This window comes from Thermobia domestica, chromosome 5 (genome assembly GCF_964235325.1).
Source record: "Thermobia domestica chromosome 5, izTheDome1.hap1.1, whole genome shotgun sequence".
Classification (NCBI taxonomy): domain Eukaryota; kingdom Metazoa; phylum Arthropoda; class Insecta; order Zygentoma; family Lepismatidae; genus Thermobia; species Thermobia domestica.
Genome location: NC_137458.1, coordinates 121,476,862 through 122,023,398, shown reverse-complemented (window position 1 = coordinate 122,023,398; position 546,537 = coordinate 121,476,862). Strand labels below are relative to the sequence as shown.

General features: G+C 35.5%; 3 protein-coding genes across 12 annotated transcripts; 2 read left to right on the top strand and 1 right to left on the bottom strand.

Moving 5' to 3' along the window:
- Positions 1–55,206: 55,206 nt before the first annotated feature.
- Positions 55,207–65,841, top strand: LOC145686084 (uncharacterized). Its single transcript, XM_081759018.1, has 3 exons — positions 55,207–55,364; positions 63,704–64,205; positions 65,564–65,841. Exons 1-3 carry the CDS (start codon positions 55,349–55,351, stop codon positions 65,673–65,675), a joined length of 630 nt encoding a protein of 209 aa, XP_081615144.1. The 5' UTR covers positions 55,207–55,348; the 3' UTR covers positions 65,676–65,841.
- A 45,610-nt stretch (positions 65,842–111,451) lies between these two features.
- On the bottom strand, positions 111,452–190,245 carry LOC145686083 (serine/arginine-rich splicing factor 5-like). 9 transcript variants are annotated; one of them, XM_081759016.1, is made up of 10 exons: positions 190,058–190,245; positions 183,602–183,728; positions 173,800–173,870; positions 167,724–167,810; positions 160,501–160,579; positions 153,458–153,531; positions 147,715–147,915; positions 132,671–132,814; positions 132,263–132,379; positions 111,452–112,958 (listed from the first exon to the last, which is right to left on the bottom strand). In XM_081759016.1, exons 2-10 carry the CDS (start codon positions 183,725–183,727, stop codon positions 112,835–112,837), a joined length of 1,023 nt encoding a protein of 340 aa, XP_081615142.1. In that variant the 5' UTR covers position 183,728; positions 190,058–190,245; the 3' UTR covers positions 111,452–112,834. The 9 variants fall into 9 exon arrangements, with proteins under 9 accessions (XP_081615142.1, XP_081615138.1, XP_081615139.1 ...); XM_081759012.1 differs by lacking the exon at positions 167,724–167,810 and adding an exon at positions 167,580–167,690 and having other exon boundaries at positions 190,058–190,244; XM_081759013.1 differs by lacking the exons at positions 167,724–167,810; positions 183,602–183,728 and adding exons at positions 167,580–167,690; positions 183,767–183,890 and having other exon boundaries at positions 190,058–190,242.
- Positions 190,246–190,665: 420 nt separating this feature from the next.
- Positions 190,666–387,019, top strand: Ino80 (chromatin-remodeling ATPase INO80). Of its 2 annotated transcripts, none has more exons than XM_081759007.1 (32): positions 190,666–190,805; positions 211,595–211,742; positions 224,159–224,256; positions 224,896–225,095; positions 235,990–236,175; positions 237,738–237,965; positions 240,534–240,632; positions 245,451–245,609; positions 247,856–248,025; positions 250,412–250,643; positions 255,907–255,994; positions 269,169–269,284; positions 270,584–270,759; positions 272,142–272,344; positions 272,775–272,915; positions 281,195–281,307; positions 281,939–282,146; positions 285,502–285,601; positions 288,812–289,247; positions 291,868–292,047; positions 295,418–295,643; positions 297,841–297,968; positions 299,163–299,257; positions 305,108–305,180; positions 312,856–313,014; positions 313,371–313,473; positions 315,567–315,667; positions 319,543–319,635; positions 324,046–324,151; positions 377,934–378,086; positions 382,906–383,096; positions 385,874–387,019. In XM_081759007.1, the coding sequence occupies exons 2-31, from the start codon at positions 211,603–211,605 to the stop codon at positions 383,091–383,093; spliced, it is 4,698 nt and encodes a 1,565-aa protein (XP_081615133.1). In that variant the 5' UTR covers positions 190,666–190,805; positions 211,595–211,602; the 3' UTR covers positions 383,094–383,096; positions 385,874–387,019. The 2 variants fall into 2 exon arrangements, with proteins under 2 accessions (XP_081615133.1, XP_081615132.1); XM_081759006.1 differs by lacking the exon at positions 190,666–190,805 and adding an exon at positions 191,005–191,181.
- The last annotated feature ends 159,518 nt before the right edge of the window (positions 387,020–546,537 follow it).

The window sequence follows — 546,537 nt, the reverse complement described above, 5'->3', positions numbered from 1 at the left end:
TATTGATTTTCTTCATTTTGCACATTTTTTTTTTAATTTTACACTTATGGTAATTTCTTTCATTACTACACAAAAACTTTACAACTTCCAGCATTGGTCATATTCTGGAAAATATTTAGATCGAACATACTTACATTCGCTTCAAGTCTCAAGTCTTTATCATTTTTAGATCAAAAGATATAAGCAATCAAATTTTGGGTTGCGCGACTTTACGGACATACTGTTAGAGATGCAAAAAAAAAAAAAAAAAAAAAGCCGGCTTTTTTGAATATATGGTTTTTTGCACATAAAAAGCCGGTTTTTTGGGGGAAAAAACGAGAATTTTGGAAATTTTGGCTTTTTTTTTTTATTTTCATGATTTTTCTGTTCAAATAGCTTTCTTATAGTATACTCTAAAGTTAAATAAGATTTCATGACCTAAATGCCATATTTCGCTCTGGAATTCACCATCATGACGAATGGAGCACATGGTTTATGAATTAAAATAAACATAAAGTACGTAGTATTTGAGGGCAATTTTAATAGCTATTTAAAATTTAACTTGATTTTAACTTCTGAATTATCGACATTTTTTTTCTCACGAAACACGGATGACTAAAAAAGATATGATCTACATATCTTTTTTAGTCATCCGTGTTTCATTTCTTAGAGCTTAGTACTCTAGCTTCTAGCACATAATTAAACTTATGTTTTTCAATATATCCATCAGAGCGTGTGTTTTCCAATATATCTGTCAGAGCGTACTTCCACATTTCCGTTATACTGTAGCTTGCAATGATTTAATAATAATCTTCCGGACACAACCTTGAATACCGTTTGATAGAAATAATCAGTATCGGATTTAGAAAAATATTTGGGAGTTTTTTTCTTCTGAATAATGTTTGCTTCTTCTAAAAATTCCTAACTTTTATTTAAGAGAAGCTTAAGTTTATGAGTACCAGTACAGACATAACATATATTTCGTTTCGTTTGTATATTCAGCTATAATCTTCCAGATACAACCTTGAAGATCATTTTATACTGTCAGTGGCGGATATGGAAAATTATTTTATGAGGGGATTTTCTATTAATGCTTAGCTTTTCTAAAAATTCCTTTTTTTTATTTGAGGACAGCTTGAAGTTTATGAGTAAAGGCAAAACTAATATTTAGTTTGTTTTAGAAATTCCGTAATTGCGGGGTAGAGGCTTCAATCCGAAAGACATCCCCACCCCTAACCCTCTTTGCAAATCCATCACTGCTGGTAATTAGTAATAACAAAGATTTAAAAACTATTAGAAAGGAAGTCGGCCAGGACACACATTACACGCACTATCTCTACATTCACAGATGGGATTAAGAAAACTTTTGTCAAGATGGTCGAATGCGGGGTTGATTCCCGGACCTCACGATAGAAGCGCGAAAGCTAACCACTCACTCATGTTTGTTGTGCTTAACTTAAATGTATTCTCTCTCTCTCTCTCTCTCTCTCTTTCTCTATGGCCACAAAAGCTCTCCACTAACTTCTGTCCTTATCCAATTCAATCCAGTTTCTACTCTGTATTCCTATTTCTGCTATATCCATCTTAATATTGTCCTCTCATCTGGGTCTAGGTTTTCCTAATGGACGTTTGCCGATTGGATTTCCAGTCAAAACTTTGAAAGCGTTCCTACTTTCTTCCATTCTGGCTACATGACCTGCCCACCTGAGCCTCCTAGACTTGATGACACTAATGATGTTTAGTAAACCGTATAAATTATATAGTTTCTCCTTATGAAGTTTCCGCCATTCCCCATTCCACCTTCCTCTTGGGTCCAAATATTTGTCTCAGAATTTTATTCTCAAATAATTTCAGTCTGCGTTCTTCTCTCAGCGTAAGCGACCATGTTTCACAACCACAAAGCATAACAGGCATGTTTATCATTTTATATATTTTAAGCTTTAAATTCCTTGGCAGAATTCGCGACAAAATATTTTGAACTGAATAATAACAACAAGAATTTCCTGATTTCAGTCGACATTTAATTTCTTTGTGGGTATGATTTTGGTCTGGTAATACTGATTCAAGATATTTGAAAGTATCCACTGTGTCGAAAGTATTAATTGATATTTTAACGCATTCATAATTTCCCGTATTACGATCCTTGTGAACTTCCTTGTATTTAGATTTCTCTGCATTTACTCATGTCCCTGCAAGCGTTTAATAAGGCCTCAGCATTTTTTTTTTTCGATTGTTCTCCTATTAGATTTACACCATCAGCATACACCATCACCTGGTGGAACAAAGCTGAATAATAGCGGCGATAACGCATATTCTTGTTTCAGGCCAATATAGACGTGGAAGCTCGCATTTTTCTACTTGGACATTACTCTGGGATTCATTTAAACACTTAATAAATCTAGCTTTTTCGGTATTCCAAATTATGTAAGAATGTTGTACAATGTTTCCCTCCTAACCGAGTTGTAAGCCTTTCTAAAATCAATAAACTGTTGATGTACTGGGTAATATATTCCCATTTCTTTTCGAATTTGTCGAGTGGTAAATATCTGGTCGATTTCGACTAAATCCACACTGATAATCTCCAATCAATTTTGTCGTCTTTCTTGTGAATTGGAACAGTGATAGATTCTTCCACTCTTTTTAAATGTGTTCCATAGTATTCTTTTTTTTTGTAAAAAATAAAAGTTTCGTAACGATATGTTGAATTTTGTTGTTGAAAATTCAGAAACCTTCAAGACTGGGTAAACCGTGATGGTGGTTATATATTCTACAGCCTAGGGAACCATACGCTCAGATGAACCGTTTATTACGTATATGATCCATGAACAGAAAATTCGATACTTTCCCGATTCTGAACAAGCTTAAGGAATAGTCAGTGCATTACAGAATTTGGAGCTTTACCGATTTTGCAGATCCGAAGCACCTGATAGGTGGTAACAGATTATTACATATGTGATCAATCAGTGAAAAATTTGTTCGACATATTCATACAATGTATATGAAAGTTAAAACTTAACTGAAAAATTTCAAGGATGTACGGAGCCACCCGAAACGAAGTTCTTGATATGCAGATTTCTCTCATGTTTTTTCTTTATTTTGCTGCAAAAAGAGAGTGTGTGATATTTTGAAGTAAAAATACTACATACAAGTTTGCTAATTATTTGTGTATCATTTCTAAGTACTTATTTTATATAAGAGGTTAAAATATTATTACATGTATTGGTTAATCCTTTGGAATTCATAATGTAAATATGTTAAGAACTTTAAGAAAATCTTTTTGAAATTCATGGTTTATTTTCGAGGTTTCATATTATTATCTACATCAACCACTAATTAAATGAGTTTTTGTTGTTGTTGTTGTTGTTGTAGAGAAGCGAAACAAAGTCAGCATTATCAGTTTAAAGCAAAATTTTCAAAAAAGCACAAAATTTCCCAAGCAAAAAAGCGAAGCCCATTGATTAAAAAAATAATTAAGGGCACTTTTCTTTTCTCAATTTGAATGCGAATTAAGATCTTCTAGTTTCAGAAGTCTCATTATTGAAAGAAATTGGCCAGAAACATAAACGTAGCCACTACAGAATTTCTACACTTCATTTATAAATGGGTTTTCCAGTAACAGAAATTATTACTTTGTATGATGACATTATTTTTTTTTTTGGGGGGGGGGGCATTCCCCTCTTCAAATCTTTTCAAAAGTCTTACGCTATAACCAATTAACCAAAGAATGAATTAACTTTGACTTCTATTGCTGATATATTTTGGCAATGCTGTAAAATAATGACGAAAACCATCAACGTCTTCTGCGCTCCCAACATCCTTCTCATCTCGTAATTTTACGTAAACACAATGGTGGTGATTTTATAAAATAAGTGCAGCAACTCGTCGGATATTTTCTACCTAGTAAATACGTACAATTATAAATATTTTCATTTTTTATGAGTTTTACACTAGTATTGTAGTACATGAGTAGTACTTGTAAAATAGTGTTACGAAATGAAAATTCTCCATCAAGCTAGAGAAGAGAACTAAATTTAAAATTTTATCTTTTAAACAATGCTATTGAATACACAATTCCATTGCTTGCTCTCTCTATTATTATTATTATTATTATTATTATTATTATTATTATTATTATTATTATTATTATTATTATTATTATTATTATTATTATTATTATTATTATTCTTGGTGAAGAATCCTGTGGCATGGAAGTTGATTCCCAACTACTTGCTAATGTGATTGAAAACATATTAAAATAGACTCTCTGCTGTAACAGGTCATGGCTAGTTATAGTCATGACCTATTACTCAGACGGTTTTCATTTGAGTACTGTGTGGTTATCACATCTGTTACTTTCGGCCTGGCTTTCTAGACGGGAATTTATTACTTCTTAACTCAAGGAATGAACAATGCTGAATCCACACCAAGATTTTCTGTACTTTTGTACCGAGCATCAAACCCTAGGATGTTTATAAAATAAGCAATCAATAAATCCTTTGTAGCTTATTTCTTTGCAAGCTATAAACTATGCCGGAGCTATGTTCCAATTACTATGATGGGGAGTACAGAACTCAGTTTAAAATTGTTGTATATAAAGCCGATTATGTCTCCGAAAAAAGACAATAGGGTTTATTATTATTATTATTATTATTATTATTATTATTATTATTATTATTATTATTATTATTATTATTATTATTATTATTATTATTATTATTATTATTATTATTATTATTTGTTTGGATTGGAGCTTAGCGTCCCTTTCAGCACCGAAGCTACTCACTCGTATAAGACATGAATCTACAGTTTAACGTGGGTTCTGAACCACATGAGTTCCCACCAGGAATCGATCTCGAGTCTACCAAGCCGAAGGAGAATACGCTAACAATATAGCCACGAGGGAGCTCTGTAGTAGTTGTTTATTTATTTATTTGACTGCTCTATTATCTTGAGTTATTATTGACTTGACAATTCCTTGCACCGTTGAAGGAGAAATGGATTCAGTTATTTATTGTTTTTAGAAATTCAAGTACTTTGTCCGAAGTGGCATTTCATTTACTGTTCCTCTATTTTCTTTCGTTTTCATGAAAGTTCCAGCAGGGGCGGATCCAGGACGGACTTCTGGGGGGGCGGTCGGCGGTAATACTGCTACTTTTAACAGCTCCAAACTTGTTATGGATGGGTTTATTTATATATAAAATAAGAAAGTTTTCTCTTGTGGGGGGGGCGATCGCCCCGATCGCCCCCCTTTGGATCCGCCCCTGAGTTCCAGACGGTTTTGCCTTCTGTAGACATGCTTTATATTCACTTGATAAAGTTATGGATTTATTTTGTAACCAAATTTCAATTCAGAAGTTGTTAAAATCAAATAACGCTATTTGATCAATACATTTAAAATGTTTTGATTCTACGTAGCTCATTAAGGAAAATAATATTTCATTATAATAGCATTTATGCACAAAAAGAAAAAAATCAAAACAAATTTATTTTTCATGGGACAGAGAGCGTTTAATGCTAATAAGTCCATTCATTTCCTTTGGGAATAATTAACTTTCAGTTGAAGAAAACACACACACACAAAAAAAAAAAAAAAAAAATCGGCTTCAAAAAATTCATTTTTGGAAACATCTGTAATTTCTAACCTATATATTCATGAGTAGATGAAGAAGTTCTTAATATCTTCGCAAGGTGGCAGCATGAACACTTCCAGATGTCAACTCAAGTGGTATTTTGCAAAACATCTAGCGCATCTCGCCATCAAGTGGCGATTTGTAAAACTTGGAGGAGTTTTCTTTGATTCTCTCTTTTCTCTCTCTCTTTTCCAATCCCTCTCAAGACACAAATATTAAAACTATAACAGTTTTGAACACAAAACCAAGTGCCCATCTAATGATCTGACGTTAAATATCGCAGATCATAATTAATTTTAGGCAGTTTCAATTTTTGTCTCTCTTTCCACGATAATTGGGTGCATATACCGATAGAGTTGAGGAAAATGCATTTAAATTACTGATTTATTACCGTATAGAAGTTATTAAAAAGGGCAGGAGAGATTTTTCAAGTTTATGATTTAAGAAACGTCCTACAATTAGTGATTTTGTAGAAGCCAGAGATCCTCTCTCTTCCCTTTTACTAATTTCAATCCTCAACTATACAAGTAAATATCTGATCCCAAACAAAACACCAACTATATCTTATTTTAAAAATCAGAGTACTTTTGAGAAATTTTCGAGGAACATATTTAAAATCGAATATGCATGAGAGTCACTCTCTCATTATTGGTTTATTTTAATTTCAAGCAGTTAAGACGACTAGGAATCCTCAGGGGGAAAAATACACTATATTCAACCTAAGTCGAACATATATTGCGAAATTTATCATGTAAAAATCATATGGAAAAGATTAAATAAATAAATCCTCATTTTTGACTCACTTCAAGTATTGTTGATTGTGTGAAAGATTCAATAAACATGCACATCATATATATATATATATATATATATATATATATATATATATATATATCAAAATCGAATACATATAACTTTCATGTATATAAAAGAAAAGACTACATTAGTAGAGTAAGATTATCTCTATAATAGCACCCATAGAAAGTTCAGTAGCTGTAATAGAAACAAAATTATAGCGACGGAAGCATTATTTTTGATCCACCCTCAGGGTAATGACGTTGCTGGTACAGGGTGAACCATTCATCTTGAAACGCTATTGTAGCTTATGAAATGTTGTAGCATGAAAATACCAACAGACAAAACCACCAAATTAACAATGTTGCCAACCGAACATAAAATAGAGCTCCTTCGTTGCTAAGCGGTTAGTGTACGCATCTTTGGCATGAGAGACCTGGGTTCGATTTCCGGTGGGAGCTCATGTGGTTCGGATCCCACGTTAAGCTGTAGATCCACGCCTCATACAGCCTCACTGATGAAAAGGACGCTAAACTGAAAATCAAATCAAATCAATCAACATAAAATTGTATATTTTTAAAATGGCAGAACGTCAAGTTATTACATATTTCAAATCTAATTGTAAAACGAAACTTTACCATACAATATTAATTATTCATATACAATATTTACAAACCAGAGATGGCGTGGATCAATGAAAAGATGACCCATGACTCAATGACCCACCACCATCATGACCCACGACTCACTGACCCACAACACACCATGACCCACCGTGACTCACTCTGACCCATTGTGACTAACTCTAACCCATCAAAACCCCTCAGCAACTCTGACCCATAATCCACGCCCTCCTCTCCACTGATTAAAGAGTTTACACTTGTAATAAAACAAGGCTGTAAAATTATCACTAATCGGAGTTTGAATTTCTACGGTCAATCGCTCAAGCACCGCTCTGTTACAATAACGGTTACTCTGATCTTTACGATATAAAATGGTAAAGTGTTTGTCATGGACCAAATTAAGATGAATTTTAATTAAATTATCATGGTATAATTATTTCCTTGTTGAATTATGGCTACCTTTTAGTGGAAAAAAGGATGAAATTTGAAAGTCTCAAATCAAGGTAAAGTAGACCAACGTAAAGGAAAGAAAAAAAAAACAACTAAAATTTTCCATATAATTAAGCGTCTCGTACAAATTTAAAATTCCCAAGAAATTAAGCTCCATTTTTTTTCATAACTTTATGGCTTGACTCCCTTATGTTCTGAACGCTCCATATTCTGAACACACTGAATACAAGCTTCAGCAATTATTATAATAAAAAGCAGTAAATATAAAATGCGAATCACTATAGTTTTTGTTTCTCAATTAATATTGATCGTTTTCAATTATTTTTACAAATCAACCCCCTACCAATTTCCAATATATAGAGAATGCTCCCTCCCAATAAGAGAGAATTTTAAAAAATGCTAGGACATCTTCTGTTTCTTTTTAATAAAGAGTTAATATACTGAATTTCAGCTCTCTAAGTTGAATGGCTTCTGAGATTTCCACCCTCTTTAATATATGTATTATATTGAAAGCGATACGCGTATGATAATTCCCAGTTGGGATTGGGGCCTAACTATATACCAAAAGTCATTTCATTTGGCTTCGCAATTTGGCCATGATGATCACGCATGCATAGTTACATTCAATTTTTCTATATAATAATCCATATAATATTAGAGATAATTCAAAAATGTATCTTTTTCAGTAGTTAGCTCCTCTAAAAAGTCACAGACTGTGTCTCAAAATTCTAGAGGTAAGTCCTGTTGGTATTAATACAATTACAAATATCAAGATTCAAAAGTGCCTGAAGTTCTTTTTTCAAATGAAAAAAGAAGGAAAAAACGGAGGCCTGAACAGAATGGGTCGGTGGATCGTAATGAGTTGGTGAGTCAAAGTGGATCTGTGGGTCAGCGTGGGTCAGAATGAGGCGGTGAGTCAGAGTGGGTCAGTGGGTCACAGGGAGTGGTAGGTCGAAGTGGGTCACGTCTGTTGACCCACTGACCCACTACATCTCTGTTACAAACTAGGGATCCGTGACACGAACATCCATAAGCATCCAAATACCGGAGGCCTCTAGAACAGTTATTTCGCATGTGAAACGAACATGTCAATGTCCATCACAAGTACTTTAGTGTCGAAAACTATGGTCCATTTCTAGCAAGTAAGAACAAAGTTCAGGGAATCGAAATTTTTATTATCATCAAAAGGTTTTACTACGAAAAAGTAGATAAATATCACATCTAATCACATAGAATGTTCACAATAAAAGTAAAGATCATAATGCCGTTTACAGCAAATTTGATATCTCAACCTGTAGAGATATGAACAGCATGGGTAGAAAGTGGTGTGCTGCTTAAAATGGTGTAATTGTGGGAAAATGTGTTGAAAAATTCTGTTTTTGTCTGCTTCTATAGCATTACAATATTTTTGATAGTTGCAGTTACAAGTTCCTGCAATCCTGCATTTGAAATTAATTTTAGAACTCAGTTAGTACTTGAGCTAACATGATATTTTATCATTTCACTTTGATTGAAATGCATATTCTACGGGGAAAGGATTTAATTCGCAAACAATAATGCCATAAACGTATTCTTTTCGTGCGAAGAACGGAAGCAGAGTCGCCAGTTAGCCGAATGCTAGATACAAATAAATCATGGTGTCCCAATGTTTCCAAAGGTTCCCTCCTGTTTTGCAGAATCCGGTTTCGCAGAATGTCTTATCAGCGTGCAATGTTGCCAAGTTTAGCCATTCCTGTTTCGCAGAATCAAACGAAAAGTTTCGGTAGCGCCTCAACACCAACATAAACCTAAAGAGTTGCGGCTCGCAATAGAGCCTTGTCGAACAAGTGCAATAGTGGTTTACTGCAACAAGAACAAATTACAAACACACACATATATAAATAAAAAAAATCATTTGCATTGAACAATAATGGCATGAACTTTAATAAATTTAGTATATCACCTTATCTTCATTGGATTGTAATTTCAACTGTCCAAATGAATGCAATGAGTATAAGGCCAACCTCGCCAGACCTAAACCTACTCTTAAGAACCCGAGTACGACTGTCTGAATGTCTCCACAATCGTGCCCGCAAAAATAAATTGCCTGCTTCCAACAGTCACATTCTCGGACTGTTCTTGCTCGAAAAGTAGAATGAAATGAAATCTTTCAGTTTTACGTCCCACGATTATGCCGATTAGGCTAAATGAGACGGTGATGATGAGAAATGAATGAAATGGTGGAATGAATAAAGTGGGAGGAAACGGGAGAACCCCGAGAAAACTCATAAAACACGGTGTTTGTCCACCACGATGTTCACTTGGCGCGAGCGGGAATCGAACCAGAAATCCCACACATCAGAGTTGAACTCTCTACCACTGAGCCACCATCCTCCCTGAAAAGTAGAATGAAACTGTATATATACGGATGATTTATGTCTACTTCCTATTAAATGCTAAACCTCGGCATTGTTCGTACGTTTTTCGTTGATGTTATCAAATTTGTTTCTTATTAACCTTATTAAAAATATAATTAGTACAACGTAAAGAGTCAAATAGCAATCCAATAAAAAGTAAATTTTCAAATATTGCTGTATTTACGGGTGAAGGTTGTATTCAGTTTGTCAACATAGGTGTCCGCTATGGAAATGCATCAGAGATGCCTTGAAGATAAACGAGTGGAAGTGCATCTGCTCGCCTAACTTATTTTCTCATATCATTATCAGCCTTGTAAAGTGGAGTCAACCCAATATATTGTACCTCTCTCCATATAGATTTGGTAAAATGAAACAAACAAATGTGTAATGTCACTTGCTGGAATGTTTCTCTTGTAGCGTTTACTGCCGCTTGTTCCAAGTCAGTCATAAATTCTTGCACACGAAACTGGAAGCAAAAATCTTCAGCTTTTTTTTCTTGATTTGCTGAAGCATGGGTGTTTATAACGATTGACTGTTGCTTTGCAATAAGCAGAATAGGAGTAAAGTTGTTGAATTGATTTCGAGTTTAACGTTCTTTTCAGCAGTGAGAATGTATGAGGCGTGACCTACTGTGAAATCCGAACCACATCAGCTTCCGCAGGGAATCGAACCCGGGTCTCCTACGCCAAAGGCGCGTACGCACGCTAACTGCTTAGCCACGAAGGAGCTCTGAAAAGGAGCACAAAAATGTCCGAAATACTTTCTATGCAATGTATATAACTCTGAAAATAGATGTGGACAAATTTTAAATGTTCCATCCATCACTATCTTTTCGTTCCTTTCCTTTTACTTTACGGTATGCTGCTTTACCAGTCATCTTGAGCTTCTCAATAATTTATGAAATAATTTATTTACAATTTATATAGATGATTACAATATTACGATGGAATCAATTTCTCAACATGTAATACAAATATCAGCGTACTTCTGGTGCATTAAAGGCTATCCACAAACTTATGTAAAATAATAATAATAATAATAATAATAATAATAATAATAATAATAATAATAATAATAATAATAATAATAATAATAATAATAATAATTAGTAAATAGCTCTCATTCTGCGAAATAGGAACACACGGTTTCCAAAAATCCCGCTTCTAATGGAGGTTAGAGGGGATTTTTTTTTAATATTTTAATTTTCGATTTTGTATTCATACAAATGAGTAAAATGAAGAAACGTTTGAACCGTTTAAAATAATTTTTTGAACATAATTAGCACTTTGTTCAACCTGGGATTTTAGCAATTCACCTTGATTGAAATGTGTATCGTACGGGGGATAGGATTTTTTTTTTCAAATATGACGACTGAAATGCGTGTTTGAACATCATTTGCACTTGGGTCAAGTTCTCTTCTTTTTTCCTTCCTTTCTTTCTTTCCGTTTCACTTTAATTCAAATACATATCTTAAGAGAAGAGTAGTATTCAAATATACGTATTCTTCCCGTGCAAAGAATAGGCATTTCATCTAGAATTAACAAAATTCCAGGGAGAGTAAAACATTATACCCAGTGTTTTATTCAGTCTTCTCGAATTCAGGAGGATTTAAAGCTCTAGGGGGAGACCTTTTCATAATCTACATGCTTTCTCCAGATTTTGGAGGGAAGGAATTCTGGAACTGGAGGGAAATGTTCTCCCCTTTTCTCCCCTAACATATCTCAATAAAACAAATTATACTCGGGTTCACTATGGCTCAGTGGTAGAGCGCTTACTTCTGGTACGTGGGGTCCCTAGTTGATCTCCCGCCAACTAAGTTTGTGGTGGACAACATCGTGTCCATGTGTTTTCTCGGGGAACTCCCGTTTCCTCCCAGTTTTTCATTCCATTAATTCTTCCATCATCATTCATTTGCCTTAGTCATCGTCTCCTTTAGCCTAAAGGACATAATCGTGCAGCTTTAAGCTGGAAGATTTCATTTCACTGATTAGACTTATTTCTACATTTACCGCTTGGTATGGAACAGCTGAACTTAATTTTAGAGTAGCTTATTTTGCTTTAAAACTCGGGTAAAGAATAGAAAATAAAAGTTGCTGGTAACTGTAAGGTCAGCAGAAAGAGAAACGAATTTAGATATTGTAAATGAATCTTCAAATTCCATCTACAATTGCGAACATACTTTAGGAAGTTTTGGTGCAGAACCAGTTTGATGTTTATCTTTTGAAGGTTGAATGTCCTCTCACCATCTCCACTTGCCCTCTCACCTTTTCAAAATCTCAACGGGACATGAGGTACATTCACGTGGAGTGCATTGCTCTATAGCGATGGTCATTGTCAAAAAAAAAATATGCATCAACAGAGAAAAATAGCTGGGACAAGCAGGAGGGAAAGAATGTCCCTGACCTCTCAAGGTCGTTTTTCGCACCTCGGAATGCAATGAAAGAAAACGAATGAAAACAGCACAGAGTTGATTCTCTAGTATTTTAAACTAATATTTAAACAATTATTAGTTTTTGGAATTGCAACTTGCTACCTTACTATCTTGATTAGGGTCGTTATGGGTTTTCTCAGTCAACAAAGCGATTAGTCCTTTTACTGTCATTATAAGTAAGTTTTCTGTTGCAACTTGAGCAGCTACATAAGTGACAATCCTTAATTAAATTCCTGATTATTTTTTAAATATATAAAACCTCGCCGACCTCCTGGAGGCCTGTTCAGTTGCTGTTTTACTATTTAAACAAGTAACATCGTCATGTACGCAAAGTAGGACTGTTCAGATAATCGCGTAATCGGAATTCGATAAAATTTCAAGACCGTTACATCGAAAAAGAATTTTAATATTACCGTATTATCGAACTTTTGAGACTCTCGAAATGTTCGAGACACTCGTAGTGTTCGAGGCATTCGAAGCAATTATTCGAGACATTCGAAATGTTAGAAACATTCGATGAGTTTGAGACACTCGAACTGTTCGTAAATCTGGAATTGTTTGAAACAGTGGCGGAGCCAAGAGAGGGCCTGGGGGACCAGTCCTCCTTGCTCAAATTCTTGGTCTGTTCTGTTTGGTCTCGGTTCGTTATGAAAGTACTCGACTTTCATTCATAGAAAATAAATAAATGTATATTCAAATACTACAATCTTACATTAATATCCTTCAAAGTATTTCCTTGAACAGTTCTCCTACTGTTGGAAGCAGCGCTGGAACGCCTCTTTTGAGATTGCGTGCAGCTGGTCTGTTGCGTTCTCATGTTGTCTTCTTTGGACTGAAATCTGGTTCCTTTCAGGGACATTTTCATCTTCGGAAAAAGCCAGGAATCACATAGAGCCATATCGGGAGAGTAGGGAGTCTGATAAACCACGGAAATGCTGTGTTTGACCAAGAAAGTTTGAATCTGTGGCCCATACTTGATCCGTGAGATGCTTGCATCGTTATCACCGAAAGCCTGTTTGATTTTGTGGATCGATCCCTCTTGGAATTTTAAGAGAAAAAAATGAAGAGTTTCAGGATTTAGGAATTAAGTTTCTGGTCTTTCGGCAACTATGGTAATGTTAGCCTATTATAGAAAGTGATGTCCCTCAGCGATCACACTGCCTGGGGAATCGGTAAGGAACAGGGTTGGAAAAAATAGTTTAAAAAAAAACGTGTTTAAAACATGAAAAAGTTGTTCAAAATGTTTTAAACATGTTTTAAAACACACACGTAAAGAAACATGTTTTAAACATTTTGAACAGATTAAAACATGATTTTAAACATATTTCAAAATCCTGTAATAACGTATTTATTAAGTTTGAAATAACACAATGAATATATGTTCACTCCAAAGTGGAACGTGCATTTCAAATTAAAAAAAGGATCTTATTCATAAACAAACATAATTTTACCAAAAAAAAAAAAAACTTAAAACTGGGATTCACTAAATGGAAATTTTGGAATGATAATCTTTTAAGACAAGGAATATTTATGAAATGTTGTACTTGCGTATATATATTATCATTAAGCCTGTACGTTTCATATTTTTATTATTCTTAAAAAACACGAAAGAATTTCCAAAACGAGAAACTAATGTCGGACGATCAGTATAATCTACGCTAGTCTCTATAACCCAGAAGAGAAATGAAATGAGACATTTATGCTGCAAGCTTGTACTTTGTACTAAACATGTTCAACGTGTACAATAACATACATATACCATTGTGAATGAGTAATAATAGTGAGAATGCGGTGACTTAATAGCGCTTACCTCTACTGCGACCATGTTTGGGTTCGATCTCAGGCCATGTCAGTTTAATATAGTTTTTTAAACGTTGTTTGTAATTTGAAAATAGACTGAAATGAGCAAAACTTTGTATGAAAATCCAGGGGGATTATCGATATTATAGGGTGACTGATACAATGATGAAATCTTACACGCATTTACTGACTACTTTCAATCCGTATATAACAAAATTAACAAGAGTAATATAGAAAATTCAATTAAGCTTGAAAACAACGTAGATGTATTGAACATATCGATAGAGGTGCATGAATTTAGGAATATAAGTAGAAAACGAATATCAAGAACTTACAGACTCAGCGACAGAGTTCCAAACATCGTGTAAGGCAACGTAAACCATTTCTTAATACTTGACAGTGGCAGATCTAGCCCGGGGCCGGGAGCCTAGGCCCCCAGTTATTTGAGTGACAAATAGCTATTATTTATGTATTTTTGAAAGCTTGTAAACTCACGGTACAACTATCATAGTCTGGGTGCTGGCTGCCCCCACCTTTTACCTTCTAGATCCACCACTGATACTTGATATCATTAAATACGTTATTTAACCTATCTATTAACACTACTGCGTTCCCAAATATGTGGTACTATCAAGAGTATCTCCTATTCTAAAATATAGTGACAATAAAGAGGATGCTATAATAACAAATATATTTCGATCTTGATTACATTTGTAAAGATACAGTAATTAAAAATATTTTATATTAATGTGTAATGATCACATCAGACCGCCATTAAGAGATTTTCAAGACAGTTTCGTTAATGCAAAATCCACGTTAACAAATGTTAGTGTAATACCTCATTTTATAGTTACAACAGCACAAGAGGGGGGGGGGGAGGCAAGTTGATGTTATACTGTATATACGAGATGTAGCCTTTGCCCATCCTCGATAGTGTGAATCATCATAGGTTGCTCTGAAAACACAATCAATGCAGCTTTTGTTCTGAACTAATTAATCTATTTAAATTTTATTTGGAAAACAGGAAATAATTTATCGTACAGTTTGCAAATCAACAGAATATAGGAGTCATCAGGAGTGCCTTACGGAACCAATTAAGATCATCCACTATTGTTCCTTTGTATGATCCAGTACATACAAATTCACAGACATTATTAGTAAATGTCCTGAAAAATGCTAAATGACTGCAACTTGCTTTAATGTGACACTAATGCAACACTTGAGTGTTCTGGAGCCAGCACCTTTCATATTAATATTAACAAATGCAATAAAATGTCATCATTTAGAAATCGAAAATTTCAATTTACTTCCCATACGAAATGAACTGTATTACTATTCCATCTCCGGAAACTATCAAAGATTTAGGAATAGCATATGATAGAAATACAACATTTAGTACGCATATAGGTTGCATAATAGATCAGCTGTATAGAAATCTTGGATTCATGATTGCTATTTTCAAAGAATTTACTAATAATTAAATTATTCCAAAACTATATGAATACTCGAATGTGGCCCAGGCATCATACAAAATGTATGTTCAAACATAATTATAATAAAATTAGAAAATAAGTTCAGAGTAAATTTTGACTAGTGCTCCCCACGAGATCAGACGATCCGAGAAATAACGTTTTCTCATGTTGTCTCGTCTCGTAAATTTGGAAAATGTTTCGTCTCGTCTCAATTCTCGAAGAATCCTTTCTAGTCTCCTCTCAATTCTTGAAAAGCTTTTTTTTTCCCTACCACATTGCTTTATAAATTTATGTACAAAATTTATGCTCTGATTTTTTCTTATTTAATCTAGAAGTTATGATAATTCCACGTCAAGAGAGGTTCGCAAAGAATGTGAAGCAAAAACATTTTAACCTTGTATGTGCAAGTTGGAACATAAGGTGGGCCAATCAGAGAGAACATACTGGCGTCGAGGGCCGTATGAGACAATGTAGAACATTTTCATAACAATCGAATGACCATATTTAATGGAGAAACTCGTTCAACATACACTAACATCACAGGAACACAAAAACTATTATTACGGTAATCAAAATATTTATTTACTAAAGAAAAGCAGAAAAATCTATTTATTTATCAATTTAGCGACGAATTTGATTCTTCATCTTCTGAACTATTCTCTCAATGTTTCGTGATATACTGGGTGTTCCAACCCGGGTGATATTTTCCAAATTGAACAACAAGTGCCCAGGAAACAATTTCCAATCTGTTTAAGATTATGTAATAAATATATTTTCAATAAAGGGTCAGGCGAGCCGGATAAAAGACTTCAGTGGGCCGGGACTGGCCTGAAGCCTGACCGTTGCACATGACTGATTAAAACCATATTTATTATTGGAGTATATTATATAATGACTTACGTCTTATCTTTAATCTTTGATAATGTTCTTCATTATTTTCACATAATCACTTTATTAAATTATAAGCTTTTATACTATGAACTATTGTTGGCCAAGACTCGTGGAATCTTCTCGTCTCATCCTGATTCCCGTCTCGAAATCGAGATGAGAATTGTCATTTCTCGTCCTCGTCTCTTGAATTTAAAAATGTACTTTTCATCTTGACTCTCTTCTCGATTGCGAGACGAAAGTCGAGAAAAGTCAAGAAATTTCTTTTCCCGTGGGCAACATTAATACTTACATATATGGAAACAAGAATACATTATTTTCAATGATATTTAATAGTTTGTTTTTAAACTTCAACACACTAAGTCTATAGAACAGAGACGAACCATACAGAAAACTCTATTTTTATACAAGCTGTTTCATATCACATTTATTGTCAGGATTTATTTAACGAATTTATAATTTATGTTCGAACAAAATTTTACCAGGCCTAAAACTGTCACTTTCTTTTATTGTGAGGGACCTCGCTATAATTTTATTTCTATTACAGCTACCGAATTATCTATGTATACTATTATAGAGGTAAATTTATTTTACTAAGGTAGTCTTTCCTTTTTCAGATTGACTGATTAGAACCGCGGATCTGAAGGTAAAAGTTAGAGTCGTCTTTGAATGTCTGGCAAAAGAAGATTGTTCACCTAAAGAAATTCATAATCGCTTGAAATCTATTTATGGGGACGCTGTAACGGACATCAGCAACGTGCAGCGTTGGTGAAGAAGTTTAGAAATGGGAAACAGAAGAAACGGCAGATAAACCAAGAAGTGGCCGGCCGACAACGTTAGTCACAGATGCAAATAAAGAACGTGCTGACGACTTGATTCGAGGAGACATGATTACAGTCAGAATGTTGCTGGTGCATTAAACGTCTCGTATGCCTCTGCCCAAGGAGTAACTGCTGACTTGGGATATCACAAAGTCACAGATTCAGTGACTTGGATGAAGTTAAAACAGCTTCAAAATTATTGGTCAAGAAGCAAACCCTTGAGCTTTTCCAAAATGATTTTGATGCCTGAATTCGATGATGGTAGAAATGTGTTCGAAATCATGGAGACTATGTTAAACGGTTGTTTTCTGTAGAGGAGAGTTCAGGCTTTGATTTATAATATCTTTTGCTGTTATATGTTCATTAATACATTTTTTTTTTATGCCACAGGAGTCATTATTATTGGATCCACCCTCGTATAAGTAAGTCACTAATATAGAGAGTGAGTGCAGCTTAGAGGTCTGCATGGTCGGAATTTTTACCCCGGGCCCGGCCCGGCCCGTGAATTTATAATCTGAGGTCCGACCCGAATCCGAAATATGTTTTAGCATTTATGCCATAATCAAATGAGCCCGAAATAAGCCCGAATAACAGAAACTTTATAATTTACGCAAAATTGTATTTTTATTTACAGCAATTAAAAGTTTAATTTTGCAGTTGTGCTTTAAAAGTTCTCCAGAAAGAACGGTCAAAATGTCCAATAAATATCGTTGTACGGTACATTCACAAAGTTAAGCCCGAAAAGGCCCGAGAAATATGGTTGTATATTTAAAAATTTACGGCCCGAGGCTGGCCCGGGCCCGAAGTGATGTATGCTTTGTAGGACCGAGTCTGGCCCACGGGTTCGTTCCGAACCATTGCAGACCTCCAGTGCAGCTTACAACTTGTTAATGAAAGCCAGGAATGAATTGGATCTCAACGTTAACAGATTGTATATCTCTGAGTGTTGACACATAACAGTTGTTCAAACACTTAACAGTATTGAATATCTACTCCATTTTTTTAATCAAAAGATCCATTATATTTCAATCAAAAATTTTTCTTGTAAGTCTTATATCTATCTGGAGAACTACATATACTGTAGCCAAATCCAAACTATCACTTAACTTAGTATGATGTCCTTATTCCGTAAAAGATACGAAAACTCGATTTAGGCGTTGTTCAAAAATTTTGTGACCCCTGATCCAAAAACTAATTTGGCCAAGATCTCAATCTTTAGATGCATCTTCTGGATCATTCCTAAAATCCTTGGCCAAGGTCGCAATCTTTTGATTCATGTTTGTCCATTTATTTATACGGGGGATTATTTTTGTGTATATTATCATTATCTGGGTGCATTAATATTGAAGTCTGAATTATAGAAAATTTTCTATTCGCTTCAACAAATATTTCCCCATAGAAATTCTACAATATTATTAGTGCTAAACAGGAGAGGAAGAGAATGTCAAAAGTTTTGAGACATTTGTATATTAATCAATACGTCTTATTGAGTTGTTAAAAATTATGTACACTCATGTCCAAAATGATTGTCGCGTATCTATAACTGTCTTCTTGTAAGAATTAATTTGATAATGATTTTGCAGGGTACTTTTAATACTGATACTATGTGTATAATGAGGAAATGTACATTTGTGGTAAATTTCATAGGAAAAGAATTATAAATACGAAAATTAGAATGAATAAAACAAAATGTTGGATAAGAAAGTTTGATTTTTCTTTTATTGTTCTTATTTACTGCTCTTTTGACATGAAATTTGCCACATACTTGTCTTTGCCGATTATACACATACTAACATAAGAAATACCGGGCGAATTCGTTATCAAATTATATTCTTACAACAAAATACTTATAGACACGCGACAATAATTTTGGACATGACTGTACATGAGTATAAAACTCCATCCACAGTTTTCCAAAATTAATTTGTAAACTTAAAAATTGAAACTATAAAAACCATGCAATTTATTGAAGTAAATGAAATTGATACTGCAATATACGGTCTATTAAGCTCTTTATTATGACAGTCGAAAGTCGACAGGATATATAGTATATGATTAATGAAATATAGTTGAATTGATTTTGAGATTAACGTCCCTCTCAGCAGCGAGGCAATATGAGACAGGATGATTAACGCGGAATCCGAATCACATGAGCTCCCACCAGGAATCGAACCCAGATCTTCCACACCAAAGACGCGTACACTAACCGCTTAACTACGAAGAAGCTCGTAATGAAATATAGTCTCAAAATTATTAGTAACTCTGAAATGTTAATTTCTATTTAAGCAAAATATTGTCCAAATGTAATACATATAGAATATCAGTCTAAAGATTATATCGACTAGAACAAAATAATATGGTAGACAGCAAATTCTCATGTGTAAGATTCGAAAAATTGTGAAAACCAAATTTTCGTGGCACCGAAAATTGTGTCATTCGTCGCTAATAATCGTTGATTGTTTTTATTTTGATGAAAGAAACTGTTATTTACTGTATATCGTCGCATGAGAACCTGAGGAACCTAACTCCAAAAATGCGGTTTTCGTGTTCTTCATGTTTGGACATAATTTTGAAAGCTCCACTTGGTGTAAATGAAACGTAACGCCATCTGTTCTCCTCGTCGATCATCTGTTGTAATGTGGCTCATCTTTCTCAGAAAATAATATTTATGTTCTCTCGCCTGTAAACCTACGAAAATGGAGTTACGTTCCTCTGGTTCTCATGCGCCGACGATATGTAGCAAAATACACTGGTAACTAAGAAATTGTTGTTTCCCTTTTCCTAACGGTGACACATACATACTCTTTGCGCACATACTACTTTTAAGCGTACACATGCATTAGGATATAGTTCTTGTTCATTAAGTTGAAAAGAAGGATTCTTAAATAGATGCTATCGTAAGAAGTTTAGAATCAATACATATCAATTATCTCATCACATATATGATATACTGTTAATAATGGGTTAGACTGAATCTGAGTTAACAATAACAAATGAATGAATGAATCATTGAGTCAACATTGCAGGATACGACATAACCAGGCGGCCACCCAGAAATTTGTGTTGGGGTGTCTGAAATTTGGGGTAGAGGTCCACCCACTAGTAGTCACTATATCTAGGTAGTATTGAAGTGGTATTATTCTACACTCTATAAAACAACAAGTATTTCTAAAGTATTGTAACCTTATTCTCTATCAAAAATAATAAAACTAAATTTCTATTTAACTAAAATATTTTCCAAATGTAATACATAGATATATCAGAGATAGGTTATATCGAACAGAACATAATAATATCATTGAGAGCAAATTCTCATGTATAATTTTCGAGAAAATCGAGAAAACCAAACTTTCGTGGCGCTAAGAATTATGTCATTCGTCGCCGATAAGCGTTGATTGTTTTTATAAGAAAAGAAAGAGTTCAAATGTAGTTTAAGATCAAATTTTGAAGGTACATCAACCATTTTTCTCCCAGAGCACCCATAGTTTTGTTGTTGTTGTTGTTGTTGTTGTTGTTGTTGTTGTTTTTAAGAAAGTGTAGAAATGTTTGTCGAGTTACGAAGCTTGGGGGGATTTCGTACCCGGTGAACCGCCCCTGTGGGTGCACCTCTGAACTTCGCAATCTATATTTGTTCGTTTTTCTTTATTCTTACGACTCACATGCAAGGAGAAAAACTGGAAATAACTGCTGAAAAGGCTGCAGACTGACACGTATTTATTATTGAAGTTTAGCGTCCCATTTTAACACTGAGGCTATATGAGACTTGGATCTACAGTTTAAGGAGGAGTTAAAGCACCGTGATGCACTAAACGTTCTTTAAAAATAAACCCAGGACCACATGCACCATAGCCAGTCTCGGACTGAGGGGTATAGGGCCCCGGCAGGAGCCTCACTTCGGGTTAGGGTGGTCAAAAGGCAATGATTAAAAAGCCGGACACATTGACTTAGAAAGCCGAACTCTATGAATTTGTGAACCTTTTCCCCACATATGACAATTCATTAATTGCGTTTAAGCATCTTTGGTTCAAGTAAACTGAGAAAGCTACATTTACATGTTAAAATTCTTACTTCATTCATATTTTTCTGCTTCTCGAGTGGCTTTCAATAGACGCTTCTTTTACAAGAATATATTCTTTAAATATGTCACTGCACGTTCCATTCTCACTTTTTCCTTTAAAGTTAAAACAAACGAGGTTCAGACTCACTGTGGAGATATGTCGGTTACGTTCTTTTATCCAAGCAGCATTCATTAATGAAAATACTCGTTCGCAGTAAGTACTACTAATTTGTATGGAAATAATAAATGAACCGACTTCCTTCAAATTCTCAAAACCTTTTTTCTTGGTGTTTTCGTACGTTCGAAAAGTTTTAAATACCTTTCCTCAATAGTTATCCAGTTCTTGAACATATGTGAGGCTGCTACTTCTTGAACACTTTGAATTCTTCGTAAAGTCCACCTATGTCAATGGATTTAATATTACACGCCTCAGACAGAACTAACAAAATCTTCAAAAGAACAGCTGGGATTTCCAAGCGAAACAACCAGTGTCTCATATGTAAATTTGTTTCACTGAAATCATACTTTCGCTTTTCTACCAAATTTTGGAATTCCAAACTTTTCTTACATTATAACTTAAAAAATGTACCGGAATAATTTACAAATTCTGACGCGGGACAGGACCTTCAAAAGCCGGTCTGTCCGGCCAAAAGCAGGACATCTGGCCACCCTACTTGGGGGCCTATCTTCCTTTTCCATGCAGCATGTAGGAGTCTCACAAAGTGTACTAAGTTACTGAGTCTTGTAGAACCTTTGCGATGGAGGGTGGCTTTTCACAGCTTTCAGCTTCATTTAAGTGAGATAATGGGGTCCCAGGGTGGGGACCTGTTCTGGTTCTTTATGGTGTTACAAAAACTTGTCAGACGACTAACAGAGGACCCCACCAGGACTTTATAAAAATCAGTCTCATTTCAACATTCATGTGGGCCCAATACGCATTTAGACAATATGATGCTGGGGCCCCATTCTTCATATTGTTGAAATATATTCTTACTAGGCTCCAAACAGGATTGTATAATACAGGTCTCTTTTTTACAGAATACCGAACTGTTATAATCATTTCACAAACAATATGGACATTTTTTCGAGCTACCCGGGATTTGAAAGAGCAATTAAGTGAGTTCTGGCGAAACAATATTACTTTTGCACTATTTGTTGACAGTTTTTTCTTTCTTGTTTTTTTTTTCTTGTATATTAGCATTTCTTTGTGTAAAATGGTAAAGTTATGCTGTATCTGGGAATTTGTTCAATAAAGAAATAAATATTTAGAGAGGGAACCGACAGGAATCCCTGCCCTCCTGCTCTGGCCAGTCCGGGCCTGACCATAGCCACTATACTAGACCAACGGGGAGAATTTTAACACTTTGTTGAAAATGAAATGAGATCTTTCAGTTTTACCTCCCACGGTTATGCCGATTAGGCTAAAGAAGACAGTGATGATGAGATATGAATGCAATGGTGGAATGAAGAAAGTGTGAGGAAACGGGAGAACTCCGAGAAAACCTATTAACACGGTGTTTTTTAACACTTTTTTGTTACATGTACACAAAATAGATTAAAACACAAAATAGATTTTATTTTATTTATATATTTATTTATTGAATATTTTGAATCTTCACTAACTAAACAAGAGAAATCTTTAACCTAATCTTTGATATCGTTTTATTATTATTTTTTTAAAATTTCAAATTTTGTGTAAGCAAAAGAACTCTGTGAAAATAGTGCTAAATTAAAGATATGGGGGGTAAGGGATAAGAGGTAAGTATCTTCATTAGAGAAACAACAGAGTATTTATGCATTCTACTGATCGTAATCAAAGTTCAAGTTTGAGACTAATTTAGGTCAATGTCAGTGACTTCAAGAAGTGGATGAGAGGTTAATCAACTCTGAGAAAATATATAGAACATGTTAATGTACCTATAGAGTGTGTTTACGATTTCCCAAGAACGTTCCGAGTATTTAAAGATAGAATTTACACTGACCTTGTGAGTGCAAACCAAGATTAATATTACGCTTCCAACAATAAAATAAGATGAACACAGTAGAAATGAAAATGCACCTGGGTAACTTTTCATAAGACACAAAAACATAAAACTACTAATAAAAACTTTTTTATAAAACTATTAATCAACTTTAAAAAACGTAAACAGTAGGAAACAATAGAAAGCACTAAAATGTTACTATTATAAGCAGGGACCTACACAGAAATTTATTTGGGGGGTTTCAAATTCAATATGAGGATAAATTGAATGAAATTATCCCAAATATTAGACTAAATTTACAGAAAAGTCGGGACCCCCTGGACTCAACTCCTGTGTACGTCATTGCTTATAAGTAAAATGTTATTGTATCGTAAATATAAAACGAAATCTGTGTCAAGCCAAATAAATTATTACCTAGTATAAAATTAGAGTTTCAATGGTAATTTTTATGAGGTATTAATTTGTTTGACTTGACACATACTTAAAAATTTCTTTTGTTGACAGTACTAATAACTTTCCAAATTATATTATACTTTCTACCGCTTTTTTGAAGTTGGTTAATATTTTAAAAAGAAAAAAGTTTTTCTTTTTTCATTTTCAGCGCTTTTTTAAAGAAGTCTGTTAATACTTTTTTTTAATAAAAAAAAGAAGATTGTTTTATTTTTACATTTATCGTTATCCCAGTAGTTTAGATACGTATCTAAACTAAAAGTAGAACGATAAATTTCTGTAAAAATGGGTCGATCTATTATATATAATTTTCTTTTCAAATGGGTCAATGAGTTACGATATTGAAATGAAATCTTTCATTTTAACGTCTGAGTTGGTCGTGACTTGGAACTTATGTTAATAGGAGGACTCTTCCTTCATTATATATTTGTGGCAGCATATAGAAATAATGAAATAGCATGATTTTTTTTTTCAGTTTAATGTCCCATGATTATCCTCTGTAGGCTAAGGGAGAGACATTAGAAACAAGTGAATGAAGATAGAAGAATTGGTGGAATGAAAATATGGGACGAAACATGAGTTCCCAGAAAACCTACGGACACAATGTTGTCCAACACAAACTTGCTCGGCCGGGGATCGAATCAGTGACCCCATGCACTAGGGGTAAGCGCTCTATCACCGAGTCATCGTACCCACCACGTTACGATATTATACGCAAACATAGCTATACTAATTATAGTATTAACATTGTTCCACCTTAAGAAGTTTTGTGGTTTAGCTTCAAAAACTATCATTAAGGTTGGTGTAAAGGAACACGTTTTGCCAATAGATGTCACTACAGACTTCGTATCTCTCTCATGTATATTTTACCTTTCACGAAAATTTACAATTTCTCTTACAAATTTTAACGTACAGACTTTAAATTTTTGAAGAAGGAACTTCATAACCTATCGGAGGGAACAATCCGTACCGATTTCTTATTTAGAATTTTCTTCATTGTTGAAACAGTTATGTTGTTAAAGGTTTGGACATCCCTTTCAATAAACAAGCCATTTCAACAATGAAGAAAATTCTAAATAAAAAATCGGCACGGATTGTTGTCTTCGATAGGTTATGAAGTTCCTTCTCTAAAACTTTCTCTAGGTTGGAATTTGTAAGAGAAATCGTGAATTTTCGTGAAAGGTAAAAGATACATGAGAGAGATGCGAAGACTGTACTGACATCTATCGGCAAAACTTGTCCCTTTAAACTAACCTTAAATCCTAATGGAATTTATAACATTGCGGAAGTATATTCTTTCACACAAAATAAGTAAATAATGAAAATGATGCACCTATTGAAGAATCATTAAATCGAAGCAGCTATGTCGAAGTACGCGTAAACACATTTTTTTAAAATTTTATTTATTTGTATTGAAGGCCTGTGGCCCATAATACAATTCTACACGTGAATATACATAACAACAAATATAAATGAATAGGTACACTCAAAGATTAATAAACAAATGTTTGCTTTCTTATGATGGGGTAGAGGGTGCATTGTTGTCCTAAACCTCTTTCAAAGCTTCTTCCCGTAAACGATAGAATGATTGCAAAAATTTCGCCAGGGTTGATAGCTTCTGTTTATCAGTTGCATTTAGAATTTTGTTTAATTCTAAGTTTTTGTCACGGATCCTATCCCTTATCCTTCCCCTATTGCGTTCTTCCTCTAGCACCTTACATTCAAATAAAATATGTATTTCATTTTTAATTTCTCCATATAAACTACATAAATAAATTCCGTTTTCATCTTTCGGACTTTTCCACCTATACACCCCCATTCGAAATATTGCTATGGCGCGTCTTTGGTCCCTCCCTAGCTCGAGATATTTTTCTGCCCCCTCCTTTGTTTTAATCTTTACATATGTTGTCAAAGATCGCTTAGTCTCGCAATCAGCTTTCAAATTTTCAGTTGCATCTGAAGTTACTTTTTCTCTAATTACTTTACACATTTCTTTTGATTTCTTGTTTCTTTTTTCAAGCAAGTCGAACATATTTATCTCTTGCAATAGTTTCACTACTCCCATTATCCAAAAGTTATTACTTCTCTGTTTCATTTGAAAATCAAAGCATTGCTTCTGAATTTCCCTTCCGTTTTCTGATTCGCACAAGTTCAGCCAATACTTTAGTACCCTTATTTTTATGATTGAGCTGACGGGATACCTCCCTGTATCGAGTAGGACCGCGCTGTTAAGTGTCAATAGAACAACATACATACATAAACGAGTCGAACTAAAAAGCCCCTTCTGTTTTTGAAGTCAGTTAAAACATTGATGAATCAGAATGGGAAAATATATTTTAGGAATCAATACTGAACCATTATTGCATGTGGGTTTGCTCTAGTGTCTTCTACAAATAACAATAATTTTAGGAATGATCCAAAAAAAAATGGATCAAAAGATTGCGATCTTGGCCAATAATTAGTTTTCGGATCAGGGACCACAAAATTTTTGAAGGGCCCCCAAATCAAGTTTTCGTATTTTCTACGGAATAGGCGCATCATACTGAGTTAAATGATAGTTTGGCTTTGGCTACACTATCAGCTGTTCTCCAGATATAAGGGGTACAAAAAAAAAATTGATTGAAATATAGGATATTTTGATCCAAAAATAAAGTCGAGACAATGTACGTACGTACTTTGCATTGGACTGATTCGAGTTTAACGTCCCTTTTCAGTGCAAACATTACGTGAAACAATAGACTGTTTCTTTATATGAAACTCAATTGTACATGAGTTTCTAGATAGAGTTATTGAAGAAATTTGTAGTGAAAACAAATAAAAAATAGTCGTTAACTCTCTCATCTTTGGTGCGAACGGTCTAAAGTTCGATACCAAGTGGGATACTCGGTCAAAAAGGGTGGGAAAAGCTTTCTGAGGCCAGCCGTTCTGATTGAGCTTCCCTGGGTTTTCCTCATTCACACTAGGCAAATGTCGGGATGATATCTAATATACAGGTTTCAGAACGCTTCCTTCTTTCCCCAATTCTTTCTTCTTCCCTTTCCCCGGATAGTGTGCTCGCCGAGAAATGTCATCCCTCATACGTGACGGGCTAACATGGCCATAGATGCCGAAAGCCCAGAAATCTAATTCCTAGCTCTAACAAATACAAATTAGAGATGCGAAAGAATTTAGGGAGTAGGCCTACATTTAGCATAATATCTATCTGGTGTAACTGAGGAAAAAAGCTCTAGAAGATTTTCAGTTCGATGGTTGGTTTCGAGATTACAACCACGGATCTTCTAGTAGCAAAGCAAGAACACTTTGTCTTCTTCTACACTCACACACTCCCAAGTTTTAAGAAAAAATATTCTGTACATGGTTCTGTAGTTTGAGCCAGAGTTACGGGATGCCAATTCTCCCAAAGACTTTTTAAATAATAATTGCTGAACTTGAATTTGTTCATAAATCTTATTATTTTATATCCTAAAAAAGACAATTTTCAGCTAAAAGTTTGGCAAGAATATTGGTTGTGGAGAAATTAAATTTCAACAAAGCACAACAGGCGAATATAAAGCTTTAATTAGTACACATAGAATATTAATTCGAAAGTTTGGATTCAGTTGAATTTGGCCTACGCCGGTTTACTGGGCGATGAAATAAATCAAGAATTATATACGTAAAGACAGAAAGAAAAAGTAAATTTCAAATACTACTGTTTTTTTTTTTTTTTATTTATTTATTTATTTTTTTTATGAACGAACCCCTGCCCAACCCAAAGCCTTGTTTGTTGAACAATCAATCTATATTATAAAATTGAAAGTGACTATGTTTGTGACTCCTAATCTCTTGAAGCACCCGAACGATCTCGATGAAATTTTTAACATTGATGAGGTTCGGGCCTGGGAGTAATTTTTATGTGTTAACTTTGATGGTGTTAATTTAGGGGGGAGAAGGAGGAGAGATATAAAAAAAATAAATAGAACATAATAACTCTTTAACCAAACGACCGATCTCGATCAAACTTTCAACATAGATAAGTTAGAGCCTGGCATGTTTTCGCAATTTCATTTTGAGGGTGCAACGTAAGGGAGGGGGATGGGATAGAGATATATAAAAAAATGAAAATGAATTTGACTCTCTTTGTGACTTCATCACTCTTAAACCACCAGTTCGATCTCGATCAAATTTTCAGCATTATGAGGTTGGGACCTGGTATGGTTTTTATCATATCACTTTGACGGTGTCACTTAGGGGAGGGGAAGTGAGGGAAATATTTAAAAATGACCGATATTAGTGTCGGAACTATAGTTTTTGGGGTCGCTGAGATGAACAGTGACACTTCAGATGCCATGTCCTGCAACACGGGGAGGTAATATATAAAATTCAGCCACGTAACAGAACGGAGGAAGAGGGAGGGAGAAATATAAACCTGGTCCAAAATGACCAATATCAGAGAGCGCTTTAGTAATAGTAAAAAGTGACTAACTAACGGAACATATTACTTATTTTAAAATTAAACCCAGTGAAGCGGGAAATTGATGCTAGTAAGACAATAAAAAAATCTCAAAAATACATGTAAGTTATTAACTCAGAAAATGTAATCTCTGTTATAATTTATGTATTTAATAACGTGATTTGCAATCGTTAACATATAAAGAGCATGGAGCTGACTCTCCTACGGTAAGGAAACCATGTTAGATATGGAGTTGTTGAACGTGAGTAGTGGCTATAAATAATGGTCTCCTGAGTACAACAGTGTTGTTAGAAAACGGGCCCGAAGCCCCAGAAATGGGACACCGAAGCTTTGAGCTTGGGTCCTTTCTATTCACCAATGAAATATGTAGTTGTTAAACGTGGGAGGTGGCAATTGAAAGGTTGTGGTCCCCTGAGCACAGCAGTGATGTCACAAATCGAGCCCAGGGCTTGACGTCCCCAGATAACGGGCCCCGAAAGTATAATGTCGGTTCCCTTCTATTCACCAATGAAGCATGGAGTTTTTGGACGTGGGTGGTTACATTGAAAAGGGTCTGTTTCCCCTGAGCACACCGGTGATGTCGTAAATCCGGCCCGGAGCCCGAAGTCCAAGAAATTGGGTCCCAAAGGATGTTCATGCATATTCTCCACGCTTTTTGCTTACAAAAGTAAGTTTCCTTATTACCTACCTGAGTGTTACTCAACCGCAATATATTTGATATCGAATAGAAGGGACTTGAACTCAAACATGTGGGGCCCGAATTCTTGGGTTTCGGGCCACGGGACCGATTTCTAACATCACTGTTATGCTCAGGGAAACCGGTTCTTTCCAACGCCACAACTCGCGTTTCCAACTCTATGTCTAACACGGTTTCCTTACTGTAGGAGGATTTTCATGGAATATTCTCTATGTTCTTATCCAAGAGTAACAAAGACATTACAAAGCTGTGGGAATTAACAGGGCATTAGATTAGGACAATTTCTTTTTATCGTGTATATAAAGTACACGAGAAATAGTGAACTCCAATGGAATCCGTGCAAATCTTTATTTTTTAACTTATGATTTTTGTTTTATTATTATTATTATTATTATTATTATTATTATTATTATTATTATTATTATTATTATTATTATTATTATTATTATTATTATTATTATTATTATTATTAAACTTGTTTTCCAAACTCGGGTAGAAAGAGGTCTCCATTGTTGATGCTATCATAGTTTTTTTTTTTTAAGTTCGTGTCGATTAAGAGGAAGGGGGGTAGCAAGATGAGGTTTCTAATTCGGTACACCTAACAATAGTGCATTAATATTGAGGAGGAATGGCAAATATTGCAGGGAGTTGTTGACACACGATTTTAGTTACGCTACTAATAGTAACATTAAAAATAATATAATTTGAATTGTATTTATGCGTGTGTCATGTGGAATAATTCATCCTAGGGAAACGTATGAATTACACAGGTCATATGGGTCTTTAATACGAAGGGGCCCCTGAAGCAAAAAGGTCACGAAGAATTGATAACTCTTTCAATTACTCAAGTATCGTGTGTGCGAGCATTCAGTTGTCTTAAATTAATGAAAACTCGTACACGTTCGTCTTTGTCAAATCATATTCTGGAATCATTATTTCTTATGGCCATCGAAAGGGATGTTCTGCAAAAAAATCTCTAATAATGAAATTATCGATGAAATTGGGAAATCTTCTTCTGTCTTTAGAAAAATGCTGCTGTAAAAGTTGTTTTGATAAATGAACTTCATTGCTCACATATTTTATAAAGATTGCAAAACGCATCAAAAACATGAATGCCTTATTATCTCTGTATTCTCCTTGTTCACCTCAAACATAGGCTTCTCTCTCCCTTGGGAGAGCTGTTTATACTTTGATAAGGTCTCTTCTTAGTAAGTGTATCTAGAAATTCTATCCTTGAACTTCCTCTTCCGAAGTCAATAAGTATGCGAATTTTTACATCAAAAGTTCGTGCTGTTTCTTGATTTTGAGAGGATGATTCCTAACTGCCGTTAGTAGAAAAAATATTTTAGGCTGTAATGCTAATATATTGTAGTAATTTCAATTTAATTAGTGTTTAAGAAGTCAACAAGAAATTATTTCTTATCAAACTCAGCATGCTTTATCAGAAATGTTTTAAAACCCCTTTCTCTAAACTTTCTGTGTTTTCAAAATGTTACTTTCTTGTCTCTCACCTCCATAGCTGGATGGATACTCAATGTTCTTTATTATATATCATGTAAAAAATCTACAAAGATAGACGCAATAAAATTAAGTTTATTATAATTTATTAATTCACTTGTATGTATCATTCATGAAAATTAAATTCCTCATAATTTTGAAGATGGAATCGTATCATATTCAGATTTTTCAATATAAACAGTCGCTGCTTTGAAGGCACATGTACGGTTCATTGCAAAGATTTTCAGACTAGAAAATAAAGAAAGCGAAATAATACTTGGCTATAGATGCACATACACAACTTTACATTTCGTGGTTGCGGGGGTTTAGTCATCCAAGTCTCCAGCTAAGGGTTCATTCCTAAAAGGCAGTCCAGACTCCAGTCCAACTCGGTATTTATCAAGGCCGCATTATTCTCCGGGTGAGCTCTTGTACTCGCAGTCCGTCTCTGTTTCCCACCATACTATCTCGTTTTCAAGAGAAAAAGAGGGATTAGTAAAAGACAAGAACTTTTGTAACGTTGATTTCAGGAAAGATTTCACATAATTATTTTGAAAATATGCAGAAAATTTAACTTTTTGGAGTAGAATTGATCCTCTGATTCCCTAAATGACAGCTTGTTCCCTTTGATAAAGAAAAAAAAAATCCAACCCAACAGAAATCAGAAACAGAAACAGAAACAGGTGGCATACAATATCTGGCGTCGGATTGTTCGTACTTTCGAATTCTGATAGCAAATTGTTAGATGACAAGCAGCCTCCCCCCCCCCCCACACAAGAATGTCGGGAACCCCAGTAGTAGTAATAAATCAAAGCTTGGATTGATACTCAACTTTCCTGATGCATACCAAGACTTGAAAACTTTAAAGCGCATGTGAAGTGAACTTCACTAACATTATAAAGAATCAATATTTCTGTCAAACTGGTGGCATTATAATTGGGAAATTCAGATGCTTGAATTTCTAGTCCCCCGTTTGCTGATCAAGTAAGAAATCATGAATTACCAGAAAAAAATCCTCAATACACTGTCCATTTATTTTTACTGTTTTTCGTTCAGATAATTTGAGAAACAATATAACAATATCACGATTGAAACAAAATTTTAGAAGTTTACATTCAAGCATACCTTGAAATATGTTTAACTCGCTTCCTTAAACTCTCATTCAGTATTTAATAATTTACTTCAAATGAAATGAAATTACCAGTGTAACATCCCATGATTATGCCATTTATATGCTAACGGAGACAATAATTAAGGCAAATGAATGATGATTTAAGAATTGGCGAAACGAAATGTGGAAGGAAACAGAAGCAACCCGAGAAAACCCACGGACACGATGTTGCCGATCACCATAAACTTACTTGGCCGGGGATTGAACCAGGGATCTCACATACTAGAGGTAAGCACTCTATCACTGAGTCACCATGTCCCCAACTTACTTCAACTTCATGTACGGAAAATGAGCAAAGTAAAATCCTAATTATTAATCTTAATTTTTAGGCGTTTCTAACTTATACGCTTTATATTTAAGAAATAAAATTATAAACGCATTTTGTTTGAAAAAAGAAATAAAACTAAGAATGTAGTAAATGTTCAAAGATTAATTTTCTCATCTCACATTAGGAAATTATTCACTCTTTCATACACACATCGTAAATGCACATTTTACAATGTATTAATGCACTGATATTGATGCGTAGCCATTGGCATTCATGCACTTTGTCTAATGCATGCAAATCGTTAATTGTGTTGTAACATTTTCTTTTTGTTAGTACATGTAATCACTAATAAGTAGTTTTCTTCTAAAACGATTAACTCTAATATACTTTTATTTTTATACTAGTGATTGTTAATGTGTATTTAGAAAAAAATAAAGATCTGATTGATACCTTTTGCTAAAGCATGTACGAACAAACCCTATCAAAATAGTTGAAACCTATCAGATACCCGTTTATCACCCAAAAGATGCAAGAACATGACATGGATGTATTATTTAGACGTCCAATGGATGCTCGGTGCTCTTAGTATCTTTCTTTTGTTAGGTTATGTTAAAAAAAAAAACTGATGTCTCAAAAGTAGCCAAACTTATTGAAGATATTAGTTTGGCTATACAGTGAATTGAGCTTTATATGTTAATTACCAGTGCTTCAATAAGCTTTTGTATAAATTATTGTGGAACATTTTACATGTTTAAAAAGAAAAGGTCATTTTTCTAACAATAGTAATAATAATATTTATTTATCAATCACCAGATACAGCTCAGAGGCCATTTTACACTGGATATCCAACAACAACAATAATAATGGAAAGGATTTGGGAAGGTATCGGCCAGGGCCTGTTTAGTAGGTACCATCCCGGCATTTGCCTGGTAGGACTGAGGGAAACCCTGGAAAACCTCAGTCAGCGGGATTCGAACCCACGACCTCCCGAATGCGAAGCCAACGCTCTACCACTTGAGCTACGTCGCTCGGTAGAAAGTACCAACAGCTCTAAAAACATCCAGTGCATTCGACTTTTATACTCTGCTAAAATATTATTTTTTATTCATTACACACACAGAAAAAGGAAGAAAAACAGTCATCATCCTTCACTTGCTTTACAAGCTAAGTGACTCTAGTCTAAAATCAGTGATTGTTGGGTAGAATGACCAAATTTATTGTATACTAGCTAAAATGCCAGTTTTTCGCACGCCGAGGATAGGTTTGTGTAAAATATTTGAACTATTTCCTCTCTCTTAGAATCTGTAGGGGAATGAATTTGGACTTAAACGACATCGCTAGTTTCACTATTTATTTTATGGATTATTCATGGATTAGACATTAATATAAGTCGTTTTCGATTATTTTTACATGTCAGCCGAAACCATACCACTCGACACCTACAGAGGCTGAACATTGACTTTATCGGCGTCGGAAATGTTACTATTAATGTTAGCGACTCCGAGAACTATAGATTGAACACTAATATCAATTCTTTCCGATTATGTTTACATATTAGCTCTCACACCTTCACCCCTTGTCTAAAATGTGCGAAAAACCTTTTAGGTCAGACTACTCATGTACCAGAAATCATCAAAATCGGTGTAGTGGTCTAGGATGAGTTAGCGGAAAGGAACAGTTCTATTCATTTTTTTTTTACATATATAGAAGACGTACCCTTGCCCCCCCTCCCCATTTAACCGGATTTTTTAAAAACACTGAGACATAGTCCGCTTATTTTAAATGAAAAATGGATACACGAAGTTTCATTTTCCTAAATTGAGAGAATCATGAGTTATTAAAATTTTCTCATAAATTTTGAACACTGCTTCCTCCTTGGGATATGAAGTTTAATCAAAGTACCAGAAATCATAAAAATCGGTCCAACTGTCTAGGAGGAGTTGAAGGACAAATATCGTTACCCTCATTTTTATATAGATAGAAGATAGAGACACACATGAAACGAAAAAGGGGTTGCAGTGGCGCAGTGGTAGAGCGCTCATCTCTGGTGTGTGTGGCTCCTGGTTCAATCCCAGCTGAGCTTTGTGACTGACAAACACCGTGTGTATGGGTTTTCCTCGAGGTTCACCCGTTTTCTTCCGCTTTCGTCATTCCACCACACCATTATCATCCATGTTATACATGGGGGGTGCGATAGCTCAGTGGTAGAGCGTTCACCTCCGGTGCTTGGGGTCTCTGGTTCGATCCCAGCTCGCGCCGTGTGAACTTTGCGGTGGACAAACACCATGCTCGTGGGTTTTCTCGGGGTTCTCCCGTTTCCTCCCACTTTCTTCATTCCACCATTTCATTCATTTCTCATCTTCACTGTCTCTTTTAGTCTAACCGGTATAAGCGTAGGACGTAAAACTTAAAGATTTCATTTCATTTTCCATGTTATTCACAGTTTCTCTTAGCCTTCGTGCAAAATCATAGGGCGCTAAACTCATTAAATAAATAGATAGAACGAAAAAGATATTTAAAACGTGTTTTTTCAGGGAACCTACATGCTTTGAAACAAGCCTGGCACAACGGTACATACAATGCTTGTCATAAATGTTTCATAGCCGAAATAAAAGAAAAGTATTAAAGAAGACATAAAAGGAAGCGAAATGAATTATTGTCAGAGGATTGAAATAAAAAATTGACTCCTTAGCTTTAAAATGCAACGACAAATTCTAATCATGATTTCCGATCTCCCTAGTGGCTGAATGATGGAGACCCAGGTTCGATTCCCAATGGGAATCAATGCGGACAGGATCCTATGCTGAGCTGGATGCTGCAACGGGAATGCTAAACTCCAATACAAGCAGCTATCTGATGATGGTTTTTCTTATTTGGTGCAAGAATTGCAGCTTGGATATCCAGGGAGAATTCACTGCGTCTTATTTAGCCTTAGTGCTAAAAAGAAAATTCAACTCCAACGAATATAATCGTACATGAATATCTATAAGTATTAGGGTTATTAATTACATTAATTGACTTCTGAATATCATTTTTTTTTTTTAATTTTCAATTCCCACATCTGTTATCCAGATATTACACTTGAACGTAGTGGCAACAGAGATGCGGAATCCAGTCTAATTTTTTACAGTGAAAGTTAAGTGCTATATTCCGTAATGTCCATAAAACTAAGATCATGCATACTTTCTCGTTCTAAACATTCTTTAATGGAAACTTTCCTTTGAATACTTCTTCGTAAGAATTGATTGGAATGCGAACCAAAACTATCTGCTCTTGGCTTAGTATGATGTTTCGGAGGTCATTGACTTACACACTGAAGACATACTTTCTGTTTCTGTCTGCAGCCACTGCAGATTCCAGTTTCATGTAGTGAGATATTGTTCTGTCTACAGTGAAAGGCTATTGACCCTTCTGTCTCTAGAAAGACACTAGAAAAAAAAAATGCTACCAATGGATATTTTGGTGGGTGTGGAATCCTTAGTCATTTTATTTTTGTAGGTACTCTTAAGGAAAAAAAAAATAAAAACGGTGCAGACTTGGAGGTCATAACTGTCAGCACATACATTATAGTTTTGCTACAATTCATGGATTTGCGTGTCTGATGGAAAGAAAGAGAAAAAATATTGAAATGAGTAGCGTCTGTCTATAGACACCAAAACGATACTCTTGTTTTAGGCAGTCTGGTTCGCTTTCTTCGTATCCTCACATCGAACTAAAAGCTCTTGAGCTCGAATCTGCCGCCATCCGTCAGGTCTGGCGTTTTCCGTTATAGCCACCGCCCGCTGGACTCACTCCCTTCCAGCAGGCGGTGATTCAAGTAAATAACAGGTCCTCAGCAAGGGGTATGTAGTTCAAAATTTTCTCAGGCTCTAAATGAAGCCAGAATTATTAAGATATTGTGTGCACCCAAAAACTTTATATCGAATCTTCTAAAGTTTGCTGTTTGCTACAGGTCTGGCAAGCAAATGCTGGGATGATATATATCTTTAGTTGCTATATAGTCCCTAGTTGACTTTCCACTAAAAAATATCTGTCATCAAGTTGTTGCCATTCTAACATAAACTAGTTTCATGCTGTCTGCATCTGGCAATTTTTAATTATTAACTCTTCCTATCCTTGGAATGAAAATATAAGACCTTTACAGAATCAATACCTTGCAGACTGGATTACAAAACCATAAAAAATTGTTTAAAATACAATAGTGAAATACAATACAAATTGTTTATTGAAGATTATATATTTTCTTTAATAGAAACGTTACATACAATCATGTTTGATCTGTATTTTTATTTTGGTGAGTGAATAAGAGTGATAATAATTATTTTGAATATTTTGAAATAAGAATTGACTTCTATAAAAACGGTAAATGTGATCAGACAAGCTTTATTAATTCTGAGGACAAAAGGAGGGAAAATTCCTATATTGTAAAATAGTACAAAACGAATTTAATTGTACAGATCTCATATCAACATTAAATTTTCATGTCCCAACACTTAAAACTCGTGCTAATAACTCTGATCTGTTTTATTGCAAAAAAGCAAGGACCAACGTATTATTGAAATCACCAATTTGGAGAATGTGTTCTACTTATAACAAAATATGTATCAAATACAAAGAAATTGACATCTGCAATATGAACTCTATGTTTAAGAAAACTATTGTAAATGTATTATGTAATACACCAACACTATAATTAGGCTTATGCCTGTTGTGTTGATGGCAAATAAATAAATAAATAAATAAATAAATAAATAAATAAATAAATAAATAAATAAATAAACAAATTTACCTTATTATTCTCATTCAACTCAGAAAATTTCTGCTATAAATCTGAATCATTCGTACTCGTACACTATTGAAACTCTCAACATTAAAAGTGGAAATTAAGAATTATTTACTCCTTGCGTGTATAGAAATAAGTTTAATAGTATATACATACTATTTTCCCACTAATTGGCAAGCTTAAACTGTCTTTACGGGGACTTACACCTTTTCTAGAAAAGAATGGGTAACACCACTGGGAAGCACTGGGCATGTTCTTTCTCTCACAACTAATTGTGCACTTTACTTTACTTTTAAAAAAAAAAAATGATGCACATGAATTTTTATGAGCATATAGTATCTTCCAAACCACTGTCTAGTTAGTTCTCTGGAAACCATCTCTTGTGGATCACAGATAAGATTTCAAAATTATCCCTTTCAGTCAAGCCAATTCTTAACTCTAGAAAATTTGATGTGTTGAAACAGGAATGAAAAATCAACGTTTAAGCCACGGGCTAAGAGGGTTATCATGAGATCGTGAGTGATCTATGAAAGAGTAAACCTATTGACTTACTCACTGATTCATTCTCATCATTATATCACCTAAACTGTTATGTGTAGGAAATTGAAATTTGTACAAATGTTCCTCATGAATCTTAGGCGAGGAATACAACGGGATTTTGAGAAATTCAACTCTAAGAGGGGGAAAAGGGGGCCTGAACTTCTTTTCGACTTTAGCAAATTACCAGAAGACTGTTGAGTGTAAGAATTTGAGATTTTGTATGTATATTTTCATTATACTCTGTACTATGGACAAAACGGGGTTTTCCAAAATCTCACCTCTAACGGAGTGGGGGGGGGAGATACTTAAAACATTTCTTGCCGTTCACAAGATCTCTAAACTGTTGGGCGTAGCAATATCTCATATGCAAGAAGGCGAATTGGTTGAGTTTCGAGGCTGAGAAAATACAATTAGGGGCAACTTGAAAAGTCCATTCAGACAAAAAATTTGAGTAACAATTATCATGAAATGAGGGAATCTTCCCATTTCGAGCACAATAAAGCGAATTAACTTGGTTTCCAACTTAACGTTACGTTGAAAAAAAAAAAACTCATTTAGGAGCGTCTTGGATCTTTTGGGAGAGGAGTTGGACTAACTATTTATCCTATTTGCATTAGTCCAATGTTTGTACTGCGGGAAAACCATTTAATTCGCTTTTAACACCTTGAAATTTATTTAGGAGCGATTGTGTGTGGGTTTTACGTAGCTTCCATATACATCGAGGGAACTTCTGCTAGTATTTTTTGTGTGTGTATAAATTAGATAAAGTTGGAAACAATTGGAGCTTTTATATCAAACTCGGGTAAGGACAGAATCCATCGATATAAATCATCCTTGTTTACTCCTACGAATGACAGAATCAACAAAAGAGATTTTGCATTATTGAAATAATATGTTAAAATGTTAGATCGGGAAACGGTATATGAGAGAGTAAATTTTCTTGTTTCCTGAAAAATTAAGGTTTTGGAAATGAGCTGCTTTTCACATGAACATTGCAATTACTATTTTCTTGAATTAAAATTTATCATCACTTTAAAGTTCTAAAGGTGATCTATTGTCTTAGCAATTTTAAATATCAAATTATGAAATGCATCAATGAAGGGTGCTAACTAGTATTCTGTTTGAATGAATTTAGGATAAACGACGCCACCATAGAGGACCAAGGGGGCAATGCCCCCGGTGGCTTCTCCTGTCCCTCGATTTCCACCCTACTCTAGACATGTTGTATTGTAATGTAGATCAAGAAATATGCAACTATATACTTTTCGGTATACAAAATATAGTTACCCCCCCAAAAAAAAAAAACTTTACTACTTTGCTTGTTCCTCCAAGAAATTAAAGCTGGCGTCATCACTGATAGGTGGAGCTCCTTCGTGGCTAAGCGATTAGCATACGCGCCTTTGGCATGAGAGACCCGGGTTCGATTCCAGACGGGAGCTCATATGATTAGGATTCCATGTTAATAAGTAGGCTCTGTCTCATATAGCCTCGCCGCTGAAAGGGACGTTAAGCTCACAATTAACTCAACTCATCACTGATAGAAATGTGGACGAGACAGGAGCTAAGGCAATTTGTCTCGAAAATGTATCACGAATAATGTCTCGTCTCGAAAAATGTATTTGTTTCTATTAGAAGAATCCTGTCTCGTTTCTTCTCGGATGCACCCTAAAGGAATGTTTCTTTTGTTACTTACGAGCGATGATAGGAGGGGAAAATGTATAGTAATAGAAAAAATCACTCTAGATTACATTGAATTTACACATTTCATGGTCCCAACATGCCAAAAAAATGATTTTTGAATGTCTGTCCCTCTATTCGTGTGTCCGTTCGTCGAGATGTATATACCTTCACCGCACAACACCAGGAGAAATAATATAATAATAAACTAGAGGTTTTCATAAGATTCATAAGGCTGGTTTTCTATAGAATGAAAATAAAAAGTTTCGATTTTCTCGGAAATGGCTTCAACGATTTTGTTTATATTTTACATCTCAATATATCCTTGACAACCTTATAATAAAAATCGTTTTCCGAGGAAAAAATTCAGAATGGTTACTTTACTCTTGAGGATGAGTTTTTTCGGAAGATATTCTCAAGAATAACAGATGATTTTGTTCATATTTCATATAACTATTTCATGAACAATTCTACAATATGGCACAAGCCACATTTCTCTTGGAAAAATCCACAAGGGATGGTTTACTCTTGGCGGTGAGTTTTTTTTATTTTTTCTGAAAGGTTTTCTGGACGGAATAGGCGATAATTTTCACATTTCATAAATAAAAATTTAATTAACGACCCTATAATGTGCCGTAAGCTGTTTCTCTTGAAGAAAAGTATAAGGGTAGTTTGTTTCTTAGGGTGAGTTTCTTTGAGACGATTTAAAAAAAAAAAAAAAAAATGTTGAAACGAATTTGTTCATATTCCATTAACAGTTCTATAATGTGGCCCAAGCCGTTTCTTTTAAAGGTATCTATAACTGGTATTTTGCATTGGAGATGATTTTATTTGTCAGACGATTTTTCTCAAAAACTGCTCATGCTCAGCCAATTTTGATCATATTTCATAATAAAAATATTTCATTGTAAGAACGCAAAACTTTGACATTAGCTCTTTTTTTTTTTTTTTTCTCTCGAGAAAGTTCACAAGGGATAATTTACTCTTAGGGGGAATTTTTCTGAAACGTATGTTTTCCAAAACGTATGTTACAAATTTATTCGTATTTCATAAATAAATGTTTCAGTGATAACTGAAGCATGACTTGAATTAATTTAAGAAATTTGAGTAAGAAAATTTAGTGCGGTGCTCCGTACCTTTTATTTTAGGGGTGATTAACCTCTGACAGAGGAGTCTACGAAAACTTGTGTCATTAATACAGCACTAGTAACAAGAAGTTTGCTCAGTTTAAAAGAAGATAAGGCAAGTACTGAAACCGCAGAAGAGGAGACGGAACAGAATGTTCGTGACGAGATTCGAGAAATTTTCATGATGAAAAAGCTTAAATTCTTATATCGTGTACATCCAGCTGCTGAGTTACAACAACTTCAGTAGCATCCTAAAATTCAGAATTAAAGTTGTGCATAATTTGGCACTCGAAAAACTTAAATAAAAGCTTGCATTTTAACGTAGACGATTGATTAAGGCAAGTGAGTGATAATGGAAAAATGGTGGAATGAGGATATGGGAGGAAATGGAAATATACCGAGAAAGGCCATGGACACGATGTTGTCCACCACAAAAATACTTGGCCGGGGATCGAACAAGGGATCCCACGCACTAGAGATTAGCGCTCTACCACTGAGCCACCGAATCTGGCACTCGAAAGTAGACGAATTCCTTTGAAGAGGATTACAAAAACCGTATACATATATGTTGAACGAAGTTTTCACACTGGTTATACGACACTAGATAGGGCAAGGGGTGTGGTTGCACTCCAGTAGCATTATCCACTCCCTGATTGCCCCACCTAGACAAGTTATATTGTAATAGGTCAAATAATATAAAACTATTGTTTTCGGTAGACTATAAATATAAAAAAATAGCCCCACAAATACCTCTGCCTCTCCACTGCTCTTTCCAAGAATTTAAAACTGACGTCGTCATTGTTGTGAATTTGGTCTTCAAATAATGAACGCAGATAAGAAACAGCATCGAGCATGGGCGCCCGAAGGGGAGGGCAGAGGCTCTCCCCTCTGGCTCACGAAAATGTATTAAATTTCTTAACAATACCAAACGTAATATAGCAACCAGGAAGATGAACCCCCTCTTAGGAAATTTTCTTCGGGCGTCCATGGCATCGAGTTTTCGTAATAACAAACATTTTGTCTCAATTTCACAGGGATTTCTCAGATTTTCTGTGTCGAATAGTGTTAGTAAACGAAACATGGATTCATCACTATTATTTAGAAAGAAAACAAGTAGTCGATGCAATGACATCACCAGGGTTCACCAAGACACAATAAATTTCGACGACAGAAATTAATTATCAAAGTGAAGATATTATCTTCTGGAATTCAGTGTCGGTATTTTCAGTATTGATCACGTAAAGAATGTTCTACAATGAACGCCAAATATCAATTCAATCTTCTGGACAAGCCTGATGCCATCAGGACGACGAAGTAGAATTGGAAACTTCCGAAGAAACTCCCATCGCTGCAAGACAAAGTTCTGTGTCACAAGGCTCATCAAACAATACTGAAATTGGAGCAGTCAGACTAGGAAGTTCTTAATTATTCACCTTATTCTCTGCTTTTAAAACAATTAAACTATTATTTGAAAATAAACCTCAAATGTGAATACGTTCTGGACAATGACGAAATGAAATGAAATCCTTAGTTTAACGTCCCACGATTATGTCCTTTACAGAAGAGACAGATGGGTAATAAAAATGTATGTTTATTAAAGAATTGGTGCGATGAGAATATGTGGTGAAACGGTAGTATGTAGACAAAAGTCACATACAGGGTGTTGTAACCCACAAATATACATGAGCTGGGATCGAACCAGGAACATCTTGCAGTAAAAGTGAGCCTCTCTACGTGCTTAATGATATAAATTGTTGGCAATGTGAATAGCTACTTTCAGAACTTTTATATATATATATATATATATATATATATATATATATATATATATATATATATATATATATATATATATATATATATATATATATATATATATATATATATATATATATATATATATATATATAAAAGGGAAAGAAAAGAAGAGAGCTAAATTTGTGAGTATCGCTGTAAGCAGAAGTGCATTGACCTCCAGGAGAAATATTTAGAATGACTTGGTGCTACTATTGATCTATTTGGACTCCTGAAAATTTTTCTGCTCAATCGCATAGAAACTTTTAATCATTTTATCAGGAAAAACATCTTTATTGAAAGAATTTAAAGCAGTCTATAGATGCGAAATGTTTATAAATTCTTTCACTACCCTTCTCCCATGCCCCTTTGGGAAGTGTTCTTACTACGATTTATTATAGCCAAGTTATTTGAATGAAATGTATATTCACTATTTAATAAATTGCCACCTAAATTTTAAATTAGTAAATCTCTCATGGCGAGGAACGGACAAAAATCTACAATACTATAGTGTTTAATGGGAAGAAATGTCCAAAGATGAAACATGTACCAATCGATAAATCTCATCGAGCTAAACAAAACTATATGGATAATTATAAAAAAAATCTCATGCGTAGTTTTCGGGAATATTGAGAAAAGTTTTTTTGTTATCCTGAAACAGTGGTGCCCACCCCCCTCGTGTCCATGACGCACCCCCCCCTCAATTGTCTATCCGTAGGTGTTCTTCCATGAAAAAAAATCTTTTCGATTAATTTTTACACCCTCTCAAACATATTTATATAGATTTTTAACCCCCCCCAAATATTTCAATGACGCAGTTTGCGTCATAGCCCCCCCTCGTGGGCACCCCTGTCCTGAAAATTGATTTTGTGCGACTACCACGCCACCAATTAAAATGAAACTGATGGTGAAACATACTATTATCAAGCTCTTCAATATGTCATTAGCAAGGTGACACAAGCCATGGTTAATAAGATATAGCCGAAAATTCCGATGAACTTTAACACTTTTTAATTTTTTGTTTAATTATCATATAGTCTAAAGCATCCACGTGCAGCAGTTGGTCCCCGGGTCAGTCCTGAACCACTGAACACATTCATCTGGCCCGCCTGGCCCCGTATTGAAAATATACTACTTATCTAATCTTAAACTGAATTGAAAATATTTCCTGGATAACTGATTTCCACTGATGTTAGAACATCATATGTATACCACAGAACATTAAGACACTAGTTCAGAACATGAAGAATCAAATTCCACTAAAATGATAAATAAATATTTTTCAGCTTTTCTTTAGTAAATAAATATTTTGGTTACCGTTATAATAGCTTTTGTGTTCCTGTGATATTGAATGAGTTTCTCCTTTAAATATGGCCATTCGATTGTTATGAAAATGTCCTACATCGTCACATACGGCCCTCGATCCTAGCAATTATCTCATCCACTGTTTCAACTTGTACATACCTGGTCTAAAGTTTACAGATAGATAGATAATATCAAGCTGAACAAAATGACATACTTGATATGAAATTCTCATGTGTAGTTTTTGAAAAAATCGCGAAAAACGAATTTTTACTAAAAACTATAGTTCGTTGCCAATAATAATTGACAGTTTTTATTCTGCTGGAGTAAATAGCATCTTGTTACTTATCTTCTCGTATCGAGCCCACTATGTTTTCTTTTATTGTATACAATAAATATTTGTGCGAACATATACCCTTTTCTTTTAACTATTAGGGCCCCATATAGCAAAATTGTTAGCACCCATGCTTCCTGTGAGCGTAGTCTTGGGTTCAGTTCTCGAAGGGAGTATACGTGGCTCCAGTGTCACTCAAAACTGTAGCTTGACAGCTTATATAAGTTGGAAAGTTACTTCCAAATAAATAAATAAATAACTTATTTATATTTATGAAGCAGTGTGATATACATATGCATATTGAAGAAATACGACAGTAAAATCTTCAGCATACCAAAGTTTACCGGTAGATGAATTCAATCGACTTACATAAGTCTATTTGGGGTGCTAAAACTATATAACTCTATCTACCCCTGAACATCTGGAAGCACTGGTAATCATTTAATACGGACATATTTCATGTGGATGATACTACCTTCCAGTGGTGTATGGAAGGGGATTTCGGAGTTTTATCCCTCCCCAATCTTTACAAAGATATTATGGAAAAACAGATATTTATTATCATAAGGTTTCAATGGCGCGTTCACAAAAGCTCTCCACTGACTTCTATCCTTAGCCAACTGGATCCAGTTTCTGCTTTGTATTCCTATCTCTGCGAGATTCATCTTAATATTGTCCTCCCATCTGCGCCTGGGTCTTCCTAATGGTCGTTTTCCGATTGGCCTTCGAGTCAAGACTTTGAAAGTGTTTCTACTTTCTTCCATTCTAGCTACATGACCTGCGCACCTAAGCCTCTTAGACTTGATGACCCTAACAATGTTGGGTAAACCATATAAATTATATAGTTCATCGTTATGAAGTTTCCGCCATTCCATTCACGTTTCTCTTGGTTCCGAATATTCGTCTCAGGATCTTGTTCTCAAATACTTTCAGTCTATGTTCTTCCCTCAGAGTAAGCGACCATGTTTCGCAACCATACAGAACAACAGGCATGATTATCGTTTTATATATATTTTAAGTTTCAAATTCCTCGACAGAATTCGCGACGACAAGAGATTTTGGACCGAATAGTAACACGAATTTCCTGCTTTTAGTTGACATTTAATTTTTTCGTGAATATGATTTTCGTCTGTTAATATTGATCCTAAATATTTGAAAGTATCCACTTTATCAAAAGTATTATTTAATATTTTAACGCATCCATAATTTTCCGTATTACGGTTTCGACGCACTTCCATGCATTTAGTTTTCTCTGCATTTACTTCTAAACCCATGTCCCTGCAAGCGTTTAATAAGATCTATGCATTTTTTTCTATTGTTCTCCTATCATCCCCTATTAAATTTACATTATATATATATATATATATATATATATATATATATATATATATATATATATATATATATATATATATATATATATATATATATATATATATATATATATATATATATAATTTCCTGAAAATGTATTAGATTGAGTGCTTGACCCAAACTTCTTAATGAAATTTTGCGTACACCACTACTAGGTTCAATACCTACAGGGACCAAAGAGCTTTCGAAGCTCAAGCCTTAACGTGCATCGTATATGGTATTTCAATTAAGAAGTGGTAAATGTCAGAGCTAATACAGTGAGAAACGATGTATATTATGACGGTAGAAACTGAATCAAGACGAGACTGAATGAGACGATATGAATAGATGATTACAGAAAGCACCTGAGTCCATTTTGTATAGCCTTGAGATATTGAAGAAAGACTATTTAAATTCAGAACTGCAAACGCTTTTTGTCCTTAACCTATAGTTTAATGTTGGTTTACATCGTTGTAACACATTCGACACTTGTCTTTTCTATATACAAAGATGCATATATTCCTAGAGAATCGGATAAAAGCCAAATTTGAGGAAAAATTGACTCAGATCCTTTCTGCAATCATCGATTCGTATAATCTCAGTCTCGTCTCGACTAGTACCGTAAGGGAATGTTTAAATAAATGAAAATTGTTTTGGGGGAAGGAAATATAAAATGTTGTACCTTTGTTTAACAGATAGTCTCGATCTCGGTATCGGTCTCAAGGAACAAGTTTCGATCTCGTCTCGATAGTCTTAAGTTAAAATATAGTGTCCTAATTAAAAATATAATATATAAGTGATAAAATCTTATAACCTTTCGTTTCCTCTTTTCATTTTTTAAACATGTTAAAATTTGACTATAGTATATGAGTGTAGTTATGTTCAAGTGGCTAACACGTTTTCTCCGAGCGTTTCCAGGATTCGATTACTGTTAGGTTGATAAGTCTCGATTAAATAAAAAAAAAAAGGAAAAAGAAAGAAAAGAAAAAAAATGGAAGTAGTAGTTAGGATTATATTTTAAGCAATGAGAAGTAAAATTGGCTATTAAGTTCTACATCATACTTCTTCGTTTGCTGAGTTGATTGTTAATTGAAGTTTAGTATCCCTTCTCAGCACCCAGGCTACATGAGACGTGGACCTAAGTTTAAGATGAAATCCGAACCACTGTAATGTCTTCAAATCTTAAATCTCTTCCATTAAGATTCGAAGCCGGGATCACATGCACCAAAGGCGCAAGCGCTAGCCACTAGATCCGTGTGTGTAGGGAGAGGGGCTCTTACCCTCTTCTTCAGGCACGTGTAGCCAGGATTTCGGAAAGGGAGGGGGTCCGTGACATTAAATACTGTGGTCATCACATCAGAGGCTCGAACATTCTAAACTATTTTACTGGAATATATGTTGGTTCGTTTAGCCAGGATTTCGTAATGAGCGGGGGGGGGGGGGAGGGGGATGCAATACTGAAGGCCCAGGACGTCGATCAATCTAAACAACTTTACTGGCAACGTATATTGGTTTGTTAGGAGAATAAAATGAGGATATGTTAGTAAGTATTTTAATAACAAACTATGAAGAAATTTCGAGTAAAAGAATATAAAAACGCATTGAAAAATATTCTACAATATCTGTGTTCCTTTGTTTATTCAATCAAATGTTAACAGAACTTTTTTCCCACATAATCTTTTGTTTTCATTATACCGTCAATTACTATCTGTTCTTAATGACAGGTTAAAGGAGCAGTAGAAAACTGTTTCTGAAATAACATGTTCGATACTGCAGAGAAGCAGTGACTGAAAATTATTAAAAAAATATCCACACTGTTACAGAACAGCACTATGCTTTCGAAAGCTTGAAATTTCCCTGACTAGTAGCAAAAATTCTGAGAATTCCATAACTTTTCTAGAAATTTCAAATTCCCTGACTTTTCCACGATATCTCGCTTATTCGCCATCATGTATTTCAAGTAAAACAAATCTCACAAGAAAGAGTAACCAAATGCTTGCTGTAGCTTTTTATTTTTAACGCTGATTCTTCTTTTTCTCGTTTCTTTTTGTTTCATCCTTCCTTAATTTTTTCATTTTTGGTTTCGAAGGGGGTAGGGTCCGGACCCCCCTTGGCTGCGTGCCTGCTCTTCTTACTTAAAGTTCCTGCTCTTGGCTAGTTCCAATGGAAAGATTTTACACTAAATTAAAAAAAAAAAAAAATTGGTACAATTGTTTATATAAATGATTGAGCATTTTTCTTTTTTTAAACATGAATTTCTCTGGAGGAATAACTTAAGTGATTTAGAAGTAAAAATAAAGCAACTTCCTAGTTAGCACGAAAAAATATTCTATTCTGTTAGAAAGTCGATACCGTACCTTATGAAATTGTTTTACGAAATGTCTCTTGATATAATGACAAACATCATGTCTCAATGCATAATTAAAATAGTTGGAAAGATAACCTATATTGAATCCCAGTTCTCAATTATGTATTCTTTAGAAAATTTCCAACATAATGAATTATTTGGAATGGTATTTACCCCTTGTATCCTTATGCACGTCCTAGAGTGCTGCTGTCCTCGGATAACTGCACTACTATTTTTTATATCAGTTATCAATGAAAGAAATTTTTGAGTAAAAGTAACCGGAATACTTTTATTTATATTCGAGACAAGACTAAGAATCTCAAAACTACTCGATTTACAAATGTCAGTCTCGATTTTGCATAAATCTTGATGCGTGGAGTCTCGGTCCTCACTTGATTCGGTCCCTATTGGTCTCGTATGAAACCGGGACTAGTCTTGAACTCGGTACCGTCCTTAGTGACGTTTAACATCTTTTTTAAGCACAACCATATAATCAAGATAAGTTTGGGATCCGTCTTCTAATCCAGAATCTCAAACTGGGATCCGACCATCCGAATAGCAACTTGGATTTATATCCGAAACAAGCATCATCGCCAGGAGTTGAACCCGGAACCTTACATACTAAAAGCATGAGCCTTAATCATTTTGCCATGAAATTACACAATTTCCTAGACTAGAGTGCATTATTACCTAGCTTAGGTTACTTCGTACTGAACTCAAAACTAGCTTAAAACATTAATTCTATTGCAATTCGAGTGACCGCATATTCGAATGTTTGAATAATATATTGTTGGAATATTTGCTTTTCTAATATTCGAATAATTGTGTGAAATTTATTGGAAAGAAAAAACAAACAATCGTTCGAACAACTGTAATACCTGAGTTGTAATTATTTGAACTGCGAACAATTGTTCAAATAACTTGTTTCATTAAACGACTTTCCGAATAATAGAAACAAACAAACTTGAATAATTTTAATACCATTATTTCAGGCACGTAGCCAGGTTTTCGTAAAGCGGGGGAAGGGAGAGCACGTGACATGAAATACTGTGGTCATCACACCAGGGGCTCGATCATTCTAAACTATTTTACTGGAACATATATTGGTTCGTTTAGCCAGGATTTCGTAATGGGGGGAGGGGGCATGACATGAAATACTGAAGACTCAGGAGCTCGATCAATCTAAACTACTTTACTGGCAACGTATATTGTGTTAGGACAATAAACTGAGGATATGCTAGTATTTTAATAACAAACTATGAAGAAATCTCCAGTAAAAGAATTTTAAAAAAAGTATTAGAAAAGATTTTACAATATCTACGTTCCTTCCTTTGTTCATTCAAATATATCAATTTTCCTTTCATTATGATCTGAACTATTATAAAAAGTTCGTGTGCACTATTATAAAAAGTATATATTCAATAATGTCTTGTAAAATATTTTTGAATATTTGCGTTCCTTTGTTGAATCAAATGTTAACAAAACTTTCTTTCCACATACCTTTTTGTTTTCATTATTCCATCAACTACTGTCTGTTACAAATGACAGGTTAAAGGAGAAGTAGAAAACTGTTTCTGAAATAGCATGATTGATACTGCAGAGAAAGGATGACGAAAAATTATGATATAAAATGTCCACTCTGTTACAGAACGGCACTATGCTTTCGAAAGCTTGAAATTTCCCTGACTAGTAGCTAAAATTCTGAGAATTCCGTAAGTTTTCTAGAAATTTCAAATTCCCTGACTTTCTCAGGTTATGCCGCACATTCGCCACCATGTATTTCATGTAATGTAAATCACCTAATAAGAAAGAATAACCGAAAGCTTGATGTACCTTTTCTTTTTAAAACACTGATTCTTCTTTTTGTCGTTTTTTTTTATTGTTTCATCCTTCCTTAATTTTTTCATTTCTGGTTTCGAAGGGATCCGGACCCCACCCCGTGGCTACGTGCCTACATTATTTCAATAATCATTCGAATAATTTAACAGCGTCAGAAAATAATGAATAATCAACAACAGTTGAAATTTATGCTTATGCTAAGTTTTTTTTCTGTAGAATATCGTATTTGTTACGCATGCCTGTATGACTCTTGGATTCATTTCCCTGTGTTGATCTTACATATGATTAAAAAGAAAAATCTAACAACATTAATTAAGGATAATGAAGAAATTTCTAAAATTAAATCCTCGCCAAATACGATAAAATAGTCTGAATCGTTGTGAAGAGTAAAAGTGATTTTGTTTCATAGAGTGGTTGATTGAAGTTTAGTCCCATTTCAGCACCGAGGCTATGTGAGACGCGGACCTGCATCCAAACCATCGTAATGCGTTCAAATATCAATGCTCTTCAATCGGGAATTGAAGCTGGGACTCAGTACAACAAAGGTGGCTCGTTAACCATTAGATCAGCGAGGACTGAAATAACATACAACGAGGAGTAACAGAAAAGACCTAGGTCAATATATCATTAAAAATGTCAAGGAAAAAGAAATAAATGAAAATTTTTATCTTAAGTTTTGGATTAGTGTCTTGGTCAAACATTATACAAATAACATACAAGGTATCATTCCATAGTAATTACATGAAATTTTTGAAATCTTCGATGATAATTCAATTGACATTCTTTCAAACCAAATAAAATTGACATCAGTTTCAAACCAACTGAAATTTCTGTTTATGATAATTTCGTTTTTTTTTTCTTTCCTATAACTGAAATACGGGTTTTTGTTTATGGTATTTTAGCACTCCAGTCTTTTGTGTTTAACGTTCTGGATTTGATTACCGATTAAGGCAGAGAATGATTTGTGTGCACCAGTTAATTATAAGATAAATGATGATCATGTTGAACATCGATCGAGAATAGATATATGGCGAAGGTTTGTTTAATCATCATTATGTATGTACAGGTATTTAATGGAGTTTTAAGAGGAAGGTGCAGGGAACCAGTGAAATTTTTTCTCTCAGGATACTGGTAGATTACTCGAAATTAATCCAGCTACTTTTCAAGGAACTATATGTATCCCGTCTGAGTAATGGGTTACTTCATTTTACACATAGGGTGAACACAGTAGCTCAATGCTTACCTCTGGTGCGTGGAGTCCCTGGTTCGATCCCCGCTCAAGCTTGTGTTAGACAACATTATGTCCTTGTGTTTTCTCAGAGTACTTCCGTTTCCTCCTACTTTCTTATTCTCCCAATTCTTCCACCATCATTCACTTGCCTTAATCATCGTCTTCTTTAGCCTAAAGAGAATAAGCGTGGAACGCTAAACTGAAATATTTCATTTTCATTTTTTAATTTTACACATACAATTAACTTATGTAATGTTTTCGACATGCACTTCATCGAATTTACGACGAAAATTTTCTCTAGTATGACAAAATTTTTTGACTAAAACATAGTCGACTTCTCTTCACAAACTATGAAAACATTTGCGAGAAAATATCTTCGACCTGACGTTTTGGAGTTACGATGCGGAGTCACCGTCAAGAAATTTTGATAAATGTTGACATATAAGCTCATGTACCAACATTTAAGCACAGAACAACTTTTCTTCATTATAATCATTGGCGTAGGTCTTGACTGCAGAAAAGAAACTGAATCAGTGATGTAATATACACAAGATGAAGTTATTTACACTTGAGGAGGACATGTTAATTATGGTGTACCTCTTTACAACAAAGGTGGAAAAAGCATGAAAATATTTTATTATTCAATTGGCTACACTCGAGTCGCAATTTTTCGTCTGCAGCGAGTGGATTAGAACTACTTGAGTATCAGTTACACCATTATTTTCGTGTGTTGTGTGTTTTCCTATAGGCCGAAACAACTAGCTGGATTTTTGGCAATAATTTTGTTAAGAAAATCCACTTCTCCTATATATGTGAAAGAGAGTTTTAAAAATGCAGTATTCTATCTTAAATTCTAAATTATTTCATTTTCGACTAATGGCAGTGTATGGAACAATAGTGGAAAATCACAAAAAAAAAAAAAAAAAAAAAAAAAAAATCGAGTAGCACCACTGATAGCTCGAGTGATACGCATACAATTCATCCGACAAACTTGTCCTGATAGTCGAATGATCAGACCTTTCCGTCCCTCCCAGGAACGTTTCTTATATACTGATGGTAATTATGGTGAAAACTGAAATAGCTTTAAAAGGAAACAGTTAGATACCTAATTAGTGAAGTATATTTATTTATTATTATTATTATTATTTTTTACCTGGCAGAAGTGATCTCCTTCACTCGGTTAGAAATGAAAATGAAATCTTTAAGTTTTACGTCCCACGGTTATGGCGGTTAGGCTAAAGGAGATAATGATAATGAGAAATGAGTAAGATGGTGGAATGAAGAAAGTGGGAGGAAACGGGAGAACCCCGAGAAAACCCACGAGCACGGTGTTTGTCCACCACAAAGTCCACACGGCGCGAGCTGGGATCGAACCAGGGACCCCAAGCACAGGAGGTGAACGCTCTACCACTGAGCCACCGCGCCCTCATTCGCTCGGTTAGAATAAGTATTAATGAATATAAAATCGGAAATTTGAATATTATAGAAATTATTCCCCTTTTCACCTCTAGAAGAGGAAATTTCGAAAACACTGCAACACATGTGCCCTTATCTTTAATGAAAGTTTGTATTCCGAACTTCAGTTCTTTAGTTTAAGCGAATTCTCGTATTCTCTATGTTATGAATAAAGAACCGGACGTTTCAATATTATACAAATTATCCCCTTTCTTTCCTTTAAGATGAAATTTTCGAAAACTCTGTAACACGTAGTTACTTATATTTAGTTTAGATTTCATATACAGCCTTTCAGACCTTCAACTTAAACAAAACCTGAGATTACTCCTTTTGTGAATAAAGAATCGAAAATTTGGATATTATAGACATTTCCCAGTTGACTCATTCAACAGTGATAGTTTTGAAAACACTGAAACATATATTCAGTTATGTTTAATGAGAAGTTTATATCCCAAGTTCATTCTTCCTATCTTTATGGATTCATGACGCAGTGTTTCTTTCAGACATAATGTTCGGGGAGGGGCACACTTAGTATTTCGGGGGCCACTTTTGGTACTATTCTCCTTATTATTATCTATATTATAAACGTATTATTTTGGTCTCCTCCGGGGGGTCACTCTCAGAGCTCCGCCCCTCCCCCCCAAAAAAAAACATGTCTGGAAGAAACACTGTTCATGAGATGCTCAATTCTTGGTAAAATGTTTGAACTCCCTTTACCTTCCTTAGGATCTATAAGAGAAATTTCTATCTTATTTCGCCTTCTCATAACAAAAGTGTTTTCTGTCCTACGTTTCTAATGAATTGAGCGTTGATTTCTGACTAACTTTTATTAATTCATACAGACTGCTTCCCTTCACCCCCTGTAAGAATGGAGTTTTCAAAAACGCTGAAACACGTTTTCCATTATTTTTAATTATAAGTTTATATACCGTATTTGACATTTTCAACTTAAAAAAATCCTTGCAAATAGCATTTTCTGAATAAACAATGCGAAATTCGAATATTAATATTATAGATCCTCCCTTTTCCACATTTAGGAGCAGAATTCTCGAAAATTCTGAAACTTAAAATACTGAATTTAAAATCTACAATTTAAATGAATGTTAGGCACATGAAACTCGGTAAATAAACTAATTAAAATAAAGGACACGTATCTTACCGTTTTTTAAAATTTCCGTTTTAAGAACAGTAAGGGGCATTTTCTGTAACTCCTTTTATCACATTAAAGTCAACGTTGCCTCTTGTTCGTGATCGCATCACGAGAAATGATTAAACGGCTTGAATGAATTTTCAAAACGGTCTATATGGGTTTCCATTGTGTCAATTTGATTAAAATGCGTATCCTAAAGAGGGAGCAGAGAGTCATAATTTATGCAAAAATTTAGTATCTCACGAGCAGTCAGGTTAAGGAGGTGAAACTCAATATACACGGTGTTTCAAAACAACACCGACAACGTTTGGGAGGTGGTTCCTGACACCAAGATAAGACGAAAAGTATATACCAACCTCGGTGCACAAATGCTTCCTTTCGGAGTTATAAGCTGCCGAAAACATTAAAAAATTAAGTTTGAAGGTCTATAGCTCCAAAACGATGGGACCCACCGTAGGCGGGTCAAGACTTCACTTAGGAACTAATATGTGCTCTATCCAAAAATACATATTTCAGAATCCTAAAGTACTCACGCAATAGTTTTTATAGAGGTAGTTTTTGAGTACTTCAAATTATATGCGCATAGCCAGACTGCCTCTATAAAAATTGTCGCGGAAGTACCGCAGGATTCTGAAACATGGATATTTGGATAGGGCACATATTAGTTCTTAAATGAAGTCTTGATCCGACTACGATAGGTCCCATAGTATTAGAGGTATGGACCTTTAAAGTTCATTTTTTCATGTTTTCGGCAGCCTATAACTCCGCATTTGTGCACCCAAGTTGGTCTATACTTTTCGTCTTATCTTAGTGTCAGGAATCACCTCCCAAACGTTGCCGGTTGTTTTGAAACACCCTGTATAAACTCCTCATTACAAATAAGCGGACACTATGCCCCAACGTTTTTGAAAATTTCCGTTTTATGGAGTAAAGGGGACAATATTCAATATTTTTTCGCTACATTGATAGGACGTTCTCTATTTTTTGTGATTGCATTACGAAAATACGGCCGATCTGTTTGAAATGAATTTTGGAACATAATAACTACATCGAGATAGGTTTCTATCATGTTACTTAGTACTAGGGATCGGGGGTTCAAAATCTATGTCAAAAATAGAGTATTTCACAAGCTCGTCAGCTTAGGAATATGAAACTCGGTACATACACTCCTCATCAGAAATAAGCGACACATATCCTAGCATTTTTCAAAATCTGTTTTTAAGGGAGAGAAGATGAGCAATTTGTGTAAAAGATATATACTCTTTCGCCGCATCGATTTCAAATAGGTCAGTGTCGTTTTATTGTGATCCCATCACAAACAACAGAAAATCCCCACCAAGTAAGTTTGTGGTGGACAACATCGTGTCCCTGGGTTTTTTTGGGCACTCCCGTTTCCTTCCACACTCTCATTCCACCAATTCTTCCATCATCATTCACTTGCTTTAATCATCCGTCTTCCTAAAGGGTATAATTGTGGGACGTTAAACTGAAATATTTCATTTTCCAAACAGCAGACAACGTTGATTTCAATTAAGGAATACTTAATATCTACCTCAATACGAGTTTTTATAATATGCCTTTAATTAAAGAGCGTATTCTAAAGAGAACACTGAATTCATGCCAGGAATAGAGATTATTATGGGTTTTATCATCACATGTTTATGGAAATACGTATCTTAAGGGAAAGGAGATTCAAATATTTTCCATAAATCTCTCTTTTTGTGCAAAGAAAGGGCATTTCAGCTGCTTTTATATGGAAACATCACAATGGCCAATTTGCACTAATCTTACCAGTATTATAATACCATAATAATGTCAGATGAGTTTAAACGTGGATGGAATGATAATGATAATAATAATAAAGAACATGATTTCTTTCCGAAAAAGTAGACAGGAATCTTTAATCCCCTGACCCCTCCTTCCTATGGATGAGCCTTTTCAGAATGAAATGAAATTGAAATTGAAATGATGGGAGAGATGCTGGAATAAAATAATAAAAAAAATATTGAAACGAAATGGAGAACCATGGGAAAGTCACTGACATGACATGATCCAGTACAAATCCACATGAGTTTGGATCGAACCAAGAATACTTCGTAAGTCAACTTTATTTTTTATTATTTTTCTTAAATCATTTATTTAAACAAATTTGGTTTCTTATATAGAGTTTTAAAATCATTTTTTGTACTAATTGATACATTGTGATACAGCACAGAAATATTATATTTATAAACTAAATGTGGGAATTATTAATATTACTAATAATAATTTTTTTAAAAACTGAACCTCTTGCCTATAATAGAAGAGACTCTCCAGATTGTTGCAAAAACTTTCCCTTATGCTGAGAGGACATTGACATCGCCGGGGTGAAATTAGAGCATCAGGCAGAGGAGGGAATTGACCGAGAGGGTGCTGCTGGCAGCAGTGTGACGTAGCAGGGGGTGGCCTTTAAATAGAGGCCAGTTTGGCCAAATTAACATACAGCAACTTCAACCGTCCATCGAAGAACATCTTCCATAGTCAGACATCGACCACCAACTCGTCTTCAAAGTCATCATGAACGCCGATCAAGGTAGGAACAAACCTTGGAGAACATTTTTAATCTGTCATAATAATTGCTGATAGCTTTGCTCTTTTCTTTACAGCTTACACACATACACAATATTTTTTCTTGAAATATTTTACAATAATTTTGTTTAGTTGTTTGATGTCTAACATCCCTTTTCAGTACCGACGGTGTAGAGGAGTTACAGCTTAGTGTGCGATACCAGGAATTGAACCCAAATTTCTCGAATCAAAGGAGAGAACACTATTTATCCACGAGGAGACACAGTAACTCAGTGGTAGAAAATATATGGTGCGAGTTCGATAACAGACCAAGTTAGCTTGTTGTGTCTGTAGCTTTTCATCGGGGTCCTTCTGTTTCCTCCCACATTATCGTTCCGCCAATTCTTTCGTAATCATTCACTTTTATTAATCATTCGTCTATTTTAGCCAACGGGGTATAAACATGGGACGTAAAATTAGACATTCCATTTCATTCATTTAGCTATAAGGAAGTTTGCATTAATTTTTTCCCTATGTTTTACTTGTTTAACTTTGAACTCATTTGATCAATGAATGCATTAGTTTGCATTTCTTTGTTAGGAAGAAACTCCTGTATTTACTGTAAATAGTAGTTCCTTGTTTGTTGAAGTTTAGGGTTCCTCCGCCTAAGCACCGGGAATAGAGCTTGGGACTCCGTGTACCAAAGATAGGAAGGGTAATTCTGTAGTTTTTGAAGCCTTTTTGGAGAAGGAAAAATCTTTTTAGGCATAATATTCTAATTACTATATTTCACTAGAATTCAAATCAACTTCGTCTGTTTATTTTGATATAGAAACGGTAGGCCTCAAGTAATTAATAAGTAATTTAAAAAAAATATATAGCAGTGAAGAATTAGAATCTACTTGTAGTTGGGAATTTTAGTATCTAGGTTTTACTCCATAATAGATAGTAACAAGCTCATGTCGTTTATTTACTTAAAGAAATCAGAAAATGATCGTAAACACCATACTTTCCTAAGTTTTTCCACTCCAACAGCTGTATCACTCAGGTTAATATAGAAACTGAGTCCAAAATTGGGAATCAAACTCGGAATCAGACAAGCGCGTAACTGTTCAGCTACTATAATGTTCTTACTTCCATTTGTGTTACCAGCTGAAGTTGAATATTGTTCAAGTTGCATAGAGTTTTAACTGATAGCTTTATTAATTGAGTATTAATATTCATTTTAGAGCTGATCTATTTCGTACAGTATCTGAACCACTGCTCAGTTTTTTTTTTTTGGGGGGGGGTCATGTCCCTTAGTGATGATCGAATCTTAACCACTCGACATCGGTTTCTAATATTGATTTATTTCGGAATAAACAGCGATGATCCTCAATAATTTGTATCATAGTGAAGTTGAAGTGAAATATTTTCTTGAATATTAACTTTGTTAATTAGAGTCCAATCATTGCTATTCTACCATAGATTCAGGTACATCCAGTGACGGCTCCCGAGGGAAATTATATCGACAAAATCAATTTTAAAAATATCGCTACAAGCTAAGGGAAGATAATTTATCTAATGTTCCACTTCTTGTATATAATAATTAGAACATTAGGTAAGGTATTTTCTCTTAACTTCTAGCGATAATTTAAAAATAGATTATATGACTTCCCTCAAGAGCCGCCACTAGACAGCATTGATGTAATACATTAATATACTGAAAAGGAGTTATTATTACACGTTCAAATTAAACATATTTGCAAGCTTTTAATCACTCTATGCTCTGATTCTAATATGTAATTTGATAGAATGTTCAGTTTGTATTTACTTTAATAATAATAATAATTCGACATAGTGTTTAGAATTCCCGTTTTTCAGAACCAAGTTAGTAGTAGGCCTATTGCTTTTATTTGTTTTCTTTCTTTTTTTAAAAAAACTCTAAATAATCTTGTGTCAGATCTCGTTTATTAGCTATCTGCAACAAATGTTTAAGATGAAACAACTAATTAGCGCAGGATTTTTCGCTAATCACATTTCCATTTAAATGATAATAACTTAAAGACCATGAATGACAAAAAAAAAAAAAAAAAAAAAAAAAAAAAGAAAAGAAAAGAAAGTGAGCATGATAGAATATCTACAAAATATTGTTACATGAACTAATGATTGTTTTCAACACCTTCCGTATAGTGCAGTGGTTCTCAATCTTTTTTGACTAACGAGATGCTTAACTGAACGTCCAGACATCGCGACACACTATTTGTTGATATTTTTATTATAAATAATAATAATAATAATAATAATAATAATAATAATAATAATAATAATAATAATAATAATAATAATAATAATAATATAATGGTGAAACCAATTAGTTTTTATAATGACTCTCTATAGCACTGAGCATTATTGCTACTGCTGGCAGTGTTGACTGGTACAGTCTGTCTCGATTTTAACTAATTATTATTAAATTTTTCATGATTTTTAAATTCTAAAATTTCGCGTCACAACTTAGAGGACTGCGTGACACACCAGTGTATCGCGATACACCGGTTAAAAATCACTGGTATAGTGTATAAATTGGAGTGTTTAACAATTAATATGTAATAAACTGACCACCCAAATTTGTGTTCAATAAGAAAAGGTTTTTAGACAGTTATTAGTTTATTTCATAGTAATTTGTACGTTCTACATTCTAAGTTCTTGCTATTCTTCATTGTCCTTGTTATTCATTGACATTTAAAATAAAGTGTAGATGAACTTATTAGCGAAACTTAAATTGAGTTTTTGTGCTCTCACGCAGTCGTCTCTGATGCTGCTGGTGGGAGAACCAATTTTTCTGTGTTGACGAGACATCCATTGAGGCAATTGAGAAGCTTCTTGAATTAAGAGGAATCGAACCCCTATCTAGAAACCCGGAAATAATAATGATTATGATAGGATTTGTTATGATAGGATTAGGCCTGTCTGTCCAGCCATACACCTTCATTGGTTGTAACAGCAGAGAGTTTTAGTTTTCGATTTAAATTATTTTGTAGAATTGTCTCTAGCGCGAACAGAGAAACTATTAGTGGAGGTGTTGACTAATACAGTCTATCTCGATTTTAACTAATTATTATTAAATTCTTCATGATTTTTAAATTCTAAAATTTCACGACACACCTTAGGGGACTGCGTGACACACCAGTATGTCGCGACAGACCGGTTAAGAACCACTGATATAGTGTATAAATTGGAATGTTGAACAACTTTGCACTTGTTTAATGACATTGGGCTAATTTTTGATAGAAAGATCTACTTGAGGAAAACTTCAACGTGCTCGAGTTAATAATAATAATAATAATAATAATAATAATAATAATAATAATAATAATAATAATAATAATAATAATAATAATAATAATAATAATAATAATAATAATAATTCCTTTACTATTGTTGATAACGGTGGGAATAGCTGGGGCATCTTTTGTTTCTAGCCCATTAAGTAATATGGAGAATTATTTTCTCTGTTTTCTTTAAGATGAACTGGATTTTGTTGATGCGATTTTATTCATTTCTTTTGATAAGTTCAAATTACTAAAATTAAATTTGATAACTAAATATGCAGTCTCGAGAGGCAGAAATTCCCATTTTGCTCTTCAATTTCGCCCGTTAAACTTAATTACAGAATTTAGTATATATGTACATGATAAATATTATATATCACTCACTTTCTTCAATATACAAGTGAACTAGCCTCTTCCTAAAATGTGATCTCTGTCTTTATCAAATAGTTTATGTATAAAGATTTTCCATAATTGAAAGAGAAAGTTGAAAATATAGACAAAACTAAGCACATTTTTTTGTCAGCATTTAGTATTTCCACCATGTTTTTGTGAGATCATATTTCAATGATCATAACGATATTGGAAGAACTTTATTCTCCAATCAGCTTGTGTGGAACATTTTCTAAGTTGATCGTTTCTCAATTCGTTACTTACTTGTTTTTAAATTTTACTTATTAAATATCGCAGCACAATTTATGTCTTGGAGTTTTTTTTTTTTTTAATAAAATCATAAGTTACTTCTGCACTAGTGTCCATTTACTCTACTTCTTGACAGTAGACAATTTTGTTACTGACGATGAAGTATGAGAAATCCCATATATGTTACCAATCCCCGACCAAAAATTCTCTTTATCCCTTTTCGAGAATTATTTTTTGAAATTCCACAAAATAGGATTTTTTTCCATGGGTTGGCATCACTGAGATAACAGAAAAATAGTTTCCCGTATAAATCAATGGGTTAAGAAAAATGATAAAGGTATAAACAAAACACTTATTGTTGTTAATTTTAATAATTATCACATAATTTAAATAGCCTTTCAGGCTGTCATATCTAAAAGTCTAAAAATTATATAGGGAGTTTCAATAAAAACGTAGTGCTTAGATTATAATTATTGTTTAATATTCTTCCTTATCGTATACTTGAATTAGCAGAAATTAAAGAATTTTCTGAATATTGTTTGCCTCTATATAACTTCCAAGTGTTTTGTTTTCCTTTAAAAATTTATTTGATCATTGCAGTTCTTAATAATAATAATAATAATAATAATAATAATAATAATAATAATAATAATAATAATAATAATAATAATAATAATAATAATAATAATAATAATAGTTAAGCAACACAATTAACATTGAAATTATTTTCTTTGTCTATAAACAAAAATTGTGCTTTCTATTCGTTCATTGATTATGATTTCTGAATTGGGTCTTCATGTCTAGCTGAAAGATTAGTGCGTATGTCTGTACTGAGTATTGTTCGGGGTAGAATTAGTAAAGAAATATAGTTTTGTTATAGACTGAGGCATCTGAGAAGTTACTTGGAATCAGGGGTAGTGAACTCCAGTTCAGAAAGCCCGAAAGAATAATATGCTGACTATGGACGTACGTAAGAATTTATTATGGGAGGGGTCCAAAGCTTTTGGGGTGTCCAAATTCAATATGAGGAGAAATTATATTAAAATTTGTAAAATCACCGCTAAAATTAGACTAAGTTTACAGAAAAGGCGGGATTTCAGGGGGTCTGGACCCACAGGACCTACCACTGCGTACGTCCTAGGTGTTTACTATACATTATACAAGTGAATGCCGTCTGGCTGGCAATAGGCGATTTTTTTTTTTTTTTTTTTTTTTTGCATATTGCTAAAGAAGAAAATTATTTCGTGTGTAAATTTATGATTTTGCAAATTTATATATATATATAAAAAAAAAAGATTATCGCAGTCATTCAAAGTATCATTTATGTTTTGTTTTTTTTTTTTAACTGCAAAATTAAAAGCAATATTAAAATTTGGAGAGCAAAGAATAGGAAGTATTGTAAGCGAAATAGGATATGGGAAGGACTGTATATTACAGTCATGTTATAACATAATAAACTTGCGTTATTCTTTTGAAATGAAAATAATATTTTCAATACTTTTGTTGTTTTACTTGCTAGATTTAAAGTAACGTTCTTCAAAATCTGTAGGAAAATAGAAACTTCCTTCTTTAATTTTCGTTTAAGTAATATCCTATAATTCAATGTACGAAAAGTAGAAAAGGCGAATCTAACGATTAATGTAGGGCCTATAATACAATAAATATGGTGAAGAGCTAGAATCACAAGTTGGAAAGCTTATTGTTTAATTTTATTCTGCAATATTACGTATACTGTTCAGCTCAAATCGTTGTGGTAAGCAAATCAGAAAATGGTAATTAACATCGTCCCTTATTTAAAAGTTCAGATGTTTTAGTTTGGTCCTGCAATCGTCATAAAGATCAAAATTTAAGTACCAACTCGGAAATCGAACTAGGAAATATGCATACCGAAAATAATTGCGTTAGGTGCTTACATTTAACTAGATTTAAAGAAGAAATCGGTAAAAATCAAACCATTACAATCTCTGTTCAATTTAAAAAAGAAGAGAAGAAAGAATACTTCTTCATATAAATCAATGAGCTTAAAACAGAATAGCGGAGATATTCGACAGCCTTTAAACATAATTTGTACGTATCTCATCGGAGTTCAAATAAAATATCTTTTTGTACTGTATTTTTAAATGATTTCTTATTTTATTGTTGTACGGCAATTGCTTTGTATTTATATAATTTGTCAGCAACGAGACTATATAAGACGACACCTACAATTTTAAAGTGGTTCTGAACCACTATAAAGTGTTAAATTCTTTCCTACCGAAAACACTCAACTAGAAAAGATGCTTACACTGTTATTGAATCCTCAAACTGGGTAACATATATATTTCAATTATCAAGAATCTTACGATTTCTTATAATAAAAATTTAGGAGCGTGTTCAATCATATTTACTTTAGGAGAAGATGCAGCAGAAATTTACCAGAGCCCTTACGTACTTTTTAACCTTGTATGTATATAAACTTTGATTAATTTTGTTTACTCTCACTAACAATTTGTCAAAAAAATGAAACAAATAGTTGTATTGATAATTAATTTATTCTAAGTAGTTTTATGTGCTTTAACACACGAGTTTTTTTCTTTTTTACGCTTATAATTTCGAATTCAACCACCGATGGGAGTACAATTTTCGGTATTTTGAATTAATAGGTAGCAAATTGTAGAAAGCCAGAAACAATATGATTGAAGTCAGTGCCCTGGCTACATATTATCATCCAATTGGCTAACTAAAACTCTTTGGGACTATAACGCTAATAAAAATCAGTTTCAGTTTAATTTTAGTGCTAGCTTTGTTTCACAAATATGATTCTAAGCGAAGAGAGCTCATTGGTAGAGCATTCATTTCTTCTGCATAGGGTTCTTGGTTCGATCTCAGCTGGCGTCAAGTGAACTTAGTGGTGGACTAATACTGTGTGGGGGGGTGGTTCTCCCGTTTCTTCCTACTTCCTTCATTCCACCATTTTATTCATTTCTCATCATCATCGTCTCCTTTAGCCTAACCGGCATAATCGTGGAACGTAAAACTTTAAACATTTCATTTCATTTCTAAGTGAAGATATTGTTTAAAGTTCATTTCGGCATTTCTCTGTAGCATTGAACACCACTTTTGAGATAATAGTTCATTTTAAGTAACATTTCAATATAATAAATTCACCTGCGTTAACAGCCCTTGGAACTGTCCTCATTCTGGTCTAGTGGCTAGCGCGCGCGACTTTCGTGAATGGGGTCGATTCCTGGTAGAAGATTCTTAAAATTTGAACACATTACGTGGACCTTACATTGTAGGTCCACGTTTCATATAGCCTATATGCTGAAAAGGAACGCAAAAAACCATCCAACAAAAACCTCTAGAACTATAGGAAGTTTTAGTAAATTAGAACTTAGGACTTTTATAGGACTCAAGTTAAGTTAGTTTTGTCTTGCCTACTGTAAACTTAATAAATGTAAAGTAAATTTCTTATTAATTCTAATTTTTGAATAATGAGTTGTCTTTCATTCACTTTCAAGAAAGTTTTTAAGATAAGAAAGTGCGTTTATTGGAAATAATTTCTTGTCTACTTATTATAGTTTGGGAGGCCTGAGGGTGTCTTTTGATCTCGTATTATTTCTGGTGTGTGAATTCAAAATTTCGGAAGAGTATTAAATTATTAAATTGTTTTGTCGAGTTATTTCAAAGTAAAATTTAAACCTTTGTATTTGTAAGTAACCGCGAAACAAAAGATAATATTCAACACGAGAATATATCGACTAGAACATATAAAACAAAACAAAAGTACTATAAAATAAAGAAGTTTTTATTTTAACATGTCGCTATTATGCTACAAGCTAAGGGAGACCGTAGTGATGATAATGAACCAATTGTGAAATAAAGGAAGTCGGAGGAAAAAGAAAAACGAAAAAACCCACGCACACTGGGTTTGTTCCCCACAAAGCTCACTTGCCGGAAGCTGGGATCGAATCAGATTTTACATACCAGTGGTGAGCGCTCTACCACTGAGACACACGGCCTCATCAAGATTTTTGGATATGTTGTTACTAATTGTGTATGGACATGTTATGACACTGTGATATTATCGTGTCATAGTTCAGCTGAAACTAAGATATCGAAAACTCTAACTACTGTATTATATATCTACCCGACACTCAGGACTTCATTAACCATTAACCAAAATAAGTTCGTGCACAGGAAATCAAGGAAAGGAGACACCACAGAAATTTTCCATAGCTAAATTTACTATGATAATTTATAGTGTGTATATATTATTTTGGCGCAAGGTATATATACAGCTTAGGATTTATGAGAATCTTAATCCGGTTCAACCTCCACACTAAGAAATAGATTCTTGGATATCTCTAAACCAGTATAACCTGTATCTCATGTTTACATTCTGGAATTAATTTCAATCTTTTTTATTTTTCAGCAACTCTCTTGTGCCTTATCGTTGCCTTGCTGGTATCAGCCACATGGTGCCAAGAAGCTGAGGTGAAAGGAAACGTCGTGAAACCCCAGACACACCATGCACCAACAGTACCACATCATCCAGGCCAAATTGGACATGCCATCAAGGACTTCTTGCCACAGCTACCATACCCAGCACCATCATACCATCCAAGCACTCCATTGGGCGCTCTGGCTTCTATCAAAGGTGATTTAATCACTCCAATTGTCCTCGTGGGATTTGTCGTCGCTGGTATCTGGTTGGTGGCTCTCATCGTCAGGTCCTTCATCTCAACCAAGCTGGGATTCCTCGGAAATCTTTTGGGAAAGCCCCATGCTCGTAGGCGCCGTGATGCTGATGAGCTTGACCGCGTCACTGAAGTTGTCCTCTCCGCACTTCAGAGCCAGGAATGCCTCAACGAAGCTGTCTGCAAGTTGGGTCTTCACGTCAAGGATTACCATGAAAGCAAGCACATCTTGTTCCAGTGAGTATCGTTTTTAACAACAAATAATAAAGCGAAATGTTACATGAGCTTCGTAGTTAGTATAATAATTGATAACAACATAAATTATACAGTATTCTCTTGTAAAACAAATATTTGGATTAAAAGAAAGCAAGGAACGTTTGTTTTTACAAACTGTACTAATATTTACTTATTATGTAAATATAATCTTCACAATATTCATGTCAGGGAATCAGATGTGCATAGTGTAGGCCTAGTTCTTTGTCAGTCTCTTGTTTCCTTTTGGAGCATATTGTTTACTTTGAATTTACTCAATACAATATCTATATTTAAACTCTTCATATAATTTGCAGTGTAAATTAAGTTCGTATTTCAATTTTGCACTTTACTTATAAACTGATCTTATATTCAATTTAATGTTTGTGAAATACTACCATCAATTGTTAATTTCATTATGGGATTGCATTTATAGTTACTTGTATTTAATTAAGAAATATCATTCTGATCTGAAATTCATGAAAGTAAATTAAAAATTTTAAAATTCGAATTTACTAAACTAGTGAGTAGTCAGTTTAATTGTAACGTAGCAAGTTTGCCAGATACACTATCGATCATTATATTAAATTAGCACATTGTCAAATAATGCTGTTTTATGTTTCGTTAAAAATTACCATTTTACCAATTGCTGTTATTGCTCTGACTATGATGAATTAATTCATTTAGCTCGATAATTTTTTAAACGTTATGGAATTGATAGTTAAAAAGTTGCTAAAATCATGTTTAACGAATATGAGTAAAAGATATTTTGCTTTTTACTTATGACTTAATGGTGTTGAGTATCTCCATCTTTGTTTCTCAAACCATTAACTATTTTAATATTTCTTTTGTTTGAAACGAGTGTGCATTTTGTTGGTTTTTCTTTAGATTCTATTTAAATATTCATTGCTTTTTGAAAATGATGGTTTGTTAAATTAGGTTTAATTTGTAAATATTAAAAATATAGAATTTGTATTTTATAAAGAAACATCTAAATCGATTTGAAGAGGAAATCAATAATAATAAACTTAAAATCACCGTTCGTTTCAAAGAAATTAGAAAATGTCCTCATATAGTTCAATGGAGTGAAAAGCAGAGATGGGTATTCAACACTTTTAAATGACAGTATGCTAGCGTCACAGTATTTGGTTTGTCCTTTGGAACCAGTCTCCATTTCTTGCTCAATTTATTCAAGTTAATCTAATAAACTTTCGAAATTATTAAGAAACAAATAGAGCATGTTTTTCATTTGAAAATTGAGAAATATTTGAAAATAACTATACAATTGCGTATTTTTATTTTATTTTATTTTATTTATTTATTTATCTATTTACCTTTTTCAGATTGCTTGACAAGTTCTCCGCTCCATCCATGCAATCTGCAGTTAAGATCTTCAAGAGCGCCGCCGTTGGAAAAGAAACTTGTGAAAGATTCGCCTGCACCAAGAGCTCGTAAAGATTGGCCCGTCCATCTTCGCTTGTTGGCACTACACCGACTCTGGCAACGTTTCACGGACATTTCATCATTATCATCTGAATATATAATCACCACTTCATGTTATATTTTGTATATACGAATATTTTATCGTCGTACCAATAAAAGCGTTGTTTTATAAATCAAATATATCTGTTTTAATTTAAAACAATTTTTTGGTCGAACATATTCCCCATTTTGCCTTCATTAATAACAAAGATGCCATTTTGACTTAGCTCAAAAATTATAGTAACTGTTTTAATTTCAATATAATGCAGTTAATATATTTCTTCTCGTTTTCCTTTGGTAATATTCTGAAACAGTTAAAATATTTGAGAAAAGTAGTCAAAATGGTACCTTTATTTATTTGTTTATTTACAACTCAAGAATATTTATAGTTGATTGGTAACTGTTAACAGCGTTGAATATCTGCGCCACATAATTTTGTTTATTTTCCTTCTTTGATTTATAGTTTTGTTTTCTCATAAATTTTGAGCTAGAATCTTAATGATTTGATTTCACTGATTTTTCCTTAAATTCTATTTAAATGTTAGTGAAAGTTACATTTTGTTATTTAGAGTATAATTTTAGTATTTAATAATCAAATTTAAGTAATATTAAATGGTTCTACTATAACGAAAAAATCATGATATCGTTACAATTCCAGCTCATTTCAAACAAAGCAGAAAAATAATTTCAGTTCTTAATTAAAGAACTGATAAACAAAGATGGCGTGGGTACTCTACATCGTTAATGATTTACAATTCTTTTTTTTATATGTTTATATGTTTATTCATAAATTAAACAATGCTCAAATAAACTTGGAAAGTTAGGTAATCTTATTATATTATTATTATTATTATTATTATTATTATTATTATTATTATTATTATTATTATTATTATTATTATTATTATTATTATTATTATTATTATTAAGTATTCTGCCTATGGCAGGTCCTGGGACTAACGAGGGTCTATTTCTTCTTAATTTTCAGTTTGGGACTGGAAATGTTTCTTCCATGTTTCTTGATTTTCAGCTTCCTCTTTTAACTCCCAATATTTCCTTCTATTTTTCAAATCATCGAGCTCTTGTATTCTTCTTCTTCCTATTCCTCGCTTTCCTTCCATCTTTCCTTCTATGACGGTATGAAGAAGATAATTTCTTCGCAAGATGTATCCAATACAATTGGCCTTTCTAGGAAGGATGGTGGCTAGAAGCACCCTCTTCTTTCCTATCCGTTTTAATGTTTTAAAACATCTTCGTTATTACTCTTTCTGTCCATTTTATCTTCTCCATCTTCCTTCAACATCACATTTCAAAGCTATCTAAATATTTCTTCTCTAACTTCCGTAGTGTCCAAGTCTCTGAATAATGACGTCCAATACTCCATATATAGCACTTGACCAATTTCTTCCTTAATCCAATATTAAGACTGCTACTTAAGAGTGACGTTTTCTTGTTGAATGCTTCTTTGGCCATGGGAATTCTCGACCTGATCTCTTTGGTGCAGTACGCGTCTTTCTCCAAAATACTTCTGATATTTGAAGTGATCGATCTCTTCAAGTTCTCTTTGTTCTACTCTGACCCGTAAGGGCGCATTTCCACGCGATATTCTCATGATTTTGATTTTTCGATGTTGATTTCCATTCCATATAGTTTCCCAGTGGCAACTATTTTGTCAATCATTTCCTGTACCTTTTTCGGTTTTAGCTATAATAACCGTATCATCTGCATACCTGATGTTGTTAATGATTTGCCCTCCAAACTTGAAATTTCCAATTCCCATTACTGTATCCTTCATATATATGCTTTCTACGGTGTTTTGATGTACAGGCTCTGAAGAAACTTTTCACAGAAACGAAGCAATTGGATGCATTTTAAGAACGAATAAGAATATAGATCTTGTGAAAAAGAGGTGAGTATTTAGCTTTATTTCTAAATATGATGTATATAAGGGGCTGCGGGAACTTTGCGCCCTATCAAAAAAGCGGGAAAAATGCGCCTGCTGTATATTTGCATCGGGATGTTTGCGCCCTATAGTTCGTTTTTATATCGTTTAAAGTAGCTTCTCCTCACACTTGAACCAAACTTGGGTCTATCAGAAACGTGAACCAAATCTGTTGTTCCTTTTTATGGCGTGTTTACAAGCTCAAGCAGGAAACTCTTTCCCTTGTCATTTCTTTATTATTATTATTATTATTATTATTATTATTATTATTATTATTATTATTATTATTATTATTATTATTATTATTATTATTATTATTATTATTATTATTATTATTCCTTTATCATCCTTTGTTATTTTTAGCAAGACATTATTTCCCTTTTCATCCTTGTTACTGTGTGTTTATATTGCTTCCTCGTTTTCACTCCAATTCTTTGGATGTAGGCTAGACTTCTCAGACATTGAACAATATCTTTGAGCGAACTTGTTTTATATCTGTGCAGTTTTTTTTTCCAACTCTGTTGTCTAGTCGTACATATAGTTTTTCCTCTCCCCCCTTCCAAACCAAGAAAAATCCTATCATAATGCAAAGCGCTGTGTTCAGCTTCCTGTTTCAGTTATTTTAAAAGCACATAGAAATTCGGATGCAAGTTAATCCTGCTCTTGAGCTTGTTATTCCACCCTTTAACGGCATTATTTGCTCGATGCCGTTCACCTTCGCATTTCCAGACATCGATCAGCACATTCACATTTTGCATCCATTCGTTCATAAAGTAATCTATAAATACTGTAACTTAATCTTCTATTGGCACAGTACTCGGTATTGCTAGCCAATCATCTTCAACGTATTCCCAGGAAATAATAACAAAAGTGCTTCACATGCGGATATCTCTTCATTTTCATTTTCTTTGTATCATATACAGATAACAAACCTAGTTCTTGCACTTTACGCCACAAGCATTGGCTCAAATGAAAATTGCAATCCTTAATTATACAATCCGAAAAGTTGGAAACAAGCGCAAAAATACAAGCCTTTTCAAAGTTGAGCATGATATTTTGTGGTGCCGAACCCGGTAAACACTCCTTTAATTTATTGAAAAGGAAGTCGTAAGTTCTCTTTTATTGTTCAGCAGGAAGGCAAAAGCTACCGAGATGATATTTATTTCATTCTCCATATTGCTAGTATCTGCGTAAAACATATACAGTTGGGCGAACTGCTTGCTGCATAATTTGAAAGTTCCATCCCCTTTTTATTATTATTATTATTATTATTATTATTATTATTATTATTATTATTATTATTATTATTATTATTATTATTATTATTATTATTATTATTATTTAAATTTTTATACTGCAATATTTCCTGACCTTTCCTCCTCGAGAAAACAAGAACTCTCTGTTCATGCCCTTCATCCAGCAAATGAAAGTTTGAATTGTCGTCCATCTTCAGGCTTTTCTCGGTTAACACGATCTTTCGTCTTGAATCCGGGATTATGATTAGGAATTAGATTTCTGGGCTGTCGTGATCTAAGGCCACTTAGCCCGTCACGTACATGAGGGATGATGTCCCTCGGTGAGCACACTATCCGATGAAACGGAAAGAAGAAAGAATTGGAAAAAGAAGGAAGCGACCTGGGATCATTATGCTAGATACCATCCCGGCATTTGCCTGGTGTGAATGAGGAAAACCCAGGACAAACCTCACTCAAGATGGCTGGCCTGAAAAAGCTGTCACAATTTTTCGACCGAGTGTCCCCACCGGGAATCGAGCCCGGGACCGCTCGCACTAAAAGTGAGAGCGTTATGACTACGCCACGCGGGACTACAATCTTGAATTTGGGTCTCGAAGATCTCCTCGCCAGTGTTGAATTAAGACATTTTCACCCGGGGGGAATGTGAACTCCTCGGGTGGGGGGGTTGTTTTTCTGTATTTTTGCAAGAAAACAGTATATTTAACAATTCCATTCCATGCACATCTTAATTAATATTAAGACTAATTCAATGTGAGATTATTATTGTGATAAATATTCAATGTGAGATTATAATTTTAAAAAACAATCGTTTAATTTTATCTAAAACATTAAATAAAGACGCAAAAATATTTTAGACTACACTTTAACTACTATTACAGTAGCTATTTTTGTTATTATTTCCTATATTCAGTAGTTACTGTTTGTTACTAATGTAGAAGTTTCTAAAAATATTTAAATTAACTCAAATATTTTTTGTCCTAAAACAAACATACAGAGGAATATCTTAACAAAAAGTTATCATTCTTTCTCACACTTCTGATTCTAAATCAAGCATATTGGTTTCTTTGGTTTCTTTGGTTTCCTTGGTTTCTTCACTGCATACACATCAATAGTTTAGTTTACAAAATGTTCAGTAGGATTAGTGCTGTCGTGAAAAATCAGAGCTTAGGGCGAGAGTATTCGACGGCATCCCCGTACATATGAGTGAGGTCGACAGACCAGCGCGAAAGGTGAGAAAATTTTAAAATTAAACCTTGCTTTTCCTTGATTTTGAGCACTTTTTATTACTTTTTCCTTTTCATTTTATATATGTGCACATGTGCAAATAGCTTTTATCATTTATAATTTCTGCTTTTATTTATTTATTTTTATTTTGACCATTTCCTCATTTGTAATCAAATATAATTACCACTTACAAAAGCAAGATGTAGGGTCACTTCGTGCAGCTAATGTGGTCCTTTTTCTATAATAATGTAAGGTAAGTCATTTTAAGGGATACCAAATTTGCTGAACAAAACATTTTGAGTTTTCCTTCAATATGAATATTTTTCTTCTTCTGTATCTCTGACCATATTAAAACTATACACTTTTAAAAACCTTCAGTCCCATTCCGGACACCCTGTATATTCCCGTAGCCAAACATGGAAAGTCATGACTGTCAAATGTGGAATGATTAATTTTAGAGATGTGTGGAAGAATATGTAAATAGAATATTTGTATGTTGCCAATCACAATTTCAAAGTTAAACTAATACAAAAGAATATGAGTTTTGAGATCCATTAAGGATTCTTTATAAAAGGTTGCAAGGTTTATTAACCGTACTATCTCGAATAAGCAGGTTAATACTGGAGTTATTTTTTAAGTAATTGGGAATCTAGTTCTACCCTTATAGATGTCTTAATTCAAATTTATGCAGAATAAGAAATATGTATGTGTACAAGGGTGCAGTGTAAGAGGGAGGAAAGCATACATGAAATATATTTTACACTCTAGTTCCAGGAGTGCTATTCCAGTGGATTAAAACAAGAATTTTTTTCTTAGTACAATCGGGGATATAACCGAACATTTTATTCGGTAAAATATGTAGCAACCGATTAATAGTACATTTAGGCCACTCATGGTTTTAAGGAAAGCGAACAGTAAAACACCCATAGTTCACTTATTTTATTTATTATTTTTATTTATTTATTAACACATTATTTTATTTATCTTTAAGTAAAATATGATTCGCAAACTATGAATTCAACACTAACATAGTCACTTTTGGTTAAGTTTACATGTCATTCCCTTCTGACTCCAACCAGGCAAGTAAAAATGGCGACCCAGCCAGGATTTAAATGTTGTATCTATTCTACGCGTGTTAGAAAACAATCACAGTATTCGAGGAACAAATTAAAGAGCTAGATAGGAAAGAGGAACCGTGGATTTGTAAAGCCTGCGCTGTAAACAAATTACTGCAGTACCACTCTCAGAATCACCTGGTAATACAACCTCTAGTGAGGGTGCGTGAACATGCAGATTCTAGGGGAGGAGAACCTACTTCAGATCAGGGACGGATCCAGGGGGGCGATCGCCCCCCCAGAAGAGGAAACTTTCTTATTTTATATATATAAATAAAACCCATCCCAAAGTTTGGAGCCCTTAAAAGTAGCAGTATGACAACCCACCGCCCCCCCAGAAGTCGGTCCTGGATCCGCCCCTGCTTCAGATGCTAATGTAATGATAAGGATAACGTAGTTGATGATACTTAGGAAAATGTATATGTTCAAATGAGTTTTATAGTGTTTCCGGCTGATATAACCGAAATAGTAGACCGATTTAATCATTCACAAAATGTTACCCTTGACACTAAATTTCAGGCTATGAGCGAAAAGGTAGACATATTAATGAAATGTGTAGGCGAGAAGTATGACAGGTTAATGACCATTTAACTGACCTTAACGTAACATTTGAAAACAAAACTGGAGGATCAACCATGGTTGCGATTTTGAATAAAGACGCGGACGAAATTAAAAGGAAGTTCATAAGTTTCAGAGTACCGTAGATACCAAGACCAAATGAATGCTAGATTAGAAGGGTTGGAAAAGGTATTCGGTTGTCTGAAGATAATTGAATCGACACACAGTGGAATATTTGACCTAAAACCTGACCAAAAGTCGAAAAAATAAAATTTGAAAAATACATTAAATAAAGTTTATTTTTTGTTCTTCGATAACTGACGGATCTCGTAAACATAAATTCTATTATTAAAATAGAAAATGAACGTAAATAATAATTGCTAAAGTCACTTAAATTTTCTAACCAAGCGATTTCAAATTAGTGTGGGCGCGAGTGAAGTTTTTGAGGTATTAATTTTAGTAATAGTGTTAAAGCCTTTATCAGCAAAAATGGTATTGTTTTAAAGGGTACTGATAGAAGTTTTAATTTCATGAAATGTTAACATTTTAGCTCTGAGTCTTAGTGGTTAAATACGTAGTGAAATGTCAAGAATTCTTTTTGCAAAAGAAAAGTACAGGTTATGAGGTGTTTTTGTTTATGTTCTGAGTCTTATTGGTCAATGAGTCCTTTTTGCATTTAAGAATTCAATCTTTTGTTAACTCCAAGAATAAATTTTGCCTGAAATTGTCCTATTATAATAAAAAAGAAATATTTATAGATCATATCTAGTTTGGTTTTCACGTAAGTTCAGAGGGCCTTACAGCAGTTTTCTGACATAAACGTGAGTTTAATCTTTAGTTGTTTGAGTTTATACATAAAATTAGAATTAATTTATTGAATTTGTGTTTTCATGGAATTAATAAATGGTATGTACTGAAACTTTTAAGTTCATAAACTGCACCATGAATTATGATGTCATTCACTAACGAGCATAAAGCACTTAATGATTACGTACTGTGACTTATTTTTAATGCTTCTGAAGATGACTTGTTTTAAAATTTCTAGTATTGTGAGTGTCTATTGATTTGCTATCGATGGGTGTTAAGGATTCAGAGTGAGAAAGGGAAGAGAGGGTGCAGCCAAGGGTCACCCTTACAAGTAAACAAATTACACTTAGCCTACAAAATCACTATTAAACAATGGCAAGCGAAATCAGAAGAGAAAACCATACTTAAAGAGACGAAGGAAAAAATTCAAACCAGTTTCAGAGAAGAGATGGGTTTGTTAGTGGACGTCAGTAAGGAAGGCCATAGCAATACGAAAGATGGGAACACTTCAAGGGGTTTTTCTTTGCTGACCTCAAAACTGCTGCCCGAATCGGCGTGGACTTAAACATGATACAAAAAAAAAAAAAATCAAAATAATTCTAGAGGCAATTTCCAGTGGCCATGAAACAGACGTGGAGAAATTTCCAAACTTTGCTACTGCCACTGCAGAACTTTATGTGAAACTATATAATTGGTACCCGATTACTCCAATCGTACATAGTTTTAATTCGTAGCAGAGCGATCATAAAACATGTAATTTTGGGCAACTCGCAGAGAAGGTAGCGGAGACTAGAAACAAACATTTTCGATTTTATAGATTGAACTATTTAAGGACATTTTCTTGGAAACACTGCAACAGGGAAGTCTTTTGCTTATTTCAGACACCTATTTGAGCTGCTCGAGGGAACGCCTTACAAAAGAGAGAAAACCTGTAAAAATTTTAAAAAAGAATAAATAAATAGATGTAATAATGAATAATAACAGTAAGCAAATAAATATGTGTATTGCATATTGTTGACTTTCGTTAGGCCTACTATGAAAAAAATCCAAATATAGACCAAAATTAAAAAAAAAAATGTTAGTTGCCGAATAGAGAGCAATATATATATATATATATATATATATATATATATATATATATATATATATATATATATATATATATATATATATATATATATATATATATAGTCCGGTCCAAAAAAATATCCCCACTTGAATGTTTTGCTACTATAATGAGAAACTATTTGAATATGATTGGGCATGATGTGTTTCGCAATTTATTTTACAACATATTTTCAATTTTTTTTTACACATCTGACATCGATTTCAGTATTTTGTGTGATGACCTTTAGCTTGTTTGTGCCTGTACTCGTTTCGGCATTGACGCAACAAGATTGTCACAAGTGCCTGGCTCGATTTCATGATACCACACATGAACAATTTTTTCAGTTATTTCCCTTTTATTTGTAATACAATATTTGCTTAGTTTAGACGACATAATGGCCCACAAATTTTCAATAGGATTTAGGACCGGTAAATTTGCAGGCCACCACAATCTCTGGATACCAAAATCTGACACACATTTGTTAACAATCTTCGAGCGATGACACGCAGCATTATCGTGTTGGAAAATGAATGGTCCCAAGTTAACTCCACTGAAATGTCCCTGGCTGTGTATAAGAGTTCCTGTTTTAGTATCTCACAGTATTTAAAACCATCAATTGAACCAACGCACACTTTCAATCTTCCCACTCCCTTTGAACACATCGCTCCCCACAACATAACACTATGTTTCTTTGATGCATTCTTTCTGCAACTTCTCTCCAGGCTCCATCCACAATTTCACACAGCTATCGTTCCCAAAAACACTATATTTCTTCTCATCTGAGAAAATTACCTTCTTCCAATCTTCGGCTGTCCAGTTTTCAAACATTTCTACGAATCGCTTTCTGTCCGTAATGTGTTTGCGTGACAAAAATGGCTTCCTTACAGGACTTTTCTTCTTAATGTTCGTCAGAAAGCCGTCGGAGCACTGTTTGATGTGAAACTGACTTCCCTACTTCCTCACTTATCTTAACAGCAATCTGCCTGGAATTTCCTATCTTGCTTAGCAATTCTTTTGATTGTCCTACAGAGTCGGTCATTCGTCTTCTTTCTACGCCCACATCTATATCTTAAACTTGACATTCCGGTTTCTGCCCGACGTTTCAAAACGTTACCAACTGTTTTATAATCAATGAGTAGCCTTCTAGCAATTTCCGTTAGATATCCCTTCCGAATTCCATGCTAAAATTTTTCCTTGCTTCCGAGGAGACAAGTCTTTCGCCTTTCCCATGATGTAAACACTGATAATTTCGAGTGAAATTAATATTAAATTACACACACTTCTACAGCACTGTGAAATTCAGAATCGAAAAACAGTTCACAGAAAAATCATCACTCGGCAACAACAGCTGACTGAGAATGGCGGGAAAGTGTTCAAGCGGGAAGTCGTGATTAGCGGAAAGGACCAGGAAATGGTGATCAGCAAAGACACCTAGGGGATATTTTTGTAAACTAAAAAGATGCGAATGTCATCTCCAATTCGATTGTTGCACTAATTTTTTGTGCATTGCGATTGCCGCACGTAGGTCTAACATTCAAAGCAAAACAAGTTAGGACACGCCCCCTCATAGCTTATCTGAGTTAGTGTGACAGATCGAAGACAAATTAATTATTCATAATAATACATAAGTAAATCGAATTATTCGAAACAGCTATACTGACAGTCAATCATTGGAAAAGGCATCTAATTTAGTTCATTGGGGAATAATAATCAATTAGATGAAGCAGGATTAACTATAAGATGGTTCCTGTATTATATTAACTTCAGATATTAATTGTTTGAAGTGGGAACTGTCTTACTTGGGTTAACTTCATTACCCACATTACAACGCAACGTATGTTTTCTCCGACTACTTTTACCAATTTACAGTTTTATTGATGGATAACTCTCATAATATTAAACAATTTTACTACGCTGAATTACAGGGTACAGCCTTTTTTCAAAGTATCCGGTTGGTACAAAATTGTAGATCATCGCTCCGTCTCGGGTGAGAATAATATTCACATCTATAAAGCAAATTAATAAAGTAAATAAATTTCAAAGTAAATAAATTCCATTAATTTTGATACTTATATTCCTTTCTCATTAAGAGAAAAGTACCCTTCGTATTTGTTTCTAATTATACGATTCTAATTTTGTAAAATTATTCATTCTTTGATCTCACGTAGTTCATCCTGCCATCTGATTACAATACACTTTATGCTGAGGATGAGGGTGTTTTAGAAGGGTAGTTTAATCCCAAAATATCACGAAATGGATTCGGGTATTTTCCATAATTCTTCTAAAATGTAATTTAAAAAAACTAATCATGCCAGTTATTTCTTAGATTTTCTGTTTTTTCGCCGCTGAAGACTAAAATTTTGACATATTGAACATCAGTTTTAGGCCTTATATGTACTGTTTGCATCCGTCACATTCAATTACCATTTTACTATCCAACGTTCTACATTGTTCTGCTTCGGTTTTTATGCAAAAGGGCATGTTATATCCCTCTTAAATCGTAATGTTGGTAATAATTATTGGTGTTTATATCAAATAATGATAGAAATCTACACGCCTATGGCACATAACCTATCACAATCATCGCACGATTTTATAACTATGCAATGAGTAGTTAATTGAATTTTTAGCTTTATTAAGCAACACTACAGGCAAAATTAAAATATGAACTCTCACAAACGACTACGTTATAGGCATGTACCCTTGTACATACTATATTCCTTATTTTAAAGGTATTTTTAACGAATAGTGCCTTAAGGTGAACACGAACTATAATCAACAACAATACATATATTTATTAACAATTTATGAGTTTAATGATAAGATTTGCGGAAGGTGACCACAATATTTCGACACATTGTTATATTATTTATGATGTAAGTATATCGGCTTATTATTTTACATTTTCTACTTTTAAAAGTATTTCTCGTATTTGGTTTTACCCGATTGTATTAAATTTAATCTTACATGTTCAATAATATATCTTTAAAAAAACTATTGCTGTGTATATTTTGTATTTTTTTTTAATCAATTACTTTTTTCCTCTTAAAATGTTTCAAAGTATTTACTATAGACAGTTTAAAGCAATAATAATAATTAATACACAAGATAATGTAGTTTCCCTGACTGTTCAAAACTGCAGGACCAGGTTTTGGCTATAATGTATATTTAAAATTGTAGGTAAACAAATTAATTTAATCGATTTTATACTAAATAGTAAATATTTTTGACCGGGTTTCAAGGCCAAATACTCCATTGTGCAACGTTGTGATCCTCTGGCTAAGGAAATGTAACATCTCGAATTAAGCCATAACGAGGCATATTGTATGGTTGATACAAAAATTAAGATTTTAGCCAAGGAGCAAAAGCAAATAAGATCATGTGACAGGTTATGGTGATTGAGTCTGATGGATCTGACTGCGAAGAAGGATTTTTCTTCAACATTCCAGTGGAGGTACCAGTGTCTTCTGTGGGAGAGACTAGTACTATGTCCAGAGTGATGGTGTGTGTGTCAGCCGAAGAATAATCACATGCCTCCGGAATTACTTACTCAACCTAAGTATAATAGAAACTTTTCTTATATAAAATCTTCAGGTTGTCAGTCCAAATTGAGGGTATTGAATTCTTTATCCACTTCGCATCCTGTACCAATTTCGACTTCCCATTGTGTGGTCGATCATTTTCCTTTGGTAACGTCATGTAGCAACTGCCCCTTCTTATGCTGGAGTTCAGGGCGGAATATGCAGACATACGGTGTCTCGATGCCAAATGCAACCACTTTAGGTTAAAATTTTCAACTTACCCAAATTCAGAAAATATTACGTATGCGAAGGGCCCCTTTTATGACTAACTCTCTCTGAATAACAACACTCAGGAAGGACATACAGTAGTCGTGCTTTAAGGTTATCTGAATTAGGTTACTTACCATCTTGTGAATATGGCTTAGCACGTTCCTTCTTAGAAAGCCTAGAACAATGATCTGAATTGATTTCGGTATCAGAACACGAAAAGCTCATGTTGATCCCTTGTTTGACCCCAGAAGCTCGAACGTTGTATAAAACAGTTGCTAAGAATATCAAAAGTTTTTCGGATTTAGTGCAACTATTTAAAGAACACTTTTTTCCATTCGGAATTATCAAAAGGTAGACAAAACATATGGAATAGGTGGTAATACCAAAGAAAAACAAAGTAAGTTATCGGACGATCAAAATTGCAATTTAGCAAAAACCTTACTTTCTGTTAATCAGGAATCTCCAAAATTAACTGTTTGGGCTATTTTAGAGAACTCTAAGTATCAAATCGGGTACGCCTATGTTCTCAATTTGCTGAAGCGAGAACAAAGGAAAGACTGGTGTTACAGAAAGTTTTACACCGTTCGGAAAGGTTGTCAAAACAGTAGAAGGGTGTGTGTGGATAATAATCTGGTCTACATGAGAAATTCTAAAAAAAAATTCCATTTGGCTACTGGTTATTCCTTCCAGTTTAGTACAATCAACTATTTCGGCTATACATGATAAGAGGCCACTTTTTGATGTCAAACGGTGTTTGTCTTTTTCTAAGGTCCTGTTTCATTGGAGGGGTATGCGTGAGACATTTACAAAGTTTATACACGAATGCCTTCTTTGTGTGTGTAGGTGATTAGAAAGGAGGAGCCCTGACATTTTGAGGCATCTTTTCGTCATAGGAAGGAATGCCTGAATCAGGTAGGACACCTTCCTAAAAACCAAGGATATAACTATGTATCTTGGACGTTTACAACCGCTTCGTGTGTTTCTTTCTGTTAAGGCGGCACACACGATGGAAATTGTGGTAGTTCTTGAGAATAGATAATATTATCACCTGCCTTATCCTAACTACTTGGTAAGCGACCAAGGTCCGCAGTTCTTATCAGGGGTTTGGTTTTTGTCAAAAACATCGGATTAAGCATATACTAACCACACTATATCACCCCGCATTTCATGGCATTATTGAAAGACGACGACATGATCTCCCATCATATCCTCCACCTTTATTGTAATGAAAACCAATCCAAATGGTGTAACTTTCTCAAACTTGCCCGAGAATTGTGCAATCACTCTTGGTGTGAAACACTTGGATGTACTCTGGCGGAATTCTTATTATTTTCTACATGGAAACACTTTAGAGAGAATTTCTTTTGGCCGAAGGAATCTACTGGAGTACCTGAAAAGAAATTTGTATAATAATATCTATTCCGGCAGTTTTGCCGAAAAGATAGAGAAAACAAAAGAAACAGACACACACCACAGTTCAAGGTTACGATAGAACAGAATATAATCAAAACACTCATAGTTTAGTTTTAGTTATTTATTATTATTTTTTTAAAGTAAAAAGTGATTCCGCAAATTAAGAATTCAACACTAACAGTAATTTTCGGTTACTTTTACATATCACCCACTTCCGACTCCAACCTGGTGGTACTGTTTCACTCACAGCATTTTTTTTCAGATTGTAAATCATGTGTACAAAATTTTAATCAAGTAAATCCCCACGTTAAGCATATCCTTAACTATGAAAATATTTACGATCATTCCAATCCCAATCGTTTCACGAATTAAACATATTTTACGGAAGTTATAACAAAATTGAATGTAACTAGTGCGGCAAATGTTAATATTGCAATTAAGTGTAACTAGTGCGAAAAATATGTTAATATTGCAAGATTTGTAACTTCCAATTGTTCGCCGTAAACTCAACTGTACTTGACTGTAGACAAAAGCTACTTAGAAAAAGGAAACCACTTTATATAAACATTGAAAGAAGTTTTCAGATAACGTTAGAAATATTCATGGTTTGAGTGAGTAGTATATCAATGCAGTGTGTATGTGTTCGTGTGCTCCTAACTTATTTCAGAGACTGAGGACATTTATTTGAATATGTTATTAGAAATAATAGTGTACGAACTGCAAATGTAAAAGCCATAACTGAAAATAAAATATTAAGTGTGTCCAGTTTACTATCCTCTGATTCATTACATACAATCATTCAGTAAGTTTTTCGTAACAAACACGAAATTACATTTGTTTCTTGTTAGACATATTAAAATGACAAAATCGTACCTTCTGTGTAAATAAATGAGAAAAATACAATAGATATAATGTAAATATTACCATGTATGATACCAATTTCCGGAAAGATGCTTACCTCAAATTAAAACTCAAATACTGTATCAGTACTGTTTTAGTGTACTGCAGCCGCCCTTCCTCTTCATTTAGACCATCGCTGAACGCGGAGCTGAAACAGAAATAAACGGCTCCAAGATACATATTTCATTCATTTTTGCAGGGTATCCTTTTAGGTCCCCTGGGCGTATTTCTCACAAGTACAGCAGACCTCGAACACTCCTTATACTACAATATATTATCGAAAAATATCACTCAGTCAACTAGATAAAAGGGAATCAATGACATGTAAAAGGAAAATAGGTGGGATTCATAACAGTAGTTCCGTAAAATATCAAACCAGGATACGCTATTACCCTACAGCACAGACGTAATGCATGAATGCAGCCAACAGGAACTAACCGACTGATAGTGTATATATATATATTAACGTATTACTAAATAATTCCATCATCGTACCATTTCGTTTCTCTTCCGCTGTACCCATATACGCAAAAAAAAAAAAAAAAAAATGCTCGTATACTGCAACTCACGATTTTTCGCATTTATTTCATTTTCCTTACGTTTATGGGTAAAATTCAGTTATTAGTATGTGGAGATAATAGAAAGCAATCCATCTAAGGAGATATTTCCAAAAAAATATAATAAAATAATAAAAATATAAGCAAAAAACAAAATTATGCTCAGTTTTGTGTATACTAGCAACGATGATTTCTAGGGATTTTTTCGTAGCAGAGCACGATTGTGGAGGAAATTCAGTAGGGGAGTCGAGGAGTTGGATCAAGGAACTGGATAGTGGAGTAAAATGTTGTATTTATTGGTTAAAACCTAGTGTGTAGATTGCCTGCCAAATATAAATTAGCTTCTGTAACTAAGATGTCGTACGAAAATGTAGAATTAAACAGAAAAACCCTTATCTTAAGGTTCGAAGCGATACGCACCATGGTTATGAAAATTATTTCTTAAGGAAAAAGAGCAAACACAACGTATCCTCTGTGGTTAGGTGGATAGAGTGGCGGATTCATAGTTATTTTATTATTTTGACACCACATCGAATCCCATCCCATCCCATATATATATATATTACAAAACATTATAGGAAGTGTATAATTTTGATGTTAATAAGAACCGAAACAATATAATAAGGAAATAACTTATTGATAATATCCTTTAATCGACGTATTTATTCAGTATTAGAATACGTGTAATCCTACTATTGGAAACAGCGATTGCTTTCAGTTTATGGTCTTGTGTGCTACACCTTTCCTACCTGTTCTTGAACAGCAGACAACTCACTTCGGATTTGTGTCAGAAACAGGAAAAAGAACGTGACCTTGACAGTCTTTCCAGTCTTACCCCTTGTTACATCGACCTAATGTCAAATTATCGTTTATGTGTGTGTGTGCTTGTGTATTTTGCTTCTTAGAGTATTGACTCTCTCTCTCTTTTCATATCCACAAGTGCAAGAATGCTTTCGTTGAATGTAACTAAATTATACAGATCTATGAATGCGGAACACGAATATTTCCAAAAGATAGCATGATATGAACGATAATCATGTCATATTTCTACATTATATAGTAGCGTGAAAAACTGATATTAAAATAATATAACAAGCAGGCATAAGCTTTCCTTCTAGCGGAATTAAACGTAACTCATTAAATTTTGGGAATTACAAATTATCACCTTACGCGTCGTTGTATTCCTATTCGTTTTCACGTTCGAGCGACGAAAGAAGAAATTGTAGTAATTGTGATAAAAATCGAATTCGAGATTTCAATGAATTCAAGTTTCACGCCCCCACATATCGAAAAAGTGATTTTGATGTCTGTCCATCTGTTCGTCTGTCGGTTCGTCACGCTTTTACATGCATTCAAATAGAGGCCATACTGTTCGACGTATCTGGACCGAATTCTAGACATGAAGTTTTTATAGCACTATCATTTCGAATTCTATATCCTTCGACACCTAAAAATAATGGTAGGTAGTTTACTGAAGGATGAAAATTTAAAATAATTAAATTGTCTCAAAAACAGCTGTAAAGATTTTGCTTATTTTTTTACAAATATAGTATGAATCATTGCTCTGAAAAAATATGTAAGGTGTAATTTACTGTATGGGATGCGTTTTTTCGAACAATTTTCTCAATCACATTTCATAAATAAATGTATCATTAATAACCTAACAATATGACACAACTCGTTAGTCCTGTAAACATTCAGAAGGGGTAGTTTACTTTTCTCCGACGATTTTCCCATTAACGCCTGACGCAATTTTGTTCATATTTCATAAATAAATGTTACATAAATAATCTAACGATATGGTATAATTCCATCATCCTAAAAAGCTAGAAGTGGTATATTACTTTTCGGAGCAAGTTTTACCTCACGATTTTGTCGAGAACGACTCAGGCAATTTTGTTCGTATTTCATAAATAGCATAACTAGCCAAATATTGACCCTTAATTTATTTCAGTCCTAGGCAACGCGAACCGACGGGATGGCTCTAAGTGAAAACATTGATTTAAATGGTTAAGTAATCAGGAAATTCCTGCTGTTATTTCACGAAACACAACAGATCTTGAGGAAAAAAAAATTTTGCTTACCAGGGGGAGGGAGTAAATCATCTGCTTACGTTTGCTTAACTAGGTAGAAGGCAAGAGCACTGATCCTGGGGGCCGGGCCTCCCAAAACTCATGTAGGCCCCCTTTGTGTTTATGAATATTCAATATTTGGCATAATTTGAGTGCAATTTGTCTTAAAATCCTCATATATATATATATATATATATATATATATATATATATATATATATATATATATATATATTTATATATATATATATATATATTCTGCATTTGAATGCACCCCCCAATTTTACAGACAAATCGGGCTCCTTGGAAGAAGGTCTAGTGAAATGAATAAAAATGTGATAATGTAATATTTGAACAACTCTATCTAATAGAGGAAAGTAAATTAGTATTCAACACTTCTTTCAATTTTAAGCATTTCAAATATTCTCGTAATTTAGTAGCGTCCCGGATTTGCATTTTTGAAGTACGGGAACTATCTATACCTTAATGTGGGAATCGGTTTCGGATCATGCACTTAAGCCACTTTGCCACAAGAGGCACATAGGAATTTTTCTTTCGATCTCCTTAGGAATATTGCGAATGGTATAACTTTTGAAACTATATTTAAAAAAGAATACACATCGACACAATAAGATGATAATCTGATACCTAGGAAATATCTTGAAGTGTTATTAATTTGTTCTCACGCTACCAAAACAGTACTTATTCTTTTTTTAAATTCCAACCTTTTAATGTAATCATTTCACACTATTGTCTGTTCTAGGACGATACAATTCTAGTTCATGTATATGCTAGCTTTGGAAATACAGTAGAGTTTCGCTTATCCGACATAAACAGGCAGGCAGAACGCTGATTAATATGGATGTGTTAAGAAAAGACCTATTAAAAGTAAAACTTATGATATAATTTAAGATATTACGCATCTAATAATAATGTTTTATAACAAATAGCTGCACTGCACTGAATCAGGGACGTATCCAGCGTGAGGGCCTGAGGGCTGCCCCCTCCGAATCTCAAGCACTTTTTAATAAACTTGCTTTTACCCTTTTGAGGTTCTTTTATATCAGTTTACTAGTAGTCAGTGTCCAAACTTTGGGCAATGTGCTGCTGTCTTGTTATAATTCTAAGAACACTATAATGCCATTATACCAGGTGGAATTAAACAGTTTTAAATAGGATTAACATTTCGTTTTCGTTCTGTTTTTAACTTTAATATATTAGAACGATACACTCAATGTCTTCTTGCTATTTTTGTTATGTGATATACGTAGCAGACAGTTTTCTTTAGTTAAATTTCTTTCGAAAGTATGTTTCATTTTGTTTGTGCTATAATACAGTTTCCAATGTAAACCGGTTTATAAAGGAAAAGTAGGAAAAAGTTTAAGAGAAGTACAGAATTGTTGCATTATTATTAGTCTATTATTATTATTATTATTATAATTATTATTATTGATATTTTTAAAACGTTAGAGTTACATGCTTACGAGGATTCGTGTTGGGCCCCCTCCGAATAGAAAACCTGGATACGTGTCTGCACTGAATGATAGACGTATGAGTTTAGATGTAGACAGGCGCGCTAGGCGATAGACTCCAGAGCATGAAAAATAGATTAAGACCACAACTTGCAGTTCTTGCCGATTGGTGCTATCTGCAATGATACGAGGGCTATCCAGAAAGTAGATTACGTTTTCGTCTGTGTCCGCTAGGGGCGGGGCTAGCGCGGCCATCTTGGGGTCAGAGCGTTGCGCAGCTCAGTCGCCATCTAGCCGTGCTAGTGAGAGGTTCGTGCTGTGCTCCGTTAAGATACTGTGACGGTTTGAAATGTCTGCGTTAATTGAAAATCCCGCGAGCTGCGAGGTGCGTGCAGTAATAAGGTTTCTGACAGCAAAAAACTGTAAACCGATAGAAATCTATCGGCAGCTGTGTGAAGTGTATGGGGACAACATTATCACTGAAGGTCGAGTGCGACAGTGGGTCATAAGATTTAAAAATGGCCGAACCAATGTTCACGACGAAGATCGAAGTGGGAGACCCAGCAAAGTGACTGCCGAACTTGTCGAAAAAGTCGATGTTAAAGTCCGTGAAAATCGAAAGTTCACAATAACGGAACTTTCTTTGAGTTTTCCACAAATTTCGCGAAGTTTGTTGCACGAAATCATCAGCGAAAAGCTTGGTTACCACAAGTTTTGTGCAAGATGGATTCCAAAAATCTTGACAGAGGACCACAAAAATCAGCGAATGGCTGCAGCGTTGCACTTTTTGGACGCCTACAATAAGGATGGTGACTCTTTACTCGATCGCATCGTTACTGGTGACGATACATGGGTGAAACACGTGAACTGTGAAACGAAATTGCAATCAATGCAGTGGGGGCACACAGGTTCTCCCCAAAAACCCAAGAAATGCATGCAAACAATGTCGGCAAGGAAGATGATGGCGACTGTTTTTTGGGACAGAAAAGGTGTGATTTTGGTGGACTTCCTGGAAAGAGGCACTACAATAAACGCTCAAAGGTATTGCCAAACTCTGCAAAACCTCAGAAGAGCAATTCAAAACAAGCGCAGAGGAATGTTGAGCTCTAAGATCTTGTTGATTCACGACAACGCCCGGCCCCACACGGCAAATGTCACGCGTGAAGTTCTTGAATCTTTTCAGTGGGAGTTGTTTCCTCATCCGCCGTACAGTCCCGACCTGGCACCGAGCGACTTCCACCTATTCCCAGCAATGAAGAAGTGGCTGGCTATGCAGCGTTTTGATGACGACGAACAGCTGCAAGAAGAGGTAACGAAGTGGTTGAAGTCGCAGGCGGCCGAATTTTTCGACGAAGGAATTTCCAAGCTCGTACATCGCTACGATAAATGCCTTAATTTGAATGGTGACTATGTCAAAAAGTAGTATTTGTGTGTGGCTTTCATCTGTATATAATAAAATTTGTTTCCTATACTTTGTTGATTTTTTATTCCAAAACGTAATCTACTTTCTGGATAGCCCTCGTATATCGGATCATACGGTATGTGGAACAAAGGATGGTCGAATAAGCGAGACCATGGTGTATTGGTGTTTCACGCACCTAAACCTGTAAAATGTTTGTATAAACAATTATCTTTCACTCCCTAGCTAAATTTGTGGGTATGATCACATACCTTGCCTCATAAAGTATAGTCTTATAAAGAAAAAAAAAATATTTTTTAGCTAAAAGCTAAAGAGAAGCCAACTTTAATAATTTAGTTTTCTTTTCTTTTCTTTTTTTTTTTAAATAATGGCAAACTAGTCCATTTCATCACGATAAATCACGTTTGGTATTAAGATGTCTTTTATTGTCCGTATATATCCTTCACACTTTGTTGGAGACAAAATTATTCTTTTCCCAAGAAAATAGGATGAGGGAAGCTATACAACAGCATGAAGTAGTACTCTAATCCTGGATAAATACGTCATTACAGCAAAATATCAATAAGTTGTCCTTATTATATTGCTTCGGTTCTTATTAACATCAAAATTATAATGTTTTGTAAAAAAAATATATGGGATGGAATGGGATTTGATGTGGTGTCAAAATAATAAAATAACTACGAGTCCGTCACTCTATCCACCTAACCACGGAGGCTACGTTGTGCTTGCTCTTTCTTCTTAAGAAATAATCTTCATAACCATGATGCGTATCGTTTCGAACCTTAAGATAAGAGTTTTTCTGTTTAATTCTATATTTTCGTACGACATCTTAGTTACAGAAGCTAATTTATATTGGCAGGCAATCTACACACTAGGTTTTAACCAATAAATACAACATTTTACTCCACTATCCAGTTCCTTGATCCAACTCCTCGACTCCCATACTGAATTCCCTCCGCAAACGTGCTCTGCTACGAAAAAATCCCTAGAAACCATCGTTGCCAGTATACACAAAACCGAGCATAATTTTGTTTTTTGCTTATATTTTTATTATTTTATTATATTTTTTGGTGAATATCTCCTTAGATGGATTGCTTTCTATTATCTCCACATACTAATAACTGAGTTTTACCCATAAACGTAAGGAAAATGAAATAAATGCGAAAAATCGTGAGTTGCAGTATACGCACAATTTTTATTGCGCATGGGAGTACAAAATCACAACCACTGTGCAAATATATATCTATGCAGTATCCAGTCTGTTTAAAACGAAAGCAATGCGTGACAGAACTGCACATATTACCATTCTAAATCCAACATTGTTCATACTTCACATTGAAAAAAATTACGATCCATAATTTGATTTCCTGCATGAATAGCATATACCTAATTGTTTATCTATATAGAAAACAATGACTCAAAGAAAGGTAATCTACTAATATCAAATAAAAGAAGACGCTGACATCGTTCGGCGAAAGCAAATAACAGTTGGGGAACTTTTGCCCTTGTATTCGGACATTATGTGCATTTCAGTGCTCCATGACAAACATTACAGACGTGTTCAAATTATTAGACTCACGCTCGAAAAATACAAAGTTGATGTAGAAGTCCTAATTTCAGAGTTCTAGAACATTTAATTTAATGGTTAAACCACAAATATAGGATCCTTCATTTGTTTACTGTACAGTTGAAGTGGTGATATCACCGTTGAATAGTTAGCATTAGTGAGGGGGGAAATTCTGGAAGTGGTCTTTCACTTGTAGATAACTATACTAGTTCCTATCAACAAGTTACAGTCTGAATCAATCTTCTATTCTGTGAAGTCCTGTCATTGCAGCATAATGGGAAAAGCAAAAGACCTTTCTCCGCGTAAAGTGGAAGGTAACAAAATACTTCTGGTGGAAATAAGATATACACGGCGACACATTGCTAGTAGAGTTGGAATGGAACAAAAATCTGAGTAGAATCTGTTGAAATGAACAAGAGCCAAAATAGGGTTGGGAAGTGTGGGCGAAAACCAAAGCTATCGCTAAGAGGTATCAAAAAACTAAAAAGATTGGCTCTAGGAAACAGAAGTGCAACTTCTAATAGACTTAAGCATAAAAATGGCGGAGTATAGCGCAGACATTTGGCCTGGTGTTCGAAGGATTCTTTGTGCCGACGGAACAAAAGCACGCGTTCAAGAAAGAAAATAAAAATTAGAGTCTACTCCAATTATGGCAAAGAAGCGCCTCGAATGGGCAAAAGGTCTAGAATATTGAACTGCTCACGATTGGAGAATTGTTTTCAGTGGTAAATCATGTGTCTTCGTGTCTGATGAATGTTCACAATATGTGTTACGTCGACCTAGGAGAAATTCAAGTTGGAAGTCTTTAATAAACCGTGTAGCAACCTACTTCAATGATGGTCTGGGATGTCATATCTGTCTTCGGGTCTGGGAGAGTATATAATAGAGAGGACAATGAAGCACGACCAATACCTACAAGTTCAAGAACTGCTTTTCAAGACTGCACTCTGGTGTGATGACGTACAATTCATCTTTATGCATGATGGAGCCCCATGGCCCCGGGCCAAAGCTGTGACAAAATTCTTCGAAGACAACGAAATTAATGTTCTTCCGTGGCCAGGCACTAGTCCTGATATGAACCGATTGAAAACCTTTGGAGCTTCATTAAGGAAAAGTTAGAGAAGAAGCATATTACAACCAAACATCAATTGATCGAGGAAATCAAAAATTTATGGTATCGTGATGATGAATTGAAGGCAAAATGTGTTAAACTCGTACATAGCACGCCACAAAGGATAAAAGACAGTGTGGAAATTGAAGCACTTCAAGGTGGGGTGGGGTGGGGGGAGGTTAGTGGGGGCCAAAAATATACTTGTACTAAGTGTACTCTTGCAGCAGTGGCGTATACTGGTTTGATGGCTTGGGCTACCACTAACCTTTATAATACCTGTACATTATTATATTTTTTTTATTTTTCCCCACTTTATGATACAATCTTCAAAATAAAAAAAATAAAAAAAACTTTACACCATCCTTTTATCAAGTAGATAAATATCATTTTCTCTTCACTAGCAAGACTTACATTATCTTATTAGTATTACGGAAAAACGATCGTACATTTCTACCTTTATTTGTTGCATGAAGTATCACTACATTTCGTATTGGATAGATGGTAACCCTACCCACCAGAGCAAATGGAAGCTGTCCGAGTAATAATGAACGCTGAAATAGGCGATTCGGAAATAAGGAGCCTCAGTCTGTGAGAGTTTTTCTAATGTACATAGTGTATAAAGGATCTTGGGTATCCTCTGTGAGAGTATCTCCCATAAAGTGTGCTCATAATTGTAATTTGTGTAATCACTAGAATACCACGTTAAATTCAAGTTACAAATATGCATAACCCGCAATTATTATGAATATTCATTCAAAGTAGTTAACCTTCTAGTTTAAAAGAGGTGTATTATACCCAAAAAAAAAAAAAAAAAAAGATATTTGTTGAAAACGGTCTTATATCCATTGTTCACAGTAAAATAGCTTCCAACGAAACATAGAACTAAACCTGAGAGACTGAAACACACACCTCAAGCTGTTCACTGTTCAAGAGATGTTACTTTTCAGCGTTTCGGATAACACTGTACCAGTGACGTATTTAGGATTTTCTTTCGGGGAGGGCTACAAGAAAGGGCAATTGCCCACTTGAGTTTGAGAATTAATATTTTAATCAATTGTCTACTAATTCTGTACTAGGAAAAAACGTGAAACTCGTATGTCGGTTGAGGATCTTACTTCCCAAGTAAATACGAAATGACATTCCCACAAACACACGTTGAAGATTTGTAATCTCATTTCAACTTAACTGATTTCAATTTAGAAAAAAATGAAAATATTCAGTTTTATCTGTATAAGTTTTTACCTGAAAGAAAATGTTAAGGCAAGTTGAAGCTGAAATATACTGATTGCAGTTTTAACGGCAAGAATTGTAGACTGGTGAATCTTATGTGATATAATACACACAAAAATTTAACAAACAAACATTTTATTCTATTCATAGAAGAAAAAGGAAGCATCTTCTTGACGTACCTAATTTCCCCGTCTACGTATTTCCCCTCTCTTGATTTTCTTTAATTCAAATATTTACTTTTCTTTATAACTAAACGATGTAAATATTCCTTTGCTTTAATAACTAAAGCCCAGTTATGCTGATATCCGTGCAAGTTGGTGTGGAACATCAGTTTGGATTATTAGCTTCTCATAGTTTAGATGTTACTGACGGCCGACTCAAATCACAACAAACAACGGTCGAAACTACGATAGGAGAAACGAGAGAAAGTAACAACCAAGAAAAAGAAACAGAAGAGTAGAATGGACGAAAGATAAAAAAAAAAAAAACAGTTCTTACATGGAATGAAATTGGGCAAATGCAGTATTATTTGTGAACAAAGAGCATAAGAAAATGGAAAGTCAATGAAATTCTTAGAAATAGTGAGAAGGATTAATGTTGTAGTCCTACGTGGAATGCGAAAAACCATCAAATTTATTTCAGGAGAAGCTTGAGCCCGATAACCCTTCCCCTAAATACGCCACTGCACTGTACTAAAATTTCTCGGAGTAGATTCTATTTCGACACAGATTCCTTATTAGTAATTTGAAAAACTGATGAATTTTACTTGTATATAAATTTAATTTTTGTAATTAAACATGAAGGTTGGGGTCATTACCAAGTTCCCCCTCTAGAAAGCACAAAGGAAACGAAGTTCCGGGGAAATGTTCAGAGGTGCCTGGGAATTTTTCCCCTTCAATTACCACAATGATAAAAGACTTACTAAAGAATAAGGGATTTCATACGAAATATTAATCCGTGTGAGAGATAATTTTCTTGTAAGTATTCCATTTCATTTTTTGTTTCCAATTTAGATATACACACTTTATAGAAGTTATATTTGAATGTCACGTACGCATCTGTTTTATTGATATTGAAAAGTATATGCCACACGTACTAGAAATTAGGACAAAAGTAGTAATTTGGACTAAGTTCGACCGTATTTTCTCACGTAATATTAAGAACAGTAAAATATTCAGAAACCGAATGTTGAGTCTAATAATTTGAACACGTCTGTATTTTGCTAGAAACAGTTGAGATTAAAGGAGCAAATCGCACATACAAATTAAAAGCTAAATACCTCACGGAGATACAGGGTTTTCATAAAGTCTGGACGGATTTAATTCGCTTATAATTTACATAAAAATGCTCATATTGAAATCAAATAAAGTGCAAACGGTAGCGGAAGGATTAAACTTTTACTTGGCAACACTGTTAGATAAGCGGCAACTCTGAACACGTTGAGAGAGGGAGAGGGAGGGCAAGGGTCAGTTTCTTACCAAATTCCATCCATTGTTGTTTTCATTGTCGACTGTTAAAAGTAAGTTGTAAGCTGTATTGGTGTGTCTTTTAAAGAAATAAATAAATGAAAAACTCCTCTGAGAAGACTATTTTTTTTTTACCGTATCAAAGATGGCGTCGGTGAAACAGAAAGCGCAATGTGTTCTGTGGTACGCAGAGCTAAAATCACCAATTCTGGTGTGTCGAAAGTTCACCAGAGTTCAAAAAGCCGGCACCGACTGAGAGTGCAATCCGAAAGTGGCATGCTAAGTTCTTGGAGACAGGAAGCGTCCTGGACCGTCCTCGAAGTGGGAGGCCGCCAACATCGCCTGCAACAGTGAGCAGGGTAAGGGAAAGCATCATCAACAGCCCACAGAAGTCGATTCCAAGACGGTGCCCAGTTGGAGGTGTTGCGGTGAATGAACTGAGCTGGTGCAGATTACAGGTAAAAATTTAATCCTTCCGCCACCGTTTGCACTTTATTTGATTTCAATACGAGCATTTTTATGTAAATTATAAGCGAATTAAATCCGTCCAGACTTTATGAAAACCCTGTATATTTTAAATCCCGGTATTAGTTCTTCAACTGCTAATTTAAATGGTATATTCTCTCTCTCTATTATATATATATATATACCCATACGAAAAAACAGGCACCTGTACAGTTAATGTCAAACATGTGCCTGAAAATGGAACACGACTTTTCACCTGTACAGTGCCTGGACTTATCCAGTTAATGTGCCTGTATAGACGCAGAGAACATGCATTTACAGGCGTCAAGCACATACAAGAAACCTGTACATGCAATGTACAGTATATGTTCAGAGAAAGAAACAGTTTATTTACAGGTGAGGAACATGGTTTTCAGGTTCACAAACACAAATTCGTATACATGCACATGTCCAGAGAAAGAAACAGTACATGTAGTACATTGCATGTATAAGGCGAAATAATGTTACATGTGCTTTTCAGGTATGCAGCACCCATTTAGAGCACCCCACACAATAACTGTGAAGTGTTTGTACTTTGCCTGTACAGATACATGTATAGTACATTGCATGATGATTAATTTTATTATTATTTTTTTTACATGCACTGAACAGGCAATGTGTATAATGCTTGTACAGGTTACTGCATGTTGTACAGGTCAACTGCATGTTGATTAACTTTTTACATGCACTGAACAGGCAACGTGTACAGTACCTGTACAGGATACGTGGGCATTGCATGTTCATTTACTTCTATGATTTTATGTTTTATCATTTTATTTTATATGCCGTTAGAATTAAATAAAGAAAATTACGTAATTCCGTTCACATTTTTGCTGACATCTTGTGAAGATATTTTCAATCATTAAACCTGTGCATGTATTGTGGCTGTACTTCACAGTTAACAACCCCAGTTTGCAGGCAAATATTAACAACATGAAAGACATACAAGCTACTATAAAGATCCATGTTTCCTTTACACGAACATGATCTGTATATCAGTGGCGTAGCCAGAAACTCATCGAAGGGGAGGCTTAAGCCATTAACATTACTAGAATATTTAGCTGAGGGGGACATGGCTCTTACTCCTGAGAATTGAAAGAATTTTCCAGTGATCATATAGTATTGTAATGGTATTCTGGGGGACAACATTGCCCCCTCTAGTTACGCTTATGACAAACACATACACACACCTCAATATACAAACGATAAAGTTCAGGGTGACTAACTAACTGATTGATTAACGCATGGGTCAAACCACTTAAGCTAGAAACTTGAAATTTGGACAGTACATAAGATATGTGATGTAGGGTACCAGTAAGGAAAGATTTTTGGAAATTCAACGGGGAAGAGGGAGAATGGGATAGGAAGATTTTTTTTTTTAAAAGATGGCCGTATCTCTGAATCTCTTACGGTTAAAGACTTGAAATTTGGTATTTGGATTTCTCATTTGAAATAATTTGACATGTTTTAGCGTTTTTAAAAAAATACTTTAGTAAAAAGGTGGGAAAAAAGGTGTGGAGATTGCAATTATTGTAAAAGACGTCGATATTTCGGAATCTCTGAAGGTTAGAAACATAGAATTTGGTAATTGAACCTCTTATTTAAAATAGATCTGTATTTCTATTTTTATATCTATATGTAACCTAGAAGGAAAGAAAAGGACGGGAAGAAAAATACAATTATTAAAATAAGATGTTTATACCTTGGGATCTGGGAACAGAGTAATGAAACTTGGTATTTCAACTTAAATTCGGTATGGTTGCTGGTTTATGAGGTGCGAGGCCCTAGGCCGAGCTACAAGCAAAAGCGGTGAATTGGCCCCCTGTTACTTGTACTGAAATTCGGTATAGCTCGGAATTCTGGAAGGTAAGAGACATGACACTTGGTATTTCAACTGAAATTCGGTATATTTACAGGTTTATGAGGTGCGAGGCCGTAGGCCGAGCCATTACGGGCGTCTGGTGGAAGTGGCGTAGCTAGGGAGGATCCAGGGATCTGAACACCCCGAAATTTTTAAAAGTTGTTAAAGCCTACAATCGCGTTGTCAAAATTTTTCCGGGAGAAGACCCCGGCTCTCCTCGAAATGAAATCCTGTCTACGACATTGTTTGTGTGCAAAGCCTCCAGCTAGCCGAAGGCTAGTAAAATTAAAAGTTACGATATATCTCATCACGGCCAAACGATAAGGCCGAATGAAATAATTTTTCGTATAGTTAGGCTCAATCTGGGTTATACAGGGGATTTATAATATTCACTTTGATTATAATACGTACCATAAGGGAAGCAGTTTTTTTTTTCTTTCTTGACGAAGGATTAGTATCTCACGAGCTATTCAACTTAAGCTGAAATTGGGTATATTAGCTCGTAATTAAAAATAGATATGTCCTCTAGTGTTTTCGAAAATTCGCTCTTTTAGGGAGGGGAGGGGGTATATTCTATATGGGTAATTGATAATGCGTTATATGTAAAATAACCCAAAATGGTGAATATTTGTGTTGAATCTATAGTTTTCAGGGTCGCTGAGATGAACAATGACAATTACGAAGTCGTTCAATCCAAGTTTAGCACCCATCCAAATTAAAGGAGGGGTAATAAAATATTCAAATTGACCAAGATAAGTATCGAATACAAAATTGTTGGGATCGCGGAGATGATTAGTACTAATCCAGAAGCCATTCAAATCCAAGTTTAGACCCATCGGCATGGGGGAGGGAGGAGGCGCGGTATTTCATCAATTGTTGGTCTGACGAAGCGAAGCGGGTACGTCCAATGTTAACATTAAAATCCACTTCTCTGCAAGGAATCTTTCGGTAGTCTGGAAATCGATTGTAGATCACATGTTTAACTATTTTTTGTTGTGTGTTAAGCATGTAGCTGTACATCACCTGTACATTATTGTTAACAGTAGCTTTGTACAGCCAATGTATAGTCAATGCAAAACAGACATCAATCCAGATGTACTTTTCTGTCGAATCGCACATATTCTCCAAATATACATTGTACATGCAACGTGTCTGTGTACAGGATATCAAACACATACTGTACAATGCATGTTTTGAACACATGTGCAGTGCCTGTTCATTTCTTACATGTTAACATTAAAAACAGCCTCTGTAAAGGCCGTGTTTTTGGGGTCTGGAAGCCGTTTGTACAATACATTCTCAACTATTCTTTGTCAGGTGTTAAACATGCAATGTACACTCATGTCCAAAATTATTGTCGCATGTCTATAAATATGTTGTTGTAGGAATATAATTTGATAACGAATTAGCCCGGTATTTCTTATAATGTTAGTGTGTATATAATCGGCAAAGACAGGTATGTGGCAAATTTCATGTTAAAAGAGCAGTAAATAAGAACAATAAAACGAAAATAATTTTTTCTTGTCCATTTAGCAACATTTTATTTTACTCATTCTAATTTTCGTATTTATAATTCTTTTCCTATGAAATTTACCACAAATATACATTTCCCGATTATACACGTAGTATTAGTATTAAAAGTACCCTGCAAAATCATCAAATTTGATTCTTACAAGAAGACAGTTATAGATATGCGACAATCATTTTGGACATGAATGTACATTGGCTGTACATTGCTGATAACAATAGCAATCAATGTACTACCATGAGCAAAATAAATGACGCGTCTCTTTATTTTGAAGTTTTTTGAAAATATCTCCGTTTTCTTTATATGTTCGAAATTTCGGAAGGTTTCCCCAGCAGGAAACGTTAATAACAAGCCCGTTTCAAATATTTGTGTTAGATATTAGCTTAAAATAAATAAATTAGAAGCAAAAAACATTAAATCGACCGAAATTACGAGAATTACCAACTCTGCTAAAGTGGGAAATTTTCAAGAACTCGAGGGAATTCTACAGTTCAACACGAAGCAACAACATCTATGTCATTGAGAGAAATGCGGATTAAATCTACAAACAAAACTTTCAACGAAACATTTCTAATATGTCTTATTACATGCATTATCTGCAAACTTCAAATATATGAATCTATGCCAAGTATTAGCGTTTAGATAGAGCAAATAATTGAAATTACCTATGGAAAAGGATGAATTGGTAGCACGATCGTAATGAAAAATCATCTTTACCGTATAACATGTTCAGTTTGCGTAAGAAAACAAATAGCTCAGTTAGTTAAAGCAACGAGTCTGTATGCCGAAGGTAGATGGTTCGAACCCCCACAGAGGTGCAACTGTCATTTCTATTACTGTGGTTATTTTATTTATTTTTTATGTGGGAAAGAATCAAATTGTAACATATGTGTAAAACTCATGACGATACCAAAAAAAAAAAAAAAAAAAAAAAAAAAAATGTCGCACTTGCATTAGTGTCTCTAATTTTTGTTTGCAAACAGTTTCGTAATTATTTTCCCTGTGCTCACTGCTCACAATATGCTCGCTGATGTATAACGAATGCTTTCCAGTAAACGTTAATTCTAATTTGGAGATTTTTATAAAGTTTCACAATGTTTATCATTAAATAATCTTCTATCTACTTGTTTGGACATTTTGATAACAGATTTCCCTATTAAATGTTTAATTTTCCCTAGATGTTTCATTACGGAAAAGTTTTACAATGTATTTGTTTTAAATTGAAATTGTTTTGAATTTACCCCATGAGGTAAGTAGCCCGAAGGAGGAGAACTGAAGTAGCTGATATTCTACGTAAAAGCAACCTATTGTAGAATGATGACGCTTCTTACCTTCAGCACATAATCTTTACATTAGAGAGTCAGAGAGAAAAATCCTGTTTTTTCCTCTCCTATGACCACCCATCTTAAACCACCTCTACATACCATGGTTCGTCTTACACAATTTCGGTGCTCCAAAGACATTCATATAATAATAATAATAATAATAATAATAATAATAATCCTGAATATGCCATACAGTGGCGGCGATTGGACGTTAAAAGTGGGGGGGCAAGACATGATCTGAATATTTTTATATCACTGTTAGTTTCCCTGGTTGTTTCCAACACTTTGTTTGACGAAAGGTTGTATAACTAATAGGATACTATCTTTTTCAGTTAAAATACCGTATATCGTATTTTTATATTTTATTAAATAAATTGACAAGAGCAACAGAAGTAGGCACTAGCCCTTTGTATTCTTAAACAACAAAGGTGTAAGAAGAGATTTGATTACTTGCTCATGAACATCTTAAAATTCTGGGGGTCGCGGTGGCTCAGTGGTAGATCGTTCACCTCTGGTGCATGGGGTTCCTGGTCCAAACCCTGCTCCCGCCAAGTGGATCTTGTGGCGGACAAACACCTTGTCGGTAAGGTTTTCTCGGGTTCTCCCGTTTCCTCCCACTTTCTTCATTCCACCATTTCATTTACAGTATTTATCATCTTCACCGTCTCCTTTAGCCTAGCCGGCATAAGCGTGGGACATAAAACTCAAAACTTTCATTTCATTTCTTTCTCTTAACATTCTGTCTAGAAAATTGTGTAATCAGATTATTTAATAACAAATTTACAAAACAAATGAATAGAAAGGATAATATTAATCATAGTAATGAATAATGAGGTATGCTATGTAGAAGTAATATTGAAACTGGGGATTAATGAACAACTTAATTTTTAATTCCACATATGCTTTTAAATGAATGTTATTACTCTTGGAAAATGAAAGCCAGTAAATACAACAAACATTTGCTACGACATTTAAAGCAATACATGTATTTGCTTGTGCAGCTTCTCGAAACATGTTCGTTGCCATTAGGTGCAGTTTTAACTCACTTGGAATACATCAAAACACAACCACACTTAGAATCATTTCACACTCCAGTTATACAAAATAATTCTAAAACCTAGAATTATGTTGAATTTACTAAATCTAATTGTGTATAAACTCGTACACCCCTAAACACACCACTTCACTCGTATATTACACTACAAAACAATGGAAAAGGTAGAAGTTGTTTCTTATTACGCTCTTTTTAATCAATATTCCTTACTTTAGAAAGAAGAAAAGACATTTTAGGAACTGTCAATTTTTGTGCAATTAAAGAATTCCTTGTGAAATACTTTTTTTTTTGCAAATGTTCTCTCAATTAGTTTCAAAGCGGCTGACTAACATATCGAGCCGTTGTAAGAAGGTTGTATAGAAGCAAAACCTTCTAAAATCGTTTTTGAATTTTGGCTGGGAACGAAGAAAAAGTTACGCCCTCATGTTTTCAGAATTTCTTAACAACTTTTTTGTTTAGTTGTTGATTTCACTCATTTGTATTATTGATCACTAAACAAAAAAATGTTCAACAATTCTGAAGCATAAGGGCGTCACTTCTTCGTTTCCTGACAAAATTGAATAATGGATTTATCAGGTTTTGCTTCTATACCACTGAATTGAAAGTATGCTGGAATTATTGTGCTTCAATAGGTTAATTTTGGGGCTGTTTTCCGTGGCAATTAAAACGCAATTCCTGTTGCTTTCTTAACTTCACGGGAAAACAACCAATATATACTCACGCAATGACAAATATTATATGGCACCATTTTTTCTATGAGACCGTAATACATACAAAAACATTACATTTCCAAATGAAACTATATACATTAATGGGTTACTTCAAAAAAGTGGGGGGACAAATGCCCCCTTTGCCCCCCTAATGCCGCCCATGATACCATACTTACCTAATGTAGTAACCTTAGACATCTTAGTTTAAAATGCTTTCTTATGTAATAATTTGAGCAACCATGTGGGAGGCGGCACGACGGTTTTTTGCCCCTCTCATTTCCTCCCAAAAGACAAGGACAACGTTACTGACAAACAGGGACAACGTTACGTAATTTCTGATAAGCAGGGCAGACAAAATGAATAAGAAAATATATTTATATCACCCTCTCCCCGTTCATGATTGGAATATCACGTAGCATTTTTAATTCTACTGAAGATAACCCTGTGCGGTTAGGGGTAAGTAACTAAAGAGATACCTAATACATAGCTCCCCTTGATTGTAATATTACCGCTTCTTTATTTGTTCGAGGGAGCTCCTACACAACCAAGGGTGACAAAAAGAATAGGAAAAGTGTCTATTGATTCTAGTGGCTGATCCAGCACGGATTCCTGAGTGGGGGGGAAGCGGTGAAGTGAAGGATTCTTTTGTTGATATGAAGCTGTCACAAATTACCACTTAACTAAACTAAACATAATGGTGTGGTTAACCGGAAACCAGTCAGTTCAAATTGATGTAAAAGTTTAATTTTTTACTTCATATTAAAGTTTTGGTTTCAAATGAGAATTTCAGTCCGAGTGGTCAATGATCAAATCTTGGGGGGCTTTTCGGTGTAGAGGCTATGACCCCCTTATGGGAAAAGGCAAAAATATTAAAATTCTTAAAACTTTCGAAGTTTTCGTCTATTTTAAAGGAACTTTCGGCTTCATATTCAAGTGTTTGTTCCAAATGACAATTCCAGTCCGAGTAGACAATGATCAATTCTCGGGGGACTCTGCAATGTAGGAAAAATAATGACGTCTATATCGTGATCCTGTTGGTGACATCACGAGTCATGACGTGAATATAGCACAAAATAAACGATAAACGCTGTCGGCTCTCGTAGCTGAGTGAGCTAGCGCAGCATGCTAGTAAGGAAGATTGGTTTTGGCGTGGGTTCAAATCCTGACTAGGGACGATTATTTTTAAAAAAAGTTTATAACACTTCTTTCGTTAAAAAAAAAGATTTAAAATAATATTCAAAAAGTGATTTAACATTTTTTTTTTATTTTCGTTAAAATAAGTTGTACTATACAGTTCCACAGATCCATAGCGAAGTTAGTAATAAAAATAGTAGTAGTAGAAACGGGTTACAATGCAATTCAGCATTCATTTATTTCCGTGCGATGTTGCCAAACGTAACTCGCTTACAATGCTTTCTGGCTAGGCCTTAGTGTGTTTCGAAAATATGCTTGTGTTCGGGATGAAGTTTCAAGGTTAAGCATTGACTATAAGTTTTTGCTATTAATATACCTTCTAACAATATTGGCAGTGGACAAAAGTTGGACCGTGTTGAAGCTTTTTGCTCCTAATTTAGTTATTTTACTTTATTATTTAACGAATATATTGAAAATATCTTTGTCAGCAAGCACGTATGCAGGAATTTATTTCGGGAGGGATCCAAAGTTATCTGGGGGTCCGACTTCAATATTAGGATAAATTATAATATTTTTTTTAAAAAAAATAACCCCCAAAATTAGGTTAAATTTACAGAAAAGTTGGGATTTCAGAGGGGGTCTGGACCCCCTGAACCCACCCCTAAATGCGTCCTTGTTTTTCAGTAATGTTTCCTCATTTTGAAACCCTCAGAAACTTCGAATATATAAAGGAAAACGAGTTATTTTCGATAAAGTATCACTTCAAGGAGACGCGATATTTTTTATTGCACATGGTGGTACCCCAACTTAACAAGGGCAAGAATTCCTTTACTTTGGTTCTCTGCAATTGCGCTGTATCGAAAGGTTAGGTTTGTAATCTATACTCCTAAGAACAAACGTGTTTGCCAGAGAACCGTGATACTGAACAGAGCTCCACAGAAATGCATGCTGAACTTTCGTTATAGCTACACTTTGGTGTTTTTTGCCCTCAAGGTCAATCGAGTGATGATTCAGTTCAGTCCCTGTTCTTAAGCTGTGTTGGTATTACTTCGAATAGTTTTGACGTGTGTTTTCCAACCACCATATCAACAGACAATCAGGGAAAATCATAGCATACAATACATTTAAGCAAGTATATATGTCGCGAAATTATTTCACACATTATCCAAAGACACTTAATATATGAATCCCTACATTTATTTATATAGGTAAAGCAAAGAGTGGAAATTACCTATCGAAAGAATAAATTAACAGCACGATCATAATGAAAAGCATGCCTCGTAATATAACAGACTTCTTTCGTGTAAGAAATCGAAACTCAGTTGGTCAGAGCAACTAGTCTGTACGAATTAGGTTGTTAGTTGGAGCCTAATACGAGTAAGAGTTTTTTTTTTACTGTTGTTTTTCTCTTTTTTTATGTGAGGAAAAATCAAATTGTAACATCGCGATATCAAATGTATTTGGTTAGGTAACTTTGTCTTAGCTAAACTTAAATATCAGTAACTGTCGAAATTATTTTACTAACCCATCAGTTACTGAACATTTCAAACACCAGTCGCATAACATGAAGGTTAACCTCACGTCCGCAGCCCTTAGTTATGCGTCCATACTTTCATGGCCGGACCTTGGGCGGGGCAAGAGTCAGAGAGACGCCAAAACGAGCCTCAAAAAGTAAATTTTATAATGTGTTTCCTACTGACTTTTTTGGTTTATATTCTTGTAAAGTAGCGGCAATTACATAATCTTTTTCCATTTCACCATGGAAGAAGAGTTTCATAGCACTAAGGGGACTGTATCGACAAATTGAGAGATGGCATGTAGAATAAAGAGTGGAGGGGGAGTAAGTATTGTTTGTTTCTTTGCTTGAGTTTAGCATTCCACAGTTATGCCTTAATGGCCAAAGGAGATGTGGATACTGATTATAGTGAAATCCGAACCACGTTTATCGTCCAACAGTAACCCACCGGGAATTGGACCCGGGACCACAGAAGGCAAGCATGCTAGCCACTAGACCAAGCTGGAGGGGGGGGGCGTTGTTCGTATTGTTTATAGCAGGCCATATTTTTTGTGAAGTTTTCCTAGGTAATGAATGTCTTTTTGAAAAAATGGGTTTAAACTATTAAAAACACTAGGATAAAATGTAAAATATAGGCTAATACTAGGGGGGAGGGCGCCATAAAGTCACTTTGCCCAGGTGAAAATTTGGCCTGGTCCGTCCCTGCGTACTTTCTATATATTTTTTGACTTTGCAGCTTGTGCGGTCCCCACGCCACAGGGTTATGGGGGCGCCATTTACGCCAATAATAATAATAATAATTATTATTATATGAATATCTTTGGAGAGACGAAATTATGTGACACGAATCATTACATGTAGAGCTTTAAGATGAGTGGTCAAAGGGGAGGGGAAAAAAAAGGATTTTTCTCTCTGACTCTCTAACGTAAAGATTATGTGCTGAAGGTAAGAAGCGTCATCAATCTAAAATTGGTTGCTTTTACGTAAAATATCAGCTACTTCAGTTCTCCTCCTCCGGGCTACTTACCTCGTGGGGTAAATTCAAAACAATTTCAATTCAAGACAAATACACTGTAAAACTTTTCCGTAATGAAACATCTACTGAAAATTAAACATTTAATAGGGAAATCTGGTATCAAAGTGTCCAAACAAGTAGATAGAAGACTATTTAATGATAAACATTGTGAAACTTTATAAAAATCTCCAAATTAGAATTAGCTTTTACTGGGAAACATTCATTATGCACCAGCGAGCATATTGTGAGCAGTGAGCACAGGGAAAATAATTACGTAACTATTTACAAACAAAACTTAGGGACACTAATGCAAGCGCGACAATATTTTTTTTTTTGGTATCGTCATGAGTTTTACACACATGTTACAATTTGATTCTTTCCCACATAAAAAATAAATAAAATAACCACAGTAATAAAAATGACAGTTGCACCTCTGTGGGGATTCGAACCAGCTACCTTCGGCATACAAACTCGTTGCTTTAACTAACTGAGCTATTTGTTTTCTTACGTAAATTGAACATGTTATACGGTAAAGATGATTTTTCATTACGATCGTGCTACCAATTCATCCTTTTCCATAGGCAATTTCCACTATATGCTCTATCTATACGTTAATACTTAGTATAGATTCATATATTTGGAGTTTGCAGATAATGCACGTAATAAGACATATTAGAAATGTTTCGTTAAAAGTTTTGTTTGTAGAATTAATCCACATTTCTCTCAATGACATAGATGTCGCTGCTTCGTGTTGAACTGCAGAATTCCCTCGCGTTCTTGAAAATTTCCCACTTTAGCAGAGTTGGTAATTCCCGTAATTTCAGTCGATTTAATGTTTTTCGCTTCTAATTTATTTATTTTAAGCTAATATCTAACACAAATATTTAAAACGGGCTTGTTATTAACGTTTCCTGCTGGGGAAACTTTCCGAAATTTCGAACATATAAAGAAAACGGAGATATTTTCAAAAAACTTCAAAATAAAGAGACGCGTCATTTATTTTGCTCATGGTAGTACAGCCAATGTACGATCAATGCAGAACAGACGCCATTCAAGGTATAATTCGTGGTCGATTTGCATGTATTCTTTTAAAACATTCATTGTACATGCAACATGTCTGTGTACAGGCTATCAAACACACAATATGCAATGCATGTTTTGAATGCATGTGGAGTGCCTGTTCATTTCAAACATGTTAACGTTAAAAACCGTCTCTGTAAAGGGAATGTTTCTGGAGCCTGGAAGTCATTCCTACAACATTTGTTCAACTATTCCTTGTCAGGTGTTAGACATGCAGCTGTTCATCGCCTGTACATTGCTATTAGGAAGGGCTATGTACAGGCAGTGTATGGCCAATGCTCAACAGACGTCAATACAGGTGTACTTTTCTGTTGAATTGCATGTATTTTTCACGGGAACATTCACTGTAAACATGGAAAATGCTTGTACAGTGAAACCTCTACTAACGGACACCTCTCATAACGGACTTGTAATCCCCAAATACTGTAATAGGAAAAAAACATGTTGACAAACCTCTCTAAAGCGGACACACTCTAGTACGGACACAGACAGTCTTTTCTGTCTCTTACAGGTATTATTTACCTCCATATTACGGACACTCTAGAAACAAGTTGAAGAGTACAGAAAAAAATACATTTTCAGAAATGCATACATGTATCACCAAGGAAGCATCGTAATAACATTTTTCCTCGTCAACTGGCTGTTCAGAAACTCGGATGAAGCGTCTTTGTTTAACAACACCCTCATATCCTTTGCTTGCATTCCACTCCCACCCAACCTGTTTTAGAATCAAAAGTGATTGACAGTTGCCTGCCATTTGGGATGACACGTCATTCTACTGTTCCGCTGGAATCAAGCAGAAGACATGTTTGGTAATTTTGTCCGCGTATTCGCATGTTGTCTTAGTGCCTCTATTTGTAGACGGAAATCTTTTTAAGTCATTCTGCATCGAATAAACAATAAGGTGTAAGTCGTTGTGAGCTTTCGAAATGCCACGAGAAGCGCTAATGCTAAAATCGAATTGATTGAATTTTCGAAGAATACTGAGGTGTGCGAAGGATAGCTGAAAATTTTTGTATCGGTAAAACAAGCACCTGAGATAATATAAAACCAAGACAAGTTAATAAAGTTGTGGTGTGAAAATTACAATGAAAATAGTGTCTCATTGCTTTGAACAAAGTTGGTGTGCAAGTGAATGTTTTTATAGAGTGCGGAATGAAAAAAAAAAATCCTGTGTTAGGGTCGATGCTAAAAGCTAAGAATTTGGAGGTAGCAACAGAAATGAATGTTTCAGATTTCAAGGTCTCAAATGAGTGGTTAGAGAAGTTTCGGATTAGACACAAAATTTCTTTCAAAGCGATTTGTGGAGAATCCGCAGATGTCGACATGCCCAGACATAGAACGGTTTGATAAATTACCTTCAATAGTTTGTAATTACATATCATCTTATTTACTAATTTACGTAAGAAAATATCGAAACCTCTCTAAGACGGACAATTTTTGATTCCCACGGCTGTCCGCTTTAGAGAGGTTTCACTGTATTTAAACTATTAAACATTCACTGTTCAACGCATTTTTGAGTGCTTGTTACTTTTAACATGTTGAAAGCAAAACCATTGTCCGTACGTGCACTCTACATTGATGTTACCGAGCTCCCTGTACAGCATATGTCCGTTTACCTCAAAATAAATCTCAATACATGCACTTACAGATCAAGAAACGCCTGTTTTCTTTCATGAAACAGGTACGTAACATGCAAAAAACCTGGAAAAATGTAACACATGCACTAGACATGCGTTTCTAGTGCCTGTACAGATTTTTCATTTTCGTATAGCTACATATATATATATTTGATTTACAAAATTATAGAAATTGATTTATATCAGAATATCCCACATATATTTTAAATTAGCTTGATAAACGGTTAATTAGGCACACTACATTTTGCAAAATTTACAGAGGAAATTAATACTGGAAAGACATTTTAAAGGGAACAAATTTCTGCAGGCGACAGAATTAAATACAAAGTAATACAGCTAGCTATATGTTAGGTTTACAAGTGTAGGGTTACTAGTGTAAAATTACAAGCGTATATGGATAGTAGTAGGATTACTAGTATGGATAAAAATAACTGAGTCCACACGAAAGATTACTATTACGACATATTTTCCACTGGCGGCGTATTTCTGCACAGTGTACAAGCTGTATTTTATGTTTACAAATGTAGCTGCATTACTAGTATGAGACTATGGCAAGTGCTATTGAAACTCTTTTATCACTTTCAAAATTCACGCTTAGGCGTACATTCACCGTCGCAGACGCGAACACTCCCTTTGAACAAATCTTTGCGCTGCCCTGATTCGGTTATATAGCATTCTTGCTTTTTTTTTGTCGCTACTTGGCACATGTTAGTGGTTTTTTGTTTGCACTTTAGTTCTTATACATATATCCGGATCTAGTATTTATACGCAAATCGTAAAAGAACTGCAATTTAACAATTACTTCTGGTGGCCCCTTGACTTTACGTTAAGTGGGGTAATATGCTGCCCAGCGCTAATCTTTTGAAGAACAAGTAAGAAGGAAATTAGTAAAAGAACTATAATTTTTCAACAATTATTTCGAGTTGTGTGCCAAAACTTGACCTGCAAGTAGATAATCAAAATTAAATTAAATTTTATTTAAATAACTCAATTATTACATTCGGATTTTTGACGAAATCGCAAATGAAACTTGTTCACTTAAGTAATCTTCATAAATTTTTTAAAAAGAATTAAGAATAAAGAGAATTTTCTATTCTTTCTAGAACCATTAGAAGAATAATTAAGAAAAATAGCAGAAGAAACGCAGATGGGCCAAGTGTGTCACAAAGTGAAGAATGCAAAAGTGAAAAAGATGTTAGAACGAATAGGGAATAAGAGAAAACACAATTATGATTAGTATGGATGTTGAAGCAATGTTTCCCAGTATTAAGAGAGATTATATGGTAAAAGTCATAGAAGAGAGGAAGGTAAGAGAATGGAAAAAAGAAAGAATAGTGAAAGCCTTAAAAATGCTGTGGGATAATAGCTTTCAATAGAGAACAAACTGGTAAAAATAAAAGGCTTAAGTGTAGGTTCAAGATTGAGTCCAGCAGAATTTGCACTCGTAATGAATAGATGGGAATAGAAGGTGATAAAATGTGGGAACCTAATAGTGTATTACAGACATGTGGATAACTTTAGGAATATGGAAAGGAACAAGGAGACAACTAGAAAAATTTGTAAGCAGCATTTAAGATGAAGAGAAAGAGATAAGCCTGGAAACAGAAGTGAAAAAGAACATGATAAATTATCTGGCCATGACAATAGAAAGAAAAGAAGGAAGATTGACTACAAGATGGTATACCAAAGAATGTGTGGCAGGGATTTACTGTCATAAAAGAAGTGATGTGGATTATTGCACAAAAAGAAACTTCATCAAGAATATAAAGAGAATAGAAGAAACAGATAGTGAAAAAAAAGAAGACATAAATTTCACAGTCTACTAGAGATAAATGGGTACAACAAAGAGGAGATAAAGAAAAGCTGAATAGAAGAAAGGGATAATAGAATAGAGGAAATGGCACGGGATAGAGAGCATTGGAGAAAAGACAGATACTGAAGGACTTAAGAAAAGGCGGTGTGAAAACAGAAAAGGACGACGAAGAGTTCTGGAAGTGGTTAAGAAAATGAGAAATAGGAGGGAAGACAAATGAAGAAAACGAAGGATTAGTATATGAAGTGAAGTGTAAGAAATTTAATATTATATACATTGGAGAAACACGAAAAAAGCTTAAGGAAAGAGTGAAACAACATAGGAACAATGCAAGGCCCAAAAAAGATAATAACGCTATATACATACATGTTAAAGAAACGGGGCATAATATAGTTTGGGAAAGGCGGACCAAGATCTAGAAAAAATTATTAGAACAATAAGAAAATTGAAAGAAGCGCGGGGAATTAATAAAAAAACTGAAAGATTAATGAACTGAAGGATAAAAATCACGGATATGGGAAATTATTAGGAGAAACAATATAAATAAGATTAAGCAAAGAGTTAATTATAAATCTAAAATGAAACAGTAAATTATAATAATACCTGATTCTTTCATATGAAAATTTAAAATTATAAAATGTAACAATAATTTAATGTTATGAAGATCTCTCTTTCAGTTAACGTCTGATGAATATAACGTTAAGTTATTAAAACTGTTACGCCTTATTTCAATTTTAGTAAATAAGTATATACTCTGGTCAGAAAAGTATTAATTATTTAAAAAGAATTTAATTTAGTGAATGCATGCAGTTACTTTAGAAGATGAAAAGCATTAAAAGTAGTGCAATAAGTAACAAATAAAATTACAATATTAAAAGAAATACATAAATACCGTTACAATTAAGTCTCCTCTTATATATGGCTGGTGCTGGAAAGGGGTTAAATTCCAATTACTTAATTGATCCATCAACCTAACACAGTGATAAATGTATGATACAGTACACCACAAAGAAAGAAAACATAGTAGTAATAGCGAGTATGATTTGATAATATTTTTTACTATTCAATGTTGTATAATACACGTGATTTTTAAAAGAAAATTTTGTTTCAAACTTCCGCCGTTTAGTCCATGTTACACTTTCTCAGCCTGTTACATATCACGACTTCTATTAATTCTCTTGACACACACCCCTAGAAATAAATTTCCGGTTTGCTACATTATATATATATATATATATATATATATATATATATATATATATAGGGTGGTAGGTAACTCCACCGAAAAAAAATTGGGAGGCGATTCCTTATACGAAATGAAAAAAAAAGTTCTAATAAACATGGTCCGAAGAACGTCTCCTTTCAGTTATGATCCATTGAAAAGTCGAAATCACTTTTCAAAACTCCCGAACTTAGAAACTATAGGACCTATCCCAAGCGGTTTAAGGAATTACACAGGAACTAGTATGTGCTCTATCTAGATATCCATGTTTTACCATCCTCCGTTATCTGTGAAAGGAACTGTAAAAAGGAAGTTGAAGTATAGGGATACTCCTGTGAGTACTAATGGTCCATTCGTTTCGCTAGTACCAGTGAATTCTGAAACATGGATATTTAGATAGAGCGTATACCAGTTCCTGTGTAATTCCTTGAACAGCTTGGGATAGGCCCTATAGTTTCTAAGCCAGGGTGTTTTGAAACTTGATATTTCGAATTTTCGGTAGTTCATAACTCAGAGGCGGTTCCTTATACGAGATGAAAGAAAACAATTCTGATAAACATGGGCCGAAAACGTCTCCTCAAAGTTTTTCGGTGAAGTTACCTACCACCATATTATTTATTTATATACATATATATATGTATGTATGTAGACTTAAAACACACAATTTAAAAAAAAAATACTAAGGATCCAAGTCGAAATCAGACCCTTTCCAACAATCGATGAAATCTTTTATCTCAGCATGTAAATTTCCACAAGTTTTATGCCTTTTTATTGTAATTGTTTTTTAAAAATAATTATTTATTTAAAATTTTGTATAAGTTAATTGTTCTTTACTGTATCTGACAATAAGTCTGGAGATGGGACAAGTTTCTGGTGCAGTACATAAAATGCATTAACAAAATCAAGTATTACTTTGCTTTTATTTATTTGCAGGAACGCAAACACAAACTTCGATTACAGGTAAGAACATATTGCATGTCAGTGGGACTTGATCAATGACCAATAGTTGTCTCCCGATCAACAGCCGAACGTTTCAGCCCACTCGGGTGTGATTACTGGCTAGTAACATCATTCAAGATGTTCGATTAAAATTGATAGAAGACGAAGTGTATTATTTCAGGTTTAAATATAATTCGGTTTGGCGTAATAAGCATACTGCAATTTTTGATGTTCACGGGATTTGTTATTGTTACTTGTTCTTCATATTCGTTCATCAATATTATATAAATTAAAATGATTATGAGGCTCCTTTATGAAGGTTCTCAGCTTAACCTCACTGCAAAGAGAAAGATTCACTTTATTGACGTTTCTGGCACACACAATGCAGAGCTCGAATAGGTTATCAAAATGCCTTAGGACCTTATGCAGAGTCGTTCTGACGCGTAATTAATGCCACACTAAAGAATTCGACGAACATGTTTCCTGCAGTAATCAGACGTTTAGTATGACGCTAATCATACATCAAAACGACTCTACAAAAGGCTCTCTAAAAAACTTGCTAAGAACTAACTGCTGCACTAGAGGCGAAATCGTAGGGCAAGCAACAATGGGACAATCTATTCTTCAGATCTCTAGGGATCTGTTGTGCGACAAAAATATCAAGAATGGATTCAACGATATATGGAAGATGGTAAATGCTTCACGTCTTGGCCATGGAATAGGGGCTCTAAAGCCGTTCAAAATTAAATATTTGTTGAAGTTAGGAATCGGCCTTTATGACAGACATCTATCCTCTTGAACAAAGCCAGGCAATATGGTTGTTCTGATGAAACAATAAGAAAAATATTATTTGTGGCTGATCTACATTATTCAAGATCTACTGTTCCTAATTGAAAATCAAGGCGAGACGAATGGAATGGGAAAAATTATAACCCAATCATATTCAAACTATCTTTGGACGAACGAGGTTTTCATATCTAATTAACAAGGCAGAGCTATACTGTATAGATCACGTGGAACCAGGCATATCGAACAAAATATTATAACTTCCAATCCTGGAAGAATATCAGTGAACTTCTGGAAATATGGAGCGCTGCTGAACCTGAAGATTTGATTCCAGAACCTGGAAGAATAAACACAGTATTACCTTCCTTAGAAATAAATTTCCAACAGGAAGAATATATATTTATGCATAACAGTGTTGTTTATATTTCTCCGCAAAGACAAGAGTTACTAAGTAAACATCCGGAGATTACATGTATCAAATGGCACCCTCCACACTTGAACATGTGAAATTGTACGGTGCACGAATGGGGGGAGAGGCATTAGTACCGACACAAGCATTTTTTTTAAAACCATGTCATGGAACTGTGGCAACACTTTTGTGACACACCATCTTATTGTTCGAGACTTGTATCTAGTATTCCTTCTAGACTCCAAAAAGCTTTTTGACACCGGAAATGACTACACGAAGCGTTAGTGTGTTCTTTTGTGTAAACATTTAATTAAGTTCTGTTTATTGTTTCTCGAACGTAGGAAATTCAGTCTTCACCATTTTTTATCTGTTAATTTATAAGTTACGTAAAAATCAGTGAGCGAATATTAACTAACAGTAGTACTAAGTTGCAATAACCGAAGGCTGGGTATGCTATATATTTCCAACACAACCGAACTGAGAACCTTGTACATGTTCTGTGTTGCGTAATTGACAATTCCGCGAGTTTCAACGGTATATTTAGCAAATTACATAAAATTACTCATTTCATTATAAAGTAGGAGCAACCTCTACAAGGCACTCATGACGATTAACGACTAATAGATCCATTTAGGATTGATAATTTCTAGTAGAGCTTTCCAACTTAGGTGTCAATTTTTTTTGTTGTTGTATACTTCAGATTTTTAAACAAACTAATAATTGCTATGGAATAATACTAAATACCCTTACTAATTTTCGTTCAGGTTGCATGGTCGACATTTTGATTTCTACAATTTTGTGCGAGTAATATTCAATGACACCACCAAATGTCTGTTCGTAATATTGTAAGAACACTACATTTAGACTATATAACTAGAAATATTTAAAAATTGATTTCACGTCCTGTATTGATGAAGGGTGTCTATCTGACCTATAGCGGAGTGTTTAATACGTGAAAACAAATAAAATATAGTAAATGATTATCGTACAGGGGAGTACCCAAGGAGTTTCACTGTGTCCCTTTAAATGATATACTTGTGTTTTATCTGTGACTGGGCACACTCACGGGGCGCACACACCTCTATTTGGACCATCTACAATCTCTCGACTTTTGATCCCCTAACAAATTACTTTGAGTGGACGCCTGGTAGTTCTCTTTTTAAATATTTATTTTAAAATGCTGAACTTACGTGTTTAACATTAGAATCCAACTTCACAAATTGATGTAAGGACAGCGAGATTTCCGACACTGTTTTATCACTGCTATCTTCATGCATTGCGGAACACACCCTGTATGTCATCTCGTCATTAACTTCGAATTGACTAATTTTAATTCAGCTTTCCACTCTTTTGCCATAGATTCTGATTCTTTGTGAAACAATGAGGTCAATTTCTTCAAGTTATTACCAAATAATTATTGAGGATGTGTGTATTTCTGTTGGCGACTCAAACTGTTTTGGAAATAATTACCGAAGCTCTTAAAACTATACCTGTCTTAACTTGAACATATGCGTAAAGTACTTTATTACAGCTAGGAGAACACGGACAGATTGGTTAATACTGATGTTTATACTTTAGCTACAAAACCGTCCGTCTGCACTCATTTGCTGGTCGGGATATAGCATTGCTTTTTTTTTTAAAGAAAAATCCAATGTCTTATTAAGTACAGCAAAACCAGTTTCACAATTAGCTACACATCACAGCCACGACGGTTAACCAGTTTTCTGTACGAGCTGCTTTTAACATCTTGAGCTATTTGTTTCAGTATGAAAGGGGACCGCGATGGCTCACCTCCGGTGAGTGAGATTCCTGGTTGGATTCCAGCTATTAGCAAGCGGGTTTTGTGTTGGACAAACCCCATGCAATGGGGTTTTTGGTGTTCTGTATCCTGTCAATTTCTTCATTTCAAAATTTCGTTCTCTCATCACTGTCTCCTTTCGCTTCGGTACATAATCGTAGGACGTTAATTTGAGTTGCAAAGTATTTCAGCTTTATTATGCAGACTGTGTTCATAATTTACTTGATTCCTGTTCGTGGATCGTGTCATTCTGAACTGAATAAATCCCGGTTTGCTTATGTGAAGGACACCAAAATTACTTCGCAGTGCATTTTAAAAGAATATTTGAGAAAGAGGAGGGAGTAACAACCCTAGCTTTGACTATTGATTCTTCGCTCAAAATAAATTAGTAGCAATTAATGAAAAATTCTTTTTCCTTTTTTTATTTCTCTTAATGGCATGTATACAGCACTTAGGGGTGGGATAACTTAAAACCTATCTAGTACAAATGAATACTTTGGCAATTATTAATTATTTTAACACAATCTGTACAAATACCTTCTTTTCCAACTCTCAGTACAAAATTTTTCTAATTCAACGATTCTCTCCCTCCCTCCCCCCAGTGAATCAAAATCCCTGCCCCAGTTCTCCCGATAATTTTCCATTGAAAAAAAAAAGTCATTTATGCTTTATCGTCAATAATAATGTTAGTCATTTCTTACAGTATTACATAAAACCATATCCTTTTGGTTTATTATGATTATTAAAAAAATGTCCATTCCGATTTTCTACTTATGCTTATTATGAAATGCAAGTCAAACTATTACAGTCATTCGCTGTTCACTAACTTGTTCAAATAAAAGTTTACCTGAATTAAGCGTATATAACAGATAACGAGTAAGACATTAATTATCTTCAAAAGTCTGTATGCATTTAACTTAAAAATCAAGGAAATAGTGTTCATTTTTACAAGTACCCACCGTTAGCACTGAGTTTATTAAGCCGCTCTAGAAATAACAAGTGTCTATATACAGTGGTAAACAGCATATGAACCATAGTTGGAAAGGAAGACACTAGAAAACGCTACAGAACTACTAAATGTGTTAACTAATTCAAATATTAAAATTATCAACTTATTTCAAAATGGCAGGAAAATACTAAAGTGATATCACTGAAAATTCTGTTTTATAGCAAGAAAAATCCTTTTGCAAGTGAGTAGGATACAATAGTTGTTCATTTTAAGTGCGTTAGTATACCTTCAAAACATTGAGCACTTTTTTCTAATCATAAATTGTACTTAAGATTTTTTTTTTTTTTATCTAAAACAAGTTAGCGACATAGACAATTATAATAAGCTGCACAAAACTCTTAGTCAAATTCAATTACATTGGTTTCTCCCATGTATTTGAGGCATTATAGTCCTGAGAAACATTTTGTTTAGTCCACAAATAACAAAATCAAACAAAGAAGGGAGACTTGTTTTATACATTCTACACACAACAAAGAGCCCTCTAGATTGGGCATTCATTAAACGTAAGAAAAAGATTTAATTACTTGTACAAGGCTTTAGACAGCAATCAAATTCGCTTAACTCTCAACATTATTGTTTCTTAAACTTCAAATACTTGGACTCTTACACAGGCTTTCCATATCCTGATAATGGACCCATCAACCAGCCTTAACTGCACATGTACCTGAAGTACAATAAAAAGGAAAAACAGTACTACACAATGTAAAGACAATTCAGACATCGTATAAGTATTATTATTATTATTATTGGCATTACATAAAGTAACATATTTATCCACATTTATTCGTCTCCTTTTTCTTCTTCTGGTGTTTTATCACCATCCCGTTCAGGTGATTTGGATGGACTACGCGATTTTGGAGACCTACTTCTTTCTTTACTTGCACTTCGGGATTGGGATCGTTCCCTGAAACAAAATAAAATAAAATTGTAAATAGTATAAAATATTTATTCTGAACAGTTATGCTCGAATACTAATCTGAAGCTTCTAAGTTTCTACGCATTATGGTGAGGCGAAACCAAACATGCAAGGTGACAAAGTTGAATTCGATTTAACTAAGATTCTAAACTATACCAGCAAACATTTCGACGAATTATCCAGTCAGTGAATTACTATTTTCCGTTACGCAGTTTTATTTACAAAACTTCACTACCCAGGGTTGAAAAGCCTTATATTGTTATGCACAGGTGTAAACTTATACTAGGCTTTCCGCGTAGTAAGAGCGAACTCAACACCTTATTTCCTGGAAATGCACAACTTATTTCTAAATTACTTTCTACCGGAAGAAGGAACGAAATGGAATTTTTGGTTTATCATCTCATGGTAATGGTGCTTAGACTAAAGGGGACAAATGATTAATAGAAGTGAATGACTGGAAAATTAAATTTGTTATGCTCTTCGACCGGGACCACATGCAACAAGAGCACACAAGCTAGCCAATACCTGGCTGCCATAAAACCATTTGGCATTTCTACTAGCAACACCTCAAATGTAATTTTCCAACGTTCAAATTACACTTAAGTTTTGTTTAGTTCGCCCTTATTACCCGGAAAAGCCGCATATGAATCTTCCTTGGCCACTCTGATTTTCATTGGAGCTAAAGTATCCACATTTCCATACATACAGTTACAGGGAAGTCTAGTGACATTATTAAGTATTCTGCCTTTTGGCAAGTCCTGAGGCTAATGAGATTATTATTATTATTTTAGATTTGGGCCTGGAAATGGAAATGGCTTGGTGTGGAAGAAATATTTCCAGGACCTTACAGAACTAATTATTAAAATGTGAAACTGCTTTAATGTCTGTACGATCACAGTTAAACAAACTGTCGACTCAAATTATGTTACTACGTAAGCAAGATTGTAATGCAACATTGTAGTGCTTGTATCAGTTTCGGATTTGTTAATTCTAGTCTGTATTAATTGTTTTTGTTATTGGTTTTGTTAAATGCTGTATTATTTGCTATAATTATTATTTCTTCTTTTCAAATCTTAACCTTCATAACGTGGCGTCTCTGAATCAGCTATGAAAACAGAATGTTCATCATACGATGTCTTGTGCCGAAATAAAACTACCTTCCTGTACCAGTGAAATCGACAGTTCATACACATGATACAACTACAGTAATAGGGAAGCATACATTATAGACTTTCCTATTATATAGAAGTACGCTGGGTATCCTGCTTCACGTTTCTGTAACTTGGACTAAACTCACTACTTTTTGGAAATCAAAGAACAATACAGCAGCTTACTAACGGATCCTCTATGTTACAAGATCATTCTTTTATGGCTGATATTAGGAACATGAATGAACAGATAAAAACATTCGAACACAAATTACTGCTCTGGGAAAAACTACTTTTTACAAAAGTACAATAGGGAATTTTATACATAACGTACGCCGAGAAGCTTCACGAAGAAAGGTTCGGAGATAGGTCTATCGAAGGTGAGCTTCCTTTGTTTTATGCCCTTTTGTTTTTGAATCTACGTGGAGGAATGTTCCAGCCCTTTTATAGACGGAATGAATATAGATTCACTGCAACTTAAATTTAACATATGAACTCGATGAGGTCGGAATTTTCGAATTTACAGATACTTGCCTGCGCGGTTCCAAGAAACCTGAAAATGGTTTATCATACGGGATTTCCATATTTTTTTTTTTTTTTAATTTATGAAAAGCAACACGTCCCCAGCGAAATTCAGGTTAACAGATATTTACGTACACTATTCTGAAAATCACTAGTGCGAGCCAGCAGGTCTCCAGATAATCCGAAAGCTTGTTGCAGGAAAAGATGCCAAGTGTCACGAATTAAACAAATTCCTTGTTTATAAACGACTAGAGTATTAGGAAACCTTTTCTGTTATTTACTAGCTTCTTAAATACATTATTAAGTATGAAAATAGCTTTTTCTTTCTTTCTAGTGGCCTGTATTATACACTAATTACTATTTGGCCAACTTGAGATACTGAATTTCATATGCAAGGGATGGACGGGGAGATATACAAAAATCAAATATAAAAATAAAAGTGACTATGTTCGTGAATTAATTACGTTTGAACCACCCGATCAAATTTTTAACGTGTATGAAGTTCAAACATGGGAAGCTTTTATCATTACATTTTGACACTAGATCTTAGAGGAGGAGAAATATATGAAAATAAATAGAACTTAACTCTTGAACCACCCTCCCGATCTCGATCAACCTTTCAACATAGATAAGGTTCGGGCCTGGGATGTTTTTATCATTTTACTTTTACAATGCCATGAAGGGCTGGGGAGGGGGAGATATGTGACAAAAAATAAAAAATTCGAGTGACTGTCTTTGTGATTTCATCACGCTTAATCCTTTTAAGATGTTCTTTTTTAAGTGTTTTTGTTGACCTTCAGTCAAGAAGGTACAGCATCATCCCTAATCACACTAGTTAACAAAGGTTTTGTTACATAAAAGGAAATACCTGTTCTTAAAGGAACTTTTTGCGCTGAATTCGAATATGCACTCGGTTTTTCTCCATCACGTACGATTTTCCCGTAACAGAGGCGTAATCCCTCAAAAATTTCCCTTTTCGTTTATTTTACACCCCAAGATCTTGTCCCCTTGCATATACTAACATAGATATTATACCTAAGTATACTTTGATTCATATTTAACAAACCCTCCAAGTTTCGTAATAATCGCTTTATTCTTTCTAGAGAAATAAATATGTTTGTATGTATACTGTGCGTACTGTTTATTGCACCTTATAGTAATGCTTTCAGATCTCTTCAGTTGAGGTAAAACTTTTTGCTTTATTACCACAAACATATATATAAAATATAATACAATATAATTTACAAGTGTGACAATTTACAATAAACAATAATACAAATGTACCAAAAGGTCATGAAAAGATAATCAAAACTATCACAATATATGAAACTTCCATTGGGTTACAAAAACGTACACTACTTCCTTCTTTTGTAAGAAATGTTGCATTCTTTTACAAGACCCCAACAATAGTCCCCCATCATTGAAGGATCCCATCGTCCCTGGTACCTTTTCTCCATTGCCATTATATCTTGGTGGAATCTTTCCCCCTGTTCGTCGCTGAGAGCACCTAGGTTAGCAGGAAAGAAGCTGAGGTGGGAGTGCAAAAAGTGGATTTTTAAAGACATCCTACAACCCAACTCTTTGTATTTCTGTATCGTGTCCTGTACGATTTCTGTGTAACTCTCAGCTTTGTTATTGCCCAGAAAGTTGCGCACAACACACTTAAATGCTGTCCAGGCAGCTAGCTCAGCACTGTTTAACTTGCTGTCAAAGCTATCATCAAGCATTAATTTCCTAATTTGGGGACCAATAAACACTCCCGCTGAAATCTTAGCATCACTCAGGTTAGGGAACTTATCTCGCAAATACTTGAAACCTTCACCAGATGTGTCCATGGCTTTGACAAAGTTTTTCATAAGTCCTAACTTGATATGAAGTGGCGGTAGTAATATCTTATTAGGATCTACCAAAGGAGCGTATTTGACGTTGCATTCTCCAGGTACGTAATTCACTCTAGGTTCCCATTCCTTCACTTCATAATGTTTGTCATCAGCTCGGCTATCCCATAAACATAAAAAACATTGGTACTTCGTGTAACCGCACTGCAGTCCTAATAAAATACCAACTACCTTGAGATCACAACATATTTGCCAACAATGGTCCTTGTAATTTATAAGATTTAGCAAAGTTGACATGGTGTCATAGGATTCCTTAATCTTCACTGAGTGCGCAAGTGGTATAGAAGGTTTTTTATTTCCATTATGTAAAATGACAGCAAATCACGGACTAGGTCATTAAGTTCACATTGCCGGATGAAATGTGGCTCGCGAACAGTCAGGGATGAACGTTGGATCCTTGGATGTACATGTTGATGTCGATGGTTCATCAAGGTCATGATCATCAGAGTCTTTTGGCCATATCTCTTCCCAGTTGGTAGGGGGCTCGGGAAGTGGAAGTTCATCCCCGTGCGGAATAGGTCTAATTGCGGATTTAACGTTGGGATAACTTATTGTGTATTTGCTTTTTTTAGAATGTTCCTTAACTACTGTGAGACAAAAATAACAATCATCCAGATGGTTGGTGGGTTCTCTCCACACCATTGGTACAGCAAATTTCATGAACCTCCGTTTCCCTTTGGCCCATGCAAGTAAAGTGACGTAGCACGACGCACAAATTATGTTGGGTGCCCAAGTTTTGTCCTGATCTCCCACACGACATCCGAAATATATATAATATGCTAGTTTCACCGATGGCGTAATGGATCTACACTGTCCTTTAACTACAAACTGGCCACACACACAACAAAAACTATTTGGTGAGTTAACACACGAACGCCGTCCTCTTGACGCCATTGTACTGATCACAAACTAAACTTCTGGTCTTAGTTGGGTATAATGCCGTTAAGATCAAACATGAAAGCACTCTTAGTAGCAAAGACAACTTTGAAAGTGAAGTAGTGTTAAACCACACGTCAATATAAAAATGTACAAAACTCCCTCACCAGCTGTCAATAACACAAGAAAGAAATGCGCGGGGGGAGGGGGGAAACTATACCGTAGTGGAACATTCAGACTGCATTAATTCATTGTTGTCAACAATGAGTCTGTATTCCATTCTTTCTTTCTTTTGCATTCTGTTACATTTGATAACAAATATTGATAACCATTTCATGAATAAAACGAAAAAACTTGGAGAATTGTATATATGTATATGTATTAAGATATACATATACTGTACGTTTAAAAAAATATACGTTGGAAGTACATTCTATTTTTATACACGTTTCTAATTTACAGAGAGCAATACAAGTGTGTTGTTGACTAGCAAATCGTTTTTACCCCAACTCAGGAGATCTGAAAGCATAGCTATCAGGTGCAATAAACAGTGCACACAGTATACATACAAATATATTTATTTCTCTAGAAAGAACAAAGCGATTTTTACGAAACTTTTACGGTTTATTAAATATAAATCAAGGTATACTTAGGTATAATTTCTATGTTACTATATGTAAGGGGACAGGAGCTAGGGGAATAAAATATCTGAAAAAGGGAAATTTTTGAGGGAATTTCCCGAAAATCCCTCTGTTACGGGAAAACTGTACGTGATGGACAGAAACCGAGTGCATATTCGAATTCAGCGCAAAAAGTTCCTTTAAGATCAGATGATTTTTCTCATGTAACAAACAAAAAGTTTAAATTTGTTAACTAGTGTTATCGTCGGATTATGGTTCATACGTAGTTTTGTTCAGAATAGAGTAGGCTTTCAGACAGTACCACTCACATGTCCCTATCATGTATCTGAGGGGATTTTTCTGAAGGGAAATCGGGATTTTTTTTTTGACAAAAACCCTTCTTCAAATTTGGCCTTCCCTGAGGCCCCTCCCCAAGTCTGCGCACAAACCTGAAAAATATTACGTAGTGTACTAATCACTTGTGACAAATTAGAATTTCCTGTCTTCCATAGTAAGAGAAGGAATTTTTTTTTACCCATGTTGGGAGAGCATCAAAAAGCGCCCAAAATTTCCCTACAATGCACCCTACAAAATTTAAAAATTTCCTGACACGTCCCTAATTATTTAGGATGATAATTCATACGTCGTTCTCTTCAGAATAGAGTAAGCTTTCAGATATTACCACTCACATGTCCCTCGGACGTCCCTAAGGAAAAATTGAGGAAAATAGGGATTTTTTGTGAATAATTTGTTTCCCATTTTGGGGGCCCTCTGGCGCGGTCCTGGGTAAACATACAGATTTGGAAATCACTTGCAAAAATAGTACTTGCGACAAATACCAATCTCCTATGTTCAATACTAAGGGCGGGAAAATATTTTCCCATGTGGGGAAAAGCGCGCAAAGCGCTCCAAATTACAGTAGTAACAAAAAGTAAAAACCCTGACACATCCCTAATTATCGTAGAATGATGATTCATACGTCGTTTTGTTCAGAATCGGGTAGACAATATAAATATAAATAAAACTTAATAACTCTTGAACCACCCAACCGATCTCGATCAAAGTTTCAACATAGATAAGGTTCGAGCTTGGGATATCATTTAACTGACGGTGCAACGTAGGGGAGGGAGAGGGGTAGATATATGTACAAAATAAAAATGAAAGTGACTGTCTACGTGACTTCACTCTTGAACCACCTGACCAATCTCAATCAAATTTTCAACCTAGATTAAGTTCGAACACGAGATTTTTGTCATATCACTTTGACAATGTAACGTGGGAAACGACATGAAACGACATTTACAAAAAATCAAAAATGACCAATATTGTTGTCGAATCTACAGTTTTTGAGGTCGCTGAGATGAACAGTGACAATTCTGATGCCATTTAAATTCAAATTAGCCCCGCAAAAATTATTAAAGGGGGAGATGAAATCTGAGTTTTATGTCCCACGATTATGCCGGTTAGGCTAAAGGAGACGGTGATGATAAATGAATGAATGGTGGAATGAAGAACGTGGGAAGAAACGGGAGAACCCCGAGAAAATCCACAACACGGTGTTTGTCCACCACAAAGTCCACACGGCGCGAGCTGGGATCCCAAGCACCGGAGGTGAACGCTCTACCACTGAGCCACCGCGTATTAGAGGGGGATTATATATATATAAAATTACTAATATCAATGTCAAATTCACACTTTTCGGGGTCGCTGAGATGAACAATGATACTTCCGATGCCGTGGCCCGTAACATGGGGAGGAGAGGGGATATATAAAAATAATCGAAAATGACCAATATCAAGGAGCACTTTAGTAATAGTAAAAAGTGACTAACGAAACATATTACTACTTTTTCTTAATTTAACCCAGCGAAGCGGGTAACTGATGTTAGTTCTTTATAACTGATAGAAAATTACATACTAATGGTCTTCATATTTATTCAGACAAACGTAATCCTTAACTACCTTTATTTGAACGGTAAATATCCTAAAAGTAAACACACACTTTGTTAATTATAAAGAATCTAATCGAAATCACGGAATCAATCCGGGTCTCCTACGTCAAAGTGCGTACACTAACCGCTTGGCCACGAAGAGCTAATCTCCCAAGTTTGGAGCGTGCCATACTGCAGCTTCTTAGTTTGTAACACTGAATAAAACTGTTATATTGTAAACTTTTAACATGTAGATTTGAAATCTATAATCTGACGTAGTGCTAGTTCAAAAAACTTAACTATCTTGGCAATACTGTTAATATAACGGTATTGGCGAGTATATCAAATGTCCCTTGTTGACATTTGTATGGTATGAAATTTCCGCGTCTGTTATTTATTAGTTTTAAAGTTACAAGTGTGTATCAAACTGTCCATGTTATGAATATATGTATATAAAGGGCCGTTTGATAAATAGCGTGGTTCGCATACTAATAAATGGCACTAACGTCATCTGTATCTATAGTCCAAAATTCCTTTCTGTGAATAAATAATTGTGGTCTTAAAGACATTCTGACAATTGCTTATTAGTGAAAAATCACTGGACGGGACAACCGCGAAGAAAATCCATGAGAGGATTTTACATACACTGGGTGACTTACTCCTTCGTATGAAATTGTTCGAATTTGGGTAAATGCATTTAAGCATGGCAGACGCATTACATCCTGGACCTCTGAAATCATCAGCTGTGATACCCAAACTCCACGATCGAGTCTATGATTTGGTTTTAGTCGACAGACAAGAGAAAGTGTGCAGGTTAGCAGAAACCACAATCACCTCAACTGAGCGGGATCACTTCAAAGTTGCATAATGAATTGCATATGAACAAACTGCGCAAGATGCGTGCCAGATTTACTCACTCCAGAGCAGACGTGTCACTGAGCAAAAATTGGCCGAACTGTGACTTCAACTGCTTCCGCATTATGTCTATTCACCAGATCTATTTCTCTCGAACTCAAATTTCCTGGCAGGCCAAAAATCTGAGTCAAATGAAGGAAGCTCTACAGGAAGTAACAAAGTATTTTGAAAGCCTCGAAGAAACGTTGGGAAAAGTACGTTGAAGTTCGAGGGGACTACGTTGAAAAAATATAGTACGTTAAAAAGAACTCTGATGTAAAGCTAAATTACGTATCGAACCATCCTAGTATGCTTGTATAAAGGAAGTAACACGCCCTAAAGGTGAATCTTGCAGAAAAACATGCTTACATATATCTACTCTTGATTACAACCAAAAAAAAAAAAAAAAAAAAAATAAAAGGAATAATTACGAGGGTAATACAACATGCACAAATTATACGTTATTGAGATGCAAACCACCACTTGATCGAGACAACGTTGAACGTCGCTCAACAGTTAAACTTCGTTGGTGCACACGACCGTTAGTCGTAATAAACTGTCCGAAGCAACCGAAGCGGAATTCGCGTGCTCTCCCAGGTACACAGGACAACGAACTGGTTCAAGGTGCTCTTTTTCACTCGAAGTTTGAACGTCGAATTCATCAGCTGAGACAGAAGCAAAATAACGAAAGGGTCTATTCGCAAACTGTTTCTTTGCTTTCTTGCTACAAAAATTACCAGTTCTGGCCAACATTGTCACAGACGATAAGTGGGATATATATGAAAACTTAAAAAAAGTCGCTCTTTAGAATCGCCGCCAGATATCCAAACCAGAACATAACACCAAGTTATGTGGTGAAAAGTCACAGAAATAGATCACAGGATGTCTTTAATTCTAATAAAATAACTAATGTCATCTCGTATGAACAATTGGATCGGCGGTGAGCAGTACTGTGATGGGAGCGCCAAACTAGACATCAATAACCAAGGAATCATCATACACTATAGCAAACAGACTGCGTGGGAAGATTTGCCTCACCCATCCTATTCTTCTAAATAGGCTCCTACAGTTTATCTGTTTCGTGCATTGCAGAACTCCTTCGCTCGGATAATCTTTCGATGATGCAGCTAACTGACTTCAAACTTTAGATGAGATTCATCTCTTACAAGAAAAATGCAAGTTATAATAACTACAATGACAATTTTGCGGTCCTATATGATTTTAATTTTCGATAGCTCTTTTATTGCACTCATGACAAGGTTAGGCGAAACGACTTTTTAGCTTTGCTTAAGTCAGAATGTATCGAGAAACGTTATCAACGATTGATGTTCGGCCTTCTAGAAATTGCTGTACCTGCTGGTATATTTTTAGTTTTACCTCGTAGAGCTTACATCATACTACAGAAACCAATGTTCAGTAAGTCCATAACTTTACCCATTGAGACGGGAGAACTTAACTTATCGCATGTTTCTTCTAAACAGGCCAACATAAAAGCTCGTTTGTAAATCCACTCCTAAGAGCATTAATACCTTGAATGGAGAAACGCGATTAATAGTAAGACAATCTCTAGACACATTCCCCGAGGATAGAGAAATCTTTTAATTCAACAAACGACAGAACCCATCTACTTCACGCTAAGAGTTTTCCCTTATACGGGTATTTTAATTCTTATACACAAAGAATGCGATATTCACAAAAATAGTTTCTTCATCTGAGTACTTCTGTACGACACTTGATTGCTGATAGCCTCCTCCGGCTTTTTGAAGGCGAACGCTGCATCATTCCCTTACTTTTGCTAGTTTACCTTAAGCCAAAACGATTCGTCTTCCGAGTTTCTTCCCGCCTGCAACCGAAAAGCATTCTCGAAAACTGGCGTTTAATCTCATTATCATCGAATTGTTAAGGCACTTCCACATCCAGACATTTCTGCCTAAATTAGCTTACAACCTAAGCATAAAGAACGACTGTCGAAATATGTTCAACAATGAAAATTCGTAATTCTTGGGAAAATTACAAGCTCCTATCAAAGCATTCATAGCATGACCGCTACACAACAGATAGCGTATATGCTTCTTGTTAATATTCCTAGTCTCATTCGACAGATGATATATAAGAGGATCATCAACATTTCCTCTGACCTAAGTTTAAGTAAAATTTCATCTTTTAACTCCATAATATTCTCCATGTTACAGGCACTAAAGTGAAAACAGTATGAAGATGGATCTAATTAATTCCAAGCAGTGATCAAGTTTCTGTTCTTGAGAGGTCGCACACTAAAGGTAACATGTGAAGTAAATGAAGCAGACTTATGGAGAGGAACCCCCTTTATGTGACAACGTGAAGCACCAGCATCACTAGTGCAAGCATGGTAGGACTTAACGTACAAGTAGCTCTATTCCAGGGCGACCCTAGTCCGCCATTGATGACACCATTGGGCAAATGGAAGCCGCCATTTTGGAGGATCGCCACAAACATTTACCGCCTTATGCAGAGTCGTTTCGACTTATGATTAGCATCATACTAAAACACTGACTACTGCAAGAGACTTATGTTAGTCGAACTCTTAATCGCGCTTCAAAACTACTCTGCATAAGGCCCTTACTAACTAGCTGAAGATATCAAAGAACGTGTCGTGTTTGTTGGTGGGGAGGGGGACAATCCATGAGTATTTGCACATTACATAAGATGTCTGCCGATGGGTTCCTCGGCTATTGACATCTTTTGAAAAGCCCCAAAACTCACTTTCTCCCAGCAGCTTTTGCTGTAACATGAAAACCAGGAGTTTCTAGACTAAACTCAGGATGAAACATGGGACCCAAAGACTAAGGCATAGTCAAAGCATACACATTCCAAACTTCAAAGGTGGCCTGTGTCCAACCTTCTGGAGTTACATCATGCTGCCAGTTTTCTGGGACCAGCACGTAATGATGGATTTCCTGTGAAGGGTACAACAGTTACACGAATATATGTTTCACTGCTATAGAAATTACGATAATCCATCAAAACAAGATGCATGAAATGCTGATCAAATGTGTACAACACTTCAACTCGCATATTGCTTCTGAGACAAAAGCACGATTATGCGGATATGAAATTCTTCCTCTCCCCATACTCTCCTGACCTTGCACTGACTTCCGATTCTCACTGATTAAGGAAAAGCATTTCCAAGACGATGTAATGCTGATCTGAGTGAAAGTCATGGCTTCAGAAATAATCTGAAGAATTTTATAAACTAGGTTTTCACAAGTGCATACAGCGATGAGAAAAATGTGTAACTGGAGGTTACTATATAAGGAAGGATTAATGTCTGCACCAAATTTCGTTCATCTCGGTGAACGGTAATTGGTACAACCGCAATTTATCATGTTTCCTTGATTTGCATGACGTTTCGATCGTTTGGTAGAAAACTATATTGTTTTCAATTTTTTAAAAGAAAGAATCTCTATCCAAAAAATCTACTTTTTCTCACCACAAGTACGTTTTTTCTCTCCTTTTCCTAAGTGCTTCTTTCACCACTACTGAACTTCCTTTTGTTTTTGATTCGCGCTTCGTGTCGAATATAACCTACTTACAAAAAACTACTTAATTACGTATTTCACTCACAAACGAAATGTTTGGCACTGTGTGTAAGCCTGCTCTCGCAGCTTGACTACGGATAACGTCATCACAAAATTTCTTTTTCCTTTGTTACCCGCTAACGACTGAACGTATCGCGATCAATGACCATTCCTTTTAGAATTTTCAACTCTACAAATGGAAATAAATTGCAAAAAATGCATTTCTAAATCGAACTGCTGCTCTAATAAATTCATTGCATTTACTCTGGTTTTAATCGCATTATCTAGTTCATGTTAGCTTTGCTTTAGTAATTCATTATAGAAACAACACACAGAATACTACAATGTTTATACGTATAACAGTTTCGCCAACTATTGGCTTCAAACACATTATACTTGGTATGTCTGATGAAACCAAACGTTCACAATACTGTTACACATCCAGGTTTTAATAGCAACATTGTGGTTCGTTCAGAGGCTTTGTGTTATTTCAAATCATTAATATTCTGTTAAGTTCTGCAACACCAACTGGATCGATGTATACTAATCTTTTTACAACCTATAGACTGGAATAGTGATATCGTCATTTCCTTCCCGTTACCATGGTGATCAACGTGTTTTTTCTATACAAACGTGTGAAGCTAATGGAGCTAAAGAGCTTATTTCTTAAAGCTCCACATCCCTAAGTAATAAGGTAGAAATCAAATAGTTAATGTAAGCACAATTATCATGTAATCCACCATAAGAAGCAATTATACGCAAAATAAACTCCCTAACGTGTAGATTGACAAACTGCCGGCACAGAGAAAGCTGTAAAAAATATATGATTTTTAAGAAAAAAGTCTTTCAGAATAATGTTAATTGTATTGGGGCATTTACACTTCTAATGTCTACTGTTTATAATGGAAGTGCACAATATTATTTCTAAGTATACACTACAAAAGAAAGAAAATGCTAGTCTTTAGAAATATTCAATCCAGACCATCAGTGGATATAGGTAACACGTTTTCTTATATTCTCTATCAACTTTTTTTTTTTTTTTAAAAGCATTTAGAAACCGTACAATAATTACACATCCAATTATGAATGGTTCAGTATATATTTTAAATAACTGTTAAACAATAATCCTGTTCAAATTTGCAATAATATAACATACTCATATTATTGAATCAAAAATTTTCCGGAATTATTTAAAGTTAATATCTGATCATGAACAGGGTGAGTACACTTTAAGGTTTAATTTAATTAGAAAATGTAGAAATTCTCAAAATATACATCAGAGGGAAAAATTCACAAGACATATGAACTTTCTGATTTCAGTTTCAATGTTTGTCATGCACGTAACATTATTAACATATTTCTTTTCTGATTACCTTTTCTACCCTTTTTTTCAGTTTCAATCATTAGAAATATTTAAAAAGAAACATAAGTATCTGCTCCACTCTAATGTTTGCGGTTCCGAAATATTTCATCAGTTTTCGTTTTGCACATAGGTTCTTTAGGTATTTAGGCTACTTGTAGTTTAGAAAATAAAATGGCGATCACCATGGCAACGAGAAGGATGTGACGTCACACTATTTCAGTCTATTGAAATACTGTCTGCCCTATTTACGTAAATCCTTCCTTACTGTCTCTTTCACAAAAATATTAGTGAGAGTAAACATATCTTCACTAATTCTTGTTGATTTATATATCAGGTTTCTTATGAGTCCTCGATCCTTCCATTCCAACGCATCCTATTTCACAATTCCTATCAATACTATATCAGAAGAGTTCAATGCATACACTTATACGATAAATGGAAAACAACCATAATTTTACTCTCACAGTTTTCTCTACGATTGCGAATTCAATGAAATTTAAAGAGCGATTGGATCAAGAATCCAACACAGCTTCCCGGCTTACCGTGCCCGTACGCTAACGAATACATAACCCAGTCATTTCGAATTGAATTGAATTGAAAAAGTTGTGGTGGGTGCGCCGACGACGGAGGTCTTTTAGCACCCACCACTAGGTAAGAGGACACACAGTAGACGCGAAGAGGCGCAAACTCACACAGCTAAAAACCGTACTGTCCGTAGAAGAGAATGTCATAAGGAACACACTAAAACAGTCACTCAGGGCACCAGGCTGTGCAGAAAAGGAAAAGCACAAGATAAAATAATAAATAATGCAAGACATGTCGAGAATATGTGAGAAAAAAAAAAGAAAAAACATTACTGCTACCGTCGTATGTTCATTACAAGGCTGCTCAACGCACTGATCACGGTCTAAGTGCGTTTGCACACGACAACGATAATATCGGTGGAAGCACCGATAATGTCGGCGGTGAAATCGACTTCAATGTACTCAAATCGTAGCTTGCATACGCCACCGATATTATCGGCCGATCCTCCGACACGCAGATGCTGTCGGCCAAGCCCCCGATATTGTCGGCGGTATCGCCGACACCCATTTTGTCGGGGACAATGTTTTCTTATGATTGGATGCACATGCGGCCGATAATGTCGGCCGGCCAGTGGGTTAGATGAAGAGAGTGAGTGACAAGGCGCTGTGTATTTTTGTTTCGTTTCTTGTCTTTGGAATTTTGTTGTTTCCATTTTTTCTATTAAAATTGTGTAATAATAGTATGTAAACAACTTCGGAACAGCTTATTATTTTTTTTATAATCTCTGTTTTGGAGTAGCTAATTCCCTTTATTAAATAAGTATAAAATGTGGGAAGTCTGAAGAGTACTGGTTTCTCTCTAAATAGCTATTACCAAATAGAATATAGGAAATTTAGATAACCAATTTCTTGATTATTTTCCACTCCTTTTTTTATTTCTGTTCTTTCTCTTCACACACACACACTCACACTCTCTCTCTCACTCACTCACACTCCACTCGCACACTCTTTGATGGTATATTTTTTAATCTATTAATGCATTTAAATTTAAATACATTCTGGAAATTAATTTAAGCGTAATTTTCAAAGTTTGATACACTGTGAACATAAGCATATGGAAAAAATCCTGATTATTATTACTTTCTTTTATTTTAATCAGAATTGTGTGCAGATCACTTTTTCCGGTCCCACTCAATAAGCAATGATTGAATAGAATATTTGTTGACAAGTCAAAGTAGAATTATTATTATTTTGAAACGAAACCAGCACAATCAAACACACTTTCCAAAGCTCCAAGGTGAAGTTACTCATTTGGCATTTTCTTGATTGTGATCTCAACAATAGGGATGTGACTTCTGCTTCACTTGTTGCAGATTTTTTCTCTCACTTCCAAAACTATCCCAAATCCCACTTTTTTAAAAATAATTTGTGGAATGGCAATTTAAAACAAAGACAAAAGCTATGTATTTGTTTTCCCTCTCCCCTTTGTACCGGGATCGACCCCCTGATAGAGTTCTGCAGTTTAGCTACAGTGACTGGATGAAAAGGTTGTGTATTATTGCATTCGTATCTTTCTAGTTTTGCTTAGATTTTTAGATGGCAGGAATTTTTCCATTCGATATTTTAGCCCTTATTGAACTTGTGGAATGTAGACCTTGGATATGGGATAAGATAACAGACTCTTTCAAGGACAGAATTGAAAAGCAAAAAGCATGGCGAAAAGTTTATGCAAGCCTTGCCCAGGATTTTGAGTTCATGGACAAAAAGAAACGACAGGTATGTATGTAACAGCGCAAATCTGTCTTCAACATTGGGGGAGCAGGGTAAGATCGTTCCCATATTTTAGGCTATATTATATATATATATATAGCGATGTTCAAAATATTTCTGTAGTTGAGAAGAGAAACAATGCTGTGGAGGATCAGGGGAGCAGAGTTGTCTTCAACATTGGGAGGCGGGCAGATTTGAGGCTTATTCTGAGAGTATATTAATTTCATTTCACTTTCCTTTCTGGCGATCGGACACAATCAAATTTCTCTCCCAAAAAACACATTTCAAATCAGATTATTGGGGAAGGGGGGGCAATCACCCCGGGATTTGCGCCAGTGTATGTATGGAGCAATGTAAAACAGAATTACTAATTCGAATTTTATTATTTAATCTACTATGACATTAGTGTTAATTGCATGGAAAACAAAATAATATACATACAATATGTAACAGTGTTTCAACAAAAATTAAAACTAGTATAGTTTGCAATGTACCGCAGCATCAATTCTCATCGAAACGAAAATAATATGTTTACATCTATTTAAAACGGCACTGTTAAATTTAAACATGTTTAGGCATAGGACTATTTTTTCTCAGTTTTGTACAGTCCTCCACACCTCTTCAGAACAGTTTTTGTAGTCCTTGTTTTAAAAAATAATTTTCCCATTTTTTTTTTTTTTATTTGTTTTCATATATGGAGATTTTTTTGTGTGTGTCGCTTACTTCGCTCACCACCGGCAACGATATTGTCGGGGCTTCCACCGATATTGTCGGCGACGCATGCAAAGTACGCCGACACCGACATTATCGGGGCTTCCTCCGATTTTGTCGGTATCGTGTGCAAACACGCTAAGTCTATCAAAAGATAGCCCGTAGCAATCTACTCTTTCATTATCTATTTCGATGCCAAATATACCAGTAATTATCCGTTGAAAAGAACCAGGATAAAACATTTAAGAACAGCCGTGACAGTCAGTATGATCTGAGCGATCTAATACCGAATTTAAGAACGAAGATTTGGAGTTAGAAAACTCTGGGCACTGCGTTTTTGAACTTAACGTTCTTTTCAGCACTCAATCTATACGAGACGAGACCTACTATTTAAAAGTGACATCCGAACCATTACTCGGGATTGTAGAGACTGGAAACCGAATCCGTGACCATACGTTAGTTCAGAGGCAGTATGTGTTGAATTAAAAACGTACAAAACTTCGTGCTTTTACATCCAACGGTTCAGACGAAACTTCCACATCAGGGTATAAGTTTCAAAATTCGCACAAGTGAACCACTTTTATCTTATGCAAAAGTAAATGCCCTTACGCCTGACAGTTTAAAACTATTCCTCTGAGAATGCCATACTGAATTTGTCCATTTTCCTTCATTTTATGTTACTTACAATGTGTTGAGATCTTCACACACCAAATTTCGTGTTTTAATGACTGATTTTATGAAGTCAATACGTAATAAAACAGCTTAGTCACAGAGAAATGTATTTTTTTTTATGATAGAACACTGATTCAAATCAACTTACTACATAATATCCAATATTGGCAACCAAACAAACGAACCTAACTTTGCATATATATGCTGCAAAATTGCTTACACTTACTTGTAATCTTTTTTCTAGGAAAACTACACACACGACTGAAAATCAGTTCCACACTGTCTAAACATTACTAACAAAACTACGTTGAACTCGAACTTTTGCACAAAAGCATCAACTTTCTTTTTCTTTTCTTTTTTTTTTTTTTTTTTTTTTGTTTAAATATAAAAACGGAATGCGCTATTTTTTTCTAAAGCACTATTCTAGTTTTCCTTCTATACGATTGATTTCAATTACCTTCACATCATTAATTATTAAAAAAATCTCATGGTTATGCATTTTAAGCTAAAGAAGAAGGATAATGAATGAAAGTGAATTATGAAAAAAGTGGTGAAATGGGTATGTTGGAGGAAACAGGAGTACCTGACAAAATTGCTCACCACAAACTTCCATGGTCTGGGATCGAGGTGAGCGCTCTACCACTAAACCAATGTAATCACCGAGCCGGTTTTTAAAACACGTCTGATAATACTAATTAAGAGTTTCACATCCCATTCTAACACCAAGCTGCATAAGACTGACCAACAAGGGCGTAACCACATCATTACTCAGGCAGTCTGATAGGCTACTAAAACACTTTATTCTCAGTTGGGACATTTCAATGCCATTAAGTCACAATGGGTTCGGAGAAATATTTGGAACAAATCTTACCTCTGTTCTAACTAATCAATATACAACTAGTACTTTGTGGAAGAGCCTTCAAAGACATACTTGGGAAACAGCCTTGATGCTTACACGGAATCTGAACACATCATATATTTCCATCACTGTGTTGTACTAAAATCATCAATAGTTATGATAAGCAATTTTCATATTGAGCATAAACATTCATATTGAGACCTGCTGTAAGGGAGAGGGGGATGTTAGATCAAAAATACTACAGGGGGAGGCAAAAGTCTAGATACATTCAGGAATCATAAGTCGTTTGGTGTTGGGTGTCCATAGGTGGGGGCGCAACTTAGTTATGGCGACAGCGACGGCCATCTTGAAATCTATCATCCTGAATTTGGGTTACTTTTTTCAAATGGGAAAGGGGGTCATGTCGCATATCAGTTTACACTACTTTTTTTTTTTTTGAATACACCTGTGCAATCCGTTTCGCGATATCTATTTGTGTAGGTGTCATGACCTGTTAAAGTTTAAAATTGTAAGGTGGTGATCAATTTTCTTTATCGTTGCAGGTGATCCACAATGACATTTACACAGGAGGAACGCATTGAAATTGTGTTAATGAGTGTTGGTGGACAAAGTACCAGAGTGACTGCTGCTGACTTCAATGCTCGGCATCCTGAGAGAAATGACATTTTACATATGACAGTTTCCAGGTTATTGGACAAATCTCGTGCAACAGGTTCTGTGGCGGACAAGCCACGCAGTGGACGTTCAAGAGCAGCCACCGACGAGGAGACTGCAATAGCAATTGTGGCATTGGTTGTGAAAAATCCACATCGCAGTATGCACTGCTTATTAACAATATTCAGTGTTTGTTAGTGTTCAATCCTGCGTGTGTTGCACACACACACACACACACACACACACACACACCAATGGCGCCCGTACAAATTACAGTTGCAACATTGTCTCTCGGAGGATGACCCTGATCGGTGGTCAGACACTTTCCGGATCAAGTTTCCAGGTTAATGTATAGGTAGCAGGGGTCCAACTAAATGGCCTATAGACCTATCTGCGGGGTCATTTGAAATCAATTATGTATGGGGTAAAAATGAACAATGTAGCCCATCTCTGCCGGGTTACTGAGGAGGCGTGTGCTTTTGTTCACCTACACTCAGCGAAGAGTGCAGCAGGACTTGTATTAAAAAAAAAAGTGTATCCAGCGCAACGGAAGTCATATTGAGCGTATGCTGTAATGCCGACTCTGACAAGTGTCCCAAACTTTAACAGGTCATAACTCCTACACAAATACAAATATCGCAAATCGGATTGCACAGGCATATTCCTCAGAAAAAGGCAGTCTAAAATGATATGCAACATGACTTTTTCCCATTTGAAAAACTTAAATCAAAGATGGCTGAATTTCAAGATGGCGGCCGCTGTCGCCATAGCTCCTGTAAGTTGCACCTCCAACTATAGACACCCCATAACAAACATCATTATGATTTCTCACACCGTTCGACTTTTATGGGGGTGTATCCAGACTTTTACATCACCCTGTATAAGTTTTTCCATCTATCGAACAATTTCAAATATAGCACACTGCTCCAAGAAATTAATGGTATAAAAAAAAAAAAATCTACACAAAATATTAATCTCGAACATGATCGAGATTTTCATTTTTAACAAATTTAAAATATTGAAAGTTACACAACAGCATTCTAATGTCCCAATAACAGGAATTTAATCCTACGTCCAATAACATGCATTCATGAGTTTGAACATGATCGACAAAAATAAAATATGAAGTAACGTATTCATTCAATACTTCCATTTAACAGCTATGTATGCAACAAGAATGTTAAAAAGCTCAAGCCTACTCTGCAATGCTTACAACTACGTAACAATACAAAATGAAGGAAGTCAAGCACATACAAAAAAAAGGTATAGTAACGAAGAAGGAAACATTACTTACTTGGTTTCAGACTGTGTCTTGGAATTTGGGGAACCTGACTTGGATCTGGACTTGGGTTGCGATCTGGATCTTGAACGTGATTGAGACCTGGATTTAGACTTAGAGCGGCCTCGTGATCTGCCAAAAAATATGGCTCTAGTTAGGCCTTAGAAAATACAGAATACCTCTGAGAGGGAATACAGATACATAGATTCGTTAGTTTCTAATTACTAAGACACACTAGAAAAACACTATGCCTACAGGTTATACAAGACTACAGTTTACTTCATGCCATGCCTTATTTTCTTTTGTACAAATAGGTTCCCCCTCAGAAATAAAAATTTACACCTATGCCGCTCTAGCATACTGTAATTAGATCCAGATTGTTTTCATCGAACGTTAGAAACGAAGCAATGGAATGCTACTTACTTGGACTTAGATCGTGATTTTGATCTTGAATGACTGCGTGAAGGACTTTTAGATCTCTCTTGTGACTTGCTTCTGCTCTTGCTTCTACTACTTCTGCGACTCCTGCTTCGGCTACGACTGCTCCTGCGACTTCGGCTGCGAGACCTGTCATCAATATTGAAAATTACTGTAAGATACGTTTTCCTATTGCGTACTATACTTGGTAACTGATTTTTTTAAAATTGAATTTTATTATTATTATTTACCAGACTAGAAACGTACCTATCTTTGAAATAATGGATAATACATAAATGTACTACACAGATGAGTCTTCACAAATCCTGGCTATGATCGACTGATAAGAATGGTTTAAGTGGAAAACGAACACGCCAGCATTACATACATAGGAAAAGATGGAACAAACTTTTCGAAAGAATGAACATCACACTTTTAGAACATGTCTTGGGTTAGATTTTCCATGAGGTACTAAGGGTCAAGAAATGAAAACTAGAGTAGTGGTTCGGACCGTAATTTAAGCAGTAAACGAGCCTCATAGCGTTTCTGCTGAAAAATGTTGAACTTCAATCAGTCAACCAACTTCACACTAGCTTTACAATACATGACCTGACAATGATAAAATAAAACAAGTTTGGCACTTACCCTCATTTTATAAACATACGTCAATTTATCCCGTGAAACAATATTGTCGTAAAATATTTTGTGAAAAGGTGGGCTACCGGTATTATTGTCTAATCAATAGTTTTTGGGACCGTTGAGATGAACAGTAACACTTCCGATTACGTTTAAGTTTAAAGTCATCTCCCCTCGGTATGAGGTGAGAAATGAAGGTAAGAGTGGCGGCATGTAAAAATCGTAAACGGCTAATATTAGTGTCCAATCCACAGTTTGCGGGGTAACTTGTGAGATGACTAGTGATAAATCCAATTAGTGTTGACCACAAAACGAGACGTTTTCTTGTCTCGTAAATTTCGTAGAAATCGCTTTTTCATTCTCGAAGATTTATTTCTCGTCTAGTCTTGTAAATTTATGCCTTGATTCTATTCTTAAATTCAATAGGGTTCCCACAAATGTTTGTACACTGTTTACCTCTGAAAAAGGTCTACCTACTTCTCTGACAAAAGTTCGATGTCTAAACTATAGGGCATTAACTTTCTATAAAATAGGTCAACCTAGGACACATGCATATATTAAATCGGTCTTCAAGATACGGAATTACACATAAACACACACGTTATTAAAGACTATCAGCTGTTGAGGAGTTTCCCAGTCCAACTACAGAAGACTGTCATTAGATCTTGATAAATATGGAACTTGCAGGACACCATACTCTTTGAAAAAAGAATAATCAAAATTGACATTAAAGTTATGAGTGACCATGCACAAAATGAAGATTATTAATTACGACTTTAACAACCGTTGAGGAGTTTCATGGTCTGGCTCCGATGACTAATATTAGATCCTAGTGAAATTTATATGAAACCGCCGCGGGAGTATACTTTTCGAAACAAAAAATAATTCAACAAAATTGGCGCACCCACGTCAAAATTATGCGTGTTCATACACACAACTATGGTATGACCGCTGTCAGCCATTGACAAGTTTCATGGTCTAGCTACGAAGACTATTGTTAGAGCCTAACGAAATTTATGTAGAACTACCGGAAAGGAGTTGAGTTGATTTTAAGTTTAACGTCTCTTTCAGCAGCGAGGCTATATGAGACGGGACCTACTGATTAACGTAAAATCAGAACTGAGCTCCCGCCGGGAATCGAACCAGGGTCTCACACGCCAAAGGTGCGTGTGCTAACCGCTTAGCCACGAAACAGCTATCGGAAAAAAATTTCAAATACTACTACTTCTACTAATAATAATAATAATAATGTAAAAAAAAATAAAAATCGGTGCACCGGTGTTGAAGAATTATGCTTGAACATACGCACAACATATATTTATAAACGGGATGAATGAGTTTTTTTTTTTTTTTTTTTTTAATTGGTTAAAAAGACGTATATATTTCAGCTCAGAAGGTCAGAGACGTCACACTGTCTACATTAAGGGATTCAGGGTAGCTTGACTGATTTCAGTTATGAACTTAAATCATAAATCATGCACAACATACCTCAATATAACAAAATGCAATTGTAACCTATTATTCTATACTGTTGTGTTGATTGACCTCAATTCCAAACAGCCTTATTACTTCAAAGTTGCCTTCATTATCGACAACGATTGGTTTGTTTCACTAAGCTTCCCTGATTTTCAAGGTCTGTAGGAATGTGTCATGAGAGGTCCACAAAAAGAGTGATATAAAAACAACTAAGTTTGTTATTAGATTGTAATGTAACAAATTGCATATCTTTAAACGCTGATAAATGCTCTTCATTGTGTTCCTGCAATCACTATCAATTTCTAGTTTTTATACTATGATTCATGTAACACTATACCTTTCAGCAGCGAACCTATATGAGATATGGACCTATAAGCTTACCGCTGAATCCGAACCACGATTCAATGCTGGGAATCGAAGCCGGGTCTCCCACGCCAAAGGCGGGTACGCTAACAGTTTTAGCTACGAGGAAGCTATTTGAGATCTCAGGTAACACTACTTCCCATTCCGTTTAAGTCCAGTCATCTCAATCAAAACGAGAGGGTAGAAAGGGGGCGACATTAGGACGCTTTTTAAAAAAAATTCACTTTCATTGTAATGTGTATCTTAGGGAGAGCAGGGTTCAAATACTTTTCATAAAGAAATAAATAGGTAACATCTCAATCAGGCCTATAAATAAAGTCTTGAATTTCACCTGCACAATTTTAAAAGCCTAAGTTTAGTATACAGTGTTTTTTTTTTTTTTTTTTAAATAGCGATTCATGTAAAACTACGTCATACGATGGAAACTGTGGGCAGGAAAAGGACGGAAGGACCAAGGCATTATTGTTATACAATCCGCCATTGCCTGTTGAAGCTGAGTGAAACCGTGGAAAATCCTGTTAGAATGTCCGGCTTCGGTGCGGGTTGAATTTTTAGAATATGATAAATAAAAAAAGTGTTTCTGGTTTATTCCTAACATAATGGAAATGAAATAAATGGCTTCTATTAGTGCATTCGTAATTTTTAAATGGTAAACTTTCTATTAATACTTTTTTTTTTTGTGTGAGGCTTTGCGCCTGCTAATTGGTTACTCTAACTTGCGGACGGGGTACCGTCTCTGTATTCCAATGTTGTTGGAATTTTCCCTAGCCCCCTCAAAAAAGGTGAGTCTTTAGGAGAAACCTTTAAAAAAGAAAAATACTCCAAAAATATACCTCAAACCTTGGATTGAAATTATAACCTTAATGAGATAATTATTTTTATTCAATCATTTTTCTCAGTACACGCTTAGCTTTCAGAATTGCCTTTAAATGTGTATTCCCAAAATCATCTCCAGAATAGACCATTCACTAAGAAAAAAAAAAAAAAAAAAGAAAAAAAAAATTGGGAATCGTGCGTAACGATCGCGCTTCATAAAATTCGCTATAACTGTGTTCATCTGTAACTTGAAGCACAAAGCAATGTGACGACGTTAGCTATGTTTGTAGTACACTCTCGTATCAGTACAAATCAATAAAATGTCTTTACAAATCGAAAATGTTTCATTTAAAAAAAATTCTCAACACTATATTTGGATAGTTACACACACAAAAAGAAAATGCGTTGCATAAAAAGGAACCCAAATCATCAAAGATAATTACATAACTTCTTATTTTCTGTAATACTATAATATGAATCAAAGACACTACAAACGTTTCATTTTAAAAAAAGAAGTTAACACAATTTGGATAACTACACATGAAAGCAAAATAGTTGCATTAAAAAGATCGGGAAACTCTCGAATTCTTTTTACGTATCTGCTGGAATATATGACATATAGTACGATCATTAGATGTTACAAAGGAATTTTGATCTTAAAATATATTTTAAGAAAGCGAAAAAACATCCAACCTTTTGATTCTTTAAAAAACAGTTAACCTAATTTCGTGCATTTTTTTTTTTTTTTTGGTGGAAAATGTTGACTTTCAGTGACAAGTAGAAAGTAGATGTGTCGTTCTCTTCAGCACAAATCAAGCTTACAAATTTTCAAATGATGTAATTCTCAATGTGTAATTTCCCTTCAAAAGTTTTTTTTTTTTTTTTTTTTTTTTTAATATGGTGGTCCCGCGGAGCGGTCTCGACTACACATACCCTAACTAGTTACCATGAAAAATATTATACACTATATGTAATGCATATGCGAAATTTCATTTCAATATTTAGAATAGTTACAAAGAAGAATTCTCAATCCTGTTTGACAATACCAAATTTCATATATAAGGAAAAACTAGGATATACAAAAACTTCCGAACACTGTACCATTTATGAGAGTATTGTGGTTAATACAACACACTTACCCGAAAGACAAGCTATCAAGTGGTGTCATCCGCAGGTATGGGGAATCTCTCTCTAAAGTTTTTCGAAAATTTGGCGCCTCCTGGAGTAGTATAGTCTATGATATAATTACTTTGAAAAATACTATTGTCTATACGTAATGTGTATGCCAATACTACGCACACATTAACTCAAATTAGTGGCCCCGCGTAACGCGCACTATCTTTTGATGTGAGTGGTCACGGTCAAAAAAGAACTCTTTTACGCCAGCTATCCTGAATTTCCTCATTCATATCAGGCAAATACCGTAATGGTATCTCTTCTTTTCAATTTCCAGGGTAGTGTGATCGCGTGAGTGACGTTATCCATATGTGATGGGCTAACACGGGTGCCGAAAGCCCAGAAATTATATCTCTTCTACTACCTCAAATCAGGGCTAGTCATGCGACTGGATTTCAACGATTTTCCCTTAGTCCTACCGGCCACAAAATTTCCGCCCTACTACACTGGCGCTTGAAGTCACTGTCACGACACTTGCTGCTCTCTTTATCACCATCACACTTCACCTACGAACACTGCTTTTTATTTGTAAGTTTATACGTGCGAGATCTAGTGTTGATAGTTTTTGATAGACGTCACAATGAAATAACTGAATGAGCATTTTTACTTTCGAGCGGCGATAGGAGAGAAGCAAGTATGAGAAAAAATCGAATTCGAGATATCAATGAATTTACAAGTTTTATGGCCCTACATACCAAAAAATTGATTTTTCGATGTGTTTGTCTTGATGTACTCGCCTAGAGGTCATATCATTCAACGTATCTGGACTATTTTTTTTAAAAAAAAATTACATTCTCCAGGAAATTTTTCGAATTTTCTTCCTACTCTAATCCTTTCAATCATGAATTTTCAATTTGTCATAAAAAATTATAAAAGAGTATTTTGTAATTTATTTTAATAAGTTCAAACACACACACAACGAACAGTTTGAATTTAATATTCCAGAATACTAAATTTGAACCTTGCCAGATATAGAATATTGTGACTCAAACTCTTGGCAGATTCACATGTAATGAAATTAGAACTGTTTATGCTCTGTATTATGTTAATTCATCTTGAATTACATTAATGTACGATATTTTGTTTCTTCAATTATCGTGTGACAAACTGAAGCATTTTTTATTCTTCACTATGCATAACACTACGCATACAAGATTTTCTTTTACAACTTTCCCTCTTACATTTCGGTTCATTCTTTTGTTTTACGAATATATTCTCAGGGCTCATAGTGAGACCGTCTCTTGTAGATAGTTGAAAAGTGACCAAAAGCACATGAAAAAGTGATGAAAAGCACACGAAAAGTGGCCAAAATCTCATCATGCCCCTTTTTTTCCTTTGTCAATTTCTCCATCACCTCTCTGTTGTTTTGTTTCATCTTTTCTTGTTTGCTTCGTTTTGAGCTTCCTCCTTTCTTAGGTTTTCTAAATATGCTTTGTAGTTACGGTAAGCATACTTCGCAGATGTGAGAAGCTTCTAGTGAGTGGAACTAGTTCTGGCGTATTTCCGAATTTCATCATCCCAGACATTATATTTAACTTAGCATTGCGAGTTCTCAAAGCCATGAAATATTCAAATTTACCGCCTAGTCTTAAGAACATACAAGAAGCATAACACAAGACGAACATGATGACCTTCCGCCACACACACAACGTTGAGCGGAGAGTTAACTATTACAAGAGAAAACTAAGACTATTATGACAGAAGAAAGAATAGACACACAAGGGTTCTCAACCCCACCTTCAGAGCTTCAGCGTCCACCAACCATCCACTGTGCTTCAGAAAGAAAAAAGCTGACTGTTTCGCATGTGACAGCAAGTACTGAAATTTTCAGAAGAGTAATGAGTAACAAATTTCTGCCTTTTTCCATTTATTTTTATACTTTTCTTAGAAAAGTGCCAATGCAAAACCTAAATCACACGAAAAAGTCCCTTTACCTCCCAAAAAAGTAACTTTTAGTTTTTTTTAAAAAAAAGTGACTCGCTATGAGCCCTGTATTCTATTAGGCAAATAATACCGGCTTTCTTGTAGTGAATACGTGCTTTTTTATTGTCTTGTTCATGTGATGGCCTCACTCTTTTATAATTTTATTTCTCAAAAAGTATGAAAGCTTTCCCAACATACTGTCTGAAGTATATAAGATCCGTGATTTGCATTTAGGAATAAATGCTCTTCCTTCTCTTCTGTATTCAAGCCAAGCATTTGTTATGACCATTTCAAATGCACGTAAAATCATACAATGTCCTGCGAATATAGTAGTCAGTATAACACAAGTAAGAGACTGAACTTGCTTGAATTCTAGATTTTTCCCGTGCTTGAATAGTACCACTTTACTATTTCTAGTCTATTTACCTCAACATATTGAATTTTCTCAATTTTCTACATTTATTGTGGTGTACATTTAAAAATTATACAACACAGGAATTAACTCACTCACTCTATGGAACCCGGAAGTTCAATACCACGTTCACAAAAGCTCTCCACTGACTTCTATCCTTAGCCAACTGGATTCAGTTTTTACTTTTTAGTCCTATTTCTGCGAAATCCATCTGAATATTGTCCTCCCATCTGCGTCTAGGTCTTCCTAATGATCGTTTTCTGATTGGTCTTTCAGTTAGAATTTTGAAAGCGTTCCTGCTTTCTTCCATTCTGGCTACATGAGCTGCCCATCTGAGCCTCCTAGATTCGATGACCCTAACAATATTTGGTAAACGATATAAATTATGTAGTTCTTCGTTATGAAGTTTCCGCCATTCACCATTCCCGCTCCTCTTGGGTTCGAATATTTGTCTTAGGATCTTCGGTTTTTATTATATTTATTAAAAACTAGTCCTCCTCCACTTGCAATTTTCTGAGCAAATCCACGAGAATTTTGTATGTTTATGTCATGAGAAGTCCAAATATAGCTTGTAGAATTATTAAGTTTAACAGATACAGCAGGAAGTACTTGTCTTTGAGCGACTGAAATAACCAAGACTTACCTGTAATTGATTCAAATTCTTGTAGCTTATCGTCCTTTATCATACAAATCGTCCATATCAGGAATGTTGCACTTTTCAACCAATAAAAGAATTATATCACAACTTACTTTCTTCCGATTAGGTCTTCAAGGATAATCAGATTTCACAAACCGAATGTGGTCACTGTCGACTCTCCACACAAAAAATAAAACCTCAGTGAAACAAGCACAGTACGTTTTGTTTACATATGTAACACTAGCCTTCGGCTAGCTGAGAACAGAGCCCCCAGATACCCGCATTTGTTCGGCTTACGGCCTCGCACTTCTTATATTCCTTATCTTAATTCAAGATATGCTCACTTATAACTAACTCCAACCCCAACCTTTTCTCTTCCCGCCTTTTTCCTTTTAAGATAAAAACCTGAAATACGTCTTTGATTAGTTAACTATTACAATCCCAAACATTTTTCTTTCCTTCTAAGGGACAAATGTCTATTTTACATTAAGAGCCTAAAGATCGATTTTCATGCCTCTAACCTTCACGGATTTCGATATGGCCATCTTATTGTAACAATTATAACCCCGTCTTTTTTTTTTTTTTTTTTTTTTTTCCCTTTGAAGGAGAAATATCGAATACTGAAACCAGTCTTCATTTTCAATGAAAGATCTAAAATATTACATTTTATGTCTGGATAACTTTAACCGAAATCCGTTAAACATGTACACTTTAAATGAGAAATCCAAATATCGAATTTCATGTTTCTAACCTTCAAGGTTCCGAGATATGATCATATAATATCCCCTTTCTTCCGTTCTACGTTAAATAAACCTGAAAAAACTTGTCTAATTATTTTAAATGAGAAGTCTATATACCAAATTTTATGTCTCTAACCTTCAGAGATTCCGAAATATGGACATTTTAAGATAGTAATTGGACCCTGTTTTCTTCCTCAAGAGTCCAATTTCTAAAAATCCTTTCTTAGTAAGAGCTTACGTCAGAATGCTATGCCTATAAAAATTTCAAGTTTCTGGCTTAAGCAGCTTGGCCTGGGCGATGATCAGTCAGAACTTTAAAAAAAAGAGATTTCCTGGGTTACAGGTCAACTACAGTCACAATGCCCTATTATATCTATCATGTTAAAGCATTTGCGTCACAACTACAAAACTGAAGTTCCTATGAACATTCACTCTCCTTAGTTCCTTTCATGATGCGCTAGAAAAAGAAAACACTTCATTTCTGGGGAAAAATCTAGAAGGGATAATTTGCACTTGGGGATTTTTTTTTTTTTTTTTGAACGATTTTCTCAAAAAATGTCTCAGGACTTTTGTTCATATTTCATGTTTAACAAATCTACATTATGATGTAAATTATTTTTAAAAAATTCACAAGGGGTAGTTTATCTTGAGAATGAGTTTTTTGGACGACTTTCTCAAGAACAATTCTCGCAATTTTGTACACATTTTATAAATCTTTTATTAGCAAACCTATAATACGGATAGTTCATCACCCATGAAAAAGTCTTCAAGCAGTAATTTGCTCTAGGAGGTGAGCCTTTTTTTCCCTTTCATTCTTCACCCCGTAACTTTTTCAGGAAGTGCTCACCTTTGTTATTTCATTAACATTTTATATATATATATGTATAATATTAATGAAATAACAATCCTACAATACGGCATAAACCATTTTTCTTTGGTTCAACATATCCAGAAATAAGTACAACATAATTCAATTTAAGAACTGAGAGTGAGAAAGTTTAGTATGGCGGCTCGTACCTTATTAATTTCACTTCTAGCATCTCCCTTATCTACTAAAGCTATGACCGAAAGTGCTCATAGTATACCTTTTTAAGGCTAGTGTGATCATGTTTCATTGGTTTTTGGTGTCCTGCACATGAAGTGTCCAGTTTATGGATTCAATCCATTAGTGCATGAATTTTCTTAAAGTAATTTGTGTACAGTTTGTTATTTTGGGCTACGTTTACAACACTTGAAACAACTGCAACGGATTACGCCTGAAATTTGGACTGTTTTGGATGGGAAACGCCACCCAAAAATCGGAAAATGAAATGAAATTTTTAGTTTTACGTCCCACAATGCGCAGGAACACTCAAGTCATATCTTACCACTATTTTTCTTATAAAAAAGACTTTGTTCAAATAATATTAACACTTGGTTACTTTAGTTAAAAGTTTCAGTTGTTAAACTGGTATTTCTTTACCAGTCATGTATTTGAGCGGGTACTGTCCTTTCAACAATAATAGCAGTCTTTGAAAGGTTTGTCGTTTAAACCCAAATCTGTCAGTTTTTCGAGAATTAACACTCTTTCAGTACTCCTGAAGTATCGTGCAACAATATTCTGTCCGCAAAAGTTAAGGATGAGTGGTTACTATGAATTTAAACGTAATGAACACGACATTCGACTTTTCAGATTACATGCACTACTGGGTTAAAACGGCACTAGTTTTTAAAAAGTGATTGAAATCTGAGGTATAAAAAACTGATTTTTACACAGTATTCTCACAAGCCCAGTAGAACGACATATCTAGATGCATTCATTTCACCCCTCTGATTAGTGAAACATCTAAAGCGATCCTCAGTTCTAGATTTACGAAAGATCTATTAATGGATTCTGATTAACGAGCTGGGAAGTTGTCCTCTTTCTTTCTTTCTTTCATATACTTTGTAACATGACCCGATCTTCGTTTCTTACAATTTCGTGCAGGTGGTCCCCACTAATCTTGAGAACAAGTGCGAAAACAGCTGACTAATAGCTCAATAAACCCATTTTGACTGAACTACTAATGTCTTACTATGTAGAATATGATTAGCGTTGATTTATACTCTCACAGACAAGACAATTTCACTACCTCTTAATTTTTCGAAGTCATTTTTTATGAACAAGATTTCCTTCGTTTGGTTTTTTGACCTACCGAATCGTAACAGTAGAAGATGTTTTGAAAGGGGATTGCTAAAAGAAAAACATAAGTAAATATTTAAAAGATCACGTCATCAGTAACGTGTCCAACATTTAGAGTAAATTTAACATTATCAACATAAGAATAGCTTGCTTTAATGAGACCAAGTTCAATGAGACATATAGCGAAGTTTACACTGTAATAAGTAATACATATCTTATGGGTAAACGCCGATTCCACAAATAGGGGTTAAATGGTTTTACTGCACGTGTTTACAAAAATTTTTTCTCCATGCGCGTGGTCTAATGAGAGTAAGAGAAACAGTGATACGCACATTTTATGGACTAAGTAAATTTTCCTTTTCCTTACTTACACGCTATGTACTAAAAACTATAAGAATTACAATTACAGAAATTTCCGTACCAGTATTATATCTTTAAAGACCTGCGTACGTCATCGTAGTTGAGATACGACTTGTCACTGACCTCTAATACGTAAGTCACACACAAATCGTAATGAGATACATGCCAATTTTACAAAGGATAACTAAATGTTTGGTACGAAAACACCACCAACAAATATAAACGGAAGTGCAAAACTGGCCTCGATTTTCTAGATTATTACCTTTTAAAATAACATTTCGGCAATTTAAGTATTAACGTATATTAAAGAATATTAATTTTAAAACGTAAATATTAATATTAATTATGCATCTCTAGAACGCATCTTTATGATTAACCATTTAAGATCACTTTCGTTTGTCAATTATTTAAAAAATCATACTTATATTTTTAATATCCACACCAGATGATTACTTAGTTTATACAGAAATTGATTAAAATTTGTGTGTTTATTTACCCTTGATCTGAAGGTAATGCAGAATGTGCATTTGCATTTCCTGCAAAACAATGCCTGAAATTCAGAAAATACACCTACTTGTTACACGATATGAAATTCTCATTTGCGGAGAAACATTTTTTTTTTCAACAATACAAATACATATAGTAATTAGGAAATATTTAAAAATCTTATTTCATTTTCTATATAAACGAAATTTGTGAGCGCACATATATTTCATGTAGACAAACAAATACTGTACACAATACAAAAAGGCAAATGTGCTCGTAGACAGTTTCCTTATCGCTTTTAAAATTCGTAGCCTTAGATAACCAGATCAACATTACTTACCATGTATTTTATCAATTATATACTCATTCAGAAGACTAAAGAAATATACAAGTTTCAAGCTAACTACAAAATACTTGCTAACTGATAAATCTAAATAGAAGTGAGTAGTTAAACCTCGCTTTGTACTTGAGAGGTTTGGATTTATTATTAGTCCATTATAATAGTTTTTCTGAAATTCGTCAATCTCCTAAATGAAATTCTCCATAATATGCATACTACATTAGATAACCAAAATAGTGCTGTCGATATTTGTATCTACAAGAAGGAATGCAATAACAAAGTAAGTTGTACAAGGAAAACCAGACAGTGCCCATTAGCAGTAAAACTATGTCTGGAATAAAGAAATTGTCATTTGCTCATGTCGCCTTCTGGACAGCAATCAACCCCTGTAAGATTTATCTACCCACTTCATAACGTTTCTTCATTTGGTGGAGGTACTCGCAAATGATATCTGCACTCCAACTAAATGTTGTAACACTACTTCGATGTTTAACCACTATCAGCCTCAATAGCAGCCTGAAGTGCCTCGTCTATGCTTTGTCACGCACAATATTGTAAAGTTTTGTCCCATATAGGTATAGGTAGAACGTGTCCGGAATCGATCTCCCACTACCAATTTTATTGTAAAATTTCTCTGTAGAAGTATTTTCACAAAATACTGTACAAATTACTCTCTCTAATATCAAAGGTTAGTTATAGGTGGTCTTTGATCGTAAGGTTGCAGACAGGATCTCTGCAGAGCCCCGTGCAGGCTAAGCGGAGTGGAATTAGGTGCACAAAGCTCCGAAGCAAGCAACGGGTACGTTAGTTGGCCAACAGAGCCTCGAAGCAGGCTAAGCCAGGAGCAAGGATAGGCGTAGTCCCGAAGCAGACAGGAGGAGGATCACCAGAAAACTGGTACTGAATTGCCTTTGTTCATCCAATTTATAGGGTTCCTTGGGTGGCGGTGGCGCTGCTGCTCCGATGTCTTCTGCTCCGTGGGAGGGGCTAGAAGCCGTCGTCTACAAGTGATTCGTCGTGTGGTGTGAAGTCTTGTTGCCGAACTACGTGGTGGTGTTTGTAAACACTGACATGTGGAATTGTTTGTTTACATTATTACATGGGATATTACAATATGTATCCTAAAACGGATTTATCGCTGCAAGTCTCAAATTTCTAAATTCCTGTTCACTGTCAATTCCTGCTATTCACTGATTTGTCACATTCCTATCAAATACTTGGCATATTTTTCTTGACATTTCACTATTATTTGTTCCCAGGTTACTCAAAGCATACAAACCCGTATGATGCTACTTGAGGACCCTACGTTTGCTCTGGTCTCTCAACCCTGCAAACTGTGACGACAGTAACGATCAGCTATGACATGAAACATGCTGTGGCTCCTTTTCTTTTTCACCTCGAAACGACATACGTATGAAGTGAAGGCACTGTTACCACACAAATCGAACATTTTGGGGAGGGAGGTACAATCTTGTCCAAAATTATTGTCGCATGTCTATAAATATGTTGCTGTAGAAATAACATTTGATAAATTCGCCTGGTATTTCTTATGTTAATATGTGTATAATCGGCGAAGAAGTGTATGTGGAAAATTTAATGTCAAAGGAGTAGTAAATAAGAACAATAAAGCAAAAATAAAACTTTCTTCTCCATTTAGCAACATTTTGTTTTACTAATTCGAATTTTCGTATTTATAATTCTTTTCCTATGTAATTTACAACAAATATACATTTCCCGATTATACACACAGATTCAGTATTAAAAGTATCATACAAAATCATTATCAAATTATATTCTTACAAGAAGACAATTATAGATATGCTACAATCATTTTGGACATGAGTGTATAAATATACCACATTGACTTGACACAGTCTTCCGTTTCAGGCGCTGCTATCGGCTGAAGGAATTCCACTCTCTTTCGTTAAGGCTGTCTCGCTTAGCAGCTGCTGAACCCTTATTGGCTCAGCGCGTGGGTGTGTCGGAATGTGAGCTTTAGTTCGCATCTTTGCCACGGCTCAAGACATTTTGGCAGCACAATACCTAATATGTTGACTGCGGCTCTCGGAATTTTCCGACAGACATTTCAAATGTGAAAATCTTACAAGAACGGTCACCACAATCATCCGACCTCAGCCATACAGACTTACTGACTATAGGGAAGAGGGTCATTCACGAAATCCGTAACAGGACCTTGATGCGGCTCCCAGTGCACAGAAATCTTTTGAAACAAAAATGTTACTATCAAAGTGCATGTGTCGAATCACGTTGTGATGTTTCTGGAATCAGAGAAATCTCGGGAATACTTGTACGGGAGAAACTTCAAATTTTAAATGAAAACCGGGATTGATTTAGCCCCTATTGAAACAATCGCTAAATATGGAACTTTTGAGAAGAAACACCGTATTTCTTACCATTTGGCAGCTACAGGAGTTCATTAATAGATCAATGCGAGGGTTTCTGCATGTTGCAACTGAAATGGAATACTAAATAATTGTTTGAAACTAAAGTGAAGTACAAAAGTATATATTTAGAAACAAACGGAAATTGTAGAAAATAGTGGCGTCTTGAGAATACCATTACTAAGGGGGGGAGGGGCCGCGGTCACTTCAAAATGTCGAACTGAAACAGGGATTGCCTTTACTTTAGTTGAAACAATTCTTAAATATTGAGTTGAAAGAAACGCTAATAGGCAATAGTTCATGACAGTTGGTACCGTATAGCTGCTATAGAAGCTGAGTTGTTCGAAAAAAGGATGAGATATGGGATCAAAGGAAGACACTGCTACTGTAGTATGCATCAAGCAACTCATGTTGACGTCGACACACATGGCAAGTACAACTTGCAAAATAGATAGACTGACCATAAAATTTTCCGCTGAAAACGGAACAGGTCTAAAAAAAAATCGTAAGGAGAAACAGGTCAGTGCGTAAATTAGTAGGCTACCTGTTTATCTTAGCAACAGCTAATACATTTATATTGTAACATATATTCGTATAAGCTACAGAATATAAACAGTGCTGAACTTACAATATAATTGAATTTAATTGAAAAGGTTGGGGTGGGTGCGCCGTCGACGGAGGTCTTTTAGCACCTATCACTAGGTAAGAGGTCACGCAGTAAACGCGAAGAGACGCAAAGATACACAGCTAAAAACAGAATGTCATAAGGAACACACTAAAAGTCACTCAGGCCACCAGACTGAGTGCAGAAAAAGAAAAGCACAAGAGAAAATAAATAATGCAAGAAATGCTAAAAGCGGTGGGGGGGACTGTAGTTCCGAAGAACTGGGCGATGGGAGCGCCACTTCCCGACGCCGGCAATACTTTGTATAGAGTATGGTTTAAGAAAAGTGAGTTCCTTACCTTTAGTTAACTGTAACAAACGAGTGCAAGCAAGTAAATGGCCAAAAGAAAGCCATTTAACATTATACATAAAAAAAAAAAATACTTTCATGTGTATCTGAGCAACGCGACTAATACATAAAAATCAATAAAAATAATAATATATGATTCTATGTTTACCTTGATCTGGATCTGGAGCGCGAGCGACTCCTGCGACGAGATCTTGACCTTGAACGTGACCTCGATCTTGAACTGGAGGAACGTGATCTTCGGCGCCGTCTTGTGTCTTCTACCAAGCGAATTCTTCGTCCATTCAGGTCTGTGTCATCCAATTTATCCAAAGCATTTTTCATATCAGTATAGGTTGCAAACTCCACTACCCTAGAACAAAATAAATATTTTAAATAATTTAATGGTAAATGGATCTTGTTCTTAACAGCCTCCACCTTACATTATGTGTCAGGCAACCTCTGCACTCACCTTTGGTTTTAAAAAAGAAAAGCCATTGCAAATAATTAATATCCCAACAAAAAGTAAGTTTTATAAACTAGAGTGAATCATGACATGTGGACAATCTAAAACAATATATAACAGCTGTGTTGAAATATGTGGAGCACGGCTATAATAAATAAAAGGATATGCAGGGTTCTAGAAGTCTCCTTGCATAATATACTTGTGAGAGAGGAGATAGATAATGGCAAATTCGGTCATTTCACTATGTATTTCTTTGTATCCGCCTTAATAAGCTAAACAACATTTACCCAACATTAAACTTCTAATTAAAAGTACTAATTTCGTTAGCGGGGCTCTTCCTCAAGGAATAATTGCAACTGTCAGGTGGAGAAAGAAAAAAAAATGCTCAGAATGCACTTCCAGCGAATACATTTTAATAATATTTCATACTAGAGAATGAAACAATGATACCTTGGAAAAGGAACTTAATCCTGCAGAAGCCTGGTCGAGTTCCAAGGCTTACTTTCCCTTCAAAATGGAAACTGGATTAATTCCTTCCTGGGTTCCAAGAAGTCGAATTTTCAGAACTTATTTTAACTCAATGAACTAAATTTTAAGGTGAAATATTAAATAATAATAAAAACAACTTTTAGGATTCACGGTTGTTATAAAGAAAAATAACAAAATAGATACAAAAATATAAAATTAGCAGCGAAAAATACGAGATGCTTTCACTACAGCTTCCGACAACAAAGTGAAAGACTGCATATGTTGTGGCCCATGCGCAGAAGAACGAACGGACCAACATATGAAAAACGTGATGGGAATTTGTATTTCGGAGGCAATACTTTATTTGGCTTATATCAGGCTTTCCACTGCTAACTAATGAAAATAGAGAAATCACAACGAAAAAATATAGGAGGTTTCGTGAAGCTGTGAAAAAAGGACATTTCAATTATTTCCTGGAACATTTTGCACGAACATTTGTGCATTTGGAACATTTTGAAAGAACAAGGAACAAAGAAATTCATATAACAATATTTCTGCCTATTGGAAGGAACATTTCCATTATCCAATAGGTAGAAATAAAAAATGCATGGAAATTACATATGATCCTTATAGTCAACCCTGTACGCTCAATCAGGGTTCGAAAAAACCCAATCCACCTGGGCCCGTGTGGGTTTTTTCGGGTATTTTCGGTTTTTCTCGAAGTATTTCAATGTCTTTGGGGTAAAATGTTAAAATATGATTTACATTTAAAGACTGACATTCTCACAACTTTTATTCACTTTCAACAATTTTCTATTCACTGCTGTTTTGAAAAAATGGCCGCCAATTTGAAATTTTATATTGGATAGCCGAAAAAATCTATCTAGGAAATTTAAAATGGCTTGTGCTTCTACCCTCAAAATTTCAATTTAAGTCCGAATATAGCACCCTGTAGCATGGATACCCGCTATTTTAAATAATGACCGCCATTTTGAAATTTTATGCCGCCAAAATATATAAAGCTAGTCTCTTGTGCTTCTACTCTGAAAATTTCAACTTGAAAGACCGAAAACTGCCCATTGTAGCGTCGACATCCGCTATTTTGAAGAAAGAAAAAAAAAAAGCGACATTTTGTAATTTACGTTGATATGCCACCAAAATCTATACTGAAAATTTAGTGTCTCCAGCTTTTATCCTAAAAATTTAAAAAAACGAAAGTTGAACACCGTAGGGTACAGGCAGACAAACTAACAAATCGAATGTAGATCGAGTCATCCCAGAAGCCTCAGTGACGTTCGCCAAATATGAATACCAAATACGTGGTAATATTTGGTGCGTGGCTTGTAGCTATATTAATTTAAAACAAAAACATAATCCATCAAAATGTCTTATATGAAGTAAATATTTTTCAACGTAAAATAAATGGTTTTATTGTTGAAGTTCACTTTCGAAGCTGTGTGTGTTCAATTACGGGAATTTCCCGAGCACGTGTTGCAAGACGGTTCTTTTCTGAAAATTAATTTAAAACAATTAACGAAGATAGGTCTATAATTCATATTTTATAAAGGAAATGTTTTAAAATGTCATAAATGAAATTAAATATCTTCTAGCGTGAAATAAATAGTTTTATTGTTGAAGTATTCACTCTGATGCCTTGTGGGTTCAATTGCGGGAATTTCCCTAACACTTCTTTTACGACGTGTTTTCCCTGAAAATGCAGCTTGCTTTACTGTACATCGAAACTTCCATTAATACTGAAGTTTGAATTCAGCACTGAAAATAGTAAGCGTTACGTAGTCTTGGGAGCTCTGAGCATTAAGCTTCTTAACTTTGACAAGAATTTTTACGCTATTGCTGGTGTTGATTCTACACAACGCTTATTTGAAGGGTAGCAACAAATGACTGAACTGTTCTTGTTGGAAAACTAAATTTTACTGAATACTTTTGTTACCATCACAGGTATGAAATAATACTAATATTTTTACTAACGTATTTACATATTTACTGTTAGTACCGGCACCTATGACCTTAAACCCATCAACGTATGTGGGATAACGTCCCTCGGCGGCGCACACTATTAAGAAAGTATTTTCTAAAATATATTCTTATTTTACTTTAAATAGGCTATAAGCATAATCCACACATTAATTTGTTCTATAATTATCTCAAGCTAGGGGTTTTTCTTTTATTCATTCATTCAGTGCATTCAGAACTTTATAATGGGTCTTATGTTGAATGTTGTGGTCTACCTTAATGTGAAATCATAAAATTCGCCCAAAGAAAGTTCAAAATCTGATAAAATAACTTTCAATGTGATCACCTTATATGTTAGAGCAGGGTATAAACCCTTATACTTGGCTGGTCGTTTCTTAGGAGACGATGGGCTGCTTTTTTCCTTGACGCAGTGTTTCCATCACCATATTTGCTCACCAGTTAACTTGATTACGTACAATATAACTATTAATACCGCTTATTCCTATGGGCTTTTGTCTGCATAAAATAAAATTTATGCATTATCTTCATTTTATTCAAATAAAAGGTGTTACTGGAATCGAAGCATGTTTTAAATATCCAGGTGTTTCAAAGAGTCATGTATGTTAATGTTTCAGAAGTTTGGATAATGAACTTGGTGTTACCTATGCGTACTAATTTCATTAGCTGCGCGTAACTGGAATTTTTAAATTAAGAACCTTCCTAATATTAATTTACTCTTTCATTTTGAGTTCAAAAACAGAATAATAGGAGTGTAAAGCAAAACGTAAGAGCAGCAGTGCTATCAGGTTAAGAGCTCGAGACCTTCTGACCTTATTAAATATTTAAAAATTCGTATTTATTAATCAATATTTTGGTAGATTACAAAGGAAATTTTCTTGTCAACTGTTTATCCTTCGAACATAGCTCTTAATTCTACTGTCCATGAGTATACTGTTTAAATCTGTTTTAGTTGTTTTAAATCATTTTTATCACTGGATGAAACCCGATTTTCCAATATTGTTTCCTTAAGGCGGTTGGTACCTCTTCGCTGAGCTTATTCTAATATCATTGGAACTTTTTTCGTGTTTTCCTCAGCAAGCAATGAACAAATCCTTACAAAAATTTGCATGAAGTCAGGTCAATAATAAAGGATTTATTATACGAGCTTATAATTTTACTATAAGCCTCCAATAAAGTCATTTATTCCCCCCTTTTTTCATGTGAAGATTTGCAACAACGCATTGATGACACTCCGTTCTCTCTTCTAGCAGGTTGCGGCGAGTATCTCAAGTTACTTTTAAGTTTGAACATTGTCCACAGCTGTGAGGGGACCCTTTTCAAGAATGATATATTTATGGCATTTCAGTGAGGCGGCGTTGGAGTAAGTTTTCTTTGCTGAATGCAGAAAATAAGAACAGCGATAACAAATCCATTCTTCTTTTACATTAGCTTTTCCGCCGTCAGGTACAGACAGTTGTAAGCAATTAGTAGCGAACTGTCTCTATTGAATAAAGATACTTTTAATGTATACGAAAGCGAATGTCATTTTATTATTGTAACTTTTTTCGAAACATAAATAGACATAACTAACTTGACTCCAAGTAACACCATGCTAATATCCTTGTAACTTGCCCATTTTGTCTATATATGAGGTATTTATTATAAACTTCTAAGAAACTGGTTAAAAAAAAAAAACTTTTATAGTAGCGCAACTTGCTAAGAGAACTATTTGTATTTTATTATATTTCAATTTAAAATAAAGTGTATGGTTTGTAACAACGAATAGTGCTCAAAATAATACAAAATAAAACCTATTACCAGTCAACTTGAGATTTAGATCCAACATAATATGAACAACAATACCAATATATATTGTATACATTTATTTTTATATATATTTTTTTATATTTATATAAAAGGTGGTAAAAAGAGAATTTAGGAAATCAATTGATCACATTTGTTTAAAAGACCTCGTTTTAATCTATATTTGTATTCTTTCTTTACTCACTCATGAAGTATACCCAGAACTTACGTCAATTTTTTAAAGTTGATTCTTAGATAACTTTCGAGAGACGTCAGCAACATTTCGTTAACATCTTATTTGAACTACTTTTTAAATGGAATGTGTACGTTTAGAACTTGTGGTTTGATCTTACAATGTACACTCATGTGCAAAATGATTGTCGCATATCTATAACTGTCTTCTTGTAAGAATATAATTTGATGATGATTTTGTAGGATGCTTTTAATACTATGTGTATAATCGGGAAATGCATATTTGTGGTAAATTTCATAGGAAAAGAATTATAAATACGAAAATTAGAATGAATAAAACAAAATGAATTGTGTTTGGACAGGGGTAAATGAAATCTTGAATACTGCTGGATTGTGATAGTTGATGCATACAGATAAATGGATATATGTGCATCAGGATTTACAGCAGGTGCGTTTTAGGATATATGAAAGACAAATATAACCACCAGAATGACGTTTTAAAGGGTGTTTAAAAGTCACTGTTGAAAACAGGAAAGAATTTGCATCTAGATCATTTTTATACGGAGAATATGTTAGATGGGTGGCCTGTGGCAGAACTTAAGAAAGGATAGAATGAGTTGGGTCCAGTCAATCACGGGAAAGCACTCACTTCAACATCTAACGTCTGCACTTATTAGCCCCAAATGTCCAACTTAGTTGTGAAGGAAGATTAAACTCATGTCATGCATTTCAAGTCCTGCCATACAATTACACCCTAACCTCCACTCGTCGCAGAAACTCATGAACCTAAATATTTCTGTATTTAATCATCATGTACTTAAAATAAATAAAATTAAAAAAGCATCTTCATAATCATATACTGCAAAACTACCCAAATTTTATCCTATTTATGGGACCTGGACCAGTTTCATTGCAAGCAAGCCTAAATGCAAAACTCACCAGTTTTCGACACAATTTCAAGAAAATCACTTCAACACCTACGAATAAATTTTCTATTATCAACACTACTTACCCTTCATTTCTTCGTTGCTTGTGTGCATCGGCATATGTTACTTCTCCAGCCTGCCGCATGTAATCCTTCAGATCCTTTATACAGAAAATATTAAAATTATATCATAGACACGAATATTTCAATAGAATAATGTACATTAATTCTTATTAACTACACCAGAACAACACACATGACAAGAATCTAGAATATCCTAATTAATAATTTAAATTACTTCACCCCGTGCCTCCACCACGTTCAATATTAGTATTCAGTCATCTAAATACATACTTACTGACAAAAGGATTTTATATAACTTAACCGACTTTATTTTACACAGAACTATTAACATTTACGAAAAGGAAGCAAATACTTAATTACATATGAGTGTATGAGACGTGTTTAATATGGAGTACATTCAGGGACCGTCCTTGATTCAATTTACCTGCAACTGATGCGTATTTATGCAATCATACAATTATCAATGTAATTAAATTTTCGGAGAACAAAATTTATAATCTTAATCTTAACTTAAGGAAATCTGAGGGTAATCTTTCCATTACTGCCTACATTTTCAGATTCGTTTGAAAGACCAGTAACAATTACGTTTAGTAAGAGGAAACATACACCAATTATACTGCAAATATCTCTGATAAAGTAAAATGGTTTTGAAAACTCCCATTGTAAGGTACTTTCCGAATTTTCCCTTTCAATTCATGGTTACAGCATCATTAATGCATACAGAATGATGATTAGTACTTCAGATCCTTTCTCAGATTCATTAAATTTCTGAAGCTTAGTGTTTATATAACCTTATATTATTGCTCACCTATCAGCTCAATCACCTACACCTAAAATATATTGAAAGATCCTTCCCAGTTTGGTTCGTATTACTAATTATAACCAATATATTACTATTCTGTGTGCTCCATTGGTGGTTACACAGATCAAAAAAGTGATAACTGTGAATTTACACTAATAAACAGACACATAGCACTCAGGTACCTATTTCACACATCACAATTTTAAAATTCATGACCATCTAAACTGAGTGTTACCAAACAATACACACGGTGCATAAAAATGTAAACCTGATACAAATGCATTGTCATTTTAAAAGTACTGCATAAAAATATTTTCGTATCTACTGCAATACGTAAGAAATGTAGTTGGTAAGTCGCGATGGACTGAAGGGTTTACGTAAAAGCACGAGATTGGTTCGTTACTACTATGTTTACCATGTTGTATTCCCGTCTATCTTATTATCTGCTGTAAAATGAAATAAAGCATTACATTGCAAAAGCTCACATAGTAAGAAAAGCTACTGGGATTTTCAAAGAACTGCACTGGCACAGTCAGTAAGGCAGGTGTCTACCAATGCTCTACGCTCATTCCAATGTGGTTCAAGGTTTCACCCAAACTAAAATGCGAACCCACAGAAACCTTGGAGATAAAGATGGCTAGAGCGTGGTTCTGAATATCCTATCTCACTTATGTGCCGAACTATATAGAAAGTCAAATCTTGCCCTCCCTCCTATGACCTGTCCCGAATTCAGGGGGTCCTTTAATCATTTCAGAAAAAGGTTAATAGAACATAACTTTACTCACCAAACACAAATCATTCAATTTTCGGCATTTTATAGAGTTAATTCACTTGATGCAACTTGAAAATATGCAAAAATATTACGCTTTGAATGAAGGAATATTTAATGTGGAAAGTAAGATTGATTCTGTACACTTTAAACTGCTCGATCTCTATTCACGTACAAATGTGCTGCATTACGAATACTGAACGGATTTACGAAAGAAACGGAAGTAAAGCTTTGTGGCATTTACACGTTTCTCATAACAGGAAAATACTCATATTGACAACTTTGCACTTATTTTGATTGTATACTGATCACTGCATTGATTTCAATAATTTCTCATTATATATATATATATATATATATATATAATATAGTTTAAATTAAAATGTCCGTACTACCATTATTATAGAAGTTCTGTGATCAGAAAGCACAACCATTCACCAGAATTGAAGTGAACATGTTTCTGAAATTGGTGATCATCATTTACTTTTCAACAAGAACAATTAATACAGATTAAATCCTTAAGGGATCTGTATCAAACTTCTGTTTGGTTAAGAATACAGATCATATGAAAGCTGTTAAACATTTGTGTCCTACTGAATATGTTGAATCTCAAAACAAAATAATATTGTTGCTGTTAATACTTATACTATGTTGAACATTGAAAATATCCATAAGGCTTCATTGTTTCATTTAGTGATAATAGGTATTTGTTAGCGAATTGTGTTCACAAGCTGGGTTAAATTAATACTGCTAAGACGGACAGACAATGTAAAACCACGTTTAGGAATTCCAACTATCATTCTACTTACAGATTTCTGTAATTCCTCAATTTTCTTTCAATTCTTTTACTACTTTTCAATTCTTATTGGGTGTTGGAACATACATTTCTGAACATAACGTACAGCAACAGCATAATAATGGTGATAAGAGGCTAGCAGAGCTCGAGCAAAAACACCACCTTAGTGATTCACGTAACGTGTTTCCTCGTAAATAAGACTGGTTTTATTTTTTGCTCACAAGATGGACTAAGATTATTTTTTAGGAGGCTAAGCGTGTCAACTCTGAACGAAAAGGATACTAACGTGCTCTGATAGTTGCGACAAACGCGCAAAATTAAGTTTTGTTGTTGTAAGCTTAGGCGCAGGGCCATTAAAAAAAAAAAAAAAAAAAAAAAAAAAAAATCATGGTAGAACTTACTTTCAGGAAAACAGTACTAATCTGCTATTGTTCCGTTACTAAAATGAACATATATATATCATTTGTCAAAATCTTATCAGACCAACTTTCGAATCGATCTGACAGTACATCATACCTTCATTTTAGAATACACCGGTCTCAACTTGATCGTGAATGCACAAAATTATGCAGGTGTCACAACAGCCTGGTCTATTTTGCATCAAACTGTATTCACAAATCCTAAGATAACAATCTTAAAATGACTTATGCATTTGCATCTGTTCACCAGTAATCACCATTATGTTAATAGTTGCATTTGATAAGTGAGGCAAAGATAAAAGGTCCGATTCCTTGTGGAATATATATAACTACAAGTATCAGACAAAACAAGAAGCCACACCAGCAACAAGGATACTCCAAAACCTCCGTAAAGTTGAAACTGATAGCATGTGTTACTGCGCCGGTATACTATATGACCGTGAAAGGAAACTAATTATAACGAGGGATTATCTTGAAGGCCTACTTCAGGTAGCTATTTCTGAATGTTATGTACAAATCACAAAGCATACCAATATGTAACTGTTCCAAATTTAAGAAGTGGAAACGAGTTTTCCATTTTAAAATAATTTAGAGTTTTCAGAGGATCCTGATTAGATTTTGACAAAAACCATTCTTTAATCCAAATTCCAAACTAGGATCTCCCTTAAATTCTACATTATATATATATATTTTCTCGAGTAATCAAAAACTACACCACCATAACAGAACTAGAAGTTCAAAAAAGTCAACTCTCAAAAATTCGACGTTCCAAACATTGTCAATCTGCAACTTCATGACAGAAATCTTGAAACACGTTCCCCTCTCCGGTTTAGAAGCACAATGCACCTACAATTCAATATTGTTATTTATTTGTTTGATGCGTATGACTTATCTACACTGAGGGTTACCAAAGATAGGTCTGCAGGAACTTCTCCATTATGCTGACATCAGGTAGCCTAGGGGTATATGTAGTAGTCTTGTTCTTTCAAGTGAACCATGAATTAGTCGCATTTGCTTGCTGGATCTGAGTTCGAATTTCACTTAATTCGGGAGCAGAAAACATGGGCTTCTGGAAGAGACGCTACTATAGAATGAACTATTCGTTGTTGGTTTGCAAAAATTTTGTATCTGTGACACATCCTTAAAGAAAAAAAATATATGCCACAACTGCTGGCTAATAATATTCTGAAACAAAGTTTGGAGGCTAACCTACACCAAACTGTTCGTAGGCTTGCACAAACCTTTGACATGCATTACACTATTGTAGTTCTGCATGTGTGCAATAGGTAAAATGATAAATGGATACATGGATACTCCGTGACTTCACTCAAGCGCAATAGGATTTCCCTTTTGAAGTTTGTTGTTCTTTTCCGCTGACGTAGGGATCGTGAATGAATAGTGCATGGGACTACGACGTGTTATAAAAAATTCTCATGATAAACATCGGCGATTGGGACTGCTTAGGCTTAAGATGACGGCCAGGACGTCCAGCAAAACCACTCTTCCAATCCAAGAAGGTTATAGTACTTCTGTGACGGTGTTCAACAGCTATCATTTACCGCATCTTCCTCCAGCAAGGAGAACCATCAATGCGAAACTATATGAAATAAGCCAAGTGAGGCAAAGCTCTAACAGATGAAGCCATCATTAGTGAGGAGACGTGGTGTGCTTACTACACTCATCCACATATACCACAAATAACCCAATATTCACTATACCAGTTGAAATTTGGGATCAATCTTCTCAGGCGTATTCACCAGACCTGTCCCCAACAAAAGACCACTTCTGCCACTTGGGTCACTTACGTTCAGGTAAGGGGGTGACAACTCAGGGATGTGATATGCAGTGGACGAGTTCCTCGCGTCACCGACCAGTTCTTTCAACACGATATTGATAACTTGTCCGAATAATGGGACAGGTGTCTTGCTGTACGGTGTGATTACTTCGATTAGGTCGAGAGTTTTCAGATTCTACACACTTGAGCCTGCGTAACGGCACAAATAACATAAAAACAAGTAGAGAAACTCCAAACCGCCGATTTCAGTATCTCGATTAAAAAATAAATAAAAATAAAAAGTAATAGATATTACTGATCTTTCGAGTATTCTTATACACATACCATTATTAGGCATCTGAAAAAATCACCAGAATAAAAACTACTGATTGTAAGCTTTCCTTAATATTCGATGTAAGTTACATGTATAATGTTGCGAACCACTTAGCATTTTCGATTGAATTCAACAAAACGAGACGAAATTAACAGAATCCTATATTCAAAACACACCTGGTCTCAAATGCAACTATATTTTAAGAATGCATGATATGTGAAATAGATAACATTTAACACTAAAAAGAGTGCAACATAATGTGTAGTGTTACTAAACCACAAACTAGAGCCACGTAAGAGAAAAGCATTCAAACATAGTAGCAGACTGAACTGCACAAAATTAGCAGCATGGACTTTCTTCCCCTTAATGCAACACTTCCTCTAATTTTGTGTAACTTAAAATACATCTTTTCTCTACTGTTTTATCAATGCCTACGCTACGTTACGAAAATCCTCTATGTAATGCAAAATTTTACTTGCATTTTGCTAACTACATCTACACAATAACTCTTAATCACGTATTGTTTACTGTATGTAAAACCAATTCGCAGTTAAAACACTAAATTGTTTTGTAACTTCATTTCAATGGATGGCTTGATAAAGCACGCTTTTTGTTTGTTTAAATGTTAGTACCAATCTCAATTTTGAAATTCTGTATTAACTATCAAAGACACGTTAGTCGATGAAATATCTCCGAAAGGTTTAAAAAGTATGTACACGCTGTCATTACCAATAAATACCAATGCTCTCTGCTTTACACACAAATGTTGGCTAGAGACTCCTATAAGCTCGGTACTTCTGACTGAAAATTCACACACATGCAAACAAATGCAAAACCGTAAGTGATAAAAATATATAAAATTACAGATGCTGACCACATAACAATTCTGCAAATTCATATTCCTACGGTCTTTATTTTTTCCATAATAAACTTTTCTTGAACTAGTAAAGAAGTCATCTGCATGTGATATTAAGATTAATGTATTTCGAATCAGTCGCTTGATTATAAGTGACTCCTGGTTTACTTATAGCGATGAGGAAAAAAGTATAATTGCAAGCTTCCTCAAGCTGAATCCATAGTCAATGAAGCTTTATTGTAACTAAATTAACTACTAATTTTGCGCACAACTTTTTCAGTTACTTAAAAATAATACATGTATTATCTGCTACAATGCTTAAAATACTTTCACTGTTGTCAAAATTTCACATACTTATATAAAGAACCTTAGCTGTGGCATGCTAGATTCTGGTATGAAAAGTAAAAACAGTGTAGTTTCCATTATGTTGAATTACCTTTCGGCCTGTGACCTGTTTAGTCTTTGCCTGGGATTGAACCTCTGACTCTAGGCACGTCACACTATCGGTCAGCCAGACCACTGAGGGAAGGGTCATCACCAAAACGAGGCCCTGTCATCTTAACGGGTGAGGGGGAATTCCTCCCTCACAGGATTGGTGACTTCGCCACGCCAGAACCACAACACACCGTGGTGGGATAAGGTTACGCACTTGAGAGCTGAATGGAAGATGCATCTTTGGTTTGCCACAAGGGAATGTGATTGGATGCCCAAATGCCCAAACTGCCTGCCCTAATGGTCGGCCAAAGCGCGGATTCGACAGCTTAAATGCTCAAAGGCTTCGAGGGGAGCTCAAAAGGCCTATGGTCACAGGTATCGCCTCATCCCTCCACGACGTAGGAGGCAACGTTCTTTGAAAAAAACATTGTTAAATTTTTTTATATACATGACCATCTTACCAATTGGTAGGAGCAGTTACATGCTAACAATTTAGAAGCATTTTTCTTTTGAATTTTGTAATTAAATCTCAAGAACTGATCAAACCAGAAAACTGATGCAAAGTGATGCATGGGCATTTTGAACTTTTGAGAATTCAAATACTACGTATTCTTAGTTGAAAATTAACAAAATTGTTTTAACAAGTTTTACTATAATATTCTCTTAATTAGCAATGTACACTGTAGATAATTTATTTGATCAAAATTAAATAGTTAACTACTTTTTTTTTTGTTGTTGATGCTTTTGCCCATACCATCACTTTGAAATCACCAACAACTGCTCCTACAATTACATACAAAAATACAAATGCATAGAAGCATCATTATACATGTACTAAGAAAAAACTTAACGGTATATTACCTGCCAACTAACTCTGCTGGAAAGATTTTCTACGATCAGGCGATACTCAGTTCTTGTTGGAGGACCATACCTGTAATGCCAAAATGTTAACGACATTGTTAACGCTGTCTGTAAGCCAGGTCATTGTAGAAAAGCTTTATTACCTACAACTCAAGAATTAGGAACTTTACACATTTAAATTATTAAATAGGGCTGTATGATGTAGAAACTACCGAAAGTCAAAACACTAATTTTAGTGTTTTATATATATAACAAAGGAATCCCAACGCGGTCATGGAAAATTGATTTTACCAGAAAGTAATGATATTTTTTTTTTTTTAATACAACATTACGGAAAATAAGAGCTTCCGCTAATAGCTCTATCAGTAGGAACAGGTCCGTAGGGTGCTCACGGTGGATGGATTGATTATGCGTTGACACTCAAATAAAATCACCAAAAGCAGCTTCGAAGCAGTGGCTCATCCACACTTTTCTCGGCCTAGGCGAACCTTTACCCACCCACTGATGACTAAACCTCGGTTTCGATGTCGTAATCATAAACTCGTATTTTCTTGCATTCTGACGCTGTTCCTCACTGATTTCTGCTCCTCAGTTAACACATATGAACGAGCAATGCTGTGATGTGAAGCATTTTGTTTTTGGATCACAATTGCTTGGCACGATTTTCGAAGCTGATGCCTATGTCTTTCGCAATGTCTGATAGTCAAACATCAATTTTGGCGAATCGAATCACGAAGAGTATCCACATGAACTGTCTTTGATCTGCCACGTCGTCCACCTCATGATTTTTAGTCGACATTCTTCCTGTTTTCAACCGACTGCACCACTCAAAACTGCAACCGACTAACGCACTCGTCGCCTAAAGGATTTGGATATATATTGCTCATCCAAATCCTTTAATTTTCACTGCATACACAAATTGCCAAAAAGTTGACGCATTTATTCACGCCTATAACTTGAGCTCCAGGACGACAGCGGGAATGAATGGAGCAAAATCTCTAGTTTATCGTCATACGTTATGCACAGAGACTAAGGAAGATTGTGATGAATCAATGGTCAAATGAAGGTCCGGTACCTCGAAAAAATCCTTACGCTGTGTCCATCACGGATTTACTTGGAACAAGCTAAGATTGAAACAGGGACTTTATGCAGCAAAGATGAGTGCTTTACCACTGAGCCACTGCGTTCCCTCCAGGAAGAGTACGGCATCGCGTAGGATGTGGCATATGGTTGTGATTTTTTTTTATTACAGTCACTTGTTTCAGCGTGCTTTGTAGTCTTTTGTTAACCAAACCACGTATGTATTGAAGTTCTATTATTCAATTTTCGGTCTTTTACGTCCTAGAATGAAAATTTTATAATTTTACATCATAAGAGAACACGGATACAGTAACGAGCCTTAGAAGATAGAATTTGTGTATATTATGTATCGAAACGGACATATGCGGAAAGTGAAGAGAGACTGCAATTTGACTATTAATGTTAGATTTATCTAAAATATATATACGAAGCACAAATAGCATTCAAAAACTACGGATTAACCTACGACCACGAATTACAAAGGATCAAGAAAGAAAAAACGAAGTATCAGAAAAAGTTACCAGTTAAAATATTCACCTCTCTCTCCCAAAAGAAAACCACTATATCGTTAGTTATCTACCCATATTTAGCTGATATAGACTTAACATCTACCCCTAAACCTTAAATAGCCAGACTTAGTGATAAATTGCGGCACGAGTTTATCGCACAAGAATTTGAAAATTTAGAGTTTCGTTTTTCATATTTCGCGTTTTGTCGCATACTCCAAATAAAGTTTCGCATTTTGTAGCTCTTGTGGAAAAGATATTCCCTGACATTTTTATAATTGTTCTTTTTATTCATAGATCACTACAGAAATAAACCATTAATTAGCTGCAAACAAAATACACTGACTGTTTCACTTACAGAAAATTATATATTTTTCTTAATGAAACTGAAGGAAAATTAGTAACTAAACTTACTATGAGAAGGAAAGTTTTACTGTTACCTGAAACACATAAGCACAAGTTATATTTAAACATCAAACATAAGCATATTATGTGTTTCCACATTTTCCTCCTCCATTCTTGTATGTTTGTCACCAGTCCAAACTTCAAAAAACAACCTCTCACAACTGGCATTGATTGTTGAAAGCCACACACATATGTAAGTGCATTTGCAACAAACTTCAAAACAATCATCACTTCGGAACTTTTGTCCATTCAAAACATTCACTACACTACACTTTCGAGACGAATCACTTGTCAAAGAGTTCACAGGCCACTTTGTACAACTTCAAATACGGTATTTCATAATCAGATGTTTGCATTTTTTTTTTAATGAAGATAAAGCTTTAAAAAAAACTTCCTTAACGCAACAATGTCTGGTTCACTACTACATGCAATTACAGAAGGCTCAAATACCTTTCTCAAAGCATCATATACTTCTGTAGTTTGGGAGTCTTTTCTTTGGAAAGAAAGCTTCAAAAATGATCTTTCTGCAACTTTTTTTTTTTTTTTAAAGTCACATTCAACACTAGCTCTTTTTTACTTGCTAACAAACAAAGTGTGCTTTAAGTTTTTTCACCAAAGAGACCCTGCAACATATTCTCTATAGCCGTGTCCGAATCACCCAAAATGAAAGAAAATGGGAAAATTTCACGTTCTACCGTTCCGTCAGCGGAAAACTGGCGTTTTTAAATTAATGAAAACTTATTTTTAAAATTTCGTGTTATTTCGCGCAACGGAAACTAGTTCCATACAGCAATTAGAAGCAGAGATATACTAAACAAGCTCATGTATGTTTTAAATATTATATATATATATATATATATATATATATATATATAGCGCTTGTTTAGTGGCTTCATACACATGTTATCAATCTAAAGCATATTTCCAAGATATGAACTTCCAAAGCAAGGAAGGATGCAAGTTCTGCATTTGAGTAGCTGATAATTATTAACAGCAAGACAAAACTTCTTGGCAGTCATCTTCCCTTCGTAATGGGACAAACTACCTCGCCGTCAACATCTCCATTTAACTTCCAATCAATTTACCTTCTGATGAACGACTCTAAGAGTGAAACTACACAATTCATGTTTTCGCATATAGACAAGGAACATTTTAAATAGAGAAATTTAAAAAGTTCTGTCTACGAACATGGATTATGCTGATAACGCTTTGACATCTTTCATAGTCTTGCGAAATTCAGAAAATCTTTTACAGCTGCAAATCCTGTACTAGCAAAAATCAACGGTTTGCTGCACATTTTACCTAGAAAACTTTTGAAAATGTGTTTACATTTCAGTCGACACACACACAGAAGTGTTTTAAGTAAAATGTACAGCAAACAGTTAATTACGGCAATAATAAAACGTAGAGACCAACTAAATTGTCTTGCTCTCATACCTTAAATCGTCTAATGCATCAGTTATTACTGAAATAGTCATTTATGAAATATGAACAGTATTATAACAAACATATTCGAAGAAAACACAGCCTTATAGATTTTAACGAGAAAGGATGTTCTGTAAGGTTAATGGAATATGAGCAAATTCGTGAGAGTACTTGTTGAAAAATCTAGATTTAAAAAGCGCACTAAACTAATATCTTATCTGGATCCCCACCATTTCTTCCGAGAAATTACATACCACAGGATGGGGTAGGTAATACTGGTTTGCACTATAAATAAAATTATAGGTCCCAGGCCGCTTCCTTCTCTTTTCCTAGATAGTGTGCTCGTCGAGACGTCATCCCTCAAAACGTGACGAGCTATATGGTCATAGATGCCGAAAGCCCAGAAATCTAAATCCCTAAAATCGTTACAGCCGCAATTGAGAAATCCGCATTTTTTGACTTTCAACCTCCAGTAACTTACCCTTATTTTTAGAGGTAAGAAGAAAATTCCCCCAGATACGTTGAATTTTTTTCGAAATTTGTATGAAAGTTTCGTTTCTTTTTTTATTGAACCAGATAATGTGGCCTCTTATAATGAAAGTACATACGAAATGTATATTTTACAATGCCACAATAAATTTTGATGTGTCATTACACACACAAATATATACACATACAAAAACTGCAGTCTCTTCTATCATAGTACAGCCCTATTTAACTTTAATCAAAATACTACTAAATCAGAAAAATATGAACGATCCCGGTACTTGAGTAATTTCGAATTACATTTCGAACACTACTGTATAAAATAGCTTTGAACACTCATGCACTATCTACAATGCAAAATCAAGGTATAGAAATAACTATATACTCTGAATACGCTAGATCTATTTCACACGGCTATTTCAGTTCTTATTTGTAAGAATGAATATATATCTTCCTCACAAATATAAATACAAGGCAACCAAAAAGTTTTTTTTTTTTTCTTTCTTTCTTCCATTCTAGAGCAAATGGACAGTATGCACCTTTAGATTTCGAACTGATCTCATCAACATCCAACATCTTTTGCCAACGTTCCAACAGCTGCACAATATCGTGGTGAAGAAACTCAGCGGTCGTGGATGTAAAGAAATCCGTATGTTCCACAGGTGGTGCAATCTGTTGGCGCAAGGTCCGGTGAATATGGTGCATACCAGTCTCTCCCAGACGAGTTGCTGAAGGGTTTGCCGGATACTCTTCGCCACATATGGCTTGGTATTCTCGTGTAGAATTGAAACACCATTTGCAACTACTGAGAGTAGAGGTCAGCAATAATGGTCTGGACCAGGTAGTAAGAGCTCGTAATTCACTACATGCCAACAATTGCACCATACAGAGAGCATTGTCTTTCGTGGGTGCAGAGGTATCTTGAGGTGTGACGAACAGTGTCACGTGCCAACGAATGCCTGGTACACATGGCACTGTCGTAGAGGATTTACATTTCGTCACCAGTAAGCAAGCACAGATAGGTGTGTTTTGAAGTGCGGAGTGAGCAAGGACGAACAGACTGTTGCTCGTTGTTCCTTGTTGGTTGCCGACAATGTGTTAGGTATCCATTAACTTGTATGACTTCCCTATCCTATGCAGGTGCAGCCAATGTTTCAGCGGAAATCTGGAGCCTTTCTGCAAGTTTATCACATGTCAGACCACTATCCTCCTCAATGGCTGCTTTCAGGGCCTCATCATCCAACACATGTGATCGTTCATTGCGAGGTTCATCCAAAAGGCTCAATTCCTGAACGGAATTTCTGGGACCAATGCCTGGCATATGCGGCAGCTGAGAAGCCCACTTTAAATTAATTCATATCAAACACACACGAACAAGCTGCTTCGATACCTCCACTGTTCTTCGACATTGGACAAGTTATGATTTTGTGTACGTAACGTGCCTGTATTACTGACGGTTGATGGTCAGACTACAATCACTTGGCAACCACGTGCGCCATTTCATTTTCTCTATGAGCGCATGATTAATGGGACGTCAAAAACGTGAAGAAATTTTTTGGTTACCTTGTAGTTACACGAGTTAATTTACGTTTCAAGTACTACATATTTGTACTTTACTATAATTTTTATATACTTAAAATTACTTTGTTATTCAGTTTTACTGTTCTATTTCTACACATACATATACAATCTCTCTTTGGTATACGGTAGTAAGGACTTAAAGAACTTTTAAGTTGCTTCCACTTTTGAGAAATTTTTAACCAGAGAAACACTCATTTGGTATGTGTGTGTGATAAATATGCCCTTACCCATACTTCATATTATTTTGCCGGTTTTAACGACAGATTAAGTTCGTTTTGGCTCAACTGAAAAATTTATTTATTGTTGGCCTAAGCGTATAGATACATATATATCTTCAAACGAAATTTAGATTAAAAAATCGAGGAAATTTTGTTAAATGTAAATATCAGCAGACTGACACTTTCCACGATACTACCTGATCAAAGTTGCCAAGATACTTTATATGATATATATATATATATATATATATATATATATATATATATATATATTGAAGTGGCACTATAAATTTATTACATATTCAAAATCTATGTTACGCGAGAACTTACAATACCACATTTATTTTTCAGTGTTGTGAACTAAGAACACTTCAGCATCATAAACATTCCCATTTACGAGACTTCCATAACAGTAATAACAAAAGTGAGACGGACTTGCAAATGCACATTGGAAGTACTTTAGAGATATGACCAGGATGACTTATTTCTAACAAGTGAGTTTCGTTTCACAGTACGAACCTACGGCAGACCTTGAAACCATGCGAATTCAGTATTCCAACTTTTGCAAAAGAAAGAAAAATATCTGTTCATCGGACGCTGAATTCAGATCAAAAACTATCTCGGTCTCTTTGTTGACAACACACTCCCTCAAGTATTCCAAGCTGTCAACAAGATACCCACAGACGATGGATTAATTACAGGGTTGCCATTTTGACAACCAATTATGTCATAATTGCAGTGGAACAATGGTTTTCCATGCAATTTGCAGTTCTACAATGAGGCCTTCGGTAGGTATATAACAAAAACTAAGAAAGGGCATAAAACACTCACTGCCTTTTAGTTCATGGTGATAATTAAAACTTTCCGATACCACTCGCACATTACAAGAAAAGCAAAAATAGTGGAAGCGACCATGCACTGTGTACAGCAGTATGAGTAAAAAAACTAATTTTAAGAAACTTTCTATCTCAATATCAATAATAGTTGATATAAAACATGTAGTCATTTTGATCTCACTACTTAACGTTTCGTTGTTAGTTTTATATGACTCCATTATGGCTCAGTAAACTATGTGGTCCTTGTTTTCTTAACTGATAGGACGACTTATGACTAATAGTTACAGAAGATAAATGTGCTCTATTTCTATTCTAACTCTACAAAGATCTGTCATTTTTTTTTTTTTTTATGTAACAAAAACTGGTAAATATAATTAAAATTAGGTTTTGTCCTACGCATCCAATAGTGGATACATATGACTGCCCTATTTACACATTCTATAAACCTTGATTTTGCACACCTACGTCTTATAGCTTATAAGGTGAATCCAGAACTAATCTTTTACCCAACCGTCCAAAAGTCTACTCTCTAGTAAGCTTACTTGTCCACTGCCCGACTGCGCCTGCGCGGAGGTGGCCCAAAGCTCCGGCGGCTGCTGCCTCTCCAGAGGTCACTTCCGCGCGGCGTTCCCCGAGCTTTCTCTACAGACACTCTGAAAAACAAGGTAGACATCTCAGCGCCTTACTTGTCTATCCAAGAGGCTCTTCTTCGATTGTTGTAACCATAACCAGCGCCCTTTCGTGCTGTACCTCGAGCATGTTCAACTATAACCCTGTAAAAAAAATCAATATGTTACGGGAAACCCGGAGTCTTCTGCACCAGTAAGGTTGCCAATCATCTCATCAAGCTAGACAAAGAAAATAGGGAGAAAAACAGAAGTAAATCAATATTTGCTGAAAGAGAAAAGTAGAATCAGTATAAGCAAAATTTAGTCTTCTATTTTGTAAGATAAATACCAAAGAGCTACAGCGCAGCTCCTTATAACCATCAAACACAGTATCCAATTATCGTTCAGTTGTTGTTAGGCTAAAAAGGAGAGAAAAAGTTAAAATCTTCATGCATCGATGCGCAAAAAGTTTCACCGTCTCACCTTACTATCGAGGGAGTAAAATCTATTAATACCAAGTCGCTAATCGAAAGAAAAACTACCAGTCTTCTCCACAATTGACTGATTAGCAAATTTAAAAAAAGAATATTGCAAGTCACGTAGACTTATAGGCTTATTTAATACCACATGCCACACCTAAATAAATTTGAAATTAAACCCATCAAAAGAACCAATGAAATTACATAACAGTTTGATATGTAATATTCACTTGTCTTTTTTAATTGGATTTTCCACGGACATAAAATAATCATGGCAACGGAATGTTTACTATCTGAATTATTTTCAGCAAATCACAAACGACTTATCAGTATATAATCATGCTATGATAATGATAAAAGATATTGTAAACAAGCAAAAAGGTCCTCAAAGGAATTAAAGACTTGAGTGTGTATCAGGGAAATTAGATGAACCAAAATTATCTGTAAAGCTTCTGACCTGCATAGAAATAAATAAGGTAAGTGGATTCCATACTTACAGAAGGTACAACACGAAGAGCAAATACTACACCGTAATAAATATTTAAAAATATCAAGTACCATAATTACTACTTTGCTTTCAAAAAATTTAAAGAATAAAAAATACAATGAGTAAACTGGAAACATCACATACGTAGACATCCTCATGTACAGTTACAGTAGCTCAAAAAGCTATCCCCCTTCTCTCGTAAACACGAAACAGCGCCCAAATGATGCCAACAATCAACTCTCCCCACCGATACAACCTATTCGTTGCTTTCTCGAACTTCAAGATAATTGAAACTACCATAATAAAAATAACTTAAGTCACAAGTCACACGATTTTCAAAATTCATTTCCACGTATCGCGTATGGGAACAATTCTCTAGTTCAATTTTTAAGGTTAATATAACTTTCGTAAGAATTCCACGTCCTAACAGGAGCGAGAAAAATTACGCCAAAACAATGCAATACAGAAAACTAAGCTTCATTGACTGGCCAACGACCAATCATAAATAAGCCTTACACTGAGTTGGATGACATTCTCTGTCACCTACGCGGCATTAGACACTAACTGTACACGAGGTCATCATTGAGGTTTTACATACTTAAACGATCCTTAAGTTTTTCTAATTTTCACACTGACATGCGCCTGCTTTATTATATATACAGCGGATGGACAAAAATATGGAAACAACTGAAAAATTGCACATTATCTTTATTAAGAGCAAGTATGACCACCTTTGGCACGCAGAACGGCCTTCAGTCAACGGGGAATGGAGAAATACAAATCGCGTACGGTTGTCAAAGGGGTGTACCATTCTTCTACCAAAGCAGCTGCAAGCTGTAAAGATGTGGGTAGCGGTCTCGCATCATCTTCTCCATAACTGACCACAAAAGCTCATTGATATTGAGGTCTGGCGTTTGTGCAGGCTATAGCATATGTGACACTTCATCTTCGTGCTCATCAAACCAGTCCTGGATGATGTGAGCTGTATGAACAAGAGCTCTTATCTTGAAACACAGCATTACCATCTAGAAACAAAGTTTGCACCATGGGATGCAGCTAGTCGCTCAAAATGGTTACGTAATCCTTGCCAGTGACATGTCCATGCTAGGTGATTATGGGTTCGGCAGAATACTAGGATATGGCTGCCCAAATTATCACTGAACCATCCCCATGCTTCATCAGGGTGTCTACTAAAATTCCAAAATGAAATTTCGTGACCTTTTCTTTACCAAATCATAAAATTTCGTAACATTCTCCAGAGCGAATTTGGGTGCGAATTAGACCGAATTTTCATGCATGCGATAAAAGCGTGCTTTGCTTGCGATTTGGTAGCGTCTAAAGTCGACCACAAGTGGTAGTGGATTTTGACGTTTTATAGAACACAATTTTCCAGTCTACTTATATTTGTAAATAAATAAATAAATGAAAAAAAATAAATAAAAAAAATCGTGACCTGAAAGCTAAATTTCGTTACTTTTTCTTTACTTTCATGACCGTTTTTTGATTTCATGACTTTCGTGACCGATAGACACCCTGTTCATTCTTGGTAACACACTGTATCGTACGATTGTGTTGGCGTTCTCCACATGTAAACTCGGCCAGAATTTGGAAATGATGTAAAGGAAGACTCATCCGACCAGATGACAGTCTTCCACTGCTCCATTGTCCAGCTTTTACGGGCGTTGTACCACTGTCTCCGTACAGCAGCATGGTCAGCAGTCATGAGTGGTTTGAGAATTGCAGATCTGTCATAAATACCCTGCTTGTGGAGTTCTCTTCTGACTATTTTGAGGCTGAGTTTGTAAGCAATGTATTCAGCTCAGCTGACTTTAGGCGCAGCAGTGATCTGCTTAGTCACAATCCTACCCACTGTGCGTGTCATGAAACACACATTTGCGTCTACGCTGATGCGATTTTTCCGGAACATTCGTAGGCACTCATGATCTTCGAGACTGTGCCTCTTGATACAACAAACATTTCCGGTACTTCTGTCACGTAAGCTCATACTATACGTGCACCCACAATTTATCCTATTTGAAACTGTCAGCTCAGACATAATTCACGATAACCTGCACGGACCGGTCACTGAACTATAACTAGCCCATCTATTCGATTGATCAGGTTATATACCTCACAGGATGTGCCGATGACCACAGCGACACCTATCGTTCAGACGCAAATCGTTTGAAATAGCTACCTCTTGTTTCCATATTTTTGTCCATCCCCAGTATATATTATATAATAAATAAAAGGAATTAGTAAAAGCGTGTAGAGAATGAAATACTATTTTATCAAATGAAAAACTAATTTGTCTATAACTGATGAATTGTTGACGTTATGTTCATTGGAAGATTGTATCTAAATCTAGTTTCCCTGAAGTACTGAAGAGTTGACTGAACGTGACACACCAAAATTCCCTAAAACGAGATTAATTAATGTTCACAAAATATTACTTTAAAAATATACTCCTGCTTCAAAATAGAATTTATTTGCATAGCTTCATTGTTATTTATGTTATTCCTATTCATTTACCATATTCTTAATTTTCAATAACACCTATTGTTTCTAAACATGACAAGCGGCATCTTGGTGAAAATTATAAAAAAATCTGCTCAATTTAAGTCTTTACACCAAATTCAGGATAATCCAGGCAGTTTCACCACTGCATTTTAAAACTATTTCAATACTTCATTAAATATTTTATTGCACATAATTACACGGAAAACTTAAAACAATTTACTTAATGTAAGCCACCTTAAGAGCAGTATTTACTAAAGCACTTACATACTTTGCTTTTCCGTATCCTATTCAGATTTAATGAATTTGCATACATCCTAAATCAACTAAGATCTTTTTTCTTACCAATGTCTTAGTGCTAAAAGCTGTCAGCGAAAATTCAACGTTTTAACAATTTTGAAACTATCTACAACATGATACACAACAGTATCTAATAGCTATTGAGCTTATTTACAATTTAGTCCTTTTAATCTGTACAATAATAAAGAATTGTGATAAACTTCTGATTTATGAATGGGGAATGAAAACATACTGTCGGGTTATAGTACATCTCTAAAAAGGCTGTTTGAAGTTTGATAGAAGTGTGGTATATTATCACCTCGAAAAAATAAAAGTTGTTTAACTAATGTTTTTGTTTCTTTGCAGTTATATGCCTGTAATAATGGTACATATTGAAACCCACGCGCCACGGCACCATCGCACGCCGCTAAAGGAACCAAAACAAAATGGCGCAGCCCACTAATAAACCTAGTATCATATGGTGATTCGTTTTCGGCATTTGAAGGGAAAGAACACTAACAATCAATGCTGGTTTGGTAGAAGTGTATGGCAACAATGTACCATCATATAACAGTGCTTAGGTGGCGCAGAACGGCGTATCACAATCGAGAGAATAATGGAAAAGTGAAAATCAGTCATGGGCCAGTTTCCAACATCTTGCACATGACAAAGGTCGCCGCCAGCTGGGTTCTGTGACTGCTCACACCCATTCAGAAAACCTGCCGAACCGAGGCAGCAGCGGGAATGTTGCAACTGTGTCAGGTCAATCCAAATGACTTCTTTAAACGCTTAATCACCATGGATGAGTGCTGGGTGTACCACTATGACCCCGAAACAAACGCACACAGAAAGCAGTGAAAACTTGTGGATTCACCACCGCCAAAAAAGGCAAAGCCCAACCATTGTCGGGCAGGGTGATAAGTGTTTTACGGGACTCGCATGGTGTGATGCTAACAGATTATGTGAAGGAGTAAACCATCACACGATCACTCTACCGAAATTTCACAAGGTTACACGAGACCTATCACGATGAAGTGTCGAGGGAATGTCCAAGAGGGACTTTTTGCTTGACAACACCGCAACTCATTTTTCAGTAGTAGAGCGTTCACCTCCGGTGCTTGGGGTCCCTGGTTCGATCCCAGCTTGCGCCGTGTGGACTTTGCGATGGACAAACAGTGCTCGTGGGTTTCCTCGGGGTTCTCCCGTTTCCTCTCACTATCTTTATTCCACCATTTCACTCATCTCTCATCATCACAGTCTCCTTTAGCCTAACCGGCATAACCGTGGGACGTAAAATTTAAAGATCTCATTTCATTTTGCATAAGGCTGCCCCACATATGCTACTGCTTTGGGCTATCAAATTTTGCCCCACCTCTTATTCTTAAGACATGGCACCCAGCAACATTTTGCTCTTTCCGCGGATGACGAAACCTTTACATGACAGGCATTTCCGGAATGACGACGAAGTGATTAGAGGTGAAACGTTTCCCAAACAACCCAAATGAGTTATGTTATGATCTGACACCAAAGAATTTAATTTGATCTACACAAACAGTTAATCCGTCACATTATTACTGATATCAATTCAAATATTTCAGTAACTAATTTCTCATATACCTAAGCATATTGAATAATTCCTTTTGAGAACTATTTGATTCACTTACAAATTCTAAAGCAGCTTCAGTTAAAAGTTAAAAAGTATCTCCGGAATTCTAAAAGTTCCACACGCCAAACCTTTTTTGAGTTTCCGATGAACAGCTAATTTGTTAAAATAAGATATTCTACTAATGAAGACTTAAGATGTGTATAAAACTGAGTAATGCTTAGTCAAAGAATTACAATTAAGGGTTGTGTAAACTGATCTGAATGAAATATCTAAAAAAATATGAGCATTTTTGGCAATTCACATTGAAATCCAACGTAACTTTTTTTTTTTTTAAATGTATGCTAGTGAAAGATTATTATTTTCTGAACTATCACATGTGAATATTGATGGGGGTAAATATCTCTGCAAAGTTCAGTTTCCATAATTCTGTAGTTTCTTTGTCGTTGATTCGTAGAACTTGACATTTTACATACAGTACCATATTAAAAATGTTACATCGCCTTCACGTGAGTAATTATTCTGTGAATACTGGTGGGAAAGGAGTGTAATTTGTAATAAAACCTTCGCTATTTCTTAATAATATCAGTGAAACAGAGAGATAATGCGAAAGATGCAGTTTTTAGCTGTACTCTATTCAGACGTGAAGTGACATTAAGGGTGTTATGGATTTAAAAACAGCTGTCAGCCATGAACACCTTACAGTGGTGTAAGATTTCCAGACAGTTTTCTACATTACAAAAACATGATTTTAAAAAATAATAAAAAGAAGGTTTAATAACACTTTACCTTTCGCCTAATAATTCCTTCCCGTTCAATTCATAAACTGCGTCATCTGCATCCCGGTAGTCATCAAATTCCTGAAAGAATATGACAAAAACGTTGATCAGTTTTTCATCTATTTCATTTACGTCTTCTCTAACACATTTAACTTTCTGCTCAGAACATGTTGGGACTTTTTATCTTCATCGTTAACTAAGGCCCGAAAGATCTCATCATAGCAAGTTCTTCCTTTCACCTTCATAATCTTAAAACTGCTTTTACATTTAGATATGTATTCCCATAAGTAGTTACTCCCTGAAACGAAAATATGACATCTACAATTTTGAGTAATGTATATTTCCCAGGTAGCCAAATTTGTACTAATAGTGTATTGAGTTTGCCAGTTACCCAGTTCATTTAGCCAAATGAGACAAGCTGCTGCCGCCTGGGCGCCTGCCTGTCGCTTCCACCATTTCATCTAGCATACTATTCACAGCCTGCCAGCAACTCGGGTTTAGCGTAGGGATGGTCATAAAGTTTCGGTTTTCAGAACCGGTTCCAGACCTGGATCCGAAAACCGGTTCTGGCCATCCCTAGTTTTCTGCTGCGGACTGTACCAAAGCATATGCACTAGTTACTACACCAGCGAAGAAGGCTAAGAAGTAATATTTGTCTAAACTAAAATTTTCAATAACAGAACAATTATTTCACTTGTCATTTTTATGCTGATAAATATATGAAGGATACACCTAAATACTGTAAGAAACTATTCAAATACACAAAATATATTAAAATTCTTGTATTTGTAATAATACCTTCTTACATTACATTTAAATCTAATGCACGTGTCAATCGAATTAGTATTTATATGTAAATTTATTTTAAAATTAACCTTCAAAGGCAAAAGTGGATACACACTGGTATCAAAATAATGGAAACACCTGAAGAAAATATAATTAATACGACGTTCGATCAACGTTAGCCCGCAGAACAGCTCTAATTAGTCGTGGAATAGAGCTTATTAAGTCATGGATGGCTTTCAAATAATTTTGGACCATTCCTTATGTAGTGCAGTACTCAGTTCATCAGCGAGAATGAAGAATATCTACACCGGATTCAGAGTTCCAAATTACTAACAAGTATTCATTTGGGAATTGAGAAGGCCTGGGGAAGTGGTCCACGCTTCCACAGCTCAAGAAGTGTGAACTGCCACAATGACGTCCAGGGAAATTGCGCGACCGGTAAGAAATATCTGGACGATAGGATGTACACTCATGTCCAAAATAATTGAAGCATATCTATAATTGTCTTCTTGTCAGAATATAATTTGATAATGATTTTGCAGGGTACTCTCAATACTGATATTATGTGTATAATCGGGAAATGTATATTTCTGGTAAATTTCACAGGAAAAGAATTCTAAATACGGATATTACAAAGTAAAACAAAATGTTGCTAAAGGGACAAAGAAGTTTTATTTTCGTTTTGTTGTAGTTATTTATTGCTCTTTTGACATGAAATTTTCCACATACATGTCTTTGCCGATTACACATATATTAACATAAGAAATACCGTTATCAAATTATATGCGACAATGATTTTGGACATGAGTGTACACGCTCACATAAGTCCACGATTACTGGCAATAAAGCGCCCTGTGAGCGTAAATTACAGGATCCACGGAATACCAGGAAATTGTGCCTCATAGAGCCACCACCTTTCTTTTCTTCGGTAGAAAGGAATAACGAAAAGAGGATGCATCAGGTCATAATATGCATTCCAATCGTCAGCGGCCCACTTTGCATGTTCATGATTTTTTTTTTTTTTTTTTTTTTGGTGCTAAAACGTTGTTGGTGGCAATCATGGTTTGGAACTGCAACCCAACAGCACGTATTCAGGATTTGCACACACGTGGAATTGATTACAGTAGGCTGTTTCAAGTGCTCTGATCGAATGTTCGCAGAATTCTCTATAATCCTTGCTGACGACCTTTTCCAATATTCACTGACCACATCACAGATTTCTCTTCAGTCCACTATTGCTCTTTACCGACGTTGTTTTGCCACTCTGTAGGTCATCACCTGAGATACACTTGCGCCAACTAACTTCGCACCCACAATTTAGATTGTTTGGAACACAAAAGTCTCCCATTTTGCATCACCACCGACTGCACGATTCAATACATGCCTCCGTTCTACCCACCTAGCGTAGTACAGATTGCAAAAAACACCCGTAACAACGGCCAGGCACTACACACGCATCCTCCCTGAGACCATCACACATCTTACGGGTTGTTAACTGCAGACGTTCCCATTATTTTGATTAACTTTGTATATTAGGTATATCTGGCGTGAAAAATCATTCGAAAAAACAGAAATAAGTCGGCCTTCCCCAATTCACTCAAAAATTTTCGATCCTTTTTACATAGACTGGAAAGTGGAAAATCGGCACTAGTTTAAAAGGATGTGAAGGATGCTAACAGACCACCTCCGATCAAGGAAACGTAAGTGTAAGATAAGTACTAGTTTTATGACTATTTCTTCTCGAGTGTAATGTTCTGAATATAGTGTTCAATTAACGGAAGTTTTCTCTTGCTCGTTATTCGTATCCTGGTATCAAGAAAGAGTACTGCAGAAATCTTGGTATTTACTTCAGCATGTGCGCAGTACGTTGTCAATGTAATGAGAACGTGGAAGGAAACCAAGAAAACCCATATTTACGATGTTGTTCAACACAAACTCACATAATCAATGAATAAATATACTGGACAGTAATCAGTAAATAATTAACAAGACCTGCCACGGGTACGAGCTTCCCTTGAAGCATACGCCTCATCATTCTTCAGCCTGGAGGGCAGAATTGTTGAACGAACAGCTTGAATAATACAACAGAACAATTTAATAACTGACATCTTTTCCTGCAAAATTTTTCAAATGGGTATATAACTTATTTTCTCTGAAAAACCGTTATATACTATTTTCAGCATTTAAATTATCAGCTGTATATGTTACGCGTGTTACTGTGATCAATATTTTTCGCCTCTTCCTCTTTCTGCGTCCCATTCTTCTTTGCCTTCGATATTGGATGTAAGTGAATCACGTGCACAATTCAATGGATTTGCGCTTAACAGACGAGACACACAAATCTCTTATGGTTCGCACTTCGCAAAATCAAACCTAGCCTACGATACAATGACAAAATTCCAAGGTTCAACGCCTAAAGTTTCGAAGATTGTTGAGTCAGTCGATATATTCATATTTAACATTATCACACTTGTACACTATCACATACAGCAGGAAAATTATAGTACTAGTTCAGACCACGTTGTACGGTTGCCTAAACGGTTTTTATGAATCATTGCATTCACAGTAGCAGCTTGAAAAACTGTCTCAGTACTAACCTTTTCTGCACAAAATACCGGACAAAATCAGGGAGCGTTATTTTATTTTTGGATGGCGGGGCTATTGAGAACTACTGCTAGCTTCCTGTAACACTAATACTTACCGGTATCCAGAGTAAACACACTTATTAAATACGGGAGAATATCCCCCCCTCTCTCTCGATTATCTGGTGTTCGCAAGTTCATTATTTAAACAAACACGTCACACCCAGACATTTTCCTCCATATAAAAGACTTAGTTATGAGTGTGCTGAGGCAAAACACTGGCATTTGCGTTTTTCACCATATTTGAAAGGTGGAAAACTACTTCTTAATTTTACGTGATAAAATGTTGCAATTTCCCGATGTAACGTTTAAAATTAAGTGTATGTGAAATTGACAATAGAATGTAAATAAAATGCTAAAGAATTACGCTTGTTTATGGTATTAAAAGCAAAATTTTCTAACAAATTCATCTGGTACGATTTGTATAAAAAGAGTTGGTAATGTAAAAATGTTTTAAGAATATTTTTATAACATTTCCATTACTTACTACATATATATTTACTATTATTTTTAAATTTTAATAATATACATACACGGCCTAGTTATAATTAAATTTCGTTACGGCCCAACTAACGCAGAAAATATATATAATTTGTACTTTTGTATACATTTATAAATTGAGATTTTTGATCATTTGTAAAGAGAAACTGAATATTTCAATTATACAGGGTGGAGCAAATAAAAGTGGCCTGGAGAACAGAGGTCCAAGATACAGTCCGCAGCAAAAAACGTGCAACATGAGCATGTAAGTTTATTGTGAAATAACGAAGTCTTTTGCTTCAAAATAAGTGTACAGGGGAGGACGCCGAGGTTTCTCCTGGCGTAATTCATGCCACTTAGACGTTATGTTGATTCCCTGTGCTGTTAGTCGTAGTTTCACAATAAATATACATGCTCATGTTGCATGTTTTTTGCTGCGGACTGTACAAAGAAACGCAGCAAAGGAAGGGAAATAGTTCGATAACCTGCTTATGTTGAAAATTACCATCATTCATATCTTGAATGACCACATGAATGAAAATGACTTCAATTTACGTGTTCGGACACATTTCGGAATGATTTTTGCCTTGTTCAAAACAGATCCTGTCAGACGCTATTTCTGACTAATCTTTGCATTGCACTCTTTGCTGGCACTTCGACACCATGAAATTCATGAGCAAAAACTGACCACACTTTTTCCACGAATTTGTTTCACAATGTTCTACAACACACTTTTCACACCCTCTGTTGCAATGTCTTCACCTACGCTCTGCTCAACTCACATTGATACAACCCGCACTAAGATCTGAACCGGTGGTGGTGTGAGTATTCGTGGTGTGGTTCCATGCATATATTTACGTCCAATCGTATCCACTCGTCCAGGCCACTTATTTGCCCACTCTATACATGCAAATAACTCAAAATCTAAGTTTAAAGCAGGGTGGATTGATTTAAATCACGATATAAATCAAGATTTAAATCACTTGATTTTTTAAATAAAAATCGTTGATTTAAATCGAATTCCGAAATAAATTAATTTAAAGTGAAAATAAGTAAAATCCGGTTTCTGTTCTGTTATTTCGATTATGGAAGTTAATAATCATAATACAGTGAGACTCAAATGTACGGTATAGTATGAAAACAAGTGTCATGCAGAGGATGATTAGGGAAAATCCCATTTTGAACAGGTAACGGAGCAATCCTACTTTCTTCTTTTCGTAACATTGGGTTTGGGTTTTAAAATCATTAACTATTCCAAATAGGAAATCACCATTGACATTTAAGACGAAAATTCTTTTTTGTGCGTGTCTGTTTGTTCCCAGATAATAGGGCGTATTTAGAGGGCAGAGTCTTCATTATTCGATTAAAAAAGTACCAATAAGGCATTTTTTACTTCGTTTTCTTCAAGACTGGAGGCATTTTAGAACACGTTACATATGCTTTCACGCCTTTCTGCGTTGAGGCATAGTGTGTGATGACGTCATAAATTTAAAAAGATATTTTTTGTTATGCGTATTATTAAGTTTTGGCGGGTTACATTTTGCATTCAGAAGACTGAAATTTTGCACGCTCGCTCAGTGCGCCCCTTAATAATTTTCAGATGTTTTCAGATCTCTGCGTGGAAACAGGGGGTCCAGAGGGGCAAAAATGCTTTAAAAAAATAAAGATATTTTTAACAAAAAAATAGCTTTTTTCGTGATTTTCCCGTCTCAGATGGAGACATATGAATGATACTGTTTGAAAGGCTGTTATATTCTGAAGAAAATTATGTACGTCCTATGCTCCTAGGATAAATAGGGATGTCTCAGGAAACTGTTACCTGAGATCCTGTTTTATACGGGAATCTGGAGTATTTGGGGAATATTGTTTCGCGGGCTTACTTTTGCACCTACGAGATTGAAATTTTGTACATTTACTCAGTGCACCCCTGTGTTTTTCAGATCTCTGCCTTAATACAGGGGGAGGGGTCTACAGAGGTAAAAATAAAAAATAAAAAAAGATATTTTTAACAGAAAATTCGTTTTTCTCATCCCAAATAAGTGATAGAGACATTTGAAGGGTACTGTTTGAAAATTTGTTTTATTCTGAAGAGAATAATGTACAAATCATGATCCTAGGATAAATAGGGATGTCTGAGGAAATTTTTTTATTACATCCGGGTCATCATGGGAATGTTCTTAGCTCATTGTTAAATAGTTTCCTCACCCTTACTAAAGATAGAAGCTTGAAATTTTGTACACACATTTAGTACACCCCTTAGTATTTCCCAGTTGATTTTGTGATCTGTGCGTTAACACAGGGTAATCCAGAGGGGATCAAATTTTTTTTTATAAAAAAAAAAAGCAAAAAAAAAAAAAATGCCAATTACTCAAAATTTCCCGCTTTAGGGACATGATAGTAAAATGTGAATGTTACCGTTTCAAAAGCTGTTCTATTCTAAAGAGAGTGATGTATGTACCATGATCCTAGGATAAATAGGGTTGATGCTGTAGTTGCTTGGCTGAAAGTCTATAATTTAGCTTTAAAAAGAGCCATATTTAAAAAGGTTAAGAAACAATGTTTGGGATTTATATAGGTTAACGATTGGGGATAATTCAAAATTCAACCCCAAATACTTTCACTTAAATGGCATAATTAGCATTTAATACTAATTCCTAATGCTTTTTCTTCAGTTTGCGACTTGTATTATACGAGGAGAAAGATTTGATTTAAATCAAAAAAATCGATTTAAATAAAAAAAAAATCAACAAAAATGATTTAAAAAAAAAATCATGATTTTTTTCCACCCTGGTTTAAAGTAACAACCTGGCCTAGAAATTCGCCTGAACAGATATCTTTTAACGTGTAACTGTAGAGTCCGCAACAAAAAAACCTGCAACATGAGCATATAAGTTTGTGAAACTACACCTAACAGCGTAGGGAATCAACGTCTAAATGGCACGAATCACGCCACAGAGACCTCGGCGTCCTCCCCTGCACACTTATTTTGGAGCAAGGGGTCACGGTGGCTAAGTGGTAGAGAGTTCACCTCTGATGCTTGGGGACCCGGGTTCGATCCCAGTTCAAGCCAAGTGAACTTTGTGGTGGACAAACACCGTGTGTGTGGGTTTTCTCGGTGTTCTACCGTTTCCTCCCACTTTCTTCATTCTACCATTTCATTCATTACTCATCATCACAGTCTCCTTTCGCCTAACCGGCATAACTGTGGGACGTAAAACTCAAAGATTTGATTTGATTTCATTTTTATTTTGGAGCGAAAGACTTCGTCGTTTCCCAAACTTACATGCTCATGTTGCAGTTTTTTTTTTGCTGCGGACTGTACAAAGTTTCAGCTATTTTCTTTTTTCCAAAGATTAGAAAACGTAAAATATATACTATTTACGAGATACAACACAGCACGAAAACCTACTAAAATAATTGATAATACTTATTTACCTAATTCAACAATTGAAATACAGCAGCATCGTCATATTATACTGGCGTACAACTTCATTGTAGTGCTTTTAATTCAACTAACTATCAATCTTTATCAAATCTTTTGTTGAACTTTTGATTAAAGCTATTTTTTTTCTTTCTTCTTTTTGTTTGCTTTCGATTTCTGACCATTACTTCATTTTTGCTTAATGAGAACATGTTTTCTAAATTACAAGCACTACACTTCTTACTAGATTAAAGAAGGAAGTTACAATTAAAAGTTACGATTAAAAACTTCGATATACTTATCCCCTATGTCAGTTTTCCTAACTTCTTCAGTAACATGAAGAAAGGAGGAATTGTTGTCCTTCAGTGACAGGTGCAAGGGGACAAAAGGAGTGTTCCGAAGGTATTACAAGAAATCAAGGGAATGGGTGATGGATGATTTATCTATCGAACAAGGACAGTAATGACAAGACGTGAAACCAAGAATGATTAGAATATATTCTCCTGGGTGCTTGTTCCTAATATCAGGCATATTTTCTTATTTTTATGTAAGATAACGACTTTGCATCTCCTCTTCCTGATATATCCCAGAATGGAAATATTATAAAGCTCGAAAAATTTTCTTATCTAGGTGGCAGTTCTGAAAATCAAGCGGAACAATAATACAATTTGATACACACGTATATATAAAGTATATTAGTCTTAAATTGTTACTGGTATAAAAAGTACTAATGGGGCTGTACGATTATGAAATCTCAACCCTAGCTTCTCTTGGTTCCGACTCAATACTTGGAAAAGACTTTTCCACCGGCATGGTAAAAATTGTTAAACTAAGATTGCTTCAAATCTTGTGTCTAATATTTGATGTCATGGTTAATCTGGAGGGAATAAAATTTTGCTAACCAAAAATAGACACAGATGGCTTAACAGAAAGAAATATATTTGTGGTTCAAGATAACCTGAAACTAAAGTTAATAATGGATCTGTCAATCTGTTTTAATATTCAACATAAAAATCGAAATTACTGGCAGGTAAAAACTGGGAATAGTAACGTTAAACGACTACGCGCCGATCTCTCATATCTAATAGTAAAGGCCACCTGCTTTCATGATTTTTCGAGCCCTAATCTCCCATGGACAGTATTTCCAATGACATGGTATGGGACGTTTGGGATGAAACGAACTATCATATTGCTATCTCGAGAGCTAACCAAAGCACTTCTATCGAGCATTCATAAATGTTTTACGTTGCTTAAATTAAGACATGGAACTGTCACAGAACTCATTTCTCCTGGACAATGTTAACGATTTTATAGGCTAGTTACATAGCAAACTGGTGATTTGTGGTTTCATCCTTATTAATTCCGTTGTTGTCTGTTCTCACTCACCTTTTATACTGAAAAACTACATGAACGAAGGAAATGTCTACATTCAATTTATTTATCAGTATTTTTATTCTTATGATCCTGGATCACAAAGATTTTCTCACAGACTTCAGAGCTGACTGACTACACTACTCTAAATGTAATAGTTACTAAAATCTAGAAAATAAAAAAGTTAACTATATATAAAAAAAGTTACATCAGTGAACCTCTAAATTGTGTATATAATGGAGATATTTTCTAAAAACAAGTGAATGCTTAGATTATTTGTATCAACGGTGAACACAGACACATTACCGGTAATTGTTATGAAATACTAGGACTACAAATTTCTTACAACTAATCCAAACCAATCTTTCCACTAGGTATGCAACTGAGATGCAAAAAAGGTAGGTATCAAAAACTATTTTACCCCTTTGCATCTGCCAACTTGCACACTCAGAGGAAATAACAGTAAGCAACATGAAAATTCAAAGGTCAAATTTTGGAGGCTTCCATATAAATTGAGTCGCATTATCCATTACACGCCATCTAAAATGTTCCAACAAGTACTCAACATAAATTAGATATAATAACCAAGGTATCATGTGAAATTCCCAGTGCTTCCGCCTTCCTGAAGAATTTTCCTATGATTCGTACTTCGAGAAATACATATTTACTAATAGCATATATAGTTAATACGATGTCAAATACCTTTAACAGCTTAGAATTCTTTACAAACTTATATATCCGCCTCCCTATTGTTGATCAAGTGTATGTAATATTTTAAACTTCTGAAAAACCATTCAATTCAGTCTTTCACACTAGATCTGACCCATCTACTATTCGTGGAGTACGATCTTGGTAAATTATTTGCTTCATTCACAAAATTCAAGCCTTCATTCACTCCTACAACTACTAACTTTCACACGCTCTGCTCTCTATAACTACATTTTTTTTTGAAGTCATGCTTCCTAAATGAGAACTGACCACATTGTGCATAGCTTGAAATTTCGGATATTTACTTCGTATGCCTGCCGACACTGTTCAAAAAGAGCTCTGTCCTATTTTTATTAACATGCTGCTAGAAAGAAAGGAAGATACTCTGAACTGTCAGTACTTACAACAAAACCGTAACCATTCTTGATGAGAACATCACGAATGCGACCATAGCCTTTGAAAAATCGTTCCAGGTCTTTCTCCCTCACTCCATAAGGAAGGCCTCCAATATAGACCCTTGTCCCTACCATGCTGCAATAAGAAAAAGTAATATATCATTAGTAACTTACCACAAATCCGTATCCATTCTTCAGAGATATTTCCTTGATTCTACCATATCGCCTGAAGAACCTCTCAATGTCACTTTCCCGTGTTTGGTAACTTAATCCACCAACGAAAACTCTGGATGTCATTCTTGAAGGAAACAAAATAAATCAATAAGGGAAACTTCGTATATTAAGTGTTATTTAAAAGTATTTTATTAGCTGATTATATGTAACTAGGAACCTACGAAGTATAAATTGTAATTGTACCCACACAAAAAAACTGATCGCATTGCCGATGACATTCACTAAAATCTGATTTCGGTTATACTATGTTGTCGGTTGAACAAGCGATCAGTTTTTCTGCCAACCTTTCATTTACCAACCTACTTTACCACGTACGTGGCTGATTACTTTTGCGTAAAATTAAACAAGCGAAATATTAATTACTAAAAGAAGGATTTTATGTATTACCAATTCCTCTACAGGTGCGAATTCAATAATACAAAAAGAATGAAAAACCGCACGACTGGAACGAGACTCGAATTCAGGTTTTCGGCTTACATTGCTAACACATTAAATAACAAATGCACTACCCAGTTCTTTCCCTGAATCACCATATATTTTGGAAGTCGGTAGTCAATCATTCAGAACACACGACTGTACCACAACTGTCAGAAGTGTTTGTAAGTATACACACTATGTTGCCGAAAACAGGAATTGTTTAGGAAGAAAAATGGGTAGCGTAGTCGTTAACGCAACGGCACGGTAAGCCAGTAACGGGTTCGAATCTCAGTACGAGTCGTGCAATTTCAATCTTAGCATACCATCATTATTGTAATACTATCCGTTTCATGAATATCCTAACACACACACAAAACCATAAGAATTTTATCGCAATTCATTTAGCAAAGTATTTCCTTTTACTCTTGCAAAAGTGCAATAGGAGGTGGTACAAACATACTGTCCAAGAATTTGACAATTTACCTAATTTAATGACTTCCTACTATACAGGAGACTTCAAGAGAAAGCCTGAACCCATTTAACATTCAATACTCGTAACTTTTAGTTCAGAATTTTACATATTGTGTTAATACATAGGTTGGATACAAAATAGTGACATGACTGTTCTCACGTCAGAGGGCTATCTCTCAGCACTACAACAGTTCCGTAGATGATAAGGAAATGTTAGGCAGAGAAGTGTGGCGAGTGGTAATGACTGTGTGTTACTCAGTCAAAAGTCATAGTGCCGTAAAGTTGAGGAAAGTGGAAGTGCCATAACATGTTTCGGAAAGACTAACAACATGAGAGGATTAAGATTGAAATGGCACGTAGGCGCAGTGCACAAGAATGTCGTCCGAGATATAGTAACGGTTTTTTGCCAAAATGAAAGAACCACTTTGCGGGAATCACTACAACACAGAAGCCATCATCCATTCTCATATGACGTCTCTGCGGGATATCGATAAAGACTGATGCGCTGACTGTGCACTGTCTTCAACATAAGTGGCAGAAGGTAAATAAAGATAGAAGGCAATTACATTGGACGAATGTAACAGATGTTCTTTGTGCATAAAGCCAGTTTGAATTGTAACAACGTTACCATTACTCTTTATCCAGCCCTTTTATATACTGTGTGTTTATCGTAATTCAAACATCTACATATACATATAAAGGTCTAAATAATTTGTAACATTTCTGTACAGGGTTAATACATACCTCAAGCTGATATATATATATATATATATATATATATATATATCACTGATCAAAATGTGTATTCTAAGCAGAGAAGGGTTATTCAATTTTGCGCCAAAAATATAGAGTGTGAGGAGCCTCTCATGTTAGCAAGATGAAACTTGGTATATAAGCTCAATATTCAATATAACTTGACGTGTCCCGTGCTTTCGAAAATTCTGCTTCTAAGAAGAGAAGGGGAAATTTCTATATTGTTAGATTTCTACATTCAAATTGACGTCGTCTGTCTCGTCATTACGAGAAAACGACAGAACCGTTTGAAATAAACTTTTGAACTAAGAGCTTGGATCGAGTCGTTTTATATCTCATAAAATGAGAATCCTACTGGATGAGGTATTCGAAGTGAGCTAAGTACACCGAAAATTGAACATTTCACGATCTTCTCATGTTAGGGAGATGGAACAAGGCATCCAGGTTGAGTTGATTTTGGGTTTAACGTCCCCTTCAGCAGCGAGGCTATATGAGACGGGACCTATTGATTAACGTGGAATCTGAACTACATGAGCTCCCGCTGGGAATCGAACCCGGGTCCCCCACGCCGTTTGTGCAATAAAGACAAAGTAGTACATATTAATAAAAATACACATTTTTATTGGAAAGAGCATACTTCACACTACTTCTTCACATAATCACCAAGCAAATTGAGGCATTTGTCATACCGTGTGACGAGTTTTTGTATTCCAACGTCATAGTCCTCCGCTGCCAGCGTATTGAGATACGTAGTCAGGCCTCGTTTAAATTCTTCATCGCTGTCAAATCTTTTTCCCGCCAGAAAGTCTTTAAGCTTCGTAAAGTGATGCATAACAAACCCATGTTTTGTCCCCTGTAATGATGCGATTCAGGAAAGAGTCTCTTTCATCGGAATAACGTCCCAGAAACGTCAGTGCTACAGCCATACGCTTGGTTTTGTGTTCATCTGTGATCATGCGAGGGACCCACCTTGCAGATTTTTGAATAATGCAGATGGTCTTTGACGATTTCATGAACAATCGTTCGAGACACATTAGGAAAATGTTCACAGAGTTCATCAATTGTGACGCGCCGATCGTTCCTCACGCATTCGTCTACTGACCTCAGCAGTTCGTCAGTAATGACAGATGGTCTCCCTGAACGCTCCTCGTCGCCACAATGCAGAGATTAACAATAGGGTAGGTAATAGCATCTAACGCGCCTGCCTAATGATTATTATCAGTGTCCTTTACCTTAAAGAGTATAATAACGAGACAATAAGTAAAAATCTATTTAAGCAGCATGTAATGTTAATATGGTAATTTCTTTTCATGATTAAAATAGTCACTTTTCAGTATGCTGATGAGAACTTCACTCAATATCTCCTCAAAGTATGGGGAAAACATCTAAAAAATGGTGTAAGCAGTATAAAGCAGAAAACAACGGGAATCGAAGAACCACTTCTATGTCTCACATTTGTCTCCTGCAATTTACAAGTCCCATTTTGAAATACGGTGTTACAGAAGGGGCCCAGAGAAAAATCTACCCATCTGGTTTCAACAAGTTTTCCGCAACCTATCGGCGTGTTGCGCTATCTCATAAGGTGTTACGAAATTCTACTATTTAGAAACATTGAAAAATTTAATACTCATTTAAAATCACTTGTGCTGCAGACCGTACCAGTCAACCAGCGGGAGCAATATCGCTGAGTACTGTGCAGATTTACAATACACCACATAAAATGGTAATGCATACGTTTAGGATGCATATGATTAGGAATTGTCATTAAAATATTAATTTCCATTGGCGGAGCACTTTTGCACAATGTAGGAAACCAGTATTTTATATTTACAAGTGTAGGGTTACAAGTCTAAAACTATTACAAGTATTATATTACGGTTAAAATGAGTAAATGCATTTGAAAGAAGACTACGTAACATTTATTTCTATGCATGGAATGTTTCTGAACAATGTAGGGGACATCGGTTGTATTTTATGTTTGCAAGTATAAAGTTAGTAGCTGAAACCATGACAAGTGCGATGCTTTTATGATAATTATTTTTTTTACTATCCTCGTCTGTGCGCATACACTTCCTCGTCTGTGCGCTCCCTACGCAAGTATCCCTATGCACATTGATTAAATCTTATCTTAGTAACAAAACAGGCTGTTCGCGTTGGTAATTCAACTTCAGAATTTTTGAACATAACAACTAGTGTACCACAGGGAAGTATCATGGGGCCATTTCTTTTTCTAGTTTAAGTTAATGATCTTCCAAGTTTTCTTCCTTTTAACAGTGTTTTGTATGCTGATGATACAACTGACTTAACCATGGATAAAAATTTTAAAAATGTTGAAACTAAAAACACTCAAATGTTAGAAACGTGTTCAGTACGGCTAAATTATAATAGGCTGCTATTAAATGAATCAAAGACAGATGTTTTGTATTTTCATCTAAATAACAAATGATTTGAATGAGTGTCATTCTGTAAAATTGTTAGGAATCCACTTGGATCCAAAGTTAAACTGGAACATACATACTGAAAATTATGTAGAAGACTATCTAGAGTTAAAAACTGTTGTTAGCGAAAAAATACTTGTCAGCTTGTTATGCTTTCTTTCATTCTCTATTGTTCTACGGTATATTATTATGGGGTAATTCAACTCGTGCTCAAACAGTCTTTAAATGACAAAAAAAGGCAATAAGAGTACGGAGACGACCTCGATACACCATATTTCAGGTTAAGTAAAACACAAAAGAGTTATAAATACACTGCGGTGAAGATGTATAATCTTCCACCTACAGAAATTCGTGGTATGTGTAATAGAAACTTTGAAAAACACTGTAAATCTTGGCTCATTGAAACAGCTGTGTACAGTGCTTTTGAATTTGAGAAAGAATTAAAAAATAAAAAGTGACTAGTTATGTACCTACATATTCAATATATATATTTTTTGTATACTCTCGTGACGTTGTCTATTGCAACAAATGTTGTTTAACGACAATAAAAATATTCTATTCTATTCTCTGCTGTGCTTCTGCCCTGTGTGTTCAACAGCATTCAAACATTGTACTGGGCAGTTAGCACAAGCTAGTTTGACTTTTATACTGTCGCTTTTACGGCATATATCAGGACGCGTATTTATACCTGGAAGAAGCACATCCGTTTGCACGCATGCCCCAGAATAAGTCTACATTTCAGAGGATCATTTAGAGCACCAAAAGTGTGTTTTTCGGGTTTACCTAACGTTTTCTTATACTAGCACGATTTAACATATGTTATCGTAAAAAATGTGTCGCTATGTTGTAGGCTTTCAGCAGACTTCAATTATTTATAAAAAACCTGTTCTATTGAGCCCTAACACGCTTCGATTAAATCTTACAATACACGCTCCAGCTGCGCTTCGATAAGTAGGGTCGCTTTAAAATAGTATAGTGCAGTAGGGTAGAGATAAGTCGAGTAGCGGTAGGAACGAGTTAGTTTAAGTTTAGGGAAGTTTTGATTAACTTCCATAAAATTAACCGAGTATAATTACTCGTTTCTGAGTGAGTATATATGCTGGAGCGGGCATTGTAAAGTTAACCCTAAGCTTGTGCTCGCTTGTAATTATACCAGTATACAGGATTGGTTCTTGATCTATTGTGACTACTGCGTGTCATTGACGCACGTGATCCCAGGTTCAATTGCTGGTAAAAGAGTATTGAAATTCAAACATCTTGTGGGGGTTCAGATTCCACAAATTTTATGGGAAGTCTTCACTTTGGATATTTCATTCATTTTTTCGACTCAGTGATTTCTTCTTTCCGTTCCGAGCTCCAGCTACGCATTGGCAAGTAGGACCGCTAATATAAATGGGTACAGTATAGTACAGTAGGGTAGAGTAGAGGAAGATAGGGATAAGTGGGGTAGAGGTAGGAACGGGTTAGCTTAAGGTTAGGGGAGTTTTGACCCATCTTTTACAAAATTGTGCGGAACCAAAAGAACAAATTACAATTCGAAAAAATGAATGAAATGCCAAAGTAAAGCTTGTCATTTTATTTTCACGTCTCATATAGCATGGGTGTTACTTATATAGAAGCAATTAAGCTAAATTTCTCCTGGTTTCAAAATAATATTGTGAGCTAAAATTAACCTAAGCTAACCTAACAAACCCTAAAATAATCTACAGAATATAACCCGGTAAATTTCACCATATTTTTGCAACTTTACAGAAAAATGTTCAATTTGGTATTTCTTGCCCATATCTACTACATACTTGCCCCTATATTTCAACACTGCAAACTCTTTGAATCATATGTTCGAGCACGTAAATATTACGGTAAAAATATCAGCACATTACGTGGCAAATCTTAACAAAATGGCGGACTGGATTAAGTGGAGTTTACCTTCGAAGTTTTAACAATACTGTAAAATTCATCATTTTTTAAAACTTCTCTGTACAAGGTACTCAAAGAAACGCATATACTGTGTTACAAAAATATCCTGTCATTATAATCAATTCATAGTACTACAACTTGAAAAATGCCGCATACCTCGATCCAATTTTTGAACGTAATAAAAAGGAGGTATCTTAGTTATGAAACCGCTATTCACTCTAAAATCAATACTTACCTTGTCTGATTACTTATCACTTCAAAATGTAGATTTAGGATATTTTCTTACAATATAATCATATAGATTTTTTTGTTTCAGCAACACCTCAAAAACTACAAAACCCACACACTCACTGTAAAACAAGGGCTTCAAGCATTAAAACACGGACACCCATTCTAGACTCTCTCTTCTTATGTTAAAAGATAAATGCGATACATCTAACCGAAATGGCATATAAAACCCACTTCTATTGGACAACTTTACAAGAGGTGATTTTCAATTGGCTCCACGGTCCTGTAATTTTGCTCATGCAAAAGAGGTAGAAAAGGCTTCCCAGTGAGCCTAACAATTAGAAAAACAAACAGGCTGGTGTCAATATTTTCTGTACTGAAAACAAATTCTGTATTCAATAATAAGGATTATTTAATGCAATTATATTAAATAAATTTCTATTCAAGTATCTGGTATTATTTTTCTTATAAAATACAGAGCAAAATTTATAGGAGAGGAGAAAGGAAGATATGTAACTGATGTCTAGATTATAATAACGATGGCGGGCTGCCATCTGCTGTACAGAAGCAATGCAATGAGCTGGTTTTTGAATCGGCTGAGCTATTTGTTGAAATATAGAGTTCGCCATTTTGAGACCTTTGTTTCCTTGAAGTTGTATGTTAAGAATGAAGTCCAAGTATTTGTTATATTTGTACTCTTTTTGTACATAAGACACCGGCATAAGCGTGTTAATAGAAATGGTGAAGAATACGAGGTTCGTAACATATTAACAATTGTTATACAGGTGCTTTTATTTACGTTAGCATGTGTAATGTGCTACTATGAACGCACATAATTTTTGAATCATGCAATTAGGTAGAATCTCACTCTTTGCGTATATCCAGGGAATGTTTAGTTTCCATGTATCGGAGTGTTTATCGTATTTAAATGGAAATCTTGTCATGTAGGTACGAAGTTAATCGATTTACTGATGTTTCAGCGATTTGATTCGAATTCTCTTGACTCAAGAACAACCTTTCTAGTCTCGCAGAAGTGTCTACGCACCTATGTAGATCAGTTATTAAACTTAAAATTCTGGAAGTTCATAACCAATGTTACTCCTGGTCAGAAGTTTCTACTTTTTCTTACAGGTATTCAGTCAAGGTTCGATATTAAGAGTAGTGCAAGGACTCGTAGGTTCGTGTAGAAAGCATTTTTCACCTACTGTGTAATAATTGCACGTAATTAAACGTATGTATGTTAAGGACATCAGAAAGCAATAATACTTCGAAAAAGGTTTTGTCAAAGAAAGTCAGTTTGCTACCGTATTGCAAGTTCTCAGAATAATTGCGTAAGCTTTAGATGTGTGGCGAATTCGTATAGCATATACATTCCAAAGTTAAGAAATAATCATTATAACCATCTAGCTTTGGTTTTGAAGTAATTATGTATGGGTCAAAACGGACTTCAGGTACACGGAGCAATGCAACTTAGACCTCATAAGGATCCAGTTATTGCGTTGTAATTTTTGTTTCCCAGGATGATTAAGATTATGAAAATCATAAAGGATATAGTATACATGAAGCTGCATCAGTTCCCGAAGGAGCAGGACGCTCATACTTTTAGGGATTATTCATTGAGTATGTACGAACTTACAAAGGGGGTAACAAAGCGACTTTTATTTACTTATCGACTGATACGAAAATAAAAAAGAACGTACCTGTACTTCATATCTGCATGTGTAGTGCCCTTGTACTTTTATCTATGACTATGTGTGTGTGTGTGTGGGGGGGGGATTTAACGCATATCGCATATCTTGTACACATGGATACTTCTTACTATTGCACTACGTAGAAAATTTATGGTAGTTCATGTAGAAGTGGTAATAGAACACAGAAGAAACGCAGATCAGGGGGTTCTCATGTATACTATTACCTTACTGTGTCAAAGTAGATTTCAGTAAAATTATAAACTTGTTCCCTTACCTTATCACTGGAGAAAGCTACGGCTTGACATAAAACAACAGTATATAATATACAAACCAACTTGTGCTAAATAACCCTTAAAAGCACAAATGCTATTTAACCGAGCCAGGGCAAAAGGATCCGCGTGGGATACGTTCATAGAAAGCAGGACGTCAGCGACGGTGAGTATACCGATAAACGAGGAAAAGTACTTCAATAGAAAAAGAAGAAAAAACGCATACGGTACCGTATTTTGTCTGTGGTACAGCTTTGCTCCATTTCCATAATCAGCTTGTAGACTGCCTTCACATAGCACTCCACTTAATCATATCTTTCATATGAAGTACTGAGGACACCGTGGCTCAGTGGTAGAGCGCTTACCTGTGGTGCATGGGAACCCTGATTCTATCCCGGCTAAGTGTGTTGTGGGATAACGTCGTGTCTATGGGTTTTCTCCCACTCTTATCCCACCATTTCTTCCATCGTTTACTTACCTTAACCAGCCTAAGAGACATAAACGTGAGACGTTAAACCGAAAGATTTCATTTTTTTATGGAGTACTACAAGGTAAGAAGCTCACTTTGCGTTTCGTATTTCTACCTCATGAGAGATAATACGGAGATATATTTTCTTTATTTACAATTCTACTGTGAAATCAGTGAACACATTTCTTCCGTACATTTTACAAATTTACGCTCCCCTAAAATAGAATAGCCCCGAAGGGGTGATACGTTGTGGGACATTATCGAGTGTTGCTAGCACGGTTGGCTGGTTCAAAAAATAAAATAAAAAAAAAAAAAAAAAAAAAACTAGATCTTGTGAACTTCATGGTGACATTTCCACATATCAAACCATATGCATTAGTTTTTATCTCCTTTTCACCTTGTAATGAAGGCGTCCCATTTTCAATTCTCGGTCGAACCACAACCTTTCCTTCAAGTGTAAATCAAGTAGCGGTTCGGGTGTCACTTTAAGCGACAACCTTCTCCTTGATAATCTCTGTATTACATAGAGGGCCGCGGTGGCTCAATGGTAGAGCGTTCACTTTGCTGCTTGGGGGTCCCGGGTTCGATCCTAATCCCCGCCAAGTGAACTTTGTGATGGACAAACACCGTGTGCGTGGGTTTTCTCGGGGTTCTCCCGTTTCCTCCCACTTTCTTAATTCATTTCTCATCTTCACCGTCTCCTTTAGCCTAACCGGCATAATCGTGGGACGTAAAACTCAAAGATTTCATTTTTTTCTGTATTACATAAGGATGTTAAGGCTAAACACGTAACGACACAAAATTTCATATTTCTGCTTGTCTGAATGCCTGTTGTATTATAAAGAAACCAAGGTTGCTTAAATATATTGATAGAAATTGTCAAAATTTATCGACTGGCTACGTAGCTTCCAACATTAGCTTGGATTGGACTTTATCTACATACTAAATTTATAATTTAATCCTTCAGTTATAACGTACTGATTATGATATGTTTACCTAAAACTTTACATACTAAACAACAACGGGATTTTCCCAATGGCTAAGGCGAGAGTTTCCCAATTTATATGTTTTCAGTTGTGCAACGGTTTATCTTTTTGTCCTTCAGAAATTACTCTTGACAAGTTTATAAAGATTAGTACAACGTATTTTTTATCAGGAGTTCTTCGTGAGTGAGTCGGCAGACTCGTCGTATTTGTGGCCAATTAGTCCCGGTGTGGAGTCCAAATGGAGGATAGTTTCTCTCGGATGTAAGCTGAGAAGCGGTTTGGATTCCGCTTTAGGCTTATGAGACTCCTCCTAGCATAACCCCGTTGTTGCATAATAACACAAGGCGAAACAATCTTATTTCTGTCTATATGTAATATAAATACATGGAGCAAATCATTTAAACCACAAAAAAGGTTGTTTTTTTCGGAAAAAAAAAGAAACATGATTTTTGCCAACCCTGGTTGCTAGAATCAATCGGCACCTTTCTCCCCCTATTGCATTACACACTTTGTTAGACTAGGGCCATCGTAACCTGAGCTCTGACAGATCTAACATCGTGCAAGTTGACGACAGTGTTGCGAACCGTCATAGCAAGAAGAATCAAAGCGACCACATGACAGAACGATAAAGGAATCGAATTACTTTATCACTGATTGAATCAGATTATAAGTTGAAATATTTACAAACTAGATATTAAAAAAAAAAAAAAAAAAAAAAAGAATAATCGTACTTCACTTTACTTCTCAACATTCCAGCACAACGTAGTTCCACTAGGCCTAAAGTTATTGCCACAATAATGAATACTTTTTTTGTTTTTCCACTTATTGACACAACTCTGTCCTTTTGACAAATTTGCTACGTAAATAGAAGTGGGGTTACATGGAACAACAACCGGTCCACCTCCCTATCGCCGCAGGGAGTAGGTTTTCCTGGAATTGAAAGCGAAGAGGGTAGTGAGTCTGTACGGCTCTTCTAAAGTTCAAGGGCAATGAACCATTATTTGGAATGTCAGGCTGAAATGAGTAGAATTTCTAATGATCTTTGTAGGAAATTTGTTGATATAAGGAAAAAAATGTACCTACATACTCTATATATTACAGAGATTGTTATAATGAGCTTTTCATAAGGACTGATTTAGAAATTGAGTGGTTGGAAAGTAACGAACATGATCCAGCTATATTTGCCTTTCCGTAGAAGACATTCTTTCACCAATATGTGAAGGGGAGGATAGGTTTAGTCCCACAAAAATACATTTGGAAACACTAGGTTGTTTCCATGGTAACCGAACAGTGTTGTCGCATTTATACCTACTCATTACTGTGAAAGTTTTTGTGTTGTCAGGTTGTTTTGATTTTTTGTGCTATCATCTCAGTGCATTGGTGTGAATATTGTGTTGTTATTTTTATTCATCAGTGGAACATAGTTTGTATTCGTATTATTCACATAGACCTAAAATATAAATTTAGTATGTGTATGTGTGTATGTTTGTGTTTATGAACACAATGCCTGAAGTGCGGAAAGGGGGTGCCGGGAATTTGTTTGAGTTTTACGTCCCTCGGTATGCCGGTTAGGCTAAAGGAGAACGGGAATTTGTGTTTAATCTTAGGGAATATTTGGAGAAAGAACGTAACTACGGTCCTTTATTGTCATTGAATAAAGTGATTGAAAGAGTAGATTCAGCTTTATACATTAGCCCTACAACTGTGAAAAGAATCACAAAAGAGAAGTGCCTGAAAGACCTCGCCGAACCGACGGAAATTTTATCCACCCTAGGAAAAAAGCGTAAGATTTCTACAGTAAATGGAATTAAATTATCTACAATTGAAAGCCATTCTCTAACGTAACTATTCATCATTAAAAAAAAAAAAGATCTTAGCAGAGTCGTTCTGATGCCTGTTTAGTGTCATACTAAAGAGTTGAACTGATTTTGAGTTTAATGTCTCTTTCAACAGCGAGGCTATATGAGACGTGGACTTACTGCTTAACGTGGAATCCGAACCACATGAGCTCCCGCCGGGAATAGAACCGGGGTCTCCCATGCCAAAGGCGTACGCTAACCGCTTAGCTACGAAGAAGCCCGATCTCATACTAAAGAGTTCGACTAACATATGTTTCCATACAGTAGTCAGGCATTTAGTATGACGCTAATCATATGTCAAAACGACTCTGCATAAGGCCCTATGTGTTTAGAAGTAACGGTTATTTTCTTTACGATTTTGTAAACTATCTTAACGCAATACTGATTTGTTTGTTTCTTTTGTCCAATACTTTCGTCAGGCATAATGTTAAATAATATTTTTGTTGTAATACATATATGATTCATTTCCACAAAATGTGCCCCTTGTTATATTGTTACAGAAGATAAATGTGGCAACCGTGCTTGATCGCACGTGAGAGTTGTCAGAGCTCTTCTTAGCGCGGCCTTACTCTAGTTGGTTTTGAAAGTTAAAGTCTTTCCAGCTTTAGAACAAAGTAGGCGTAAACAAAACAAAATGAATTACTCCGCGGCTCACAAGTACTTGGCAGCGAGAGACGTGAACAGCAAGATCGTCTGCTTACTGTCGTCTCATAATTTCCAGACTATAAGGCTACAGTTTGCTGGTAAATAATTAACGGACTGACACTGGCTACTGCTATGTTGGAGATATATATTTTCTTAAATCCTTATATAAACGAGATTGTCTCTATTCCTGTTGTCCTTTTTTGTGTTGTATAACACGAGACGAAAATTGATTATTGTCACACATCGTCGTCATGAAACTCTACATTCTACAATAATTTTAAATGAGTGGGGAAGGCGCGTGAACGCATACGCATGCGCGCAGTAAATACTATATGTCCATATACGAGTGAGGTTGAAATAAAGCTACATCTGTTGTTTAATATTATATATATTGCGCTTATTATCACAAAATGTAGGATAAATTCAGACATTTTTATTTGAAATTAGTATTTTAGTAGGGATTATATTGCGGTAGGATACCAGTGCATTGAAACCAACAACCAATCACTGGTCATCGACAAACTGGTAGTCAGGTGGGCTTGTTTACATCTACTTTTTTCTAAGGCTGGAAAGAGAATAGTCAAAGGTTAGGTAAGACCGTGTGCTTGAAACATTGACAAATTATTCTCTGTTTATTTAATACGGCCTCACTACGCACATTAATATAGTCCAAGTTTAAACCTAATTTCTTTTCGTAGTAGTTAGTCATCATACAGTGAAGACCTGTATTTCCTTTATCGTTTGTCTGATACTTAAGTTTCATTTATACCAATAATTTCTACCAGTTTCCCCGTAAATTTTGTAATTTCAAAGGGGTGAGCGAAAACCGATGACAATAATTATTTAAGTTCCATTGAAAGTCTAATTCTTATATCATGGATTTGCTCTTAACATCGTTTCATAAGACTACAATGCATAACCGTAGGGCGTTATGTCATTAAATCGAGTTTGATATTTAATGTTCTACTATTTTTAGATAGGTAAATTGTACTATTGGTAATATTGTACCAGGGACGGATGCCCCCAGAAGAGGAAACTTTCTTATTTTATATATATATATAAATAAAACCCATCCCATAGTTTGGAGCCCTTAAAAGTAGCAGTATGACATCCCCCCCCTCCCAGAAGTCGGTCCTGGATCCGCCCCTGTATTGTACTGAGGGCAACTATTCCCTACATAAATGATTATAAAGAGGCGAGACATTAGCGCATTTGAACAAAGTGAGACACACCACATAGTGGCTTCGAACTTTACTTTACAGGAATCAGATACAGCTTGGAAAGCCATTCCATTAACGAACTTCCATTTCTACGAAGGATGCTTGCATGAGAGAGTATGATACATGATTTACTGTTAGTATGGTAACCGTGAAGCGGAGGCAGATGAATAGCGCATAGGTGTTAGACACAGGAACGATCGTTATTTGCTGTTACTGTTACATATCTATGGAAGTAGCTTTGAGCGAAAGTATGCGTAGTGTTTTGCGTACGGGAGGTCACACTTAAGTTAGTATTTTTGCTCAACAACTTAAGTATGAACTTTAGTTAATAGTTGGAAACACCCAACGAAGCTGTCTTTCGTGGTGGGCAAACATTGTGTGAGTGAGTTTCTCGGAGTTCTGTTTTCTCCCACTTTATTCATTCCACCATTGCATTCATTTCTCATCATCATCTCGTTTAGCCTAGCCGGCATAACCGTGGAATGTAAAACTGAAAGATTTCATTTTACTTTTTTCAAGCTATCTTTCTGATATATTTTCCATTTAGAGCTTCCTCGTTGATATATAGCTTTGGGTCGGGAGACTTTTGTTCGATTCCCGGTAGGGCTTAGGTGCTGCCTCACGTTGAGCCTTCATATAACTTTGGTGCTAAAAAGAACATTAAAACTAAGCAATCTTTTCGTTCCAACCTACAATGCACTTTATTATAGTCTAGTTCTGCGGATTGCATTGTGAATTTGTGTAAATTGAAGCATGAGACAAACTTTGTGGCGTTCGAAGGAGGCGGTGCGATTTTCATTGAAACGCCGTTAGTAAATAAGAGAGCTGCGCTGTTGCCACCTTGTTAAAACCGAGAACGAGATGCATCTATCACCTGCTTACATGTTGGTGCTGTAGTGCGTGTGTTTAAACCACCATCAATTTTGTCCTACACTTTGCAATACTTGAGTATGACTACTGCAAGTTCCTTTCTTCTGAAACTTACTAAGTACCAGGGGATACGGTGGCTTAGTGGTAGGGTGCTCATCTTTGGTGCGTCGGGTTCCCAGCTTGATCCTGACTTGCGCCAAATGTGCTTTGTGGTCAACAGACTCGTCCTTCCTCTCTTTCTTAATTCCACCGTTTCGTTCGTTGTTGTAATCATTGGCTCCTTTAACCTCGGCCCATAAGTGTGGAACGTTAAAGTTAAAAATAAGTGTTTCAGTGTGTATAATAAGTCAGAGTACCCAACTCATGTATGCTCTTTTATTTATTTAAAAAGAAATATATTTTTTGGCGCCGAGACTGTTTAGGCGATGCTAAACCTTCATCAGTCAACAAATGTTCGTAGAAATGTTACTTGCATTACTAATTCAATTCGTAAGAAATTGTATGTCCATGGTTCTAGACCGACGCAATTATGAAAAATCTTGTTTGCAGAATTGAAAACAAATCTCTGAATATACAATTTCTTAAATATGAGTTAGGGATCTAAATAAATATTTGCGTGAAGATTCGCTGGTTGATGAAGATGAAAGCCTGTTCCGAAACTTTTTAAACATACATAACGACGCAATAATGTAAGCACTGTGTCAATTGTATTATACAGAAGTTTATCAACCCTTCAAGTGGTTCTTGATATTATAAACTGAGATTTTTTTCTGTCAACGAAGCATTTTTCTTTTTCCTCCTTTAAGGACTACAAAATATACCGCTACGTAGTCCACAAACCAATGTAAAAATTCCTTAACAGTCACGTACCGATGATTATAATGAAATGAAATCTTTCAGTTTTACAACCCAACAGTATGTTGTGTAAGTTAAAAGAGACTGTAATGATGAGAATGAATGCAGTTGTGGAATAAAGGAAGGGGGAGGAAACCGGAAAACCCTGAGAAAACCCACGCACACTGTCTTCCCGCCACAAAGTTCATTGATGTGGGTTGTGTTCGAACCTGGAACCTCATGCACTAGAGGTGACCACTCTACCACTGAGTTACCGCGACCTCCTGTATAATTAAATCGTTATTGTATATATAGTTCAATAATGTATAATTTAGCAGTATATATTTCAGAACTATGTGTTCAGAGCTTTCTTATGGGGATTTATATGCTAGTAATAATATTTCACTTTTCATCTTGGCTACAGGTCATGGTTTTCATGGGAAAACGTTCCTTTACTTTAGAGTATTAACTAGCAAATACCCTCACATGTTGTCGTAGACAATGTTTTGCATTCTTCCTTTTGCATCTTTCATATAGAATATGAACTCGGAGACTTGCACAAGATTTGAACATCTCGTATGGACATCTTAGAGAAGCATTCCGCACTCCTTTCTTCTGTTCTAGGCCAAACATTTAGAAACGCTGTTACAGTGTTCAATTATTTTAAATGAAAATTCTAAACAGAAAATTTCCTATTTTTTGAGTAACAAACGGAGATGTTTCAGCACGGGTAGCAGAGAAGAGAATATTTTAACTAGCTTCTTTTTTGAGAAGACCAATTGGATTGGAGACATCTTGCGAATAAGTTGTCTGCAAGGAGAGATGGAAAGAAAGTGAAGAGTAGAAAGAACATAACTGATCGATGATTTGAAAAACAGGAGAAAGTATTGGAAGTTAAAACAGAAAGTTGAAGACCGAGAGACGTGGAAGAAACATTTCTAGACCCAAACCTAAGGGGGAAAATCCTCATTAGTTCTAGCACGACCTGTCGACAGGTAGAATACTTCATAATAATAATAATAATAACGTTAAGGGATTCCGGGATATGGACATCTTAATACAATAATTAAAATCCCACTCCATTTTCTTCCCTTCCAGATTAAATACCAAAAAAAACGCGTAAACACTTGTCTTATTATTTTAAATGAGAAATCGAAGTACGAAATTTTGTGTTTATTATAAGAGTTGTAATCAGCTATTTTTTTTTTTTCCCTGCTAGATCAAATATGAAAGAACGATGTAACACATATCTAATTATTAAGAAGTTTAAACACCAAATTTCATGTCTTCAACCTTAGAAAATTCCGAGATGAAGACATCCTGTTATATTAATTGATCTTCACCCCTTTTCTTCTCTAGTAGGCCAAATATCAGAAAATGCTGAAACACGTGTCTAGTTATTTTAAAAGAGAAGTCTATGCACCAAATTTTATGTCTTTAACCTTCAGAAAATCCGAAATAGGACATTTTTATTATAATAATTGCCGTCCCTATTTCACCTCCTTCCTCCTCGAATTTCCAAAAATCTTTTCTTAGTCAACCTGACTCTCAAATTCTTTGCATGGCCCATATTTCAAGTTTCTAGTTTAAGCGGTTGACTTGGGCATTGATCAGTCAGTGACTCAATCAGGACGACTACTTTTATGTATAGAAATTAGATAAACTTATGCTGAAGATTTACAGAGTCAGGGTGAATACATTAGATATCCTGCCTTTCACAAAAGTTATTTGTCATCGATATCTGATTTCCATGAATGGAGAACACGTTCGTAGGTAATAAACATATCGGAAGTAATATATGAAAGAAGAGAACACATCTAATCATCATATCTCATTCAACGCAGAAGATTCAAATATATCATGAGATTTGGCATTTTTTATTATTATTGACACACTCCAGACGAGGTATAACCCTTGTGGAACTAACCTCCTGTAAGACGTACGATAGGAATATTCTTCGCGTATTTTTACATTTTTATTATAGCAAGCTTTATAGTTTTCTTTAAAATAAAATAATAAAAAAAAACACTTAAGTGAGTCTTTTCGACTAATTTAGGAAAAAGATAAAAACATAAAAAGAAGTGCTGTGTAAAGCAGTTCGTCGGCAAGGTGTTACTTAAATTCATCGGTTGTTTTCAATCATAAATTGATACTTGGTGTCAGTGGGATAATTTGTTTTCTCAGAGTGTGCGGTTCATTTTTCAAAATACAATTAAGTCTTTTTCTTAAATATAAATATATATATAAATATATATATATATATATATATATATATATATATATATATATATATATATATATATATATATATATATATATTTAATTTCATCGGAATCAATATTTAACTGAATAAAACTAATATTAGATTATAATGCAAGAAACATGGATTTTAATTAATTTAACCCTGCGATAAAGTGTTATACATAATTAGCAGAGTTGATAATGTTTGAGGGGCTGAACATTGGAACAAGTGGCAAATGTCATCAAAGTTTGTAAGTATAACACACAATAATTGGAAATAATTTCTTCACAATGCATCGATCCTTAGAATTTATGTATAACCTTAATCCTTTCTGTTTCACCTGGGTTAATACGCCTGTTTATGTAAAAGTAAATTTTCTGACTTAATTCTGTATTTTATCATTGCTGTTTACCATGTCTGGTTATATCTTTTAATATGAAGTACAATTTCAATTATGATAATCATAAATATCTTATATTTTATAATTGAAAACTTTATCAGAACTAATTTGGGGAGCGCAGTAGCTCAGTGGTAGAGCACTTACCTCTGATGTGTGAGGCCGCTGGTTCGATCCCCAGCCAAGTAAGTTTGTGGTGGACAGAATCGTCCGAGGGTTTTCTTGGGGTGCTCCCGTTTCCTTCCACAATCTCATTCCACCCATTCTTCCATCATTAACTTGCCTTAATCATCCATTTCTGTTAACTTGAAGGGCATAATCGTAGAACGTTAAACTGAAACTGTTCTTTCAGAACTAATTTAAATATAAATTATAAAAATATTAAGAAACTCCATTGCCTTATTGTTGTCCTACGTGTCTTCGGCGGGAATGACCTGGCTTCAATTTTTGGTGAGACCACATGTGATTCGGATCCCGCAAGTAGGAGGAAATGGGAAACAGTCGAACTCTGTTCATCCCTAGTACCCCGTGTCGACTAGACTTTCCCGTTTTCTAGCGGTCCCTTGAGCTGACAAATATGTTGTTTTCACTGCATCATTTGAATTTGATTTAGCAGATCCTTGATTGAAGAAAATCCTAACTTTCCCTGAAAATCTCCTTTTCACATTGTGGACTCATGATTGCTTCTTTTTTATTTTCGAAATTTTTTTATATGCAAGTAAAGGGAAAAATCATTCAAGCCCTTTATTTTACATTAAGAGCCGATGAAATGGACGACATGGGGCGTGTGAAAGTAACAATGAATTTAAAAAAGAAAAAAAAGACGAAAAAGAAAAGAAGAGAGAGAAGCAGAAGTTTTCATTGAATATGATTACTACTATACAGTGAACTGAATGATAATTTTTGTGTACAGCAAATTTTCAACCAGCGTCTTTTCAGATTTTGCTTGGGAGCGAGGAGGTTTTCGATTATTATTTTTACATGTCACCGGCCCCCCTTTGTTTCCATGATCGAGAGGAACTTTTCTGCTATAGGAGTCGAAATTATATAGTTTGTTTTTTTAAAAAAACAGGCTTTCCAATGCTGCTAATTTTCCTATATATTTGCGTCTCTTCCTATAAACTCCTATATTTTAACGAAACCACGTATATTTTTGTGGCATTGCTACTTCCACTTGTAAAAATAATATAAGGAAATAAAGTATGGGTGGTTGGAGGGCATTTTGTCTCCATAGTAGGGTGGTTGAATGAAGACTCTTTTGTGTTTCATCCTTTCTGCTTATTGTCTAAAGATAATTACACCTACCTGTTACAAAGCAATTAATAGATGCTATGCAGAACGTCTGGAGAATGTATCAAGATTACTTAGAAGAGTGCAGATCCAAAGAAGCCGCAGTGGCAAAGATTTCCAGAGAAGAAAATGCGTTAAGAAATGCGAAGCAAGAAGCTTTATATCAAAAGTTGCAAAGAGTGAACCGTCCCTAAAGAAATTAAATAAAATGGACGAAACAGTACAGAAGGAAATGGAAGTAGCTACTAGACTGATGAAAGATGCTCAGACAAGATTATCTTCTGTGCTATCAAAAAAAGACACGGTTGACGTTAGTGTTGCCCAGGCAATGATCCAGACCGCATTCCTAAAGATGAATGAACTACAGAAAATTCAAGACGAGCAGAACAAAGAGAAACGGAAGATGGCAAATAAGCATATTCAGGCACTGAAGAAATCGAAAGTGTAACTGATACTTTTACTGTTGTATATATTTCCTTAGATGCACTAAGTTCTGTGTGCAATTCTATATTTAGATCTTAACAAACCAACTCTTTGTATCTTTTTTTTTTTTTTTTTAATGAATTTTGTATTGATTTTTACAACTTACGTATATTATCAGAAAAAAAAGGGAATTAACAAAGAAATGATAGGATCTTATAAGTGATGAAATTATTCATATCTTGGAGACGTTTACTTACAAACACTGATTTTCTTATGCAGATCCTTTTTACAATTTGCTTTTGCTTATGGTCGTTACTTAGTACTGGTGAGCTACGTACGAAAACACTAAGAAACTCGTATAAAGTTTTGCAACGAGATAATTATCCATTTAGTTATATTTAGAGTAAAATATATGTGCATATAACATAGAGATGCAAGGGCTTGGAAAAAAAAACGGCTTTTTTGGAAAAAAACTCGGTTTTTTCTGCTTTGCTTTTTTGCTTCGGAAATTTTGGGCTTTTTTCAAAATACTGCTTTAAATTGATAAAACAGACATTGTATTGCTTCTCTATAACACAAAAAGTCATTCAATTAGTGGTTGATGCTGACAATAATATAAAACATCGAAAATAAACTATGAATTTCGAAAAAATATTTCAAACAATTTTTCTTCAACATATTTACATTATGAATTCCACAGGATTAACCAATGTATATAATAAGATTTTTTTAACCTCCTATATACACAAGTAAGCAGAATTGGCAAGAACCGTGGTTGTTTTTTAAAATGCCAAAAACCCGTTTTTTGGGGGATGTTTAAACCAGGCTTTTTTGGTTTAAACCAGGCTTTTTTGACTTAGATATTTTGCTTTATGTATTTATATTACATATTCACAGAAATAGCCTAAGTTTGTTTCGCCTTGATGTTATTATGCAACAGCGGGGTTATGCCGGAAGAACTCCCATAAGCTTAAAGAAGTGCGGTCAGTAAATTTCTTAAGTTGAGAATCTCCCGCCCTAGCCATTGGGAAAATCCCGTCATTACTTGAAATGTAAGACACTAACGGGAAAATCCTGTTATTGCTTTGCATGTAAAATTTAAAGGTCAACGTACCATAATCAGTACGCTAAAACTGAGGTATTAAATTACAAATTTAGTACCGGTACGTAGATATCATTGAAAGTCCAATTCAAGCTAATGTTGGAAGCTACGTAGGCAATCGATAAATTTTGCCAATTTCTATCAATATATTTAAGCAATATTGGCTTCTTTATAAAACAACACGCATTTAGGCATGTAGAAATATACAATTTGGTTTGTTTCGTATATTTAGGCTTAACATCCTTACGAAATACCGAGGTTATCAAGGAGAAGACTTTCGCTTAAGCTGACATCCGAACCGCTACTTGGGTTACGCATGAAAGAAGGATTGTGGTTCGACCGAGAATTGAACATGGGACAACTTGATTAAAAGGTGAAAGGGAAATAAAACTATTGCAGGTGGTTTGATATCTGGAAACGTTACCATGAAGTTCACACGATTCGCATTTTTCATTCTTTTTATTTTTGTGGTTTAAACCAGTTATTAAAAAAAAAAGTTGGTGTAAATCAGCCAACCCTAAAAGTAAACACTTCTTTTTAAAGAATACACAAATAACTAGCAAAATAGTATGTAGTATTTTTACTTCAAAATATTCCATACCCTCTTTTTGAAACAAAATAAAATTAAAATAAAACAAGAGAAATACTTAGATTTATATGATACACTTAAAGACTGCACATCTAGAGCTTTTGGTTCTGTATATTCTTGAAATTCTACAGTTAAGTTTTGTAGAACCACCATCACAGTTTACCCAATCCTCAAGTTTTCTGAATTTTTAACAAGAGGGATTCAACATATCATTACGGAACTCCCCCGCCCCCCCCCCAAAAAAAAAAGCCTACGGAATATATTTAAGTTAAGCTAAATACAACTGCACAACAAACATGACTGAGTGATTAGCTTTTGCGCTTCTATCGGGAAGTCCGGGATTCAACCAGCATTCGACCATTCTGACAAAGCTTTTCTTCATTCCATCTGTGAATGTAGAAATAGTGCGTGTACTGTGAGTTGGGCGACTTCCTTTTTTATTGTTTTTAAATCGTTATTATTACTAATTACCAGCAGTGACGGTTTTGCAAAGGTTAGGGGGGCGGTCTTTCGGACTGAAGCCCGTTCCCGAAAGTTACGGAATGTCTGCAACAAACGAAATATCTATTATTTATGCCTTTACTCATAAACTTTAAGCTCCCGTCAAATAAAAATTACGAATGTTTAAAAAAACTAAACATTAGTAAGAAACCCTTCCCAAAATACTTTTCTAAATCCGCCACTGATTCTCAGTATAAAATGATTTTTAAAGTTGTATCCGGAAGATTATTGCTAAACATATAAATGAAACGAAATATTAGTTATGCCTGTACTCATAAACTTCAAGCACTTCCCAAATAAAATTAGGAATTTTTAGGAAATGAAACAATCAGAAAAAACCCTCCTAAAGTACTTTTCTAAATCCGCTACTGATTATTTGTATAAATTGGTATTCAAGGTTGTGTCCGGAAAATTATTGCTAAATCACTTCACAGTTACAGTATAACAGAAATGTGGAAGTACGGTTTGACGGATATATTGAAAAACGTACGCTTTGACGGATAAATAGAAAAACGGGCAAGTTTAACTTTTGCGCTAGAAGCTAGAGTACTAAAAGCTCTTAGAAATGAAACACGGATGACAAACTAGAGAAGAAAACAGATGTCGATAACTCAAAAGTTAAAATTAAGTTAAATAGCCTCTAAAATTACCCTCAAATACTACATTCTTCATGTTAGCTTTAATTCGTAAAACATGTGCTCCATCCATCTTGATGGTGAATTTCAGAGCGAAATATCACATTCAGGTCATGGAATTCTTATCTAACTATAGAATATACTATAAGAAAGCTATTTAGATAGAAAAATCATGAAGTTGAAAAAAGCCAAAATTTCCAAAATTCTCGTTTTTTTCCCAAAAAAGCCGGCTTTTTATGTGAAAAAAACCATCGATTCAAAAAAGCCGGCTTTTTTGCATCTCTAATATAACAGTTGGTGTAATTTCCATGTTATTTTTTAAAATTATTTTATTTCTACGTATTGGATAATTGAAATGTTGGTTTTTCACAGCTTCACAAAACTTCCTATAATATTTCGTCGTGAATTTCAACATTTTTTTTTTCTTTTTTCATTAGAATTGGAAAACCTGGTAATATATAGTCGTTTGTGTACCCATATACTGATTGGACGTCCGAAAGGGAGACATAAACCTTGTTTCCTCCTACTCGTATAAATTATTTGTATGTGCAACTTCTTTCTTACGTAATCTTTATTTTTCATCTCTGCTCAACCAATATTGCCGATGAGACTTCCGGTTTGAATACAGGGTTAAGCAAGATGATGGTATGCAACTTGCTAAATGGGATTTTCTCTAAATTTTCAAAATAAGTTTGTGGAGAACAGAAAGGGTGAGTTTGTCCGATGAAGAAGGAACTTAGACCCTCTACATCATTGCAAGGTCCCTTTCTAAAAGTATGTATAGGAGAGAGAAAATAATTACAAGAAGTTAAATATGATTTCGCGTGAGAGTTCCCTGAATCTATTAAGTTTACTAGGTACAGAAAATAATACGGGATAAAATTGTATACGTACTTCTTCAGCCTTTCATGTTATACATTCCTATCTTCTCAGCAATTTCCTGGCCAACATGCACAATTTTTCTATTTAATTTCTTCTTGGAATGATTTCGACTTCGAATGATTAGGACGCGTGATTTCAGTAGCCCCAGTGCTCCTTACTGCTTCATTAATAAAGCAAAAAGCAATTCAATGATGTAAAAAGTAACGTTTCTAGTTGATCAGGTACAGGTGGTAAGTATGAAGTTATTCTGGCGACAATAGAAGAGAAGGAAGTAAATTCATGTATACAATTTATTCCTTCTAAAACATTCTTCTGAAATTCATGGTAACAATTCGTACAAAAGAAGGAGATTTAAAATTAAAATAATAATAATAATAAATGCACAACTGTGAGCCGATTTTACACAAGTAGAGAACAAAGGAAGTATATTGATTTAGTGGGTTTTGTGGTCAGCACATCAATTCCCGTCTTCGTAAATTGTGGCTTTTTACAGTAGATAGCAATTCGTCGTCATCCTCTAAGCTTACAGTGGCTCGGATTTCACCTTAAAATGTAGGTTTACGTGTAGTCTCAGTGCTAAAAAGGAAAGTTAAACTTTAACAATCAAACAAATAACAACAAACAGTTATTTGTACAGTACAACGTATGGAACTTCCCTTTATTTTTTTCTTTTGTAACGAGATTTTATTTTATTCGGGGGAGGGGGGAATGAGGGGTCGCAAGATTCTTACCATTTGCTGCTTGCCTGAATCAGTTGTTCTCCAGGTCAACACCTTCAAAGCAGCGTAAATCGGGGTTTCGTCCGATTGATCAACAAGTAGTGCTATCTATGTACAAACAAGAATGCAACAATAGTCAAATCTCTGTCCGCATAATCGTATATGTTCCACGCTTCAAAAACAAAATTTTGGCGTTGTACTACTTTCTGCCAATCACATACTCCACGTATGCTTCGTATATTAATATTTATGATTCACGTTGATGTCTGTTGGTGCAAGTTTGAATCAGTCAATCTGAAACTGACACATTCTAAGTTTCTGCTAAAATTTTAGTTTTTGTTCTTTCTTCTTTCAATTTTTTGAATTGCATTTATCAGATTTCTCTACAACTCTGCTTCTATAACTTTAATCGGACATAATAGGCTAATAGTTAAGAGATTTTGATTAGCAATAGAGTTGTCCTGGGTTCAAGTTTGGTCATTGATACTTCTCGTTTAACTAGCCAGTACCAGGACAATATCAAAGACTTCTCAGTAGACCATGAATCTCCTCAACGGTTGATGGTGTTAATATCGTATTTAACCGACTTCAATGTGTGCGTGCTCACGTATAAGTTCAACACAGATGTATTGATTTTGATGATCCATTTTTATTTTCAAAGAGTATACTTTCTCGCAGGTTTCATATATACGGTGTATATATATATATATATATATATATATATATATATATATATATATATATATATATATATATATATGAAACGTTTTATGTTTGTGTATAATTCCGTATCTCATAGAGCGATTAAATATATATATATATATATTTGGTCACGCATTGTTTCTAGACTGACCCATTTTATAGGAAGTTAGTGCCATACATTTAGTAGGTACCTAACTAAACTGATGGGGTTACGAAAAAGTGAAAAAATTAAACAAACTACTGTCAAAGAAATATGTAAACCTTTGTGAGGAAAATCAGTTTGCAAAAATGGTTTGCTTATAATTGTGCATTCTTCAGTTTCCGCCAAACCACATTGTTCAGGTTTAATTGATCAAACTTATATTTGCGTATCGTTTGCATGTTTGAGCGCTATAATATAAACTCTGATATTAAATTATGCTATTAACTGTTTCTAATCGAGTTTGTTTGTTTTTTCTATAGAGGCGTGCATCCACAAAAGATAGAGTGTAGGAGACAGAAACGACTTAAACGATTGAATTTAAGTTCTCTTGACTCACATTTTCCCTCATAGGGACAGTTTATTTTACTATTTACTAGTTTTATTTTCCAAGAAACAGATATGATCGATTGCCAAATTGTTAAAATTTTTGGAGATTTTTGTTTGCTTCAGTGACAAAATAACATCTTTCTTCCAGAAAATTTTGTCCGTGGGTTAAAAAATCAAAGTGAAAAGGGGGTGCACTGTAACATTGTTTGCTATAAAAAAAAAAATAAATAAATAAATAAAATAAAATAAAAATTTAAGCTGTCTTCACTTCGGGAGACCGGTGACCCAATCCGAGGGAAGGGAGGCAGAGCGTCCACGGAAGATGCCTGGAAGAAACACTGAAAATATCTAGTCTTTATTTTTTATATTACTTGAGTCCTTCGGGGCCGAAAGTTAGCATGTTACAGGTTCAGTTCCTTTTGTGAGGATATAGAATTAAGAAATAAGTGAATTCAGCTGTTAAAAAAAAGTCACTAGTAACGGTGATTAGAATCATGCTTACCACACATCACCCAACGATAAGCTGTTTAGTCGACTATAATGTTTCGTGGCTGTAATGTCGTGTGGTTTCTTATTTATTGCATTAAACATTAATAAGTGACATAGTAGAATACATTGCATGCTATATTGTTGTCTGTCCCTTCCAATTAATAAGTCTTTATATTTTTAAAATTCGGTGCAAGCAGTTCAAATCAGTTAGAATTTTTCATGTAAAACTAGTAGAAGCAACCATTCTTCGCACGAAAAGAATAAGGCTCTTACTGAATATAAAACCAAATGCTTCTCTCCTTTTCCTTTTTGAAGCGGAATTTTCGAGAACGCTGAAACAAGTGTTCACTCATTTTTAATGAAGAGTTTATTTATCAAATTTCTCGCCTCCAGCGTAAACGAAACCTTACATTAAACAATTTATGAATAAAGAATCGGACATTTGAATAATATAGAGATTGTCTCGTTTCCCCCATAAGAGTGGAATTTTAGATAATGCTAAAACAGCTGTTCAGTTGTTTTTAATTAAGAGTTAATACATTAAATTTCACACCTCTAACTTAAGCACATACTCACAATGGACATATAATGAATATGAATTCAGATATTAGAATATTACAGAATTTATTCCCTTTACCCCTCCAGGGATTTTCGAGAAAGCTGAAATACATATACCTTTATTTTAATTAAGAGTATATATACCGAATTTAGAACCTATCTCGGGTTCACACTGGAAATAAATAAAAAAAAAAGAAAAAAAAGAAAAAGAAATCATGTCCAGATCTTAGACATGTATATCATATTCAAGTTCATACGAATTTTATGATTTAAATATACGTAGATCTGAACTTTTAGATCTAGATTAGGTACCAAAATCTATGGTTTCTAATATTTTAAGTACTTGTTCTCATGCTGATACTATGATATATTGAACTAACATGAAAGGTGCGATTTATGAGTAGACCGTGGGGTTTAGTTGATCAATATTTGTCTTCATTTCTTTCTCTTTTTCCATTGTCATTGAAATTGCTCGTAACCAATTAAAAATATACGAGTTGGGCATATTTACAGTTTTTTTCAATTATCAACGACAGAACAAATTGCTAAAGAGAAATGACTATTAAAATCACTTACGACGGTGAAACAGTCGTGTCCAGACCTCTGATTAGAACGCAAATACGAGAACCGGATCGAAGTTGGGATCTAACAAGATCCGAATCCGGCCATCCATATTCCTTACTGCTAGTTTATATTAATTAAAAGAATGCGTGTGTGTATCATCAGATTCTGGCATAGAAATAAGTCGTCTAGAACCACCAAATTTTGTACACAGATAGATCTTACCACATCTAATCGCGTACGAAGCCGACACGATGGTGATCGAGAGAGAGGGTCAGAATTTATAGTTCGTAAATGTACAATGAACTAATCGTGGGACGTAAAACTGAAAGATTTCATTTCATATGTTGCCTGTGAGGTAGGGAACCCCACTGTTTTCCTTTTGTGCAGGTCGCATACCTTTCAGATCTACATTCCTGTTTGTGTCTCATAAAATCTTTAAAATCGTCCATTACAATTAGGCATGCACCCTCACTTTTTCTCTGTGATTTCTGCTAATTTTTTTCATTAAAAAAATTCGTTGGCACATCCTTGTGTTATTACAATATATTCCGTCTTTCTCTTAAATCGGACCCGTGACCTATAAATTCTATCTATCTTCCCTTTTAGAATCACTCTATACTATTATATTTGCTTTTCCAATTTCCGAATAGAAGATACCATATTTTCCGCCTCGAAATTCCCCCACTACTTTCTTAGCCAAATTCGTATATTGTTCCTGAATCTAAATTTTTCTTTAACCCATCTTTCAAGTTTACCTTGTTTCATGTGAAACACTTAATTATCATATAATTCGATTCGATATTAAATGATCATTTCAAGCATGGGGATTGGGCAGATTAGTGCCAAAGACAGAATTGCCTTTTATAAGTTGTATTATCGATTGAGAGGAAAGGGTTAATAAGAATTTGAATGCCAGACTATGTACCACTAGCTCAGCCTTAGAAGTAATTCTCTATTGTAGAAGTTCTTTTAAAAACTACATTAGTATTAGGTTACTACAAACATGGTGTATTTGCATTAAGTAGTTTGTTTTAAATAGATATTTGAGAAATACAACTTGAGTGATTTTGTTTTTTTAGGACTCATTATGTCTGAGGAGGCCGAACCCTTCATTATGGGGCTTGGAGGTGAGTTGGCGATGCCATTGCATCTTCAGAGACTGGAAAGAAGTCTTAATGTGGAACCATTCTTGTCGTATGTCGAACATATCTTTAATACACCAATCAGGTAAGAGAATAGTTTATACTGTATAATAGAAAACTGTATTAGACCAGTACTACAGATAACTAAAACAATCTTCTTGTAGAATTCTAAAATACTACTTTAATAATGTTAGAATAGTGCCTTCATTTTTATGCTTATTAAAGAATCAAATTATTATTGATCAAACATGGTGAACAACTCTTATTAAAATTGTACTTACGGTTTATTACATAAGAGTTTGCAAGCCAAATTAATTTCTCTCAGTTTAAGTGTGTTGTCTAATGAACTAAGGGGTCAGATTTTAAATTTGTAGGTCAAACTATACCAAGATTTTCTAAATAAAATTTACCTTTCATCAGTTCGACCTATTGAGTTTATCAGTGATGTGAAATGACAAAAAAATCAAAGCAAGATACCATAAAAATAATCACCAGCTTTATAATTTACCACTTACTACAAATAAAGAAAAAAGTCATAAAGATACAAGGGGAAATCAGGTGAAAGACTACAGGAAATGCGTAAGTTACGAATACATGAAGAGCTAATCAACGATGATGTAATTCGGCAAGCAATAGTACTTTTCTGAAAGGATGTGTGCTGATAGCAGTAACTATTTGCCGAAAGATCACAGTAGAATGAATATAAGGGGGAAGGTTGTTTGGGTAAGTGCAGCTTTAATTGAATGTTTAATATTCATATTATTGAATCAAGTAGCAGTAGTGAACGATTATTTCTCAACGAAATTTTAAAAGGTTTTCCTACACATAAGTTCTACACCAGTATTGATCAACATTAGTAAAATAAAAAGTATGTCATATGTTGTAAGGTATGAATTTATATTATGTACTATGAAGTATAACAAAATCACTAATACATTCTCCACACGCAATTGAATAAAATAGGGCAATGTTCTTACTTCATTTTAGCAGGACTAAATAAATTCACGGACCACCGTACAAAACTACTTTCTGAAGTGTATATAATATATATATAGTTAGTCTGTAACAAAATAACTGCACCACTAAAGAAATTTAGACGAACATTGATATATGTTTAACTGTCAAAATAATCATGTACTCTACAATGTCGAATCGAGTCTCAAATTGTTGCTCGGTGCTGGTTCATGCATTTTTGTTGTATTTTCACTGCTGTCTTAAGTTTTACTTTACCCCAACAGGTGGCTCTAATATCTTTGTGGAAATAACTAATGCCTATTAATTAGATATAGTCTGTTTAGAAGTGGACATTGTGTGGAAAATCGTTGTACTAGGCTTATTTTGTTATTAAATAGTGTTCCAAGAGTATTTTGAGTTACATTGCGTATTATTATAGCAAGTTCGTGCAGTAACTGTGACCAGTATACGTCATGGGTAAAATAATAAGCGATACGTCATGACGTGAGGGATGATATTTGCTGTGGGCAGTGGCTTTTCGCAGCAGCAGATAGCTGCAAAAGTTCATGTGCATCACACCACGGTAGGAAGAGTTCTTAAGAAGCAAACTAACCATGCCACGTCATCCTTGAGAAGTAATGGTGGGAGAAAGCCAAAAATAGGTCCACGTGTTGTGAGGAAAATAAAGGCAGTAACCTTAAGCGATCTTCTACCATGACAATAATTGCTCGAACTGTTTCTAATGATGTTGGTGTCACTGTGTTCCACATGGCCATTGATAAGGCGCTGAAGAAAGAAGAAATTTCCAAGAAGAGGCCACGGAAAAAGCTCACTCTTGCAGAAAAGCACATCAAAGTGAGGAGACAGTTTTGAGACAACGGAAGAGTGATTGCGTTTTGGTAACACAAAAGTTCAGTGCAAGTGTTATGGTGTGGAGTTGCTTCACCTTAGGGATGGCCAGACGGATCCGGATCCGGAATTTCGAAGTTCAGATTCGGACTCCTGTTTTGAATATTTTAAGCCTTAGATTCAGACCCAGAACTAAAATATCCATGTGTATAAAATATATATAAAATTTACTAGGTGAATTTGATCTAACTCAGTTAGAAGACAATTCAATTTAAATGACAAAAGATTACATCAAAATCTCATTTTCACATTTTTCGGAGTTAGACCACTGTTGCGCACACCCCATCATTTAGTCTTTAGTTTATCTTTAAACGTACTACAAGTATGCCACTTTCATCTCAAGTCAGTAGTTGTATAGATCTGCCTTTTCTTATATATTAATCAAGTTAGGATTAAAATTCGATTGTATGTGAGACCTATAATAATATTTTCAGATTGAGTTATAACGTTGAAAAACTGCATAGTAATGCTGCATATTTTCTTTGCCCCACATTGGAAATTAATGTAGTCTATCTTATACAGTCGGCTCTTATAATTAATCCAATAATCTAAACTCCTGGAGCATTACGCTAAAATTATGAATGTACTTGAATTTTCATCATTATTTCTATTTTTTTGTTATTACTAGCAAAGTAAATATCATAAGCGGTATTTTACATAATATATAGACGCAGATCAGTCAGTTGATTGATTAAAGTTTACCGCAAAGCTATTACATCTCTAAGACACTGGCGGTCTTAGAACAAAATCCATGGCTTTCCCACAAAATCTTAAATCTCTCTACATAAAAATGGTAAAGTCCTGAGTGACTGAGTGAGTGAGTGACAGATCACCGTACAGGCCAAATCGCTTAAGCTGGAAACTTAAAGTTTGGACAGTATATAGGATCTGTGACGTAGGATACCACTAAGGAAGGACTTTGGGAAATTCGACGAGGAAGGGAGAAATGGGGTGGAAAATATTTCAATAAAATTGCCATATCTCCGAGATTCTTGACGTTAGATACTTCAAATTTGGTATTTAGGTTTCTCATTGAAAATAATTTGATACGTGTTTAAGTGTTTTTTTGATATTTAAATTAGAAGGGACAGAGAAGATGTAGAAAGTAAAAAAAAAAAAAAAAAAAAAAAAGAGTTGGAAATTGCAATTATGGCAACTAGTATAATAATATGCCTATATCTCGGAAACGAAAAGGGTTAGAAACATGGAATTTGGTATTTGGACTCCTCACTTAAAATAATTAGATACGTATTTCAACGTTTATATATATATATATATATATGTGTGTGGCCCAGAAAGGAAGAAAATTAAGTGGGGATTACAATTATTGTATTAATATGTTCAATCCTTTAAGGTTATAGACTTGAAATTTGGTATTTGCATTTCTCATTGAAAATAATTTGACATGTGTTTCAGTGTTTTTTGATGTTTAAGTAAAAAGGAAAAGAAAAGAGATGGAAAGGAAAGAGGGTGGGGATTGTAATTATTATAATAACATGTCGATATCTGGGAACCTCTGAAGGTCAGGAGCATAGAATTTGGTATTTGGGCTTTTCATTTGAAATAATTAGATATGTACTTAAGCGTTTTTTTATGTATGTCTTAGAAGGGAAGAAAAGGGGCGGGAAGAAAAAGTTTTTGTATCTCGGAATCCAGGAACGTTAGAGAAATGAAACTTGTTATTTGAACAAAAAATCGTTATGTTTGTAGGCGTATGATGTGCGAGGCCGTAGACCGAGCAAATGTGTGGGCTGGGGAGAAAGCCTCCGCGTACTCGCACTGAAATTCGGTATATCTCGGGATACCGGAATGTTATTACATACAACTTGATATTTGAACTGAGATTCGGTGTGGTTGTAGGTTTACGAGGTGCGAGGCCATAGGCCGATCAAATGAGATATCAGAGGGTCTAAGAGCGAATCCCCAAACATTTCTTTTTAAATTGATTATGATTAGAGGCTTGTGGTGCGAGGCCGTAGTAACGGGGGTCTAGTGGCGAAGCCCCCAACTAGCCGCACTCTAGTAAGTATATAAATGTATTTACGTAATGACTGGAAATTGCATGTATACATGTGGACAAAATTGCATAAGTAGCCACGAGAAATGACAATCCTTTAAAATAAAAATTTTATAAAGCCAACAAAATGTACTCTTGAATGAGTTATGTTTGTGCAGGGGCGAATCCAGAACGGACTCCTGGAGGGGGCGGTTGGGGATGCTAGCCGTGAAAAATTACTTAGATGATCTGAAATTGCCACAAATTACTACTAAAGTACACTGTTAATGGTGCCGCTGGATAGGGGCGAACGACTTTTCGCCCTCCCCCTGGATCTGCCTATGTGTTTGCATGAATGATATAGCTCCTTATACAACCTATGCAGACTTATTAGTAGTGGATTACTAATTATAAAGATACGTATTACTGCCCGAGGCTGCATATGGTATTTTGTATACACATACTGCTACATTAATACATTAATTTTGATACATTAATTGACATTTAGAACTTTATCTCCACTACAATTCTTAATTCTAACTGGGGTGGTACGGTCACAGAGAAACGTATTTTTAAAGAAAGAAAAAAGAAAAGCTAATCAAGAGCAAGAAAATGAAGTTGCTCCTTAATTTGATTTGATCTGTATTTTATGGGCTGTTCTATTAGCTATGGCCTAGCCCATCACGACAAGGAAATGGCCTCATTCAGAGGCCACAATAACTCAGAAAGAATTAGGAAAGTAAGCAGCTTGAGTCTAATGAAGAAGTTTGGGCTTGAGACTAAGATTTCATCTCAGCATTTGACTAGTGTTACAGAAAACAAAGGATAAATTTCCATCAGGACGACCGCTTTAAAAAAGATTTACTACCATCTCGATTGAGTATTTCCACTAGAATCGAATCTGACAGTGAGATTGCTCTCACTAAAGTCGACAGTTTTAGTCAATCAAATTTGGAGTAATTGTGACTATTAAGGCACAAAAACCAAATATCAACAGAATGAAGAGAACGCAAAGCTGTCACACGATCACATACCACAAATGTCTTAAAATCTTATTTTAAGCATAGGATTGAAAATCACTTTGTCAATAATTTCGAAAACTTTGCTGATTCGGAACATCCGAATTTTCTGACACGAAGTTTCGGATCCGAATCCAAGATCCGTTTTTTTGGATCCGGATCCAAGATCCGAAATCTCGAATCCGGATCCAGTGTCCGGATATCGGATATCCGGATCTGGCCATCCTTACTTCACCTCGACAAGGGGACCGCTTTTCATGTGAAAATTTAGATTACTTCATCTTTCAAGAGCATAACGCTCTATGTCGCACGAGTAGCTAATACCTGGTGTTCTAAGATGGGCGTTAACCGCTTGTGGTGGCTACCGAACTTCTCTGATATGAATCCCATTCAGAATTTATGGCTTCTCATGTCCCGTTGGCTTCATGGAAAAACCGTTAGGAATTCAATAGAGCTCCTCGAAGCCGTTGTTGCCGTATGGTACCACGAAATAGAGGTTAATACGTACCAAGCAATGATGTACAGCTTGCTACTATACTAAATTCTGAGAGACATTTGTAGGAAAATGAACTTTTTGTGAATGTAAACATTCATTAGGACTTTCATTAAGTTTTGTTCATAATAATAATTATTGTAAAGTCATATTTTGTAATACGTTAATAATGTTACTTTATTCAAAAGCAGCACACCGAGATTATTTGTATCATACAGACATAAATTATGTGTACAATTAGTTTGTAAGTTAATAACATACATACCAGCTAAGACCTCCGATAGATGTAACGTTTAATATTAACAGTATTATTTGCTGTGAATCATTAAAAGCACAATATTCTTTGTGTTGGGTTAGGTGGTGCAGTTATTTTATTACACCCGCAAAGGTATCATTTGTGGACTTTTTCATGAGAAGTGACTTATCCCATGTTGTAGGATTATTAATAAAACGTTTATTTACGCAATAGAAACGTAATCGCCTAAGTCAGTTATGAGTAAATCGTTTGAAAAGAACTTAGCTTCAAGAATAAACTACCTCTTTTGGATTATTTTAAGCCAAGTGAGTTATGTCACATTATCAGATTATAAAGAATATATTTAATTATAAAATATGAAAGAATCGCCATGGTCGTTTTTGAAAAAAAAAAAAGTTCGGGGAAAAACTCACCCCCAAAAAGTAAACTTCTCCTTGTATTTTTTTTTTTTTTTTTTTTTTTTTATAGAATAAATAATTTACACTGTATCGTTAGCTTGTTAATGAAACATTTATTTATTAAATAGCCTGAATCAGTTTTGAGAATATTATCCGAAAAACTCCCCTTCAAGTGTAAACTACCCCTTTATTTTTTCTAGAAAAACTAAATATACCATATTATAGAATTGTTAATGAAACATTTATTTATGACATATGGGCAAAATTGTTAGGGCCATTTTCGAAGAAATCGCAAATTTTGATTTTCACCCCTCAGTAAACTATCATTTTTGGTGATTGAGATAAAATTAAAAAAAAAGAAAAGTAATATTAAAAACCTGCAATTAAAATTTGGTCTCGATATGTTAAGAACGAAATGGACTAGGCGAATGAACGCGTTTGCATCGTAAAGAATAAAAATCCATTAAATCCGTTTTTCGGTATGTAGGGGTCATGTAACGGCATAACTTACACAGTTTACGTAACATTGTTAGGGGTAGAATGGAATAAAGTAGAAACGTTTTCAAAATTTTAACTGGAAACTAATTAAAAAGAGACTGTTGGAAAGACATAGGCGCAGATGAGAGGACAATATTAAGATTGATCTAGCAGAAATAGGAATACAAAGTAAAAACTGAAATTAGTTGACCAAGGACTGTAATCAATGGAGAGCTTTTGTGAATGTGCATTGAACCTTCGAATTCGAAAGATCATACAGTTAGTTAGTTAGGAGCCATGAAACGTCTGCATCCGTTGAAATGTCAAATTCGATATTTTTCACGATCTCCTATCGTCGCCTGAAATTAAAAATAATATTGGGACGTGTTTACACAGCACTCCTTCTCACCTCATGAAAGTAACTCGAGTTTAATTCTAGGCATCAATATTCAGTTCTGTTTCAACTCGATCGAAGCGCATTTGTGTTGTGTCAACCGTTCTCTTAGCTGTGATCCTTGGTACCCACCCACTCCGTCAGTTGCGCCAAAGCTTCAGGGAACTGGATCAAATCAAAGGGTACTAAATGGAGAAACTCTGTTACGAATTAGACGGTTCTCAAGGGGCTGCAGCCACATGTGTACAATGCTAAAAGAGCGATTTAGTTGAAAATATGCGTTTCCATGTGAGGAAATAGAAGCTTCCTGCCTATGTTCAATGCTAGTAGAGCCGGTTGTAGCTGGTATGCAACTATAGATGTAAACTGCTCCGTTTCTTTCGATTTTTACACAAGAATTCATGATCATCATCATAGGTATTCTGCCTTTATTGGCAGGTCACTTGCCGCAGCTGAGAAGCTTCCATGCTCCACGGTCCTCCGCTAACCTTTTCGTCTTCGCCTATGATCTTTCTGTTTTAATATAATCCATTAATTGTAGTCTCCTTCGCCCCCTCCCTCTCTTTCCCGCCACCATACCCTCTAGGATGTCCCTCATGATACAATCTCTTCTTAGGCAATGTCCCAACCAGTTTCTCTTCCTCTTCCTAATAATATCTAGAAGTGTTCTTTTCTCACCCACCATTTCTAACACTCTCTCATTCGTTTTCCGCTCGACCCAACTAATTCTTTCCATTCTTCTCCACACCCACATTTCGAAGGCTTCCAGTCGATTTTCGTCACCTTTACGTAATGTCCACGTTTCCGCCCCATACAGTACAACACTCCACACGAAGCATTTTATGAGTCTTTTTTTCAACTCTTTGTTCAAGGTCCCACAAAACAGACTTTTCTTTCTTTTAAAGGCTTCTTTCGCCATTCCTATCCTTGCTTTTATTTCACGTTCGCATTTCATGTCATTACTAAGAATACTACCCAGATATCGAAAACTATTCACTTGTTCTATTTTCTCCTCTCCTACTTTTATATTTGACACAGACCCCTTCGTTCCAATCACCATGGCTTTTGTCTTTCTAACATTTATTTTCATCCCATATTCTTCAAAGCCCTTTCTCATTTTTTCTAACATTTTATTGATTTTCTTTTCAGATTCTGCAACAAGCGCCATATCGTCTGCAAATCTTATACATCTAATCATTCTACCTCCTACCGAAATGCCATCATCATCATGTAGGCTCTTTTTCACTATTTCTTCTAGATAGACATTAAATAGTTTTGGCGAGAGGCAGCATCCTTGTCGAACTCCCCTTCCAATTGCACTCTCTTCCGTCAGTTCTTCCCCTATCCTAACACTTACTTGTTGGTTCATGTATAAGTTTCTTATTAGTCTTCTATCTTTCCATTCCAACCCTATCTTTGTTAGAACTCCCAACAACAATTCCCAATTCACGCGGTCAAAAGCCTTTTCTAGATCAATAAATACAACATACACCTCTTTCCCTTTTTCTATAAATCTTTCACCGATCACCCTTAATAAAACAATAGCATCTCTTGTGCCCTTGCCTCTTCTGAACCCGAACTGCTCTTCCTCCACATCTTTATTTGTTCTTCCATATAACCTTCTGTTCAGTATTCGGAGCAGAATTTTAGCTGCATGAGATATGAGACTAATAGTTCTATAATCCTCACATCTCTTTGGGTTCGATTTCTTAGCCATCGGTATCATGATCGTTTTCAGAAACTCTCTTGGCCATTCTCCTGTTTCATATATTTCATTGCATAGTCGCCACAATTCTTTCTTTCCCTTGTCTCCTATATTTTTAATGAATTCTATTGGTATGTTATCTATTCCTGTTGCCTTTCCATTCCTAATCTCGGATATAGCCTTTTCAAACTCATCACGAAGAATATTAAATCCTTTATCATCCTCGCCTACTTCATTTTCCACTTCAACATTTAGGCTACACGGTCTATCCCTACTCTCATATAAGTCTTCAACGTATTCTTTCCACCTTCCTATGACCTCATTTCTCTCGCTGACTACCTTCCCATTCTTATTTTCTACTGCCATGATAATACTCCCTTGTTTCCTCCGAAATTCCATAGATTTCACCTCCTTGTACATTTCCTCATATTTCCCAACTCTTTCTAATTCTTCTATGTCCTCGCATTTTCTTTTGTAAAACTCTTCCCTCGCTCTGTCTGTTTCTCTTCGTAATTCATTATTTAACTTTCTGTACATCTTTCTGCCCTCTTCTGTATCAACCTGTTTCCACATCTTCCTCTCCCTCATTTTCTGCAACATCTGCTCTGTAACCCATGGTTTCTTAGCAGTTTTGTGTTCACGGTAACCTACTGCTTCTTCTGCCTACTGCTGCCTACCTACTGCTTTAATATGTTCCCACCGTTCGTTACTACCTGCGCCTATCCTTTCCTCGTTTGAACATTTTTCTTTGAATTTTTCAGCGAAAAGATTTCTTATTTCCTCGTTTTTCAACTTTTCAGTATTCAACATTTTGTTACCTACTTTTCTTCTGCCTACATTTTTCAGTTGAATATCTACTTCGGCCAGCACAAGATTATGATCAGAGAAAATATCAGCCCCGGGAAGGGTCTTCGCGTTCTTTAAGCTATTCCGATACCTGTCCTGAATCATAACATAGTCTATCTGATATCTTCCGCCGTCTATTGGTGATTTCCATGTATATCTTCTTCTCTTGTGCTGATTGAACCAAGTGTTTCCAATTACTAGTGAATTCTGTCTACAGAAATTCACCAGTCCCTCTCCCCTTTCATTTCTTTCGCCTAAACCATATTTGCCTACGATACTACCTTCCTGTTTTTCTCCCACAACTGCATTGAAATCTCCCATTAGAATTATGCATGCACCCTTCTTCTCCCTATCTATAATTTCTATTTTCTCATAATTTTCCTCTACTTCTTCATTTGCATGCGAAGTCGTCGGTGCATATGTCTGTATCACCACTAGATCCTTCGTTTTCCCTTTAAGTCTTAACATCATAACTCTATCATCAATAAATTCTACTTTCACTACCTTCTCCTTTAAGCGCTTTCCAAGAATTATTCCTACGCCATTATGACCGCCCTTTTCATTACCTGAGTTAAACATTCTATATCCTTCGCTGTTCAATACCCCATTACCTTCCCATCTAACTTCACAAACGCCTACCAAATCTAAATTATTTTGTTTCATTTCTTCTTTAAGATTTTCTAATTTTCCTCCCTGTAACATAGTACGTACGTTCCATGTTCCACTTGCCAATATTGTCTTGCGTTGAAGAGTGGAAGTATTTGGTCTAGGAATTAATTCGTGCGGTTTTACAAAAGATGGCGTAACTAGCTTATTGTCCCATAGTTTCGTTGATCCAAACATGCGTTGAAAACTACTGTCATTGAGCATCTTGTTTAGTATATGTCAGTTGCTTGAAGCGGAAACAACAACATTTTTTCTTCAACTGAAAATGGCGCATTTTGTGCCTGATAAAGTGTTTTTGCGGGGAGTTATTCTTCGTTGCTTTAACATGAAGAAAAGTGCTACCGCAAGTCATCATATTTTAGTGGAAGTGTTTGGTGACCATGCTCTAGCTGAGCGAACGTGTCAGAAGTGGTTTGCACGGTTTAAAGGTGGTGATTTCAGCTTGGAAGACCAAAAGCAATTTGGACAGCCAAAAGTTTGCGAATTGCTGCTTCAAAGACAGAAAAGGAAGGGATTTTTGCATCGAATTGTAACTGGTGATGAGAAGTGGATTCATTACGAGAATCCTAAACGAAAAAAGGCCTGGGTGAAGCAAGGTGAACCAGGTCCTTCACAACCGAAACGAGATATTCATTGTGCAAAGGTTATGCTGTATATATGGTGGGATTTGAAACGTGTGGTGTACTATGAACTTCTGAAACTTGGTGAAACTATTAATGGACACCGCTATCGACAACAATTAATGCGTTTGAAGTAAGCTCTGGCCTGAAAACGACCAGAATGGAATAACAGGCATAATAAACTTATTTATGAAGATGATAACGCTCGACCACATGTCGCAAAACCGGTCAAAACCTATTTGGGAAATGTCGGATGGAAAGTGTTACTCCACCCGCCATATTCACCAGACACTGCTCCGTCTGACTACTACTTGATCGATTGCATGAATAACGATTTGATTGGACAGCGGTTCACTTCTTCAGAAAATATCGAAAAATGGATCTTTGATTAGATTGCGTCAAAAGATGAGGAATTCTTTCGACACGGAATCCGTAAATTGCCTGAAAGATGGGAGAAAGTAGTGGCTAGCGATGGACAATATTTTTGTTAACGTATTCATTTACTTTGTTTTTGAAATAAAGCTTCAATTTTTATTAAAAACCGCACGAATTAATTCCTAGACCAAATACTATTTTTCTCGAACACTAATACTTTAAAAATATTTTTAAATTTGTAAAAGCAGGTAGTTGCGTAACCAGGAAACCTAATGCCACACCTGATCAGTGATGGTAGAAACCAAAAATAACTGTATACACTGGTCGTGATTAAGGTTTTCGGTTTAAATTTTAAAGCTCAGTTTCGAAGAAAAGTACTTAGAGATTGAGAGAGAGACCCGACATTACGTATTGTTGTTCATTCAAACGTCCTATATTATACCACAGCTCTATTTATTTATTTTTATTTTTTATTTATTTTATTTCATTTTATTTTATTTTCTTTTTTTGCCTGAGTTGAAATGGAAGGCACCACATTTAAATTTGTATTTATTGGAATTAGTAGGCAATCCTGTCTTTCTTTCATTAAACAGAAATTTGAGACATCCTTAATTGAGTACTCCGAATATTGCATGTTACTCAGTAAAAAGTAAGGCAGAAGCAAAGAGTGAACTAGGATACTCGTGGTCATTAGGTGTTTGTCGTTATACTTTTCTAACAACATTGAATTGTTCATTTCTACGTGTATTCTGTACTTTGTGTTATGTAATTAATAGAGGTCACTTTAAGTGAAGTTGTATGGAAGTCTACTAACAAATGTGTGTAATTACTGAATACGTTTCATGTCTAATTAATTTAGCGATTGAACAATTTCATCAGGAATTAATACTTTGTAGCACGATGATGAATTTTGCGTATACACTCATAGTAAAAGTCAGTCTTTTTTTAAGAAACTTCAGTAAATGTTTTGTTACATTAAATCGTATTTTATCTTCGGTGAAAAATATTTCGGTTTGTAGGATGAAATATTTAATAGTTTCAGGTAGCGCGTTGCGGAGTTTTTATGAAAATGATTGGCAATAAAATTGCGTATTTGTTTAATAAAATTCTTTCTATAAACTGCATGAGGATAATACTATGTAATTTCTGAGTGAATTGACGATTTTCATATAACTTTTGGTAAATCAATATGAACATAATGTAATTTGAGGTAGCAAGGTAACGAACACACTTCAGTTGGTATGCATTTATGATGTATAAAATGATTTCATTACATTGTACGTATATATTGTATATTAAAATGCTTTTTAGTCGAGAGTGCAATCTTTTCTTCTTGTGATATAAAGGTGGAGTTTCTGATTTAAAATAATTTTGTACTTTATCTTCTCTTAAGTGATGATTCCACAACGGATACCGAATCCGAAGCTTTGCTCACAGAGGAAGAAGATCGGGGAAAGAAGATCATTAATGGCATCAGAACATCAAAAGAAGGTAAGTATAAAAGTACTCTTCAAATTAGTCACGCTTTATACGTGAATGACGTGAAGGAAAACTCTTTACTGTTGTTGGATGATGAACCAGGATATGGTAACGAAATTCACCAGGTATGCAGAGCATTGTTGGTTAGTGTTGATTAACTCTGATTGACATCAGTTAAACTGAAAGCGTTCTTCTTGAGAGTTTCTTTAGCGGCGAGTGCGAAAAAATTTTTAAGTTCTTATCAAAACCACAGGATCAGTTTCATTAATTTTCTTTTTCTTTACCTAAGCAAATGAACATACAAAGTCATACTTGCTTGTCCCCCAATGTCCATAGTCAGAATATATTCGTTCTAAAAAATATTGTCTGAGACTGAGATCTGTAAATCACTTATCTTTAAAATAACTTAATTTTTTTTTAATAAATGCACTTAATACTTACATATTGAATATATATGTTTCTTATAATAAGATAATATCTTTAAAAATTCTATATTTTAGTTTAATCTGCACTAATTAACTTGGACATAATAACCATTGAAAGTTAATTAACTCTGGGCAAAAATGAACTAATTATTTCAATACGTACTTACTTGCTTATCATGCCTGAAATCAATACATAATTTTAATTTCAATATTTCTGTTCATACAGACAGAAAAGCTGACAAATCTAGGTTATATAACTTCAGTCACGTGAAGAAAAACAGAAGATGGCTGAAAAATGTTCTAGTCAGTGATACGTCCGATTCTTCGGACATGGATGAACCAGTTACAGAACAAGATCTACGAGAGATGTTACGACTTCATCAGCTTCGTAAGAAATTCCAGGCTCGTTTTTACTCAAATCCTGAGGTAAAGAAAACATTGAAACCATTGTATGTTTTAGTTCAGCTTTTACTTTGTGTAGAATTTCCAGAGTATGTCTGTCCATCTGCAGCACAAACCAAATGCTCAATACCGAAACGACGCACAGTGGGAGATTTCATCGATCTAGGGGAACTTTATTCAGTGTGTGATGCACATTTGCCTGTGGCAGGTTTTAACGTTCTATTCAATTGAAATATGCGATTACTTTGATAAAGAATGTTGTTTGTGTACTATTTACCAAAGAAGTAACACATGTGTGAGAAAGGTAAACACCATTACACAATTGGTGAAAGGACAACAATAAGATTGATGTGATCAGCTTATGTCTAAGTAAAAGTTTAGTGATAATGAGTACATTATATTAGATAGTCAGGACAATAAACAAGAGTCAGTGAGCACGCAAAACTGACGGGAAAAACAAGTTCATTAGTCTTATTCACTGCTCTGTTCGGAATGATCAGAGAGATCATTGACATAAGGCGCTTTTAGCAATCGTAGTACCTCGGACATTATGTCTGAACGTTTGGTTTTGGCAGGAGCACGTTTACTAGCAATATATAAATCAGAGGTGATCAGGAATCTATGAATTAAATCCGTGTTGGTATTCACTCTGGATAATTTTCTTATGAAGAGTTCCCTATATTTCTTATTGTCTTTATTTCGAGTCTCCTGTGCTTTGGAAAGCTGGCCTATTGGTAGAAATAGGACTTCGAGAACGCTTACGGGCATATGATACCAAGAATACTTTTGCAAATACAGTTCCAAAGTGCAACGAGCGCACTCACTAAATTTGTTTGTATCAATCGGAAAAACACAATTTAACCCTTTCCAGCCCAATGATAACATTTGGAATCACTAACTTTTTATAATCGTGAATCTAATGTTAATTCATGCAGTTTCCCCATGTAATCATAACACTCTTCTTTCGGGTCAGTCTCATAATTTGGTACCTCTACTTATTCGCGGTTAAGCAAAACAGAGGATCTAGGACGTGGCATCATTGCAACATGAAATACTGTGAACATATGTTTATCCAACACACAAAAAAATTCGGGCTGGAAAGGGTGTATTCTAAAATAACGTGACATTGCTTAATTAAGTGGGCATTTTACCAGCGTTATTTCGGACCATTTTTCAGCATTCCGAAAAAACTTGCGGGCTGTATTGCCATCATTGGTGTTTCCTGTTTGTTGTTTCGGCATATCTACAAATAGTCCAAGCTCACTACGAAAATTTTGTTTGGACCGTTTATTTTTTTATTCCATTATCATCCGATTTTCTTTGCCTCGTACATGCCATGCTTTAATATCTAGGCGGTAGGCAATGTAAAGAATACATTACATAAGACGCATCCAAGAATAAACCGAACAGTCCAAAAGTCAAAAAGTTCAGATCTACAGTTTTATGAGAAAGAATACCAAGCTTATTCATCTCTCTCGGTTTTGATCCACATAAATAATACGTCTGCGTAGACGCACATAAGGATACAAAATTACACACTTTTACATCAATCATACAAAAAAATAATCTTAGGCCGAACGATAAATTCCGTCACCTATAGTTATTATAATTAAGGTGAGTTTCTCGATTTGGTCTTCTATTTTCTGGACTTGGTTTTGTACAACCTGAACCGTTTCTTTTGCAAACACAAAACTTATGGGATGACAATCTGGTAGACGATGGAGCGGGATTTTGCCAAATAACACAGTTACGATTGTTAGTGACACTGTACAGTTGAATAGGGACCATAGATACACCAAACTAACTCTCGTCAGTTGAATGCTTATCTAAAAAGGTTGGCGATACATACTTTGTTGCACACCACCACAGTCCCCCTTAATTGGCGATACATACTTTTTTGCGCACCACCACAATCCCCCTGAACACCAATATTAATGTTGCGAACATCAGACAAAGTTCGAAACACATCTTGTGTTTTACTGAGTCTTCTTATGGTATCACGAAGAAGGGATTGCACCGGTATGTCAACCGATGTCTTTGTGATTTTTATTTCATCTGGATAACAACGTTGCTTAGCATCTCTAACCTTATTGTAGGATGGATACATTTTACAGCCTGCTTATTTTGCCTCATCATGCATGCTATTTTACTGTTTTTTCCAAAGATTCGCATCAACTAGTAACGCCAAAGCTTTATCTTCTGATAATTTCGCCAGAACGGGAAGTGCAGCGCTTCCAGATTTCTTGATTTTTCGTACCCCGTGTGAGGAGAAAACAACAAAACTCCTTGACGATCGCTGCCGAGTCGCGCTTTCCTCCGTAGTTTTAATTCAGTCGCCATCGTCAATTCCTCGTTGCTGGTTGATTCTATAAGTTCTTTAACTTTCCTAGATTACACTTTTGAGGTACATTTTCGGTCTACCGCATTTATTTTCAACAGAAGTATCCGTTGACAGAACAGGCGCTAAGTTGAAGTCCACTTCATTTTCCAACCATGTTGCATTGTCTTCTATCAACCTCTCCTGGTGCCGATTGGCTTTGTCCCGTTTAACCAGTACGTATATCATTAATACATTTTCTTATTCTTGCTCGCGAACTAGTGGTCAGTTCTACTACCCCGGTTTGTTCCATTATGTAATTTGTTAAAACTTCAACCGCTTTGTTGACGCATGTTGTTCCCACACATCTAATATAATCTGCCATGTAAACACGGGAGCCATTTTTACACCACGTCCTTATGTTTTTGCGCATACTTGCGCAATGTTTCTCGATTTTTTTCACTTCTAACCTCAATAAGCTTTCAGGTGAACTTAATCCGCAGGCTGAGCACCACAGAACACCTACATGAAACCTTGTTTGTAATTCACAAATTACATTTTTTCCACATGTTCACACACACACTTTTCCCACGTTATCCCCTAGGTACACTAAAATGCAATGCAAAGTTCAAGTGCTCGATCTTTCCTTCGGAGACCCACAATACTATTACAGCACTGTACTGATCACTCTGTGTAAGCCCAGCAGGACACAAGTCAAATGAACTGCTAGTACAAAGCGTACCTGTCGCAGGCTCTACACGCGTGCACTTGGTTGCCTCCTTTCAGGCCATATTTGCAACCGTTGCACGCGACCATTGCCCGAATTCATGTCAATTTCATACCAACGGCATATTTAGCTACCTACATCGCAGGTATTCTTTGCTATATTGCTTGGTCGCAAAATTTAATAAAGTTCCCTTAGATCGATGAAATCTCCCACTGTGCGGCGTTCTTTTTAATTTTCAACTGTTAACGTGCTTCATTCCTGTGAGCAACTTCTGCGATTGGCTTCTCAAGGAAAAGATACATGGATAGGAATCCAGAACAGATAGGTTTTAAGTAATGCAATTTAAAACCGACCTTAAAACAACAAATTGCTAACAAGTTGCAAAAATTAGTTTGTTAAAAATTATGCAAACCGTGATTGATTTGTGTGAATATGACGTTAATGTGTTGTCTATATCCATGACAGAAAGGAACATCAAAATTCGAGTCACGGAGCTATACAAAATTCCAGGAACAAAAGAGTACATTTATTTCTGGTCTTGCAATACATGTTTTGAAAATAAACGTAAAATTTCGAGGATCCAAATTTTACAGAAATCAGAATCACGAATGTAAAGAAATGCTTCTAAATGTTACTGTATGCGCGTAAAGACTCCTTCCTTAAATACAGATAGGAAAATTTAAACAGCTTGGGATTAAATCAGGAAATTTAACAGATAAAAGAATTCACACGACGTATCTTCTCAGAAATATTTATTTCAAAATAACATAATAAGTATTGTCGTGGTCCACTATCCATGTAGTGATTTCAACCGGCTCGGCTCGATCCCTGAACCATCGGCTCGAGCCGGCTCAGTTGGGGGAGCCATCGGCTTGGCTCGTTCGGCCCAAGTTGGGTGAGCTGTTGGCTCTGCTCGGTGGTGACTGAGCCGTGAGCCGAGCCGCTCGAGCTGTTGACAACACTAGATTAAAGTTGCTAACTACGTGCTACGAAATGTTAAAACAAAAGCCCAATTTTCGAAGTTGGATTATGTGAAGACAAACAAAATGTTTTATATTTGAGTTTGTAGTAACTGATTTGTTAATCAATCTCTTAAATCAGTGAGCACTAGTTGGATCTCTGTTGTATATATCATTCAAGGAACTAATTAAATAATAGTACAAATATGTAAAAGTTCGAGTACACCTACAACTATTATTGTTAACGTCGTGTAACAGCATCTGTGTAGGTTTTTTTAAAGGTATCCTTTGGGTTTATCTAGAGTTGTTTTGTTTTATTACTTCTAGCTATTTATCAATAACTGAAAAAATATTTCTAAGCAAACTTGTATTTTTCTTTGTTGTTAATCAGGACGATGTTTCGCCCAACCGGCTCGGCTCGGTTCACCTGAGTCATCAGCTCGAGCGACTCAGTTACGATGAGCCATCGGTTCGGTTCGGCTCGGCTCGGCTCAGATGAGCCATCGGCTCGGTTTGGCCCAATGAGCCGAGGGCTCGAGCCGGCTCGGTTTGGTGAGCTGTTGGCTCGGCTCGGCTCGGTGGTGACTCAGCCGAGCCGCTCGAGCCGTTGACAACACTATATCCATGTTCCATTTTTCCAAGCTTCCGGTCTCTTTTTTTCTCATAGCCTTCCTTAAACGTCTAATCACTTATAAATAATATTCTTCGTTGATAGTGTGACCACGTGCAACGTATTCATCACGAACACTATCATACAAACCAAAGAAAACAATAAGAATCACTTTAACGTTTGAGCGACTTTGACTTTCTTTTTTTTTTGGGGGGGGGGGTGTCCTCGGCGAAGATTTTCCCATCCGCTGGTGTGACTGTGCCTTTGTTTCAACGGCATATCTATAGACCCAAGTCTCGTCACCTGTTATGATGTTTCTCAAGAAGCCACAGATTTCATTTGTACGATTCAAGAGATTTCACAGATATCCACATGGCAGGACGATTTACTGATTCCTACTTTCTCAGCCTCTGATATTGGTTTCAAACGACGATTTTTCCGTCCAAGATCGCGCATTTTCTAAACAAAAACATTACATAATTGGTGGGCATTCTGATTTTGCCTCGTCTTTGATGGATATTATTCCTGTTTTGAAACGCTGAATCTATTCATAACACTGGATTCGGTTCATACATTCTTCTGTGTATATTTCTTGCAGCATTTTCAAAGTTTCTGTAAATGTTTTGCCCAATTTCAAATAAAAATTTGATGCGCATACGCTACTCTTCCAAAGTCTTCATTTTCGTAGTCCAGAAAAACGCCATAAGTACGGAACACAACTTCTTTCCAACACTTGAAGTTTCACAATGACAAAAGGCAGGATGATGCAGTTACCGTTAAAATGCTTGGAAAGAATCTTACTATGCGGCACTGGCAAGCAGAAAATTAAGAACAGTTTCGTTGATTTGTATCTTTTGATAGTTCGGTTTTCTCGGGACAAGCCTCCTAGATATATTAAAAATGTAACTATTTGTGATTTTCCATTCCGTACCTATTTGGTAGAAAATTCGTTACCTAAAACGAGCAGGCTACAGGGTGCATACACGAAAAAATATATGCCAACATAAGAAGAAAGTATGTTTATACGAGGAGAGAAAGAAAGTTCTTCTCTAATAATGATAGAAATGAAATAAGGGCTTGCAATTTGGTTCACGGCTGCATCCTTTTCTACATATTCATCAGGTATTTCCTTCCATTCTCCACATCGATGGATCAGTTCGTTAATACCGTCTGGAGGCCAATCATCTGTAAAATCAACCCACAAGTAGTTCTTCATATTTGAAAAAAGAAAGTAATCAGACAGCCAAATTGTGAGAGTATGGTCGGTGGTGCAACGGTTCTAGCCACATTGGCTCACCAAAGTATTTCTGCTGCTCAGTGTGCTCTTGCATTGCCCACTAGTATCAACACACCTTCCGAGAGCAAAGGCCGTCTGTTTACTTGCATAGCGTCCCGTAACTTTTGCAGCAGATCCTGTAGTTGCAGTACCATTTTGTCAGTAATAAAAATCACAAGTATGGTCCCAAAACACAGACATGACCTAGCTGGATGAATGTTGCAAGTTAGCCTTTTGGAGGTGGGGGACGAGGTATGTTTTCACGTTTTAATCATACCATTTCTTTGCTTTCAGGGTCAAATAGATACGCGTATACTCATCATTCATTTATAGTCACTAATCATCGCGGTATAGGTTTAAAATGTTTTGTGCATATAGTACACGTTGCTGTTTTTGTCAGCAATCGAGAAACACATTCTGCTGGTATGCAGAACGTCATGTAATATGGTGTGTGTGCGGATCCCCTAGTAATGTCCATCTCCCTAGCTAAACAGTTAATAGTGACCTATCTCCAAGCACCAGCTGCTTAACTTTTGCTCCATGTTTGGATATAGTCTTGGGTTATGTCCTGTAGACGTACAAACATTTAGATTCTATTTTCCAACATTTCACTGTGTCATAAGAGCGCAATATAATGCCGCTGGTAGTTTTCTGGCAGTAACATCAATTCAACACGGCCTGTAAATCCACAAATTAGTATACGTCTTAGTGAGATGTTAATCTATCATTGTGCAAATTCTTACAGTATAACATGTTATCATGGTGAGGGTAAGAACTTCCTCTCACCTACTCGTACAGAAGGCTGTTTCAGCCTTATGTTAAGTGAAGTACAGACCCGTGCCCTAGGGCGTAAAACCCCGTTTCCACCAGCGATCATGTTCGATATGATAGCCCCGTTGGTGAACGATTGCACGACATCGTAGTTTCCACTGAAGGAGACCTCTATTGAGCACTGCCTAATCCAATTTCGCCCACTCCTCCTTGCACACTTTCCAAAGGCCACCAAGTGTGGTCGGACGACGCTTATTGATGTTCCGTTTGAGGAGGCCGAAAGCACAGAAGTCCATAGGGGATGCGTCTGGTGACTTGACTGGGATGTCTCGAAATGGGATAGCCTTTACACTTGCCTCCTGTTCCATACGTGTCATGTAGGCCACCGTTCGTTTGGCAGTATGACTGCTGGCCTTGTTCTGGTGGATGAACACTCTGTCAGTGTCATTGCCATACAAAGCCGGGGCATATTGGCGATAGATGGGTTCCAGTACATGCTCGATATAATACGCTGCATTCACCTTGACATTTCATGACACCCGGTGTATCGGAAGCTTTCCTTTTGCACAGAAACCCGTCACTACCATAAATCCCTTTGGAAAACTCTCCTTGCAGGAGCGAATCCACTTTGCATTATCGGTTTCATCACTGCGGCGGTAGTAAATTGCACGCATCTGCTGGGATCCTGTCAAATAGACCCATGTTTCATCTAAGGTGATCACATAACGCCATTTGTCACCTGCCAGGTAACCTTCATACAGCCTTGTGCATGTCACCCGCCGTTCTGCGATGTGCGTTGGCTTCAGAACATGGACCCGCCGCTTGTGTGCACTTCTGAGTCCCAAATTGTCGCGTATGATTCGGTGTACAGTTGCAGTTGACCGTCCAACACGCCTCGCTATGTCACGTTGGGTGGGTGGATTCTCCTGGGTCACAAACCGGCGGACCTTGGCAATGATGTCTTGACTGCGTTGTGGAGCCGGTTGCTTCTTTTACCTTTTTTGACGACGCATGGCAATGGTTTGCTCTGGGTTTGCATTGCGATGGATGGCTGCATTAATTCCCTTATCAGACACTGTGAAACCTTTCTTCTTGCACTGTGTTCTTATTCGGCTATAGCTGTAGCCTATATAAGAAAGTGCTACGATGTAGCTATCCCAAAAAGGGTCGATTTTCGGCGGCATTTTGCTCACACACGTCTCTCCTCTGCACGGCTTGTATACAAGTGTCTGGCTACTCCGTACTGCGTGCGTCACGTTGCTGACGCGAAACTAGCGCCTCTGATGGCGACTGCAAATTGCTACCATAAGGATGAAACAGCCTTCTGTATAACGTATAGTAATTAAAATTTATACTTTAGATCCCAGACGATCGTAGCATTGACTTAGAAGAAGTAAGTAAGTATTAGTTGAGTTTTGGTATTGGACATGTGTTCATTAATAGGATTTCGTACGGTGATGCATATTTACTTCTGTCTTCTCAATCACTGCTTCACTGCTACTGTACTGTACCTATCTATCGCTGTTATATATTCTGTTCTTCAGAGAGTCACCTAGCACATAGAGCAGTTGACAAAACACAATGTAATTTATGATGTGGAGTACGTACCATCCTCACCAAGAGATAATTATTCAATATGTTTGCCCATGTTCTTCACATACTTTCGCAAATAGTCCGGTCATTCATCTATCGCAGCACGCACCACTTCCAATGGTATGGATACTATTGTCTACACCAAATCTGGTTTCAGAGTTTCGAAATTGTGATGAAATTTAGATCAAGCCTTCTCCTCTAAAATGTTTCCACAATCTATTATCCAAAGGATTAAGATCGGACTGCCTCAAGGCTAATAGCCACTGATGATACATTGAATGCCAGTCAGCATTGTGTCGTTTTTATCCTATGCACAGATACGAAATCTTGTTGGAAGGTCTACTGCTGCGCAGCAAACAGTGTGGTGCTTAAGGGGTTCACACATCACTTTGATAGTTGATGAATCGTGTTTTAATCCCCGCCTCGTAGAAAGCAATTGTGTAATAACTCTCGTCGAACTTTCACTGTAGCTGGATGAAAATCCCCACCTTACGAATTTATGCAAACATGCTGTAAGTCCATGACCTGACCGGAATTTTATCGGTAAGCTTCAAGCCTAAGATACTTTTTTAATAATGCGTGACATGGTATTTTTTATCTTTAGGCAAAAATTTTCTTGTAAACCATATATATATATCTGGAGAACTAGATACAATGTACCCAAACACAAACTATCACCTAACTCAGTATGATGTGCTTATTCCGTAAAAAAAATACAAAAATCGATTTAGGGGCCGTCCAAAAATTTTCTTGTACGACTTATATCTCGAGAATTACATCCAAGCCCAAACTGTCATTTAACGCAGTATGATGCGCTTATTCCGCAAAAAATACGAAAACTCGATTTAGGGGTCGTTCAAACTTTTTGTGGCCCCTGATCCAAAAAATCCAATATATTTCATTGTCAAAAATTTTCTGGTACGCCTTATATCTGGAGAACTACATATAGTGTTGCCAAACCCAAACCATCACGTAACTCAGTATGATGTGCTTATTCCGTAAAAAAAAAAAAAAATGCGTAATGTCGATTTAGCAGCTCAAAAATTTTGTGGCCCCTGATTCAAAAACTAGTTATTAGCCAAGATCTCAATCTTTTGATTGAGATACATTTTTTTTTACCAGTCGTGAAATTCTTGGTCAAGATTGCAATCTTTTGATCATTTTTTTTTGGAATATTTCTAAAATTCTTGTTTATTTATTTATTTTCCGTCCTGAGTGAATTTCTGCGAATTTATTTGGTAAACTGCATTAATGGCTGTTTATGGGCTTGTTGCACATGGTTGATTATTTCGTCAGCGACATTAAACGTATTCAACTGGTTTATGGCGCGATACGCAATTATTTTTGTGATTTGTAACGATTTTAAGAGCACCCAAATCTCTTCACAGTGCCTTGTTACTCTTCTGTAGCGTAATCGCAGCAATGCGGTTCTCTTGGAGAGCACCCTTATTGCTATATGGTTACCGTAACACCTTTTATCGAAGAAGACTCGATTTCAATTCCCGGTAGAAGCTCATGTGATTCAGGTTCCACATTACGCTGTAGTTTCGAGTCTTGTCCAATCCACTCCAAAGCGGTTCTCTGATCCTCACTACCTTTCAATATGTAGCAGCCTCACTACCTTTCACTACACTGTTATTCGAATAGAACTTAAAACCCACAGAAATTACACAGAAATCACATTGCTAGGTAAGGAAACTTATAACATCTCAAATCGGTTTTCCAGCAATGGTGTATTGTTGTTATGGTGAGGACCCAAAGAAATAGCCTACTGAACTGGTAACGTTGCGTTTTTATTTAACATAGTGCATCTCTACAGTGTGGAGTCCAAGCAGCTGGTGCAATTGAAAAAAAAAAAATCAGATTGAAAACCCCTTATTTCCAACAACTTTCCTTTCTATTTCTCGTATCTTTATTCATTACGGAATTGGCCTGTTATCCCTGAGTTTTGATACACCCTGTATTGTATTCATTCAAAAAATGTGACTAAGTAAATTGTAGTCTAGGAGTAGTATTGTAAATTTATTCCTCTGTTTAGTCGTTGTAGCCCTCTGTTTAGTCGTTAGACTATAAATTACATGTGACGAGCACTGGTCAACTGTTATTTTAAGATCAGACATACCTGTATCATCTTGTGACCTTTATCTGTAAAGTATCAGAGTTATTAGTAAAATTTCTACAAATATCTGGACAATGCAGTTGTGGCTGACCTAATAAATATTTTACAATGTTATTTTAAGACTTGTGTCAGTAAGTAGTACATTAATTAAAAGAATATTGATATAAAAGAAAGTAAAATATTTAATAATGTGGGCATACTGAATTGGAAAAGTATTTTCTAACATTAATGTAGAAAATGTATGTATATATATATATATATATATATATATATATATATATATATATATATATATAAAGTAATGAAATTTAATCAGTAGTAAATAAGTCTATTCAATTTCAAAGCAGTAAAATTGATTCAGAAACTAAGATTTTTCCTTCGTTCTTTCGGATATTTAAATCGTATTGCGTTTACAAGCAATTACTATATATTTTCATATATCCTCTATTATTAATTATTTTTACATATTATCTATAGTATCATCTATTACTATACATAATTATAATACTGTACATAATTATAAATTTTGTTTTCCTGTTGTCTCAGAATCGTCAATATCAGTATTATAGTACCGGTCTTCTTTCAAATTATGATAAATTCCCAGAACATCAGAAAATGATCGTGGGATCAAAGAAGAAGAAAAAGGATAAGAAATTGGAAAAGAAAATGAAGAAGCTAAAGAAAATTTGTATGAGGGAGAAGCGTCAGAGCGAGGAACGCAGCCAAATGCAAGTATGTGCTCATTTTTCAGTATTTATTTAGATGTTAATTTGAGCTTTATATTAAAGTTTAAGGTTCCTTCTGTACATGTTTACTTCAGTCATTTCACTATACAATACGAAATCTGTCCTTTACATGAAAATATATTTTTCTTTCGCATATTTCCATGAGAAAATCCGATCTATAATTACTTTCTACGTAACAGTACATTTTTTTGTTGAAAAAATGACAAGTTTGTTATTTACAAAGCCCAGTATGTGATGTACGGCGTTTTTACAGGTGCTTATGTAAACACCTCCAGCGACAGTTCTTTTTTACAGAGAGGGATATACAGAGGTGAATTTCTCTCTCATGCTCCCCGAATTATTCAGACTTTTTCTGCGTAAATAGGGAACACTAATTTCTCATATTATACTTCATTGCAAGTAATGCTCCAATTGACGTATAGCAATCAGTCTGGGTACAAATTTGTGCAGCCTAACAGAGTAGATTTTTAGCGCTGTATAAGCATTTATCTCGTGTGCAGTGGAATATAATGTCCTGGAATGCAAAAATTTTGTTGTATATGTGGTGAACTTACATTAAAGAAAGAAAAAAAAAGTCCCTTACAGTTTTAGTTTAAAAATGCATATTAACTGTACTTGACTGTAGGGATGGTGACATGGTTAAGTTCTGGTTACCGCAGATATGTTGTATTACATGTTCTACAGATTTGAAAAACTTGCTCCAAGGAAAACGTAGTGCTATAAAATTTGCTGTTCCTATGAATTGGCGCTAACAAATAGATAATGTAAGTGTCACTTTTGCGTCTCAGATGTGAAGGGCTTTTTCTTTTAATCTAACCATCAGATAATTCTGTATCGTAATTTAAAGTTAGCTATTCCACCAGTTCCGCACAGTGAAAATCTACCAGTACTTGAAACTCTAGGGAAGATACAAAGTTTCTTTCGACCATTTAAAGTCCAGTCAGTGGTACCTCATTTGATCATAGAAGAAGAACTTTACAATTTTGTATGGGATTTAAATCTTTCTAAAACAAAACTGAATTGTTGCATTCCGGGTTTCAGGTTCAGAATCTGTTAGCTAATAATGTTAAAATAAGATTGTTTAGAAATGACAATCATTTTGCGGCTATTTTTTTATAGAAATTAGAGGTATGGCTTGTTGCAGAGATGTAAATGGTTTATTTCACTCTTCAGTGATTTCAGTTAAGATTATTAATTTTATTCTATCGATTTTTTTTTTTAAATCTCGTATTATTCATTCTTTTATTATTTTGTGCAGTTTATTGTTTTTGCCACAAGAATTTAATTTACCATGTGTTAAATTTGTTCAACTTCTATATCTTTTAATTAACTTTTATATAACCTTTTAAGTATAGTTCTTCGTTATAATGTTGGTAGTTGTTGAATGACCTATGTTTGGGCACTGATCTTATCGTGATTAGGACAAATAGCCTCTTCACCGATGTCCTTTTTAAATCCCCAATCAATCAATGCACTTATTAAATAGTTTGGATTATTATTATTATTATTATTATTAAAAATAATTATTATTATTCATTATTTTGCAAGGACCGTGATTTGTTGGATGGGTATGAAGAGGAGGAAAGGATGCCTATGAATCTTCACTTAAAGGAGGAAGATGATTCTGATGGCTATTGTCAGAGCTTTAACTTACCTTCGCTTTCATCGAAAGGATCAAAAGTGAAGAAGAAATCGCAGCAATCCAAAAATCCAGAAGTTATGATTCTTCGAAGAAAGAAGATATGGATCATGATGTCCAAGAAAGAACTAGGAAAGGTGAGTTTAGTTTTAGTTGTTTATGTAGACGAAGAAGTATGCCAAGATGAAAATATCCTCAGTTCTGCATGTGGAACAGTTGTTCTATATATAATTCTGCATTACATCTTTTGACTTCATTTTCATCTGTAAACAACACTATACATTTATTTTCACGCTCTGTGTCCTAAATGCATACTATGTTTTATAAGAAAACATTGTGTGAGATTAGTTTCATTGTTTGTGTCAATATAAAACTGAATTGTAGATGCAATGTTGAATTAAATACGATACAAATAAGACTTTAAGAACCAATATATTTTGAAAACAATTATGACAAGAAGGTCTTAGCATGAAAGTCAAACTAATTTTCAATGAAATCCAAATAAAAGTGTGACTGAATCTGATGTCAAACTCACGTTTCTGGTTTAGGATACTGCTCTAACATTCGCCTGTGTAAAAGGTGCAGCAGAAAGATTTGCCCTATTTGAAAACCAAGGAAGATATGCTAATTATTTTTTTTTATTCAGCGAAGAGCACATAATGCCGTTTTAAATCAACGTGTTGTGAACAAAATCTTACTCAAGTGGTGGTCTCCGTTATCGGTAAAAAGCGCAGAGTTGATGTGAAATGCACTCTACTTTGCGACCGACAACCTGCCGTTTTTTTTAACTTCTCAACAAAAAAATGACACGATGCTCTCACGCCCACACCATGGTGTAATCTCAAAAGGGCACGTATACTGCTGCTCGATTACACGCTCCCACCCGAAGCTATGCCTTTCCCAAATCGGAGAGTTTTTGTGAGGCGGCAGAATGGCTAACTACCCGATGAGAGAACATAGCTTCGAGAAGTATTATGTACTGGTTAAGAGTAGGTTGTCGAACAGTGATATACTTTCCAGGTTTTTTTTTTTTTTTTTTTTTTTTTTAATGCCGTATCTTCTTTGGTTTTGAGTTTATTAATTTCCCAAATCTGTTGACTCTTTCTGCTGCGGCTTGTATCTTTCTTGGGCCATTTAGATCACGCGTGGACTGTCACAGCTTACCATCGTTACTTGATTTCTTTTTTCTTAAATACTTGAAGAGTAAAAATGTTTGATTTGTGTAGAGAAGGGCTAGGCAGAAAATCGAGACTTGGGTTCAATCTCCAATCTAGTTGCTCTTTTTATTTGAATTTCATTGAGTCTGCACTTCAGAGAATTTTTTTAACGCTTGTTTGCTGTATTTATATTTCTCATTTTGTTTATATTGTGTACAGTTCTCTGCAAAGGTGCGTACCTTTCTCTTTGTCAGTACCTCCAATTCCCTTACTTTTTCTGACATTATTAAAGGAAACATACAACGGGAAAGAGTACACTTGTCCGGTAGTTATACAAAATTAGCTGATGTACATCCAGAGTTATGGACATTTAAGAATGTTCTGATACACAGTCAGATGCTCTGATGACTAGTGTGTGTCATTCAGTATCTTCATATTTAGACACCTGCATAGAGACATGTCTGTTAATTGTATTACCAATTTAAGATTTTGTAGAAAAATTCTTTGATTTATTGTTTAGCAGTTAAACTCATTGCCGTAATTCAGTTCAGTGTGTGTTAAACAAAAGCTGTGATTTCAAACGTATTAACTCACCAATATTTGTATATGTAGCTGATATTTTCAGCAATTTCGGACCATTTGAGAAGAATAGATAGGTCGGAATTGATATTACGAAAGATAAATATTAGTATAGAAATTCGTCTCATACCTAAGTGTATCATAATTTATTTTCACTGCAGCTTGAACCGTCTTACCCCTAACACAGCATGTTCGTTATACGTTTACCTTTACACCTCTGATAGTCCTGGGATTGATTTCCGGTGGAAAAGTATTAAGAAAAATTGAAAACATTATGGTGGCTTGGATTGTACCTTAAAACTGTAGGTCCATGTTTCTTGTAGCCTTGGTGATGAAAAGGAACGCTAAACTTTCTCTGACAACGATTAACTTTTTAAATTCCAAACACATTCTTCCCAAATGCTTGGAAGAAGGCGACAGGGTATCGCATAAGTTGCTGAAATTACTTCATAAACAAAGAAAAGAATGCAAATATTAGTACAAGATTATACATCCAAAATAGGTATTCTTATCATATTAGTCTTCACTTTCTTTTACAGTTACTTTGTCACAAAAATACTAATTTACAGTCTTTGTAAAGAAGTGTGAAAAGTAAGAACATTAATTCAGTAGTCTAGAGTTGCATTCACGAGTTTATCGGAAGTTATGGCTTGTGAGTTTTGTGACAGACAAATACTATATGCAGAGTTCTCTGAGAAGACTTAATTTTTCTCCCGTTATATTATTCTACCTTTAATTTCATTATCAATCGTGATATTTATCACTAACCGTCTTAGACCACAAGAATAAACTTTCAAGGTGTCATAAATTTTTAAATATGTTTTCAGTTACGTATATAAATATTCCATTTTTCTATTTAACGTCTCTCAAGTGTCACTTTTAAAACAAACGAAAAGTATTTAAAATACAGTACACTCATTAGGATCGATGTTAGCATATGTGTATATCTTTCCTTCTTTTCTATTTTAGGTGCAGAGATCCAAGCTTAATAATCATAAAGAGATGTTAACCAGTTGCAAAAGAGTAGCTCAATACTGTATGAAATACTGGCGACAACGAGCAATGCAGGTATATTATTCTACTAATTCAGTAACATAATTTCGGTCGTGAATTAACCCCGAATTTGCTCTGGTGGGATCTTTGGAGGTATCATGCATATTATGAAAAATAATATTGAATGAGTTGGAATAGTTTCAAAGCAGACGAAAATGTACAGTGACCAGTAGGATTGGGTTAATAGGTGGTATATGTTTAGACCTTAATAATAATAGTGTATACTTGAAGTATTACTGTATAAGGTAATTTAAGGTTTGTTCAACGTATGGTGAGTAAAATGACCTAAGTGACCCCACCCATAACATAGTTGGCGTGTAGGGGCCGCGGTGTCTCAATGGTAGAGCGTTCACCTCTGGTGCATGGAATTCCCGGTTCGATCCCAGCTCGCACCAAGTGACCTTTGTGGTGGACAAATACCGTGTGCGTGGGTTCTCTCGGGGTTCCCTGGTTTCCTCCCACTTTCTTCATTCCATCGTTTTCATTTATTTCTTATCATCACCGTCTCTTTTAGCCTAGCCGGCATAACCGTGGGACGTAAACCTTAAAGATTTCATTTCATAGTTGGTGTGAAGGATCAAGTACAACATACCGTATTTACGCGAATATAGGCCGCACTTTTTGCCCTAAATTTTGGCTTGAAAAATCATGGCGCGGCCTATAATCGAGGTTTTCCCCTTCAGATCATAAATCGTCAATTTGAAAATAACACGTACACGTATCTTGTGGGTTGAAATTAATACCATTACAAGGTACTGCAGTTACTTTTGTAAACCATCAAAGACTTAAGAAGAAAATAGCAGAAAAGCATATTTTGTTCGCAAAAATTGACATCTTCATTAGGTACCGGTAACACCTTATACTGGCACGAAAAGCACTTGTACACTTAATACTTTTATTAACAGGAATACGTATCTTTGTTATACAGTATATATAATATATACGGAATATTCGTGTACAGCAGCTGTTATTGAAAAAAGAAAAGCAACTTTGTTTCGCAAAACTGTGTCAGCTTGTTTGTACCCACCCAAATCACGCACAATTACTTCCCACCATTTCAGCGTCACCAGCGTCTGGTTTTTTACTCTCACTAGACGATCCAGAATGCTGCTCAGAGTGACTGTCATAAAGGTCATGTTCATAAATCAGCTTTAGTTATGTGAGAGTTAAAGAAGGGGAGGAAGAGAGAGATTTCAAAGTACTGTCTAATTGAAATTTCTCGTAAATTTATTACTGCGGCCTATATTCGCGCAAATACGGTAGTTTCAGAGTAAAGTCAAAGCAAATATTGTTATTGTTATTATTATTTTATTAATATGTGATCTGTGTCTCATTCTGTAACGGATATTTCAACAATGATGTAATTTCCCAAATCAGCGTATGCACACTGAGGATGTGCAAAATCAGTGAATACTTTTACGTTGTGTTTCTTTGATTTCTTTAGATGATCTCTGGATGCGATATGATCCAAATATTCCACATTGGGAGCTCCTGAGTTCGGTTCACCGACTGTCCAACAAACTTCTATTACAAATATTTATGAATCGACAGTGGGTTTACCAATTCAGATTTTTGAAATAGCCAAATAAAAACAGTGTGTGTGTGTGTGTGTGTGTGTAGATGGAAATAATGTGTACATCGAATCGAGAATTACCTTGTGATACGACGATATTAACTATAATTGATAAGGCTCCGTGCGTCAGTTATACAGTGCTAACCTCTGATGCGAGAGGCTCCTGTTTCGGTTCCATACCATGCGAGTTTGTGGTAGGGATCTTTTCCGTGGGTTTTCCAATTTTTTCCACGTTCTTACTCCATTAATCCCTTACGTAATCATTCGCCTTCATATTACGAGAAAGGCAAATTAATTCAACATCTAGGAGGAAGATCGATGATGCTTTAAAAGCAAAGAATTTGGAAGATGTCATGCAAGCAATGATACTATTATTAGATTTGTTTCTAATCAATATTTTATGGTTGGTTGACATCCTTGTTAACTTCAATACAATGCCTAGTTAATATTTGTGATATCACTATCATTATTATTATGAGTTTCTTTTAATACTGTATCTTCAGTTATAAAAGATATTCCAAGTCAGACGAAGGTTAGGTATGAGGGAAAATGAATAGATCAAAGAAAAAATATTTGGTCTAGGAATTAATTCGTGCGGTTGGTACGCACACATTGAAGCTGTAGTACAAACACAAAATACATAAATACCTTAAGAAAAATATTGTCCATCGCTAGCCACTACTTTCGCCCATCTGTCAGGCAATGTATGGATTCCGTGGCGAAAGAAGTCCTCATCCTTGGAAGCGATCCAGTCAGAGACCCATGTTTCGATATCTTCTGAAGAAGTAAACCGCTGTCCAATCAAATCGTTGTTCATGCAATCGAACAAGTAGTAGTCCGAAGGAGCAACGTCTGGTGAATACGGCGGGTGGGGTAAAACTTCCCATCCGACATTTTCTAAATAGGTTTTGACCGGTTTTGCGACATGTGGGCGAGCGTTATCATGTTGAACAATAAGTTTATCATGTCTGTTCTCCCATTCTGGTCGTGTTCTGGCCAGAGCTTGCTTCAAACGCATTAATTGTCGTCGATAACGTTCTCCATTCATAGTTTCACCCGGTTGCAGCAGCTCATAGTACACCACATCTTTCATATCCCACCATATGCACAGCATAACCTTTGCACAGTGAATATCTCGTTTTGGTTGTGATGGACCTGGTTCACCTGGTTTCACCCAGGCCTTTTTTCGTTTAGGGTTCTCGTAATGGATCCACTTCTCATCACCCGTAATAATTCGATGCAGAAACCCCTTTCTGCTCTGTCGTTGAAGCAGCAATTCGCAAATGGTTTTTCGTCTTTCAACGTCTCTGTCTTTCAATTCATGTGGAACCCAATGTGACATCTTTTGAATCATTCCCATGGCTTTCAAGCGTTTGGAGACTGTTGTTTGATCAACGCCTAATGCTGCTGCAAGTTGTTCCTGCGTTTGACACGAATCCTGCTCGAGCAATGCTGTCAATTCTTCGTCTTGAAATTTTTTTGGCTGTCCAGCTCGCTCTTGGTCTGCCAAGCCGAAATCACCACTTCTAAGCCGTGCAAACCACTTCTGACACGTTCGCTCAGCTAGAGCATGGTCACCATACACTTCCACCAAAATACGATGACTTTCAGTCGCACTTTTCTGCATGTTAAAGTAATGCAGCAGGACACCCCGCAAAAACACTTCATCAGGCACAAATTGCGCCATGATCACTTAACTACAAACTGGTGTTGTTGACGCTTTAATCCACTGCCCTATACTACTAACGATACGCGATGACAGGGGTTTGCAACACATGTGTGGATACACGGAACTGTGGAACGCTCCGTTCGTTGCGCCATCTCTTGTCCACCCGCACGAATTAATTCCTAGACCAAATAATACAATGATTCTACACATTTGACATTTCTGTTTTATTTATTATTTGATTTTTTGTATCATGTGTTTGTATAGTGTTCGTATTAATCAATTAAATCCGAAGTCATTAAAATAATCATTTAATATTTGAAAGAATGGAAAACTTGAAAAAAGCCACAAATATTTTTTAAGATCATTTTCACGAGCACAGGTGAAATGTTTCTTTCAATATAGGATTGTAATTGTTTCACTTGATGTCAATGGCGTATCTTACTGGTCGGTCAAGTCGGATTGAACCATGTTGGGATGCTGTACAGATATTTAAAACATACAGGACAATACTGAAACGTAAATGTGTTCATATTTGAAGGTGCTTTTTTGCAACGTACTTTTTTTAATTAATAAGCGTACATTCAGAATTAGTTTCTTAAGAATGGCTAATTGACATTACTACTGTTGGCCATTATTTTTTAGAAAGTGAGCCTAATAGTTTCATAAGCATATTTCCTTAATTTCAATGCTGTTTTGTTAATGCATGAATATTTTCTTCGGAAGTGAAGTACTTCGTGCGTACCTTTGAAATCTATTCGGAAGAAAGTTAAAGAGTAAGTTTTCAGAGTTCAGTATCATTTTGCATTCTTAAAGAGCTGGATGTTATCATAAAGTAGAAACTAAGTTTTAAAATACTTCAATTGTATTGAGTTTTTAGGACCGAGTTAAATTTTAAATTATTAATCTGTTTTTACTAGGTATACCATGTCCAAGAAGAAAACTCGCCACTTATTTTCCTTCGAAACCATTTATTCTTTGATTCTTAGATGAATTTGAATTCAAGAAAGACTGGTTTGTTTCCTTAAGAAAGACTTTTCTCGTAAACCTGTGTATTAAAATATAGTACTGAGTAAAATCGGTAAATCAAATTTTATTTTAATATTTTGGCATATTCTGAAGCAATAGTACATACCCCATATTAAATATAAATGTATTTTTTCATTAGCTCAGGGACGGACGATATTTTGTAAAGAGTATGTAATTTATTTAGGGAAACGTAGGTTATATGGTCATCAACAAAAGTAAATAGCATGTTTCAAATATAATCTGCATTTGAAGTACATAATTTTCGTTTGTCCTTGTCTGTACCAATGTGATACACAAGTATAGAATCATCGCTCATCAGAAGCTGTTTACGGAAAAAGACAACTAATTTGAAAGCAAAATTTTCTAGTAGATTGAATTCCTCTTATATTAGTCATCGCTGTTAATTTTCTCTCACTTTTGTAGGAAACTTAATTCCAGTAAGTTCTGCCTGTATTGGTAGAAGAACATCTCTCTTATGCCGTAAAGGCCCAAAATTACATTCATATTTTTGTATTTCTGAATTTAGTCTATAATATTATTAACATAATGTACTCGTTTATTTCAGTCTCAGAAGAACATGAAAGAAACAATATGGCGCGCTAAGCGATTAACACGTGAAATGCAAGCATACTGGAAAAGATATGATCGAGTTGAGAGAGAAACTAGGCGTCGATTGGAGAAGGAAGCAGAAGAACAGAGAAAACTTGACGTAGAGTTGATGGAGGTATGATTATTGCTAATAATTTATTCTTATTGTGTAGAAAATTAATTAAGTTCTGTAATCTTATTCAGAAAAGATATTATTCATGTGTGTATTGAGAGATTAATATAACCAGTTTTGAATTAAGAGCTACTTTTTGCCTCTTGTAATAAAATATTTCTTTGCACTAGTACATTTACCACCAGAAGATTGACTGAAATAAGTACGTTTTTAATTGCATCTGCTCAGACGCACATCCATGTAATCAGGAAGTTAGGCTGTATCGTCTTCTAACAGGATTTCGTAAGTGAAGTTCGTTTACCACTGATGCAGCTCAAAAACTCATAAACAGCATTGAAAATGTATATAATACACAGTTATCGGTGATTTTTTAAAAATATGTTAGGGCAATGGGTACACAGATGCAAATACATGTAAGATGCCGTCGTGACTCTCTCCCCCCAACACACATACATACATGCAACGCAGTAATTAATTATCCAATATTAGGATCTCAGAGATGAATTCGTTGCTGTGCAAAATGTGTCTGTTGATTGACAAGGAAAATGTACCAGCGGAAGGAAATTGACTAAGAGTAATTCACTGTGATTGTGAAGTGCAGCCGTTAAGTCTATTTACGCCTTTTGTTTGCAACGAGGCTATATAAGAGACCTACAATGGGCATCTGAAGCACTGTAATGCGTTCGATGGTCTTCCACTGGGAATCAAATCCTGAAACTCGTGCACTGAAGGCATTTGCGGTAACCAGTAAACCATCTAGAAGGACGAGTGGGAAAATTAGTACCATTACGTACCCAAGTGTGAATGCAAAAAATGCACGTACCGACGTTCCCTACCATTGCAGGGATAGTTTCCCGGAAGAATTTATGGTGGTTGCAATATTGGCTTGTACTTGGTATTATAAATTGTGATTCATATGATGTCCACAAATATCAAAGTGAATACCATGGTACTATAAACAAGACACCTCATTCATTCGCATTGACGTGGATAAGGCATGTATCATCGCGTAAAAAATACAAAAAGTTTATTTAAAACTAGCATAGAGAGTTAAGAAATAATATCTTTAGCGCAGTAATCTTCTACAATAAAAACATGTTGTAGAGCTATTCTTAACGATACTGACCCAGAAAGCACAACCAATGGTGGCGTCGTGACAGTCTGGTGAATACAATATCAAAACCGTCCATGTTTTCATATCTGGATTAGCCATTATATATAGTTCAGTATGTAATCTTACTTGACATCACATAGGAGGGCAAATTTATTGATCCTTGTGATTGTTTTGACATAAACATGATAAAATTTGTTTTCTGGTTTCATTTTTACTCGTTTCGCAAAATCACCGCATTTAGAATGTAGAATTAATATAAGATACCTGTTATCCGTGCAAGCCATTCATGATATGACAACAAAGTCGTTCATGACGAGTTACCAACGGTGTATCATTCAACCACCCAAGTGCTATCACTTCTGTATATCATCCTCACGAAAAAAACACTATTCTTTCTCGAAGACTTTGTACAAGATAGTTAATACAATTACAAAATTCACAATTTAATCAAACAAAAGTACAAAACGTGAATTCAAGCAAGACAAGAAATTTGTTTTACATATTTTGTCGTTCTCCTCTTCAAGTTTAGGATGAGACGAAGAAAAGAAATTGGACATTTCTTTCAGAACCAGTGTGTGTATGAACTCTTTCTAGTAGTTTAATAAAAAATATAATATGAATTAATACTTTGGATAAGTTAATGTCTGGAAAATTATGGATTATTCATTAAAGGTAAGAAAATAGAATTTAGGGTGGCAGGGATTTCTGTTATTAATTCACTGTGCCAAAATAAACTAAACCCAGGAAGGTAAATAGTCATTTTCATACTTGATTTAAATTTGTTTTGCGTTATAATATATTGTACATTACAGAATGAGGATAACTATTTAATAACAGTATTTCTGTGTAGCAAGCCAGTTTCGTGAAAGCTGAGAAATTTGCTATCAAGCAGGACTCACCATCGAACATATTTGGCATCTTGTCATGATTTTTCTCTGAGGGAAGAAAGAAAAACGATTAAAGTACACATCATTAAAATAAAGAAGCATTAAAGGTTAAAACAAAAACACCAAGGTAGTAAATTTGAGTCACTGCAATTTTAGCATGATACATTAGTATTGTGCTCCTATACTTACTCTTCACCTGTGTATATTTGATGTTATCACATTACTACTGTACATTTATTTATTTCTAGGCCAAACGCCAGCAAAGGAAGTTGAATTTCCTTATTACGCAGACTGAGTTATATGCTCATTTTATGTCCCGGAAATTAGGTAGTGCGTCCCATGAAGACCAATTGCGAATTTTAAGTCAGTTGGATGAGGAAATTCCTCCACGATTGGCTGCAGTAGATGACTACGATAGGTAAGGTTTACTTATATATTGAAGGAAGAGCATGATAACACCACTTACGCGTAGTTTTTTTCCAAGTAATTATCGTAACATTTATCACCTAATATTCGTTGAAGTGTTGAAACTTGTGCCATTTTGAAGTAAATTAAGTATTATAAGTTTTGGGAAAGTTCAATGATGATATACTCTTTATGTGAGAAGTTAAATAAATTACCAAACGTAGCAATTTAAGAAAAGAATTCTTCATTTTCTCTTAAAATCATTTTAAATTTATAATAGGAGACTAGCATATAGTTAACCACATATTTATTAATTTGGTAGGAAAATAGACAGTTTCATATTGCCATTTGCAGAGCAAACTAATAAATTAGCAGTTATTTCGTTATTCGTTTCTTGAAGATAAGCACGATTAGTGGTTTCACTATAAAATTACGTCAAACTAATTTGTTACCGATCTTAAATTGCCTTGGTATTTTAAGTGCACGGGAATTGGAGACTTAGATAACTTTATTGATTAATTTGAATTTACGTCCCTTCTTAGCAGCGCGGCTATATTGGACAAAATCTAAAATGAGATCTGAACCATTATTGTGCGGGTTCGATGTTCTCCCACTGGTAATCGAACTCGAGACCCAATGCATGAAAAGCACACGTGCTATCCCTTAGACCAGAGAAAAGAGCAGTTTTTGGAAAATTTACAGCAATCTTGATAAAGAAAATAATGGTCTATTAAAGTGATTGCTTGCTAGCACGTGTAATCAGTAAGTTTTTAGGTCAAAACTTTAGAGAGAAGCTTGAACTTCTTTGTCTTGAATATATTATCAGACGATTTTGTTGTTTAATTACAATTAATAGTGCGTGGTGACAGTAGTTGAGTATCGGATTCGTGAACCCTGGTCGAACTGAATGAGCTTTGTAGTGAGCAAACACCATATTCGTTTTTTTATTTGTTTATTTATTTATTTTTTTTAATAGAAAATTTTAATATAACTGCCTTTCGCGTGTATTTTATTCTTGGTCTCATGCTTCTTGTGAATTTGTATTTCTCAATATTAACAATACTATTATCATATGAAGCATTCTGGGTAGTAAGGGTGAACTCAATAAAATTTACGTGCAATCTGAAAGTTCGGAAATTACATTTGAGGTATATGAGAAAATTATAGTATTTTACCTTAGCGTATTTGGAGTTCAATTGTATGACAATTAATTTCGATGTCTATATTCGTCTCTCCGGTCCACAGGACCTATAAAGAGATTGAACTAAATTGCTTGATTTATACTTATTTTTAATTTTCCACTTTCTTCCAAGAATTTAAAACTTATGCCAAAAGCGTTAAAATTTCAAATTTGTCCAAACATGAAAATTAACTAATTAAATTTCCTGAGAATTACACAACTAATAATGCGTAAACTTATAAAATACATAAGAATCAAGCAACCTGGTTTAGACTTCATAGACAAATGTAGACATCGAAATTAATCGACATATAACGACATATAATAAACTCCAAATACACTGAGTTAAAATACTATAATAATTTTCTTATATATATATATATATATATATATATATATATATAAAATGCATATTATTTTGACCATTCAAAGTGCGCTTTCATAAGGTTCACACTGAATGCTAAAGTCGGGGAAATGTGCTATTTTTCACAGAAGGATAAGGTTTTGCTGCTTACAGAAAATAAGAATACCTCAAAGAACTAAAACATTATTTTAAAAAAGTAACGAAAAAAGATAATTATGTTTAGAAATAAAGAGGCCGAGAAACACCGAGGAGCTTGTGAGTGGCTTAACTTCAAACCATGAAACAAAAAGAATCAAATCCTATAGGGGAAAAAAGTTAGATTAGGTGTGTTAGTTGTAGGTAATCAAAGAGTTAACTAAATTATTACATACATTTACTTGTTTATAAATGTATTCAGGATGCCAAAATAATAAGATTATCATTAGCCTATATTATTGTTTGGTATTAGTATGCTTTAAGAAAATAAGCTTATAACTGTATTAAAAAAATAAAAAGGAGAGCGTTGGACAGCTGTGGAGATGTTGGAGGCGAATAATATTTTTTTAGCGTAACCATTAATGATAATGTTCGCGGTGTTGGAGGCTGGAAAAATTTACTTAAGTTACGGAAACTCAGGGACATCAATACCAGAATTTTAGTGAACGCTGTTTCAGGAAAAAAATCTTCATTGAGTTTGCCCCTACTACACGGAACACCTCACATATATATGATTTATTTATTTATTTATTTTTAATCTCAAGGAGTAAAAGACATTTAATATTTATGCAAATAAGTGTATTCAAATTTGAGCATACTCTCTTAAGTTAGTAAGTACCTTAGACTGATGCATTAAATTAACTATATTTTATTTTGTAGCGAAGCAATGAAACAGAAAGCCAAAAAGAACGTGAGAGATGCTTTTCAAGCCGATCAGGCAAAGACGAAAAAGTTCGACAGTGAAGTTGCTCAAGAGTTAGCAGGTGATTTCAAGCTAACTCAAACTAGTATTAGTGCCAATGAAGAACACCCGCAGCCAAGCATATTCCATGGAAATTTGAAGCATTATCAGTTAAAAGGAATGAATTGGCTTGCCAATCTCTACGATCAGGTAAAAATTTTATTAACTTCGTAATATTATTTTATCCTGAGGTTTTTAAAAGATATAATCGTATTTTTCGTGCAGAACTTGGTTTTTCAAAATTGTTTTATTATCTTTTATGTTATTATTTATTTTATTATTTATTTGATTTTGTATGTGTTCCTTCTTTCCATTTTATTGAAATAAGAAGGAAAACTTAGAATTCCCTTAGATGTCAACACAATAATAATGTGTGTGAAAGTTTATTGTATCATAATTAATAAAACTGTTGAAGTGTTAGGATAGGGTTGGCGAGATATTCTGATTCAGCGATACCAAAGACTGAAAATCTTCGACGACCGATAACAACTCATTTGTTCATACTGTGGCCTAGTATTAGTTCACACCATTAACAATATACATAACAACATATACAGAAAAAAAAAATTTAAAAATGTATCTATTTTGTCAATAACCTTTTATTGAAAGATAGCACTGCATTTCTTAGGAAAACAGATGGTTTGTAGCCAGACAAGCACAGACGAAGGCAGGTTTTTAAATATTCATGTCAGGCATTTTCCATATTTCGACGTGATGATTTACATTTGAGAGAAGGCTGCTTCACAAAGATAGGTTGTAGCAGAGAATGTCCGGTGAGAATTATAATGTACGAGGTGTAGTTCTCAAACAGGAGCACTTCTTTTGATGAAAAAGGAATCAATTTATTTTCTGACACATTTGCCTTCATGATAATTCCAGTTTATAAGTGCAGTATTTCACTCTCTGTTTTCGATGTACTCAAGTTTAACAAATCTGAGGACAGTGAAAAATTTCTTCGATGTTGACTTCAGCAAACAAGAATGATATGAAAACTAGGACAGGCTGAAACATTGTCATAACTTGGTATCGCATTTTTAATGCTTCCAAAATTCGGAAACGGATTTAATTTCATTAACAGTGGAAATTCTACATATCTTTATTGAAGCGTCTGACTATTATTTTGCCTTTCTCCTTTTCACGTAAAATATACTTTCTAGAGGAACAATTCTTCAGTGCAGGTCTTCGTATAGTTATCATGGAAATAAAACTAAAAGTGACAAATCGTATGATATCCTTGATATAAATATTCTTCTTACTTCTTTTATTTGTTTAGAGGAAAAGCACCAAACCGACATACCATTTGTTTTTGGCTCGTAAAGCTGAACTGAAGGACCGGAATTATGAAGTAAATATATTTCCTTAAACCAGCAATACTACTCATCCAACAACAAGATTTAGAAATTACCATATATTGCCACAATTATGACGATTTGTTCAATTGTCTACGAAATCATGTTTTTAGAAACCAGGCCTCAAAACCGACATACCTTCAGGAAATTATTTTACAGAATGAAAAAAAGACATTGTGATGTTTACTCCTTAGGATGGTAATCCAAGTAGAGCAAACATTATAATAGATAGCCATTAATCGAACCTTTCACCCGAGCGTTAACGACGAAACAAGTTATCACAAAGCAATAGCTCCTTTCACCGCTAACCATACATAGGCGAAAATTCAACAAACAACATTAAACTTACGATTAGGATAAAATTTCAGGATTGTTCAACCTGAAAACCAACTAAACACTCCAAAAATTCAATTATACCAATATATTGCACCATGCATAACAAAGGGAAAACACATGTGACGACTAACTGTAGATCGCAGTAACGTCAATGATACGCACAAATTTGGAAGTTATATTTAATATTAGCACTATACTTACATTCCTTCGAAAATACAAGGTAGTATTTTGACAATAACATGTATCGATGCTCTACATATATAAAATGATAAACGGATATATTGATTTTTTATGTTTCTTGCCAAATTTTTATCGCAGTGAGTGTGAAATGCTTCCTATCATGGTTCCGGTTCTGGCGCCCAATGAATGCCACGTCACACAATTTCTTTCGTGTTCTCGCGGTTCATGCGAGTCCCACCTACCAAAATGATGTAATCACAGGTAGGGCTGTGATTGGCTGCCATTGGTTGCCAAGGCCGCTAGCTGCTTCGTTTGCTGGATGCTGCTATTCCGTGCGAGAATGCACAGCGCTTAGATACACTGTTTGTTTAAATGTAGCAGCCTTTTAAAATAAAAACAAATTAAATTGTCTGAGCTGGGTACACCAAAAATAATGCACAAATAAGTTGATTACAACATCTTTTTAAATTTGTATTTTGATATCCTTGTACAAATTCTGTTACGCACAATAGTAGGTTAACTTGAAAGATACTATTAGATCTGCACCATAATTTGCTTTCTAAAAGTAGAAATAAGTGCTGATAGAAATAGTCTTATCGTGGTATTAGACACAATTCACAGTTCTAAATAGTCTACACATTTATATTTGGTCTAGGAATTAATTCGTGCGGGTGGACAAGAGATGGCGCAACGAACGGAGCGTCCCACAGTTCCGTGTATCCACACATGTGTTGCAAACCCCTGTCATCGCGTATCGTTCGTAGTATAGGGCAGTGGATTAAAGCGTCAACAACACCAGTTTGTAGTTAAGTGAACATGGCGCAATTTGTGCCTGATAAAGTGTTTTTGCGGGGTGTCCTGCTGCATTACTTTAACATGCAGAAAAGTGCGACTGAAAGTCATCGTATTTTGGTGGAAGTGTATGGTGACCATGCTCTAGCTGAGCGAACGTGTCAGAAGTGGTTTGCACGGTTTAGAAGTGGTGATTTCGGCTTGGCAGACCAAGAGCGAGCTGGACAGCCAAAAAAATTTCAAGACGAAGAATTGACAGCATTGCTCGAGCAGGATTCGTGTCAAACGCAGGAACAACTTGCAGCAGCATTAGGCGTTGATCAAACAACAGTCTCCAAACGCTTGAAAGCCATGGGAATGATTCAAAAGATGTCACATTGGGTTCCACATGAATTGAAAGACAGAGACGTTGAAAGACGAAAAACCATTTGCGAATTGCTGCTTCAACGACAGAGCAGAAAGGGGTTTCTGCATCGAATTATTACGGGTGATGAGAAGTGGATCCATTACGAGAACCCTAAACGAAAAAAGGCCTGGGTGAAACCAGGTGAACCAGGTCCATCACAACCAAAACGAGATATTCACTGTGCAAAGGTTATGCTGTGCATATGGTGGGATATGAAAGGTGTGGTGTACTATGAGCTGCTGCAACCGGGTGAAACTATGAATGGAGAACGTTATTGACGACAATTAATGCGTTTGAAGCAAGCTCTGGCCAGAACACGACCAGAATGGGAGAACAGACATGATAAACTTATTGTTCAACATGATAACGCTCGCCCACATGTCGCAAAACCGGTCAAAACCTATTTAGAAAATGTCGGATGGGAAGTTTTATTCCACCCGCCGTATTCACCAGACGTTGCTCCTTCGGACTACTACTTGTTCGATTGCATGAACAACGATTTGATTGGACAGCGGTTTACTTCTTCAGAAGATATCGAAACATGGGTCTCTGACTGGATCGCTTCCAAGGATGAGGACTTCTTTCGCCACGGAATCCGTACATTGCCTGACAGATGGACGAAAGTGGTGGCTAGCGATGGACAATATTTTTCTTAAGGTATTTATGTATTTTGTGTTTGTACTACAGCTTCAATGTGTGCGTACCAACCGCACGAATTAATTCCTAGACCAAATAGGTATTTTGTAAGTTAAGTAAACATTAAGAGGGAATATTGCTAGGAATTGACATTAAGTCTAAATCAATGACAATAATCGCAGATGTAAATGTCCCCTTCTACACTGGCATATTTTGTGTGTGCCCAGTCCTCACAGGATACACACTGAACCCATCCTTCTCCTCTGGTGTCTTTCGAAGAAAGAAAGAAAAAAAGAATGCATCATTACTCTCTGGTACAGGACACTAAACCTTTATCTGATGATGAGTCATTATCTGCTTGTTAATACCGTAGCGTCTTCCTTGATCTGGACATAGATTGGGACTTAGTCCTACTTGCATTTCCTTTTGAGTCTTCTTATCTACCTGTGTTCCGTTTACTTTCTCTCTGCACCTTCTTTTCCATCGTAGGTACTAGTTCTTTTTTATACAGTGATGAGGTTATTACTTCCGCTTGAGTACCTTTACTTCTGCTTGACATCATCTCCGTTTCCCTGGAACTGGAGGTATGCCAGATAAGAGTATGTCGGTTTATAGAACACTACTTCTACGTGTTTGTACATGTTTCACCACCAAAGAATATCAGTTGGCACAATAACCACAGAGATTTACAAACTTAATAACTTAAAGAATAAAAGTATGTAATGAGTAAATCACCTACCCCTAAATAATTCTCGTTTTCTGATGGTGACGAATTATCAACAGAAATTTTACCACAACGAAAAACAAAACAATGCTCCTTACACACTAATCCACCCTCACAACTGGTTTAAACTGCATTTGCTCTGCCTAGGGGTGAGAGTAGAAACTACTAATAATGTCTCCGTCAGAGCGTAGCGTGTTCAAGCCCAGAAACGGCTCTATGTCGGTTTACAGACCTATGTCGCTTTTAGTGTTTTCCTTCCGTTTATTTGGTGGTTTGCTTAACAATTGAATGGTTATTCTCCGAGGCTAAATGAGACGATGATGATAATGAAAAAACTTATGGAATGAAGAAAGTGGAAGTAAATGGGAGAACCCACACATATGGTATTTGTCGATCACAAAACCCACTTGGCGCGAGATGGGATCGAATTAGGGATTCCACGCAACAGAGGTAGGCATTCTACCATTGAGCAACTGGCCTCAGAATATTTTATTGATTATTTGGTCAGTTTATGCTTTCATATGTCGCTTTTTTTTGAGTGTGTGTGTAAGTCAACACTTCGTATTATACAAAATAATAATAATAATAATAAAATAAATAAGAATGAAGTCGAAAGAAGTTACAACAGGACGAAGCATTTCCTGTAGATCAACCAACCTTCAGCTGAAAAAAGACAAAAGATTCAAATACGAGGACTCATGGTAGAGCGCTAACCTCTGTTTCAAGTCGTCCCTGGTTCGATCCCAGGCCATGTGAGTTTGTGTAAAACAGTATTCTTGGGTTTTCCCCATTTCCTTCCACATTCTCATTCCACCAATTCATAATCATTCACTTTCATTGATTATTCGTTACCTTTGGCATCAACGCATAAACGTGGGTCGTAAAACTAGAGATTCCATTTCAGTTCGAAAGATTCAAATGAAGATTTCATGAAATGTTCAGTTTTGAAATGTTTCGATAATTTAATGCATATTGTTCCTTCTCTTGTAGGGTATAAATGGAATACTAGCAGATGAAATGGGCTTGGGTAAAACTGTTCAGTCTATTGCATTCCTTGCTCATATAGCTGAAAGATACGGTAAGCATAATGAATTCGTAGTTCAAATTATGTTTATATCTAATTGGAAGAACCTACTAATATAAATATTTTTTGGAAGAGCATTATTTGGGAAATAAATACGAGAATTATTTGAAGAGAACTCGAAATGAGCACAAAATACAGATTTACCTCCAGAAAGTTGTGTTTATTTTTCAGCATAGTCTGCCTTGACATTTGATCCAACTATGTTCTAAAATAGTTACGATATTGGAGAAGCTAGGTTTCTCCATGCCTTCAAGATACTCTTCAATTGATGTTAAGGTCTTCATCTGAACCAAATCTAAGCCCAACAAAGTGTGTTTTTCAGCTTCGGGAAGAGATAGAAGTTTGAACGAGTCAGATCTGGTAGATAAGACAGATATCACATGAAATAATTCTCAGCGTATTAATTTTGATCATTACAATGACGCCCATGTCCGGGCGAGCATAATCATGTTGCAATATGAGTTTTTTCTTCATAAATTATTATTATTTTTTTTAATCGATCCAAAATCTTTGTATAGTACATAACGTTGCTGATTTTACCAGGTTGAAGGTAATAAATGAAAAAGAGTTGCATTCAAAATAAATAAAAGAAAATAAAAGCCACTGTATGCAATGTTGTAAGGTGGAGATTCATCTAGGTGACAGTTTCTTCATGGATAATTCTTTGCTCAAAATGTGAAGTATTTAGAGTTGCAATATCAGTCACCTTCAATTGGCGATCCTAGAGTGTCATATTGTGCACTTTTCCAGTATCTGGTGTAGTGACAGATTTTGATCGCCCACTTGTCATGATTTCACAACCGCGTTTAAAGTGTCCAGTTGACAACAGTTGAAAGTGACGGAGCAGATTTCCTTAGAGTATTTTTATTACCGTTGTGTATGTATGTATGTTATCTTTATCTTTTTCAAAAAAAATAACGTCCCCTCGCTGCTGAACGGGACGTTAAACTCAAAAACAAACAAACAAAAAACTACTATTTGTAAATAGAAATATTTGGAAAAATACGATCATACTAGTTATGCATGAATTCAATACTCATCTAACAGCTGATTCTGTGTTTTAGATGTCAACTTTTGTGCGTGAAGATCAAAACTTAATAATTTCAAATATAGATCTAAGTCTATGGTAAGTGTGTTTCTGTGTTTGTTTTTCATGAGATTAAACATGTCTCGCACAGATATGTAGTGGTAAATGGCAATAGATGTGTTACAACCCTTTAGGAAATATCAGAATAAGCAGCCGAAGGAAACAGCATTGTGAGCTTCGAATCACAAGATAGCTCAATAAGTTGCTTTTCAGAGGAAGAGGGCACGTATCCTCAGTGGTAGAGCGCCTACCTCTGGTGCATGGGATCCTTGGTTCTATTCGCGGCCAAGAAAGGTTGTGATGGGCAACATTATGTTCGTGGGTTTTCTCGAGGTAGTCCAGTCTCATTCCACCAATTTTTCCATCATCACTTGCCTTAATCATTGTCTCCCTTACCCTAAAGGGCATAATCGTGGGGCGTTAAACTGAAAGATTTCATTTCATATTTTTCAACAGAGGAAGTCTATATCCCGAGTGTAGACAGGAAGTTTTCACCTTTTATTTCTTTCTTTCGGGACAATTCAGAAAATAATTGCAAACGTATGTGGGGCGTTCATTGAAGATTTCCCTGGTCCAGTTGTAATTAATGTAGAATGCTGACATGTTACATCTATATGATACATACAGGGGTTAGACAAAAAAATCTAAAACGTTTGCAAAAGTGTGAAAATCGTACCTAGTATTGTGTGGGGCTTCCTTTTGCGTCCAAAACAGCTTGGATCCGATGTGGAATGGACGTATACAGCTCCTGAATCGTGGTGTGTGGAATTTTGTGCCATTTTCCCTCCAAAACATGCTCCAGTTCCTTAAGGGATGCTGGTAGAGGGTAATGAGACCGAACACTCCTTTCTAACTCAAACCACATTGGCTCAATGATGTTCAGATCTGGTGATTGTGGGACCCAGGGGAGGTGTGAAATCTTCTGGTCATGCTCCTCAAACCGTGATTTCACCGTTTTTGCAGCGTGACAGGGTTCCAAATCATCTTTGTAGATGCCATCACCATCAGGGAACAATATTTGGGCCATGGGTAGAACCTGGTTCCCCAAAATGGCCTCATACGCCTTAGCATTCATCATTCAATGCAGGGCTATGATGGGACCTGCAGAAAACCACGATATCACTGCCCATACTGTAACAGAACCACCCCCATGCTTTACTGTTGGGAGCAGACAGTCTGTATCATAGGCCTGCGACGGTGTTCTCCATACGTAAACACGACCGGTTGTTGGAAACAAGGTGAAGGTCGATTCATCGGACCACATTTCGTGTTTCCACTGCTCATGAGTCCACGCCTTGTGGTCTTTGCACCACTGGATACGCCTCTTCGCATTTACTGCTGTGACCAGGGGTTTGGCGATAGCGGTCCTGCCATGAATTTTCATTTTATGAAGTTCCCGCCGCACTGTTTTCGATGAAACCGGGTTCTGTCGGCCGGAATTGAGTTCAGGCGTAATTCTCATTCCAGTGGTCCGTACAATCCGTAAATGTCCATAATCCTAAATAATATTTAATTACGATTAAATACGTTATGAACTGAAAATAAAATGTTTTAAAACGTTCTGTGAATTTTATTTCATTTAAACATCCGCACTTTGCCGAGAAACAGAATGCTTAGTTAATCAGTAAACGTAAAAGGCCTGTAGCATCAATTTTTCTTTCTTTGGGATTATAGTAAAGTTTATAAAGTTTATCATTTACAGTATTCTTTATAGTTATCTAGCTGAAATAACCAGTAGAAAATTTTAGCAGTGATTCTTTTCTGCTTCGTCTTTTTCTTTCTCTCGTCACATCTGTCACAGGTGGATAAAACGGATATGATTGGATCAGATTACAGTTTCCAGATATCTAGGAGCCGGGAGGATGAGATAAGGAAGCGTCTTTCTACTGCTGCCGGTTTTGAGTGAGGATGTGCAACAAAATTGTTGTGACAATTTCCCAATATTAAAGTTTTGGATAAATAGTGTTTTGAAAATACAAATAACTATCATGATCATTTGAACATTCAGTTCGTAAGTAAATTACTCAATAGGAATCGAAATTTTCGGCTAACAAAAAGTAAATAATCTTCATATTGGCAGTGGACATTTTGCTGGGTGAATAAACAAGCAGCCATCTTGGAAAACTTTTTGGGTGAATTCAATTAATGATTGCTTGAATAGTATATATATATATATATATATATATATATATATATATATATATATATATATATATATATAGAAAAGGGAAAATATAATTAAATTTTAGTTTTGATTTGACTCAAAATTTCAAGATAGTAGGAGGTAGTGTTTTTGTGACGTGTGACAATATACTCATGCGAGGCTAAATAGGTTGTAAGTGCTGAGGGGGCGTAATGTAATTTGCTATAATCTTTTTCCTCCCTAGGAACCCTCAGTTCCTAGGTGAGTTTTGTTTTCTATTAGAACATTATGGGATAAATAGTAGGATCGTAGTCTACACTCTCTCTCCCCTTTTAGATCCTTTTCTTTTGTCATAATCTATAAACAATTCAAACATGGTCACTCTCAGTTTTAACAATAGTGAGAATTTTAATGCGCACATATAATCCCACCACATAACGGAGTTATTAATATTTAGTTGATGATTTTCGGATGTTTAGTGTGTAAGTTTTGTAGTGCATATTTCTTATTGTTTTTTTGGGATGCGCACTAGTGATTATATTTGACTTACATTTATTTTGTTTATATATGACTAGCTCGTCGATATAGTCACATTTTCAGTATTGATACTTTAGTGCCGGGTTATTCTCCTGCTACTAAAAACTTCAAACTCGATTTTTTTTTTTTTTTTTTTTTTTTTGTCTGGTTCTAACTAGTTTGCATGCGTGTTTTTTCGCTATGCGATGTTTCTTTATCTCGTGGGGACGGCGATAGACCACATCAGGGTAGTTAAGTGATTGTGTTGGGATACAAACTACTGTAATTCAGTGAGGGAATCCAGGCTTTCGAAGTTTTAATACCGGCTTATTGTTTGTATATTGGAGTTTTTTTCTTTTTTTTTTTTTTTTTTTTTTTCGTGAGGCAGAGTGAAATAGGAGAGTGCTTGGCGTGAACACTGAAATATTACATTTTATTCCGAAATGCTTAACTTTTAATAGTAAATTATTGCATCAATGAAATCGTGTTGTTATTTTTGGTCAGTTTATGATCTGTTCGTAGTTTGGGAGTGGTGCTATTAGCGTCGTACCAAAGCTTATTGTTGATAAACAGAGCCAGTTTACAGACAGCAAATATAAATGATATTTAATATAATTTCGTGAAATGGACATTATAAATTTCGTTTATCAGGGTGCGTGTATGTTGAGTTATTCGTGAATATGATAGTATTTTTCGTTTATTGATAGGTAAGCCTGATATTTAAGCAAATAATTCAGTGATCATATTGCACGAGATGTCAACAGCTAATAGAAAGAAAAAAATAAATGTTAAGGACCTTCGTAAGCCAAGATAGGCCTATTGTTTACGTGGGTGTTTGTGACGGTGAGGGTGTTCCTGAAGCGAATAAGTTGGAAATGGTATATTTAGTGAAGGTAGTAGGAATGATAACTTAAATAAGATTATTTGAGATTAGTCAGCATAGAGAAGGATTAGTTTAGATGAATGAAACGGGAGATTTTCGTGAAGTATTTTCTTAGATAACGCATCATATGCATACAATACCCCGGTGGTATTGTGTACATATGACAACCTAGAATATAAATAGTTAGTGGCGTATTAATATTATTATAGTATGGGATTATTGAGTCTATGAGGCTGTTTCGTGATTTGGTTGGTATTTCGTAGTACTGACGAGTACTTGAGAATATAGATATATTGCTTCGTAATTATGAATATTGTGAATATAATAGGAATAAGCCCAATGATGAGTATACGTATAAGAGACCACTAGATGGAAATGAGTGAGTGCGTGTGTGAATGTGATCGGAGTCTCCCAGACCTTTCGTCGAAGATTATAATTTCGGGAAAGTTAATTCGCATAATTGGTTTCAGTGGAAATTAGTTGTAGTTTGGTATATAAGTGAAGGCAAAGAGTTTGATGACGTCAATAAATATGGATATTTCGCGAAACTCAGTAAACACGTCCGTGTATTAATTAGCAATGCTACTATACCATATATTACATTTCTAATAACGTGGAAAGATTTAGTAAGGACTAAGTAATACAGGTTAACACATCCTATGAATTTTTTTCAATTCATTACTTTTCAGTTTTTTTTTCTTTTTCTTTTTTAATTTTACTGTTTTTATATTCGGGTGTATACTTTCTTTTCACTTTGTTTTCGTATGAGGGGAAGTTTTCATCTCTTTGTATACTTCATGACGTTTGTCGTGGTTCCTTCGGGGCAGGGCAGCGTCGTGGTGTGGGGGAATGTGTATGTGAACGCACTGTGAGAAAGTTTAGCGTTATTTCCGATCACCGATGGATTCGTACTTTAAATATCTGATTTAATTTCAGGCTCTTTCTCCGGACATGTTATTTATCTCTTAGTTAGTGAAGCTCGCTGACATTCTGCTTGATTCGATAGTAATTGTAATCTATTGCTGACCCTCGGGATGAAAAATTGATAATGACGATGATTTAAAAATATTTATTTAGTCCATCTTTTGCTTATAGTATTTTTAATCAGTTTTCTTGAACTGGAGTTTAGATTTTTTTTTCTTTCTTTCTGTTGCCTTTTTTCAACCTACTTTGGTGGTAGCGGAGTTTGTTATTTAGAAATTTCGAAATTCGAAGATGAACAAGCTTTGGGATGTAAATCGTAGTCCTAGAAAAACGTCTGGCAGGTACGAAATAACTATGGTGCACGTATGAAGGGGGACTCCTTAGTAGTGGTCCTCCTTCGTATCTCTGCTTGGTCACAGACTTCCAGTGGGTTTCAGGATAATATAATCGGTTTGTATTGTGAGAACCGTACGTTTTTTGTCGATGTATAATCGTTTCGACTTAAGTCAACAAATGGTTGCACGCTTTTTGTTATCTTCGACGACCCTAATTTGTTCGGTTTCCCTTTTTTTTTTTTTTTTTTTCTGTTCTTTTCCTTGTATCTCTGATTAACGATGACTCCAAGATATTAATTATTCAAAATTTAATAAGCTAGCGTCATTAGAAGAGGGGAAAGGTTAAATTTTAAGTTATATGACTTTTTTTTTTATCGGCTTGGAGGCATTCGATGTTCGCTGTTTTGAATTTTTCTTTCTTTTATCTAAATTTTTGTGTCATTTTTTTACGTCAGTTCATATACTCCTAGATATGTTTTTTTTATTTATTTATTTATGATAAAGGCGTCTTTAACAGATGACATTTTGAATATATATACAGGGTGTAAACTTAATTTCTGACCCACCCTGTCTTTTAAGCAGGGTTGGCAAAAACCATGGTTTTTATTAAAAAAACCAAATAAACCGGTTTTTTTGGTTTAAACCAGGTTTTTTTGGTTTAAACCAGGTTTTTATGGTTTAAATAATTTGCTCTATATATTCATATCATATATGGACAGAAATAAGTTTGTTTCGCCTTGATGTTATTATGCGACAACCGAGTTATGCTGGAAGGGGTCACATAAGCTTAAAGCGGAATAAAAACCGCTTCTCGAGTTACATCCGAGAGAAATTGTCCTCCATTTGAACTCGGAACCAGGACTAATTGGCCACAAATGCGATACGTCTGCCGACTCACTCACGAAGGAATCCTGATAAAAAAAAAAAAAAAAAAAAAAAAAAAAACGTTGTACTGATCTCTGTCAAGAGTCATTTCAGAAGGACAAAAAGATAAACAGTTGCACAACTGAAACCATTACACAGAATTACACATGAACAATTTCAAAGTACTACGGAGTACAGAAGAACTAATTTAGTTCAAGTTAGTTAATAACGACTTTTATTGGTCCAAATTAAAGAAATACACCGACTTAATCTGCATATCAATAAGAAAAGTGAATAAAGATACGAATTATTTGAGTCCACTTTGGCTCAGACTCATTTATACATAAATAGATACCAAAGATACTTATTTCACTAAATGCCTCTCGTGAGGTCTGTATGACCCCCCCACCCCCCACCCCCACACACACAAAAAGTACGGCATTTTCGATGTATTTTATCAATAGTAAACATTGAAACGAAACAATATTTAGAATTTTTCTTCGATTGCAATTACATAACAATAATAACTACAAAAAAATCACAAAATAAACGTTTATAAACTTATTAAAAAAAACGTTGCTTTTGTAGTATAATCTTTTTGAGTAATGAATGGGGAATTTAGGTCTGAATATAATACGAATAATATACGGGAGTGAAACGTGATAACCCACAAATGTGTGTTCATCAAGATTTTACAAACACTTACACTTTTACGAACATTTTTTGTTTTTTGGTTTAAACCAGTTGGTTTTTTTGAAAAAACCAGCTGGTTTAAACCTTGGTTTAAACCATGGTTTAAACCACCTTGGTTTAAACCAGCCAACCCTGCTTTTAAGTTACTTGATTTTTCGCGTTACACACTTCCATATCTTAATTACAGATCATCAAACTGACCTCTATAAACTTCCATATCTTAATTACAACTCTTTCATAGGTTAGTTTTGACCGAGAAATTTTTCATATCTACGTCACTTCCGTTTGGTGTGTTTATCTAGGTATGTTGTTATCACGAACCTGTCTTGTTTACATATACTACGCATAACGAGGTCTATTTTGTAAGTAATACTGTTCATTATCGGACAAATCATCACATTGTTGCCTTTGGCAGTATTTAGTGTAAACTGTAAAATTTCCAGCGATACTGCTTCAACCAATGTAAAATTGTGAGCATTTGTTTGTCGTCACCTGCCGGAAAATTACTCCAACGGGTCGGAAATTAAGTTTACACAAAAAAGAAATCAGATTGATCTTGTGTTAATGTGAATTTATTGGGTAAATTTGCACGGATTTTGAAACCACATACGTGTGTATTTAAAATGTACTCTTTTTTAAAAAAAAAAAAATAAGTGAAGTACTTTTTAAAGTGTAAACTCATATTTTTAAGTGCAAGTGTACAACGTGCAATACAGTACAATGCGAACAGATAGAGAAATGCTTTGCCATTAAATTCAAGTGCTTATTACTGGTCGTGAAATTATCCGAAGCATAACTAAGAAACTGAGAATTAGCTGAAATACTGTAAGGAAGTTGGTGCGAAAGAATGAAGGGGATGTTAAGGATGCACAAAAAAACAGGGCAGCCAACTAAAGTTACTCCAAGAACAAAGAGGCAAATACGGGAATGGATTAAAGACAAACCAGGTGTTGGAACAAGAACTGTAACTAAAAGTCTGAACTTTTCAGAAAGATATCAACCTCAGGGAAAGAAGATTAGTCACATAGCAATCTCTGAATATCTTTTAGACTACCGACTGGGGAAGAAAATGTCATGTGCAGCCTAGAAAACCACTGCTTTCGCAGAAAAACATATCCGACCACTACAACTTTTTTTAAGAGACTGCAAGATGAAGGCTTTGCTGATGACTCTCGTGAGGGACGGATGAAACGTTCTCACGTGCTATTTACCGATGAGAGTCTGGTGGAGCTCTTTCCTGTACCGAACCGGCAAAATCATCGGGTTCGAACATAGTCTCCTGAAACGATTCCTCCTATAGGGAGGCCTAAGTTCAGCCTAAAGGTTATGGTGGCAGGAGGAATTTCAAGTATGAGAAAACGGAACTTATTGTTGTTGAGAAAGAAAAGACGATTGAACTACCGAAATGAAATACTTCCAGTTTACCGAGCGTGTCTTATTAATCCCATCATGTTTTCTGTTCAGCAGTACGCGATTTTGATGCAGGATGGAGCCAAATGTCACACTGCAAAGGCAACGATGAATGTGATCGCCAAGGAGTTCCCCGGAGCGTGGAATGACTGGCCAGGTAATAATCCTGACCTTAATGTTATTGAGCACTTATGGTCTCGACTGCAGGATAGCGTATTTCAGAAACCAAGGCCTCGAAACAGAGAAACTTTGATTCAACGCCTAAAAGAAGTGGTTCATCATCACACAAGAGGAATGTCACAACCTAGTGGAGAGTTTCCGAACTAAGATCTTACAATGCTTGCAACGTCAGGGAGACAGTACTGATAAATTGGACATTTTTCTTTTCAAATAAATCAGATGTGCAACGTTTCTTCATTGTATTCTTACTTATTCATGCATTTCATAAAATTTCTAGGTGGGTCAGAAATTAAGTTTACACCATATATATATATATATATATATATATATATAATTCATTGATATGCAACAATTTGCATTTTATTTTAATTTTTTTATAAATATTTTCATTTAAAGAGCTTATAACTGGTGTTCTGGGGATTTTAGTTCCGAAATAAGTTCGTGGTCTTAGAGTCGTTTTCCATACACAGAAATTATTCTCCACTAGATATACCTGTAATCCGATATTCACAATGGTTGGTCGACTATATCTCTGCCAGTCATTGCAGAATGGTGTAATTAACATTAGCTAGGCCTAGCTAATCACAAATAAACAGGAATATTAAGCACATGCGTATGCAATTAACAGTATTTTCATTGTGTAAAATATCTCGATGGGTTAAAAAGGAACTAGTTTATTGATTAAAATTTTGGTTGAAGATTTGCTGAAGTTTTGTATTATTTTGATTTCAGTGATTGATGTTTTCACGATAATACTATTGTCCGTATATACAAACTTCCGTTATTACGAATTCAAATATTTACTTTAATATCTTTGTAATTAATTTGGTATATTCTTTTGCTAGACCGCGACTGTACTGCAATATCTGTAAGTGAATGTAGTTATCCGAAATTTTGTTTCATACCGTAATACTGATGTTTAAGACTCCTGGGTATTAAATAACAAAATCTTTTGTAAATTGCTTATTTTTGTACATCAATTTCAATTTTCTGCGCCGTCTCCCTTAGTCTGCGGTGAGTGTACTGACACCATTTCCTGGAACTGCAGCGTTGATCCAAGTTCTTAACCATTATTCGAAACAAAAGATAAAATATTAACGTTTATGTTTAATGTTTCAATGTAAATTCAATATTTCTATATATGATTTTTCTGTACGGCCGAGAATACCTCTGCGAACTACGAAAATTTTTCGTAACCAGTGAAGAATCCTTAGCAATCATTCTACTCCAAAATACTTTCAACAACCAAAGTGAAAGTTTAACTGGTATTAATTTAGTGCGTTCACCCTTATAAAACAGTGTTTCCATAATCACTTATTTGGAGCTGCTATAGCACGAAATCACATCTGATTCATATCTTTCTAGAAGTGTAAATAGTGACAGGTTAGTGCAGATAGTCAAATATGTCTGAATCAAAATAAATTTTAGAAATCAAATAGCACATAATTTGGTTAAACAGGAATAATGTACCGAAAAGATACCTAAGTTATGAATTATCATGATTTCGAATATGTCCAAATACAGTGAAACAGTTAACCAAAAGGAATTATTAATTTACCAGAACTGTGATTTACTAAATTTTATTTCTCTATACACTGTCTTCTTCACAAACAGATAATTTGCTCGAAGACATATATTGACAACATGATGGAACAGTCTTTTTTATTTATATATACATCTGAAATAATTCTGGAAGAATCTGGAAAAATCACAATATATTTAATGCTATGGAACATTTCCGTGACAACTAAGATCCGAAATATTTGTTTTACCTTCTTTATATTTTTGAATGATTCAATTTGTACAATGTTATTAAAAATTTCATGGACACTTGCTGTGGCAAATAAAGCCATAAGAAATTATTATTATTATTATTATTATTATTATTATTATTATTATTATTATTATTATTATTATTATTATTATTATTATTATTATTATTATCATCGACTGTTTGGAAAATTATCTGAAATTACAAATCTTATGTAAAATACTGAAGAAAGCATATCACTCTTTACTTCCATAGTGGATGTAGATATTTCTGTTTTGAGAACTATTAATTTGTTTAATTTTGCAAAGTTTTTTTAACGTTTAATTTGAATATGTTGAATTATAGATAGTAAATAAAATCCAGTTGGATTTTTTATTTTGTATAAAATGTAGATTAATGCATCCTAACAAACAATATTAGTGTAGTTAAGATTTTATTTTATTTATGCGTAAATTTTCAGTTTGGTGTATTGGTGTGGATTTATTGTTCGTTTTACAGAGTATTTCGATAGTGAATGTTTTAAACTAACATCTTAGCTGCCCTCCCTTTTATATATGAAAGTAGAATCAATACCCGGCTTAGGCATACACTGAAAATGTCAATCGAACTTATGAAGTAATATCTGATATTATTACTATTTCATTTAAATATGACCTAGATATATTCAGTGCTGCATAGCACAGAAGAAGATAGAGTAATCATTGAAACAGCGACTAGTCAAAAAATATTGGAATAATTTCATTACAGAATTGGATTGTGAATTTTCTTTCTAGGTTATTCTTTAATGTGGATAAGTTTGATATCTTATCTTTTTTCTCTCTATTTATTTCTCTTTCTTTTCTTTCTTTCTTCTCACAGTCTAATTTTCGTCTCATGTCCTTTCTATCCTAAAAACATTTTTTTCTTTCTTCGGTGAAGTGGCCGCCTTATCTAACACACGGTTAATATATTCACTATGTTTTCTACGGAGACCGTTGCTATAGACATGACATGAGAGAAGGGGGTTAGACAGGGATCCCCACGATGGGTTTGCATCTGACCAGTAAAGGTGATTCTGTTTACCTCATCTTACACATAAAAGTTAGCTTGGTCACTGAACAACACCTGTCTATGAAGTTTGGATTATTGTCGCCTGATCCAGAGCACATTCTACAAACTGTAATCGCCGATCAGGGTCATCCTCCGGGAGATGGTGTTGCAACTGTAACATGTACGGGTGCTATTAGTGTGTGTTCAACACACGCAGGATTGAACTCTTGACACGGGATATTGCTGATAACGCGCGTACTGCAATGTGGACTTTCACAACCGGTGCCACAATTGCTGTTGCAGTCTCGTCGGTGGCTGTTCTTGGACGTCCACTGAGTGGCTTGTCCGCCACATAACCTGTTGCACAAAATTTGTCCAGTAACTTGGAAACTCTCATATATGAAATGTCATTTTTCTCAGGATGCCGAGCATTGAAGTCAGCAGTAATCACTCTGGTACTTCGTTCACCACTCATTAACACAATTTCAGTGCGTTCCTCCTGTGTAAGTAGTATTGTGTATCACCTGCAACGATAAAGTAAATTTATCACCTCCTTGCAATTTTAAACTTTAACAGGTCATAACTCCTACACAAATAAAGATATCACAAAACGGATTTCACAAGTGTATTCCTCAGAAAAAGGCAGTATAAAATCATATGCAATATAACTCTTTCTCATTTGAAAACCGTAACCCAAATCCAAGATGGTGGATTTCAAGATGGCCGCTGCTGTCTCCATAGCTCCTATAAGTTGGGTTCTCACCTATAGACACCTCATAGCAAACGATATTATGATCCCTCACACCATTCAACTTTTATAGGAGTGTATCCAGACTTTTGCGTCACCCTGTAGATAATCAAAGAATAGACTAAATGTGTTTGCATGTTCATGTGCGTGGTTTCCTCTGTCATTCAACCATTATCATCTATCTAATCTCACCGTCTCCCTTAGCCTCAGTGCATAAACGTAGGACGTTAGACTCAATGTTTGAATGTTTTCAGATACCGAGATATTATGTTAAGAGTATAATTATTGTATGGTACTGTTTTATTGGATTCCAAATACAGGAAGTTGTACTCATAATAAGTATTTAGATTAAGAAAATAAGGTTACATTTTTTTCATAAAAATAAATAGAAGCGTTGGACGGGTTTGAGAATGATGAAGACTTTTTTTTTCCCCCTAACCCTCACCATAAATGATAGTGTCGTGAGTCAGGGAGAATTATTTAGTCATAGAACTTCAGGGAAATCGATCTATGAATGTCAGTGTGAACCTTAAAACTTGTTAAAACATTATTCTTGTCCTTTCATGACTTCATCTTTTATTCCAGCTGTATGGGGTCCGTTTTTAATCATATCACCGGCTTCGACACTTCATAATTGGCAACAAGAAGTGGCACGTTTCGTGCCGGAATTCAAAGTAGTTCCATATTGGGGAAATCCACAGGTATATGAAAGTTTATTTTTAATAGTTCTAGAGTTTTGTTTGTAATTTGTGTAACAATTTAGTCAATAAGTAAGCAAAGTACATATTTATAAAAATACTATTTTTCGGCCGTTATAAGCACAACATAAATCTCTGAAGCAAGTGTAATGTAACTGGCAATCTGGCAAGGTAACAGTTATCTTAACCAAACTCTTGAACTTTTCGTAATGCTTTTTAAAGAAATTACTGCATGACTCACTTTTGTGTAATGTTAATGTGTGTAAATAAACATCAGTTTTGTGAAGAGGTATGAAAAGAAAGATTAAAAATACTATCGAACTTTAAAGTCATTTCTTTTATTCATGTTCTTAAACGTGTATCCTTTCTGCATTTCTTAGTTCTGTTAGATAACTCGATATCTACACCCTGAAGGGAATGGGAAAGCAACGATGTATATATTTCGAATTTTATCTTGCCATTCTGATACATGTATATATCGGAAAACCCTGAATTGAGTTTGGTAGTCTCGGAAGTCCAATTTGGGGCCTACCACATGCCTCTTTTAAAGTCGAAACATTATTGCTACTTCACTATTTCAGTGAAGCATTTTGTTTGTTTATTTATTGTAATAAATTTTACTGTCAGTGGTTTAATTAGAGTCGAATAGTTAGCGGGCTCTGATGACCGATGAGAGTACACGTGATTCGGATTCATTGTTAAATATGCATGTAGGTTCACTTCTCATATACGAGGAGGGATGTATGAGAGCTTCTGGCCTGACACACAAGGAAAGGCATAACCTATCGAAGTGATATTTACATTCTTCTCCAAAGTCCATATTTTCATTCGGTGGTGCTATGGAGTGTATCTAACATCTCGTTTCATCTTTGAGTAAAATCTTTCCATGTTTTAATTCAGCAATTCAGCAGATGTGAAATAACACTCTTTAAAGGATTGCTTCCTGTAATATGTTCATAACTGTATAGACCTGCTCTAGGACAGCACATTCAGATCCAAGTGCACGAACACCACTTGATTCCATTGGATCATACTGATAACAAAAGTAAAATTCTAAAATAATAAAAATCGCTGCTAACAAAATTTAGTTATTATATTTCCTTCCATCTTTTGTGCATCTCTCGAACTCAGTGGGTAAAATACCTTCACTTTTAGTCTAGAAGTTCATTGTCCTGTTAAAAGCATTACATACCGAGATCTACTGACTTTTTTCTTTTAACGTTCTTCCATGTATATGACGTACGTATTCATTTTTCGTAGTTAATTTTGTGTTACAACTGTTTGATTCCTTTCTTTTGATAGGAACGCAGAATATTGAGGCAGTTCTGGGATACCAAGAATTTACATACTAAAGAAGCTAGTTTTCATGTGGTAATAACTAGTTATCAGTTGGTCATTACGGACTTCAAATATTTCAATCGCATAAAATGGCAATACTTAATCCTCGACGAAGCTCAAGCAATCAAAAGTACAAGTAGGTAAGTATAATACGTATTGTGAAAAGTGAAGATCAACACTTTTACTTTTAAAGAAATTTATTCAAAGGAAACATTGTAATTTAACCAGTGTATTTTAATCACCATATTTTCAATAAGCATATAAATATTTCAGTGTTCAGAAAGTACAATTTCAAGAAATGTAATAATCAAGCATTTTTGTATTTACTTATTTACTTAAATTGTATGTTGAAAATTAGTAATTTATACAGGAATATGACTCGTCACCTAGAGTAACAACTTTTTACAACCTGTGAAGATATATTTCGTATACTTCATCTTTTTATACATAGAAATAATTTTTACCTTCATTTTTAAGTCTAGTCCAACTTGAAAAACAAGCTGATTAAGGTTCTTGCTTAATACAAGAATGCGGTAAAGGTACGTCATTAGAAAACTGCAGCAAACTAGTAGGAAGCATGTAAAATAATCTCACGTTGAGTTTCAAACAAAACGGGAATAAAATAAGCATTGAGGGTGAAGCAAAGAATAAATAAGAGAAAAACATAATAAAAGATGATCGTATACAACCAACAATATTACAGTATGCATATTTTGATTTGCTTGATCGTCCTGTTAAGCTCATTTGATTTTTCTAATCTTCTTAGTATGAGCAGTAATTTGTGTAAACCTTTCTTCCTTATGTTGATGCTGTAAGAGAGTTTCTGAAAAGAATTTACCAGTAAATCAATTTTTAAAATACCTTTAAAATACATTTGTTGGTAAGTAAGATTAAGGTAACTGTTTTGAAATTCCAAACAACTCCATTGTATACAATATATATACAGTAGACTCCCGAGTATCCGGCCTAAATATGGCGGAAGGGCAGGCCGCATAACAAAAAGCCGAATAGGCCGGAGTTCTATGAACCCATTTCTTTATGAACATTAAGCATACTCCAAGAACAATTTACGAATACAGTACTGTACATACTGTACAGTTATAATCAGGAACAGCGGCAAGCGTACTGCATTGAGGTCCCTTACATATAGACGAAACAAGAAGCAGAACGCTGCTTTTTTCCTGTCCAACTTGTATTTTGCATATGACACGTAGGAAGATCGTAGCAAACGCCCACTTCCAATGCCATGACAATGTTGCCAATGTAACGCCTTGCCTTCCTCATTTAATTATGATAGAAGAAAACTAGGCCGGATAATCGCGAGACCGATACTCGGGAGTCTACTGTGCAACGTTCACTTTTACGTTCAATTTAAAATGTCGTTGTTGGGTCTCCCACTTTGAATGAGGAATTTGGATTATTATTGAAATAGTGCATTTACTTTAGTTGTACATCTCTTCTATATCTCTAGGAGAATGATTATAAGTTTCGTTCGTTGAAAATTCATACTTTTGCTTTTCAGTGTAAGATGGAAATTGCTTCTTGGATTTAGTTGCCGAAATAGGTTGTTGTTGAGCGGAACTCCTATTCAAAACAGCATGGCAGAGCTGTGGGCATTGTTGCATTTCATTATGCCCACTTTATTCGATTCTCATGACGAGTTCAACGAGTGGTTTTCCAAAGATATTGAAAGTCACGCTGAAAACAAAACCAGTATAGATGAAAGTAAGTTAAATTTAATTATTTGAATATTTTTACTCTGTTTGTTGGTTGAGTTACTTACAATTTACATATAGAAGTACTCATATGATAAGAGCTTACAGAAAATATAAAGATAAAATCTTATAGAAAACAAACCAAAATTAGGTTTCAATGGTAACTTGTTAAACTAATAAAACTCCAACTGACCAAGGCAGTAAATATATTTTAATAGTATATATCTGTGTTATAGTTTCAGCTATGTAACATATACTCTTAAAATATATTTATTACTTTGGTCAGTTGGAGTTTTATTAGCTATTTTGAATGTTCCATTAAATTCTGCAATGAATAATTTACAAGTTAATAAACTAATGTATTCTTACTCTTGTGTAATTTAAAAAGCTGGGAAACATTAAAAGCATAGAGACTACAACTTCGCGTATCTTTGTTTCAGAACATCTTTCACGTCTTCATATGATTTTGAAGCCATTCATGTTACGTCGTATAAAAAAAGACGTTGAAAATGAGCTTTCTGATAAAATAGAGATAATGGTCTATTGTCCATTAACTACAAGACAGAAGCTCCTTTATTCTGGTAAGTTGTTTAAATTATTTTTTTTTCTTGCTAGTAGATTTCTCTTACGCGATAAAATATTTTAAGTAATTTTACTTTTAAAGTAAATATTTTCATTTATATATAATTGCTAATGTAAAGAACACATTTTACAATTATAATCAAATTTACTAACCTTGTACGTAGCTAATAAATATAAAAATCAGTTTTGCACTTTCAAACTTTCCAGAGACAAGGTTTATTTTCATAGAAGTAGGCGTCTAAAGAAACTGTTCCTTCTTGTTTCTTTGTGTGTGATACATAATTAAAAATTGAAAAATGATAAGTATTAAGCACCACATCTTATTATTACACCACAGGAAGTTAATATTGAATGAAGGAAGTTAATTTCGGTTGTTCTTGCTACTACTTTTGTCAAGAGAGTTGGGTTTCTCCCTAACACATACGTTTACTTCTCACGAAAACCTCTTGTATAATTATGGTGAAAAGCAGTATGAAGTTGAATTCAACCGTCTTGAAAACAGCTTTTTAAGTGTGATTTTTTTTTTCTTTTTGAAGCACTAGAAACAAATAGTTAAAAGAATATTATTTGGTCCAATAATGAAACAAGTGAGACTCGTTTTCAAAAATTTGTTTGTTTGCTTAACAAATCCAATTTTGAACTAGAAAAGATGTGGTTGAATAAGAAATAGAAGACAGTAATTGAGAAATACAAATAACACCGGCATAAAAATAAAATTACCAATATGAGATGGAGCCTCCCACTACAAAATTAAAGATTATACAAATTGAGTCCGCCATGTTACATTGTGTTACTCTTCCATTAGGTGAGTGACCAGCTGTTTGCAAAAGGCATTTTCGCATTGCTCGATTGGGTTGAGTCCGTTCCATTTACTTTCCTGGTGTTTTTATTCTTCTATTTTTAACTTGCCGTGATTAGGGTTCCAGGGAAAAGTCAAAACGAGGAAATGTTAAACCTGTAAAACCGGAAAGCCCGTAAAAAGTCAGGAAATTGAGAAGACCGTGGAGTCAGGAAATTGAAGAAGACCGGGAATAGTCAGGGAACTCAGCTGTCAGGAACTTTCGATTTGTTAAGAATGAAGATTTTTTTTAAACATTTGAAATGAAAATTTTAAGACAATTTCAGATGTTTGAGTGGTTGTTTTTTAATTGACAGCTTCAAACTTAAAAACTTTTCTGTATTTTCTACTAACGATGGTATAACAAACTTATTTTCTATAATTGCGCGCATTATCTTTTGCTTGTACTTGTGCAGTGGAATATCTTATTCGTGACTCATCTACAAGGTGCAGTTGGATCAACAGTCTAATGGGGAAATTCATTTTCGACGCACGAATAATTTCAACTCCCACTGGTTTCGATTTTACCGGAGTTTCCGTCCTACATTACGTGAGGTTAGCTTATCACACAAATGGAATGATTTTGTGCGGTTACTCGTATTTGAGCTGTATGTTTTTATTGTAATGTATTTTAATTCGCAGCGAGTTTTATTTCGAAACTGCTTATGACTTTATGAAAACAGGTGATAAAATTGCACATCAACGTATGTATTGGGCCAATGCTTAGTGAATAGCCGGACTAATTTCATCGGACTCTTGATATTTAAATATGGAATACGTGTATAGATATCAAAATATACACCCTACTTTGTACTTACAAAGCAATATTTATTATACATTTATAGGTACATATTCCATCAATAATTATACATTTGTAATGATTTAATTGATAATGATGATTCGTCTCATAAATTTTTTAAAAAATATTGATTATTATTAGTTTAAAATTATTCTGACATAAAAAATGATGCAGCAGTTTGCGAACAATTTTTCTGGTACATGAGTTCAAATGAACTTTCGGTGTGTTTGTGTGTGTGTCTCTCTCTCCCTCTCTCTCTCTCTCTCTCTCTCTCTCTCTCTCTCTCTCTCTCGTAGTTATTCTTTAAGCCAAATTTTTGCATGCGTTTTCAACGTCAATACGAAGTGTTCAAAGTTTTATATAAGTTGTTTTATTATTATAAGACAAGACATTAAAAAATATTTTGTAGCTGAAATGCAGCTTTTGACAGAAACTGTTCTAGGGTTTGTAGGGTGTGTCTCAGTGGGGACACCCTTGCTAGTACCCCTCTCGAAAAATATGTAACAAAGATTGGATTTCTTTATTTAGTAATTTGCAGTCAAATGAAAAACAAGAAAAAGGGATGGCCAAAATTCATGATTCAAATTATTATAAATTAATGATAATAATTTGTTTCTAGTATTCTGTGGAAGTAACGAAGTTTCATGACGGTTGTTGTTTTAATGTTGACATCTTCATACGTTTACTGTAGGAAAAAAATCGTAAATGGGATCTCAATCATGCCCGTATGTTGTTGTTCTGTACCTTGTTTCTCGCCAAAATCATTAGTCTTGGAACTAGTTTTCGTCTGTTAATAACAATAAAACGCTTTTGGGATTTGTGAAACTACGAATTTGTAATGATGGACTTCTTTCACTCATATGAGTAATGTTCTGGGACACGATTTTTTCTCAGAAATAAGCTGTTCTCTGCTCGCCTTTTTTTGGCATGATGATTTAGTTCACTTTCGCTGTAGCATTCGCAGCGGGATTATAGAACATTATTACAAGAAATTAACACAGAACATTATTAAACAATAAATAGCAACCTGAAAATGATTGTATACGCTTTATTATCTTGTATTAAGCGCGCGATCACGTTGTAGGTCACAATTTTCATTTATTATCTTAGAAATTTAACAATGCTTAAACGCCTAGACTAAACACAAAAACTGACCTTGTCCCAAAAATGAAAAGAAGTAGCAAATGCAAGTTGATTTATGCAGTGGATCAGGGCGAGGTGCGTAGCAGATTAAAAATACTTAATTCAGTCGTCAACAATAGGTTTTTGCTTACGACAGCGTAATGTTGTATACAAAGGCAGTCGAGAAGTGAAGGGGTGAAGTTCATAACAGCTTTCTCCTGCTTTAGCATGGTTGTTCAAATTGCAGAGTCAGTATGAAAAGTGAAGAGCAATTGTTCCGGTGTTCGATGTATCCAGTATTTCAATAACAAGGATGTCAGTCTCCAAAGTATTCCAAGACCACTTTTTTTTTTTTTTTTTTTTTTTTTTTTTTTTTTTTTTTTTGCAACATTTTCAGAAGCATCTTTTCGCTAAGTAACAAAGGACGGGAAGGGGTAGCAGTGAGATGAGACGTATAATATATATATATATATATATATATATATATATAGATGACCACGTCCGTTTGAATATTGGAAATAATTATGTCTTTGTAAATCAAGAAAACAAGGTAGTACTTTCTGACTTTGAGTGTCATCCAATTTCTGACTTATTTCTACAGACCTTAAAGGTTTCTGGTGATGATGTGTGCTTAAATATGGATTCTACTTTGCAAGTTGGTACGAGTTTAGGGACGAAACAAAGTAGTTTACAGGAATTCTTAGTAAAAGATAGCACTATAAATGCAGAATTATTATGGTATATTCAAAGTGTAAGACATAGGTGCTGCTGGAGGATCACTTCGTCGCATGAGAACCAGAGGAACGTAACTCCAAGAATGCTGTTTTCGTTTTCTTCATGTTTGTACATAATTTTGGAAGCCTCACTTGGTGTAAATGGAGCGTAACGCCATCTGTTCTTCTTGTCCATCATCTGTTGTAATATAGCTCAATTACTATCTTATTAAAAACACATCTTTCTAAGAAAATAATATTTTTATCCTTTCGCCTGTAAACCTACGTTCCTCTGGTTCTTATGCGACGACTTATGTTCTCAGATAGTGAGATTGTCGGGATAATGCAGCTTCAACGTGACAAAATAGCATACATATTAGTTTATGGTTTACCACCATACTTCAGAGGTAAACTAGTTCAGGTGTTGAAGACATACCGTATTTGCGCGAATATGGGCCGCACCTAAACTTTTGAGAAAGATTATAGAAAAAATAAATCTCGAATATAGGCCGCACTACTAAATTTACGAGAAAGTTCAATTAGACAGTAATTTAAGTTGCATGTCTCTCCTTTCCCTTCTTCAACTCTCGCATAACTAAGGGTGACATCACCAGCAGGACAGGTTTTGCGCATTGAGAAATCTGGTGACGTGACTAATGCAAGCGAAAGTGTAAGGAAGTTCAAAGTTCATTTATTCGAGGAAAGTTGATCATTTGGTTTGTGAGTGACGATGGCAAAGGAGCGTACTAGTTACACAGCGAAATTTGAAACTTCAGGTTATCAGCTATGCAAAGTAGCATGGAAAGTGGGAAGCTGGACGCAGATTCGGTGTTGAAAGAAACTTCGTCAATGGTGTGCAAGTGAAGAGAAACTTTTAAATAGTTTGAAAAGTCGTTGTTCATTCTGAGGGCAAATATCCAGATGTGGAAAAAGATTTGCTTGATTTTGTAGTTTAAAATAGGAAATATAGATATGCCGTTACAACTGAAATGATCTAAAGTGAAGGTTGCAAAATAATACGTGTACATGTCATTTTAAAACTGATAATTTATGATGTGAGGGGGAAATCTCGATTATAGGCCGCACCATGATTTTTCAAGCCAAAATTTAGGGGAAAAAAGTGCGGTCTATATTCGCGTAAATATGATATATGTGAATTTCTGGAGTACCGTAAAGGAGTAAGTGTGCATGCGTTATTTGAGATAGGCGTTTTAAGGGAATTTTACAGCTTTTGATCTTTTATTAGCTTTCAGAGAGACACTATATATCAAGGTTCAGTCAAATATCAAGGTTCTCGCGAAATGATCCTGCAATACTTAATATAGGAAGCTATGGGTTATTTACTTTGCGGGAGCTTTTAAGGCTGCATTTGATATAACGAACTGAAGAATTGTTGAATTTCTAAGAACTGTGCATAACTTATTTAAGAATATTTCATCATTTCATGCCGACTACACTTCTATAGAGGCTCAGAAAATTTTCCAATGAAGTTGTTCTTTGTTGGATGACAAGCAGAGTTGCCTAGCGAGCCGTTAACTTTCATGCTATCTTTTATATTCAACGTGTCAGAGAATATAAGAAAGTTCCCAGATTTTTGAGTTATCAGATCATGTCAAGTATGTTGGAATAACATAAAATACTTATTCCTGAACTTAATTTTTTAAAGCACTTGCTTCAGAAGTAAAATCTTCCCTTACTGAATTTCGAAGTGACTCTCCTCTCAGCCGTTTCTTTAGATCATTTTATTGGACGTGATAAAGAATGTGAAGAATAAAACTAGAAATTTCTAGATCTTCGAGTTCATGTATACGAATTGATGAAGTAAATTAAGAAAATCTTTCTGAGAAAAACGTTGACCTTGGTTTTGTTACACATACTGTCTTGAAGAATTGTCAGGTAATAACGGATTCGGACATTTTGGATTTTCGCCGAAGTTGCAGAAAGTGTGTATATTAACTTGTTCTTAAACTTCCTGAGAAGTCTCCTTTGAAATTATAAATTGACTAGAGCTCTTTCGTTTTTGGATCCTAGTGTGTCTGCAGGGTTCTGATGTAGTAGTGAATCACATGAAGTCCTTTCTAGCTGTACTAATCGATTAGATGGCATTAGAACAGATAGAGTTGTGGGGCAGTTGAAAGAGTTTTGTTCGAATCCAAATTGTAACACAATTATGAGTCAGTATTCTCAAACTAGTCAGTCTTTGCATTACTTTTGGCTAAAGAAGTCAGCTTTGGCTACGATACTTCAGAGTAAAATAATTTAAAGATGTAAAAATGGTTTTGATTTTCTCATAAAAATTCAAATCTAGAAAAAGGATTTTCAATCAGTTCAATATGTGTAGTAGATAATTTAAAAGAACAAACTTGAGTAGCATTCTGACTTGTGTACAATTCTGAAACTTCTTCGAGAAATCATTTATAAGGAAATCCATTGATTATGCACGAAATGCTCGTACTTGTTTTGCAGAAGCAATAAATCAACGACGAAAGGGAAAAGAGGGTGGGGGGAGCTGAAGACAGGAAAATAAAGATCATTCTGAACGAGCTTGATGCGAAGATGATTAAAATAATGGAAGATATAAGCAATATTGATGAGGAAATATAGCATTTAGAGAGAAATTAATTACGTGATATTATTGACTGTTTTCTAAAGATGGTGTTAATATGTCGCAGCCAGTTTTATGTACACTTATGTCCAAAATGATTGTCGCATATCTATAACTGTCTTCTTGTAAGAATATAATTTGATAATGACTTTGCAGGGTACTTTTAATATTGATAGTATGTGTAGAATCGGCAAATGTATATTTGTGGTAAATTTCATAGGAAAAGAATTATAAATTCGAAAATTAGAATGAGTAAAACAAAATTTTGCTAAATGGACAAGAAAGTTTTATTTTCGTTTTAATTGTTTTATTTACTGCTCTTTTGACGTGAAATTTGCCACAGAGATATCTTTGCCGATTATACACATACTAACATTATAAGAAATACCGGGCGAATTCGTTAGCAAATTATATTTCTACAAAAACATATTTATAGACATGCGACAATAATTTTGGACATGAGTGTACATACCTTCACCCTTTTTCGATGAATATCTTCCTGCGATTTTTATCCTTTCATATGTGACGAAACTTCCATCATATGACTAAAGTTATAGCTAAAAGTTTCAGGGAAGATGTTTAATTTCTTGATTTGTGCAGGAATTTTTATTAGGTAATTGTTTCATAAATTCGTAATTAAATACGCTGTATTTGTTTTTATAGTATTCATTTTTCTAGTTGATTAGGAAAAGTATATTATGTACATCGTTATCATTTTTTTTAAATCATCATGGAAAAGTCTGTATTGATAATATATCATTGAAAATGCCAAAAAGCTTCTGGAAAACTGGGAAAGTCAGAATTCCCCCCCCCCCCCTCCGTTATTTTTGTCGTCACCCTTAAGGTTTTTTCAGGAATTGCAGCTATCTGTAAGTAAAATGATAAGACTAATTCAGTATGTCACTATGCGACACCAACTTCTGGGATCCGATAAAATTTCGCAGTGTTAATGTCACATTTGTTGTTAAATTATGAAACTTACATGTAAAAAATTAAATAATATACAATATATTTACAATATGCAGTGTATCAGTTTCTACTGTGGCAGTTTTTAAAACTTTGTTGTGCAAGTTCCATACTTCAGTTACAACCCCATACAAAATAATACCTAGAAATGTCAGAAAAATCTAGTTGGACCATTCTTTTCAGTCCACCTTCCAAAGAATGTTGTTTAAAATGCTCCCATCTTCTCATTCTCAATCATAGTGCGCACCGTCTGGTTATAATATTAGGCTTGTTTGAATATGCTCTAAATGTTGCACAACATTCTCACGCGAAAAATTCATGTAAACATCTGCTATCATGATATTCCCTTTGAAAATATCCCGAAATACTGATACGTGTATATGCATGAGAAATTGCCTCTTTCGAAAAACAGTGACGGGATATTCAGCCAGTCTATCCAGCATTTTGTTGCAGGTACACTTTGTATGTATGTAGCCGTATAGAAGTGAAACGAGACAGTGTAGTTGTCTTCACCGGAATGAATGGCCTTTTTGTTCGTGAAAATGAACCAGAGAGATTTCAGTGTACGCAGAGGGCCACTACGATCTTGATCCTACACGAGGGCTGTGGTATCTGTGGTCTTTGGTTCGATCCCATTATCCACAAGTGGATTTTGTAGTAGGCAAACACCGTGTGTGTGTGTGTGTATGTGGGGGGGGTGTTCTTGGGGTTCTTCCGTTTCCTCCCACTTCCATAACCCCATCATTACCTCCGTCTCCCTTAGCCTCGGTGCATAATCGTGGGACGTTATTTAAAAAAAGTTTGTCTGAATGTCTGGTGCCGTTAGTAGATAGTAGGATAAGGTGGTGGCGTTTTCATAATTAGTCTGTTGTTGAAAATGTTGCTGCATTTGAGTATTGGATTTTGTTTCGATAAAATAAACACTGGTGCGGTGGTCTTGTTGCGGAGATCACGATTTCATAGAACATAGCTAGTTATGTCAGATGGATAAAATCAGTAAAACTGTGATATTTTCAGTTTATTACAGTAAATAACGAACTTCAGTATCATAGAATGTCCGTAATAAATGTGAAAAGTTGTGAAAGAGACTATGTACATCCTGTATGTCTAGAATAGATATTTTTCTTATAGAAACGTGTGTGACAGGTTTTGAAATTTGAAAGAAACTCACACGTCAATTATATCATTTAAGTATTCAATATTTTAAATACAGTATATGTTTGTGTTATTTCTAGCTTTGAAGAAAAAGATCAGAATAGAAGATCTACTTCATTCGTCGGCAGGTTCAACGCAGCATTCGCAGAGTGTAACTTCAAGTCTTATGAATTTGGTCATGCAGTTCAGAAAAGTAAGTTTGGTAAAAAGTATTACTATGTATATTAAGTAATATAACTCGGTATTGTAAGTCTTAAGATTTTTTCTTTATTTTATTTTTTTAAATTATTTATTTATTTTTTAACATAAAATTGCCTTCAGTTCATGCAAATCTTGTTGCCAGAATTCGTCAATCTAAAGGAACCAGTTCTTCACAACAACAGCAGACGCACGTCTCACAAATGACTGTAAAATGTGAACGAACTGGGATACGAAACTCTGCCTCATCCAGCTAACTCACCAGACCTTTCTCGCACCTATTACCACTTTTCAAGCACCTAGACACTTTCCTGTAGAATAAGGTTTTCAACAACCAAGTAGCAGCCCAAAAGACCTTTGAAGAGTTAATCAGTTCCAGAACTCCAGATTTTTATGCTACCAAAATCAATATACTTGTTTCTTGGCAAAAATCCATAGCTCTAGTGGTTCTTATTTAAATGAATAAATGCAATTTTAAGCTGAGGTACACTGCTTCGATACTTTAAAACTCAATGAAACACAAAACTGATATTTTAGAATAAATTAAGATTGTCGATTTATCAGTTTGTTCTTCAACTGAATGATAATGTTGGAGCTGCTAATAAACTTAAATGTATGTGTTATAGGTTTGTAATCATCCGGAACTTTTCGAAAGACGAGAAGCTAAGTCACCATTCTTCATGAGATGTAAGGAATATCAGATTCCGAAGTTAATTTATGATGAAGGAATTCTTCATTTAGCACTACCAAATAAGAATCATCTATTATACAATCTCCTGAGTATCTTTCATCCCGAGTATGTTCATCGATCTCTGTTTCCCCGTAACAATGCAGGTAAGAATTGGAAATAAATTAATCTGTAATGTGTGTTGAGTGTTACAATTAAATGAATGTAAAAATATGTACATTTATTGTATTGATTATAATACACTACGTCAGAATACAGAAACTTTACTAAGCTATTTAATTTTTGTTCAATAAAAGAGCAAAATGCTTACAATAAAATATGTTGATTTCTGTACTATGTTATCACGCGTTCTGATTGTTACTTTTTGTTAAAATTTAATCAGTCAAGCACTAGCTAGCAAATTTAGTTTAGACTAGAGAATAACTGTATTTTATCGATTGCTTGATTGTATAATAAGCAAACCATAACTGAATATTTGCTTAAAAGACAGAAATTGACATATTTTTAGACAATTCTTAAAAAGATAAATGAAAACATTAACTCAGTTAATTTCGTCTGTAAAAGTTTTGGGGGATGGTTTTGATCACTTGTGCTGCGGCCTTGTTTAAGTTACTTGGAATAAGGTCGAGCAATTTTATAAACTCATTGTGCTAAACTGGTTGTTTGTGTACAAAAAAATTACTCGATTTCTTTTTGAAAGAACTGACGAATTAACAGTACTTCTATGTATACTAACAATGTAAGAATCCTTTAGATACTAACAACACGAATTTCTTTCTTAGGCTCTGCTTCTTCTTTTTCTTGAAATAACTTACGCACTTCACTTAAATTTCTATGCAAAAATTAAATAATAATTAGGGACAGAAGTTAAAAGGGAAATGTATAATAATATTTATAGTGTTTATCTATCCGCTTGTAAGTGAAACTGTTGCTTGTCATTTAGTGGGGTCGAAACGTTTCTTAATGGGATTCTTTGAGGTTTTGAACCATTTTCTGACGGCACATAATTCTAAATTTTGTTGGTAGCATTATCTCAGTATTTTATAAAACCTGATCTGTAATCTGAGATCGAACGAAAGAACACACATATTGAAGCATAACACATTTATTGAAACTTAAGAAGATAATAGGATGAAACAATGCGGTTAAATTTATCATCATTCTACTTATTTACATCTCCCCTGGAGTCTTGATCATGGAAGGTAAAAACATCAAGGAAAAAACGGAATGGATTTATCAAAGGGAAGGAGTGGTGCGGAAACACACTTTGTCAAGTACGACTTTCAGTTGGTGGTGATGCAAGTTGCAATATAACGGAATCGATTTGTGCGTTCCTTTATTATTTAGTGAAAGTGGCTAGCTCGGGTTATTATTTTAGTTGTTGTGCGCGTTCTGTGAGAATTTTGTAATTACCGCTTCCCATTCATCACTTAACCATTCCTTTCGATTTTTTTTTTCAATGAATAAATAAATTTCCAAGTACGAGTCTCTCTACTTTATTTCTGGCCCCCAATAAATATTTGAATCTTCTACCTTGTGTTGTGTTTCTTTTAGATGTTTTGACAGACCTGGCACCCGGCCGTCAACTTTTGAATCCCTAATATCTCATTGACACAGACCTATAGATTTCTTTAGGTTTGGCTATGTACCTCTCATGGCAACTGCATTTTATTACATAAATACCGATTTTTCTTTGGGATCCGCGAAATTGGGTAAATTCTTCGGTACGTTTTTAGGGATTCCAAAGCTGTACGAAAAGCGTATTGCTTATGGATCGTATTCAATGCAGTTGTCAATCTGGAAAAAACAGAAGTCTTACCCATTTTATGTCTTTCGTGTGATTTCAGGTTTATATATGGACGACGTACTTTTCTTATACAAGGATAATTCACAGCTAGATTTAGTACTGAATGAATTGAATTGTAATTTGGAGTTTACAGTTAAGAAAGAAAAGCAAAGTAGACTTACTTATTTAGTGAAAAATGAAAATGAAAAGAAATCTTTGAGTTTTACGTCCCACGGTTATGCCGGTTAGGCTAAAGGAGACGGTGATGATGAGTAATGAATGAAATGGTGGAATGAAGAAAGTGGGAGGAAACGGGAGAACCCCGAGAAAACCCACGCACACGGTGTTTGTCCACCACAAAGTTCACTTGGCGGGGGCTGGGATCGAACCCGGGACCCCAAGCACCAGAGGTGAACGCTCTACCAATGAGCCACCGCGGCCCTTACTTATTTAGGTCTCAATATAAGAAGATACAACAATAAATTCATTACTAGTGTCCAACACAAGCCTACAGCCTGTATACAGTACATATATTATAAATCTGTTCATTCTGCAAGTATCACAGCAAATATTTTGAATTCCTTATGTGCCATTCGACTTACCTCTAAAAACGACTTTCCATTATTTCTGTCTGGGATTTACAGTCAGAAACTGACCATTTATTGAAACTATGTAGTTGAATGAGTGCTTAGTCCCATCATTAATAAATTGGTATAGCCAAGTTAAAAGGGACTTATGTTGTGATAGACCTGAAACCGACAGGAAAGACATCAAATGGGAGGATTTTCTATTTTTTTCCCCCAGATTGACAATTGCATTGAACCAGATCCATACGCAATACGGTTTCCGTACAACTTAGAAACCCCCAAAACCGTTATTTAAAAAAATAAAATAAAATAAAAAATAAGAGTTATAACAGAACCCAATGAAGAATCGGGTATTTATGAAATAAAATGCAGTTGCCATGAGAGTTGCATAAGCAAAACGTAAAGAAATCTAAAAGTCCGTGTCAAGGAGATATTAACGATTCAAAAATGGAAAGCCCGTTGTCAGGTCTGTCGAAACGTATAAAGAAACGCAACAGAAGGTAGAAGATTCAAAATTTTTATTTTGGTCCAGAAATGAAGTAGAAAGACTCGTATTTGAAAATTGATTTATTCATGTAGAAAAAAAAAAAATAAAATAAAATAAACAAGGGATGGTTAAGGGATGAATGGGAAGTAATAATTAGAAAATTCTTACAATATTGGCATAACAATGAAAATAATAGCACGAGTTGGAAACCTTTCACCAAAGCACAGAAGAACGCAGAATTCGACTCCGCCATATTGCAACTTACATTATTACCATTTGATGTTTGACCAGTGTACTTGACAAGCGGTGTATTTCCAGCAAAGCTCTTCCCTTGCTAGTCCGTTCCGTCCTATTCCTTAATGTTATTTTTCTTCTTCCTGTTGGAGATAGAGTCGAAAGCTCGGAAGTACAAAATGAATTACAGAAATTTATAAGTAGAATGATACTTATAATTCCTAAGTGTGGTTTTACATGGTCTATCTTTTATTATAGTTAAATATTTAGAGTGTTGAAAGGAAAGCAAGTGCTTTATTTGTATGAACTAGAAAATATTCTTAATATATTTCAGAACAGTCTTTCTGTTGTTTAGCGGAATAATGTTTTGCATTGACTATATAATTTTTTTCTTTATTCATTTGTAGATTCTGTGTCCAAGTGCGACAGTTGTTTTTCATTCTCAAGATTCGTTGATATCTCACCGGTGGAGTTACATCGACTTCTTATTGGAGGTTTATTGTATTTGTAAGCATAGTATTTCTTTCTTTTATTTATTAAGCTACTGTTTATTTTACTATCTTCTCTGATAATATTGTTTTGTTCGTTGATTGTTGAACACAATGGATCTTTAGGTAAAAAGATCGAGGGTTCAAATACCAGACCATTGTGGGCTTATGATGAAATCATGATGTGTATGTCTTTCTGAGGTTCTCTCGCTTTTTCACACTTACTTATTCTTCAGTTCTTTCGTCATTATTATGTTCCATGTATCGTCTGTTACTTCAGAGTACAAGTCATAACTGAATGACTGCCTTGAGTACCAATAATTTTACTCCCATTACTTGCCACGGTTGCCGTGAGTACCAAATTTGGTACTCGCCACTTGTTTTACTTTCTTTCACGTGGGCTTAATTAGTACTCAATTTCATGTGTTTTATCACGTGTTTGGACAGAGTAAAAACACACTGAAACGATAGTTTTAGCGTTCAAATATCTTTATTTTTAATAACGTTATTGCAGTATAGATATAAGACTCTGTCCGTATATTACTTCTCGAATTGAGGTTTATAATGTGAATTTCTGCATGCACATTATGCTTTGCTGTTTACATCAATTTCGTTTGACCCCAGAATTGAAGAAAGAAAGAAAGAAAAAAAAAAACAGACTGGTGAGATATGCAAGTTGAGAACATAATTATGCCCGCAAATGTGGCACTCAATACTCGCCAGAATTCAGACTTTGGTGTGTGGGACCTGTAGATTTTTATCGAAGGGGGACAAAAATCTGTAAAGTATGCACTATTGTACAGAATTCTCACATCAAAAAGGAAATTTCATAAAATCAGCAGTATTTTTATTTTTAGGTGGGAGGAACAAATTTCCCATTGTCCGTCCCTGGGGATTCATTCTTTGGCTGGATATGCAAGTTAATAACGTAATTATGCCCAAGTATCAAATTTGGTACTCACGGGGAAAAGAGCAAATTTTTATCTCGGTTGCCATGACTACCAAAGATGGTACTCGGGCATAATTACGTCATCAACTTAACATATCACACCAAAGTCTGCATTTTTTGCAATCGTGGGGTCAAACGAAACTGATAATGTAAAAAAAGTAATGTGGCCTCGGGGGCAATGCACACGATAATGCCTTGACAGTCAACCTGTTTAAGATTTCACTTCAATACATTGTTAATCATTTAAGACAGTGGCATACAAACACAGCTTGATGGGTGTGGTTTGTAAGACCATTTGCGTTTTGATTTGTCAAATAAATCATTCAATACTCAATCATAGGCTTGGATGGGTTTTAGGGCTTTTTTTTTTTTTTTTTTTTTTCATCTGTGAGGAAAAAAAGAACTGATAGCCGTCCTGAAGGGTAATGTTTCCACTGCAGAGTGGCTGTTTTACAGTTGTCTGGAGTGGTCGCTAAATGAAATAAATTACATACAATAATTGATTCGTTTAATAACTTGTAGCACTGGAGTTGAAGGAAATAGCGGTATGTCTCGTTTACAAGTATTAATTTGTACGTTCGATTACTACGTACAAATACGTACGTTTGATTAAGTTCTCCAACGTCTTTGTTGAGTATTGTGAGTTCTGGTAGTATCACTTACTGTTGTGCGTTTGCTGTGTGTTAGAAAAATGAGCTTTCTTGAAATAAAATCCTGTTGACTGTGAGATGCGGAATGTGATTATATTTTTTAATGCCCAGATGGAACCTGCAGAAATCTATCGTCAATTGAAGAACATGTATGGTGATACAATTACAAATGTAAGAAAGTGAGACAGTGATGTGAAATGGAATACTGGGGAGAAAAATGTGCATGATAAACCACGAGCCGGACGTCCATCACTCATGACACATCACTTGAACAACTTGAAGGAAGTGAACGATATAATTGTACAAGGCAGACGCATGAATTCCACCTTGCTTTCGTTGAATTTCTGTTGAAGGATCACGCAGATAGAGAAGTCTTGCTTAATCATATCGTTATGAGACCTGGGTGTACTATATCCTTCCACGAGCAGGCTTTCGAATGACATCCCGTATTACCTAGAAAACCCAAAATCAAGCAGACTCTAATAACTTGATTTTGGAATCATCAGGGTGTTTCCTGTCTGTGGATTTCATTCCATAAGGCACTACGACCAATGCAGTTCTGTATCGTGAGAAACTACAGAAGCTACGACGAATTATCCAAAATGTGCGACGTGGAAAATTGTCCGACAACTTCCGATGTCGATTTAAATGACGCGTACCCCTACGCAGCTGCTGCAACCCACGATCTGCTGAAGCAAATTCGTATGAGAGGTATTAGCTTATCCGCCCATACATCGACCCTTGCCTCCAGCAACTTTCATGTGTTCATTAAGCTCAAATATAGAACATTGATTTGGTAGTGAGGACGAGTTAATGCAGTGAACACCTGAGTTACTGGATTGGCGGCAGCCGAGTACATGTGGATTATCACCCTCGTGGATACATATGACGTATGTTTATTGTAGGAAGTGATGATGTGGAGAAGTAACCTAAGGTGTATTTCTGTATAGGTAATAAATTGTTTCACTTAACATTTGTTTGTAACGTTACAGTCAGATGATCGTTCTGGATGACCCTTGTATAACACGGTTACGCATTTTAGAAGTTCTTATCTTTTATTACTTTCCTTTCTTTCTCTTTCGTTAACAGAACTACATGGATATAAACTGTTATTCTGATTTCAAATGGGGAGTCAAATTTTCTCTCATAATTTTGGAACTACAAAGCATAATCATGGTACTTCAAAGGTTTGAAGTATAAGTGATATGAGGTACAGATCTTTCTTATATATATAAAGCCACCAATGTGTCATGACTGTAATCTTTACGAATATTGAAAAATAACAATAATGTTAATAAGTGGATATCAATAATTTCAGATGGATCAATATATTTTTGTATTTAGTTTACTTTATTACTTCTGTACAATTAAATTAAATGCCTCAAATGTTTATTTTCATCCAACTTCTTATTTATTTAATCTCTAATTTAACATGTAACAATGACAATGAAAGTAAATCGTATTGTTGGTTTTAACGTTTCTACGAGAAAAATATTTTGTTGCATGTTTCCTTAATGATACTGCCTGTATGCCAGTGGAACGATCCTTGGGATAAGATATAAGTGATTAAATAAGCATTTAAAACCTAATTGTATATTCTTTTATCTGAAACAGTAATGCTTTATTTCAGATGGTTGTACATAGTTAGTATGGACAAGCAATGTGAAACAATTTATCATCGGTGGATGTGGAATGAAAAATGTGCTACAAGGTTCATCACGAAAAGTGATTTCATCATTCATCCGACGAACTTTCTATCTGCCCCAAATGTTAAGTTAAGTGTAGTATTACGTAGTCTTGTTTTCTGCTCATATGTAAATACTTTGTATACGCATACAAGACATACGTATCATTCCATGTCAGAGACACTTGAACACAGAATTATGAGAAGCAGAAAGGTGTGGATCGCAAAAATGGATGAACATCAGATATACAAGAGTGTGACTCCAAAGAACGAAAAAGATGCAGTCGAAGATGTATCCAAAAGTAGTACCATCTCAAAAGTTGGGTCAAGCGCTGTGAATTTAAAAACGTCCCCAAAATCTCCTCCTGGAATGACTTCTAAGGTAAATATATGGTTCACATTACAATGCTTTTCTCGTGTGAATTTTATTGCAATATTGAGTAGAAACGTGATGCATTTATTCTGCATATGTTACGTGTTGAAAGTGTAAACACCTTAACTATTTCGATATTGCAAAATTCTATACATTTGCAGGAAAAGTTTTTGTTAGGCATAGCAATGCTCAGCCATTATTTCGTTGATTGTATGAAACTTGTTTTTTGTTGAATATGTGAAATGTCATGTTTGTTGCGGATACTTTATTAACTCATATTTGCGAAGGTGGATCGAAAAAGTTCTGGTCGTCGGTAGTGGAAATATGTATAGGTTCGGTTGTAGTTCTAATACATTTAGTTCGGATTCCATATGTTGGTAGGAATCTCCGTAAAAGAAGTATTTCTCCAAATAAACCAAGTATTTACGAGACAAATCATTAGTTTTTTTCCTGTCTTTTCTTCAGAACACTCCGTCACTTTCGTACACTTCTTCCATCTGTCCACAAACTTCTGAATTTTAGTAAATAGGAATCTTTCAGGCTAAGAGAAAAGCAAGCTATGCACAATCGATCTTAATACTCTGAAGGGGTCCTGTCCACTAATTCAGTTGCTAGCTCGTTCGCCAGTGATGCACGAGATCTCAGGATCAGTTGCTAGTGGGAGAGTATGAGAAATTTGAACGCATTACGGTGGTTCGGATTTCACCTTAAACTGTAGATCTTCATCTCATGGTCTTGGAGTTAAAAAGAGATGCTAAACTTGAACACATGAACAAACAACAGTCATTATCATATCCGTGGGTTTTCTCTGGCTTCTCCTGTTTCCACCCACGAACCCCGCCATGGCCTGTTCCAGACCCGTGCTGAGAAAAGAAAGGGACCCCTTGCATTCTCCCCACTTCACGTTCATTGTGGTGTCTGAGTGTCGTTGAGGGAGAAGATTGAAACTTGCGACTTGGGAAGTGTGCGACAACTTTACTTTCGTTATGTCTGGTGACAGCACTCCTGTCCCATTTATGGACAGCTTAGTTAGACTTGATAACTACCTACTGGTACTTTTGGGTACTAGTAGTACCCCAACATATATAAAAGAGTGGTAGTCTGTGTGTTCAGTGAGGCGAATCCGACGTCCTATCGGGTGGGTAGATCTTCCATCTGTCCTCAAAGAGCATTTAGTGCATCCTCTGGGGTCCGGGATGAGATCAATATCCTAACGCCCTCTCGTACTTCCAAGAGTAAGAGAGATAGTGGAAGTATTCTTTCGTCCCAGATTTGTCTGGGTGCAAGACCCACGGTCCTACTAGGGGAGCCGCCATTTCCAAGTAGTCATGTCTTTAAAAGTAGATGTTTACATCAATCATTGGGTTCGGTAATGCACAGTGTACCTCTTCCGTAAATGGAGGAAATTCCGTATTACTTGCACAACCCTATCGAGGGATAGTATGGTGATTCCTCCCAAATGGTGGCCTACACGTACCATTGGGTTCGGAAAGTAGCATAGCTATAACGTGTACCTGGTATCTCAACTCGTAAAAGAGACATAGTCCCGTATTGCTAAGATGAGTCTTCCAGGGGATGAAACCAGTGGACTCTCAAATGACCATGTCTGTACGTAGACAGTCTACATAAGTCATTGGCTCTGGTAATGTATGATGTACTTCTACCGTAATTAGAAAAAGTCCTTTATTGCTTGGACAATCCTACCAAGACGGGAGAATGTCAGACTAAGGTTGTCAGCAAGTGCCTGTGAGTAATTCGCTTTGTGTTTGTCGTGACCATGAATCGGGAAGGAGACGGGCGGTTCTTTAATCTTCTGTCTAATATATTCTATAGGCATAAAGTTAAATATATAATAGAAGCCATTTTACCACTACTGCAACATTTTGTGAACCAGTAGGGGTATCCAGCTACACGTAGTCTGAACTTTTGTAATTGAAAAAGAAAAAAGGTTTTTTCATGTGTTTTAGCCGATTGGAGAAAAATTTCACAATGTGCGAGTGGGTGTATGAGATTCTACAAACGGTACAACTTTTTATTTATTTATTTTCAGTATTTGTTCTGTTTCTGTAATTTTGTACTTTTCAGTTGTACAATTGTGATTCTTCGATATGCTTTGCAATTTCGAATTCGTTTTATTTATTTTAATCGCGATCTTTCGTAGAGGTGTCAGCAAATATTTTAAGCGGCGCTTGAGGACGAACTGGTGATATTTCCATTTTATCTTTATCTTCATCTGTTCAAGTATGCTTGCAGTTTGAAGCGAGAAGGTCGCTCTTTGTAAGATGTGCAACTTCCTCAGTAAATATACATAAGCTGACACCAACTACTTTTATTATACAATTTGAAAAATGCTTGTATAGCTAAAGTGTCCAATAGTAATTCATTTCTATTCATACTTAGTTTTTCCTGAATATTAATATATGTATGCATGTTCGCGCTGTTGATTACAAATTCAAGATTCACTGTATGTTTTCCAATAAGCAGATCAGTCATTCTAATAAGAATACGAAGACAGCTTAAAATTGTCAAGATTATATATGAACTCATGTAAGGTGGATTTGTGACACCAATCTTAATTGTTGAATGCATCTTTAAGTATATGCATCAATTTAAATTTTATTCATTTTAGGGTCTGCGTAGTCCACCTCACAACAAAATGGCAGAGGTGAAATCGCCTACAAAATCTGATGACGAAGGAAACCAAAAATTCAGTATACTTCCAGAATTTCCTCATGTTTATCATCCACCACAAGTATTGGAATGCCAGCCCACTTACATGCCAAAGTTCCTCTTTTATGTGTGTCCGAAAGTAAGTTCACGTAGCAGTTCATATGTTACATGTTTAATTAGTGTGGTATAGATTTACAGTAGTCAACTCAGCTAAAAAATATAAAGTAGATATTGAACATTCGGCATTTTATGAATACAGGTGTTTAGTTTTCGTAATACAAATATTGGTATCTAATTTTGATGTTTACTTATTTATATACTAGTACTCTAAAAATTATGAGATACTCTTCGTATATAGTTAAGCATTATGAAGACCTCGAGAAGCAAAACATTTGCATAATGAATATGTATATTCTCATTACCTAAAATGACTTAACTACCATCTATTGTTACAAAGAAATCTTAGATTTTACCGCTATCCATATACTTTAATATTAATCAAAATGTCCTGGTAGAAAAGGATTTTAAAATGCCCAGTAGAAATCACAGATGATTGAACACAAGAAAATAGTGTGATAGATGATACTGATCCCAACCAAAGCATGTTATAAATATGTTCACGGAATACTAACTTTAGTAGCACGTGTAACTACTCTGAATGGCCAGACAAGCAGCTGCTCGAACAGATAGTGCAGATGCTGAATGTGTGGGGTCTGGAGTATGCTCGCTGTAGCCTTTGCGGAGCTGGACGATTATCGCTGCTGGAGCGTAGCTGATGGTCAGATGCCATTCCACACATGGTCGATATAGCTGGTATCTGGAAGTCTTGCAGGTGAAAGTAGAAAGCGAATGGCGTATATCGAGTAAAACATTCTGGGTTGCCCTGGTGGTATGAAAACGCACGTTATCGTGCTAATAAATGGGATCTAGCATAATTTTCAGATAAGGTCAGAGGAGATAAGTGACATGAATCTACGGTGTACTGTCATACTTCCAGAATGAAGACAAGAAGTGAGTGGTATGCAGGATGCCAAATGTGTGTACACACCTTAGATTTTTCCGCTTGCATATTTACGGACACACGAGCTCGTCACTGTGTTCAGGAGAAACAACACATCACTGAATATCAATTTCCTCCAGTCGCCTCGCTGCCTATCGTCGTCTTGGTATATAGAATGCCTCTGATATGGCAACCCTGTGTCTCCCATCGTGCGCACCATCGATGGATCTTTAACATTCGCCTTTGGTGCGAGCGGTCCCGGGTTCGATTCTGGTAGAGACACTGTCGTAAAAGTGTGAAAGCTTTTTCAGGCCAACCATCCTGAGTGAGGTTTTCCAGGGTTTTTCCTCATTCACACCAGGTAAATGCTGGGATGGTACCTAACATAATGGTCCGAGGCCGCTTCCTTTCTTCCTTCCCAATTCTTCGGGTAGTATGTTAGCCGAGAGATATCCTTCATACATGACGGGCTAACATGGCCAAGCTGCCGAAAGCTCAGAAATTTAATTTCTAACCCTAATCGATGACCAATTGACAAGTCACAATCCACGCTCGAAGTCATTTCCTTCTACAACAGGCATTTGGTGGCATCTTTCTGGCATTGAAGGTGCAGATTTAATCGACATACAGCGAATTCACGCACATAACTATATTTATATTGTTGGACGATTCCACTCCTATAAGGTGCATTCCTTCTAGAAACACTGCGATCAGCCCGCCTCTACGGTATCTGGGGTCTATTTATCAGAACTACTAGTTTTGTAATACTATCGTGAAACTTTTCAAAATCGAACATTTTACAATTGCTTATAGCATGAAATCATAACAAATTAGAGGTATCATCATTATTATTTAGAAATATTCTTTACAATTATTCTAGTGTTCCTGCTTCATGATATTTTACGACTAGTAGCTTTGAGAAATAGGCCCCTGGTGCTTCAAACTAAGATCATCGGATATTGATTTGGGCGTTGTATTGCTTGGTATACTTAAATGTTACACCACCAGTGTGTGATCAACCTATAAAAAGAAAATTGAAACTTAGAGCTTTTGAAGATTTGATTTGTTTTAAAATATACTGTGTTAATTAAATAATATTAATAACGGACTAAAACGTGTTGAAGGATATGAATTTAAAAGGTAAAAACCGGAAAATTTAATAAATGACGAATATTAGATCTAAATAAAGAAAAAAAAATATCTTTGTCCTGAATAACTAATTGCGTCTCAGCAAAATCAGTACAAACAAGATATATGTAAGAATGAAAAAATGAAATGTTCCAGATAAAACAATTAATCATACGCAATTTAGTTAGAAAGCTGTTTCTATTATTATTTCTGTGCCATAAACAGCCTAACTGCAGAAATACAGACAAAAAGAAACACACATTGCATACAATGTAACCTACTTATTGAAACAATAAAACATAATGATAAAATAAAATAGTATCGGATTAATAATTCCCTGTTTAATACCAAATATTTCAGTCTCAAAATAGATACACGTCAAAAATACTACAAATAATATTTGTCAAACAAAAAATCATGCTTCAGTACTGATAAAAATCAACTGAACTAAATTAAAAGAATTGGTCATTCTTCTTAAAATTTCAGATTTTGAATTCAAAGGAATTAATTGCAATAATTAATAATAATTCTCCCATAAATTCGCGTTGACTTCCTGTAACAGATAAAATGTTCTATCAACCTAATAGACATTATGCAGTCTTTTCTTGTAAATTCCGTAGTAGAAATGTCAACTTGTTTGGCATAGAGCAAAAAATGTTTGAAAAGCTAAAAGAATTTCAAACCTATGGTGTTTTTTTAAGTATCCTATTACAAGAACCCGTACTTACGTTGTGTAGTTCAAGGAAACTCATAGATTTCTTCATTACCTTCAAACGGAAAAATGTAAATCTATGATTTTGTGACCATAGTAATTAATGTGTTATCAAATATTATGTTCTTATTGTTAAATTGTTGATTCGGTCATTGTTAAGAATGATTCGTGCATTTAAATATAATGAAACTCATCCTCTTTTAACAATGACCGATTCAATTATAAGATCAATATACGGAAAAGTACGGCATTTGTGTGTGTGAGAGTTTCGAAAACTTGATCAGCTTAAGCTATTCTGTTATCTTTATAAATCAGTGACAATCAATCAACTGAAAAGAAAACATAGCGTATGTTTGAAAACACTGCAGTACTGGATTACAACGAAAAGTTGTTATATGGGTAAAGGAGGCGGTAAAGTAAATGCATTAGTTTTTATATTTCATGAAATAATTCTAGTAGTTAATATAATTTGTCCATTCTATTTTTCTCGTATCATCCTTTGTTTTCAGAAATTTTTCAGTGTTTACAACAGCTATATCTTACATCACACTAGTACAAGATATTTTAAATTTGGCGTTGCTAACACGAAAAGGGGATGTAAATCCAATTTATTTCTGACAGTTTCAATATTTAAATCGTTTTGTAATAGCGATAAATTTCATTGTATAGGTTCAAACTTGCGGCAGAGAAGAATATGTCAGTAGTCGTAATGCAGCATGGTATTTCTTGAGGCACAAATATTGCAGTAGCTATGAAGGTTTACAAAGTGTTCAGTTTGGATCTCCAAGCCTTGCCGAAGAGTACAATTTACGTAATTTGAAATATAATCCTGTATCAGTGGGAGGCTTGGAAGCTGTTCGGCCATTATTTGGCTGGTCAAATGTGATAGTACCAGGTAAGATTTTTGCTTCGCCTTACGTTCTTATAAAATGTATGAGGGTCGTAATTTAAAAAGTATTTTTTATTAAGAATTTTTCCCCGTTAAATAGTTAAATATCTGGCACGTTGTACACAAAATCGACACACACACACACACACATATATATATATATATATATATATATATATATATATATATATATATATATATATATAATAACAATTAAAAGCGACTGAGCTCCAACCTATAACTTTGGCTTTCAAATCTTTCATTTACGGCTGTGTATGATTTCACGTTTAACAGAGACAAACATAACATTTTGAGTATGTGTACTTCAAATAAATTAGTTAAATACATCATTTTCATAAAGTTTGTTTTAAAATTACTGTTCAAAGCCTTTGTATTTTAATAAGCCTTCTCTAAAATCAATGCAGGTGAATTGTGCTGCCATCTTTCGAGTTCTTTTAAACTATATGTTGTGGACGTTTATATGTTTGTGGTCAATCCATTCGACAATGAGATCTCGGAAACTACAGGCTCTAGAAAGATGACGTTTTCACTGATCGATTGCAAATTTCACTGATCGATTGTCCAGTTCTAATTGAATATTTAAAAACCATGGCCATTATTTCTTTATTACATTTTTACGGTTACATTGGAAGTGTTGAAATTAAAAAAAAAAAAAGCATAACATCCTACGACATTCCAACACCACATTGTTGTATATAGGGGTTGTATATGCCTCAGGCGTTTGTTTCATGGTCAAATAATAATGAAAAAGGAAGGATAACCATTTTTCCAGTCTAAGATGAACCTTTATTTTTGGATTGTTTTGCCCAATGAACACCATATATAACTGCCATTATAATAAATTGTGTATGTAATGTATTTGCTTATTACATACTGTATGCAAGAAGAAAGAAAACACTGGTCATACATGAATTAGAAACTCCAACCGGAAGTAGGCTCAAATCTTGCAAACGGTGCGAGATATTGAGAAAAAATAATCGAAAAAAAGTCTCCCCTTTATGGTACCCCTTGGCTTTTTTTTAGAATCAATACGTCTTTCACTTGTGTCTGTAAAGGGACATGTACAGATGTTGTGAGGAATGAAGGAGATTTATGCTCATATGCGAATGATGTACTGTGTAGAGAGCGCAGGTTTAGCTAATATATATATATATATATGGATGGATGGATGGATCTATCTATCTATCTTAGTACATAATCTTAACACACACAACTACGTATATGCTGATCTTTGTTTATATATTCAAATTATTATAATTGGATGGCTATATTTCAAAATTCGTTAAGGTTAGAGACATGAAAGTTGGTATTTAGATTATTTTTTTAAATTTAAAATAGTTAAAGTCGTGTTTCGGCGTTTTTTTGGTATTTCCTCTAGAAGAGAAGAGAAAGGGTGATTGGTATAATAAATTATCATATCTCGAAATCGTATAAGATTAGAGATATCTTAGTGAAATAAGAAGTGCGAGGCCGTAAGCTGAGCAAATGCTGGGGTCTGGGGGCGAAGTCCTCAGCTAGCCGAAAGCAAGTGTATTCTATTTGTTTATGTATTTGATAGAAAGGCGCAATAACTCATTCCGCGGTATGTGAAGTGTGTGAATAGTAGCACAGAAGTAGCGGAAATGTACGTGTAATTTTTGTATATACTGCTCTAATATTATTGTGTTACTTGTGCTACTCTATGGAAAGAATATACGTAAGAAGTTCAACTGGATAGCTCATCTCATAGTGAACAAAATTCACTTCTAAGTATTTCCTTTTTGGTACTTTTCTATTATTCGCGTGCTGTAGAATTCGAGCGTTATAATTTCAGTAAGTTTCTTTTGAATAATCTAAGATGTCTTTGTCGGTTTACTATCTATCCTAATTACCCGTTTCGTAACTCACTTTGTCTTTCGACAAAATGTCCCGTTAGGGTTTAAAGTATAGTTGGCGTCAAAAGGATTTTACAGTGATTAGTACAATTCTTAACTAATTCATGGCTTTCTCAAATGTGGCATCTTAGTTATCTTGTAATACCAACTGGTTTATAGATTAGTGAATGGTAAAGTAAATTTTAACATTTTATTTAATTTGATCATGAAAAAAAAAAAAAAAAAAAAAAAAAAGAGAGAGAGAGAGATGTAATAGTGAAAAAAGGAAATAGAATAGTAGTAAAAAAAAACTTCGTTTCTTCTTTCAGATAAGCAGACTTTGGTGTCTGATGCTGGTAAATTGTATGTCCTCGACGGATTACTAAAGCGATTGAAAGAACAGGGTCATCGAGTGCTTATCTATTCACAAATGACAAGAATGATCGACTTGTTGGAGGTAAAATTTGTTAATGGATAACTGTTTCATACAAGTTATAATCTAGTTTATCTAAAAGGAAAGCAAAGTAAGGTAATGTGTGGAAGATTTTAGGGTGGAAAATTGATTTTAAAAAAATGAAATTGTGTAGGTAAGAAAGAAAAATAATTACATCTTTATTTTTCTGACCTAAAATATCTTCAAATTTAAAAGTATAATGTAATTTGGATTGTTTGTTAATGGCAAATAAATAACTAAATGTAATCTTGCATTCACCTTCACGTTTTTGTTCACCGTGCGTATCAGCAAATTACATTCATATCTGAATCCCGTAATAACCATAAAGCCACGAGGGGAAACTTTCCCTGCACTGATGAACAAAGTTGCTGTGCCCCTTGCCGTCAATCGCCCGAATGTGACCACCAGTTGTGAGAGGAACCCATAATTCATCCATTGTGACAACTATCGTCCACTTGGAACCTGCCAGGCACTTTTCATACAGTTTCCTGCAGTGCATCTTACGTTCGGCAATGTGACGCGAAAGCAGATGATGTATATGAGCCTTCCACACACACTTCAACCTGAGGGACTTGCGAATTGTTTTGTTCATTGTTAATGGTGCGAGGTGGAATCCTAGGCCGATATCATGTTGTGTCGTAGTATTTTCTTGGCACGCCAATCGACGGATCTCCCTCAGCACTGCGAGTGTCACTTTGATTGCAGCCCTTCTCCTGATGGTTTTCGTGGGTAAATGTTCCGCAAGGAGAGCCTGTTGTGTGTAACGGAACACAATAACTTTCACAGTCGTCACCTCGAGTTTTAACCCATTCTCCCGACGCTGTTTTACAATGCGTTCGTACGAAAACTTAGCACGGAAAAGGGCCATTACATAACCCTCCCAATACCGGTTGATTTTTAGCGCCATTTGATAACACTCACGCACCTACAAGGTCAGACACAACACTGCTCCCGCCAACAAGCCGATAGTTTAAGCATGATACGCCAGGTGACAGCACTAAATCGAAAATGGTCGAATATGCAGTGAACAACCTTCCGTATATTACTATAATATAGTAACAGTGATTAGTGTATATGTCAGTGTATTTGCTTATTGTTTTCATATTATATTTAAAAATTACTCATGGTTATTAAAAGTGCTTGTTGACCATATATACGAGTGCTGAAATTAAAAAAAATGTCATATATTTATTTTAGGAATACATGTGGCACAAGAAACACACGTATATGAGGTTAGATGGATCGTCCAAGATTTCAGAACGTCGTGATATGGTGGCAGACTTTCAGGCGAGGTATGTAGTAAATTGACGAACATAACAGTAACTATTGAAGATAAATTCGATATTTTCCATTTTAACTAAACAGTTATCGTTTATTATTATTATTATTATTATTATTATTATTATTATTATTATTATTATTATTATTATTATTATTATTATTATTATTATTATTATTAAATAGTTTTCCAAAATGTTAAAATTTTTAAAAAATTATCGCCTTCTGCTTCACATATGATCTAAATACTTTGTTTTTAAGAATTATTTCTTCTTTAATGATCATATTAAATGTCATACCTATGCAAATATTCCCATCCACAAAAGTAGATGTGCGTTCACCTCTGGTGCTTGGGGTCCCGGGTTCGATCCCAGCCCTCGCCAAGTGAACTTTGTGGTGGACAAACACCGTGCTCGTGGGTTTTCTCGGGGTTCTCCCACTTTCTTCATTCCACCATTTCACTCATCTCTCATCATCACCGTCTCCTTTAGCCCAACCGGCATAGCCCTGGGACGTAAAACTTAAAGATTTCATTTCATTTCATTTCAAAAGTAGATGTCTAGTTAACTATTATTGTTTCAATTTCGTGATAAACTGTTATTCTATTTGTTTAAGCTTCTGATTTAATTGTCTGGAACGTAACGTTTTTCTTCAACACCGAGGCTATATGAGCAGGGTGTCTATCGGTCAGGAAAGTTACGAAAGTCATGAAAAAGTCACGAAATGTAGCTTTTGGGTCACACTTTTTTTTTTTTTTTTTTTAATCTATAAATATAAGTGCAGACCGAAAAATTTTGTTCCATAAAACGTCAAAATTCACCACCAAAAATGTCTATGGTCGGATTTAGACGCTACCAAATCGCAACCAAAGTATGCTTCTATCGCATGTATGAAAATTCGGCCTAATCCACACCCAAATTAACACTTGAGAATATTACGAAATTTTATGTTTGGTAAAGAAAAGGTCACGAGAAAGTCAAGAAATTTCATTTTGAAATTTTAGTCGACACCCTGATGAGACAGGACCTACTGTTTTAAAGTGGGATCCGAACTTTAACTTTGGTATATATACGAGGCAGGTGCCTTCATCAAAAATCGAACTTGGGTGCATGCGTACAGAAAGCACGTGCTTATCCACTTAGCCACAAGGGTTACTTGAGCTTCGAGCCATTTCGTAGTATTCCAGTAAAGCTAATCTCAATATATGAGGACAGTCAATCATGTCTTGGTTATTCGTATCTGTGACATGCGCATATCAAATCTCGTCGATTTCTATGAAAGTTTGTACTAATAAATATACTTTTATATATTTACCGTTTAAAATTCGTTTAATAGCTTTTCAGTTTATTTACAAATGTTTCCAGAGTGGCGACAAATCTGGAAAACCGGAAAAAGTCAATAAATTTGAGAAGACAGGTAGAAGTCAGGGAATTTCGGTTTGCTAAGAGTAAGATTTTAAAAACATTTGACATGAAAATTTTATGGCGATTTCAGATGTGGTTGGATGCTTGCTTTTTAATTGACAGCTTCAAACTTAAAATCTTTATCTGTGTTTTTCACTAACGATGTGTAACAAAGTTACGTTCTGTAGTTCTATGCATTATACTTTGCTTCGTTTGTGCCACCCCCCCCCCCCCCAAAAAAAAAAAAAACACTAAATTTACCTTTACGCGAAAGAATCAGATTTTTGAGTATCTAATTCTGATAGGGCTCAAAGTTGCGTACTTGTAACGTATTTGTTGCGTATTTGTTATCAATGGAAAAATAACGAAGAAAGTCACACTTCGGATCTTTAGTTCGCGCATACGGCCTAAAGTTTGAAAAAAAAATGACAGAAAACACCCAAATTTACCTTTATGCAAAAAAATCAAATTTTTGAGTATCGAATTCTAAAAGGGCTCAAAAGTTGCGTATTTGTGTGTTAATCAATGGAAAAATAATGAAAATAATCACATTTGGATCTTCAGTTCGCGCAAATGGCCTATTTTTTTTAAATAAAAAAAAACAACGAAAATTTACCTTTACGCAAGGAATATACAGATTACTTTTTTTTCTTCGTTTCTTTATCGTCTAAGTACTTTATTTCAGTTGTGTGTGTGTGTGTGAGGACATGTTTGTTAATAATTCGTTAATGTGAGTGATTTTATACATTTTATTTTCATAATGATTTTGCAGCTCTTCGCCCATTTGTCAACTTTTTTTCTTTCCTTCTTTCTTTCTTTCATGAAATGGCCCAGAACTCATCACGAGGAGGTGGCTGCAATTCGAGTTCCACCTACATCCTGCTCAACTCTCCTACCAATTAGGGTGTGCTATATGTTGATTTAGTCTAGGTTGTCCTAAATTCAGATTTTTTAATCAAATTTTGGCGTTGTGAGTCTGGAGAACAAAGTTGCTCTAATGTAGCCATCTCTGTTTTCTTATCTCCACAATTTTCCTGCAAACTCCGTAACAAGTTTCAGACCTTTCGACTTCCCGAGTAGGGCATGGAATATTTAAGACATCAAACTCATGAGCAGATTTTTCATGCATAAGTTGATAAGATAGTTTCTGTTGTCAAGCTTTCGAACACTGGAGGGAATGATAGCTTACATTTTCTCCAGTATAGCAGCTCACTGTAGTTTGTGGCATCAAGATTTATTGAAGTTGCCATAAAAGTTCTAACAGAACAATTCAAAGCAGTTCTGGGCAGTGTGCTCCAGATGTGGCTATAAGAGATCCTAGACCTCTTAGTTACTTCCGATGGCTGACATGTGCAAACCTGGTCTTACGGTTGTACGTTTTTCAAACAAATCCTACAAACGAATTCAAAGTGCTTGTAAACTACATCATAAAGACATATGTTCCTATCTGCTTCGTCATAAACAGATATCAGTCAGTGAAATATGAACCTAAACATATTTTGAAGGTAGTTCAAACAATTAGACATTTGCCAAACAACGTTAAAAGAATTATCGATCCTGTGATTTAGAGAAACGCGTTCTTCTGTCATCCAAAGAACATATTGTAAGCTATGACAGTGTATGAGAGACAACACGTACGAGAGTTGGGTTACGGGAGAGTGCTAGAGGTAAGAAATCAAGATCCGAAGTTGAAATCTGTTAGAACTTTTGTGGCAGCTCCAATAAATTTTGATGCCACGGACTATAGTGAGGTGATAGATTGGAGAAAATATAAGCAGTCGCCTCCTCTACTGCTCGAAAGCTTGACAACAGAAACTATCTTATCATTTATGCATGACAAATCTGGTCATGAGTTTGAGGTCTTAAATGTTTTTTGCCATACTCAGGAAGTTGAAAGATGTGTCAAACTTGCCACAGAGTTTGCAGGAAAAGTGTTCGGACAAGAAAACAGAGATGGCTACATTAAAGCAAATTTACTCTCAAGACTCACAATGCCAAAATTTTATTAAAAATCTGAATTTAAGACAACGTCCTTGACTAAATCAACATAATTTAGCACCCTAATTGGTAGAAGAGTTCAGTAGGATGTGGGTGGAACTCGAATTGCAGCCACCTCCTCATGATGAGTTCTGGGCCATTTCATGAAGAAGAAAAAAAAAAGTTGACAAATTGGCAAAGAGATGCAAAATCATGAAAATAAAATGTATAAAATCACTCACATTAACCAATTATTAACAAACATACCCTCACACAACTAAAATAAGATACATAGACGCTATAGAAATTGGAAAAAATAAAATAAAAGTAATCTGTATATTCCTTGTGTAAGGGTAAATTTTCGTGTTTTTGTCATTTTTCTAAAGTTTTAGGCCGTTTGTGCGAACTGAAGATCGAAAGTGTGATTATTTTCGTTATTTTTTCCATTGATTAGCACGCAAATACGCAACTTTTGAGCCCTTTTAGAATTCGATACTCAAAAATTTGATATTTTCGCGTAAAGGTAAATTTTGGTGTTTTCTGTCATTTTTTCAAACTTAGGCCGTTTGCGCGAACTAAAGATCCGAAGTGTGATTTTTTTCGTTATTTTTCCATTGATTAGCACTCGAATACGCAACTTTTGAGCCCTATTAGAATTCGATACTCGAAAATTTGATTTTTTCGTTCCACCCTAATCAATAACCGTAGGGTGCCTTTGGGAATTGGGGAACTACAAATTTGCAGAGATTTTTTTCTTTCACACATGTAAATAATGTTCCCAGGACACGATTTTATTTTTCTCAGGAATAAGCTTTTGACCGACTGCGTTCTGATAAGGGAATTTAGTCTACTTTCACGATAGAGTTCGTTACTAGAAAATAGAATTTTGTAAATACCCAAATGTGCTAAATTAATGGTTAATATAAAGTAATAAAGGCATTATTATAAAAATTCCAAAAATAATAAATAGCAACTTCAGAATGAGTGTATACCCTTTATTATCGTGTGTTGAGCGCGCTATCGTGTTTCATTGTTCACGTATTTTAGTTCATAGTTTTCATCTCATAGAAACTTAACAATGTTTAAACGATTAGACTAAACACTATATAGATGACCACGTCCATGTCAATATTAGGAAAAATTGTGCCTTTGTAAATCAAGGGAAAGGTACCTTCTGACTTTGAATGTCATTCAGTTTCTGTCTTAAAGTGTTTCTGGTCATGTTGGGTGCTCAAATGTGGTTTCTACGTTGCGAGTAGGTACGAGTTCCAGTTCAAGTTTACAGGAATTCTTAGTAAGAGAGCATTGTAAATGCAGAACTATTATGGCATATACAAAATGTAAGACATAGATCAATGCTCATTGCTGTTGAAGACATAAAAAGATTACTTATGTTCTCAGATAGTGAGATTGCCGGGGAAAATGCAGCTTCAACGTGGCAACATAGCATACATTTTAGTTTGTGGGTGGTCACTATACTTTAGAATTGAACTAGTTCAGTTGTTGGAGACTTAAATGTGCGTTTCTGGAGTACCACAAAGGAGCAAGTGTGCACGCGTTATTTGTGATAGGTGGGTCGAGGGAATTTTACAGCTTTAGATCGTTTATTCGCTTTCAAAGAAATGCTTTCGATTCAAGTTCCAGGAAAGATGTTTAATTTCTTGCTTTGTACGGGAATTTTTATTAGGCAAGTGTTTTGTAATTTCATTTTTAAAAACGTTGTATTTGTTTTTGTATCTTATTTTTCTAGTTGATTAAGTAAAATTTGTATCATCGTTGCCATGTTTCCTTGGTCGTGTTTTTTCATCAGCATGGGAAAGTATGTATGGCTAATTACATAACAGGAAAGGATTCAAAAAAATTTTTGGAAATCAGTAGAAGTCAAGGAATTCTTTCCCGTAATTTTTGTCGCTACCCTGTTTCCATATACTAAAGTTTTCCACAAAAAAAAAAAAAAAAAAAAAAAAAAAAAAAAAAAAAAAAAAAAAAACCTATTAAACGTTTCAAAGATCAAAACTTCAGTAGGGAACACTAACACAAATATGCACAACAGTCATTACTCGCGTAGTAGCAGAGGACATGGTGCGCAATGGTAAAACGTGTGTCTTTTCTAATTTATTGGGTTTCTGGTTTGATACAAGGTGAACAAATGTACATGAGGTTTTCGCGACACCACAGTTTGCTTCTATTATCTGCATTCCACCCTTCGTTTTAACATCCGTCACCTTAGGAGCATATTTCACTAAAGATTTTTTTCAATATTATTTTACGATGACCTAACATATACATCATTTTTATATATTTCTTAAATTATCTGTGTACTCATACTTACAGCTGTCAATCAATAATTACGAATATTGTATAATTTTTATTGTTGATAGGTGGGCACTATATTCATTATTATTACGAATATTATGTATATCAAAATGAATTTTGTAAAAATTCTTATTCTGACATTCTATGTAAAGGTTCCTTTCTTTTTAGGTCAGATATTTTTGTATTCTTGTTAAGTACACGTGCGGGAGGTCTTGGAATCAATTTAACAGCAGCAGACACAGTAAGTTACTTCTCATTTCTTGATAAGTATTTTTGTCGTCGAGCCTCAGTGAATAAATAATAGAGGTTTATGACTGAAGTATGGGGTTGGTGTTTTTCTAGGATTTCACCATTTGAGCTTGGTGGAAGACTTCTCTAGATGTATGATATTTGTGTAGATTCTCCGTCATTTCCTTTTTTTTTTTTTTTTTTTTTTTTTTTTTTTTCATTGTTTTGTTAAGTTTTCATTCAAATCATCTTTAAGCTCCTAAAATTTCAGGGCGTTGTGTGATTTAACTTCTCGCTAAAAGTCACAACTGATGCTGCAAACTCATTCGGCAGTGTTGCTGTTTTTACCAGAAACGCGCTTGAATGGCGTGTATGTTATGATTGAAAGTTTTAATGAATATGTCTCTTTTTGTACTTACGCCTGAAAAAAAAATACATGAAATGGTATAAAAAATTTGGAACGAAATAACTACAATGTATTTTCTTGAAAATCATATTCATACTTGTACTAATACTGAACGTCATTTCCTGTTTATGGTAATGAATTTGAACCTTAGGTAGCAGAATACGTGAACACGTCCGAGAAGTCATTGCGGATGGTTTGAAAATGTCGTGTGTTGACTTGCGAAGAGGACTTGCGTGTGTTTTCTAGAGGTTTTTCCGTTTCCTCCCACTTTCATCATTTCACCATTATCATCAATCTCATCATCACCGTCTACCTTAGCCTCTATGCATAATCATGGGACATTAAAAAAAAAGAAAAGAAAAGAAAAAAGCAGCCTTCTATCGTCCCCGTGATTCCAGAGATCATTCTGACTGGGTACATGAAAGTGCGGAAAAATTTTCCACGTGGCTTTATGGTTATTGGTGCTTACCGCTATAACGGTGTCTACTTCTACTTAAGCTACGCAGAGTGAAGCATATTACCAGATGAACATTTTCCATCCACTATACCGCCGTGATATTTCATTTCCATAAGACAGTGAGGTATCTCAAATTGTTATTCACAGAGACAAAGCGTACTGTCATACGGCAAAGTCAGTGGTAACGTACATAGAGCGAATGGCACGTGAAACTAGAATCTATGCAAGTTCTTTACAGACATTACCATGAAATTCACTGATGCTTCCTTCACGGATTTTTGCGGGTTCCCATTGTTGAAAGAGCATTAGACAATCGACTCACACTCGATCTTTGGAAAGTTTGTTAACAGGAATGGAACAGACTTGATCAAATTTGGCTTCAACCCAGTCTTCTTCAGTGGAAACTTTCCTATAGCTGATAGGGAGTGCTTGCATATCGATCACAGCCGCTGTTTTTTAAGGCGATGAGAGTACAAATTTGTTATCATAAAACTGAAACCATCTTCTCTATTGCAGAGAAAGAGCGTGTAGATTTATTTGTCCGTAGTAGCCTGCAAATTGGCTCAAGAAATTTGCATAATTCTTTCACTATCGAAAATACATGTCATCTGGACAGTTATAGACTAACTATTGTATTCTTTTCAAGTGAAGGTAATGTAAAATGTAAATAACTAGTGCAAATGGTGAAATTTATTTCAAGGGTACCTCATTATTTCTTATAATTTTATTGATCCTAATGTATGAAATGGGGTGAATGTACTGTTTTCAATTGCGACTAAACTTTAGCTGAACTTCAGTTTTCAAAAATAATAATAATAATTATGGGAACAAAGTACCGAAGAATAGATATTTACTGTTTCATTTTAAATTTTCATTATATATTTGATTGTTAAATTTTAAATATAATAATAATAATAATAATCTACGGGCAATTCTGGAAATTCCATCTCATTCTGTAAACTGGGAGAGATATTTTACAATTGTAAGTTGACTTGTCTGTGTCTTTTACGAGAAAATAGGATGGCTTGGTGCATCTGATCACTATATGTAATGTCAATTCGGTGTTGCGTAACAAGCTTAGATATCCTCTCAATGGTTCGATGGATATAAAAATGCAGGTTGCTATTTGAGATTGTGTTTATTCCTAAAAAGAAAGAATTCTAATTGTGCGGTGTCTGCAGTTGAATATATCAAGTTGTTTGTTACATCTTCTGCGTGTGGGTCCAGACCTAGATATGATACACAATGTAACCGTACAGCAGGTCCAGAAGGTATCTCGATCACCAGTGTTTCATAAGTAGTATAATGGAATATTTACCACATACCTTTAAATGAAGTCTAGTAAAAATAAATAATAAAATAAATCCATGCAAACAATCTTCTTTTCAGAGATGTCCTAGATGTGTTGGTATTGTATGGAATGTAAAAATAGGACAGTGTTGTCATCTTTGATTTCCTACACGAAAAAAAATAGGTTGACCAGACCAAATTTGTTAGGCATATGACATTACAAACAGACATGTTGACAATTATTGCTTGTTCACACGATATCCGAAAGAATGTACATTCTCGGTGATCAATATATAAATCATGTATATCCATTTGAACAAATCTTCTTGCTGCTAACTTCAAATTAGAGCTATTTGACTACCTTCGCCGTGAAATTTGATCTTCGCCTGAGTAAAGTTAAAAATATATATGGAATGCAGAGAGTAGCTGCTTTAACTAGGTAGATATTATTTCAGTTTTTGACCATGAAAAACTTGACTAAAAAATATTATTTACAAAAACCAAACACAAAAAACAAAGTATACCTATTCTCTTAATTCTCGACATTTCTCTTCTCTTTCCCAGTATAACTCTAGTATTTACAGTAAAATGTGTACAACTGTACTTACCAGCTTCAACGATGGAAAAGGTTGTTTTCAATATTAGATAATTTGTTAACCTGGATCCAGATAATACTAAATTGTTAAGTTTTATAACTCCATTAGTTACCACCTTATCATCTTTAACTAACATTCACGACGTTCTTGTTAGCGTATACGCTGTTGTGAATATTTCCATGAAAAACTGTTGCTACGTAAAGTCTATTCATTGTTATAATTTCTAGAGGTTTTTAATTAAATGCAATTGTAGAGTTTATTCGATTTCTTTGTTGATTAAAACTATTGCTTATTTTATTTAAATAAGATGTTACGATAACAGTGGAAAATAGCGTATTCGTAATCTGTTAGTATTTACTTATTTTATTTAGTCACTGGTCTGTAAGTCAGTGGTGCCCCCCCCCCTCATGTCCATGACGTACCCCCCCTCAATTGCCTATCTGTAGGTGTTCTTCCATGAAAAAAAAATATTTTCGATTAATTTTTACATCCTCTCAAACATATTTATGTAGATTTTACCCCCCCAAATATTTCAATGACGCACTTTGCGTCATAGCCCCCCCCCCTTGTGGGCACCCCTGTGTAAGCTCAAAAATTATATTAACTATTCGAATTCATCGAGTACATCTTAGTCTTAGAAATAATAATAGATATTGTAGATTTATTCCTATGGCGTCGTGAAAAGCACGGATATTCAACATCATAAGGTACTGAGTGAACGAGAATTAACTTGGTATAGCTCTAAAGAAAACTGTAAGTAAAACATACTTAGCCGTAAGTTCCTTCCATATTGTTTAGAATGAGAGCTGTCAGTAGCTAAATTATTGACACACTTCCTATGTTTGACGAAATCTATAATCAGGATCGAAATGCAAGAGACATGATAATGATATAAGTAGTAATTGCTTCAAGGAAAATTATAAAGAAGAAAAACTACAACAAAACTGTCAGTCGCGGCCTATGTGTAATTATCTTATTACATTTCAAGGAGTTTTTACACTGAGAACTGGATATGGTTTTACTTGTAATTATTCGTACCCTCCTATTTACTTTCCGTAACATACCATAATGCGGTCCGTGCTTGTGGGAAACACTAAAGAAAAGAAACACCTGGATAGGTCACCTTCTGAGACACGATGGACTTAACTAAAAGTATCGTCAAGGTTACAGTCGAAGGTAGAAATGTTAGGAGCTGACCACAGTTAGTACTCTTGAAGCAAGCAAGTAATGGAGGACATTGACTGCCCCAACTATTCGACCATGAAGAGGCTAGTAGAAGATAGCGAGGTGTGGAGAGTGCTGTAAACCACGGATTGACAATTGAAGAAGAAAGTCCCGCTTTAACTTGAAACGTAATATTGAAAGTTTCAGATGGAGGGATGATGAGGTCTGTTTTTTGTTATTGGGTGAATATTAACAGCCATCCATGTGCAGTGGTAATTTGATGTAATATTATTTGGTCTAGGAATTAATTCGTGCGGTTGGTACGCACACATTGAAGCTGTAGTACAAACACAAAATACATAAATACCTTAAGAAAAATATTGTCCATCGCTAGCCACCACTTTCGCCCATCTGTCAGGCAATGTACGGATTCCGTGGCGAAAGAAGTCCTCATCCTTGGAAGCGATCCAGTCAGAGACCCATGTTTCGATATCTTCTGAAGAAGTAAACCGCTGTCCAATCAAATCGTTGTTCATGCAATCGAACAAGTAGTAGTCCGAAGGAGCAACGTTTAGTGAATACGGCGGGTGGGGTAAAACTTCCCATCCGACATTTTTTAAATAGGTTTTGACCGGTTTTGCGACATGTGGGCGAGCGTTATCATGTTGAACAATAAGTTTATCATGTCTGTTCTCCCATTCTGATCGTGTTCTGGCCAGAGCTTGCTTCAAACGCATTAATTGTCGTCGATAACGTTCTCCATTCATAGTTTCACCCGGTTGCAGCAGCTCATAGTACACCACACCTTTCATATCCCACCATATGCACAGCATAACCTTTGCACAGTGAATATCTCGTTTTGGTTGTGATGGACCTGGTTCACTTGGTTTCACCCAGGCCTTTTTTCGTTTAGGGTTCTCGTAATGGATCCACTTCTCATCACCCGTAATAATTCGATGCAGAAACCCCTTTCTGCTCTGTCGTTGAAGCAGCAATTCGCAAATGGTTTTTCGTCTTTCAACGTCTCTGTCTTTCAATTCATGTGGAACCCAATGTGACATCTTTTGAATCATTCCCATGGCTTTCAAGCGTTTGGAGACTGTTGTTTGATCAACGCCTAATGCTGCTGCAAGTTGTTCCTGCGTTTGACACGAATCCTGCTCGAGCAATGCTGTCAATTCTTCGTCTTGAAATTTTTTTGGCTGTCCAGCTCGCTCTTGGTCTGCCAAGCCGAAATCACCACTTCTAAACCGTGCAAACCACTTCTGACACGTTCGCTCAGCTAGAGCATGGTCACCATACACTTCCACCAAAATACGATGACTTTCAGTCGCACTTTTCTGCATGTTAAAGTAATGCAGCAGGACACCCCGCAAAAACACTTTATCAGGCACAAATTGCGCCATGTTCACTTAACTACAAACTGGTGTTGTTGACGCTTTAATCCACTGCCCTATACTACGAACGATACGCGATGACAGGGGTTTGCAACACGTGTGTGGATACACGGAACTGTGGGACGCTCCGTTCGTTGCGCCATCTCTTGTCCACCCGCACGAATTAATTCCTAGACCAAATAGTTCTCGTTTTTGTAAAGTAAAGGATTAATAAGTCGTATTTTTAGCCCATATTCCGATCTTTAAAATATTAAATAATGTTGAGCTTAATCCTTGATACGTACGAAATGAGACTTTTTACCCAAAATATGTGTATTCTTAGAGACAGAGAAAAATTAAAACTGCACTTGATGATACTTTCAAAATAATAATAAAAAAAAAAGTATTAGAGAAGTGAGTAGAATAAATAATTACAAGAGAGCGTGAATAACCATTTCTCTTCAGAATATTAGTTTGAAGTGTGCAAAACAGGCCTTAATAGAAGTATTCTTTTTGGATCCATTTCTCTCGTCCCTTCGTGGCTAAGCGGTTGGCGTACGCGCCTTTGGTGTGGGAGATCCGGGTTCGATTCCCGGCGGGAGCTCATGTGGTTCGGATTCCACGTTAATCAGTAGGTCCACGTCTCATATAGCCTCGCTGCTGAACGGGACGTTAAACTCAACTCAACTCAACCCATTTCTCTCGTCCTCGATGTCTTCTTGCACACTTTCTCTCCAGTCTTCTGCAATGTCCTGAAATATTGACGATTGTCCCGGATGTTCTACACTGAGAGTTTAGTTTCTTCTCAAGATGGCGCCCAAATGATAGACACTGAAACTGACGCAGTATGCGTGCAACTTTCTAATACTGTCGCTCTAATTTTTATTGGCAGTACTATTTATATCAGAAGCAATGTTGCTTTGAGCTATTTCAATACAAACCGTGTAAATCGTAGAGCTTGAGTATCAGGAATGAATCTGTACTGTTAATAACCCAATCAATATGACATAAATATAAAGGAAATACAATGCATCCACATGTTCTTCTGTGTGCAACTGGGATTACTTTAATTGATGTATGTCACGTATTATCCGTCTTTAACTCGTTCAGAGACGATGCAGAAAATCATTAAGTTTGGATTCTGTCAGCTTTGCCTAAATAGCTTTCTTTTCAAGCCAGTTGATAGATTCAATTTTATGCTGCAAAACATTTAGGACATTAATGATGATTGATATTTGGAGCACATCCTTTCAGCAATTATCTCGTTATCTTCAATTATTGGGGGCAGGATGGCTCAGTGGTAGAGCGCTCACTTCGGGTGCGAAGGCTTCCTGGTTCGACCCATGCTATGAGTTCCATTTGAGGTGGAGAACATCGTGTCCGTGTGTTTTCTCGAAGTTCTCCAGATTCCTCCCACATGCTCATGCCGCTAATTATTTGTAATCATTCAGTTAATTAACCCGTCTTTTTTAGCCTGAAAGGGACGTAAAACCATAAATTTAATTTCATTCTTCATTAGTATTGTGCACCCGAAAAGGATGAAAAACATCTTAACGCTCGTACTATCCTAACGTGATGGCTAAAAACGGAATTTGAACATTTGGTGTAATATTGCCCAAGACCTTCCAGTGTTCAATCTTTACATTAACAGCCTCTACAGCCCAACAAGCTTTGTCGAATAAGCTTTTTGATGATTGCTTCTACTTGTTTATAAAAGAACGGTCATACATTGACAAGGAGTCTTTGAAACAGTGGTCAGTAACAATTGTGTTGTCTTACATAAAACAATCTCTGATAAAATGGGGACCTCTTTTCATTATAGATTAAATTGTTAGTATCATTGTTTTTGGTAGTGGCAAGATAAAGGCACATATCCAATCATTTTACAAAGAACTGTTTTAATGTGAGTATATTAAAACATGTTAAAGTGAAGCTGTTTAAATCGAACCTTCGTGCAACGATATCACATCCAATATTCGCGTACATTATTTCTCGTACGTTTGGAATGATAACGAAGTGAACTTCTAAATACAACTTCTCTATTGGTAGGATATTAAATATGTAAAAATCTCCGTGGTGCAATTAGTCCGCAAGATTTTCAAAAACTATGAAGTGTAAAAACAACCACCTAAAATATATGAAAACTGAGAAAAAAGAAGGAAAAACAACTTTGAACACAAATATTCTACGTATGCATCCATAAAGTACATATTCTGCATTTATTAAAAGAATAACGAAAGTGTTCAAAAACTAAAAAGTTTTTTTTTTTAAAAAAAAAAAAAGTTATGGATCAAAAATGAGTCATATTAATCCTCATTCGTTACATTTTACATTTCGTTTAAACTTTTAATGCATTTAAATATATCTGCATGATATTATTACTTAGTATATTTTTTCAGGTTATATTTTATGATAGTGATTGGAATCCTACCGTAGATCAGCAGGCTATGGATAGGGCACATCGGCTTGGACAGACGAAACAAGTAACAGTGTACCGTCTGATCTGTAAAGGAACAATTGAGGAACGTATATTGCAGCGAGCACGGGAAAAAAGTGAGGTATGACGAAGTTTTAGATTACTTAACTTATTTCTATTTTGTATATTATTCGCTTCATAATGCGAGTTGAAAGTAAATGTCTAAAAGAATAGTAATTACGGAAATGTTGTAGTCAATGAAAGTAAATAAAATACTCAAATTTTGACGAAACATTAGAAAATAAAAAAACATAACTAATTCAAAAGATTGAATTTTGTAACTATATAAAACTGATTCGCATGATATAATTGACGATAATATGAATTATTATATGTAATAGTGATAATTTTGTGTAATTATTATAATTTGTAAAATTCTTATATTTCATTGTTGGTGTTCCAAAATAGACTTATAATATTCATAATTTTTCTTTTCAGATTCAACGTATGGTTATTAGTGGTGGCAATTTTAAGCCTGATACTCTGAAACCAAAGGAAGTAGTATCATTGCTGCTAGACGACGAGGAAATCGAAAAGAAATGTAAGTGCAACTTTTAAATTATATGCTATAGGGAAAGGCCTTTCATTTTTACGAAACGAAGTTAAAACTTTAACAATCAGTCACGAAGCAAACCTTAATGAAACGTGTGTAATGAAGTTTACAAATTTAAAAGACCGCAATAAGACTAACTTTTTTTAAAACAGAACTTTGAAATATAGATATAAAATTACTAGTTTACTTATGATTGTTGTAAGTTGTATTTAAGAACGTTGCATTAGATTTTAGGTTCTGCTGTAATACTTGTGTTCGGCAGTCTTTGAAGTTACGTAGTAGTAACTTGCCAAAGTACGCGTCCTCTGGAGTAAAAAATGAATCGAAGGACCTCTCTTTCCACATGACAGTACATAAGAATACAAACTGAAGACAAAAAGCCATGTGAGCATTACAAATGAGAAGTGAACAATAGAAAATGGGCTCGATTCGTCTACTATGAAACTTACTGTCCAACGCTCCTTGCATATCTCAAATTTCTCCACTTTAGATATTTGTATACCAATACAAATTGAGAATTATGAAACTTTATTCACAATACGAACAAAGCGTTGAAATTTCACCTGCGTAACTTAATTTTGTCAGTTATTAGACTTTTCATAATCACTCAAATTCACAGGTAAAATAAACACTACAAGCAAAGTGTGATATTATCTTAGATAAATATGTGTGAATTAGGTTGTATTGCTTTACATTTTTGTTAACTTCAGTATGTTTAATAGTTATTGTTAAAAAATAACAGCAAAAATTTGTTACTCCATAACACGACATGGTAGCCAACCAAAGACACTAAATCACCCGCGCTTTCGTTGTTGCTTTATTGTCAACAGCTTTGGTTGCCTTATTCTTAAGAATACAAATTAGCCTCTTCGCATTTGCATTGGTTGAAAGAACGTAGCCCGCCTACATCCAATAGATGAAAGGAACAAGAACTTCCTTTTTTGACCACTAACTAGTGTCGCTACGCCCGGCAAATAATGCAGTTCATGATTATTTAGTTTATACAAAAATGTGGCTCAATTATATTTTTGTTCATGAGTCATTAAATAGTAGCTCCGGAATCTAGAATGATTCCGTTACGCAATCTTTCGTATGTCTACGAACTTAATAATTTATATATCAGGAAACAACCTATATTGCTTTATATATTAATGCGGGGTGAAATAACATTGCTATCAATATTAATTTGTCTGTTTTATCATTAATATGAAGGTAAGAATATTCATTGCAATGTAATACGAAATTAGATTTGATGCTAATATGTATGAAGTATATATTTGAGTGAATATTTCTCTTTGATAATTATTATAATTAATGATAATTTTTAATATCTTCGGTGTCAAAAATCCTTTGTTTGTAAATACTTTATTTTAGTTCGTAAATATTAAAATAAAGGTATCTTTTTAGGAATAGGTCATGAAGGAAAAGTGTTGTGTGGGAGGTAAAAGCTTCACACTTTCTTGTCTTCACCACTCACGGAGTTACACTAACTCTGCACCACGCTTCAGCCTCTTGTATGTCCCCAAATAGTCATTTTAAAGAGGCTGGGTGAATCGCAGAGTCGCATTGGAGCGAGGATAGAACGAGATAAATTTCCCACCTTTACGAATTGGCAGGTAGACGCCTTACCGACTACGCTATCACTGCACTTCTTTGTTCAGTGAACCATCCAATCAAATTGAAGTAAAGCCAGATTTGCAAGGTTGAAACAGTAACGTCCTTCTATATCATTTTTAATATATCCCCGTTTTGTAACTTCTGTATTGCCCAATGATTTCATAAAGACCATAAAGTACGAAATTGTGTTCAAAATCCTATAATTAATTGTACTTCAAAAATGATCTTGAAAATTATTGTCTTTTCACTTACTTCCACAATTTTATCCATTACCTGTAAAGAAAATTAAAATATTTCCTCATACAGCTATATTGATGCCGATATATCAGCTTCCATACAGACACTACGGACAGTGAATCGTAATACTGAAACTCGAACAGTTTACTGTGGTTAGAACAGTTTTAATACAGACTCAATTGTATGACTAAGGGTACCAGTATTAACGCTTTCTTTTCCTTTATCAGATCGACAAAGACAAGCCGAACGTCGCCAACAAGAGGAAACTCGAGCTGATGTATACCGAGAAAGAGATAAAGGAAGAAAGAGAAAGCAACATCAATTGAAAGTAAGTAAAACAATTTGTTACATATATATATATATATATATATATATATATTATACTGATTTTTTAAAAATATTTATAGGCGAAAACTTGGGTTATTTTCGTGTATGTACTAGCAGAAGCTCTTTTTCTTCACACGATGAGGGATTAAATTCTATACATATAAAACTTATTGGCTTCTGATTTAGAAAGTTATTGTCATATGTTCAAATTCACTGCAGTTGTACATTCCCAATCCCAAAAAGTCGACTGTAAATAATTTGTCCAAAAATTGAGATTTTTCTCTTCCGCAAGTTATAAATCCAGCATATCATATATGAAAACTATTTGTCTACCTCCTCCTAAAAGAGTTTTCTCATATTTTCGTTCAAATAACTTTTTTTTCTCAAGCCGAGACCAATCGAAATCGATTTCTTGGGTGTGGAAACTGTAGACGAACCCAAAAGACACAGCAAACATTTTATTTATTTATTTGTCGTTCATTGTTTTTATACCGCAACCCCTCTTTAAGGAATTTAATTTTCAAATAGTAAGTATGATATAAACCATCTGTGATTAGTGATCTATTGTAATAAAAAAAAAGAAGAAGAAAATGAAAATCATAAGTAGTTGTGCGTAAAATTGCAACACATGAAGATAAATAAATCTCTTTTCTACCCCCTGTGTCTGCCACATTGAATATGTCCAGTATCATCCAGTTCTGTATTACAAAGCGCCTTTTATCAAATTTCATGCTCCTACGTCCAGTGGCTTAAAAGAATTGACCTTAGTCTCATTTTTTTTTCCTGGGAGGATTAATTATTATGCAAAATTTAATCTCATTTGATCAAAAAGTTAAAATGATACAGTGATCAAGTCGGTCAGTGGTGTTTCGCGTTTCTACATGGGCTGTAAATTCCTGGCAAATTCTCGAGAAACGAGTATGAACATGCTTGTTAACTGTTCTCACTGGTCTAGTGCCTAGCACGCGCCCTGGGTTCAACGGGGTCCCGGGATTGATTTCTGATGGGAGAACGTTGAATGTAGCTCTGTGGTTCGGACTCTACCTTAGACTATAGATCCACATCTCATAAAGTCATGCTAAAAAGGGACGCTAAACTTCAATAAACAAATGAGCATGCTTATGCACTAGAAGGGTCTGCATATTCGTAGTTGTAACCATTGTAGAGGTATCCAGTCCCAGTGGTCGGTAAAGTAAGAGTAGTTACAGTACTGGATGTAGTTGAAGGGCCAGTGTTATGTCAGGTATCCTAAAGCATGTTTGCGAAGTTCAACAATGTTCTTGGATAAAAACCAGAATGGTCCATAATAAGAATACATATCAGTGTCATAAAGGGTTGCTGGGATCATTGACAATGATGTGCTACGTAGTGGGCTGATGTACGATGGATCAAGGCTGAGAGAAGTTATATATAATCAGAGGATTATAATAGGGGATTACAATCAGAGTTGCCAGATAATTTCACTCCGTTTTATATCATTTCACATTCTCGTGCAACAGTTGTATTTTAATATCGTTATGATGCAAGTTAGTGTTATAGTAGAAATCACATTAATTAATCTTACTATCTAACGCTATTGATAAACCCAGGGTTGCCAACTACATTGAATTTATTGTAACTTTTGAAATATGAAATTTTTGAGGACAGCAATTTATGTACACTCATGCCCAAAATGATTGTCGCATATCTATAATTATCTTGTTGTAAAAATATAATTTGATGATGATTTTGCAGGGTACTTTTAATACTGATACTATGTATATAATCGGGAAATATGTATTTGTGGTAAATTTCATAGAAAAAGAATTATAAATACGAAAATTAGGATGAGTAAAACAAAAAGTTGCTAAATGGACAAGAAAGTGTTACTTTCGTTTTATTGTTCTTATTTACTGCTCTTTTGATATGAAATTTGCCACAGACATGTATTTGCCGATTGTACACATACTAACATTATGAGAAATACCGGGCGAATTCGTTATCAAATTATATTCCAACAACAACATATTTAGACATGCGACAATAATTTTGGACATGAGTGTATATCAATATTTATTCTTCGCTTTTGTCGATTTCACGTCACTTATTTCTTTTTATTTATATTCAATTTGGTAGTTGATGTCTATATGTCCTTCTAGTAAAAAGTATAATTAAAATAATGTACTGAAGTTGTGCACCCCTGTTGTTCTCTATATAGTTAATCTTCAGAGACAGTAGAAGGCTAATATTTCATCTCTCAAATTTTTGACAATATGTTTTTTACCAGGAAATATTTTTACAATATTTTTTGCTTCGTGGGTTTATAGATAGATAGATAGATACAGTAGAGCGTCGATTATCCGAAGTAATTGGGGGACATGGGTGTTCGGAAAACTGGTTTGTTCAGATAATCGAACTGTACATGTTTATTTGCCAAAAAGAAGTACTGTACAGTAAATTTATTCATAAAAAGAAGTGTGCTAATTGTTGAAACACAGCGACTAGCGGCTTGGCCGGTCAGCAGCGCCTTATGAAGGCCCCATTAGAAGCAATGTTCCGCCAGCGGTGGCTCAGTGCGTCGACTACTGTGGGAAACTTGGTTTGAGAGTGAGGGGGATGATGGACGGTAGGATGGGAGAGTAACAGGTGCGAGCGAGTACACAGTTCGGTTAAGCGGTCGTTCGGTTGACCGATGTTCGGATAATCGACGCTCTACTGTATAACGAAAACAAGTTTTTCTCCATTTTTACATATATTGTTTCATCAAATAAAATAGTCATCTGAGCCAGAACTTACACTTCTTTCCCCTTCACATCTGTAACACAATCTTGATCAGAGTTAGCATTATGATCTTCTATTTTCTCATTTTCCTCATCGGATTTCCCACTGTCTACGACTTCTTCTTCCGATACTTCGTCTAGCAATTTTAAATTTCTTCAGTTACATTTTCATAAAGTAAACAACACAAAATTGAAAAACACTCAATGTCCACGCAGTCAAAGTGTAATTTTGTTCTTCGAAACCATAAAGATTACGTACGTTACCAGGCGCGCGGGGTACAATGTTCCCCATTCGCATTCACTTGCGATCAACCAATAACTGTAGCCAATCAATCTCTTACAAACAAACTGGATTGCATCAGCTCAACTGTCAGATGACAATAGACAAATACTTCCAGCAGAAGTTCAGAACCTACACAGTGTTGCCACATTGTAAATACTAAGAGTAGGGTACGTCATACCCCAACGCACCTACTTATGGGTTAATAACCCAGTTGATACCTACAGCAGCAGCAGCTTGAATAGCAATTCACACATGTCTTTCTGAATTTCCGTTTAATTAATATTCTAGTTTCCCCAGTATATCACTATATGGATACCAGCTTTCATTTATATTTTCTTATATGAAACTTCTTTCAGTCTTAAATCCTCAAGTTTCCAATCTTCTTCGTCATATTATTATTATTTTGTAATTCCTTAAATCATTTTCACTCTGGCATGTATCAAGCTAATTTGTCATTACTCATTTTTCCGAATCATGAATTAGCTTACGCGCCTTCGGTGCAGGAGACCGGGGTTCGATTCCCGGTGGAGCTCATATACTTTGGATTCTACGTTAAGATGTAGGTTCACGTCTCATGGTTTTGGTGCTGAAAAGGGACTATAAATTCCAATTTAGCCAATCAACTGTACAACACTGATGCTTTTTGTTCTTTTTGTGTGTACTGTTCCCTTCTTCACTAGTGCCCATTTCGTTTAATATCAAAGTTGTACTGCTTTTTTCTTGTTTTTCAGTTCTTGGCCATTTTATGATGTTATGAAAACTCATCTCTACCATGTTTATCTTCCTTTGTCCGAAATTTTACCTGCAAATTTGTTATTCTTTTGATCTTTTCAGCGTGATACCAAACATCCTCGTTTGGAAGACGGCCAAGATGGTGACTCTTTACTAAGTGTAGATTCAGCTCCTGCCAGTCCAAGTCAGAGTGAGGTGAGTATATTTTATATTCTGTTTAAAATGTTTGTGAAATGTTCCAATTTTAATATTTATGTATAATGTTTAGGAAAGTAAGCGAGCACTACAGCGAAAAGAAGAGGAACCTAAGGTAAGATAAAGAGATCACCGTATAAAAGAATAAAAAGTGCATTGTAATTCGTTATTATTGAAAAAGTAACCCTGATAAAATACGGAATTTGAAAAACACATTTAATATTAATATTACCCAGAAATAACTATTGCTCTATTTGGAAAGATACTTTTTGCTCCGTCCCTTCTATGAGAAACGTGAAGAAAAGAACTCGTGGAAGAATGTCAAACACAGATAATGCTTGAAAGATCATCTTTGAACCTATTTACAGGTGTCTGCTTCTGCGCAGAGGACCACGTTTATGCGGTTTTTTACCTGTTGTCAGATACAAGTTTGACTGGTTACCATCCTTTTTTCTGTGTTTATGATACATGAGTAGAAAAATGTATTTTAATCTTTTCTTTCATTTTTACGAGGCCTGTCAAGAAAGAAACGAACTTACAACGAAACTGTTCTTGACTTTCTGCTTGCCAGTTCTGTATAGTGACATTCTTCCCAAGCATTTTAAGCATTGGAGAAAAATTGTGTTCTGTATTTGTGGCTCTCTTGTGGTATTACGAAAATTAGTTGTTGGAAGAGCAGTGTGTTTGAATCAAATTTTGTTTCAAATTGAGCAAGACCTTCAGAAACTGAAAATACTGCTGGAAGTGTCCGGGAAAAATGTGTGAGCCGAGCCAATATTATGAGTGTTTTAGTTTTTCAAAGCAGGAAGAACATCCATTGAAGCCGAGCCAAACCGTAGAACCCATCATGTGATGGCGTTCACGCTCAGAAAGTGCATGATATCATACGGGAAAATCGTCGTTTGGCCGTTCGCGAAATCGCTGAAGAAGTAGAAATCAGTAAGTCGGCCTGGCATGTGGTTTTAGTTGAAAAACATACATCATGTTGCTGTAAAATTCGTTCCTCGTTGCCACAAATAAATAAAAAGAAACGTGAAGAAATCTGTAAAGATCTTTTGAACCGTGCAAACGAAGACAATAGCTTCTCGGAAAACATAACAGATGACGAGATTTTGGTCTGTGGTTGTGACGTTGAAACAAACAGTTATCCCAGTGGGTGGGAAAACCTTTCTTTGATTTATGTGATGGTGGTCGTTATGAACTCATCCCACGTGGTCAGCCCATCAATAAAGAATATTATTAAGAGATGATGAGTCGTTTGAGGGATTTGTGAGGAAGAAGAGACCGGAAGCTTTGAAAAATGGAATATGGCTGCATCATGGCAGTGCTCCTAGCTATTCGGAATTCCTCATTAGGAAATTTTTGACGAAGAGTAATTGGACTGTTGTTCCCCAACCACCCTACCCATCTAATTTTGGCACCTGAAAACTTCTTCGTAATTCCCCTAGAAATCTACCCTGAAAGGACGACGTTTCCAATGCGTAGAAGAGATAACGAGATCTCCAAGACACGCTGGGAATGATATATTAATAGTGGAGGGAATTGTTTTGAAGGATATAAAACTGAAAAACTTCCACAGACGGTAAGCACCATTTTTACAAATTCGTCTTCTGAGCCCGCGGTGGCTCAGTGGTAGAGCGTTTACCTCTGGTGCATAGTGTTCTTGGTTCGATCCCAGCTCGCGCCAAGTGAACTTTGTGATGGACAAACGCCGTGTGCGTGGGTTTTCTCGATATTCTCCCGTTTCCTCCCTCTTTCTTCATTCCACCAATTCATTCATTTCTCATCATCACCGTCTCCTTTAGCCTACCCTGCATAACTGTGGGACGTAAAACTTAAAAGAATTTCGTTTCCTTTCTGGACAGACTTCGTATTTTACTTTAATTTAGCAAATATTATAATTTGTTCGCAGTAAATCTAAGTAACGAAATTGCAGATTAAAACAATCATTTTGGGGGCGCGGTGGCTCAGTGGTAGAGTGTTCACCTCCGGTGCTTGGGGTCCCTAGTTCGATCCCAGATCGCGCCGTATGGACTTTGTGGTGGACAAACGCCGTGTGCGTGGGTTTTCTCGATGTTCGCCCGTTCCCTCCCACTTTCTTCATTCCAGCATTTCATTCATTTCTCATCATCACCGTCTCCTTTAGCCTAACCGGCATAATCGTGGGACGTAAAACTTAAAGATTTCATTTCATTTCATAAAACAATCATTGTTCATTGCTTCTCGTGGAATGGTTAAGCCTTGGAATCCCATGGAGTGGGGGGGTGTCTCGAACCCACAAGGAGTTTCTGTTAAAAAAATCAATAACATGTTTTCAGCAAGTTGTTCTTTTGTTAGTTATTTGTTAGTTACGGTTATTTAGATAATTTGACACAGTAATATAAAAAGCATATTTTATAAATAGCTTAGAAAATAGAGTAGTGGGTCCGAGGACCCAACTTTCCCCTCCGTGGGGCTACCCGGGACCATTTTGTTTGAAAATCTTAAGTTTAATTTCCAGTACCAGATTATCTGGTCAGAAGACTGAAAGTAAGTTTATCTTCCATGTCTTCGAATTAAATAAAGTATGTATTTGACCACACTACCCACCAGACAACAGTTTTGTAATATTGGAGTCAGGCGTGTGTGTTTTTATGCCTCTTTCTTGTCATCTCGACATCAACAAAGATTACTGTAGCTTCCTGTAGAGAAAACGAAATTAGTCTTACGTACTTTTATGTACGAGAGTATATGGAGGGCTAACAAAACTTATGGGTTCGAGGAGCTCCCTCTCGTGGGATGTCCTGTTAACTAAAATAACTTGGGATTTGTAGGGTTAATGAAGAATCGGACAACAGATGAATTTCAGTTCAGAAAATTACCCAAGTGAATGTTGTAATTTACTTAAAGACTGCAATTGACGCATTTTAAATCAAATTATTAAAATGATGAGAAAATGAGAGATTAAAAATTATTGCAAATGCGTCAGTTTCAGTCTTTAAGTAAATTACAATATTTTGTTGTGTGGTTTACTTATTCACGTTCTTCTGTGTGGGGGAGGGGGAAGGAACGGCTTACAGAATATTATTATATACTTCAAACTTTCTTTCATTTTGATCCCATTGATATTTATCTTAACGTCAAAATTTGAACAGTGGTTTACAATATGCAGTATATTAGTATTAAAACAATTAACACCTGAACAGGTGTCGAACTCCTAATTTCATGATTTTTGCGCAAGATTCCTTATCTAGTTTGAGAATGATCTTCCTAGTTATAATTTTAACACTTCGTTATTCAGAACTCGCAGTATTCTATCAGTGTTCGGGTATGTTCAGTCTCCTGAAAATTCATGTAGGTTCTTTGCGTGTTCTTCTTTCAAATAATTTCCTGTTTGTTTTGTGTATAAAACGGAAGAAAAATGTAAATCATTTCTTTTCTTCTGTTACACCCGTCCGCGTTCATTTCGAATCTAAAGAAGAGGTAAGTGTTTCTATTTATCAATGTATCTTTCACTTAATACAGCCACATTCGTCCCTGAACTGCTTCTAAGTGTGATGAATATTCTGGATAGTTCGTAAGGATCGTCTACTGCTTTTCTCGAGATGGCACACGTCCTTCCCACAACCTAACGCCATCGTTCTAATAAGGAATGTTATTGAGTTGTCGGAGCCATAATCAGATTTCGAATAATTATTTCTGAGATGTTGTAGGATATGAACTAACTACTAAGCTCAATGGTAGCGGCATTTGTTTGATAAGACAAGGAAGATTATTTGGTCAGAAGGAACATCAAAAAAAGAGACTTAACATTTCAAAGTGATTAAACAAGTGTTTGCCATAGTAGAAGCGTTAAGCATTATAATGTAATTAAAACTAAAATGTAAATAAATAAACTGTACACTTTTGAACTCCACTTACTTCAGGAAAAAATAAAGAATTAGAAGGTAAGTGCTAAAATTTAAGGTAAAAATTGGAGAGTCTGCAATCATGGACATTTAACTACCAATAAATGTTGATGGTTGCAGATTTTTGAAAGTTTGTTCCATTATTTATTTATTTTTTTTTTCTTTCTTAGATTCTCTGTCATTCTTGATATTTTCTTAATGAAGATTGAAGGTTTCCAAGCAAAATGTGTGATTGATAATTTTTACGTGAAAGTTTTTTTTACTTTATGAATAATTATTCTGAGTTGTCTGTGCATGTATTATAATATTATGATTTAATAATACGCCTTCAACCTACCGTGATTGAGTTTTAAAGTGTCACTGTTGTTACTCTTCAGTTTTTCAGTTTATAAATAAATTAAACATTGAATTCGTTTACAGTATTCACCTTTAGTTACCTTTGTATTAGTTACATCGTATTGCTTTATTAGATAATTATGTTTTTATTTCGTTATAATAAAAAATAATGTTATTGTTTATTTAGATATCACAAGGAAGTGCAATAGCAATAGATGAAATGAGCAATGAGGCTCCGCTGGTGGTCGACATTGATGGCACGACAGATCTTCCTGGCTCTGGGTCTGGTACTGGTAAGTAGAATGCATTTCTTTTCTCATTGTCTCTGAAATTTAATTAAATTGATGGCCGGTAAAACATCGATATGTTGTTATTATTATAGTTTGATTCTAGTCATATAAGTCTTCTGTGATACGTGCATTGTTTTTGTCACCTCGTCATCCGTGATCTAGGATCAGGAGCACACAGGGTTAGCAAAAACCATGGCTATTTTTGAAAAAAAAAAAAAAAAAAAAAAAAAAAAAGTTTTTTTTATTTGCTCTATGTATTTATATTATATATGCTTATTTCTGTAGCAGAGAACCTACAGAAATAAGTTTGTTTCGCCTTAGTGTTTTTATGCAATAACGGGTTTATGCTGGAAGGGGTCACATAAGCTTAAAGCGGAATCCGACCCGAGCTGAGAGAAATTGTCCTCCATTTATACTTGGAACAGCAGAATGGAAGTTCCACCCACTTCACTCCAACACCAACAGTATATTAGCTTATTCGGAAATCGAGACTGTCCCGTTTCATTATAAAGTTGGGTGGTCCGGTCAGTAAATTTCTTAAATCGGGAAACTCCAATCTTAGCCACCGGGAAAATCCTGTTACTACTTTAAATGCAAAGCCACCAAGAAAATCCCATTATTGCTTTGCATGTAAAATTTTAAGGTGAACGTATAATAATCAGAACGCTAAAACTGAGGTATTAAATTATAAATTTAGTATATAGATATTCAATAAAATTAAAATTGAAAGTCCAATCCAAGCTAATGTTAGAAGCTACGTAGGCAGTCGATAAATTTTGCCAATTTGTAAGCAACCTTGGCTTCTTTATAAAACAAAGGCATTCAGGCAAGCAGAAATATACAATTCGGTTTCGTTTCGTATTTTTAGGCTTAACTTCCTTATGTAATACCAAGGTTATTAAGGAGAAGACTCGCTTAAAGTGACATTCGAACCGCTACTTGGTTAACACTTGAAAGAAGGATTGTGGCTCGACCGAGAATTGAACATGGGATGCCTTGGTTAAAAGGTGAAAAGGAGATAAAACTAATGCAGATGGTTTGATATATGGAAACGTCACCATGAAGTTCGCATGATTTAAAGCTTTATTTATTTATTTTTTTCAAACTAGCTGGTTTAAACCAGCCAGCCCTGGTAGAACTTGTTATAGATTTCTGTGGACTGGTAATATATCGCTTGTAATGATGGACATAGATTCTGTTGTAATTGTTGGAGTACAGATGACCACGACTGCAGTATACCATAAATGGAGATAAGCTGCCCATGAACTTGGATTTCGTAATTGAGCGACAAATTGTTAATATTGACATTGCTCATGTCAGCACCCGTTACATATAACTGGATTAACGTTGATAATATTGATAGAGTAGCCGTAAATTGAATAAATGCTGTGGCGTTTTGTATTTTCTTTCTGGTGCATGTAACTGTGAGTGTTACCGCGCAATAATGCTTACATAAGCATGGGCCTCCTAGACTACCATCTCAACATCTTCCTCTGCCTGCTTAATATCCAGATTTGTCGTCGCTTGTATTTGTGAGATAAACACGAACTTTCAGCTTCAATTATCGACAGTATGTAGAATCCTGTGCACGTGTGTGACATACTTCATACAAGTCCGTATCTTCACGTGTATACTTGAGAAGCAATGCGACTATTATAGATATTAATCTGTTATATATTTCAAGGTATTCCGTTTTCTGATACAATACAAAGGCTCTTATATCATATACAATGAAATCACACATTTGAACTCCAAGTAAAAATTGTTCCTGGATAAAAAGCTGAGAAAATCTTACTGTTGCAGTAGACAAGTTTTTTTAATATTTTTTTTCTTCCTTGTTCCGAGTAGTAGTAATGATTGAGTAGAATTCATTACTTTAAATTATAATACTAATCAAGTTGGGACTAATGACTTCAACACTATTGTGGTGCGGCTCCTGATTTTCCACAAGGAAGAGAAGATAAAACATTCCTGAAAAAATGTTTGATAAGTCTATATATTTTGTGACCGACCAAAGTTTATTCTGAAATTATTATTATTATTATTAGCGATGACGTAGTTGGTGAGAATTATCTGCCAACCGAAAGACTTGGACATGGTCTATTTCTCGTTGTATTGTTTCCAATCGGTTCAGTTATTCACCCAGCCTCTGTGAAACGAATACCTAGGGAAACGTGGGAAGGTAAAGGTGGTCGAGACATAGTGCTGACGACATCACTATCTGTTGTATGTGCCGAAGTGAAGAAAATGTGGAGTATTAACTCGACGACAATCTCTCAAAATGTAGGTGTGCCTTCTTCTTCTTCTTCTTCTTGTTATTATTATTATTATTCCAAACTATGCTGTACGTAAATATGGGAATCTTACAGATCGGCTGTCTTGTCATTAGGTATCAGAGCAGAAACATTAAGAAATAGCGAGAAGCAGTTTTTAGGAATAGATTCAGCGTTCGAAGGAAAGGTTCCATCTTCATCAACTGTCTAATCAGATCGTAAGTGGTAGAAATAGACCATTTCCGAGTGTTACCATTGATCACTGTAGAGCGTAAAAGGCAATGAATAGAGAGAAGTTGTTTTCTGCAATCGATTCTGTGACCTAAGAATGTATCTTGCTTCCATTTGTATCTCTGTGCTAAAACCAGTAGTAGAAGTCCACAACGTCTGGTTTTGATTTCCGTAGAACGTAAACGGTAAGAGATGATGAGAAATTACTTTCTGATACGGATTCAGCGTGCGAAGAATAAGTTTCCTCTCCATCTCTAACCCGCATTTCAAACTAGAAGTAGTAAAAGATAGCTATTTCTTTTTTCAACACACGTGGACATATAGTCTATATTTATTAGGAAGAAATAGTTTTTGATATGGATTCATTACAGCATGTATAGGTTCGGTGTGACTTTATTTCCCTATTGCAATGGAAAGTGACCACTTCCAGTTTCAGTACTGCTCTCTACAGATGATAAACGGTTAAGAGATTGCACGAAGTGGCTTTTTGATTAGATTCAGTGTCCCAAGAATAAGTTTTATCTCGATCTTTGTCACTATTCAAACCGTAAGGGCTGAAAATCTACGGCTACCATAGTGAGAAAGCAGGAATAGCGAGAAGCATTTTTATATGATTTTAGTACCGCATGGATAGGTTCCGTTTCCTTCCTCTATTGCAACCGAATATGGTAGGCATGTGCTACCACTTAAAGTTTCAATTTTGTTCATCATAGACCAAAAACAGTAAGAGAGAGCGTCCCAGAAATTTTCGTTCCAGTTCTTATTCTTCCACTGAAACCGGAAGTAGTAAAAACTAGTACAACTTCCAGTTCTAATTTTGTTCCTGTGTACCAGAGGTGGCCAACCTTCTTAGGTTTCAGGGCTACTTTTCATTCCAGAAATCACTGTTGGTTCACTAGTCTGCTAATGGGAATCATAAAATAATAACAGTGAACGATACAAACAACATGATACAGACCACCGCGGGATGCCTTTCACGATTTGCCACTCTTCTATTTCCAGTTTCAGCATTAAATTTGCACAGTTTGGAAGTTACCGTAGTTTCACAGTGTGAAACGAAACTCATTATCGTTACCAGTACCTGAATCTTTAGCATGTTTACCTTTGATGTCCGTGATCTTAGATTCGATTTCTGATGTCTAAAAGTGCGGAGCTTCCTCGTGGCTATATGGTTAGCGTACACGTCTTTAGCGCAGGAGACCTGGGTTTGATTCCCGGTGGGAGCTCATATAATTCGGATTCTACTGTAAGCTGTAGGTCCACGTCTTATATGTATAGTCTCGCTGTTGAACGGGACTCGAAAGCAATTCAGTCAACCAATTCAGAACTGTGGTTCCTTTACGTACGTTTCTGTTTTAAAATATATCCGAACTGTAATGTTTTGATTTGTACAGTAGCTGTTTAAAGTTGAGTAAGAAATTAAAACGCGATAGTGTATAATGAACATTTTCTTATATCTCGACAATGTTATACCATAAGATGTTCTTGAACCCTAGCCTATGGATAAGGTAGATCTCTAGAGTATGGTAACCCTTAAGTTTACATTTGCTGCGAAATGTAAGCTGACAAGTTAAGAGTTAATCAGTTTAACCTATTCTTGCCTTCGATCACATCCAAACTGCATGGTATAGGATCTTGGAATTTTATATAACGTTATGTTTAATCCTTTTACTATGAGTATGGCGAAAGTTTGATAAAGAATTAAGTAAGTAGTTTTTCATTCTCACCAGATATACGAAATAGTTCTGCCTTAGTGGGTTGAGAAACATTGCCACTAAAATTAAAGACACATAAGGAGCTTTTAAAACCGAATTCCTAACTTACGAAAAGTCTACAATTATAATAGATGAGTTAGAAAATGTGTAGGGAAGATAATACCTAATAACTCTGTGCATGCAATGATGATAGTAAAATAGACACTTCTTTACGTAGAATATTTCTGTTTTTTTTTTTTTTTTTTCAATTATGGAACCTAAATACATGTTATATTATCTCCACATTTTAATTTTCATTTGATAAAAAGTGCCCATACCACTAAGCAACATTCTAATTTAAAAGATTTGAGTACTTAAAATGTAGTTTTACCATTACAGTTGTTTAAACTTTAAAAAATAAAGTAATAAAATATAAACTTGAAAATAGTACAACTGATTTTTACTTTTAAGAGTGTGATCCCACGTTAGGGCGGTTCCATTTAAATTACCTGTTAAATTTATTTCCCTGATAGTTTCATGGCGAATTAGGATTGTTGTAAAGAAAGATGCATTACTTTAGTCTCTGAGTTTCTAAATTTTTGAAAATAAGAGTTTCTTGATAATAATAATTGATATAAATACAATTATTAATTATTTCCAATTGTCCAACTTAACTACTGAATGTACTACTCACTTTATTGAAAATGGAAAAAAAATCCTTCTAGAAGAAGAATGTGAAGAGAAGTTTTATATATTTTTCTTTTTTTACTAATACCTGGGAAAACCCACACTTTTTTTTTTAGAAAGTCTCGTTAATCTCACGAAAAGATTTCAAAGCTAGCTTCTGCCTTAGACGTCACCTCTATGTCGTGACGTCAGAGAAATCGTCACTCCCTCTCTTGATGCGCGTTGATAGAACATTAGTGAGTAATGTTAGCAGTATGAAGACACACTGTTAAGTTTCAGAATAGCAGAAATCCAGTCAAGCGAAACGCTGCGCACATATACATACATATATACGCACGCACACGCAAACTACAAAATAACTTCAACCACATGATAAACTTGTTTTCCAACATTTCTTTCAAAAGATGAGAGACAATAGAACTGATATATAAAAAGAAGCACGGAAGAGGAGACATAAAATTCCCACTTTTCAAACTATGGTGTGCATAAGTATCGGAAGTCTTCTAAAACAGTTCTAAGCCGGCTGCTCATCTTTCCGTCTGTCGACATGTATCAGAGCAAAAACGGTAAGATATATTGAAAAGCTGTTTTTAAAATCAACTTAACGTGCCAAAAATAGGATCCTTTCCTCCACAAACCCTCTATTCAAACCGGAAATGATAGAAACCAATCGTTTCCAGTTTTAAAGTTATCGCCATAGAACGAGAACGGTAATAACGATAAGCGGTTTTGGGAATCAATTCAATGTCTAAAGAAAAGATACCATCTATTTGGTCTAGGAATTAATTCGTGCGGGTGGACAAGAGATGGCGCAACGAACGGAGCGTCCCACAGTTTCGTGTATCCACACATGTGTTGCAAACCCCTGTCATCGCGTATCGTTCGTAGTATAGGGCAGTGGATTAAAGCGTCAACAACACCAGTTTGTAGTTAAGTGAACATGGCGCAATTTGTGCCTGATAAAGTGTTTTTGCGGGGTGTCCTGCTGCATTACTTTAACATGCAGAAAAGTGCGACTGAAAGTCATCGTATTTTGGTGGAAGTGTATGGTGACCATGCTCTAGCTGAGCGAACGTGTCAGAAGTGGTTTGCACGGTTTAGAAGTGGTGATTTCGGCTTGGCAGACCAAGAGCGAGCTGGACAGCCAAAAAAATTTCAAGACGAAGAATTGACAGCATTGCTCGAGCAGGATTCGTGTCAAACGCAGGAACAACTTGCAGCAGCATTAGGCGTTGATCAAACAACAGTCTCCAAACGCTTGAAAGCCATGGGAATGATTCAAAAGATGTCACATTGGGTTCCACATGAATTGAAAGACAGAGACGTTGAAAGACGAAAAACCATTTGTGAATTGCTGCTTCAACGTCAGAGCAGAAAGGGGTTTCTGCATCGAATTATTACGGGTGATGAGAAGTGGATCCATTACGAGAACCCTAAACGAAAAAAGGCCTGGGTGAAACCAGGTGATCCAGGTCCATCACAACCAAAACGAGATATTCACTGTGCAAAGGTTATGCTGTGCATATGGTGGGATATGAAAGGTGTGGTGTACTATGAGCTGCTGCAACCGGGTGAAACTATGAATAGAGAACGTTATCGACGACAATTAATGCGTTTGAAGCAAGCTCTGGCCAGAACACGACCAGAATGAGAGAACAGACATGATAAACTTATTGTTCAACATGATAACGCTCGCCTACATGTCGCAAAACCGGTCAAAACCTATTTAGAAAATGTCGGATGGGAAGTTTTACCCCACCCGCCGTATTCACCAGACGTTGCTCCTTCGGACTACTACTTGCTCGATTGCATGAACAACGATTTGATTGGACAGCGGTTTACTTCTTCAGAAGATATCGAAACATGGGTCTCTGACTGGATCGCTTCCAAGGATGAGGACTTCTTTCGCCACGGAATCCGTACATTGCCTGACAGATGGGTGAAAGTGGTGGCTAGCGATGGACAATATTTTTCTTAAGGTATTTATGTATTTTGTGTTTGTACTACATTTTCAATGTGTGCGTACCAACCGCACGAATTAATTCCTAGACCAAATACATTCGTAACACTAATAAAACCGGAAGTGCTAGAAATTTACTAGGACTTCCAGTTTTAATATTGATCTCCAAAGAACAAAACTGATTTGATATATCGAGAAGCGGCTTTTTGAAATCGATTCAGCATTCCAATAATAGGTTTCTTCTCTGTCAATAACCCGTTATTCAAACCGGATGTGGTAGAAATCAATCATATATGGTTTCAACCCTTAATGCTATAGAAGAAAAATGGTAATATATAGCGACAAGCAGTTTCCGGATTCAATTCATTGTCTCAAGAAAAGATAACACCTACATCTGTAACACTTTACTAAACCAAATATTGCTAGAGATTTATTAGTACTCCCTGTTTCATGAATTGATCTCTGTAGAGCAAGAGCTATAAAAGAAATGGAAAAGCGCTTTCGGAATCAATTGAGCGTCTCAAGAAGAATGTTCATTTCGACATTTATTCTCATTTGTCAACCAGAAGTGGTAGTAATTACGATTTCCGGTTTCAATAGTCATTACAACAAAGCAAACACGTAATAAATATAGAGAAGTTATTTTCTAAGGTAGCGTTAAAGGGATATTTTTCAATCGATTCAGCATCACCACTCGCGCCCTCTACGGAAACCGAAAGTGGTTGAAATTCACTAGTACCTTCGGTTTCAATATTGAATTTTATAGTGCAGAAATGTAAGAGATATCGAGAAGTGTTTTTTGCAATCGATTCAGCCTGCGAGGAATTGGTTCTACCTTTTATCTTAGGCCTCTATTGCAACCAGTAGTTATAGACTTCAACGTTGACTATTGAATTTGCATAGTTCGGAAGTTACCCATAGTCTGGTTTCACAGTGCGAAGCGAAAAACACTTATTATTATTGAAAAACATTTATTACTATTATTAATGGGAAGACGAATAAACGTGAAATAAAATTTTAGACATTCGAGGCATGATGCTTTGATTAAAAATGTCATAGCGGGTCCCAAACAAATGAGTGTTCGAACTAGAGTAGTAACGTCACTCCAGTAATGCTGCAGACCTAACATTTTGGCAGCTTCCAAGTCGCCGGGTCTGAGAAGCAATACTTAGAACCAGATGACTTGGACAAAATAACCCTTTCATAATTGATAACTGTGTGACTTTCTGTTTTATACATGTACCCCATGAGACGATATACTATAGAAAATATGTAAGTGTAATTTACAGATGGTGATCAGAAAAATGGAAACACCTGAGCGAAATTGCAACTTACCAGATTAATATGGTGTCGGGCCACCTTTCGCCTTCAGAACAGCCTTAATGCGACGTGGGATGGAGGCATAGAGGTCGTGAATGGTAGCAAGTGGAATTTTACACCATTCCTCGTGCAGGGCATCGGCCAGTTCTGTGAGAGAGGATGGAGGTGGAAACCGTCGCCGGAGTCGTGTTTCCAAGACGGACCACAGTTGTTCAATTATGTTGAGATCTGGGGATTGGGCGGGCCAGGGGAGGTGTTGAACTTCATCCCGATGTTCCTCAAACCACGCTGCAACAACGCCAGCTGTGTTAATGGGTGCATTATCATCCTGGAAGATGGCGTCATTGTCCGGGAACAACATCCGGACCGGGGGGGCACGGTAGCTCAGTGGTAGAGCGTTCACCTCCGGTGCTTGGGGTCCCTGGTTCGATCCCAGCTCGCGCCGTGTGGACTTTGTGGTGGACAAAAACCGTGCTCGTGGGTTTTCTCGGGGTTCTCCCGTTTCCTCCCACTTTCTTCATTCCACCATTTCACTCATCTGTCATCATCACCGTCTCCTTTATCCTAACCGGCGTAACTGTGGGACGTAAAACTTAAGATTTCATTTCATTTCAACATCCGGACCATAGGATGCAAGTGGTCTCCTGAAATTGCGACATAATCTTTGACAGTGATTCGTCCGCTAAGTGTGACCACAGGACCCAATGAAAACCATGATATGGCGGCCAACAGCATCACCGAGCCGCCGCCATGTTTCACAGTTGGGCGGAGACACTGCAGATGATAAGCTTCTTTGAGCGTTCTCCACACATAAACACGGCCCGTGGTTGGGAATAGGGTGAAGGATGACTCATCCGACCATATCACACGTTTCCAGTCCTCAACGGTCCAAGTTGCATGGTCGCGGCACCATTTGCGGCGTGCGAAAGCGTTATGGTCCCTGATGAGCAGTTTGGCCGGTGCAACACGACCCCGTAAGTTCATGTCATGTAATTCGCGGCGGACTGGGATTGTCGAAACAGGGTGGGGGAGGTGCTGATTGAGTTCCTCCGTCACTTGCTCCGCAGTGGCACGACGGTTCTGCGTGACAATGCGCTTTAATACCCGGCGTGACTTGTCACTCATGATTTTCTTCCGCCCACTGTTCCGCTTCCCCGATGTGGTTTTCCCGTGTGTTGTGTAGGTCGTCATCACCTTCGACACTGTCCCACGCGAAACACCTAACACAGTAGCCACTGCCGTCACAGTCACTCCACATAACCGCGCAACAACAATTTGCCCTCTTTGAAAATCTGAGAGGTCTCCCATTTTACACTACCTGCATCTGCTGCAGCCACTGGACACTGCTGTTCCACTGCGCCTGACGTAGTATGGAGACCGACCTAACACACCACCACCAGCTGTCCGGCGCTGCAGGCGCCACGACACCACTGCCAACCCAAACATCTGACGTGTTGCCAACTACAGGTGTTTCCATTTTTCTGATCACCATCTGTATGTAAATTTGTTGTAGATTGACACGTATATCTTTCTGAGTTCATCTCTCCGAACTTTTTTTTTTTTTTTTTTTCATTTCATCTAGAAACTTAGTGCGTATGGGAGGCAGGGCCGACCTTAGGTGGTGCGGGGCCCCAGGTTTACAACTAACTTGCACCAAGGTCTGTAGAACCAAACACATATATATTACGCTTTCCCTGCTGGTCTAGTGATTATACCCATTTCCCTTTATAACGTTTTTCCATCTGTAAAATATTCTGGTGAAAACGTTCACCCTGTTTATTGCTTGTAGCAGCTAATTTTTCAGAGAAATAACTCAAATGGAAATGCAGACAGTGAATGAATTTTAAAATACATATTTTACCCTTGTGCCTTGCAATTTTTCAAAAAGGTTCTGTACCAACATTTCATAATTTTCTTCTCAATGTCGAAAACTAGTTTCTTGATCAAACTTGGCAGAGAAGTATGGAATATCAAGAAACGAGCGTAAATAAAATTGAAAGTGTTTTCGTGAATAAAGGCGGCAGCACTGGCCAAAATCCTGATTGATCAGAATAAGCCATAATAATGTGTTTCAAGTTTGAAAATTTCGTTTTATTTGTAAAACGGGTAAAGGGATGAAAAACAAAAACATATTAACCGACATTAGTAGACACCTATTTGAGATTATGCTCATCATGGGCTCCATTTTGAAGTCGACCATCTTGTATCTCGCTCGACTTTCTTAAATAGGAAGGGGGATCATGTAATACATCAAATTGGACTAGAATTTTACGAGAAGTACAATGGTGAAGTCTATCCATAAGTTTATATTTGTGAGACAAAGTGAAATGCACATTGATATGAATTCGTTAGTTCAGATTTCTTAACAGCTGTATCCTTTTGAAAGAATTCAAGTCAGGGAAACCTAATGTACACTAGTGAGAACATCATAGGTAGTACTTATGAAAGGTATAATTTGTTTGAAATCGCTATCAACTGCAAACAAAATGAAATGGTAATAAAACGATCACAAACCTTAAGGAACTGATGGAAGATGGATGGCATATTTTCCATTGGATTATTCGAGTTGGAAGACAAAATTTCATACCACGTATTCAGTATGCGCTAGTATATATTCGGTTTTCCTGACTTGATTTTAAAAAAATGCAGGTGAGGGGAAAAGTTTGTCCTTTGGCTTTGTGTTTTTTAATATAGCCATAATAAAGAAAGGATATGCAAAGAAGTCGCACTTATGCTGATTTATTTGATACCATTTCTGTATTCACGATAGTATCAAATGACATAATCAGTAAGAACACCAGGAACTTTTACTTAGTGGAGTGTTCAAAATAAAAGAGGGTGTGAACCCAGAAGAATGATACACATTTTAACACACTCAAAGAAAACAGTATTTTTACGCCCAGGGGTGTGTGTAAGGAAATTTGGGGGAGTGTTAGAGGGTTCAAAATAATCCCTAGACATAATATATATTTTTACAACAGAAGTTGTAAACGTAAAAAAATAAAGAAATTACTGCAGCATTAAATTCAGAAATTATTTGCTAATGCCCGAAAATTAAATACAAACTATTCATTACCCTCCCTTGTGGAGTCCATGGATGTACCTGTATTGCAATATGTTGTTGCGTGTACTTGACAACCGAGAGTAGCAGAGCCATCTGAACGGTATCATAGCCACTTAGCCGGGGGCCCGCAAATATTAGGGGAACGGCGCACATAGGGCCAAAGTACCGAGTTACGACGCCAAAAATTTAAAAAAATGATTTTATTGGATATCCTGCTCAGAAATCCTCATGAAGCGACTACGCCTATATACCTATATGCGGAATATGCTTAAATTTTATTGTCCTATTGCCGAGAACGATTATTGTTGACTGCAATTGCAAATATTTGTGTTTGTACTTCGTCATAGTCTGATTTCACATTGTCAACCGTTCCTTTTTTTTTTTTTTTTTTTTTTTTTTTTTTATCTTAAAGGCAATTGGTCGGCACTACCTTGTCGATGATGGAGTCATGTTCTTCCAAAATATTTTTGTGTTCTTATCATTAGATTCAGACATGTGCAATGGCACAATGGTACATAAAAGTATGTTGGAATCCGCGTATTAGAAATTATTCGCGAAAGTTTGTTTATATATGCTGTGGCCACCGCTACCATCTAGGTAGGCCCCATTTATAGTAAATGTCCATAGTATCACAGTTCTCCGAAATGTTCTACAGTATTACATCACTGCGTACTTGTACTAAATGCTGTGTAGTATGTTTGAGCAGATCTTACAGTGGCATCACAGCCTCGTTTTTAGTTATCGTAATATTTGCAGAATAACACTTTTGTGTCTCTGCTAGCACTGATATGAGTGATAAATATCTGCTCCTCTTTTTTTCGCTCCAAGTCTCATCCTTTTATAATCTTTCTTTGTCAAGGTAAGATCCACTAGAAGGCCTAAAGCTTCGTCAGGGCTGTACGGTCGTATAGTAGCAGATGATGTGTCATGGAGCGCTTTCATATTTTTCAGTTTCTTAGGCGAAGACTGGATCGCTAATTCCTCAACTTCGGCTGCAGTACTGTTGCCATATTTCACCAAACTTGATTCTGCAGCCAAGCATAGCTAGTATTCTTTACAATTTCCTTCACATATCTTTTCTTACTTCGTTGCGAACTCTCTTCGAACACTTTTCTTGGTCTTCCTCTTCTTATTTGCTCCGAAAGTCGTGGTGTTGTTGAGGGACACTGTGATGGTTGTAACACTGGAAGTGTTACGTCTTGATCAAGCCACTCCATATGCTTATTTCTAAATTACTCGTACATGTAATTACATGCCCCCCATTTTGCCAAAAGCTTTGACACAAATACTTTCACTACAGTTTTCAGTTTATTTCCACATTGCTCAGCAAGTTCACTGACACTACACTTGTTTAATGTATACTGTAGTAATTGTTTATTACATTTTAATGAAGACCTATTGTAAAAATGCTCTTTAAATAACACTATAAAGAGTTCTCTTAGTTTTCATGTTACCAAAACTGCGTGTAAACAATACGCTCCAATCAGGAAAGGGGGCGGGGCGTGTGTTTTCTTGTTCTATGTTCGATATAAGATATATTGTCGAGTTGTCCAAGAATAGTTGCGGTACTCTTTGGAACTTTTTTTTTATAACTCTATGTATAGTAAATATTTCTTCCTTGTTTCGACACCGCACTAGTCCTTCATACCACCTGTACTATATTTACACTAGGCTCACTTGTTAGGTTCACAGTCATTTTAGATGTACACTATATATATATATAGTGTGCGAATTAGATAATTTATATTGGGGGGGATAAAATTAGGCTAACAGGACGTAGAGTCTGAAGATACAATAATTCAAAATGAGACAATAATGCCTTACCCCCATACACATAAATATGATCTGGCATCAGTAATAAATAAGTGATTTATTAATTTAATAAATCTATCGACAATAACTATGTATACGCATATTTTTTTACATGCACACACCACACCTAACCTTTCTGAATATGTACTCACTTTTGTGCTCGTAGCTCTCTAAGTTTATTTACTTAATAATTCGGCAGAGTGATAGCCATGGTCACAAGCATATGTTAATTTTTCCGCTCATATTGAAATCTTCCACTTTGCGTTATTACACACAGCCTTGCGGAAGAAAACCTACAGACTTAAGCATAAGTCGGTTAATACCCATGTAGCACACGAACGACTTGGTGTTCACCTTGGTGCATGGTATATGTTGTTCGAGTGGGAAATGGACCATATTGCACGACATGGTTGCCATAGCGACCATCTTGGATGCAACCTTGTATTTTTAATTGTGTATCGCTCATTTCGAAATACGCCTAGCAGATTAAACTTATAAGAAATAACAAAAATCAGTGAAATTTGGCATTGTACTAAGCATGGTTTGGGGGGGAAAGCGAGCATCCCCGGTGGGGATACTTCAGTTGATTACTTTGGGGGAAAACAAAATGTAATTGAGGGGGAAATCCCCCTCATCCCCCCGGTAATTCGCAACCTATATATATATATATATATATATATATATATATATATATATATATATATATATATATATATATATATATATATATATATATATAAAACTCTTCAATATTCGTATTGAAACCTTGTTACTGTCACTTTGGGGAAATTTAGGACGAGCTCTTTCTCCGTCAGCAACTCAGGCACAACTAACTGCTGTTGGCTGTTTGAAATAACCTCCAACTTTGCGCGCATACACTGTCTACTGTGTTGCGTTCACAATACAAATTCTTACGGTACATCATGAACTGGTATATAGAGACTGTTTTCAAGGCATTTCTGATTAGTTTCATCACAATATTTTTTTTTTTCTATTTTTGGCGCCGTAATTTCGTTTTTCGTCCTTATGTGCGGCGAGTAGAATGGCATGTATTAATTACATGTATTAACTAACTAACTAAACTAACTCTATGGCCTATGGAACCCGGAGGTTCAGTGCCGCGTTCACAAAAGCTCTCCACTGACTTCTATCCTTAGCTAATTGCATCCAGTTTCTACTTTGTATTCCTATCTCTGCGAGATCCATCTTAATATTATCCTCCCATCTGCGCCTAGGTCTTCCTAATGGTCGTTTTCCTATGGGTCTACCAGTCAAGACTTTGAAAGCGTTTCTACTTTCTTCCATTCTAGCTACATGACCTGCCCACCTAAGCCTCCTAGACTTGACGACCCTAACAATGTTGGGTAAACCGTATAAACTATGTAGTTCCTCGTTATGGAGCTTCCGCCATTCCCCATTCTCGTTCCTCTTGGGTCCGAATATTCTTCTCAGGATCCTGTTCTCAAATACTTTCAGTCTATGTTCTTCCCTCAGAGTAAGTGACCATGTTTCGCAGCCATACAGAACAACAGGCATGATTATCGTTTTATATATTTTAAGCTTCAAATTCCTCGACAGAATTCGCGACGACAAGAGATGTTGAACCGAGTAGTAACACGAATTCCCTGCTTTTAGTCGACATTTAATTTCTTCGTGAATATGATTTTCGTCTGTTAACATTGATCCTAAATATTTGAAAGTATCCACTTTATCAAAAGCATTATTTAATATTTTAACGCCTCCACAATTTGCCGTATTACGGTCCCGACGTACTTCCATGTATTTAGTTTTCTTTGCATTTACTTCTAAACCCATGTCCCTGCAAGCGTTTAATAAGATCTCTGCATTTATTTCTACTGTTCTCCTATCCTCCCCTATTAAATTTACATCATCAGCATATGCCATAACCTGGTGAGTGCCGTTCAACTCTAAGCCCTGGTTGCTATCTTTGATTTTCCTTATGGCGTATTCCAGCACAAAGTTAAATAATAATGGCGACAACGCGTCTCCTTGTTTTAGGCCATTTTCGACGTGGAAGCTCGTGGACAAAAATTTTCCTACCCGGACTTTACTTTGGGATTCACTTAAACATATCTTAATTAATCTAATTAGCTTTCTCGGTATTCCAAGTTCTGTAAGAACGTTGTATAATGTTTCTCTCCTAACCGAGTCGTAAGCCTTTCTAAAATCAATAAATAGTTGATGTACCGGGGTATTGTATTCCCACTTCTTTTCGAGTATTTGGCGAATGGTAAATATTTGGTCGATAGTTGATCGATTTCGTCTAAATCCGCACTGATAATCTCCAATAATTTCATCCGCGTATGGGGTCAATCTTGCTAACAGAATATTTGAGAGGATTTTATAGGATGTTGACAGAAGAGAAATGCCTCGATAATTATTACAGTCAGTTTTGTCGCCTTTCTTGTGAATTGGAACAATGATTGACTCTTTCCACTCTTGTGGCAATTCTTCCTTGTTCCAGATAAGGAGAATGAGTTTGTGTATCTTGTTCCACAATTTTTCGCCTCCAGCTAAAATTAACTCAGCCGGAATTTCATCTACACCCGGAGATTTGTGTTTCTTTAATTTCTTTATAGCGGCTTCCACTTCTATTCGATTGGGTTCTGGAATATACGGTTCTGCGGTGTGTATCTCCTTTTCTCCACGCACATTAGTTTTTGGCTGCGTGTTAAGCAAATCGTCAAAGAAATCTTTCCATCTATTTAAGATGCTATCCGTATCGGTGAGAACTGTTCCGTCAGATTTCTTTAATATATAAGCACGAGGTTGATAGCCTTTCTTAAAATCGTTGATCCCCTTATACATGTCCCGAATATTTTTATTTTTACTATTATCTTCAAGTTCCTTAATTTTAGCTTTCAAAAAATCCCGTTTCTTTGTTCTAAAAGTTTTGGAAGTTTCCCGCCTGATATCTGCGAAATTTTGTGTAGTTATTTCATTCGGATTTTGTAGCCACCGTAATTTTGCCTGTTTTCTCTTTTCTGCTAGTTTAATGCATTCTTGGTCGAACCATGGTTTGTTCCTACGTATTTCCGCGTGTCCCAATTTTTCTATTGCTGAACTTTTAATGCTATTTCTAATTTCAATCCAAGTATCCTCAACACTAGTGCACTCCGAGTCTTCTAAGACCGAGAATCTATTCGAGACTTCAATCTGGTATTTCTCTCTTACCTGGCTCTCTTCTAATTTCTTTAAATTAAATCTCTCCGTTTTCGGACATTGAATATTACCTTTATTCAACGATAATCTCTCCCGTATTATCGCTACTACCAGGTAGTGATCAGTGTCACAATCAGCCCCTCTAAACGACCGGACGTCAATTATGCTAGATTGTCTTCTTCTATCTACTAAAACGTGATCAATTTGATTATGTGTTTTTCCGTCTGGTGATGTCCAAGTGTATTTATGAACGTCGCGATGTGGGAATTTTGTACTCTTCACGATTAGGTTTTTGGATGTTGCAAAGTTCACGAGTCTAACACCGTTGTCATTACTTTCCTTATGCAAACTTTCGTTCCCTATAATCGGTTTGAAAATATCCTCTCGTCCTACCTTCGCATTGAAATCCCCTAATAGAATCTTCATATGGTATCGCGGGAGTTGGTCAAATATCCGTTCCACTTCTTCGTAAAAACTATCTTTTATATCGTCACCCTTATCTTCAGTTGGAGCATGTACATTTAAAACAATAATATCACACCACCGTCCCTTAAGAGTAATAAAAGAAAGTCTGTCAGTAACAAATTCAACCCGTTTAATTGCTGGTAATATTCGTTTGTGAACGAAAAACCCTGTTCCTAACTGGTGATTTTTATTTCCTTCCCCGTAAAAGAACGTAAAATTTCCGGAATCCTCAGATCCATTTCCTTCCCACCTAACTTCCTGAACTCCTACTAAGTCCATCCTGTATTTCTCTAACTCACTCGTTACAGATTTTAACGCGCCTGCCCTATAAAGACTTCTAATATTCCATGTTCCAAATCTCATGTCCATTTTCTTTTGCTGAGGTCGTGCCAAGTTATCAGTCCTTGTCCGAGGCTTTTGTGAATGTTTCTGAACAAGTACCTTTTTTTACAGGATGAGGGTGTTAGCCTTACCCAAACCCCCAAGCTGGAGGACCACTCCTAGTCGTCTGTCCGCGACTGCTTATTCAGTATATTCGCAGCTAACCTCTATATCTAGAGGCCTTCTCCTCGATCCGCAACCTGAGGACGCGCCATGCCGTGGTGACAGGAACCCACGTTAAATTACATGTATAACAGCAAAATTTAGTCATAGGACCACAACACACTTGTTTACTGTAGGGCCTAATATGCTGTTAAAACGGCATTGGAGAGTAGATTAGACTGGACAGTAGAGTAGATGGCACTAGCGCGGGACCCAATTGGGAGCATTCGGTCCAATCAGCTTAAGGCCTGTCCTGATTGGAGGATGTGTATAATAACGTTAGAGAAATAATGATTCGGGGTTCTATTATTAGTGGGGACACTTAGTCGAGAAGACAAAAAAAAAAAAAAAAAAACTTTTCTCAGTATTTTTTATTTTTTTGTTAGTCATAGTTGGGATAAGATTATATTTGTGGGCATTTCTGGCATCTATGGGCTAAGCCAATAACAAATTAGATAGATGACGTCCCGCACGAGAATGCGTCTCAGGGTCACTGGGTAATCATAGAAGTGAATTCCAGCACATAAAAGTGAGGCCGCAGATGCTTTCTGAATCATTTGTCTGAAGTTGTACTACCTTACAAACATTCGTCAGGTAAGTTATATCGTAATTGCCAGAAAGAAGAAACCATAAGTGGAATGAACCCCTCCCCCCAAGGCGATAATGCTAACCATTTAATCAAGCTACCATTATGTGAAGTAGAAACTTATTTCGAAAAGCAATAGTATTTCACTACTGAAAATAATATACATTAGCTTTTTATAGATAATAAGAAATATATGGCAATAACACTTATATCCAGCTCTCTGGGAGGCGATATAGTGCGGTGGGAAATGGCTAATATTGTTAGGATGAACTTACGTAGTAGTCTACATACCATTGGCGTCTCTGGCATGTAAAATTTGGGGGGGACATCAAAGGAAATGATCTAACTGCTAGTATCTCAGTGGAATTTTAGATTGTGTCACTTCAAAATATTGGGGGGGGACGCGTCCCACCCGCCAGAGACGCCCATGCTACATACCCATCGACTGCAATGGATTCAAGCCCTGGACGTGTTTTGGATCCCACGTTAATAATGGGTCCTGTCCTTCATAATTTCGGTTGTATGTTGGCTTTGATTCCGGGTGGAACATTCGGTGTAAAGCTTTCTTAGGCCATTCATTCTTTCTTGAAATTTTACCTTAGTTTTTTCTCAGCATCAGACAAATGTATCGTAACGTTGATATCGGAAATGGTTAGTTTATACAATTTCCGGTTGAATAGTGTGTTGCAAATGAGATGGAAACTATTGAGATGCCGAATTCGTTCCGAAAAATATCTTTTCGCTATCTATTACCGTTTTCGCTCTATGGGTAATCAATAATCAATATTGAAACTAAGAAAGGGTAAATTTCTGCCACTTGGGGTTTTAATAAAAAAGTTCGGGTGAAGATATGTTCTGTTGAGACGCTGAATCTATTCCAAAAAGCGGCTTTTGAATATATATATAACCTTTTTTACTCTGATGCTTGTTGAGTGACAGACAGGCGTATATGACTGATCTATAATACTTCCAATACTTATGCATGGTATAGTTTGGAAATATGATAAATGATAAGCCAAGGAGCAGCATATATTTCAGTAATTTACAAAAAAGTCTTTCATTAACTGGTTTTAATTCTCTCGTTGAGAGCTGATGTCCTGCTATAATCCACAGACAACAAAAAGCATGTTAGGTACACTCATGTCCAAAATAATTGTCATATGTCTAAATATGTTGTTGTAGGAATATAATTTAATAACGAATTCGCCCGGTATTTCTTATAATGTTAGTATGTGTATAATCGGCAAAGACATGTCTGTGGCAAATTTCATGTCAAAAGAGCAGTAAATAAGAACAATAAAACGAAAATAAAACTTTCTTCATTTAGCAACACCTTGTTTTACTCATTCTAATTTTCGTATTTATAATTCTTTTCCTATGAAATTTACCACAAATATACATTACCCGATTATACACATAGTATCAGTATTAAAAGTACCCTGCAAAATCATTATCAAATTCAGTGGCGGCGATTGGACGTTAAATTGGGGGGCAAGACATGATCTGAATATTTATATATCAATCTTAGTTTTCCTGGTTGTTTCTAACACTTTGTTTCACGAAAGGTTGTATAACTAATAGGATACTATATTTTAAAGTTGAAATACTGTATATCGTATTTCATATTTTATTAAGTAAATTGACAAAACCAACGCAAGTAGGTACTAGACCTTTGTACTCTGAAATAACGAAAATGTAAGAAGAGATTTGATTCCTTGCTCATGAACATCTTAAAATTCTGTCTGGAAAATTGTGTAATCAGATTATATAATAACAAATTTGAAAACCAAATAAATAAAAATAATAATATTAATCATAGTAATGAATAAGGAGTCTTGTTTTGTAGATGCTATACTGAAACTGGGGATAATTGAACAACTTAATTTTTAGTACACACATGATATTAAATGCATGTTATTACTCTTAGAAAATGAAAGACAGTAAATACTACAAGCATATGCTACGACATTTAAAGCAATATTTGCTTTTGCAGCTTCCCGAAACTTGTTCGTTGCCACTAGGTGCAGTTTTCACTTTCTTGGAACACATCAAAAGACAACAATACTTAGAATCACTCTACACTCCAGCTATACAAAATAATCCTAAAACCTAGAATTATGTTGAATTCACTAAATTTAATTGTATATACAGTTACACCCCTAAACACACACCACTTCACTCGTATATTACATTACAAAACAATGGAAAAGGTAGAAGTTTTCTTATTACGCTCTTTTTAATTAATATTCCTTACTTTAGACAGAAGAGAAGACATTTTAGGAATTGTCAATTTTTGTGCAATTAAAGAATAACTTGTGAAATACTTCTTTTTTTGCGAAATGTTCTCTCAAGTAGTTTCAAAGCGGCTAACTAACATATCGAGTCCTTGTAAGAAGGGGCTATAGAAGCAAAACCTGCTAAATTCATTTTTGAATTTTGTGTGGGAACGAAGAAAAAGTGACGCCCTCATGTTTTTAGAATTGTTGAACAACTTTTTTTTGTTTAATGGTTGACTTCAATCATTTGTATTAAGTAGGGACCTCTAAACAAGAAAATTGTTAAACAATTCTGAAACATAAGGACATCACTTCTTCGTTTCCTGACAAAACTGAAAATGGATTTAGCAGGTTTGGCTTCTATACCTCTGGATTGAAAGTATGCTCGAATTGTTGTGCTCCAATAGGTTAATTTTTGGGTTGTTTTCCGTCACACTTAAAACGCAATTCCTGTAGCTTTCTTAACTTCACGGGAAGACAACCAATACGTGCTCACGCAACGGCAAATGTTAATAGCACCATTTTTCTTATGAAACAGTAATACATACATAAACTTTATATTTCCAAATAAAACTACGGTATATACATTAATGGGTTGCTTCAAAAAATTGGGGGACAACTGCCCCCCTTTGGCCCCTAATCGCCGCCCATGATCAAATTATATTCTTACAAGAAGACAGTTATAGATATGCGACAATCATTTTGGACATGAGTGTACATGCACTGAAGTGTGGGTAAATTTAGATCCTTCCACTCGTTCCTTTCCTTGTTTTAAACTTCCTTTAGTAGATTTCTCATGACGTTACTAACATTGGTCAATTGAGCTAGTGCAAACATCAAACTATCAATTGAGAATCTGAATTTCGTTTTCTTTTCACATGACAGTAGGTATCAACGGCAATTAAAATGCATATTGCAATACTATAAAATCACCGTTTTTGTTTCTTATTTACCATAGTACGTGAAAAATTGCAGAATTATTTTCTTCAAATAGTAGAGTATTACAATTTACACTTTCTTTAATTTTTTGTAAATCTTCGAAGTTAGTCTACGTGAGAAAATTCCTCTTGGTTTACAGCAAAGTAATAAAAAATTATAATTTAAGATGATAACAAGTACAGCATACTCCTCGAAGTGGTAACTGACAATTTTGTAATAGTATCCGTAAAATAGTATCATTGATAAGTTTCGCTCCCGCACGAGTGCTTGGCATGAAAAAGGTTACGAAGTTATATCATTAGAAGTATGAGAAAATCCTTCTTCATAACTGAAATTAACTTACGACACCATTACTCACAAACTAAATACAACTTTCTTACAAGGCTGTCTATAATCTTTATTATAAATTAACTAGAAATGTTAAAGTTTCGGAAGTATATCATTTCCTTCTTCAGACTACTACTACAACTGAAATCACAAATAACATTACATCATTTGTTATCTCTATCAATCAGGAATCACTTTTCATTGAAATTCAATATATATGTCCATTGTTGTGACAATTTTAAATTCTTAACAGACATAATAAATTGTTAACAAATCTTTATATTTCTTTTAGCAAATATTAACTAAAATAAATACTAATTAACTACCTAAATATTGAAATTTTCTACCTGAATATTGAATACTAATTAACTACCTGAGTATTGAAAAAAACATAAATAAATTTAACCCTATATTGTCCTTATATTCTACCTTTCTTCTTTCTTCTCTATTCAAAATGTCCTCCCACTCTTCATTAATATTCACACCACTATTCCAGTTCATAGCTTTATCATAAACTTCTTTTATCCTCCGCTTCTTTCCACTTTCTAACCAGTTGTCTCCCTTCATATTCCAATATATTCGCTTTTTCCCAGTTTACTTCGTGGCCTGTTTCATCGACGTGCTTGTAAATGGCATTAGTGTCTCTCTTCAATCTTACATCATCTTTATGTTGTTTTAAACGTTCTTGCATTCTCTTCTTGGTTTCCCCTACATACACCTTATCACACATCCCACACGGTACTTCATATATCACTCCTTTTTTACATAATTCCGCTGACGTTCTCATCTTCTTTTTCTTTATGATATCTATTATCTTCATTCTTCCTTTCCTGTACGTCTTAATACCTTCTCTCTTAATTATTACTTAAGGATTCAGTTGGAGTAGTAGTCTGGAGAAGGAAGTTATATAATTCCGAAACTGTAACATTTCTAGTTAATTTATAATAAAGATTATATACAGCTTTGTAAGAAAGGTGTATTTAGTTTGTGTTTAAGATGGACACAAGGCCGTTTTATCATGCCACCATTACTATATTCATCAAAGCTTTTGTTAGTACCTAGAGAATCCTATTGCTAACACGCGAAGAACGTTCTTCTTCATCGTCTGTTTTCCGTATTTGCTTGAAACAGATTACATGGAAGCTCTTTTGTTTGGTATTCTGTTGCACGTGGAAAGCTGCAAACGTTTCGTACTTAAAAATTTCAGCTCATACGGTGAAGTTTTCACATTATCGAAACTACACTTTTTTTTTTTTTTTTTTTTTTTTTTTGTCCCCTTTTAAAACTAAACAGTTGCATCGTTTCTTGCTACTGTTTTCTTTTCATAGTTGAGTACGTAAAGATCATAATGCCGTTCACAGCAACTAGATATCGTAAACCGTTCCGAAGATATGATAAACGTTGGTAAAGTTTACAACACTGGTTAGAATCATGTGATTGCGACAACTTATTGTAATTACATATACCGAAAACTGTTGCTGTAATGTAATAAAAGCAAAGGAAACAACATATTTACAATGAGCTTCCCCCCTCCAAATACGTCATTTTAAGCAATATTGCAATCTACGAGGTGTGTTAGAAAAGTAATAAGATTGGCAATATTGTGCACGTACCAACAGCGTTGCTGCCTCCACATTTACACGGTTAACCCTTCAGTACAAGTTCGAACTTGCTCCAATTGCTACACGATCGTTGAGAATGTGTGAAGTGAAGTTGTGTGTGTGAGGTGTAAAATGTGTAGATTGAGCAACGTTCCGCCATCAAATTTAGTGTAAACCTTGTCGAACCAGCTACTGCGACTTATGAAAAGTTCCAAAGGGCTTATGAAGAATATTTACTATCCAAGACAAAGTATTCAGATTGCATAAGTGAATTAAGAACACTGAGAACAAGTGGAAGAAGAACCGTATGCGGAAAAATCTTCAACCTCAAAAACGGATGTCAATGTGGAAAGAGTGAAGTTTGTTTTGAGGCCAGATCATCGATCGACGGTGAGAATGATCAGTAGAGAGTTGAATTTCAACGTGTTTACCGTCCATCAAATTTTAACATAGAATTTGGACATGTAAAAAGTGTGCTCAAGATGGTTTCAAAGAACCATGTCATACGGCAGTCTCCATCAATGAATTTGTGACCAAAAAAAAAAAAAAAACACTAGTTCCTCAGTCCCCTTATTCATCGGCTCTAAATCTCTGTGACTTCTTTTTATTTCCATTGCTGAAAACCAATTTCAAAAGGAGGGATTTTTTTACTTTAGATAATATCCGGAAGAGCGTAACCGACGAGCTGAAAGGTGTTCCAGCAGAAGCTTTCCAGCACTGCTACAAAGAATGTAAACAACTTCTCTGTCGCTGTGTAGCTGCTCAAGGGGCCTGTTTTAAAGCGGATAATTTTGATTTGTAAAAGTAATAAAAATTATTGCTACAAGAAAATGTTTAATTACTGTTCTAACATACCTCGTATACCCATTTTGTTTTTCGTATCTTCGGAACGGTATGAAATATCAAATTGCTGTAAACGGCATTTTGTTCTTTACCTCTTTTGAAAATCATCTACACGATTAGAGGTGATACTTATTGTCTAAGCACATTTTTTTCGAGATAAAGTCTTTAAAGAAAGTTAAACTTTCAATTCCTTTTAACTTCGTTTTTATTCATGCGAAATACGTCATAGCATGGTTACTAAGGTACTTTGCATGTGCATTGCTCCTTTCGTCTCACTTGAGTTATTACTGTTGTATAGGCCTCTAAAGGTCAGATGTTCGTGATATTGTAACGCCCTTAGTTTGTAACAGTGCTGCTCTAAGTCTTCGTTTAATATGTAGATTTGAACAATTTAATTAGCTGAAATAATACTATTTTTGAAAATGTAGCTCTAAGTTGAGTTGGCAATACTGTTGATCTGATGGTATTGCAGAATATGTTAAAAACAGTGTGTCCCTGTCGATATTTGCATCGTACAAAGTTTCAGCGTTTTTACATCAATTAGTTGTAAAGTGTCGGGGGGCGTATCAAGAAGTTCTACCCTGTACGCAACATTGCTTCACACTCTCCAAAATTTGACCCTCTCCCACTCCCTGGATTTCGATCCTGGTTAAGGGCGTGCATTTGTTCAGTTAAGAATCTTTAGAACCAACTTAGGCCAACCTAAACAGGTTTTAATAGAAAAATATTGCATTCAGCGGCGTGCCGTCAAAGGGACTAGGGGACTAGGCTAGTCCCCTGGCATTTTAATTAAAGTATTTTGTTATAAATATATACCAAAGAAAACTAAAATATTGTTTGTAATTTTCTATTTTCGTAAAATAACACTAACTCAATTGTTCTGACAACTTTAGTCAGTGCCCGTGTGCTGGATCAACACCACCTAGATTTGGTGGTGTTGGCTGGATGCGACAGCGAGGTGGAGATCGGAAACGCTCGGGTTTTAATCGGCTTTTCTCGGGAAAGGGAACAGGGTCCAGCCAGCTAGTCCTCATATTATGTTGTGTAAGCTCTAAGCACGGGCGTTCTGTCGTAAGCAAATTTAATGCTCGTTTGCTTTTTACAGTTAATAGTTTTAACGCAGTTAAATTTACAGTATTAATCTTGACACTTTAAGAGATCTAGTGAAGTGTGAACTTTTTAGATTATCAATATATTTTGAAAATGACTCAAAGAATAAAGTATGGAAGGGGACTCGTTTGAGAAACCGAGTCCCTTGCAGCAAAGCGATGGCGCAAGCAGTGATATTACTTTAATTGGTACAGGAGACAGTAGGGATGGGGATCGGCCGTTTCGGTGTTGTATTCTGGACCAATTATTCATGGTGTCATTTGGATTCCTTAATTTTCAAGAAAAGCAACAAATAATAACCAGTGGTAGAACAACTTTAAGCATTTCCATTCAGACAAAAATGAAAGATTATATACATAATATCAAAACGGATTATTTTGCTTCTTCAAAATAGTTAACTGCATGTAAGACAAGAAACAAACTGTATTGCTGGCCTTGTATTCTGTTCCACATAGAAAAAGGACGTGTGGAATAATGATGGCTTTTGTGACATGAACAATTTTCACAAACCGAAGTTGCGCCACGAAAAGTGTTATTCACGCCTGTCCACAATAACTAAATTGAAAACTTTCGGGAAACCAGAATTGATTTTCAATTGAGCGAGCAATGCAGAAGTTGATTGAAACCGAGAACTAATGAACCGATTGATTTATGCCTCTTGTTTTATGGCTAAACAAGAGCTATCATTTAGAGGTCATAACGAACAGGAAGATTCTGTCAATTAGGGAAACTATATTGAAATAATTCAGTTACTTTTAAGTAAGATACTAAATGGACTTGCAGGGGCGCCAGAAGAAAATATTCTAGGGAGGGGCGCATCTCCATGGATGCTATTTTGCGTCTGGTATTTCTGGTATTTAATATACGTGGTTTGCTATATTAAGTATACATTTTCGTGAGCCAGAGGAAGGCCCATGTTGACTTGTCATCTTCACAGCACAGGAGTATTTAAAGGAACATCAAACAGGATTCAGAATTATATTATTAAATGTGTTGATGTAATTCTGGGTAAAATTAAGTCAGAAATAAACAATACACTTTTTACAGCACTAATGGACAAAACTAGGGACATTGCAAAGATCTCTCAACATTCAATCGGTACGTGAAAGACGGCAATATTCATGAAAGATTTATTTGTTTTGCGGGTGTTACTAGTGATTGCACTAGTGATTGCACTGCGACTGCTCTAAATGCAGGGGTGAATCCAGGGAAGGTGAGCAGGGCGATCGCCCCCCGCAGAAGAGGAAACTTTCTTATTTTATATATATAACCCATCCCAAAGTTTGGAGATCTTAAAAGTAGGAGTATAACAACCCATCGCCCCCCTCCCAGAAGTCGGTCCTGGATCCGCCCTTGTCTAAGTGAGCATGCTTTCCAAGTCCTCTCTCGTAGCACTAGGCTATGGATGGAGCTGCCACATTTTCTGGACATTTGAACGGTTTACAATCTTTTGTGAAAAGGTGTTTGAGTGCACTCACCATACACTGCTATACTCACAGACTCAATGTCGTTGATCCACAGTCTGTTAATCACATCAAGGAATGTAATAAATATATATATATATATATATATATATATATATATATATATATTTAAGAATAAGTGGCATTCCAAATTTCTTTTCATATTCATCGAAACGCTATAACGCGCTTGCTGAATCAGAAGTAACTAAGCGATTTCCAACAGTTGCCAATATAAGATGGAATCACAATTCCAGAATTGTGCATGCAGTAAATGAAAATCAAATATAACTCTTACAGTATTCTGAGAACATTGTAGAGGATTCAGATAATTGCGACACCGAAGCTTTCATGACTACAAAAAATGTGTGAGTTATCATTGAAGGATTTCGATTTTGTATTTCTACTAAAAGATTTCAGTCATTTTTTTTTTTTTTTCGCGCACGGATATACTATTCACCATTCTTTAAAGTAAAACCATGAATGTGAAATATTGCATCCAAAAAGTATAAAAGATGGTATCTCAACTTAGAAATGCAAGAAACGATTTTGAAGAGACTTATAGAAAAGTAGGACAACGGGAACCTTCTAATAAAAGACGTAGACTAAAGTAGATGACTCAACAGATCCAAAAATTAAATATATGTGCGTCTCTTCAATGACATTATTGATACTGCGATTGGACAAATGGAGGTGAGATTTCAAGATCTCATTGAGTTAGAATTTCTTGAGCTGTTAGATTTAAAGAATTTTCAGTGCTTCAAATCTCGATTTCCTCATAGTTTGTTTTTGACCCTTAAATCAAGTTACAGGAGTTTTTTTTTTTTTTTTTTTTAATTTTAACAATTTGCGGAGTGAATTATATAGGTTTACAAACTCTTAGATTTTTCAAATAAAACTGTGACTGAAATTATCCATTTCTTGAAAGAAAGAGGCTTGGTAGAAGAAGCGTTTACAGAAACATATAAATTGCGTTATTTAGCGTCAACAATACTAGTCAGGACTTCCACTCTACAGCACACATTCTCTTCGAACCTAGTCCCCTGTGAGAAAAGTCACCGCACGCCACTGATTGCATTCCTTAATTAGTGAGAAAACAGGTGATTGGCTGTTAAGGACATTCACGCAATTATCTGTTTCGTTAATCTCATTTGAAAAAGTGGTGGCTACCTTTGAAAGTGACGCCTTCAGTGAAGAAAGAAAACTTGCATTGTAAATGTGAGAAAAAGATGCATCCCGGAAGACATTTAACAAACAGGTGCATGAACAAAACCTATCTCCGTTCTTTAGGTGCACTTGGTGCAGCAGAAGCTTTAGTTTCATGGTATGCGATAATGACCTGCAGATCTACTCAAATATGCTGTGTAATAGAATTTTTAATCAACATTTATTTTTACTGGGAATAAATAAATATATATATATATATATATATATATATATATATATATATATATATATATATGATACAGAACTTATTTTTACTCATTATCTACGCAGAATATACAGTGTTCAAAACAATACCGACAAGTTTGGGAAGTGATTCCTGACGCCAAGATAAGACAAAAGGTATAGACCAACCTGGGTGCACAAATGCTTCCTTTCGGAGTTACAGACTGCTGAAAACATGAAAAAATTAAATTTAAAGGTCCATAGCTTTAATACTATGGATCGACCATACGCGGATCAAGACTTCACTTAGGAACTAATATGTGCGCTATCCAAAAATACATGTTTTCAGAGTCCTAAGGTATTCGCGCAACAATTTTTATAGAGAGAGTTTGGCTACGGGTGTATAATTTGAAGTACGCACCAACTACCTCTTTAAAAGTTGTTGCGGAAGTACTGCAGGATTGTGAAACTTGAATATATGGATAGGTCACATACATATAGGTCGCGACTACGGTAGGTGACTCATAATTTTGGAGCTATGGATCTTTAAAGTTATTTATTTATTTATTTATTTATTTATTTTTTTTATTTTTATGTTTTCGGCAGCCTATAACTCCAAAAGAAAACCTTTATACCCCCAAGTTGGTCTATACTTTTCATCTTATATTGGTGTCAGGAATCATCCCAAACGTTGTCAGTGTTGTTTTGAAACATCTGTGTATATATATTGCTGTATCAAATTTTTAAGAAATTCGGTTTACGAACAAAAACTCCTTTATATATTTACCCTGTCTATCTGTATATCTATCCGTCTGGGAGATAAAAAATCCCAAGAACTAATTGATGGTTTATTATTAGTTTTGACCAGGGTATAAAGGGTCAAAATTTAGGAATCGAGGTAGTTGGTGGAGGTGATATTCAAACCGAAAGTGGTAGAAATCATCCATTTTCTGTTTTAACTTCGGTCACTATTGAGCAAAAACTGTAATAGGTAGCTACAATCGATTAGGCGCTCCAAAAATATATTGTGTCCCCATCCTTAACTCTCTAGTGTTAACGTTGATAACTGTAGACTAAAAACGATAATAGCGAGAAACGATTTTCTGCAAACAATTAAGCATCTCAAAAATACGAGGTGTGTTCAAAAAGTATCGAACCTTTGGTTGGCAAAAATACATTTATTGATTTGGAATTCCTAAACATTAATCTCCTTGGTAATACAATTCACACAGCTCTCTCGCCATTGTTGGAAACCCTTCTGAAACGCAGTTTTTGGAATGTTGAGCCGTCGCATTCCACATGATGTCTTCTCTTGACTCAGATCAGTTCCCATTTTGTGGCATTTTCAGCTTCAGAAATAACCAAGAGTCACATGGAACCATGTCGGATGAGTAGGGAGCTTGACGACATACAGGAATGTTGTGTTTGTCGATGAAAGCCTGAATGAGATTTCGCGGACAGTCCTCATGCCCAAATCCTTGTTCAAATTTGAATGTAACAGTCAGATAAATTTGAATGGTTTCCGCTTGGGTATCGCCCAGCTTTTCTCAAAACTTAAGTAAATTTGTATTGTGTTGCATTATTTAGTAAATTTTATTCTACAATATACGCAAATTACTCAACATTCAGTGTATGCATGCAATGTATGTTGATGCAATATCGCTGCTGACGTTTTTTCTGCCATTTTACAAAGAAAAAATCTACACTGAAGAAAGTCTCCCGCGCTTCAGTGGTTTACACAGGAAAATAGAAGATTCGATACGTTTTGAATACACCTCGTATATTCTGTCTCCACTCTAATCTATCTACTAAAACCGAAAGTGGTAGAAATCTACTGCCACTTCCACTTCCAGTTACATTATTGAGAAAATGTCATGCTGTTTAATCCAGACTCCTCCATGTATTGTACACTTGACATTGCTACTTATTTTACGTCTCTATTCTGCGCCAAAGTTGTATGATGTGCGGAACGACAGAAACGCATTCATCTTTTTGTGAGCCAGAAGTCCGGAAAACAGTCGTCAGTGACTAACGTTTTGCCTTACTCATTTGCTTCATTTTTTTCAGTAAAATCAAGTTAAAATCAGGAGTCAGGATTTAACGAAAGTTTCCAGGTTCCTCTTAGCTCGCCATGGGAAATAAATATAAGAATGAACTGCACCTGGTTGCTTACAGATTTAAAAAGAATGAAAATGTTGCGTTATTTAGTAAATTTTATTGTACAATGTACGCAAATTACTCTTAACATTCAATGTATGTATATATATGTGTGTACATTTCTGTGTTGTTTTTATTATTTTTTTTTTTCATGCTTCGCTGATATGTATTTTAACAAAGTGTTTAAGAAACTCCAGAATTGGTAACATGAGCACTCATCCATATTGAACTGAAATAGCATTTACGTAGGAATTTACTACAAACAATACGTCAAGATTATGAGCAAAGTCCGTCGAATCTGAAGAAGAAAAAAGAAAAAATGCATTTTCAAATCTTCCATTTTGTTACTTGCATTATACAAGCACTTCACTTTAATGTTGACTACGTAAAAGTTATTTTTTAAAACATTCCTCTATCTTTCGATACGAATGACGTGTTTATATTACTTTGGAAGGATGACTTTTATATTTTCTATTGTCTTTTTTGTAATTTACATCAATATTAACAATAACGTTTTAGAGTGTGACCGATTTGCCCAGGGCACGTAGTCGCTGCTCCACGGTACATTGACATCAGTAAACACTGAATAAAGAACAAAATAGAAACTATTGGTGCGGGGAAATTATTTAAAAATTTAATGACAAAGATCAAATAAAAGTAGCAGTTACATTTAATTATTACCTAAAGCTTCAATCGATAAAGGAAGGATTGGAAGCACATACATTTTTCTTCTGTAGTCAGTTCTTAAATGTTACAGCTGAAGAAATAAAAAAAAAGAAAGAAAGAAAAAATATGCATTGTATAAAAAAGGAGAAAAAAGTTACACTGTTTGAAATGTACAGAGTAGCACGTATTACAGACTTCAGGAGGCAAATACAGTACATTGGAAACTTGCAGCTACTTACTTTCAACATTTAAAAAAAAAAAAAAAAAATCATTTACTACAATTTCAATACGTATATAAATTTCACCCTGTCGAAATAATATCCGTTAAATGACTGCTGCTTGTATGAATGCCTTGTTAGAGAAGGCGAGCAAATTTGTCCATGCCACGTATTTCACAACAAATAAAATCTTGAAACCTTTCGATCATGTTAAAACGGTAGACCGTGTAGTACCTCAGAGGATAGGGTTACCACCCGTCCGGGTTTGACCCGGACATTCCGGGAATTAAACAGTTCGTCCGGAATCCGGAGCAACATCTACTCCGGACGCCAAATGTTCGGGAATATGAATATTTATAAAGCTTATTCCTTATCTGTATCATAATACTTAAGCTATAGTGGTTCAAACAGTCACTACCAAACATTTTCATAATTTTTGTCCATTAATTTCCTGCTTCAGAAATTTTAAATACCGCTAGCCCTTTTTTTATTATTATTTAATGAACTGTTTTGTACTTTATTCGGAGGTTTATTATATGCTTGGCACCACTAACGCAATCTCCAAATAGGTTATTTCTCCCATTTTGTGCCACAACAAAACCTACTTTCCATTATTGATTGTAATTGACATAAACAATGAAGCGGCGATTTTTGTCATTATTTATCTAAACACGGAATTGGTTTGAAATGAAATGACGTCAGTATTAAGCTATTAAAATAAATCTGTATTTGTAAGAAAATATACAGTAGTTACTCGTGTAACGTTTGAAGAGACTTACATAGGAGTGAGGGTGATCGACTGAGATGAATAGTTTGTTCGGACGTTCCTGAGCTTGTGTAAAGTATGATGGAAAGTGTTAACAGACAAAGGTCAAGACTAGTTCTTAAACTGTTGTTTATTTTAAATGTGTCCCCTGAAAGTAAAATTGCTTCAGCGAAAGTATTGTTGAAAGATATTCGTCTTTCAGTGATCAGCAGTAGACCTGTTAGTTCATCTTGTTCACGATTTATGTAATGTAAGCTTGCACACACTCTCTACTTTTTATTGTCGTTAGTGCAGACTGTGTTGTGTAAAATGTCAAAAGTTAAGCGATCTTTTCAGAGTGATGGTGAAGTTAGTGAGAGTGACAGTCCTGGTACTTTGTCTGGAAAAAGAAAAATGATTTGTTTGTATAATAAAGTAGGAAAAATCATATCCTTGGTTGTATATTGCAGACAATTGTGAAAATGCAAAGTGCAAGGTATGTTGAAGTACATTTCTAATCAAATGTGATGGTCTGAAAGCCGTGAAAGCCCATGAATTTTCTGAGAAAAAATAAAGGCACGGAGTACGACAGAAAGTAAAGTGTTAACTAATTTCTTTGTACAGAAGAACACCACAGAAGAAAATAAGGTGACTGCAGGTGAAATTACCAAAGTATTTGATCATACTTAACACCATCACTCTTATCTTTCAATGGACTGTAACTTGCTCGGAAATTCTTCCCAGATTGAAAAATTGTAATTGTCCTGTGGTCGAACAAAATGCGAGAGTATAGTTTGCATTGTTTTGGCGCTTCATTCGGTGGAAATCATTCATGAAAAATTGGAAAGCTATCGCATAAGAACTATTTAAAAAAGCAACAATGTGAATGTCAGAAATGTAACTCGGCCATTCCACGTAAATATGAGCCTAAGGACAGAAAATTGTTTTAAATATATTTTGTTCGTTATTTATATAAAAATGACCAGAAAGGTTCAAAATTTACTATGCAGATCGATTTCTTGTTAAAACGTTTTAGTTTTTGTATTTTTGAGCTTTTGAAATTCTATGCTGTACGAAGCCAGTCGAAGGGAGAATTTACCAACAATATTGGACACCCCTAAACAACACATGATAAACATTTGATTCAGTTGCACTGCGATGTAGACAAGCACGTACACCTTAGGAACTGAAGCTCAGAAGTTTTAAAGCTGTTAGTATATTAAGTAGTCTACTATTTGACTACTTTTGGTACCAAAGTAATTATGTAACGCCCGTTACAAAAAAGATATATTTTTTTTCTATACAACTTGTAATAAAAGTCAGAAGTAGTCTATCTTTTGCAAAAGTAAAAATAAGCACATGGGCAATACAACAAGAAAATGAATATCATTATATTTATAAATTAATAGGCAAAAACTGCGTAACGGGTGTTACTTGCCAATGTAACGGGTGTTACACGTGAATTGTTAGCGTGGTTTAAAAGTGATATTATGTGCACTTAGACTAGCTCTAAGGCTCTAAATAGGGAATTTGAAGTTAGTAAAGTCATAAAGGGTCCTCTTCTGAAGACATCAATTATAGTAAGGATGAGCAGTGGGCGAAATTAAGGGACATTATACCGGAGGTGATGAAATGTACTCCAGAGAATATAATATCTATGAGATATCGTACGATGGGGGACTCCCTCTCATTCCCCCGTTAAGTCGCATACTCAGAGTAGTGATTAAATAGCATAAAAGTGTCATATTTTAATTGGGTACTCATTACATACCAGGAGTCTACCAATCAGAAGCCCAATACGCTGCTTTGGAAGTCTTCGTTTAGCAAATCATTAGAGGCTGCAGCGCGACAGATTTTCATTAAGAAACCAGAAAAACCCTACACTACAATGATGTGTACGCAGACTCCGAATGAAGTTGTGATCAGCCCTTTGCGGAAGATGTTTGTGTTGGAATGTTGTCTTGCTGGCAATGAAAGATGAAATAAGTAACAAAGATTATCGTCAAGTTGGAATCCGTCAAGGGTTTTCGGACGAAAATTGTGATATTAGAGTTATGTTCTTGAAATCTTGTGGCGAAAAGGAATTCGAACTACAACGAAGTTTAGAAAGTATACTAGTTTAGTAAGGGGGGTTTAGCGGGGCGACGGCCCCAGGCGCCGAAGGGGGGAAAATTCGGTAGGAAAAGAAAAGGAAAGAAAAAAAAGAGAGAAAATACTTCACATATAAGTACAAATTAGTATGCACTTAAATCCTCTTCCTGTTTTAGAATTGGTCCTATAATGTTACTCATGTTAGGAAAATGCATGTGCACATATATAAAATTGAAGGAAAAAAGTAATAAAAAATCCTCGAAATCAAGGAAAAGCAGGGTTTATTTTGGAAAAGTTTCTTATGGTTTTCCCAACCATAGTGTCGCTTCGCGGCTGGTCTGTCGACCTGACTAATATGTACGGGGGCGCCGTCGTATACTCTCGCCCCGGGGGCTGATTTTCCCAACACGGCACAATGTAATTCATTTTCATGGCGTGATTGGTAAACTGGCAAATCCGATTATGAAAATTAAATAATAACAAAGTTGTGTAGCAGTTTAGTTTCAGAGTTAATGTCACTGAAGCATAAGAAAAATAGACTTTTGTTGATGATCAGTGTATCAACAGACCTACATATTTAATACTGAAATTTCCTACATTCTTCTGTTTTATATGTTTATTATTTTGTGTTTTTATTTCTTACACTGTACTACATGTGTATTTTTTTATCTATTAACATTGTAATATTTTGTTCTTTACATAATATGTTCATTAAAAGTGAAGTTGGTTTAGGTTCATTCGCACTGTGTAACACCCGTTACAATTTGTGTAACACCCGTTACGATATTAAACATTTTTTAAAATAAAAGCCATTACACTTATGGAATTTCTGAATCTAATATTCACACCATCATACTTTCAGAAAGTGCACACATAATTGGAAACAAATTCTGATCTGGACATTCGCAGAGTTTGGCTTAACTTTGCATGCATCTGAAAGTGCATGTCCAATTGCTGTAACACCCGTTACGCCACATTTTTCACTCTCACTGAGTTGTGGTATCATGTATATGTAACAAATTAAGTGTTTACTAAAATACACAGTCAAACGGTGATGTTTCGAGGCAGTTTGATATATATTGACCCAGTAAGGACATTTCTACAACAATTTCTATTCGTCCAAATGTAACACCCGTTACGATGGAATGGCCGAACTGCATACACGGCAAACAGTGCAGTTGTTAATTATTGGGAACACCGATCGGTTTACCAAAACTAAAAGAAAGACAATCATAACTTGATCGCTGCAAACTGCAACTGCCATGTTATACAAAATGTAGGTAAACAAGCCGGCAAAGCACTCTCGTCTTCGGTGCGAGCGGTCCCGGGTTCGATTCTCGGTGGGGGCACTCGGTCGAAAAAGTGTAAAACGCTTTTTCCGGCCAGCCACCCTGAATGAGGTTTTCCTGAGTTTTCCTCATTCACACCAGGCAAATGCCGGGGTGGTACCTAACTTATAGGTCCCAGGCCGCTTGCTTCCTTCCCTTTCCCCGGATACTGTGCTCACCGAGGGACGTCATCCCTCAACACGTGACGAGCTAAATAGCCATAGATGCCGACAACCCAGAAATCTAAATCCTAAATCCGGCAAAGCTCATGCTACCATGGATGTTGAAACACCTCTTATTAAAATATATAATGAATTCTCAATTTTAGCAAAAAATGTAGGTAAATTAAGGAAATTCTATGAGTTTGTTGAGATAGAATGACAAAATATTTTGAGTCATGTACCAACCAGGTGGCTTTCTCTTTATCCTGCTCTGAGTCGTCTCGCCATTAAATATTATTATTATTAGTAGTAGTAGTAGTAGTAGTAGTAATAATAATAATAATATCGCTTTGCACCCAGACGTACCCATTTGGTCAGTGTTGCCAATGAATTGAAAATATAATGTGGTAAATGGTTTCTCTACCACTGGACGTATATCCTTGTAACGTGTCATAAACATCATTCGTCACTAGAGAAAATATACTGTGGACGTATTTCTCTCTCAAGGACCCAAGTTTGTCAGTGTTGCCAACCAATTGTAAAAATGAGAAGGTATAAAACAGGTTTCGTTTATATACCAAGCTTGGCAGAAATATCACACGATACTATAGCACAAAGACGTTGAGTGTGATCATCCCCCAACCATTCTAGGTTGTCAGTGTTGCCAACCAAGTGTAAACGTCACAATGTTGCAAATGGCGTGCGTGCTATGGAACGAATATAAAACAAATGTGACATAAGCAGCATTGGACAATGGAAAATATAGTGTGGTGTCCCCTTCTCCCAAGCACCCCAGTGTAGCAGTGTTGCCAACTAATGCGAACATTCAAGATTATTGCATGAAGTCTATAGCATTGGCGGACATAATTAGACTGTGACCCATGCTAGGTTTTCCATTGTCCAATGTTGCTTATGTCATATTTGTTATATATTGGTTCAATTGCAAGCACGCCACTTGCAACATCGTGATATTCACATTTGGTTGGCAACACTGACAACCTAGAATGGTTGGGAAATGGTCACACTCAGCGTCGTGTGATGTTTCTGCCAAGGTTGGTGTATAAATTTCTCATCGTTCGAACCTGTTTTACACCTCATTTTTACAATTAGTTGGCAACACTGACAAACTGGAGTCCTTGAGAGAGGAATGCGTTCACAGTATATTTTCTCTAGTGACGAATGATGTTTATGCCACTTACATGGATATACGACCAGTGGTAGAGAAACTATTTGCCACATTATATTTACAATTCGTTGGCAACACTGACCAAATGGGTACGTCTGGATGCAAAGTGATATTACCGAACCCTCGCCGGAGCCACTTTCTAGCAACGAGCCAAAAAGGAACATAATGGGCTTGGATGCTTACGTGTTGTGGGTCGTAACATTCATTTTTACTTCTGTCGTTTGAATAGGGTCACAAACACCAACAAACTGGCCCCTTGTAGGGTGAGATTGTGAGTTTGCCCGTGATTTGAAAACGTTTTTCGTACTTCTCATAGCAAGAGCTTTCAGACGATATATAGGTTTTAGCCAGATACTTGGTCCCGATATGGAATCATCCCTAGTAAGTAACATCTGTTCGTATGTTTTCTTGGGATACTCCCGTTTCCTCCCACATTCTTATTCCTTAATTCTTTCACCTTCATTCGCTTGCCTAAATCATCGTCTCCCTTAGATTAAATGGCATAGTTGTGAAACATTAATATATTTCATTCTTAATTTTAAAGATTCCTTGTCATTAGTTACAAAAATACATCGTAACAGATAGTCAGATAAGTTTTTTTTTTTTTTTTTTCATGCTCCATTGAAAGAATGATTGTATTAAGGTCCCGGTTTAAAAAAGTAAGATTTGCCGTATCTGCGGCAAAATGTATACCAGGTAAAACATATCGACGCGTTTAAGCTCTATTATATTGTGGCATTAAGTAATTTTACTGCGTCATGAAATTTGTAATAGACATTGCAAGTAAATGTTTTTACTTTGCTGCTTGAGATCTTAATCCTTCAGTCAAAAATAATGATTTCTCTGTCTGCCTCCTACACGAAATATGGATAGAGTGAGTCACATGGTTCTAAAAGTCACCAGAATGTTTTCAAATATACCTATTCATATATTCAAATTTGCAACTTCAAATTTACAGTATGCGTGTCGTACAATTTCCAACCCTATCAGTGACAAAAATGTAGAGAAAAGGAGTCAGGTATTGTTCTTTCGGACTTCGGAAGGCAATCTACGTTTTTGTGGCCAGAAATATAATAGTAAATATATTGCATACCAGTACAGTATATTGCATAACAGTAAATATATTAAATACTGTAATGGATGAGTAAGCAACTCCAATGTTTTCACATGTATTTCGAAGAACTGAACCCTATTCGAAAATCCAGGGAGGGCAATTGCCTTCCCTTGCCCCCCCTCCCCACACTATGAGTGCCGAATGATTACGGTTGTTCGGATTCCACCTTAATTGTAGATGTATGTGTTGTATAGCTTTGGTGCCGAAACGAAACACTAAAACTTCTAACCAACCAACCAACCAACGAAGCTCAAAGTCTGAATGGCACGATTAGAGTCGAAGACACGAAGCTGCGTTACTAAACTGAGCGTGACCATGTTCTATATTAAATAAACTACGAAGAAAACAGATTTTTGTATTGTTTGAATTAGAATGATTAATAAACTTTAAACCATGAATTTCTGCTTCACATTTACATGTACATGAAAATAGCTTCTGACTTTAGTGTGAGGAAAAACGGAATTATCGTATATTTCCAGAAAGATAATTTTGCCTGTGAGATTTCACGTACAGATTCATTACAAACTTATAAAAGCGTGTAGCAGCTGTACCTCAGTTTTAACAGTGAAATTGCATAGTATTGCCTAATAAATAATACAAATAAAACAGTTGTATAGATTAAATGACCATATGGCACAAGATGTTATATGTAAACAACATATGTGAACGTTTCGTGTTTTTTTTTTTTCATTTCTTAAAAAATCAAGGTAGAAAGTGGCGGGAAAAGTCCATTGACTTCATTTGATATTCGATACCATTGAAAAGCTACAAAACTAGGCGGTGGCTGTACGCATGAATATAGCAAAGGTTATTTTGATACCAGGGAGAACATTTAAAGCAGATGATGAGGAGGCCAAACCACCACACCTGTAAATTTAGTATTCAGAATTTACTTTTTTCCCTCTCGATTCGCGTGATTTCCGTGTTCGTGCATATCCGGATGTACTTTTGAAACTAATAGCAGTGGTGTGCCCTTGCATATGCTATTCTTTTTAGATAAGTAGGAGGGAATGAATTGAGTGAACTACTTCCATTCAGAGAAGTAGTGTGCGCTTTTCTTTCTTTTTTTTTTTTTTTTTAAGTATTAGAAACCATTTTTTAGATTTGTTACCCATGGAAGCTTCAAATCTAACATCTGTGAAGAAAAATTGTTTAAAGTGGTGTGGGAGAAAACCAACTGAATGAGTAAAAAGTACTAAAATCCGTAACCGCGATATATGTGGCACGTTTTTTTTGACAAGCATAACTAAATATGGAAGATCTATATTAGAATACCTCGTAATGATACGGAACGTATCACAGCTTTCTATGACAGCTAGGATTATTATTATTATTATTATTATTATTATTATTATTATTATTATTATTATTTAAAAAAAAAGCACGTTTGAATTCATTAATATTTGAAAGTCATGTTCGGAACATAATGCCAGTTTCCCTAAATCGCCTGTAAATAAATTTTCTCAAGAGTCCATAGCAGCTAAAGTACACTCTTGTGCTCAAAAACGATAGATTCACCCAATATCATTCAAAACCGTAGATCTTTCTCCAGATAAAATTTTCAGATAATTTTTGACTATGAATAAGAACTAATAAAAAATAATATATTTTTTTGTATATTACAAACAATAATGATAATGGAAAGCAACGCAAAGACAAAGTAATAATAGTTTCTTTTTTAATGCTTACTTTGTCCTATAGATTGTCTAAGCTGTAGCTTTTTTTGAATGCGCCTGTACAGAATTTTCTATTAGGTCCTGACCGTAACACCATTAGAAAGGGAGAATTGAAATTATTCAGTGTGAACTTTTAATTTTTACAGTAATGACACAATAAAGTTAGTTTCAGACAGATGTACATTTCGTGACAAATATAGCCAACCATTACTCAAATCCAGTTCATTTTCTCACCTTTCAAGAAGTTCTAAACCAACCACTACTTTCCTTCTTTTCAACGGAAAAACAAGAGGCCTTAGTTAAAACAGGACTTCTGGACTAATGCTACGTAACAACTAGATGCGTCATTTATAGCCTCCTTACCAGTACGTGGAATAAGTATGAAAAGATAGAACAGAAAAGAGGGTACTATTGAAGTCACATTTTTATCTAGTGATCCTGTTTCCAAAACTTACGATGCGGTCTCGAAATCTCGTTAAGGCGCGTTATTTCCATATGCAATATCTAAAAGTTCACAAGATATCTTTGTTGTCAATTCTGTGACCAGTTTCCAATAGTATGGATGTAGTCCGTAGTGGACTGGTTTGTGTTATTAAGAACCTAAAATACTGGAGAACGGTTGGGTTTTCGAGCGAGAGGATATTTATCACTGAATGTTTACTAGTACAGTGAAACCTGTCTATGTTGGCCACCATCGGTTCCATTGAAAAGTGGCCAACTTAGACAGGTGGCTAACTTACAGAATATAAGAGTGATTGGTGTATTTTCAGAATAGGGTTTCTAGTTTTACTTGATTGTATAGTTTTAATAAGCAATGGCACAATGGCTACTCTTAAATAATGTATATAGAGTAATCATAACAATACGAGTACTAGAAAAAATTACTACAGTATATTTAATATATGTACATTTTTTATTTTTGGCACATATGCACATTCTAATTATGTAGTTAACCACCTCTTGTTAATGAGCTACAAGTTTTTCTCTTGGAGGGAAAGATGTTTGAGAAAATCTTAAGAGAATTCATGTCTCAAAATCTCCGCTACCTTTCGACAAGCTGTCAGGTGCCAATAAATGACAATTGAGATGGTTAGTTTTAATCTTGAGAATTTTCCGGTATTACTAAAGCTCCCCACTGATGAAAACAGCCGATATAGGTAATGGTTTTGCCAAAACAGATAAGGTAAACAAATACACAACCATTTCCTGAATTTCTGTACGTGCTTTTTCTTATTCGCATTTTCCTTCACCACCCCTTTGTCAGGGTGTGTTCTGGTCATTGACCTCCAAGAACAAAAGGTGGAAATTAGGGATGGCCAGTTCCGGAATTTTTACTTTCCGGAATCCGGAAAGTAAAATCGGAAAATTCCGGATTTCGGAAAAAATCCGGATTTCAGAAAAATTCCGGAATTCGGAAAAAATCCGGTATTCGGAAAAAATCCGGAATTCCGAAGAAATCCGGAATTCGGAAAAAATATTTTTTCTTTTTGTAATCCTAAGAATTTTGTTTAAGTGCAAACGAACAAATTTCCTTTTTGTAATCCTAAGAATGCATGATGCAAGTTAAGCTGAAACATCCTAAAGTATACACTAATCAATCTTTCCATGGTTAATGAGATGTAGTCCAAAAGTACGATGTACTCCTAATATTTAATTTTTGTTTTACTGTGATATTGTCCAGAGGTAAGACATATATCACACTGAGATAAACAACTTGACAGAATGAAGATGTTATCATATGTAGTTTTCCAGAAAATCGTGAGAAACGAATTTTTATGAAGTTAAAATATGCGTCGCTTGTTGCCAGTGTGATGCAATTGATAACTTTTATACTCGAATAGTCTTATTATTATTATTATTATTATTATTATTATTATTATTATTATTAATTGTTTATGTACTGTAAAAGAAAAATATGAACCGTTAAGTAGTAGATTTTATCTGTTGTTTTTTGATATCTTCTAACAGTAATAACAAACTGCTTGTAAATACGCAATGATTATCAAGGACAGTGGCATATTAATGTAAGGACTACTCTGCAGACTAGCAATAAATAACAGATAAACAATAGTTGCAAAAAAAAACTAGCTAACTTGGGCACGTCAGGGGACATCCACATTGCGCATTATGTTCGCGAGAATGTAGGGACGCATTGAGACTAGCAAAGAGCGTGGTGTTATCATGTTCGTTTCGCTAATTTTAATAAGGTGAGTCTGATGTATAAAGTTGTTAAAGTGATATTATTACTCCAAGAGCCGTACGATGGAGGCATTAACTTTAATATTAATGGCACTAATGAACACTTACTTGCTCTAACGGTTAGCCTCATTTTTTAGATGATTCTTAGAAGTGGGCGTGTTGGCATGCAGTTAGAAGACCTATATCCATTATTTAAAAAAGCATACGTTATCTGTGGAGTACTAACGATTTGCGTCACTATCGAACACTAACGTAGCACTAGCGATGTTTAAAGTCGAAATGGGGGTCTGACATAAGTGGCTTGTCAACTTCACGGACATTATATTTTCCTTGAATGCGAGAATTTTGCGCCCATGAAATTTGCGCCCTACACAAAAATAGGGAAAAATGCGCCCTCAATATATTTGCACTGGGATGTTTGCGCCCTACCCCAAAAAGAGGGAAAATGCGCCGGCTATATGTATGCACTGGGATGTTTGCGCCCTACAATTCAACTTATTTTTTGTATTGTGTAAAGTAACTTCCACTCACACTTGAACTAGGCTTGCCTCTCATCGTCTCAGTGAGTTACTCCATCCGTTATAATATTCCGAACAAATGAAAAAAAAATACAATTTTAGTTCACTAAAGGGCAATCCATACAAATACAATTTTTCACTATACTACAAAATTTACAATAAAAGTATAAATGGCTGATATATAATTATTTATTAATATAATCAAAGAGTATAATTTAATCTACAAAAGGCTGTTTGGCTCTACCCAGATGTCTCTGTTCACAATCCTTGCGAGTTGTTTGGCTTTTCAGGACACAAAATATAGAAAAGAAAATGTAAAGTGAATGTAAAATCAGTTCAGTAATATTATCAAGAAAACTATGTACAATGTGTTTACTTGCTGGAATTACACTTCAAACACACAATTGCGTTCAGTCGTTCTTTCAGAAAAAATGTTCCGGGGGGCACACTTAATATTCCGAAGGGGGGTCACTGGTGGTACTATTCTATTTATTATTATATTATAGGCGTATTATTTTGGTCTCCTCCGAGGGGGCACTCTTGAGAGCTCTGGGGAAGCCAGTGTTCCCTCAAAATCATCTCTGGAAGGAGCAGTGATTGCGTTGATCCGTTGTGTTCTTTTGGCTTATATTGAAGTTTATTCTCCCCTTATATAGCCACAATGAAAATTAATCACAAATAGCATGGCTGTGGGGGGAAGATTGTTTATGCTGTAATGTCAGCCCCTCCGAGCAAATACGTAAACTCGAATAGGTTCTTTTATTTCGCAGGGCTCAAACTCCCCGGTGGAGGTACATCGCAGGCGCAATTTTCCCTGTTCTTGAGGTAGGGCGCAAATTTCCCAGGCGCAAAATTCTCGACACCGTTCGAATGACCTCGGAAGACTATATCTTTTTCAATACTTTTTTTATATTCTTTTACTCGAGATTTATTCATGGCTTCTTATTAAAATACTTACTAACATATCCTCACCCTACTCACTATCTGACACCCTCCGACTATCACCTCTTCCCACATCTCAAAAGCAGACATTTTCCATCCGATGAGGCATTCATTGCGGAGGTGGAGGGCTGGTTTGCACAGCAGGACAAGACCTTCTATTTGCAAGGGTTAGAAATGTTGCAACAGCGTTGTGAAAAGTGTATTGAGATTTGGGGGGAATACGTTGAATAGTGTATTAAAATGGTTCTTCCAGGTAAATTTCTTCTCGGTACTGTTTATTGTTGCACAAATAGCTCACTTCTGTCATAAATTATAATCATAAGTGTATCGCATTTTTCGGTGCAATATTTCGTTTGCACCGCATTTCTGTGATTTTGCTGTACCACAAATTGCAATCGGTACCGCTTGAAAAAAATGCTTATATAAACCGTATACTTTCCAATCTATGACAGGCCTGGTCTGCGATCTCTGACTAGGGTCATCATCCTATAATCTTAACGTTGATTTAATTATCAGCACTGCCTGTGCCTGCTTGGCTAGTTTACACTGTAATCTCTTAAATCAATAATAATAATAATAATAATAATAATAATAATGTAATCGCTAGAGCTTGGAAGTTGAAGACCTAAAAATTGTCTAAAAAGGACCTATAAAAAGACCTAAACATTTCTAAAAATGGACCTAAAACTGGAAAAAAGGACGTAAAAATAACACCCAATTTAATTAGAATTACATATTTAATGAATATAATGCTCAAGAAATACAAGCTTCTGATAGGTTGACGGTCTGTCCTTTTCCCACAAACTGAGGTACAATCCGCGGCAAAAAACCTGCAACATGAGCATATAAGTTTATTGTGAAATGATGAAGTCTTTTGCTCCAAAATAAGTGTGCACGGGAGGAGGCGGAGGTTTATCCTGGCGTGATTCGTTCCACTTAGACGTTATGTTCATTCCCTGTGCTGTTAGGCGTAGTTTCACAATAAACTTACATCCTCATGTTGCAGGTTTTTTGCCGCGGATTGTACAAACTAAAATAAGAAAACTTCCCCTTCTTAACTCTCCATTGCTGGAGGACATTGTTACGCCTGCTTATCTGACTTCTGATTGTTGCAGATCCGGTCTTATCAGTTCAGTCGTTGAAGAATGTCGTATCTTTTGAATTTTCTTTACTAAAGAGAAGATGTTTAAGAGGTGGTAGTGATTCGAGTTAATGACCAGTAAATTTATTGGCGAAGGATGAAAGGCAAAAAAAGACGTTAGGATATATTAAAAGCTTTTAAAAATACCAATAAACATAAAATCGCCGAAAAAAGCAAAAAGGGCAAATAAAATCCATCATTTTTTGGCCTAAATGACCCAGAACATATGTTACTTACGCCTCGTCTTCGGGCACTCGTATAAAAGAGGATTATTCCTCAACTTCCGAGCCCTAGTGATCGCTCTCCAGCGCTAATGTAGTGCTAGCTTGCACGCCTGTGTCGTACGTGATCCCGATTTCGATTCCCAGGGTAAGAACCATTGAAGTTTGAACACATTGTTGTGGTTTAAAGTTCACCTTAAACTATAGGTATACGTCTCATATAATATCGGTGCTGGAAAACTATGCCAAACTGCAACTAACGAACAAAAAACAATAATGTGATAGGAAATGTAAGTTTGCCTGTGTTTTAAGATAAGATTCCGGCATTCACCTGATGAAAATCTTGGGGAAACCTCAATAATAATGGCCGACTAGCGAATTCGTACCCGAATTCCTCCCCTCCCCCTGCAGTTCGAAGCAAAAACAGTATTTGTTCCATATCTGCTTCACTTCCCTCTCTCGCCATCGTGTAATTTAGTTTTGTTTTCAATACCTATCCCTTTTTCTGTTACAGGTTCGTGAATCGCAATATCTCCATTCAGTTTTTTCCTTATAAAATAATATCTTCTTGTGACTAGTATCAATGTTTTTCAAGAGTAGGTAAATCTGAAGCGATTTTCCTATTTACAGCAAAAAAAAAAAAAACATTCTTACATGAAGTTCTGATCAATTCCCAAATGAATTTTCGAGATATTTTGGTTAATTATAGTAGAGCAATGCTTAGTAGAAAGAAATACTAAGGATCAACTTCTTTTTATGATTACAACGTAATTCTGTGCCATTGGCAAGAAACATCATAAAAATAAAGTGTTCTTCGGTTCGTTGCTTCAATGCCTAGAAATGCGTGATAAAGATGTGACGTAAGGTCGTAGAAACAGCTGCAGAAAATAACGAATTGTAACAAGAATTTATATTATTCCAGCTAAATCATCTGTATTGTTATTCTTACTTCTTAATGTTCAAGTAGTTTTTAAAACAAACTCCATGGTTGATGTTTTAGAATATTATAAAAACAGATTTTGTACGGGTAAATACTCGCATCGTTTAATATTTTGCCACTGATGCTCATCGACCCTTCCTTAACAAGTTCTAAGCTCATTTTCCCATGTTGTACTCTAATTGAAAAGTAAACACCCTGCAGAAAGAGCGTAAGAAGAATTTTTCATACATTTGTTTGTTTTTCATAATATTGCATGCATGATTTAATCGAAAATTGCGTTGATTTGCAGTCAGGGACGAAAGAATGTCGGAAAGAAATCATCTTTTATCTTTGTCTTTCCCATTCATCAAACATCGCCCGCTAATTGCAAAATACATAGTAGAGAACTGCCTCAAGTCAAGCATTCAGGAGAGAATTTGTCCGCATTATAAACACGTGAAGAGTGAGCGCGCTTACAAGGATGAATAGAAGATTTATTATTTTTATTGCTTTAAATTAGACCGAGCTCTTCAGTCGTTTTGGTTATTTGCACTGCGCGTTTTTATATCTTGTGCATTCTTTATCTTTCAGGACATTGTATTTTTTTTTTTTTTAACAAAACAAATAGTCGATCAATCCTAAATACTTGCTTTTTTTGTAAAGTAATAATAATAGATCTATACAGTACACAATTGATGGAGCTTTTTTTGAGAGTGTGAGACCGGCAAAGCATAAATTAATAAAAAGGAATGTAGCTGTTAAGGTAGAAACAATAAGGACCATGTGGGGCTGGAAGAGGATAGGATGAACAATAAGTTGACATAGAGGCAGTATCTTGCGTTATGTATTTATTTGACAAAAAGTGTAGATGAGCGTACGTTAGTACATACGGAGAAAAATAGACTCTCAGAGAACAGCCTACGAATCTTCAAAGTACACTCTAAAATGTTCCCAAGCTCCTAATGGTGAAGGAGGCCGAATACCATATGCCTGAGGTGTAAAGCAAGATATTTCGCGTCGTACAGTGGTGTCCTCGTGTGACCGAAACAATTTTCCATGAATTTGATTCTTTCACCTTCGGAATGAAGTCAAAATAACAATCCGAAAAATATGGAGAGTGCCACATAAGGCCCTATCCAGTTGCAATGATGTCAACAGACTTTGGGGGAGATGAGTGAAATTCAGCTCAAATGTAGAAGAGACTATATAGATTCTCTATTCCAAAAGCAAATTGTCCTCAAATGGATGGAACGTAGTAAAAAAAGCACGAAACATTAGTATTAATATCAGTGGAAATCAGTGAAAAGAAAATAGTTCCTCCACTCCAAAAGAGGGAGATGGCTCCAGTTCAGCTTAAATATACAAGACGACTGTGTAGGTTCTATATTGCAAAAGCAAATTGTTCAAAATGAATGGAACATAGTCAAAAAAAAAAAAAAAAAAGCACAAAACATTAATGTCAGTGGGAAATAAACGAGAAAGAAATTTCTCCACATATTTCAAAAGCCAAAAGAGGGAGATAGCTGAAATTCAGGTTAAATATAGAAGAGACTATGTAGATTCTGTATTTCCAAAGCACATTGTCCTAAAATGAATGGAACATAATTAGAAAGAAAAGCACGGCACATAAACATTAATGTCAATGGTAAATCAATGAAAAAGATGAAGTCGTCTACATCTCAAAAATTGTAATAAGGAGATGGCTAATTGAAAGCTTATTGCAAAGACATAATGAAGAGCTTAAAAGCGATGTATAGCACGTAAGGTAGATATGGATAGAACATTATCAAAAGTCAAGTTGTTTGAGTAAAATTAATAACAAAGATAAAGTATATCCATCTTCTGCGAGTTACCCAGGGCGTCCCACGCACTGGGTTTGGTGCTTGATATATCTCACATATGGACTTGGGATCTCCAGACCCCAATTAGCACGCATCGTAACTTTTGACTTAGCACGCATTGCGTAATAGTCTGGTCCTTATAGCATATCGGATAGGCCCTTTCTCAACATCACTGTACCAATATCTTTCAAACAAGTTGCTGTATCCGCTGCAACGTTGTCATGATATACAGTTCCATTTATATAAAATGTTACAAAAAGTTTAAGTCCAACTTAAGAACAAACTATTGCGCCGTGTGCTTATGCATTCAGAAATACACTTCTCATTGACTAATTACTTCTGGTATTCAACCCAACTCACCCTCTCCTCCATCTCTTCTTGTATAAAACGTTGTGTGACGTAATATACTCTTTCCATTCATACGAAAAAAAAAAATGAACCAGTTTACAAGATTTTGTAGCTCTAAAACCGTCTCTTTCATTCGTTTGTTCTGAAATGCCTTTCTAGAGTCTGAATAAAACAAAACCTCACAAAATGTTCCCATAGTTTCATAAACGTCCTTATTTGTATTCTTTCCCTTTTTCAAAGGCTGCATATCACATCAACCTAGGAGGATGCTCCTTGTGAAATCTATGGAAATTGTTAATCACGGCAGTAGGTTTTGTACTTTCCAAAGGGCGCAAAGCTTTAAACAACTGTTAACAGAAATGAGTTATTTAATGACAGGGTATCCATCGGTCACGAATGTCACGAAAAAGTCACGAAATTTAGCTTTTGGGTCACGATTTTTTTTAAATGTACAAATGTAAGTACATATTGGAAAATTTTGTTCTATAAAACGTCAAAATTCACCACCAAAAATGTCTATGATCGGGTTTAGACGCTACCAAAGCAAAGTACGTTTCTATCGCATGGATGAAAATTCGACCTAATTCGCACCCAAATTCGCTCTTGAAAATGTTAGGAAATTTTATGATTTGGTAAAGAAAAGTCACGAAATTTCATTTTGGAATTTTAGTAGACACCCTGAATGATTAATTGCATTTCTTGTCAGAAATTGCAATCAAATTATCCAGGGACGTCGTTTGGGCAGGACAGGAGAGTGTAATTGCCTCCTCCCTTGAGCTTGATAAATACATATTGTTTGGTCACATGTATAGTAATACACTAATAAAAAAGCTCGATCCTTATACGCAGAGACAGGTCTATAACTGTCTAGCGGACCCGTGAACATTATCCCTGTGTTAGATCCACATTCCTTGCATCAACCTATAGAAGCACAGGAGTACGAGCTGTGCGCGATTAAAGAGCCAAATAAATACTCGCCTTTAGAACCTTTCAGAAGACGGTGGCCCCTCCATCTTTTCAGGGTTTAAAGTTCAAATGTTACATTGGCAACCTTACCACTATCGTGTATTTCGTTTTCGCGAGTGTGACAAGTAAAAGTGAGGTGATTACGGCGTTCTCTCTCTCGTTCTTGCTCTCTCTGGATGTGTTTACTTACACTGTATTATGGAATTCCTAACGTATAATGCTTCGAAAATTTCTACGAAGTTTAGCGTCCCTTTTTAGCAACAACTTTATATAAGACGTTGAGTTACAGATTACGGTGGAATTGGAACCACCGTAATGTATTGGAATTTTCAACGCTCTCCGAGTAGGAATCGAACCCAGAACTATGTACATTAATGGCCCACGCGTCACCCCTATACCAGCGGGAAGAGCTGTTTCGAAAATGTTGGTTAACAACTCATTTATAAAAATTATTCTCACTTGTGTGCAAGTCACTGAATGGATTTTAATAACTTATAACAAAATTACAAGTATTTTCAGAGAACTTTGGTGCTTGCGAACGACATTCTTTTCCCATTGATTGCCTCCACTCCACACCAAACCAAGTTGAACTAGTATTGGAAAATAACCTTAATGTTTTAGTTTTACGTTGCTATGCCCCTGCAAAAAGCTATCGCTTGCGTAAGGATATTACAGCATAAATTGAAGGGCAACGGGACTCACACTGAATATATATGTAGATGGAGGAAAATGGTGGATTTAGGTCAACTTATGGCCGAATCTTCCTTCGCCCGTTACTACACCACCTCCTGATACATCTCTTTTGCGGTCCTTCTGAGCTCAGCGGCCCTAGACAGTTTGCCTAGTAGCATATCCCACGCTTATGGAGGGAATAATGGGAATACTTTTATCCATGCTGCATTTTCTGGCGACCTGCAGGTGCTACTTATAAACCTGTGATTAAATCAACAACCACTGAACTAAGCACATGCACAGGCTGTTCGTCGGATTAGTGACAAAGTGACAATGAAGAAGCTTGAAGAACAACGTGTGTGTGTGTATGTGAAATTTTGCTACAAACTTAGTAAAAATTGTACAGAGATATTTCAATTGCTTAACCAAGCATACAAGAACAACTCTGTGAGTCGAACGCAGTGCTATGAGTTTTTTTAAGCGTTTTGAAAAGGTAGAACATCAGTCGGTGAGGATCCTAGGCTTGGACAACCTTCAACAGATGACGACCATGTCGAGAGTTTGTGATGTGATTTACTCACGAAGTGGGCATCAGCATAGGATCATGCCATCAAATTTTGAATTAATTAAAAAAAAAAGAAAGAAAAAAAGAAAAGAAACTACAGATGCGTCATTTCATAGCAAAATTCCTCCGCAGTTGTCTGACAAAACATCTGACTTCCGTTGTGTTCCACCACCCTATTCTCCGGACCAAGCCGCAGTAGACTTTTTCGTGTTTCCTAAACTTAAGACCACTTTGAAAGGACATCGTTTCCAAACCACAAGAGAGATTCAGGACAATGCAACAAAAAGATCTACATGGCATTCCAGAAAGTGCGTTCCATCAGGCTTTCCATAAATGGAAGAAACATTGGGAACTTGTATTGTCAGTAAAGGGGACTGCTTTGAGGGTATTTTATAGCAAAAGTTCGGTCTTGTTTTGAACACACATCTTATCTCGGAATATATTAGAAGTTTAGAACAAGGTTCCTATCGAAGCTGCCTGAAAGTATGGATTAAATGAGGTATGGAATAAGATTCAACACGTTTCTTCCATGCTTTTTGGCGTCCGTTGTTACGTCGTCGTTCGTCGTCGAGCAACTGTTGGCATTGGTGCATGAAATGAATAACAGAACAGGAGACTTTGAAACCTTTTCATTATAGACATATTTCTTCTTTATTCAAGTTCCAGTTTACGTAAGTTTTGCTATAATTCTGTTCTGCATATGTACGTACGAAAGTGCCCTTATTCACTCCTCCCCTTCTTCCTGAATGTTGTTTGCGTTAGGTTTGTGACAGTCAGCACCAATCCAGTCCAGCAATCTCTCTTTGCATACGCCACTGATCTGATGTAATCGATTGCGCAAAACTTGTATAGTACATGATGTTTACCGGTCACGAAAGCCAGGAAAATGTCTAAAACAGCTTATGTGATCACTAATTTTTCATCCGTACAGAAGATACTTCGAATGAGTTTGAGACTCGAATACAATCCCAAATGCAGATTGATTATTTTATAATTTATACCTATTATCACTGCCAGGTCACTCATTGTGACACTTTACTTTTCACGTCCTCTTTGCACATTACAGATCATATTGTAACTTGTTTCGCATACCTTAAAACCATAAATAGGATTTCTGACAAACGTATCGAATTTTGTATTTCATGCCACCTTTTATGATTCAATAAGGGAGATCATAAACTATATTCAGTTTTCAATCAAAATGTGCCGTGTACTTCATTCAAAACAGTTTTGCCGTAAGTGTTGTATAAAATTCACAGCAACCGAAAAAATATAAAATGAAGTAAATATAAAATGAAATGAATATAAAATATAAAATGAATAAAAAATATGAAAACCATGGTGTTCATCAACTAGTTTTATTTATTCGTGTTATTCAAACAGAAATTATTCATATTAATTGTGATATAAGATAAAATTAAGTATTATTAATGGCATGACAATTTTCATATTTAAGTATCTTCTTACATAAATTACTCCTCTCCTGCTGCAACAGCCGTTAAGGGCCAGATTTTACCAGTCAGTGTGTGTCGCTCACACCCTTATGGTGATGTGTGGTGAACAAATCGACTCACTCCACCGTTGATATTGGCTTTCTGAGCGGAGATTGATACTTCTTTCTTTCAAGTAGCTCTCCAGTTGTCCTCACGCCGCTGGGTAGAAACTACACTGCCAACACCGTGTGCTCAGTACAAACATTCACCGGCTTTCTTCTAACCAAATCCAGCACTGCTTGACTTCGCTGATCTTACGAGAATCGGCATGTAGTACGACTAGGGTGTTGGTTACATAAATTGAACTTTGTGTAGAGGCTTTGAATATGTTAGAATTAAGACAACTCTAAACTTCAACCAGTATCTGAAATCGGTATTCGCAATGAGTGAAACAAGTAGAGAGAAACAGACAGGGGCATTGTGGGAATTGTATCCGTGATCGTGAACAACTAATTGTAGATACTAGTCTTGCGTAACTGGGAGCATTGAATGAAGGCATGCATTCAAGAAATAGATGATCATGTTGAACGTATTTGAATGTCATTTCAGATATGTAGTCGAACTTTCTTTTTTTGTCTCATCCTGTAGTTCGTGCACATCTGTTTGTCTCTAGCCCCAATATAGTTTATCCAAAGAAATATTCCATCACAAATCCCTCAGTCATAGGTAGAATCTTGTGAAGTAATTTGATTTGTATTTAAAATAATAAATATTGATAGATCTACAGATAAGAGCGAAACCCACTGGTAGAGCTGTGTCGGGGGTCTGATTTGTTACCAGCTGTTGTCAAGTGGGTTTTGTGGTAGGTAAACACCATTTGCGTGTGTGTGTGTTTCTCGAATTTCTCCCACTTCTTCATTCCACCATTGTCATCCATCTCATTATTACCGTCTCCTTCAGCCTCAGAACATAATCGTGGTATGTTATTTTTGAAAAAGGGCAAAGGACCTATTTTCAGAAGAAAAGTGGATTATTTAAATAATGTCATTCATACAAACTTTTACGTAAAGTAGAGGAAATAATGAAGGAGTTTGAGTGATATTTAGAGAAAATGTCCATATTCTAGTAGTGTGAGTGTGAACGAGTATGTCGTCGCTTTGTCGTTTCCTGAAATTTAAAAATCAATAATTTCCTTTGTTAACGTTGATCCTAGTCTAGAAGATAATACCCAAACAGAATTTCCTTGCGCCAACATCCTTATCGAGATCGTTTAAGTCTGCAGACATAGATGTTTATTGGAATGTTAATTATTGAGAACATGTTTCATGTTGATTCAAGGAAGGGTTTTAGAAACATAAACTTACAAAAATAAATGCTATTTTTGTACCGCAATTGTGAAAGGGATTTCTGGTTTTATATATATAGTTAATCAGTAGTTTTTAATATTAAGCCAGAGTCAAAACTTTATATGGTTGTTTCCTTAAAACGTTGTCAAGTATACTCAAGAGAACAGGTGAATCAGATGCTATAATGGAGAGTTTCCGGAGCGTGAAATTAGCTTTCCAGGAAACACACTGTCTTGCTAAAACCACCAGAATATTATGTTATCCGCAACGAACATTTTTAGAGTTCCCGAATCAAATTAGTGTAGTGTGAAATTTGACTTGTAAATTATTATCATCACAGCGGAGGAAGAAGTAAAACTTTTCACCAATGAGGGAATCCAAGATAAAGTCGATGCGATGTTAAAGATTCCGTAAATTATAGATTTTTTTTTTTCAATTTGTAGAACTAATTGATTAGGAACTGTCATCAGTTCGAGTGGTCCCGGATTCGACTGCTGTGGGTAGAGTATATTTGGTATTAATCCAATATCATGAGATAATTTGATAGTAATTTCAGTTAAGAAAGAACGAACTCTTGTCTAGAAATTACGGCGATAGGAATCGATGTGTGTACAAGTTCCGCAGCTAAAAAGCTGTTTAACCAGTCATGCCTGCTTTCGGGTTTGGTTCAATAGTTTCTCGTGATGGTGCACCTTTTCGACGTCCTTTATGTAATTCTCCTTTGAGGCTGGTATAGCCGTGTTTAAACTCGATAACCTATTCTTTAATTGTTCAGAATGAATTAGAAGCGTCTCCGTACCTTCGATAAACTTTGCATCAATCTCTTTTATCGTTAAAACTCATTAACAAGAAACTACGAAAGCATGATATTCATTTCTATCCATTTCACAGAACACAGACGTCATTTCTACCTCATATAGTTGGCTAACAGAAACTACTCGATCAGGTAATTTCATATCGATGACTATGAAAGATGTGCGAGTCTCTGGAGAGCGAGAAAGAAGCTTGGCGGTAGTGTCATTAATAGGCAAGGCCGAGAAATTTTCCCATCGTCCAATAAGATGAAGACTTGGTGGAATGTAGCTTATAAAGGTTGTATTTTGGGGTCTTAACTTTGGTTCAAGAAAATGACAGTCGGTCCTTCTTTCGATTATTGTTTCTGAAATCTAGGAAATTTTTCATGGTTAATAATTCTATTCTGTCGTTTTTCATTATGTCTACAGAACAATATCTGTCTAAAAGTCAAGAGTGCCTTTCTATATCATTCTGTTAAATTCCTGTGTTAAAATTCAGCTTTCCAAAGGTTGTAATATTTCCATTTTGCATACATGAAATAAAATGAGCAACTAATGGAGTATTTAAGTTACATAAATTGTGGATAACATTATTATCAACACTGGGTATTTGACCTTTCTCTTCTGTAGTTAATACAATATTGTTGACCTGCATTGAACGACAATCTGACCTAAATGGAATTAAGTTACGGTACTATGAGATTCCCTTAAAAATGTTTATATGAATTTTGTTACTTATTCAAATGGATCAAGTAAATTATACTTTTATTTTCAGGTTCATTGCATATATCATCTGAACTCCTTCCGTCACGACCTAGACCAGGAAGAGGTTCCGGACGAAGAGGAAGGCCACGGGGTCCAGCGAGAGGTCCAAGTAGGCGAGGGGGGCGAGGACGTGGAAACGGTGATCCTCAAAAGTCATTGATGCGTAAGTTGAACAGAGCTGGATATATCAAACTCGTATGTTATATAAATCATATTTTAATACAGAAATAATAATATTTGAACAATTTAAAAAACGCTTATTTTATCGAAGAAAATTGGTGCATGTAAATATCAGCATTTTATACCAGGTCTTTTTCAAGTTCAATATTATGTTTACCGATTTATCTTAGCTTGCATTATTGTATGTTAATAAAATATTAGCATATTAATGCTAATTCTTGAAGCACGCAAAGTGTGATGATGAATTGTTATTCATGAAGACAGGTAGAATCATTTCCAGTACAATACTAGATTTAGATTATCAGGCTTAGTTAAAAAAAAGATTCTCGATTCTTTCTTAACTACAGTTGAACTTATTTGGTCTAGGAATTAATTCGTGCGGTTGGTACGCACACATTGAAGCTGTAGTACAAACACAAAATACATAAATACCTTAAGAAAAATATTGTCCATCGCTAGCCACCACTTTCGCCCATCTGTCAGGCAATGTACGGATTCCGTGGCGAAAGAAGTCCTCATCCTTGGAAGCGATCCAGTCAGAGACCCATGTTTCGATATCTTCTGAAGAAGTAAACCGCTGTCCAATCAAATCGTTGTTCATGCAATCGAACAAGTAGTAGTCCGAAGGAGCAACGTCTGGTGAATACGGCGGGTGGGGTAAAACTTCCCATCCGACATTTTCTAAATAGGTTTTGACCGGTTTTGCGACATGTGGGCGAGCGTTATCATGTTGAACAATAAGTTTATCATGTCTGTTCTCCCATTCTGGTCGTGTTCTGGCCAGAGCTTTCTTCAAACGCATTAATTGTCGTCGATAACGTTCTCCATTCATAGTTTCGCCCGGTTGCAGCAGCTCATAGTACACCACACCTTTCATATCCCACCATATGCACAGCATAACCTTTGCACAGTGAATATCTCGTTTTGGTTGTGATGGACCTGGTTCACCTGGTTTCACCCAGGCCTTTTTTCGTTTAGGGTTCTCGTAATGGATCCACTTCTCATCACCCGTAATAATTCGATGCAGAAACCCCTTTCTGCTCTGTCGTTGAAGCAGCAATTCGCAAATGGTTTTTCGTCTTTCAACGTCTCTGTCTTTCAATTCATGTGGAACCCAATGTGACATCTTTTGAATCATTCCCATGGCTTTCAAGCGTTTGGAGACTGTTGTTTGATCAACGCCTAATGCTGCTGCAAGTTGTTCCTGCGTTTGACACGAATCCTGCTCGAGCAATGCTGTCAATTCTTCGCCTTGAAATTTTTTTGGCTGTCCAGCTCGCACTTGGTCTGCCAAGCCGAAATCACCACTTCTAAACCGTGCAAACCACTTCTGACACGTTCGCTCAGCTAGAGCATGGTCACCATACACTTCCACCAAAATACGATGACTTTCAGTCGCACTTTTCTGCATGTTAAAGTATTGCAGCAGGACACCCCGCAAAAACACTTTATCAGGCACAAATTGCGCCATGTTCACTTAACTACAAACTGGTGTTGTTGACGCTTTAATCCACTGCCCTATACTACGAACGATACGCGATGACAGGGGTTTGCAACACATGTGTGGATACACGGAACTGTGGGACGCTCCGTTCGTTGCGCCATCTCTTGTCCACCCGCACGAATTAATTCCTAGACCAAATAGTTATCAAAACAATTGGTTTCTATGACACCTCGTTTACTGCGTTAAATATTCAGTGGGATCAACAAGGTATTTTATAGGCAAGGTATTTTATACCATCTTAGTACGACATTAAAAAGTGGATCAAAGTTGTGTGTGTAATATATGCTTGATAGAGTAGTCAAATATTTAATCATTCCAACTTCCGATGCCTGACTGATACAACCCATGTCGGTTATGACATTCGTTTATAACACCGCTATTTTTAGATTCCTTTTGGTCGTTATAACCGAGTTCAACTGCATATGATTTAAAACAACAAAGGTAATACCCATAGTAAGATAAAGCAAAGCATACATAACTGAGATTATTGATTGAAGATAGTTAAGAACACCACATAGTAGATTGTATTTTATATCTTCGTATAATAGTGAGACCATAAAGAGCGGATCATACTATTAAAGTGGGATTCGAATCAGCGACCACGCACACATGACACTATGAAAAAGTCTTGCGATTCATTCAAAATTTCTTTCCCTCCGATAGTATCTTCAGATAATAATTTTAGATTAAATTCACTAATGTCTTAAACTGCTTTACTGTAAACCAAACTATACAATATGTTTTGAAATAATCCGAAAATGAACTTTCATCTAAGGAATCCACTTTTGAACATGACTGTAAATTCAAAATCTGTGGGCGACCGTGCCAGATTGGAGATTTGTTTTTTTGCAGTGTTTATTCTTACATTAAATCGAAATATAAATGCAACGTGAGGTAAATTGTATATCCATCTTGATGATAAACACGAGTGTCAGTCAATAACGTGAGGAATACTGTTCATCAAGCTTATTTAGAGTTTGTTTAAGTGCTGCAGGCTTCATTGCCATACTCATAGTTCTTTTTTTTTAACACTGAAAAGAATATTAACTGATATTGGAGCTGGTGGGAGAATAATTCTTAAGAAAACAATATATCATTATCATCACTTACAATAAGACCTAATTATATTAGGTGTTCCCATTAGTATTTTATCTTCTGCTTTGTGAAGTTTTTAATATACGAGGTGTATACAAAAAATATCAAACCTTTGATCGCAAAAATACATTTATTCAAATAACATACAGTGATTAATCTCCTTCAAAATAGTCAGTCTCCTTGGGAGTGCACACACTTACGGCAGCGGCCGTCCATTGTTGGAAAGACCTCTGGAATGCATATTTTAGAATGTTGTTGAGCTGGACTATCATATTCCTCTTAATGTCTTCACTGGAATCAAATCGAGTCCCATCTACATTCCACCATTTTCATTCATTTCTCATCATCAACATCTCCTTTAGCCTAGCCGGCATAACCGTAGGCCGTAAAATTTCATTTCATTTCATTTTGGTTACTTTGTCTCAGGATCGTACTAGTACACCCAAGTTTCGTCACCAGTAGTGATCCTCGACATGAAGGACGAGTCATCCACGGCACACTGACGGAGTTCTTGGCAGACTTTGACGCGATGTTTCTTCGTAGGATGTTGTAGCCTTCCTATAACATCGTCTTTGAAACAATGTTACTAGAACTTACATACGACCCTAAGAATTGTTTCTCCGAGCACACCTTGTGTCGTCGATAACTCTTTGCATTTTTGGTGAGTTTCACTTCTTTTAGGATATCTATTTCTCATAATCAAAGTACGTATTAGAAACTAACAGAAGCACATACAAAGCAACAATATAATCAATTTAGCTGAGACACTAATCTCTATAACAACATCCGTTTCGTACCTTGACTCACAAAATACGTGAGTACTGCTATCTGTATCGGCATTCTACTACATCAAACAATAGTTGATTGACAAATGATGAGCGCTGTCTCGCACTCCCCCCCAAAAATATTTATAGCACCCCGTATTTCCTTACTTATCCTTGGCTTATACGATCATCTTTACCTGAACACGTTTGCTGCTGTTGCAGTCTTGTTCTTTATTATTTCCCATTTTTATGCGATATTTTCTTCTGGTGGTATTTGTTAAACCTCTCTGTGTCCATCTAGGAGATTTTCTCAAGGTATTCTTACCTTTTCTCAACTTTCTAATAGTCTTGTTAATTCTCGGTCGTAATTGGTTTTGTATTACTGTTAGTGTATGGTTGGAATCGGCATATGTCTCCCATGTAACTCTTTGCTTTGTTTATGTAGTTGTCGGATTAAGAGGTACGTAGTCTATTTTAGGACCTGCTGCAATCACATGACTTCTTCTATGTAATCTTCTTTTTGGCTGCTGAAAGTTATTCCTTATAACAACATTTTGGTCAGTACAAAATTCAGCTCATGTTAACTCTCGTTTCTCCGTCTTATTCCAAAAATTTCCAAGAACTTGTCACTGACTTTTATTCCAATTCTAACTTCCATTCATAATTAAGTTATACTTTTCAGATAGCTCAAATAAGAATTCTTTAGTTCTCCATGTATGTCTTTATAAAATGTAGTTTTACCTGGCTAGCATGCGTAGTTTTTTTTTAGAATATTATTTCTTATATTTTGCCCTTATGTTTATTGTTACCCTTTCATCATGCCAACCTTTTATAATTTTGCCTTACTTGTTCTTCTCCAGCTGTTCCGTCTGTTAATCCTTCAGCCATCTTTCTTTTCTTATTCCTACTTGCCTATGCATTCTTTCAGTTAGTTTCCGTAAATTTTTCAGATTTCCTGGTCTGATAGAATAAAATAATCCTGTAGGGATTTCGGTTGATGTCGATCGAAGATACCATGCTTAGCTTCTCTTTCATGCTAAAAAATGACACCCTCTGTAACAGTCCTACCCCTTTCTCTAAATTTATATGCTTTCCTTATTTTAAAATGTTGGAATGCATTAAGATTGAGTTCTCCTTCCTTTTACTTCGCAGTGAAACAGTCATCAAAGACATTATGTTCCTGCCTGCTTCTGTCCACTTGTGAGCTTTAATATTAATGATCTTCAGTTCCAGAAACTAAAGCTAATGCTCTCCATTTTGAAATTCTATTTCATTTTTCTCGTCGCTCAGATCTATCCGGCTTTCGTGACCTCTCAGATAGCTACAAGACCGCCGGTAAATCTCCCCGGTCTTCGAAAAATATTTTTTTATTGAGGACTATATTTTAGGAAATTGTATTGTGAAATTTGCTGTAACCGTTGAACTATTCTTCGTTCCAGGTGGTGCTCCAGGTCAGCCAGTGGTAAAGCGAGGCCCAGGTAGACCTAGACTAAGGCCCGCTGGCCCAAGCAATCAAGGAAGTCGTCCAGCTCCTCCAAAGCTTTTGCCAGTTCCTCTTGGCACAACAACTTTGGATACGACTCCGCAGCCACGTCCTTTTGGATTTTACACGCAGGGACCTGATTAGCAGGTAAACAGAATACTTGGTATGAATCTCATAGACAGTATAATTTCATTTACTTTTATTACAACTTTGCTGTCGTATCACTAATTACAAACAAATAATACAATGCCAATTGCATGTGTGCACAACATTAATAAAAGGTCCTAAAAATAATTTCTTGTAAGCATGTTATTAATATCGTATTGAATGTTTCACATTGAGATATCTGATTATTTGTTTAGAAATACCTGTAGTAAGTTTGACGCAGTAGTTAGGAGTTGTGTATCAAATCGGTATGAAGGAGATTATGTGAAATGATAACACTTATGGCATACAATTTTTTTTTCAAGAGTTCTTTTTACACACTGAACTGATTTAGTACCATCATAGAAAACGTGATTAGTTTATTCCAAATCTTGTTGAGAGGAACTGTGTTCGATTGACAATAATATTCGTCAGTTTCTTTTTCCGTGGTTTACGCTTTCAAGGAAAACAGTTTCAACCCACAAAAGCATAACATCGTAATTTGTATAGTGTTAAATGATTTTGGCGCCATCCGGTATGAGGAGAAAGTGAAAAGTTTTGAGACTCACCTGAAAGAGATGTTAGAATTGAATTAGGATTTCTCTACATGTTCACAGATCCGTAATGCATTTGGTGCTGCAATTTTTTTAACGTAGGGAATAGATGAAAATTTGATCGTGCCAGATGGGCGAATAAGGTGGATGGGGAAGCACTGGGACCTACAATCAATAAAGTAACTTGTGCAATCGCGGCATGGTGAGGAGGAGTATTGTCTTGATCCAGGAGGACTTCGCTTTCAAGTTGCACTGGCCTGTTCTCCTCAGTAGCTGCTTGCAATCTAGGAGGTTAGCACAATATTTCCATTGATAATGAGACTGTCTTCAGAAAGTCAGCACAAATTATCCCTTCTTGATTCCAAAAATTGTCGCTATCACTTTTCGAGCAGATATGACCTAATGGTGATGAGGAGTTTTATCATTGTTGTGACTGGGTTTTTGTTTCTGAGTCGAAATGGTGATGTCTATAAGAAGTGTTACATATCACTTCTTATAGGCTTCAATGTTACTTCCATCAACTGGAGATTGGATTGGTAAATCAACACCTGTTGGTTGTTCTTTTGTTATGGAACCTGTCGAATGGTAATTTTGTTTATGGACAGTTCTTCATGGGTAGTGTCTCACACTTTCGGCCGAGATTTTTATACGTTCAGAGATTGTTTTCAGTCAAAAACTCAAATGATCATCCATAATCATATCCATCATACCATTTGAATGTTCTTCGTTGTTGTTGCCATCACTGGAAGTCATTCTCCTAGTATATCCAAAATGCTTTGCTGTACACGTTTGATTTGGCCTATCCAATGTTTAACAGCTTCGAATGATGGAACTTCATTATCCGAAGTTTGAGTCATATCCTGGTGAATTTCTGTTGAATTTGGCTCTGCCAATAGAGGTGCCAAATCGCAGCTCTATCGCTTGCTCTCTTCCCTGATACATCAACCGTTTCAAATCTGTAAAAAACATGAAGAAAACACATTATTTTCATACAATTTGACATCGAGTTGTTTTATAAAATTATGCGTTATAATCGTACGACAATTGTAGATCTATAACAACTCTTGCCTGTGAGGGTCAAAACATTCCGTCTTCCCTTCGTATGTGTAGAATATATAGCGAGTGAACATTACTTGATGCCTATAGCGAGATTTTTTCTGTAAATAATAATAATAATAATAAAAATCTTCCTTTCAATTATTATTATTATTGAAAGGAAGATTTTTATGTTAACCCAACATCTTTTAGGCAACTGGGGATTTCTTAATTAAAATGTAATGCATTCAGGTCTAGAGAGCTAGAAACCTGGGCATCCGTAATCAAGCATCACACAGTTAAGCATGTCACCTGGCCGGTCATATCCCTTTCTGGATTATTATTATTTATCCATATGAACATTTTACCATCTCGAAATAATCAAAGAAATTAAACTATCGGTAAAAGTACGAATCTTTATAATAGCTACAGGTCACCGAATTTCATACGGATAATAAAATTAAGATGAAAATAGCAGGATACATAACTCTCATGAAAAATACGTACGAGTTGGATATTCTACTAGGGAAGTTGAAGGCAAAAGATCTTTGGGTAGGTTTAGAAGAAAGATGTTATAGAAGTAACAATCGCATTGGATCGATTCGACACAGGATAGCATTTTTTTTCTGCAGTAATGAAACATTGGTTTTTTAAACCAAGGATATACAATATCAGGTACTTTTTGTACCATGAAGGCTGACAACGAAATAAAATAACTACGACACCGAGGCAGTTGCTGTTGCAACTTATCAAAAGTTCACCGTATTAACTGGGTTTCTACTGAAGAGACATACCCTGCGTGTTGTTTTCCTTATACATATATGTCGTCTGCTCACAGTAAATCGAGCAAACTACATTTGATCTATGTGCGACAAAGATATTTTGTACTTTTTTATTTTTGGTTACTGTCTGTTATGGATAGAAGTCAAAACATTGCTTTGTTTGTCGACACCTGAAATGAATGTGCATCTTTCGGAAATTGGAAGAAAGGGGGAAAAATCTTAGGAAAATTTGTTTTGCACCTGTTAATAAGCAAAAACAAAGTGGTGATTTTTTGCATTCAGAGATAGTACTAGACAAAAGAATTGTTTTCTTTTTCTTCTTCTGACGCTGTGTAAGTGGTAGTATTTATTTTCTATACAAGATAAAATTCTAAGATTATTCTTAATATTCTTTTTCAATGTATTGCAGATTTGTTTATAACGTCTGAACCTGAGATGTACTTTCGGACAATTGTAGAAAAGGTGCAGCAAAGAAGAGTTAAGTTATTGGATGTGTTGTTTAGAAAGCAAGTGAACATTTGTACTATTAGTTTGACCAGAAATTCAGTACTGCAAAAAGAAACTAATTTTGTTTTAGTATTTTGACTTAACAACACTCGTCTTAAAAATGAAAGTAAATTTCAAACTTAATTTTGTTGGTAAATTAGCAAAGAAGACATATCTTCAGAAGCACTGTGTGGTGTTATAAATGAAATTCATTTTATTCTAATTGTTGCTAAGTGATTGTTTTTATCGTTCCAAAATTTTGTTTGGACTGTTTATTTATAATGGGAACAATTACATGACTTTCTTATTTATGTAGATTTAAGAAGGCAATAATAAAACCAAATACAAATCGAAAGTCATACTACACTATTCTGCACTGAATTAACTGAGAGAAGGTGACACAGTTGCAAATAAGTAGGAATTGAAAGGATATCTCTGAAAAACTGCCCAAGTTAGACCACATCTTGGCTAGCAAGATGATAATTTCTTTATATAAATGTTGTTATTTGCATATAATGCTGACGAAATGTTGTATAGTATATTTGTTGGTATGAATATTTATGTGCAAACTCAGGAGGTTAAGAGGTGGGCTTAGCGTGATTTTATTATAAATAATGCTTATTTATTACTTTTTCGTATCGGACCAATTGTTACTATATATATGTGTGTTGAAGAATCAAACATTTACTGTGTTAACGGATGAACTAACGTCTAAAAGCAATCTGTTGTTTATATCTGGACAAGGCAAATAGACATTCAAAATAGAAGCTCCTTCTTTTTCCAAGTAGTTTAGATTAGCGTTTCACTAGAGGAAAATATTTCTTTTAAGTAGAAAAATATAAATATGTGTACATATATTATATATATAAATGTATCTATAATAAAGTAATTTCTTTTGCAAAGATGAACATATGTGTTCAGTGTGTATAGAAGTCCAAATGTGTAGAACAAAATTATTATATATTGCTGATATGAATGATGGTTGAAGATAACATATTTGATGTATTATTTAATGTATTTTCTTTTTTAAAAAAAGAAGTCTAATAATAGAGTTTTTATTGTCTACGTTTTCATTGCGTTTTATATTGTATATTTTATGTGAGGCGGAAAGTTATAAATCGGTTAGTATATTGTTTTATAGTATAGTCAGCAGCATAGATAAATATCTGCCGTACAATTTCTTGTGCCAGTAACTTTGAAATATTTACACCTATTCGAGTGCATGTTTGTGCAATTCAAAAATTATTATAGAAATATGTACTCAGCGTTATAGTGAGTACTGTGGTTTTCTGTAAGTTACAGCAAATTGTACTCAGATCAGTACATATACACAAAAATTTAGAAAAAGCAATTGTATAGTAGGTGTTCAATTTTGCTGGTGACTTTACTATACGAGGGATTACCACAATGTTCCGCGAATAGATTTAGAAAATCCAGCATGTTTTAATTTGACTTGTTACATTGTAGCTAGATTATCTTATTCAAAATAGAGCTTTTACGTAATTTTGAAACTACACATTACTTGGGCGGTAGGTGTCTGTCGAATCTAATTTTCCTATTGTTCAATTGAAGTCCCTCAAGTTCTTAATGTCGTAATGCCTATAAATTAAAACGCACGCGCTGTACAGATTCAGTGGGTGAAAGGATGAGGTATAACTGGCTCTCGGTTTGCCGCAGTCGGAAAGGTAAATCCATGCTTCATCGAGCGTTACGACGTACATCCACCTTTGTTTTGCCAGATGCCGTTCGTACAGCTTCCGGGCGTTACACTTTCGTTCCTTTTGGTAGGCATCCATGAGAAGATGGCCGCGAGCTTTCATGACTTTTTCCAGCTTGAGTTGATGGTGTAACGTCCGGCTCACAGTCCCCAAAGACACGTCAAGAAGATTAGTCATACACCTTTGTGTTGGCGGATTTTCTTGCATTGCCATTTTGCGAAGTTTCCTTTGCATGGTGGAGGTGGCCTTGGTGCATTCCCGCTTCCTCGGCAACTTCGTTGGTGATCCAAATGATGGAGCTTCGTTGCCCTTGTACTTTTTAATAACATTTTTTTATTCCACTTAAACTGATGTTACAACCATTCTTCTTGCACTGTTTTCTAATGACAGAAACTAAAGTGGGCGGCATTTTGGTCACAGAGCGGAAACCCACACACTTGGAAACAAATTTAACACAACACTCACAACAATTGTCCTGTTTTGTGCGTTATTGTCGTCCGCGCGGAAAAACAACTCCGTTCCCAGGAAGCCACTGCACAACACTGCAGGACGCCATGAGCCAGGTCGGGTGAGTCCATTCTGCCCGGGAGGGGGAAGGAACGAAATCGGCCAAACGTAGGCTGAACAACCTCTGTATACTCTTCAAATTTATCGAATTTTATGGTATATTTGGTTTTACCAGTTTTATTTTTTTAAAATACAACATTTTATTAAACAAATGACGTGTAGTGAAAATAATATTCATTTAATTTTTCTTTCTTTTTAAACTTAAAACTTCCTTAAATCCGAAACAGAAACGTTTTAGAATGAGTGAAAATATTATTTAATCATTTGATGAAAGTAAAATATAACTGTCATAGTATAGTTTAATTTGAAGTCGATTTATCAATAGTCAAAAAACAAAACATTAATTCGACCCTTGCGCTATTTCATACTGTAACCTGATCAATCGCGCCGTTTACGAATTTTAAAAGTTCAAATAAATACTTGATTGTTTGGAAAATAAATGGATTTCCTGTGCTGCACATTGCTACAGAATTAAACAATTCTGAAAACTTATTTATTACAGATCATCTCCGTCTGTAGCAATATAAGCGCCAACGATTCATATGGGTCTTAATTCCACCGCGGAAACAGAATCATCTCTGCTTATTTTAATACCATGTCTATCAGAAAGTGAGGTAGTCGCATAAAAAATTGGTGCTTAGTCAGTATTATAGGGAATGTAGAAGTACTACATACTTCAAGTCGTTTAGCTTCTGTTTCATAATTTCTTCTACGTGTAATTTTGTTTATCTTGTGAGATTAAATTATCTTTTTTGCGCCAGACGTGTTATGTAAATTTGTGCATAGCATATAACAGCTATAATTGTTTTATCTGGAAGAAAACTTGTGATTGACAACACCCAATGTGGATCATTATACTAAACACAAGAAAACTTTATGTAGTGCCAGCTTTGGTTTTAGAAATTTTTAAGAAGTTCAACACTTAACCTCTGACTATTTCCTTTACAATTGCCGCTCAAGATTCACTTCTCGTTACCTGTAAAATACAATTGAGTAGAACCTCACTTTGGTATCGAACCAATTGGTTATTGTAGATGTCTACCAGTTCCGTCCATGATGACTTGTCAGTGCATAAGGTACTCAGGTGTCCATTATTATTATTATTATTTTCCATTACTTTTCCTATTTGCTGTAATAATCAGAAACAGTTGAAATGGAGACATGAATTTTCGGGTAAGGTTCCTGGCGGTAGTTGTGGATTCACTTCTACACATTACCAGTAATTCTTCGTTATCCATATACATGGGTGCGTCTTCTGCGTTCGTCATCGTGGAAAGCTAGTCCGTAATACAAGCCAACGACACTGTTCTGAAGTTGAGTTACAACCAATATTCTCATAATATTACTATATATTTTATCCGCTTATATCACAGTTTGAACTCGCGTAAAAAAAAAAAAAAGCCCTAAAACACACTGGACCAACAAGTTGCACTATAACAGTCTTATGATATCTAGGACTACATTTCAGCCGTAACAATTGCGTATTGAGGTATTGTCAACTGATATTACTCCGGTTTCGTCAGAGCTAAGAAGAATTGAATATGGACATTGTTAATTGCCACCATTTATTTCCGAATAATTTTGTACATATGACCTTAATTTGTATGAGGTGCTGGCTTTCAAGTTTTTTAAAGTTCTTTAAATTCAAAATATACAAAAAGATCACGCCTTTCTATGAATAACATTAGTTGTCAGTCAACAAATGTGTATTCTCCTAAGTAATTTTTTTTCTCAGATATGTTAAAATAGCTTTGTAAATACTCCCATAATGTAAAGAGGACATTACTCCTTCAAGTACAGTAAACTGTACTCAAATGGGCTCACCACTTCGAAATTCTTAAGGTGAAAAATAATAGGTGGTTATTCACTTCTGCCGACAACTGTAAGCTAATGTGTTAACTTCTCGAAAGAACATAAAGGTACATTTAGGCACTGACTCCCAGTCGTAGGATACGGTCCTGAGCGCAGACTTCAGTCTAGCACCCAGGTCCCCATTCAGTTATTCTACTAAGGAATACGTACAAAGGTAATAGGATTATTAGTTTCCCCCTCCTAGTCTATTTACGAGAGGCCATCTCCCAGAGGGTCAGAAGAAACGGCGTTGAATAACATTAAGATTGAAAGGTGTAGATTAAAAAAATAAAACAGCAAACTGGATCTTGATTCTTCCAATTAGTAAAATTGTGGAGCCCAGCTTAAGGCTAAACAACGAAGGACAGTATATCAATTTCCCTACTGCTAGTTATACATAATGTCAGAGGTGAGTCCATTACTGGCCAAGATTCTGTATCCCGAACTCAGAGCCAGGGTACGGTAGTCAGAATTCGCTTTACCAAATGTAAAGGTTGCAAAACAAGATAAATTTGAGTAAGATATAAACCATGCGTGTTAATTTATTTAGGCAACCTTGTCGCGAAACATCAGATTAAGCACATTCTAATTCTGTCCTCAACAGGGTCGAACTGATTTAAAGCGTCTTAGGAAAGCCACAACACTACAAAAATGTAACTGTAGATTCTGGTGTGGACTTAACACATACTAGTAGCCATCTCGATGCTACATTTGTGATCAGATTGTTTATTATTGTGGCCTTGTCAGCCATTCGCCAATACGGATACCCGTGTCTTTTCAGCCAAAAGTCAACTGAAGATTTCTGAATTATTTTCTTTATCTTCCGGTACTCAATATAACCGGACCTACCTTCCGACGGAGTGTGAAAAAAGTCAAGAGTGGGTTTGTCGAATAATGTGGCCATGGCACTCTGAATTTGTGTCGTCCGCTAATGTTTACCACCTCGTCCTGTAGCCTGTTAGTCACAGACTACCTGAATAATTAAAGCGCAAATTGTGTTCAGGAAGTTTGTAATGAGTCATTCCGGGTGGTAAAGACGAACATCGCAACATCGTATTTACTATTTTTATTTACCCAAAGTAGTATGTGACATCAATCACACTTGCACGTAAGTAAATTATGTTGAGTTCGCCTCTCTTTTCTATAATAACTAATTGACAAAACATTTTGTTGATCGCACTTAATATCTGGAATGCCTCATAATGTGATCCCTGCTAATTGAGAATAACCTCAGGAGTTCCCGTGTGCAGCGTTCTTAGAATTTGCCACCGGTCTCTTTCGTTGTAGATCGCGGTGGCGCAGTAGTAGAGCGCTTAATTTTGGCACACCGTCTCCTTGGTTCGATCCCAGCTCGCACGAAGTGGGCATTTTGGTGGGCAAGCATGTGTACGTGGGTTTTTGTTGGAGTTCTCCCGTATCCTCCCACTTTCTTCATTTTTCAATTTCGTTCATTAGTATTACCATAGTCTTCCTTAGCTTGGGAGCATAATCGTGGGGCGTGAAAATCAAAAACGAAAGAGAGAGAAGTAGTGAAAACAGAATTTGTTAATTATGGTCATTATAAGATTTAAAAGGAAAGAAAATTAATAGTGAACAGGCCTACCAGCGACCACTGCATGGAAACTAAAGAAAGAAGAAATTCTAGACATGGACGAGAGGGATACAGCCATGATTGTAATAGGAGACTTAATACAGTTGTGGTGGAAGGACAAGAGGGTAGTGTCATAGGCAAATGTGATTTAGACAAAAGAAATGAAGAAAGGAAGAGACTTTTCAATTTCTACGATTTCAGTTAACACAAGAGAAGAAAATACGCATGGAAATCTTCAATCCTCAAAGATACCAAATATGTCTTGATCCAGAAAAAGATGTAGGAACAGCTTAAAGAACGCGAAGACCCTACCCAGAGCTGAGTCGACACGCTGACCGAAGTAGATATCCAACTGAAGCAAATGTGATACTGAAAGTCGAGAAGTGACATGGAAAATCACGTCATACGGAAGTTTAAAAAAAAAAAAAAAAAAAAAAAAAAGCAATATACAAATGCGAAGGAGAGAGAATAGCAGCTACTAAAGGATGAGGATGGCGTATTAAACTGTATATTCATTAGGTTGTAGGAGTAATAGGGTACCACGAACAGGAAATGGCTAAGGTACTTATAGGTTATGGAATAATTGTGGCAGAAAATGAAAGAAAGAAAGGCTTGGAAATGAAATAACGTAAAGGAAGGTAAAAAGGTATAGTGGAAGTTAAGGAACGAATCGCGAGGAAAAGAACTTTACAAAAAGAAGCAACGGCAGAAGAGTAAGGTGAAGTGAAATTAATAGAGATTCGAAGGAAACAAAAAGGCATTACGATGGTAGTAGAAAATCAGAATGCGAAGATAGGGAGCGGAACGAAGTCTTACGAAGATAGAAATCATACATTGAGTACCTAATATAAAAGTAGGAATGGAGCGTGTAGCCTGGATGTTGAAGAAAATACACGAAGTGAGGATAATAAAGGACTTCAATACTACCTTGTGGCTATATGGTTAGCATACGGTGCTGGAAAACTCTGGTTTGATTCCCAGTTGGGAGCTTATGTTCGGATTCCACATTCAGCTGTAGATCCACGTCTCATAGAGACCTGGTGGTGAAAGGGACGCTAAACTTCAAATAACCAACCAATGCGTTTTAAAAAGCTTTATCTGAGGAGATAAATGGAAATGTAGTAGAAGCAAATAATATACCAATAGAATTCATTAAGATTATGAGGGAAAGGGTAGGAAATAATTATTCAATGAATTATATAGAACGAGGAAATAGCCAAAACTATTTCATAAAAGTGACAATGGTACTTAGCGGTGTGTATGTCCTCCTCTCTAAGTGCTCGGTCGCATTTTCCCCAAATTTATATCCTCGAAAAATGCGAAAATGCTTATCCAAGTTGCCCTTCCCGCAGGAAAAAATACTGAGTTCCTACGCTGATAAACACGTCAAATACATAGGAGGCTATTTTACTTGGTAGCCTATGCTATGCTTCCTTGTTTTTAAACAGAATGGGCGTTATGCAGAGTCATTTTGACGTATGATTAGCGTCATACTAAAGGCCTGACTACTGCAGGAAACATGTTAGTCGAACTCTTTAGTATGGCACTAATGGCGCATCAGAATGACTCTGCATAAGGCCCAATAAGTCGATATCCGCTTAAACGCCTCACGCCACAAGTTTGTCATTTCAATCAAAAGAGAATGCATTCTTTGCTATGACAATTTAAAGTTCTAAGTAGGCCACGGTGGCTTAGAGGTAGAGCGTTCATCTCTGGTGCATGAGGTCCTTGGTTCGATCCCGGCTCTCTCCAAGTAAGCTTTGTGGTGGACAAACACTATGTGCGTAGGTTTTCTCGAGGTTCTGTTTCCTCCCACTTTCTTCACTCCACCAGTTCATTCCTTTCTCATCATCACTGTTTCCTTTAGCTTGGCTGGTATAACTATGGGTCGTAAAATAAGATGATGATTTAAAGCGTTAAGTTCTCCTTTACAATTAGCGTTCCTCAAAGCAGCATTATGGAATCATTAAAATTTAATTGTAGTGCTCCCTCTTGGCTGGAGTTGGCCTACGCGCCTTTGGCGTGGGAAACTTGGGTTCGATTCCCGGCGGGAGCTCATGGTTCGGATCCTACGTTAAACTGTAGGTCCAGCTCTCATATAACCTTGCTGCTAAACAGGACACTAAACTCACAAATCAAATTAAAATTTAATTGTGCCTTTTTCAATAAGAAATTATATCCCCTTCAAAAATTTCATGGGCTCAACCTGTGCCCTAAAACCCGTCTTTGGTCATCCCTGATTGAACCATTCACTATGAAATGGAATAAATCACCCCGTCACATTAATAGAACACAAGCAATTGATTGGAACGAAGCAGTTCCCATCAAATGTAGATCAGGTGACTACTTTTCGGTACCTAACATTTTTAATGAAGATATGAAGTGCACACGTGAAATAAATAAAGTAAGGATAGAAGTTGCAGAAGAGAAACATTTAAGAAGAAAATGTATTTTGTGGGTTTTTATAAATATAGCTGAAGAAAAAGACTTATAAAATATTTCGTGTGGAATACGATACAAAAAGATGGACTACACGAAACGGTAAAAGACTGGAGACTTTTCGTAATGAGTTGTGGAGAAAAATGGAGAAAACTGGAAATCATTGAGGAAGTAAATAAACAATTATTTCCTACAGCTAATATTAATGGTTTATGCATGTTTCAGAGATATCATGTGGCTAAACAAAGTAACAACTAAAAAGTTAAATTAGATGAAGGCGAAGTACAATTAATATATTGTTCAAACTTGTTTGCTTTCTATATAATAACATTGTTTATTCATTGAGAGACGATCTCGAAACTGCATGTATCAACAGTGAGTGCACGAAATATTTGGCCTACAGTTAGCTGTATTTGGGTTCAAATATTTTAGAAGTTAATGAACAAATAATTGAAATCAATTGTGGCGCTGTCATCCCTGGAAAGCTTTGGATAACCAGATGGATAATGAATGATTCATAGTCAGCGGACTAAGTCCCAACTTCACAATTAGTTTCTTTTTCAGTGGCCTACTACCTTTTTTATTAGATTGCTTCCACCCAATTTATACTCAAAATGCAGGATCAGGACTGAAAATTTTGACCCTATACCGGTTATACACTACACCTAACCAAGAGACCATGCGGTATTTCGAATAGACAATTATATTTTCATATAAATGACAGTGGCGGCCGGTGGATTGTGGTTTCGGGTGTTGCAGTACGAACGATAAGAGACAAAAAGGCATAAAGTTGACTCATTGACTAATCAGCATAACTTTAGATGCAAATGCTATGTTACATGTTAAATTAAATAAAATTCTGTTTTTAAAAAATAAAAAATGCAGAACATTTTATCCGATTAATCACCATAATTAATTAGTAAGTTCATTCTCCTCTCTTTGATTGGAGCAAATCTGCCTAATACATGCTGGTTGAACTCTGGTATTCTTATTGTCAGGTCTTTTTCGATGGAAAGCATAACCAATGGTGATAACCTTTCTTGGGACATTCAATTCCTTGAAAGTGTCAATTCTTTCTCATGTGGAAAAAAAAACTTTTCGTCTTTTGCTGACGCCATAGGTACAGATAATATTAATTTTAGAAGCTTTGTAGATTCACTAAATATTTTTTCTAGATTATTGCGAACGATTCATTCTAGCAAACTCAGTCCCTGACAGTGATCGGAATTCCTCTTCAGCGTTGACTGAAGAGAGTTCGTAGCAGAGATTAGTGTTATAAAAAATGTACATTGAACACACTTTATTCATGATTTAACCAGGAAAATTTAAAATAAATTGAAGAAATGTATCTGGTGCAAACAACACTACTTCTGTAAATTTAAACTGGATTTTTTTTTTCGAACACTCTCCTGAATTGCCCTTTGCTTGTTTTGCCTAAGCCTTAATTGCAAATTTTTCCTCAGTTGAAAGCTGGTCAATGGTTTTTGTAAGTTATTTACAGAAGTCATGGTATACAATTCATTCAGAATTTGTAGGTTATTTACAGAATTAAAGCACACACAATAAAATTAAACCTAATAATTAAAAACCAAAACAGCTGATACAAAATAGGTACTGGTATATGAATTCCGAATGTCACATATTCATACATGAACAGACACACACACATGTGCGTAAAAGAAAAAAACTACATTCCAATCATCCGTCTTGGTTGTTACGCAATGCACGATAAACACAATATACTTCCACATGAGGCGAAACAATGCTTATCAATGTTATATGTTCTGGAAAGGAAACCTCGAAACCCGCCAGATGTAGAAGCAGCATGTAACAGAAGCCAAAAATCAAAGAACATCAAAACAAACAGCACTGCCAGTTCTACACCCAGAAATGTTAACTGGGAGGGGTCCAAAGTATTTGAGGGAGGTCCAATACGTCTACATAATATGGAACCTGTCTTATACTGCACCCGAAAAGACGATAAGTAATTCTTACTTACTGTCATCTATATTTTTAGAAAAAAATGATAGAACGATTATTTTTATAGGAGAAGAAAGAGTACATGATGAGGCGTAAAATAAAATATTTAGCCTACATCAATTGTTTCTCTGTTAAACAAGTATAGTTCGTTAAGAAAGTCTACAAATGTTAGTCAAGTTTCAAAATTTTGGGGAGGTCCGGACCCGTGGACCCCCCTCGTGGCTACGCCCCTGAGCATTGCTAACTAGTCCCAAATTCAATGTGGCGTTCTCCATCATACAGTTTTATGTGAAAATTATCAAGAGTGTAAATATACTTATTTTATAAAAGAAATATGTTTATACTAAAATAATATCCACAGAGGGGGGGGGGCGGTTCTACATACTGACTTATTAATATTTGATTCACAAATTACTGTAGAAGAAGCCTTCATTATCAATATAAGCTAAGAATTAACTTGTTAATGCGGGTCTACTTTCATTTGTTTTCTCCTCTACTAGATACCGGTACTTTCTTTCTTATTTTGTAATTCTGCAATCACTTTTTTAATTGGGGGGCGCGGTGGCTCAGTGGTAGAGCGTTCACCTCTGGTGCTTGGGGTCCCGGGTTCGATCCCAGTTCGCGCCATGTGGACTTTGTGGTGGACAAACACCGTGTTCGTGGGTTTTCTCGGGGTTCTCCCGTTTCCTCCCACTTTCTTCATTCCACTATTTCACTCATCTCTCATCATCACCGTCTCCTTTAGCCTAACCGGCATAAGCGTAGGACGTAAAACTAAAGATTTCATTTTTTTCACTTTTTTAATTGTCATTATATTGATTTGCCTTTTAGATATTATTAGGAAGAGGAAGAGAAACTGGTTGGGACATTGCCTAAGAAGAGATTGTATCATGAGTAGAGATGCAAGGGCTCGGAAAAAAACCGGCTTTTTTGGAAAAAAACTCGGTTTTTTCTGCTTTGCTTTTTTGCCTCGGAAATTTTGGGCTTTTTTCAGAATACTGCTTTAAATTGATAAAACAGACTTTGTATCGCTTCTCTATAACACAAAAATCATTTAATTAGTGGTTGATGCTGATAATAATATAAAACATCGAAAATAAACTATGAATTTCGAAAAAATATTTCAAACAATTTTTCTTCAACATATTTACATTATGAATTCCACAGGATTAACCAATGTATATAATAAGAATTTTTTAACCTCCTATATACAAAAGTAAGCAGAGTTGGCAAGAACCGTGGTTGTTTTTGAATATGCCAAAAACCCGTTTTTTGGGGGATGTTTAAACCAGGCTTTTTTGGTTTAAACCAGGCTTTTTTGACTTAGATTTTTTGCTTTATGTATTTATATTACATATTCACAGAAATAGCCTAAGTTTGTTTCGCCTTGATGTTATTATGCAACAGCGGGGTTATGCCGGAAGAACTCCCATAAGCTTAAAGAAGTGCGGTCAGTAAATTTCTTAAGTTGAGAATCTCCCGCCCTAGCCATTGGGAAAATCCCGTCATTACTTGAAATGTAAGACAATAACGGGAAAATCCTGTTATTGCTTTGCATGTAAAATTTAAAGGTCAACGTACCATAATCAGTACGCTAAAACTGAGGTATTAAATTACAAATTTAGTACCGGTACGTAGATATCATTGAAAGTCCAATCCAAGCTAATGTTGGAAGCTACGTAGGCAATCGATAAATTTTGCCAATTTCTATCAATATATTTAAGCAATATTGGCTTCTTTATAAAACAACACGCATTTAGGCATGTAGAAATATACAATTTGGTTTGTTTCGTATATTTAGGCTTAACATCCTTACGAAATACCGAGGTTATCAAGGAGAAGACTTTCGCTTAAACTGACATCCGAACCGCTACTTGGGTTACGCATGAAAAAAGGATTGTGGTTCGACCGAGAATTGAACATGGGACACCTTGATTAAAAGGTGAAAGGGAAATAAAACTATTGCAGGTGGTTTGATATCTGGAAACGTTACCATGAAGTTCACACGATTCGCATTTTTCATTCTTTTTATTTTTGTGGTTTAAACCAGTTATTAAAAAAAAAAAGTTGGTGTAAATCAGCCAACCCTAAAAGTAAACACTTCTTTTTAAAGAATACACAAATAACTAGCAAAATAGTACGTAGTATTTTTACTTCAAAATATTCCATACCCTCTTTTTGAAACAAAATAAAATTAAAATAAAACATAAGAGAAATACTTAGATTTATATGATACACTTAAAGGCTGCACATCTAGAGCTTTTGGTTCTGTATATTCTTGAAATTCTACAGTTAAGTTTTATAGAACCACCATCACAGTTTACCCAATCCTCAAGTTTTCTGAATTTTTAACAAGAGGGATTCAACATATCATTACGGAACTCCCCCCCCCCAAAAAAAAAAGACTACGGAATATATTTAAGTCAAGCTAAATACAACTGCACAACAAACATGACTGAGTGATTAGCTTTTGCGCTTCTATCGGGAAGTCCGGAATTCAACCAGCATTCGACCATTCTGACAAAGCTTTTCTTCATTCCATCTGTGAATGTAGAAATAGTGCGTGTACTGTGAGTTGGGCGACTTCCTTTTTTATTGTTTTTAAATCGTTATTATTACTAATTACCAGCAGTGACGGTTTTGCGAAGGTTAGGGGAGCGGTCTTTCGGACTGAAGCCCGTTCCCCAAAGTTACGGAATGTCTGCAACAAACGAAATATCTATTATTTATGCCTTTACTCATAAACTTTAAGCTCCCGTCAAATAAAAATTACGAATGTTTAAAAAAACTAAACATTAGTAAGAAACCCTTCCCAAAATACTTTTCTAAATCCGCCACTGATTCTCAGTATAAAATGATTTTTAAAGTTGTATCCGGAAGATTATTGCTAAACATATAAACGAAACGAAATATTAGTTATGCCTGTACTCGTAAACTTCAAGCACTTCCCAAATAAAATTAGGACTTTTTAGGAAACGAAACAATCAGAAAAAACCCTCCTAAAGTACTTTTCTAAATCCGCTACTGATTATTTGCATAAATTGGTATTCAAGGTTGTGTCCGGAAAAGTATTGCTAAATCACTTCACAGCTACAGTATAACAGAAATGTGGAAGTACGGTTTGACGGATATATTGAAAAACGTACGCTTTGACGGATAAATAGAAAAACGGGCAAGTTTAACTTTTGCGCTAGAAGCTAGAGTACTAAAAGCTCTTAGAAATGAAACACGGATGACAAACTAGAGAAGAAAAAAGATGTCGATAACTCAAAAGTTAAAATAAAGTTAAATAGCCTCTAAAATTACCCTCAAATACTACATTCTTCATGTTAGCTTTAATTCGTAAAACATGTGCTCCATCCATCTTGATGGTGAATTTCAGAGCGAAATATCACATTCAGGTCATGGAATTTTTATCTAATTATAGAATATACTATAAGAAAGCTATTTAGATAGAAAAATCATGAAGTTGAAAAAAGCCAAAATTTCCAAAATTCTCGTTTTTTCCCCAAAAAAGCCGGCTTTTTATGTGAAAAAAACCATCGATTCAAAAAAGCCGGCTTTTTTGCATCTCTAATCATGAGGGACGTCCTAGAGGGTATGGTGTCGGGAAAGAGAGGGAGGGGGCGAGGAGACTACAATTAATGGATGATATACATAGTAAAAACAGAAAGATCATACGTGAAGACGAAGAAGTTAGCGGAGGACCGTGGAGCATGGAAGCTTCTCAGCTGCGGCAAGTGACCTGCCAATAAAGGCAGAATACCTATGATGATGATGATGATGATGATATTGATTTGCTTCAGTATAATCTCGTAATTTAAAAATATGAATGCATAAAAACAAATTCCATTTGTTAATTGCTAGTGAAAGAAAATTCAGAAATCTTATTTAGCGTGAAAAACCTTCTCGTTCACTGGAAGCCGTGCTGTGTTGCAGAAGCACTGCAACGACCAGTCCCTTTAACTTCTGAGATAGGGGAAAGGACACTTAACATTTGCTCCAATTGCCGCGCTGAAGGAATCTGGTCGTTGTATGCTCGCTGCAACAATATAAATTAGAGACTCTGTGACGGATTATTTTTCACTTTATAAAACGGATTAACGGAACGGACAGTTACAGAAGTAAAAAATATGTTATTTAAAGTGTCTTTAAATATTTAAAGATATTTATGCAAGTATTAAAAAGTATTTTTTCTGTTCTTCACTACTATCGATGATAATTTTTTTTTTTTTTTTAATACTTTGGTCGTTGCGCAACGCTGCAACACTAACATTAGCCGCCACTGGTAAATGATAATAGCAGAAACTATTCCATTTCATCTAAGCTATAACATCAGTTAAAGACTGTCTCGCCGAGCAAAATTTACTGGTCTTCCGCAAATGTAGAGTAATAATGTCAAATTATTTACAGTAATTTCCTTACAAAACGTTCTACCTGACTAATTTACCAGCTAACTTCCCATAGACACCTCCTGTATATATGCCTTTCCTTTCGATATTGTTAATGACAAATGTGCACCATAAGGCACATTTCATAACTTGATTTTTTTTTTTTTTTTTTTTTGTCTTTCTTTAAAAATAGAAATGAAGCCTAATGACTTTTTTTTTCCTTTTAAAAAGTCAGGAGTCGAAACTCTCAAAGTGTTATTATTATGCAATCAATGACAGGATAAGCGAAATAAACTAATGATGATTAGTTCTGATATTGGAGGACCGGAATATTAGGTGACACCAGCAGTCTTTTCCGGTTTCCTGCTCCAATTACAAATAAAGGTTTTATACACTGTGACTTTGCTTCCGTACGTACGCATGTAGTCTGTGGTTGCTGTGAGAAGAGGTGGTAGGTAGTATTTTGGAAGGAAGGAACACGTGTGCCCAAGCGGGGACCTGAGAACAGCTGAATTGAGCGGAGACGGAAGTCAGTCGCTCTGTCCACCGGATACAACTGTCGACATTGATGAAGAGCTCCATTGACATGTCTTTCTGTACACAACTCTTGCTACTTGACCCACGGATGAAAATGGCCAATGTTTCCTGTTTTACCATTGGAGCATGGCTGATGCTTTTGCAAACTATTCTTATTTTTTCATTCTTTTTTTTTTTCAAATATATGAATATAAATAATGGAAATCATTGTAAAATCAATATAATATAGCAGTTTTCAACTTTTTGGTAGTCACCCATCAACCATAGAAATGACGTAACAAAGTAACGCGTTATAATATTTTTGAAGTAATTATAACGAGCGAGGGTGCTAAACTCGGTTCATGACGAAACCCCTAAATTCTCCTTGCATGCCCTTCATCAAAAGCAATTTCTATTTTTAAATTTATATCATTTCCTCCTGATCTCCAATACTCCCCTGGTATTGTCTTGGTAATATATATATATATATATATATATATATATATATATATATATATATATATGTATGTATCTTAATTACAAACTTTTATACGAAATTGTATGAAGAGTATTCGGTTACATATTCAGTTCATGAATACATAGTAATTGACCGTCCAGCAAAACAAAAACTGTCAATTATTAAACTTCCAAACTATGCTATGCGTAAGTGTTGGTATGTCCGTCCGTCTGTCTGTTGACAAGTGTCAGAGCAAAAATGATAAGAGATATTGAGAAGCTGTTTTTCGCAATCCATTCAGCGTCCCAAGAATATTTTTCATCTCCTCCAGTAACCCTCCATTCAAACTGGGAGTAGTTGAGACTAGCCATTTCCGATTTCAACGGGGGCCGCGGTGGCTCAGTGGTAGAGCGTTCACCTCTGGTGCTTGGGGTCTTGAGTTCGATCCCAGCCCCCGGCAAGTGAACCTTGTGGTGGACAAACACCGTGTGCGTGGGTTTCCTCGGGCTTCTCCCGTTTCCTCCCACTTTCTTCATTCCACCATTTCATTCATTACTCATCATCACCGTCTCCTTTAGCCTAACCGGCATAAACGTGGGACGTAAAACTCAAAGATTTCATTTCATTTTTTCCGATTTCAACGGTTTTCTCTGCAGAATGAAAACGGTAACAGATAGCGAAAAGCTTTTTTTTTTAAGCTATACAGCGACTCAAGGCAACGTACCATGACTATCGGTAGTACTCTACCAAGACTAGAAGGGTCAAAATTTACTATTCCGGTTTCAGTACTGATTTGTACAGAGTAAACATGATAAGATATATAGAAGTGTAGTTATTTGCAATCGATTCAGCGTTCTAAGAACAGGTTCCATCTCTTCCGTTAACCCTCTATTTAAACCGGAAGTGGTTCGAAATAACTATTTCCTATTTGAACATTTATCGCCATAGAACAGAAATAGTAATAGTGACAAGCAATTTTCTGCAATCGATTCAGGGTTTCAAGAGAACATATCATCACAACTCACACCACTCTACCGAAACCTTTGGAATTTACTACTACTTCTGGTTTCAATATTGATACCAATAGAGCAAAAACTGTAAGAGATATCGAAAAGTGTTTTTCTTGCAGTCGCGCTTCAGCGTCCCAAAACTAGTCTCTATATTCTCCCTTAACCCTCTCTTCAAACCGAAAGTAGGTCAAATTAAGGATCTCAAGTTTCAGTTTTTATCACCATAGAGTAAAAATAGTGATGGATGACGAGTTATGGCTTTTTGATATGGATTTAGAATTCGAGAAACAGGTTATCACTTTGATCTTATTGATCTATTGTAACCAGTAGTTACAAATGTATTCAAGTTTGAATATTTAATTCGTGTAGTTTTCAAGTAGCCTATACTGTAGTTTCATACTGTGAAGCGACTCATTTGTTATTACTGGAAAGGAACGACACTCTTTTAAGCGCCAATCGAGGTTTTTTTTTTTTTCTCAAGAACTTCACATGAGAATATAATCTCAAGCGTGTTATTTTCTTTATCTCAATGTGATCTATCGACTGGTATTTGACTAATGTTTTGACGGTACTTTAGTTAAACAAATTAAAATATAAAATTTAGGATATGCCTCATTAATACTATGTATTGTCATCTTGCTAGTATCATAACGAAGAGTTTAATGAGGATTTATATTTCAGTGTCGGTTTCACCTCAATAAGTGGCATTCTTGTCGTATACCATTGAGTTTTAGGTTTACAAATTAATTGTTTTTTTTTTTTTCCTATGTTTAGCAGAAGGGGTACAGCTCTTTTCTCTAAAAAATGTTACAATTGTGGTATTTTCTGTTCACATTCGGTTATTTTAGGGTAGGTTAGGTTAGGTTAGGATAGGTTAGGTTAGTTTAGTTTATGTTATATTAGTGTAGGAGTCCCGCATAATTTTCCAAAAAAAATACAGAATTTCGCTTATTTCTACTAATTGTAGTGGGCCGCAAATTCGCAAACTATTTTTTGCGAATAAATATTCTTTTTTTTATTATTTTAAAACCTGCAACAGAATTCGTCTTCCATTTACTTCTTTTAAAATACAAATTCGTGTTGAGTGTTCTTTTTTTTTTCTCTAGCTGGAAACCAGACATTCTGTCTGCTTTCACGAGTTCCCCCTTTCTGACCTGTAGGTCAACAGCAGTTAAGATAAACATTCTCCCCTTCTGGTTCGATACAGAAGCTTAGTTTTTTTTTTATATCTATGTAGTCTTTTAACAAGTTAGATTATTATTATTATTATTATTATTAGTGGTAGAATACTGTTAAGAAAACCCATATAGTTTGTGTATCTTTAAATGTCATTTTTGCTTCTAAAAAGAAGATTCTTTTTCGTTCTTCGAAGCATTAAATATATATGTATGTCTTTGGTCGAAAACAAGTAAGATAAACTGTTGAAGGGTCTTGAGTTCATTATGTATAAAACCTTTCAAGTTTATTACTTGAAATCTTTTATGTTTAGTATATGTTTATAGTTTAAGATACTATTTGTACAATTCTCTGTAATATCTCGATGTAATATCATCCTTCCAGAGGAAGGGGCTCACACACATAAACTCAAGGACTACACATCACATGCACACGCATGCGCACACACAAAATCTTATCTTTTGCCTGGCTCCGCCCAAGGCACCTTGTTCTAACCAATCTAGATGTTAATGGCATGGCTCGTTCCAATAGCTAGCAACTCCACCCCTCAGAGTGGAACCCTTCCGAGTACTTGTGCACTCGAAGTCGTGTGCAAAGCCAATAATCTTTCTTTTCAGGATACTGGTCCCCCTCGGGCTCCGCCCTAGGTACTTTTTAGATCTCCACGCATGCTCAACCTCTGACCTTACGGTTCTCGTGCAACGTTTGCTCACGTTACTATTTTGCACACAGACCGTAAATTGGTGCCGCTTGCACCTCCGACCGAGGCCCTTAAAAACGCATGTTTTGGCCTCTCTCGTCGGACAACGTCCCTCTCCTGAACCCCTCAGAGACGTGCAGACTACGAGGAGTACGCAATTCGTTAGGTACGTCTCAGTTCAGGAACTTATCACGAAGAAGTCTCTAGTTGTCCATCCTTCTGCCTTCCGACCTCTCTGCCTCTACGGAGGCCTGCCTACTCAATCTCTTGGTTACCTACCTCACTACCTTGGTTTACCCAGTACTTGGCAATCTGTTTCCGAAAGCTCGATGGCTCAGCCAGGGTTCTCCCATAATTGCTGGTCGGCTTAGGAAACTGACGGTCAAAGTACTACCCTACCTAATCCTCACAGTAACTTGGCAATCTGTTTCTGAAAGCAAGATGGCTCAGCCAGGGTTCTCCCATAATTGCTGGTCTGCTTAGGAAACTGACGGCTAAAGTTACTTCCTTCCGAACTTGGCAATCTACTTCCGCAAGTTTCGCTTCAGCCCGGACTCGCTCCAGAAACTGCTGGCAAGCTTAGGAAGTTGACGGCTAAAGTTCTGTCGCACCCCTATTTGATGTGTGTTTTGACAGACTCTAAGTTTATTGCTTAGCTGGCCTAAAACGCACCGGTAATCAAATAGTGACTCCCTGTTTGATGTCTGTTCGCAGACCGGTAGATCAAACGGTAAACCCTTACACCTTCCTTGTTTGATGTCTGTTCGCAGATCGGTAGATCAAACGGTAACCTTAATTCCTTCTGGTAACCAACTTTGTTTGATGTCTGCCTAGCAGACCGGTAGATCAAACGGTAACCTTTACACCTACCCTGTTTGATGTCTGTTCGCAGACCGGTAGATCAAACGGTAACCTGTTCCTAACCTCTGGTAGCCTACCCTATTTGATGTCTGTTCGCAGACCGGTAGATCAAATAGTATACCTCTTACCTACCTACCCACTAGGACTGATTCGTGCCCTCCCAGTCTAGTGCAGTTTTGTTTTATTGTGAAAAGTGCTACAGTTAAGTTTATTTTTATCAGTGACATTTAGTGAGTTATTTTTAAACTACCTATTGGAACGCCGCCACGTAAGTTAAAACTCTTTTATAAATAGACACAGTACTTACACTATCGCCCCGGCTCTGGTTCTTGTAATTTGTTTGGAGCCAATAAACTGCAGGCTTACTGCAAGGAACATATTTGTCGAGTTTTGTTTCAAGAGATATCCCAAAGGATTGTTGGTTATCAAACCTTAATCAGGATAACGATTCCATTGTTTCCATTAGAAGATAAGTCTTGGCCACGGCCAACGCTACCGTGTAATACTAAGATTCTTCAGACTGTTTTGTTAGCTGAGTTCCTGTTTCCAGTATAACTTTACCGCTCGAGTTATTGTTGGTGTTTTGCAGAAACTTTGGTTGACTAAATAGAAGTATTTTGGTAAATTACAAAACTCTCTTGTGTGGGTGCCGGTCTAAGCAAACGCATACCGCCGGCCCGCCACATAATTTGGTGTCAGCTTTGTGGGATATCTTGAACATCTCTAGGATATCTTGAACATCTCTAGGATATCTTGAACAACCTAGGATATCGTGAACTTTTTGCACAGCCTTAGGATATCAGGAATAATCGTGACATCGTAAACTTTGATACCAGTTTAAGTTATTTAAGTGAACTGTGTTTTGTGCATGTGCATTTTGCATGTGTGATATTTATTGTCTGCTGAAAGTTTTCCCATCTGTTTAACTTTCATTCCATCCTCCTTGGCGGAAGCGAAAAAGGGAAAAGGACGCTTTTGTTGTTTGACTGGCCATCAATCAGCAAAACATCCTGCTCACTGTATCGTGACGCCAAACGCACATTAGTGATTTCAGTTCATTAGTGTTTAAATAAGTGCAGTGCATTTTAGTGTTGAAATTAGGCATTTAAAGCCCCATACAGGTGATAAACCCATCGTAAATTTAGATTTAGTTAGGTTAAGTGAGAAATTCCTCTCAGAAACCATTATTGCTCAAACCTTCGAGTTTTCACAAATCTAAGAGGTTCATTCATTTATTTAACTTGTTGTTTCCACATAGAAACGTAATTTGAATTTTTAATCATGGCAGAAGCTGACGGAATTAACGTACAGCCAGAATATGTTAAAGTTTCTCAGGCAATTCAGGTTATTGCAGAACCATTTACAGGAGATCGTTCTAAGTTGAGGCAATTTATTGATAGTTGTGAAATTGCTCAAGGGTTAGTTAATCCCCGTGATAAACCTGTATTATTGAAGTTTATTAAGTCGAAAATTTTAGGAGAACCTAGAAATCGTATTTTAGTTAGATTGAACGTAGATACTTGGGAAGCAGTTAAGACAATTTTAGAAGAGAATTATGCTACACATAGATCTATTGATTATTATGCTTGTTTATTGTTTTCTGCCAGGCAAGGCAAAAATGAGGGTATTAGCTCATGGGCTAGCAAGTTAGATACAATTCGAGCTGATCTGAAAGCTGCTGCTTCGAAAATATGTCGTGAAACTGAAAGAGCTGGTGCTCATTCACTTATTGATCATTTGACAAAAGCATCTTTTGTCCAGGGAATTAGCGATCCCCGCATTCAAACAGTAATTCGTGGTAAAAGTACAGAAGATGATAGTTTCGCTCAATTAGTAGATTTCGCTCTAGTTGAAGAGTCGCACATATTGTCTCAGAGACGAAAGCCATTAGATTCTAAGAATGAAGATAGGGCAAATTCTTCAAATCATAACCATAAGTCAGAGAAGAAAGGAAATAGGAAATTTTCCCAGAAAAAGTATTCTGAAAGTAAATCTAGAGATTCTCATAACTATTCTCATTCCCGTAAGGATAGTAGAAATTTTAGGAAAAAGGTTCATTGTTTAGAAGATTGTGATAATTCAGTAGACTCGCATGAAGAACCGCATGATAAACATTGTAGTGAAAATAGTGACAAAATAGAGGATTCCAATTCTTGTTGTGCTTTACGTTGTACACACTCCTATCATTGTCGTGCAAAGCGTACCCATACTTGTGCAAAGAAGCGTATCCATGTTTGTACCCGAAAGAACACAAGTTCTTCGCGTTGTTCTCATCACCGCCAAACGCGCAGTCCTTCTCCGCGTAGTTCTCGTTGCCGCAAAACGCGAAGCCGTTCCCCGCGTCGCATTCAGCGTCGCCCAGCGCGAGATCCTTCTCCGCGCCGTCCTCAATGTCATCGCCCAGCGTGTGCTCATTCTCCGCGTCGCACTCAGCGTCGCCGATCGCATAGTCATTCTCCGCGTCGCACTCAACATCGCCCAGTGCGTAGTCCTTCGCCGCGTCGCCCAGTGTATGTGTGTCCTCAGCGCCGTACACCGCGCAAACCTTCTCCGCGACCAAAACCGAATAATGTCTCACCGCGTCGTCATCCCGCCTGTGACACGCATGATTGTGAATTGAAAGAGAAATGCCGTGCTGACCACAGCACCAAGCCAAAATCTTGTAGCAAGAATAAGTCTTTATGTTGTTTATCGAAACACAACTCCTCGAAAGTTAAATTAGAGAAAAGTGTTGATAGTAATAGAAATCGGAATGATAATGTTAAGATTTTCCTTTGTTCCACTGAACAAACGAGTGATAATTGTACGAAGGTGTCCCCACCTCAGAAACCTGATCGAAATTCCGTTAAGTCTGATACAATTGGACGTTACGCCCAATTATGCGAATGTTCCACTAAGAGTATAATCGATGAAAAGGGTAAAATTAAAGTGCGAATGATGGATTTAAATAAGAATCACGAAATGTTGTTAGATTCAGGCTCAGATCTATCGCTTATTAAGTATAGCCATTTACGTGAGTCAATGTTGAGAAAGATACATAGATGTGACTCCACTCCAGTGCATGGATTCAATAATTTTCATGCCCATACTTTAGGTACATTAGATCTTAGATTAGAAATAGGCAAGAATAGAGTGACTCATACTTTTCATGTAATGCGTAGTGATTTATTACCTCCTAATGTAGCAGGTATAATAGGCAGAGATTTTCTTCTTGAACATCATTGTGTAATTTCGTATGACGGACAAGCTGAATTGAAAATTGATGTAGGAACTAAAGTAAAGATCCCAGCACGTACCGAAAAGCTAATTGAAGTTAAGACTGAAAATAATGGGATAGGATTTTTGTCCAAACGTACTTTGGCAGACGGTGTATTCCTGCCAGACGCTATAGTTAAAGCATCCGATAACAAATGTGTAACTAGCATTTTGAATTTGACTGAAAATGAGGTAGACGTACAAATTCCTCCAATCTCTTTAGATTTTGAACCACTTCTTGATATGACAAAATCTCATAGTGTTTATGCATTGAGCAAATCTGACAATGCAAGTCAAACTAAAGGATTAAAATCGCTTTTAGAATTACTTAGGCAGAACTTGCGATTAGACCATTTGAATTCAGAAGAGAAAGCGTTAATACTGTCGCATTGTGAAGAATATCATGATTTATTTTATTTAGAGGGAGACAAACTCTCCTATACTGATGTGCTTGAACATAGCATCCCCATTCATCCCGACAAACGAGGTACAGTCGTGACTCAGAAACCGTACCGTATTCCCGAGGTACATAAGGCAGAAGTACAAAATCAAATCGATAAGATGTTAGATGAAGGTATAATTTCCCCAAGCAAGAGTCCTTGGAATTTTCCGATATTAATAGTGCCGAAAAAGATGGATGCATCAGGCAAACCTAAGATTCGTATATGTTTAGATTTTCGTAGGCTTAATCAGATTACTATTGGAGATAGCTTTCCTTTACCGAATATTACAGAAATACTAGATCAGTTAGGGCAATCGAAGTACTTTACGACCTTGGATTTAGCCAGTTCGTACCAACAGATTAGAATTAAACCTGAAGACCGTAGTAAGACCGCCTTCAGTACACCATATGGTCATTACGAGTATAATCGCATGAGCTTTGGATTATGCGGTGCCCCCGCAACATTTCAGAGAATGATGAATATTGTTCTATCCGGATTGCAAGGATTAAAGTGTTTTTCGTATTTAGACGATTGTTGTATCTATAGTAGAGACTTAAAGGAACATATGTCAAGATTGAAACTTGTATTTGATAGGTTTCGAACCTACAACCTCAAACTTCAGCCTGATAAGTGTGAATTTCTTAGAAAAGAAGTAACATATTTAGGACATCAAATAACAGATCAAGGTCTGAAGCCAGACCCTCGCTTAATTGAGAAAGTGTTACATTTTCCGCATCCGAAAAATGTCAAGCAATTGCGTGGATTTTTAGGATTAAGTTCTTATTACCGTAGATTTATTGAAGGCTATAGCAATATAGCCAAACCTCTCACTCTTTTGTTAAAGAAAGATGTTCCATTCAAGCGGGAAACTAAACAAGAACTAGCGTTCCAAACTTTGAAGGAAAAATTGACATCACCACCTCTCCTTCAATATCCTGACATGAGCCGTCCCTTTATTATTACCTGTGACGCCTCAGAAGTCGCAATTGAAGCTATCTTGTCTCAGGGCCACATTGGTCAAGACAAACCAATCGCTTACGCTAGTCGTACACTAAATAATGCTGAAAGAAATTACTCCACAACCGAACGTGAATTACTTGCGATAGTTTGGGCTGCCAAACTATTCCGCCCATACATCTTTGGAAAGGAAACCACCTTTGTGACTGACCATAAACCTTTGCTTTGGGTGTTTAGTGTAAAAGATCCTAGTAGTAGACTTTTAAGATGGAGAATTAAGTTAGAAGAATACAATTATAAGATTGTTTATAAAGCAGGTGTCCGTAATACCAATGCTGATGCATTGAGTCGTATTGCATATTTTGACCCCGATCCAGAAGGTCAACCTTCTACCCTTGACGAAGAAACAAAGAGTAGGATTCTGAAAGAGTTTCACAACCTTCCTACCGGTGGACACCAAGGTATTCATCGAACTATAGCTAAAATCAAATCGTACTTAGAATTGAACAATATCGATCCGAAATCTTGGAAAAGACTAAACACCGATGTCGAAGAATACATAAAGAAATGTGAGTCGTGTCAAAAGAACAAACTCACCCAACCTAATGTCAAACTTCCTATGGTTTTGACCACCACTCCTGATGTAGTATTTGAGAAATGTGCTTTAGATCTTGTAGGGCCGTTTCCTGAGAGTTCTCTCGGAAACAAATACATCTTAACATGCCAAGATGAATTATCGAAATATTTAGTGACCATTCCCCTACAGCAACAAGATGCAGAAACCGTAGCTGAAGCCTTTGTGACGAAATTTGTTTGTGTTTTCGGTATACCCCAAACCATTTTAACCGATCAAGGTACTAATTTTATGAGCGATACCTTTAAGAAAATGTGTCGCATGTTCCAGATTCAGAAACTACATACTAGTGCATTCCACCCTCAAGCTAACTTCGTTGAAAGAGTTCATAGATCTCTTGCTGAGTATCTGAGGCATTATGTGTCTGAAAACCAACTGGACTGGGACGTCTGGTTGCCATACGCTGCTTTTGCTTACAATACAACTCCGCATTCAGTAACTAACTATACTCCACACGAGTTGATGTTTGGCCGGATGGCTAACATCCCTGGTATATTACAGAAACAAACTATCGACATTAATTACGCGTATGATGATTACATCAAGACCCTAAAGCAGAAGCTTCAGAACAGTTACGAGTTAGCCAGATCAAAACTGAAACAAGCTAAGGTTAAAAACAAAGAACAATATGATAAGACCGCCTCTCATAAAGAACAATTGTTTAAAGTAGGCGATCAAATGTTACTTAAAGATGAATCTGTTAGAAGAGGACGATCCAAGAAATTGGGTTCACAGTGGATCGGTCCATACAAAGTAGTTAAAGTAAAAGGTGTTAATTGTACTATTGCTAATCGAAGAAAAACATTTGTAGTTCATGCTAATAGGTTAAAGTTATATTATTAGTAGACTTTATTAGTAGGTAATGTAGTTTCCATTTTTGTTCGCAGCCATCATGAGACATCCTCTCTCGTTGCTTGCTTGCTTGGCGATAATTCTTCCGATTATCCAGACAGCAAATGTCACTAGCTCTCAAATTCAGACAATAACAAATACTGTTGGTATATATTATGACTTCTTAGGAGAAGCAGTTTTATATAACAGACAATGGAAGCTTGTGACCTTTGTTAATCTGTCCGATTATGAACAAACTTTGCACCGTGTCTCCACCTACTTGGGAACAGCAAACGAACTATACAAATCAAGAGTTATCTATTCCGATCGTTCTCGTCGAGAACCTCGATTAGACGTACTTATCCGAAAACTACACAAGGTTGAGCAAACTAATTCAGTCATAAATCAAATTGTCAAAACCAAGGTGAAAACCAAAAGAGGAATATTTAATTTTGTTGGTGAAATATCGAAAATTTTGTTTGGTACTTTAGATTCTCAAGATGCTACTTACTATACAGAACAAATTAGTAAATTAGAAAATGAACAGTCAAACTTTTTGAAATTAACTAAAGAATCAATGACTATTGTAAAAGCCACTTTGAAAACTATTAATAATACTGTGTTGTCTATTGAACATAATGAACAAGTTTTACAAAAAGGTTTGGAAGATGTTAAAAGAGAAATTAATGCTCGTAGTCAAACATTTATGCATTCGATAAACGAACTTGAAGTGAAGGTCGAATGGGATAATTATCTGCATTCTATTTCACTTATGTTAGAAGAATTAGATGTCGCATTTGAAATTTTGTTACAATCCATTCTAAATGCTCAATCTGGTATTTTATCTCCTCATGTAATTACTCCTAAAGAGATATTAGAACATTTTAAATTAAGCGCCTCTGTGATTCCACAAGGCATGTCATTACCCATTCCACCTGGCTCTTCAATAGGTTATGCATTATTAAAAATTGTAGATTTAGATGTTTTCATCAATCAGAAAATTCTTGGTTATGTTATTAGTTTACCTTTGACTGATGGTTTAAGATTTAATATGTATAAATTAATTCCATTTCCAACTGAGCTTAAAGACAATAAGTATTTCTTTATACAGCCTCAAAATCCGTATTTGATTATTGAAGTATCAAAACAATATTATGGTAAAATTGATGAACATGTGTTTAATGCTTGTAAGGAATTAACTTCATTTTCAAGGGTTTGCAAACAAACATTTCCGCTAAAACCTACACATAGTAATGAAGACTGTGAAGTAAAACTTATTGATTTTGTTAAATCAATTCCAGCAGATTGTAACAAACGTATAGTAGAATTAAGAATTATTTTATGGATTTCATTAGATAATAATGAATGGCTATTTGCTTCGCCATTCCCAGAAAAATTAACAATAGTTTGTGGAAATGATGTGTCGAAAACTGTTTTGATTCATAAAACTGGAAAATTAACTTTAGATAAAAACTGTAAAGCTTATGGTCCAAATTCCTTAATCAGTTCTCAGGAAATATATGTAAGTAACAGTACAAGTAAAGATTTGCTTCCACTACTAAATGATAGCATTGATTGTTGTATATTCTCAAACTCAAAGATCAATATTAAGAATATGGAATTTACCTTACCGTTAAATCATATCATACACAAAGTAACAGATTTACAATATGCCAGCCATCGTGTTGAGGATGTTGAAAAATTAATTAATGAACAAGAATGGCAGATAAGGCAAAGTAATCATGTATTTTCTTATTCTATTTTGACTTATATAATCATGTTTACTATTTTGATATTTCTTTGTGTGTATTGTAGTTTTAAGTTTAATTGTTGTAGACATAGGAATAAATGGTGTAATTCAGACTGTATCAGAACCATTTGTTTTAAGCCAACAATCATTGCAGGTGTACAATCAAATAGTCCAGCTCTTAATGCTACTTATCGAGCTGCTTCTGGTGAAATAACTTTTAACGAGGAATCACAAGATGATGATTCACCTCATCTCAATCAGAGAGTTACTAGGTCTAGGAACTATCGTTAAAATTTAATTTTGGAAAATTTTTTTTTCAAATTTTGATTGTAGTTAGTACGAAAAATTTTTGCCTTACAGTTAAAATGTAAATTTTTGCCTTACAGTTAAAATTTTTCTTTCCCTAGGAGGAAGGACTGTAGTGGGACGCAAATTCGCAAACTATTTTTTGCGAATAAATATTCTTTTTTTTTATAATTTTAAAACCTGCAACAGAATTCGTCTTCCATTTACTTCTTTTAAAATACAAATTCGTGTTGAGTGTTCTTTTTTTTTCTCTAGCTGGAAACCAGACATTCTGTCTGCTTTCACGAGTTCCCCCTTTCTGACCTGTAGGTCAACAGCAGTTAAGATAAACATTCTCCCCTTCTGGTTCGATACAGAAGCTTAGTTTTTTTTATATCTATGTAGTCTTTTAACAAGTTAGATTATTATTATTATTATTATTATTAGTGGTAGAATACTGTTAAGAAAACCCATATAGTTTGTGTATCTTTTTAAATGTCATTTTTGCTTCTAAAAAGAAGATTCTTTTTCGTTCTTCGAAGCATTAAATATATATGTATGTCTTTGGTCGAAAACAAGTAAGATAAACTGTTGAAGGGTCTTGAGTTCATTATGTATAAAACCTTTCAAGTTTATTACTTGAAATCTTTTATGTTTAGTATATGTTTATAGTTTAAGATACTATTTGTACAATTCTCTGTAATATCTCGATGTAATATCATCCTTCCAGAGGAAGGGGCTCACACACATAAACTCAAGGACTACACATCACATGCACACGCATGCGCACACACAAAATCTTATCTTTTGCCTGGCTCCGCCCAAGGCACCTTGTTCTAACCAATCTAGATGTTAATGGCATGGCTCGTTCCAATAGCTAGCAACTCCACCCCTCAGAGTGGAACCCTTCCGAGTACTTGTGCACTCGAAGTCGTGTGCAAAGCCAATAATCTTTCTTTTCAGGATACTGGTCCCCCTCGGGCTCCGCCCTAGGTACTTTTTAGATCTCCACGCATGCTCAACCTCTGACCTTACGGTCCTCGTGCAACGTTTGCTCACGTTACTATTTTGCACACAGACCGTAAATTGGTGCCGCTTGCACCTCCGACCGAGGCCCTTAAAAACGCATGTTTTGGCCTCTCTCGTCGGACAACGTCCCTCTCCTGAACCCCTCAGAGACGTGCAGACTACGAGGAGTACGCAATTCGTTAGGTACGTCTCAGTTCAGGAACTTATCACGAAGAAGTCTCTAGTTGTCCATCCTTCTGCCTTCCGACCTCTCTGCCTCTACGGAGGCCTGCCTACTCAATCTCTTGGTTACCTACCTCACTACCTTGGTTTACCCAGTACTTGGCAATCTGTTTCCGAAAGCTCGATGGCTCAGCCAGGGTTCTCCCATAATTGCTGGTCGGCTTAGGAAACTGACGGTCAAAGTACTACCCTACCTAATCCTCACAGTAACTTGGCAATCTGTTTCTGAAAGCAAGATGGCTCAGCCAGGGTTCTCCCATAATTGCTGGTCTGCTTAGGAAACTGACGGCTAAAGTTACTTCCTTCCGAACTTGGCAATCTACTTCCGCAAGTTTCGCTTCAGCCCGGACTCGCTCCAGAAACTGCTGGCAAGCTTAGGAAGTTGACGGCTAAAGTTCTGTCGCACCCCTATTTGATGTGTGTTTTGACAGACTCTAAGTTTATTGCTTAGCTGGCCTAAAACGCACCGGTAATCAAATAGTGACTCCCTGTTTGATGTCTGTTCGCAGACCGGTAGATCAAACGGTAAACCCTTACACCTTCCTTGTTTGATGTCTGTTCGCAGATCGGTAGATCAAACGGTAACCTTAATTCCTTCTGGTAACCAACTTTGTTTGATGTCTGCCTAGCAGACCGGTAGATCAAACGGTAACCTTTACACCTACCCTGTTTGATGTCTGTTCGCAGACCGGTAGATCAAACGGTAACCTGTTCCTAACCTCTGGTAGCCTACCCTATTTGATGTCTGTTCGCAGACCGGTAGATCAAATAGTATACCTCTTACCTACCTACCCACTAGGACTGATTCGTGCCCTCCCAGTCTAGTGCAGTTTTGTTTTATTGTGAAAAGTGCTACAGTTAAGTTTATTTTTATCAGTGACATTTAGTGAGTTATTTTTAAACTACCTATTGGAACGCCGCCACGTAAGTTAAAACTCTTTTATAAATAGACACAGTACTTACACTATCGCCCCGGCTCTGGTTCTTGTAATTTGTTTGGAGCCAATAAACTGCAGGCTTACTGCAAGGAACATATTTGTCGAGTTTTGTTTCAAGAGATATCCCAAAGGATTGTTGGTTATCAAACCTTAATCAGGATAACGATTCCATTGTTTCCATTAGAAGATAAGTCTTGGCCACGGCCAACGCTACCGTGTAATACTAAGATTCTTCAGACTGTTTTGTTAGCTGAGTTCCTGTTTCCAGTATAACTTTACCGCTCGAGTTATTGTTGGTGTTTTGCAGAAACTTTGGTTGACTAAATAGAAGTATTTTGGTAAATTACAAAACTCTCTTGTGTGGGTGCCGGTCTAAGCAAACGCATACCGCCGGCCCGCCACATAATATTAGGTTAGCTCAGGTTAGTTTAGGTTAGTTTATGTTAGGTTAGGTTAGAGTTGGTTACGTTATGTTACGTCTAAGTACTTGCATCATTTATTTCTCCTGTAAATTTTGTGTTTTTTACGTGCTTCTGGACCCCTTGTACTAAACATACTCCTTTTTTTTCATATTCTCAAAAAAAAAATTACACATGAGTTTTACACTTACGGATATCAATTTATTTAGTTCAATAATATCTATCGATTGGTACAGTCAGCGCCAAAAGTTCTTTCCGTTTGATGAAATTAGTTTCATAAATAACATCAGAACGGAAGGATAGTTTGAGTACAGTATTTTTTCAGTAAATTAAAAAGAATGTAATTTTCTGTACGTTCCAGTCATACCACCGTTATTCCCAAGATAAATTTTACCAAACGGAAAGAACTTTTGTCGCTTACTGTAAATGTCTTATCTTTAGACACTTTTTTTTCTTTAAACGATGGTAATACTGTAAATTGTAGAATTTGCAAAACAGGACGAGATTTTCTTTGAAAGAAATAAAATATATTTCTCAGAATTTTGCGAGATGACTTTTCCAATAATAACAAGAATAATTCTCGTGTTGAAACCGAATAGCCAAGTGATTCTTTCTTTCCGAATTCTATAATGAGAAGAATTAGTTTGTCGAGCGAAAAACAAGTGAGAGTGTCTCAGGGGCGGATCCAGGACCGACTTCTGGGGGGGGGGCGTGAGTTGTCATACTGCTTCTTTTAAGGGCTCCGAACTTTGGGATGGGTTTTATTTATATATATAAAATAAGAAAGTTTCCTCTTCTGGGAGGCAAACGCCCCCCCCCTGGATCCGCCCCTGGAGTGTCTTAGAAATGGTGGGGGAGAAAAATCAATTTTAGGCATTATTAAGGATGTGAAGAGAAACTGGTTGAGACATGGGCTAAGAACGAACTGTATCGTGAGAGACGTGATAGAAGGTATGGTGGCAGGAAAGAGAGGGACGGGGCGAAGGAGACTACAGTTAATGGACAATATCAAAACAAAAATCCTACGTGAAAACAAAAAAAAGGTTAGCAGAAGATCTCATGGATCTCATTTGCGGCAAGCAACCTGCCATTAATGGCAGAATACCTATGATGATGATGATGATGATAATACATTATGACGACGTGAATTTTCCCACTATACGCGTCAGTATCCTACCTCATATATCTTCTCTCGGGATGCCTCAATATCTTTTTCCTCCTCTCCTCTAGGTAGTTGTGACCTTGGTCATTGTTATTCACTTCAATATTCAGATAATAGAAAAACTACAATCTATTTCCCTTTCACAGTAGAAGTACCGGTAGATATAATCTTAATTTCGGAGTATGTTTTCGCTGTTACGCGTTGGAAAACTTTTTAAAAACAAAAGGAACACGGTGTTTTAATTCTAAAAATTATCTACACTTCTTTTCTTCTCGAAGAAAATTTCTAATTGCATGGCATGCTTATTATATCCGTTTGTCTCTCGTAGTTGCCAGATATCCATAGAATATACAAACCACTACTAAAGATAAAAATTTATCCCACTTCTCATTAGGTAGAGTACTAAATAACGCTATTAAGAAGTTCTTAAAATTAATTTGCGGGTATTAAATTGTTGATGGAATGAACTGCTTTTGATTGGTTCACATTTAGTTTCCGTTGTAGTATATACAGCGCCGTAGGCGCAAGAGCGGTGAATAACGGAAACATAAATCAAATCACTTTTCCACTATCAATTACGCTTGATAACGATGGGTACATCCCTCGAGTCTTCTTCTTCTTCCTCTTCTTTTTGTTTAATTATCCTCCCCCTTTGAAACGGTCACAGGATATCACATGGTAAAAGGATTTTATGTACTTTTTTTTCTTTCTTTCTTTCTTCCAAAACTACTACTTTAACAAAAATAATTTTGAAAACACATTTGCAGACCGCGGCTTATGCTAAAAAGCAGAAAGTATTTATAATAAGGTGAAGAGAAGCAAGAGACAAAACCTGTTTTCTTTTTTAACTCTACGCTTAAAATGTTAACAGATGATTCTTTAACAAACATTGATGTTCACCGTTTTCTACCTTTACACTTTTTTTTTTTTATACTTCTTTCTTTAAAATTATGGTGACTATTGGCATGTTTGAATTCATGTTGTGTGAAGCTTACCAATACTTCCTATACTATGTAATTGCTTTTCTATAATAAATGACCATTGTTTCTCTTCGGTTGTTCATTTAGTTGTAGCTCTACCAGTGAAAATTTACATCTTGTTCAACTATACTTCTTGACATTTTGTTTTGCCTTTAGTTATTTGTATAGTCAGTATGCAAATAAAGCTATGTGTATATATACTTTTATATATAGCGATAGATCAGTGTTTTTCGAACTTTTTTCAACTGGGAACCACTTTTTCTTATGTTCTAAAGGCCAACTTACTCTTGTCTCCTTCAGAAGCATTTTGTGTATGTTTTGAGCAAATCCAGTATTCAATGTGCACTTACATTGTAAAAATGGCATTAATTAAAATTTATTTTATTAATAGGAGAAAATTAATAAAATGGATATATTATATTAGTTTCTTCTCAATAACTGAAACCTCTCAAGCATATTTTCTATAATATATCTATATAATAATTATTAGCATTTGTATAACCAATTGCTTGTATAAATCTATGCCTGTTTGAGACTCTATAGTGTATATTTCTTGTTTTTGTGTAAACTTTTCGATACATTTCATGAACCATAACACTTTTCAGTCCCTTAAGTTGGCATTCCTTTCTATCTTTCATTTCAATACTGCAATCTATTAATGTTTTCAGTCCCTTTTCTTTTACTATACACGTAACACCATCACTGAGAAGTCTCTCACAGATGAAACATTGATGACATCCTGAACATAAATGATCCAATAGACCTGATTACTTACCCTTAGACACACCTGCAATGAATGAAAATTATATTGATTTATATTTTATATAAAAAACATTAAAACAAAATAGTATCAGAAAATTTTCGTTTAGGTTCTGCTACAAAGCGATGCTGAAAAAGAAATGCGTAATTAGCCACGCCTATAGCTTCTAAACGATGAATCCTAGAGAAAAAATGAAGAGAACATTTCTTGTAGAGAATTTAATGTAGATTATTTTTTTCTAACAGCATGTTTTGCTCTAAAATGTTTTCCATGCCAGATATTTACAAACAGCTCATTTTTGGTGCCATTTTTCCAAGATGGCGGCCATCCGGGATGGTAGAGAGGTGTAAAATTAGTATGTTCTTACGAACAGTCTTATGAAAAAAAAAATGTACCAGCTTTCCACCATTTTTTCCTTATTCGACCCTTCATTGACTGGCCTAAAAAGGATATTTAAAGAAAAATGCGACTGCTGAAACGCCTAGTAGTCAGCAACCAAACATACTTCTACGACAGTTTGGGTTGTATAAGCAGCAGGCACTTCACATTTAATTCTAAATAGAATAATAAATTTTACAGCAAAACAATGAGTAGAGCGAAAATTATGTGCAAATGTTATATTGTCATAGGCTTTACGTGTCATGTACGAAATTCCAGATCCTTAATTAGTATCGAAGTGCGTCAAATTTAAGATCCAAGATTTGATTTTAACAAACAAACGAAGAGGAAATTATCCTAATAAAATCATTGAAACAAAATTAATATTGTTGGATTCATTTTGAGATAATACAAATACTTACATGTTAGTCGATGGTAGATTCTCCCTTAGATTTCATAATGTATATGATACTCTATATTCTCTCTAAAATTTACTTTTATTAAGATGCAATGATATCTAGGTATAAAAGTGACATTCTATATGTAAATTAAGCAAGCAATGCACGAAATGTTTAACGACGTACGTTTCCCAGCAAATAAATTAGTCCCTCTTCGTTTTTGTCCTTTTACCCTTAATTTTAAATTAAATAATCTGGATGAGACTTGCCTTGGGGGAAAGAGACTAACCTGGAGGATGGTCATTAATCATTATACAAGGAGCATTCCCTATGAAAGTGCGAAAGAATTTGCAACTCATTCTCGTGGAAGGAATTAAGTTTCTGATGCTATAGTGCTTTATATTACTGCTTTGAAAAGCTGCAACATAGAAAAATAACCTAAAACTCATATATTTGAAATGTTTTATTATTATTAGACTTCCAAATAATGCTATGCATACATGTCAGAACTATTATAGAACGGCTTTGTCCGTCTGTCAACAGGTATCAGAGCAAAAACGTAAGAGATTTCGAGATGCAGTTTTCTGCAATCGATTCAGGGTCCCAAGAATAGGTTCCATCTCCTATATTAACACTCTATTCAACCTGGAAGTGGTTCAAATTAGTCCGGTTTCAACGTATCGTCATAAAACGATTACAAATAGCGAGAAGTGATTGTTTTGCAAACGATTCAGTGTCCCAAGGTACTGTATCATGTCTATCCGTAACACTCTACCCAAACCGGAAGTGGTTCAAATTTAATATAACTTCCGGTTTCAATACTGATTTCCAGAGAGTAAGAAACGGTAAGAGAAATCGAGATTCACCTTTCTGCAATCGATTCAATGTTCCAAGAATAGGTTCTATCTCCGCCGTTAACCCTCAATTCAAACCGAAAGTGGTTCAAATTAGCCATTTAGGTAGCGAGAGGCGATACCATGATTATCCTGAACACTCTATCGAAACCAGAAACTTTTGAAATCTACTACTGCTTCCGGTTTCTACACTTATTTCCGTAGAGCAGAAACGGTAAGATATATATCGAGATGCAGCTTTTTTTTCAATCGATTTAGCCTTCCAAGAGTATGTTGTATTTCTTTCCTTAACTATCTATATAGATCGGAAATGGTTCAAATTAACGATTTCCGGTTTCAACCTTTATCAGCATAGAACAAGAAGAACAGTCAGGCACAGCGAGTAATGGCTTTCTGGTACGGATTCAGCGTTCGAGAAACAGTTTCTATCTATGATCTTATTAGTCTATTCGGACCAGTAGTTACATATGTACTAGTTGAAGTTGCCGTAGTATTGAATTGCCGTAGTTTGGAAGTCTAACGTAGTTTCACACAGAGGCGGATCTAGAAGGTAAGAACTGGGGGACCAGCTAGAACCCAGACTATGATAGGTATATCATGAATTTACTATAAACTTTCAAAAATATATGGATAATAGCTTAAATTATTTTTGTCATTCAAAAAACTGGGCCCCGGGCTAAATCCGCTACTGCTTTCACACTGTGAAACGAAACTCAGTTGTCAATATTATTATTAATATTACTAAATTAATTTTTGAGGATAAAATGCTGCAATATTATTAGCGTTTAAAGAAAAAAGTCTATAAATGAGATATTTATCAATTGATAGATCTCATTGGGATGAACAAAGTGATATAAGTGAGTGTAAAATCCTCACGTGTAGTTCTCGAGGAAAACGAATTTATTTCGTAAACCTAACACTAACGTTGTACAATAACTACACCATCTGTGTATTAAGATGAAACTGATACTGAACATTACTCTCGCCAAGCTTTTCATTATGACATTAGAAATATTATGGTATGTTTAATGAGATATAGCCCAGAATTATGATTAACTCTTAAACTTTCAATTTTGTTTAACTATAAAACGTATTGTGCATAAGATGTTATATATAATCAACGGATAGATCGCATCGAGTCAGTGGCGTCGCTTCAGGTTTTGCCAAGAAAAATGGGGGCAAGAATGTCCATCGACATAAGAATTAAACTTATTTTTATTAGTAGTAGGCCTACATTACAATACAATTTATTAAAAAGAACGTGTTTCTCAAAATTGGGAGGGCGGTAATTGTCCCCCCTTTCCAAATGCGGCTGCATCGAGCTGAATAAAATGACAGCTTAAGATAAATTGTCATACATAGTTTCCGAGCAAATTTATAATACTGGATTTTTTACAAACCTATTAGCTGAATCTGCGCTATTTACAGCGCGCGTGAGCGTGAATCTCCTTCCCAGTTCTAACTTCTCACTATATCTGTGCAAGTCCCTTTACGAACACAAGTAAAGGACAGAAAGACTCTCAAAGGGAGCGAATTGTTATAGACAAACATATAAATGTAGTATTTTGATATATAGAGTGTTAGGGTGAGTTTGTGGCAAAATTGTATACGTGATAGATGATACCAAATGCAAATAATTCCATATCCAAATACGTCTCATTGTGGGTCCACAAGCCTTCGAAGCTGCCAGCTTGCAATAGGTTTTGTCAATCAGATTGAAGTAAAGCGCCTGAAATGTCCATCAACCCGCTAGACGTAGCTTCTCTACTGGTTGCCTTTTACAAGGATATCAACCTTAACGTCCTAGTGGTAATATTAAATTACTAGGGTCAAAACGACGTTTAAAATGTGGAATAGAAAAAAATAAGTTTCTTAAAATTTGAATGAGAACTGGCAAATTTATATTGTATTTGGAATCGACCAGTGGAAGCGGATCTAGCATTTGTGGTTTTCGAGATCTCATTGTCGAAAGGATTCGCCACAAACGTATAAACTTTTCTTGAACACAAATAAATCTTATATAAACCTAACATTTTAATATATAGATTTAACTTAGGCCTATATTGTTCATCACCAATAACAATTAATAGTTTTTTTTATTATATTGGAATATATAATTCATTTATGCATAAATTGTATACGTAAAGATAAGTAGCAGATTGTGTCTAAGGTTGTTAGTGTCCTCCTAACGATGACACACATACTACTTATAAAATTTGTCTTCTACAAAATAATAATTACAAATAAACCTCATATAACTAAAAAAAAATTGACCAAACCACCCTCTATTAGTCAATATTTCCAACCTGGTCTTAAAAGTAGCCTGCCAGTGAAAATAAGATGTACTTGACCTAGTAGTTACAACCTTACAACAGGAGCGCATCTTCGTAACACGTTCTTTCATAAACGAGCAGTTAAATGTTATCTTCTTATAATAAGTTCTTTGCACGTATATGCCTCCTTTGTTTATAGTTTGCTTGAGTATAATGCGATTCCCAAATACGATACCGGGTAACATATCATTAACCAGTACAGAAACTTACTTGAAAAAGTAGTAGAAAATGAAAGCTTAGTAATCAGAGGTTTTGGGTCTGCGAATCATTCATTACTTAAAATCAAAAGAAGGACGAAAAACAGTGTCCATATAGCTCATGTATATTTTTTTCTCTAAGATAATACAAATCGAAAAGTTTTAATGGTTGAAAAAAAAAAAACATCTTTTTCACAAGAAAATACAGTAGTTTTAGGGCAAAAGCTATTGTTGTTTAAATCTTTTAAATATATGTGCATCTTGAGAGACCTTAGGGGCTGGGATCTCTGTTACGTGTGCTTTCCCAGCTCAGGTGTTCTTGGGAGCGCTTCCTTGTTTAACCCTTACCAATAATTACATATCCGCAAGGTAAAGGGTGGGCAACGAAACAAGATTGAACCACATATCTTGAGGATATCAAGAAAGAAAATCATTCTATCTTCGGCTATTCTCTTACTTTTAAATGAAAGAAATGCTATTAGTGAATAAAACACTAGAAAAAAAGACAACCTGGCTGCTACTGGAAGAAATATATATATTCGTAACAAATGCATGTCGTCAGGTAGACAATGAACGGCGCCATAGAAAATAAGTTTGCTTGGAGGATGTTAAGATCTCCCACAATTATTTTTTTTCCTATCGTTTTCGTCTAACTAGCAAATTTAATTATAACTCTTGTAAGTAAATGATATCAGTTAACACTTGATCTTACTAACATTTTAACTTGATGTAACCGAAGTTAAAATATATATTCATTCACGCAAAGGTGATTGTAAAAGTTGTCAATGATGGAAACTACCCCTTCCACCTCCTCCAGCCAGAAATACTAAAACGAAAGGATTTTTTTTCTTTTTTTTAAAAAAAAAATCGAGTCAAGGAGTAAAATTTTATAGTACCAAAAAAACGAAATCAAATTTACCCCGCATATCGTAGTCGCTAACACTCTCGTCTTTCGTGCGAGCGGTCCCGGGTTCGATTCCCGGTGTGGACATTCGGTCGAAAAATGTAACAGCTTTTTCAGGTCAGCCATTCTTTTACTCATTCACTCCAGGCAAATGCCGGGATGGTATCTAGCATACACGTCCCAGGCTTTCTTCCTTTCCCAATCCTTTCTTCCTGTCCTTTCCTCGGATATTGTGATCACCGATGTGACATGGCCAAGAATGCCGAAAATCCGGAAATCTAATTCCTAATTCTAAGCCTAACAAAATCAAATTCAATATTTCAATTAATTTTCACTATGCTTGATATACAAAAAAATAGATGAAGTTTAGATATTTTTCCGACCTTCCATATGATGTCACTATTCGTCAGTAGTGATGTCACGGGTCACCTGAGTCCTTATGGTTACGACTTTTACTCGGGTCTGGATCTCGCTTCTCAGATCCGGTGATTTGAACAGACGCGGAGACCCAGGCAAACATATTGACGTAGAATGAACCGAAATATTAACTCTTTTAGAGCATTACTGCTGAATTTCATAGTGGACTAATGATGTTCACTACTCAAGTTCGAATACTCATTTGTTTGATTTCCTGTCTGATTTCTCTATCTTTTCTACCATATCTTGACTATTTTAAATATATTTGCATGTTTACTCGTCTTCTTATACAAAAAAATAATAATAATAATAACAAAAAGATTTAACGGGGCTATACAAAATATTTAAGAAAGCCCTGTTTCGCCTCAGCGGCATCTCTTATATTCTACACAATAAGCTTTATAGACGGAAATCTGCTTATGTATGGATACTACACAGTTCCATTCTTGTGCACGATCTAAATTTTCTTTCTGGTTGGAAATAAATATAAAGGAAAAAGAATGGATTACGTATCAGCATCTACAAAATCTGTACAAGAGCATACGTGCAAAGATAAGAAGCACGTATGCACCATTAAGGCTGACCTGACTCTATTCTTTCAAACGCAGTACAGAAAATCTGCACCCGTAGCAGGAACAAGGCCAGGAAAGCCACGTATAGTCGAAACCTACGGATTTTCCTTCTAAATGCGTTCGATTTTTCTTTCCGTGTACTTTTGAGTCTGGGAAAATTACAGAGCTATTGTCTACAAGAATTACCAAATTAAACTGGTGACTATCTTAACACACGGGACGGTGTGTCACAAATGAAAGACGTAGTTTACAAATGAACGATTTTTTAAATGTTATTTTCCCTGGAACTAACTAACTCTACCAACACTTCTTCATAAAAACGTTTCATAATTCAGTATCATTAATTAATAACTAGAATATATCATTATCCATTTCGCTTGAAAAAATACGGAAATTACCTAGTTTACTAATGAGAATTAATTTTGTTTCCATGATTTTCTCGCTTAATAAATCAATATTCAATAAATCATGTTCATGAATGATCTTACAATATGTCGTTTTCCATTTTCTAGAAAACATTGTTACGCTAGTTCATAAGTGAGAATATACAGTATTAGGAATTGAGTGGAAATCCTTCTTCTTTAATATATTATCAATGGGAAACTCATGTGGTTCGGATCCGAGGTTAAATTGTATGTTCACGAATCATATACCCTATGTTCTCAAGTAAAAACTAAAACAACAAAAATAACAAATAACGCTAAATTACTAACATAGATATTTTTATAAAAAGGCCTTGTGTCCATCTTAAACATAAATTAAACATAACTTTCTTACAAGGCTATCTGTATTCTTTATTATAAATTATATTGATAGTCGTTAATTTTTTCTTCTATCAATATAACTTATAATAAAGAATACAGACAGCCTTGTAAGAAAGTTATGTTTAATTTATGTCTAAATTACTAATGTAATATGCCACACAATACGTTTGCAGAAACCAATACATAGTCATTTAGAGTTGTAGCCTACAAACTTTCCTAGGAGAACAGGCTGTTTTAATATTAAAAGCAAACCTAAAGTATATAAATACATACGACGTATATAAATACATACAGATGCGGATCTAAGAGGGGCTATAGCCCCCCTTGACGCTCAGGTATACACTGGATAAAATGGGCTTCAATCCTGTTTTACATTGGATAAAGCTGCAAACTGTGGTTTAGGCCCTCCCTTGATCATATCCTGGATCCGCCACTGAATACATATATTATTATTATATATTTCCAGTTTTTTTTACCCTTTTGAAACCTGGATCTTGACAGTGCGTGAATTTAAACCCAAAGCTTGTGGGAAATGTACGAATAAGTTAGTCATAAGAAATCGGAAACTGTTCATGGAAGTCCATTTGTTTGACTGTGTTTATCTTCTGTACTTTTATATAAAAGAGTTAAGATGAGTCATTTTCTGGTCATACTACTATAAATACAGTTGTTATTTTTATTTTAAAAAATCATTTCCTTACGAAAGAGGATATAAGAAAGGATTTTTGGAAATATGTATCGTAAAAAGTGTGGGGTAAGATTTTTCAAGAGTAGTGTATCTCGCAAATCTCTGAAGCTAGTAAAATTAAACTTGGCATATAAAATTTCCACTAAAAAAAAATCTGAAAATTCAACACACAAAAAATAATAATATATGTATTTACGTACTTGTGTAATATGTATATATTTATTGTCTTATTGAAACTTTCATAATTTGGAAATGCACTTTTGATTTGCTTCTACTATGAAAAAAGCCTGCTCGCCTAGAAAAGTTTGCAGGCTACACCCCTAAATGAGTATGTATTGGTTTCTGCAAACTTATTGTGTTGCATATTACTAGACATCGGATTTTTATGCACTTAAAATTCATGAAATATGCATGCAACTATGCTGTTAAAAATGTGTTAAAATATGCACTTAATATGCACTAATAATGCAGTAAAAGAGAGCATTTTCAAACATGCAGCAAAGTTCTGACAAAGTTTTGTAGGTGAAATATAACTTCGAAAGTGTACATTACCTTTTAGGAACTTCTCTTCAGAATTTATTTTTTATCATATTTACAGTTTATATACTCCTAACTTTTTAAAACATACACAAATCATGAGATTAAAATAGATACAGTGATATGAGAACAATCTCTCTAGTTGTTTTTCTTCAGATTTGTATTTTAGTTTAGAGTGCATTTATTTTACACGAAATAATACAAGTTTCACTCTTATTAGAGGTCTACACGGGCTCGGGCCTACAAAGCACATATCACTTCGGGCCCGGGCCGGGCTCGAGGCGTAAATTTTTAAATATACAACCTTATTTCTCGGGCCTTTTCGGGTTTAACTTTGTAAATGTACTGTACAACGCTATTTATTGGACGTTTGGACCTTTCTTTCTGGAGAACTTTTAAAGCATAACTCTTAAATTAAGCTTCTAATTGCTGTAAATAAAAATACAATTTTGCGTAAATTACAAAGTTTCTGTAATTCGGGCTTATTTCGGGCTCATTTGATTATCACAAGAGCTCGGGCTTAAATGCTAAAAGGTATTTCGGACTCGGGTCAAGCCTCACATTATAAATTCAGGGGCCGGGCCGGGCCCAGGCTAAAAATTCCGACCCGTGCAAACCTCTAACACCAGTATTTCGTATAATGCGCGTGCTGCTTTTTGTACGAATAGTGACCAAGGTAGTTGTGGTGCGGAATCCTGTACATCGACCAATCCCTTTTGTGTCAACTGTAAAGCGTAAGGGCGAGCATTCTGCTTGGTATTGAGACTGCTCAGCCTTTTAACGTGAGTAACGTATCCAAGAGCTAAGGGCTATGGAGAAGAAGATCTCTGCTGCCGATACTAAGCGTCGTTTCAAAGAAGCATCCCTTCCTCGCTATCTGTGCCCTTCTTGTTACTGTTGCAGCTACCCCTTGTAAATCTGTTTCTACCCAGACGTCCGATTCCGCCCAAACTGATATTGTTTCTGACAAAAGTCCAGAAATTCAGACCCTAGTTGCATCGACTAGCGAACTCCACAAAATCTCACGTTTCTATTAGTGGTGGTCTTCGGCGAACTCCAGCTCATCGCCGCTCACTTTATATCGCCGACCTATAACTTAGCCAGTATATGATTCAATGAAGCAGTTCTTTCCCCGAAAAAAAAAACAAAATCTTCGCCTGTACGTAAGCTACCTGCAGTTTTTTTGAAAGCTGATACGGTGGAAGACGACCTGATAGATACTGACAATGGACGTATTGAGAAACCATGAGAGCTAGATATTTATGAAAATTGATACCATGACTAATTGTGGATCGCTAATCATGGTGATGATAGTCACTCGGTGCGGAAATGCTTTGTTTATCCGCTACCTATAATACATATACCAAGCTGTGACCGGGTGAGGTTGTGCCGAATTATACCCCAAAAACGCCGGAAAGAGGCAGAAAATTTAAAAAAAAATGTTTGCAGGTAACCTGATACCTACGGGAGGGGGATAAGTGACCAAGATTACGGCAGTACTGTCACAAAATCAGTGTTACCATCCCATTACAAAGTTATGGTTTTTCAAATAGAACGTATACCATTTTATGACATTAAAATAATTGGCATAAAACGTGAAAGAAAATAAGCGAAAGCTTGGTTATCAGTGTTGCCAAATATGGGAGATATGATGCTCTAAAGTTGAGAAATTATGGGGTCTATACAGAGAAACGAACAAAAAATACAAGAACAAGACTGCAAAAGGCCCAAATGTACGGTAGAGAATAAACTACAGCATGCACAGCATCCAGTGGCTAACGGGCTTGATACACGATTCACTCAAAAGGGACACATGTTAGAGTAGCCGTAGAAAGAAGCGGACATAATGCGTGTGACATTATGTGGAAATGTGAACAGCATGTCTTCCTGTAGCGCAGCAATTCCAATGGCGTTTTTGTGAAATCGATATCTGGAACCGTTCCCGAGACCTATAAAACGAATTTTCTTGGGGTTGCAACACTGCATAAAATCCTTCATGCCTTCCAAACCACAGAAACGACAGTATAACGCCTGAAAAGGGTACAGAAAAACTGTGCCAAGATAGGTAACAAATCTGTGACAAGAAAGTACGTCAGAATCAATTCGCAAAGTTTAATGACCTGTGATAGGGGTCAGTCGAGAGTATAGGAAACGTTAGTATGTGAGACAACGATGAAGACAAAACACACTGCATTCAGGTTACCAGTAATATATAGGCGCAAACATTTTAACAAAATACATGAATACATCAGAAAAGCCATATATAGTACGGCAAAAATACGCACATTTCTCATCCTAGCTTCGCACTCAATGTGACTCGGTTAAGCCCGTTAGTCACTGGATACTGTGCATGGTATAGTTTACTATCTACCGTACATTTATTTCTGCTCTCTTGTTGTTGTTGTATATTTGTTAGCTTATCTGTATGGACTTCATAATTTCTCAACTTTAGAGCCTCATATCTCCCTTATTTGGCAACATCGATAACCCACCTTGTGATTATTTTCTTTCATATTTTATACCAATTGTTTTAATGCCATAAAATGGTATACGTTTTAGTTGAAAAACTGTAATTTTAAGTTGGGATGGCAACATTGCTTGTCTGGCACTATTGCCTTGTTATTGGTCACGTGTCCCAATTCCGTAGGTATAAGGTTACCTGCATACATCTTTCATTTTCTGTCTTTTTCCTGGCGTTTTTGGGGATAATTCGGCACAGCTTCACTCGGTCGCATCTTGGTATATGTATTATAGATAGAAGCGGGTAAACAAGGCATTTGCGCGCCGAGTAACTATTACCATGATGATTAGGGATTCACAATTAGTCGCGGTACCAATTTTCATAAGTATCTAGCTGTCACGGTTCGCATACGTTTCTTGTGAGTAGACGGTACTTGGCTCACATGCAAAGATTTGCCTCAAACTTTGATTTATGATGTTTTATTACTTTTTGCTATTGTTATTTTTATATATTTTCTATATTGTTACTATTATTACTATTTATTGTTCTTTATATATATTTGTTGTTAGTGATGTATACAGGGTGTACCAGAAATATTGATTCACCTCTTGAATGATCAGTACATTTATATTATAAACAAGAATGGTATGAAGTAAAATTGTAGATACAGAGTAATGATGTAAAAATCAAATGCTTTACAGTATCTAATTTAATCCCTATTCTTCATTGGGGGTCCACCTGGCGGCCTTAACATCGATGCATGCCTGCAGCCGGAGACGCATATTTCTGCACGCATCTCGGGACTTCTGAATGAGAATGTTGTTGAGTTCCTGGTGATTCGCGCCGTCAATTCCGCAACACTGTTTATGAGTCTTGCATATACTTTGTCCTTCAAATGTCCCCATAGGAAGAAGTTGGGAGGGGTGAGGTCTAGTGACCGTGGCTGCCACCCCACTGTTTCCCGACGACTAATCCATTGAATTCATGATTTCTTATTAAAGTAAAGTTCATAATCCGCGGTGAGATTTAAAAATTCACATGAACTCAGATGACGAACATCAAGACTACAGTTTTGTTTCTTAATGTCTACGAGGCTATTACAGACACAGGTGGCACAGGAAAGTAGGAAATTTGAATCTAGGATTAGTAACACTGTGGCGTCGGCATTTCTTCGAAACTGATTAGAGATCATTGAGAAGACTTTGACATTTAGTAATAATAGAACATTGGAGTTGTGAGCAAGATGTGTTCACTTTAAAAGCATTTCACAAGAACGGTGATATTCCATGGCCTCCGAGATGCCCTGAGCTCAGTGAGCACAGTGTTTTCCTGTAAAATATCTCAAGGACAAAGCGGGAGGCACACCTCTTGCAGCAATCAATGAACTGAAACGGAGGATTGAAGAAAAAATCGCTTACATTACTTCAAACATAATACACCGAGCAGTCTAGAGGTTTCTGTAGCTGAGATGAAACACATCATTCCGATGTCGTCCAGAAATAAAGTCACATGTAAATGCGATAGTTTATGCCAAGTTAAATTGCATACTCTATAGTGTATTTCCCTCTTTAAATGTATTTTTCCTGTGTTTATTCGTGCAGTTTACGTCCATTGAAACTTTCCAGTTTCCCTGCGCCATCCTGTACATTCATGGGGGTGTTTATTAAAGATGTCCTCTTATCCACTTACCGTTGACTGGAATAAGCGAAATTTGAAACAGACATTAGTTCTTCTTTCGAATGTCCACACACTCTTCCAATCGTTTTATGCACTTGTGGAAACCTTGTTCGTAGAAGTCCGCAGATTATTCCAGAATCCTGACTCAACCGCAGAAATAAACATTTCATCGTATTTGAAATGCGTTCCCTTCAAAAATGATTTTATGACTAGTAAGATGAAAATCAGATGATGCAAGATTAGAAAAGTATGGACAATCGCGAAGGATTTCATTCCTGCAGGATCATGCTTCTGTCTGGGTGACATACGAGTTTTAACTGGAGCGTTGCCTTGAAGGATACGGATACCTTTGGTCAGCATTCCTCATTCCACGCCTCTTGATTTTAATGGAATCCCGTAATTTTCTTCAGCAGTGAAGCATAGTATGTACCTGTAATTGTGGTACTTCTTGCCAAGAAATCCCTCATCAGTACTTCCTGCTGGTCACAATCAACTTTGAGCGTGACCGTGCCCGGTGATTGTTGGACACATTTTTCCTTTGGAGTTAGTAAGAATACTTCCATTGCTTTGACTATGTCTTAGTCTCTGGGTCATAATGATAGATCCATGTTTCATCCTGAGTTATTAAGCTGTCAAAAAAAAAAAAAAAAGTCCTGGTTTTCGTAGTACAGGGTCAAAAGTTCCTGGAAGAAAGCGATTCGTTTCTGCTTTCGAAAAAGTATCAGTGGCCGAAGAATCCATTGGGCAGACCTTGGGTATTTGTAAATGAGAATAGATTTTTCCCCCCCATACCTCACAGTTATCTTGACATCTTCAGGTAGTTGGCAAACGTCTAAACGGCACTTCTCCAAGGTGGTGATGTCTTCCTCTTGTCCAGTGGTGTCTTCATCAATAGTGGACTGAGATCATCTTGTAATGGGAGCCATCTGTACAGAAATCCGACCAACTTAGATTCCAGTGTTCTCATCATATAATGGGACTTCCTCTGCATAAGGCTCTTTCATCTCCTCAAATGTTTCCTTTGATGTACGGCCTCTCAACTTTATCACTGTTGGGATTCACTTGGACCCATCTTCACACTTTCCTTTAGTTTGATGCCTGTAAAACAGAAAATATTGGGACTTATGAGATAAAATATTCCTCATAACCTATAGATATATATATCAATACAACTGTAAAATTTCAGTTTCTACAGTAACTACAACTGGTTCAGAGGAAATCTTTTAAAGGACGTCCCATATACTGTTAGGCTAAATTGCGTTTCTTTTCTTTTCTTTTCTTGTTTTTAAATTTATGTATCGCCACACTTTTGGGCCACTCTTTTTATATTTGAAGAGAATGCGTTTTTTCTCCATTCGGGAAGTGAGATCTTGATAAATGTTTCGTATTATTGTGGATTCTAGATAAATGTGTTGAAGGAGCTTTTAAATACAGTAGGAAGTTGAAAATCCGAACTAATTGGGACCGCAGGTAGTTCGGATTTTCAAATTGTTCGGATTTTCGAAAATGACCAAGAAAATTCCATTTAGGCTTAAATATACTGTACGGTATGCTCTTTTATCGATACAGTAATGACAATACCGTGTGTTAGGCTACTTACATTTAATGTTTCTGAAGAACCTGCTCGTACACTAAATTACACTGTTCTTGTAACTCACACTTAAAACTTAACTTATATAGGCCTAAGGGAAAATAAAATAAAAATATGTATGACAAACGGCGTTCGGATTTTTGACGTTCGGATTATTAACGTTCTACTGTATTTTAAATAAGCAGAGTCTTCTGTTCTGTATTTCAAGGTTGATTTTTTATATGCTGCTTCTTTCAACCTTCTGGAGTAGATGTTAGTATATTTTCCTTGTTCAAGATGGACCTCAGGAAACTTCTGATTTCATCTCCTAACTTTCAAGTTAAGTATATACTTCTACTTTTCAAAATAAGTTTGTCACTTTTAGTTCTTATAACATCCATAATTCATGATGTGGTTACGTCTCTAGACCCCTTGTGCACCTGAAAAAAACAAAGACAAATTATTATTTATTGTTCAAAACAAATTTAGAAGGTTGGTGCAGGCAGATGTTGGTTAAAAGCCCCACAACCTCGTCAAGGTCTCTACCTCTGTGAGGGCCTATTTTTGACTGGAGAGGGACGTAAGATCATATGCACCATACGATCTTACGCCGGAGAACCAGATTCTGGCAAATTCCTTGATATTTCACTTAGCAAACCCTTTGGAATTCCTTTAATGCCAAAAGTTTTACTGCGATACTTTATCAAGTAACTTGCTAGTGGATGATGATGAGATGAAGGATGAGAAGAATTCTCACGAATTCCTTCGTATTTCACGATGCAAACCCCTTGGTATTGTTTCAATCCCAAAGATTTTGCTGCGATACTTTACCAAAGAATTTATTTTAAAAAAAGAAAGAAAGAAAGAAAGAAAGAAAGAAAGAAAGAAAGAAAGAAAGAAAGAAAGAAAGAAAGAAAAGAAAGAAAGAAAAGAAAAGAAAGAAAAGAAAAGAAAAAATAAGAAAGAAAGAAAGAGGACAGAGAGAGTGAAATAGAGGATGCTACTGTGTGTGTAGAGAAATAGTAATGATGAGCAAATAAGGAAAACTTAAAGAAAGTGTTTTATGTGAGCAATTAAGAAAATAGAAAGAAATGAATGAAATGTTGCTATGGTTATAAAGTTATATTGTTCCAACAATTCTCTTTGTTTTCCTACCATTAAAAATTATTTGCTCATAATTGTTGATATATTTTTCCATGATTGTCATCAATTAACTCAGTGATTTAGTTAAAACCTGTTTGGAAGTTTGAACAATTGTTGGTTTATCTTGGGGTTAGTAACGAAACCAAAGCAAATAACATCACTCAAACGGGCAATCAAGACTGCCTTCGAAGAAACATGTTCCGATCTAAACGAAATGTTCTCGTCTCTAATGAAGGTCATATCTATTTGTCACACTCATCATCACAGGAATATCTGAACAAAAATAGTACAAAAACTAAACCAACAGAAACGTAACAAATTTATAAGATATATTATTTTTTATATAGTATATTTACTCCACAGAATCTGACAGTTTTCCATACAGCGTTCGCAACAATTTGCATGTATGACACATAGGCTCCCGGGTTCGAATCCTGTTAGAAAAGCTTTGAAATCTGAACGCATAACTGTAGTTCGGATCTAGAGGTCTGCACGTTCTCGGGCCGAGCCCACGGGCTCAAGCCCGGCCCTTCCCGCGAGCCGGACTCGGGGGTACAAAACATATATCACTTCGGACCTGGGCCGGGCTCGGGCCGTAAAATTTAAATATACAACCATATATCTCGGGCCTAATTTGTAAATATACTGTACAACAATATTTAGAGAACCATTCTTTCTGGAGAACTTTTAAAGCACAACTGCAAAATTAATTGCTGTAAATATAAATACAATTTTCCGTTAATTATTAAGTTTCTATAATTCGGAGCTATTTCGAGCTCACTTGAGTATTACACGAGCTCCGACCGGGCTCGGGCCTAAATGCTAAAACTTATTTCGGACTCGGGTCGGGCCTCACATTATAAATTCACGGGCCGGCCGGGCCGGGCCCGAGTTAAAGATTTCGCCCCGTGCAGACCTGTAACTCTTAAACATGATTTCACTGTACCAAAAAAAAAATCTTTTTTAAGGATTTACTTCTTTCTATAATTAGCCTTACAGTATATCACAAAATGCTTCTCTACATTTTTTTTTTTTTTTTCTGTCAGTTTGTGACATTTGTAGCCAGAAAATGGCTTCCCAACTTCAATAGATGTTACTGGGCAATATTCATAGACAGGAGCAAGTTTAGTATCTATATTTTCTGTCAAGTTGAAATTTAACCCTTGAATGTATTTTCCCATAGCTTCAATTGTTTTGTAGTCGGAGTTTCTAGCAATAACATTCGCCAATTTCTTTCCCACAAAGTGTCCGAATTTACCAGAAACTGACTGGAGCTTGTGTCGAATTTCATCAATTAGAACTAAGCATTCACTGAGCAGCGTTCCTCGCGTCTCGTGTTTCTGAATTGATGTTGACACGATTTCAGTGTTTTTATCATTACCAGATTTCTCTTAACATCTTGGGAATTGTGTCTTTACTCTACTGATCGGTTGCCAACATTAGTGGTCCTCCATAAATTAGGCATTCTTCCATCCTCCCATGCAAAAAGCCGTTCTGTTGCATGGACATGTAAATGCATTGAAAATTTAAACTAAAACTGAATTTATTCCATGCTATAAGCATACATCTAAAATAAAAACTTATAGAATATGCTAAATATGCTCTTAAGGACTAAAATATGCTCTAACCTTTGAAATATGCATTTATATGGACTATAAAACTTCGAATTCGAGCTGTATTATTATTGTTAGAAACATGTACTAAGTATAACAGAGATGCATCAAACACAATATGCATTTGCGTAAAAATCCGATGTCTACATATTACATTCATAATTTAGCGTTATTTGTTGAGATTTTCTTGCTCATATATACATATCAATTTTATCAAAACACACTATGAAATATAGTAACTGTATCGCATAATAAATGTTCTTTGTTCAGTTTTAAATTTACTGCGTTCTTAATGTATGCAGTCGATATTGAATGTTCACTTGTGAAATATCTAGTGGGTTTTTGTCCTAATTAAGTAAACTTTGGTGAGCCTTTGTCCTACCTTTGGAAAATTAGAGTGAGCTTTTGCCCTACTCTTAATAAAACACATTCCACAGAGTATATATTGCAATTCTGAATGCTTGCTTGGTTTCAGAGAAGTCTGATAAAATATGCTTTTTAAACATTTTTATTTAATTTTTTTTAAAGGAATTTGTCATGGGATTCTTGTATCTCCATTTGAAAGAAACGAATTTCTTAACCAATTATACAGTTAATTCTTAGAATAAAATAGGTTATATAATGTAATTCATGTATAATTGCAGAACAGATAATGATAACAATAATTTTAAAGGTTCAAATATAGCTCTTACAGTTGGAATTAGCTACATTCGTAACATTATTGCCAAGTAGTTACTGCATGAACTAGTCGCAATTTCGTGTGGTGGTGGCAAATTTCAGAACTAAGGCAAGTGGATGAAAAAGGCACAAGACCCAAACGGCAAAAGACCTAAAGGGCACAATGCCTAAAAATCATTTCGCTGCACTAGACCTAAACGGCACAAGACCTAAAATTTAGGTCTAGTTAGTGTTGTAAAATTTCCGGAAATTTTGAACCTGCTGGTAAAAAACCGTTTTTTTCCGCTTTCTTTCCAGAAAAATTGAAAAAATTGGGAAAATAACAAAAATCTTTGTATTAGGTTAGTTTTACTAATAATGGGACCTTTTTTTTCGAACACGTGCAAAATGTAAGTTGAGAAATTTCAATATAGCGATTTAAAAAAAAAGAAAGAAAAAAAGAAGAAGTATTCGAAAATAAAATTGTAATTATTCTTGAAAATTAATAGTCTGCACTCATTTCCCTTATGTGCCTTTTAGTCGTTTACACCTGGATGTGCATTAATTACAGAACTTTTACAATTGCATACACATCTACCATCATGAAGCGTTTCTGTTTTGCAAGAAATAGGGCTCTTGAATGAAATTGAGTTCTTAATATGCTCTTTGATCTGGTGAAATTTTGTTAATTTTAACCAAATTATTTCTTAGAAAGAGCAGTAGGTAAATTTCACTATTACTCATGCACTTAGACATATAATTATTATCATTTAATATTCAAATACTGAATTTACTACGTATAAACTTTATGTACACAATTTTGTAAGTAAACAAATACCTGTTTTCTAGTGCGACAAATTATCTATATATATAAAAATGAAAGTGAATATATTTGTAATGTAAAACCTCTTGAGCCACCAGACTGATCTCTAAAAATTTTCAATATAGATGAATTTAGGACTGGGATGGATTTTAGCATTTCACTTTGAAGGTGCAACTTGGAGGAAGGAAGTGCGGATATATATTGAAAATTATCGAACCCATAGTTTTCGGGGTTGCTGAGAAAAACAGTGACCTTTCCGATGTAGCTTAAATTCAAATTCAGCTCTGCAACTAGGGGGAAGGAGAAGGGGAGGTATATAAAAAAGATGGAAAATAGCCGATATCAGTATCGAATCCATAGTTTTCGGGGTCGCTGAGCCTGAGATGAACAGTGACACTTTCGATGCCGTTTAAATCCAAATTTATCCCCGCAAATTGGGGGGAGCGGGAGGTGGACTATATAAAAATGATGCAAAATGATCGATATTAGTGTGAATCCACAGTTTTCAGGTCCCCTGAGATGAACAGTGACATTTTCGATGCAGTATAAATCCAAATTCAGTGCCAAAACCTTAGGGAGGGGGAAGGGGATGATATATATAAAAATGAGCGGAAACGACTGATACTAGTGTCGAATCCATAGTTTTCGGGGTAGCTAAGATGAGCACTAACACTTCTAATGCCGTTTAAATCCGAATGCAGCGCCGTGTCCTGGGGTTGGGGGAGAGGGGAGTTATATGTACAAATGATCGAAAATGACCGATATTACTGTCGAATCCATAGTTTTTGGGGTTGCTTTGATGAACAGTAACACTTCCGATGCCATTTAAATCCAAATTCAGGCCCACAACTTGGGTAGGAAGAGATATATAAATATGATCGAAAATAATCGATATTAGTGTCGAATCCATAGTTTTTAGGGCCCTGAAATGGACAGTAACACTTCCAATGTCGTTTAAATCAAAATTCATCCTCGTAACTTGGGGCGGGGAGAGGTGCCCGATATTAGTGTCGAATCCATGCTTTTGGGGGTTCTGAGATGAACATTAACACTTCCGAAGCTGTTTAAATCCAAATTCAGCCCCATTAGTACTAGTAAAGGGAGAGGGTGACATGTAAAAGTAATTGAAAATGACTGATACTAGTGTCGAATTCATAGTTTTTGGGGTCCCTAAGTTCATTGGTGACAGTTTTGGTGCCCCTTATACCCAAAATGGTATGTATTCTCCCCGTGCGAAGAACGGGTATTCTGCTAGTCTTTAATAATAACGAAAGGAACTTACACATGTTAAATTTATTAATATATTTGTCGCTGCTCAAATTTACGCACTTGTGCGACGTATGTGTGTATATGTAAATAAGATCATCTCTCTTTTTGAGTTGTTCGAAAAATATACAAATAATAATTTTTATCAGAAATCAGAAAACTAAAAAGTAAAATTAAAAGCTGTTGTTTTAAATATTTTTCCTGCTAGCGAAATACATTGTATACATTCTGCAGACACGTTACAACAAATAAGATTAGCATCAGGCGAAGAAATAGTTTTTAAATGATATTTTCCAGGTTTTGCCAATATTTCCGAACAAAAGATTTTTTGTAATGGGTTCAAAATTTCCGGAAATTTTACACAGCACAAGGAAGATACGTATCTCCATAAAATATATATTTGATTTTAGCATACTGGTTATGATTAAAATTATTCTGGCCCTGTTATTTTAGCACTTCCCTGCCGTAAAACGGTAACTTTATAATATTACTTAAGATAATTTAAACACTCTATATTAATTAATCTAACTAGGATTATATTTTAGTGTCTTTTGTAGCCATAGCTCCATTCTACCATGGTGCTAACTTTAAAGGAATGGTGCAAATATATTTATCACAAAATTTCCCTATTCTAATACAAGAAATATAACTACTCACTGATCTTAACTGTAAACTAGTAAATATAAAATAGTTTTCATTTTAAAAGCATAATGTAGTAAAATATTCGAAAATTTCAATTTTTTCCAATTTTTCCGTTTTTTCCCAAGCTCGGGAAAAAACGGTAAAAGCTGTTATTTTACCCAAAATTTCCGGATTTTTTCCAGGCCTTTACAACACTAGGTCTAGTGCCTATATTTTTTAGGCCTTCTATCGTTTAGGACTTACGAATGTTACCCACCGTTACTGCTGGCTTTCTAGATCGGAGTTGGCTATTTCCTTGTTGCAAGTAGCTCACCAATTGTCCTCTCAATGTCGGATGTACGTCACAATGCCAATACCACCTGGTGAGTACAAACGGTCATCCATCTTTCCCCTGACCAGATCCGGCACTACTTGACTTCACCAATCTCGCGGAAATCGGTATCCCAGTGCGACTAGGGTGTTTCGTATACTTCTGGAATAGATACTCTAACCAGCCTACCACTAGGAAATAATAACTCCAATCCATACTTTCGTTACTTTCTACCATTATTCTCTAAGCTAAGAGTTATCGCTAATTTGTCAGTTTTATTTTATTTTTCGCTAGAAAAAAAAAATACAGACGTTTCTTCTAAATAAAAGTTTAGTTTCTCAATTGCTTTTTAGTGCAGTCATTATGCAACCAAACATACACAAGTTTTGGATGTGTTGCATACCAACAGGATTTTCTTACGGATGCTCGAAGAAAAGAACAAATATTTTAGGAAGCCTAAAACTGGATCAAAAGATTGTGATCTTGGTCAATAATTAGTTTTTGGATCATGGGCCACAAAACTTTTGAACGGCCCTAAATCGAGTTTTCGTATTTTCTACTTAATGAGCACGATCATACTGAGTTAACTGATAGTTTGAGTTTATCTACACTTTACACCACAGATATAAGGCCTACAAGAAAATTTTTGATAGAAATATATTGTAACTTTTGATCCAAAAGTGAAACAGTTCCAACTTAATATCACGTGTGAATCATATAGTACTGGATTATATATTATACTGGAATTCGTATACATTGTAGTATAGAATAAAGTATTATATAATTCTTGTTAAATTCCCAAATCTTTTAATCCCTATAAAGGCAACAATCTGCAGATGTACGCGAAAATAGTTTTCATTTTTTTTAAATACTCATATTAAGTAGACATATGAAATTGCGAAACGGATTTTAGAAGCTAGAACTAGGAATCGAATGAGTTTCCAACACCGACTAAACTTATCCATAAAATTAGTTCAGATACCGCACGATTGTGAAACATGCATGTTTATGTAGAATTATTGCTAATGTGTTTATTTTATTTTGTAAATCGATTTAGGTAGAACCGATACTTTTCGATCTAGAAATATAACTTCTACAATATTTTCCGACTTATGTTTGCCACATATATAAATTTGGATTAGATTGATCTGGATCTTCGTCATATGTATTTTTGTTATAAGCGTACAACATATATTAGTATAATATATAGGCTGTATCTTGCAATTTTTCTAACCGTCTCTTCGTCCCAGAGAATTGAAAGTAGCGTAGGTGAAGTAGATTCATTTTATATTAAATCTCTTGAAACGAACCCAAGGATTCCCGGTTGCTAACGCCAACCGTTACTTTATTGTTTTTGTTTAAATTTAGAAAACTTATGTTAGGATATTAAACATTTATCTGTGAAAAATATGTATTTATCTTATAAATGATTCTAAGTAGAATTTTCATTTATTTACTTATTTTGTTTCTTGTATATTAGTGTGAAAAGAGTTGGTTCCTATTTAATTATGAATAAGTTTGTATTGTATCTTCACAGATGCTCTCTTCCTCGCCGTTCCTTAAAGTCTATGGTGTATCCTTCAAAAAAATTCTACTGATACGAATATTTTCCCAAAATTTATGTCGTTTTAAAACTTATTCAATGATTCTGACTGGGGTACGGCGGTTATTGTTTCTTTTTACTTTATTTATTTATTTATTACAGTATAAATTACACAATATCATATTTAAAAAGGTTGAAAACTGTTTCAAAGATTCCAAATATTTTTTCGACCCCCTTTATCTTCAATGACGCACACTCAAAAAAGTCTGTTATCCGAACAGAAGCACATTGTACAAATATACGGAATCCTTGTGTTTACTACGGAAATCTGTACGGAACATATGTTATCCATATGCTACATACGTATTGCGTATTTTCCCACTTAGATATTACATCATACCGCTGTAGGATGTCTGACATGTAACAGTCTTTCGTATATTACATAAGTATATGTATGTTACATACGTCAACTATATGTTATATACGTCCATCTGTATGTGAGATCCTTATCGCATATATAGTTCTTTCTTTTATACGAAATGTGCGTATAGATGGAACACTTATACGGAAAGTATTATAAAATATACATTTTCAGTTATGCATTTGCTGCAGGATGTTACATATAGTTGGGCGTTAAGAGTCTTCATCCCGGCGAAATTAAAATACCGCTAATTTTACAGTAATTATGTGATATATTCAAATAGATAAAAGATAACCGAAATGTGGAGCAAGAGCGCCCTAGACAATATTATTTTACATAAGAAACCGTTATCACGACTCACTTATCTGCTTTCGATTTCGAGCCATTTTGAAAATCGGCATTTATTTTCGCGTTTCTAAACAGCTGAAAACGGAAAGCCACTAGGTGACTTGTGATAACGGTACCTCACGCAAAATAATATTGTCTAGGACGCTCTTGTTCCATATTTCAATTATCTTTTATCTATTTGAAGATATCACATAATTACTGTAAAATTAGCGGTATTTTAATTTCGCCGGGATGAAGACTCTTAAGTCCAAAAACGACAGGATTTACGTATGTAACCTGCATTTTTACGTACGCTACATACGCTTTTTTTTCTCTGTGCACATTGCGTTATTTCCCTCTCTTTGTGAGTTCCTCTGGTATCTTTAAAACTGAATAACTAAAATTTTGTACTGCGCAGCCATGTTAATTTTATTTGAACAAATCATATATACGAATATTTGTCACACGAAACCTTGACTTTAAGAACGTGTGGGAGATTATTTTTGTACCTCCTCTCATCAACTCTGATGCGTGTTGGATATAAAATATTATCTGTTATCCCGCAATGCTGTGAATATGCTGTTGATTCTGTAGTATGTTACAACTATTAGATCCAAGTGACACAGCTGAACAAATAAGCAATTCTATTAAGCCACTAATAGCATTCCTTTTATTCCCCCGATACAATAATTACTGCAAACGTGTAATACACCGTTACTAATTGGAGCCTATAAATCTTTCTTGAGTACATCCCAATAATTCTTCTTGACAATCAGAAGTCATACATATTTGTTTTCACCCTCTACAGGGGGTTCTAACGGACAGAAGCTTCTATTATATCTACAGTTCCCCTTGATTTTTTTTTTTTTTTTTTTTACCCCTGAAATGAAAAGCAATGTAACCGACAAGCTGTTGTGTGATTATCAAATAAATTAAACACAAACTACATTCCTAATTTGTAGTAGTCCTTTGCCTTCATCCACGTTTTCCAACGGTAAAAGGTAACAAAATAACCTACTGTCACGCAGCAACCAATCATTAAAAAAAAAAAAAAAAAAAAAAAGTATGTAAACAAGTGGCAATTGTTACCTGATATCATCCTCGACTGTCTGTCCCCCAATAAAATATGAACAATCTATTTCTTTTACTCCGAGTTAGATTAGTAGCGTAAAGAAGTAAAGATTTCTCAATATAAATAATCATATGACGGAGTAAAAGGTGAAGAAAAATCGTAAATTATAAATTACACATCCAACAAATTTTAACTTTCTTTCTGTAGAAGTTATGGCGATGGGTGTTCTTAAATAGTTCCGACCAGCTAGGTCTAAAAGTCAAATCAAAATTTTCCCATTACGTTACACTTTTTATCTACAGGTTGTCCCAAAAGAGAAATTAAATATATTTGATATTTATTTCGGCATTTGGTGTTCAGGAAAAATTATTTTAAAGCAAAATGTGCTGGGTACAAAATTTAAGTAGAAATTAAGTACGTATAAGATCATTTAACGATACTGTCAGTATTTTAGTGGTTGATTAAAAAAAATTAAAATCACAATAAAAATAAAATTTTAAATATACGTGTATTAATGACATGTCGCATTTTTATTTAACATTGGGCGCATAAAGAGTGTATAGCCCAAACGGCTCGTTCGATTAAAAAAAAAAAAAAAAACTTCACTTTAGATTGAAAACGTCATATTTGGAGAAGGTCTCCCTTCTTACATTTTGTTGTAACTCTGATAACAGTTACCGTATGTCAGGGGGCTTTTGAGACACCCTGTATATTTATGTAAACACTCGGTTAAGAAGATGTCAACTTAAATACTTGTTTTTATCGTATTATTTCTAGACGTTAAAAATAATCATATTTCTGATTGTCATTCAAATGAAACCATTTTTGATCCCTTAAAAATGTATTTAAAAAATAAAATAGTACTTTAAAGGCCATTAGTTCATTTAACTTAAAGTCTTGTTAATTTTTCGTAGTGGTTAATCTTGCGTGTATTCTTGTGGTTTTTCCAGCTAGGCCGGACAGTAGTGAACGACTAAGTATACACTGGTGCTGTGATACATTGCTACTGTTTCAACAAAGGAACTGAGAGTGAATATCAAGTTCTGTGCGCGCTTAGGAAAAACTCCAACGGGCGCATTTGATATGTTGAAAAAGGCTTATGGTTACAACTATCTTGCTTGTTGCTGTGTGTTTGAGTAGCTGTACCTAAACATGTAGGGTTGCCATATTACCCGTAGCGCGTACCACCCAATTATCAGATCCTATATTCGTCTCCCGCTTAATCATCTCTTAATCTCGAAAAATCATCTTCTTTTTCGGATTGGAGAACAATCTAAGACGACTTTGTTGATAAAGTGTTGTTATATTCAACGTAAACCGCTACATTTCTGTGTCAATCGCAATTGCGAAAGAGTTAGATTTGGACTCGCACCCAGGCTCAAGCTGAACAAGTCTATGTTTTTACCTAGTTTATGTGTTCACCTAGTCTTTATATATTCAGAAAAGATTGCAAATTGAATTATTATATCCTTAACACTTTGTTTAGATTAGATTCATTATCAATATTTTTTTCTCTTAAAATGTTCATGCTGTATTTAATATACCTAGGTATTTGAAGCCGTGGTAATTTTGTATTCAAGTAGCAATCTTTAAAAATGATTAGAAATTTTATAAGAGATGGACCAAGACTCTTAAATATGTTTTACCTTTCTTATGATAAAAATTTAGAAATTATTTTGTTTTTCTTAGAGAGAAAACCGTATAAACAATATTTACCATATATCGTTTTTTTTTTTTTTTTTGAAAATTTGCTTTACAAATATCGTTACAATTACAGATATCTTACTGTAATACTTACTTAATAGGCCTACTTACTTTACAATTCGAGACTCACATTTGTTGAACTTAATAAAACATTAAAGGCAAAAACTAAATTTGATTTACTTTAGTTTCGGTAGAAAAGCACATTGGAAGTATCATTTAACAAAGAAATCGTTTTTAAAAAAAATGGTCCGAAGGGTCCTAGGTCAGTATTTGTGATACACAAGTTCATATCAGTACTTACGATTTAGAATCGGTCGGTTTTCTAATTTTAAAATATGGCAGCCCTATATATGGGCTTTAAATACTTCTGCCTACAGGTTGAGTATATAGCATAAGTCTTCTGCGATATCCTGATTGATATAACTTTTACATGTATTACGTTAGAGCAGGGATGCAAATAACCACTCGCCCGGGGCGAGTGGTTCGTCGGTGCGGACGAGTATTTAATATCATACCGAAGGTAAGTAAATGATTTCTATTGTGGGATATGGGCTAGTAGTTTTCTTCTTGGGCGAGTAAAATGTTATTGCTTAGTTGTATCCCTGCATTAGAGCAATAGTTGTTTCTGCGTTGCGTTACAGGTATTTGGAAGAAGTAGTAAACCGAATTCCATAATCGTATCGTTATTATATTTTTAGTTATAACAAATTACAATTTTTACTGTCCGAATAAGGATAGTTGTCTTCGAATTCGGATAGGAGAGTGCCATGGCAGCTCTGATGAAGGCTTAGTGCTGGCAGAGAGTCTGTAAAACGAATGTCCAGGTCCAAGCAAGTCTGTAAGAACAATTGAGATAATTGACAAAGCTCAAAATGTGTGTGTATTCTTTTATCAGTTTTTTTTTTCTGTGCCCAAGGACGTGAAATACCTAAATAAGGGCCTGGTTATCACACTCGGATTGTTTTTAGATCTATTCCCCTGTGATCATTTTCTTTTCCCAAATTAAAAGCACCACTAAATGATTTTTTTTTTTTTGTTTTGTTTTGTTTTCTTTAAATGATGTTTGCACCATTCAGAAAGCAGTGATGAGATTTGAACACCATTACAACCAGAAACCATTCCATTACTTATCTGATCGTCCAAAGCTGTGTGTGCACAAGGAAGCTTCTTACTTTTGCATAAACAAAGGAAAATTGATTCCACTCGTTATTCTATTCTTTATTATGTTTTTTTAAAACCCATTCTCATTTCTTAATTGCCGCACGAAATAACAAAAGATCCATCATCTTCAATGCAAGATCAACAACACACTCTAGTTCGTCCTTATCCACCATTGCATTCATCAACATTGCGTTTTGTAATCACTGGTTCTACTGTACCACGTAGAGCAATGAACTAGAGTTCGCAAAACTATAGTAAACAAAATCAAACATCAAGAAGATATTGCTCATGTAGGAGCATGTAAGCCAAACCTTTTTCTTAAAGAAAAAACGAAAGTCAATCGCCCTTGAGATGCGTGTAGTTTTAAGGAAGCGAATGAAGATAAACATAGAATTTAAATGGTAATTGGAGGGGTACATAACCAATTGGGTAACAGTAATAAAACGTTTCCATGGCTAGCTGTACCAGACCTTTCGTACTCTCGTAAATATAGCAAACAGTTTCTGTCATAGATGTCACCACTGGACATGATTTGCAACTGTTGGTAGAACGATTTATATTCTGAATCAACCTATAATATTAAATTCTACGTGTGTTATGGTCTCTTTATGGAGAAACTCCTTTTGGTTTCGAGGGACAGGAACAGGTCTACAAAAGTAGTCATTTTGATTTAGTTCTGATATGAATCAACAGGAATATATGTATACATAAAATAAAATTTAAAAAATTACAATACCATACATGCAAGTATTCATAAATCGTACGTTCAAGCCATGTATTGTAACGAAATATATATATATTTTTTTTAGTTCTGGTGAATAAACTGTGACATCTGTTCGTGGAATTTTACTGATAAACCAGATGGAGAGTTCCGCTTGAAATATATCACTCACTTTTGAAATAAAAGGTAACGAAATGTTCTACAGGAGTCAAACGCAGACTGCTTGGTGCAAACATGGAAAAATTGCTTATACTTAACAATAGTATGTGTATAATTTTAGAGAATGTGCATGAAAGATAAGTGTTATTTTTCTTTGTTTTAAATAAGTTATTTCCAACCTGTACCTGTGTGAAAATTCAGTAGTAAATGCGTAAGCTACTGAAAGATTGTAAAATTCCTAGCTGAACTTGCCCCCTTTACACAGCACATCATTTACATATGAGCATGAATCTTCTTGTCATTCCTCACAACATTTGTGTATGTCCCTTTACAGACACAAGTGAAAGAAGTCTTGATAAAAATCGGCAAAGGGTATCATAAAGGGGAGATTTTTCGATTATTTTTTTCAATGTCTCACACGGTTTGCAAGATTTGAGCCTACTTCCGGTTGAAGTTTCTAATTCATGTATGACCAGTGTTTTCTTTTTTCTTGCATGCAGTATGTAATAAGCAAATACATTACATACACAATTAATTATAATGTCAGTAACATATGGTGTTCATTGAGCAAAACACTTCAAACAATAAAGATTAATTTTAGACTGGAGAAATTATTTTTCGTTTTTGGATTTGCGTTTTAACGATTATCCAAGGAAATTATTCAACTTTAACCCAACATATTTTACTGCAGAAGAAAGGAAATATTTTTTCAATGTATCTCATTCGCAGTGGCATATTTAATGGGGATTCCGGACTTAAGCCCCTCCCGAAATTTTATTCACTATTTTAAAATAAATGAAATATCTTGCAGAATTTTAACATTTTCACGAATAAAGCTACCAAAGCCCCCCCCCCCCGAAACAAAATCTTAAATACGCCACTGCTCGTACGTTATCAAACTAGGAACAGCATAAACCGAGAAGATAATGTTAGTATACGAACCAGGGAGAATAAAGCTCGCAAGGTTTACAGAAGAATGAGTCAGATAGGAAAATATTTTTGATCTATACTTTAGTGGGGAAAAAAGATGCGTTTTTTTTTTTTTTTTTTAATCTCCATATGAAATTATTTTCTGTCTGTTTAAGTTCCATTTTCAGCAAGGAGATTGTAGTTGAAATAAGCATACAGATTAACATAGAATCTGAACTACGTGTATTACACCGAGATTTAGGCTAAGTTCTCCCTTGATAAAAACTGAAATCTTTATCATTTAATCACGAGGGTGCCCTATATAAAAGTCTTTTATTGTGGCCCTCATCACAGTAAACCGAAGTACTAAATTTGACTTCACGAGATGACTGTGTCTCAAGAAATAACATCCCATTCTCCTTTACAAACAATTAGATTCGCAAATGAAGAAATAAGTCTTATTAAACAGACTGTATGCCAATCAAAGCTGTTGAAACAAACTCTCTTAAACCACTCAACGTGATTTCTCCCACAAAATTGAACTCCTCCATACACAGATATAAAAAGACAACGACCTCTCAATCCAGTTCGTCTATCAGTAATCGTAGTAGTTTTATTTAATCTTCTCGCACTTTTATCTTATACTTTAATCTGGTGAAATCTTGTCTGTGGAAAAATGTTGATGTTGGAGGATATTGTAATTTAAATACTACATATACATAACGTACACAAAAACTAAATTATATTATTTTGCCCTGTAGCCTTAAGGAAACGGATGATTAATGGAAATAAATGATTATGGAAGAATTAGTGGAATGAGAATGTGGAAGGAAACGGTATTGTCCACCACAAATGCACATTGCTTGGGATCGTATGAGGGACCCTTTGCGTCAGAGATGAGTGTTTTACTACTGATCCACCATGCCCTCTATAAGCTATTTAAAGTGGAATAAGAATGAAGCGAATTCAAATTTCTTATTTTGTCCGTCATATTAGTGCGAGCACTTAATAAATTAATCTCATACAAAAAGATCAGTCTCTTACCGAAACTCGAAAGGGAAAACGAAATCTCTAATTTATTACAGGATATAGGCTAAAGTATATGGATTATTAATGAAAGGGAATGATTATGAATTAGTTGGTGAAAATATTCAGTTATTTAAAACCTATTCACCTATTTCAGTTATTTAAAAAAAAATAGAAATAAATTGAGTATTTGTGTGTATGTGTGTTACTACCTCAAATTAGAATAGATAGAATAAAAAAAAATGTCACCATAAGAGAAAAATTGGAAAGCACTAGAATTAGATGTGTATACAGCGTTTGTAAGAATCTCCCAACCCCAAAATTTAAATATTATACACATTGTAGAAGAAAGCAAGAGTTTCTTTTTAAGAAAGAGAACGGAAACTTCCAGCACCTTTGTCTTTGCAAAGTTCACTCTATTTCATAACAATTGCAGAAATGGAAATTTTGCAGAACATTTCTATTCCTTTTTAATTGGAGAGGTATAGCATGGATCTTTAGCTAGAGAAAAAATGTTACTTTTAATGTATAATTCTCAATATTAAATCCATTATTCTTAAAATTGTTCATTATTCTTAAATTATTATGTTGCATTTTTCTTAATCCCTAATTCTATTTACTTAAGGGAAGTGGCACTTCCACAGATTCCATGAACGATACGATTCTGGCAAATTTACTCCCTTATCATTGACTGATTTCAGTCTCAAACAGTAGTGATTGTAGGAAAATCACTAGGCCTACACATTAAATATTTATACCACATTGTATCAGGGAAACGAGTTAAATTCATTCTCTCATTTTCGATTGATTTTAAACTCATAGATTGATTCGTTAATCTGAGAAAAATATGTCATTAAAAAAAAAAAAAAAAAAAAAAACAGAAGTTATCGGTAAATAAACTGACTTGCTTCAATTTCATGCAGTGAGGATTGTGGAACAGGCTCAAGTAACAAAGTAACATACTATACATTATATTGTATCACAATATAACAGTTTTCCGAAACGGCATTATTGTGCGAACCTAGGGTACTAATATGCCTGAAAGGAAAAGTGTACAAAATAGTAGTGAGACGTGCCTTACCATAGGAGCATGTTGCTGAAGGTGCATGCTGCTGAAGGTGCTGCGGTGGATGTAAGAAGTGACGCGGAAGGACAGAATTAAGAATGAAGTAATCACGGAAAAAATAAAGGTGAAACCAGTAGTAGAAAAAACTGCAAGAAAGTAGACTGAGATGGTTTGGGCATGTAGCTCAACGAGTGGGTGCTATTAGAACTGCATGGGAAACGAGCGCGAGGTCGGCGAAAGAAGTGAGGAGACTGTGTTAAGAACGATATTATGCAGTGTGATGTGTCACAGCAGATACGACACAAGATAGAAATAGATAGAGGACAACAATCCGAAAAACCCATCCCAACTACCTGGGAAAAAGGCTTAGAAGAAGAAGATTCGGGGAGAGGTATTATCTTCATTTTAAAATATTAGGGGAGAAGTAAATTGTGTTGTTCCATTCCTTCTGTTTTATCGAAAGGATATGATAATATCTTCATAAATCTGACTTCACAAAAAATATCTATATATCTCACTCTCTTGCTCTCCCGATCGCGCCTTATGGCAAAAGTTCGCATGAACGGGTTGATACAGTATGTTTATATATATTAAATTAGTATAGCTCAGAATATGCTTAATGGAATAGGTATATTTTGTTCTTATTAAGTATATTAATTGCCACAATAACACGAGCGTTCTACTTCTGGCTACACACATCTTCGATTACCTGATTGAATTATTCTCTCATCGAAAGTGTAAAAATTATTCTTTCACCTTTCTGTTGGCTACACCTCTCAGTGTAGTCAACCGAAAGAGAACATTATCAATTCAATTGCTGCTTTTTTTTTTCTTACATAGAAATTAAATTCTTACAAATATTAAGAAATTTAATTCTTACAAAACATTGAAGATTCTATGTTTCATTCTTGACTGATTTTAACTCTGTGCAATGGAGATAGGATAACTGACAAATCTCAAATAAAATATATACCACAAACCACATTTGAACAATATCAAACCATTTTGGTGAAAGTTATCAAAGAAAATTATTTTCTTACCATATTAGTTTTTAAAAAATCGAAGTTTGGTGGAACTTACTTCCATTTACCCTCTTAGCTTTCACCGACTTCAACCGCAACCAATAAGGATGGTCAATATGCCGTATAAAAATATAAACTATGGTTCTTTTAAAAAAAAATCGAAATTGAATATTTTTTACTTAGATCATACGAAAAATTGTTTTATATAGATATTTACAAGTTGGAACATGAGATGAATTTTGCCTCGCTGTGTTTGATGGGTTGCAACTCCAAATAACATACGGTACCGTACTTATTTCGTAAAGTTGGAGGACGTTCAATACCATTTTTTTTAATTAGAGAAATTTTACGCGTTATCGTGTGGAACAGACACACTCTTAACCCCGGTTGAGTCGAATGTTAGAAGCTTAGTACGCTTACTTCAATGATATAATATTTTTTAGCAATTTCGTTCTAATATATACTAATTTCTATACCATATTTTCATTTGTCCATTTATATTTATGACGCCATCAATCAAATTTCTCATATATATATATATATATATATATATATATATATATATATATATATATATATATATATATATATATATATATATATATATATATATATATATATATATATATGTTGTATTATATTTAAAATAATAAACATGTAAAGCTCTCGTGTGACTATATGATTAGCGGGAGAACCAGGATCCATTCCTGGTGAGCGATTATATGATTCGGATTTCATAGGTAGGTCTACGTCTCATATAGTCTTGGTGTTGAAAGAGACCTTAAACAAAAAAAAAAAAGCAACTAAAATGATAAGCAAGTACAAAACTAATGACCTTTGCATGCAATTTAAATTATATTGCAATAGAACAATGAATACAATCATACAGTATTGTATCATTTACGGTTTATCCTCATTTGAAGACAAATAGTGTACTATGTTGAAAGGTTGAAAGATAATTTATCAAGTATCTTTTGTTATGCACGAAAAGAGATAAGAGACAAGTATTTCGTAATCCGTTATATAGCAATTTGAAGTTTAACCACTTAATATTGTACTTGTAGGTAGTTACAAGGAATTTACATTGAGAACATCAACGACTGTCTTTGTTGAGTTACCCGTTTCACAAGTGTTCTGTCTCATCTCTTAGGCAGAATTAAAACAAAAGCACAAGCAAGAAATTTCAACGTGGGATTCTTCTATTACTATCTTCCGTTAATACAAATAAAACAAATAATAATTTGTTACGTAGAGGCATACAATATATAAGGTATATTGAGCATGTTTATCTGTATATTAACCTCTTACTGACTTATATATATCGTTATCCATTAATGTTTGAAGAAATTTTATTCAATTCCAGCAAGAGTTTACTCAAAAAAAAAAAAAAAAAAAATCAATAATATAATAAGAATGAGGACAGTGCTTTTCAACAGATTTTAATTCAAAGGAAGCCAGAGTGGACTTATTATATTCTCATGTTTTGCGGAAAATTAGCACTTTTGGAAACATTAACAATTTGACACGAACTGCTACCATTGGAAAATGAGCTTCACGGGATTTTTTAAAATTTTATTTCTAAGCTTCTACGCTAAGTTCATTGTGGCACAAGGTCCTGTGAGGAATACCCGTAACTCAGATGATTTCATGTTTGAATTCAGAATTGAGTGAAAACGTACTTTACTCTGATTTCAAACAGCTCAATTATCTCATCAATATCTCAAGAGATGTTGTATGTTTGAATGTGTATGTCTCTAATTATACTCTTTTCTTTTTGTGTGTATCTATGAAAACAATTCATCGTATGTTTTAATAAATATACGAGGGTTAGTCATTAAGTATCTGTAATCAATTTTTATTATATATTATCACGAGAGTACAATGTTTTTATTCATATCATTTTTTAACATAGTCACCCTGTTTTTCAATGCACATGGTTCAACGTTGCATAAGCTTTCCGATACCCTCTGCAAAATAAGTAGCAGACCATGAATATATCATACTGCGCAGCAAACCATGAATGCACCGCTTCTTTTATCTGTTGATCGGAGCTAATTCGACGGCCTCTGAGAGCATCTTTAAGTGGACCAAACAGATGGTAATCCGACGGGGAGAGTTCGGTACGGTACGTAGGATGCTCCAACACTCGAAACGCAGCATCTGAAAAGTTTGAGTGGTGTAGACTGAGGTATGTGAACACGCACTATCATGAAACACGAGAATGTCTCCCGACAATCGATCTCTGCGTTTATTACGAATTGCAGGCTTCAACTTGCTTATCAGCATATCACTTTACCTTCTACTGTTTATTGTTGACCCTTTTTCCAGGTAGTGTTCCAGGATTGACCCTTGTGAGTCCCAAAGCAATGTGAGCAACACTTTACCTGCAGAAGGTTGACTCTTAAATTTATTCTTGACGGGAGATTCGGGGTGCTTCCATTCTATGTTCTGGCCTTTGCTCTCTGGTTTAAAGTGATGAATCCATAATTTCATCTCCAGTGACGATTCGCCTGAGAAACGCTTCACCTTCGTTAACATAACGTTAACAGATTCTCATACAGTTTTGCTTGTGCTCTTCATCGAGATTTCTCAGAACCCATCTCGTACAGACGTATATAAAATGCTATAAGTCAAATCAGTACAAGATTGTATACCTACTTTTGGGTCACCCTGCAGTTTGTGTGTGTGTCACTGTTAGGAGAAGACAAATGACAATAGACACAGTCTGCTACTTAACAGTGCAATCTTATATCTTAACAGTGCAGGCCTCGCATTTCTTATCTATCGTCCTTTGCATCAACAGTGAATTTCGTGAACTTTCTCTTCATATTTCATGAATCTGCCCATCCGAGGGCTTCGCCCCCACACACTGTCTTTGCTCGCCTTACGGCCTCGCACCTCTTGCACCCACAATTCTATCGTATCTTTTAGATAATTGAAAAAGGAAACGAAAAGATTTTGTTTCCCAAGAAAACGCCCATTTAAATAACATGGGAATTTCTTCATCCCCCTTTAGATCCCTAAAAAAAAATTAAAAATATTCACTTTTGGCAATTTTCCTGTCGGTTAGTCCTGGAAGGCTACAATCATGTCAAATTTCATCATTCTAATCATGCCGGAAGTGCCTAAACATTTTGGGGTGTAGAAGACGTCCCATATAAATAACATGGGAAAGGTTTTTCAGTTCCCCATAAAACCACTATAAAGTTGGAATTTTTTATTTCTGATGATTCACTTAGGTAACGCTAACAAAAACGTACAAGCATACCGAATTTCAAGTTTTTATTCCAATTCTAAGTACCTAAAACATGAAATTATAAGTCCAAAAAAAGGCTAATTTCAATGACATGGGGAAATTCTTCATCCAATCTTTAGACCCCCTAAAAATTAAAAATGTTCACTTTTGGCAATCTTCCTGTGGATTTGCCCCGAAAAGCTACAACCACGTGAAATTTAATCATTGTATCCCTACAGGAAGTGCTCAATAACTCGGGGGTGTAAAAAGTGTCCCATATAAATAATATGGGAAAAATTGTTCAATTCCCCATAAAACCACTCTAAAGTTAGATTTTTTTATTTTTACTGATTTACTTAGGTAGTACTAACGAAAACGTACAAGCATACCGAATTTCAAGTTTTTATTAAAATTCTAAGTACCGAAAACATGAGATTATAAATCCAAAAAAAGGCCCATTTAAATAACATGGGGAAATTCTTAATCTCCTCTTTAGACCCCCTAAAAAAAACACTTTTGGCAATTTTCCTGTCGGTTAGTTCCGGAAAGTTATAATCATGCCAAATTTAATCATTGTAGCCCTGCAAGAAGTGCTTAATACTTTATGTCAGCTCATGTAGTTTTATACAGTATATAGTTTATATATATATATATATATATATATATATATATATATATATATATATATATATATATATATATATATATATATATATATATATATATATATATATATATATATATAATCACAAGAGACCGGATGTTAGGCAAAATACCTACTCTTTAATATTAAAGATATGATCAAAAATAACGATTTAAAGTTTATATGGGGGTATAGATTCAATTCAAGAAAATTTTCTTTTGCCTATTTTGTCTATTTCGCCCTTTCCTGCCTAAATAATTGCTTTAGTGCCTAATATTGATTATTCTATGCATTTTCTTCAAAATAACACTATTGGGAAAAATATATAATTTAGTATTTCAAGAAAGGATCCTGCCTCTTCCGAGAAATAAAATGCTGTTTGTAGTGATAAGATGCCTAAAACTTTGGACTGCTATGTGTATTGATAAAGTGCTGTAAAACTTTGGACTGCTGTGTGTACTGATAAAGTGTATACAATTTGGACTGTTATGTGTAGTGATAAAGTTCTTTATAGAATGTATTTACCAAATATACATGTAATACATGTCAAGCTTCGTTTTATGTATACAATAAAGGAAGATATTAACAAAGATGCGTTTCTCTAATCTTTGAATATTACCTATGACTTGAATTTTTTAATTGTATTGAATATTTATCTTCATTATTTCGAGTTACATTTTAGTGCCTATTTTTTTAAATTTTAAGTGCATATTTGCCTGCCTGTTTTCCAGGTTTTTAATGCCTAAACATCCGGTCTCTAATCATCACCATCATCATAGGTATTATTTATTGGCAGGTCATTTTCCGCAACTGAGAAGCTTCATGGTCCACTGTTTATACAGTTAAAAATATACGTTCCAGTAGAATAACTATCATCAATTATTATTGGTAGCGAACGACATACCAATTTTGACACCATAAAAATTCGTTTTTCATTTCGAGTTTTTCGATAGCTACGCATGAGAATTCAATGTCATGCATGTCATTTTATTCAACTCGATGCCAACTATCGATTGACGTAATGTGTCATCATTGGACAATATTAAAGTTAAAACAAAAAATTAAAACTTTAGAGCTAATTATAATTTTGGGTTATATCTCATTGAGCACACTGCGCACTGTTGTTTTCCGAGTGTCATAATGAAAAATGTAACTTCTATATCAACTTTGATCTAATAGGTTTCGCGGTAGTTATCGTATACAGTATCAATTTTTCGAATTTCAGAGATTAATTTTCTCAAAGAAAGCACATCAAAATCTACACTCATCCCACTTAATTTTATTTAGCTCAATGAGATCTTTGAGTTTGTAATACAGGGTGTTCATTTATTATGCAGTCAAAATTCACTTCTGAAATTCTCACACCTAAACAATAAAAAAAAAAAAAATCCATATGAATGTAGGGCGAAAAACTCGTTGTTTCAAAGTTACGAGATACCGAAATCGAGAAAATTGTAACTTTGAATCGAGCGGCTGCCTGGTTCGAAAACTATGAAAGATACCAAAGGCGGTTAAAGAAATATTAGAGGAAGTAGTACATTGTCTAATAACCATGTTTCAGAGTTAGGACGTATCAGCGCAACGGATTTTATAGAGGGAGCTGCGGTATAGGTTCCGCTGTTCCACTTCTCTCTCTAAAATCATGTGCGCCGGTACAACCCAACTCTGAAACATAGATATTTAGATAGAGAGTGTGCAAGTTCCTCTAATAGTTCTTTAACCACATTTGATGTGTCTCATAGATTTTGAGCTAGGCAGCCTCAAAGCTATAATTTTGGCTAATTGGCGGGAAATTGATCGAACCAGGGACCTGCACCAGAACAGAAAAGTCTTAATACTTAAAATATATCATCGTGCTGGAAAAAGACAACATACGATGGAACACATTGTAAAGTGATGCATGTGATGAAGTTTGAAGGATCCGGGGAAAACTCTGCTAACTCCATTTTTTAGTGTTGGTTTCTTTCTTTTCTTTGTAAAACATAGTTAAAACCTGTTAACAACCATCTTTCCAAGTCGACAACTTCTCACAACCTATGATCGCTGATTCTTGTTACTCTTTGGGTAGAACACTCTGCTACTACTATTAGCGTCATTTCAGATTTTGCCAGGGTAGGGGCAGGGGCGGATCCTGGACGGACTTCTTGGGGGCTGTGGGTTGTAATACTGCTACTTAGAGCTACTTTTAAAGAGCTTCAAACTCTGGGATGGGTTTTATTTATATATAAAATTAAAAAAAAAAAAAAACTTCCTTCTTCTGGGGAGCAATTGCCCCGATCGCCCCCCTGGATCCGCCACTGGGGAGGGGCAACATTCTCCACCAACATAAGAGTTTATTTATTTATTTATTTATTTTTGTATACAATCGATTAAATAGTTTGGATGTCTGAAACTCAGGGGGAATTGCCCCTATCCTCTCCAAATGACGCCCCTGCTGCAAACATGAGTTTCATGAGTAGTGTTAAGAAACGTTAGTCAAGTAATGCTAATGACCTGAACTGCTGAAGTGGGCGAGTAAACCCTGGGAATTAAGAGCATTATCAAAAGAAAAAATCGAGATTCTCAGAAACCGATAATTTTCTGTGTTGGCCACCTTTCTCCTTTTTTTTTTTTTTTTATTCATTTCTTTATTTTACGTGTTGTTCTAGTTGTAATTAGATTGTACAATATTCTGTGGAATTGAGAGTTTGTCTAAAACTTGAAAATAATTGTTTCAGATTTCTTCAACTAAGTTTCTTCGAATGCATTTCTTCTTCTCTCGTTATGCATCGCTAATTGTACGGTAGACTTGTCAGAGAGCCTACATTAATAAACTGCGTGCTGTTATGTAGGATATCTGTAAAGTTACTGTGCACTATGAATATATACTTCTATGTAAGTAATTCATGAGCTGTAAACCAAATTGCATCTGTATACGTATATCCTAAGAAACATTTTCGGCTACACTAACGTGCAGAAGAGGTCCGTTTTTTAACATTTTTTACAGAAAGCATTTCAAAGTAGTGTTACTTCCAGTGCACAGTAGCTTTGCAGACACCCTTTAGTTTATGCTTCCAGTTTTATTTATTTGTTTTTATGATGAACAATATCATGAGTAATAATGTAATAGATAAGTTTTAAGTGTAAGTGCAAGCAACAAAGAGCATGATAGTACTTTGTAATTTAATTACTACCCTTTTATTTGAGTTTTCTCCCTGAAATCATTAGTTAATCATTGAACCCTCTTTAAGTAGGTAGCTACGGTTATTACAGCTAGAACCAAAGAAGGACTTCAGGAGATGATTGACAAAATTGCTGACACTGGGAAACTATATGGAATGGAAATCAATATCGAAAAATCGAAAGTCATGAGAATATCCAATGGAAATGCGCCCTTACGGGTCAGAGTAGAACAAAGAAAACTTGAAGAGGTTGACCATTTCAAATATCTGGGAAGTGTTTTGACGAGAGACGCGTACTGCACCAAAGAGATCAGGTCAAGAATTGCCACAGCTAAAGAAGCATTCAACAAGAAAAGGTCACTCTTAACTAGCAGCCTTAATATTGGACTAAGGAAGAAATTGGTCAAGTGGACCATTGGAGCATTGGACTTTATGGTTCAGTGACTTGCACATTACGGAAGTTAGAGAAAAAATATTTAGAGAGCTTCGAAATGTGGTGATGGAGGAAGATGGAGAAGATAAAATGGACAGAAAGAGTAACAAACGAGACGTTTCTAAACAGACAGGAGAGATGATGACCCTTCTAGCCACCATCCTTCTTAGAAAAGCCAATTGGATTGGACACATCTTGCGAAGAAATTATCTTCTTCATACCGCCATAGAAGGAAAAATGGAAGGAAAGCGAGGAATAGGAAGAAGAAGAACACAAGTGATTGATGATTTGAAAAATAGAAGAAAATATTGGGAGTTAAAAAGGAAGCTGAAAATCGAGAAACATGGAAGAAACATTTCCATGTCCAAACTGAAAATTAAGAAGAAAAGAAATAAGAGAAAAGAAGAAAAAAATCTCACTAGTCCCAGGACGTGCCAAAAGGCAGAATACTTAATAATAATAACAATAATAGTTAGGTAGATTATTGTAACATTAAAGATGATCTATTGAAGTTGAAATTTTTCGGTCATCGCCTTAAAATAGTTTAAAATAGTATAAAATGGAATTTCTGAAGCCCAATAGCCAATAAAATATATGACTGACTTGCTGTCTCCTCACATGTTGAGGACTGAGTTCCGCAGTTATAGCTTATCCAATGATGGACAAACTTTTTCGAAGAGGGTCAAAGAAAAAGGCTTAGGCGAGCCAATAGAATTTACACAAGCAACAAGACTTAACATAACATTCCGAAATATGGATGAATAAGTAAATTAATCTGTGGTCACCAAGCCAAACATAAAAGGAAAGGAAAGAAGGAGAAAATAATTCACTTTCAAAATGCATACGTGTCGGAAGTCTTACAGAACCGCTATATCCTGTGTGTCCGCTCTCTGTTTGCAATCGAAACAGCGTCCCAAGAATAGATTCCATCTCCTTCGTTAACAGCTTTTTCAGAGCAGAAGTGGCTGAAATTAACCATTTCCGGTTTGAACATTTGTCTTCGTAGAACAAAAACAATAAGAGATAGTGACAAGCGGTTTTATGCAATCATTTCAGCGTCTCATGGCGACACCATCAGCATGATTCAGCATCATCACCATCTACAACATTCAACCAAAACCGGAAGTGGTTGAAATTTACAAATACTTCCGGTTTCAATATTGATGTCCATAGAGGAAAAACAGTAAGAGATACCGAGAAGCAGTTTTTTGTGCAATCAATTCAGTGTCCCAAGAACATGTCTTATCTCCTCTGTTAACCCTCTATTAAAACCGGAAGTAGTAGAAACCAATCTTTTCCGATTTGAACGTTGATCGCGTAGAACAAATATGAAAATTGACAGTGACAAACGGTTTTCAGCAAACAATTCAGCATCTCAATATATCATTATCATCTGCATTCTACAGAAACCGGAAGAAATTGAAATTTACTAGCAGTTCTGCTTTCAATACTCATTCGCATGGAGCAAAAACGGTAAGGTATATATATATATATATATATATATATATATATATATATATATATATATATATATATATATATATATATATATAAAACTGTTTTTAACACAGATTCAGAGTCCCAAGAATGACTTTTGTCTCGATTTTTATCTATCTGTGAAAACCGAAAGTGGTGAAAATCTACAATTTTTCTGGTGCAGCACTGATCGCTTAACGGATATAATGAAAATAGCGACAATCAGTTTTATATATATGGATTCTGCAACCGAAGTGATAAACATCAACTACCACTTCTGGTTTTAATGTTTATCTTCATAGAGAAAAAGCAGTAAGAGAGAGCGTGTAATTGCTCTTTGACATGGATTTAGCGTCCGAGGAACAGGTTCAATCTTTGACCTTATTCCTTTACAACCAATAGTTATACGGTGTAGATGCAATATTTCAAGTCTGAGTATTGAATTCACATAGTTTGGAAGTCTCTGTAGTGTCACACTGTGAAATGTAACTCACTTGTTTATTTTCCTTAGTCATTCTTTGTATTCATCAAATTAAGGTAGCGGGCCAGATAGAACCTTCCGAGTGACCAGGTCTGATCCGCGGACCATAGTTTGTCCATTATTGGATTATGTCGTTGTATATATAAGTAGTATTCTATACTTGTATATAGTCCTGGAAGGCCGCGGTGGCTCAGTGATAGAATGTTTATCTCTGGTGTATGGGGTCCCTGGTACGATCCCAGCTTGCGCCAAGTGAAACTTGGGGTGGGCAAACACTGTGTGCGTGGGTTTTCTTGGGGGTTCTCCAGTTTCTTCCCACTTTATTCATTCCACCATTCCATTCATTTCTCATCATCATCGTCTCTTTAGCCTAGCTGGTATAACCGTGGGACGTAGAACTGAAAGATTTCATTTCATTTCATTGTACATAGCCCTATGTCTGTTTCCAATGCTCTGGCTTTAACTGTGGATGTGGTCCCGTGTTCAATTCCCGGAGCAGGAACGGAGCCTTTATAGTAGTTCGAATTGCAGTTTAAACATTTCGTATAACTGGTGTTGAAAAGAGTTTTAAACTTAAAAAATCAATCAATCGATCAAACTTTGATTGGCTTCTCTGGAATGTACATCTTCTTCAAACAAAAAGTGGGCCACCCATCTTTCACTCAAAGACCATTTTCTTGCAAAAATATGGAGAAAGTTTTAATACTTTAGCTTTAAATAAAGATATTAATCGTCATAAGAAGGTTCATTTTTGTAATGTCACATTCATGTTATCATGAACAATTTTAAAAGTTTAGGAAACAGTTTCAAAAATTAATGAGAGTTGAATATTTCATTCGTAGAACCATGAAAAGGAATACTCAGACCACTTATGCGATGCCTTCTTGATTTGTACTGTTGTATTTATCCCCTGCGCTACCGTTACTGGTTGTCATTGTCAGGGAATAATTGCATTATATGTGTGGCCCTTCCATAAAATATATGGAAGCAACATAAATTTTTCAAGTTATTAAGCTATAAGTATTTATGTTATGGCTGCTGATTTAGCAACTTGAAGATTAAGACGTTGACTCAGTAATTTCATCTTGCAAGAACTGACATGCTTCCCTCATAATGACTAATGATAGTTGTCATTATAGTAAAACCGCAAAGAATTGTACCGGTATTGAATATGCAGTAGTAACTATATGCCAATATTTACAGCTACTAATAAATCAATCTTTCGCATAGAAATCAACAAAAGACAGTAGAAAATGGAATTTTATTTTCTTTTCTTTTGGCTTTACCAATGGTTCCCGCCATGAAGGTATACGAACTGATAAACGAAGGCAAACGTGAAGTTTTTCCCAAAGATCTTGCCACCAATGGGCGGGGACGATTTGGTCATTAACTTTACCCTAATGAGGTCAAATTAACAACAATCAAATGTCTTTGAACCATGTTGGCAGGTGGAAAATTTGTGATCAGCGGAAGAGTTCTTAAAGAATACTATTTTGTCTGTCAGGCTCAACCTTTGTTTAACTTTTTTTTTTTTTTCTACGTAGCTTTCCATCCATTTATTCCTTTTCACATCTTATTTATCCATGTAACGAAGAACAAAACTCAATATTTTGCAAGCAATGATACCGTAAGTAGGGCATGGAGGTCTTCACATTGAGACGATGAAGAGCTTGATGGATGTCAACTGAGGAAACAAACTGAATCTAATTAGATTGTCACAGCTGATTAAGATGGTGCTTGGGTACGATCGTCACAGATTTTCCTTTTAATCGATTCCTGCCTGACCTAGTACTACAGGGGCAATAATATTTATCTCTTTCTTTCAGTTGATTTGGCTTTCTGGCTGTTCTTTCCGGTGGAAAATGACGTTCTTCTTTTTTAAAGTTAGATTTCTCAAAACTCCTCATATGTTACCCTACCTGTCCGTGTATTCGGGAGACAAAAAAAAAAAAAAAAAAAAAAAAAAAAAAAAAATCAGTGATACTACTGGATAAATTACCATCCATTTTGACCATTATGTAGAGAGTCAAATATTAGAAAACAAATTCGTTGATGGAGGTAATCCATGCACCTAAAATGGTAGAGCCATTTCCAGCCTCAACGTTCATCACTATAGATCAAGAATAGTGAAATATAGTGAGAAGTGGTTTCCTAATGAATTAAACATCTCAAAAGTACGTTTTATCTCCATCTCTAACCCTCTACTGAACTGGAAGTGATGGAAATCCAACTTTCTGATTCAGTATTGATCTACATAGAGTAAAAATGATAAGAGAAAGCTAGAAGCATTCTTAAAAATGGATTTGGTGTTCTAAGAGTAGGTATAATCTTCTCTCTTAACCCTTTAAATCAAGTTAAGAAATTCAATCAATTCCAAAAATAAAAATGAAATCTTTAAGTTTTACGTCTCACAGTTATGCCGGCTAGGCCAGCAGACGGTCATGATGAGAAATGAATGAAATGATGGAATGAAGAAGTGGGAGGAAACGGGAGAACCCTGAGAAACTCACGCACACGGTGTTTTTCCACCACCAAGTTCACTTGGCGAGGGCTGGGATCGAACCAAGGACGCCATGCACCATAATTGAGATGTCTACCCAAGAAAAAATAGAAAGCGATAGGACGAAGAACACGATGCAACAATAAAATTCCGTGCACCCACAAATTTTTACGGGCATGTACTGTGGATCCCGGACTATTATGTCCGTTCGTTCGTCTGTCTATCGACAGGTGTCACAGAAAAAAAAAACGGCAAGAGAGAGCGAGAAATTGTTTTCTAATGTGGATTCAGCATCCCAAGAATTGATTTCATGTCCAACCTTATTCTTCTGTTCCAACCGGAAGTGATAGAAATCTATCATTTCCGGTTTCAATGTTAATCGCAATAGAGCAAAATCAGTAATAGATAGGGAGAAAAGATTCATTCATGAGAAATTTAACACGTTAAGAATAGACCCTTTCTCTGCTGTTATCACTGTATACTAAAACCAAAAGTGGGCTTCCTCGTGGCGTATGGGTCTTCGGCACGGGAGATTCATGTTCGATTTCCGGCGGGAGCTTATGTGTTTCAGATCCTACACTAAGCTGTAAGCCCACGTCTCGTAGAATCTCGCTACTAAACGGGACCAAAAACATAAAATCCGCCATCCATCTACAACCAACAGTGGTCGTTGAAATCCATTATAACTTCCAGTTTTTTGACATTGATCCTCAACGAGCTCTAAATCTATTTATTGTAACTAGAAGTCGTCTACCCTTTCCAGAGTAAATATTGATCTCTGCAAGAGAAATAACGGGGAAACGGTAGTCTAGTGGAGCGTTGGAATCACGTCCGTGTGATCCTGGGTTCAATTTTCGGTCGGCGTTGCCCAATTTTAGACATCCACTCAGTGTCGTGAGGTAAACTGGGGATCACGTGAATAAAAGACTAGATCTAGGAAACTCTTGATACGTCTGTTAGAGACAAGGCAACTCAGCACGATGACCACCTGTTAGTCGATAGGCTGGAAGTATTTGAGCCGGTAGTTAACAGATGGCGTTAGATCTGCTCAGGCTCACGAAAAGGGATGTTAGGCCAAGTGGTTTGGTTTGGTTTGGTTTATTAAGGCAGAACGGTAAGAGATAACGAGAAATTGTATATATATATATATATATATATATATATATATATATTCAGCATTCCAAGTGTAGGTTCCATCTTACTTCTCATCCGCCTATTGAAACCAAAACTATTCAATCTTTCAGTTCCTATTAGAATATTTGATCCTTTTAGTTTGTATGGTTTCCGTAGTTTCACAATATGTAATGGAACTTCTTTTGTATTTTACGTCATTCGATTTATTCTATCGTTCATCTGCAATCCATTCGTTGTTTTAATACTCATACATTCTCTGCGCTACGTCTCTACTTGCATTTTATCTCGTACTTATTTTTAACTGATTAATTGAATATTATTTCACACTGTTCTGCATTATATGCCAAGAAAGGCGATAAGCTACAAATATTATGTCTAATGATACAAACAGGGGCGGATCTAGGATATGATCAAGGGAGGAGCTAAACCATATTTTGCCGTTTTATCCAGTGTAAAGCAGGATTGAAGTCCATTTTATCCAGTGTACACCTGAGTGTCAAGGGGGGGCTATACCCCCTATAGCCCCCCTTGGATCCGCCACTGGATACAAATGTAAGGTTCTTGTTAGTTCGGTTTTAATAGTACTAAAGTTTTGCAAAGGTAAAGTTTTTCTTTGATAAGATTTACTCAAGCCTGTAAACAAATAAAGAAGAAAAGACAAAATATTATTTATTAAAGCATGTAATACAGGTTTCAACCTAAAAAGAACGTCAATGAATTATATGTGTTAAATAATTCATTTGCATACATAAGCTTATGTTACTTCAAAATTTTGGTTTAACGTCCCTCTCAACACCAAGCCTAAATGATACGGAAAAATAAAGTTTAACGTGGAATTCGAATCACATGAACTCTCATCGGTAATCGAACCCAGGTGTCCCACGCTAAGGGCGAGTACACTAACTATATTGTCAAGAGTGTGTCATTTTCTATTTCACCTGATTCACACACGGGAATCTGATTTATGACTACGAGCAGGGGCATGATTTAGGGAAGACAGGGAGGCAATTGTTCCAGGCCTTCCTTGAGTTTGAGATATACACATTCTTTTAATCAATATATATATCCCTACAAATATACTAACAAAAATGTAGAATTCTTATGTCGATGGAAAATCATACCCCTTCACCCACTAAAATCTGAAAATGGTGCTTCTGGCCACGAGGCTTATGTTATACTTGAGGGCGTTTATTAAACCCCTAACCGCTTTTGTCTTATTTTTTGTAATAATTGAAAGACAAGAAATAATATAAGTCGAATTTTACGTTTTTTTAAAATTAGTATGTTATGATAAAATTAAAATGTATACATTCCTCAAACTTGAGGACGAGGAAATTTTACCGAAAGCCCAAATGGTATACTTAGTTTAACAAGATTTGCCACTCGTTTTATCAAATATCGCTATGTCAAACTCCTATTGAATATTGAAGCTAATCCTCTTTTTATCACCTTTTCTTTCTTTTTTCCTAAAACTCTCGTGACTTTCGCTTGCGACTTGACGAATAGGCTTAAAACTTGAATGCACACTTTATGATGACGTCACAATTATCCAGCATTGAAATTTCTTCACACTATATGTAAGGCATTGAAAACGAATACTAGTTCATTCAAAAGCATATAGTCACGAGAAGTCACGAGAGTTAAAAAAAAGAAAGAAAAGGGGATAAAAAGAGGATTAGCTTCAATATTCAATAGGAGTTTGACATAGCGATATTTGATAAAACGAGTGACAAATCTTGTTAAACTAAGCATACCATTTGGGTTTCAGGGGGGACAATTTCTTCGTCCTCAAGTTTGAGGAATGTATACATTTTAATTTTATCATAACATACTATTTAAAAAAAAACAAAAAAAAAAAAAACGTGAAATTCGACTTATATACAAGGATCTTGCCTTTCCCTCTCCAAGAAAAACCTGAATTGTCACTATTGTATTAAACTATAATTTTGAGGGGGGAATATGGTCCCATAAAAGTAAATAATCTCGAAATCGAATATCGAAATGCCACAAGGATATTATGTATTTACTTAATAATTCACAAGGAACTGACCACGATATCCTGTTTTCTTTCTTCTCTATGTATTCTCAATCTGCTCCAAGTGTTTCCCGCGCTTGATGTTTCAATATATACAAGAAAGACCCCTTTCAGAAGCTACACAATGGCTCTTTTAACAGACACATATTAAATAGAGTCTTCATTGGTACTTATCATAAGAATCCCTTTGTTGATTCCCCACCACCACCAAAAACAAACGTACCTCATCAAATAATGCAAATCGACTGTTTTAATTACACTTGTATTGTGTTTTTCGTTTTGAATTGGTGTTGATACTATAATCACATCACGGTGATCAGACTATTTAGATAGACGTAGGTTTCGTTCGCGTTACAGATCTTTTTTTTAAATTATATTTTTTGGTATCAGTATATATAACTTAACTTGATATATATAACACCCCTTCTCTCCCCAAGTCTTTTTTAAATATTAATATGACCTTGACCGGTGGTTCTCTTCTGACTGATGCAGCACCTGGCAAACGGATGGAATGGATGATGATGGCTATATTTACCTGTTAGCAGGTTTTCACCCTTTCCTGTATGTTTGCACTTGTCTTTGACAGGGAGGCACAAATGCACTGTGTGAGTTCGTTTTCCGAGCTCAGCTGTAGCGCGTTTATGTTTGGTTATTATGTGTATTTATTTATAACACCGACTATATCATCTATTTTGTGTAGGTGTTAAACTGTGGTCGCCTTTCTCTGAATGCAGAGCACTTGAACACACGTTATTGCCTCCCTGAACTCAACCAAAACACAAATCTACTTATATATATATTTTACTTATATATATTTTATTTCTCACATACACATATTTCTATTTAATGTTATAATAGTAACAATAATCTTTGTGTGAAAGAAGATATTCATAGCCACTGTCTTCCGAAAAGAAGAGGAAAAAGGGTGCAGCTAGAACTCATATGTATGTGCAACACTGAATTACAACATTTTATGATTATCTTAAATTATGACACTTTATATCAAAGAAAGGACACTGAGATATCTTTTTTTTTTTCGTCTTCTAATTCGTTTCCAACTTCTGTGTACAGAAGCAATATAAACGTGACTAGACAATTTAGTTCGTAATGAATACCAACACAACGGTTATAAACTGAGAAATAGATGTTTAGATTACATACTAATAAAATTATTATCAAATATAAGAATTTGACCTTACATGAGACAATGGACCACAATATAAGGGGGAAATTTATTACCTAAACAGTAATTTGTGAGCATTTTTTACGAGGGCTGCTATATATATTTCTGGCCTAATAATGAAAATACGAATATTTATCAACGAAAATGGTTTTATTGTTTTTCAAAATATTCTCCATCAAGATTTATACACTTTTGCATGCGCTCAAACCAATTTTCGAAGCACTTTTTCCACTCCGATTGAGACACCTCCAAAACATGGTTTTTGAATGCTTCAACAGCATTTTCTGGCGACGAAAATCGTTGACCACGCATTTTTTTCTTGATGTGTGGGAATAAAAAGAAGTCATTGGGTGCCAAGTCAGGGCTGTACGGCGGATGACCCATCACTTCGACGTTTTGGCCGGTCAAAAATGCGCTGGTTTGAGCCGATGTGTGAGAGCTCGCATTGTCATGGTGCACAATGATTCGTCTTCTCTTGTTCATTTTTCGAATTTCTCCGAAGACTTCAGGCAAACAAATGGTGGTGTACCACTCAGAATTGACCGTCCTACGTTGCTCAAGCGGAACAGTCGCCACATGACCAGTTATGCCGAAGAAACAGGCGACCATTTGCTTCGAAGTGCTTCTTCCACGAACAACTTTCGTTGGATTTGGCTCGTCTTGGAAGACCCACACGGTCGATTGCTGTTTTGTTTCGGGCTCATACGCATAGATCCATGATTCGTCACCTGTGACGATCTTATAAACGTCTTTTGAAGCACCGCGATCGTATTTTTTCAGCATTTCTTTACACCAATCCACACGAGCTTTCTTTTGAGCGATTGTCAAATTGTGCGGGATCCAACGAGAACAAACCTTTTTTACGGCCAGGTGTTCATGCAATATCGAATGTATGCTGGTGGAAGAAATGCCTAGGCATGCCTCTATCTCACGGTAAGTCACATGACGGTCTTGCATTATCAGTTCACGTACGGCATCGATGTTTTCTGGCACAACGGCTGTTTTTGGACGACCTTCACGGAATTCGTCTTTGAGCGAGCGTCGGCCACGATTGAATTCGTTGTACCAGTTTTTCACAGTGCTATAGGATGGTGCTTCGTCGCCATACAAAGATTTAAGTTCATCGATGCACTCTTGTCGTGATAATCCACGTCGAAAGTTGTGAAAAATGATCGCACGAAAATGTTCACGAGTTAATTCCATTTTTTTGCCAAGTTGATTTCTTCAAGTACCTGTAAAAGAAAAAAAAATTGTCGTAAGTCAAAAAGTTCTGAGTACATTTATGCTACAAAATGTCAAACTTTCCAATGGAAATGTCAGATTGCACCTGGCAACACTTAGTGTTGCCTAGGCCAGAAATATATATAGCAACCCTCGTATCAATGCCATTAGTATGTACGACGATGTTGCTTGGCATATACAATTCAATTATTGAAGATACATGTATTACTAGTTTATTTTCCCAGCGTATCATGAAGTAAATTCTTCTATAAGCTCATGACATTGAACATGAGAAAAAGTTATTCTCATTGTTTAACTGGAACATGTTATCCAGATACTTGTATAAGTATTTATCCTTGTAATTACATTAATCTATTGCACAATGCGCTGGACCAAAAAAAAAAAAAATCAAGGACTGTTTACTGTTTTAATGTTTTGGAGAAAAAAGAAAAGACAGGTAGCTGCGATTTTTTTACACCTATTTACAATTCGTAAGGATTTAGGATTTAGATTTCTGGCTTTCGGCATCTAAGGCCATTTCGCCCGTCACTTTTGAGGGATGACGTCCCTCTGAAAGCACACCATCCGGGGAAAGGGAAGAAAGAAAGGATTGGGAAAGGAAGGAAGCGGCCTGGGACCACCCCTGCATTTGCCTGGTGTGCATGAAGAAAACTCAGGAGAACCTCATTCCGGATAGTTAACTTGAAAAAACTTTTTATACTTTTTCGACCGAGTACATCTACTGTTAACCGAACCCGGGACCGCTCGCACCGAAGTCGAGAGCGTTAGCGACTACGCTGGGCCACTTACAATTCTTAATTTCTAAATGATTTTATTCGCACAAACTGTTAACTAAACTATCCTGACGTATGAAAGCTTACGACTTACATATGAGAAGACTTTTAGTTCGACTAGCATATCATCGTCATCTCTCTAGGCATCTCTCTAGTTATTTCCTAGCCTCTAGGCAAGAATTCGTACTTCTTAACTCAAGCAGCTCACCCAATTGCCTCACAACGTTGAGTGAATACCAAAAATTCATCATGAACATGTAGATGTCATATTTTCCACTATAAATACAAGACCCACGTTTCCCCCCCCAAAAAAAATTAAATAAAAGCTGAAACTGATCATTATCCAAAGGTTCCCAATTTTTACTGATTGGCGACACAACTTATAGAACACTCACGACATAGCGACACACTTATTAGATTTTTTTTTATTAGAGTATAGTTTGTAATATTATAGTATTATCTGGTGAACATAAATTTATTTCTTTAAATTCTAAAATTTCGCGACTCGGAACTCACACCATATCTCATTTAGCTTTAGTGTTAAATTCGAAACTAACCCTAATCTAACCTAAATGGTTACTCAAGTGTAAAAACAGCGAAGAAAATGTATTATAGATATTAACTTTTCATATTTTACACATAAATTCTGATATAGAATTAAAAAAAAAAAGTTTTAAGAATATTTATGGAGTATCATGATCAATGCACATGGCGTTATCACTTTCTAAATTGTACGTATTAACTAAGTTGTGCTCCAGCCTTCTGGTGACGCTGCAAATTAAAATCGTGTTTGATTAAAATAGCTAATTGGATACATTTTTTTGTTTGTCCACCAACCAGCCCAAACTTCATGCCATACGCGAGGGATTATTCAAGGACTCCGTTATACCTAACAATCTTCCAGGTAGCGACATCTATTAGCGTCAGACAGTCAAGTGATAGCGCACGTATCACCATCTATTAACGTGACTGCTTACTATTATGTATTAGTATGACTTACTGAGACGTTTGCTGATTGTTATAAGAAATTCTAATTATGCACCTTGTCTTTCTACAACCAACATTACAAATCTCTTAAGCAAGGTTATATAATATTTCAGGATAGAGTAACTCAAAATATACCGGTACCTTTCAAACACGATGATACGTTTTCCTCTTATGTAATATAATTATGATTTTTGTTGATTACTTGATATTTTTTAATACACAATTTTGATATTTTTTAATTAAAAATTCTTTTTTGTCGCTTTAAAGAAGGGACTTCGAAGTACTTTCTAGTACTATTTTTTCCATGTGAAGGAAGGCACGGTGGCTCAGCAGTAGAGCACTTACCTTTGGTGTGTGTGGCCCCTGGTTCAATCTCCGGCCAAGTAAGTTCGTGGTGGATATCATTGTGTACGTGGGTTTATTCGGTACTCTCGTTTTCTCCCACATTATCATTCCCCCAATTCTTCCATCATCATTTATTTGCAGTAATCATTCGTCTCTCTTAGCCTAAGAGGGTATAATCATGGGACGTTAAAAATTCAAAGATTTCTTTCTGTATTTAACGGTTATGTATTACAGGAAACTTGGCTAAAGCTCACTCCTTTGAATAAAGCTATAAAATTATATATATATATATATATATATATATATATATATATATATATATATATATATATATATATATATTCGAGCAATAAATATATATATCATATTTCTGTATAGGTGTATTCTTAAATTATGGCATTGAATGTATTCCTATGAATATACCAAGAATATACGTATCTAGATGCTTTACCATCAATCTGTCAAGAAGTGATTAGTACGTACAAATATTAAATAATATTCTCAGCATAAATAATCTATAATAGGTAAGAGCTAGTAGCCCCATCCCCTTTTCTAAATATGAGTAGTCATCTCTGGTTATGTGTATTGAAAAAGTAACATAACGCTTGCAATTATAACATTCAATCTAATAATAATAAAATAGTCTTATTATATAAAGCTGAACGAATGTTTGTCCGCTATATAAATCCATACTGTTGGTTTGATATACATCTAGATAACTTTAGGAAGAGGCAATATACTTTAGGCTATTAAGAAGGAGGAGGTTCAAAATTTATGTCAAAAAATAGAGAATATCAGAGCTTCTTAACTTAGGCATAGGTACCTAACTTATAAACTAATTAAAAACAAGCTGACACATGTTCAATCATTTTCGTAAATACCGCTTATAAGGAAGGAAGTGGGCAATTTCCGTATTTTATTCCTCCCCATTCAAATTAGTGTTGTTTGCCTCATTATCACGAGAAAATGACTGAACTGTTTGAAATGAATTTTGGAACATAGTACTTGTCTCGAGCTGGGTTTTAATTTATTATTTGTAGAGAATACTACAGGTAAAGAGACTCATTTACAGTATTCATAACAGATAAACAGGAAACAGTAGGATAAGTATAGAAGTAATAATATTAATGACTGGTTAAACATTGATTATGTCACTTAAAGAATTTACTGCTTTTAAAAAAGAAATAGTGAAGGACATTCTGCATATATCAATACTTGGACCAACCACACATTGGTTGACCATGTCGCTTTCATTAAAATAAATATCCTAAGGGGGAGGGGAATTCATATATACCCTTCAAACATTTTGTACGAACTTTATTCTTTGAGTGAGAAGAACGGGCATTTCAGCTGATAATTAATAAACGAACAAACATTTATTAATTATGTATTTATGAAGTCATGTCTTCCTTTCGCCACGGTTCTGTAGGTTATTTCTCTCTATCTTTATACAAAGTATTACATTCAATTAATTATATTGTCTTTGTAAGTGCACTTTTATGAGCAGTCATGTGCCATAAATAATACCAAATACTGATGGTGCGTTGGTGTCTTCCGGCGGTTTGTATATTGTTGTGTACTCACAGAGGCAGTCACAAGAGGCAGTCAATGTTTCCTGTCACAAGAAAGGAATATGAATGAAAAACGTGTAATAAATACCTCCTGTACAGTTAGCTAGATCACCCTCTTTCGATAATTACCTGTAGCCAGGTAGGTGGTACTGGTGGTAGTTAGTTCTCTTTCGTCTTCTTTCTCTACAGGTAGGTTGCTTTTGCTGACATGTTTTTTGAAAATGTTAAAGCCGCTCACATCAAGAAGGGACGGACTCACTCCCACCACCACATCTGTCACTTTCATTCACCTTACTTGATGGAAGGGGAGGATTAGGAATGTTATAGCAACCCATGAGAAAAAGAAAACAATAAAAAAAAAAATATACAGTTTATGTTTAGTAGAGACAAGAGTCATATGTTTTGTACTGTACGAGTTGTACCGTACAGTGTTGCCAGTTGATTGATTGGTTGTAATTCGTATTGGTTGTCAACATGTAAACCTCCCACATAGTAAACACATTGTATAGAATACAAAATGCTATATGGACACTTACATTATCATTAGCATATATATCTTGATGTTAATAATCATATTTATTTACGTCAATTTATGGTTAAGTTCTATGGATTAGATTATTTTAAAAAGCTACTGATAAAGTAGAAGGAATCATGAATACACGAGATGATTTTTTTTTTTTTTTTAGTTCAATGTCTCACGATTATACCCATTGTGCTAAGGTAGACGAATGTGATCAGTGAATGAGTGATTATGGAATCAGAATGTAAGAGCTAACTGGGGAATCCCGAAAAACTCTCTGGGGAACAAAGTAGGGACCAGAGGTGAGCGCTCTGTCACTCATTTATGGTGCTCCCATGAATACATAGTCCGAGTAAATCCACTCATATGAAGTTCTATTGGCAATTAAATAAAATATTTGGTCCCTAAATTTCCTGAAAAAAGGACATGAATTGTTGCCATTATTATTCAATTTTGTTTTGGAATACGCTATAGAAAAGTATCAAAGATAGCATAATAGGCCTAGACTTCTAGAACTGAGTGGCACTCATCATGTTGCGTCATATGCTAATGATGTCAATCTGATATGAGATAATATGACGAAAATAGAAAGAGGTCTTATTAAACGTCTCCAGAGATATGGGTTTAGAAGTAAATGCAGACAAAATTAAATAAATGGAAATTTCGTGACCGTATATAATATGCAAATTATGGATATGTTGAAATATCAAGTAATACTTACAACAAACCGCACATTTTCAAAAACCTAGAATCAACATTAACAGACCAAAACCATATCACGGAAGAAATTAAATACCGACTGAAAACAAGGATTTCGTGTTATTATTCAGTTCAAAAATCTTTTGCCTTCGCGAATTCTGTCAAAGATTTTGAAGCATAAAATATATAAAACAATAATTATGTCTGTTGTGCTGTATGGTCCCTTAGTTCGGAGGAAGAACACAGATTGAAAACAAAGTATTTGAAAATAAAATGCGTAGGCGAATATTATGTCCCAAGGAGGACGGGAATGGATAATAGCAGAAACTTTCTTATGAAGAGCTGCATAATTTACACTGTTCACCTAACATTGTAAGAATCATTAAGTCTAGGAGATTCAAATGAAAAAAAACTATATAGCCAGAATAGAAGAAAGTACAAATATTTTCAAAATTTGTTAACTGGACACCCAATTGGGGAAAAAAAAAAGAATTAGGAAATTCTAAGCACAGACGCAAGGACAATATTAAAATTAATCTCGCAGAAATAGGAATACAAAGTAGAAGCTGGATCTAGTCGGCTAAGAACAGGAGTGAACGGAGAGCTTTTGTGAATGCGGCATTGAACTCCCGGATTCCATAGAAGAAATATAATAAATTCAAATGAATACTTCAAGAATGAAGAAAGAGAGTAGAATGAAACGGAAGAAACCATGCGATAGATAGCATTACCTTAGACAACGTTATCTCAGTTTCTTTCCCAAATGAAGATGGGCAATTTTTCAATTCTTGTATTAGGTCAAGAAAAGAGTAATACGTGAGTCAAGGAAAAACGTTGTTTTGTCTCTTCTGATGTAAGAGTAAGCGATGCAGGCAGCTCGTTCGACTTCTACAATACACATTTAAAATTTAGAACGAAGGAAATATTGAACATCGGTATTCTTGACTATAATCATAAGATTTTGTTTGAGATACAGAATTAATAAAAAAAAGCATAAAGGCTATTTAAAACTGTAATAAAAAGGCAAAATATTACAGACAGAAAGGAACGAGATTTGTGGTTGAAATTTTTAACAAATTTCAGAATATTGTACGTTGTATAACGGTTGGTCTAGGTTGCATCAAAAACTAGCAATTTATTGCAAAAGAAATAAAATGTGAAAATTTTAAATGCACTTCAATTTGAAATCTAATCATGCACTAAATATATGTGTGATGCTAGGTCAATCGGGAAGCATGGAATTTACAAGCTATACGAAAAAGGTTCCATGTGAAAAGGTTGGAAACTACTAATGGTATGGCATAAATATAAAAGCTCATTTTGTACTTTCCGTGTTGATATTTCTTTTTTCAAGAATTCATCATATAAATAAAAGAAATAGTGTAGAGGATTTAATCTGAGTTTAAAATAATGGAGAAAATGAACCAAAACAAAGTAGAATGTACTTATGATTACGGATTGCTGCTGGTACATGATGAAAATATCTTCTGAAAACATAGCTATCAATATAGAATAGAGTAGTAGGATAGGTCTTAGTGTCCACTAGCAAGTTGAGTTGAGTTGATTTTGAGTTTAACATCCCTTTCAGCAGCGAGATTATATGAGACGTGGACCTACTGATTAACGTGGAATCTGAACCACATGAGCTCCCGTCGGGAATCGAACCCGGATCTCCCACGCCAAAGGTGTGTACGTTAACCGCTTAGCCACGAAGGAGCTCTGTCCACTACCTAGGTTTTAGTGTCCAAACCATTCGTTGAACGCAACTAGGTATGTTTGCTAGAACTTCGAATATAATTCAAAATTACCTAAACAGCTCTATAGCATAGGAATTTTCAGTTCTCTCTTTCTTCTTCCTTTATTATTACACAAAATAACAGGCATAGCACGGAAAAATGATTGCCACGATTCACAGATATTACTGAAAATCAATCAGCCGCAGTTTACCCGAGCATGTGCAAAAATGAGGTCTTTAACGTCCCACGATTATGTCATTTAGGCTAAAGAAGATAGATGATTATGAAATAATTCGTGAAATGACGATGTGGAAGAAAACTGGAGAACTTCGAGGAAACCTATGACGTTTCCCATGTTAATATTACCTTGCATTTGACAATGCCAAAGAGTGTATTACTATTCATGACTTATTCCCCGATCAGAAACAGGAATGCACACCACTCTACTCTATACATCAAATTGGAAGAAGTCTTTCAAATATTGTATATTATTCTATATGATTATTGAAACGTTGATTTCAAAATTTCTTTTAAAGTTTACAAGACAAAAACTGTTCATGACAGAGAAAAACTTAACTTTAAATTTCAAAGCAGGGCCATTAGCTGAAAACAGGTATATTTGGTGAAGTAGCTTCCCTTCCATTCCCAACATATACTTACAAGAAGTTTTTAAATGCTTATCCATGTTATCGGAGCTTTTTGTATTCCCTGGAGAATAGACAACCAAATATTTAATTTTGTAGAGTGGGTTGCATACCATCAGGTGATATACTAGTTATCAATTCAAGATATTTTCTTTGTGTTTTATTTGTTCATTGAAGTTTAGCGTACCGTTTAATCGCCGAGGCTATATGGGATGTGGATCTACAGTGGTGGAACCCGAACCAGTGTAATGTGTTCAAATTTCAACACTGGGGATCGCATCCGAGACCCCATGCACCAAACGCGGGTACGCTAGACATTTCGTTCTATTTATAAACCATAAAAAGTAATGCTGTGAAAATTGTAATTGCTATTATCAATATCTATTATTAATAGTTATTTATTAACAGAATTTTTATGAAAATAAAATTAGGGGTATACACCATAAAATTCAATTCAATGTAGGTATATATTAATTATTTATATAGACTATAAAATAGTTTCGTAGTAAAATTTCAATATCAAACACTGATAAACTTGTCGTCACTCAATTGTTCTTAATATTCAACAAATTGTAACAAAGGGAATTACTACTAAAATAATTAATGGCGGTTCTTGAGGGAAATTATATCGGTTAAAACGTGTATGCTACAAGCTAAGGGAAGAAAGTTTCATATGGCTTCTAGAAGCTAAATACAGCAATTAGTACATTATGTAAGATTTCTTCTTTATCTTGTAGCAAGAAAACTTAAAATTTTATCGATATAACTATTCTTAAGAGTCGGTACTGAACGAATGCATTGTTTATTCATGCACCGTCCGTATCTCTAATTTTGTTTCAATGTTATTTAACGAAGATGAAATAAAGCTTAGTTGCCAGTGATTGAATCAAAATTTTATAGATTAATTTAAAAAATATAGAAGACTGATGCATATTTCACTTTTAAAAAAGCGCAATATGAATGAGAAAAATTGCTCATACCCACTCACAAAGTAGAAATATTACAATTTACATATTGATAACGCAGAGAATAGGACATTTACTATGATTCTGCTTGCCTCATTCAGCCACCTAGTGGCGTCAAATGAAACTAAGTTGTAAGTAGTTGTTATTATACGATACATTATGCAGATCACACAGAATACTCACCAAACAGCACAAGTACGTACGTACGCACACACACACATACACACATAGCGTCCTTCCAACCAACCGTCTTGTGGGAGGACGAGGAGGAAGAGGAGGGAGGTGTGGTCGTCGATTCATGTTGACATGTAAAGTATTTCTAAATTGCAAACTATACATACAAATATATCCGTTAACTAAGCCCACAGTACAGGAAATCTTAAATGCAACACAGACAAGAATAAACAATCTATGTATAAAAAAGACGATATATATCCTGAATGATCTTACTTCACACGAATCTTTTGAGAATCATGAATGAAGTATTTTTTTTTCTTTTCTATTTAAGAAAAAGAAAGAAAGAAAGGAAAAAAGTCGTTATTAAACTGTTAAATACCGGAACACAGATTGTTTGGCAGGATGCTCAATTACTCTGACTGATATTATGCATCCAAAAGCACTTTAGTCTTTTTGTTATTCATTATTCTTTTTCCTTTTTAAACAAAAAGAAGTGAAGAAAGAAAACTTAAAGTTTAAGGGGGAAAAAATAGTGAGAAAGAACTGTCAAGGAGAGAAAACATGAGATAATAGTTTAATCCTGTAAATATCCTTTTTCTTCTGCATGAAAGAAATTTTATGTTTCCTGGTAGACTGTATAATATATTCTAATTGAGTCATTACTTACAGCGTCTTCCGTTATATTATATACACTGCGCAGTTTTTGAGTTGTCGTCTTGTTCCAACTATATCTGCTTGGATGATTCCCCATGTTGTGCGATTTTTTAAAGTACAAATTACCACATTAAACTTTCTCCCTCCGAATTCTTAAATTAAGTTAAATTAATTGTAATTCAAGTTATTACAGAAATATTTATTGTGTTTATGAAATATGAAAAAAAAAAAAAAATATGAGGCGTTTTCGGAAAAGTCATCCGAAGAATATACTCCCCAAGAGCAAGCTACCCCTTGTGGATTTTATCATAAGCAAGTTGGACAACTTTATAAGGTTATTAGTGAAATATTTATTTATGGAATATGAACGAAATTGGCCAACATTGTATTTGGCCAGACAGAAAATTTGATACTTCATTAATCAAATTAAAAATAAATAATAATAAAATAATAATAAAAATTAAAAATAAATAATAAAATAATAAAGTAAACTCACCCAAAGATTAAGCTACCCCTTATGAACTTTTCATGAGAAATGACTTATTCCATATTGTAGAATTAGTTATTAGTGAGAAAACTTTTATTATGAAAAAAATAACAGAAAACGCTAGAGCTGATTACGAGAAAAATAGCATTTTTATTTTATAAAATGTTCATCTTCCAGTAAACTACTCTCATTTCTAACTAACGTCAATTACCCGCTTCGCTGGGTTAAAATAACAAAGATGAATAATATGTTCCGTTAGTCAGTCACTTTTTACTATTACTGAAGTGCTTTCAAATCGATAGAAAGAGAGAATATATAATGAAAATCAGAAAATAATAATTTATATAAATAAAAATTAAATATTTCCATTGTGGGCCGAATTTGGACTTGAACAGCATCGTAAGTGTCGTTGTTCGTCTCAGCGACTCCGAAAACTATGGATTCGACACTAATATCGGCCATTTTCGATCATTTCTATATATATCTCACCTCCCCCCTTCCCTAAGTTGCACGGCCAAAGTGAAATGATAAAATTTATTCCAGGTCCGAACCTCATCTACGTTGAAAATTTGATCGAGATCGGTCGGCTGGTTCAAGAGATATTAAGTCACAAACATAGTCAATTTCATTTTTGTTTATATAGATAGTAGAAAGATTATCATTTAAAAAACACTGGAAAATCTTATAAAAACCGTAATGTTAAAATTAGTTTCTGTTACGTTGAACAGTATAGCTATCCAGGCGAGTGTACATACATTAGAGATCGAACGGACAGATCTAGCAAATTCACTTTTTCGGTATGTAGGTGCTATGAAACGTGTAGGTACGTTAAAATCTTGATTTTTTTTTTTTTTTTGAAAGCTTAACATATTTTTTTCTCTCCTATCGCCACATGAAAGTAATATTGAATACAAGCAAATTTAGTTAAAAATAATTACAGTAGACCTAACCTTTTCACAATGAATCAAAACTCTGTCTAAAACAGATGGTGTGCGTTTTCACATGAACAATGCTTATCGACTCGCAAACACATTGCTTCTGTATATCATCCCATAGTTCATTACTTCTTAGTTCAAATGCCTTCTTACTTGCCTCTCGATTCTAAGTTACCACCGGAGATTTTATTTCTCTCATCAAAACCATATGCGTTAACGATTCGGTGGAGTGAAAGAACATGCAATATATATATATATATATATATATATATATATATATATATATATATATATATATATATATATATATATATATATATATATATATATATATATATATATATATATATATATATATCCTTTACAAACAAACAGAAAGCAGGAAGAGAGGATGTGGAGAAGAGAGGTCATGAAACACCATTTTGATTTTCACAAATAATTTGATAAGTTTTCATGTGATCATCATCATAGGTATTCTGCCATTTCTGGCAAGTCACTTGACGCAACTGAGAAGCTTCCATGCTCAACGGTCTTCAACTAACATCTTCGTCTTCACGTTTCAGTTTTTCTGTTTTGATATCGTTCATCACTTGTAGTCTCCTTTCGCTCCCTCCCTCTCTTTCCTGCTACTATACCCTCTAGCACTGAAAAAATAAATGGTTGCTAATTGTAAATAAAAATGAAATCGATATCGACATCTCATCATTACGTTAAAACGTCTAAATCGTTTGAAATGAACTTCTGACCATAGTTAGTACCTACCTCAAACTGGGTTTTTGTCATCTAATCTTGATTGTACTGCATATCGTAAGGGAGGAGGGTGTTCAAAATTTATGCTAAAAGCAGAGTATATCTGAAGCCTTTCAAGTCAGAGAGATGAAACTCAGTACATAAACGTAATTCGTCTCGTGTCCCAGCGTTTTCGAAAAGGAGCTTTCTAAGGAGGGGCAGGGAAGAGAAGCATTCATTTTTCTTTACATTCAAATTGACGTTGTTTGTCACCTCATTACGGGAAAAGGTACTAACCTGTTTGAAATGCATTTTCGAACATAGCATTCGACTCGAGCTGCATTTTTATCATCTTATTTCGATTCCAATATGCATCTTATTAAGGGAAGGGGGTTCACATGCTTTCACTAAACTTATTTTCCCCATGCAAAGAACGAGATATTCAGGTATTAATTACTAAAACTGAAAAAAAAAATAGAAAACGATTGGATTATAGGGTATTAAGGGGAATGAGGGAAGCAATGAAAATTCCAACACCAAGAAAGACACGCATGTAATAACTACTGGTGTGGCAGCTCTTTGTGGCCCTGAGGCTAGTCCAATTCCATTTGCTGGCGACCGATAGAACTACGTCCACCCTAGCGACGAACAGTGGCCCCGCGTAGCGTAGTCGCTAACGCTCTCGCCTTCGGTGCGAGCGGTCCCGGGTTCGATTCCCGGTGGGAACACTCAGTCGAAAAAGTGTAAAACGCTTTTTCAGGCCAGCCACCCTGAATGAGGTTTTCATGGGTTTTCCTCATTCACACGAGGCAAATGCCGAGGTGGTACCTAACTTATAGGTCCCAGGCCGCTTTCTTCCTTCCCTTTTCCCGGATAGTGTGCTCGCCGAGGGACGTCATCTCTCAAAACGTGAAGGGCTAAATGGCCTTAGATGCCGAAAGCCCAGAAATCTAAATCCTAGCGACGAACACATGGTCTCCTAGTCGCGTCGCCAGAAAGACATATGAGTGAAATGAAATTTCAACCACCGATTCGTTATATGACTGTGTAATAATGTATAGATTATGTGAGCTTTATCACTTTCCTGTCGTGTCTTTCTCGTTATGCGTTTTTCACAAACAGCAGTACATTTGTGACTGGTATTGGTCCCATTATTTCTACTAAATGTTTTCAACCCAATTAAAAAATGAAATCTTTCAGTTTAACCTTCCACGATCATGTGCTTTAGGCTAAGAGAGACAGATGATTAATGCAAGTGAATGATGATGGATGAAGTTGTGGAATGATACTGTGGGAAGGAACGGGAACACCCCGAGAAAACCACGGACATCATGTTGTACACCGCAAACTTATTTGGGCGGGGATCGAACTAGAAACCCCATCAACCCTATTCAAATCGGAATTATTGAACACAAATCATAAATGTCTTTCTCACAACCAGAAGGTTCTTCACGACCGCATGCATTCCATTGAACCCACTGAACCCACATTTCATCTCGAGCATTAAAAAAAGAATGCTGTGAAAGATTAACTTCACTTTGTTATAGATTATTGAGAATCATTTAGAATGGTGTCTTCATCTTCAATGGAATCTTGGAGTTCTATATATGTCAGGCAAGTATCGACAAGAACACGAATAATTATTATGAATTGCTTTGAATCTTAACACAAACCTTGCAATTAGACTAAAATTACAAATCCAACATAAAGTACATTCATTAACCAATTAATGTATATATTATATAATGAACACATGCCTGGCTTCTCCACAATTGAATTCTTCTCAGTGCTCTTCACTTCACTTTCATAACGCTCTAACAGAATATAGCCTTGTTATTATGTCATCGCTGTCTTTATATCATTACTTTCGAAAACAAAAACTCATCTCTTGAAACAAATTACGAAATTATACATTTTTTTAAAAAAATCACAAATTCAAATCCATTAGTATGAAGCAAAATGGCTGAGTAAACAAGTGATAACATGCAATTGTCGCAGCCAGGCAGCACGGATAACGACACTTGTTAGTGTGAGAACAGAATGATGAACTAATGCGTTTGCTTTTATTATTATTAGGATGATTCATTTCAATTGTAAGTAATTGGTATCTATTATTATAAAGTAAAAAGTCATGCAACCATATCCAGAATCCAATTCGGACTCCACCGTTTATTGTAGCAATTCATTTCGGTCAAAAAGTGAAGAAAAAAATTCAATGAGTGAGGTTTTCCTGAGTTCTCCTCATTCACACCAGGCAAATGCTGGAATGGTACCTCACATAATGGTCTCAGAAGCCACTTCTTTTCTTCCCCAGTCCTTCTTCCTTCCTTTTCTTCGAATAGTGTGATCGCCGACGGACATCATTCCTCATAAGCAGAGGTGGACTGGCTATGTAAAAAGGGCGCGGTCACATACTCTGGGAGGGCGCCGTTCATCTGAGCCTTTCGCTTGTATGGAATACCCCCTCCTAATAAAAGAAAGTGCCGGGGGGTTTCCCCCGGAAAATTAGAACACAAAAAACAACAAAAGATTAAGTAGCTGTTGCAGTTTATCACGATAGAATTATACAAATTCAATATTTTCATAAACAAACAAAGAGACTTTGAGTACGAAATACGAGGCGTGTTTTTTAAGTAAGGTCCGTTTTGTTGTAGACACTAGTAGTTCGCGCGCATACCGCAACTAACGTGTGCGTCGTGTACCGGCATGCCTCGGGAACAACTGTGCTCAGTTTCAACTCTGTAGCTGACCTGTACGGTTGTGTTCTGTGCTTTCACAATGTTTAAGACTATTAAGTCGCCCGCTGCGTGTGAGGTTCGCTCAGTGATACGGTTTTTGTCAGCAAGTAACCTGTCTGCTGCAGAAATTCATCGACAGATTTGCGAAGTGTACGGTGATACTGTTATGAGTGCAAGCAAAGTGCGTAAGTGGGTACGAGAATTCAAAAATGGCCGTGACAACGTCTATGATGAGGACCGCTCCGGTCGCCCTTCTTCGATTACAGACGATTTGGTGGCTTCAGTTGAAGCGAGGGTTCGTGAGAACAGGCGCTTCACAATAACAGGTCTCTCAAAAGAATTTCCTGAAGTGTCGAGATCAGTGCTTTACAAAATTGTTTCTGAACACCTAAAGTTTAGGAAACTGTGCTCCCGTTGGGTCCCGAAACTCCTAAAGAGAACTACAAAAACCAAAGATTTGAGTGTGCCATGAAGTTCTTGACTCGTTATCACGAAGAAGGTGACGGCCTCTTAAGTCAGATCGTAACTGGAGACGAAACATGGGTTTCGCATATCACGCCCGAATCGAAGCAACAGAGCATGGAATGGAGACACACACACTCGCCTGTAAAGGTGAAGGCCAAACTGACTCTGTCCCAGCGCAAAATCATGGCGTCGGTTTTTTGGGATAGGCATGGTGTTTTGTTGGTCGACTTCATGCAACGAGGAACCACTAGCAATGCAGAAGCATACTGTCAAACCCTGTGAAAGCTACGCAGAGCGATGCGAAACAAACGACGCGGCATGTTGACAAAGGGCATTGTTCTTCTCCATGACAATGCAAGACCTCACACTGCAGGTCAGACCCGCGGTTTGTTGGACAGTTTTGGCTGGGAAGTTTGACCACCCACCCTACAGTCCTGATCTTGCGCCGAGCGATTACCATCTGTTCCTCCACCTCAAACAACACCTCAGTGGCAACCGTTACAATGATGACGACGATGTGAAAACGGCAGTGAACTCTTTCATTTTTTTCACACATTTTGTCAATAATAAGATTGTTTTCTATTTTTGTCAGAATGTCTCTTTCTGAGTTCATCAAGTACAATGATTCCAGATGTTCATCTGTAAGTCTTGAACGAAGTATTGTTTTTATGTAACGCCACTAGCGCCTCTAACGGCGCGAGTGGGAGGGAGAGACATGTAAAAATGATCCAAAATGACCGAGATTACTAAAAAAAAAAAAAAAAGAGTCAAATCAATATATTGCGAAGTCGCTGAGATCATTAATGGTACCACCAAAGACTAAAACAGAAAGGGCAAGACCGTAGGCCGAGTAAAGACGGGATCTGGGGGCGGAGCAGTGAGGGTGGGAGGGTTAATATATAAAAATCATCCAAAATGACCGATATTAGAGTCAAATCTATAAATTTCAAGGTCCCTAAGATCATTATAATGACATTCCCAAAGCCAAAAACAGAAAGAGCGGGGCCGCAGGCCGTGCAAATACTGGGATTTGGGGCGGAATGTGGGGTTGGTAAGGGTGATATGTAAAAATCGTCCAAAATGACCGATATTAGAGTCAAATCTATATATTTAGGGGTAAATCTAATATCATTAATAGCATTCCAACGCCGAAAACAGAAAAAGCGAGGCCGCAGGCCGAGCAAATACCGGGGTCTGGGGTGGAGCCCTAGCTGGCCAAATGCTAGCGAATTTACAAAATAATTATGTAGCTTTGTTTTTTGTTTTTTTTTTTTTAAGAAAAAATGTGTTCAGAGAGGAAACTGTGCGCCTTCCCGAGGCTAAGACGGGTCTTAGCCCCTCCCAAGGAGGGCGCAAAGGCACTGATGTGAGGAGGGCGCAGCGGCCATCGGGCCGGTAGTTGATTATGGCCAGTCCACCCCTGCTCATAAGTGACGGGCTAACATAACCATAGATGCTGAAAGCTCAGAAATCTAATTCCTAATCCTAATCCCAGTTTCATTACATTACGGCATTTATTCTATATTCGTCTACATTTGAAAGTAGTTAATGCAAAATCTTTAGGATTTGTATCATCCATAATAATAATACTCTATATACGTCAGTGTAATACATTTTTGTTACAAGCAGATGTTGACATACTTAAGTACTATAGAATAAATTCAAACATTTTCTTCCTAATCTCTTCAATCTTTTCGATTGTTACCCAAAAATATTTAAATAATTTTGTCATTTGCATAGCTACAGTTATGAAAAAATATGAACATTATGAAAAATAGGGTCAAGGAAAGATCCTTGGAGGATACCCATTTGCAAGATGAGTTTGATAATGCATTCAAATAATAATAATAATAATAATAATAATAATAATAATAATAATAATAATAATAATAATAATAATAATAATAATAATAATAATAATAATTTTGTTTTAGTGGGGCCTAAAAACATGTTTATTTTGTGGGAAGAAAAGACCAAAGGGAATCATGAACATCATCACGCTTTATCTTGAGATGAATGCAATTCTTGTCTTGCTTGCAGCCAGTCCACTTGTTGATGTGTTGTTGCAACATCAGTTTCCTCTCCCTATTCACTCCGCCCTGCGTTTTAATCCAACCGCAACTTTTGCATCATAAAATATGAGGGCCATCTTTATCAGAAATCAAGTCTATGACGGTATATTGCGGGGGCGGAGGAGGGTTGGTCTCGGTACCACCTGAGGGCCACGGAGAGGAAGGAAGTTAAATAGCCAAAGAAGAGACAGGCATCAAGTAGCAGCTTCCCATGTGTGTGTTTGTGTGTGTATGAGAGAGAGAGAGAGAGAGAGAGGGAAAGAGAGAAAAAAGAGAATATACGAGTTTTGCGAGTGAAAGAAAACGGAGGAGGATAAGAAAGTGCATCTTTTCCAGTGTTTCCATATGCAAAATATTTTCATCAATTGTATGCGTTTTAAGAACAATATTTCAGACAAGTCGATAATGCTAAATAATGTTTCCAATGCAAGAGAAGAATATTTTTGAAGGAAGTTGTGCAGGAACTACATATCTATCTATATCTAAAGCTCCTTCGTGTCTAAGCGGTTAACGTACACGCCCTTGGCGTGGAAGACCCGGGTTCGATTCCCGGGGGAAGGATCATATGGTTCGGATTCCACGTTAATCAGTATGTCCCCTCTCATATAGCTTCGCTGCTGAAAGGGACGTTAAACTTAAAAATCAACTCAACTATCTATATCTATGTCATAAAAACAAAATCGATGTTGTCTGTTTCATCATAATAGGAAAACGACTAAAACATTTGAAATGAATTTTTGGACACAATAACACTGTCCTCGAGTCGGGTTTTTATCATGTTACTTCCATTAAAACCTATATCTCAAGAAGTGAAATGTACCTTTCAATTTTTCCATATACCTATGCTATGTAAGAACGTACATTTCAACTAGTTTAAATTTATTATCTTAACATTTGATTTGACGAGGTACAGAAAAAGTTGTTGAAAAACTTAAGGTAAAATGACTGGCCGTAGTATTCAAACATGAGACTTCCATTTTACGAAGTGAGATATTAGCAATTCGATTCACGCTCACAGGTCTCTTGCTACATGAGTATTGGTATCCACTGGAATTGAGAAGTAAATTTCTTAATAATAATAATAATAATAATTCATTAATTATTAAAAGTAGAAGAAAAATCAATATATATATATATATATAGTGGCGTATCCAGGATATGATCAAGGGAGGGGCTAAACCATAGTTTGCCGCTTTATCCAGTGTAAAGAAAGTGGAATTGAAGCCCATTTTATCCAGTGTATACCTAAACGTGAAGGGGGGCTATAGCCCCTATAGCCCTCCCTTAGATCCGCGCCTGTGGGTAAATATATACTATATCTTTAAAAATGCTTCATTAGGATGGTACAGTATAATATCCATGTCGAAAAATATTGCTGCAGTTAATGATTATTATTTTAAGGAGCAGCCTGGTGGAAAACTACTTGGAATTAGAAATATCTTCAGTGAAAAAATATTATTATTATTATTATTATTATTATTATTATTATTATTATTATTATTATTATGATTATGATTTCCTGGGACTAATGATGATTTTCTTTTTTCAATTTTAGATTTGGGCTTGGAAATGTTTCTTCCACTTTTCTCGATCTTCAGCTTCCTCTTTTAACTCAAAATTATTTTCTCCTATCTTTCAAATCATCGATTATCTGTGTTCTTCTTCTCCCTATTCCTCGCTTTCCTTCCATCTTTCCTTCTATGGCGGTGTTAAGAAGGCAATTTCTTTGAGTTGTGTCCAATCCAACTGGCCTTCCTACGAAGGATGGTGGCTAGAAGTGTACGCTTCTCTCCTATCCGTTTTAAAACGTCTTCGTTTGTTGTTCTCTCGGTCCATTTTATCTTCTCCATCTTCCTCCAACACCACATTTCGAAGCTTTCTATATATTTCTCTAACTTTCGTACTGTCCGAGTCTCTGAACCGTACAGTCCAATGCTCCATATATAGCACTTGACCAACTTCTTCTGAAGTCCAATATTGAGCGTGCTAATTAAGAGCGATCTTTTCTTGTTGAATGCTTCTTTAGCTATGGCAATTCTTGACCTGATCTCTTTGGTGCAGTAAGCGTTTCTCGTCAAAATACTTCCCAGATACTTGAAATTATCGACCTCTTCAAGTTCTCTTTTCTCTACTCTGATCCGTAAGGGCGTGTTTCCACGGGATATTCTCATGACTTTCGACTTATTGATGTTAATTTTCACTCCATACAGTTTTCCAGTGTCAACTATTTTGTCAATCATCTCCTGTAGTCCTCCTTCGGTTTTAGCTATTATAACCGTATCATCTGCATACCTGGTCTTGTTAATGATCTGCCCTCCAATCTTGAAATCTTCAATTCCCATTAATGCTTCCTTCATTAAACATTCACTGTAAATGTTGAATAATTGGGTCGACAAACTACATCCTTGTCTGACTCCTCTTCCAATCTCCACACTATTGGTTTCTCCTTCATTCAAGCGCAACTTCACTCATTACAGGTTTTGAACGAGTCGTCAATCTGTTCAGTTGACTTGTTTGTTTAAGTATTTTCAGGAGTTTCGTCCATTTGACTCTGTCGAAAGCTTTTCGCCAGTCGATGAAGCACAAACACAACTCTTCCTTTACATCAAGAATTCCTTCTGATATAATTCTCGTCAATCCAATAGCATCTCTGGTGCCTTTTCCTCTCCGGAATCCAAATTGATCTTGAAATTCAAACCTTGGAAACCAGTGAATCTACGAAGTGAGTTAAATTATATAAGTGAAATAGGATATGAAATTAAATTTTTAGTTTAACGTCGCACGACTATGGCCCGTATGCTAAAGGAGACGGATGATTCATAAAAGTAAATTTTTGGGAAATCACTTTTTTGTGCTCTCCCACCGGGAATCGAACCGGTTACCATGTGCACCAAAGGCATTCATGCTAGCCACTAGACCAGAGGAAAAGGAAATGGTATTTTAAGTGTATACAAAGAAAAGGCTCCCAATTTTCCCGTAGAAGTGAGTGCTTCGCGAAAGATGTTCAGGTATCTTGGTTTGGAATTACCTTTCAGAGTGTTTAAATACTAAATAGTTTTGCTTCCTGTTCATTTATTTGCTGCATAAATGACCTTAATAACTTCCGTGCACTTTTGTTGGCACGACTTCGAACATGAAATACATACGTAAATAAGACGAAAAAAAAATTGAAAGATGTTTTCACATTTTATTGATTCCAAATTTCTAATTTTTATGATCAAAACTTTCTCTTGTACATGAGGAAATTTGATGTACAGTTTTCAGTGTTTCTATGAGGAAGTTTCGATGTCACACACACACAAATAATGTGTAAAGTTATTTCGAGTACTTATTAACTAAATACATAGAAGCAATTGTAAAAGCGCTTGTCCTTCTTTCTCTTTTCATTGAAGTGAATTGTAACTTACAATGAATAGATAAAACTGATGTGCTCGAAGGAAATTGCTCCCCGAGTGAGCCCTTGCCTTAAAATTATTTGCGTCAATTTCATTGGTGGTTGAGGATGTTGGGTGCTGTTCACAACTTCTTCTTCGTACACTGTAAAAAAATTTCATACGTAAATTTACAAAAAAAAAAAAAAAAAAAAAGTAGCAATCTGTTTGCCAAGCCTCTGTGTAAATCAATTTACATCTGTAAAGTAAAATTACTGTTATGAAATGGTGTAAAATTACATTTTTATCAATAGAAATATTATGTTTTCTTATAAATTTACTGTAAATTTGTAAAAAAAAAAAAGCAAATTTTGTATTTTAATTTAAGGAAATGTATATCAACTTACAAAATGAAGGGATTTTACATTGATATTTGGTAATTTAAACTACAGATTTTTTCCCAGTGTATGACAGTATATAAATTTGTTTTTCACCAGCTTAGTTCTGGAAAAATCGAATTTCTCGATGTTTTTTACGCGATATCTATGACTACTGCATTTTTCAAAATAATAAATAAAACTTCGAATCTATCACTACAGTTTTAAGAAATATATTATCAAACTATAGTATGGTTTCGGTGTTATAACAGCTTCATCAGAAGCATTTAGATCATACATAATATGTCTGACGAAGTTATATAGTCATAATGCTAAGCTACACCACAGCTTTGAATTATATCTAAATATTCAAGACAAAGTCGCATTAAAATTTGAAAATTATCGAAAAGAAAAAGAAAAAAGTGATCATTTCTGCGTTATTATCCAACTTGGCTTGAATATTAATATAAATTGTAGATTTTTGGAGATAAATGGTAAATAAAAAAATCGGATATATGAAGATTATATTTGGAACGGTACACCAGTGTCGTATCTTAGACTCGAAGCCTGGATATATCGGCCCAGACAAATTAAACAAAATTGTGCTTCTTTATGGCCAAAATTATTAACGCGCTTACTCTGTCTTTCCACGTGGTCCCAGATTCGATTTCCGGCGGGAATGCTTGCTTCGACCGTACTTGGTTCTGTCAAATATAGTTTTGATGCTGTAAATTGGTATTAAACTGAAATCAATGAAAAGAAACAAACAAACAAACAAAAAAAAAACAACGAAAATTTAAGCTAAATTCATTGATTATGGATTCTATTTGCTTCAATATTACTTATCTTTATTGTATTCCATACGCAATTATTTTGATACAATATTAAAATTATTATGCTGCAACACTGGTTTCGTTCGAAGAAAACAGCCGACGAGCGACAACACTTCTTGTATATATATTTTGTTACCTGGTAAGAAAGCAAAAGAAGTGGTCAAAAACTTTTATCTAACACATCCTTCGGAAATTGAACATAAACACGTATTCAGGGTCATCGATATGGCAACGCCGATTAATAGGTGACCGTGCAGTGATTGGTAAAACTTGGACGTCTCAGTCTCAGGGAGGTTTTTGTTTCCCACGGTCGGTCTTGCAACGAGCAGCTGGCCAGGCAGGTCCCCTGGTGACGCGACCTTGAACTAGAAAATTGTAGTAAAACCTTCCGTTTTTTCCCAGTAGCTTGCCAAAGGAGGAAGGAACTCTATAAATATATTGAGAAGCAGCAAATCAAAGAAAAGCAAAGTTTTATCTTTTGGCTATTGTTTGCTCTTTTTTTCTTCTCTTTTCTTTTCTTTTACTCCGCTCTACTCTTCCTTTCCTTATCACCTGGTGACAGTAGTCCCTTTTCTTCATTCATAAGTCGTGAGTGACATCTAGAATCATCTCTTGTAAACAAAACGTGTGCCACTTGTAACAGTGGCGTACGCAGAATTTTGTTTTGAAGGAGTAAGCAAGCTAATTTTCGATTTATACGCGGTAAAACATTTTTATAATAGAAAATCATATGAAATTGAACGTTATCTATTACACAATCACGGGTAAACGGGTGAACCATTTGAAATGAATTTCTGAACATAGTTAGCATTTGGTATGAGCCAGGTTTTTATAGTGTCATCTTAATTACAATGTATATCGTAAAGTATGTCAGAAATAGGCGTTTTACGGCCCACCCTCAAGTTAGGGAAATAAAACTTGTTATAAACATATAAACTCCTCATTAAAATTAACTAAAAAGATACGTGTTTCAGGTTTTTCGAAAACCCTAATTTCTAAAGAGGGAAAGAATAGCAATTTGTATATTTTAATTTCAATTTTTCTACATAAATGTTCACAGTGAGGAAACGGCTGAACCGTTTGAAATGGATGGTACTCATTTTGGTCCCTTAAGTAAAGAGGTAAAGGGAATTCAAATATTCGATAAACCATATTTCTTCCTACGAAGGACGGTCATTTTAGCAAGTTGAAAACAAATTGAATGATTTGGGAGGGTAGGAGGGGGAGGTCATTTGAGAGATACCTTTCGAAGATGTTTAATCACTATCATTACCACATTTTCAGTTTTTCAAAATATTGAACAATTTTAAATAATAATAATAATAATAATAATAATAATAATAATAATAATAATAATAATAATAATAATAATAATAATAATAATAATAATACATTAACATATCTGTGTATTTTTCTAGAAAGTATCAAACACAGCCTAATATAGTAAACAAATTAATGCTTATGAGACTGTTTTCCTTATTTTTCCAGTTTGTGTTAAAACACAAGAAATCAAATTTGACCTGAAGACATATTCCTTGACAATAGGGAATATATCGACAACTAGCAAATGCTCCTACATGTCACTGTGCGAAACATATTGTGTTCTTCCTTTCATACGTTTGGTTTAGAATTCATCTGAACTCAAACTCTCGCACAAAATTCGAACGTCTTCAATGGACATCTTTTAGAGAAGCGCACCCACTCCTTTTTCCTCCAACCTAAGTCAAACATCTAAAATCGCTGAAACACGTATTTAATTACTTTAGACGAAAAATCGAAACACCAAATTTCATGTCTTTAACCGTAAAATATTCCGAAATATGCACATTCTATTATAGAATTTGCAACCCTCTTTTCTTCTCATCCTTCTTCTTTTTATTTAGTTATTTATTTCGATAAAACAACAGGCAAATGCCTAATTAAAGTTTTCCATCATTGCATGATAATATACTTTAAAATACATATATAATAACAATAATTTGATAGCAACATATATGTATATATTAGAATACACATAGCACGATATACAGCTAATTTATTTAGAATGAAAATTTTGCTTATAACTGAAAATGTCTGTATCTGGATGCCTTTTGTTACATCTTATTATACAATAAACATATTTTTCTGACAGGCGATACATCCAATGCATTAGTCCTTTGTGCTGAGAGATGGAATATACTATTATGGGGTCTCGTTGCGTCTCTATGTGTGACGTGAATTTTGATTTCCGAAACAACTATTCTGAATCTATTGCGCTATGAATTATTTTATGTGAGAAAGATAAAATGAAATGAATTCTCCTGTTTTCAAGTGATTTAATGAATATTTGTTTCGAAGATCTTTGTAGTTCTCAAATTATGGATATATCCCTGTTTCATTATACGTCAAAAAGCTCACAAATTTATTTGGAATGTTTTCGATTTTGTTTATATATATATTTCTTACTATTAGAACCCCATATTATTGCTGGATATTTCACCTTATACCTTATATAGTCATAATGTTGTCAGGACATTAGTGTTAGAAAAATCACTTCCTAATCTCATCACGAAGCCAAGGTTCCTAAAGGCCTCACCAACTACTCTGTTGACATGAATATCGAATGATCTCTGAATTGGCGTTTGATTAATAGTATACACATTGCGTACATAGTTAATTTTCCTGGTGTATGATACGACATTACATTTTCTAATATTTAGCAGCAACTTGTTTGCTTCACACCATTGGAAAATAACATTAATGTCGCTTAGGACAAATGTCAGAAAACGGTGAAATACATATTGAATTATTTTAAATCAGAAGTTTAAGCCGTTTTTTCATATCTCTAACCGTAAAAGATTCCGAGATATGATTATCTTATTACACTCTGTTTTGCTTCTCACCCATTTTCTTCCCTTCTAGATCAAATCAGAAAACGCTGAAACACACACTAATTATTTTACATGAGAAATCCATATATCAAATTTCATGTCTCTAAACCTTCAGAGATTCCGAGATATAGACATTTTACTATAATAATTGTGACCTCTATTTTCCTTCCTTCCTCGTCGAATTTCCAAAAATCCTTCTTTAGTGGGACTCAGATCACAAATTCTATGCACTATTCAAATTTCAAGTTTCTATCTGAAGTGTTTTGACCTGGGTGTTGATCAGTCAGGCAGGCAGTAAATCATTCAGAGCTTCTTTTTTTATATAGGTCTAAAGATATAATAAATTACTTCACTAAGCAGTAAATTTTCTAATTACTATATAAGAGACTGAGGAAATTTATGTATATTTTTTCACTTTCGATATATTAAAAAAAAGTGAAATAATGAGGGCAATGCTGATGAGCACTCTGCACTCCAGGGAGATGATTGCTTACTGTATGTGATCCTAGGTTCGATTCCCGATAGAATGACAAAGTTCTTTTATATTGACCCACTAGCATAAGTATATGGGGATCTTGAAGAAAGTCACACGGGTTAAATCTAGAATTTTATCGATAGGAGCTGAGATTGTTATAACCCAACATTATATTTATGTTTGTTGTATAGATTGTTATAAGCCAACATAAGAAGAAGGCTATATTAGGTAAGTTTTCTGAGGTTATAGCGAAAATATGGTAATTTTTCCCGATGTCACTTCCTTCACTAGCCGCCATTGATTGTGAAGAAAATTGGATTCCTAAAGAGGTAAAGAACTTCCTGTAACAAAGCCAGACATAATGACGGCTTCAGCCAATGTCCTAACTAACCATCATCCAAGTAAATGTTCGTAAGTTGAAACTCCCGAGAGTTTAGAACTTAGTACATAATACTATTATTGAGTTAATCTCTCAACATAAGGAGTTGTGAGTGGCTGATTAGACCAAACTCTTTAAGGTAGAAACTTGAAATTTGCTCAGTAGTGTGATGTAAGGTACCACTGAGGAAGGCTTTTTTTAAAAAAAATCGATGTGAAAGAGGGAGGGGAAAAATGAGGGAAGCAATTGTTATAATAACAAGACTATATCTCGGAATCCCTTAAAGTTACATACATGAAATTTGGTATTTTATGCAAAATAATTAAACATGTGTTTCAGCGTTTCTCATATTTAAACTAGAATCATCATCATCATCATCACATATATATATTTTTTGTCAGTATTGGCAGGTCACTTGTAGCAACTGAGAAGCTTTCACGCTCCACAGTCTTCCGCTAACCCCTTCGTCTTCACGTACGATTTTTTTGTTTTGATATCGTCCTCAATTGTAGCCTCCTTCGCCCCTCCCTCTCTTTTCTCCCAACCTACCCTCTAGCACGTCCCTTATGAATGACAGTTCCTTCTCAACCAATGTCCCAACCGTTTATCTTCCTCTCTCAATAAAATCTAAAATTGTTCTTTTCTTTCCCACCATTTCTAACATCTTTTCATTTTCTAACTAGCTAATTTTCTCCATTCTTCTTCACACCCACATTTCGAAAGTTCCAGTCGTTTTTCATTATTTTTGCGTAATGTCCGTGTTTCCGCCTCATACAGTACAATACTCCACACTAAGTATTTTGTAACTATTTTTCTCAACTCTATTCAAGGTTCCATAAAATATGGTTTTCTTCATCTTAAAAACTTTTTTCGCCATTCCAATCCTTACTTTTATTTCAAGTTCGCACCAGAAGCAGTTAGTTGATCCAGACGTGTTTTTCTGAATACATAATCACACGGCGCAAGAGTTTGTTAGTAATTTGGACTTAAACATTTTGTAACAATTTTATTGCTTCGACCTGTACCTACAGGCGCGGATCCAAGAGGAGGGCTATAGGGGCTATAACCCCCTTCCCCTTGACAGTCAGGTATACACTGGATAAACTGGGATTCAATCCTACTTTCTTTACATTGGATAAGCGGCAAACTATGGTTTAGCCCATCCCTTGATCATATCCTGGATCCGCGACTGTGTACCTACATATCAAGATAACGAATGTCAATTGTAATCCACCGCGGCAACATTGGGAAGGACAATACGATATGAACTCAGATTTGTATCCAAATTTTTGAAATATGCTATTGAATGAACTCGTCTTTGTAATAATGTCTGAAAAATGTTTTTAAAAAAACTGCTTTTAAATATATAATTTTCCATGTACGTGTGGAGTATGTAATTTTACGTATAATACTGTGAGTAACATTACTGATATTCTTAACGTATTTTGATTAGTATTATTACAATATATTAATAAATATATATTTGAAAATCGCTTTAGTTTTCAGTTGGATACCAGGAACAAGTTTAAGTTTTCATATCAAAAAGTTGAAACTTAAAAAGCATTGACATGTCACATGGAAAGCCTCCGAAAATTCCTTCCCATCCATCATTATCAATTATTTCAGTATAAAGTGGTTCCTATGGAAGTTTGTTAATAAGAAGTAAATTGCTTAAGTAAATAAATGAAATCATCATTCCGTGATTAGGTCCAGAGAACCACGTGCATTTACAAGGATCTTTCTCAACTGGACTCTGTCTCTTGCATTCTGTCTACAGTCATTCCATATTTCGATTTTAGTAGATTTCGGACTTCATGCTTTCTCTACCTTGTCTACCTAATGATCATCTTCCACCTAGAACAAAGTTTAGAACCTCAAAAAGAATTACATCTATTCTGACGATATGATCCGCCTATACAGGACGTTTGATCCTCATTAGGGCTATTATAAACGCAACCAAAAGAGTTCTGCCGCTTTTTGTGGAGGTCTGTGTTCAATTGGCCCTCACAGCGTGAGTTGAATGCGAATGGAGATAAGGCGAAGATCAGTTATTGATGTGGGTATAGCCAACAAACTAACTAGTTGTGGCAGTTCAGTTACACCGTGAACTTGCGTAAGGACAGATTGAAAATGGGACCTCCACGGAGCGTCATAAGGGCGTGCATGCTGTACGAGTTCAAACTGGGGTCAAACGCCGTTGCAGCGGGACGGAAGATATGCCGAGCCTGTGGTGAGAGTGTCGTGACTATAGTGCGGACAGTGCAGAGTTGGTTTAACGAGTTTAAGGACGGTGACGAAACACTCGAAGACGTACCACGTGCCAGAAGACCAACACATGTAAAAAATGAAAATCTTCAGACAGCAATTTGAGGCGAACAGTGGCCAGACATGTGAGGAACTGGGACTACATTTCAGTGTGAGTGGAGAAACCATTCGACAACACCTCAATCAACTTGGGAAGCACTACAAGTTGGGTCGATGGATCCCACATGATTTGACTCCGGGCCAGAATTCAACGCGAGCAGACACCTGTGTTTCTTTGCTGTCTCGTCTGAGGAAGGACCGATTTCTAGACACGGTGTAGACATGTGATGAGGAGTGGGTCCTGTACGATGCTCCACGGCTCCGACATCATTGGTAAGCATCCCATGAACCAGTTCCAAAACAGCCGAAACCAGCACTGCACCAGAAGAAGGCCCTCCTGTGTGTTTGGTGGACTGCTCGCGGCATCGTGTATCAAGAACTGCTACAAGCTGGTGAGAGCATCAATGCAACTATGTACATTGTGAGCTAGTGGTCTACTTTGCCACGCTTAGTTGCATGCATGGGGAGCATGCCCGCGACCGTTCGGTCTATTTAATGGACGGGTTCCGCCAAACAAGGCACCCCGCCCGTAGTTCCTCAATATACGCTATTGTTGCACGTGCACGAAGTGCACCGTCAAGATTTGTCCCTTAACCTTGACACCTTAGTGTGTAACCCCCATTCTCTGAGGGAGTGGGATACGCCCACTGCGCGGCCAGACCGAAGTCCTGAGTGCCTACCAGTTACCTACTGGTTGAGGCAGACTACTAGCGAGTCAGTCCTACCATGCTCTGCAGGCATGGCGCCCGAGCGTTTTAAGGCAAGCTCACCTCCCGCCCGTATTCACCGTTACCCAGATTCCTGGGATTGGCTCCCACAAGCTACCGAATCCCACGGTATGACCACAGCCCGGCAGAGTCCAACCCAATTCCGGGGCCCCAGGCAATGCCCGAGGGGGCTTGTTCAATCCCTGCCCTGCCTACCTCTATCGTTCAACTGGCAACCGCCTTGTCGTGTAGAGGTACCACGCACACGTCGAGATACTCCCGTATCTCATCCCGGACCCAATGGTACGTGTTAAGTCACCATTTGAGTTTGGTGCCGGTCATATCCCACAGTCTTTCCTCCCTTTGGCAGGATCAGAACCGTTGCCCAGATTCCTGGGATTGGCCCCTCCCCCACCTCCGTTTGGTCCCACTGCAGGCAGGAATCCAGCACTCCCCTCCCGGAAGGGTCGTCCGAACAATACGGGACTACCTCTTCTTACGGGAGAGGTAAACCGTACATTACCAGACCCAATGGCTGATGTAGACTGTCTACCTTTAAAGACAATGGCCATTTGGGAGCGGCGGCTCCCCTGGTAGGGTCGTGGCTCCTGCACCCAGCTCACACTACTGGGACGAAGGAGGGACTCACTTCCTCAGCACTCCTGAGGTACGAGTATGCGTTAGGATACGAGGTATCCCATCCCGGACCCAAGAGAACGCATTACACTCTCTTTGAGAGCAGCTACAACTCCCCCGGTAGGGCGTTGGATCCGCCCACCCAGGGCACACCAACAACCCACTCTTTTTTAGCGTGTTGGGGTACCACGCAGCCTTATCTCCCGGACCCAAGGGCACGGCTTAGTTGCCCATTTCGGGGGATACCCAAGGGCTCACCCCCGCCGGTAGGTGCGGCAGCCGAAGCTACCTACCCCGCTGAGGACGTGATGGGGTCACACCTACTCTCCCAGATCCAATGGCACGAGTTAGTCGCCCATTTCAGTGGATGCCCCCCGAAGGCTCACCTCTGCCGGTAGGTTGTTGACACCGCGTGCTAACCCACTACCATATGGCAGTTAAAGTACCGGTAGTGGGTCCGGGCACCACTGCCAACCTATCTCCCCCTGAGGGTCCCGAGCCACCACAAGGCATGTGACTCGGTACATAACAGGGGGTCCCTCCCCCTTTCTCAGCACGGGCTTGGGACCGGCCACGGCGGGGTTTACAACTATGTACAGTGAGCAGTTGAGCCGTGTTCAAGAAAAACTAGGATGACCCGGGACATCATTCTACGCTTTGGACGGAAAACACTATTGTATCCGCCATACTCCCCGGACATTGCACAGTCCGATTATCATCTGTTTCATTCCTTGGACAATCACATTAGAGAACGCCAGTTGCAATCCCTATACAGGTGGAAAATGCACTTGATACCTTCTTTGCTTCACGGCCCACCAAGTTCTACCGTGATGGAATCCATAGCCTTCCAGAACGTTAACAGAAGGTCGTCGATTCTGATGGGGACTAATTCTAATCTTCCAGATACGTCTTAGATGACATATCGATGTTCGAAGGTGGTGGGTGAAAAAGCGAGAGAACTTTCTTGGTTACCTTTATACTTATATCTTTCCTCCTTATTCTCATCTTTTACCGGACCAAAGATAGTATTTAGCAGTTTGTCGCTCAAATTCGAGAAGTTTTGTCATAAATAAATTAAATAAACAAAAATAAATTAGTATTTACGGCAGTTTGTACAGAGCAAACGTATGATGTTTAAGTTACCATATCAAAAGAAAGAAAAGCTATAAATTTTTGTCGTTCATATCCTTGTCGCTATGCAACCCAAACGACAATGAACGTTTGTTGGTCACCTGCATATCAGGGGACTATGCAGTAATTTATTAGTGTAATACCTTTCATCCAAACGTTATTTGTAGAGTTTCTACAGACGTCGGGTATATACAATTTGTAAAAAGACTTTACATCTAAAGTATAGTCTTGTTTTTTTTTTTTTTTAAATCACTAGCTCTTGCCATTAAAAAGCCGTTTATTCTTGTTGCTAATTAAAAGTCAAACATGGTATTGGGCAAATTATAACCTATATTTCAAGACAAATTTCTAAAATATGCTTGAGAAAATAGCGTCTTGAAAAGAAAGATAGGTAGCCAGTTTTTCTACAAACAAGACTATATCACCACTATCACCAAAAGTTTTACCTATTTCAAATGAGAAATGAATAAGCCTTAAAGTGATAGGCCAAACAATATATATATTTATTTCCGTGCATTATTCCACTACACAAATAATCTATTGTCCGCAAGCGTTTACGATTGACTACGAGACAATAGTTGAGACTCTCTTGTCTCTAAAAGTGATGCCTCGTCTGGTATTTCTTCACGAGAACTCTGTCTCATCTCGTCTGGTAAGGGGACACGGTGACTCAGTGGTAGATCGAATATCTCTGGTGCGTGGGGTTCCTGGTTCAATCTCTGACACAGGTAAGTTTGTGGTGGACAGCATCTCATCCATGGGTTTTCTCGTAGTACCCCCGTTTCCTCCCACTTTCTCATTCCATTAATTCTTCCACCATCATTCACTTGCTTTAATCATCATCTTCCTAAGCCCAACGGGCATAACATGGGACGTTAAACTGAAAGCTTTCAAGCTTTTCATCTCGTCTGATGAGCAACTCTACAACGTAACTAAGTTACCTTGTGACTAAGTGGAAGCGTTCACTCCTTTTGTAAGAAAGCCAGGTTGAATGCTGGTGTAGTACACCCAACCGCAAAAGTATCTCCCCCTAACTGCTCTAATTCCATTACTTGGAGTCTAGGTAATTTGCAGTTGTGAGAATGCCTAGATAGATGCAACCCAACTTACACTAAACTTTTCTCGGCACTGACAGCAGTTGGTAGCCCTGATCCAGGTGTTTATGCAATTAAATTTATAAAGTAGGTGACTAACGAAACAGTTCTACATTCTAAGATGAATGTCTATGCTTCGGATCGTGTTTTCCAAAAAACACTATATATTAATCTCAATATTGCTGTGTATGTAATGTGTTATTTCTTTATATACTGTATGTTTAGAGAAATAAAAATACTGTTCACACATGAATCAGTAAATGTTTGAAAGTAGCTGAAAATATCAAATCTAGAACAACTACTGGAAATAAGTATGTGAATGATTGCCTCCATTGAGAAACCTTCTCCAATTCTCATTCCAACATCTTTTTCTTTCTGGAGGAGAAGATGTTGCTTGTCATACTGAGTATATATTGAAATTGAAACATTTGAAAAAGTTTGAACCTAACCGGGATTTGAACCCGGGTCCCCCGAATAGAAGTTCAATGCGCTAACCACATACCCACCGCATCACTTCATCTTTCATCTGAAATATTAGCAAATTAAAATCGTTGGATGTAAGAGGAATACACAAAATACTACTGCTCGTATAAGGAGACGTTCCTTATGAGTGTCACAATAATTTACTCGAGATTTCCTATTTTAACTCAAAACCAAGTTATATAGACCTTCGTCAATGAGGAAAATATCACGAAACGTTCTTCAAGTTGAAGCTACCTCATCTTTTTAACTGGTCCCGATTTACATTACTACTATTCTCCCTCACCGTAACTTCTAATTTCCAAAGAAGAAAAGAAGGCAGACATTATTTTCACATTCTTCGAATTGCTATGTGTTATTTCTTTATATACTGTATTCGTCATCGATATGCTCAAATTTACACTTATGCGGTGTATATGTATGTGTAAATAAGATAATCTCTCCTTCTGAGTTGTTCTAAAAATATACAAATAATAAAGAGGGATTTTTACCAGAAATGAGAAAACTAAAAAGTAAACTTAAAACCTGTTGCTTTAAGTACTTTTCCTGCTAGCTAAATACATTGTATATATGCTGCAGACACGTTACAGCAAATAAGATTAACATCAGGCGAAGAAATTGTATTTGAGATTTCTGCCGATATTTCCGGAAGGTTTTCTTTAACGGGTTCAAAGTTTCCACAAATTTTACACAGCACAAGTAAGATAGGCATCTCCATAAAATATATATTTCATTTTAACATACCGGTATTAATGATTCTGGCTCCGTTATTTTAACTCTTCTCTCTCATAAAGCGGGAACTTCATAAGATTACTTAAGATAATTTATATGCATCTATCTTAATTAATTTTATTTTAGTATCTTTTGTAGCCATAACTCCATTCTATCAAGGTGTTAACATTAAAAGAGAGGTACACATACATTTGTTGACACAAATTTTCCCTATTCTAATACAAGAAACATAAACACTCAATGATCTTAACTGTAAATTAGTAAATATAAAATATTTTTCATTTTAAAAGCATAACGAAGTAAAATATTCCAAAATTTCAATTTTTCCCAATTTTTCCGTTTTTTTTCAAGCTCGGGAAAAAACGGTAAAGAACTGGTTTTTTACCCAAAATTTCCGTTTTTTTCCCATACCTTCACAACACTACTCATGATCAGAAGCCGAACGCCCGAGATCACTCGGCTAGTGCCACCGCTCAATTTGCCACAAACTTCTCATATGTATATAAGAAAATAAACTAGTAGTTATGGAACATAAACATAGAACTGTCCATTTCTACACGTGTTGATAGAATTGAAAGAATGTGAAAATAATTTCTTTTCTTCTTTGGAAACTGGAAGTAATGGTAGAGAAGAATTGTAATGTAAATCGGAATCGTTCCTGAAACCGATGACTTAGCCTCAACTTGGAGAACGTTTCGTGATATTTTCCTCATTGAGGAACGTTTATAAAACTTGTTTTTGAGTTAAACAAGGAAATCTCGAGTAAAGTCATTGTGACACTCACATAAGCATTATTATCTTATGTATATTCTTCCATGAAACGACTTTAACTAGGTATTAGTTTGGGTGGAAGATGAAGTGGCGCGGTAGGTGAGTGGTTAGTGCATTGAACTTCTATTCGGTAGACCCGGGTTGAAATCCCAGCCAGGCTGAAACTTTTTCAAATGTTTCAATTTCAATTTCAATGCATACTCAGTGTGACAAGCAAGATCTTTTCTTCCCTAGAAAGAAAAAGATGCTGGGTTAGGAAAATTGGAGAAGGTCTATCAATGGAGACAATGATTTACAAACTTACTTCCACCAGTTCTTCTAGATTTGATATTTTCATCTACTTTCAAACATTTTCTGATTCATGCATGATCAGTGTTTTTATTTCTTTGTACAGTATATAGTGAAATAATACATTACATACACAGTAATATTGAGATTAATATATGGTGTTCATTGACAACAGGCTCTGAACCAGAAAGATTGATCTCAGAATGGAGAAATGTTTCGTGCGTCATCTACTCATAAATTTACTTGCATAAAGATCTGACTCAGTGCTACTAACTGCTGTCAGTACCGAGAAAAGTTACGTGTAAGTTGGGTTGCATCTGTCCAAGCGTTCTCGCAATTGCAAATTACCTGGACCCCAAGTAATGGAATTAGAGCACTTAGGGGGGAGATACTTTTGCGGTTGGGTGTACATATGCTATTCAGAATCAAATTCTTATCTTATGTTGGAGACAACCGGAAGAGTCATTAAACTCCGTATTGGAAAATATAGTCCAGATATACTACATTTTTTTAGAAATACCATGAAACGTAACGTATTTACTCGGTCTTTTTCTAAGTTATCTCTAAGCGTATGTTAATAACCCATCGAATATTAGAGTAGCAATGATATTCATTGAGGATATCTCTGTAGCACGAAAGTACTACTCAGAAAGCATATTTTATGGACTTTAGGGCCTATATCCCCATTCAGAAATATGCAACTTTAAAATTAATTTGTAAATCTTTGTAAAATTTTATACACTATTGAGAATAGAATTACAAGCGTGACCAACATTTTTTTATCGTTCGTTCATATTTTCATTCTACATATTACCCTGCAAATAGTATTGCCATCTCGATCTCATCTCGAGAACGAAAGGAGAAGTACATTTTTGAATTCGAGACGAGACAAGAAACACCAATTCTGTTCTCGTTCTCGATACGAGACAAAAAAAAATTGTCAAGTCTTGTGAACGACAGTATTTTACTCTAGTTTTAGACCCAAACACTGTTTTAGTGTTACACGATTCATAGTAGAAGTACTATAAATTGATGAACTGATTATATGAACACAATGAAGAACATTTATCAACGTTTACGTTTACAAATACGTCATTACACAATATAAATATGGTTTAAATGCTGTTATATCACACTTTTTGTGAACTTCTCCTGACGCGGAAGAATTTTGGCAACTTTTAGACGAAATTAAGGAAAATCAAGGCATGAATTTTGTACATAAATTTAGAAAGAGAGACGAGAAAAAAATCGATAGAGATTAGAAAAACTTTTCTAAAACCAAGATGAGACGAGGAAGAATTATTCTAGAATCGATACGAGCCGAGAAAACTTGTATTTCTCGTCTCTTGTGCAACAGTGCCTGGAAGATAGAAATATGGGGGGAAAAGGGGCCACATTAACTCAGTGGTATCGGTTTGATATAGTCGAGTATTCTGAGGCATTAGGCTAACGCCCGTGAGGCAAAATTCATCAGAGCTTAGAGTCCCTCTGAAGACCATGAGAGTTTTTAACTGTCATCGATGTTCCCCTGTTCGTGTCTCTGTCGAGTCTAGTAGACACGAAAAGTATATAAAGAGAACATAAGAGCAAGGAAGATACTTTTTTTTTAAATAAAGACAAATAGTAGAGCGCTCACCTCCGATGCGAGGAATCCCTGGTTCGATTCTAGGTTATGTGAATTTGTGATAAACTAAGTCGTTTCCGTGGGTTTTCTCGAGCCTTTTCCTCCCATATTTTTAATTCAATAATTCTTTCAGAGTAATACTGTATCCTTTACCCTGCTACTAGGCATATAAATAAACAAAATAATCCAATAGTCACTGATTTTCTCTCTTATCGCTATTGAGTACTACTATTCATATTCCTTCATTATAAAATTACATTTAGTTAAGATTTAGTTAAGGCATTATGAGTAATTATTATTTCATTTGATGAAGTTTCAGGGAATTCTTAATCCTTCTTAATATATACGAGAGTCATCTCAGAAGTTTATAGAACCAATACATATACCATTGGTCTGAATCTCATGAAATTTTAAGATCTTGTTGATAGCAGTCTCCCCTGGAGTATTATACTTGTTCTTAATCAAAAAACAACTTTTGAGATAATCTTTTCAGTTCTCTTGAAACACAACCTTGATTACTGCACTTTGTGAAATTCCTCATAATGAAAATGTTGGCTTTAATACAGAATAAAGTCAGTTTAATTAATATCCCAGTTAACTTATTGACATTTAACTTGGACAATAGGTTGTTTCAGTTACGCATCTAGTATATATTCCTATCGTTAATAAATAAAGTCTTTATTATCAATACAGTCAAGGAAGTACTATGGTTGACCAAATAGCGTATATTTAACTGGATTGCACATGCTTAGTTCATGAGTTCGCTAGTTTTTCGTATATATCCTTTGAAGCTGGATCAACACAAAATTTCCGTTTCTTTTCTTTCTTCAAAAATCGAACTTAAGCCATTCCAGCGCCCTTAGTTTATTCATTATGTCACATGACTGAATAATAAATATGATATTGTAAGTTTTCGTAACACGTAAATTTGAAAGAGCAACAACTTGACGTAGTACCACTCGAAAAACAAGACAAAATAACTTTAAGTTCGGTTGACAACCCTCTTAATCTGGTGGCATCGCAGAGTATGTAAAACAATGTCCCATTCTCGAAAAAACTTCAGTGCCCTTTAATTATGTATTAGTTTAAAAGTTACAAAGGTGTATCCATCCTGTATGCATGCTGCTGACAATAGTTGTAGACACAAATCATTATACCTAGATATTTATTTGGCCACTACATTCGAACCGGAGTCCTCTCAAATATAAAACAAGACTAATAACCACTAACATATACCCACTATTGAGCAATATGTAGTTATTCAACAGGAAATTTTTAAAATGTGCTTACAACTGAAGAAAATATATATAATTTAAAACACCTGAATACGCATATCTACTATACTATAATTTGATACAAATTCAATTCTCCATAGCAAGTAGTACGTATTCTTAAACAATGTAGAATTTAGTTAAGCAAGCTGGTGCTGAGCGCAAGAGTCTTGGTCATGCCGTTTGTGCAAAAGTCTTGCATGCAAGACCAAGACCAAGACCAAAGGGTGCAAGACCAAGACCAAGACCCTTGCACAAGAGTCTTGCATAAGTACCAGTACTACTTGATTTTTTTATAGAATGTAAAAAGGAAGGGGAAAGATTCATTACATCTTTCACTTGAATTTCTTGGCTTCAGTAAAAATGCTGCTGGAGTAAATGTTCCCAGTAGTTTACGCAATCCGTGTGAGTCGATCTGCCCCTGTAACATATAGCTACAGTATGTCGTTTTCTGAATCGGTTGTTCGCGAGATGATCGAGAGGATAATTCTATGAATTGTTACAAGATATAAGAACTTCAGTATCTGATTTACTTTGGTCATCATTTGATACATTTACGACGACCCATGACTGGATTTTGGGAAATCATACGAAGAATAGTTGTCCATAAGAAACGGATAAGCAAAAAGTAAACTGACATATGCTTTGACTGCAGTAGCTCAGTGGTAGAGCCTTCACCTCTGGTGCATGAAGTCCCTGGTTCGATCTCAGCTTGCGCCATGTGAGCTTTTTGTTGGACAAACACCGTGTACGTGGATTTCCTCTGGGTTTTCCTGTTTCCTCCTACTTTCTTCATTCCATCATTTCATTCATTTCTCATCGTCACCGTCTAGCTTAGTCCCGGTGCATAATCGTGGGACGTTAAACTAGATGTTTCATTTCATTTCAAAACATATTAGTGATGTTGTTCTTCCAAAACTAAAGAGAAATGAAGTATTGAACATCGGTAATTCCGTACACCATATGTACGACTACACGAGTATGGCCTTGGCTCCGTGGAAAATTTTAAAGTGAGCTCATAAAATTAATATTGAAATAACATTTTCATGACATTGACAGAAACTTAGTGCATATGACCGCAAGTTTGATTTCATGGGCGAATGCTTATGCGTTGAATAATTGTTTATTAATATAATTTTTAGCCCCCTTAGGTATACGGCATATCGAGGATTCAGCGATATAATATTATACAACAATAAATAATCCACATTCACAAGTGAGAGTGAATTTGTACAGTTATTTCAAAAACTTGGAGTTTGATCCGTTATTTTGTATTTCTAATATAGATCAAAAGTATTTGTATAAATTAAGTTTCCAGAAAAGACATAGACAGTTGAGTCGTTTTCAGTTTTGACTCAAATTATTACAAAATGTTAAGAGTTTTGATTGTAATCATTATTTTTTTTTCTATCTCTCTTTCGGAAAATATTGCTAAACATATCATCACCATCATAGCCATTCTGCCATTAAGGGTAGGTCACTTGCTCCAACTGAGAAGCTTCGATGTACGGTGATCCTCAGCTAGTCTTCGTCTTGACGTAGCAATTTTCTAGTTTAATATCTTCCTTCAACTACAGTCTCCTTCGCTCGCTCTCTCTCTTTCCTTCCACCATACCCTATAGTACATCCCTCATAATACAGTTTCTCCTCAGCCAATATTCCACCAGTTCCTTTCTCTCCTCTTAATTACATCTAAAATTCTTCTTTTTTTCCCCACTGCTATTATTTCTAACGCCTTCTCATTCGTTTTCCGTTTAACCCAGCTAATTATCTCCTTTTTTTCTCCATGCTTACGTTTCAAAAGCCTCCAATTCGTGTAGTCTTTTTGCGTAATGTCCATGTTTCTGCCCCATAGAGTACATATTAGAATCAGTAAAACAAAATCTCAATATTTAATTGCAAGTTCGTTCAACACAAAGATTAGCTAATCGTGATTGAAAAGAAAAAATCTGATGCCTTTAGAGTGTAAAAATAATTTTGCAATTCATGGTATTTCAGTAATTTGTGCCGTCTTGATTTTCTTTTATACGTCTCAGGGTAGCCTCCCCAGTTTAGGAACCAGTGGAGTAATGGATCTGTTAAAAATATTTTTAAAAAATTATGAAACGTTGTGATTTATCTTATAAGTAGTGAGGCATGGGAACCCATTGAAAAAAAAAATTAAGATCATCGCCTATGTTGTATACTATCTTCATATTTAAATAAAGGTAAACTATATTACAATTAGAAACATATATTGTATTTCCGTTACTATTGGCGCATTGTAGAATTTATTATCCCTTATATCCAGAGTAAAATTTACCTATGAAAAGCATAAGATTTCTTAAAAGGAAAACTTGTAAAACTCTTGCAAGCAAGACCAAGACCAAGACTGAGTGTACAAGACCAAGACCAAGGGTTCCAGTGCAATATCAAGAGGAAGACTGGATGTGCAAGACCAAGACCAAGACCACCCAGATCTTGGTCTTGGTCTTGCATTTGCTCATCACTAAAGCAAGCAAAGATGCGACAAGTTGAAAGTCAGCCATTTGCAACTACAATGTAATTAAAATGTATATTGTCCGAAATAGCTTTCACAGTAAAAGTTTCGTGCTACTAGGAGGGTTATTTGGGAATACAATTAAGATAAGAAAACCCAGACAATGTGTTATATATTTACTATACGTACGTAAGCAGATTTAAGTATTCGATTCCTCGTCTATAAAGATGCGCATTTTGCAACTCCTCACTTCCGCTCTTACTGTTTATATATATATATATATATATATATATATATATATATATATATATATATATATATATATATATATATATATATATATATATATATATATATATATATATATATATATATGTTGAGATTTTGAATACATTGCTCTCAGTTTTCTAGCTTCAATTAACTTTTTTTGTTATTGTTTTTGTTTTATCTTCATTTTGGCTTTTTTGTGCTATTCCTTAGTTTGCTAAACTTTGGCCTATGAACTTTATAATAAATACTTTTCTCCCTTCAAATCCAATTAGGCTATCTTGCAATGCTGTATACGTATATACTCATAAGAGGATAAGAATTATAAGTTATATATATGTGCATGTAAGATTGCAATGTCTTAGGCTACAGAGATGTGGTTTTAAAGATGAAGAATGATTGAACATGTTTGTAGCATCTTGTATGTTTTTTTTTTCGTTTTCTGTTATTTTTATTGTTATTATTATTATTATTTATTATTACTATTATAGTCTGCGTGATGGAAGTGGTTCACCTTCAGCGATTCCGTTTTAGGGAAGTCGTTTGCTTCTGAATTCTCTGTGGCGGTTACTCCTTGCCTCCAGTTATGCTGTAGGCACCTGCTACGTTCTTTTCTTTTTTCTTAAAAAATTAATTCCAGTAACTGATTTTTTTTTTTAGTTACCTTGCGTTCGCTTTCTTCGGAAACTATGTTTAACTAAAGTGTCGAAGTGTTGCCAGTTTGTTGACTAAAAAAAGAAAAAGAAAGTAATTCAAAAACATTATCTAGATTTTCAGTATAAAATATTCAATTGTAACTTGAATAAATTGGAGGGCTTTTTCTTATGCTCTGATAAATCTTATTTATTCTTCCTTGTTGAAATCAAATTACAATACAATAGAAATCTAGTAAACAAAACAGGTTGATGGATAACAGCAGTGCTAGTAGCATACTGACATACTAATGTATAATGTATATGTAATGTAAAGAGTCCTAATCCTTTTATTTATATATATTTTTTAACGTCTTGTACATACTAAGGGGCTTCAAACAATTTATATTTTCGAAACCAACAGGAATGTTGCTTATACAAATGCATCTGATGAAATAATAATAGTGACTATTATTTTAGTCATTAGTAACATTTATGAAGAATTAAAGAAAAGAGCTTTTAAGTGAACTGATCACTATCTAATTTATCTTCTTTTACTTATTTGATTTATTTTCCCTTCCCTCTACAATACCTGGTATCTCCTCTGCCACACCCCTTAACACACTCTTTTACTCAATATTGCATTGCGGGGCCGCAGTGATTCATTGGTAGAGCGTTCACCTTTGGTGCATGGGGCCCTTGGTTCGATCCCAGCTGGCGCCAAGTGAACTTAGTGGGGGACAAACACCGTGTGCGTTGGTTTTCTCGGGGTCCTCTCGTTTCGTCCCACTTTCTTCATTCCACTATTTCATTTATTTCTCATCATCACTGTATCCTTTAGCCTGGCCGGCATAACCGTGGAACGTAAAAGACAAAGATTTCAGTACTGCATTGTAAGTGGTGTTTACTTTTGCTTACTTTTAAATTTTACATACTTTTATAATCTGCTTCCAAGAGCCACTTTCGGACATAACTTTTTTGTTAATGATATAGGGGATGTAGTGGTGGAGCTAAAAGGGGCCTGAAGACTAGTTCTCCTACTCAAAAGCTCGCCCCCTCCAGTGACTCCCCAGCTTAATACTGCTCGTGTTATTACTAACTAAAATATTGAGAACCGTAATACTGGTAGATAATTACTTTATACTATCAAACAGTCGTAACTATTTTTTTAATGCACTCGCAGATAATACCAAAAGTACCACATTTTGACCTGAGTACAGAAAAAAACATCATTTATTATAATATGTCTGAAGTAAAACATTTGTTATAAAACTAGTAGGTGAATTGTTCATTCTTTGCATTGGGAGAATAAGTTTATGCAGAGTATTTGAACCCTACCTCCGCTTAGTATAGGAGTACGCATTTTAGTGAAAATGTAATTATAAAAACCTGTCTCATATAAGAATATACAGTACATATGAAAATAGCGCAGGCTACACAAGCATTCAATAGGAAAAGAGGACTGCTAACAGCAAGAAATGTGTCGTTGGACTTTCGAAAACGATTTATAGAGACTCTGATATGAAGCGTAGTGCTTTACGGATCAGAGACGTGGACATTGAGAAAAGTTGAAATAACCAAGCTGGACGCATTTGAAATGTGCTGTTGGAGCAGAATGCTGTGCATATCATGGACCGAACGGAAAAGGAGTGAAGACGTACTAAAGGAAGTTAATGAAGGACGGCAGATCATGAAGATAATAAGAAAAATGAAGAAACAGCATGCTTGACCATCTTGTTCGGCACTCCGATTTGATTACCGTGTTCATAGAGGGAAAGGAAGAAGGAAAACCAGGAAGAAGAAGACCAAGGATAGAATATGTAGGTGCAGTTACGAAGAAGAGAACTTATCAAAGTATAAAACAGCTCTCCTAAGGAAGGGAAAAGCTTTAAAACTTCTATGTTGCCCATCAAACTATGGTTGAGGTGAGAAAGAAGAAGACGTAAATTTTGAACCACTTTTTAATCAAAGTGATATGGTAAAACCCTAGCTTGATGTAGGTACTAACTATATTCCAAAATGCTTTTCAAAATAGGCAACCGTTCACCCCGTGATGTGATTACAAACAACACAGAGCGTCGTCATCAATGTTACGAAAATAATTACAGAAATTGAGTCCTTCCTTCCTTAAAACCGGAATTTTAGAAACGCTGGTACACGTATGGGAACTTGACAATTCCATCGGCATCTCCCTTCTCATCGACCCTCTTCGAATGGGGATGAACTTGGGCTTGAATGGCATCATGAGTGTCATATCAGCGATCCCGAAAAATATGGATTCCACACTAATATCGGCCATTTTCGATTATTTTTACATGTCACCCTTTTATTTATTCTACTCGACGAGCAACACCTTCTATGTGGCTCCTGCCAAAAAAAAATAATAAAATAAATAAAATAAAATAAAATAAATAAATAAATAAAAAATGGAACTCAGTAGAATAAGTAACGACAAGCAACACCTTTGTCGTTGCCCCTGTCAATTGCTGGGCCAACTGAGTGTGTCCATTCTTGATTAAAGATGTACTTATATGTCATCGAAATTCTCATCAATTAGCTTAAAGACCTTGAAACAAACTGTAAGTTGGACACTAAATCTCAGTCTTTTTGGACATTTTATTTTACACTCCTTCTCCTCCATGGCGATGGGACTGAACTTGGACTTCAACGGACTATTTATCTCAGCAAACCGAAAACTACGGATTCGATAGTAATATTAATTGTTTTTCACTATTTTTACATGTCACCCCCTTATACAAATACAGTGAAACCTGTGTTCAACGGAATCGAGCGGGACTCACCAAAATTTCCGTTAAAGCCAGGTTTCCGCTTAATAGAGGTAAACCTTTCCTTTTAAAAAATACATACTTATAGGGGACAAAGCATGCAAAATATATTGCAGTACGTACCGTGTTCAATTACAGTACTTCTTTGTTCTACGAGATAATACACAGAATAAATAAAATAAAATAAATACAAAATATGATATGTACACGTTTTCTTTATTTTTTCCCCAGTAGTCAAGCAGGGTTTTCTGTATATATTACTGCTTGGCTGCTCGACTTTCCGCACATCCTTTAACCTGAGAAACTATACTAAGTAAATGAAAATCATTTTTCCGTAAGGCAAATTGTTGCAGTTCCTGCAAATTGTGAACTTCTGACGTTCGGAGAGCATCTTGATACGTCTTTATTCTACACTGTTCTTCGAACTGTATTCCACCACCTCGTCTTCCCCTTTCCGACTTTCCGTATAATTCTTGATTAAGTTGCGGGGATAAAGGACAGATTGGGCAGGGGTGAATATGAATAGTGGTTGGGGAAGGTCAACACTGTCCAGAAAGACTTAAGAGAACGAACACTTTATTGCAGACAGTGTAATGTATATGTTTACCCTCTCACAGAATGTCTAAACATTTTCTGAACGCTGTAGTCCTGAACTCAGAATTTTCCGTTAAAGGTTTATTTTGCTTTCCGTTGTCCGCATAAGACAGTTTCCGCTTAATGAAGGGACTTTTACATGTTTTGTAATCCAAAATTCAAGAGACCGTGAAATATTTCCGTTTAAGACAGTTTTCCGTTTAATAAAGGGTCCGTTAAAGACAGGTTTCACTGTATATACTAGTTCGAAATGGTCGTTCCTTGCACAGAGACAATATGTTTACTCAAAATAGTTGAACCCCCTTTTCCCTTAGGATACGCACCTCATTGAAATCGTAATTTTTTTTAAAAAAAACATAAGATACTCGGCATAAATTGTGGCATAAGGGTTTTTTGGCATAGATTGTGAGCTCTCCTTGCCCTTAGGATACACCTCTTAATCAATGGGTTTGTGGTGTACAAGAATGCATCCGTGTTTTTTTTTAATAAGATTTCTCCCGTTTCCTCTCACAATGTTATTCGCTAAATCTTTGATAATCATTAATTTATACTTTTGAACTACCGGGTGTAATGTAGGAAGTTAAAATAAAGATTTCATTATGTTAAATTTCTGTATCTACGTCTGTAAGAATGGTGGCTCATGAGGGAAGTCACATCGGTAATAGCAAATTTTTATCACTTCAAACTAAGTGAAGAAAATTTACAGAACATTTAATATACGAGGATGGTTCAGAAAGTATTGCCTCTAAGGTGATACCTTTAGTTCTGTTTGACAGATAGCACTGATACAGGTATCAGTGGAAAGCTTACAATGTCAGCTACAAATGGCATCATTTTTCGACATAGTCCCCATTACGGGCAACACACTTGCGTCAATGCGAAACAAGGTTTTTCATGCTGTCGGCGAAGAATTGTGGTGGTTGCTGGCGACACCATTGCTGAACTGCTGCTTCTACATCGGCGTCACAACTGTAGTGTTGACCCTTAAGAGTCTTCATCCCGGCGAAATTAAAATACCGCTAATTTTACAGTAATTATGTGATATTTTCAAATAGATAAAATATAATTGAAATATGGAACAAGAGCGCCCTAAACAATATTATTTTGCGTGAGGTACCGTTATCACAAGTCACCTAGTGGCTTTCCGTTTTCAGCTGTTTAGAAACGCGAAAATAAATGCCGATTTTCAAAATGGATCGAAATCGAAAGCAGATAAGTGAGTCGTGATAACGGTTTCTCATGTAAAATAATATTGTCTAGGTCGCTCTTGTTCCACATTTCGATTATCTTTTATCTATTTGAACATATCACATAATTACTGTAAAATTAGCGGAATTTTAATTTCGCCGGGATGAAGACTCTTAAGGTGATCATTAAGTTTGGCGAAGAGCCAAAGGTCGTAGGGCCCAAGATCCGGACTGTAGGCAGGATGAGGCAGAATGTCAACAATACTTTCCCAACAAATAGGACAACTTTAAATTTTTTGGCGCAGGAGAGGACGTGTGGCGGTACTACATCGACTGACTTCTCGTTTCCGGGTCGTAAGGTGTATCCACGAATCTTGCCTACAATTAATGTTCCTGGGCACATAACCTCCCGCAGTCAGAAATCCAATAACAACTAGCTGTTTCAAGCGGACGACACCATCGGATGCCATGGATTGCTCTATTATTCTCGAACGAGAAGAGATAGAATTTAGAGAAATAGAATTTATTAATATATATAATTTATTAATATGTATAAGAGTACAAAACAGTTACTTAACAATCTTTATAGCGATTCAGGGAGAGGCCGAGCTTCTGCTGTTTGTGGTTCTCCCTTTCAGAATTTATTTACATATTATAGGATGGCGAGTAAATACTTAATATATGTAGATAACACAAAGTTACATGAGGTTATAAATACTTAATTAGTTCATAATAAAAATAATAACATAATAATGACATGTTAGCATGGTATTGTCTCAATTTTTTAAATACTCGTTCAGCTGCTTTTTTTTTTTTTTTAATTTGCTAAAAGTTAGTAGTTCTCTGATACCTAGGGGAAGGGCATTCCAGGCCTTAATACATTGGTACCTGATGCTTTTGATGCCATAATTTAATCGTGGTTTTGGTTTTTTAAGTTCTTTGTTTGTCTTTGCACGTGTACTGAGTGTTTTATTTCAACAAATTGTGTTGAAAATATAATTGTATCTTTTACAATTTATCCTGTAAACATAAAGTTTATCTAATTTTAATATGTTCAGTTCATGGAATAGCGGTTCTGTATGTGCAAGAAAATGTTCATTTATTATTATTATTATTATTATTATTATTATTATTATTATTATTATTATTATTATTATTCTCTTCTGAAGAACAAGGAACTTATATTTAAGCTCAGCACTTGTTTCCATACGAGGCTTCGATTCCGTATGAAAGGTATGGCTGGATGAATGCATAGTAATATATTCTTGCGATAGATTCCGGAAACATTTTTGATATTTTAAACAATAACCCAGTGTGTACCGAAACTATTTTCCTGATTTCAGAACAATGTTTCACCCATGTGAAGTGCTCATCAAACCAAACACTTAGGTATTTTATGTTTTCAACAACTGTTACTTTTTGAGAGCTTATTGTAATAGAATAGTTATTTATGTTTTGAATTTTATGTCTGCTTCTAAAAAAAATACGCACTTAGTTTTGTCAACATTTAAAGTTAATTTATTAATTCGAAACCACTGTGATAATCTGTCTAACTCAAAATTAATCGATTTCTGTATTGTTTTAAGCTCTGGTCCCTTCTTGAATATAACTGTATCGTCCGCAAACAAACAGCAGTGGGAATTTTTCAATACACATGGCAAGTCGTTAATATATAAAAGGGTAGGAAGGTAAAACAAGTGTAATTCTATAGCTTAAACATCAGCGCATTAATGTTGCTGTACTATTGGCCAAGTAGTGGGCTTGGAGGCATTACTTCCTGAATCACCCTCGTACAAGAATTGGAACATTCGATAAGCTTTCTCCTCTCACCTTGAAGCTATCAAATTTTAATTTTTACTGATGAGACTTCCCTCAAGAACCGCCATTGGTCTGTAAATAGGATTGCAGTAAGAAAAAAAATGCATTTTTCTTTATTTTCTCGAAGCCTATCTTCCAAGCGTACGTGTAAAAATATATTATCTATAATTGGAAGTAGATTGTCATGTCATAGATAGAAATGCGAGTATTCCGGTTTTCTTTTTCTTAACCCGAGCGTACGTTAAATGATAATTTATATGACTGATGTACAAATAAGATATTATTATGTTATGAAACAGATCTATGATGCTCTGCCCATTAATTCACATGATTCTTATTCACATAGACGTTTCAATCGTAAATAATGTATGTTCTTAGTATGGCCTAAAGGTTCATGAAAAATTGAATCTTACATGAATTCTCATGCACTCACAAATTAGAACAAAATTTATGTGAGAACTGATTCATGTAAATTATAGAATTATGCTTTCCTTAATTAGTAACTTAATCGTGTGACTATAATTAATTATGGAATAATGACTGTTTATATAAATTGTTGTGATTTTTTCCCTCTTAACTGAGAAGACAGAGAATAAATTTATACGTATATAAAATTGCGATTACACGTTGCAGCAAGAGAAGGAAATTCATAGAAGTCGAAATGACGTCATCATTCTAAAGTCATTATTCTGACGTGTCTTGCTCAAAAATAGTAACTTGTTTTCTACGTAATTTTGTTTGCACAATAATTTCTTCTCCAGCTTTTGATATTGCAAAGGAATCTGACATTTTTTTTTTCGTGTTTAGTCTCAAGATTCTACCTGAAATCAAGTTCTTCCCAATTATCCAACGTAGGTAGATAGGGGCACTAAGTCAGAACAGCAAAGATAGAGTGGGACAGTTGTTTCTATCTTTGACGTCTTTTCTGTTCGAATCCCGGAACTGAACTTGCCAAATACACTCTTGATATACGAAAAAAAAAATCTTGATCAGTTTCTAGCACTCCAAAACTATTAAATCAACTTGTTAAATCAAAACTATTAATTCATAGAAGTTGTATCGACTCCTGCATCCTATTAAGAAGATAATATATAATAATGAAATTCATGCATGTCATGGAATTAACACGTAATTGCATCGTAGTGGTTTTACAGTAAGTTACATATTAACACTATTTTTATTTCCTATAAATGTCTTCTGATAGTGTAATACACAGTGAAGAAGCAACTAACCATCAATGGAAGAGGCTGTCGCATTTTCTGTAACAAATCAAGAGCTGAGAGCTAAACACGATTAAAGCCACTTTATCGTTCGTACTTGTCGTTTTCGTTATATAAATGACAAATGAATCCTCCGTGAGAAGCTATATACATTGCATAATATGAATTACACACAAAGTCAAGGCCAGTAATAATAACATCGTAATAACACGTTGACTCCAAAGACTGCTCACTATCTCATCGTACGGAATGCATAATTAATAATTGAAAAATGTTCCATACTCTTGTCTTTCTACAGTGATAAATTATGCTGACGTAAATTAAGTCTCGATTTATTGTTCAACATGACTTCTTTTGATTGCCCAGGGGCAAAACATACGATAAAATGGAATGAAAGAGATTGGTTGTCAATGTAACACTAGTTGTTCCTTATGCACAGTCACACAAATATGTTTAACGTAATTGTTTCAGAGCCCAAAGTTTAAGGGGAACTTTTTGCTTCGTGCTAATAACAGGACGCTTGTCTTTGGTACAAATATTAAGCCAGGTGTAATTTTATTAAAATATATCGTGACTCATTTCCTAGCACTACTGCATATTTATGAAGAGAGAGAGAGAGAGAAAGAGTCTGCCTCCCCAGTGATTATAAAACTATTGAATATTAGTTCTGGTCTCGCTCGTAAATTTTGAAGAGATCTTGTCTCGTCTCGTCTCTATTCTCGAAAAGGTTTTCTTATCTCGTCTCCTTTTGTAAATTTATATATAAAATTTATGCCCTAATTTGTTTTCTTAATTTCAGCTAGAAGCTATCAGAATTCTTCCGCGTCACGAGGGATTCATAAAGGGTACAATATAAGAACATTTAAACCGTATTTATTATTGAAGTATGTTCTATAATGACTGGTATATCTTTAAACATTGATAAATACACTTTTGTTGTATTTACGTCTACTTTATCAATTTATAATTATTATGCTATGAATCATGTAACACAAAACAATGTTTGATATCTAAGAGTACGGTGAACTATTGTCGCTCATGAGACCTGAAAAAATTTTCGTCTCGTCTAGAATTTAAAAAAATATACTCCTCGTCTCGTTTTCAAGAGGGGCAACACTATTCAATAGTGTCGAGCAAAATTAACAGTTTTCGAGTTGAGTTTTTGTGAGTTTACAATCTTATGTAACATCGACCTTATGAAGAACGAAGTCTACTGTTACCATTGGTTCCGAACCAGACCAGGACTGGGAATCTGGGTAAATCAACTTTCACAGTATATAGGCTAGGAATGACCAAGATATCCGGATAACAAATTATTCGATATCCGTTTTTGAAGAAAGGGATAATCCAGATAACGGATAAGATTTGGATGACGGATGATATCCGCATAATACATAATAGCCAGAAGACGGAATACGGATAATAACCGGATAAAGGATAATGATCGGATAATGGATATCCAAATAACGGGTTATATCCGGATGACAGGTCTATTCGGATTACGGATAATATCCGGGTGACAGATAACGGATAATATGCGCGTGGCGAATAAGAGAAAAGATGTAGAAGATAGCTGTTTCCCATCATACTATTTTGCTTCCATGAGAGCTGAATTGCAGGACAATGCCAGCGGTTCCGGCAGCGCTGTTTTTCAGAAATCAATTTGATACTATAATAAATTGGTATTTTACGGTTTGTAAGCTGACAGGATGAATGAGAAACAGCTTGGAAATACTATTTTATAAAGGCCAATCTACACCATAAAAGATCTTGTACAAGATCTTGTAGCTGTCATAAAAAAAATCTTGAAACCCTACCATATTTCCCCGTGTAAACATAGTCTTGATAGGGTCATAAAACATTTTTTCCATCTTGCAAGAAGTTCAACAGTGTCCAACTTTTTGGGCCGTCTTGCTTGCTACCTGCTATCGCCCTCCCGCTGACATAAAAGAAAATCCAGTTGCGCCGCTTCCGAAACAACGGTTTCTTTTGGGCTGGAGGGAGAAGAGCCAAAATACACATTTTTACGACTGCCAGGGAAAACAAGTGTCTCTTCTTTTGTTAACAGCTCGGTTCCATGAATGTAGGCATCGAAATAATTTAGCTTCCTCACAGATATGAAAATAGCATTCTGAATTCAGGATGGTACTGCAAGCTAAATTCTGTAATCATAGCAGCTTTAATCGAAGTTATTATCTTTCAGAATTACTAATTTTCATAATAATAATAATAATAATAATAATAATAATAATAATAATAATAATAATAATAATAATAATAATAATAATAATAATAATAATAATAATAATAATAATAATGTTTTTTCCGATAAACAGATTGTCACCAAATAATATTATATATATATATGATAGATTAAATGGAAATTTGAACCGATGTACATAGTTTTCAGGGTTGTACTTGAGCAGAAATCCTTAGGTTTTGCAATTATTCTAATTATGCCTATATTTTGATTGTAGATAGAAGCTGCGGTGGCTCAGTGGTAGAGCGTTCACCTCCGTTGCTTGGGGTATCTGGTTCGACCCCAGCTCGCGCCGTGTGGACTTTGTGGTGGACAAACACCATGCTCCTGGGTTTTCTCGGGGTTCTCCCGTTTCCTCCCACTTTTTCATTCCACCATTTCATTCATATCTCATCACCGTCTCCTTTAGCCTAACCGGCATAACCGTGGGACGTAAAACTTAAAGATTTCATTTCAATTTTTCGCAATAATTCTGTAAGAAGAATAACTCTTTCTTTTAGTTTTATCATAAATTTTAGATGTTATTCTACTTGTTCTTCTTGGAAAAATAACTAGATACTATTCTCTTATTAGCAGCGTTATTCACATCTATATCAGTAAAAATGAATGTGATTAAAGAAAAAGAAAAAAAAGAAAGAAAGCTAACTGCATAGAAATTGAAAATTGACTGACTCAGTTGCAAGTAAACCGTTTGACATTATAGCTGAAACAAAGATAAAACAAACTTACTTCGGTGTAGTATCAAGTCATTTCAATTGTATTGTTTTCCAGTAGTTCACCTCCAACATGCTAAAGCTCGCAGTCATGGGCGGCTTTAGGATTTTAATTTTGGGTAGGTCCGCTCCTCGCGTATTCGATTGATTAATGACAATAGGAAATTACTTTTACAGTAGTTGTTGATGCTGTTTATTAAATAATTATTTACCATTAATAGAAAAAGTGAAAATATATTTACTTTTTATTATATCTTTTAGTATTTATATATTTTCAGTTTTATATATTTTTGGGTAGCCCCGTGTCTACCCGCTAAAACCGCCACTGCTCGCAGTACGTAAAAGGTTCCACAGTTCACAGCCTCAAGACATGTTTGGCCATATATTAAGCAAACAACGCAAAAGGATGCGTAAGACGGCCCTGATCCCCCATTATCTGACCCTATGATTTGATTGAAACTACAAAAAGACATACAAGTATTTTGATATTCATATTGATATTTTGTATTGCTGCTATTTACATTGAAAATATAAATATGAAAATCAAAGTATATATGATACTATTGCATATAGTATAGAATTATGTGTACACTGAGAAAAATCCGTTATTCGGACAGCGGTATGTTGTACAAATATATGGAATCCTTACGATTAGTACGGAAATCTGTACGGAGCATACGTTATCCATATACTACATAGTTACTGCCTTTTTCTCATTTAGACATTATATCATGTCGCTGCAGGGTGTCAGACATCTAACAAACTTCCGTATACTACACATGTATACGTATATTATATACGTCAGCTATATATTTCATACATCCATCTGTATGTGAGATTCTGACCGCCTATGGACAGTTGTTTCTTTCATCATGAGTGACGTCATTGAACAAAGAACAACTGTCGTTTTCTTGCGAGTCGGTTTATGCATATCGTATCATGGCATGGGAGGTCGTAACACCCGTCATTCTATATCTTCTACTTCGTGCTGTTAATACTTTACTACGCAACACGCTCTTATTAGTTTATTATAAGCTTCATATATTTACTAACTACCGAACGATATTTGTAGCCTCGGGCATTAAATTGGTGAATAATAATAATAATAATAATAATAATAATAATAATAATAATAATAATAATAATAATAATAATAATAATAATAATATGATGATGATGATGATGATGATGATGATGATGATGATGATGAGTCATTTACTGAACGAGGTTTGTTTACAACTAAAAAGAACAAAGGAAGGAAACAAAAGCCTGAGTAAGTACAACAGTTATTATAACATCAATTAAATATTCCTTTAATTACCGATTACTTTAGTATAACTCGCTTTAAGTTTAATATATTAGTAACATGTTAACGTGACTTATGGTTGATGATGAGATAGGTGATAATGGTTAAATAAAATTGGATCAACAGGAGAATCCCAAGCACACAGTGTTTGTCCACCAAAAGCTCACTTGACAGTGGCTGAAATTGACCTATGGACCAAACGCGTAAGAGTTGAGCGCTCTATTGGGTCCAAGTGCTTTTCGTGAAACACTGTGAAGGGAGGGAATCAATTTTGTGAAGATAGGCGAATAGCACAGAGAGTTGAGGCACCAAATGTGATGGAGGGGGAGTTACTATCAGTCAACTTCACTTAGTTTTACTATGCATGCAGATTCACTAGCTTATCTGACCTACTTTTAAGCGCGTAACGTTCCAGTTTTGGATGTTCGAAATCTGAAAATATCGTGTTGATAGGTTTTCGCCATAAATACTTTCAATATAGAAAAGTAATTCACGTGAAATATATTTACGACGTTAGAAGGTCCGTGGCATTATTTACATCTCATAGTTTATAAAAGGTATAAATAATACAATGTATATATGTACTGTATGCTGTAGACTTATAACATGAATAAAGGTTTGCAATTTTATTAATAGAGGCCGCGATGGCTCAGTGGTAGAACATTTACCTCTGGTGCATGGGGTTCTTGGTTCGATCCAACTCGCGCCACGTGAGCTTTCTGGAGGACAAATATCGTGTGCATGTTTTTTCTCGGGATTCTCTCGTTTCCTCACACTTTCTTCATTTCACCATTTCATTCATTTCTCTTCATCACTGCCTCTTTTAGCCTAGCCAGCATAACCGTGGGATGTAAAACTTAGAGATTTCATTTCATTTTTGGAGTAGTGACTTCGACTTTATTCAGCGGAAAGTCAAAGTTTGGTTTGGAAAAAATCATCGAAATTAATTTTATTTCTTCGGAAAATTCGATTACGCCGTTTTAGTGTTTTAAGTTCTTCTAATGTCCTTTAAACACGCAACCACCTAGTTATGTTACTGCATGTAAAGTATTGCTTAAATTGGAGCTTTTGTACAGGGCAACTGTAGTTGCTTCCTCTAAAACTGTAGTTGCTTCCTCTATTATTAAATAATGAGTTACATAGCCCTATTTTAGATATCGTATTTGAGACAAGAGATTAAATTTCCAGTAATTCTTTCACAGAAATATTATCATATAGGAAATTTTGTCACGGTTATTTTTCACCTTCGTTGAACTAAATAGAGGCAAAGCATAAGCGTCTTTAAATATAGCCTTATGGAGCTATTGAGAAGTGAAACATGGATGGTGGACGGCATTTTTTCAATGGTTCCTTAAAAAAAAAAAAAAAAAAATCACGTATATGTTATTTGAGGTAAGACTTCCTTCACTAGGTGTAGGCCTACGCCTTAATGCACTGCAACACACAAAATTCATATGAAGAACTGTTTCGTGTGGTGGTGCATCAGTGCAATGAATTTAGTAAATATCCAGACCTGTAACTGTGGTTATGGATTTCAAGATAGAGGAAATGCGGCTGTAAAAGCAACTTTTGGAAATTCAAGTCGTATACACCGTTGGGTTTTTCATCTGACTCAGTCAACATGAAGGAAGGTCCAAGAGCTTGGACTCACAGAACGGTACAAGAGCAATGAAAATATTCGTCTATTTTGCGATAAAACGAATGGATTGGCATTTCTTCTCATAGCAGATGTGCATCAATTAATACAAGATAATTCAGAGGAAGAGCTGGAACTTCTGGACTATTTTGATAGTACTACGTGTCCGGCGCGTATTGCCGTGTTAAAGCTTGGTCTGGGAATATTCGCTTACGTAATGTGCCCCTTCTATATTCCCCAGACACTTGGAATGTTCACCAAGCCACCCTGAACAGCAATATGTGTGTCAAAAGAATATAATTTCTGCTGTCATCGAAATAGCATATTGAATTCATCACGGTACTTCAAGCTAAATTCTGTAATCACAATAAATTTTAATCGAAGTTATCATTTCTCATAAGTCATTGTTCAACATTCATCAAAATAGGAAATAAGTAGCAAATAGGAAGTTCAGCTGTTAGTATTTCAAAAATAATAATAATAATAATAATAATAATAATAATAATAATAATAATAATAATAATAATAATAATAATAATAATAATAATAATAATGGGCTTCTAAGAATGGAGTCAACAGATTTTGGTGAATTGGCCTCCGAACCGATCTTGCATCGTTTGGCCTAATCCTCGATTCGCCTAATCAATTATCTGACACTTTTATGGCAGATAAAAGATAAGCTTTATGTCCGCCATTTTAGGCGAAATAAGGATACTCGTTTGGCCTAATCCTCGTTTGGCCTAATCCTCGTTTGGCCTAAAATGGTGGACTATAAAAAAATCGCGGAGATAAAACTGGAGGGAAATTTTTCGAAAAAAATATTCCCTACTATGTAAAGAACTGAGAAATACAGATGCAAAACCAGTTAAATCCCTCTTCCATATTCAGTTCATAAACTGTTAAATCCCAAACCTGCAAATAACCTAATGAGAAAAGCAGAATCAAACCCAGTTAATTCCATATTTCAAAAAATTTGAGGTTTCGTACTGTATAGGATTAGTTTAGTAATCTGAATATTTATTGCAAGTCTTCGTAAATCATTCGAAATTTTATTTGGCAGAATTTGATGTGTGTTCTTTCTTTCTTTTTTATTTTTGGACTGAAAATTGAAAAAAAAAAAAGAAAATGAAATCTTTAGTTTTACATCCCACGGTTATGCCGGTTAGGCTAAAGGAAACGATGATGATGAGAAATGAATGAAATGGTGGAATGAAGAAAGTGAGAGGAAACGGGAGAACCCCGAGAAAACCCACGAGCACGGTGTTTGTCCACCACAAAGTCCACACGGCGCGAGCTGGGATCGAACCAGGGACCCCAAGCACCGGAGGTGAACGCTCTACTACTAAGCCACCGCGCTCCCTGGACTGAAAATGGAGACACTATACGTTTTAACCTAACTGTTCGTGAAACTTTTCTGTGCTTATTTGCTTTTTTTAATAATTACTAGACAAATGCACGCAAAATCGAAAGAAAACGATACTCTAAGCAGCAATGATCATAATTTTGTTATCAGACAACACCAAAATTGTCTAGAAAACGTACAAGACACATACAAAACTGGAAACGAAATGTAGGCAAAAAGACAAGGTGAGTGGACTATCTACGGTTAAAAGTCGTTCGTTTTGTATTTCAGGGTAACTCTTTACTTTGAACAGAACATTGTTGGATTAGGTTCTTCTGTAAACGGTCTCTTCAGCTTCAGCAGAACCTCTTTCTTAAAATGTCTCGTGCCAATTATCATTCAAATTTATAACATGCTTCTGGTACAACGTGTTAAAAAATTTTGCCACTTATTTACCATTTCTGATTCTCTTTCTGCCACTGTTTTGCTCAAACTCAACATTTGCACATTTTGTTTTGTTATATTTCAAATTCATATATTGGGATAATTGGCAAATTAATATTCACCCTATGTTAGTCCATAAAAGGTTACACACTCTTCCAAAATATAGTCATTCGGTTTAGAAATGTATACGAATAGGTATAATTAACTTCGCTTGTAGTTACGAAGGGTTTGACGATTGAAAGCAGCTCAAAGCTCACGTTTTACAAAGAGGTTTTTGAGGAATAGAAAACCGAGAAAATGGTGATGCACCAGAGGACGACGACGATATGGATTTCCATTTAGTAGATGGTGATGGAGACGAGGTTACATAATTCAATTTTTTGCACATTTCGATCCACTGTTTTCAATTTAGAACAAAATTAATGTAGCATTTATGTATCCATATTCATTTGTGCCAATCTTGTGCAATGTATAGTTGATAATACATCCCCCCACCTAATATTTTAGTAGGCATAATACTGATTTCTGACTCTGACTCCCTTTCTTTTTGACAGGTTTTGTATCTTGCGCCTCAACAAAAATGGCCGCTCGTCCAGATGCAAAAGCTGTTATTTCCATTTACATACGCAAAACTTGTTAAATCCAAACTATTTTCTTCAATAACGCAATTCACAGACTAGTGTGATTGTACAGCTTTCGATAGACCAACACTCACATTATTCTTAATTTTTTAATGTTCTCTAGTTTCTAATGTTATTTTACAATTATGACGTGTTTAAACAGTTTTTCCCGATTTGTCACAAATTTTAAAATGTGAATTTAACGGGTTTTGCTATTCACCTACTCATATATATTCGTATATATTCATGGTCCTAGTAAATACATAAAGAAGTTTTGGTAATCCTAACTCCTCGAAAATAGTTAATAAAATATTAATCTATATATTTTGCATTCCTTAATTCTTTATATACTAGGGAATTTTCTCTTATATAATTTCCCTCTAGTTGAATTTCCGCCATTTTAGGCGTAACGAGGATTAGGCCAAACGAGGATCCTTTTTTCGCCTAAAATGGCGGACACAAATCTTATCATTTATCTGTCATAAAAGTGTCAGATAATTGGTTAGGCGAAACGAGGATTAGGCCAAACGTGGCGACACGCTCCGAACCTATGTGGTCAATAATAATAGTAATAATATAATAGTTGTAGTAGTAGTAGTTCATATTTCTAAAGCTTATATTTCATCTACAAGTGTTTTTCTTATTAGGTATAGTGTACGTATAACGAATAACCTATCTCCTTTTGCTTTCCTGGTGGAAATTGACCCCTTTTCATTTTCTGTTGCGAATTATCCGTGACCCGGTTATATATATATATTGCCCACTAGCCCGGTCAATGAAGGGAAAATGTCAGAACAAATTTGTAGCAAGATGAATTATCTACCAATCGTTAGCACACATGTAAAGGTATAATTTCTCAAAATTCTCCTAAATTCTCCCCGATGCTTATCCCGCTATTCCCCTAAACCCCCCTGTGAAGCGTTTATGGCATCACTCATATCTTCGTTACTATATACCCTAGCGCGTTCACTCTTTTTTCCCCCCTAAGATTACGTAGTACAAATACGATTCAGTACAATTTATAGCTGGAAGTAACTGGTTAGGGGATATTTGTAAAAATCGAGACCCCCTCCCTCTGGAAGCGTTTACGGTATCACTCATATCTTCGTTATCGTACAGTCTGGCTTGTTTGTTCGTTTTTCATTTTATTTCTAAGACTACTTCTACAAAGAAGGTTCACTAAGATTTTTAACAGGGAGTAACGGTTTGGGAGATATTTGTAAGATGAATCGTGAAAACACCTGCTCGCATCGTGAAACACGGGCCAACAGAGCTGGCATGGCGTAACAACTGACTCGTTATTCCATCCCCCTTCTCTGATATTACACTTGTCTCACTTTTCGATGTGATTTAATTAATGGATAGAATAGAAACGTTCGTAATATAATATCATCTTTTGATGTTAAAATATACTTTCAAAAATAATCAAACACAAGCAGGTTTCTAATCCTGAGAGAAATCCATATTCTATGAGGAGTAAAATATATAAATTAGTCCCTAACGGAGCGCTTGTTTAAAGGCTGTAGGAAAAAAAATATATATAAAACTTCTTTCAAAAGGAAGATTCTGGGTGCGTTCGCCACTCCTCAGTGCCGCCTCTAGAAGGGTGGAGATAAATACGAATTATGAAGCACTGCAGTCCATACTTTTAGTTAGCGAACCAAATATCGAAAAATGTTTCAAGTTTATTTTTCAAACCTGCCCGCCCCCTCAATAATTCTTGGATCCGCCTCCGGTATCGGCTGTTGCCAATTAATTGCTAATAGTCATAGCGTACCTTTTGAAATGATTTCAAACGTTCTTTGCATAAAGTCCGTTCGCACATGCACCCTTTTACTGTGCGCCCTGGAGCAACTGTTCCACTCGCTCCATTGTAGTTACACCACTGGCCCAGGTCATACTAATATACTAAAAAATGTGATATTTGGAAGAAAAATCATTTTAATATGATAGCAAGGAATCAGAAAGGATTTTAAATTAAAATACGAACTCAAATGGGGAAGCGGTAATGGGTGTTCAAATGTTTTACCGAGAGTATTTTAGAAATCCCTTAAGTAAGGGACGTGAAACTCGGCATATCAACTCCTTGTTATAAATAACTGAACACATGCTGCAGCGTTGTCAAAAATTTCGATGTTGAAGAGGGAATGAAGGCCAATTTCTTTAATATTTCAAATTTTGCGATTCTTTGTTTAGAAAAAGGTCAAATGTAAGGCTTTTTTTAAATTGGAGGTGTGTAATTCTGTATTTGAACTCTTAATTAAAAATAGTGAATACCTGAAAGCCACATAAATGTGAAGAAAAATACAATATATAGATAGACTTCATTCAGGTGATTCAGGTAAACCCATTTGTCATCCAGGCAGAACCCTGTAATGAGAAGGTTCACTATTTGCCCACTAGAGCGCAGTGCTGCATGGGTGGAAATGTCTTTCTTGCTTTCAAGAAGTTGATATGTGTAGACAGTAAATAGAAAGATTGGGTTTCAAGATTTTTTTATGACAGCTACAAGATCTTGTACAAGATCTTTTATGGTGTAGATTGGCCTTAAGAATACGAGGTAGCTAGATTTGGAAGCTTCATGATAAAATATTTATGTTGTTTTGAAAAACAAAAAAGAAAACAGTTTTGTTGGACGGATGTATGGAGATTAAAGTAATCATGACTATTAGATCTATAAATACACATGAAGACACAGAGAAGATCTACGGAACATTATGATTTGCTACATGCTTTATCTTATTTACAAGGGGTTGTGCGTTCATGTGCTATTCATGTAATAATGGGTTTTGTGAGTTCATGATAGTCTGTTATGTAACACTGAACTTTATGTTGAATTCATGTGCACTTGGTGGAATATATTGTTTTGGATGATGTGATTGTTTCGCTGTTGAACATACCATCAGGTGAACTCTCATTGGATTCTTGTGAGCGGTAAGAAGAAGTCTAGAACTTTCACGAAATCTTGGTATGACTTTTACAACTGGGTATCTAGTAGTATTGTAATGGGTAGATTGTTTTGTACACCGTGCTTGCTTCTAACTGTGAAGAAAAGTGCATGCTATTCTGAAGACTATTTTGATTTAAAGAACTTGACTCGGAATTTGGAAGCACATTCTAAATCTAAAGAACACATCAATAATTTAGTTGGTTTGAAACAAACAGGAAATATTTGCACCTGTACGTATTACAACAGCTAAATAAATGAGCATGAAAAAAAAAAAAATCAAGAATGTCTAAAATACAGTGCAGGAACCCTGGCTTTCAGACTCGCCAGGTCCATAGTCAGAACATTTAAGATAGGGAGGGGAGCCAAGATCTTTTGGGGAGAATGATTTGAGTTCACTTTACATTCATTCATATATATCAACAAACTGGTAATTTAAGGGGGGTTGAAGATAGTCATAGGAGGGATCAAGCCCCCCTGGCCATTCCTAACTACGTACCAGAGCCCCTTCCAAGTAATTGGCTTCGTATTATCTCATTGAGGTACTGGCGGCACCGAAGTCAGAAGGAGAATTCTGTCGAGTATTACAACTGAGTACTACAGCCCAGTTTTCGTGCCTCACCTCTTTCATTTATCCACGAGCTGCCTCTGCTTCCGGACAGACACGCAGGCTGACAGAGTAAACACATGAAGAAGTTTTAGATCTAAATTCCTTAAGAATTAATAAGATTTTTTTTCTATTAATACTATTTTTAAAATGTCAGTATACGGATATCGACATCTGCTCAAAACGAAACAAAACAAAATGATAAATTTATTTTCGAAAGGAGAAGAATAGCGTAGTCTTGTAGAACATTTGGAGTAAGAAAAGTGGTGCTCACTTCAGAAAAGCTTGAGAAACCCTGCTGAATAAAATTTTTGTTTAAAACTGTAGTAAAGCAAATGGCTATCTATTGTGTGTTACAAATTCTACGGAATATTTTCGTAACCTTTATCAAAACAGCTGCGTCCAAGAAACGAAGTTTTGACTACATTGTCTTCCTCTGATTTTAAATCGTTAGCTTTGGCTCTATTTTTATATTTCCTAATTAAAAATCATATACACATTGTATTATTATTATTATTATTTTGAGTACATGGTGTATGTCTACGGACAAAACAAAAAAAAAGTTGGTATGGAAAAGCAAATAGCCGTAAGGTATGACACTCTTATACCATTCCATTATACAGTGTGTGATCTTTGGCGGATGCAACAAAGAGCCAAAGGAGCCATCACATTACATACATATACTTCTTATTCTACTTATCTATAAGAAAGTGAAGAAATATATATACATTCGTAGCTAAAGTGAAGTCATTTAGTGAAGTACTACCAAACTCCTTGCTTCTAATTTGCACATTCATCCCTTGTAATGTCATCTCAACAGTTACAAACAATCTCTTCACCGCGCCCAGTCATTGAGAAAAATATAATTTAGATAGGCCCAGTTAAATAAAACCTCATCCGTTAAAACATCTTTATTTATTATTATTATTATTGTTATTCTTTTCATTCTAGCCAGCTGTTTAAGTGAGATTCAACTTTTAGATTTAAAAAAAGAAAAGAAAGAAACTTATCTTCTTATATCTTGTGGCATCGTACAACAATCATATAACAAACAGGGTAAGCTTTTTCTTCTTCTTTTTCTTAGGTAGTATACTAATGGTGTTTTCTTGGCCAAGATCCAGGAGTTAAAGATATGGCAACAGTGTTAACTGGCGGTAGAAGCAAGGTAACCTGGCGAGCTGCCGGGATTAGTTTCCCACGATCCTCTATGACCGAGACCAGTCGCCAGAAGAACTTTCTCCATCGCCTGGAGGAGCCTAAGAGGCAAGGAGGAGGGGAACAACAGGCCCCTGGAGTAGGGGCGTCTCCCCCCTTCCTCCACTGCTTCCAAGTCGCCATTCGACCATTTTTTTACAGATTCCCTTTGGCAACTTAACTGCTTCCCTCTGGCTTCTTCGACAGTAAATCTGACCCATAAAAGAAGTACTTTATATATCAGTGTTTTAAGACAAAACCTTTTTCCCCCCTCCTACCAGTAGCTTTTAAGGTAACTTACCTTCAGATATAATTCAACGCTTCCCGCGAAATCATTACCCATTGAAGAATTGGAAGTTTTATGAGTGCTCCTCCCCGATAAGTGTTGTTCTTAACCTATGTGCAATCATCTCCTGGAGCCCCTCTGAATGTCAGTTTTATTCAAGTAATTCTTCTGTATATTTAACGGGTAATAATGTAATATTTTTTTAGAATAAGTAGCTACAAATGTTTTTTTCTTAAAATCCAAAATTAAAGGATAACGTTAAAATTCTAATTATTTTAAAAACAATTTTGCTTACTGTAGACACCAAAAACAAATTTTCATGAAATCAGATTATATTTTTTGCTAACCATACTTGCATCTTATTCGCAACTACTGATATTTTATTTTTTCTTGTATTTACTGATCAACTCAGGAAACTTGCAGTGCTAAGCTGAGTCAAGTGTATTTACTTAGTAAGATACACAGTTCCAAATACAGCCCATTGGGCATTTTACACTGAAACATGTCATCATCATCATACATATTCTGTCATTATTGACAGATCACTTACAGCAACTGAGAAGCTTTCATGCTTCACGGTCTTCAGCTAACCTCTTCGTCTTCGCGTACGATTTCTCTGTTTCGATGTCATCTATTAATTGTAGTCTTCTTTGCCCTCTCCCTCTCTTTCCTGCCACCATACTTTCTAGCACGTCTCTCACCATACAGTTCCTTCTTATCCAATGTCCCAACCGGTTTCCCTTTATCTTCTTAATAATATCTAAAAGTGTTCTTTTCTCCCCCACCATTTTAACGCCCTCTTATTCGTTTTCCGCTTCTTTCCATTCTTCTCCACACTCATTTTTCGAAAGCTTCCCATCTTTTTTTCATAATTTTTGCGTGATGTCCATGTTTCTGATTCATACAGCACAAGACTCCACACAAAGCATTTTATGTGTTCTCAATTCTTTACTGAAGGTCTCACAAAATAGTCTTTTCTTCCTCCTAAAGGAAGAAAATACTATTGTATACTGAAACATGTAACAATAGTAATATAGTCAAAAATAAAATCGTAAAACAGTCTATAAAATGAAATGAAGATCCTCAGTTTTTTGTACCACGCTTATGCACTATACTTAGAGACGAATAATTAATGAAAGTATACATAATTATGAAGTTAAGCAATATTATTAGCGTTTAACAAAAAAAAAAAAAAAAAAAATAAAAATAAAATAAATAAATAAATAAATAAAAATAAAAAAAATTAAAAAGTCCAAAACGAGACATAACCAATTGATAGATATCTTTGTTCGAAACAAAATCATGTATATCAGTATATATATATTGATGGCTAAATATTGATGCTGTAGGCTTCATAAATCTAAAAATTGATGCTGTACACTAACAATGCAACCTATTAAGAGGCCTCATCCTGGCGAAATTAAAATACCGCTAATTTTGCTGTAATTATGTGATATCTTCAAGTAGATAATAGATAATCGAAATGTGGAACAAGACCGCCCTAGACAATATCGTTTTACATGAGATACCGTTATCATGACTCAATTATCTGCTTTTGATTTCGAGCCATTTTGAAAATCGGCATTTATTTTCGCGTTTTTAAACGGCTGAAAACGGAAAACCACTAGGTGACTTGTGATAACGGTACCTCACGCAAAATAATATTGTATAGGGCGCTCTTGTTCCACATTTCAATTAGTTATCTTTTATCTATTTGAAGATATCACATAATTACTGTAAAATTAGCGGTATTTTAATTTCGCCGGGATGAAGCCTCTTAAGGGGGAAACTGATACTGCAGTAGACCCTCATCTTTTCTTTTTATTATGATGCTAGCGAGACGATGTTATGTAGAATAGTTTATAAAGGGATAAAGCCTAAAATTATCATTATTGTTAATTCTTATTCAAATAATATTTTGTCCAAAAGATACGATATACATCAGTTGATAAATCAAATTGAATTGAACAAACCAAATGCCATATTTTTGGATAAACTCTCATGAATAGGTAGCGATAACATTGAGAAAAGAGAATTTTTATGCCTCTAAAAATATATGTCGTTCGTTGCTTGATCTTTTTATTCTGCTGAAATGTTTTTATTTATTTACTCTACATGAAAAATACATGCCATCAACTAGCAGATGCTATCTATTGCTATTTTATTTCTATAGTGAAGCTATTTGATTGCTATAATGAAGCACATGCTACTTAATTGGCAGAGTGAAAATGTTGAGGAAATGTGAAAAATCCCCAGAAAACCCACGGGCACGATATTCTCCAGTGTAGTTTTCCTCATTCACGCCAGACAAATGCCAGGGTGGTACCTAACATACAGGTCTCACGCTGCTTCCTTCCTTCCCCCAATCCTTTCTTCGTTTCCTTTCGTTGGGTAGTGTGATCGCCGAGGGACGTCATCCCTCATACGTGACAGGCTAATATGGTCATAGATGCCGAAAGCCCAGAAATCTAATTCCTAATCCTAATCCTAATCAAAGAAATGCTTTCTTCTCAACCGATCTTGAGTCAGTTCCTTCTCACAGTGAACAAAGTTTAAATAAACTATGTGTAGTGTGGTATTTACGGAATTAAAAGTATGAGGGGGGGGGGGTAATACATGCTTCTCAAAGAACTTCGAAAATGGAAAGAAATGAAAAAGAGTGCTCTTCCCTCCTAGAAATAGTATAACAATACTTGTATTTCATTACTCTTTATTATATCTTTATTTGTATTTGTGGGCAGAAGTACTTATAAATTATGCACAAGCTGGTCTAGAAAGGAAGAAGATTATCAAAAAAAGAAAAGATATAGATGTAATTTCTTTTCTACTTGTCATAGTAACGAAGAATAAATACAGTATATATAATAAAGGATCCATCTTGTGTATACTGCATGTACAATTTTTAAAGACTCTAAAAGTTTAATGTGTCACATACTATAATAAAAGGCAATATCATGATGTGTATAAATGGATTTTATTAAATCAGTAGCCTTAGATATATATAAATATATGAACTGGTGATTTCGTCGTTATATAATTTGGTGGTCCTCGCTGCAGGATTGTCGTTGTAACAGAACGTTTCAAATAACGAATAATATTTACATGTTTCTCCCCAGAAATTTTTCCAAAGCACAGGTTGGCTCTTGAAGACATGACTCCATCATTAGCCCCTGCTGAAACTATGGTACAACTCGTAGCTACGTTGAGAGTCTGAGAAAGCCCAACACCAATATCCTAATTACAAAGTAAGTAAATATAAGATTTGGTTGTAAAGAAAACAAAGACTGTGCTAGGGGAATATAATATACGTCCTGGTAAGAGAATCTTAATGGTTCTTCCGAAGTTGCTCCGGTAATACAGATTGTTTGTTCTTTTATCATTTGGAATATGCTAAAGTCGTGTCCTTACAATAGGCTACACAATTTGTATTCTTATGAGATTTACAATTGCAAATCATCAATATTTTTCTGTTTTTTTTTTTAAACAGTAGTACATATATCATGACTCATGGGCCCATAGCTAGAGGCTGGCTAGATTAACTCACCCCTCCCTGTGACCACCCATCAGACCCCTAAAACTTTGAGTTGTTCGTTGGTATGAATGTAAGTATGAATGTAAGGTGAACTCAAGTTAGCCCCTCTTCCCAAACAAGAAAATCTCAGCCCACCTTTTATAATATTTTGTGGCTATGGGCTTGATGAGACATTTGGCGCGAAGTTAACTGGAACTTTGACTTGAAATTTTCGCGGGAAATTCCTGCTAGTGATGCTTGTGAAGTTTAGCATTAAAAAAGACAAAAATTCCTGTTATATTAAGGTCATTTACAGGAAAGGAATAAGCAGATAATGAAATGCTTGTTGTAGATGATGGTGAGCTTTTAAAAAGGTTTTACAGAATACTATATTTGGATTATATCAACATATGATGAACACACAAAAATGATCCTTATTTTATTCTATATATGTATAACAATTCTTGATGCTTTTTTTTTTTTTTTTTTTACTATACCCGTTCAAAGATCTTTTGAATTGAAGTGACACCAAAGGCCTGCTGAACCAAACATGAAAAGAATAAGAAAACCATTATGTAATCAATTAGAAGACATTCTTTATATTAATTATATAAAAGCAGGGCAAATTTACACATGGATCAGTGACGGGAATTTTTTTACATTTATTCTGAATAACTTTTATTTTGTTGTATACCTCATTACCCACTATAGAATTCATTAAAACTTCCATTTGCTCTCTTAGGAGAAAAGGGATCATTCTCACCTGGCCAATGAGTGTTTCTTTTAACTTTTGCTTTGCACACCTTGAAAACTTTTGACCTACGAGCATCTGAAACATATTCAATCCGCAACCTAGTTCGTGTCTTGCAAATGGCATGTACGGATTAACTAACAAAATCTAACAAAGAATAAGAATGAAAAGTATGCAGCATATCTATGAAATATGAATTGCACATTATCTCAAAGAAATAGAACACATGGTTTAGTTGTCTACGAAAGAATATTTTTGAGACGTCACTGGAGCACAACTGCCCACGCAAGCTTTCACAGGCTTTATATGTGATTCGACAATCATCTGCTTTGTTGATTATTATCAAACACCAATCACTTATCAGATTGTTGACTTATAATATTTAAATAAATAAAATAAGAAAATAAATAAAAAAATCTCGCCATATGTCTCTTGAGAATAACTTTTGGCGGGAAGTTAAACTTTTAATGTAGAAAAATGGCGCCAAATTTTCGCGCCAGTAGCATTTAGCTCAATGTAAGTATTTTTAAGTGCATAATAGACTTCTTCTATATTTCTTTACCTTATATTTCGTTTACGTTAAGATTTACGTTGCTATGTACTAGGGATGGTACCGAGACCGAGACTAGTCTCGGTCTCGTCTCGGTCTCGTCTCGAATTATCGAGACGAGACCGAGACCGAGACGGACTTTTTTATACCGAGACGAGACCGAGACCGAGACGGACTTTTAAAAACCGAGACGAGACCGAGACCGAGACAGACCTCTATAAATCGAGACGAGACCGAGACGAGACTTAGGCCAGTCTCGAAAGTCTCGGTCTCGTCTCGAATATTGATATTGATAGATACTAAAATTGCCTTCACTCAAAATATGTTTCGTTGCTGTGTTAGATAATATGAGAGCGGTTGACTGATGTACATTGGCGTATTTAGGGGGTGGTTATCGGGCTCAAACCCCTCCCGAAATAAATTTGTGATAATTTTTTGCATTGCACGTACAACGCAAATGTTTCTTACTGGTTCCTCAAGCCTCTCCAGAAACTAAATCCACTGCTGATGCAAATAGAACTCTCTCTCTCTCTCTCTCTCTCTCTCTCTCTCTCTATATATATATATATATATATATATATATATATATATATATATATATATATATGGTCGCGGTGCCACCCAGGTTCGCCCTGCATAGGTTCCCGGGGTCCAACTTTAATTTTAAATGGAAGCAAGGGATGTGTGGTACCTCGTTCGATAGATATTGAAAAACTAAAAAGCGTTGTGGCAAAAGATCTTTCATATCGGGCACTGTATTCAAAATGGCCGACAAGACATGTTGCCTCTATCAGATACAGTTAAAACGTGCAGTACCACTAATATGAAAACGGTTCAACATAAATGAACCGAACAAAAACTCAAATAGAAAATGTCATGTGGCACATCGATTGATATTGTCGCGGAGGCTTCCAGGGCCACCCTTCATGGGGCCCAGGGCGCAACCTCAAAATTGTAAATGGAAACATGGGGCGAGTGATACCTTGTTCAACATATCTTTAAAAACTGAATAGAGCTGTTGCAAAAGATTGTTCATATGGGTCACCGTTTTCAAAATGACCATCAAGACATGGTACCTGCATCAGGTAAAACGTCCAGTATCACTAATATGAAAACACCAGAACAAATATTCAAATAGGAAATCACAGAGGGTATTTATCATTCTATAGCTCGGGAATGTTGCAACAGTCGAAAAGATGATTAGAGTGAAAGTGCCATAATGGAAAGGAAGAAATTTAACTCCTAGAAATTTATCCTAACCTCACTCCGTAAGTGAGTGAAGCGGGAAGGATCGGTGAAATTGCAAATGAGAGCCTTAGTTTTTGCAAATTGTATCAACGAAACAAAGTTATTTGAAATGTGTTTTAATAAGAGATAAATGTCTCTGTAATGGGATAAAGTATGTAAAATTCTTGTTAAATGGTACCTTCCATTTTGATTGCAGGAAATGGTTTGGTGCAAAAATGAATCAACTGAAATGCGGAACCAATTTGTCGAACAATGCAATTTTAGAACAATGTTTACAAACGTTGGTTTTGTTCAACAGTCGTCTGCATGATATTGGTTCGCTTCTTTTCTTTCATGTCTTCTTGCATGTGATAGAATATGAGTTTCACTGAGATGTCCACAGTTACATTCCGAATAACTTTCAACGGTAATTTCAGTTGTGATCCTTAGTAACGAAACGGTACATACTGATGCAGATATGTCCCAAAAATCTTGCACGCATTGCGTTAAATTATCAGGGTCGAAGGGGCGGACAAAATGTTGTTAAACTTGAATTTCGCCTTATTTTTTTCACCTTATTTCACTTTATTTTTATTCATTATAGTACCAGTCATTTGTACACACAAGTGCTTCAGACAAACAATATCTATTGCAAATAAAAGTGAGGTTCTCATTTGAGATTTTACCATTGATTCCCGCTTCACCTACTTACGGACAGAGATTGGAAAGATAATTTTCTAGCATTTCCTCTTTTGCATAATGTTAATTATATTTTAATAATCTTTTTCTCCGTTGCATTATACTCGAGCCGCGGAATGATAAATACCCTCTGTGCTTTCCTATACGAGTTTTATTCTGTTCATTTATCTCCAACTATTTTCATATTAGGGGGCTAGTGGTACTGGACGTTTTATCTGATACAGGCACCATGTCTTGGCGGCCATTTTGAAAACGGTGACCCATATGAAAAATCTTTTGATACAATACTGTTTAGTGTTTCAAAATTTATCCAACAACGTATCACTTGACCCATATTTCGGTTCAAAATTTCTAAGTTTGGCCCCCTTGAAAGGCAGCCGTGAAGCACTGCGAGAACATTAATCGACGCGCCACATGCCTTTCCTCTTTCACTTTCTGACTGTTCGTTTACCTTCAACTGTTTTCGTATTAGTGGTACTGGACATTTTATCAGATACAGGCACCATATCATGGTGGCCATCTTGAATACGGTGACCAATATGAAAAATCTTTTACCACAACGCTTTTTACTTTTTAAAGATCTATGGAACGAGGTATTATTCGCCCCATGTTTCCATTTAAAAATTTAAAGTTTGGCCCTGGTACCCCATGAAGGGTGGCCCCGGGAGGCGCCGCGACAACACCATTCGGTGTGCCCCATGGCATTTCCTATTTGAGTTTTTCTTCGGTTCATTTATGTTCAACCGTTTTCGAGATATCTCCGTGGAAAGATTAAATATATACATATATCCGTGGACCCAGTATATGATCAAGGGAAGAGCTAAACCATGGTTTGCCGCTTTATCCAGTGTAAAGAAAGTAGGATTGAAACTCATTTTATCCAGTGTATACCTGAGCGTTAAGGGGGGCTATAGTCCTTATAGCCCTCCCGTATGATCTGCGAAATATATATATATTAAAAATGCTGAAATTTTGTACCAAGTTGGGAAATTCTTCTAGATACTCTGCAATATCACTAGATAAACAATGTTGCTAAAAGCAAAATAAAGTTGTATTTTCTCAAATTGCGCTACGTAAAGTATTACATATTTCTAATTTAGTTATTTAACAAAACCACAATAACCCATACATTATTTAGTGTAACAAAGGTCAACACAGTATCATTAACATCAACATTTTGGAAATCTCTAATAACTCAAATGGCATGGACGGTGCAATGCGCATCAACTGTATCTTAGCTTCAAATACTGTGATCATGGTATAATATATTTCGAATGAATGAGGGAACAAAGTTACAAGAAACGAAAAATTTAAATGTTTCTAAAGACTTTACTTCGAAAACGCGCTGACACATCACGTCTCATCATGCAGATGCTTCCAAAAGACAAATGCTTATAACACCATTTACAACAATTGTTATTTCACATCGTTTCAGAGATACCAAACACATTGGTAGTGATTGTTATACTGCTTAAAATGACGTATTTGTATTAAATTTTTATAATGATTATTGCTTTCCTTTGCTTCTATAACGTTACAACAAAAGTTTTTGGTGGTTTTAATTACAACAAATGGCAGTCACATTATTTTAAGCAGCGTTGCCCACTTAAATAAATTGCTAAATATTATTCTAAATATGTACAAATAACGTAGATGAACTGCAAGATATTTTAAAATTACTCGTAGTTTGTTTTATGGTGCAAGAATGTTTTCAAGAGAAGACGTTTTTCATAGTATTTGGGCTACTTATAATGTTAATGTTTAAGTCTTCGTTCCAGCAATACATGTAAATGCAAATTGTAACTGAAATTAAATGTAATTGATACATTTTCAGCAACACTAGTTGTTCCCCCTAAGCCTTAGGCCTGGTGTACACTTCAGATTAAGACCGTGTTTAATTAAAAGTTCTAATTACACACTAATTACATTTCACTTGCTTTAGTTTGACCACCGACCACATCAAACTCGACCCATACCACATAGCTATATCAGTGGTGCCCACCCCCCCATGTCCATGACGCACCCCCCCTCAATTGCCTATCCGTAGGTGTTCTTCCATGAAAAAAAAATCTTTTTGATTAATTTTTACACCTTCTCAAGCATATTTATATAGATTTTTAAACCCCCTCAAATATTTCAATGACGCAGTTTGCGTCATAGGCCCCCTTGTGGGCACCAATGGCTATATGCAATTATTCAAGGACTTACAGTTAGTAATACACAGTGTTCACTTTTGTTTTGTTTTGTTTTAGTTTAACGTCCCACAGTTATGCTAGGGCGGCTAAAGGAGACTTAGAGCTAATGATTATAAGTGGAATCCGAACCACTTCGGTCGTTCAACTTTACCCCTACCGGAAATCGAACTCGAGACCACGCGAACCGAAATCAAGAGTGCTAGCCGCTAGACAAAATGAGGGTTCTCACATTATGTTGTCTTAAATCATTCAGTCAGTATTGCCAGATTCGAAGATTAAAAAGTAGCGTGTCTGTACTCCGAAAGTAGCGAATTCGAACTATTTGTAGCCCAAATATATAGAAATGAATACTGATGATGCTAATGAAATAATTTAATATGAGCTGGAAAATGTGCTGGACGTATTGCAAGAAGAAATTATGATCGACGGACGAAAACAATTCTAGACTGGACAACACAAGACAAAAACAGCCTAGGAAACCCCCGCATAGAAGAAGGTGTGACGAAATCAAGAGCCACTGAGGAGTCACCTGGAAAAGAATTGCCCAAGTTAGATAGTTGTGAAGACTTGGAAAGACCTTCATCCAGCAATGGATTGATAATGGTTGATTATGATGGTGGTGATGATTTTATTATATCTAAACCTCGGAGGTAAACTAAACCAAGTCATAATTTCGTAATTTTACAGAAGCGAAAAACTGGTTCCTCAACTAAGACTATATACATAACTTTTACTAGGTAAGGTAGGGTAAAAATGGATCCAAAATTTAATGAAAGTCATAGAACGAAAAAAGTATTTTTGACTATTCAATCCATCATGTTGCAGCAAAACTACGAAAATTAACACAAAAGAAAACTAGAAAGTTAAGAATCACTTGTTTTGGCGAGTGAGAAAAAAATAGATACAGATAACTCGAATTACCTATATACTTATATAATATGTATGTCCATGTTTCGCAAGTAATTTTTAATCAATATAAAATTTCAACTTAAGGAAAGCAAGATTAGTTTTCTCGAATAAAGATTGCATGCACCGTTGAGAGCTCAGGAATAAGATTATTCTATGTTACGGCACTGGATATGTGCTAAAGTAATGCATTACGACCTTATGAACTTGTATAATAAACAGAATGCACTTAAAATGAGACGCGAATTATGCGAAACATCGGACTTTGAATCTAATTTGTTTTGTGATCCAACTTGAGACCTCACATAGCAAAGATGAGTGTAATAGCTCCCACCACAAAGTTCAGGACGTTCGTGTTATAAAGTGTCATAAAGTGTCAATTAAACACGGAGATGTGAAATGGTAATAAAGCATTTCATCAATTTCAAACAAAATACGTATATTGTAGTAATAATTTATCCTATTTGTTAAGATAATGAACGTTATATTCTGTTTTTAAAATGACAGTCAAAGCAGAATGTATTGAATAATAAATGAGAAATTGTAAAGTTTCAATTTCGGTACGATTAAATACATTCGTGCTGCTATGTGTTACGTTATCCATTAGGAGGTATTGAACAATTCTGATTCAAAGGAAGGAAATAAACTACTGTATAGTACTGGAGATAATTTTATAGAGTTTAATTGTATAGGCAGTTCTGAGGCTATATGAGACAAAGTCTATTGCTGAAAGTGAAATATGGGTTCTGTTAGGGTTTTAGGGTGATATACCCACTAATCATTGAACCTGGAATACGCGCATGAAAAGCATTAGCACTAGCAAATTAGTTATGAAGAGGTACACCATATCATAATTCTAAGTCAAAATGAAAGGAAAAAATAAGCGGAAACGACAGACTGTACGAGAATAATACTTTCACTATTTTAATTTCACACTATTTATTTCGAGACTTTCGAGACTTTCGAGACGAGACCGAGACTTGGTACTCGAGACCGAGACCGAGATCGAGACAAGCATCTGTTGACCGAGACGAGACCGAGACCGAGACGGTGATTTTTTACTCGAGACGAGACCGAGACCGAGACCGTTATTTATCAACCGAGACGAGACCGAGACTGTACAAAGTCTCGTCTCGTCTCGTCTCGATACCATCCCTACTATGTACACTTATTAAGTTATCCATTACATTAGAAAATTAAATGGACACATTAAAGCATCTTAGATTTTGAATTAATGGTAAGCTTTCTTTCACGAATCACTTTTTTTTTCAGGGGGGAGGGGAGAGATACGGTAGCTCAGTGGTAGAACGCTCAACTCTTGTGCAAGATGTATCTGGTTCGATACCAAACCATGCGAATTTATGCTGAACAATATGTCTGTAAGTTTTCTCGGGCTTCTTCCATTTCTGTCATTACATCAATATTATTTCATAACCATTAACTTTCATTAATCATACGTTTCCTTTAGCCTAAAGGGCATAACCCTAAAACATTAATTAGAGTGGCTCACGAGACGAGACGAGAAGAAATTATAAATAACATTTTCTCGTTTCTTCTCATAACTTTTGTAGAAGTATCGCCTCGTCTCAATTCTCGAAGTGTCGTCTCGTCTTGTAACTTCGTGTACAAAATGTTTACTCTGATTTTGTTCTTAATTTCATCTAGAAGTTAATGACAATCCTTTTATGTCACAAGAGATGCACGAAGGGTATGATATAACAATATTTATGATGCAAAGATTTGAGTATTTTTAAACGTTGGTAAATGCTCTTCATTGTGTTTGTTCAATTATTTTTACCAAATTCTAGTGTTTTTTATATATCTGCTATGAATTAAGTAACACTAAAACAATGTTCGAGATCTAAGACTTGAGTGAACTAGTGTCGCTCACGAGACTCGTCTCATCTCGCAAACGAGACGAGAATTGTTAGGTTTCCCGTCTCGTTTCGATTAAAAAAAAACTCTCGTTTTGAAATTTATTTATAATTTCATTTCGAATCACATTTCGTACAGCCGGGGTACCTAGTTCGATTCCTAGTCAGGCAAGATTGTGGTGGGCACCATCGTACTCATGAGTTTTCTCGGGGTACTCTCGTTTCCTCCCACATGCTCATTTCACCAATCCTTCCATCGTCCCTCTCCCTTAGCCTAATGGTCATAAAGTCGGACGTTAAACTAAAAGATTTCATTTCATTTTGAAAAGGAAAGCTACGCAAATACTATAAATCACGGAAATTCAGAACCTCGCATCCTTTCATTCCTTCTGATCTGAAGTACAGCTTTCCTATATTCAGTGGCGGCGATTGGATGTTAAAAGTGGGGGGTAAGACGTGATCTGAATATTTGTATATCAATGTTAGTTTCCCAGGTTGTTTCTAACACTTTGTTTCACGAAAGGTTGTATAACTAATAGGATACTATCTTTTTCGGTTAAAAATACGGTATATCGTATTTCATATTTTATTAAGTAAATTGACAAGAGCAACGCAAGTAGGTACTATCCCTTTGTATTCTTAAACAACGAAGGTGTAAGAAGAGATTTGATTCTTTACTCATGAACATCTTAAAATTCTGCCTGGAAAATTGTGTGATCAGATTATTTAATATCAAATTTACAAAACAAATAAATAGAAAGGATAATATTAATCGTAGTAATGAATAACGAATCTTGTTTAGTAGAAATTATATTGAAATTGGGGATTAATGAACAACTTAATTTTTAATTCTACACATGCTATTAAATGTATATTATTAGTCTTAGAAAATGAAAGACAGTAAAAACTACAAGCATATGCTACGACAGTTAAAGCAATATTTGCTTTTGCAGCTTCCCAAAACATGTTCGTTGGCATTAGGTTACGTTTTCACTTCTTGGAACACATCAAAACACAATACTTAGAATAATTCCACACTCCAGTTATACAAAATAATCCTAAAACCTAGAATTATGTTGAATTTATTAAATTTAGTTGTATATACACTCGCACACCCCTAAACACATCACTTCATCCGTATATTACACTACAAAACAATGGAAAAGGTAGAAGTTGTTTCTTATTATGCTCTTTTTAATCAATATTCCTTACTTTAGAAAGAAGAAAAGACATTTTAGGCACTGTCAATTTTGTGCAATTAAAGAATATCCTGTGGAATACTTTTTATTTATTTATTTTTTCGAAATGTTCTCTCAATTAGTTTCAAAGATGCTGACTAACATATCGAGCCCTTGTAAGAAGGGGGTATAGAAGCAAAACCTGCTAAATCCATTTTTGAATTTTGTCTGGGAACGAAGAAACTCCCTTATGTTTCAGATTTGTTGAAGAATTGTTTTTCTTTAGTGGTAGATATTACTCATCTGTATTAAGTAGTGACCACTAAACAAACAAACAAACAAACAAAAAAAAAAAGGTTCAACAATTCTGAATCATAAGGGCGTCACTTCTTCTTCGCTTCCTGACAAAATTGAAAAATGGATTTAGCAGGTTTTTCCTTCTATACCCTGAATTGAAAGTATGCTGGAATTGTTGTGTTCCAATAGGTTAATTTTTGGGTTATTTTTCGTGACAATTAAAACGCAATTCCTATAGCTTTTTTAACTTCACGGGAAGGCAACCAATGTGTACTCACGCAACGGCAAATATTATATGGCGCCATTTTTTCTATGAAACAGTAATACATACAAAAACTTTACATTTCCAAATGGAATTATATAGATTAATGGGTTACTTCAAAAAACTGGGGGGCAACTGCCTCCTTTTGTCCCCCTAATCGCCGCCCATGCCTATATTTACATCGTTCCTCCCAATTCAGTAGAATCCTGGGTATTCTTCGCTAGAGAAATCACTGAAGTTCGTCATCTCCACTACAATCAGATATTAAAAGTACTCAATAGTGTTACAAATTCAATCAGACATTTTATTTCTGTCATAATGTTCTTAAGACTGCCAACGCTAAGCTCAGCTTGGATTATGAACTTCAAAGCATGTCTTTTCATAGCATTTCAAGCCACAGATCGCGAAACACGAATTTATTTTATAACTCACGCTCAGGATGTTCGTTTTACTGCACTCTGATCTAGACTTCGAAATATGAACAAAATCGCGTGAGTCGTCGTTTTTAAAAAAAATCATTTGAAAACTACCAAGAATAATCTACCTCTCGTACATTTTTCGCATCAAATGAGTTATGTCATATTGTCAGATTATTTATGAAATATGAACAAAATCGTCTAAAAAACTCACACTCAAGGATAAACTACTCCTTCTCTATTTTCCCAGAGAAATGGATTGTTATTGAAAGATTGATCTGTGAAATATAAACAAAATCGTTCCAGCCGCTTTTTGAGAAAATAGAAAATTTTGATTTTCACCCTTCAGTAAACTATTTTTAGGGAGAGGAAGAAAATTCGAAGCCCCTTGGAGAACCATATAAAAAGATAAAGTTTAACAGACGGACAGGGTGTCGAAAATAACTTTTTCGGTATCTATGGGCCATGAAATGTGTAAATCCGTTGAAATCTAAAATTTGATTTTTTTCACAATCACCATACCGGTACTTCCTTTCCTCCTTTCGTAGCTCGAAAGTAAATAATTTTCAAACATGGAATTTTGATAGATAATGTTACGGCAAACATGCAAAAGCTTTTGCAGGAGCGTAGAATTATCCGTACAGGTGCATATGCGTGTGTGTGTGTTTGCATTAGTATCCCGAAATTTTGTTTGTAAGTCGAGAGAGGGGGATATTCATGAAACTTGTTCGTAAACCGAATTATTCGCAAAATGAGAGCTTCGTAACTTGAGGATCCACTGTATTTAGATTCAAAATGCATTTCTCATTTGCTAACAAAGCAGATCAAAAAGTGAATTTTCTTTATTCCACCACACTAATTAATTTTTGATTATCAATTAAATGAACGTATTTCGACTCAGTGGCGTGTGCAGATGTTCGTCAAAATGGGTGGGTTTAAGGTCCTAAGTTCATATAATTGGAGTTGTTCGTACGCATATCTTAGTATGGTAAATATTTATTTTTGCATAATGTCTTGCACAAGGGATGTTCAATCCCGAAACCCTCTTGCGTGTCACTGTTTTGATGAACAAGGAACGCACTTCTTTCAAAGTATTACTGTATCTTAAATAATAGAACAATACATAAGGTAACAAGGAAAAACCTCAAAATAAGATTTTCTTTTCTTTCATTTATTGTTCACGTAACAAACCAAGGATCGAACATAACACCTGTTGAGAAGATACCGAAGAAAACTTTGATGGTGGTAGTTAACAGTGATTGATGGATCACACTCGACAGTCTCAAAAAGCTGTGCAATTTCTTGTAAAAAAGGAGGGGAAAGAAAGAAAAAACTGAAAAGTGAGTACCCATATATATGTGTCGAAATGGACGTCTTCCGCGCAGGGGAGGAAAAAACACAAAAGATTGAGAATAAAGGTGGACAGAAGAGAAAAGCCAAAAAACATCTTGAAGTAAATACATGTTGACAGTGGTCCAAACAGAGCTTGGTCACGTTGGATCTACGCTCTCCTGCTTTTTCATTTCTTTAGACTGTGTCCCACGCACCAGTTCTCTTTCTCTCCAGTGAGCGCAGCGAAGACTTTTTTCTTTTCACCTTTTCTTAAAATTTCTACGAAAGAATTGATGTGATAATCCTTCTTTTTTTGTAAAAGTTGTGTCTGCATTATGTTTTATTGTATGTGTCTTCGAACCGGAATCAGGTATATGAAAGAAAGCCTGGTCGCATCACTTCCCTTCTGAGATTTTTCGTTCCTTCATAAGTTTCCGCCGTAGAAAAGTAGATCCAACCAACAGCAGAGCCACGCGAACTGATCACGTGACTCGTCCTGCGGCACGCGTCTCTTCCCCCTCTCTTTTTCCTCTACGTTTGCCATCCACTGGGCTTGGTTCTTTTTCTTCTTTGACGCACCTTCGTCTTTTCCTTTTCTTCCCAGGGTCTCAAAAAGAAATAGAAGAAGAAGAGGAAGACGACGCAAGAAAGATGATGACGAAAAAGAAGCAATGGCTTCTATCATTGCCTGAAGCGATCTCTTTCAATTCAACCAACATACATTTTATCTTGACTGCCTGCAACTGTAGATAGCCAGGGAGTGTAGGTTAGAGTCGAGTCGTGTGGATTTTTATCTACCTATTCTGAATGGCTCCAACTTGATCACTGAGAACTAAGGACATACGTATCTGTCCATTATTAAAAACAGAAAAAGAAAAAAAATCACCCACACCTTTTTCGCTTAAGAACATTTTTCATACAGTGTTGCCAGTCTGATACTTAAAAAAAAAGACACCATGTAACCATCTATTTATCACAACATTCATTAATGCGATTTTTCTAAACTAAAAAATAAAAGAAAGAACGAAAACAATCTGTGGGAGAGTCACTTTGAATTAGTATTTTAGTCAGAAGTGATGAAGCAGAACACTTTCCTGGGGGATGGGGAAGCGTATTAGGTAGCGGTGATGGGGGAGAAGAAATGTATAAAAACGGACAAACGTTAAAAGAGAAAAGTTAGCCACTAGCCACACAATTATTGAGCCGCTTAAAAAGAAGACAAAAAAAAGTAGTTTTTGGTAGTACGACAAAAGAAAATGACAACGAAAAAAATTAACCACAATATTCTTTCTTTTCTTTTCAGTGTATAGATTTTGTTTCAGTTTTCTCCATTTTTTTCTGCTTGTAATTTCCATTCATCCTGAATGAAATTCAATTTCAAGATAACTATGTATATTAGATTGTTCGAGGGTTGTTTTCATTTCACCTTGATGCACTTGGAACTACAAAGTCGTAAGAATATACATTTATTTTTCTCTAGGCTCCTATAGCATAAAAGTTACGCTAACCTGATATTAGTATCTTAAAATACATTTATAAAAAAATGGGTCATTTTTCACAATGTCTTGTATTAGTGCACGGTTATCCAATTCGTTCGCAAAGCGTTTTTATGGCTTATGCGTATGGCTTGGAATACGATGACCATGTATTTAAATATGGATGGCTAATCACAATGAGCTGCAAATGCGAAAGCAATAAAAGCTCCCAGAAAACGTCGATTCGAGCGTATTTGGTGCGTTTCGGAACAATAGATCACCTGCAGTTTAAAAGATGTCTTAAGGAAGGATAAAAAGAAATACATGTTGCCAGGCAAGGGGGTTTTAGCAAGAAACAGCTGCTTGGAAGATGTTTAGTGCAGAGTATTGGAACTCTGCTATTATAAAGTATGTGCGTGTGTAACAAAAGAAAATTCACAAAAATAAAAAAATAAAAAAATCGAAAAATTAGCTAATCACAGAAAAATCTATGTAACACAATAGGGTTATTTCTCGTGATTCGCATGAATGAGAATAAGGGTGTGGCAGTAAGGCCTGGGAACCCGGACTGGCTCACAATATGATTTATAACTGTGGTGAAAGTAAAATTACCGATAGACATCTAGGTTGCTTTTGCTGCAGGAAGGGGGGGGGGTAACTCATCGGAAACGCATCCTTGATTAGCCATAGTCTTAAGTTATTTTTCTGTTTGTTTGTTTCTTTGTTAGACTCAAATCTTGCAACTTGTATTTTAACGCACTTTCATACTAACCAAAGTTCTGAAATTTTGTGCGTAAACGTAAACTCGATGGCAATACAAAATTTTCACATGAATTTCGGTATGACATATTATATCTTTCCTGTAAAATTAATTAATTTATTACAAATGTATTTAAATTGCGTATATGAATAAGTAATGTAAGTTATACTGAGAATTACTTCCATAGGTGGGAGAAAGATTCAGTGCTGATTCGAGACTATGAATGTGCTGCCTTTGAAGGATGTTAGATAAAGAATTGAATGAGCTGTTGGAAGTCTTTCGAAGTGTTCTTACGAAATAAAATACCGGTACCGGGTGTATCAAAAATCCGAGACGTAAGTCAACTTCGTTATGAATAAAGATAAAAAGAAAAAAGCGGAAAGTGAAGAAAGTTATTGGAAATAGACGGTTTTTAATCCAAAATGGTGGAAATTTTCCAGTCGCAGTAGTTGTTTGGCCTCTACACTGGTAAGATGTCCTGTGTTAAATGAAAAAAAAAAAAAAAATCAACATTGACAATTGAGAAGGCTTTCCGTTGGTCCCTGAACACACCAACAAAAAAGTATGGTTGGGGAAATCTTAGTGTTCCAAGTTTCCTTAAAAGTTAAAAAAAAAGTTTAAAAAGTTAAAAAAAAGACTAAGAAATTTCTTCAGTGTGTAAAATGGAATTTAGACTAAAAGCATTGGGCATACATCCTAAATATTGGGGCTAAATATTTTATGAATTATACATTAAATGGGACTAAGACTAAAAGATTGGGCACTCTTCCTAAAGTTAAGGGCTAAAGATTTTATAGATTATACATTAAATGGGACTGAGACTAAAAGCACTTATCACTCTTGCTAAGGTTGAGGGCTAAAGTTTTTATGGATTATATATCAAATGGGACTGAAACTAAAAGCATTGGACACTCTTCTTAAGGTTGAGAGCTAAAGTTTTTAAGGATTATATATTAAATGGGACTGGGACTCAGGGGCGGATTAAGGTTTTTGGGCCCCAGAGCCGACTATTTCAAGGGGCCCCTATGTTACAAATAATTGCAGTGCATCAATTTTCTTTGTTGCCTTCCACAGCCTCATAAGCTTATCGAAACACCAAGAACTATGCTGCAATATTTTAATGTGCTCCAAGTTTA

Bases quoted from the DNA above. Each gene is read 5' to 3' on its own strand.
- LOC145686084 (XM_081759018.1), top strand. The intron at 64,206-65,563 runs GTGAGTATCGTT...TACCTTTTTCAG, and splicing joins AGCAAGCACATCTTGTTCCA to ATTGCTTGACAAGTTCTCCG.
- LOC145686083 (XM_081759008.1), bottom strand. From the start codon at position 190,214: ATGGGTGTCCGTGTTTTAATGCTTGAAGCCCTTGTTTTACA. The intron at 183,891-190,173 runs GTGAGTGTGTGG...GTTTCCTTCAAG, and splicing joins CTTGAAGCCCTTGTTTTACA to AATGACATCCAGAGTTTTCG. The intron at 160,580-167,579 runs GTAAGCTTACTA...GTTAACATTTTG, and splicing joins CGCAGTCGGGCAGTGGACAA to GCATTACAGGTATGGTCCTC.
- Ino80 (XM_081759006.1), top strand. From the start codon at position 191,022: ATGTTTCAGCGATTTGATTCGAATTCTCTTGACTCAAGAACAACCTTT. The intron at 245,610-247,855 runs GTATGATTATTG...ATTTATTTCTAG, and splicing joins TTGACGTAGAGTTGATGGAG to GCCAAACGCCAGCAAAGGAA. The intron at 272,916-281,194 runs GTAAGTTGTTTA...TGTTATTTCTAG, and splicing joins ACAGAAGCTCCTTTATTCTG to CTTTGAAGAAAAAGATCAGA.